This window comes from Oryx dammah, unplaced genomic scaffold (assembly GCF_014754425.2).
Source record: "Oryx dammah isolate SB20612 unplaced genomic scaffold, SCBI_Odam_1.1 HiC_scaffold_9, whole genome shotgun sequence".
NCBI lineage: Eukaryota > Metazoa > Chordata > Mammalia > Artiodactyla > Bovidae > Oryx > Oryx dammah.
The window spans coordinates 21,450,441-22,027,156 of NW_024070193.1; the positions used below are offsets into that span (position 1 = coordinate 21,450,441).

The following is a 576,716-nucleotide window of genomic DNA, read 5'->3' on the forward strand; positions in this document are numbered from 1 at the left end:
GCAAGTCCTTAGAGCTCAACTCACTGGTTCCTGGCCCAGAGGAGTCCAGGGGGAAAAAAGTCTTGGCTGCCTGGCAAAGTGACCCAGTTAGCAGAAGGAGCAGCTCTGCTTTAGGAGAGGGTGGGGAAGTTTATTTCAGCAGGAAAAAGCTTTGGGGCACAGAAATCAAGTACTTGACAATTCCTTTGTGCAAAGCCAAGGTAAATTCTACCAGGGGCAATGGTTGCAAATCTGTTCTCAGCACTTTAAGAAAGAAATCTTAAAGAACCTACAATTAAAGCAATTAAAGATAAGGTAAGGAGGTAAGCTATAATTTAGACAGACTAAAAAAATAAAAATTATCTGGCAAGTAGATAAGACCCAACATAAAGTAATTCATTCATTAGTTAGCCTCATCTATCTGAGACTTTCTGTATTGGGTACGTACAAGCTACATGCCAGAGATATAGTGCTTACCAAGATAGACACAATCCATACCCTCATGCCTCTTCAATTCAGTTTAGTTGCTCAGTCGTATCTGACTCTTTGTGACCCCATGGACTGCAGCATGCCTCACCAACTCCTGGAGCTGTTCAAACTCATGTCCATCGAGTCAGTGATGCCATCCAACCATTGTCCCCTTCTCCTCCTGCCTTCAATCTTTCCCAGCATCAGGGTCTTCTTTTCCAGTGAGTCAGTTCTTCGCATCAGGTGGCAAAAGTATTGGAGTTTCAGCATCAGTACTTCTAATGAATATTCAGGACTGATTTTCTTTAGGATGGACTGGTTTGATCTCCTTGCAGTCCAAGGGACTCTCAAGAGTCTTCTCCAACACTACAGTTCAAAAGCATCAATTCTTCAGTGCTCAGCTTTCTTTACAGTCCAACTCTCACATCCCATACATGACTACTGGAAAAACCATAGCCTCGACTAGATGGACCTTTGTTGGCAAAGTAATATCTCTGCTTTTTAATATCCTGTCCAGTTTGGTCATAATTTTTCTTCCAAGGAGCAAGCATCTTTTAATTTCATGGATGAAGTCACCATCTGCAGTGATTTTGGAGCCCCCCTCCCAGAAAAAGTCTCTCACTATTTCCATTGTTTCCCCATCTATTTGCCATGAAGTGATGGGACCGGATGCCATTATCTTAGTTTTCTGAATGCTAAGTTTTAAGCCAACTTTTTCACTTTCACTTTCATCTATATGCTCTTTCACTCCTCACTTTCACTCCTCTTTCACTTTCATCTATATGCTCTTTAATTCTTCTTCGCTTTCTGCCATAAGGGTGGCGTCATCTGCATATCTGAGGTTATTAATATTTCTCCTAGCAATCCTGATCCCAGCTTGTGCTTAATACACCCCGGCATTTTGCATGATGTACTCTGCATATACGTTAAATAAACAGGGTGACAATATACAGTTTTGATGTACTCCTTTCCCAATTTGGAACCAGTCTGTTGTTCTATTTCCCGTTCTAACTGTTGCTTCTTGACCTGTATACAGATTTCTCAGGAGGCAGGTCAGGTGGTCTGGTTTTCCCATCTCTTTAAGAGTTTTCCAGTTTGTTGTGATCCACGCAGCCAAAGGCTTTGGCATAGTCAGTAAAGCAGAAGTAGATGTTTTTCTGGAACTCTCTCACTTTTCCAGTGATTCAGCGGATGTTGGTAATTTGATCTCTGGTTCCTCTGCCTTTTCTAAATCCAGCTTGAACATCTGGAAGTTCATGGTTCACGTATTGTTGAAGCCTGGCTTGGAGAATTTTGAACATTACTTTGCTAGTGTGTGAGATGAATGCAATTGTGTGGTAGTTTGAACATTCTTTGGCATTGCCTTTCTTTGGGATTGGAATGAAAACTGACCTTATCCAGTCCTGTGGCCACTGCTGAGTTTTCCAAATGTGCTGGCATACTGAATGCAGCACTTTCACAGCATCATCTTTCAGGATTTGAAATAGCTCAACTGGAATGCCATCACCTCCACTAGCTTTGTTCGTAATGATGCTTCCTAAGGCCCACTTGACTTCGCATTCTAGGATGTCTGGCTCTTGGTGAGTGATCACACCATCATCCCTGCTACATTTGTTCACTCAACCAATACACTTACATCAGTACCTTCTATAAACCAGGTTATGGGCTCAGAAATGGAGAAAAGACAATGGGCATGGCTAAGGTGGTGCAAGATTCTCAAAAAGAGCAGAATTTGAGGGAAAAAGTAAAAAATATACCCAATGAACCAAAATATAACCAAAGAACTCCCTGATGGGGAAGTTAAAAAATTTTAAAGCTTCTCACTCCAACAGAGGCCACAGGCTGAAGTCATAAATACCAGTTCTCTAGAGGCATTTCCATGATGGGTAGGTAGACCCCTCTCTGACAATTTATCATCTGGTGCTTTTTCCTAGAGACAGAATTTTCTGGTTTGGATGGAGCATGGCATTTCTTAGGATATTAGGACATAGCATGAAACTCCTTTCTGGGCTTGGAAGGGCTGAGTGTCTTTGAACCAGAGAATGGTTCTAGAATCAGATCAGGTCAGAAGCCTGGCTTGTCTGAGGGCCGTCGGTCTACAGGCAGGTTACTAAACATCTCTTCAAGTCTGAGTTGCCCACCTTGGGCAGGAGATGAACACCTATTTGGTCGCAGGGTGGTGAGGACTAAATGAGAAAATGCAGAGAGAGAGCTCAGCACCCATAACTGGCCAACGGAAAGCCTTCAGGGAGCATTTGCTATAATTATTATTCTAAGTGTTGTTATTTGTATTTATGGTCCTTCAGTCTGATGGGTAGTGAGATGGGAGAAGACAGCCACAAACATTTACTTTGCTCTGTACCTGTTTTACTTCTTTTGGTAAATAAAGTGAGGTGGTTTTTCCTCCCCTGATTTAAAAAGTAAGCAGTGGAAAAAATATTGGAAAAAGCAGAGAATTACAAAGAAGCATATTAAAATTATATTAAAATTGTACCTAATCCTGTAATTCAGAAATCACAGACAGTGCTTTGGTATATGTTGTTTCTTTGCCTTTGAATGGTTGCCATCATAGGATATATACTGTTTGATAATCTGCTTTTCTATTTAATATAGTATGAATGTTTCCCTGGTCTTGAATATGCAACCAAGACATGATTTTAATGTCTCCACGGTACTCCACTGCCTGGCTTTAACAGGAGTTAGACAGTCCTTTGTCGCTGGATATGTAGGTTGTTCACAAAATTTTTTTTTTCCTAATAGTTCCATCAGGAACATTCTCACACATTAATTTTGTGCATAGCTAATTCCTGTAGGATAAATTCCCAGAAGGAGAAATACTGTGGCAAAAGATATGCACATTTTTAAAGCTTTAGATACCAAGTGGCAGATTGCCCTTCCAAGAGGGGGTACAATGCCTCCTTCCCAGCACCTTCACTAACATTGGGCATTATCATCTAAAACAGCCTGATCAATCCGATAGTCCCCACATGGTATTGCATTGCTATTTCTGCCTATCTGTTCCTGTCCAGGGCAGACTCAGGTGCCAAATTATGGAGAACCTGGAATGTAGGAATGCTGATACAGACTAGGGTGACAGAAGAGAGGAAGAAATATGGGAAAGGATGTCCCCAGAGAGAGAGAACCATCCAGAGAAAGCAGGGAGGGACAGCGTCACATATTTTGGGGCATCCGAATGGTTCTAGTTTGCTTTAGGATTTGAGCATTTCCTGAGAAGCCTCCTCACGCTCAGCAGAAAGTGAGCTGCTCCCTTCCTACTGCTTCTAGACCATCTGGCCCTTCCCCAGGCTGGCTTGCCCCTAGGTCCTGCAGGTGGATGTCAATCTGTAGCTGAAGGTCCAGCCCCGAGAGTGGAGTCCTGGGCTAGACCAGTTCAAAATCTCTCACCATGCCCAGAAAAAGAACCAGAATCTCCAGGCCAAGGAAATGACATGGAATGAGAAGCATGGTCCTGCACATGTGACCCAAGTAAGAGAGGATCTATGGAGAGTCTCGGGCTGAACTTGAGCCTCTCTGCAGGCAGAGAACTGCACGATTTTCATCACCTCTCTACCTTTCCTGGTGATTAAAAAATAAGCAAATCTTAACAGAAGCGTTCAACACACACAAAACAAATACATAAAAATATAATGAATCCATAACAGAGTCCCAGTAAGACCAGTCCGTGGCCAATCATGACTCATCTACGTCCCCATCCACTTACCCCCTCACGTTGTTCTAAAACAAGTCCAAGACGTACTATTTCATCATCCACAAATAATTTCAGTACCCTCACCTAAGATATTCACGATAATTTCTCAACGTCATCAAATACCCAGCATTTCAATTTCTGATTTTTAAATGTTAGAATTTTCAGTAATCATTGGCTTAACTTATGATTCAAATAAGGTCCATACATTACAATTGGTTGTTATGCCTTGTAAGTCTCTTTTAATTTCTAGATTTCTCTCCACCTCTTCTTTCCCCTTGCAATTTCTTTAATGAAAACTCAGGTTTTGTTGTTGTTGTTTTTGTTCTATAGAGTTTTCTTTCATAGTCTACATTTTGCTGACAATAGCTACAGTTTTGGCAATTTAAAAAACTCACGTCTTTAGATGTTGTCTTCAGTGCCACTCCGTGAACATTCCTTTGAGAGCAAATCTTTGCTAAGTCCTGTGGTCTGTGTCCTCCTAGAGGGCAGGGGCATCTCTTGTTCAGTTTTCTCACTGCAGCCACTTGCACTCACTGCTTGGACAGCAAGCAGATCTGGTTGGTTGGATGAATCGAATGCCTGAAAGAATTACGTTCTTTCATTACATTTCTGCTGGGTAAATCCCTGAACTCAGCTTGCAGCCCTGCATTTTATCACATGTATTTTTCCCCCATGTGTGGTTAGTGTCTAAGGACAGGATAGACCTCATGCTGCTTTTGAAAACACAGACCTTTTCTCTACTGCCACCTATAAGGATGCTCCACACAGATCAAGATTCTGAGTTATGACTAGTTCAAAGGCCAACTGACTTTTCATCTTTTTTGGTTCTGGAGTGTACACTGGTGCTTTCATTCTCCTCATATTTTAAAGTGTTAGTTGCTTAGTCATGTCCGACTCTTTGTAACCCCAGAGACTGTAGCCCTCCAGGCTCCTCTGTCCATGGGATTCCCCAGGCAGGAATACTGAAGTGGGTTGCCATGCCCTTCTCCAGGGGATCTTCCTGACCCAGGGATCAAACCCGCATCTCCTGCACTGCAGGCAGATTCTTTTACCATCTGAGCCACCAGGGAATCTGGCTGTTAACTGAAAAGAAGGAAGCCCTCTCAAAGACTTTTCCTTGGATATTGAGAAGATATTTAATTCCAGAAGAAAGATTTCCTTTAGAGCTGCAGTTCTCTCCCACCCACACCTCCATAGGTCCCCTGGGGGTGGAAGTGGAGGTGGTACAAAGTTCTGTACAGGGGAAACTTAACATTCTATAAATAAGGGCTTGTTTAAGGAATGAAAGAAGAGCCGTAGCAAGGATGTCTCTATCCCTCTTGTTAAATTAAATTGGAGCACATGCTTATTTAACATAATCAAGTGTAGGAAGAATTCTCCTTCGACTTCTTCTCAGATTAAATTTTCACTTAGGACACATAAAGGAGTAAGTAAATTAATATTGATCACCTAGGATCTTATTGGTGGATCAAGCTTTTGTGTTTCTAGACTGACTTTAATTGCTAACACTTACTGCATTCAAGTAATGTAATAAGTATGCAATGAAAATCAAATCTCCCACCTAAATCTCTGGCCTCTTTCCCCAGAGGCAACTACTTATTTTGGTTTCCTACTATGTGCCAGGTCCTGTGACCTTAATAATTATTACCAGTTACTGTTATTATTGCATAAATAATGTGAACTTGTAGAGCAAGTAGACCGGGTATCTTCCTCTTCAGATGAAGTAAATGACTCAGGGGGTATCGGTAATTAGCCTAAGGCTATATGTTTTTGGTTTTGTGTTCATTATTTTTGGCTGCACTGTGAAGATGTGTTCACACTGTGAGGATCTATGATCAGGAATTGAACCCACGCCCCTGCAGTGGAAGCACTAATCTTTTTTACCACTGGACCTCCAGGGAAGCTCCACAGGGCCACATGTTTAGGTGAGAGGCAGAGGCAACACTCAGAGCTAGCCAGCATGGGATCCTACACCCATGGTTCTTAGCCATTAACCATCCTGTCTAGAAACACAAAATTATGACCTACTGATAACCTTGCACAGTAAATTGTAGACTATCATTTGTCAAACTGTTTTTGCCAGTTTGATGGTTTGAATTTCTTTCAAAAAATTACAACTCTACAGCTTACATGGTTTGTATAAAAAAGGAAAAGACACAGTCCCCATTTTATAGGCCAGGAAATTAGGAAGAAAAACAATGGATAAAGCAAAGAGTGGGGTGGGGAGGCAAAAGATGAAGAGCTTTGGCAAAAATTTTCAACTTTTCTCTGTGTGTGGGTGTGTATGTGCATGTGTGTTTCATGAGTGTGTGTATATGTGTACAGTATGTAAACAGTAGACCCCTTTGACAGTCTGGTAAGACTATGGACCTCTTCTCAGCATAATGCTTTAAAAAGGCATAAAGTAGATATAATTGCAAAGCAGGCCAACCACATTCATACACAGTTATCAGAATCTTTAAAAAATCAATGTGTGGCATAGTGATATACGTGCTTCCTTTTTAATGCATTAAATAAGATCTGGTGGCAGGTGTAATAACTAAGGAAATTCAGAAGTACTGATGAGTGTAAATGATATTTTGAGATACTGCAACAACTGTAATGTGATATGAAAATATCTGTGATTTCTCTTGGTGACAAAGTCACAGATGCTACTATGGTTTGCTGTCTCTCTCTTTTTATTCTTTCTTCTTCAAGTTCACAGACCTCTCGAATTCTGGCCCCAACACTCCAGGTTCAGACTCTCGCCTGCAAGAGGATATGAGCCAAGGTTAGAGAGTGAAACTGAACCTTCCATCTTGCACCTGCTGCTGCTACTGTACTGCAAGTCCAGAGTTTTCTTGTCCAGATGATGCTCTGCTGGGACGCTGTGAACAGCAGATTCATTTAAACGACACTCCTTTAATCTATGTTTAATTTGAAAGAGTAGTGAACGCACATGGTTAAAAGAACCAAACATAAAGCAGTATGCACTGAAAAATACATCCCCTCTCCCAGAGGTGAACACTGCTACCAGATTCTTCTGAAGCCCTCCTGTACGACTCAGTGCTCTTGGTCACCAGCAACAGAAACTGACAACAGACAAGCAGCCGATGCGGTAGCTCCGAGAATCCACTGAAGGCTGGGGAAACAGGCTCAGTCAGGAGCCAAGGGTCAAGTGAGGTGCAGACACGAGAGCCCTGGGAACAGTTTTGCTTGGGCTGCTGTTGGGCAAATGCCTAGTTGCTGGAAACACCCCTGGTCTAACCAGCAGCCACACTGAAGGGTGTCTGATGCTGCTGTGCCTTGGGGTCCTTCTTTTAATGAACACAGTGTAACAACAAGTCACGCTTAGGGTATTGTTCTGGTTATTTCTCTTTTATAGATGAAAAAACTGACGCCTAGGAAATATTAGGTAATTTGTCTGAGGTCACAGGGTAGGTGTTCCCACCAGTTGGCTGAAAACTGAACCAAGGTGAGCCTGACTCCAGAACCTGAGCTTGTGCTCTTGATCTCCACCTGTTACTCCTTCGTGCTGTAACTGTCACCCAGGGGTCCGCAGATCCTGCAGCCCCTGCTTTCACTTGTACTTAATGTTACATAGAGTGGCTTGAACCCCCATCCTTTGTAATAACAGGATCGGGGCCCCTCGCCATTTCAAGGATCATCTTCTCCTCACATCCTGGGAGCAAAGGGGTGCTTGTTTTTCATCCATTCCTGAGCCAGTTCCTAGTTCTGCCTATGCCCTCAGTTCACTGTGTGGGAGGCCTTCCCCTGGGATAGATACCTCTTTTTCCTTGCATTTTCCCAAAGCAATATTAACACTATGTGTAAGAGCAGTTCTGTTACGGAGCTGGTGTGGTGGCAGAGGTAGATACGATGCGAGCTTATGTTTGTTTTTGCAGGGGAGGGATGAGCTCCAATCTCAGACATGCTAAAAAAGAAAAGAAAAAGGTTTGTCTTTGACTCAATGAAACATAAGAACTGATTTCACTTAGAGTCAGAGAAGAAGTGGATCAGAGATGGTTTTACTTCATTTCAATGTTAAGAAGAAACCGTTTCCTTGATTTGGAGATCATTAGTCTAGGTTAATCTCTCCAAAATTATTTTATCAGAGATATCCTGAGTTCCAGAGAGAAAGACATCTCCCCTGCCTGCCAAAAATCACTTCATAGGGGTTCAACTTATAGTATCACGAGATCAGACTGTCGTTTAATTAAAGCGTCCTCTGAACAGTTCAAACTTTCCAAATACATTACGATGTCAGTATTCTCCATATGCTCTGGAATTTTTAGTCTATAATCTTGATGTTTGGGTTTTTTTTTTTTTTGAAGGGTGGTTTTTATTTAAAATGAAAGTAATTGCACAGAAGAACACGGTAGAGGAATTTATTGTGCTCCAAGTTCCATTCTGGGCAGTGACTGTGGAATCTCAGTGAGGTGCCTAGTTCAGGACCATTCATATAGTGACATCAGAGTTTGAGACCTGGTCATACCGTCCACCTAATCTGTACTTTTGTTTGCATGACATACTGGCAGTATTTGTCTTTTTATATTCCCTTTGGTTTTAAGTGCATTCCAAAATTTCCAACACTTTCTCTGAAATCCGTACTATCTTCAATCATGTTTCCTGCTTGGAGATTTAAGCAAAGCCTTGTTTGTTCTTTGCAATTGTGTTCTCTACCCAGGAAACAAGCCAACTTGTTTCTGATGGACAGAGGGAAATATGCCAGCTTAACCATGTTTACAATTCCTTTTTGCCATCACATCATCAATTCTTAGGAAATGAGGAAAAATTTTATTTGGGTACTCTTGGGTTTCTGTTGCCTTTGCAGTCCTCTTATTTGTAGTCAGTGTATTAACTGTGATCAGTGTGCCCCTCTGTTTGCTGGGGACTGTGATTAAACTGTTGTGGAGGGCTCTTCTTTGACCTTTTCAGTGTACTGTCATCAGAAGAGAGGACTCTGCTGGCTGGCGGCACTGTCGCCAGTCCTTTTCTCCATTTCTGCTTAGTTACCACAAAGGCAGATCTACAACTTTACATGAAAGGCATAGTTTCATAAGAAGGGAAACAGATGATAATTTTAGTATTTAGATGAAGAAAAAAAAACAACCTTGGATAAAAGATGAATATTGATTTTTTAGAATTTGTTTACCCAGAATTGCAGAATTGTGCATAATGTGCTTTCAGTTCAGATTTGTTAATCATGTGCTGATGGAAACTGGCCACAAAGAACACTTATTTTGGATTTTAAAATTTAAATAAAATGAACTTCTTAAAATTTATGCTGAAACAATAATGATACAACCCTGGCTGGTTGATTTCCTGAAATTTTTACAGAACCCCAAATTTATGACAGCATTATTCTTGCGTGCACCAGAAGTTTGGGTCATGTTAGTGACGAGGTGGATGGTTTTCCTAAGGCTGTTGAGATTCATCTTTTTTTATTTTGTAATTCTTTCTTTATAGACAGAGGATACTGTAATAAATTCAGTCTGTACTTTCTTAGTCATGATCATACTCCAGTATGCCTCTCTGATGTTCTCACATTCAATTCAACCAACATTTACTGAATGCCTACTATATTCCAGGCACCTGAATGGCACACACAAATAGACATAGAGTCCCCGACCTCAAGCAGTTGGCAGTCTGTCGCAGAGACAAGACACACACACACACAAATCAGTATAGTATAGTGCAGTTAGACTGGGACTGAATTTGGGGTTTCAGAAATTCTTCAGTCACATTTCAGACAGTCTCTTGGGTCACTTCCACAGATGGCTCATTTCCACCATTATGTTTTGATTCATCCTAGATTTCCTCCTGGAATTTTGGTTTATCTTATTTTACTCGTTTCTTCTTTGATTAGACAATCTCCTTAAACACAGCACAACCATTAAAAGTAATACAGAAAATCTGTATGTGCAGACATGGAAATAATCCTTCACTGATAAATGAAAAATATGATTTGCCTCAGTAGGCTCAGGCTGAATCCCATTTGTGAAAATATATTTCTAAATATATATATAAATATATAAAAATATAAATATATCCAACTGGATATTGGATATATGTATTATATATATAAATATATATCCAATATACTTATATATAATTTGAACATATTTGGAAGAATATAGGCCCATCTGTTAGCAATGGCTACTTTGGGGAAATGGGTTGGGGAAGGAAGAGGCTTCAACTTCGTGTTTCATAGAATTCTGCTCTATTTGATTTTTTTTAACTTAAATTTTTTTTTCTTTAAATATTTTGAAAAAGTAAAAATCCTAGTTATGCAGACCATTAAACCCAAGCTAAATGAAACTTGAAACCTTAATGCACCCTTCCCATCTTAATCTCTTCTAACCCCCTGCATAAATCTTTCCATGAAGCCAGGTTCCCATAACACACCAAGCATATTCATTAATGTCTCAAGTTAACATGTATTTGTTGAGCGCTTACTATGTTCACCGGGAATCCATCAGAGGAAGGAAAAAAAAGAACAGCTTCAGCCAAGTGGCACTTTCCCCTCACCTCCCTCTGCTTTGGACCATGTCTCTTCCTGTCCTTTCTTTGGGCTCTTCAAGGCCCCCTCCTCCAGGGAGCCTTCCTTTCCTTTTCCCTCGTTTGAATCTTAGAGTATTCAGTGTAAGTCTTTTAAAGAATCATACTGTCTAGACTAAAGGTTCTAAGAGAACAGTAATCATATATGGAATGACTACAGTAAGGATAGAGCAGGGAAGTTGGCAGGGATCACATCCTCTGGAAGTGGGGAAGAGCTACATGAAACATGTAATGATGCAAATAGCCCCTCCAAGAATAGTGTGGTCAACAGTATGAAAGATGAGCAGAGAGCGTCATGAGGATATATACCAGGAACGTGGATGCTGGACTGAGGGTTGGGTGTGGAAGGGCTTCCCTGGGGAAGTCAAATTTATTTAGCTGGGATGTGAAGGAAGAGATGAAGTGCTTAGGGGAGGGGCCCCGGTGGGAAGCACCATGGTGCACAGGAAGTAAAAGATGGCAGGTATAGCTATTACCTAGAGAGGCGGGTAGAGTTAACAGAGGAGGCTCGTGGGAGAGGTGAGGATCCAACCGGATATGACCTTATATGTCCCTCAACGAATTTGGGCTTCATTCTATGGGCAAAGGGAGCCCTGAATTCTTTTAATTGGAGGATGGGCAAGATCACACTTACCTTTTAGAAAGGACCCACTGGCTAATGAGAGGGAATGGATTAGAGAGAGAGCCTGGGTGTTTCTAGCACTGGCTGGATAGCACTCGACTCTCTGCAGACTTGATTGCTAATAGAGTGAATGCTTTTCCATCAGGTTAACACTTCCCTCTATATCTCTGTCTCACCATCCATCTGGCACTTTTTCCTATGGCCTCTTCCCTACCAGTGTTTGTACAACTCTAGGATTTTCCTCTTTTAAGAAAAGGGGATAAAATTTAAACATGCAATTCATGAGAGGCTACCCAAACTGCTATTATATGTGTTAAAAGGCAATCAATTCCATTTGTGTAATCACTGAACTACAATTATAAACCACTGCACCACTTACCAGAATGATGAAAATTAAAAGTAGTGACAATACTTAGTACTGTCAAGGGCAATACCTATGGTTGTCAGGGACTTTGATTCTCTGCTGGTAAGACTGTAACTCTGTTCTTGCTCTGTGGAAAACTGGCAGTATTTCCTAAAAATGAACAATATATCTTTACCTTCTAACCCAGCAATTGTACCACAAGTTATGCACAAAGAAATTCATGGCAGTATGATTTATAAGAGCCCCAAACCAAAAAAAAAAAAAAGAGGTTAGCATAGATAAATACACTGTAGTTTAGTCATACATTGGAGTTTATAGAGCACTGAAAAGAAAGCACAGCTACACCAACAGTATAACACAGAGCAAAAAGATTATGTACTGTGAGTCTAACTGCATCAGAGTTTCAATTTAACTGATGCAATTAGAAACCAGGATAGTGGTAACCTTTGGACAGTGGTTACCCCTAAGGAGGGGGAGAGACTGGGAAGGGGCATGGGCCTGGGTCTATCTGGGGGTGTTCCTTATGTGCCAGTTCTTGAGCTGGTGGTGATTCAAAAAATGTGCTCCCTTTCACAAATCACTGAGCTGTATGCTTAGGATGTGCATACTCCTTTGCAGGTATATCATATTTTAATTTAGAAAAAGGAGAAGCAAACTTCATATTACATCCCAAAGGAATAAAAAAGAAAGCTCAAGGTTCCCAAATGGTCTCCTTCCCAGTTTTGAGCTCAGGATAATCTGAATGTGAACTTGGTCAGTTTTTGGTTTCTGAGTCCTTCGGATGTCATTTTCTTTCCCCCAGCCCTCCCTCTGGGGTCTCCCCATGGAGGGATGGTGTCCAAAAGGAGCCTCAGTGCTATGCTGTGCTGAATTCTTCTTCTGGAGGAAACTTAATAAAAACCCACCAGCCTTGCTTTAAGGTCTTTTCTAACTTGCTTCTCTTTCTGCCTTTTGGGTTGGTTACCTCACTGCTCCAGGCTCCTGAGCATTTTCTTCCTCGTCCAACTCCTATACAGGTGATGTGCTCTCTTCTGCATTGTTTAGTTGTTTCTAATCACAGCAAGAAACAGACTTTAGTTTTGCAATTCAAAATGTCACCGATACAAATATATCTTACAGCATTCTAACTCTTCCACCCTGACTTTGTGCTGTTGGGCAATCAGAGATGCATCCTCAGTTCAGTTCAGTTGCTCAGTCATGTCTGACTCTTTGTGACTCTATGGACTGCCACATGCCAGGCTTCCCTGTCCATCACCAATTCCTGGAGCTTGCTCAAACTCATGTCCATTGAGTCAGTGGCAATCAGAGATGTTTTACACCTGTATCCTCATCATCTGTCTGAATAATTGTGTGCTAGTATCTCTAGGTGAGTGTTTCTAAATGGAATTGTGTCACCATGGGGTAAGTTACCTTTTCTTATCTCAGTATTCTCATCTAGAATGAGCATAATTACAGTCCTCTCTCCCCAAGGTGGTTATGAAATCTGAATGTGGTTAAGACATGTAGAATGTATGAGTACATTTGATAATAAAATAGTTGCCCAATAACAGCAACTATGGGTATAAAATAGTTGCTCAATAAATGGGAGTTATTCTCAGCGCCAAGGGCAGGAAGTACTGGTGATCTGTTCCAGCAGACCTTAAGGATTAAATAGAGTGAGATGTGCTATATTTAGAGGGGTTGATCTGTCGAGACCAACTGGTGAGCATTTTGCCTGGTCCTAATGAAAAAGCAGTTGCTTCTCTAAGACCTTTGTCAGCCCCAAGGAAAAGGTCAGACTGATTTAGTGGCATACACAAATAAAACAGGCAAGGCTACCAAAATGTTTGGTTGTCTTTTAATCTTAGGTGATTATACGGCTGACAAAGACTGGGGAGCAAGACGAGTACTCCGTATCTTAGAGAATCTTGTAAAATGCTTTAACAAATATATAAGAATCATATATAATTGGCACACGCTTTGTTTGAATGCAAACACTGCTGTTAAAGTGGTGCTTAAAAACAGTTTGTTGGCCTTCTCTTCATACAGGAGAACATTTCTCTCGTTTACACTACTCTCTTGCTTAGCAAACCCTTATTTATCCTGTAATGCAAGTGTAATCAGCCCAACATGTCCAAATGCCCACAGATTCTGAATTAGTGGAGTCTGCATTAATGGAATTTTCACTGTTTCTTGTGGAGACAAGTGTTTGTAAACTACCCACTCCAGCAGTTTCGAGAACACTCTGTGAAAACGACCCTTTGCCTCCTCTTGTCCACATCTTCCTGATTCATGTGTTTTAGTTCCGGCTTTCAAAGGAGATGCAAGGAAAAAAGACTCAAAAGTACTCTTGGGACATCTGAATAGTTATTTATTGAGAAGCCACAGTTTTCCGCACTTTCATAACTGTAGGCTTTATATAAGGCAAAAGCAAGATGGATCTACTACTTTACACGGAAAGAAAGAGCTCTGCAGAGGACCCCAGGGTCATGCAGTTACAGAACAAAATGCAATGTACATGACAGATATAAAAACCAGCGTGAAACAAAATAATTTTAAACTATGGTTACAATCTACTGAAGGAAATATCCATATCTTAATATAAACACATTTATAGTCTAGGGTCATAATTTAAATATTCAGGTCTTTTTTTTTTACATACATGGGTTATCGAAACATAAAAGCGTAACATTTAATAGGATAAACTTTGATAGAAGACAGTTGCTCTGAACTGTGCTGGATGTCATGAGAGGATTGCTCGTGCCATGGCAATTAGGAGGATCAATCCACTGGTATGTAGCCATCCTTTTTTTTGGGTAATTATTTGGATAAATGACAGTATGGGTTAACAAGGATGCCAAGGGTTCATTTTTTTCAGTTTCAGGGGAAGAGAAGGAACCAAAAGTTGGTTGTTGGAGACTTGCCTTTTGTTTTTCAAAAAACAAAGCAGATCTATTTGTCTTAAATTCATTTATTGTACTCATTTAAATAACTGGCATCCACATACGGGAAATGAAGGTACTTGGCGTACTCGCCCTCATATCCATTCACTGTCAACGTGCACACACAGCACATTAATGAAGCATCACTGGACTCTGCTGTACACAGGGGTACACCTAGCAATTGAGCTATGTATTCTCCAAAATGGTATTTGAAAGGTCATTTGCTAATCTTGGTACCACATACCTAAAATGGCAATTGTCTCGGTACACATCTCATGGGCATGGTAGTCGACAGAAAATTCCCTAATGGGGTTAACTAACAGACTAAGGACATGCATTGATTACAAGACTCTGTCCTCACGGACCCGGAGCCTGAGCATTCTAATCGTCCTCTTCGTCTTCCTCGTCGCTGTCCTTCATGCTGATCCCCTGCAGGCCCCCACCCTCGCTCACAGATGCTGTGGCCTCCTCCACAGTGAGACGGTTCCGGATGGTTTCGTAGGTCTTGCTGTTTAAGGTTGAGTCCAGGACTCCTTGCAATCGGAAATCTCTATAGGTTTTCTAAAGAGGGAAAAGATGCGGTGGTGAGGGAGAGCTCATCTCCATGGAGGGTGGGAGGGGGCTCAAGGCGAGTGTGGGGGTGAGAACAGTGGCCTCAGCTAAGTGTCACACTGTGTGCACTGCCACATGAGAAGCCACCATGCTCAGATTTCACTTGTACTGGAAACTGAGATTTGTTGAATGACAGAAAATGAGAAATGGTGACAGGATAAACTGTATTAGATGAGACAAAGCAAAGAACATAAGCTTGTTTATTCAGTTTCATAAAGGGAAATGTTCCATCATTGTTTTGGTTCTCCTTTTTTTGGGGGGGGTCTGGTTCTTTCTCTTAGGTTAGTATAGTATCATATGATAGACAGTGTGAATAGCTGTAACACATAAACAATGGATTGCATAATATAGTACTTTGTGATTGCTGCTGCAGTCTGGTCTTCAGTATTTGTTGAGGTTTGTGACTGCGTATCCCTTTGTCTCATTCACAAGACAGACATATGCATATTGGTAATTGAAACCGATCACGGGCAGCCACAATAAGGGGGAAGATGGAGCGTTAATGCCTCATCAGTATGTTGCAGGCATGTGACTCATGGCTTGTCTCCTTGGGAAAGAAGTGTATCTATTCTGTTCACAACTTTGTGGTCTCAGGGAAGAAATTTGGCTCTTTTTCAAGAACAATGGTTTGGTGTTGCTGTACCACCAGTTTTTTCTTTGTTCCTTCAGGCAATTTCTCTTGGATTTCCTGAGGTATCCCAGGGACTGTTTTTCTAGGAATCCCTTTGCGTTAATTGAACATGACCAGAAGCATCTGGCTGTTGTCTACTTCGCAAAACATGTTTTTTTGCAGAAGGTCCCTCTCTAACTACAACTCTCCTCATCACACTGCATATCATTTCAGCTACTGATTCTGCTGTTTGTTTCTCCTCTTGATATGGGAAGCATGCTAAGGGGTCAAAGGAAGGTACAGTAACATACTTCAACACCACTTGCATTAGGATTTCTGGTTTCTAGAGTCCATCTGATGCAGTCCTAGTGTCATTCACCACGTCAACCACTCCTGAAAATCACATGTGGTAATGACTGCAGAGTTAACTCGTGAATGCTGCTCAGCTCAATGAAGTCCAATAACAAAAGATTATAAATAGGAGGACCATGCGTTCCCTTTGCCAGGGGATATCTGTGGTCCCAGTATGATTATCTGTAGCATTTTTCTTTCTTTCTTAAAAGGAATCTGTTCATCATAACTACTTAAAAAGTACATCCTAATTACTTAAAAGAAATTCAAAGGTCACCCTAACTGTGGCTCAAGCTGCAAGGCTAGGTAGCTAGTAGAATTGTGTCTTCACCTGGAGGGGGTATGGGTAAGAGGTTGATTAGATGCCAGTCTGGTGGAGACCAGATATCCAGACGATTTACTTGGTTGTTCTGTACTTTTCAATCACTTAGAATTGGTTACCAGAATATGATGGGGAAAAGAAAGGTAGAGACCATTCAAATATTCTCCTCTCTATACAAATTCCAGAGCAGTGTGTTTCTCAACCAGACTCCGCATGTCTAACGACAGAGTTGTTTTTCTTTTTTTTTAAATACTCCATTATGTAACACATAAGTAGGGGCTCAACTAATATTTGTCTGAGGTTGGATGGATGAACAAATGCTTGCTGGATAAGAATGAATGGATGAATAAACGGAGTGGATGGAGAGGCAGGAAAAAAAGCCAATTATCACTGGAAGTTTGCCTGAAGGAGGAGGAGGCCCCTGGTTAACGTACTTAGCGAAGAGGTGGTGGGTTCTGCTTCATCCCTCTGTGTTGTGGCTGTAGTTAAGCTGGACCCACTTTTGGCAAAAGTGAAGGAGTTCCTTTGGCAGGGATGTTTCTGTGTCCCTTTCCCTGTGGCTCATGTCTGTCTGTGTTGTTTTTGGCAGAGGCTAAGAAGCAACCTCCTCTCTGACTTATATTTTTTTTCTTAATAAAATATTGCTAATTCCAACAGTCTCAACAAAAATCTGGAAATATCAGTAATGGGAAGATACTGTAACAGACTAAAATGCATGTCTGCCCAGGAAAGGTCAAATAGAAAAAAATTCCTCTTAGCGTATTTATAGCCAGAAAATGGAATTCAAGGTATCAGGCAATGGTTAGTGAGGTTGCCTTAAGGAACTTACATTTAAAAATATGAAAATAAGGCTGGGTACATAGTCCAACCGCATACGTTTCTTTTTTAGGAGCTGCAATACACTGTCTGTAACCTTCCCTGGGAGGACTCTTTGTGAGATCAAATGCATATGATAATAATTGTCCTTAATTACACTCAACGGAACAGTAATTGGTTTTAAGTCAGCACTGAGGTAGAGGAGTACCTTGAATGAAATGGTGCTAATCCGAAAGAGACTAAGAAATGGGGCACAGGGGAGGGGGTGACTTTGAACAAACTGTTAAGAAATAGAATTCAGCCCTGTTTTATTGTTAAAATATTTTTAAAGAGACTTTGTGCTTTGAATGAGATTTTTGCATACGAATGTTTTTAAAACCCTCTATGGTGCAGCATCAAATGGAAACTGAAATGATCAAAAACGTATTTACCCCCTTCTGTGATCTTATTATTTCATGTAAACCACTGAGATTTCACGCTGAAATAATTATCATTAGTCCAAGGCACACACACAAGAACAGGGGGAAAAAAAGCTACGTTCAGGGTATGTTACCTCACCTTCGTGATCCTTTACATTTGATTGTATACACGCATTGCAAGAGAAACTACTTCAATTAACTATGAGAACAATATTGATTTGCATCCTGATAATGGTCACAGGACATATTTAGAAGGAGCCGGAGGTAAATATTTCTATTAAATTAATTGTGGCAAAATTTAATTTAATTAAACCATAAATGAAATTCATAATGGAAGTGATTAGCATGGCGGTACCCCAAAGCCAGCTTCTGAAAGTCTAATGCAAAAGGGTACAGTATATTTGCATGGCAAATACATAAAGTATTTTTCCAGTCTGGATAACGTATCAAATGCCTTTTTATTAAATTTTCCTTTGATGTCTGAATAATAAATTAACCAGGCAGCCCACAATGATTTCATCGGTTTTTCTTGCCTGAGATACTGTTTTAAGAATCGTCTTGTTTTATACATAAACTAATATTCTTTGTGTTAGAGAAGTCCTACAGCTTGCCAATGCAATGTATTTCAGCCAGCTATTTGCAAAGGAGAATCACCGTGTTTTCTTTTACCTTGACCATCCTAATTAGAGTTTTCAACTGATAAATGTGAAGCTGTAAGTCCATCCGGTCCGTCAGCCAGGTACAGATCACGTTCATGGAGCTGTTGTACCATTGCTGAAAAAAGAGACAAAAGTTCTCCAGCCAACACATCGTGGAGCATTTAAACAGCAGAGAGGGAACAGGCCACGTGTGAGCACCCTGCTCTGCTCCAAAAGGAAGACAAAATGGTTAGAGAGAATTTGAGAGCACAGAGATCACAAACAGCGATTTGACACAAAGTCACAGTGTCCTAGGTCAGCCAAAAAGAGAGCGGTTTGGACTCTGGGTTGAAAACAGAACTCTTCCACTCTACACACCTCATATGCAATCAATTTCATAAGGACCATCTTTTGCTCTGTTGGTTCATTTTACTCAACCGAGATATAAGTCACTGTGTATGTCCTAGGCCATTGTCTCAGGGGTCCGGGAAGATGGCTCCACTGAGCCAGTTGATGCCACTGGCTACTTACCTGTAGAGAAATCCAGACCCTGTCTACTTAGGATGGTTCTGGGAATCAGGCTGAGAGCCTTAGGAATTTAGGGCAAAGTTTACCTTCATTTACCCTAATGGGGCATCTGAATAAAAACAATGAAGGAGGGTTTCTCTTTAAGGGCCAAATTATACTCTGGGCAGCTTATGTGGCCTTACATTGGCTGTGCAATCTGTTTTAATCTTAACACCCAAAAATTATGGAAGATGAGAGGGGGGAAAAAAACATCTACAAATGAGCTCATTTCAAGCTGTTGAAATCATACTTCCCCTTAAGGGGGTTAAATTTTGCTTCTTGTCTGTGAAAAATGCTTGAAGCTGTGTCACTTTAGACTGCCACCCCTGTGGTGAAGAGAGTCTCTGGTGCGGTATAATTTTGCAGCACTGCTCATATATTCATAAATCTCACTCGGAGACATATGAACAGTGTTATGAAGTGTCAGTACAAAAAAAAAATCTAATCTTTTAAACTTCACCAGGTTTCATTACGCGTTGCTGCTTATACCAAACAATTTACAAATAAAATGAAAAGGTGTGGATGGACCTATATATTTATTTATAGGGAAGTATATGAACTGTGCACAGAAAAGATGTTTTAAAAAAAAGTGGTTAAAGAATTGAAACATTGCATACTCTCCTGCTAACTGACACGCACATTCACACACACGCACACGCACACCAGTGGAGATTTGAAAAGCATAAATAAAAACATGTTTCTGATGGTAACTCCACCCTTTCTCACCTAAAGATCATCCAAAATCAGTTTATGCCTAACACTCACAGTTTTTCTGAAGCCTTGTTTCTGACTTAATTTCTTAAAAAAAAAATTAATTTGGGTTTTTACTTGCAAGGTAGAACTGCCAAGTTTCACCTTGCAAGAAACGACACAGTCGCAGCCATGGCCCCTCTCTGCAATCTCCCATTTCGAGGCTCTTTCCTCATCAGAGCCAATTGTGGCTCTCCTTGGAGCCCAGCCGCAAACAGAGACCACACTACCCCAATCGAAGCAGCACTGCAGCCTCACAGCCAACTTCTGCTCTTTTAAAGATCAGGGAGGCGAAACTGTCAGTTTCGGGGAACCTTCTGTCCCCCCCCAAAAGAGTGGGTGGGGTGGGGGTGTTCTTTTCCTTCAGATGTGCAGTTCACTCCATATCGGGAGGGGGTTTGCCCTGGTCAAGCTACTTTAGGCGTGGACAGGTTTTCCCCTCTGGGAGTAAGAACATTTACTGAAACATTGTTTTTTGGTGGGGGTGGTGGATGTGATTATTTGGGGTTTTTGGCACCTCGTGCCTTGGGATCCTGGAGCTCTTGCTGTCACCACTTCTGGGTTTGTTAAGGGGCTGGGGCAGGAACATGACTAGGTTATGGGTGCAGCCCTGCTTTACTCTCAGCAACTGGGGGCCCTCTTGTGTTTACCCCAGGTTTCAAATTCCCACATTTACTGGCTTTATCTGATGTGCAGTCTGGGGGCTCAAATAGTCTATTTTGAGAGTCATGAGCAACGTCCCCCTGTCCCCCGACTCCCACCTCCTGGGGTTGGAGAATGACCCTCAAAGGAACCTGGGTGACCTCCCGGCCAATTCGACCAGACCAGGGCCCCATGATGGGTGCACCTCAAGGGCACAAAAGAGGAATGTGGCACTCGGGCTTCTAGGCAGAGGTGGCATTTCGCTTTGGCTGTGACAACAGGGAAACCGGCGCTGGCTTCTATCGCTGCCAGCGAGCCTTGTGCAACATGCCTTCTTCTCTTTGCTGAGAGACATGCCACCTTTCAGGCGAAGAAAAAACTAACGAGCGCCCCCCGCCCGCTATTTCATGTAAGTAATTCCCCTTCTTGTGAAAAATGGCTTTTGGATAGTCAAACAAGAACAAGAAAAAGGTAGACGGCTCTCAATACTCTTTCTGTGCTGCTGAAAGGGAGATGGATGCGTCAGCTTATCACACTCACAGATTTCCACTCCAGGAGAACAAGAAAGCCCTGGAACATCCATGCTTTTCCTCCTGGATCTCACATCGCGTGAAAGAAGTGTAAAAAATGTATGATGCCCCATTGGCTACACATTTCAAGAGGCAAAAGGGAGTAAGTCACTCCTTTCCAAACCTTATGCTCAGGAGATGAAATTGGAGACACTTTTGGATGAAGTGCGGTGCTAACTTGGTTTTCCAGAAAGGCGCTTACAGGCACTTGGATGTTGGAGGAAGCAGGAGTCACTGCCTTCGAGAACTTGAAAACGTTAAGGGGTGAAAGGGATCTTCCTCCTTTGATCTCCACCTTGGAGAGGAGGCACCCAAGGCCCAGAGAGGTGAAGTGACTTGCCCGCAGTCACACTGCTAGTGAGTCCATAAGTGGCGGTTTTGCAGGGTTAGGCACTGGCATGAAAAAGCTGATCATCTAAAGACTGCTACCTAGGAGGGTGTAACAGTGCACTGGGCATGAGAGCTAATCTGGTGTATCTCTTCCCAACTCTACATTCGGGGGGTATCACACTGATAGCTAGAAATAGGCTTTAGTGGGAGTTCTTACCCTATGGAAATTGGCAAATGCCACCAACTAGGGCCTTCTCCTTTCCAGAAAGCCAGTTGTTAAAGCATTTCATCGGCATATTACTGGGTGTCTGGGGTGTTCTTGCTTTTCCTCATGCAGTTTACAGTGCTTATTAATCAGGTTTGCTTTATTTGAGATCGATGCTAATATAGCAGATTTGTTATGATTCTTTGAAAGATGAAATTAATACAACATTTTAAGTTCTCCCTGCTTTGTTTTGTCTTTGGCTCAGATATGCCTTTTCCAGAGATAGCCACAAAAATTTTGGTAAAATGCACTCTAAACCATTAGAAATAAAACTTGTGAGTGCATGACATATACTATGCCTTGCCTTAGTTCAGGTATATTAACTGGAAACTACCTACATAAGGTTAGTTTAATCCTAAAAAAGCCCTCGAGAAATAAAATCACCAGTTACCTGGGCACCATGAAAGTACATTCCCTAGGGAATAATTCTGTGAAGGTTTTACAGTTGGAAGCCAAAAGAAGAAAGGCTAGTAAAGCCTTGGAGAGTTGGGAACTTCTTGGGTAGCTAAGCTGCTGAAACTAACATGATACTGTAAATCAACCACACTTAAATTAAAAAATATTTTTTTAAATTGAATGCAAAAAATGAAAAAAGAGAACTTGGAAGGCTGATCTAAAACCTTACCATTAATTTTCTTTTTTCTTTTCACCTTCCTTCCTTTCTTCCACACAACTGTTAACATCATAGGCCTGACCTCCTTTTCACCTAGGTTTGTGATCCTGGGCAAATTACCTATGTTCTAAGAGACTCAGTTTCCTGTTCAGTCAATGGGAATTAGTCACTCTTTCACAGGCCCTTCTGATGGCTAAATGAATTAATGCTAATAAAGTTCACATCACAGTACTTGGCACATAATAAGGCCTCAATAAATGTTAGCTGCTTCCACAATGAACACTACCACCAGCCTCACAACAACGGTCACCATTATAGGTAACATCGTCGTCATCATCACCATCACCTCTCTCCTCTTTTTTCTGTCTCTTTCTCAAGCCAAGAAATGCCATAAAACCAGGAAGAACACAGAACAAATGACCAGAGAAAGCCATGTGGTGGTGGAAGAGATTATTCCTATTGGAATATCTCTGGGATCATATGCTCAAGTCTTACAGGACACATAACTAGCTCTCAGCAAAGCAATCCCACTGTAGAGAGGCTTTGTGTTAGAGGATCACCCAAACCTATAAAACCATCCTGAGTGCCGTTATACACATTTGAAACTATATTGACCTAGATTTAAATATTGGATTCAAAGGATTCAGACAAGTAATGAGTGATTTTGCAAACCCTACATGGATAAATTACACCTTCAGCTTGGGTTGGATACTTATTAGCTGGATAAACTCAACTCTTAAGCTACTTAACTCTCTGACCCCTAGTCTCCTCTTGGGGTTAATATTAGTACCTACTTTATAGGATTACTGTGAGAGTGAAAAGAGGTAATTGTGTAAAGTGCCTAGCAGAGTGACTGTCACATAGTAAGCACTCAATAAAATTTAGCCAGTATTGTTATTATTACTCCCCCAAATAGACCAGATATCCTTTTATGAATAATATACAATACAGAAGACTTTTCATGATCCATTTCTAGTAAAAATCAACATGCAGATATACTCAGGTCACACTTTCTGCCCTGCAACTAACTACACTGACTTCATGCAGAGGAATCCTTACACATAACATGTCTCTTCCGTAAGTGGGGGTTCACTGCAGCTAGAATTAGGGTGAGGCAGGATCTTGCAAAAGTGCAGGATTGGGTGCTCCCTTTAATTACTACAAACTCAAATATGAGTTTGTTCATTATGGATGTCTTGCATTCAATTTTAAAAAACATTAAGACATTTACCTTGATCACTCGTTAACATTTTGAAACTGAGAAGTGATTCATTCATCTCTCCCCAGTCCCTATACTTGGGTTCACTGTTTATCTGGGAATTTTATCCTCTGGAAGTGCCGCAGGATTGTGAGATGGGATAGATAATTCACACCTCACTGGACAATATGTTTGGGTTGTTATACTGGGTTTGGATAGTCCCTCATCAGCGGGATTCAGTGTTACCACACTATAAAAAGGTTGCTTGCCTTCATTCCTCTACCATCACAGCCACCTAGATGAGTCTAAATTCTTCACCCTCCCCCACCTTGATGTTAATTCAACATCCCAAAGGGACCTTACTGTTAATGACTCATTTGTTTTCAGAGCCAGCCACATCGCATTCGTGAGTGGCAATGAAAATAAGGAATAGAGGCTGAAAAGAGATAAAACTAGTCCGTAGTGTTTCCATATTCACTAAATTGCAAGGGCTAACGTATCTGCTTAACTTACATGGCTGCCTATCACACCATACCACTCTCTAAGACTTTAGAGTCTATAGTTTTGCCAAAGAGATATTTTGTACAGGATTCCTAACACACACAAACACACAGTATCCCAAATTAATATAGCTACCTACTCACTGAACATCGAGTCCTTAGAATGTACAAGTAATGTGCATAGCATTCTATAAGCATTATGTAATTTCACCACAGAGCTGAACTCTTAAGAGTATCAATAAGGGGAGAGATGGGCTGAGAGTCTGCGGTTAACAGATGCAAACTATCAGATACTGGATGGCTGGGCAACCAGGTCCTACTGTATAGCACAGGGAACTACATTCAATGTCCTGGGATAGACCATAATGGCAAAGAAGAATATAAAAAAGAATGTATGCATATGTGTGTGTGTGTGTGTGTGTGTATAACTGAGTCACTTTGCTGTACAGCAGAAATTAACACCATATTGTAAATATATAATACATAAATATGTATTGTAAATACATCAATAATAAAAATAAAAACTATAGAACAAAATGACACACTTAAACAAGTATCAATGGTATTAACAACCCTGTTTTATAGATGAGAAAAAGGGGCATAGGTAAGTTAAACAAGTAGCCTGTATTCAGATGACTGGTAAGCAGTGAAGCAGGCTTCAAATTGGTTATTTACCACTACACCTAGGTAAGTTGTCACACTTAGCTCAATAATTTTAAAAACCAATGGCTTGTTTATATAGAAACAGATCTACTTGCCAGGTACCCTTTCAGCAAAGTCATTCAGCTCTAAATTTCTCAAAGGAGAAGTGTGTGGGTGGGTTCCAGTGTTTTTGGAACTGTCTCCCTCAGAGTCTAAGCTTGGCCTGTTGTTGAAAATATTCTACTTTCTATGAGCCTAGAAAGTTGCTAGGTACAGTGTGTGGAGTCAGGGGTTTTCCCACAAAAAAAAAAAAAAAAAACCAAAACAACCACTCAACAGCCTTACAGAACTAATAATGGATGAGAGACAATCATTGTTGACTCTTAAGAGAAATGATTCAGAAAAGCTGGATGGGGGTAAGGGATGCTATATCTTAGCTAGCATCAATGTATTTTTAATTTCTCTCTGTAGTCCTACCTCATTTCTTCTTCTTTTCTCTTAGGTTGGTAACTCAGCAATTGCTACTAAGAGAAAACTCTCACTGTGGGCAGTTTGAGTTTTCAATGACAAATACAACTAGAAAAACTGCCTCTGTCACAATGGATTTAATTTTCCTAACAGAGTGTTGGAGATACAAAAGTTATGACACTGACCAAAATTTCAGTTCCGAAAAAGTATCCATCGTAAGCTTTAACACTGTCTGTGAACAGGGAGAGGAAGAGAGCCTTGGGGAAATTCAGTTTCATGTTCAGTTAAATAGGGTGTCATCAGAAAGGGCTGAAAGGGAAATGATTTGGGGTAGCATATCAAATCCAATGAAAATAGTCTAGTGCAAAAAGTTCTTCCTGTGTTGCTTTTTTCTTCAAAGAAAAATTTTATAGAAGTATATAACATGCACACTATAGTGTACCACTTTTAGCAAAACATAAGCATTTACATACAAATTCCAAGCATACACCTACAACAGAAAGTAATATTTAGCCCGATACATGAAAATGTACCCTTTCAGAAATTATGGTATTTGGTCTAAGGATCAATAACCACACCATGCACAAACACATCTCTTCACACACCTTCTTTGATTAAAAACTGTGACTCTGTCCTATATAACCTATTCAAGAATGACAGTCAAAATTTACAATGATCTGAGTTCTACTGTTGGCTCATTTCCAAATACATGTTTCGTTTGAAACTGGCATGTTCACCCTATTCCCAGGGAGGCAAAGTGCTAAGTGCCTGGGCAATTCGTGGCTAAAGTCTGAACAGTTGAGTCTTTATCATCATCTACAGCCTCACTTTGCAGATTAGGAAACTGAAACTCAGAGAAGCGGAGTGGTCTACCAGCTAGCAAGAGATGAAGCCTGGCCTCAAGAGGCTGAGATGCAGTACAGCTTAAGAGACTGGACTTGAATCAGGCCTGTCCTGTGTTAGAATCCTGATAAATTCCTTATCATCCCTGTGCCTCAGTTTTCTTATCTGCTAAATGGGGATGATCAGAAAAACCACTTAGGGTTGTTGTGGGAATTAAATGAGTTAATACATGTGGCATGCTTACAAACAGCAGCAGGCATAACTGTTAGCTGTTACTATCTAGCCCTGCTGTCCTACCTTATTCCATGAATAAGAAATATTAATAGTACGTTCCTAAGTGCCAGCTAGTCAGGGTTGTGCAAAGCTTTCTGAGCAGTTCCCACTCTTTGCATAAGACCTGAGCAAACAGGTAATTTATAACTTCTTGATAAGCAATCTGTATTTCTGAAGTGAGGAAACACAGTGAAACCTGGAAGATTTTTTCTTTTCTTTGGAAAGTACCCTTTCTCCAATGCAACACAGCCAGACATCAGAGAAACTGCCTCAGCACCTTACCTGGACTGTCTAATGAAGAAAGGACACTTTATATGTTGGCAGAGAGTCAAAGAGGAAGATAATACTTGGACCACACCCATGTGACTATGTTCCTCATGCTGTTTTGGGACAAAAGTAGATTATTATTAGCATAAAGGAAACCTGCAACCTATTTAAATGGCTGTATTGAAATACTGTAATGAAATATTTTACATTTGAAGCTCTCAATGCATATTTCTTTCTTACAATTTGGGTAATTTAAGAGCATGTGAAAAGCTTCATTAAGGTTTCCCCCACACTCCTACCAAAGTCTCCAAAGCTTTGTTGACCTGGGCCGAAATTCCACAGCCTCACGGGTTTCTTACGGCTAAGGATCTGGTTGTATTCGGTGTTCTACTCCAGATTCAGAGAAGGTTTGACAAAGGCTTGGCATGTTCAAGACATCTGTGCCAAGTCGATGAACACTAAAAGACTGCACATAAGTTTCAGAATTTGTCAGAGCCTCCAAAGGGAGCTGATATGCTTCGCTAAGAGGGTGTATCATCTGAACACTTAAAAAAATGATATGTAGTTGAAAGATGTACTCTTTTGCCTTACATGAGTGACACTGTAATTCAGGATTTGATTCACCAAAACAACTGCTTCTCGAAGTGGGTATTTCCAGTCACAGCTTCAGGACGCCCAGATAAAAGCACAAAGATACCACAATCAGAGGGTATAGATAATCAGGGTGACATTCTAGGGTGTCCCAAGTGTTCTTTTTTAAGTTGAAGGTTTTTTTTTTTTTCTTTTTTTAATCTTTAATACTTTGGCCACCTGATGCAAAGAACTGACTCACTGGAAAAGACCCTGATGCTGGGAAAGATTGAAGGCAGGAAGAGAAGGGAACAACAGAGGATGAGATGGTTGGATGGCATCACCGACTCAATGGACATGAGTTTGAGCAAGCTCCGGGAGGTGGTGATGGACAGGGAAGCCTGGCATGTGGCAGTCCATGGGGTCGCAAAGAGTTGGACACGACTGAGTGACTGAACTGATAATTCTCTGGATGGCTAAAAACCATTTCATTGAAATCTTTACAAAGCTGTCTTGATGCTGTGGCTTTTCAGGGTTCTAAACTCTGGACGGCAACCTCTGAAAGTCTGATGCAATCTAGACAGGGGGACGTCAGAGGCAACTTGCTGAAACCATGGTTCCAGAGACCTTTGCTATCTACAATGTGGTATGAAGAGAACCCCAACGTGGTATGAAGAGAACCCAGCGACTCTTTTGCCTTTAGTTTCTTCTCATAAGGAAGAGATACTGCAAATAAAATATTTTTTTTGAACTTTGACTTAAATTGATACTTTTTAAAATTTTTGCTTCTTCTATAGGAACATATATAGAATTTAACATATGGGAGCAATTTTATTTTTAATTTCCTTCAAAAGGACCTAAGTGATACCTTAATATTCTTTTATTAAAACAAGCAGTTATCTATTCAAGACCAAATTTTACCTGTCTAAACCTGAAATATAGAGAAATGTGCAATGAGCAATGTCTTCAGGAATGACATTTCAAATGGATGTTCAAAATAATGACTCTACTTGGACTCTTGACTAAATGCACGTAGCCTTTTCACCAAGTCAATACCATCACTACTAGTTGCCTGGGAGAAAATACAAGGAAAGTAAGAGTCCCAAAGGGTTCTTTCTAGGATCAAATCAAGCAGGAGAGTTTAATTCAAAGGTTATATTTATACAGGTTGTACAGGGATCTCTCTTTGGAAGATATGTTCTTTTTTTTTTTAATGGTTTGATAAACTGACAATTTCAGTAAGCTGGTCAAAACACCCAAAGCCATATGGGAAATGAGTTTGCCATTTCTGAATCAATCAAACTATGTGAAATCCAGCAGGTCACAAGTCTCCTTGTACCCCGCCCAACCCCACATCTCAGTATGGTGAATGGCCACCTGCAAGGAGCTGAGATAGCATCCAAAAGGTCTGCTTCCCTAATACTTCCAAGATATTTCTGGAAAGTTTTCCAACTCTGAATGAAAAAAACTCAAAGATCAGCTCACAGATATTTACCTAAAGACAGAAAGGCACAGAAAGGAGGCACGAAAGTGAATTTTCTGCTGTGAATGCAGCTTCAACTTCCATTGGGATACCAATCTTCCACCATTTCCACAACCTGACTACCTGCTGTTACAAAAAGATGGGAGACCCAGCAATTCCACAGATGCAAGGAAATGGAAAGCAGGATCCTGAAGAGATATTTGCACACCTGTGTTCAAAGCAGCATTATTTGCAAGAGCCAAAAGGCAGAAGCAACCCAAGTGGCTATGGATAGAATAATCAGTAAACAAAAGGTGGTATCTATACATGATGGAACAGCATTTAATCTTAAAAAGGAAGGAAATCCTGTCAAATGCTGTAACATGGAGAAACCTTGAGGATACTGTGCTGTCAGTCAGTGAAAAAAAAAAGACAAATACTATGATTCCACTGGCTCAGATGGTAAAGTGTCTGTCTACAGTGTGAGAGACCTAAGTTCAATCCCTGGGTTGGGAAGATCCCCCTGGAGAAGGAAATGGCAATCCACTCCAGTATATTGCTTGGAAAATCCCATGGACAGAGGAGCCTGGAAGGCTACAGTCCATGGCGTCTCAAAGAGTCGGACACGACTGAGCGACTTCACTTCACTTCACTTCCATAAGGTATCTAGAGTCGTCAAATTCATAGAACAGTGTATGAATGTGGTTGCCAGGGGCTGGGGAGGGGGAAAATGGTGCGTTACTGTTGAATGGCTATAGACTTTCAGTTTTGCAAGACTTTTAAAAGAGTTCCAGAAATTGGCTGCATAACAGTGTGAATTCACTTACCACCACTGAACTGTACCATTTGAAATGGTTAACCTGATCAATTTTACATTATGCTTGTTTTTACCACAATCAAAACAAAAAGAAGGGAAATGAAGTATCACTCCCCTGATTGAAAAGGAAACTTTGCTAAAGAAAGCACGGCCAGGTAGCAATATACAAGTTCTAATCTGGAACACTCAATCGTGTTTCACAAAAAGCCAAAAAACGATGTGCATGAGGAACGGGGGCCGGGAGGAGATGATTTCTCAAGGCCGAGTTCTGCGACTGTGCAGAACAAAGAACATATCTGGTAGCATTTGCTCAGTCACTTATTGGGTTTATTTAAAACATGCCACGGGGCCAACATTTCTAAATCTGTGAAAGAGAATTAAATGAAGCCCAGAGATGAGAACTGAGAATCCTCATAGAGGATTGGGTCCAAACAGCCAGAAAGGATGCATTTTTCACACCGCGTGACACATCACCTCATATGTTTTCACGGAGACTCCCCCGTCCCCTTCCTGCTCCCCGCCCCCTGATGTTCCCCGTACAGATTTGATCAAGCAGCGCTCAGCCCCGAGACCCCGGTTCCCTCTGCCCAAAAGGGCAGCGGCTCCACCATTCAGAATCACCACCCCCCCACAACAGACTTATTAAGGTTTGGAATGTGTGTTTAGGAAGCCCTTATTTTAGGAAACAATTAAGTAGAATTAGGCTAATAATGCGAGGCAGGCAAAGCTTTTGCCCTTTGCTGAAAAATAACTCCTACGTGGAACAGTTATACTAATAAAAATCATGTATTTCTTAAATGCCTCAAAATGATCTTTGCACCCAGCTCGGCAATTAACACTGCCCCACTGAGGAACATTTATTCCCAGGCTAAGGAAGATTAATCTCCATGTTTGCTCGACCAATGTCTTCCTTTGCTGAAAATACAGTATGAGGCTTTGGGCTGGAAACAGAAATTTCTGTAAGCGGAGATCTCACAGGAGGCTTAATTCCCTTCTCATCTTAGAGGGTGGCAAGGTGGACAGGAAGGGTTGGGTGCCCCCTACCAGACCCACTGGAGGCCCATGCCAAATACCTCCTTGGGCCAGTCCTTGACCCTGAAGGAGGATGGGAAGGCCTTTCTTTGGGTGGCCTGGGCCTCATCTATAGGGGGGACTTTTGCTCCCAAATCCCCAAGCTGACTCCTCCTCACTGTAGCCTTTCCAGGACCTTCTTCTGGGCCAGAATCTGCAGATTTCCCACCTCCAAGCCTGGGCAGGAAGTGACCGCTGGGCAAAAGGGGGACACAGACCCTCCCGTTGGACGCTTTGTCTCCTTGACAACACCCCAGCTGGTGGCCCGAGGAACAGACTTAATTTCTTTTCTTTCTCTGCCCACCCTCCCCGCCCCATACTTCGTTCCCTCTTTCTGTAGATGCAAACGTATGACATCCAACATAAAGTTGCCGAAATAGCAATCTTGTCTCTGAATATATAAATTGCAAAAATTGATATGAATAAATCTGCAAGTAGCACACTGATTGTGGCACATTTTATCAAAAAACGGCGCTCGGGTGCTCGCTGGCTGGGGCGGGGGGTGGTGTCATTACACATACAGAAAAACATCTGCAAACTCCCAGCTTCTTTACTTAGAACTGAATGGAGGCATGACCTCCTGTTCCTTGCCATGAACCCTGAGTTCACACTCATATTTTACATGTTACAGGAAGCCACAGCTCGCCCCAGGGGTGCTGCAAACAGACACGCAGAAGCCAGATGTAGCCCCCCCACCCCCCCTGCTCCTTAATGCACCTGAAGAAGCCGGCAACTCAACATTCAAAAGCTGACATGCTCGTAGCTTAAGGTCACTTCAGATTTTGTAAAGCGGAGGACAAAACCAGGAATGCTTCTAGGGCTGGGCTGTCAGCGGGGAGGCGGAGGGATTACAAGAAACCTGTGACTCTGCCTCTTTCTGCCTTTGCTGGTAGTTTTTTTGTGTGTGAACAAGTGCCATACAACAGATTGAGCCTCGTATAAAGGCCTGAGACTGTGCAAGGGCCCCCCGCTGGGCCTCAGCTGTGCTTGCAATTAGCAATAGGCACGGAGTGATTATTGTTGGGGTAGCGGATGGCAATGCGAAGTGACAAGTTTTATGGGGGAAGTTGGGAGTGGGGATGCTCGGCAAGTTTCTCTTTCTTTTTTCTTTCTTTTATTTTTTCCTGGTTCTGCAAAAACCCCATCCTTGGGCGGCTGCAACCTCCGATTGCAGTGAAAAGCTAATTTTTTCCCCCCTCGTCATTCAAAAGAGACTGAACAAAATTGGTGAAAGAATATATTTTTTTCTCAGTGCTTCAGAATGCAGGTTTTCTAGGTCAGAGCTTCCTGGCTGCCCTATTTAATGTCAGAAATACCCATTTGCCTCAAATTAGCAGAGATCTGGGAGTTGAGGGCAGGAGATTAAGCATACAAAATTACTCAGCAGGTGACGGTGGGGTGGATTTGAGGGTTGAGAAGTCTTTAAAACTGACTACAAGACATTATATACTTCTGACAAAAGAACATAGTAATCCTACCTGCTTGCTTTAACCACTGTTGTTTGCCTATTATTATGTGCTTTAATGCTCATGAGAGCAAAACTAGTGCTGATACTACTCAATTACCATAGTAACTCACACCAGTGACCTCTTATCTCAAGGCTCCCAGCCCAGCTGAACTAATCCAAAGAGTTTGTGTCTTTTTATTTATTTAAACAGTGACATATACTTGGACTGGAAAGCTCCAGAGGGAGGCTACTCCTCTCTTTGTCCAAGATCAGAACATGTTTTGAGATTTTGAGTAAGGCCTTTTCACCTTTTGAATCCAACGTGGTTCTGAAGTTTATGGATTGGAGGCTGTGGGATGTCTTTAAAAACCACTATGAAGACACAGAACAATGCCCAGTAAAGACCAGCAGCCTTCCAGCTGCACGATAGTCCTGTTGCCCCTTGGGCCTCCTTGGGAGGAGGAAAAATGGGAGACTCTTAAGAGGGAACATTGGCTGTCTTATCCCATCCATGGGGCCAAATGCAGACAGGACAAAACGACTACCCAGAGGAATTTCATCACAAGCTTTTAAAAAGAAATACAAGTGATACTAGCGTAACGTTTTCAACCTTTTCAATTTTACCTGGCCTGTGAGTGTGTACGCACATATGCATACTGTACACTAGGTCTGAATACTACTGGTGATTCAGAGCCACAGGGTTGCACTAACACATTAGATGCGCTGAAAGGTCCTGCAGTAAAGAAACCCACTGAACTTTGCTTCCTATTTTCCAAATGTATTTGACTGAAGAATCACTTTTCGTGAGCCACCTAGTAATAGCTTTCAGGGTACTAATGTTCCACTGAATCCGCTATGGAAAAAAAATCCTATAATGACATAACTAATAATAATGAACAATAATAGTAGTAAAAATAACGAGAGTAAACATTTAGTGAGCACTTTTTATGTGTCAGGCACTGTTCTAAGCGGTTTATATGGGTTAAACTCATTTAATTCTCCTAACAACCTCAAGAAATAGTTACTTTTTAAATTCTATTTTACACTTCTATAGCACCATACTGATATGGATTCATACTCCATGAAAAAGAGAGAAAAGGAAATATAATCCATATGTAATAAGCTGGCTTTTAACATTCATTCTATTTTTCCTGTTTCCAGAGATCCTGAAGCATGTAAGCTCCCCCTATATATATTTTTTCCCCCCCATAACTCAAGGCCCTATTTAATATCAAGTTAAATGAATGAGGCATGACTCCCTGCAAAATCCTTCCACCTTTGAACTTAAGGTACTCAAATAGCAAAATCTCTCTCTCTCCTCTGTCTCTTTTGATTAGCCTTCAGTGCCCTGCTGTCCTGAAAAAAAGAATCCAATCTAGGTATCAAAATTAGATCTGTGCTTTCCTGTACACAATGTGATTTCTAAAACTGCTGGACACCTAAGTAATTGAATAAAAATGTAACTAGAGGTCAAGCCCTGAATGGAAGATGGAACATGGGCCCAAAACCAGCTGTTCTAACACCCTCTGGCTGACCAATGGGACCTATCACTGTAAATCTGAACATACATGTGTTTCAGACTTTTGTTAACTAGACAAGTTCTTTAGCAAATGTCAGAAGCTGATACCTAACTTTCAGCAATCCCTGATACTTAAGGGAAAAGAAAAAAGCTCTCTCGGGTACCTGGATTTTCTCAGGCTCTTTCTTTCTCCAAGAGACGTAAATAATGAGCCAAACGCGATTAATCCCCAATCAGCTTCTAGCCAGGCCTGGTCTGCCGCCTGGGCTGCCCAGGGCAGGTGTGCAGTTTGGACATTAACAAACTCACCCTGGTTAACAATACCTTTTTCTGGGGCCTATTTTTCTCTGGATATGTTGGGGATTTAGTCCTGGGCCTCCCTGTGCATTGAGAAAATGGACCCCCATGCCTTGAGCCTCTGTCCTCTCAAAGAAACCTACTGTTTTGAGAAAAATGTATAGTTACAATCCAAATTCACACTTTCAAGCCATATCAATCACTTCAAGCTCAATTATGTTGAAAAAGAAACTCTAGTTTTGGTGGCACATCCTACTAACCTATTATCCACGTGAGGAGGGTTAATACTTGATCTGAAAACTGCTCTCTGGGACGCATACAAGGACCTTAGAGGGAGGAGAGAGACTCATCCCAGGAGCGGAAATCAGATTGTTCACGAACAGCATCTGCCCGCCCCCGACTGCTCCATAGGTACGGGAAGTGCATCGAGAGTTAACTGCATTAATTCACAAGCATATTGACGTAAGCAACTGAATAAGAAATCTGCATACCATATAGAAATGATTATAGAAATCATACTCTAAAATAAGGATTGTAACTCATGTACCGAACGGAAAGATAAAGTGGAATGCCAACTATGTCTTTTTAAAACAGGGTTGGTAAATCACATTAAGAGGCTAATTTCATAATTTGCACATATTCAACTTTGTCTATAAAGTCATGACTCGTGAGAGTTTTGTGAGTCAAAGTTGAAGTTCTTATCTAGGAAAATTCATATTGACTTCAGGGAGTTCTTTTTCTGGGCTGAGACTGCTTTAGTCACTACTCTCAATATTAAAAACAACAACAACCAAAACCCATGATCTGCACCTTCACATAATCTGTTATTCCATGGAAAACATTCAGGTAAACAGACAAATGGGATGCTGTTGGTCCAGCCACACAGCGAGTTTCCAAGCGGAAGATGATTGGGTGCTTCTCATATACCACCCAGGAAGCAGAGTCCAGAGCCTCAAGGATTCTAAGACAATAAAGCCAACAACTATATCTATGGGTCCAGGACCCTTTTCCAAAGTTCTCTAAGCAGTTTTAAAATTACATCAATGCCAGCCCTCGGGAACCTGGGCTCTCTGGGGAATGGTTTCCCATAAGGAAAGGGTACCATCTTTTTAGGACCAGAGATGGCATTGATTTCCAAGAAGCTGTCCATGGAACAATACTCGGATGCTGGTTCAGGAAGGCCAGGTTTCAAAGACAAGTCAGTGGCATGAGAATGGAGGAGAAAACATGGCGGGGGCGCTGGTGAAGACTTCTCAAACTCTGAGGGGGAAACATTTAGGGGTACATGGTGATCGCCCCTATATACAGGAGATGAGAAGGTAAGTTCTGATGCCTGGGGCTCAGAGATGAAGAAAAGAAAATCAAAGTGCTGCTCTTTAAAAAGTTAACATGTGTTTTCACCATGTACAGCTGGGTTCTGCTTCCCAAAGGCGCCCTTTCCTCTTGCTTTATTTTTAATCTCTGTAAACCATATTCCCCACTTACTACTTCTCACTCAGTGTGACTTTTTTTTTTTTACCTTTCTGGGAGGGAAGAAAAAAGAAAAAAAAACCTTTACATTCGCCAGATCATTAACCCAAACCTCCTTTTGGGGAGCTTGCTACCTCATCTCCGCAAAGGGCATGGACCTCAGACCACTGTCCCCACACAGGACACACACCAGCCCCTGCTGGGTGCCCTCAGCGTCTACAGACGGTTTTGGTCCCACCAGCCAGGAGACAGGAAGGCCGTGTCAGGCGCCTTGCTGCAGCCTTCAGCCGAGTCTAGGACCTGAGCGCAGAGAGTTAAACCGTAAATTAGCCATGAGTTAATATGTGCAGGCGGAATCCCTCTGCCTTGCCATTAATGCTTTCCGTCCACAAGGCTCCCTCCCCCTTCTCCACCCCCCCTTCCTTTTTTTGAGGCGACAGAATAAGAAATTAAACACTTGTGGGTTCATTCGAAAGAGTGAATGAAATTGAATAAGCTCTCAGTACTTGAGGCGCACAGCGAGTGCCTGAATGGGGCAAACCTCCTAAGTTGAATGGAGTGTCTTTTGGGACCAATTTGTCTCTTTTCACTCTTTATTCTTCCCTTTCTGCTGACAGATGTACAAAGGCGGAACTGCGCCGTGCAGCTTATCCGCAGGCACCCACAGCAGCTGTCACTTTTGTCGAGCAAGTTAATCAAGCAAATGCCACCATATCCCACTTTCTATAAGGAACAACATGTTATAGACAGTAGTCTTGCTAGAAAGAGACTTTATTTTAACTTTGATTGGCTTGGTTCCTTGGCCCCTCCCAATGCTTCCCCCCTTTTCCCCCCAAAAGGAGGGAGAATGGAGGGATTGTGCCCAAGCCAAAGATTTGGCTGTGATCACATTATAGATTTAATAATAATACTGTGTGACAGGCTGAAGACTGGATTCCAAGTTCTATCCTAAGGACTGAAGGATGCCCTGGGTCTGGGTTTTTTTTTTTTTTTTTTTTGAGCATGATATTGTTTGCACTGGACTGTTAGGCTGTGTGTCTCAAGTTATAAAAAGAAAAGCTGAGGGCAGAAAATAGTATCATGCCACGGATGTCTTGGATTAATTTCATTCTGTTTTCCTTTGTAAAGCAGGTTGCATTATTTACATACTCTTGTAATAAACCCCCTTGCCTGGCCAGGCTTACAAAAGCTGAGCTAAACGCAGAATCACTCATCTTTGTACATCTTGCCATTCGTGAGTTCTTTAAGCTGAGTGCCCAAATTTATTTCTAATGTGCACCAGCACGGGCCATCAGGCCTTCATGTCTCTAGTTCTCTGTAAGCCAAGGGGGGCACGTTTAAGAGAATCCTAGCACGTCTGCATCCACGTCCTCCCGTGCGGTGGTCACCACTAGCTGGTGACTTCCAGAAACCATAGGCAGAAGTGAGCTTTAGTGAACAGTGTACCACTGCTGACCTTGCTGCCACCATGAGCTTGCACTCACTTAGGAAGCTGAATGCCCAAAGCAGACATATTTTCAATAAACAAACTCTTTAGAAACAATGTGGAGAGATGACTTTCTAGTGGCCAAGGGATTTGCTACTTTCAAGGGTTGGCTGACAGCTGACGATCTATCTGGTAAGCTCTTTAAGGCTTCCACACACACACACACACACACACACACAAACACACACACACACACAAACACACACACACACACAAACACACACACACTTCCTTGTTCCCTCCCTCTCTCCCTCCTTCCTTCCTTCCCTTCTTCCTTCCTCTTTTATCACCCTGTCAGACTGTTTATTATAATCTTTGGCTGGAAATAAGTCAAGGAAGGACTTTGGTAAAACCCGATCGCAAACTTTCACATTGCTGACATCTTAGGCATTGTTGGATAATGACCACATAATGATTTAGTTGCAACTACATTTGTGTTACGAATGGATTGTATAACCGTGTTATTCTGTAATTCTGGATTAGTTTCTCCCTCCTGTAAAGCCCCGCTGATCTGTGAAACTTAGTGCCATTGACAACGCAGCTATGTGGGCAGGTCAAAGGAGTCCATGGGGCCTCGTAGGAGACTCTGGGGCATTGTTGCTGAATTATGCCACTTGTGTCAAGGTTTGCTTAAGGAACCTAAGCTGCTACCCTAAACCATTTATCAACTGTCTGGGATGTAATGGTATTGTGTTACCATCATCCCCCTTGCCTCAAATAAACCACAAAACTTTATTCTTATGGGATAAAGGATCTTAGACAGCACCCAGAGGGAAATATAGACTAAAAGCTGAAAGCCTAGGTAGAAGAGGCTTTTGCAGCACATATGGCATGCAAGCTTCCCCACTGTGTTGCGGTCCCTCTCTGCTGAGGATGGGGTTTCACCCTAAAGTGGGGACAGTAGAGCTTCCTGGGGTCTCCCACCTTTAGGTCTAGATTTGCTGGTACAGGTGGAACTCCAGCTTGATGACAAAATCCTCACATTCAGGAAGAGGCTGGGTTTTCATTAAAAAGTCTGCCTGATTAGCTATGCAACTCCCATCATTGTTAGTGGACAAGCCGTGACTAACAAGCTCCTTTCTACCAGGGGGTCACAACTGCAGTTTCTGTCTTGAGAGCTGCTGTGGTAGCAAGCAGGAAAGAATGACTGTGTTACTGTTACATGTGTGGTGGATGGATGTGGGAGGCAGAGCCCTCACTGGATGGGAATTTGGGGCTGCGTATTTGAAGACTATAGTTTTTTTTCTGAAAGATATCATGGTTAGGTGTCTACTTTGCATTAGAAAGAAAGGACTTTGATCTAGGACTGATCACTTCCCTGGCTTCTGAATTTACTGAAGTCAATGTACCTCTCAGTGACTCAACTTCTTTGTCTGTAAAAACCCACCTCAAAAGAAAGTTATGACAGTTACAGAAATGATTACATTAAGTTCCTAGAACCGTACCCTGGTACATAGATGAGTGAGCGAGGGAAGTCGCTCAGTCATGTCCGACTCTTTGCGACCCCATGGACTGTAGCCCACTAGGCTCCTCCATCCATGGGATTCTCCAGGCAAGAATACTGGAGTGGGTTGCCATTTCCTTCTCCATGGTACCCCATAAATATTGGCTTTCATCAGCCTCAGCAGCTGTAAAGCGGGGATCATTAGGTATCTACTTTCTAGGGCTGCGAAGAGGACTTACAAGAAATAACACTTTAAATGGGATGATGTGGTTACCATCAGTGAACAGTCAAGAGATATACCTAAAAGAAAGACTACATAAACTGTATCATTCTTATTAAGCCTGTCGATTATTGGGACTCTTCCTCTCTGTTTGTACCTAGAAAGCAATCCTCTTCCCTCCCTTCACAAGTCCTCTTTGGGACTGACTCACAAAAGCAGCTTTCAGAATGCGTTTTGGGCTGATAAACATTTCAGCCCCATCTTCTTAAGGCATGGGGTGTGACAGGAGGAGCACTGTATTTGGAGTTGGGGAAGTTATTAGCAATACTGGATAACTCACTCACTCTACACCTTCATGATTGGACAGCGTCAGTTGGGGTTAAGCAGGGCAAAGCCAGAGCCCTGAAAGATGTTGGCCCAGATAATGCGATTTGGTTTAGAAAGCTCAGTAAGGCAGAAAATAGACCTAAGGCATTTTAGAAAGTCTATCCAAAGTAGGGGTTGAAAGAGAAACGGTTTTCTAATAAATCTGCAGAATAACTGAAAAGCCAAATGGACCCAAACAATCCATTCCTCATTAAATTAACCAGAATACTATATATTCAAGGCTCCTGAACAAAAAAAGTAAGGTGACAGTTGCAAAAATCCATAGTGAGACATTTAAAGGATTTAATAACTATTTTTGAGTTAGAATTGGAAATTACAAAATCCTTTTAAAAAATCTTTGACAAGGTCCATGAGACAGGCTAGGGATTCATAAATACCTATGTAACACACAGTGACTGAGAGTCCATGGGTGCAATGGTGAGTAAGAGAGAGAATATTGCTGCTCTCAGTGTGGTGGTGGGGGAGGGTGGCAGTGGTGGCAAGGCCAGTTTCAAGAGATGGGGTCCCTGGGACTTGGGGGACTTGGGCAAGCTCTTTTTTGGACCTTAGGTTCCTATCTTAAAAATGGAAATAATAGTACCTTCTTCTATCTCTTTGTATGCTTGCTATATATATATATATATAGAAAGGTTATAAAGTAGTTTTGTTGGCCACAAGATGGAAAGGTTATTACTAGAAATAATAGAACTAAACATGTCTTTTTGACTAAATCAGGCAGGACTTATCAACCTTACTAGTGCTTAAATTTGGGGCCAGATAATTCTCTGTTGTGGGGACTGTCCTGTGTAGTGTCATGCTGACCATCTACCATCAGATCTTAGTAGCACCCCTCCTCCGACCCCAGAGGTGTGACTGTCAAAACGTCTCCAAATCGTTTCCAAATGCAACATGATCCACGGTGCAGAAAATACTGCTCTAAGTCAGTGATTCATGATTGGGCTGAACCTTTGGACTTGTTTAAAAAAACAGATGCTTGAGCTTTATCTTACACCTACTGACTCAGAATCTGTGGCATACAGCTGGAATGAATACATTTTTAAAATAAAAAAACCATATATATATATATATATACACACACACATACACACATATATATATATATATATATATATATAAAACTTCCAAATTCTAAAGCCTCGTCTAAATATGATTCAAAAAACCAGATAATTAACAGAGGGGTATCCTATGTATCTGACCAACATTCCTTAAAATTTCATGTGATTCAAAGAGGAGCCTAACATGACACACAACTGAATACAATGAGATATGATCAATAGGATCCTGGAACAGAAAAAGGACATTAGGTAAAGCTAAAAATGTATGAGAGAACTGTGGCTCAGAAAATATGTAAGTAATTCTTATGTACACTCCTGGTTAACAAGCACATATTAACGACAAAACAATACCTATTAATGTAAAAAGAATTTAGCCCTTAAGATGATGGAGCAGCTGATGCCTACGTGGCAAATATCCAGATGCCTAGACTGGAGTCATCATAACCTGGGTGAAGCTATCACTTAAGTTCTGAAAGGACATCTCCAAACAGAAGTCCTGCCGAGGCTGATGAAGCTAGGATAGTGGTGAGTCAGGGATGCTCCCAGAAGAGCACTGTATAGTGCCTGAGCACAGAATCCTATCTCTTTCTCTTCCCCAAACCCAACCTGCCCAAGCTGGCTCCTCTGGGGTACTATCTCTGCGGCTCCAACCTACAGGACTTTGCTCTAGTTTAAAGCAGATTTTCTCAAGGGAACCCTCCTACACTGTTGGTGGGAATGTAAACTGGTACAGCCACTATGGAAAACAGTTGGAGGTTCCTTAAAAAACTAAAAGTAGAGCTATCATATGATCCAGAAATGCCACTTCTGGGCATATATCTGAAGAAAACTCTGATTTGAAAAGATACATGCACGCCAATGTTTGTAGCAGTATTCTTCACAATAGCCAGGACATGGAAGCAACCTAAGAGTCTATCGACAGATAAACAGATATGGTGTGTGTATGTGTGTATATGAATGTTACTCATCCATAAAAAAGAATGAAATCATACAATAACATGGATTGGATGGACCTAGAGATTCTCATACTAAGTGAAGTAAGTCCTAGAAAGATATATATTATATGGTATCACTTATGTGTGGAATCTAAAATATGGTACAAATGGACTTAGATAATATAAACATACTCAGAGACACAGAAAACAAACTTTTGGTTACCAAAGGGGAAATGGAGTGGGGGAGGGATAAATTATGATTTGGGGGTTAGCAGATACAAACTACTATATATAAAATAGATGAACAAAATCCTACTTATAGCACTGGGAATTATATTCAATATTTTACAATACACCAGAATAGAAAAGAATCTGAAAATTCTCTTTATATAACTCCATCACTTTGCTGACACAGAAAACTGACATAATATTGTAAATCAACTATACTTCAATTAGAAAAAAATTTTTTTTCTTTAGAGATCCTGTAGCACAACTGGGTTCTTTATTCTCTGACTATTTCATCTCTGGTTTTTCAAATTCCTGTTGACAAGGAATGTATCATTACTTTTCTTTGCTGCAAAGCTTGTTTTAGTGTTAGGCAAGAACTTCTATTGGGTTTCATGGTACTACCACTACTGTTGGAGACAGCAACAAGAAGGTGCATTTGTGGAGCAATTTTAATGTGCCAAGCATCATATGGTTTATTCATTGCCTCATTTAGTTGTTCTAATCCAAAGAGGTAGGTACTGTTTTTATCCCTATTTTTAGAGGGGGAAATCGAGGTTACTCAAAGTCACACAACAGGTAAGCAGGCGTAGACCCAAAAACTGACCTTGGGGCTGTCTTACTACAAAGCCTATGCTCTTCATGTCTGCTTGACATAAAGAAGTTAGTTCCTTAAAAACTTGAAAGGACACTTTTTAGTAAAAGGAAGGTGTGGTGATTCATTTAACTGACAAGATTGGAGGTTTATTGAAGTACTGAAGTTTCATGGGAACCACTCATGGATAAGTGTTAAGTTCAAGATGAGAAAGGCTGGTGTTAAAGATTCTTTGGTTTTTATTTTTGAGACCCTAAAAAGATGTCTTTGGATGAAGCTTGTCAAAAGGATTTTGGAGACTAGTTTCTGATAAATCTCCGAAGTCGAGTATTCTTTAGAGACAGAAATCGGAATCCCTTGGTGAGAAAATGATCTGAAGATAATTGCATGATTTTTACCAACATTTAAAGTTAAACAGCCCATATCACTGTAGACAAAGGATTTTTAAATTATCGACATTTTGAGCTAGATAATTCCTTGTTGTGGGGCTGTCCAGTGCAGCCTTCCCGGTCTCTACTCACTAGACGGTAACAGCAACTTTCTATCTGCGACAACTGAAAATGTCTCCAGACATTGTTGAATGGTCTCTGGGAGGTGAAACCACCTCTGGGTTAAAAAAAAAAACACTGGTCTAGTACTCCTCAAATCGGTGAGGTTCCTGATAGCTGGGTCTCTTCTCTTTAACAGGATGCATCCCTAGGCCAAATAATGAACTTTTTGAACAGAAGGAGGTGATGGTTCTCTTCCTTAAAAAAGGTGTAAAACAGGCTCAAGGATTATATAACATGGAGAAAACAACCAATGTTTTGTAATAAATGTAAATGGAAAGTAACCTTTAAAAATTGTAGAAAAAAATTTTAAAAAGCCAAATGAGGGGAAAAGAACCCTACTGATTTAGAGAATTGTACTGGAAAACTCATGAATTTAACTTGGTTTACATATTATTTGTTCTTTGCAAAAAAAAAATTTTTTTATACAAAATATGATAGGATCTTTTATATTCTGGATGGCATGAAGATCTGGTAATTAATAATAATTCCATCCTAGACAAGACCTGGAGATTTGTTGGTATAATGGGCATTAATTAGTCCAGGGATGGTTAGGGTGAAAGATTCTGCCAAAGACAGTCAAGGTGACCCAATGTGGCAAGCCGTGCAACCAATATAAACCTTCTGATACAGGAATATTCATACTGGTGGCAAATTGCTAGACTCCATTAACTGGATTTTTAGTGAACTCAGGAGGAGTTTAACAGAACAGGAAGCTGTTAACTGTTCTCTTCAGAACTGGGAATTTAGGATGAATGAAGTATTCAAGTTGAGCCTTCTTTTCAGGTTTTTGGACACACACAAATAACGTGTAGCCACCTAGTAGAAACAAAAAAAAATTTTTTTTTTAACCAAGGTCCTGATGAAATTATAAAAAGCAAAGCAATTGAGGGAGGTCAAAGTGGGACTCTGTACTGCTGACCTAACTTGCTGCTCTGGATCCCTCCCCTGGGAGCCATGGTGAGGGAGGTGGGGAGTCCTGGATGTCTCACACGCTTGTCCCATCGCTGCACAAAGCCCTCCAAATATAATCTACTTCCAAGACAGACAGAGCCTCTATGTCACCTCTGGGGTTGACAAGTGGACTCTTCGTTGCTGATGCTACACACACTTCTCAAATGTGTGCGATGGCGGTGGCAGAGGGACACATAACACGTAGAAATGTAAGGCTCCCTTGTTCATGTGGCGCATTCACCTCCGGGTCATCCAGATCAGTGGTTCTCAAACAGGAGTCATTCTGGTACCCCGCCCCCTGCTCCCAGGGTACTTCTGGAAACGTCTAGAGGTTGGGTCATTACAGTTGAAAAGGGGTTGCCCCTGGCAACTGGTGGGTAGAAGGCTGCTCAGCATCCTTCAGTACACAGGCCAGCACACCCACAACCAAGAACTATCTGGCTTGAAATGTCAGTAGTGCCGAGAGTGAGAACCTCTGCTCTCTCAGGACCTCTTACAACCTACAAATCGTACAATGAAATCATTTCATTGGTTACCATCAAGCTTTCTGAAAGACGGAAAATAAGATATCACACTGCACCTCACAGAGGGTGAAAACTGTTTCATAAACTTTTGTTGTTGTTGTGTGTATGCATAAATACATACTGGGTTGTTAATATAAAATGTGCTTCCTATTGTGAGTCATAGGCATATAAGAGACTCAGTGATCTTACCCGGTACTTCTCAAACGTTAAGTCAACAGAGGATCTTGTTAAAATGTAGAATCAGATCCGTTTCAGCTGGGGTTGGGCTGCAATTCTGTACTCCCAGAGGAGACAGATGCTGATGGTCCATAGAACCACACTTTGAATAATAAGAACCTAGATGATATTTAAAATCTATTCATTAAAAAATTTTAGGGCAAGCGATTATGACTTAGACATCAAGAGATAGTGAAATCTTATGATAGTAACCTCTACAGAGCACTGCAAGAAGAGAAGTATTTGGGGATTTAGTACATCTCGTATCTTGAAACTCAATGTGATAATATTTGTTCCACAAAATGTGCCTTGGCTACTGTGTGTGTGCCTGTATGTATGGGGTGTGTGTGTGTGTGTGTGTATGCACGTACACATGTGAGTCTGTCACTTACTGCCTTCGTGCCATAAGTCTGTCATAAGAAAAAAACAAACCTTTTCTAAGACACAAAAGTATTGTGTGGGTCATGTTAGCAAGGATACTGTGACCTTAATGTAACAGAGCAATCAGCTTGGCTTCTTAGAATGACTATTGGAACATTCTCCATTGGAAAAGAAAACAAATTAACTGTATTCACCAAATGTCTCTTGGAACACAGAAAGCTGTTCTGATAAAGATACTTAGCAAAACTCTTTGGTAGGCGCAAGCTCCAGAAAAAATTCAAGACTGGTTTTATGTCAAGTTTGCCTGAAAGTAAACGAGATCTATTTCTGTGAATGGCTTCAGAGACAACATCTAGATCAGAAAGAACTACTTGAAGACATGGCCCTGAGATATAAATCTGTAAAAATGATGCTAACAAAAAACAAATACTTCCTTTTGGATAGTAACAGCTCATTTGATACAATTAATCCAACTAATCCAAATCTATTAATGCCTCCTTATCTTTTCTGCACGCAGGACTATTGAAACCTCAGGCATGGAAAGAAGCCTGTGCAACAGAAATGTGTTTCTATACCTAAGACTTGAAATGCAAAATAACTGCTATCATTTACTAGTTATTGTGAAGGATATGTATTTGAAAATAAGATTCACTGCCATAGGGCAACAGAGGCATGAAAACATTCTTCTTTCTATCCCCTCCCATTCCAGTAGAGCTTGCTTTCCATCATGTCAAAGATCACCATTATTCATGCCTTACTCTTTGGGCTTAATATCTGAATAAAACTGCCAATATTCCAACAAGGGGAGAACGAAGTCTTCTTCACCTTAATAGTGGAGCAAATAGCACATCTGCTAAAAGCAGATCTACATGGTGGGAAACAGGGAAGTCATGAAGACACTGGGTCTTTAAGGAGCACTGGATAAAAGTCATGAAAGTGAACTGTTTTCTAATTTCAGCTTGGAACAGTCCCGAGTCTGAGGTTCACTGCAAGAACTCAAACCCTAATCATATGTGTGTGTGTGTTTGTATTTTATATTCCTTATAATGTTACAAATCAAGGTGAGATGGACAGGTTTTCCACTTCTCAACTCCCTCTGACTCTGTGCTCCGTTTCCACATTCTACTTGGGAAACGATACTTGGCCCAGGACATGCCTGAACTGCCAGAGTTTACTTTGGGATTCACGATCAGGTAGAAAAAAAAAAAATCAGTGATCTTTCCTTTCCTGTATTTCCTGATTCATTTTGGATCTGTTTTCCTTTTCAAGTATATATAATCACACAGATTCTCAAGGATATCCTAGGAGCCTGGAGAAAACACTCTTTAGCCTCATCACTGAGGATGATGGGGTTGAGGTCATAGTTCAATTAAAGCTGGATCTGAGGAGTATTGAAAAGCTCAGCTTCAGACTGATTTGAAGAGCTTAATTTCAGATTGATAACCTCAGAGAAAATCCTAGCAGAATTAACCAAGAACCCTTCCAAACGATGTGAGGTGGGGAGTGGGGGAGGCCAGTCTAAGTTCCCAGTCCAAGATTTCACCAAAGCAGTTACAGTGAGATGAGAAACACTGAACTGGGACCTCAGATTTCCTTCTTCAGCTCAGATACCTGTGCCTTAGTGCAGGAAATAAAATCACCATAGCTCTTCATATGGGCAACTTGTTCTTGACCTCTGTGAAGTCCTTGCGGTTTAGCTTTATATTTTAAAACTAGCTTCAGAAATTTTCCTTACATACAGAGAACAGCTTAAAAAAAAAAAACAACCCTGGTTGAATTATGCTGAGTTACTAATTATGTCCAAAAGAGCTACTTGGTTGAATTCAGCTAGATATATATTTTTTTCTCCTCAAATTAGTTCTATGTTTAGATAGTAATAAACTCCTCCAGTCTGCAGAACAATTGGCACGACGGTCCCTTTAAGTCAGGATCATGAAAAAAGGGCCAGTACTGGTAAAAAAGAAATTGAATGTACATCTCCACCAGAAACAACTTGTGGCCCTGAATCACAGCCTGGGTTGCACAAACCAACTATGAAGAATATTTTGGGGACAAGTGGGAAATTCTGAATATGGACAGTGAATTAAATGAACACTGACTGACACTGAAAATCAAGACCATCAACTTAAAAATAGCAATTTTTCCTCACTTACTTTGGTTAAAAGTATATCATATACATAAACAGAAAAAGAATCAAAGAATAAACACTCTGCCTGCTGGACATGTAACATTTTCTTATTTCTGCTTAGCGGTATTTTCTAAATGTCTAAAATGTACATTTGTTTCCTCTGTAATAATAAAAGGTATAGTCACTCCTTCCTATCCTTCCCTTACCCAATCAAAAGGTCAATTATAAGTTATTTGCCAACAACTGCTGCTTTGTTTAGGAGGTACGGCTACGTCATTTCAGAGTCAATGGAATGAACAGATAGTTCTATGAGATGATGATGATAAAAGACCTGTTAGATTTTTAACCATGCCAGTTATATTCATTATGTTCTTCAGTCCTCAAAACAACTGTTAAGAAGTCAGTTTCTTCATAGGTGAGAAAACTGAGGCTTAGAGAGATAAACTAATCAACCTGAAGTTAGACAGCTAAGAAGTGGCAAAAACAGAACCCCTTCTCCTGTCTGGCTTACTTCAAAGCCCCAGCCCTGATCACCATTCTTCTACCTGCTTCAGAACTATGTTTTACCAAAGGTACCAGGCGACTGTACATACTGTAATTCTAAGCACGTTTGGAATTAATGCCTACAAGTGACGGCACGATTCTTACAGCACCTTCACACGGATATGGGGTTTTGTTTAACAAGAGAAAAAGATGCCTGGGAAAACCCTTTCCACTTCAGGGATGCCGATGATGTGATAATAGTGGTGGTGGTGGCGGCGGCTGACACTTACCAAACGCTTCCTGGGCCTGATGCTGGCAGGAGTGCCCAGTGCTCCACCCTCGGAACCATTCCACAGGAAGGTTCTGCTTATTATCATTTCTTACACAGATGAATCAGCTGAAACTCTGAGAGATTAAGTACCTTGTTCATGGTCACCCAGCTTGTGAGGATCAAGGGTGAATTCTGAAGGCTCCAGAAGACAGGCCTGGGCTCACTACCCAAGAACTCCCATGAAGGGGCAGCCAAGCCGGCTTCTTGCTTCTAGAGGAGATAACTCACTGTCTCCGTGTCTTGAACGCCATATGCCTTGATTTTCTTTAATCAGCCCTTAGAACTACAACCTATTCTATTGGTGAATCTTGTATGCTTCTCTCCACTTTTGTTCTTTTGGAGGTAACTGCCCTCTGAGGCATAGCTGGCCACACACGTGACAGATATCACCTAAGAACATAATGTTTCTCTTGCTGCCTGGTCTTCTGTACACTTCCTTCCTCGAGCAGAATGGCTCCTACTTTGATTGATACATGTTCACTTAGGTTGTGCTTTTGTAATTTAATCAGGTTATCTGTGGCATCTTATATAAATAATACAGCAAATATATTTTAATAGGCAGGGGTTTCAGTTTTCAAATTACCCATTTAAAAGGACATATTCACACTCAATTACTGGGCTGACACATAAAGTGGACAAATACATGATTTGATAATGGAACGGCAAATTAAAATCCGTGAAAGGCAGAGAATACAGGGCGGCGGCCCCAACCGAACCTGACTGTGCTGCCTGATTAAGTGCTTACGAGGCGGTGTGGTGAGGGGGCCCTTTCCTGATCTGATAACTGCCACGGAGAAGCCAAATGCAGAGTCAATCTGCAAATACTTAATCCTCCAGAAGGCAGATTAAGTGTATAATTGACCTATATAATCCACGTATCATCTCCAGTCCAATGTTTGCTAGGCCTGGTTCACGGTGACACGGGGGCCCGGGGAAGGCAGTGTGCATGTAGCATTACCCCCAGTGTGGATGCCATCCAAGTTTGAGATGGCTTTTTAATCACTCATCTCCGAGCCTGTGAGGTTTAAGCAGATGAATTCACCCTAAGCACATCTCTTTTAATCCCGATTTTCTTCTCAGTCTGTGTCTTCAAGAAGTACAAGGAGGAAAGAAAATAAATTAATTTTTGTTTAGACCTTGAAATCTTAGGTGCTTCTCTTGATGATCTGATCTCTAATTTCCAAAAGCATGTTTTTGTTTCAGGGGAAATGGTGAATTAATCACCAGAGGTGGGGGGAAGCTATCTGCATGATTTATGGACACTCAAGCTTTAAATCGCTGTCTTCCAGTTATTTCTTGGGCTGTGCTTTCCTTTGCAAGCTGCTGCTTCAGGAATATGGAGATTATTCATCTTCATGTTTTATATTTTCTTTAAAAGTCAGCAATAATTTTCAAAGAGGCCAAGCTCTCACTTGAGTCTGACAGCAATCAGATTCTCTTTTCAGAATTCAGCATCTTTAATATAATTTAGATTCCCTATGATTGTACATAGCATACTTGCTTGCTCTAAACCTCTGCATCTTCCCCCCCAAATATTATAAACTGTTATTTCGAGCAATTAGAACTGGTTTACAAGGGCTCACCATTTTTTTAGCAAAAAAAAAAAATTACAAACATGCAGATGAAAAAATGTACAGCTAAATATCTGAAACACCAAGAAAAACAGTTTAAGGATTCTTTTCCTGTCAGCACTTAATTTTGAACCGATCAGTGTTTTTTTTTTTTTAGGTCCATGACTGAAAAGGTTGCTAGCATTTTATAGGAGGACATGTGAATCAGTGATTAATAAACAGGGAAACTTTCACTGCATTGAAAAGACTTGGTGAGACAACATTATGCTTGACTGTATTTCTTCAATCAACCTAGAAAATGCCTGTTTAAAAAAAAATTTTGGCGAAGATGAATTTGGAAAGCTGTTCTTAAGTTACATAATAAAATAGATAAAAATGCAGAACATTAAATATAGAGCCCCAAATGCTATGCCGATAATCTCCCACAAACACCCAATTCCAGCCAGAAGTACAATGACGAGGAAAAGAAAAACCCCAGCTCAGACAGAGACAGAGAGAAAGAACACGGAGATCGGTGCTTGGATAAAACGGAAGATGCACTCATTAAATGACTGGGTATTAGTCTAAACATTCTCAGGAACAGATACACACTAAAGCCATCCAGACTCTTCCACAAGGTACACTCAGAGGCAAAAAAAAAAGAAAAGAATCCTGAATAATAAGAACTTAAAGGACTTCCCAGGTAAATCAAACTGAGACTTTGAAACACTGTTAAAAATACAACAGGAACTCTGAGAACCCTCCTCTGAATGACAGATGCCAGCAGGAACTATAAAACAGAGAATGACACAATAATCAAAATCAACAACCTCCAAACAGCAAACAATCTCGGAGATACATATTTTCCTCATTCAAAATGCTAATGTTCTATTATTCATTTTTGCCATTTATCAAAATGCAACAATTTGAAAGAGAGACCTCTCAGATCAACAAGTTTTTCTCAATAGCTTTCTGCCAATTGTTTAGAAACCCGCCCCAGGACCACTATCATTAAGAATGAAGTTGAAAGGGTAAATCCACTGTAGCAAGAAATGCAGGGTGAAAGGTTTTACAGACACCCTTTTTGCCTCAATATTCCGATTCCCTTGTGTAGCTTAGTAGACAACGAGGGCCTTCCAGAGCATATATGTAAAGAAACAAACATCCTACTTGAGGAAACAGAAGCCGAAGATAATCAAACATGTTGGTAATCTGATGTTTTGCTGCTAGATTATAGAAAAACAGTAAGTACTGAATTAAATTACTGGGGCTGCATTGTAATGAAGCTTCTTGAGAAGCTCTGGGTTTTATCGAATGACAAATGTTTTAAAATCATGACAGATTCAAGAACTTTTCCTGCACGACATCGGTTAGGTTGCCTAGCACCGATATTCTGTAAATTAGGGGAGCAGGTTATTTGAGAAGTAAGGAAGTAAATGGCACAGAAATTCGCTATCTTGAAATAAAACTGCTGAAAAATTTTTTTCGACAGAGGTGTTCAGTGAATGATTGTAATGGTTAAGTTTTAAACTCAGATATTCAGGGAAGTACAATTAAGATTCCTTTGGAAAAACAGAATTAGGACAACGGGAGATTAAATTGTGGGGATTTTGATAATATTACTGATGCCATTTTATGCTAGTCAGTTTGTAATTCCACAAGGGATTTGACATACTTGTGAATTTCTGAATAACTCTAAACATAATTTGCATTCCGAGAAACATACTCTGTGTATTGTTTCTTTTCATTATTAATTCACACCAATGACCAGAGGGCTTGAATTTGCCTCTGTTCTTCAACAGTTGGGCAAGTCCAGTTTACCATCTGTGCTGGCCAAAGCTACAACCGTACTTTTAAAATCAAGATCCAGTTGTACTTTCCCTTTAAAAAAGCCCCAGAAAAGGACAATCTGCCTTGCTGCCTTTGACAAAGCCACCTTAAAAACATTTTTTCCCCCACCATGTACAACTTCTAATTTAAAAAAAATCAGGAGGAAAAAGTGGCTTGTTTGTCAATGAAATAATAGGCTAAACTGTGGATTCAACATGAAATTCAGTACTAGGTGTCTGAAAGTTTTGGAGAGCACTGGGTTATTCACACACACACTCACACAGAAACACACACACACATGCACACGGGGGCCACACAAAACTGAGAATTAGAAGATACTGATCAAAGAAAAGAAAAAAGGCAACCTAGGCATTGAAAAGAACAACCCCAGGGGCTTCCTGAACATTTGTGGCTTGGAATTTCATTCAGCAGAGATAGGCAGAGAGTTCACACTCCAAAACGCAGACCCAAGCGTGCTGCCTGACTGTTTTCAATGCCTATTGGCTGGGTGATTGGGCCCCAGACACTCCAGGCTTGGTACTTTCATAAAGGCACGCATGCAGAGAAGGGAGAGGACCCGCCGGTGAGCTTTATGCATGTATGAGGCATTCTCAGTGGATGTGGGCCATGCTAGAAGATGTACACAGGAAGATTATTTGATTCTAATTCATGCCACTTGATATAATGTGATAAAACATTTGACATGAGAGATAAGTTCCATTTTAATCTGAGAGAGGACGGGTGGGAATTAAAAAGTAGGAAGGGTTTTCTCGAAGAAAGGTGATGCAGAGGAAAGAGCGATATTGAACACAGAAAGGGGATGATTAGAAAAGAGAAAAAAAAAAGACAGGAGCCTTTTCAACACACGAGGAAAGCAAATGAGCTGGAAGACAAAGCGCAGAAAAGTCAGGAGCTGCAGATTCTTAAGCGGTGCCAACAATGAGCTCACTTAGCCACGGAACAAAAACACACACACACACACACACACACACACAAATTCGATGTAAATTGCTGAACACAATCATGGAAAAAATATAGAAACACGGATTCCATAGTAGACCAAAACATTAATGTTCGAGCTGGCACTCAAAGTACGGAAACCTGGACAGGAGGAGCTCACGCTTCACAAGACAGAAGTAGGCCGTACAATTAGAGCCACACGGAGACAAGGACACCGGCTTCCATGCACTCTGGCCGGGTCTACACTGGCAAATTCGGTGGGAACTTGAAACAAAATATCTGGCTAAATCAGGCAGCCCCATCTGCTTTGGGCTGAAAGAGGCAGAAAATTTGAGACCGAAGCAGATTCCTTTTATTTTTTGCTTTTGACCTCAGTGCTTTGCTTTGGGAGTGCAGATGTAGTCACAGTGGAAGTAAGTTTACTTAGTAACTAGTACCCCTCAGAAATGTGTTCTCTGAACTTCAAGCCAGGTCTGGCAGCCTGATGTAACTGCTCTTTATACCCCTGCTTCTTTTTCCAAATTTTCAAGTGGGTGGGGTGGGAGAGGTGGGGAAGGGACACCCCGGTTTAAAACAGCAAAAGAACAAGGAACTAACATTAAGTGTTTGCCAAAACCCAGGGCTAGCTAAAGATTTCTAATCTTCCGGAAACGCAATCGTCTTTGAAGTGATAACAATGCTACGCTTCCTGCAACAGCTGCATGCCACAGCTGTGAACCACCCTCAGGAGAGGAGCCAGTCGCAGTCTCCCAGACGGCAGGGAGCATCTCCCTAAAGCAGGGCTGGGATGCAAGAAGGGGAACCATGACCCAGGAAGGTCTTTGCCAGTTAGAGGAAGCTGCCACCTCACAAGCTTCGTGCAGGGAGGAGCCGGCACGCTATGTATCACACAGGTGGGAACTGAGACACGGCCACGCCAGGGAGGGTTGGGGACAGACACAGGACAGATAAGAGCCTAAGGTGGAGGGGAAGGAAAAGATTTAGTTTGCATCAGGACCAATCCATTTTCTCAAAATGTGACTTATCCTCCTGTCTCTTTATTTTGTCACATTTTGGAGGGTCTCCTCCTTGGCCTTCAAGGAGGAGAAGGCATTTACTTACATCAAATAACCTTTCTATATACATCTCCTCATTGACCTTATCACGAAGGACATCCTGAGAGTGGCGGACGAAAGTCACGTACGCATCGGCCACGTCCATCCCAGGTTTCTGCAAAGAAACAGGAGAACGTGAACATGGAATTCTCAGACAGTGGCTCTTTCTCGACTACCCCTGCATGCTCTGCCCACTTCACCCTGCCTGGATCCCCAGCACTTCCCCTGGAGTTTGAAACTCTCCCCTAGAGCTGGGAGCGGTCCAGAGCACACCAAATCCAGAGGGTCCACCATATATGGCATCACTATCCACAGCCTGGACTGAGATTCCAGGAACTGAAACTGATATTAAAATCTCCAGCTCTTTCTAGAAATTCAACCTGGCAAGAGGGAGGTTGAGATTGCAGGGTTGTACAGGTGTTTTTTTTTTTTTTTCTTTCCCCCCATTATTATTATTTTTTTCTGGCAAAGATACTCTAATGGATAAATCTTCACCAGATAACAGAGAGATATTCTCTGGTTTTTCTTTTGGTTGAAACCTCCATCAAAAAATACTCAAAAATACTCTATCTTCCACTGTCTGTCCTTAAATAATATTAGAAAAATGACAGCTTTCCCTGATTCCCTCAATTAAAAAAACTGAGGATATGACAAGTAAAAAAATTCCATTTCAATCTATACCACCTCCTACGCAAGTCATATTGTGGGGTAGTTTAACCTGAGTATATAGTGAGTATTTCCTTATTAGTTTACTCATTCAACCAATTGTCTTTCTTCCTGATATAGCTTTAGAGTCCAAGGATTCAAAAAGATGGGGAGGGGGAATTAAATAAATTAGATGTTCTGGAAAGGTAAGCAGGTGGTCTCATTCAGTAGTTTCAAAATCATTTATGGGAATAAAAAGAAAACTAAACTAACAATGCATACTGCCTGAGATGTCGCAATCAAAGTTTTCTCCAAAGAAACCTATTAAAACACTGTAATGTGGGTCATTAGGAGAGCTGCCACAAACCCCTTAAATTTCCACAGTCGATATGTATGTTTGCTAATAACTAAAAAGATTAGTTTTCATTACTGTGACTTTACCTTAGATCACAAAGTATCATTTTTCTACAAGACGTGACTGTCAGGCACTGCAAATTGAAGTTAGTTAACACTTCTGTGTAATTTCCAGGGTGAAAATGAGGAAGGTTTGGAAACAGTAGGACTGTATTTTTTTTTTTTTTTCCTGATACAAAGCAAACAATTATCAAGCAAAGGGCCAATGCCTGGCCCCTGGGATGCTACTAACATTTCTTAACACCTGCTGAAACAATGACAAGGTATTAATTTGAAAAACAATGAGGACAACTCAAAGCCGCAGTAGTCAACTGCTACACTTTCAAGCAATTTTCAGTGAATGGATTGAGCAGGTTGTGTGATGGTCCTATAATTGTTGCAGTTTTATGATACGAAACCATAGAGGTTCTCCAATGAGATGTAAGTGATAGCTATCAGTTCTAAGCTGGCAACTCTCTCCTCCGCTCCCTTTGGCAGCCACACATCACAGGACATCCTCAGTGGGGATGGGGCCCCTACCTGGGGCACTTGAGAAACTTATTATTGTTTCCATTTCTTCCCTGGTGATACTTGTGGCAGACGTTGACTTTTCCTGGATGCGGGCAGCCATCTTAGAGCTAAGATTCAAAGCCAAATTCAGCAGACCTGTTTGTAACCACAATAGCGATCTACAATAACGGTTATTTTCACCCCTCCTCCTCTTTTCACTAAATTGCTGTCCTCAAAGGGGCTTTTCATTTATGCTTTAAAACTCTGAAAATAAATATTAGTGCAGTTCAGCTCACCCAGGTAGTTACAAAACTGAGTTTTTGACTGAGCTTTTATTTTTCTTCATAGCACTCACCAATATCTGACACTGTATAATATATTTAATTGCTTTTTGTCTTCTCCCACTTAGCACATAAGCTCCATGAATACAGGGACCTTATCTGATCTATTGTTTAAATTGTATCCTCAGCACAGGAATGATGGCACATAGTATGTGCTCACTAAATATTTCCCAAATGAACAAAATCATGAATGAATAAGTCTCTGTCCCACTTCCTTATTTAAGCTACTCAGTCACACTACATGGATTTTTTATTTGATCTCCCACACAATGGAGCTTTTGAAAGTCATTTCAACTTCTCTGGGCTTTGGTTATAACCATCTGTAAAATGGGATTAATAATAGCTCTCCTACTTACCTTCAAGGATTGTTATGATCATCAGCTAAAATAATGAAAGTTAAACTGCCTCAAAGGCCATAAATTGCTATTTAAACATAAGCCACTATGATTCTTGACCCCGCATCCCCCGCAAGATTATATCACTTCATGACCTTACCTACCTTTGGAATCTACTTTGGAACCAAGAAGAAAAAAGTTGCTTCAGAGAAACTAATGTCAAAAAAAAAAAAAGACCAAGTCTGCATGAAAATGTGTTTTCTCAAAGTCCTCTGGTCCCCACATTTTTGACCAGCTTTTTGTCCAATTCTGACAAGCCTGTTTTCCATCCTTTGGTGGACCAGGAAGGGCGATGAGGGGACTTATTTGAAACAGAGGTGCTGACAAAAGTTACCACCTTTCCTGATACCCTTAGCTTGTGGGAGAAGGTTGCCAAACTGGAGCATCAGACATGTAGACTCAGCATACACTGAGGTTTGGGGCTGTGAAGGGCTATGTCTTGGGAAGTCCTTGGGGGAGCAGGTCTCTAAATGGCCACTGGGGATCCCTGGTCACAGGGAAAAGGTGCAAGTACTGTCAGTTCCCATTTAAAAGAGGTAGAGAAGGTTGTGCAATGCATTCTAAGCAGGTTTTCAACCAAAATGGTTACACTTGTAACTGTTCACTGACCAACAAGCTAACTTGTAGTTGTAGATGAAAAACATTGTTGGTTGAACAACTGATGTTATTAGATAAATGAAGCTTCCCTTGTGGCTCAGCTGGTAAAGAATCAGCCTGCGATGCGGGAGACCTGGGTTTGATCCCTGGGTTGGGAAGATCCCCTGGAGGAGGGAAAGGCCATCCACTCCAGTGTTCTGGCCTGGACAATTCCACGGTGTCGCAGAGTCGGACACAACTGAGCGACTTTCATTTCACTTTAAACCACATGGCTATCTAGTAGCAATGGGAAAAACTTTATAGGATGGTTTTTAATATTTCACAATTACATTGCTTATTTTAAATGTGCCTTGGACAGACTGACAGCATGAGATGTAGATTTTAAAAAATAATTAAACAAATAATGACCATATAAATCCCCATATAGTTAACTATAATCCATGTGTAGAAGACAATTTGAAGAAGCCACTTGGTGGCTTGGAAGAAATAGGACATTTTAATCATGGTGTGTTCCTCCCAGGATATTTCTGAGCTTGAGGGAAATGAATTAAAATTTCCAGCATCCTAAAGCAATTCTCCAGGCAAGAACACTGGAGTGGGTTGCCATTTCCTTCTCCAATGCGTGAAAGTGAAGTCGCTCAGTCGTGTTTGACTCTTAGCGACCCCATGGACTGCAGCCTACCAGGCTCCTCCGCCCATGGGATTTTCCAGGCAAGAGTACTGGAGTGGGGTGCCATTGCCTTCTCCAAGCCCTAATTAGGAATGCAAATCTGCTCCGTTCTGAAGGGTTGAATACTCCCCCTAAGACAAAGAGATGTGCTTTGGGGATCATGCAATGTTTTGAATGACTGATAATAGCGCTTCTCTCTCTTAGTGTAGATAATTAAGAGACAAATGTCTACAGTAACTAAATACGAGTCCCCACAAGAAACTAAACCAACAAACTGTGTGCCAAAAACTTCACAGGGCAACAGAAGTCAACTCACCAGAACTAGAAACAACTTAAGAGATGATTTTATCCCAGAGTTCTTAAACCTGGCTGCAAATGAGAAGGATATGGGAAGCTATGCCTAGACCCCACACCCAGAGATTCCCCTTTAAGCTGCCGAGCAACCTCATAGTGTTACTTGTAAAAAAAAAAAAACTCCCTATGTTTCCAGTATAGAACAAAGGTCAAGAATCACTGATTTAGCCACTGGATCCCAGAGTTGTGCAGAATACCAGAATCTAGTGGACAGCTTCTTAGAGATCTCCAGGCTTCACCCCAGAATGGCTGAGTCAGAATCTCCGGAGGCAAGGGGCTGGGAATCTCTATTAAAACAGCAAAAACAACTGAAACAAACTGAAAAAGCCTTGCCAACTATCACCTCTGCACATTCTGGTTTGGGGACTACTGATTTAATAGGTGATATTTGCTGGTGAGCTGGTAGACTGGCTCTTCAAGACAAAAACAACCAAACAAAACAACCAACCTTGAAGTGTAATGCTTGACAGTTTTGTGTTGTAAATACTCCCCCCAAGGCTGAGTTTGAGCTACCAACGTGCCCTCACTGAAGGCAGAGTTGGAAGCAAACACACACCACTGACTCTTGGGAGCCAGCGGCTCTGTATCAAGCCGCTAGCGCTTGAAGGTTCATGCACCCGTCAACTCGTCAGGTGACCGTGGCAGCCATGGAACCTCCCTGTGCCTCAGTTTCCTCACGGTGAAACACGATGGTCCTATTACTCCCCTCCTAGGGCTGTTTCGAGAAGTAAATAATTATTGAGAAGTAAACTATTATTTACTCTGGGTGAACAATGTATATATAGTACATGTGTATCCTGTACTAATGTTTTCTGGAAAATTATTTATTAAAACATTTGCTATAATATTATTGTCTGAGCCACCAGGGATTTGCTGCAAAAATACTCTAAGGAACTTAAGTTTAAAGTTGAGCTTTGTCCCCAAGGCGTACTAATAGGTGAAATCATGGTGAAAGAGCACATTTGACATGCCAATTGTCTTTTTCTAATATTCATTAAAATAATTTCTCGGTTTTCCAAAAAAAGATGTTTGTCTATGCACTAAAGGAAATCATATCCGGCAGATGACGTAGTGTTTAAGAACATTAAGGCTCAGCTGTGCCTCTCATGAACCGTGGGATCCTCAGCAAGCCAACCTCTCAGGGCCACGGTTTCCTCATCTCAAAGGGGGAGTGTTGTGAAGGTTAAATGTAAAGTGCTTCGAACAATGCCTCACACACAGAGGTTGTTTATAAGGCTTGGTTGCAGTTTTTGTTCCTATAAGATTGTATATTGTGGGTGGGAAGTGTACCACATTTGGGGACATACTGTATCACTTTCTCTGTCTCCTTAGGCGGGGGAAACTTGGCTAATTGATTTTTGTGCCTTTTGTGTCGACATAGAATCCATTTTGTCCACATCTTGACAATAAATCCGAGCCTGGCTCACAGGAAGTGGGTTGAGCCAAGTGACATTACCAATACTTGACTTTTTTTGACCTCTGCCCCCAATAATTTCAGTTGATAGAACCAACTGCCAAATCAGTTTTTTCCAACATTTAGGTCTTGCCCACCTATTTAAGGATGCCCACCTGTTTAAATCTGTTTAAATCTCATTGGTGAGATCTTCCCTTTGCTTTGAGGTGTAACAGAAAACAGCCTTCAGTTACCAGATCTTTGGGTTGGGGACTATAAACTCCCTTTCTATGACTGCTGAAGCCCAGGCTAGGCCAGGGTGGATGTCAACAATTCATCCCACTTCCTCCCTTGTGCAACAGAAAAGAAGTATCTCCCCCCACCCCACCCTGCTCCTGCTGCAGAAGAGAGTGTCCCATGTATGTGCTATGTAATCTGCAGAGTGAATCTGTGATGTGCGTTTTTATCCCTATTTTAAGGATGGAGAACCAGGCTCAAAAACTTGAGTAGTCTGCTCCCCGTGGACTGGAAGTTTCTACTCTGGGGCTTTTGCGAAAATAAATTACTTCTCTCCTAGCTCCAGGTATGTGAGCTTTTTCTCTTCTCCATTTTAAGGACTATCTCCATGAAGGAGTTGGGGGTCCCCTGATGAGAAGTATTATATAAATTCAAAGCATAATTATTGATTGTACATTCTTTCATTAAACAAACAAAATATATGCTAATGCTAAACTCCCTCCAATTTTCCATTTTGCCATCCTTTGAGAAATAAGCCAATAAACCATTACACACTGAGCTTCCTGGAGAAATGAATTTAAATGTTAATATAAATCCTTTTAGAAAAAAACAAATTTTAACAAATAAGTATTTGAACAAGGAGGGTACTTAACCACGTTCAGAATGAGAAACGCTGAGTACAAGGCCCTTGGTGGCTGTTGAGATAAGCTCTTTAAATTTAATATTTTATAATAGACTCACACCTCTTTTGTTAGAAATGGAGAAACAGAATCATTTTCTTTTCCCCTTTATTGGAATATATTTAAATCTCTCCAATTTTATTTTGCTAATAGGCAGGCCCAAGTCGGTCTATAAATGTATCCTGATTTATCACAGGTAATCCCACACTCTAGCATTCATGTGTAGTACTTAACCTCAATTTAAATGTAAATTTTGGGCAACTTTGAGTGCTTTATCTGTGAACTTGGAGAGCTCTCTTCATTAATGAGGTCTGGACTAATTATAAGCAGTTTTGTAAGGTTTCTTTAAAACAATTGCAGAATTGACCCCAAAATGAACAAATTCCGAATTTATTTGTTTTTAAAAAATGCTGGCATGCTTGTGCAAATTTCTAGCTCAACGCCCTACTCCCAAGGTGTGCACATAGGAGGGGAGGGGAGCCGGATGATAACAGAATGAAATATGCCAGAAAAACCAATGGAGATGGAAACGAAAGTGAATCAGAGTCACCCTCAAATACGATCTCTTTTTCCTGCTGAAAGAAACCATACCCTCTTCTCATCTCAGAACGATTTTACCAGGAAATATTCTTGCCTTCTGGTGATCCAAGTCAGGACTATACAATTTAGTGGCAACTAATGAAAAGAGCACCATCAAAATTCTCATGAAAGCCAACCCCTTCCCCCAAGAAAAACAGTTTTCAAGTACTCACAGGCACATCCACGTATTTGGAAGCTGCCTTCACCTAAGGAGGAAAGGAGAGAATGGAAGTGAGGCTGGTGTTTATGTTTAGCTGTTCACAGCTCGATGCTGTATCACCATCAGAGTTAAAACAATCTGCTGGCAGACAGAGCTGACCAGGAAACACAAGAAAGGTACTAAAACAATAAAATCTGTTTGCTATTTTTTTCTGCAAGCAAGACCCACTGCTTTGGAGAGAAAAAGAGAAAGACAGCAAAGTTTTACTGACACACTGGATCTAGTGTGGGGGTTCTGCATTTTCCTCCCTCCCCTTAAAATAAATTATTATCATTATTATTTTGATGTGGACCATTTTTAAAGTACTCATCAAATTTTTTGCAATATTGCTTTTGTTTATATTTGAATTTTTTGGCTGCAAGCCAAGTAGGATTTTAGCACCCTCCCCTCCCACTGCACCCCAGTATTGGAATCACCACATTCACCCACACGTCTCCCAGGAAAATATCCAAGGGAGTATTTGTCCCTGTTGCTCTTTTCTCAAAGCCACTTCTTAAAATGTCAACTCATAGGGTATATATAAAGTTAACCTTAAAAATGCATTCTAATCTACATTAGGTGGAGACAAATGTGGTCTTATTCCACTTACATGAAATACCTAGAATAGTCAAATTCAAAGTCAGAAAGTACACTCAAAGATGCCAAGGGCTGGGGGTGGGGTGGGGTGGGAGACTGAGGACTTGGTGTTTAACGAGGAGAGTTTCAATTTAGGAAGGTGACAATTTTAGGAGATGGATAATGGTGAGAGTTGTACAACAATGTGAATGTACTTAGTGTTACTGAAGTGTACCATTAAATATGGTTAAAATAATAGGTTTTATATTATGTGACTTTTACCACAATTAAAAACTTAACAACAAAAAAGGAGAAATCAGTGAGCCAATGGGCAGAGTAGAAAGAGTACAGGATTTGGAGTCAAAAGTTCTGTAAGTGACAGAACTGTTAATATTAGTAGTTGACCTTCAGATCATCACTCTGGAGTCCCTTCGCCTAGGTTACTCAATTTCTAGAATAGGGTGACAGTACTGCGTAGTTTGTAGGGTTGATAACCTACCTGATTAAGTGAAAAAAATGTATGAGAAAGTGTTTTGTAAACTTTAAAGTGTAGAATACACACTGATTAGTAAAGTTTTGAGAGGACAATGCATTCTATCTCCTGAAATCACCACCAACACCCTAGATGATTCCCAGAGTATCCTGTTACAGATTCTCTGAGAACCCTACATTTTTTTTTCTTTGCAGCTCTGATTGCAACTGCAATTCAGTCATTTCTCTGCAATGTCTGTCTCCCACACAATGTCATGTCTTGCCCATGGCTATTTCCTGTGACTCATTTAGTATCTGGCTTAGAAAGGGCACTCAGGGAAAATCTGTAGAAGGAAGAAGCAGCTAGTGACCAGCGCTGGCTTCAGGATGCTTAAGGGATAAGCAGACAAGATGGAGAAGTCACTGCAGGAGTCAGTCTGAAAGCCCAAAGGGTTGCATATAAAGCTGGGTGCTTGCAAAGCATGGTGGGTGAAGGAGTGAACCCACTCTGGGCTGTTAAAGAGAGTATGAGGAAAGCTTTCTAGATTTCACATAATTAACATTTTGCTAAATGATTCTCAACCTGAACTATTACCTCTTTATTCCTGTTCTAGAATTTAGTTTGAGCAAGAGGGTGACTCTCCTTTCACGTCTCCTCTATGTACATTAACATTTAACATTTCTATGATGTTTTTCACTTTGCAAAACATTTTCATGTATTGTTTCTTTTTAAGCCAACCTGCAAAAGGGGGGGAGGGCTATTAATCCTATCTATTGACTATTGAGAACATTAAAACCCACTGAATTTAAAAATTTATTTGATCCTGACCTAGGCCAGAAGGCAGAGAAGCCCAACTAAGATGCAGGTCTCCTGAGCCCTAACTTTTCCTTTTGAACTCCCGATCTTCTCACCACCAGTAGAAAGTGTGAGGAAGGTGAGCTTCAGTGGTCAGGCAGGCAGTTGCTGACAAAATTCTTCATCTCAGCTACAAATTGCCTCCTTCGCTCTGTTGAGTGAGTGCTTGGCAGTTGGTAAGAGTTTTGCCACAGCTGAAATGATCAACCTTTCAACACGCCCACTCTTCCCACCAACATGCAGTTTGAACCCAGAAAAGGATACCAGTCAGAGCCTATTCCTTTCAAATCAGATTGGGAAGATAAGGTAAACTCTGTATCCAGATGAAAATCATCCCCTCTGCTACATGCACCAGCACTCAGTTCACGGGTCTTTTTAAAAAAGTTGATAACTGCTGACTTGCACTTAACCTATTAACCTTTCTCCCATCCCATAATAAAAAACAGCACAGAATAAGTTGTGGTCCTATTATTATTTAGAAAGATGTGCTGTATCATTTTTGCTTCTGGCCACTGAACTTGAAGGAGGATGTTGAGGACCCAGGGCGGTCTGGAAGTGTCTTCTACAAGAAAAGTGAAGGAGAAGTGTCTGGAAAAGGAAGGGCTAATGGCAAAGGAAATGAAAACCTTCATGTAGTTCAGTAAGGACCTTCAATGTAGAAGGGTTGAACTAGGTCATGGTAATTCTTGAGCATACAATCAGGAAGGATGAGGAACACAATGGGACTCTAAAGGAAGGTGAAAACAGCTATCTTGGTCCAGCCAGGCGCTGGCTGTCTCTGTGACCGAGGACATTTTGCTGGAGGAGCTCAAGCATGAGGTATGCAGGATGCTCCGACGTGAGCTTTTCCTCGCGCAAGAGATTGCCTCTAAGACTGCTTCCCGTTGTCTGCTGCTCATCTTCTTAAGAGACAGAATGCTGGGACTCCCCTGGTGGTCTAGTGGTTAGGAATCCACATTGCAATGCAGGGACATGGGTTCGATCCCTGGTCCAGGAGGATCTCACCTGTCATGGGGCAACTGAGCCCGTGCACAACTACTGAGCCTGTGCTCTAGAGACCAAGAGGCATAACTGCTGAGCCCATGTGCTGCAACTACTGAGGCCTGGGTGCTCTAGAGCCCATGCTCTGCACCAAGGGAGGCCACCGCAAGAAGAAACCTGGGCACCGCAACTGGAGAGCAGCCCCCGCTTGCTACAGCTAGAGGAAGCCCGTGTGCAGCAAAGAAGACCCAGCACGGCCAAAAATGAATAACTAAGTAAGTTTTTAAAAAAGATAGAAAGCTACTATTAGCTCTGTTTTCTCATTTGTTTGTTTTTCAGTACACATGTCAAGATGTAGCAGAGTAAGTAAGCTGACAGAACCAGGATCGAACCGTGGCCCCTACAGAGCCCTTTCCTGCTTAATGTCAACCTTTATGTGCTGCCTTTTTTTTTTTTTAAGTATCCACAGGACTGTCTTTGGCCAGCTATATGCTAAGTAGAGAGGAAGCACCAGATCCTCCCAACTCAATAGGGATTTCGAATCATTGTCAAGGGTCAGAAAATCTGAGTGCACACCAGGTGACTTTGACCAAGTTAATTAACTTCTGAGCCTACTCTGCAAATGGGACAATTATAATGTTCCTCAAAGGAATATGGAGGGGATTGGACGAGGTAATCCAGCTAAGGGTGAAGAACAGAGCTGCAGATGTGGTAAAAGCTACTACATGTACCTCTTCTTACTCCAACGTTGGATTACTGGTGTAGATCAAGTACCAGCTCCACATCCCAGTGGCCATGGAGACAGTTTCACTGCTCATGTCTAGTCCATGAGCAATTTCTCACCATAAAAAGGATGCTGGAATCTCCCCAGGTTTCCAGCAGGTATCTTAGCTGGTTCTCAGTCTGGTGAACACCATATGCAGTAGACTCCTCTCTAGAACACCGAGGCAGTGTTCTCTTCTACTCCCTTCCTCAGGCTGCCCGAGCCAGGGCACGAGTGGGAGGGCAATTCCCCAAGTCAGGGTGCTCTGTACACTCAATCACATATCCCTAGCACTCTCTAGTACAAAGCTAAGTGCCCTATGGCATAGGAGAAAAGGCTGAGGGAGAGGGGTTTGCCCAGATACCATCCTTTCTCTATAGGGACCCAACTGCCCTCCAAGGGAGAGGCAAGAACTGTGACTTCAGCCGGACTTCATTTCCTAAGACTCCCTACTTTCCCACCATCCCCTTTGGTGGGACAAAGAATGCCTGCCTCCTCTCTAGGAGTATCCATAAACACCCCACCCTCACCTCTTGACCAGACAGAGCCAATTCTGGGTTCAAAAGAGACACACAAACTAGGAGAAGTTGACGGAGACCAAGGGTAAAGGTGGTAAGACCAGCTGATCATATTTGCACAGGTCTTCAGGAAAGAACAATTCTCAGGTCCTGGGCCCTGCATTAGGGGACAGGGATGGAAGCCACTGATGCTTGACTCACGGCCCCTTCCTTGGATGGTGTCTAAATGCACAATCTCTCCAAACACCCAGAATGAGTCATGTCCTCTGCCACGACTCATAATTATAAGTAATATTTCTTGAGTGCTTCCTACTTGCCAGGTGCTGAGTTAGGAAGACTGCACTTGTTATATTTAATCCTCACAACAACCTTTGAAAAAGAATCCTATTAACAGTCCCATTTTACAGCTGACGAAACTGAGGCTGCGAGTAAGGAAGCAATTTGGCTTAAAGTCACACAGGCAGTAAGTTACAGCTTTGAACCTCACATCCCCCAAGCTGTCTATAATCCAGTTTTTAAAAAAAATCTATCAAACCACTTTATTTAACCAGTCATATTTAAGTCCTGTTTCTCACTGTATGTAGACACAACCTAAAATGGCTTTTCCTTGAAAAATATTTGAGGGATTTGAATAATAATCTGTGCCGACTCAGGGCAGAAGGTCCAAAATGGTTTCTCTGGCTTTGAATGTCCCAGCTAATTACCTAGACCCTCCACCTGACTTAGCGTGTGTAGACAGGCTTAATGGTTACTCTATTGAGCTCCCCCATTATTTTTCAGGTGCCCAAAGGTAATCTTTTCATTGAACACTCACCATTCTGGGATTTTCACAATGCTGATGACTAAGGGATTTTCTTCTGCCCGGTCCTAATAAGGGGACCTGAGTTAATCATTGTGTGGCTCTGACAGGGAGCACGGCGGGGGCTTAAACCACTTCTCTTGCTTCATTAGGGGAAAAAGCAACCCAGGTGCAGACCACGAGGACCTCAGGGTTTGATACTATTAAATCAATGCACAGACAAAAAAAAAAAGTGGATTAGGCCCTTTTTGCAAACAGAAATCTGGTGGGTAGGACGCAAAGATGGAAGAAAAAAGAAGTCAGAACAGATACCACTGCATTAGCGACTGCCTGAGTTCTCTTTCTCCTTGCGGTCACTTAAAAACAAAAAAAGACAAAAACCAACCAAGCCAACGATTTATTCTCTGCATGAGCTGACTCCACCCGTTTCTGTTTGACTTCACAAGAGCTCTGAGCTGATTTCTCTGCCTTTGCCTAAAAAATGCTGACCACACTGCTCTTTCAAGGGCCCAGCAATATCTACTTCAATGCTTGGCTTGTGAAATATCTGCTGCAAGGATCATGGTGCTATTTTGCCTCTTTTTCCATTTCCCTAACCAAGAAGACCTTAGAAATCGTTTTTTTTTTTGAGAGTTGAGGCAGTTCAGTATCTCAGTATCATACTTTGTGCCACTATCATCTATAAAATGATTTTATCTTTATTAGTTGAATTTTATCATTTATCACTATCCTCATGTCTAGACTGTAGGCTCCATGAGGAATAAGAATTTCCTTTTTTTCTCCTCACTATCTACAGTGCCTGGTATACGGTAGAGGCTAAATAAAAAATAATCAACAAAGACAGGGGACTCCACTCAACACTCTGTAATCACCTATATGGAAAAGAACCTGAAAAAGAGCAGATATGTGTGTATGTATAACTAAATCACTTTGTTGTATACCTGAAATGAACACAAAATTGTCAATCAACTATATTCCAATATAAAATAAAAAATTTAAAAAGTGTTGAAAGAATGACTTGCTGAGCATGGTACTCTTTATTCTGTATCCAGAATAGAAGCTTCCAGTGCTCTCTGGAATAATGTAATAACTGGTACCCAGTAAGAGCTTAAGAAATATTAGCTAATATTGTTACTAGGGGGTCTAACTCACATGTAGTTAGCTGGGAGCAACTGTACCAAGTGAGTTCTTAGTTGTAGTTTATAGACTAGCAAAAAGGTTGGTAAACTCTTGCCTGTGGGTCAGATCTAGTCTGCTGCCTGTTTTTGTGTGGTTCACAAGTTAAAAATGGTTTTCACATTTTTAAATGAAAGAAAATCAAAAGAAGAATCTTATTCCCTGACATAAGACAGTGACAAGAAACTGACATTTCAGTGTTCATCGATAAAGTTTTACTGGAACACAGCCATACCCATTCATTTACATCTTGCTGATAGCTGCTTTCATGCTACAAGGCAGAGCATGCATTACTGTGACAGAAACTATGCAACTTATAAAGTAAAAAATTTTCACTATCTGGCTCTTTCCAGAAGAAGTTTTCTGACTTCTGGACTAGAACTTGCTTAAGTGGAAGCCATTGGGATGAGGGTGGGGAAAAATCATGAAATGCACATTTCTCATCTCAGTATGACCATTAATGATTTGACTATCTATTTGTCCAGCCTGTTGGCCTCCTGTCCTTATCTATGATAATAGGGAACAGAGCTCAGGGTCTTCTCTGGATTTCTTACAGAAATGCAACTCTTAGGAGGCAGCTGCTAGGAAGGCTGTGAAGCAGGGAACACTTCCCACACCTTGAAAAGTTCATAAATACTCCAGCAGGAAAACACAAGGGTAATAATATTTTAATATTAACAAAAGCTCTGGAAATGAGGCTCCAGGAAAAACTACGGTAACAGGGAAAGGGAAAAAACAACAGAGATAAATGAAGACTCTTTGCACAGGTACTAGATAATGCAGCAGTGGCCAGCAGGCAGAACTGGCAGGGAGATAGCAAGATTACAACAGGCAGTGTGCGCTGCCTAGTCACTCTGTGCCAGGCTCTGTTCTCAGTGCTTTTTATGAACCAGCTCATTAATATTCCCAGTACCTTTGAGATACGTCATCTGTAGCTCTCTGGGCTGTCATGAGATTTAACTAAGATGATACACACATGGGGCATAATAAAGGACACACAAGTGCTCAGTACTTGCTACTGTTACTACTGTTGGAACTGCAGGCTAAATGAGCAGCCTTTCTATTCCATTAGTAAGATCAGCTAATTTGCCTTGCATCCCTACACGTGCCCCTCTGTGTCTTCAGTCTCTAGTTCTTGTGCTCTCTTTTGTTGTGTGGCAGAGATGGAATGGGCTATACAAGCACATAAGCCCCCATGATAAGCATCGCTTAGGCCAGTAACATGGGAGAAACATGAGTCCATCATTAATCGGCAGATTGGAACTATGTGAAAAAGGACGTGGGCATTTCTAACAGGGCTTAGAGGCAGTGTGGAGAAGCAGCTGAGAGCACAGACTCGGGTTAGATGACATGGGGCCAAATTCTAGATCTACCACTTAGTAGACAATTTACTTCACTTTTCTATGCCTCACTTTCCTCATCTATAAAATGAGGATAATAGAACTTTTCATGGAGTAGATGGGTTATTAACTGACTTTTCAGAATAGCTCCTGGTTCACAGTAAGAACTATGCGCCAGCTCTTAATATCATTTCTGTTGGAAAATCAGGTTGTTCTAGGTTGTCAAACCTTTATATTGACCTTGGTCTGGCCCTGCACTATCAGATAGGTACAAGTGGCTATTTAAATTTAGATAACTGAAAAAGAAATGCAACTAAAAATCCAACTTTTTAGTTGAAAGCCACATTTCCAGTACAGGTGGCTATTGTATCAGACAGTTGAGATATAGACTAGCTCTGTCATTGAATAAAGTTCTATTGGACACTTCTGGTCTAGATTCAACAGACATTCATACATATAGGTTATTACATTTTTTAGTGATAAGAATGAAGAAGTGTATCATTCAATTCTCATATCAGAACAAGAGATCAGTTGGAAGAAGAAGCAAGGTGAAGGAAGAAGCGATGGGTGTCAAGAGCCTCATCCTGTGGATGAAACAAGAACTTAAGGTGGATGGGAATTATGATAAAGATTCCAAGGGAGTGCTGGTAATATAGATGCACCTGTAATAGAAGGGAGCTGGGAGGAGAAACAGAGAGGGTAAAGTGAGTAATGCTCTACCTACTATAGCAGGGGAAAAAATCATCTCTATGATCGATAAACCAGAAAGAGCAATTTAAGAACAGCACTTAGAGCTAGGAAGAGAAAAGCCAACTTGTTTAAAAGGGTCCCTTGAGGAATAAGGGATTGAGAGTGGAAAGAGATGGGACTGAGAACTGTTGCTTTTAAAAAATTATTACGGTGTTTCTGTTCTATTTCACATTTCAAATATGTATATTTCTTTCATAAGAAATTATTGCAAAAAGAACAAAACCAGCGATAGAATTTTCAGCATTCTAGCATTTGCAGGAAGACTGTATCTTCTCCAGGGTAACTTCTTCAAGGTTTTTGCTTGACTGAAATCATGTTTCTGAGCAGCAAAACCTAGCAAAACCCCCCCTCAATACATAATCTGGATGCTCTAAGTGCATCTTGGGAAGAGGAATGAATTGCAAGTGCCAACCGAGGGACTGACGGCTTGGGGGAGACAGAATGTGCCAGTGGGTGGATGTACTGGGACTGTGTGTGCGGGTGAGCAGTTGAGCAAACCTCGGTGGCTCTTGCTTGGGGCCAAGTGACAATTACAGTGAAAGCCCCTTCCAGCACTTTCTGAGCACTGGAGCAAAACACAGCCCTGAAGTGGATCTGGAATTGCAGACAGCATGACGGGTTCCCAGAGCTCTGCCACCAGAGGGGCTGAAGTGTTTTCAATGCTTGCTGCAGATCAAGGTTGTTTCTGGCCAACTGGGAAGTGCTGTGCCTGTGTCAGCACCGTACTCATGCCACACAGACACACATTCAGTGTGAGGCCATTTTCCTCTGCTTTCCTTTTTAGGAGGGCAGGATTTTTACCAGATGTGGGAACTGTGACCTCAAAAACTGTTTATGGGTAGGTCATCAGAAGGCCGCTGCTCAGCAAGATAATCACTGGCTTTCAAAATGTGATTCACATTTGAAAGATAAGAGTCAAGCATCAAAATGTTTTCAAATAAAATTTCTCTAAATTGCCTGTAAGTGGAACTTAAAACAATTTTTTTTTCAGATAAGAGAGAGAGAGTATTGGATTCTAAATTCAGACTCTCACTATTGTTTTTTCAATGACTGGCTCTATGAATTTTGGGAAAGCAATTGTCTTTTCACAGACAACACAGAAAGAACACTTGATATAGAGTGAAAGGGAAAGTGTTACTCAATCAGTTGTGCCCGACTCTTTGCCACCCTATGGACTGCAGCCCACCAGGCTCCTTTGTCTATGGGATTTTCCAGGCAAGGATTCTGGAGTGGTTTGCCATTTCTTTCTCCAGGGGATCTTCCCCACTCAGAGATCAAACCCAGGTCTGCACTGCAGGCGGGTTCTTTACCGACTGAGCTACCGGGGAAGTCACTTGACATAAAGTTGTACATAAAAATACGGATGCCTAATTTACAGTATCTAGCCAATTCTTTTCATAACATGTCTTCTCATTTTACAAGTGAAGGAACTATCACTCAGAGAGGTTAAGCTGCTTTCCCCAGGGAACACAGCTAACATAAGGCAAACCTGGGATCTGAACAAAAATGGATCTGACTTCAAAGGATTCATTACTGCATTATGCTGCCCCCTACCCTGCCACACCTTTGTTCACAAAACAATTTACCTAAGTTTGAGGATAAAATCCAGATCATGGCTTATGGATCTACTTTAAAAAGCAAAGAGGGTCTGCGCTCAGTTGCTTCGTTTGTGTCCAACTCTTTGAGACCCTACGGACTGTAACCCTCCAGGCTCTTTTGTCCATGGGATTCTCCAGGCAAGAATACTGGAGTCGGTTGCCATGCCCTCCTCCAGGGATCTTCTTGACTCAGGGATCAAACCTGCGTCTCTTATGTCTCCTGCATTGACAGGCGGGTTCTTTACTACTAGCACCACCTGAGAAGTCCAAGAAGGTAATATTATGATGCTATTCACCTATCATCACAACAAGACTTCATATGTAACAACTGATGGAACTATCATGGATATTCTGAAATAACCTCTGAGGACCACTGGAGAGCTTCAGAGGGACTGGGGGAAGGTAGGAGAGAGCCCAGGCTTCCCTGGAAAGCCTCCTTAGGCAAGAACACGAGTTGCAGGGCTGCTGGTTGATTGCACGGCTTCTGTGCATGTTCATAAATATTGATCGTGATTAAACTATTATCATAGTAATGAGGGTAATAATACCTCCTCCAGCCCATCCCACCACACTACTCTACGTCCCCACCTTTCATCAAACAAAGAGCTGCTGGCACTGCTGGGGAGTTGGGCAAGAGGCAGGGAAATGATCTCTATTAAGCAAAAGCATTCTGTTCCATGCGCTGATTAGGCGCCGCAGCCTCATTAACGAGGAGAATTGTTCGCATCTCCTGTTGCCCAGGGTACTGTGCTCCGAGACTGGGTCCAGGAAGTGTATGTTCTCATCTCTCTTCCCCCCTGGGGCTTCCGAACAGATGCCCGATGGAAGGAGACCTGTTTTTCTTTCCACTCTCCCTCATTTCTGTCCCAACCATTACTTCCCAGGGAGGATTTCTGCAAGGCTCAAGGGCTCCTCCAAAACCACTCTTTCTTCTCATGCTGCTGAGACTCAACAATGGTCACAAGCTTATTATTTCCCTGGCACGAGACTAAGCGATTTATTGGTAATTAACCCTCACACTGGGAGGGGTGATGGTTATTACCCTTTAGAGATGAGGAAATTGAGGCTCAGAGAGGTTTAGTGACTTTTAAAGGACCCCAAGTTGGCAGTGTCATGGAGCAGGTGTGTGAACGCGGGTCCGCTGGACTCCAGGGTCTGTGCCCTCTCAAGGCTACTGAGCTGCTCTTCCATGTGCTTACTGACATGACATCGTCTCACTTTAGGGGAAACGTGGAAATGCAGAATGGAGAGCTTTAATTCTGGAAACTCTCCATGAAGGAATAAAGGCTTGTTTTGATTTGATTATATTGGGACTTCCCTGGTGGTCCAGGGAGTCTGCCTTTCAATGCAGGAGACGCAGGTTTGACCCCTGGTTGGGGAACTAAGACTCCACCTGTCCCAGGACAACTAAGCCCATGCGCCGCCCCCACTGAGCACACCTGCCCTAGTGTCTGTGCTCTGCAACAACAGAACCCACTGCAGGGAGCTCGCACACAGCAACTGCAGAGACTGCTTGCCACAGCGAAGACCCAGCACGGCCAGAAAATAAAGAAGCAACACTAGTAAGGGGGCCCTTGCCCACTTCTGCCATTTTCGGGTTTTATCTTGTAAACACCTCTCAACACCAAGAAGCCCAACTGAATGTAAGCTGTAAGAGGCCAGGGGCCATGTCTTACTCGTGTCCTCGCTTCCACATGGCCCTGGTGCTGAGCCAAGGTAGCCTGTACTGAATGGTAATGTTTCTACACGAGGGCACCACTTGTCACCCCTGCTGCCTTCCCCTATCCCTGCAGCTGCCTCACCTTGAACTCAAGGGTATACAGTGCTTACACTGCTGCTGCCAGAGATAACCTCTTATAGCCAGACTAGGTCTGCTACAGAGTGAAGCATTTTTTCTCCCCCGCATTTTTTTTTCTTTACCGCATCTCAGGTAAAGATCAGGGAAAACAAACACATTGATAAGACGGGAGGTCTGGGTTCTATGTCAAAATGACTTGCTCAAGTCATTTTCCTTCTCTGGTCTCACTGTAAACAACTGCAAAATGGGGTGGCTAGAATGTATTACAACTTCCCAAACTTTTGGCATCGATACCATCTTCCTGATTTGGGCTATTGCCCATGGGCCATCTGTATGTATTGTATTTACTTATTTACTTAATATTCTCCTTTATATTGGCTCACTTTTTAAATACTTAATTCTAAAAAGAAACCTGGTATCACCGCCATAAATGGAAACTCAGTATCACTCTCAAGAAGAGAAGGTAAGTGTAAAAATAAATACAACATACATATGAGGAAGTGATTACTTTCTAGGTAGACGGGGTTGCCTGATAAGGGTGCTGTGTCTGAGGCTGCTCATTCTGTCTCTCCTTTTGTTAGGCATGAAGATCTGAAAATTTGGAGAAGTCTGAGAGGCAAACACTCAAAGGAAACTTTCTCCCTGATAGAAGGATATGGAGGAAAATACAATTAAAAAAGAAATAACTTTCTCACGACTTGACTGGTGTTATTTAATACTGAGTTTTTGCCACATCTGACACCTTCTCACATAACATGTAGACTGTCCGCTACATTTGGTAAATACTCAGTGATACACTAGGAAAGGCTGTCAAAAAGAAGAAGGAGGAGGAGGAAGAAGAGGAAGAAAGGGAAGAAGCAGCAGAAACAGCAGCCTTGGTTGGTAGAATCTGCTAATTTCTGTGGATAAGCACTTTTACTAGGTCAATGTCAAGCTTCCAAGACATCACTAAAGGTGAACATGAAAAGAACTGCAAAGAATTTGCTCTTAACAGCAGGTAGAAACTGAGCACATCACTGGAAACAATGGACCAGAAAATCTCAGGTCCTTGTGTTGTATGGACTCTAGATTGTACCTTTCAGTTAACAGAAATCAAGTCTTTTTAAAAAAAGTCTTCCCTGTTCTACAACTCTAGCTCAATAATTCGCATAGAGCCATCATTTAAAACATGGTGGCTGATTAAGTAACTGACTGTAATACCCAGGACTCAGTGATATTAACCACAGTAACAACCACAAACATACCAGTATTAAAATAAGTACTGAATGCTTGAGTGAAGTCGCTCAGTCCTGTCCAACTCTCTGTGACTCTGAATGCTTATCCCATTGCAGATATATAGCATTTTCTCATTTATTTCTAAAAATACCACATAATCTAGGTATTATTATTCCTATTGTATGGGTCAGTAAATTAAGACAAGAAGTTAATTAAGGTGTTCAAGATTATAATATGGTAAGGGGCAGAACTTGACAAGTAAGTATGGCTTGCTGTATGTTGAAATAAACTTGGCTCAATTTAACATTTGCTTGGAGAATGGAAGATTCAACTCTGGTAACGGAACTATTTTGATTCATAGAGAGGTATTCTAGAGATCATGTATGAATGAAAAGTTCCTAAAGAATTAAAGTGAGAAATGCTAAAAGTATACTAAAGTTAATGGAAAATATCTTTGAGGAATCCAATTTCTGAATATGGAAATGTGCTGAAATGGAAGTTATAAGAACTTATAAGAGAGTTTTGGTTGATTCTGTTACAGGTAGTAGTTTGGGTTGATTAGGAGAAAAGATGCTATGCTAAGGACTGAACCAGTGAGAAAACTGTGGTTAAAAGCATTAGGGTCATTTCAACCTTCCCACAGGTTTAAGTTGAAGGAAGGTTGTTGTTGCTTACTTGCTCAGTCAGTCAGTTCAGTTTTCAGTTGCGTCCAACTCCTTGCAACTCCATGGACAGCAGCACGCCAGGCTTCCCTGTCCATCACCAGCTCCCAGAGCCTACTCAAACTCATGTCCATCGAGTCAGTGATGCCATCCAACCATCTCATCTTCTGTCATCCCCTTCTCCTCCTGCCTTCAATCTTTCCCAGCATCAGGGTCTTTACGTTGAGTCAGTTCTTCGCATCATGTGGCCAAAGTATTGGAGTTCCAGCTTCAGCATCAGTCCTTCCAATGAGTATTCGGGACTGATTTCCTTTAGGATGGCCTGGTTGGATCTCCTTGCAGTCCACAGCACTCTCAAGAGTCTTTTCCAACACCACAGTTCAAAAGCATCAATTCTTTGGCGCTCAGCTTTCTTTACAGTCCAACTCTCACATCCATATATGATCACTGGAAAAACCATAGCTTTGACTAGATGGACCTTTGTTGGCAAAGTAATGTCTCTGCTTTTTAATATCCTGTCCAGGTTGGTCATAACTTTTCTTCCAAGGAGCAAGCATCTTTTAATTTCATGGCTGCAGTCACCATCTGCAGTGATTTTGGGGCCCCCCAAAATAAAGTCTCTGTTTCCATTATTTCCCCATCTATTTGCCATGAAGTGATGGGACTGGATGCCGTGATCTTAGTTTTCTGAATGTTGAGTTTTAAGCCAACTTTTTCACTCTCCTCTTTCACTTTCATCAAGAGGCTCTTTAGTTCTTTACTTGCTAAGTTGTGCCTAATTCTTTGCGACCTCATGGACTGCAGCACATGAGGCTTCCCTGTCCATCACTGTCTCCCAGAGTTTGCTCAAACTCATGTTCATTGCATTGGTGATGCCATCCAACCATCTCATCCTGTCACCCTCTTTTCCTCCTGCCCTCAGTCTTTCCCAGCATCAGGGTCTTTTCCAATGAGTGGGCTCTTTACATCAGGTGATCAAAGTACTAGAGCTTCAGCAGCAGTCCTTCCAATGAATAGTCAAGGTTGAAGGAAGGTTAAGAATGGCTATTTATGGTACCCTCCATAACATGCCAGGTATCATACCAGGCCAATGCTCACTTTGTACCTAACTGTTCCCTCGCGTCTTTGAGGTAGGCATTAGCATCACCACTTTACAGATGAAGAAAGTGAGACTCCAAAATGTTCAATGACTTTCTCACATTTCTGTAAGTCTGGGCTTCACAATCACGTCTCTTCTTCTACCTTTCTGGGGATAAGCTTCCCACTGCATGTGACTCAGGTCTGGTCAGAATCTCTATCTTTTAATTTCAGGACAATTATTTTCTGTTTGAAGCCATGCACAAGTTTGTCAGGCATTTCTCTCATAGCTGACCTTTCTATGACCCTGTAGTTCAGCACCTCATGGTCTAAAGAAAATACTGGGTCCATGTCATGTTCACCCCGAATACTTGGTCTGTTCACTGAAGAATACTAAGGGAGATGGTTAACTTTGGACGCTGACTTTATTTCTTCTGAAGGGCTGCCTTGGACAGCAGGTATGTGAATTGTCACGTGTGTTTTCAACGCATGAACTGGAATGAGGATGATGTCCTACTAGGTGATAAAATTATCTGTCACAGACCCCAAAGTGGATGTCAAGCTCTGAAACACTGGGGAGCAGCTGATGAAAGAAGTCCATAGAAGACACGGCAGATCGGTATTTTACAGTTCTTGAGCATTTCAGGGCAAGCTGTTTTTGTTTGGTCCATGTGAACAAAGCACTTTAGACAACGTAAGTCTTGCCTTTCCACTAGTGGCTCAAAGCTTCAAAACAAGAAGACCGCAAACCCAACACTAGCTTGTAGAAGGCAGCTGGGCTCTCTATGGCCTCTCTTAACTTCTCTGACTGAATCAACTTCCATAATGTCTCTATGCAAACCCTTAAATCCCATAACCACAGGCTCAGGACTAGATCCTTAACTCCATCCAACTCCATCCCTGTCATTTTCCCGCTTTGGCTCTGGCCCTACCCTGAGTCACAATGAACTTCCAGTTTCCAGAATGAAACAGACCTTCGGGGCTTCTCTGGTGGCTCAGACGGTCAAGTGTCTTCCAGAAATGTGGGAAACCCGGGTTCGATCCAGGGTTGGGAAGACACCCTGGAGAAGGAAATGGCAACCCACTCCAGTCCTCTTGCTTGGAAGATTTCATGAATGGAAGAGCCTGGTAGGCTAGAGTCCATGGGGTCACAAAGAGTCGGACACAACTGAGCAACTTCACTTTCACTTTTTACTTTTTTCTTCTCCAAGTCTTTGTACTTTGGACATTCTTTGTTTTCTTCTTTACCAGGTGAGATTTTACTTATCTATTAGACCTCTGCTCAAATGTCTTTCCTCTATGGCCTCCCAGATGAGGCTGGGTCCCTTTGGGCTATGGTCCAATTGCATCAGCTACTCTGCATAATCACTACGCTTGTAAATTACTTGTTGAGAATGTGTCCCTCATAGGAATATACAATAAGAGACAATGTTCCTCTCATTCATTGCTAAGCTCCCAGTGCCTAGCACATAGTAGGTGCTTCATAAACGTGTTGAATGGAGCAGCATAAAACTAAAGATTGTTCAGAAAGCATAAAGGAAGTGGGGAGATGCTGTGTGTCTATCTATTCCTTTGGTTTTACTGCAAAACTAATTGGCTGGTGGGTAAATTATAACATACTTTTGCTGATGAGATGTGAGAAATAGATGACTCTTTCCTTTAAGAATGATCACATACAGTCGATGGTTCTGGGAACAGTCACTAATTACCTTCATCCACGGGTTTCTTAGCTTCTATGTGGAATAACATTCTGGTGATAATTAAGCAGATCTAAGGTGGAGTTTTACCAGCTGGGTAAGACTCAGCTGGGCACATTACTCAACTTATCTCATCTGTTAAATGGGATAATCATCATATCTATTACATAGGGTGACTGTGAGGATTGGATGAGAAAATGCATGTCATTCACTTAGCACTGTGCCTGGCACACGTCATGTTCAAAGCATGGAAGCATTTACTACCATGGCTGGTGCTTCTGTCCAAGGCAGGCACCTCTACTCTGAAGTGCAGAAGCCAAATGACTTGAATCACATGAATCTAGCATCTGATAATTTGATGAGGTTACCCTCTAAGGAAGAACCAAGACCTCTCTGTCTATACCGCCATCACCAGCCCACACTGTAAAAAGCCATTTCTCCCTTGCTGGTGTTCCCTGAAGCCAAAGGAAAAATGGAACGCCAGCAGAGGTAACACTGATAAGTCAGGACCAACCTCAGCCCACGCTACACTTTGAACTGCTTCCTGATCAAACCGTTCTGTGGACATAAGTGAATACCCTTGATCCAGTTCTGGTCCTTGACCGAGCTGGCAGTCATGCTCTCTGGCCTGCCCTCAGGGGCTCTGCACTGAAGCAGTCCAAGCTGCTGCTTCATCTGCAGGAACATCAGCCCTGGCCTCAGATTCTAGCAGGAAGAGAAGCATGTCCACTGCATTTCATATCTAAGTGGCAAAACAATTAAAATGCTGAAAAAAGGGGAAAACGGTGAATGAGGGTAATTTGAGACCTAGGAGACTGGTCAGACAGTGGAGCTGGAGGCCCTCAACAGCCCTAAGGTGGGCTTTATCCTCCCTAACCTGAGCAGTTTCCATGCTATGCTGTGACCATCTCAAATGGATGTGGGTGATGGGGGGGAATCTTAGGTAAATTTTAGGGGGCTTCAGGGAATCTGATGTAATCATTCTGTCTGCTGGCAGTGGGTGCCTCTTACATCCTCCCTTTTCCTTGGAGGCTCCAGAGCGTACAGGGAGAGAGAAGGCTGGCCAAGCTGCAGGGCTTAACCTCCTGAAGCCTCACTTTCATCATCTGCAGGAGAGCCTTGTTGCAGCAGGACTGTTCAGAGGATTCGACAAGAAAAAATATATTTAAAGCACTTAGCCCTGTGCCAGGCACTTAGCAAGTGCTTAAAGGATAGGAGCTGAAGCTCTTGTAGCTATTTTGGACTTTCAAATTCATCTACCATAGCCATCATCAGATTACACTGAGAGGAATTCAAAGCCAAGGGGTGGTCCTGTGTCCCAGGTCACACAGTTTGCTGGTGAGGGACAGAGCTGGGGTCCCACCCCCAGTCTCCCCACCCTATGATGTCTTTCTTCACTAGATCCCTTACTCTCAGGACTCATCTGGCTTAGCTGAGTTCTCCATAAATCATACTTCTCAAGCTTCCCACCTTTGTCCCCTGCAACTGAATCTACCCTCTACTCAATCCCTAAACCCTCCTGATGCTCCTTTCAAAGTACCCTGTGAAAATGTCTTCTCTGCTTTCCTGCCATGTGGCCATGGCAGCTGTTGTTCTGTCCAGAAGCATCTCCTCTCCTTTCTACCCATGTCTGGTCCCTTTAAGTTTGGTTCCTCCATCTCCTCCTTGGAGAGACTATCCAGGACCATCACAGCTGAAGGAACACTGCCCCCCCAGCTTCTCTCTGTCTCCAGTTTGTGGTCTGTACAGCAGTGGCCCCAGCCCCAGTAACTTTATCTTCTTTTTCTTTGTCTCCTATCCTCAGTGTAAGCTCCCAAAGGACAGAGAACATGCCACCCGCACTCACTGCTGGGTCTCTGGCACTGACATGATCCGCAACACACAGGTTTGGGGTAAACACACACCAGGTGAATGAATGCATGAGCCAACAGATGGATTCTAGAAACAACAATTTGGTAACACCTGGAGAGGACCAAGGCAAAGATTTTAACTTGCTGGGAGGACAACCTGGACACCTGTTTGGCCCCCTTCTTGGCCTCCTAAAAGAACAGCGCCAAGCTACCCACAAAGACAGGGAGTCTTCCAGGCAGGCAACCCACACAAAAGCACATCTTGCAGTCGGGGGAAATGGGCGGATGGTTGCTAATTGCGACTTCCAACTGGGCTGATCTTTCAAAAGTTCGAAAGGCGCCTGCCTCCCTAAATCCCGGGCTGCTACCGCTGCTGGGGCTGGAGGAGAGGAGGGGTGTGCCTGGGCGCCTCTCGGGCTGGCACGGAGAAGACACATCTCCTCCTCCCTCCTCCCCCCAGCTCCTCTCCAAGAGAGGAAGCAATGCAGATGGAGACGAGAAATAAATATTCCTGCCTGCTCTGTGCCACTGCAGACGTTTTCCAAAATGTCTGGCTTGGACCATGAAATCAAGCCCACCCAGGAAAGGAGGCGCTCAGCGGGAGAAAGAGGGGGAAAAGGGTGGCATATTTGTCGGTACTTGTCAGCTTTCTGGGGGGCAGAGCACACGGCTCAGACTTGGCAGCCCCCCCCCACCCCCCCGAGGCGGGGACGCGGTGAGTGCACAGTAATGCTTAAGGAACAGAATCGGAAATGGGAGCGAGTGAAGGAAGCCCTGCCAGGCTGTCGGCAGCATCCCTAAGCCTTTGTCCGCGGTCGCAGGACTCCTGGCTGGTCCCCCTGTCCTTGGTGTCAAGGCGTGGTCCACAGTACCTGCTGCCTCCACGCAGCCCTCCGACCTCCACCCCGCTCTGGGATGGTTAACACCACGGCGCCGCAGGCAGTCTTCAAAGGCTCTATGAGATTCGGGCAGGAGCCCAGGATCCACGTGTGGAGACATTCCTGCCACCTCTCTGCATAGCTCGCCTCCTCCAGCGCTGGAGCACCGGCAGGGATGAGAACACAGGCTGCAAATGATAAGTGGGTGCTTCTGGCCTTGGGGGAGCCGAGAGTGTGGGAGGAGTGTCATTAGGAAGGGAAGTCACAGGCCCACCAACAGCCCTGCAGTGTCCCGCGGTGACAGGAGCTTCACAAGGCGGGCTGCGCGGCTGCAAATGTCTCCCAAAGGGGGGATCGCGAGGCTGAGAATTTCAGCACGAACACTCTGGCATGTGCTGGGTCTTCTTTGCTTCTACCCCTGCTGTGAGAATCCCCCTGGCCCCGTGTTCCTGTCACCTCCGGACCACCTTTCACCAGGTCCCCTGGTAAGCAAGGAATGTTCCCCTGGCATTAGGGTGGGGTCCTCAGAGGACTGAATTCTGCTCCAGGAAGAGCAGAGGGGCTTTTAGGTTTGCACTGGTTCAAATCCAGTACAGCGAAAACAGTTGCTCAAAATGAAGACTCAAAGAAAAGTGGTTCTCTTTTGTGGGTGTCAGGATAGCGTTTTCCAAAAATGCTGCCTGTAGTTCTGCCTCTTTTCACCATTTCCATGACTTCACTGAGGAATGAGAGATTATCTAATATTTCCCACTCGTGTGCCCTGAATCCTTCTTTATGAATCTTTCCTGCTCACATGCCCATCTGCCTTCTAGTGTCAGGCAATTGCCAGATGAATCCCACTCTCTCCAGGAAGCTGTTTGGTGGTGGGGAGAAGCTGGCAGAAGACCTGAGTTCCTGTCCTTATTCTTCCAGCTGCTGTGTGACCTTAGACAGATTACTCCCTGTCTCTGGGCCTTGGTTTTTCGGTTCATCAAAGAAATGGGTTGGATAGGGTTCCTTTCGGCTTTGACACATCATGGGTGGTCCTACTGAGTGAATCAAACTGCTGTTCTCTGTCATCATCCTTTTCCCTTCCCAACTTTGCGAACAGATTCCAGAGACCAAGGCCATCACACTTTAAGGACTAAGTTCAATCCTTACACTTGGGAAGGTCAGAACTGCATATCAAAATAAGCTGGGCACATAGATAAAGTATATACATACAATCTAAAAATTGCTTTAAATGTTTTCTGTCTACATTTCCCTTAATTCCCAGGAAATCTAATGTATGTATTAGGGAAAGACCAAAGCAGGATATATTCGCAAAGAACTTGTAAACATGTATTAAATTTGTAATGTATAATCACCTTCTTAGTTATCTTTTATTAATCAAGGCTGCCATTTACTGAAACCTACTATGTGTTATGACTATGCCAAGTCTTTCACTCACATTATTATCATGATGACAGCTCATTACAGAAGAAATTACCTACTCTCCACTTGCCTACGACATTGGTAGTTGATGTGAATTAACACAGAGAAACATAAAGCGAAAACCAAAGGATGCAATTGCATGCCTCCTACAAACCAGAAGCAAACTCAGGCTCAGAGAGGATGAGACAGCTGCTCTAGATCACACAGCTGGTTAATACAGGTAATGGGATTTGAACCCAGGTCTGCTGGATTCCACAGATGACGATGTGCCTCTTCTCTGGCCCATGCTGGGCTCTGCCTTGGCATTCGATGCCTGTCTAGGAGATTCTTCATCTCCTAGAAGAGAGGTTTTGAAGGACCCATAAATAGCAGGTCCTAAACTGACTGCCTCTCTTACAGTGTTGTGAGAGGAAAACAGCTGGTCTACCAGCCAGCAAAAACCTTGCTGTGAGAAATGGCGAGAAAGCACGTAGCAGCGGTGCCCACCTCACGCAGAAGGAAGGGTGAACTGGTAGCCCATTTAAGCCACCATCTCCATGGATCACTTACCTACAGAGAATGAGTCTGGCTTCTGCCCATGACCTATCACACTTCTGTGTCCATGTGGCATGTTGGCACAGAATTAGAGCTTTTCCGAATGTGTACAGATTGGATCATGCGCAGCAGAAGTTGTAAGCTCCAGTGTCCCCCAAGCCCAGGCCAGTACAGGAATGAGCAAAATGGCAAGGAAAGGGGCTACAGGGAACTGGTAAACACCTCTCTGATCTGTGGGGCCTACCGACTGAGCTCCAGCAGACTGCTGCAATGCACACATGCAGACCGAAGGCTGCCGACTGCCTGCCTTATGAAGAAACCCCCGAATACTGACATCTCTGAGTTCTCTTGATTCTTAAATGTGGGCAGCTAATTCAGTAAAGAAAAGTGTACCGGATATGGTGAGGACCAAACAAAACCTACTTACGAGCTCTATCTGACTCTTAGATCTCTGCTTGGTGAGCACAGACTGGCATACATACATACATATATTAATAATATAATAACATTTAATAGAGACATATATGTCTCTGTGTACGTGCATATACATACATACATATAATTCAAAATTAAATAGAAGTGATTTGGATTACTTGTTGTTATGAACTGTTCTGCTTATTTTCCTGTGTTATATTATACATTAGCAGTTGACCACAATGAACGTATGTATACAAACTTAAACCAAAATGACATAAAAAGCACCTTGCCCCTAAACCCAAACCCAAACTAGAACATAAATCAGGAAAGAAAGAAGCTCTTTACTTACGGTAAATGACAAAAAAGAAGAAAACAAAGTCCCCTCATCATATCTGGACAATTTTGCAAGCACTCCTTCCAGGATTGTAACGAACTAGCAAAATAGCAAAAAGGGAAAAGAATCATTATTTCAAACTATAATTGCTCATAATAAAGAGCAACATTTCCCAACCTCCCAGGGACCAGCAATGAGCTCTTGCTCATTTTTAAGTTCTATTATTTGGTTCCTGTCTTTGGGGAAAGGAAGAGACTGCCTTTACATAGAAATATTTGACTTATTCGGCTTTCTCTTCATTATTATGTGATTGCAAATATAGAGTGTTACAGAAGTGCAAAGTGACAAAATATTATTGAGTTGCATATAGCATGCGATAATATTAAATGCACTTTTCAAAATCCAAAACTGCGCAAAGCAGTTTTTACGTTACATATTAGCACTACATTTAATCCAATCTATTTTTATTTGTATTTTATCAGTAATTTTGGGGAAACAGAAGTTTAGCACTGGCAAATATAAATGTCTTCCCATTCAGCATTACTTAGTTAAAATTCTATAATTCATGAGGGTGACTGAAATAGCTTTATCTGACTTTTATGTTTTATTATGACTCTCACTGCATGTGAAACGAGGGGAAAGGGGGTTTTCATGATGGCAGAATTCCTTATTACCATTTAACTTTCTGTTTTTAAAAAGCTAACTTTGTCAGGGCTGAAAAACAAAACAAATATTTCCTGCATAACCTACTGCAACATTGGGGGACAAATTTTTATTAGGGTAACATATGCCACTTCATCAATTCATCTTCACCGGGCTCACAATCATCAGAAAATCCTTCAGAGCTGCAGCTGGGGGACATACTATCTTGTTTCCTGAGAAATACAAGCACCCAGTGCAACTTTTTAACGTGTTACATTTTAATGGAAACACAGACATAACAAAGCAATATTCACAATGAAACATTTCACCTGAAGCTGAAGGTTACCTTTGCAACCAAGAGTGTTATCATTTCTTTAACAGTTTCTTCAATTAGTTCGTCTATTTTTGAATGGTATTGATGCTAAAGAACACAGAAAGACAAACATTAGCATGTTTGGGAGGTGCTGGCCCTGCATCCATCGGTGATTTTTAGACAACGCAATTTATAAATAAAACGTGGCCAGCAGACCTATTTTATTTCCATAGTCCCAGAAGCAGCTGTAAGATTCTGACTCCATGTCTTTGATGAAGAAAGATCAGAAGCTCTTAAAAAAAAAAAAAAATGACCAGACACGTCGTTCCTTACCCAAAGCTTCTGCCCGCTTTGATATGTGTAGACACACACATTTACAAATAGGATGCAAGGGTGGCTTAACAAATGGTCTGGCAGTGTGTTGATCTGGGTCTCATAAAGCAAGACACCGCACTGATTTAACACAGAGGATGAAAATGATCTTTAGGAAACTGCTGGGTGATGTGACTTTGGGAATCACAAACTCCAAAGGGAATGTGACCAAGACTGACTGATTTTGCACAAACTGTTCTCAAGTTATCAGATCCTTTGGGTTACCGCCTGAAAGCCGCCCAGTTATATCTCCAGGGGTTGACTCAGTCTAAAGGCAAAGCATCTCTCTAGGAACTCCTGTGGCAGTTACTCAGTTTCTTCATTTGTGGAGAAGCAGACCCAGGTTTATAGGTTCTCCTGAGATTGCTAAGCTTTTCAATTTCTCGTACTGCCACTGTCAATTAAAACTTAAATAGTAATGCAAAAACAAATCCCCACACAAACAAAAATCTGCTGTAAATGCCAGGGAAAAAGGAAAAGCGATTTCAACAGAAGATACTGCATGCCAGCTCCTTGACATTTATTAGATCATTTTAGTATCCATTTGAATTATTCCATATTTCCTTAATAAAAAATAACAATGCAAAATATTGCTATTTGGAAAGGAAAATGCACTTACCCACTCTTTAGCAAACTTTCAGAAGGATGATTAATTAGGAACAGAAAAGAAAAGAAACAGTGCAAATAAAAATCAGGACAAAAGGACACATGAGAAAAATAAAAATTAAACAAAGCATCCAAAAAGTTATGAAAACATACATAAATAATAAGCCAGAGAAATGTGGTTTGATATTCTGATAACTGGCAATTAGGAGCAAAGGGATGTGAATTAGGTAAATTCACTTAAAAGTCATAGGTGAATTCTGATTGCAATTGGAAGACTGAGATAAAGTCCCAGTGCAAAGTTGGTAAGTCATGATGTCTAATATGGCTCAGTTTCCTCATCTGCAAAACAAACAGGTACTACTACTATGACCCAGGACCAATGATAAGGGAGGGAAACTAGTAGGGAATGAGGCAAACTCTGTATGAAGACATTCAGCATTATGAATATGATGATAAAGCCGGGGCTAAGTCCTTTCCTGCCAGTCCTGCTCTCAAGCCCCAAAATCTACTTTGAAGATCATACTGAGGGTCTAGATGTGAAAGCATTTTGTCAACTATAATTGCAATTCAAATATTTGTTCAAGGTCATAAAGGAGAAGACAAAGTGAGGGAGCGATCACCATCAGTCATCTCATTTTAGTTTTTTTATATTTATTGAAGGATAACTGCTTTATCATTTTAGTTTTTCATTTTAGTTGATTAGAGGAAAATAAGAACATGAATGGTCCATGTTGGCTCTACTGGTAGCTTGGTGAAACTGGTAAGTGGCATAAACCTTCAGGTAAATGGAAAAACTATTTGCAGGATTCTGTGTTAGATGCACAAAGAAAGATGTCAGAGCAAAAGAATTTCAGGAGTATTGACGAAGCTCCAAATTCATTTTTAGGTCTTGAGATAAGATCCAGAATCACATGCTTACTTTCCCTCCCCATGTGACTGCCTCACTCTGCTAGATTTTCTTTAGAATTACTATAAATGATTCACCTTTATTCAATTAATTATGAGGTTTAACTCAGGAAAGCTAGCTGCAGGCAAAATAATATAATGTGAAATATTAAATGAGGGGCTTCTAACCAAGCAAAGAACATCACTCGGAACAGGAACTCTCTCTCCAAACACTTGGCTGAAATGGCAAACAAAGCCAACAGCAATTACTCTCCACACTCTAAGAAAGAATCAGGCTTGGGCTTTCCTGGTGCTCCAGTGGTTAAGAATCTCCCTGCCAATGCAGGGGACCAGGGTTTGATCCCTGGTCCAGAAGGATCCCAAATGTCTGTGGAGCCTGCGAGCTGCAACTACTCAGCCTGCACACCTAGAGCCTGTGCTGTGTAACAAGAGAAGCAACTGCAAAGAGAAGTCTGCTCATTGCAACTAGAGAGTAGCCCCCGCCTGCTGCAACTAGAGAAAAGTCCCTGCATGGCAACGAAGACACAGGGCAGTCAAATATAAATAAATAAATCTTTTTTTAAAGGAAGATTCAGGCTGTTGATTGGAAGATTAGCAATGTTATTTTGGCTTCAGAAGTGAGAGAACCTCAAACCTTTTCATTCTCTAAGGTATCCAAGCTAAAGTTTATGGAGACATGGGAGCCTCTTCCTACCTTCAATATTTCCATGCGAAACACAGTCCTGAGCATCCTCCAGGGAGAATCACTGTCTCTCCCTTTCTCTCTTGGTGAATATTGGGATCTCCACGCTTCTACATCTTTCTTTTTTTCCTACTTATAAAAAAAGGCTTCTGCCATGATTATTTTGCTTCTGACTTCCACAGGGAAAACTTGAGCATGTTCATCTCTGCCAGTCTATTTCCTCCTATCCTCAGTGGGGCTAGAATTAAACCTCTTGTGAAAGTAGAAATCATATTCACCAAACAAAGTCATGAAACGATGCTCGGAAACATGATTTAGAAACCCAGAACTGCTATCTGGCAGAATTACTACTACAGTTACTAATTGATTACTACAATGTTTACATGTGTGTATACATTCTCTCTGCTGTGCTGTGCTCAGTTGCTCATGTCTGGCTCTTTCTGTCCTTATGGACTGTAGCCCGTCAGGCTCCTGTGTCCATGGGATTGTCCAGGCAAGAATACTGGAGTGGGTTGCCATTTCCTCCTCCAGGGGATCTTCCTGACCCAGGGATCAAACCTGCGTCTCCTGTACTGACAGGTGGATTCTTTACTGCTGAACCACCAGGGAAGCTCTTATATGTAAACTATAATCTGAATTAAATAAAACCTACTTTGGGAAAGGTTGTAGGGCAGGGTAGTTATCTACTCTGTTAATCATGTAGCAAAGGGTTACGTATTAAAGCAGCCCCCATTGCTAGTCAAGTAATTACAAAAACACATGAATTCCTTTCACCGGATTCTTCTGAGACTTATTTGACTTGCTTTTCTGGAGAAAGAGTGACCAAGGAATGTGCCTTCACTCTGTTCTCTCAGGAGATACATTGCTCCCTGCAGATGAGAAGCTCCATGAAGGCATATAGATACTATTGGGGAATCTTTTAATTACCATCCTATCTAGATAGTATTTCCTTGGTGGCTCAGATGGTAAAGAATCTGCCTGCAATGCAGGAGACCCAGCTTCAATCCCTGGGTGGGGAAAGTCCCCTGGAGAAGGGAATGGCTACTGACTCCAGCATTCTTGCCTGGAGAATCCCATGGACAGAGGAGCCTGGAGGACTACAGTCCATGGCATTGCAAAGAGCTAGATATGACTGAATGACCAACACTAGATAATACTAGATTATCTTGTCACAAAATTTCTTGCAGTCAAAGGAACTACCCAATTCTGCCTGTAACCTCAGTCAGTTCAGTTCAGTCGCTCAGTTGTGTCCAACTCTTTGTGACCCCATGGACTGCAGCACGCCAGGCTTCCCTGTCCATCACCAACTCCCAGAGCCTACTCAAACTCACGTCCATCAAGTCGGTGATGCCATCCAACCATCTCATCCTCTGTCGTCCCCTTCTCCTCCCGCCTTCAATCTTTCCCAGCATCAGGGTCTTTTCAAATGAGTCAGTTCTTCGCATCAGGTGGCCAAAGTACTGGGAGTTTCAGCTTCAGCATCAGTCCTTCCAATGAGTATTCGGGACTGATTTCCTTTAGGATGGACTGTTTGGATCTCCTTACAGTTCAAGGGACTCTCAAGAGTCTTTTCCAACATCACAGTTCAAAAACATCAATTCTTCAGTGCTCAGCTTTCTTTACAGTCCAACTCTCACATCCATACATGACCACTGGAAAAACCATAGCTTTGACTAGATGGACCTTTGCTGGCAAAGTAATGTCTCTGCTTTTTAATATGCTGTCTAGGTTGGTCCCAGCTTTTCTTCCAAGCAGCAAGCATCTTTTAATTTCATGGCTGCAGTCACTATCTGCAGTGATTCTGGAGCCCCCCAAAATCAAGTCTCTCAATATTTCCATTGTTTCCCCATCTACTTGCCATGAAGTGGTGGGACCAGATGCCGTGATCTTAGTTTTCTGAATATTGAGTTTTAAGCCAACTTTTTCACTCTCCTCTTTCACTTTCATCAAGAGGCTCTTTAGTTCGTCTTTGCTTTCTGCCATAAGGGTGGTGTCATCTGCATATCTGAGGTTATTGATATTTTTCCCGGCAATCTTTATTCCAGTCTGTAACCTAATATGGTACAAAAGGGGATCCTGCCTACTTTGGCATTTTTCAATCCTCTCTGTTGGTTTTCTTAGGGATTTCTAAGGGCTTCCCTGGTGGCTCAGCTGGTAAAGAACCTGCCTGCAATGTGAGAGACCTGAGTTAGATCCCTGGGTTGGGAAGATCCCCTGGAGAAGGGAACAGCTACCCACTCCAGTATTCTGGCCTGAAGAATTGGACTGTATCGACCATGGGGTCGCAAAGAGTCAGAAATGACTGAGCCACTTTCACAATAATCATAACAATATTTCTAAGTTATATTCTAGGGCACTAGGTTGTGATGACAGCAAGGGAACCACTGATCTTCATTGGCATGAAAAGTTTGGATAGTTTACTTTTGCTTCTGATGAGCTAAGTTGCAACGAATTCACAATCACTTTGTGAAAATTATTCCACTTGACTTCCTGTGCTGCACATTTTGCCTTGTCATGGAACAGATTGTGTGTATGTTGTCTTTCTGTTAAGACCATCTGACCTTGGAAATGAGACGAAAACACACTAGACCAAGTGAGAAACTATTTAATACACAATTTCCTCTCTATTGGGGCTTCACAAATTTTAATGAAAAAATAAATATTTAAGATGGAAAAGTATGGTTAACAAATGTTTCAACAGCTGCCTTTAAATGAGACTTTATCCCAGTGATGAAATTCAGGAAGTGATCTTAAAATTGGAAAACACTGTATCACCTGGTTGGTATCTAGTCCAAAATACCTTAAGGGAGTTGGAATCTAGGTAGAAACAGGTATAAGTAACTAGATATATGAGTTTACTATCAAAATATTCACAAAATGAAAAGAGAGTGAAGTCTCTCAGTTGTGTCTAACTCTTTGTGAGCCCACTGACTGTAGCCTGCCAGGTTACTCCATCCATGGGATTTTCCAGGCCAGAATATTAGAGTGGGTTGCCATTCCCTTCTCCAGGGGATCTTCCTGACCCAGGGATCAAACCCAGGTCTCCTGCATTGCAGGCAGATTCTTCAGTGTCTGAGCCACCAGGGAAACCCCACAAAATGAAAGCTACATAAAAACATTGGACTTCTTTCCACCCAGTATTGTGATGTCTCCAGCCACCCTTGGCCAATCTCACTTTAACAATTGTTTTACTTTGGAGATGAATATCACCATTCTACAAAGTGAGAAAAATTGAGAGATCACTTGCATGAGACTTCCCAATAAAATTCTGGCCAAGGTCATGGCTACAGAGCAAGATGTGTGAAGGAAGTACATATTTACAATGACGTCTGGCTTCATTCTCACTGTTCTCAGTCATTTGGCATTCTAAGGTCAGAAGAGGCCTCATTTCTCACAAGCTGGTCACTTAGGTGTCTCTGATAGTTATATCAGGGAGAAATGGCATAGAAGGTCACTCCAGCATGGCTTGGGAGAGTGACAGGCCTAGGGTAAGAATCACAGACTAGAATACAGTATTGGATGTGCTCTTAATAAAGATCATTTAGTTCAGTTGTCTGTGCAGTAGTTCCAGGAAACTGTGAAACATTTATAAGTGTCAGTTATTGTTTTCATTAAAAAAAAAAAGAAAAGAAAGCATGTGGACTCATTTAGGGGTAAATACATGAAGTTTTTTCTACCACATAAAATAGAATAATGTCCAGAAAGAAGCAGTCACTGCTGTTTAGCCTTGAAAATGTTACTATTTGGGAATATCCAAGACAACTTTCTAATCTTACATACAGAAATTAGGAAGCTTTATCCCCAATTTTGACAAGCTACATACCTCTCAAATGTGTGTTGCGTACTCTCTCATCTGACAAATGACAGCAAGATTGTCAGCGTAAGTGACTTGCTCAACGTCATGTAGTTTGGTAGCTAATGTGTAGAATTCGTATGATTTAGTTACTAAAGCCATTGGACAATTTATTCAAGAAAACCAAGGCTTTGAGATTAAGCCAATGTCATACTACTCTAGCACAGAACAGATTAGTGGTAAAAATAAGAGACGGTCAACTGTGACAAAACAAACTGGTTATTTCTCATCCTATATCTCCAACCAGGGTCTACAGGTTGGCCTGACAAGGCCCTGAAATTGTACAGTGAAATTTATCAAAGTACGTTTTTTTTTTCTCCTGGAAAATGGCTTCATTCACTTCATTAGATTCTTGGTAGGCTGCCTGACAACCCTTCCCTCCACTCCTTCACCCTACTCCCACTACCCTCTCAACTCCAGTTCAAAAAGAAAAGATCAGCGTGACTAGTTCTGTTTGAAAAGATGGTTCAGCCTTGTGACCAGGTAGGCAGGAGTTCTATGATCAAGGCCATAGCTTAGTCAAACTGAAGAGGGACTGTAAAATTGCCAAGGGTAAAGGAAGGCCAATCCTAGGGATACCACCCTTTCCTACCCTGAATGGTGCCATCCTTGTGAAACTCAGTTAAAATGGACATGCCAAGCAACTATGAGGAGAAACAGATAAAATGGATTTAAACATTTTTCTATTTTAAACAATGTTACCAAGAAAGTAAAAAAATAAAAACCAATCCATAGAAGGTAAGAAAATACCTGTAAATCATATATATGATAATGGTCTCATATCCAAAAGATATAAAGAACTCTCATAATCAAACAACAGATAACAACCCAACTGTGAAAAGGAGCAAGAGATTTGAGCAAATAGACATTTCTTTAAAGAAGACATACAAGTGGTCAATATGCTCATGAAAAGATGGCCAACATCACCACAAATCAAAACTATAATGAGATTCTGTGTCATCCACAGTAGGATGGTGATACCAAAAAAGATGGTTAAGAAGTAGTATTGGCTAAGTTATGGAGAAATAGGATTTCTGGTACATTGCTGACAGGAATGTAAAATGGTGCAGCCACTTTGCACAACAGTTTGATTGTTCCTTACAAGGTAAACACAGAGTTACCGTAAGACCCAGCAATTTCACTCTTAGGTATATATCCAAGAGAAGTGAAACAGAGGTCCACATGAAAATGTGGACAGGAATGTTTGCAGAAGCATTACTCGTAGTAGCTAAAAAACAGAAGCAACTCAAATGTCTATCAACTGACGAAGTGATAAACGAAGTGTGGTATATTCATGTAACAGAATATTATTCAGCTATAAAAAGGAAATATGAATACATGCAATAACAATGTGTGATCTTGAAGACACTTTGCTATGTGAAAGAAACCAGATTTTCAAGGGTTACACATGAGATGCCAGTGATATGAAAAGCTCAGAATAGGCAAATCCTTGGAGACTGTAAGTAGAGGGGTGGTTATCTAGTGTTGGGAAGGGAGAGTTGAGGAATTCCTACTAATGGGTCTGAGTTTCTTTTCAGGGGGATGAAAATGTCCTACAACTGACTGTGGTGATGGCTGCACAATTTTGTGAATATACTAAAAATGACTGAATCGTACTCTTTAAAAGGCTGAATTTTATGGTATGTGAATTATATCTCATAATATAAAAAAGCTCAAAGGGAGAAACATTTAGAAGGGATGGTACTTCGGAGTTTGAATTCAAAGGTATTTTAATGAACTTTAGATATCACTAAGAACAGGTTTTTAAAGTAGACTCTGTGAAGCCTATAAGATTGTTCAGAGTCCCCCAGAGAAGTGTGGGTGGGTAGGTGGCTGGTGGGCAGTGAAGAAGTGCAGAGGTGGAGTGGAATATGGTAGCTTGGACTCTGGGCCCCCTATTTCTTGAATTCCTGCCCCCTCCATTTCATCCAGAACAATTTTATTCATTCCATATGCTGGCCTTCTTGGTGAGGTCTGAAGAATCGACAGCTAAAAACAGCCTTAATGAAACTATCCTTTTACAGATGAGGAGACTGAGGTTTGAAGAAGCCGAGTGACTTGATCAGCTCCAGTTTGCAGCACCGCCCAGGGAAAAGAACCAGGGTATGGATGCCCATCTAACCTAAGCCTTTCTCAGGAGGCTGGCTTGTCACACCTCAGCTCTTCTCCATATCTCTTTTTGGATAGTAAGCCTCCAGACCAGTGGTTTTCACAATGGGGTCTCCAGACCAGCCAGCAGCAGCAGCATCACTAGGAAATTTGTCAAAAATACAAATTCTTGGACCACACCCGAGACCTATCGGAAACTCGAGTGGGGTGAGACCCAACAATCTGGGTTTTAAAAAGACTCTGGATGAGTCTGATAGGCACTGAAACTGGATACCTACTGCTCCAGATAGTTCTCATGCAGTGAATAGAGCCAGCAAAGAGAACGACTGGCACCTTGCATTTGAGCGTAGTGCTCAGAACACAGGCCCCCGGGGCAAGGTACCCTACAAGAAAATCCATCAGGAGCAGCAGCTAACAAGGATGGCTGAGGAAGCTGACTTGGAGGGGAAAGAAGGTTAGAGACAGTCTTGCCAGGAAGAGAATACCACCAACCCACATTTAAAAATGGAAGGTGCTGAAAGAGAAAATAAATAACGAATAAGGAGCAAATATAATTTAGTAAAAATTCTGAGCATATAAGGCTGGTATCGAAAGATCTGATTTAGGAGCAATTTATGCCAATTGGCAACAACATGAGAGTTGCCAGAAATGTTTCTGAATTAATTCTAAATTGGTATATGAATATCTAGCTGGCTTAAGGCCATCAGAGAAAAATGATCGTGATAGTCTTTAATCAAGCCCAAGTTGCTGTTTCTTTCTCCTTTACATTTTAAATACCACTTTGGGATTGGAAACTTAGCAAAGGACTAAACTTTTGGTCAGGGAAGATTCACAATCCACTCAGTCTAAGGAAAATGAAAAGCCTGGGATTTCTTGGAAGTTCAAAGCCTGCTGGCTGGGGACTGGGTGGCAGGGTAAGCTACTGCTATACATCCTGGAGGCTGTGTGATGCTAAGAAGAGCTCTCTCCTGCTGCCCAGATGCTCAGGTAATGAAATGCATTTCCCATGTGAAAATTACTTGCATTCTGTCAAACACACCTGCTGGAGATGCCAGCCCAACAGATAAGGTCATCAAGCTTGATCTGACTTAAAGGAACTTTATGGCCACCCCAAGCCCAGCCGAGAATCACTTCCAAGTAACTGGCATAGTCATCAGCACATGCCTTAGAAATTTACTTAACGAACAGACAGCAAACATTCATTTGTGGCTTGATCCATGTTAGAGTGTATTTCTGAAACTAGCAGGCTAGAGTAGATGGAAGGAATTTGTGAAGTTTTCTTCTACATGATCAATGGTGGAGGGGATGAAATCTGTATTTTTTTTTTTTTTTACCTCTTGGCCCATTTCCATGCTGCAAAGTTTTGTTGATTGAGCTTTGGCATCAACCATAACATTAAACATGGTGCATATTGACTGTGGGACTCGGAAATCTGTTGATCGACTGGTTTTTTGCAGCTTAACTTCAAATGCAATCCTGGTTCTATTAAAACAAAGTAGGAAAAGACCGATTCAGCATTCAGATGGCAGCAGGTGGAGGAGACATTTTCTGAGAGGTCAGTGAAAAAGAAAATTGAAGGCTGTAATCAGTTTCAATCGACAATGACTTCACATGTGTTCTTTTAAAAATGACTTTCCCAGCTAAGGAAGCCTATTCACAGAGACAGCCACGTAAACCCTTCCTTTCTCTGCACCACATGGAACACCTGTAGCTCGGCGTATTTCTGTCTATAGTTTACATGCTATGGAGAACCCTAATTGCAGAAGAATGAATGAATGAACAAAAACTCAATTACAGCATTATAGCATATATAAGTTCGCTCACATTTGCAGCTGACTACGTTGAAATACTTCATTACAAAACAACCACCCCCACCCCCTAAAGCAGTTTCTAATGTTAAAAAATCTCATGGTGGGAAATATCTTAAATGACATTATTTTTTCCCTCTATCTGGTTGTGAAAGAGAGAGATATAAAAAAAAAATTCAACAAGTTTATTATATTGCTCTAAAGACTAAAAATATAGGATGGTTACCTTTGGGGAGGAGACTGAAATTAGGAGGAGTGGTCCTGGAGAGTGCTTCTACTATGGTTTTTTTTTTGGCTGTTTCTGGGTTTTTGCAATGTTAAAGTATTGCTTTGCAATAAGATTATATTATTTTTACAAGTAAAAGCATCATAATGTACTTACCATTTTAAGAAGTATACAACGGTGGAAACTTAAAGTGACTTGATTTTGAAATTATGATCCCATCAATGTGCTAACTGCTCACAGGAAAAACCTAGTCTGACATGAGCAGGTGGTAATACAGGGCGGAGATGTAATCCTTGATATCAGCATTGTAAAGGGGGCCAGTTAAGATTTTAAGAGGTTTCAGAGAAGTGGGTCAATGTCATGACATGTCTCTAAAAAAAAAGCACCTGGTTAGTAAGTGGCTTTAATAATGCTCCTTCTGTCTGGTGCATCTTTTGAGCATTGTTCACGGTCAGGTTCTGGAGATCACGCAGCCACCAGGACAGCACTACTTTAAGAGGTATTTGTAGCAGTTTTCTAACAGTGCATAGGGAGGACCACACAGCTAGTTAGCTCAGGAAAGGATGCCAGCTTGCTAACACACCCTGGGTGCATGCAGGGAAGCCAAGTATAATTTCTAAGGTTGGAAGCCCAGTTCTTAAGAAAAAAAAAAAAAAAGAACTAAAAGGAAAAAAAAACCCTTAAAACACTCCTATATATTATATGATCATGTTAAAGATAAATGTATCTTGGCTCCCAAAGACTCGGTGCACTGAAGCTTTCTAATCATGATGATCATTTTAAGCTACGTTGAAAATACATTGCTTTCTGGTTTTGTGAAAAGGGGGCCTGATGCGGACTGACTTGGATAGGTCCCTGCGCTGATCTTCTGAGGTTTGTGTGCCAGTTCCGGCCCCAATTTGAGAAATGGAAATGCTAAATCACTCCCTTACAATGAAGTAATCGTCTTCTGTTTTCACAGGAGAGCTGTTCATAGCCCTTGGTGTGTGTGGCTATGAAAAAAGGAAGCTGAATGCAAAATTAATATGACTGAGAGGGCTCCATGGGATGGAAAAACCAAGGTCAGTTACTACACTGCCTCTCAGAGGGTGGTTAGGGTGCCTTATTTTGTGTGGATCTCACATAAAGGAGACCAGAAGCTCCATCAAATGTATGATTTCGACTGCTGAGAAACTTTGAAATGAATGCCTGATTGACTTTCAGGCACTGAGCATTTACACCTATGTAGTAACGTTCTTGTCCTTCTAGAACAAGACCCTTTTATTCTTTCCCAAAGAGGAAAGCTAACGGTCTAGGCTCTACTCATGTACGTTCTATGTCTTACAACATCCAAGGACTTCTTCAATTTTTAACTGCTGAATCTGGGGGTCTGGGGATGGTATTTGCCGCTATGCTTGCTCTGATCTGCTTTTGTTGGGGCCTCAATTGAAAGGGACATCGGGAAATTTATGTGTCCAGTTTAGGTGTACATGTGAAGCTGACCAACTTCTGTTCACAAAAGGTTACCTAACAGCTGCTATGTGTCAGGCATGAGGAGGGGACCTGAGGAAGGTTAGGAGCTCAGAATGAACAAGATACACTTCCTGCTTTTCAGCAGCCCACAGTCTTGGTGGTGGATGAACCGTAAAGATGTGTGATAAGGGGAATTCCCTGGCAGCCCAGTGGTTAGGACTCCGAACTTTCACAGCAGAGGGCGTGGCAGGTTCAATCCCTGGTTGGGGAACTAAGATCCCGCTAGCCAAGCCATGTGGTGAGGGAGGAAATAGAGTCACTATCTACCTTTTACATCCCTGTGTCTTCCCTTTTCCCTACAGCATCTCGGTATTTCTTACTCCATACTCAGAAGTCTGGCTTCTCAGAAAAGGGCAAACAACTCTTTGTGTACAATTGTGTGAAGAGACCAGAAGCTAGTAAGGCTTCATTCTAGTGCACTGTAGCCAATGTGTAGCTAGAATTGTGCATCTAGTTGTAGATCAAAGGAGAACTTTTCAGCACAGGGAGACTGCCCTGCAAGGATTTTTTGGTGGGTGGTATGGCTTTAGGGAAAGATTTGCTTTTCCTAAAAATGACCATGTAGGAAGTGGGGGGAATCAAAACCTTAAGGAAAGATTTTGACCACTGGTTTGAGAAATAGGCTTGTCTTTGGTTCTACGATTGGGAAGAAAAGAGTAAAACACAAAACCTGAGTCCCTAGGACTTTAAGCTCTTAGAAGTGCCATCAGACAGACACCTGCCCAGAGTCCTCGGTGCACACAGCCCCTTTCCCAATTCCTGCTGTGATGCTCCCCAACCTGGGATTGTGCTGTTCTTTTGCCTTTTTGGCTTCCAGTTCTGATGCTATTCCTTCTCGTCTATTCTTGCAAGATATAAGATACCAGATTCAGATCACTCACAGCCAAACCCAGCCCCCATCACACACAACTGATCCATCAACTCAACTACACAACATCTGGAGATCCAGAGGAGTCTGTGGTGTCTGGGAGACGGGGGGTTTTTGTGAGCGAGGAAAGATAATGAAACAGTTATGGACTGGAAAAGGAACTTGGATGTGTGTCTGGAGATAGACAGGGTGATGATAATGATGTCAAACCAGACAAATCTCCTCTTTCTCTCTGATATTCAGATATAGACACTCCATGAGGGAAGGGATACGATCTCCCACCCTTCTTGGAGTGCCAAGAACTCAGCACTGGGCCTGGCAGACAGGAGGAGCCCAAACAGTTTTTGTTTCCAGTCCTCATTTTCTTATTTCTCTGGAAAGTCTACCTAGAAAGGACAAATGCAGCATCCCCACCTCAATCCCACATGCCATGGTGACAAAATGGGCAATGTGTAGGAAACCAGAGCGCACAAGTAATGTCTCATGCCTCTTTGTTGCTATCTAGTCAGATTGTGGGCAAGATAACTCATGGTCAGCATGTGGTATGTGCTCACAAAACGAACGGTGCTGTGGAGGGCTTGTCCACATCACTGGAGAGTCAAGAGATGCCTGCTCCCTGTGCTTAAAAGAGTGGATTAGTAGGTTCTCCTCTTTGTTTTCAGCCAGCTGTCCACTCACACATACACTCATACATTTAACAACTACATATTAACATTTTGCGCCAGACACTTATGGGTATTAAGGATACAGAGACAAGAAGGACCCTTTCCTCACAGAGCTGAATGAAAACATGGGCAGCCTTAGTTTGTGCCCCCTTTTGTTGGGTTTGGCAAGATGTGGTAAGGTGAACAGAAGCTGCAGTGTGGTCACCACTCCAGGTGACTATGACAAGCAGTCACCTTCTCCCAGACACTCCAAATGACGGCTGACTCAGAGCAGCCACCCAGCCCTTTCTGAGTCAGTGCACAGCGGGGAAGGTGTGCAGAACCTGTCCAGCCACCTGTGCTCACCTTTTGACACAAGATTCGATCATGTCACTTGCCATCAGCTTCAGCCGTTGTTCCAGGTGCTTTCCAAACTCTTCTTCGGGCCAGTGCAAGTCCCGAATGAAGGTCTGCAGGGCATCGAGTTTCCAGAATAGATCTTCTGAAGTGCCTGATCCATTACTGGCAGGATAAAAATGAGAAAACAAGTGTCACCCACTGGCCGAGGGTTCTGCAAAAGCTGACACAGAACAAGGGGGGCGACCAGAAGGCTTAAGGCAAACAGTGGCTTCCACATACAAAACGACGAGTGTTGGCGGTGGAGGTGGGGGCAATCTCCACTAGCAGATTAGAGTTTTACCATACATGACTTAGCAGGCTTTGTTCGGCCAATTATTCCAGACCAGTGAGAAGTCTGAGGACGTGTTGCCCCATCACTCGAACAATGTATGGTAAAAATCAGCCTTCTTTTAATAACCACATTAACATATGTGATGATTCAGATGAAGGCCACGAACCAGGGGGAGAAGTAGGTCTCAACGGATAATAACTACATGGCAACATGCAGTTATTAGAATTCAGGGTTTCATGCATTTCCCCAGCTCCCCTCCAGAGCGGAGGCCTCTTGGAGACTGCACAAGACTTTCAGTTGTAAAAGGACAGTGCTAACAAAGTGGTGAGCGAGGACCCACTTTCTCCCTTGAAGAGCTGGAAAGAAATTAGGGTGACTCAAACCAAGCCGAGTACACCTGGATGCCTTGAATCCGAGATTCTTGCTCAGTTTGGTTATTATTCCAATTTTCATAGACCAGCCCATTGCATGACAGCCCCAGGACAGGGTGGGTTGTGGGGGGAGGTGAGTGGACAAGGAATATTTGCAAAGCTTTAGGGCACAAAACCCGAGCTCCTGTACTGTTGCACCATCTTACCCAGTCCTCTGTACAGATGGAGAAACTGGTCTCGATTCCTTTCTGTACAATGACGTTTAAGAAACATCTACCTGGGGCAGCGACGGAAAGCCTGTGTATGGAAACTGCTCCACCTCCCACCCTCTCAACCTTCTCTGGCTGGCTTCCTCTTTTAAAACAATTCCATTGGGAGCTCTAAAGGGTGGCCACCCCCCACCCCCTTCCTCGCATACCACTAATGCTAACACGGCAATTTATAAAATGTCCAACATACCATGCATTACCACTTGTTCTGACATCGTCTATAGAAACAGATGAGAGTGGGTGTTTCTATTGTGACAGATGCCAGCTGCATTGAATTAATGCTTCAGAGAGAGAAATATAGCTAGTGCATAAGTGCATACACAGCTACTGCGGGGGGGTGGGGGTGGGGTCGGGGGGCAGACTCCCAACATGCCGGGAGGGAGCCCACGGCCTGCACCAACAGGATCACGTTTTCAAGGACAGACCAGTCTGAGGTCAGTACGTAGATGTATCTGACACGGAGGAGCAGGTAACATGGAAACACGTCCTTAAAATGAAAGGTGGCAAAGGAGGAAACTGAAATCATGAAAAGATATAGAATCAGGCATTTCCTGGTGGGTGACTGAGAATCTACACCTTCTTTCAAGATACTGTGGTAGGCACTGTTCAAAAGTGGGGGAATGCATCGTCAAAGTTTGGCCTTCCCCCTATCCTGTCCTAGGCTTGGGAAAAAGAAACCCCAACTTTGTCTAATCTAAACCCCGTTTTGGAACTGCATGGTTGTATGTTTTAAATCATTAAGTACATATGAATGCAATAATTGGTATTTATTACAACAACATTTTGACACCCATCTGGTTTCAGAGTTTCAAAAAATTCTTCTAGGGTTTTTTTTTCTTTTTTCTTTGAAGAGCTTATTATTAAGTTTTGACATGAGGAAAAGAATATTTTCTTTTTATTTTTAAGATAAACTGTTAATGTTAAGGCAATAGCACCAAGATTATTTTGATTGCTGAGCAGTTACCAAAATGTGTTCCCACTCATGCCTTAATTAATTGAACGGAGACCATTATCTGCTTTATTACAATGTCTTGATTCATATCTTTTCAAAAACATGTCACAGAGCATGCACAGAAAGAGGTAAGGGAAGCTTTCAGATATTTATTTTTAAATTTTTAACAGATACTACCTAATCTAACTTTTCATATAGTCATCTTAGCATGAATATGATTTATGGTTTTTTTTTTAAGTTTTTTTTTTTTTCCCTCCCGTATACAAATTTTGGAGGTTTTAATTTGTCTTCAAAAGAAAATCAGACACATTGACCAGATGATTTCTTTGTGAACTTGTGAGCAAATATACGAGTTTTAAAAAAATGTTAGGTGGCTTTGGAGAAGCCAAGTAGAGCAATCATTCTAAAGTTCTGTTCTCTACCTGGATTACTGCAGAAATAAAAACATGGAAGGCCATCTTGATGAATGCGATTCTGAGATTTCAAAACATCACTGCCAGTTTCAGATCATTTTTTATTCCTTTGATAATAACACTTCCCTTTGAAAATATGCCAATTTATTCTTTCAAGAAAAAGCTGATCTGGGCTATAATTAGCTGTGGTCTAAGACAAGGATCAAAGGAGGGTGTAGGATCACTAAACCTTCTTTCACTTATTAAATCATGCATGTGGTTCTAATTTAATTTTCCTGAGGGAGGATTTTGGGGTGCTGGATCTTCTTCTTGCTTAGGAAAGAGGGAGAGAAGATTCATTTCCTAGGCTAGAAGAAATGACTTCTCAACCTCCACCCTTCAAACTACTGGCTTTAAAGGGGTGACCTGACCTCCATGGAAAAAGCCCGTAAATTGCTGGCATTTGAATGAATACAGAGAAAGGCCCTAGCTACACTGAAACCACAGATGATATGCCCATCCCCAATTTAATGGCACTGCATTCTCAGATTCAGAGATCTTCTTGCTACCTAGATCTCAATGCTCCAAATTGTATTATGACCTTGGAACGTCCTTTACATAACATTTACATTACTAAGGCTTGATCCATTCAGAGATTTTTGTTTAGCCCAGAACATACTGTTACTATATTCTGCCATTTGCTGACACCAGAAATATGCTTTATGGTTTAAACATCATCTAGGAATTTTTTATTAACAAAAAAAAACCGAAACCAGCTTCTAGATAGGTGTGCTTTTCTCTCTGATTTGGATCAAGCCAGATGACTGGCCAGCCCAGCAAAGATGTTTCCTGGACTATTTTTGGGTGATTAATTTCTAAAGTCATGTCACCTGGATTAGGAAAAAAACAACAACAAAAAAAGCAAAACATGGGAAGAAGCCTTTTGCAAAGGAATTCAGGAAGTGAAACACAGTTCTCAAACATTCAGTGGGCGTAAGACAAATTGTTAGTGCGGTATATATAGCCAACGTCTTACAAACACACTGCATGCCAGAAATAAACAATATTGTCTCTGTATGATCAGCAAAATATGTCTAATTATCCATCTCCATCTCTGTTATATAGGATGTATAGAAATAAACAATACATATCCATGCCAAGATCACTTAAATTAAATGAGATCTAATGTGAACTGAATACACACTCAGCATCATATATAGCAGCCATCCATGACGGTGCCGAAAAAGTAGGCATTTGTGGGATGCCTAGAGGGATGTTAACTGGTAGATTTGGTACTTTGGGAAGGTTCACATTGGGTAGGTTCACATTGGGTAGATTACTGGTTAAACTCCTGTGGAAGAAACAGACAGAAAGAAAAAATACCATCACAGTGACAATGCAGATGTGGCAGAAGCACGCGACAGTTGTAAATAAACTGGCTAAGTCCACAGAAAGACAACGGCGGAAACGTAAGCGACACATTTCAGAAAGCAGCTTACGGATGGGAGCTGTGGTGTGGCTCAGTTGTTCAGAGAGAAATGATAAAAATTAATGGGAAAAAAATTAACCACAGAGAGACTGAAAAGTGTGGACACTCATGGACACCTTTATACAGTGATGTTACACATGTTATTTCAATGCCTGTGTGAGGGGCCTTTCCGTTCCCAGAGCCACTGCTGGGAGGGTCTGGACCTGTCTCAGACAAAAAACTTTAAGTTGATGGGATTCTTGGCATTGCTGTGGCGAGGGCTGTAGTGAAGTAGCTGGGACTGATAGAAAGGGTAGAACACTCGGATTTTTTCACTCTTGTTTATGAGTTATTTTTGATGGAGGCACATTTCTTAAGTCAGAGAGTAGATACAAGTTGGAGCAGGAAATTCACCCACTTGAACCCAGACATAATGATAGTGGACAAAACCTGAATTCTTTCCAACCCCCTACTTCTGAAGACGGTGTTTGTGCAATGGGGCATCAGGGCTGATGGCAAAGATAAAGGAATTGTGTCAACAAGAATGATTAGATTTGTATAATTTTATAGAACACTTAAAGAAAATGGAGACCTCCCCTCCCAAACTAAGTCTAATTAATGTGGAGAAATGCTTACACTCAAAAAAGGGAAAAAAAATTCCAAATTCAGCTCTTACAGTAAATTCTTTGACCACAAGAGGATTTAAAATGTGGTCTCCTGTTATAAGTAATTACTTCTGAAAGTGAGACAGAGACTGGAGGAAAGGATGACAGGGCCTTGTAGGGGGCTGGGGATATTCTGTTTCTTGATTTGTGTGACTGTCATTTGAATATTAATCAAGTTTTATATTTTCTGTAAAAGGTCAAAATTCAAGTTAAAAAGTAATAAACAATTAAAAATTGTGACCTTGTATCAGGTTTTCTTTTTAAGCAAAGATTGATCAACTGAGGTAATGAAAGAGAGATGGATGGCTTTATGAGTAAAGAAAGGAAGTAAAACAACGAAAACTCCAAAGCGAATCAACCACATCTCTTTGGAGGGACTGTGTCATATACTGCTCAACCAGCTGGCATCGTGCGATTCTGTAGTGGCATTTCAAGGGTGTTCCATCCAGCCAAAGTCACTGGCACAGTGGAGCCCAGCCTAACTTTGCATCTGAGAGGAGCCTTCCTGTTTAAGTGGAGTTGACAGCATTTTGGCAAAGAAGTTGAGGTTTTCTTTTTGGATCTTGCAGAAGAAGAGCAAGTTTTGCCAAAGCAGCTCTGCCCCGGGCAAGCTGTATTTGACTAACACAGCTCTTGCAAAGGCTGGAGCTGCCTCTGGGCTTGCTGAGCGGGGTAAGTCTCCTGATAGGTTTGAAATTTTGGACCCCTGAGATAATCTGGACATCTGTCTCCCTCTAGAAATGAGCTGGCGTTTCATAATGGGAATAGAGCCCTGGATGGTAGATGGAGGAACCTAGGATGCAGAATTGCCAGCCCGGCATCCTCTTCCTTAAGGGAAACAGGTGTCTCAAAGGTTTGTCCTTAACACTTGACATTTGGGGAAAGACAATTACACTTCTCTGCTTGGGACGAAGGGGTGCTCTCGTGGGAATGATCAAGAGCTTAGCTAAAGCTATTAAGTAGAAGGAAAATGGAACTCTGACCTCCATGTTTCTCTGTCTAACTGGGGAATCTGCCTTTGAATTCAGTCCCTGGTGGTTCTCATTCTTAAACACTGCTATGCAATAAACCCGTTGGCGATTTCCACTGAGACATGTGTAAGCCTATATAAGCAAATGTGATCATTAAATGATACACACACTGAATATTGATCAAGGAATTAGAAGATCTTTCGAGATGGCAGCCTGGAAAGTTAAAATGTCAATTCTGAGCAAATTAAAAGTAGCTAGGAATGAATAACATACAAATATATGCAACAGCAACTCAATTTAAACATATTAGTGGAGGGTGGGCACACAAATTAGAAATGAGCTTTGTTTTAAACATGAAAAAATTTAAAATACTTAGATTAATCAAAACATATTGTATTGGCAAAATATGACATTTGGCCAGACTGCTGTACTGGACTCATAGAAACATTCTCGTTCTGTGACATATCCTTGGGATATAGTTTTAAAAGGCTGAAGAAACATGCTTGACATTTCTGATTTTAGCAAAATAACATAGTGTATTACTAATGTTATTGATAATTCATTTGGATATTAATCATCTAAGAGTCAATTTCAAGCATTATATGTGACTCATATATATGTGAAAGGGGGAATTTTCCTATAGCACTCAGGTCTACAGGCTCCTGCAGTGGCTGACGGATATGACAAATTATTACTTTAGAGGCTTGTTCAGCAACTACATAGAAACAAGTCCAGCATACTTCTCTGTAAAAATCATAATTGGGTATCTCTGGATAGTGTAAGAAGTGTAGATTGCAATCATAACAACAGATACATGTTAAAATTTGCTATTGTAACAACATATACATGTTAAAAATTAAGACTCATTCATTTTGGGGACTGCTGAATGAGTTTGGGGACCTTTTTCAGGGTAGCTCCCATTCATGTCAAAGGACTCATCCCTGGAGCACTAGATTAAAATACTCTTAGTTGCTCTCTCACAAAAGGATGAAAATTACAAATGTGTGCACATCTCATCATTTCTATGGATGATAGAGTCATTCCTTACTTCTAGGATTAATTTGGGGGCTTTCCTGGTGGCTCAGATGGTAAAGAATCTGTCTGCAATGCAGGAGGCCTGGGTTCGATTCCTGGGTCGAGAAGATCCCCTGGAAAAGGGCATGGCAACACACTCCAGTATTCTTGCCTGGGGAATTCCATGGACAGAGGAGCCTGGTGGGTTAGAGCCCATGGGATCACAAAGAGTTGGACACAACTGAGTGACTAGCATGCTTATGTCCTGGGCAGAGAGGGTATCGTTGGGTCTTCTCTCAAAGTCTTCTGCTTTAGATTTCTGGATGGGGTTAGATTTAAGACACAGAAAGCCTTCCATTGTATGAACCCTTTGCTGCATGGATACATACAGCAAGATATACTATATACATAGTATGTCTTGTCTTGTCTGTGTGCTCTGAACACTAAAACTTCTCTCCCGGTGTACCCTTAGGTCTAATCCCTACTTTGGTCCATAGGGCACTCTTTGGTATCTTTCTAGAGTTTAGAGGGGGTGTTTCTCAACTTTTTGTTTACTATCACTACCAGCCTTCCCCACAAAAGTCATTTTTTGTGTGTGCATGTTGCTCAGACCCAACCAGATTGAAACGTCCATTCAGGAGAATGTATCTCTTTTTTTCAGTTTATTTTCCCCATAGTTCTCCTGTGGTACTCTTAACAGTTTTCAGCCTGTAAGGGTTTCTTAATAAATATCAGCTAATCAATACCTGGTTACTGAACACCTGCCCTAGGTCCTGTCTGAGGGGTTAGGGAGGCACTGCTGATTAAATGTGCATATGGAATGAATACGGAAAATCAGATTTTCTAGAATGTCACTGTTAGAAAGTCTTGGATATTCCAAGTTTCTGTTTTACAAAGGAGGACACTGAGGATCGAGAAGGTCATTGGATTTGCCCAAGGTCACTTAGCAAGTTATTAGCAGAGTTAAAGAGTTCTGCCTCTTAGTCTAAGATTTGTCTCTTTCATACTAGGACACCTGCATATTGCTATGGTATCTTTGGTCTGACATTTTATTATTATTAAGATATTGACATCGTTAGTAATCTGGGAAAAGACATTATTTTAATACTTCTCACATGTCTATCTCAGGCAGAGAGAGAGAGAGTGCATTTTGAGAAATGAGAAACCCAGTTTTTCTAGTGTGCATGTATCAAGAAGCAGTGTTTAGTTCTACAATTCAGAATCACCGTGACCTGAAAGGGGCAACTGTGAAGTGTGGATTCCTTGTGCTAGGAAGTGAGACTGGAAATGATCTGTCAGCGAAAGAGCCGCAGAGGGCTTTCTGCAAGCTTTAGATTAGACGCTTTCTAAGTTTTCTTCCACATAGGTCAGGATGTCACGACTAGCAACAAACCAACTCTTAAAAGCTGGTAGAAAGAGGTCCATCTGCGAGGACCAGAAGCTCATACTCCAGGGCCACTGGAAGAGTTCTGAACAACCTGCCCAGCTGTGGGTGGCAGCCCTAAGATGTGTCCTGATGGAAACCTCTGAGAGGGCCATGGGCTCCAGCCAGGCTTGCCCTCGAGAGGTTGACTGACTTCAGCTGTGGTGAGAAGCTACGGGATGACATTCTCCACCAAAGCCTGGAGATTCAAATCACGACCACTATCTGGTCAATGGACATGGAGATGCAGCTCCTTTTCTCTTCTTCCAGAGATGGAAGCTCACCTTTTTAGAGAAAGGCAGCAACAAGGACCCAGTCATTTCACCCTTTCTATCAAATGACTTTAGTTGTATGAAAGCCAAATAATGATGCTTTCTTTTCTTTTACAGGACCATATTTTGAAGGAAGAAAAATCTGAAGGATAAAGAATATTTATACTCCTTTCTTAGGAACTTTGTTATATTGGTAGCATTTCCTTGTCAGAGTTCTGTTTTGCTTTAACATTTTAAATATTTTGTTAATTATTGAACAACGTGGGGCTTTAGAGGCACTGACTCCTGTGCAGTTAAAAATTCACATATACGTTTATACTTAGCCCTTGTACCCATAGTTCTTCCCTACCCTCAGTTCCATATCTGTGGATTCAACCAACCTCTGAGTAGAACTGTCATATTTACTACCAGAAAAAAATCCCTGTATTAGTGGACCTGTGCCATTCAAACCCATGCTGTTCAAGAGTCAATTGTACCAGTTTTTCCTGAAGTAAGTTTTACAATGCATTTCTCAGTCATTTTATGTATAACCAGGCGCTATAGCAATGACCTTTGAAAAGTAGAAGAACAGAACTATTTGAGTATAAGAATTGTTTGAGAGAAAGGATGTGGTGTTTGTTTCTGTGCGTGTGCGTGCGTGCGTGCTGCAGGATCACGTGACACAATTAGAGAAGACTGAGCAAACTACCTAAGCCAGCTTATTTTTGAGTACCCTGATGAAAACCATTCCAAAAAGATCATTTTTCACTTGGGGGATAAAAAGGATCTAGAGGTCAGATAGAAGCTCATACTTTCTTTTTACATGGTAAGAAGTAGAGCGATTTATCATATAGGTGTGCTCTCAATTTTGTATTCCCTTTTATACCCTTTATATGTGCCAGGCATTCTGCAGATCTGTTCTGTGGTATCCACATTCTGTTTACAAATCAGCTAATAAAATGTAGGTGATTTCACACAATTTAAATTTAGCTTATGTATTAGCTGGCATTTTCCAATACCTCTACCTACTCTGAAAACCATGTACTATTTAGTATGAATTAAATAAACCACAGTCATATTCATGAGCCCACCCACAGCACAGTTTAGGAGAGAAAAAAGCTACTTAAGGGAAAAACACATCCCTATAAACTATTTTTAGGTTATTAGTCATAAATGATCAACTGTTTGCTAATTTTCAGATCTTTAAATTACTGATCTGAGAGTTCATATTTTATTTATTTCTACCCCTTAAAAACACCCTGTGAGAACATTCCCAGACCAAGACTTCCAATTGTGAAAATGATTCTGAGTCTACTTTTACTTCTGACTGATCACGTATATGTTATGGTGCAGAACGTTTCTGAAGAATTTAACAGGTTAAAAATGACTTCAGGGACATGATCACAGAGCTTCAGCACAGATCTCACATAATGAGTAGAGACGTTTTTAAAACTTAGTTTTACAGATGAGAAGACACTTATGGAGGTTCAAGCCCTTGCCTTCTGGCTAGTAACTGGAGAACGAGCCCCTGCCTCTAGGGCCCTTTAAGAAACAGGAACATCCGGATGCCCATCATTTCCTCCCGTGTGTGCTGATGGTAGCAGCCTTCACCATTTAAACCCAAGTAAGTAAATGCTATTTCAAGACCACTGCTATTTTCAAAATGTGAGTATTACTCATTTTACCCTTTTCTTTTTTCACAACCATTCTGCATGGGACAACTGTCTTGATTCGAGTGAGCACTTAAAAAAATACACTCGTTCATGCTTTATCATCAAAGGTCCCATTTCTATTCTCATGAGTTGAAAGTCAGCAGGGCTGTATTAAGAAACTGTTGTAAACCTGAGAATTATAAGCGAAAATTTATATATATATATATATATGTGTATGTATGTATTTTGGTACTTGCAAATGAAGAGCTATTGCCTATTAACCTGCTCAGTAGGGCAAGTCAAGAGACTTCTTATGTGGCTCAGATGTGGAAAGAGGGGGGGTATGGGTTGAAAAACCTATTTTGCATTGATTCTTTTATGAGTCAGAATCTGATTCAGTGTAATATTAGAAGGGGAGTCTTGATTCAGAAAACTACTGAAAGACAGGGTGCAAGTAAAGGCTTCCAAGTTGAGAGAAGGCTCCTGAACATCTGTTCTGGCGTGCCTGACGGTGCGGCACACACCCCACTTCACTCCATGCTGGTTGCCACACCCCACAGACGTAAAGGACCAAAAGAACAAAATGGTTTTCTTACAGAAAAAAAAAAAAAAAAAAAGAGAATCTAACAGAGCAAAGCTCTTATCAGGCTTTACCGGAGCTTTTCTAAGCCTATCAGAAAATTCCCTCAAGAAGCTCTTCACTTCTCCAGAAAAGGGGTTGGGGGAGGGTCTGAGACTGACCCTCTGGCAGCCTTGAATGACAGCCCTTCTTCCTTGCTGGGGAATGGAGGTGGCACTGATTCTGCAACCCATTTCTAATAGGGTCTATCTGCCAACCAGCTATGGCAACTGTCAAAATCACAACCTATGGGATTTCCTGTGCTTGGTCCTATAGGATAGATATCCTGTTAGGAAAATAAGCAGTAATTCAGAAAGGTCTAGATGAAGCATGGGCAAAAAAGTTTCTGTATTACTGTACTCTCCGAGTTTTGAACTACTTCTCGGAGGCTACCAAGGGTGTTGGGTAGAGGAGGGGGTATGCAGAGTTTCCTAAACATATCTGGCCACAAAGTCCTTTTTTTGAGGAGCATTTCAAAAGCCTAGGCCAAGAAATGACAAACTGGCTCACAGGCCAGCTTCCTGCTTTTGTAAATAAAGTTTTAGGGGAATACAGCTATACTTGTTCATTTACTTATTGTCTGTTGCTGCTTTAGCACTACTGTAGAGTGGAGAGCTTATACAGATCATGTGGCTTAAAAAGCCAAAATATTTACTATCTTGTCTTTCATGAAAAAGTTTGCTGACTCCTTAGACTCCTGTGGAACCCACTTTGGGAAACGTCAATTCCTAGGGGTAAAACCACTAGAGTAAGACACACAGTACAAATATCACAGGCAGGTTTATATCCCATATTGCTTATCTATCCTGTGCAATAAAACAAAGATTTCATTTTATGAAACATTTCTCAACCTCTTCTCCGCTCCCCTCCTTGGACAAGGAGGGTATGAGCATCATAGTTGGGAGTAAGGTGTTTGTTCTCTGTCCATGTAAACAATGAACACCATAAGACACCATTAATCCATTTGTGTATGACTCTCCAGCCATTTGCACCCAAACTCCGATAGTATCAAAAGAGGTTTCCTTACTTGACTGGTTCCCATGACTCCCGCTCAAAGCCCCTGTGAATGGATTGTGCAATTGAGGACTCCATCAAATCCACATATCTAACCACAAGTGGGGCAAACAGGTCTTGCAGGTGTCTGTGAAATTTTCCATTGCACAAATTATCTAGAACAGATAAGCAAAAGCTCAGTAAGAATCCACAGTAGCTTTATCAGCATACAGTGTTGACATAGAGAGGACCGTTTTCTCTTTTAAAAATACTGCTTCTTAAAAAGCCAAAGAGAAGAGGACAAGGACGAGGAGAAGGAGGATGGGAAGGAGGAGGAGAAGAAGCAAAGCAAACGGTACATGAACGGCATCATGCTTCAATCTGGGCGGGGGGATAATGGAATTCAAAAACCTTTTACTCATTTGTGTCACTCTCCAGAAAAGGGAAAAAAAAGAATGCCCCCCTAAAGAACAACAAAAGCAAAAAGTGATACTTTTTTTCCCTTTAGGTTTTCTTTGTACCTGCTCCCTTTCCCCACTTATGTTACCAGGAAGAAAGAATTCTGTATCCCTTCTTTCCTTCATCATTCTGAGGACGACGGTCTACTTTGTGGCTATGTGGTGCTCTAAGACACTCTGAAACACCTAGGTGTTACTTAGCTTGAAATTGTTTTTCATCTAGGAAGCATCTTTTGATTAAAATTTCAAAATGTGTAGAGCTGAAGTTAATTAGCTTATTCAAGAGCAAATAAAACACATGGGCATGGGCACCCCTTTCTCACTGAGCTTGGGTTTTTCTGCCTAGTGAAGAGAGGGCTTCCTTGCAACAGGATACTTGCTGGAAGAAAGGGAATTTTATCAGCTGTAACCTTTTTTTTTTTCCTTTAAAGTAATCATAAAACTCGGAAGAGCTGTTTCCAACATGTAGCCTGCCTGGGATAAACACATTTTAGTCATCAGTTATCTGTACACTACTTAAGAAAGACAAACAATCAAAGATGATACATACAATCAGTCCGGAGAAAATCATTCAGCAGCTGAAACAGTGGGAAACTGTCCCACGTGTCTGGGGGCTGCACTTCCAACGCTGCATCCATGTCCACTGCAAAGAGTGACAGGAACGTCTCGGCATGTTCCACCATCAAGTCTGACCACCACGCGAAGGCCTTTGAGATGTGGCAGAAAAACAACAGGTAAAGAGGTGATGAGCTTTTTGTCTCCGACCTAAGATGTGACGTCAAGCCCTGGCTGTTAAAGACTGTGCATCCAGCAGGGTTTGGTAATTTTATTGTAAAGAGAACAGCACTTTTGGATATAGCTGCGCCTCTATGTGGTCCAGGGCAATGTTTTTCATGAGTCCAGGCCTGCTTTAGAAATCTGCAGCTGTAGAAATGACAGGCACAGAACTTCTGTTCAATTTACAATAACTCAGTACCTTTTGAGTCATGCTCTTTATCACTCTTGTTGACTAGTTCTTGCTCTAAAGTATTAGAATTTGGGAGTTTCTTCACTGTGTTTATGGGTTTTCTGCTGGTCTAACTTGAAAATTGGTAATTATTGTTTATTATCTCTACACATCTGGGGCTTGTCTGTGGTTTCATACAAGCTTAGCAACTCACGTTTTCCCTACATGTTAGAAATGTTACTCCTATTTCATACCAAGGCAAAGGAAACCATTGTTGTATCGTCACGAAACTTTTGAGTTGAAATCTCTTTAAGCAGGGAGCCTCTGGTTTTGCATCCTGTCTATAGGAAAGATCAGGCTTTAAGCTAGGAGACCTCAGTAAGATTAGGACTTCCTTTTCTGAGGGTTGGACACATATGTACATTGAAAACCAAAAATATCAGTGAAGTAACTCATTTTCATGCACATGGGTCCTTGGAAATCATTGTGCAGGGTCTCAGAGGTGACATTCACATCAGATGGGCCAGATGTGAATGCAATTCAAAGGCATGCATGCATGTTGACTAATCATTTCTGGCAGGGAGCATGCAGAATGAGTGGCAGTGTCAACAGGCCCCCTTTTTATCCCCTTTTGCTGATTTCAAAGAGAGCAGAAAAACAAAAACAATTTGCCAGTCCTTTTTATTCCCCTACCTCCCCACCCGGTGCCATAAAGTATTTACATGGGAAACACTTTCCAGAGCATTCATCGAAAAAAAGATGGGAAGGCATTTCAAAACATGAAAGATGATTATGGAAATAATTCCATAAATTAAAGAGTTTGTTCAATGGCCAAGCTCTTCTGTGATCTCTTAGTTATCTGGGGATATTCTAACAGCCACCAGGAGGCAGAATAGGGGTCCACCTCTCTTCTTTCATGAGATTTCATTTACTTACTTCTCCTTTATCAACATGTGGCTGGTTTGGAAATTAAATGGAAAAAATCAAGTCATGGACCATTCTGCAAGGGCAGCTTGGCTGGAAATAAGACACCTGCTGTTTCCATTTTAACTTACAGTAAAACCTTAGTGATTCAGAGTAAGGGAAGAGAAGAGATGCTAGTCTGTCAGCAAAAAACCTCAATTACTGGGCTTTCTAAAAAAAAATGATCATTTAGCCGCTTTTCAAAGCAGGTTATACATGGGAGCCCAAGTACAATGTATTCATTGATTGGCTATCACTAAGCGTATGGTAAACTTAAAAGTATTTTTAAAATTTCAAGTAATTATAGATAAATTGACCTATAAATTGAAGTAAAAGAGATGGGAGCTTTAATTTCATAGATCCTGGGATAAAACTTGGAAGAAAAGCCTTTAGAATTTCTAGAGAAAGTTGAGATCATGTCAAACATTTTACTGAAGAGAAATTAAAAGAGCCACATCTGAAGTTGAATTGTCACAAATTAGGAGGAAATGGGTCTGAATCGATGAGATTTTACTGCAGTTTTACCACCTGAGGGTGAGAGCCCTGGGGTTTGGGGCTTGTTCCATTGACCACCTGGCTAAATCCAGCCAAGGGAGAAACCCTCCACTCCTCCCCCAGAGCTCTCCTAGCCATCTGCCTTCTAGGCAGAGACCTAAACACTCAAACTTGCTAAAGTCCCACTGCTGCCACCCAACCCTATGTGGAGGGCTGATTCTCATCAGTCCTGATGGAGGATATTTGCACTAATCACAAAGGCATAGTAAACACTGGCTGGTACTTATGCTTTAGTTATTTGTTTCGCTTTACATCTTCAGGGTGAGTTCAAAAAATAGTAACTGGGGAGACTGAAATGCCTTCCCAGACACAATTTTGCTCTAGGATGACAAGAAAAAAAAAAAAAAAAAAAAACACAAAATGAAACAAAACAAAAACTAATCCTAAATGCCTAAAATAAAAATTTTCTCAGACCAACCTCATACCTGGTTCTTACCAGCTTAATTGAAAAGTTGCAAACCAGAGGCCTTAAGAAGCACCCATTTTTACTCTCTACAGAAAATTTAGTCCCTTGTTAGAATCTGATAAATTATTGAGAAATTATCTACAGTTGTTATATTAATAATCATATAGATTGGCAGCCCTATGAAGAACAATGACTACTGCGATATGAATTATTACCATTAATATCTGGCAGAGAAACCTGGTATTCTAACGAAGGAAGAGAGATTAAATAGGGGGGTTGTTGGAGAAGTGAAGTCCAAATTTAGTTTTCTATACCCACAGTAATTCTTTCAGAACCTCATAATCAAACCTGACTCACTAAGAAGGAGAAAAAGATTCAGGCGAGAGCAGCAATCACCAAAAAAGCCATTTCTTAATTTTAATCAAATGAACAGAGTTTGTGAACCTGGACTGGGCAAGGCAAAGGTTTAAAATAAAACAACAACATCTATATTTACTTTAAACTTGCTCATACAGGTGAATTCTATTTTTGTACATGTCTATGGTGTCTAAAATCTTCAGAAATCTTTTCCAAAGACAAGAAGGAGTTGTACTTTGGTTTCTAGATACTTACCCGGCGTTTTTCATTATTTAAAGGCAAAGATGTATACTTTAGGGGTATGGTCAACCACACTGAACACACTCTATATTTTCTACACAAACTACATGTATATATGTACCCCTATGTGTACCACAATACATATATACATATACATACGTATACATAGAGAGAGAGATTGGGAAAGTGAAGTTAACAGCACATGAAGGTATAATTCCTGTGTGTATGCAGGTGTGTATATGTGCATGACTTAGGCTCTGAGAGCAGAATTATGTTGTAATTTAGAGATTCGGGTGATAACTGCTACCATATATACTACAGGTGTGTGTGCACATGACAATATTCTTAGCTGGTGGGCATTGTGTTTTCTTCTGAAATATTTAATTACTTTATATTGGAATTCAAAGTAGTTCTAAGGATTACTAACTTCTGTGGGGGAGGCGATCCCATTTGTCACTTTTATTAGTGTGGTGCCAGCAAACAGCATGACCACTAAGGTCCAGCTAAGATTCATGTTTAGGACTTACTGATTTTCTAGAGTTCACTGGGTATCTAGAGAAGATGGCAGTGAGTACTGGTCAGGAGGAGAAAAATTTCATCCTTCATCCTTTTGGCAGCAAAACCTCATCCTCTCATCCTCAGTGTGCTAGGGCAAATTTTACTTCTTTGGTTGCAGCCAAGGGTCTCTTGACCAGGCGTTACCCTGAAATCAGCTGGACAGTTTTAAAAAATCACCAGGGCTGAGGGAAATGTCTCTGTGCTCATAGATGGGTAATTTTTGATCAACTGACTAATGACGTTGTGTGATTGGGTGAAAGGACTGATTTCGGAAATCTCTACATTTATCAAAAAGCAAACTGGGCCTCTGAATTCCGAAGTATGCCAAAGATTTTGTTTCTCACTTCTGAAGTCAGTAAATGAGAACAGAACTGAGTTCATTTCTGCCCTATTTATGAATGGCTTTTGAACACATAAGATTAAAATATTTTGTGATGATGGTTATGAGGGTGGTTTAAGATGGTGATTAGTACTGAGTGAAGAAGGGCTTTTTGGAAAACTGGGGAAAAAAGGCTTCTTTGGAATATCAACTTCTCTTTGGTACCACTTGTGAGTCATTTGGGAAAATGTTCTCCTTCCTCAGACTGCAGTAGCCTCAGAAAATAACTTGATTAAATCAAGCATATGTGTCCATTTCCTTCTTCAATCATTCACTGAAAGAAAACCATCTGCTTTGTATCCATGTCTTCAAAAATCTGGTCCGAAATATTGGGAAAAGTCTCAACACCCAAATCAGGAAAGGACTGGCCAGACCTCTCCATGCCTCTGGAGATGATTCTGTAGATACCCAGAAAGAACATACTTACCATCACAATGAACCCCAGATGTCCCCATCTGAAAAGAACATCACATAGGATAGAGTAGAATAAAAAACTCTAGCCCAACTTAATTTTCTGTCTGAAGGTGTCTACATTTGGAGGGTGTTGACGTGGCCCCTCTTCTCACTCCTGGCTGTGCATTTGCTGGGTGTTGCCGGAGTTAGTTGTACCTACCTCGAGGGGTCTTCACCCCATTTTCAGTGAGGGTTTGGGGGACATCATGATTCGTTGGCACTCTCTCTATATATAAATACTGTATATATGGTTCACATACAGACAGCTGTAGAGGAAGATTAGTATCACTCTGGCTAGCTACTAGTGACTAGGCTCGGTACTCATCTGCTGGGATGAAGGTAAGTACAGACGGACAGAGGAGCTACAACACGCTAAGGGGACAGAGTCAAGGCAGCTAGGAGGCGTGTGTTGGGATGTAACCGCAGTTATTGTTAAGTATTATCAATTGCTTCATGCACGCACAAGAGAATCACCCACATTGACCCTGCCGTGGAAGGCCACCCATTTCACAAGCAGTCCACTGGAAATTGCTGTTACATTCCTTGGGTCAGTGTTAGGAAGCAGGGCCACTGGGAAAAGTCCCATCAGAAGACATGGTACTGGAAGGGCATGCACAGACTATGACAGCAGGTGGCTGACTCATTCATTTGGGTCACATACCTCTTTCCCCTGCCACGATCAGCCAAGATTGAGTGGAACAGTAGAAAAACAGGGAGGAAATTTAAATATGCAATCAGGCATTAGTTGGGATGATTGTCTTTATGGTGTATTATTTAACTATACTGTTGATTTTCATTTACTCATGGGAATTAGCATTTTAGGTGCCGTTGACATTACTTTTATTGATGCCCTCTTTTCCCCCTTGTAGATCTGATTGGAGGGGAAGAGTGAGCATGAGTGAAGTTTTTTAGATAGGTGATTTTAAGAGAAATGCTTTTAAATCTCAGTTTTGAAACAAGCAGTGGTGTAACAGTTTGATCATTATGAAATCTTGGAATCTTTTCTTGGAAGGGTTGGGTTGTTTAAGTCCTTACAGGTTTGGGATTGAATTAGCCTCTAAATCCCTCAGTGTATAATTATCAAAATAATAATTTTGACAGTGGCTTGTTAAAAAAAAAAGTAAGCTATATTTATTTAGATGTAGGTTGGAGAATCAACAAGTTGAACAACACAGAATAATTTGTTTCTGTCACTGAGTTTAGCAACCCAGGTCATCTGAGATTAACAAATGAAGATTCTAGGGCGAGCAGACTAAGTTACGGAGATAAATTCAAAAAGACGGCTCTCAATCCACACACCAAATAAAATAAATCAAAACAACAGTGGTAGCAACAGAAACAGCCACAAAAGACCAAAAAGTATTTCATATGTTCCTGACAATAACCATATGCTGCTTGAATAATTATCTCAAAGATATACTCACCTCTTTGGCTTGTTGCTAGAAACATCTGAAAACTCAAGCTGAAATGTACATCACACAACCCACTTTTTGGCTGTTTTAAACAACCCTGTAAAGGATCCTCCTTGCAAAATTGCCACTTTCATTCGCATTACAAGGTCAGTTAAAAGAAAATGGGAGTTAAGACATTGTATTCACAGTGTTGCCAGTAGAATCAGCCCTGCTGTATCTTCTGAGGAACGAGAGGCCCTGGCCAGCTGGCGCCTGCTTACCTCTGCGTGGTGCTCTTCGTTCTGCTGAAGAACTTCAATGACTAGTTCAGCAAGACGTATTGTATCTTCCAGCTTTTTGGCAGGAGTGATTAACCGGCCTACATTTTCTGTAGTACAAGAATTTGTGTTAAAATTCAGTGAAAGTGGTGGGCTAATTTTGTGGCCATTAGAACTAGTGGATAAGAAATTCCAAAGATTATCCTTTTAAAAATTTTTTTTTAGGTTTCATGCAAATGTTAAATGCCACATAATTAGTAGTGAGCAAACCAGAAAGCCATTTTATTATCATTATAACCATCATTATAATACATACTAAGAAAAAGCAGTGCTCCAGCTTCCAATTTGCTTATTAAAGCTGTATGAAGACTATGACAGCCCGTTACAAATTTAGCGACATTTTGTACACATGTTCTTTAAAGACAGCATAAATGGACTATTGTATATCCCTCTCTAGGCAGTGTTTGTGCTACTTGAGGTGGGACGATGTAACAGAAGCTTAGTTTTGATTGCCGCTCCATCTACTTCCTGGCTTTGTCCCTAAACAATACGACAGCACTGTTTTGCATTCAAGGTCGGCATGTTTAACAGGTACTGGAATGTTCATTTTAAAAAAGCAGACTTAAAGGTCTGGCTGTTTTAAATTGTCCAGGGTGGAGACTGAGAATTAATGGGCATTCCTGGGCCATTAGATAGAAGGCAGGATAGAATTTTTAAAAGAACATAGGATGTAGAGTATTGGATGAAGTGGTTTGTTTCACTGGTTGGTAGAAGTGAAATTTTATCAGTGAGATGGCAATAATGCGCTTTAGGTTCTACTCTATTGAAAGGGCTTTTATTGGACTTAAGAACAAACTGATCCCTGGTTTCCAAACTCTGGTTTTCATTTTAACCTTTATAGAGCTAAAGTCATGAATGTTTGGCAATGTAGAATTTTATTTTTTTTTCTGTTGGGGTGGGGCAAAGAGTAATATTTGAAACAAAGATTTCCTAAGCCAATGAAATGGCCTGAATTCAACCAGTCTAAACTCACAGGTGAACTTGTAGTTTGTGCTTAGACCCCTTCAAATCTTGAAGCCTAAGTCATCTATAGCCCATGGTGTGTAACAGCAGTGTGTAACAGCAATTAGGATCCTTTAGCACAATTCCACAAGGAGGGTATACATGTGCACAAAAGGACTGCTGAAAGTTATTTCAATCTCCTCATCTGAAGCAAATACATTTTGACTTCAGGGTTTTACTTGCCAGAGAAGGTAACTGAATACTTCACAGGAAGGGCTGGTGTCCTGTTGGTAGTTGGTTGTGTGTGTTTGTCAGGGGAGTGGTAAACAAAATGGTAGGGAGGTGGCTAATTTAAAAAAGAGAAACAAGCAGTTTCTCATAATATTTTCCTATTTTTTGTGCATTTGTTATATAGGTGATGAACATGGAAGATGATTAATAATGTAGGATTTAACAACAAGAAAGAAAAATTCTGTGAAACACTATGCAAAAGGAGTGGTCCAGCCAATGGGAACGATGAATGATGGATGTGGTCAGATAATTGAGGTAGTGCAAGTTTCACTCTAACAAGGCCTGATGACTGGTATGAAAATGAGCTTTCTGGAATCAGGCCAACAGAATGCTCCGTTGTCTCTGCCAGGTTCAGGTGGAAGTGTGGCTGCATAGAAGGTGGGGGTTTGAAGGTGGGAGCTGGGGGGAAATAAATCTGCAGATTAGGCAGAGAGTCTCCACCACCCAGATAAGGTGATGTACACAGTTCAGGGGCTGACAGCTCACTGCCTGGTCCACAGCAATAATACCTGGAGAAAGACTGAGTGACAGGTTTGATACCTGTGCTTCTGGGGTGCCTGGTCTGTTTGTAACTTCACAAATGGACTATCATAATTTCATTAGTAGACTTTCAGGCGTTTCTAACAAACATACTGTGTATATATGTTGAGGTAATATGTGTAGAGTGAGGTATTTGCATTTCGATAGTAAATATGCACAGGCTACTTTTTTGTTAGTTGATATTCACATTTACATATCAATTTGCAAATTCCTCATCCTATGCTTATTACCTATTCGACACATACACCCACATACACACATCACACACTTACATACATTTTCTAGTAACCAGACAAGCCTGCACGTTAATACAAATCTGCAGGAAATCCCACTTGGGGCACATCTTTGAAATCTCTTACTTACAAAATAGAGAATACTATCCTTTTGGGCGGAACACTTACCCAATCTAGGGAAATTCTAGATGTCCATGGCACATGATTCAGTGATGGAAATCATTCCATCAATATTCTTATGTACTTTTATTTCAAAGATGTAAAGGATTTTTATGTTGGGAGAAATCCAGGATGCATAAGCTAGGATCACCTGAAGATTTGTTTTAATATGCAGTGCTCTGAGATTGACTACCATATATATCAATAGATACACATAGAGTGTACATGTGCACACAATCTTTCTGTGAGTGTGTACACTTGTACGCAAATATGTATATGCCTGATGTATATATACAGACAGTATGTTTAATAAAATCTTTTGCAATTTTGCTTTAACCTGCAACCATTTCATGTAAGTAGGTTACGTATGCTTGAATCTAGAATATTTGATCTTTCAATGGACCCATATAGCCAGACTTTCATTTATTATTAATTAGCTACAATTCCATTATCTGTAGATCAAGCTTCTATATTGAGACACGACTTTATTTTCCTCTTACTTGCATTGTTGACTCACTAGTTAGTAAAAATGGTACTAAAATCAACTTGTTTAAGATGTTGTCTTTAAAGAAAATATTGTGCAAAATCCTGTAGCCCCTCTTCCATCCCCTCAACAGAGATCAAGGAGAAATTTGTGCTTAGAAATGATTTTTTTGGGGGGGTCATGTCTGCTGTCTGCAATATCTGGAAACATACTGCAATACTCCTATCACCCAATCTTGTACTAGCTGGAGCACTGACAAAGGGGAACTAAAAATACAATATACTTAGTAAACATTTCATACAACAGAATTGAAGCTCATAACATAGAAAAAAATCATCATGCAAAATGTTATGCAACAATGTTATTTTGTGCTGACACTGAGATTTGAAAATGTTGCATATGTCAGACAGAGCTAGACAAAAAAAAATGTGGACATTTGGAAATAATGCTCTCTTTTCAAGTCTCTCAAAACCTATGGTGTCAAACTTGAGAGTCTGAGCCTCAGGTTAGTATGCTAAAGAAAATTTCCAGAGAAATGAACAGAAAAGCAAACTAAACTAGAAAGCTGTCGCATAAAGGAAACGTAAAAGTTTACGGTACTTGGTTTTGGCCTAGGCATGCCTTTGAGCCTCTGATATAACATGCTGGTCTGCGTTTGGGTGGGTGGAGGAGGCCCAGGAGGTGACGGGGGAGCTGCTCGGGTAGGTGAGGAGAGACGGTTAAAAAAAAAAAGTAAAGAGACAGAGTGACTATCACAAAGGTGACAAGTAAGATGACAAACTCTGAAAAGAACAACCAAACAAGCAAAAATGATCACACACGAATGGAGGGCTGCTGCTTTCCTGGAGTGACTGCAGCGTTACAGAGGTGTGACACTGCCTGACGAGGACGAGACTCTTACCACCGTACTGAGACACTCAGAGGCGGAATGCCTTCATCCGGATGGGAACACATGGATGATGGTGGTGGTACCACTGACCGAAAGAAGATAGACTTTTTGTACAGTAAAGGCACGCCTAAATGTTAACAGCTGCTTCCTCCTTCCAGATGACCAGAAATAGCACTTGATGTCAACAGAGCTGGGGGACATGACTTCTCATCCTCACGAGGCTACTTAATTTCCTATGGAACCTTCTCCCCTCTATGTAAGCCTCTCCAGGCTTCAGCTTCCTCCTCTGTAAACTGAGAATATTAACATCTTCTTTTTGTATACCTTGAGAGGTTGCCAAGAACAGCAAAGAAAACAATGCATGGGAGGGATCTCTGTAAAGCTTCAGGTGCCTACAAATCTTCACTGTTGTCTCCCACATGGTGAGAAGGCAGGGATTAATTGCTTTCCAAAAGCAGATGAAGGGCCATTATTAGTTCAATTGAGCTGGGGAATATTCTTGCTCCCTTTGTGGAATTTCAACATGTCAAAATCTGTCATTTTGCGGGGGAAAAAAAATGTGTGGTATCTGATTGTTTCCAGCTCATTTAATTATTTTCAATTTGGAATGTTCATGGCTTTTATATTGTGGGTTGAATCATATATAAAAACTTGCCAGCTTATCAAATATGTTACTTGCTATTCCAAATGTTAGAATACGGTAATCAGCACTTGACCCATCTGTCATGTGGTTTACAATATCAGCACAGCAAACATCCTATAACAATAGCCTCTCCTTCAACACAGGCGCAGAGCACTATCAGCTTCTGCCATTCTCTCTCTTTAATGAGTGTCTCATTAACCTCGGACCTGGTCCTTTTGAATGGTTTTCATGTATAAAGCAAGCTGTATGGTGAGGGGGACATACTACATTGCCAAGTCTGCTTCTTGGTTTGCTTGAGATTTTTCAACTGGGAAAACGAAGTTTACTGCAGGCTTATAGGAAACGGAATTCTAGCGGCAATAACAAAAAATACAAGAAATAAGGATAAATATAACATCCTGGCAAAACCATCTCTTAAAAGCAAAAGTTGATATTATCCTTTTCTTGTGGGATCACCTCAATGTTTGAAATGAAGGACTAAAAAAATATTCTATTCACCAGTCTCTTCTTATTTAAGTCTTTTGTTTGGGAAAGATTGTATGTAAATAGACTTTTTTTAAAAATCAGTATTAAATGACAGCTATATAAAGGAAGGCAATTACTAATCTCTTCTTTATAAAAAGGAATTCTATATTTTATGTCTTGTTAAAATCTGCTTTTCCACCTACAGCAGGGCACAAAGTTGGGAGCATTTCTGGTAACGCCTCTTCTGGTTCTCTGAATGAATGTGTATTACCTGAGTGTGCAATTCTTAGGGAAACCCCTAATTTATTCTTTCTCAGATAACAGAACCTGTGTAAACCACTTCGTAAGTCACTTTATAAAACAATGACATACCCCAGGGTGGATCCATAACCAGCAAGGCAGCAGATACATATTTCAGCTCAATGGGTCTCAATGAAAATTCGTAAAGGGATTCCCTCCTGCCAACTGTCTGTCCAGAATTCTGACAGTGAGGTTTGCCACCATAGAAAAACAAGCTCCCTATTTTTTTCCCCCTCACAGAGCAAAACAAAAACATCATACCTTGGTTTCCAACTTCATTTACCCAATTACCATTGCTCATGTTTACACAATTAAATCTGCTTGGCTTCCAGAGAGGGAGTTAAATGTGACTGCAGAAAAATAAAAAAGAGAATTCCTCTGCAGGCTCAGCTAAGCAAAGGAAGAGAGGCATCCAGGAGCGAGAGATTCTCCAATAGCCCTTAAATAACCTGACCAGCTCTGACTCCAGCAAGCCAGTTAATTGCCAGTTCCAGAAACATCGTATGAGAAATGGATAGATATGGTTGACTGAAAGAACACTTAAAACCAAGTTCCAACCTATTTATGTTTTGCTGAAGATGCCAGTGTTTGTATTACGTAATTACTGAAAATAACTATCCTGGAGCAATTCACTAGGATTTGGGGGTAGGGGTGGATAAAAGCTAGAGTGGGAAGAGAAAGCCAAACAGATAGCCACAACATGCTTCCCAGAATACGCTGCCTACCTAAAACAATGGCTCCAAGGACCACACATTTCAAACAGGGTCATAATTCAATGTAACTTCTTTAGTGGGGCAGGCCATCATGCATACTTGATTCCCTGTATCTTCATCACTCCCTTTCAGAAGATTCCATTTGTAGGGCAGTATGAAGTATATGTTACTAAAGACCAGTACATGAATCACGAATTGTTTAGTCTTTTTATTAAAGCCATCTTTGACTCCTCCCCATAAGGACATGGGTGGCGTGGCCTGCCCAATTCACCTTTACTGTGTCTCTTGATCTCATACCACTGTATGAGATCATGTGGCTATACTCTTGCTGACAGAGTTGATGTTCAACTCTCGTCTCATCATCTCCACCTCAACGGTTGCTAAAGACTCCAAACTAGCCTTTAGTTCTTTCCCTCCCTTGTAGTTCATTGCTCACACAGCATTCATGGTGATCTTCATACAGCACACATCTGAACCTATCATACTCTTGCTCAAAAGCCTTTAAGAGATTCCCTACCACGCCTCCCCCTAGTCCCAAGAGTTATACCTTCATAACAAAGACTCAACTCTTCTGTAGATACCTCTGCTTGAGCTCTTATGGTCCTTGACTAATAGCCAATGATATGCATGTTTGTCTTTCCCTGTACCCAGTGAATTCTATATTTCTGGGGACTAGTACAGTACCTGGTCCAGAGCAGGAAATCCTCAGTGGATCCAGCCCAATGGTGTGCTTTCTTGGAAAACCAAATATTCTGTGGTTGCAATATGCATAAATACTATACAGGCAACTTTCATCTCTTAGCCAAAGCCCCTAGTTATGGAGCAAAGGCATGTAGCTGAATTGCTGAATAGCAAACATTTTTAACTTCTACTTGCAAACCAAAACACAACTTCAGGTATTTTAATGCAATGAAAAGTGATTTAAGATGATGAAAAATCTTTGTATTCAAATTAAAATATATTATATCCATAAGAAAGAAACAATGCTATTAAGATACACACACACACACACACATATATATATACATATATACACATACAAAGATATATATATACACACACACACATACATATATATTTTTTTTTTCCCTCCAATTTGGTATCTTTGTATCCAAGGTCAGACTTGTCCTTGAGACTGAGCTGTTGTACCGAAGAACAGTAAACTTAATTCTGGAGAGACACAGTAGTGGACATTTGCTATTCTTGTATGTGCAGTTGCCTTGCTTAGAATTGCCTCTCTTCCACTCTATGCAGCTTTAGTGGCAATGTCAAGCAATGAATCCTAAATAGGAGCAGCCATGTGAACCAAGCTGGGGCAACCATAACACCCCATGTCATCATGGGTATTATGACTGGCTCAGGGACTAACACGTGACCCAAGCCTGGCCAATAAGAGTGTTCTCTGAAACTGTATACAGTTTCACAGAGAGGAAACCTCTTTTTGCCTCATGCCTCAGCATCTGGGATAAAAACCTGGTGCTATCTGTGGCTATTTTGGCCCCAACCCCTGCTATCATGACAATCACATTAAAGAAGACTATCAGCAGCTGGAGAGATCAAGACACACTAAAAGCCTTTATTTCTGAGTCCAATCCCTCCATGCATTTCCTAGCTACACAGGCTAAAAATGATCTTTTCTTGCTTAAGCTATTTACGGTGGAGGTGGTTGTTTTCGAACACTTGCTCTAATAAGGCTACTTATTTAATAGTACTATTAAATATTCACCCAGTCCTCAAATAAACTTTCACTTCTATGGTCGTGGGTGCTCTAGGACAGACTCTGGGACATCTGGATGGATGACGAGTAGGTCTTCACCAAGGCCAAGGAACATCCCAGGCAGTTCTTGGGAGATCAACCCTGGGTGCCATGCATCAAGGACCCCAGCCCAGGTGACACCCCTGTGTGTGGCATTCCGGCAGCATCCTGCATCTCCCTCCACAACTCAGTCTCTCGATGGAATCACTTGTTTTATCGCCTGTCCTCTCCCTGAGAAGTTTATTGGGAGCTCCCTGAGGGCAAGGGACCTGGGCTGCTTTTTCTCACGGCTCCCTTCTCTGGTGCCTGACCCAGCTCCTGGAACTCAATGGGTATTTAACAGATGTGGAACTATATTGTAACATTTTCTTTTGAAATTTATGATAAAGAGATAAACCGGCTGCTTCCTATAGTCCACTGACATTCAAACCACAGCCCCTGCCTCAGCGGCTTCATCATCAGTATGTTAGAAATGCAGATTTCCATGCCCCGTTTTAGACCTACCAAATCAGAATGTACGTTTTAACGAGATCCCCAGAGATCTGTATAAAGATTAAATTTTGAGAAGCACTGCTTTCTATTCCATTTCTGAAATCAAATAATATGTCTATATTGTACATTTGGATTTGGGGGTTTCCTTTTAAATAATAATACACCAATAATGACATAATTTTATGTTTATAATAACATATATAAAACTTTGTCTTTATAGATAGATAGTAATGAGGGCTTATTATGTACCAGGCACTATGTTAAGAGCTCTGTTGGAAATGTATGTTTTAATCTTTGCAACAACCCTTTGAGAGGAGGAAACATTATTAGCCCCTTTTACAGAAAACAAAGGGGCTTCCCAGGTGGCGCTAGTGGTAAAGAATCTGCCTGCCAATGCAGGAGGCATAAGTGAGATGCAGGTTTGATTCCTGGGTTGGGAAGATACCTGATGAAGGAAATGGCAACCCACTCCAGTATTCTTGACTGGAGAATCCCACAGATGGAGAAGCCTGGTGGGCTATGGTCCATAGGGGTGAAAGAGTTGGACATGACTAAAGCAACTTAGTACGGATGCACAGAAAACAAAAGTGAGACTTACATAGGTTAAAAACCAATTGGAGCCAAGACTGTGTGATGTAAATTTTTGACATTACAGATCCTGACTGTTCAGGCTGGTCCTGGGAGACTGTTTTCTTAGAGCTGTGCATTTAGGATTCTGGTGTGTGGACTATGGAATCCCTCAACTGTCACACTAGAAACCAGTTACTAGATCGTGACTGGGGACAGTACGCCTTGGCTGAAAGACATGGCAGCCTGGTGGTGGTGGCGGGGGTCAGTGTGGAGGTGGGTGAAAGCCCTAAAGAGTGTGCAGGACCCCAGACAAGAGCTGCTCACTTGCCCATCTTATTTTGAAACTGGCTTCTTTTCTCTATGCCTTGGTCTCCCCATCTGTCAAATGGTGGTTTGGGATTAAGTGACTGAGAAACCTCTTCTAATTTCATCACTAACAATCACAAGTCTTTCATAGTATAGAAGCTGTAAGTGTGGGCTTGGAATTAGGTTCATGTTCAAATTCTGTCTCTACAACTAACCAGCTGTGTGCCCCTGGGCAAGTTACTTAACATCTCTCTGTTTCATTTGTCTGCATTTCTACAGACAACAGTGATTTTTTTATTTCATGGAGTGTAAGAAGCCCATTTTAACATTTCTGAAATTGGATGCATCTTACATTTGATGGTGTGTCATAATTTAGTTGGCAGCATTATTTCATTCTTAGGATTACATAAATTAATGGTGCATCTTATAATTGATGCCTTTTAGATTCAATGAAATATGGTAACAAAATACTTATAGAATTGTTGTGAAAATTAAATGAGATATGCATGTATCTACTTAGCACATACTAAATTCTCAATAAATGACAGTTGTTATCGTGATCGGCAGCATGTCTTTTTGTTCTGGGAGAAGAGATGTCAGTTTCATATTTATTGATTCATGGCGTATTTTTAACACATCCTCTCTTCCTCCAGGATCTTCCTTGGTGAGAGTGTTTGAAACATGTTTCTCCTTGCCCTCCTCACTTTTCATAAAGTATAGATGAGATACTAGTCTACAGGATAATTCTGGCTTGGAAACCCTGGTTTATGTATCACTGAAACAAGAAAGATGAAAAGATAAACCTTTACTCCCCAGTGTTTAAGACAGGAAGTGTTAGATGGGCCTTGTTTTAGGAATTTAGGATGGCCTGGATCTTGCTGGAATGGGATTTACCCTCACTGGTCTCTTGGGTGTGTGCTGTTGAGTGTCACAAGCTTGCTTGTTTCCTTTTTTCGTCTTCAACTGGACTCAGACCTATAAGATTTGATGGAAACAGGGAAAGATACAGAACCTCACTTCTACAGAATCTGCCTGAAAATCCTAGAAGGTTTCTGTCATTTGGGAAGAAAAGAAAAATCCTCAGTTCTCTGACAATCTCAGGGGATCTCACTGCCCTCAGGAAGACTTGACAGGGGAAAGATTTTGGCAATGATCTGGGCCCAGAAGACTGTTCTGGTTTTCCTGAAATAAAAGTTGTAAGTAATTTTGAATTTATCTACTGAGTGAAAGGGTAATATCCAATTGCTATCATGCTGGCTGGAAAGGCTGAATGGAGGAAAGAGACCCCTCCCCCACAATAAAAGGAAAAAAAAAAAAAGCATGGTGTTTGAAATCAGAATGATGTGGGTTCAAATCCTGCTGAAGAATGTCATTTATCCTTTCCAAATCTCGGCCTCCTCAACTGTAAGAAGGGCAGTAATGAAACCTTCTCGATAGGACTAAAGTAACAAATGAATCAGATCCTTCTTATTAAGTCCTTAGCACAGGGCTTGGGCCCATGGGTATGCTGTCTGTCTGTCTGGCTATAGATCTATCTATTTTGCAAATCCTTGCTGTATTTGAAGGAAAAATTATACAAGTATTGAGACGAGAACTGAGACAAACCAGCAACAGGGGTGTAGACTTTCTCAGAGATTTGCTGGGTTCAGAAAGTGTGATGGTTTAAATGGAAATGTATTTAAAATAATAGAATTCATTTGCGGGAGTCACAGCTTTTCTTTCATAGAGTAACAGCCTTTTACATCTCTCTCTCTCTCTTTTTTTTTTTTTTTTTGATACTGTAATTAAACTGAACATGCAATTTCTAATAATGCTCCCCGACAGAAAGCATAAGTCCACCAAAATGCCATCTGTAGAGTCTCGGAGCCTCGCAAAGCACAGTCTGACTGCAGGCTTCAGCAGCTGTTTGCACCTCGATTTTTGTATGGATAACTCCAGTTGTGCCTGGCCACCTCCACACAGTTAGTTTTGCATACCCATCCATGTATTCACACTTTGTTCACTCTAAGGAAACTGAAAAGGTAGGGGGAGGGTAAAAATAAAAGATGTAAAGATCGGGAAAGAAGTGATTATGGTTGTGATTACAGCTGAGATCTACTTTGCTTAGAAGGGGCCTGGGATGTAGCAAGCTTCAAACCCCACTCTGCTGTGATCTTAACTTTCAGGTCCACTTTTACCTCTCCCTCCTCCTCAATCTTTTTTCTCTATCTCTGCTGGTATGGTTTTTCTGGAGTGCAAATCACCAAGCTGCCCTCTTGCTTAAAGAGCCTTATTGGCTCTCTGTCACCTTTGGATGGGAGACATGTGGAATTTTTCTTGTGAAAACTGTCTGCAAAAATTGGTACAGATTCCAGGTGAAGAACCCATGGACCATGAGAGACCATCTGAGCTCTGTATTATGAAGGTACAGAGAGATCTCATCTGCTGCCTCGGTTGCCATCATTGGTGCCCACTCCTGCTCTTATTTCAGCCTGTTGTACAACCACACTGAGTTACAGAGTAGTTCAGAGTATGGCCTCTGCCTGGCCTCAGACTCTGGCTCTGCACTCAGGCTTCTAGGAACATGTTATTTAACCTCTGCATATCTTAGTTTGCTCATTTCTAATATGGGAATAATAGTAGTAGCTATCTCATAAGAGATTTTGAAGTTTAAATGAGTGAATACATATAAATTACTTAAGAGTCATCGCTGGCGTGTAATACACACTGAATAAGCTTTAGCTATTTTTATTAATGGTATGGTTTTATGTATTTGCATATATTACTCTCTTTAGCTAGGATGCCTCTCCACTTTCCCATCCCGTCTCCTTTTCACTGATTCTATTTCACCTTTCAAGATGTAGTTCAAACTTGCCATCCCTGCAAAGATTTCTATGGCTTTCCAACAATGCCCTCTCACACACAACTCTACCCATTAGTACTGCTGAGCACAGAATTTGTAACTTACATTTAATTACCCATTGACACATATGCTCTATGAGGGTGTCAGCTGTTTCTTCTTGTTTACACAGTCCCTGGTTTTACCATTGTACCTGGCACATGACAGGCTCCCACTAAGCACCCGTCGAATGAATGAATGAGTGAATGGATAAATGAACATCTTCCCTTCCAGGGAGAGAAGAGCTTATATGTCTTGAACATAGGTTTGTGAGTCTTCAAATACTTATTACTAGCCTAGTGCTTGGCATGTGTTCAAAAATGCTTTCTGAATTGATCTGAAACACATTCAACTTTACTCAGATGATAATTATCTTTGGAGAAGTCTTTAGACCTTAAAACCATGATCTATACTATATATTTTTTCAAGCTTTCCTCAAAATAGACTCAGAAGTTTGGGAACCAAACAAGAAGAAAACTGCCATAGCCAGAAAACTTTTAAGGGCTTTCCTCTCATGAAACTTCTAGCAATGGCCCCTTTAGCCACCTGTGTGTACATCCTGCCCCATTACATGGTACATACAAGAACAACACGGAGACGATTCCTCTCTGCCTTGGCTGATAAACATTCATCAAAGAACACAAACTTCTCAATAGAGCAGAAAACAGGAAAAAGAAATGGAAAAACAAAAACGAAGATTAGTTTGCTTCAGTCACTTTAAAAAGAAAAAAAGTACATGAGGCCAAATCACTGGAGTCCTTGAAGCCAAAGGTGAAATGAAGCTCCACAGCAAACCATAGTTCTGTCCCTTCGAAGCTTATGCCCTTACAGAAAGTCTGCTCTACAGAGGTCAACATCTCGTGGGCAAGAGATATAGTGAGACAGCACAAATTAACTCCTTAATATCATTGCAACTCCACATCAGTCTTTGGGAGTACATACGTTAAGGAGCTATTAAGGAACAAAAACAGAAACAAAAACTAAATATAACTCAACAGTCCTGACAGTTTATAATGCATATACAATGGGTTCACCTGCGTCCTTTTGATTCTCTATTTGAAAGAGAAAGCACAACAAGGAGAGAAGAGAGAGAAACAAGAACACATATGCAGGATTAATGAGCAAGTGAACCTAAATGCCCCCCACTTATGTGTGATACATGATATTGGAAAGAAAAAGTTGCCCTTGAGTTCCCACCGCCCGGAAGAGTGGGGGCCAGCAAAAAAAGGCTCCTTCACAGAGGTGAAAAATGCTGCACAAATAGAAAATTAGTGAAATTAAGTTTTAATGTGAAATCAAGCTATGAAACATACATGAACTCTCCAAGTGACAATTAAGTCATATGTTCTAGCCAGAGCTTAGAGGACGAGGACAAGTTCAAATCTTCAGAAAGAACAAGGAAAAGCTTCCCAGCTTGCGCGAGAACAGACAGGAGGCATATAAGAGCTCATTTTACATAGAAGGGACCACTTGTGCAATCTTCTGCCCACAACAGTTCGACATCTTAAACATGGAAAAGAAAGCACGGTTTTGCCCCAACTGTCCTTTTCCTGACACCTAACACATGGCTCCCCGCCTAACTGCTATCTTTTGATTGTGTACCAGTGACAAGCACTTTACAAATTGGGGTTACACACAAGCAAAGTAAAAATGCATTCAGGTCACAGACAGAGAATAACTGAAAAACTTACAGACAAATCTGAGTTTATCACAAACAAATGGCTTAATTGTCTAACCTGTGTTAGGCTGATAAAAAGTGACTGGACTTCTCACATTGGGTTTCACAGACAGAATCAACAGACAAGCCAATGCTAAAAAACTTGAAGCAAGGAGAGTGAGTTGATTTGGATCTGGATTTTCTTGAAATAATGAAAACAGAAAGAGTGAAGACAGCATGGCGAGGAGGTGGTAGGTACTCACGAATGGTTAAATCCATCACTTGGGAGGCCAAGCAGAAGACAGGATGCTCATACATTTCTCTCTTTTTCCCTATAAAAGAGGATTTGGGCATGCAAGAGGCTTAGGTCAGAGGTCAAGAGGTTAAAGGTCATAGGTTAGAGGAAAACGTTACATTAGCTCAAAGGAAAATAGCCACAGAATATTTTGGGATAAACACAGGATAAAAGAAAAAAGGAGTATCAAAATTGGAGATCTACTGGATTAACCATTCAGCATGCCGTGAGTCACGAGAGAGATTGTGACCATGATTTTACACGTCTCTTTAGAATCATTTGCAAGAATACAATGACCGAAAACATCATGAATAAAGGGAAACAGAATTTCATTGATTGAAGGCTCCAAGATACTAAGGAGTTCAGACTTTAGTATCTAAGGCTCTTGAGGTATTTCTTCATAAACATAGTCTCCGGCAATATTACTATAACTTCTTTCCAACATTCTCAGGGAACTAAGCTGTTAATGGTCACAGAGAAGCTCAAATGTCAAGATTTCTTTTCTGGGGGTAGGATCAGTACCTTGTAAAAGAAAGTTGACTGGTAGTAATATCTTTAAAGCTGCCATGTCTCAGCCTATGGTGGACTATGTTCATGAAAGAAAACCTGATACATGCAGCCAGAGGATGTTGGGTTGTCTGAATTAACAATCCCAGCATGCTTTGAAATTGGCATCACAGCCACTTTTGCAGAGGTAAAGTCAAAAAGTGGCTGAGCCAATCACGGACAAGGAAGGAGAGAAGCGGAAGAGAGCAGGTAGTGTGGAATGAGGTACTTCTCTGACAAGAGAGTTGGAAAAAAAAGACTGATTTCTTCAAAGAATCCCCAGACCTAAAAGTCACAGTGCAAAAGATAATTAACACAACCAAGAAGAATTGAGGCACAAAAGGAAATTACAGACCAGCTGATCTACTTTGGAAACGAATGCATTTTTACTTACAGATCTTAAAGTTTGTTTTTGGATATATTTATCTGAAAGAAGAGAGCAGATCTTACCAAAAGACTAGTCATAGCTAGACCAAGACCTACGTACGAGTCAGCGGACATGGCAACCGAACGTTTCTTGATCCCATCCCATCTCTGGCCTGGCCTAGAATTATTAGGTCCCCAGTTGACTTTAACAAATACAACCAATCATTATGTCCTGGCAAGGTAAATGCTGGAATCATTATTTGCTAATATAGCCCTTTAACAATCTACTTGTTCCTCTATTTTTGTCACTCATTACCAAGTCAAGAGTTGATCATCCTTTTAGTGCCCAATTCTTAAGTGTTTCTCCCTGGATGCATAACAACGAATTCATTACCACTGGTACACAATTTGCATTGTCAGACAGACAAAATTGAGAGAGGGAGGACATGGAATGTACAGAACACTGCGAATTTGACGTGATCTTAACCTAATTCTCTAAGGAAACAAGAACTTTAGCAGGGTAAGTGATGGGGCTTTAGTAGTTAATTAGGTCTCTCTCTTTATTTTTTTTTTTTCCAGTCATGTCCTGAAGGCAGACAATGAGTATTTGCTGGATTGATTGGGTATTTCACAAGGGATAGAACATTGGATTCCAGAATGCGGACACACTGAGTTTTGCACACAGAACTTCCACATTTATACACTTACACCACGGGTCAAGTTGGGTGTGGTTTTCAAATCACCCTATAGCAGCCAACAGGGTAACAATGAAAAGCAATTAATACCTTTTCAAATAAACAGGTCCCAAAGAACCATATCTTCTCAAGTAGGGTGGACTCAAAGTGCCTTTGGACGATTACTTGGTCATTAGTGACCACATCCCTAAAACCTGAAAGGGGAATGGTAACAACCATCCTAGGTTTGGAGTAACAAGATTGAACAAGATCTATAACAAACCAGGAGCCATCAGAAACAGTGGAACACTAACCTGCCATCAAGTTTGAAAAGCTACCAAGAGACAAGATATGTTCAAGGGGCAAGAAAGAGTTAAGCAAAATCTTGATGTTGCTTTATTCAATTCTTGTTTTACTTCCAATGCAATCAACAGTGGACAACAAACTGTTTAGTTTTCCTCTATTTAAAGAAGGTAGCCATCCTACAGAGCTCTTTCATAGAAAATCATTAGCCACAGAGCAAAGTTAGGGCCAACACCAACTCTTAGAAGGATCTTAGTTGTCCTATAACATCCTATATTCAACATCTTTTTCTACAAAGACTGTTTCCTGAGCCCCTGTTCTTGAATTCATTTATGTGGCCACAGCTGAGGAAGCTATCACATTTCAAGTGTTTTCAAATTTCAGCTTAAATATAGAGATGGGCCACTATTTTCTGGTGCCTGTCAGGAAAGAGAAAGATGTCCCCAGGGAGGCATACCAAAATTTAAATTAAAACCTAGGGGTAGAAGGGAGTCTTACCTTCGATTTTGGCATACTCTGACAGTCGAGAATAGTTGACTAAAGCAGCTTGCTCTAGACATTTACGGATGACTGCTTTTACCTCCTCTTGTGGCACTGGGGTTACAATGTCTTTCATCAAGACCTACAGGTGGAAAAACAAGGTTCTTAAAATGGTTCAATGATATGTGTTACCCATTTATACTTAAATAATTCAGTTTAAAATTAATTGTGAATGCCTCTTTGCAACTTAATATTGATCATGCACCATGGTTAGAGACAAAATAAAAAATTCCAGTGCACAGTTGGGCTGTCAAAGCCTGTCCATGATTCATGGAAAGGTTAGGAGCATATCATCAGTATATCTTAACTATTTGAGAAGCTGGTAGTTTTCTCATATTTACTCTGATATTTGATGAACGGTAAAAAAATCTGAAAATGAGAAACTAGGTCATTCAACCACAATATTTCATCACAGTGATGTTCATGTCTCTGTGTACATGTCATCTGTCTTTCACGTTCATTCTTACCCTTTCCAAGAGTGAGAGGGTAGCTTTCAAAGCACCTTCAGGTCGACCAAATGGAAAGCAATACCTAAAACAGACAGAAAAATGTTCAGGTTGCCGAATTGATTGCATTTTAGCATGAAATATGTTATAACTTGATTCCTATGGCAACTCTCTCTGAGGAACAGAGAATGCTTTTTATTTTGTCACGTTGTGTTATGTTAATCTGAATTCACACCATATATGTGTGTATATAATGTATATATATGTGTATGTGTGAATAATGACTAAAGAGAGACTCTGCAAATGTCTGCAACAGAAAAGAATATTTCCAGTGATGACATAAGGTTCTATTTAGATTTCTATTGTGAAGGAGAACCCTTTGTTAGCTCACTTGTGACCTTATATATAATTACTGAGACTGGAGTTAAGAAATAGTTTTAGTTGAAAGAAGCTAAACTTCAAACACACCTAAATCCCTAGAGGATTAAGATAGGAAATACAAGAGTGTATTTTGAGCAAATTCATGATTCTGCTAATTGTCTTGCCTTGACTGTAGTTTTTAATTGCTATTTGATCTTTTGTTACTGGCAATGTATCTTGCATAGAGTGTACAACCAGTAAGGGTTTATCCAGGGTTGTTTTTTTAAAATGTGTATCACACACAGATTTTATTTATTTTTGCTGCACCACATGGTCTGTGGGATTTTAGTTCCCCAATCAGGGATTGAACCTGGGTCCACAGCAGTGAAAGCCTGCATCTTAACCACTGTACCATCAGGGGAGTCCCTATCCAGGAGGTTTTTTGATGATACAGATAGTTCTAGTGACTATTTCGGGCAGTCATAAGCCTTGCAAGACACTTCCTCATGGTACATAGGGAGCAGGACAGCTTACACAAAGAGGGCTTTGTTCTTTTAGTGGAAATAAAATGACCTTAAGATTTCTAAGTCTCCTGAGTATTAGCAAACTCTGTCTTGGTTGGCTCTTTCATTTGTTATTTCAAGTTTTTTTTTTTTTTAAGTATAGCTGGTTTTCAACATTGCACTAGTATCACGTACACAGCAAAGTGGTTCAGTTTCATATATATATATATATATATTTTATTCTCAGATTCATTTCACTTACAGGTTATTATAAAATATTGAGCTTAGTTCTCTATGCCATACAATAAGTCCTCATTCAGATGTTTTTAAATATCCAGTGTGTCTCTGATAGATTTATAGTTTTAGAAAATCAGGCCCTTAATTTGCCCCTCCCCGGGCTCATCCTCCTAAAAAGCCCTTTAACCCCAGATCCTTACCTAAAATGTGTAATCTGATTTTCCAACAGAACTCGGAGCCTCTCCTTGATTTCTTCAAAACGTTCCTTTTCTTCAACAGTTACAGTTCCAATTCCATCAGGCCTGAAAGGAGACATGTCATGAGGTGATGGGAACCTCATATGCTGACACCATCAAATCAAATCTCTAGCAGGAGGAAACTGTCCATTTTAGAAGAACAACTACAGTGATCGATGTGACCTTAGGAGAAGTCCCGCTTCTCGGTGCTGGTGACTAGAGGGGATGGGGTACGCTGAGGTTATCATTTGGAGACATTTGCAGAACTGTCGCTCATTTATTGTGAAGTGGTAAAATGCACAAAGTGGTGGCTTGCAGGTTAAAGCAGCTTCTAGATCTTTTCTGTTTGGATCACAGCTTCTGAAAATTTTGAACTGCTTGCCAACATTTTTTTTTTTTTAATTAGGAAAGTTTTATAATACAATTCTCTTAAAATTTGGAACAATTGGCATTAACTGGCAAGGGGCAGAAACAGCTTCTTCCTTGGCTGTGGCAGGTCGGTCTTCTAGTCCACATTTCTACTTTGTTACCTGAATCTCTTGCAGGCAGTTAGGTTTGAGACTCCTGAATTACGCACACAAACTCCTATGAAAACCAGGTGCCCTGTAAGTGTCTATCTTTCCCAGAGCTCAATGCTGATAAGTGACTCAATTTCCATAATTACAGATGTTCATATTAATTTAACCACTTATATAGTAACTAAAGAATAAATTACAAGACAGTATAGAAATTATGAGACCTTTATGAAAGAAACTGAAGAAAACAGATGGAAATATCTTATGTATTTGGACTGGGAGATTTAATATTGTTAACATATCTATACTATTTAAGTCATCTATATATTTTATGCAATCCCTATCAAAATTCCAACGGAATTTTTTTTCACACAAATCCTAAAATCTGTAAGGAACCACAGAAGCCCCAAATAACCAAAGCAATTCTGAGAAGGCAGAACAAAGTCAGAGGCATCTCAGTTCCTGAATTCAAACTATAAAACTGCAGTAATCAAAACAGTATGGCACTGGTATAAAAACATACATATAGACCAATGGATCAGAAATAAGCCCTCGCACATATGGTCAAATAATACTTCACAAGGGAGCCAAGTGTAGTCAATGTGGAAAGGACAATTTCTTCAATAAATGGTGCTGGGAAACTGGATATTCACATACAAAAGAATGAAGTTGGGCCCTTATCTTAGAACACTCACAACAAAGAACTTGAAAGGGACTAAAGACCCAAAACTGTAAAAATCCTAGAAGGAAATATAGAGGAAAAGTTCCTTGATATTGGTCTTGGCAATGATTTCTTTGAATATGACACCAAAAGCATAAACAACAAAAGCAAAACAGACAAGAAAAAAAGTGACACTTTACCAAACTAAAAAGCTTCTCCATAGCAAAATGTACAGACAATCTATACAGTGAAAGAAAATATTTGCAAACCATCTATGTAATAAGGGGTTACTATTCAAAATACAGAAGGGATGCATAAAAAAATACCAAAGACCCCAAATAATTTGATTGAAAATAGGCAGAGGACATAGACATTTTTCCAAAGAAGACATATAAATAGCCAGCAGGTACATGAAAAGATGCTCAACATCATTAATCTACAAGGAAATACAAATCAAAACTATAATGAACTATCACCCCACACCTGTCAGAATAGCTGTTCTCGAAACAAAAAGACAACAAATAAATGCTGGTGAGTCTGTGGAGAAAAATGAACCCCTGTGCACTGCTGGTAGGAATGTAAACTGACATAGCCACTACGAAAAACATTATGGAGGTTTTTCAAAAATTGAACATAAAACTGCCATGTGATCTAGTAATCCCACTTCTGGGTATATATCTGAAAAAAGGAGATCACAGTCTTCAAGATACAACTGCACCTTGTATTAACTGCAGCATTCTTTACAACAGCCAAGATAAGGAGACAACCTAAGTTGGATATTATCGACTCAGATGAATGGATAAAGGAAATGTGACCTATACAAAGCAGAATATCATTCAGCCACAAAAAAGAAGGAAATACTGCTTTTGTGACCACACGGATGGACCTTGAGGGCATTATGCTATGTGAAATAAATGAGACAGAGTAAGATGTACAGTGATATGTGTATGATAAACACATATCACTTATATGCAGTATCAAAAGAAGCTGAACTCATAGCAAGAGAGAGTAGAATGGTGGTTGCCAGGGTGGGGGAGTGAGTGAAATGGGGAAATGTTGGTCAAAGGGTAAAGCTATAAGAGGAGTAAGTTTTGGGGATCTAATATATCCTATGGTGATTATAACGAACAGTACTGTATTACTTACTTGAAAGTGTTAAAGTAGATTTTAAATGTTTCCAACACACACACACAGACCCACAGACACACACAGTAAGTATACGAGGGGATGTAGGTGTTGATGAACCTTATTTCAATAATCATTTTAAAATGTATACATGTATCAAGTCATCACATTGTACATCTTAAACTTACATCGTATGTCAATATCTCAATAAAAGCAGAAAAAAGAACCAATCACATAGGCTATTTTTTGATCTTAGTGAACTGCTGCTCATTTAATAAAAAAGAATGACCCAGCATAAATAAGTGAATTTCAGTTTAGTCCCAGTATTCTCATGTTTCTGAATCACCAATAGGTTCACACACATTTTCCTTATTTCCTCTGGCCCATTCAAGTTGAGAATACAAAGGAAGGCTGTATATTTATAGCCCAAACTTATCTGTGCCAAATTAGACGTAGGATAATCTGACCCATTCAAAGTCTTCAGCTACCCAGATCTTGTAGTGACTTGTTTTGACTACTGGCTGAGCCAGTTTGCAGATTGGTGCGTCACCATGAAACTTCTATTGGAACATTCTTCAGTTTGCAAATGCAAGTCATCTTGAGACCAAACAAATGGTCTTATTTATAGGCCTTCTCAAGGATCCAGCAGAAGTTGGGAAAATCCTGTATACTAGACCAGTCTGACTGCACAAAAGACTTGGCAAATGATAGCAGTGTACCTCCTGTTAGGGGTTTATTGGTCAGCTTCCCTTCTTTTTAAGTACTAAAAATGCCCTATTTGAAAAAAGAAAAAACTTCCTTTCCCCCATTTTGTGGAAAATACCCGTAACAGTAAAATCCTACACTGTGTATTTACTCACACCCTCCTGAACTTAAGTAAATGCAAAACGGTAAATACCAGGTAGGCAGTTTGAATCTATACATGTGCCCTTATTTTTAAATTTTCAGAAAAATCTCAAATGTTAATTTATGAAATTTACTAAAAAAATATTTTTTTAAACATGAAATGCCCAAAGATCTGTAGTTAAACCTCAGGATGAATTCATTGGCCCCACAAAATACATGTGACACTTTCTGTAGTAACATCTCATGGGTCTGTTATAATCTAAAACTTCCTTTGGCTATGGCTTTTGGATTTTGTTTACACAAAGTTCAGCTTGCTAATGCACTGAATACACATTTATACAGTTGTTTTGTGTGCATACCTTCAATTAGTTTGGGAAAAGTTGAGCCATTTTAAGCATTTTGTTTCTTAGTGGGGAATTAAGCCAGAGAAAAATGCTATTAAATATAAGGCACAATTCAGAGAGGAATTTATAGATCACCTAGAAAAGCCTGAAAACCATTTCACAAAGGCAGCCAGAGATGTCTACGGCCATTACTAGGAAATAAACCTCTGTGTGAAGAATATCATTCCTTCCTTACCCAACAAGCCTTCTAAGGCAATCAGGCAATTAGGAAGCAGCTCTCAGATTTGTGTTTGAGATGATAAAAACTGAACATTTAGTATGTGCCTGGCTTTCTTGTAATTCTCACTATAAATGGCATTATAAACATAACATTTATGATGCTTTCCCCCTTTTGTTTTAATGATTCACATTTATAATTATTAAACGTATCAGATGGCAGCTTCCATGTCTCCTTGGACTACTTTGTGAGCACTGTTAATCTCCCTATTCAAAAAAGGTAAACAATGAAAAATTATTGTTATCTTTTCTTAAATTTGCTTCTTAATCACCTATGCCAGTGTGAACACTTTCATTTTAAAATAAATGAAACAAACTAATCTGAGTCTGTAAGACACACAGTGCAGAGTTCACCAACAAAAACAGGTGATAAAACATATCACGATTTAGACATCCAATGCACATTTATTTGTAATTGCCAGAATTGCCCTGAAATGATGCTAGTAATGAGGGATGTTATTTTACAAATCAAGGGAGAGAAATGAAGGAATAATAGAATTTGTCTAAGATCACAGATTGTCACTCTATCAGTTAAAAAGCAAAAATAACCTTGGCTGCATTGATTTCTCACAGTTTTTGAAAATTCTGTCAAACATCAATTTCTTTTCCATTGACCCTTATAATTCATCAATGTTAACTGTACAGGTTTACATGGATCTACTAACTGAAAAATCCTGTTCAATATTCTGGGGAACATGGTTCTCCCAGAAGCAATAAAATACTTTCCCTAGAACAGGGGCCACACAAGCCTTTCTTATAATCACACAGAAAGCCTGTGAGACCTCAGACTGAGGGGCTACCTCAGACTGTGGGTGTGTAGGGTACGATCTGGTGCGGGACCTAAGAACTGGCCTTTCTAACAAGTTCCCTGGTCCTGCTGGTTTGGAGAACCTTACTTTAAGAACCTCTGCCTTAGAGAGCAAGAAAATATTTGGTGGGTGGCCGAATACATGAAAGGGTATTTTGGTTCAGGGTTCCTAATTTCTCTTGGAGTAGAGTGAATCTGGAACCAGAGATTTTCTCTAAGAAGTACACAGTCCACTTAACGAAGCTAGCAACCCCTTCCAAAAATGGCATTTGCACTCTTTCCAAGGTGCCATTCCAAGCAGCTCTGGTTGCAAAATAAACAGAAGAACTGTACTGGTATCGCTCAGAAGCCATGCTTTGTTTCTGTGTTCTGGAAACATTTGGGGGTGATTCTATAATTGTCATAAAACTGGCTCTGCATCCTGTTCTGCTCTCAATACTTCTAACACTTAAGGAATCAAAAAGAATGAGAGAAGAGGAGGACTGATGCTGGATCTTTACACTCCTACCCAGCAAATCCCAGGCTGAGATGTTTCTTCACTCAGGACACATGTCTAGGAGCCTGAATCCTCTGCTCTCTTGGATCCTATTACATCTTCTGCTGCTGTTTCTGTACTTCTTAGGGTCCACTGCCATTTCCTTAGGGCACCTAGATCTCCTTCATTAGGAATGCCCTTGGCTGCACTGTGCATAAACTGAGGTGCCTACTCTCCTGCTGTCAATGCTGAAGCCTTCGTACAGGCCAGCCCCTCCCTTGGGTGGCCACTGGACATCTCAGTTGGACTATGAACTACACTCAGCCAACTGGACACTCTTTCCTGGAACTTTTACATCAAAGAAACAATGCAAAGATAAAAGAAACAGGTGGGGTTTGCTCATGCTAGCAGCTGTGCCCTGCCCAGCCCATCTCCCCATGTTCGTAGTTCTTAATCTGTGACTGTACCTTAGAACCAGGAGAGAGCTTTGAGAGGTCCCACCCTCAATATCTGACTCAGTGTGGGCATCGAGGCCGACACATGGTCAGTTTCATTCCCTAAGTTATTCTCATGTGCAGGTAGGATGGCACCATGGCTTTGATCCTGTTTCCTACTTTTCAGTCACTGCCTTGATTCCAGTTTCCCCCTCCCTTTCTTTGAGGTTCCTGGCATCATCCCAATAAACTTTCTTTTGTTTAGATTATCCAGAGTTAGTTTTTGTCCCTTACATGGAACTGACGTACATGCATAAAAGCACACATTCCTTCCTTTCCCATGCGCTCAATTTTAGTAGAAACGTGGATGCCTTTGAATCTAGCTTTACAGACACACATACAAGAAGGAAATGTGATCCCTCATCACTGGTTCCACCTAACTGCACACTGGCTAACCACTCGCTTCTTGTATATCATGATCCCACAAACCTGAGACAATATGCAGTCAACCGCAGTCATCTTTGGAGCCCTGTTGAAGACTGGAAGCTCTCCCACCTGCAGGCCACTGCTGGAGCCAGAAGTGGCTCTCTCGGGCCACGGCAGACTATATTGCATCTGACAGAGCAGGCATCTCCGGAATCCACCTTTCAACTTTTCGGCAAACCGTTTTCTCACTGTCCTTCACAAAGTTGACATTTTCGGCAGCACGATAGGAAAGATGTCACGTCGGCTGCTCTTCAAGTTCTTGTCACAGTGGTTAGCACCAGTTCTGTCATCTTCATTCTCCTCACAGCCTCCCATCTTAAGCCATGTCACAAATAATAATACATCTAGAGTTGTGTTTTTCTGTTTCTTTTTTTTAAAAATCAGATTATGATGACCCTAACCCAGCTGTCCGCACTTCAGAACTAGTACTGCAAATTCTTCTTCCTTTACCCAAATGTTTCTGAGCTAGAACTTGTTACTTAATGTCTACTGTAGGATTAATCCAATATGATTAAACATGAGGCTTTTAATGTGAAAACACTTTATCTTGATATTTGAAATTAAGTGTGAACACCTGAGGCAAAGAATTCAAACTACCTTGTGTTTTGTGAAAGTGAATTGACCTCTTTGGGATTGTTAAATTGTTGTTAGACACCCAGGTGGGCACATGGAGTCCTAGAATTTAATTATTCTGCCAACAGGTTTCTCTATATTGAAAGCTGGGCCACAAAACCTCCATTTGGAATGTAAGATATTTCAAGAAGGTCAGGTTACTAAATTAATTTGAAACATATTGGATTAACTGATGGGTGTGTTCTGACACTGCATCTATCTGGTAATCAAGTGCAGAATCCAGTGTGAAAAGAAATGTGTGAATTCAACAAAAGGGGAAAGCGTGTCTGGTCCACCTCTCTGCATTCAGCCAGCTTTAAGCTCCAATCACTATCAACAAGGGGTAAAACTCCAGCTGAAGTGGGAATATACTTTCTCTCCAAATGCAAATGTCCACATATGCCGGTGCAGGCACCGTAAACACGATATATTCTCTCTCTCCAAATGGATGCATGCCTGCAGACCGCAGTATGGATCCACGAAAATGTCCTTAAACAAGCAAGATAACCAAATCCTGCTTGCTACAAAATTGTTCCAGCCCAGAAACATGAAAGCTGAAAGGGTCAGAGTGGAACAGAATATTTTAGTAGCCGTTCCTTGCAATGGTCCCTCAATAGAACATTCAGACTAAACACACACTCTTAACCTCTCTCTCTCTTTAAAAATTGACTTCTAGCAATTCTTAATCCTTACAACTTTCAAAATGACACTTTTGAATTTAATCCTATTGTGGAATATTTTCCTTTGTCTCTTTCAAGTGGTTAATAACTCCACGTTTAAGAACACCAAAGCAGCACATCTCAAAAGGAGGCATCCCCACTTGCTCATCTGGATGGTTTGTATAATCTCTAGGTTAATTATAAATTGTAATTAGGACTCTCACATCCTGTAGTCACTGCTTCATTATGAAAGCCCAGCCTTACCCTTTCCTTCTCCTCTCCCTCCAGCCCATGCCCTTTTCTAATTATGCCCGGATGCCCTGGGGCTCAGACACGCTGCTAAAACAAATATATCAAAGTGTTTGTATCACAAAGAGTAAGCTAGGAAGCAACAGCAACCAGTTTCTACAACATTACAAATGCTTAGTGAAGATTCTTGAGACTGGCTTTAGTCAATTTGAGAAAGAGGTTAGACCAGGGCAAAAATACACAAGTCAGGTTTTTTTGTGACTTGTTCACTGCTTTTCTGTATATGGAGCTAAAACCCAACAATATCAGAAGGTATCTTTACTCTCTCATAAGGATGGGAGTGACAGAAGTCTCTCCCTACTGAACAATCTCAGAATGTGTAAGTTATTGGCACAAGGACATTAATTAAAGTGGCTTAGGCTCTGCCCAGGTGCTGAGTGAAGCAAGAGCCCCAGAGATGATTAGAAAAATGATATAAAATGTATGCATTATAGGAGAGTACATATTTCTTTCTCCAGAGAAGGACCAATTTCTAAAATTTTTACTGCATAGATTTTTCTTTTTGAGGACTAAGCAAAGAGATGAGTTTATTTCTAGGCAAGCAAAGACCCATCTAGGTTTTAAATTCTACCTTGAATACCCTATGACCCTATGTAGAGATTTCTGAGTGGTTCAGAGCAGTAATATCAGTGGTCAGAGTTTTTGGGTATCACACCTACCCTAAAAAGGGTATGATATCTGAAAATATATTTTGTACCAATGAGCACAGCATGAGGACACACTAGTGGAATTTTAGAAGGAAAATGTACATTATTTGGATTTTTTGTTAGTCACCAATGGGATAGATATCCAACACATTTTATATAAGATTTTATGTTTGAAACGGAAAATCTGCTATTATCATGGGGCAAATTTCCTTCAGGAAGAGTCACATGGGTTAAAAGATAGCATACAAGCTCTAGAGAGAATTTCTTCTTGGGATGCAGACTTTTACATGAAATATCTTTGGTTTTTCCCTCCTCTCCTTTGTCCGATTAGGTGAGGCTGGTTCATTAGGATTTAGAGAGTATGACGCAGCCGCGTATAAGGCTGCCACCACGCACTCGGAGCTGAGAGGCCAAGCAGCCAGGTGCTCCTGTCCACAAGTGAGATAAGGCCTGTGTCAGCACGTAACATGGGGCCAGGAGTGTGAACGTCACTGTCACCCCCCACCCACGCCTGCCCACTACCAAACTGCTGCATTCACAGGCTGGTAAAAACAAAACTACCCTGCTATCGTCTTTTCTCTCTTTTTCGGGGAGGGAGAGTTAGAAAGCACCAGACATAATGTCCTGATGGCTGTATGTCCATGTAACACAGAGAGAAAGGGAGGAAGGAAAGGAGGGAAGGAGATACTGGAGAAAAAAGGAAAAAATAAATACAGATGCAAAATGACTCATTTACTCCTAGGCAGGCATTCCCCCCACAATAAATAAAGGCAACCATGATATGACATGGATTGGGAGTGAGGGACCCACACTAGAGGCAAGGACATGGACAGTAAAGCAAGTGCTGCGGTCCAGGGGAGGGAAGCTAGAGACCTGAGCCCTGGCGGTGGTACCGAAGGTGAGGAGAAGTAGGCAGACTCGAGAGAGATGTAAAAGCATGGGCAGGGCACAGTAACTAAAGCCCTGTGATGCGCTGAGGAAGGAGACATCAAGGATGGCTCCCAAGGTTTTGTCTTGGGCAAATGGGTGGGTGGAGTCACTCACTGACTTAAACACAGGAGTAACAGGAGAAAAGTGAGTTCCATCTGAGTGCTCAGTTACTAAGCCACAGGGATCACACGGTTTCTGCACACAAGCAGCACCTTGGCTTCAAATGCATCTCCCAAAAGAATCCTTGGACACATTTTCAGAGATTTTTAGGACTCATGCCCTCTTACATCTGCTTACAGACGCATTAATCTATGCAGCCTACTTTGGATTGGGGCGGTTGGCATTATGGATTTGTTAATTGCTGATACAATGTACTTTCTCCGCAGCCCATATGTGAAGAGCAGCACTGGCATTCAAGAAATGTTAAATAATAATGTAAATGAGAAAAATTTCCAATCCCAATAATAAAGGGATCCAAGGAACATTGACGCAACTTGCAATCATCGGAGCTGTTTGATTGCCTTGTCACTGTGGGACAGTGACCAAAGTGATGTTAATCTAAATGTCATCTAGAAAGAAGACTAAAAATATTATGGTGAAAATTAAGTACTGCAACCTTAGGAGCTGATTTAAAAATTAGAAGATATAGCGATTTACATCTGTGGATTTGATGATCGCCAAGAGCAACCAGCTGAACATACTCACATTTTCCTTTTCTTTCCCCTCTTTGCAAAAATGGGTTCAGTTTTAAAGAGCTAGTTCAAACTAATGTTCCCTCAATCAATGGTTCTTAAATGCTGCTACATATAAGGGTTTAAAACCAAGATGCTTAGGTCATATCCTAGACTAAATCAGAACCTCTGCTGGTGGGGCTAAGGCATCAACATTTTTTTAGGCTCTTAAAGTGATTCCAATGTGCAGCTAAGTTTGACCACCAAGGTGTTGAATAAGTAGGATCTGAAGACCAAATGCCTGAGAAATACCTGGGGAGGAAATGATTAAAAAGGGAAGATGCCTGGCACCATCAAACACTTGTTGAACCAAATTATTTGAAGATGGGACCTCATTCTTTCCATTTTTACAAACTCCCCATGTGATTTCTATAACAGCCCCTGCACAAGCTGAAGATCAGTGTCAAGCCTTTAGACACAGAATATGTCTGTATAAAAGAAACCAAAATCCAAATAAAAAGAAGAAATTTCATCCCAACACCTGGAAGTTTGATGTTTTGGGTTTTGTGTGCAGGGGGCTGCCCTGTGCACTGTAGGATCTTTAGAAACATCCCAGGCCTCTACCCACTAGATGACAACAGCATCACAAAGTAACAATCAAAATGTCTCCAGACATCGCCAAGTGTCCCTTGGGGAAGAGATCACCCCAAGTCAAGGATCTAAAAGATTCCAGGCATGTCGATGGTTCCATTATCTTCCACTGCTTGGAATCATGAACAGTGAAATTGACCAGGTATGTCTACTCTGGATTAGGTATTCTGGATTCAAGTAGGCATAGTGTTAGGCTTCCCAGGTGGCACAGTGGTAACAAATCTGCCTGCTGACGCAGGAGATGTGGGTTTGATCCCTGGGTCGGGAAGATCTCCTGGAGAAGGAAATGGCAACCCAGTCCAGTAGTCTTCCCTAGGAAATTCCATAGACAGAGGAGTCTTGAGGGTTTCAGTCCATGGGGTTGCAAAAGTGAGAAACATAACTTAGCAACTAACAACAATAACAGGCATACTCTCTCACAAAGATGTAGCACAGGCTTTCAGAGAAGATGGGATAAACTCAAGTCACCAGCACCTGAGTGATCACTAATGATGTCTAGCTGCAGCAGGGCTGGGCTCTGCCTCCATGTTTGGGGCTGCTGAGTTATTAACAGGTAAAAAAATTAATCAATGGACAAAAAGCTACTGTTTAACCTAACGTTGGTTGTGAGGTGACAATAGGAATGAGATCTACTGTTGAGTTAAATTCAGTTAAACGGCAATTTGTTTCCATGGGTCATCAGATCCTTCTTACTGTGAGTCAAAGAATAGATAACCTGTCCACATGCAAACAGTGTTCATCCTGGTGAGAGAGGTAGGAAAATATTTTCCAGTGTTAATTGGTGCTCAAAGGAACGTCTCCTCTAGGTGGCCCTAAGCTCCAGATCCACTCTTTTTCTACAAGGTCAAAATCACCAGGTGGGCCAAGACTGACTGTGGACATCTTCAGGGGAAAAATGGAAATTTTTAAGTAATTTTTAAAATTAATTATTTAATTAATTTCTTTAATTAATTCAGATGGCTGCTATAGTAGGTCACCTGGAAATGTTGAAACTCATATTCAGTGGGACGAATTTGCATCTCATACCATACAGAGTGCTAATGCTGGGCAGGTAATAAGGCAGAGAAGTTACGAATCCAAGCTCCAAAGATAGAACCACCATGTTGGCTATGTGAACCATGTTCACTGAAGACAGTGAATGAACTTATCTGAGCCTCAAACTCTTCATCTGTTAGGTGACAGTAATAATAATACAGATCTCACAGCGATGCATTAAGGTTAAAATGAGATAATATATGTAAATAGCACTTCACACAGTACTTTGCATATAGCAAACACATTAAATGGTGACAAGTAGCCTTATTTTAATTACACTTTATTTATGAACTCTAACAATGGTTTCAAGAGGCAGGTCCGGTGGTCTGGTATTCCATCTCTCTCAGAATTTTCCACAGTTTATTGTGATACACACAGTCAAAGGCTTTGGCATAGTCAATAAAGCAGATGTTTTTCTGGAACTCTCTTGCTTTTTTCATGATCCAGTGGATGTTGGCAATCTGATCTCTGGTTCCTCTGCCTTTTCTAACACCAGTTTGAACATCCGGAAGTTCATGGTTCATGTATTGCTAAAGCCTGGCTTGGAGAATTTTGAGCATTACTTTACTAGTGTGTGAGATGAGTGCAATTGTGTGGTAGTGTGAGCATTCTTTGGCATTGCCTTTCTTTGGGATTGGAATGAAAACTGACCTTTTCCAGTCCTGTGGCCACTGCTGAGTTTTCCAAATTTGCTGGCATATTAAGCGCAGCACTTTCACAGCATAAGCTTTCAGGATTTGAAATAGCTCAACTGGAAAACCATCACCTCCACCAGCTTTGTTCATAGTGATGCTTTCTAAGGCCCACTTGACTTCACCTTCCAGGATGTCTGGCTCTAGGTGAGTGATCACATTATCATGATTATCTGGGTCATGAAGATTTTTTTTGTACAGTTCTTCTGTGTATTATTGCCACCTCTTCTTAATATCTTCTGCTTCTGTTAGGTCCATACCATTTCTGTCCTTTATTGAGCCCATCTTTGCATGAAATGTTCCCTTGGTATCTCTAATTTTCTTGAAGAGATCTCTAGCTCTAAAATCACTGCAGATGGTGATTGCAGCCATGAAATTAAAAATGCTTACTCCATGGAAGGAAAGTTATGACCAACCTAGATAACATATTTAAAAGCAGAGACATTACTTTGCCAACAATGGTCCATCTAGTCAAGGCTATGGTTTTTCTAGTGATCATGTATGGATGTAAGAGTTGGACTGTGAAGAAAGGTGAGTGCCAAAGAATTGATGCTTTTGAACTGTGGTGTTGGAGAAGACTCTTGAGAGTCCTTTGGACTGCAAGGAGATCCAACGAGTCCATCCTAAAGGAGATCAGTCCTGGGATTTCTTTGGAAGGAATGATGCTGAAGCTGAAACTCCAATACTTTGGCCACCTCATGCGAAGAGTTGACTCATTGGAAAAGACCCTGTTGCTGGGAGAGATTGGGGGCAAGAGGAGAAGGGGACGACAGAGGGTGAGATGGCTGGATGGCATCACCGACTCGATGGACATGAGTTTGGGTAAACTCTGGGCGTTGGTGATGGACAGGGAGGCCTGGCGTGCTGTGATTCATGGGGTTGCAAAGAGCTGGACACGACTGAGTGACTGAACTGAACAATGGTCTATTTAACTTATAGCCCATGGAAGATAATTTTAGAGATTGATGGAGTATAAGAGATGCTATGATTCTATGTGCTCATTTTGCAGATGAGAAAACTGAGGCACTGAAATGAGATATGATCATTTTAGATTTATGCAGATCAGGCTTTAATACTCAGATCGGTAGAATCTACGTACAGTGCTGATGTGGTACAAAGAAGAACTTCAGACTCAGAGTATCTGGGTTTTCCACCTCAATTTTCAGACATTCAGTTTCATCATCTGCAAAATGGGTATAAAAGCACCTGACCTGAAATGTTATAGCAAGTGACATATACGGAGACAGGAATATATTAAAAGCATTTTGTAGACTGCAGAATACCACACTTAAGTACAGATATTTAAGATTATGATTTTTTCTTCCTTACAAAAATAGCAAATATAGACCCTTATTTGTATAAGCCTCAAAGTACCACTCGTAATCTTTCCTGGTAGTTTTTCATGGCACAGGAAGCAGGTCAGGCTCCAGCAAGTGCAGCCATTTGCTCTCTGCTCCGCTTCAGTGCCGATCATGCCAAAACCAGCACCTTGGACAGCAGCCAGGGAAGCTGCCTTTTCAGGCACCTATAATACTCTGCATTTTCTTACCAACTGCAAGCTACTTCTGCCCTGCACTCTGACCCACACAGGGAAACGCACAAACTCCACTCCACTTCTCTCTGTGTATACTGCAAGTTCAGAAGATGGGTGTTCCCATGAAATCAGGGCTTTCCTTGACCTTCACTAATAGACTGGCACACAATGACCCACTGCCTGCTTCCTTTGCTAGGAAGTGAAACTGGCCTTTTCATTTGGTCTGCCTACAGTGAACTGTATGAATTGTAGGACTTAGATATTTTCAACTGAGCAAATTCACAGTGAAACATAGAGCATAGCTCCCTGAGAACTTTGTGTCCTTTGGCAATGTCAGAGTCAGAACATCCATTTCAAACCTCACCATGAAACTTTAAAATGTCAGTGTTAATTTGAGGCAAGATAGGGAAGGTCAAGAAGGACACAGGGATAATGCTGGATATAACTGTACATCTGCCTCATTTACTTTAAAAGGGAATAAAGCCACCAATTTGCCATTTTACCAATTCACAAAGAGAACATCTAAAAGACACAGGAAACAAGAGAGGATAAACATAATTTTAGAACTTAAAAGTATTTTCAAGGTGACTTCATCATATAAATGATTCTATGAGGAGTCATTAATTTGGTGACAGACATTACTTCATGCCTTTATTATAAACAATTATTTGAAAATGGATTACTTTCATGCGATAAATGCAGAACTGAGAGGGTCTGCTGAAAACGATGGACCTACTATAAAGGTATAAACTCATTTTAAGCCAACTCATTTTATTTGCTCCTTAACCATAATTTCAAAATTATAAATCATGGGTTGCTTATTATGAGTGACTTGTTAAGGTACCTGGCCCCTAACTAGACGCCACCAAAAAAAGCAATCTGACTCATGCTTCTGTTTACATATTGCACACTTAGTCTTTTTCAATATGAACATGCTTTAACAGTCACTAAATACCCGATTCAAATTCAGTCCTAATACATGATATTTTTGCCGATTGCTAGGGTTTTTTTTAAGTGCACCTTCAAACAGAGACTTCAGGAATACACAAAGCTTGCTGTTTGCTAAGGTTGAGATTCAGCACAGATGGGGGAGAGGGAAAGGTCACAGACATCCCAAAACACAAGCCAATAGACACAAAACATCTTACCTTTTAGGCTCTGGATTTGCCTGAGTTTTGGGATTTTTTCTTTTTTTGGATTCCTTTTTGGTATCTTTTTTAGCCTCTGGTTCAGATGGGGAGGGAGTTTTGCTCCCTTCAGGGTCTGTGTTTGGTGGCAGCCCACCAAGGTACGCATGCATTTGTTGACTTTGGAGAGGGGTGGTCGCATGGAGCATGCACAAAGTATGGCCAGCCATGGGAGAATCAAGAGCACACATACATGCACAAACAAAAGAAAGAAAAAAAGGATGCATCAAACAGCAAAAGCAAATGCATTCGAACTAAAATAATAAGCAAAAAAAAAAAAAAAAAAGATGCAAACTTGCATAAGGAAAATCAGAACTGAAAAGAAAATAAGAAATCCAAAACTGTTTCCATGACAAGATGTATAAACCTAACTGTGAATCAAGTGGCAGTCTTACAATATGAAATCCAGACAATGTGTATCATAATTCATGATGATGTTTACCAGGGAGTTTACAAAAACACTTCATTATTTTATAACACTTCCTTATTCAGTAACATATGTAGAATACAGTGTGACAACCCAGAGAATATAATGCAACTTCTCTCTCTCTCTTTAAAGAATTCAGTCCAAGAGGCTGTAACAGATAGTCATCAAAGTGTACATATTTATAAAAAGCAGAATTATGCAGAGATAGTCCCCAGGTATCAGAGTTTTCATGAATATCTTTTATGCAAATGAAAGGTCATGTGCTGGGCTAGCAAACCTGGTAACAATGAGAGGTGATGAAAATCTTGTTGCCTGTTAAATATTCAAACCTACAGTGCTATTGTTACCCGGCTCTAAATGTTGAAGTTGCATCTCATAAAATCTACCAGCACTAGAGAGACGGAAAGCATAGAACCAACCCCACAGATATTCCAGAGTTGTATAGCTTGCAAAGATGACTGACACGGTTCTGATTTAAAAGAAAAAGCTGTCAATTCTGGACTCTCCCATGTAAGAATTTCCCCAGAGCAGCAAGTTTTTCACTGCAGGCTGGGTTTCTGAAGCCACCCAGTTTTCCCTGGCTGTGCCTTCCCTGGCGATTGGTAAGGGTTCATGGGGGTAATGGAGGCTTCTCTTTCTAGTAATGTGAGGCTACACACACTGGGATAGTAAACTGGCTGTGGCAGTGCAGAAATGTATTCCGGGTCTTCAGAGCCAAATGGTACCATTCTGAAGTTATTTGCTGCTTTTTGCCTTATTCAGAACATAGATCTTTTCCTCCAGGAGCTGGGCAATGTCTAAAGAGAGAAAGTACTTAGTGTGAAGTTAGAAGAACTGATGTTCTGGTCTTGCCTGTAAAACCTATAAACCAAAGGGGTTGACTACACCATGGTCTCTGAAGTTCCTCCCAGCTCTCTGGTTAAGCTCAGGGCCATGGTTATCTATGTCTCCCAGCATCACCTTGCTTGCTTCAGCCCTTGAGCTTCCTCTGCTGAGCATTAGTACATGCTCTTCCTTTCGCCCAGAACCACTCAACTCCTAGTTCAGTACCTGGCCCAAGCATCAATTCCTCAGGGAGACTCTCCCAGCATCCTGCCACCCCATCTGAATCATGGTCTGTCATTAAATGCTACCACGGGATTTCATCCCTGTTTCTCAAAGAATCAATTTCTCTGTAACTCTGCCTTTGCTTGATGTCTAGTTTTTGCTTACCATGTATGCTGAAGGTGTATCAGAGACCACCCTAGAAGTCCTGTTTGCTGTTTCTGTTGAGACTCATGAAAGGAGAAGAAATTCAGACCTGTGTGTATGTTCTTTGTGTTTGTGTGGCTGGTGTGTGTGTGCGCCCACGTCTGTACTACTGAGCAAATAGGAATGGGTAGACTTAGAGATGACCCTAAAGCAGGACCAGCTGTAAACCACTGCCAGCACCTTAAACATCTTTTTAAAAGGAATACCCCTGGACGCGCGCCTACCTGTTCCCATGGACGTGGGATGCACAGAAGGCGAAGCTGTAGTGAAGGAGGGTTGGGTCGATCATGGCGCCGTTTTCTGCGCGCTCAAGCAAGTCTCTGAGGTAGCAGAGATGGCGGTGACACCCTCGGACCCCGTTCCGGGCGCAGTACTCGTCTAGTACAAACACCTGGCCAGGACTGAACCAGCCCTGATTGGGGAATAAAGGAGAGACCTTCTTTCAAACATAGGCTGGGTTTATTTGGGGGAGAGCTTCACAGTTGGGGTGACTGCAGAAGGGGGTTAAAAATAGCCAGAGCCAATGCTTCCTGATTGCTTATTAAGCCCCAGTCACTCTGTCAAACACCATGTGTGCTAGCCGGTTCAGTCCTCACCAGAGCTCTGTGAGGGAGGTGCTGCTCTCCCTGTTGGATGGGTGGGAAATCTGAGCTCAGGGAGCACATGGGATTTCCCTAGTGTCCCACAGCTAGTAAGTGATGGAGTATGGATTAGCAGAGGGCAAGATTCCAGAAACAGGAGTCTCACCCACTGCTTTAACACCAAACCGTAAACCCTAAGAGCACTGGAGTGGGGCTAGGGCAAAGTCTTGGTTACTGATAAGAGAAAATAAAAATATTAATGCCTTAAATTGGTACAGTGCTTTACCCTTGACAAGAGCTTTTAGTTGAGCCCATGGCAACCTTGAGAAGTAGACAGGGCAGGTTTATCTTTATTTCACAGATGAGGAAATGAAAATAAGAGCTCACAAAGAATACAAAATAGCCAGGACTCAAACCCAGCTCTGTCTTTCTCCATATCTTCTGTATTTTTAATACTCTGGAGCATTAACAAATACTAGGATTGATCTACATTCATGCCAGGACTTCATAAATCCTTTCACTTTGGAAGTAAAAAATATATATATATATATTTTTTAGATTTAAAAATGAAGATAATAACAGAACTTTCCAAAAAGAACAACATGACTTTAAGTTCTCAAGTTGTGAATCATATATGATTCAACTAAACCGAGAGGAGCTTCCTGTGCCCAGGCTGAGTGCTTTATATTCTCCCTGGCAGTTATTTGTTTTCTTATTATGTATTTGCGTGCTGCAGGACCACACAAAACTCTGCTCTAAAAAAGAATCGGGCTGGAATCTCTCATGCAGAGCACATTAGGAGGTGCCATGGTGTAGAAACTGCTGCCTCCACCAAGCACTTAAGAAAAAAGATGCTCAGTAAGCCCCAGCGACTTGCCACTCAAAGTCACTCTTGGGACAACCCTGTAATGAAATCACTTCTTTCAGTCTGAGTACGTTTCTGAAGCCAGAAATAAAAATTGAGGTGGTACTTTGTAAGCTGGGAATTTAGGATGATCTTAAATATAAACCTAATTTTACTTTGAGGGTCTTCTCTGAGTCATCTTTTGAACATACCTCTCCATCCTGGGAGAGAAAAGGCAAAAGGAGAAAGTGACTGGGTGGCAGGTAGAGGCCACAGAAGTGCAGCAAGGGAGGCCCCCGCAACACTCGAATCTTGTGCTAGGGATCCGGGGAATCTTCGATTGACAACATGCAGCTCAGCAATGCATCCGACGAAAGACGGCATCTTTCCTATTTCAAATGATAAGTTACTGCAGAGGGCGGGAGAGTAGTCGAGGCAGTGGGCTGCCCCTATAGGCAACTTCTTTGCCACTCCATCTGCTACCCCAAATGCTAAATCTTAGAAACAACACTGCTGTGAAAGATTAAAATATATTTTCTACGACTCAGATGACACCAAGTCTTTTGTAGATGCCAAAATAGCTGCTTTGAAAAGAGTTGAAGAAATATCAATTAGGAGCTCAGTCGAAGACACAGAAAAATTTATGTATCCCTGCTGGTCGGTCTCCAAAACTGACTGGGAAAAAAGACTGTAATAATGAGAAAATGGAATGTATGGAGGCAGGAGATGGGGTCCTCTTAATGGCTCTTATTTTCTGAAATTGGGGGATGATGATTAATACATACAGGTATACAAATGGGGAAGGAAACTATTTTACACTATTCACAATTAATTTGGAGTTTTTAGGCCTGAATATGACTAACAGGAAGCAAGCTTCAAAATTTCATTTCTGGTTTAATTCTTTAGACGACATTCACTCCTCAGTGATGAATGTCTTAGTGAAAAAGAAAACTGAAGGAAGTACAATTTGAAAAAAGTCTTGAAAATAATATGTTTCCAGAAAATTCCTCAAGAGACTAGGAATTATATATAAAAGGAAACGATTTAAGTTCAGAGGCAAATTCTTACAAGTTTCATGAACACAATTTATAATTACGTGAATAATTACATAATCACAGAAAACACATTTGAGAAAAACTGCCTTGCAATGCAAGGTAAGCCTTTTTTTTTTTTTTTTTTTAAGTCAAAATGATGTATTCCTTTTCAGTTTGGCAAAGTTCAGACTTCTGATAATGTGATTCTAAACCTGAGATAATCAATGAATCTTTTATGAGACAAAGATTAATAAATTATTCCACATGATCCTGCTTCTGTTTTTTGGACTATTTTATCTGTCATTTTTATATTTTGGCTTCTGACAAAGAACAAAAAAAGGAATTTAAAAGAAAAACTGGAACAGATTTAGGAGAAAGCCATATCATTTAAAGAAAAAAACCCAGATTTTCATTATATTTATGTTGATATCAATAAAATGTCAACCTGAGTTAATTAATATTAACAATATACAGATATATTCATCTTAGTATGTGGAGTGAGAGATGAGGCTTCTCCTCTGCGTAAAGCCATTGCATCCTTTGCCCTCACCTTTCCCATCTATAAAGTGGGATCAATGGTCTATCTTTAAAAAATAACAACTTCTGGTTTGCAGAAGAAAATAAATTGAGTCTCTTTTAAATTGCATAACATAAAGCCCAAAATGTATCTTCAGAAATCCAATAAAGACATAATAGCAGTCCTTTGCATTTAAATGATTTAAATCTGGGCTTAAAACAGGATTTTAAGAAATACCCATGCTCTTGTGGGAGAGTTGGACTTCTAACCATCTTAAGCACCATAAAAAAATTCCCTCAAAGGGTATAAAAAATGCTTGGAATACTATGTAGGGAAAAAAGCCACCCAAACAAACCCAAACCCATTTAGCTTATGAAAGGGGAAGTGAACTTTATTGACAAATCATTTTAATCTTTAAAAATATAAACAAAAAGGACCCATTCATTTCCGAGACAGGAGCACAGGGTCTTATTATCTGGGGTGAGGTGGGAGGGGGATCTTGAAGACTAAGAAACCAAGGCAATTTTTACAAGTTCTCTACAAGTAGGTGCCAAACTCGATTATCCTCTTGAGAATATTTCTCATGCAGCAGCTGAAAAGGGGGAAGCTCAGATAGGGAGGCTGAGGAATTGGATCTGTCTCTACTGATAACTTCCTCCCGCTCTGTCTTCTTTCTTTGGTAAGGAAAACTATCTCAACCCAGGAAATCAAGAACACATTTATAATTGTTAAAGAGGTTCCGTAATGGGGAGAAGAGCTTCTGACACAAAGGTAGAGAAATATTTTATCTTTCAAAACGTTATTGCATTTAAATTGCTGTAGACCAAAGAATATACTTGCCAGGCAAGAATAGGAATCATTAAGTCTGTGATCCAAAGTTAGGCGTTGCACCATCTCAAAGAGGGAAGCGTGGTCAAAGTTACAGGGGTTGGAAGAGATAAATTCATCCATGCCATGTTTTTGAGCTCTATCTGCGTCTGTTCATTTATACATGTAGAGAGAGACACAATTTAGAGAAACATCGCATTTTCTTTGACATTTCAAATACACAGGAATTCACTAAGCATTACGAACGCTAGCTGTTTTCCCGTTGCCGCCCACCAACGTCCCCAAGATACTCTTTTTACCTCCCATTGTCAACTTGCATCACTTACTGGTGAGTTTATTGCATTTCGGCAAAAATATATTGGCATCAACATGTTTATCAAATGATCACAACTCTAGTGCATTTATGTTGTTCTTGAAAAACTAAGCACACGACCGTAACTTCGCCTGTGTTTCACCAAACACTGAAAGCAGATCGGATCTTTGCTTACAAAAGCCTATTTAGCTTTTCAATTTTTAATAGATTCTGCCATTCCAGTGGTTATGTCTAGAGCAATTTCTCTACAATTACTGGGATCATCTGGAAAAAAAGGGTTATGCTGATTCTCAGCCAAGTGACAATATTAGTATCCTCCCCTTTCAAATCCCCGTGGCCAATTTGGTTGCACAAAAGATTTGGGTCCCCATCCTCCAAAATTAAAACAAAATAATAACAAAAGATGTCCATTGAAACCTGGAGAATAAGTTCACTGGGAATTTAGTTAGTGATAGCAAAGGACACTGCCTGAGATAGTGTGCTTACTCAGTTAGCAAAGCTTATGAAAGACAAACAAATTTACTCAGCAAGGGCTATGATCTGCCATTTATTGTGAATTAATAGTCTCAATGTATTCACACTTTTCCTTACAGGGTGAAGGCTATAGGCAAAACCTCCTAAGGGCTAACTAATTAATCTCAATATGTGTAACTAAAATAGTCTATATTCAATCGGCAAAATAACTCAGAGAATTCAACTCGAGTGAGACCAAGCAAATCTCGGAAGAGGAGGGAATGAAGGTCCTAGAAATTAAAAGAATCGGCTCGCTCCATCTCATATTTACTCACTCTCCTGAAATGCTGCAAGGAAAAAGAATCTTAAATCAAGCAAGAGTGTATTCATCTCCTTGCGTGCAACATTCTACTCGAATACAGGCACCTGCCAGGGACCAGCGATGCTGTCAGGACATGCAGAGAATGGATTTCTGACTTGAGAAGGTGTTTGGATAATATTTTCAAACGTGGCCTTCATCCCAGGCAGCTTTTTCTTCTTCCCTGCTTGGGGGCTGACTGAAAATGGGGGTTACAGTTACAGGGTAATATTAAGATGGTGATTTTCCCTCATATGATTACTTTTGTGTGTCATTCCAATCTAAATGCATGGTGTGTCAGATGTATGCCTTCTTCCTATTAGGTTTTTAAATCTTCAGCAAGTGGTCAGTGTTTGAACAGGATGTGTTGTTTATGCCCAAGACACATGAAAGCAACAGTTTCCAGAAGGCAAGTTGAAGAATGTGTGTTTTAATAGCCAATTCGCTCCTTTTGGAGGATAAAACACGAGATTTTGGAAGGGCTATCACACAGGCAGAAATTTTATTAGAGAATCTGCCTCTTTGCTGGGTCAAATGCCTGAGATTTGTCTTCAGGAAAGTGCTTTCAATTTGGAGGTTAGGTGCTTAATCTTTGAGCATTCTTTTGCCTGGTAATGTGGTCTACAAGCTGTATTTCTCCATCGACTCAGGATGGCTGGAAAAAGAGGTGGCCAGGAAGCTGGTTCTGGGGAAAAGGCTAGCTGTTTCTGCAGGGTGGGGTATGGTGTGTGTGTGTGTGTTTCCCGTGGCCCAAGGCAAGTGGTTTGAACCTGCTCCAACTTTAGGTGTCTTCCTGCAAGATGACACTCCTGTAACCTGGGTGGTACCGCTCCATCGCCCAAGACAAATCTGTTCTTTTAGCCCCATCGTGTCAGTCCCTGGAGAAACTAACAGTGGGTACATACCCATTGCTTGTCCTGTTTCATCCTCATAAAAAGCCTCACTCATGCTGTGCCTCCCAATTTCTAGCAGATAGATGAGGCGAGTTTTGGCCAGCACCAGCTTCCTGCTCTCAGATTTCCCAGAGGAGGCTGCAGGCTGACTAACTGGTCGGGCCGTTCACCTTACCAGCTTAGCTCTGCCATTTTACTGCTCTTCAATTATGATGACGCAAACGGTCACTCAGCTAGAGAGAAGAGGACTCTCTTTTGCAGCTGTTAAAAATATAGCCCGTGTTTCAAGCCTCTTACTCTTTATCTGTTGAGCCTTTAGAAAACTTGGTGATGAACTATTTTGCTTGGCTGCCAGTTCAGGAAATGGATCTGCAAAGAGAGCTTGGCTCCTCTGTGGAGACCCGGGTACAGACCCACCCTCCCGCCTCCCCCATCCATCATCATAAGACAGCTTCACCACGCTAATTCTTGGCTTAGACTTCATAGAAAGAACAATTTCATTTTTACTGACAATTTAAAGCAGGCTTTAAAATAGGCTTAAAATCCGCCTGTTTTCCTTTTCTGAAAGTAACCCTATCAACATAAAAATTCCTGTTTCCCTCCTTCCTCCTTTTGTCTCTTGTCAGTTCACATGGTGAATGAGCCTGGGACTGAGAGAGGGGGTCTGGACGCTCCTGTGAGCTCTGGTTTTAAAGAGGTGCGGGAGACTGGTGGAGGTGTTGATCCGTCTGAGCCTCAGTTTCCTCATGTTTAAAATGACCCAAACTTTCAGTTCCCTTTCTGGTGTCACTGTCACTTAATCATTCTTAAGGGCCCTTTCACACCTTCCATGTGCGTGGGATGGAGCTTAATGCAGTGGGAATTTCCAGCAACTAAACCGAGCAGCCCCTGGATTTTGCTTACATAAAATCATCATTTACTCAGAATTAGGCTCATTATTTCAATGGTTCCAACAACTCAGAGTGCTTAACAGGGTGGCTGGCTCCCATGAAATGTCTGAGAGTTTCACTGAGTTTATTATATTCGGGGTGGGGGGCGGGAAGAGAATTGGTAGGTGGTGAATGCTATTTTAAGATGTCCATGGAAGGGATGTGATTTTGAAACTCCATCCAAACATGGATTTTGAAATTTTTGTTCTCTGCTGTGCTCCCAGCACCTACAACAGAACCTGGCACACAGCAGGCACTCAAGACGTATGTGTTAAAATAATTTATTAATATCTCAGCAAAATAAATAAATACACTTGGTCAACAAATATTTTCTATTTCTTGACTTTCAGAAATGTTGACACATTAAATTCAACAGGAACAATTTATCTGAGGTAGGATAGCAGGTGCTTAGATGGCTGGGCTTAGAGGGTCTGAATGTGAGGCCAGCTCAGCTGTTAGAAGATATGAGACGTGAGGAAGTTGACTAATGTTTCTGAGTCTCATTTTCCTCACGTGTTAAGTTGAAAAAGGTGTCTGAGTCCACCTCAGAGGTGGCTGTTGACAGGATCTGGTAAGAAGACTCTTAGGTACCTGGCATATACAAAGTGCCCACCTTAGCAGTGACTGGACAAGCAGGCTTCTCACCGCTCTCAAAGTCAGCTGGTCTAATGTTCTCAGAGAGCCAAGGCTGTCTCTACATTGATCACTAATGTTAGTTAGAGGTTGCCTCTTAAACCATATTGTTTCTAGGAAGCTGAGAGTCCTTCCCAGGCTCTCTGCTTTATGCTTCTCCTCTGGCCCTGTATAATTAATTCCTAATCTCTGTCTGTGTTTTTGCCGGGTGATGTTCCAATTTCTCTGTGGTCAGAACACACACTTAAATTCTCTGATAGATAATATGTTTCTTGAGGGTACATTCCTGATCTGTTATTTTCCCTGCCAGCTCCCAGAGGAGCCAGGTCCTTAGGAGGTATTTATTAACTGACTTACTCTGACACCTCCATCCCAGGAAACTTCCCATCGACTTTATTAAGGAGTCACACACATGGGGATTCAGATGGCATCTTGCAAATCCCAAAGTGGGAACATGTGCTCTTAGGGGGGAAAAAAATCTTATAAAAGGAAACAGAATTCTAGGTGCAGGTGTCTTTGGATACCATTCAGATTGTCTGCCTGTGTCTCCATACATGTCTAGGACCATATGCATTACATATGTTGTCTATTTTAAAATAAAACACTGCAGCGGTCCAGCTGTTCTAAATTCTGTTTCAAAGAACTTGTGGGTGCTTCTCAAGCAACACCATCCAGTCATCCTTGCAATGGCCCAGTCTGTTCTTCCACAGTGCTGAACATTAAAAACTAAATGCTCCGTGCAATCCCATTTTGCCCTGTACAAACGATTGGAACAGGCTGATGAGAGAAAAAGAAAACTCCAATGTTGACATTAGCAAGGGGAAAACAGCCCAGAGCAAAAGGGTGAGAAAGTCAATTCCTGGATTCAGGACACCTTGGGATCCATTCCTTTGCCAATGTTTGGCATGTGTCAAGGGAATGCAAATGAATTTAAATACTAGGCTGAGCAAAACAGAATTAGGAGGGGAAAGTAGAAGCTTAAAGCTCTAATGAGGTTTGGATTAGCTCTTGCTTTCAGAGACACATACCAATGTTCTTTTTCATTAGTATGTGTGCATTTTTTGTTTTTGTTTTTTAACTTATTTAAGAAATCAAGGATTGACTGAATTTTAAGAATTTACTTCAGTCTTAACCTTTTTCAGACTTGGCTGAATAGTTGCTAACTCTTGCTTGGTTTGCAAGGGCTTTACATGTACTTAAAATGGGCTATGTAATTTCATAGGCTTTGGAGCGAGGGCATAATTCAACACATCTTCCAAACAACGCTATTTGTTTCACTTCTGGGCTTTAACTGTACAAAAGATTTTGAAGTCTTCTATAGCATGGGCATAGAAGAATGACTTCACACTGAACTTAAATGAATAATGGTACCTAAACCACATTTATAAATGTAAGGAACTATCAGTGGGCATCCATGATAAAGGAAAAGGCTGACAGACGCACAGACTTCAGGAAGGCAGGTATCCTTTCAAGTGGAAACTAACTAAAATCTTTACCCCAAGTTTGCTCAAAAACAATTTTGGTGTCGCATTTAAGGACTATTGAGAAAATCACGGTTCCTGGAATGATATGATTATGTGGACTTTACACTCTCATTTAATCTGCTTAAATTTCCAGTGATGTTCCTCATTGACCATCCTATCATTTATCTGTTCTTAACCCATCACGATGTTTGGGTTTACTTCATGTTTGATATTTTCTCCCTCACAATGGGAAAGCACGTATCGTATTATTTCATGATCTCTTAATAGCAAGCATATTTGTGTGATCTTATTTCTGATCCAAAAAAAATTTAGGTAAGTTTGCAGTAAGGTCTACCAAATGGAATTTTCTTGAGGGGAGTAGATATTACAGTTTTTCAATTTTCATTTTATGGAGAGTTTATTATCCCAGCAGCTCAGGGAATGAACAGAAAAGGTCAAATCTATCTTTTTATTTTGTAATATTACATTTTAGAACTTTTTATAGGCTAGAGAAAAAATTCTGCTGTTGAAAATAAACAGAAAAAATTCTGCTGTTGAAAATAAACTATGACTACGTTGCTAATAAATTGTCTGAGAGAGGCTCCTTTCTCTACTGAATCCCTTTTATAATAAACTAGAGGTAGCTGTTTTATCACTGAAATTTAGAGCACAGTTATGGCTGCTGTTACTCCTGATGGATGCTTGAGGCAAGAGAATAGCTAATGTAACTATAAAGTCATTGTGAACTCAAACTTCAAATTAAAAGGTGACTTTGTATCTTTCTTATATGGAAAATGTGTGCTTGTCATATCTGCTTGACAGTGTAAGAGTGAATGTATGGTTTGGACAGTAACGAACAATGACAGTAGTCAACCTCATCAGAAGACATGAAATAAAGAAATGACAATGATTGATGGCAGCTGGCTGTTTACAGACTTTTCTAGAAGAGTTTATCTTGGCCATGACCAAGTAATAACCAGGGTATGTTGCTTCCTGCCTGAGCTCTGCACGGCAAGCAGAAGACTGGTCCTCCCCTGCCTGCTGCCCTTGAGAAACAACTTAATTCTTTCATGGTCCCTTTGACTCAGTCAAGCTAACTTGCATGGCCAACACCGAAAGGCTTCCTCAGAAGCTATCAAGGGCCACACTGCATTTTGCAGAAATCACTGACAGGACAACCACGGGGATAAACATGTGATGTTTATTTCAATGTCCATTTTTGTGATTCTTCATAAGGCAAATGCTTTGAATAAAAATCATCAGAGATTTTTGTCAGTGATCAGGATACAAATAAGTGATCTGTAATTTTCCCTGCTTTACTTACAATTTACAGAGTACTTGATAATATTTTTATGGCACTGCAGCATGAACTAACACAAATTTTCGAGAGTTGACTAATTAATAATGTCTCCTATAAGTCACTATAGGTCATGAAAATACTCAGTTGGTTAGTGAACAATATGTAGATGTGCCTGAAGTAGGTAACAAAGAAGTGACCCTTCATTTAATATGATCTATTGAGAGCCTACCACAGTATTTGGAAAATTTTGGACCTTACTGTGAGAGTCTATTCTTTTAAAAAGTCATGTACTTTATGGAGAGAAGAAATGTGATTGATAGTGTGGTTTGGGGTCATGCAAGTTAATACTGAATTCATTCTCTGATGTTGCATTCCTGCAATGTAGTAACTGCAAGTTGACAATACAAGAAGATAGAGCAAAAAATCTCCTCAGACAAAACTCTAGAAAGGAATTAGGCAAATGACTATTTGGAAGTCTATTAGGATATCAAGCTGTTGTTGGGCAAATACACGTAATTTTACTAGAAAAAAATTCAGTCAGTCATATATTCATCCATCTTGTAGATTTTTTTTTTAAGTATAGCAAAATCCTAAATTTTTACCAAGTTCACATTCTCCAGTAAGCTTTTAAAAATGCCTCATCAGACATGTAAAGGAAGGAAAGTTAAATTAAGAATTAAGTATCTGCTTGGAGTGGTAAAAAAAAAAAAAATCTGTCTGCTAGCCAGGGGTACATTTATGCAAAAGAAAAGAAAAAAAAAAGAAAGGAGGGGGAAAGCAAAATTAAGAAACGAAAAGAGTCAAGGACTATTATTAAATGGTCAGGAGAAATGATGCGACCTACAACTTCTAAGTGAGCGTTCAGAATACTTGCGTACATATTTGCCTGCTCTCTTGACCAATTTTTCTAGCTCCCTCTAATGTCAAGTTTTCCACATTTTTGGTGACTGACTTTTTCCTCTATGAATAAAGGAACTGTATACTCTGTTTTAGTAATAAATAGTGAAGAGAATGATTTTCTAAGTTTTAAAGTTTCTTTTTTTCTCTTACAGGTGTATTTTTAGAAAAATGAATACGAATACAAATGATGTAAAAAAACGTGATTGTTGTCATTGTTCTTGGGAGAGCAGTGGAGAGAGATTTGAGACCAGAGGTCTAAACCCTCCATGACATTGTGAGATTGTGAATCTGAAGCTTCTGTGAATAAATTACATGATTTCAATTGTGTCCTCTATTTCTTGCTTTTGTGTGTGGTAGCTGCATGTATTATATTTCTCTTTTCAAAATTAACCTCTATTGGGTTTTAGAGTACACCCTCAATTTAGGCAGAATGAATTCTTTCATGTTCAAATAATGCATTTACTTTATTGTGTTCTGCAGTTTCTTGGAGTCTTGCTCAGTTACCATCTTTGGGTTTCCTAGCCCACCTTTCTGTTTGTTAAGGTATCCATGGTTACCACACCATTGGTTCTCTGACCATTCTAACCTTTGGAATGGGAAAGGGAAAACAACAACAACACCAACACATCATCAGAGTGCAAAATGATCTGTTTTCAGGCATTAAGCAGTCAGGTAGCTGTGAATTCCATGAAACGAAGGCATTATTTGCCATTTCGTTGTGATGTTCATTAATATTCTTGGAATTAAAAAAAAATAGGAGATGTTAATGGTTGGCTTTACTCAGAGGATCATTTGATGCCAATATGAAAGCCAAGGAGAGGAGGCAATTATGCACACATCACATGCATCCTAGTTCCAGTATGGAAGCTTACATTTCCAACCTAAGGTCAGGAAAATTACATAAAAAGTTTTACTACAAAGTCTAGACATGAGGAAGATTTCAGAGGAGAGGGAGGAAGCACATTGCAGGTGTCAGATAATCTAGTCTGATTATCTGAGCTGTGCTAGCTATAGGGGAACACTTACCCTTCAGTCCAGCTAGAAGTTAGCAGGGTAAGAAGGAACAAACCAGAATAACATAAAGACTAGCAACAAGGCTCAGGAAAGCAGACAGGAGTTCTAACCTAGCAGCTAAAGTTCTTGGGTTCGAGCAAAGATTGAACAAGAAAACTTAAATGAAACAAAACAAAAAACAAGAAAACCAAAGCCAACCCCCCCAAAAACCAACAGTAACCAATGTCCCCCTAACTGCTGAAGGCTGTTCAGGTGGTAGCAAAACTAGAACAATTCTCAAAAACATCCAACTTTAGGGATTTATGATGTGATTAACAGTTATTAGTTGAGAAATAGACATTAATATGAAACTCATTGCAAGTGATATACCAAATAATCATTGACCAATTAGCAAAGCTTAAAATTCCCACTCCCCCCCCAGTCTTAAGAACAGAGGTACTGATCTTCACTGTTCCGCTAACACACACTGGACAGGGATCAGGTGTTTCAGTGTGAAGCCACTTGGTATAACAAATTGTGGCAACACTCAATTATAGATTTGGATGTCATTTCCAAAGTAAACAACATTTGCCTTAAGAAATTGGAAAATTATAAGTATTTGTTGTAAAAAGTTGTATAGGTAAGCACTGACATATTTTTAAGTTTTAACCAAAAAAAAAAAAAAAGAGAGAGAGAGAGAAAATTAAATCAACAATAACACACACCAAAAAAACCACAAAAGAACAAAAAAGTTGTAAAGTTTGGTGGAACCCTCCCAAAATTATTGTAGAGTCACATAGAAACTAACGAATAGCAGGATCTATTTTTTTTTTCCAGTTTTCCCAATTCCGTACAAATACTCCACTCCACTCTTAGACGTGTCTTTTCATTTTGAAATCGAACTTCTGAAATTGCAAAAAAAGTAAAATCTGCACCCAGAAGTCTGTCAAACTGAATTTAGAAAGACCCAAATAAACTCATGATTACAGTCAAGTATCCCAAACTGTAAAATGTTCCATTTTCAAATTTCCCTTGAGCAGACAGCGACATGACAAGACTGGAGTGTTTATTTTTCTCTATCCAAAAAGCCTCTTGCATTTTTCTGTTAGCTTCCCTTTGCCATATAAATACTAACATAGTGATTACAAAGTTAACTCATTAAAAAGGTCTTCTTCATTCACTTGCAAGGACGGCAGCTACTTTGAGTAAATACTCAAAACCAGGGATTTAATGAGATGTGCACAGAATCAAGTATTTAACAATGATCCTTACCTTTTGGAAGTGAAGGAAATCTTTTTAAAATGCAATACTTGATTGTATTTACTCCTTTTGTTAGAGAGTCTGTGACTGACAATGTTTGTGATGTGACAAAATAAACTGAGGTATAGACTGAGAAGCAAATGTCAGTGAAGGGTCAACACTTGCTATTTCTTACTATGTTGTGATTGTTTTTCATTTTTCTGTAATCTTGCTTTGCAGTACTAGGTAACCAATTTGTCACAGTTTGCCCAGGACTAAACAGCTTCTGCGGAGAAGGCAGTGGCACCCCACTCCAGTACTCTTGCCTGGAAACTTCCATGGATGGAGAAGTCTGGTAGGCTGCAGTCCATGGGGTCGCTAAGAGTTGGACACGACTGAGCGACTTCACTTTCACTTTTCACTTGCAGGCACTGGAGAAGGAAATGGCAACCCACTCCAGTGTTCTTGCCTAGAGAATCCCAGGGACAGGGAGCCTGGTGGGCTGCCATCTATGGGGTCACACAGAGTCGGACACGACTGAAGTGACTTAGCAGCAAACAGTTTCTGGGACACAGGACTTTAATTGCTAGGATAAGGCATTTTGGCAAATTTGGATGAACTAGTTAGGATTGTAAGTATGAATAAACACTAAATCTGACTTAGTATAAATCTAAATCTAATCTGTTTAATAGTGAGGGTTTGAATTTAAAGGTTTAAATGCAGCTTTGCAGTAACTGTTCCGTAACCTTCACTCTATGGCAGACTCCGCTCAACATGATATAGCCCCTACTCTAAGCGATGTTTGGCTTGTTTCACACAATTACTCAGTGACATCACAGAATACAAAATTCTTGGATCCTGTTTGGATCTTTCTTGTGGGTTTTATATACTCTCGACTGTAAATGACTGGGGATCAGATACAGAAGTTTGGGTGATTAAATCCTGACTAGATTACGATGCTGGTTTCTAAAGTATGGGAACAGAGCCTCACTTTCTGGTACTCTGGCCACAGTTTTCATCAAGTGCCTACACTAGCAATAGGTAAAAGTCTGGAGTAGTTGAGGCTCTGTTTCAGGGGTAGTAAAGTAACTACAGGATTACTGGGTTTAATCCTAGTGGGTTGAAGCTCCATGTAAGGAGAGTCACTGACTGCAGGGTCAGAAGCATACAGTTGTGCAAAGCGGGCACTGCACAACTCAAGAGGCACTGTTCACATTTTTGTCTATGGGAAAAGAGCCTCCTGAAGGGCACAATCTGCATGGCTGAAAGCAGTGGCCTTCTTACAGAGCCTGGTAGGTGGGGTACGCCTCATACTCTCTAGAGACCTTCTGTTCCCAGGCAGAGACGAGGAGGTAATAGAGAAGGGGGTGGCTCTCGCAGCAGGTACTGATAAATCCCAGGGGCATGACACCCCTGACCTTCTCACTCACCTCCCAGCCTGCCTCACATGCTCTTGAGGGATGATACTACTTATCCTCATCCCCAAATTTTAACTCTTAGAATTCTGCTTTGGATGCTCTATTTAACAAAAGCTTCCTCTGTCAACTAGGATAGTAACATATATCAACCTTGCGTGCATGCAAAAAAATCTTCTAGCTGATGCCTACTGACTGGATTCTAATTTCATAGCTAAATGAATCCTACCCACAGAGGAAACTCTGAATCAAGAGCCCTAGTGTATTCTCATAAAGAGGCATGCATCCCTTTCAACAGCCTCTTTCAGCCATCACCTTTATAGAATCTATGTCTGGTCTCCATTTCACTTTACCCCTGAATTTCCATTCTCTTTCCTATACTAGAGAGAAAAAAGTGGGCTGATCACGAACCAGGTACTAACTTCTTAATCTGGGGAGACGATAGAACAGAGACACTGAATGTAAGGTGAAATGACTTCAGAAGAAATGGAAATTATTTGGAAAGAAAACCGAGATTTTCCAAATATCACCTGTGATACATGTTTTATGAGGCTGATTTAGATGGTGATCACAATTAGGCATTTTTGTTTCCTCATGCACAGATAATTCCATCTCAGAGGGATATGATAGGATGTGTTGTTTCAAAATTCATTTATAAGGAGCCTGTTAGGCCAGGTGAAAGAAGGAATTCTATTACAGAGGAACTTTTATAATTAAGTTAATATTGGGGATGTTTTATTTCAACTAATGACTAAACCATTTACAAAGAGATGCCTCTTTTCTTTCTAAGTGTCACAAATGTTACAGGAAAAAAGAGTAGGAAACTTGGTGGTGGTCATGGCCAGAAGGGCTTCCTCCCCTGAGCCTTCCCTTGACTTCTTATTTGTTTGGGGTTTTCTATGTGGAAACCCACATGATTGTGTGATTATTTACACTGTCCCACAGGGAAAGCATCTTCCTTTAAAAAAAAAACAAAACATCAGTACAGGACAAGAATCCCGGGGAGCACCTGTTGGGTAGTATTTGTCATCCAACAAGAATGTTTCCCCACCAGCAAAGGTGTAACAAGATTTAAGAACACAGTCTGGTTAAATAGAAACAGACATGGCAGTGGAATTCATCGAAAGGGAATTACCTCTACTTAGTTGCTATAGCGACAGAATCATGTGGTCCCTGTTTTAACAGCAAGTGAGGAGAGACTGTGTGAAAGCACTGGGTTCAAGGTCAGGTTTCCAATGAGGGACTTTCACACTTCCTTTCCCTTTTGCTGCGATTCTTTTCCCACAGATGTCTGTGGGGGTAATTTCCTATCATCTGGGCTTAAGCTCAGATCATCTGTGTTATAGTTCCTCTCCCCACTCACTCACCAATGCATGACATTCTTTATGGTGTTTCTCAGTGTGTGAAACTATCTATTTTTTTTTTTTCCACTTGGTTTACTGTCTAGACTTCCCCACTGGGCTGGAGATATCCTGAGAACAGGGATCTCCTTGTCTTCCTCATCAACATGTCTCATCACCTAGACAGTTGCTCAGTGAACTACACTGAATGAGGAGGTGCCATGCTAAAGACAAGACTCACCATGATTACTGCTGAAAACTGACTTGTACCTGAGCTATTCCTAATTGACCTGTATTCAGGGTATGGCAGACATTGCTACTCAGGGTGAATGCTTGTAACTAAAATGAATTTGGTGCTTTATGTTTCCAATGTTTCCATTTTCTTTGTTTCAATAAATATCTACAAGGGCATGCTGTCTTTCATCTTACCCTGTGCATCTAAATTGTCCCAAGATCAAAATTATCTTGGTAGCAAGACGGCATGGTGAAAGGGCAAAAAATTAAAACTGATGCTAAGCTATAGAGGGGAAGAGACAGGAATATGAACTGGGACTGTTGAAGGAGATGGTTTCATTTCTGGGTTCTGGTATTTTAGCTCAGAATAGGATTTTAGATACTGCGTCGTTTTCTTGTGTGTCTTCCTGTGTCCCCCCACCCTCCCCTACTGCATGTGATAATGTCATCATTTATTTTTAAATGGTTCTAAGTTGCATATTAAAATTTATTTCAAATTAAGCTCTATTTTAAAGTTACTTTTAATAGGAAGAAATGAGGCAAGGACATACATAACCTAGTATATTTGAAGGACTCAAACAAATACCTGTTTGGCTGTGAATTCTAAACTCTCATCAAAACAAAGAGAGAAAAATCTACCTGAAACATATTTTTCTTAGTTTAGTCCTGGAGGAGGGGATTGTCAAGTATTGCACTTTAAAATTACTTTTATCAAACATTTTTGTCCCAGCTCTCCCCCTCTGAATTCACTATCTTTTTGGTTTTTTTTAAGGCAAACATGATTTTGAGCATCCTTAATATGTAAGCAACTAGATTTTCTAATTCAACTTCAGAAGACTGACTTGACTCTACAGAACTAGCTTTAACAAATGGCATATTTACTTACAAAATTGGGAGATGGGGGCGTCCAGCTGCGGCACATTCCCTCCCTTGGCGTTTAGTTTCTGGACTTGGGTTGGGGGCACAGGCTTGTGTGACTGCCCAGTGGCCCGATACATGGCTTGGACCCAGAGAATGCGATCTTGCTCATCATCACTTGCAAATATTACGGTGTCTCCTTCTTTGACTGCATTGAAGAAGGCTCGGCCACCCTCCAAACCTGGATTAAAAGGGAAGAAAGACTACTAAGTTGAGCTGCAATGTTCTCAGCAGGACTAAGCTCTGAGCGGCAGTCTCTATGCTTTTTCTGGGGCTGGAGAAAAGAGGTGCATCGTTTATCTAACTATAGGATAGCGATACCATGATGTCCAAGAGGCATTTTGAGCCTGGCTGTTGTCTCCTGCCACCTTTGTTTTACTGGGGACAGAGTTGTCAACTCTGCCTAATGGCAGGGTAAGCATCCATCTATAAACATTCTATTACTTTCCTCATTTTTAAAAACAAGCCAAGTGACAACAACAGAAACGCCTCTTGACCCCGCCTCTCAAGTCTACAACCTCAGGGAGCTTTTGGACTCCTGATTTTTGTCTCACTGCCCATTCCAATGAAATTCTGAAGACTCTACTTTCAGGACATTACAACAGAATTTGAGCTCTTCTTCCTTCTCCAGCGCTGCTACTCTGAATTCACCCACATTCATCTCTCACCTGGATTATTCTAGTAGCCTCCTATCTGATCCATCTGCCTCCACCATCATTCTCTATACTTGACCCTCCAGATGGGAGCCAGGGTAAATTGGTTTAGTACAAGAGTCAGGTTGTGCCATCCCTTTGCTCAAAACCTACCAGTAGCTCCGCATTTCCCTTAGAAGAAAAGTCTAGGTTCTGCCAAGGCCTTCCAGGCCCCACGTGAACTGACCCCCCACTGCTTCCGCCCACCTCTCTTACTATGGGCACATGTATGCAGCCACTTCACACAGCCACGCAGCCTCCTGCTGCTCCGTGAACACTCCAGGTGCATTCTCGCCTCAGGATCTTTGCACAGTGCTACTGCCTGTGCCTAGGACTCTTCCTCCAGTTATTTTCATGAGTCACAGCCTTGCCTCTTTCATGTCTTTGCTCAGACATCACATGCTTGTTCAGGCCTTCCCTGACCTTCACCTCTCCTTACTCACCTCTCTTCTCTTGCATTCTTTTGCTCCAAAGCTCTTACCACCTCTAAAAAATGAAATAATTTACTTCCTAAAGGCAGGCAGTTTTTGTCTCTTTTGTTCCCTGCTGCATCCTGGTACCCAGCACTGTGCATGGCAGAGAGCGAGTGCTCAACAAATACAAGTTGGATGAATGAATGCTCTACAGACCCATTTTGTCCCATAAGCAGTTCTCCAGGTTAAAATTTAGAGAGAAGTGTGCAAAAGAGGCCTCTCTCTGGGCTCAGGCCAGAGCTACATTGTGTCTGTCAACATATTCCAAAAGCCCATAATTTTGGAGTGACTGAGACTCTCTGTCCATAAACAAAGCTTTATATCTTCACCAGTTTCCTCATCATTCCTCTACCCTCAACCTATCTCTTTAAAGGTAAAAGGGGAGTAAGTGGAATAGTTAGAATCCCTAAACCAACAGGGCCCAATTGCCAACCTATTTGACATTTGCCTTGGGAAAGATTTCTGGTGATGTTAAGACTTATCTAGTGTGCCGACAATATTAATTCAAACGTCTACTTCATAAGAATGGGCGTGTGTTAATAATTTTGCACTTAGAATTGCCAGGGATTATAGAACAATAAAGAGCATCTTTTTTATATGAAGAGTTGAGGGGTACAGCAATTTTAATAAAATATTTTTGTGTGTGATTATGAAGCAATATTTTGGTTCTTTTCTTACAGAGAGCTTTAAAATGTGTGATTTGGATAGGATGGTATACAGTGAGCAAGCTGGGAAAACCTGATGAAATGGATGGACAGCATGGTAAGAAGGAAAATTCTGCAGAGAGAGAGAGAAGACGACCTTTGAGGAATGCTTTAAGCTCTGAAAAGTGGGTACCAAGGAGCTAAAAGAAAAGAATGGGTTCAGTAGAGCTTCTGCAGTCTAGTCTCATGGCAACTCCTGGGATAAGGTACTGGGATAGGGCAGGTGAACCCCAGGCCAGCCATCACTGGGCGAGACCTTTCCCCTGCCCTACCACCTCCCATTTGCCAGGGCCTGAAGCTCAGAATAGGGACATTGCGTTCTTGGAGCTACTGTCAGGAAGTCTGCTCATGGGGCTGACTCAGGAAGGAGAGAGGTAGAGGTGCACAGATGCTAAGAAGTGTTGAGATTTTTATGGACTCCTCCCGACAGCCTCACAAAGTATGTACATGTGGTCACGTACTCAGTCGCGCAGTTGTATCTGACTCATTGCGACCCCATGGAGTATAGCCCGCCAGGCTCCTCTGCCCATGGAATTTCCCAGGCATACTGGGAATACTGGAGTGGGCTGCCATTTCCCGCTCCAGGGGATCCTCCCAATCCAGAGATTGAACCCACATCTCCATCTCCCACAGTGGCAGGCAGATTCTTACCACTGCACCACCTGGGAAGCCTGTAAAGAATATACATTATTGTCTTTATTGTATAAATGTGGAAATTAACTAACTATCCCATGAACACAAAGTGGAGCTGTGAGGATCAGAGCTGGGCTTCTGACCCCGGCTGTCTGACTCCAGAGCTGACGATTATAAGCACAGTGCTGGACCCTCCGGAACCTGGCCAGCACACCTGGCATGCAGCAACTGCTCTTAGAGGATGAGTTACTGACAACAGAGTGGAGCCTAACCGTGGGGTGAGTGAGGCAAAGAGAAACATGTAAAGCAGGAGAAGCAATGATAGTGACAGCAGTGAAGAGCAACAGAGCTTTTCCAGAAAGCCCGGGGGACCAAGGACACACTGATGAGAATGAGGAGAGAGCAGAGCAACTAGCTCAAAGAAAACCGAGGAAGAGGAGACAACATGAACGCCAACATGTGCTCCCGGGCAGCATTCTTAAGCAAGGCAGCAGATCCTGGGGACAGAATCTGCAAAATGCAATGTATGATAATGCCCGGGCTCTCCATGGAACATCCCACAGGGACCGACCTTCAGGAACAAGAGGAGATGTCTGGGAATAGATGGAGGCAGACCAGCAAGGAGTGTTAGCCAGTTCCCTGGCCGGGGATCGCTGTTTCAACCGCACACATGGTCATAGTCTATCTAGGGTGGTAAAGTTGTTGAAGATTTAATTTAGTCATTGAAATTGTGCCACTGAATTATTCCAAATGAATATCCTCTTATTTGAAGACTTCCTTATTTAATCCAATAGGAACTGAGAGACTGTTGCATTCTCTTTGAACCATACCCAGGGAAAGATAAAGGGAAGCAGTTTCATCTTTAGATTAAAATGAAGAGCCTAAATGTAAAAACTACTTACAGTTATTTACCAACTCCCCAAAACAACTTTTAAAGGACCCTATACCGGAAGAGGTGATTTAGAGCCAACGTTTGTATTTGTGTCCCAGGCTGGTACAAAGGCAAGGATGTCTATGCTATGAGGCTACCTGCCCCATCTCCACCAGTTGGTTCCACTGACAACCAGAATAAAGCCAAGAGGAGGAGATGGACAGATGGACCCAGAGGTCTGGCTTCAAGTGCACACTCACCTTTTGGGCAGCAGTAAGGGAAGACTTCTCAAATCTCTGAGGACACTGGCCCAATTGGTATTAATTACCCTGATCTTCAGCTGCAAACTTTAACGTCCAAAAGAATCTCCTAGAGTGCTTATTTATTATTTAGTAAGTGACCGATGTGGGCCATTTTTATTTAAAGTCTTTATTGAATTTGTTACAACATCACTTCTGATTTTATGTTCTTTTTTTTTTTTTAGTTACAAGGCATGTGGCATCTTAGCTCCCTGACCAGGGATCAAATGTGCACTGAAAGGCTAAGTTTTGACTACTGGACACCAGGGAAGTCCCCGGAGTGCTTATCTGAACCGGAGGATTATGGTTCTTGGTTAGGTTTAGAGTTCAGGAACTATTATTTTTCACAATCGCTCTTTAAAAAATTCTAGGTTAGATTTTTCCCATGACAATTGGGAGAATCTGAATCTCCATTTTCAATCAAACGTTGCTTTGAAAATAACTAGGACTTGGCACACAGAAAGGCAGAGAAGACTCTGCTTTATTCTCAAGAACATAATCACTTTGCTTTCCATTTACATCCTTGGTAAAGGAATTTATAAATTATATCCCAGGGGATCAATGTGAAGAAAAAGAAGAGAAGCTTTTACAATGTGTGTGCATAGCTACTCCTTTTGCATGTAGATGGAACAGCCTTCTCCCCACTGCAGAGAGGTCTGCTTGCTTCTGTGTGAGAAGATAACAACTCAAGCTTCACTAGAGCTGTACACATAGCCATGTTTTACGGCAGGTGCCAAAGGGTGAGATGGGTTAGACCTCAAGTCCCAGCGCCGCTTCTTCCTTTATGAAATGAGATGACAATTCTGGTCCTATGTACTTGGTGGACTGCAGTGAATTCCAAATGCTATCACGTAGAGGAAAGGAAAAGGGAACTGGCTTAAAAGGAGGTAGTGTCACAAAATAGTGCTGTTTTTCCTTCTCATATTGGGCCCTGAGTTTCCCACTTTAAAATGGAGGTCTTGGGAAAGAGGGACTATTTCTCTGAAGGTAATGCCCTGAGTTGAGAAGAAACCACTGCAGAATGCCACGGGGGTTCGTTTCTTAATACAGGGGCCACATCCTTTGCTCTAGCTGTTGTGTGAAACTGGCTCAGACTCCAGGGTCCTGTTCATGAGGAGGGATTTCCAGGATGAGCCTTTAAAGTCCTGACACATTTCACGTGGTCAGCTCTGTATCATGCTCTGGCAGGACGGGAATTATCCATGCAGGTCTGAGGTGGCAGGTCTGGTCCAAAGCACTTGGGAGTGGCAATTCTGACGCCCACTGAGATGATAATTTTTCCAAGTGGAGTGGGCCAGAGGTCTTCCCAGTTACACCTTTTCAGGTTAACGCCCCATCTCCTCTCAGGCTCTGTTTTTCCTTTATGTGTATTCTGTTGCATGTGGAAGAGCAATATGGGAGTAGAAAAAAAGGTTTTGGGCCAAATAATGCAGTATGGTTGGAAATGCTTTCCTTGTGCAGATTTGGCATAAAAATAAACTTCTCTGGGAGAGGGCTGTTGGTGCCTGTTGCTCATTAATATGCTGAAATGATTTCGCACCCCCCCCCCATTTTGAAGGTTCCTTGAGGCAGATTTCTATTCATTTTTTTTTTTTTTAATTTCTGGGAAAAAGATAACATGGGTTTGGAGAGAGGTGTGAGAGGGCAGGATGTAGAACTTATGCAATGTAGAACTTCTGAGAAATACTACCATTTGTGTGGTTCTCTTAGTTACATAAGGCTGAGTTTGGATGTCTACGCTGTGGACTGGTGTCTTTTAGGAGGAAAAGAAAAAGGTTTAGAGAAGACTTTCTTTTCAAGTACTATTAGATAACTGTGACTTGGACTTAGCAAATGTGGACCTACAGGGCAGGTTTATCTGGACAGGAGACACAATACCTGCCAAGCCCACGACATCACTGGTGAATAAGACACACACACACACACACACACACACACACACACACACACACACACGTGTCATGGGAGTACATGTTGGACTTTTTTAGGAATTTCTATTGAACATTCTAGGGTGGAATTAAAATTTGAGATGGGCACAGCTACATAAAAGAAAAACGTACTACATTTTCATTTTGGTTTTAGGAGGATCCTTTGAGTCAAAACAAATCCCCGGACTGGAATTGGCACTTCTTCATTCAGGACAGAACCTCCAGGGGATGGTGAGCTGTGGCTGTGGCGCCCTAGTAACTTGGCTCAGTGTCCAACTTGGAAGGAAGGGAGAGAGCTTTGTGGGTTCATGGCCTAGCAGGTGGGCAGGTACCTGGTTGAGGGTCCGTGTAATCCACGGTGTAGCCGTCCAGTTGGAGGAGTTCCTGAGGCTCGGCTTTTTTCTCCCGGTAACTACACATGGCAAATGTGTACTGACTCACCTGAAAAGGAGAAGCAGAGATGAGTGAGGGCGATTCCCTAGAGCCCGTCTCCCTTGAATAATCCCTCCCCATTCAAGCCTGTCCTTTCCCCTGAGGCCCTGCCCTCTGGAGCTGGGTTCAGACTGCAGTTTTTCCATCTCCTGGCTGTGTGACTTGGAGTAAGTGAAGAGACTTCTCTGGGCCTGATACCTCACCTGTAGATGGATATAATCTGAGAACCTACCTTGTCACTGCCTTATTGTGTGGATTGAATGAGTTCATATCTGAAATGCATTTCAAATCTTTTCTTGATGCTTAGGAAGTGCTTGAGAAAAGTTAGCTATTATCATTACTGCTATATTTTAACTGGGCTAAGCTACAGGAAATTCACATTTGGGTAGGTCAAAACTGGTTGCATGGCAGCAATTTATAGCTCCTACCTATGACTTTGGCCCTGGCTCTGGCTGAGGCTGTCATGCTCTCAGACTCAACACAGGTCCTTCAGTCATAAGTTAGGGACTAGATTTTTATTTACACCCGCCTCCATTTCTTTTAGTATTTTATGTTTTGCAGGTCAATTCTCTGCACTGAGCCACACATCTCATTTCTTCCTCGCCCTTCCCACGGAAGGGGTGCCTTTGGTTGCTTTGAAAAGTCTTCCCTTCATCTCAGACAAGTGCAGGAGTGACACGCTGTCACAAGCAATGAGTGCTTGATCTCTAGGCGCCAGTCAGGGGAGACCCACCCTCGGCCCCTGTCCCTCCCCAGCCTCCGCCCTCGTCAGTGCTGGCTGCATGCTCCACAGCTGCAGGCCGGCCTTCAGGATGCTGTCAGCACAGTGCATCCAGACCCAGCACGGACACCGAGCATTTCTGCATCCAGCCTGTCTGCAAGGAGCCCAGGGAAGAGCAAGCAGCCTTCAGGCTTTGGGCTAAAAGCTCAGGGCCATATATGCCATCCACGGATGTCAAATGTCTTGGAGGAGTGCCACATCCCTCATCTCTTAGTTCCCTTTATTAAAACAGACATTTACTAAGTGAACTTTGATCCCGGCAGGGGATATTTTTTTATCTCCTCCGTGGGTCAGATTTGTCCTTTTTTTAAACGGTAAGAAATTAGAGCTCTCAAATCCTGCATATATCTCCCACAGTCCCTGGCCTGAAGGTCCCAGTGCTAAGATAACAGGAGTCCTGGGGAGAATGTTTCATTGGTTGTTTTATCTCTTGCTGCCCTCTGTTGGTTCCTGATGAAAACTTTCTGCCTAACTTGGATTTCTTTACTGTGCATATAGTTTACAAAATCTGTTCCTTATACTGCAGGGTCTCAGTGGGCTTCAAGGGAAACATAAAGCCGCTAAGAGTATGTTTGTAAGTGGAGATGTATTATGCTTTGCAATAAGCATCTTCTTCTAAAAAGGAGGATTAAGAATGGAAGCTTTGTGCAGGGCTCACATAGGCCTGGGACCTCATCCCAGCTCTCCTAAGTTCTCATACATGTAACTCAGAGTCCTTCTCTGTATTTTACCTGTCTTATTGTGGCTGAAGAATAAATTGAGTGGTGAAGAGCTTTTTACATTGTGTGTGATATTCACCTGGCAAATACTCAATATATGCATTTATGTAAGCAGTTTCCTTGCATTTGGCACTACTTTCTCCTACAAAGTAGCTGAGCAAGTGTATTTGCCTACCAGATTATAAGTCCTTTGAAGGCATACCTAGAGAATCATATATCTTCGTTATATTTCCCTTGCCATGAGCAAAATCTACCATGTAATGGGCACTCACTAATTGAGTCTGATTGATTCTAGAAAAATGAGTATTATCATCCAATAAAGAGGTTTCCTCCCTTCCAGATTTACATGTTACTCCAGTCCATTACTGATCCCAGAGACAACTGATTCTCCATACCTGAGGGTAAACAGACATTGCTGAAATTGCTCTGCAATGATATTCTTTACCTCTCTGGTAACCTGGACATTATATAGCACATTAATGTGATGATCCGCCAGACAGAGGGTTGGGGAAGTTTATTTAAGATCAGTGAAACATCACAACAGAAAGGTGCTACTTCAAGGTTCAGGCATTTACTATTACTACATGCTCGGGGCTTTTTGACTTTTCCTTCTTCTACTTAGAGTCTTGCTTCTTGGAGAGCTGTACGCTGCTGCCCCCTTCTGGTAATACGGTTGAAGTTGTTCCAGACAAACTTTGGGCTCAAAGAAATTGGTTTATCAGGACCATTTTAACAAGGAATTTGGCAACTTACTTTAGGAAAAAAAGGAGGACAGAAGGAATGATTTATTTTTTAATATTTCTAATTATTGCAAGGAACCTCAGATTTTCTAGAGATCTTCAAGTGTGAGGGAACAGCAAGGGTTTGGGACTTGCCAAACTGTTGTAAAAGGAGGCAAAAGAAGGGGACAGTAGAGGATGAGATGGTTAGATGGCATCAATGACACAATGGACGTGAATTTGAGCAAACTCTGGGAGATAGTGGAGGACAGGGAAGCCTGGTATGCTACACTTCATGGAGTCAAAAAGCGTCGGACATAACTTAGCGACTGAACAACAGTGAAGCCTTGTAATCCCTGACCTGCCAGAGTTTGCTACATGGAGAGGGCGCCTCAAGAATGAAGCCAGTTTAGAGGAAAGCACGGTCAAGAGATTCTATAAGCAATGAAGCTGCTCAAAAATCAGTGGGTGGATGGATGAATAGATGATACATAAATAGGTAAGAGATTTGTAATTTTAAAAAGATTTGTAATGGAACAAGTATAGTAAAATGCTAATAGAAGAATTTTATCGGTGCTTTTAGAGGTTTTCACTGTAAAATTCTTTCAATTTCTCTGTATGTTTGAAAATGTTCTTGATAAAATAGTATGGATAGATAAAAAGATAACAGGAAAAAAAGCAAAGAAATGGTTCAGATAGAGACTGAGTCTTGGTGACTTTGTTTAAGCTCTCGATCCAGCCATGTCAAAAAACTCTTTAGCTAATTAGTGATTTAATAACTAACCAATATAATTCTTCTAAAACTTAAGCTAATTCAGGTTGATGATTGTTGTTTACAGAATATAAATATAAACGTCTTTTAGGGCACTTGTGAAGTTGAGTGGCAAGAATGAACATTCATTCAGCGATAAATCATTCACATACTCCATGTCTTACAATTCACTTTCATGGTTAACTTAATATTGATTTCTGGGTGGTAACTAATGTATTATCAGGTGCTTTACATTATCAGGCAATAAACTAGCTTATTCAGATTTAGATTTTTAGAAAGTTGGAGTGGTCAGAATTTAGGGACATTATATTATTTCTATATTTTCTCAGGGCTTCCCTGGTGGCTCAGATGGCAAAGAATCTGCCTGCAATGCAGGAGACCTGGATTCAATCCCGGGGTCGGGAAGATCCCCTGGATAAGGAAATGGCAACCCACTTCACTATTCTTGCCTGGGAAATCCCATGGACAGAGGACCCTGGCGGGCTAAGTCCATGGGGTTGTAAAGAGTCAGACATGACTGAGCGACGACAACTTCCACTTCACTTTCATATTATCTCTAGGGAATTAGAGACAAGATATTATTTCGGGACTACTTAGGCTCTAACTGATGCAAGTGAGAGAGCTATAGGCTGCTGTGACTGCACCCAGTTTCATCTGAGAGTTTGGCGTCACGGAAGACACCTGCAATCAGAAGACCTGTGTGAGGCTGCACACCGGTGGTCTATGAGCTGTTGCTCCTGGGCAAGCCATTTAAGCAGCCTCGGCTTCTGTTTCCTCCTATGTGGAACCTGGGTGGTGGAGGGGGTAAGATGGGTCCTCACAACAGTACAGAAACATTGAGAAGACCAGGTTGATAAACACCCTGTAAACTCCGAGAGGCCGTAAAATAGAATTATCAGCATTATTAGAGAAATCATAGAAAGGTGCTAAAAGGGGACAAGTATCTCAGAAATAATTTGGCTGAAGACCAGTTAAAAACTGATTTTAATAAGAAATCACTGGGGTGTGGAAGAAAAATATTTTAAAATAAGAAGATGATAGAGGTGAGGCTTTCTAATCTGATATGGATGAGGAGTTGGCTGCGTCCACTCCTTCCCTTCCAGCCCAAGATGGGAAGCTCAGAGTGGGGCTAATCTTCATCATTAGCAGCGGTCTGGTCACAGTTCCTGACAACGGTAATCAATGCACTTGGTCCTGACCACGGCCCCGGCAGTTTAGTCACCCTGATGCTCATTTTCTTGGAGAACATACACTCTGAGAGAGTATAGTCTACAAGGAATGAGAGACTTGGTTTAACAGGGACAATGACTTCTGAGCAGTGTTTCTTCACAGGTGGTCTCTGGACACCCTGCACCAGCACCTCCTGGGCTGCGTGTCAAGGACACAGGTTCTGAGCTCCATCTCAGAGTCTTCTCTGTGTCAGAGGCCTCTGCATGGCTCCCGAATCTGCGTTTGAAACAACACGCAGTTCAGGCAGTCCAGGTCCATAACCGGAAAACACGGTGGAGCAACACTGAAGTCTCTGTCACAGAAACCCCCTGAAACGGCTTCATTCCCACCAGGGCCGGTGGTGCAGGCTCTAGTCACTCACCATCATTTTAGCCTTGATCCTTATACACGGGAATTGCTGCTTTGGCTCAACACTCCTCAAAGGGTGGCCTTTGTCCCTGGTTAGTAGGAAGTCCATTTACAGGCTATTTTTTTGTTCCCAAGGTAGCAGCTTAGCTCTAAAAGGAAATCTCATTAAGACAGAATGCAAAAGTTCTGCATTATGGACAAAAAAGGAGACCATGTGCATGTGTGTGTGTGAGAGAGAGACAGACAGCTGGGGTGGGAGAAGAGATGGACTCTGAGGAGACTGGCGTTGGATATGTTCTTTCTTTAGGCTTTCCAAACAATTTTCCTTGTATTAAATCTAATGGAACGCACGATCCTGTTGGAAATTATACATCACTGAGTCTCTATAAAGAAACACTCCGTCCGGACGGAGAGGAAACAAACATTCACTGAGTCCCGTGGGTAGCTGTGCTTCCTGAGTGGTGGCTTCACTTGTCCACAGAGACCCCTCTGAGGCCGCTGGGGAGTCAGGACAGGACAGGGCGGGGGGTCTGCTCCTGTCCCCAGCTCCCTTGCCCATCCTCAAACTTGATCAGACCGGTTCTCCTGTTGGTTTTGTTGTTTTTGGCCGCACCACATAGTTAGCTCCCCAAGTAGGGATGGAACCAGAGACTGCGGAGGAAGCATGGAGTCTTAACCACTGGACCACCAGGAAGTCCAGGTTCTCCTGTTTTTACTTTTGCATGCTGGGTGTCCGTGGAATGGGGCAGTGGCTGAAAAGAAACTCAAAATCATCTGTCTGTTAGACTGGATTCCATACCACATGCAGCTGCCCGGCGCCAATGGGCACCATTTGGACCATCATTTTCTCTTGAAGCAACTTGGGGTATTTTTGGTTTCCCTGAATTGGGCCAGGATTTGGGGCCCAAATTCTCTCTTGAAGTTCTGTTGAACTTCTCTCTTGCAGTTCTGTTGGCACTGGGGTTGTTTCAAAGTGCTTAAGTTTTTGTTTATCATTTTCATAGAGTGCCTGTAAGTGTGATCATCTCAACAGCAGAGATGAAAAAATGAGCAGAATCCAAAAGTGATGCAGTATTTTCCAGGCAGGCCACTAAAACTGCTTTGAGACACTGTTGTAGTGGACAGGACAAAAAGGTCAACGAAACCTGAGCTCTCCTCCTGGCTCCCCCAATACCTTGGTGATGGTAAGGCTGTCGTATCATCTCTGTAAGCCATAGAAGGTGTTCAGGGAAGCATTGGGTTTAGATTGAAACAGGTTTAGTCTGAGGGATCCCTGTACCCAGTGTACTGCAAGGGCTCTTTAAGTGAATGAGAATCACACGTACATGAAACATCTCACAAAATCCCTGCAGGAAAGATGTTGAGCTTTAGGTGGGCCTCCAATGTCCTTTCATGATTTTCAGAAGTGAGCTCAGAGCTTGCTTTGTAGCTACTGGGTGATTCTTATCTTCTTTTGGTAGAAGGCTTGGTGTGAATGCCCTAAAATGTCTGTGTTCCAGTTGCATGGCTTACAACAATCATTCTCTTCTTTCAGGTTCAGTACATATTGTATAGACATAGCTTCATGAACATTTTCAGCACAATTAATTTTTTTTTCCTGAAGGGTGAACTCTCTCCCGAAGTAAGAAATCAGCCACATCTCCTAAGCATTCTGTCATTTCAAAGATTCTCAGAGGAAAGTCTGGTGTCCAGGAACCGGCTGCCACAGTGGGAAACGAGACTTTGTATCATATGACAAGGCCGCTTGTCCCACTTCCTCTGAGAAGGTGTCGCCAGCCACTCTCCAGGCCGTATGACCTTTCCTTTCTCAGAACCACCTGAAGCACTGCCTGGGCTCTCTCTCTCCTCCTTTGCCTTCTTTCTTCCACCAAACACTTCCTGAGTAAGCATGCCAGACACTGAGCAGGACAGGGTATGTGTTGGAGCTGAGGGGAGGGAAGGACAGCTGGAGGAATCAGAAAGAGAACTGACCCTGAAGCAGCACACTGTCCTTGCAGGAGGCCAGACTCACAAGTGAGTCTAGCGGGGCTGCTCTGCCCAGTAGGAGGCACAGAAGGGGAGAATCACCCATAATCCAGTATTACTTCTTTTGATGTCTGTTTCTCTCAACCTACATGCTCTCCTTAGAGTCGGTATCACCTGTTTGTGCCCGCTCAGCATTCACTTCTGCGTCTGGTAACGGCACCCTGATTTTGCACTGGAGACAGCTTAGTGGCACTGTGAGTCAAAGTGCCATGGCCTGCCCTGTGAAAAGTTGGGTGTGTGACACAAGCTGGACTGAGCCAGCTCCCTGTCTCAAATGCGACCCTCGAGTGGAGATGCAAGGATAGAAAATGGCCAGAGCTGGTTCTGTCCTACAGCCACAGCAATGACACTGGCCATGGTTCCTGCTGCCTAGACTTCTGGAACTCCTCTGGGAAGCAGCTTTTGCAACAGCTGTATCAACTACCACAAAAGCCTTCCAAAATACATTTTTTACAATCATAATTGCCTGGCATCTGTTTCTGCTGTCTGCTTATGAGGAACTCTAAAAGATACTCTTTTGGAAGTAGGGACTAGGTCTTCAGGTTCTTCTCTATGATCTATCAATGTGCCCTAATCAAAATAGGTACTGGATAAATGTTGGTTAGCTGATATTCCGAGGAAACGTACTGAAGGATTAAATGTCTTCTATGACTTAGACGTGGCTCATTTGAAAGGGTGGGAAACATTCCGAAGTTTTCCTTTGGCTAATTTATTTTGAGGTTTTGTTGTACCCTAGAGCAATCATGAAAGCAAAGATCATGTCTTGCTTACAGCTAGAGAGATGAAGTCTGCCTGAGAGGCTCAGCAGAGGCTTGAGTAGATCCACAGAAGGTCTAGCCTTAGAAGCTCAGGGTTGCTAGAACTTTCAGGGCCATTTAGACTAAGGGGCAGCTGCTTTACTGTGAGGTTTCAGAATTCGTAGAGCTCAAAATACTAGTCAAGGCTCTTTGCAACCGCAAGGACTGTAGTCCACCAGGATTCCCTGTCCATGGAATTCTCCAGGGCAGAATACTAGAGTGGGTAGCCGTTCCCCTCTCCAGGGGATCTTTCCAAATCAGGAATTGAACCAGGGTCTCCTGCACTACAGGCGATTCTTTACCAGGTGAGCTACCAGGGAGGCCCCATAGCCAACACAGTAACCCAGAAACACCTTTAGTCACTTAAATTTAAATTACAAGTTGACTTACTTTATGACATGTTTCAAAGTACAGCATAAATTAATTCTGGCAAAATGAATTATAGCTTACATGCTCTGGTGGAACTTACAAATTAAAAAGAGGTAATGGCAAATTTCTTTATAAACTGAAAAATCCTGATGCAAAAAGCAAACAAACCAAAAAAGAAGAGCGAGATTTTTCAAGGATACATATTACTATTCTGGAATTATATTTTTCTTAAGGAAGCACAGAAGAGAGCAGTGATATTATTTATATATTTCTAGTGTATTATTAGTACCAATATCTGTACCTACACCTTCATCTATATATACAGAGATGTTCCTGGCTGCACGGTTATTAACAGTCTCAACTGGAGAAGCCCAAAGGACATCAAAAAGGAACACTCCACAGGTATTAAAATTTGAGCAATACACACATTCATGAAACAGTGTCTACAATACTTTGTGTTCAAAAACAAACAAAAAAAACATGTTAATAAACAACATGAAGAGTTTGGTTATTTTTTTTTAAAATCTACGTGGAAAGATATGTTTACAAAGGTAATCTTAATTATTGGGGATCTGGAAGCCTCAGAAATCAGTGAGTCTGGAATGTTTTTCCACAGGTAATTCACAACCAAACATATGAAACAAAGAAATAGATGTAAAAAGTCCAACTAAATTCTGGCTTTTCTCATAATGACAATCTTAGTGCTTTTAGAAACAGCAGAGTCTTGTAAAACAGTGTTAAAGTCCCTTTTGCCTTAATCAGGCACACGCTTGCTCTCTCCCTGGGCCCTGCATCACTTGCAGGGGTGAGGGTCTACTGTTGCCACCTTTCATATATATTTCTGTATTGTTAGAATTTAAAAAATAATTAGCATGTATTAATGTTTAGAATTTTAAAGTGATGTAAAAGTAGGAAAAAGAGGCATCTAGGTACTGGAAAAATTCTGTATCTCTCTGAATGGTGACTGCATGGATATATAATAAATAGAAGTTCATCGAGTTAAACACTTGAGCTTTGTACCCTTAAGGTAAATTATATAAAAAACATTAAAGTGCTTAGCCGCTCAGTCCTGTCCGACTCTTCGCCGCCCCATGAACTATAGCCCGCACCAGGCTTCTCTGTCCACAGGGGTTCTCCAGGCAAGAATACTGGAGTGGAGTGGAGTTGCAATGCCTTCCTCCAGGGCATTTTCCCAACCCGGGGATTGAACCCAGCTTTCCCACATTACGGGTTAAAGCTTTACTGTCTGAGCCACCAGGGAACCCTTAAAACATTAATGAATCTTATCAAGTGTTTAAAAATAATGGCTCTTAAGTTTGATATTAGCGTTGAAGAGTTACCTGAACTAAGACAAAGAATCTTTTCTTCCATCTCTTCCAGACATTCTTACCGATGGCCCATAAATACCTAAAGAAAAGAAAAAGACCAGAGGTGCATTAAGCTTGAGCAAGTGCACTGTTTAAATTGCTGGGTGCTCATGGACAAGGAAATCCACAGGGCTCAGAAACAGAAAGCAGATTCGGGAGTGTGGTTGAGGATAAGGAACAGGAGGCAGGATTTACTTCCACTTATAGGAAGCACCGTGGCCCATCATCAGACTCGACTTAAATTCCTTGTCAGGTTAAGCACCTTGGAAAATGTTACACTGCACCTTAATCTGTTTATGTGCTAAAAGTCTTGTAGGTAGGGAAATTCCTGCTGCTGCACAAGAGAGAAAAGAATAGTGCTAAATATTACAACTCTAACTCTTTCACCTCTCCTCAAGTCTTACTCGGGAAAAACTTCTCTTGTTTGCTTCTGCTGTGATTCTGGCAAATGAAGGTATGATACAGAAAGGAAGTTTCAAGCTGATGCAGCAAGTCCTCCCTACACCTCTCCTTCCTGCCCCAAATGCTCGTCTGTTGATGGAAATCATTCTTCATACAGAAAAAAAAAAAAAATTAAGGGAGATTAAGAATTACAAAGGCACACTTCAAAGATTCTATTATCAGTGTAACTGACTGTTACTGATTCATGATTATCCCCACGCCCGGCCTTGTGGACTGATACATGTTGAATTGGCACTGATTAAGGAAGTGAGGCTGGTGCTTTTCAGGCTTTATTGGATCAGGTGAAGATAGACCTGGTCATACTCAAATGCATTCAAATCCTCGAGTTCCCAAACTGGCTTTCAGTTCAGTCACTCAGTTGTGTCCGACTCTTTGCGACCCCATGAATCGCAGCACGCCAGGCCTCCCTGTCCATCACCAACTCCCGGAGTTCACTCAGATTCACGTCCATCAAGTCAGCGATGCCATCCAGTCATCTCATCCTCTGTCGTCCCCTTCTCCTCCTGCCCCCAATCCCTCCCAGCATCAAAGTCTTTTCCAATGAGTCAACTCTTCGCATGAGGTGGCCAAAGTACTGGAGTTTACCTGCTATCAAAAACCAACTGGCCTACTTCCAAGTTCCCACTTCACCTGCAACCAGACAGAATTTCCACTTTGGAATGTAATGAAGAATGGACCTAATGAAAACGTACACTGTTTGACAAATTTCAGGGGCTTCTTGGAGTGGCTGGTGGCCAAAGCAGTCAGACCTTCAAGCCACAGACCAGAGTCATCTGGGTCCTCATGCATATTCCTTAGTCACAAGTATAGCTGGTTTTTACCTCCTGCAAAGTTCCTCACTCTGCTCTCACCTCCCCTCTTTCAGTCCCAGCCCACATTTGAGGGCCATGGTTAACCACAGACCAGAATGATTTGCATCCTTCTTCTGGCCTCAGGACGGATCCTACCATCTGCACATTCTAGCATGGATTTCCCTGGGGAAACACTTTCACTGAGTCTCCCCCGTAGACATGTGGGGGGTCCCCAACTTCAGCCACTCATACTGCACTTCCATGATTTATTCCAAATCAGTCCATCTATCATATAATTTACTTGCCTTTTTTTTCTTTAACTTGACTTATTTAACATGAATAAGTTTATTTTGAAAGGAATTGTCATATCATGTTTATATTGATATACTAATTTTATATTATACTGCATAATACACATTAAAATATGCAACTCTTTAACTATACACTTATCTGTGCATCATAAACGGTGTTGTGTAGCATCAGTGGTAATGGGTCAACCAGATCAGGAATACACTCAATCTAAATAAGAATGCACAACTATGAGAGGGTTTCAAGCAGGGGGAGGTGACACATTTTCTTTCCTAATTAAGATGATCCCAGCAGTTGCTGAGTGCTTAATGCACTGTAGATTGAAAGGGCACGAGGGAAGGCAGGGAAATCATTGAGGAGATGGTTACAGGGGTGCAGACCAGAGGATGGTGGCTGAGGCTGTGGAAAAGGCTGGTTGGCGGGTAAATTTATCAGCTCTGAGGCCAACACGGTCAGCTCTGGTTATGTGGATCACCTAGCTGCCTTGGACAGTGCTCTTAACCTTCTGGAAATATATTAATGTATCCAAGGAAGAAATGGACCTTAAAAGGAAGCCTCAGCCAGGTCTAAGGAGAGAGTGGCTTATTGGTTTGTACTGCTTAAGAGTATATTCTTCCAGTTCTAGTTTTTCTGCTTAATCCAAGGTGTTGGACAAGATACTTAACTACTTTGTACTCTGGAAAAGCATGGCCAGAAACAGCTCTCTCTTGCAGGGTTGTTGTGGAGATTAAATGAGATGATGCTTGTGAAGCATAAGCACAAAGTTGGCAAGAAGTAGATGCACAACGAATGTCAGTCTAATTATAAAACATACATAAGCATATCATTACTAACAGCTACATATGTGGTAAGATCTGTCCTTGCACATATGTACACAGGGAAACAGATGAAATGGAAGATCAAATAAAGACAATGGGCAAAGGTTTTTGCGTTTTTAGTAATGACTGGTAAGACTGTAACAGTCTCATACTTTTCTAGCAGCTACTACCCATTTTTTCTTTCTTCTTGACCTAAATCTGTATAAAGAGATTCAAAAAAACAAACACAGCTACTACATCTAAAGAGTTATAGTTCTTTTAAGATTTTTTTTTTTTTTTTTTTTTTGGTGTGGACCATTTTTAAAGTCTTTATTGAATCTGTTACAATACTGCTTCTGTTTCATGTTTTGGCTTTTTTGGCCACAAGGCATGTGGGATCTTAGTTCCTGACCAGGAATCAAACCACACCCCCTGCATCGGAAGGCAAAGTCTTAACTACTGGACTGCCAGGGAAGTCCCGTAAAGTGTAGTTTTAACTAAGGAGAATGCAAGTAGGAAAACGAGTTCACTTGAAGTCGCAGAATATAATTCATATGGAATCAGTTTTTCTCCTTCATAACAGAAATACTAGCTACTGCTTAGTGAAGTCTTACTATTCTTTTGTGTTGTGCCCAGTACTTTACATGAATTGATTATACCCACTTGGAGGAGTTAAGAGCTTGAATTTGGAGCTATATTGCCTAGGTTCCTGAGTGACCTTTGGCAAGTTACTAAACATCTCTGCCTCAGTTTTCTCCTCTGTACCATGGAGATAAGAATAATAGTACCTACTTCACCACTGTTGTAAGTATTAAAGTGGCTAATGAAGTAGAAAGTGCTTAGAACAATATCTGGCACAAAGTAAGAACTTACTACTCAGTATGTCACTATGTTATTACTCCTTTGTTACAGCTAAGGGAAATGAAGTTCAGAGAGCTCAAGTAACTTCTCTAGGGCTTCAAGCTGGTGAATGACATCACCAGAATTTACACCTGCAACAGTGGCTCTAGACTGCCCTTTCAGCTTGCTATTCTTCCTCTTGCAAATCACAAACGCCGGCTTTTTTTATTGAACTAAGACCATGAACGGCTATTCCAATCAGAGAAGACTTGTGGTTAAAAGCTACTGAATAGGAAAGCTGAGTGGGATCAGAGAAAAATTAATCCTCCTTTAGAAAGTATCATTTGGTTTGCCTGAAAGAAGGGTTTTCCATCTGAGGTTTTCCTCAGAATTTATTGCTAATCTGGCACATAATAGAAGATGTCAAAACTGAGAAAAATGGAGGGCTACAATGTACTGTTTCTGTCTAGCCAGCTCCAGCTCTGTATTTTCTGAGGTTGGAACATGCTCCTCAAGCAGAATGGAATGCACCTGGAGCAGATGGAATTCTTTCACTGTAGATGTACAGGTGGTTTTCCCCCCTGCTTCCCACCTCACACTCCAGCTCTTCATTCCACAGACAGACCTGTGTGGGCAGTGGCCTTCAGCTGTCTCTTCAAGCCATCCAGATATGTAGAAATCTGGATTTGGGAATAGACATATGAATATTATAGCACTGTGAGCCTAAGCTAAGCTGAACGGTTGTATCTTAAACTCAAGGTGGAAGTACTGAGGTGGGAATTAGCCTGCCATTAGCTATCTTTTGGCTTTGCTACTCCATGCCTCAGTTTACTCAGCTGTCAAATGGGGATGGCACAGCATCTACCTCATTTGGTTGTTATGAGGAGTGATGAAGATGACTTACCTAGTAACTGGCGCATAGTAAGTGCTCAGTAATGTTAGGCATTATGGATGTTTGTTGTTATTAGTAGTAGTAGTAAAAACTAGTAGTCCTAGTAGAAAGAATTATTGAGTTGGCCAGAAAGTTTCTTTGGGTTTTTCATATGCTGTCACAGAAAATCCCGAACAAACTTTTATATGCAATTACCAACTCTGTAAAGGATTCATCATTGGAATCTCTATTTCAATTTGTGTTCAGCTTCTGGCACACATCTATGGGAAATTAAGCAACGTTCACATATTTGGGTTTGAGGCTCCAGGCAAAACTCTGCATCATGCTTCTAACATACCCTTGCTTGTAACATTTTCTTAAAATCCATGCCTGTGAGACACTGACATCCTTGCCATTCACTGGTGGCATTTTAGCTATATGAGTCCAGAGTGAACTATAAAGGACTACAAAGGGAGGAGAAAGATTCACTTGGGTTCAGTTCAATTTTGGGTCCAGGAAATCTTGAACAAACGCGTAGAGGAGTCCCTGGTGCCAGCATCCCTCTGCTCTGGGACCACCTAGCAGAGAAGCACCCAGGGTAAGGCTTGCATAGTTGTCATTTGTGTAAAAAAAAAAAAAAAAAAAAACATGGGGCAGTCTTCCAAGCAGAGTCTGCGAATGTCCTCAGCTCTGTTTATTAAGTATTGCCTGTGTTTAGTACTAGGGGAGCACCCGGAGGGTGTTCCATGGCTATTCGCGGGGAAATGCTGATTGTGTATCTTCAGGTGTCTCCTCGGATGCCTAGGGACGAGCCTCCAGGGCAGGGAGAAGAGTACATGGGCCCCTCTGGACATCCACCAGAATCACTTTCCCTTACAAAGGGGTAGAGGTGGCTAAGAGAGACCTGGGAACCAGGGAGGCAGAGGTTTCATTCTGGGGGGACTGTGGAACCAGAAGTCACGGAGGAGCCCAGAAATGAAGAACTGGTGCCGCCTGGGTTGAAGTGCAGCGTGAGCCTCAGTCCTCAGCACGTAGGAGGCTATAATAGCCCTCCTCTGTGTCCCTCTACTCCTGTGTCACCATGGTGCCTGGACCATCACAATATAATAAGGCAGAGATCCCTTTTTGTTGCTGTTGCTAGAAATTTTTCATGAGACTTTTTCCTAAGAAGACCAATCACAAGAGGACAAAAGCCATTATTACTCCTAGGAAGATTCCCTTCTTTCACTGAGGAACGAAAGAGATTACCAAGTGCTAAGGCTCCAGGCACTTCCATCTTCCTGCCGTACCTCGGCAGGGAGAGGCACGCACTGAGAAAAGGTGCAAAGGATAGACGAAAGCAAACGACATGGACGATGACAACCACCCCTACTACCAGTTCTTCTGTAGCTGTGGCCGCGGCTCTTCCCATGTTCAGATCCTGTCCTACATACTTTACGTTTATCAACTCATTTAATCCTCTAGGACAAATATTATCATTACCTCCATCTTATGCTGAGCAAAATGAGGTTCAGAGAGGAGTACGTTCTAGTCACTTGGGATTTATACAAATTGGCATTTATATAAAGCAATACAATGAAGAAGATAAAATGGAATCAAAGTATTCAACTAATTCAAAAGAAGGTAGGGAAAAAAGGGAATAAATATCAGTTAGGATATACAGAAAACAAACATCAAGATGACAAATACCAATTTAATTTAAACTTAACCTTATCAATAACCACATTAAATAGAAATAGGCTGAATAAAAAGGATATTTAATGCCCAATGGCAGAGATCTTCAGGTTGGATTTTAAAAGGCAGACCTAACTATATGATCCCTGCAAGAAATACACTTTAAATCTAAAGACACAAATAGGCAAGAAAATAAAAGGATGCAAAAGGATTTATGATGCCAACATTAGTTTTTAAAAAATCTGGAGTGTTTATATTTATTACTGTCATGCCAAATAAATTTCAGGGCCAAATATTACCAGGGATAAAGATCAATTTATAGTGATAAAAGGGTCAATTCATCAAGAAGACATGGTCATTTTAAATGTTGATGCATCTAATAACAGAGCTTCAAAATGTATTATGCAAAGATGGACAGCTTCAAAATATATGCTGTAAAAATGGACAGAACTCTCAAGCAGAAAGAAATAAAGCCACAATTATAGTCAGACTTCAATGATTTATAGAAAATCAGTAAGAATTTAGATGATTTAAACAACATTGTCAGCTAACTTGATTTAATTGATCTAATTATAAAAAATAAGCCCATGGGAAATAAAGTGGAATCCCAAATATATTCAAGTAGGTCATTCTAGGTAGTACTGATTGAGAGACTATGTCAAAATGAGTGGTGCCTTGAAGACTTATGGGACAGGAAGAGGAATGTGATCGTTTTGAAGACCAAGAAGTCTAGAGCAATGGCACAGCTAAAAAGATGGAATAGGATAGAGGATTTTAAGAAACATGGCTGACAATTCTGTCAGTCATTTTGAAAGATGTTTTCAGTGGGTGTACAGATCTGAGAACAGTAAAGGTGTTGCTCCTCTGTCTTCCCACTTGTAATGCTGCCTTTTTTAAGCATTTCGAAAAATATATTTATTTATTTATTTTGGCTGCACTAGGTCTTAGTTGCAAAAATGTGGGATCTAGGGTTCCCCGACCAGGAATCAAACCTGGGCCCCTTGCATAGGGAGCATGGAGTCTTAGCCACTGGACCACCAGGGAAGGCCCTCACTTGTAATGTTTCTAACAAGCACTGTTTTGTTCTTTTTTAAATTTATTTATTTTTTATTTGAAGGATAATTGCTTTACAGAATTTTGTTGTTTTCTGTCAAACATCAACATGAATCAGCAGAAGGTATACATATATCCCCTCCTTCCTCCCATCTCCCTCCCTCCCACCTCCCTCCCCATCCCACCCCTCTAGGTTGATACAGAGCCCCTGTTTGGGTTTCCTGAGACATATGGCAAATTCCCATTGGCTATCTATTTTACATAGGGTAATGTAGTTTCCACGTTACTCTCTCCATACATCTCACCCTCTCCTTCCCTCTACTGTTTTGTTCTTGTGTGCAACATTTTGTTGTCCTCTGGCTGCTTTTATGATTTGCTCTTTATTACTGGTTATTAACATTATACTTACACTGTGTTTTTCTATAGGGTTTTTTTTCCGTGTTTCTAAACGTGTTTGTTGAACTTTTTGGATTTAAGTTTTATAGTTTTTATTAAATTAGAAAAATCAGCCAAAAAAACCCAGAAGAATTACTGTAAATTACCTCTGCTTGAGTAGACTGTGGTTCACTGAATGAATTCCCAGTGGAGCCATGGGAAGCTTTGTATTTTATTCATGTTTCAGGTCTTCCATCAAGTTGATTTCTTTCATTTCAAATGGAAAGAAATAACACAATTCTAGACCTGGCTCTGATGTTTACTTTGCCCTGGGCAAGTGTGCTCACCACTATAAACCTCAGTTTTCCTATCTGTAAAGCAGACATTCATTCATCCATATTCATTTATATGGCAACAAATTTATTGAACTTTTAGTACAGTCAGGCACTGTACTAGCTTCTTTGAACAAAGAAGACAAATGCCTCTGCTGATAAGGAACTCAAAGTCCAGTGGGGAAGACAGACAACAAAATAATAAATGAATAAATTGCTGGTATGTGAGATGACTGTAAGTGCTCTGGTGAAACAAAGAAGGGTGAGAGAGAGAAAAAGGTAGAGAGAGGACAGGTGGGTCAGGAAAGGCATCTCATAAGGTACAGAGAGGTGCAGAAATCAAGATATCCATCTGGGTGGGGGAGAAGGGACTTCCAAGGCAGAGGAAACTGGGGACAAAGGCCCTGAGATGGGGGTACACATGAAGTCCTTGGTGAAGAGCAAGGGGGCCGGTAAGGCTGGAGCCATGATCAAGGTCAGATAGGCAGTGGAGTCTTTATCAGACAGGGCCTTGGAGCCATGGAAACAACACTGACCTTTATTCTAAATGAGCTTGGGGAATCACTGGAGATTTTCCAGCATTCAAGTGGTAGGATCTGACTTGTGTTTTTTAAAAACATTACACTGGCTTCAGAGTGGGAAATAGCTGACAGGAAGCAAGGGCAGCAGCCAGGGAACTGCTTTTGAGGCAAGTGCAAGTGAGGGGGTGCAGTAGTGGTGATGAGAGGCTAACTCTAGATTTACCTTGAAGGTGGAAGGAAGAGGACTTGATGATGGGTGAGATGAAGGGTGGGGGACAGAAACATGTCAGAGATGACTCCAAGGATCTTGGTCTGAGCAGCGGAGTGAAGGGAAAGACTATTTAAGATGGAGGGATAATGATACCTAACCCTTGGGAGGCTGTTTCAGGGATAAAATGAGGTAATGCAAATGCATGCAATTCCAGAACCTGAAAGCATCATATGGATACAAAAGATGAAAAATTAGAAAGTCATTGAAGAGCTGCTCATTCTCAAACGTCCCCAATACTCATATCTTAAAGCCAAAGGCCAGTGTTGATTTTCTCACTGACAATTTCCCACTCAATAAAGAAAGCTATTCAAATGGCCCAGTGGCTCATTCCAGGAACCACACAGTCCACACACAAAAAAGAGTAAATCATAGTAATTCTAATGTTTCCTTTAGAATTTTAACAAATATTGAAGTAGATACAATTTATTGGGTTGGCCAAAAAGTTCATTCAGTTTTAAGTAAAAATTAAAAACCTATTTTTCATTTTCACCAAGAACTTCATTGAATAATGTATTCACTAATCAGACTTTTTCACCAACCCAATATAATCTCAGCTGTAATTCTTAAAAATTCCTTTCTCTCATTCTCTAAGTGAAGTGAAGGGAAGTGAAGTCGCTCAGTCGTGTCCAACTCTTTGCGACCCCATGGACTGTAGCCCACCAGGCTCCTCCGTCCATGGGATTCTCCAGGCAAGAATACTGGAGTGGGTTGCCACTTCCTTCTCCAGGGGATCTTCTCGACCCAGGGATCGAACCCAGGTCTCCTGCATTGCAGGCAGATGCTTTAACCTCTGAGCCACCAGGGAAGCCTCCTCATTCTCTAAGCTGTGACACTATTCTGATATTTTTATCCTCCTTCCCCATATAGTAGGGCTTCATAAACTATTTTAAGTTCAAATGCAAAAAGATATATAGTTGAGAACATTTTTATTTTCCTCACATCATCCCTTGAGTAGCTAAGGTCGCTCTGATTTTAGGGCACAATGGGTCAGACCAGGTTTTAAGGCAACCACCATTCACTTTTCAGAGCATCTCTATGCCCTCCTGGCATATTTCCTGGCAGGGGTAGTTTTTAAATGGCAGCTTAGTAAACTGAAATAGCTGTGGAGCCCATCAGAAGTGAGTTACAGACTTCTGTCATCCATAAACTCAAGATGGCCTGAAACATGTTAATAATTCTACAAATGAATCAAGAGAAAAAAATTACTTAACCCAGATTGGTTAGAGAAATGAAGAGAGCGTGAGAAACAGGAATCTGTCTGATGAGGAAAGGGATATGTGTGTCAAGTGTCTGCAGTGGGGATTAAAGAACAGAGTGTTTATAAAATTCCTGGTTCAGAGCTTCAAAGGGGCCTAGAAAGTAGGGTGAGCTACTGATCTTTTTAAGGAAGTTTTTTTGAAGCATGTTTAAGGACAAATATATTCATTCATATTCTCTTTTTTGTCTGCTTTATCCTCTGCACTTTGCCCTTATCCCCTCCATATTGCTCACTCACGTTCTTGTTCCTTTAGCAAATATTTACCAAGTATTTATGAGACAATGTCTGCTTCAGACCCATAATCTGTTTCTGGGTGCCATAGGAACCCAACAGAATTCTCAAATCCTTTGTCTTAAAAGTAGGATGTTTATATTGAACAAGAAGAGATTTTAGGGAGAAATCCCATTTACCATTTTGGGAATAAGTGCCAGGAGTATGATAAGGAGGAAAGCTGACCTCAGAAACATGTCACAAACATTTTCATGAGTTGCTAATGTAATTGAAGCAAAGCTGGATGCCCTTCATGATGGACGGCTGAAAAAGGGCAGAGCATATAGCAGAGCCCCGGCTCACTCCCCTACAGCCCTTACACGGCCACGGGCAGAAGAGCTTTGCCAAAATTCCACCTCACACTCTAGGAATAGTCTGGCCACCAGACGATGCCATGAAAATTTGTCAAATCTAAGCCAGAGCCCAGGTTCAGTACCTGGTCCTTAGTTTGTGAGGGCCCTTTGCTTCCTCTGGAGTTCCTCAGATCTGACCCCCTCCAATGCCCTGGCTGGTAAGTATCTATCTTTCCCTCAAATCCTGAGCCTTCTCTGTTCCCTAGAATCTGGGAGCACCAAGACCAGAATGCCGCTCTTTACTCGATCACAGGCTGCTGTGGTCTGCTCAGTTGCTGGGATGTGAACTGCCTATCCTGACCACGTGCCTCTGGACCTCTCATGGGCTTCTGTTTAAACCTGTCCTAACCAGTAGCCAGTCCCTGCTATATGGTTTATGAATTCGCCAAATATTTAGCACAAAACCAAGCTTCAATTTTCATGTCGTTTTACCACTTGAAGCAGAATGATAGCTGGTTGGCTGTGTGCTATGGGCAGAATCCTTGGAAAGCAACCCACTCCTTTTCATTGGTTAAGCATTCCCCTCATCAGAGTTAAATGGTCCAACTCCTTTCTAAGTGATCACATTTTCTGAGCTTGTGGGGTCCCAACAATTTAGCTTTGGGTGATGGCGCTCCATATAAACCCACGTGTCAATAAACATTTCCTGTACAAACCACTGGTTTGATCTATAAAATAAAACTACATTTTATCTATTTTTTTAATCCTACTTGAAATTACTTTATTGGTCATTCCTCTCAAATCTTAAGAAACTTAAAGACAAATTTTCCACTTTGTGGTTAATTTAAATGCCACGCTAAACACTAAAACTGATTCAATGTGAATCGATTGTTTGAAGGTTGCCTAAGGCAACTGCTCACACATCCTGGATGTGACTGTTAATGAAGGTGTAAGCGCATGTGTCGGAGAGTCAAAAAGATCTAGATGCCTTTAAAAAGGTATGTGAAGCCAGTAAAACCTCATAAACCAGAATCACCCAGCCTGGGCCTGGGAAGGTTCTGAATTGTACTGGAAATTTTTTTTTTAAAAGGAGAAAGAAACAACTATCCTGACAGTTTAGTAAAAATGCAAATACAATAATCATAAGGATTAAGGAAGTCTATAGTAAATATCATAGTCATGAATTTTAATAATCTCTCATATATTTCTTTATATTTTCTTCCATGTCATTCTCCAAAGATCAACTTTTTTTTTTTTAATAAAGAAATGAATGAAGAAATTACCCCTCAGAGAAGGAGCACTTACCCAGAATGCTTCATATTCTGAGGTTTGTCCATTCGGACAGCGAGTTTGATTTTGAGGTCTTGATCGGGACAGTTTTTGGAGACTGTCATTTTGTGCCACTCTGACTGTTTAGGGCTGTTCGGGGTGGGATGGAGAATAACCTGCAGGGAAAAGACAACCACCTTAGCCAGAAAATAGGAACACGATATGGATATGTTTTCACAGATGAGAAACTTTACTGCTGAGAATCGAGGGTCTTTATCCATGCCCTACGGCCAGCAGGAAGGCAGTTAAGGCCTAAACATCAGACTCAAATCCAAGGATCCACCTACCAACCACGGCTGACTGGTGCCCTGCAGCCGGGCCTGAGAAGAGAAGTGGCATTATTGGTTTTCTTCTCTCTCTCCCTGGCTAATTCTGAAAGGGCAGGGATCACAATTTCTGTGATCATGCTTTTGAGTAAAGCAACACAGAACTCAAAGAATGTACTCCACACATTACTCTCCTCAAAGAAGATGGCTGCATAAAAGGAAGAAATACTCTTCTATAGTAGAGAGAACATCTATTTCTTTTCCCATTCTTCAGGATTTCTTCTGCTATCTCGAGAGGAGAAACCCCATTAGGGCTGCAGGGGAAGAAGGAAGGGACATGCTTTGATGGGACAGGCTTAGAGTCCCACATTTCAACCTGGATGTGACACCACACAGCACCCAACTCTGTCCTGGCCCAGAGGGAAGCACACACAGCTTGAAGAAGGATAGGCTCTGAGGAAAGACCTGTCACCAGGGTGCTTCAGAGATGACAAAGTGACTTGGGTCTTCCATCCCAGCTCTGACTGTCACAGATGCCATAAGTGAAGCCAGAAGGGGACCCACTTTCCTGTAAATCCACTTTTTCATGATGCACCAAAAGAGTTCTCACTAAGGAGCTAGCTGGGATCTTGGGAATACGCATTCAAGAGGAGTGAAGTATTTGGAAAAACCCCTAAACAAAGGGAATGTGAACCAAATATAGGCATGACAAAAGCTGGGCCCCTGCTTCTGGGATGGTAGAGTGCCCTGGTTTGGTGCATGCTGTTTGGTCTGTTTTCAAAGCCTCTCTTTTCTCCAGGCGCAGCAAAGGCAGCCCCTTGCAGTCTGCAGGAGGACGAGGGAGGAGGTGGTCAGGTCTCAGGGCTGGACACTCCGGCCTTCCAGAGGCTGTGTCAGCCTCAGTGCAGTCATGCAGGCTTGGCCTGCACTTGGAGGGTTGCAGCACACAGCTTCCTGTGGGACTGAGGAGCAAGAGCTTGGAGCGGAATAGGAGATGGCAGGAAAATAAAATCAGCCCACTTTGACGTGTCTTGCCTGCTGATTTTTGACCCCTTCTGATTCTAGGCCTGACCCTTTTTTTAATCCACTCAGTTCTGTCTTTCTGATGAAACAGAATTTGTACATTCTTGATAACTCCAACATCTGAGTCCTTTTAAGGTCTAATGACCTGATTAAAATACAAGAAGGCCTGATTTTTCAAAACTGAGGCTGCCAACATTTTTGGATCATTACAGACTTCAGTAAAAAATTTTTAAGCAAGTAGCCAAAAACCTGTAAATAGATTATTAGCAATATAAAAATTAATATAAATGTATATAAAATATATATCCATGTATATTTTACATGCTGTATCTTTATATTAATACTGCATTACATATATTTTAAAAAATGCACAAACAATTTTTTAAAAGATGAGTTAAAGATTAAAAAAAACAACTTCTATTTTTATTTTTTACTTTATTAATTTTTTTGACATTGCCATCCTTGCAGGATCTCAATTCCCTGACTGGGTATTGAACCTGTGCCCCTGCAATGGAAGCACACACTACTAGGGAAGTACCCTCAAACTCTAGTTTTAAACATCTTGCTAATGCTGGTGGCTCTGTACTATTATTAGCTATATGTTAAGGTACCAGGTACAGGTAATGCAAGGCTCACTATTAGTGATACCAGGTGTGAATCTGTGGTTCAAGAGGACTTAATGGATAATTTCATACTGTTCTGATGGACATCCACACTGGCATCGTTTTTATCTCATGACATGAATGGCAGAACTCTTCATTAGCAGGACTGATGTCACCTCCACCTTTTTCACTTTTTTTTTGCCAGACCTGCAATACCAGTATCGTCTTTAAATCATAGCTCTTCTGTAGTAATCTTTTTGGTCATTTGCTCATTTTGTGAGGGCTGATTTAGCTGAAATTTCTATCACAAAATGTTATCAGTTCACTTACCTCGCACTAGTGAACTGTGGCATGCCTTGGGCCACTGGAAGGAAACAAGTCAGTCACAGTGCCACTGGGTTGTAGAGATCTCTCATTATCTCTCAAGATAAAGCCTGTCCCTCTAGGACACCTCCATCAGGTTCCACATCCTGAGACCCCAGACTGTGGAGGCAGAGAGCAGGCCCTGCTGATCTTGGTGAAGCTGACCTTATCAGCTGTGCTCATTTGGCCCAAGAGGTGATGAGCTGGGAGAGGGGGTGATGTGTTGGGAAACAGGAAGGGGAGGAGCTGATAAGGAAAACATCACCAGGGCCAGAACAGCAGCAGGTAAGGCCCAGAGCCTCCTTCTGCTTCTGCTCACTTGGCAAAATTGAAACGGGCACTGGGTACCCAGAGCTCATTAACAGGCCATCCACCATATGGATCCTGGGCACATTTCCCATTGGCAATATGCTGTCCATTCGCTGACACAAATGGCCACAGATCATCACTGTCCACTCCACAAAGGCTTCTTCCCCCATTTGATCACTCCCTGGGGAGACCTCGTCTCTAGGGTGGATGGAAAGATGAGGTCACTGCAGTCCTCCTCCATCTTCATCCCACCCTGCCATGTGCCTGACAGGCTGCCAAATCCTTTGTAAGTGTCAGCCCCGCTGAATTATTAGGGTCTTTCTGGGGGCACATGAGCACACAAGAGTCCTGAGTAGTCCAGACACCTCATCTAGACATTCCAGGCTGCTAATCAAGCACTTTGTCATCTCAGCCGCGGTCCATGTGTGCTGTGCTTTGATGTGGTAATGCTGATGTGGGAACACGTGCCATCCTGAGCAGTAAGCTGCATGCCGGCCGGCCCCAGCTTCCCTACATTACCTGGGCATCCAGACAGATCCTTCTGGTGGATGGCTTCACCCTGAGTCTTTACCTGGCTTTATTTACCTGGCTGATCCCCTCCAACACTTAGCCTGTAAGTCTCTCCTGATCTCTGCATCTCCTGGTCAGTGTTTCTGAAGCTCCTCAGACTAGAATATATACCCCTGCTATGTGTTCCCTAGGTATCTTTCTCTAGCACAGCACTCACCACACTACACTGTAATTTCTGGTTTTGTCTCCATCCCTTACATTTTTGAGGTTATGGATTGTTTCCTGTCATTCCTGTTTGCTCTGTGTGTGGCACAAATGACCAGACATGGCAGGCCTGCAACCCTATTTGATGAATGTGTTTGACAGTACTGCAGTGTTGGCAAGAGTGTGGGGAAACAGACATTCCCTCATGCCTTTTGAGAATTATAAATTGGGGTACACTCTTTGGGGCCTCCCAGTTGGTATTAATGGTAAAGAATCTGCCTGCCAATGCAGCAGACCAAGGGACACGGGTTGGATACCTGGGTTGGGAAAATCCCCTGGAGTAGGAAGTCACAATCCACTACAGTGTTCCTGCTTGGAAAATTCCATGGACAGAGAAGTCTGGTGGGCTATAGTTAGTGGGGCAACAAAGAGTCGGGCACAACTGAGCGACTGAGCACATACACTCTTTAAGGGACAATTTGGTAGTATCTGTCAAATTTCAATTTTCATTCAGCAAGGTAGTTTTTTGAAATTTATCCTATTTATGTACACAAACATGCAAAGAAATAAACTTAAGGTAATTCACAGAGGCATTGCTTATACTGCCAGAGAATGGAGAAAATCTAAATAAATACATGTATATAGTGTATGTGGCTATGAAAACAAGAGGGAAGTCAGTATGTGGTGATACACACTAATCTCCAAATATCCTGGTATTTCAAGCAAACTGCGGAGCAATATATATCCAACTATGCTCTTTTTCTCTTTTTTAAGAGAAATATATTCAAATATGTTTGTACATACTATGTTTGTACCTCCTAAGAATATCCGGGCAAGAATACACAAACATCAAAAACAAGGTTTTTCTCTGGTAAAAGAAACTAAAGTCAGGTGGGTGGGCTCATTCATTTTCATTATATATCCATTTAGATTATTTTTTTTTTTAGTATATGAATGAGCTACTTTTTAGTTAGCAAGACTAATAAAAACGAATCATAAAAACATAAAATGAACCAACAAAATACTATTACATGAAGGAACATAGCACCAGAATCTGTGAATGTGGCTGTGTCCTGCTAAACTTGGGAAGAATCAACGCATAGAAACACTTATTCAAGGGGTCCAAGGAATCTCCCCCATCCAGGTGGAGGGGAGTCTGGGGGAGAACAGCTTCATGTGTATGTATGGCTGGGTCACTCTGCTGTGCGCCTGAACCCATCACAACCCTGTTAACTGGCTGGCTGCCTGCTCTGTCACTAAGTCGTGACTGACTCTGCGACCCCATGGACTGTATGTGTAGCCCACCACACTCCTCTGTCCATGGGATTTCCCAGGCAAGAATACTAGCTGCTGCTGCTAAGTCGCTTCAGTCGTGTCCAACTCTGTGCGACCCCACAGACTGCAGCCCACCAGGCTCCCCCGTCCCTGGGATTCTCCAGGCAAGAACACTGGAGTGGGTTGCCATTTCCTTCTCCAATGCATGAAAGTGAAAAGTGAAAGTGAAGTCGCTCAACTGTTTCTGACTCTTCGAAACCCCATGGACTGTAGCCTACCAGGCTCCTCCATCCATGGGATTTCCTAGGCAAGAGTACTGGAGTGGGGTGCCATTGCCTTCTCCAAGAATACTAGAGTGGGTTGCTATTTCCTTCTCCAGAGGATCTTCCTGACTCAAGGCCTGAACATGTATCTCCTGCATTGGTGGGTGGATACTTTACCACTGAGTCACCTGGGAAGCACCGTTAATTGGCTATTTGTTGTTGTTCAGTTGCTAAGTTGCGTTTGACTCTGCAACCTCATGGACTGCACAGCTTCACTCTGCAGCATACCAGGTTCCTCTGTCCTCCATTGTCTCCCAGAGTTTGCTCAAATTCATGTCCACTGAGTGGGTGATGCTATCTAACCATCTCATCCTCTGCTGCCCCTTGTTAAAAAGGCCACTCTGTCAGCCAGCTGCTGCCTGTGGAGGTGCTGCCGGCAGAGGGCGCCTGCCCCGCCAGCACTAGGGCCAGGCAGGCCAGCTCCACCGCAAGGTGGAAAGTTTCTTTGGCAGAAAGGAAGGGTAAACTGCTATCTGGCGGAATCTGTAATGAGACTGGAGGAGAGTACAATTTGTTAAGAGATTAATGGTTGTGAGGGGCTGTGGCAAACTCACAGTCTTCACCCCAACAGCAGAGGAGTTTTATTTTTGCCTAAGAACAAAATGGTGTAGTAAAAATAGCCCTCGAGATGAGGTGACATCATTCCTGGCAAGTCACTTACCTCCTCTGGGCGCAAGAACAGAGGAGGGTAGTAACCGTGCCTTTTCCCTAGGGTTCGGGGCTGTGGCCTGGCCAGTGGTGAACATGCAGCAGGGTTTGGTCCCGAATGAGTGGTCGGCTGTGCGTGCGCACGGCCGCGCACTAGAGGATGCTGCCTTCCACAGCAGTCAGTTTTCTCATCTAGAAAGTAAAAGGCTTTGACTAGACCAGCGGGTTTTAACTCTTCTGAGTGGAAACAGTTTTAGGAAGCTGGCGAACACTTGGATTAGCAAGCATTACTACATCCCCTGCCCCAATGTCTGTAAACAACTTCAAGGGGCTCCTGAGGCCCATGGAATGGGCTTGGGTTGATGCCTCCTGAACTTGAGTCTGCTAACACTAATATCCTAGGTCTCTGAGACACTCATGATTCCTGATTCGAGTCTTCATGGAAAAAGAAAGGTCTGAAGAAAAAGAAAAGACAGGCTCCTTCCCCCACTCTGTGTGTCTCTTTCCCTGGGGATGGAAATGAGTATTTGTCATTTCACAAAGAAAACAGGTAAACCTCTTCTTACTTTAATCCCCCTTCTTTTTTGTGTGTGTGGCGGGGAGAGGTCTTTTTGCTATCAGTCTTGTTTACTTTTTGCCTTATTTCCATCTGTGGTTTAGGTTCTAGTAATATGATTCTATATAGTTCTATAGATGAAAACCAGTTAAAGGAAATGAAAAAACAAAGGTACGAAAAAGAATGTCTGGTTAATGTGCTCTTCCTGGCGTTCTTAGGCTCGTGTACCATATGCACGCCTTGAGGTATTCTGTCCCTACCGTACCGAGATGATGTGTCAGAGGCTCGGAGAGGTGAAACGTCTTGGTTTGTGTCACACAGCTTTCAGAAGGGATTATGCATTCAACTAGTGCAAATGAAATTTACTAAGAGTCTATGTGCTGAGCTCTGGGGATAGGTATAGGGTGGTGAACAAAACAAGGTCCAGTTTCATGCTCATGGTCTCTTTCTCGCAATGGGAACAGGGATGGGGGAAGGGGCAAAAAGGGGGTAGGGGATTGAGAGGTACAAACTACTATATATAAAATAAATAAGATACAAGGCTATAGTGTACAACATAAGGAATATATCCAGTATTTTATAATAATTGTAACTTTGAGTATAATCTACGAAAACACTGAATCACCATGCTGTACACCTGAAACACAATACTGTAAAGTGACTACACTCTAATTTTTTTAAAAAGGACAAAACTGCTTTCTGTCTCCTTGGAATTTTCACAGTCCAGTGGGGGAGACAGAAGCCCAAATTTCGGTAAATTCTCTCAGTGATAAATTCTGGAGGCTATGAACAGGGAAGGAACTGAGGGGGTAAAGAAAGGAGGAGGGGGAGTCCACAAAGGGCTCTCTGAGGAGGCAGTGGCATTTATTAGAGAAGAAAGCAACTTCTGGGAGGGTTGGGTGGTGGGAAGAGGGTCCCAGGCAGAGAGAAAGCCTCCTGAAATGAGAAAGAATTTGGTGTACTTGAGGGACTAAAATCTGACGAGTGATGCCGGTGCATCTGGATGAGGGGTGAGGTGGCAGAAAATGAGGCGGCTGGGGAGGTGGGGAGAGGCCAGATCACACGCGTCTCTGTGTGTTGTGCTACAGCTCTGATTTCACTATGGAGTCATGGAAGCACTGTAGGCCAGCAAGGAACAAAGTCAACTGGAGTTCTGAAAATACTAGCTGTTTGGTGCAGAGTCAGTCAGTAGCGGAGATGAAAGAAGAAATTATTCATAAAAGAAATGATTCAAATAAGAATTATTATCTCAGTGGTACTCACAGGGATTGGTAGCACCCCCTGAGATGTTTCAGACACGTGGGGGACATTTTTTGGTTGACAAAACAGTTGGTGCTGGCCTCTGCTGGTATTGAATGGGCGGGGCCTGGGGCACTAATCATCCAGCCACAAGTGGGCTATTCCTCTATAATGATGAATCATACTGCATTCCTCCTGACTGTTGAATACGCCCATCAGATAGGAATGAAGGTAGAAAATGCTGCGGATAATCAACTGGGTCTAGATCCTAAATCTTTTCCTACATGTATTCTCTAAGCATGTTTAGCACTTTTGCAGGGAGCACTTACCCGTCCCAGCTCCTTGTCCTCCAAGGCCAGGACACCCGTGCTCTCCGTGAACAGCTTCACCTTCACAGCGGGCAGTGCATGGGTTGTAGAGAAGTCACCCTGGGTGCCCCAGCTGTGGACAGAATCAGAGAGGTCATCATGGAGCCCTCCACTGTGACAATGCTCAACTTAGCCCTGCCTTCTTCTTGGGTTGGGTGAACACAGGGTTAACCCGAGGCATCATAACTGGCTGTCACATCCCTCTTCCCTCCCTTCCCAAGCTGCCAGAATGACAAAAAGTGTTAATTAACTTGTTAGACAAATGCAAGACAGATGCTCAGAAAGTTGCCAGGGGTCTTCACAGAGCACTAGAAGGAATCACTTGGAATTAGCATGAAATCAAGTTGGTGAGAACTTTGTCCCATGCACTTGCTTTCCCCACAAACTACTCCAGGGTAACTGCTAACATTTCCTTGTAGCCTATGAATCAATCCCTAGTTCTTGGAAACTGCTGCTCTAGATTTTGAGATGGCACTTCCTCTGGCCGGAGCTAACATATGACTTTACAATGAGACCTCACTAGTAGTGGGGAGGGAGTGAGTCCTATTTCCACTGACATTCACAGATATGTTGACTAGAGCAATGGCTGGAACTCAGGCCTGCTAAAGAGGAATGAAGGTGGAAGGATGTGATGAGGGAAACCTCCTTCCCCACTCACCAATCTCTGGGAACCATAGTGGATCTCCCGAGAGGGGAGTCCCTGGCTTGCCTGGCATCTACCAGTCTGGGTTGACATGAGCCCCTGATGTGCCCTTGACATGTGACCTTTTCATTCATTCGCATGATTCTCACAGATCTACTTCCATCCACTCTGCACCTGAAATAGTGTGGTCTTAAAGGGCTGAGTGGATTACAGAGAGCTGCTGCCCTAAACCCTTCCATGGAACCTGCTCCACTGCACTGGGGCCATCCGGCCCCTGGTATGCTCTCCCAGTCATCCACCAGAGGGTCATGGGCTCTTCACCGTGCTTCCTCCGGCTGTTGCCTGCACGGCTCCCTCTGCCGGCAGCGCTTCTCTCCACCCTACTCCTCACCTGGCTAACTCTTCAGGGCTCAGCTTAAATAACTTTCCCAGAGAATATGTCTCTTGAACTCCCAGTCTCGATTTGGTTCCAGTGTTAAACTCTCTTGAGCGTACTGTTTAATTTTCTATCCTAAGAATCACAGATTTGTAATGACTGATTTACTACGGTGATTATTTAGTAACTGGATCCTCTCGTATTCTGTAAGCTCCGTAAATGCATGACTGTGTATTTTGTTTATCTTGCATTACCACAGTACTTAGCACACAAGAGAAACTTAACAAATATTTGTTGAATAAATAAATTATGCAAATATATATTCTTTTACAGAATTAAGAAATAGGAATAGATATACTTTTGTACAGAAACGTTTCTCAGTTTGCCTATGTAATGGTTGATTTCCATATTATAGATTAACTCACCGAACATTATTTTTAATGACTGTAATATTATGGATGCATCATAACTGATTTAACCATTGCTCTATTACTGAGATCGGGTTGGACATTACTTTTTAACTTCATTTCTGTGTATCTCTTTGGGAATCAGGGAGTTAGATGGGAGATCATTTCTTCACTCACTCATCAACAAACACGGTAGTGCTCCTACAACGTTGTGGGAACTGTGCTCATCAGTGATGACTTTCATGGCTTGGAAGCGATCATCCATTTCCAAAATGCTTTCCACACAGGTGGTGACTGTCCCCCTACCATACGGGAAGGAAAGCGCAAATCACAAGGCTTTTTGCCTCCTCTGGGTGTCCCTATTCTTTTTTTCTTCTGGCCAATTTTGTCATTCTTGTTTTCATGGGCATTTCTGTGGTAAATAGCAGGCTTGACTATGTTACTCTATGTTTGCTGGCTGTTTGTATTTCTTCATTTGTAAATGATGGAACCCTGGCTTCTAATCTTATGGTTTACACAATAGGCTAAATCTCACTAACTTCACTCAAAAACATGAGGTACCTAGAGAGCTGGCAAGAGAGCACGAAATGGAGAGAAAGGGACGTCCAGCTCCGTGGGGATCCAAGTGTTTGAGGAGCACTGAGGAAATACCGCAGTCACAGAGAGAAAGGCAGAGGACATGAAGAGGACATGAGACAGGACGAGCAGCAACAGGTTTCAAATGCAACAGCAAAATGTGAGATGTACAGATGGAAGCACCTCATTTTGGTCATTAGCTCCTGCAGCTAGTCCCAAGCTCCTAAGATGGGGAGCCTCTGTCCTAGCAAAGGCAACATGACAAGGCCTAAGGTTTTGAACCCAACATTCTTCATTCAAATCCTGTTAAGTCACTAACAACTGTAGGACTTGGGCGAGTCAATGTCCCTGAGCTTCAGTTTTCTTAGTGATAAAATAACACAATTTCAGAGACTAGTTACAAACAGTAAATGGCAGCAGGCTTGGGACAGGGAAAGAGCCCCTCAAACTTTAACTACCTTCCTTCCCCAAATAAGGATACATAGATGTATTCTAGAAACCATGACACTCACTGATCTTTTGCGTTATTCATCCAACACATATATATTAAGCTCTTATTAAGTATCTGACCCTTTGCTGAACAAACAAGAGGGACTTTACCCTTCTTACTACACAAGGTAAAAAGTTCACACTGTGCCTGTTTTGAAGATGAGAAAACTAAGAACTTCAAGATCTTGTCCATTTTATTCCAGTGAACTGTGATCAGTTTGGGCTGGAACCCAAATCTCTTAATTCCCATTTATAGCTCTTGCTGCTATTAATGTTATATTCAACAACAAGAACTACTAACAATTTTGCAGTGATCGTTACTATTTATGATTAACTGTGCTATGAATTTCTTTGGGCATTTATCATGCTTAGTCAAGGAAATAAGGAAGATTCCTGCTGGAAACCAAGAGTGCTTTAAAATGAGGTACTCTATCACGGTCACAGAGAGGCCTTGATCCCAGGTCCCTGGGCATTCCTCACATTGGACCCTGGGACACTGACCTGGACACTGGTGTGTAAGGATTTTTCTGGCCTGTTTGGTAGGCACGACCCAGTCTGTCTGGACCCCTGGTGCCACCCAAGGCTGCTCAGCTCATGAGGCATTCAACATGACTCAGACCGTGGGGCATGGCAAGGTCTCTGAGACCTCATCAGCTGGATGGAGTTCAAGCTACTGGAGTCTGTCCTGACAACTCTGTCCCTTTGACCAGTGATTTCCTTTCCCTTCTACCAGGCTTGCAGCTGTGCCCCTGTCTTTCTACCATGACCCCTGGCTCACCTCAAGTTGCTTGGTTGCTACCGACTCCCAGCTTATCCCCCAGATTTCAAAATGGCAACTCGGCCCAGTGGAGCAGGATAAAAGAGAAAGCCCTCAGTGTAATCAGGACTAGCTACGTTATTGCCAGGGTCTGACGCAAAATGAAAATGTGGGCTTTTTGTTCAAAAGGCAGGAAAAAGTGCTAAAGACACTAAAATACAGTGTTTTCCTTTCTCTGAGTATTTCCTCTGTTCAAACGCACGCGTGTTATTCCATAAGACCCCACTTAACTGACTCAAGGTCAAAGATAAAAGATTTAAGAATTTCAAGATAGAAATGAAGAGCACGGACGATACCAAATGTCTGCGTGTGGGGCCTGTGCAGCCACAGGGATCACAAGCTCATGAATCAGGCTCTGAGCCCAAGGCCACCCAGTCTGTTCAGTGTGGTCAGAGAACGGGTGATGGTGGTGGTCGGGGGCGGGAAGGTCGTCACAGTCACAAGACTCTGTGAAAACTACTCCCAGCCCCTTTTGGCAGTGCTTCCTACTAGGAGGTGCCCGGAGGAGATTTACTTATCAGCACTTTCCCTGCTCCTCTCCCCTCTGGAAAAAAAGTCATGGAAATGTTCATTGTCTTTTTCCAACTATGGTAAAGACCTGACTATAACAAAAACAGCTAATATTTCTTGAGAGCTTACTATGAGCTGGTCACACATTCCTATGGTCATATGTGTATTTTTCTTTTTAAGCGCCCTTGGCCATCCTGTGAAATGCTTATAATGATCTCCCCGCTAGTGACAGATGAGGAAACTGAGGCTCAGAGGGGACAGTAATGTGTCCAAGGTCACAGCGAGCAAATGCATTCTGGCTCCACCACCCAAACTTTTAGCCATGCCGCCAAGCTGCCTTCCTCCCAAATGCCACCAACTTACTTCCTGGTGTCGGGATCCTGTTAACATCAACTACCTCTGTAACTCAAAGGCAGAGTTTTGTTTCAGAAAGGATGAGGCCACTCTGAATTTATTTCACATGCTCAATACGCTTCACAGAGTGCTACATGACCTGCAGACCAATCAGTCCGTGGTGGAACCGGGTCTTTCTGGTGGAGCCAAACATTGATAAATGAATCTGTTTCTCATGGTTGCCTTCTTCTCTGCTCATTTCTTTTCCTTTGTTGAGAACTGACTCTGGCTATTAAGATGAATACCTTTTCTCAGAGTTTCACAGGACGGAAATAAAATTCCACTTTGATTGGAAAAGACCAGAAGTTGATAGGATTTATGGCAAGCAGCAGTTGGAAAGGTTAACTAAGCTCTCCTTGAACCCAGGATACATAAAGTCAGGTGGGTGAGGTGGCCCTCTTCTGAGATCTTATCGCACCTGCTACTGTACTCACATTGCACAACCAGCTCACAAAAGCACTAAAAACAGTCCCCAATTGAGTGCTTATTTTGCCAGGTTCCGGGCTGAGCATTTTTCATGGATTATCCCACTGAATCCTTCTGACAGTTCTGTAAGGCATATCCTGTGATTATCGCCACTTGACCAGTGGAGAAACTATGACTTGGGGAAGCTAAGTAACTCAGCCAGGGTTTCAGGCTATCCCAGAACTGGGCTTCAAACTTAGAGTTTCTGATCCTAAAACCCATGCATCAAACCATAGAGCCTGACAGCTTCTCCATGACTCACTAAGCTGTATTAGAACTGACAATCATCTGTGTGTCTAGCTCCCTCTCTAGATGAATATCTTGGGGCAAGGAGCATGACTTTTTTTAAAAACAAGTCTACTGTACCAAACACAAGGCCCAACACACAACAAACATTTGTTTAATGACTAGGAAAATATGACAAATTCAGAAGAGTCATGTCACCAGACTCAGGGGATTTTTGAAAAGATCAGACACAAGAGATACCCAAGGGTGTGACTGCCTCCTTTAAGCCAAAGAGAGGGCTTTATCTCCTTGAGGATTAGCTGTGTCATTAGAGCACCAACACTCTGAAGAACACAGTGTCTGGGAACGTGAAGAGGGGACCCAAAAGACATAGCAGCAAGGACAGCACTCTGATGAGTAAGGAGCAGGTCTTTGAAGGTCAAGAGTGGTTAGCTCACGACGCCAAGGCCTGGAAGCAATGTGGGTGCCGACAGTATAATGTTGGAAAGTGTCACCGAGTTCCAAATGAACTACTGTCATTACTTTTGGTCTTTCCAACTAGAAGCAACATAAGCACAGACTGTGCAAATGCAATCACCCACAGTGGTGCCTCCAAATATGAAGGAACGTGCACTGAGACATGTATGTTCACTCCAAATCAAATACCTCTTGCAAGAGGGTGGAGAACGAAGAGAAGAACAGCTGAATAAACTATACGTGCCTTGGTGCTGGGTGAAGCTCTGACTCCCATTGCTTAGCACGCAGACCTATACTTTGCCCTCCTGTATTCAGAGAACACTTGCTGAACGTCTACCACGTGCAAATCACTTTGCTAGGTGCTGCTGTGGATCCAAAGAGGTGTCAGTGCTGACCGTATAGATGTTATATTCTACTTAGGGCGATGTCATGTCCAGAAATAACAACAGTTGTTGTATGTGAGTTGGAGCCTTGACTTTCACATCTGTAACTGGGGATAAGAACAGTACTGATCCTAGAGGGTGGATGGAAGGATAAGTAGGAGATAAGCTATTTGCATATACCGTGTTCAACTCAATACTCAGCACATGGAAAGCACCAAAAAAAAAAAAAAAGTGAGCCTTCCATGTTAGGATTACAGACTACGGGTTGGTAAACTCAAGTCTATGGGCCAAGTCTGGCTAACTACCTGCTTATGTATGGCTGATGGACTAAAAGTGGTTTTTACATTTTCAAGTGGCTAAAAATAATCTAAAGAAGAGTTATATTTTGGGACACATGAAAATTAGATGAAATTCAAATTTCAATGCCTTACAATAAAGTTTTATTAGGACACAGCTACACTCATCCACTTACAAATAGCCTTTTGCACTTCAAAAGCAGAGGTGAGTAGTCACGACAGAGACCTTATGGTCAACAAACTTCAATTATTTACTTTCTGGTTCTGAACTGAAAATGTTTGCTGACCCCTCCTACACACACAGTTCAATCACCAGCTCAGCCTAATGGAAATGTTTTTACCTTCATTAGCAGATGAGGAGTATGCTCACCAGAGCACATCCACAAAGATAAACTGTCAACACGCCCTTACAAGGAGCGCTCGCCGCATAGTGCTTTAACATGCTGCTCAAAATCCTTCCCAGAGCTCTTGCTAGGGCTCTTGGTGTACAGGAAACCTGGGGATTGGGTATCACTGTGTTTCAGACACGTGGTGCCCAAATGCTGTTTTCAGATGCACGTGAGCTGGCTGAGTCATTCAGCCACACTACATCATTATTAATATCAAATAATAAACAAGAGTAGCAGATAATTCATATTTGAGGAGGGATGGAGATGACTTTTAAAGTCACAGCACGTTATTTTTCCGAACCTGTTCCACAGCATTACTGCTTTGAAAATGAACGCTTTGATCTGGGATGGGGTAGAATAGGGGAGAGGGATGTGCTTGGATGGAGGAAGGGAGGAATCTACGGGCAAAGCCACCTTCTACTATGTGCTCAGAGAGCATCTGCTCCGTCGCAGTCCCATCTCTGTTTACTATTTAAAGCCTCTTATTTGCGGAAGCCTCCCCAGACCATATGTTATCAACAAATGTTGCTAATCAAATACACACAGTAATTTTCATTAGAATTTCCCCCACCCCCCTCATGAACAAAAAACAACATTTGCCACAAAGGGAATATACCTCCCAAAATGACAGTAAACATCCACTGCAAACCTCTGACAACAGAATGATGTTTATGAATGCGTATGTGAGTAAGCCAAGAACACATCCATGTTAGGCAAATAAGGACCCTTGGAGAATAGGATTTTGTGCAGTTTGGTGTTGGGGGGGAATGATGTCATTAGTTGCCATGGCAACGCTCAGCATAAGGCCATCATTCATGCCACGGAGACTAGATTTGCATTTATTCAAGGTATAGGGCTCATGCAAGCTGGGTGTTAGATTCGTGTGGTTCGTAAAATTAACTGTGGGCTTTAACAAGAGAGAAGTGTCATTTCAGGGAATGAAAGTCCCTTGGTCTTGTTGCTAAGAGGGATAAAGTTATTAATTGCCTGGAGACAACTACATTAAAATCTTTTGGCCTGCCTTTCAAGGCAGACAGCATGCTATTCTACATCGAGCGAATCAATTGTATCACCATGATGTGTTTCATGCAAACTAATTGATAGGATGTGACTCGGGGCCTTTAATGGACTAAAGCTAAACTCCCTCTTGCCTACACAAATGAGGTGTCTGCTTTGTAGAAATTGGGTTGTCCAGGAGGCAGAGGGGTGGAGGCTCCAATCTGCCTACCTGACATTTCCACCGGAACAGTTCCTCTCCAGGAATCAGAAATCCAATGTGTCCAAACTTCAGCTTTAACTTTCTCCCCTCAAATCTGTCCCACTAAGGCATCCCCAACATAGTCAAAGAACTGCCAGTCACTCAGAAAAGAAAGGTTAGAAGTGTCAGAAAGAGGGTGGATGAGTGGACAGTTAGAACTTTACCAAGAAGCAATTCATTACTCGTACTTCCTTATTTGGTTTCTTGTCTGTCTCCTCCTGCAAGAATGTAAACTCCCCTAAGGGCAGGGTTCATGCCTGTGTACCCACGATATCTAAGGATGGCTGCATCCCTAACACCAAGCACAAGTACCTGGCACGTGGTACATGTCCAATAAGCATTTCCTTAAGGAATGGATTCAATGAATCGTGACTTTATTCATACTCATATGCACATTTGGAGATGAGATTCAAGTTGAAAGAGAAATTTAACAATGTTGGGTTCACCTGGACTTACATTCTTTGGCAAAGTGAAAGAGGAAGTACAGGAAAATTCTTTACGAAAAACTGTAAGAGTGGGGACCAAGCCCATCCCTGGGCAGTCCAGTGTTTAGCTCTGCCCACTGAAGAAGGAACACTGGATAAACGCCTGGTGAATGAAGGCCAGAGGAGATAGAGTGAGATAGAGTACAAAGATCTGCCTATCAATCCTAGTTTTCTCATTAGCTATGCGACCTTGGACAAACCATTGGACAAACAATTTACTTATCTCTATAATAAGGGCAGGGAGACTAATATTTTTTCATCCTAAAGATAAGAGCCTGGCTATATGATTTTGAGCATTTCCTTCTGATTCCTTAGAGTTTTCATCTCTCTGCTTATATTACCCTTTTGTTCTTGTATGTTATCTACTTTTTTTTTTGCACTATTAGAGACTTTAGTATATTAATTGTAGTTGATTTAAATCTCCACTCTAATAATTTCAACATCTTTACCATATCTGAGCTTCATTCTGATACTTGCTCTGTCTCTTCGAACTGTGTTTTGCATCTTATCATTTTTGTTGAAAGTGATGTACTGGGTAAATGGAACCCCGTGTGGCTCCAGGAGCAATTTCTTTTCCCAGTCTTTGCTTCAGTAGGCTATGATTCTCTCTGTCCGTCTCTCTAAATTTGGGTGCAGTGGTTTTCCCTGTGACTTAAATTCCTTGATGAATCTAAGGAGAGTTGCTGATTTTCTGTTTGTTCAGCCTTTTTATTATTTTGACAACAAAACCCATGCCTTCCAAGCTCTTTACATTCCAGATCAGAAACCAGAAATCCATTAGAGCCTGGCTCTGTCAAGATCCTATCCAGCTGTGAGAATCGAGGCTGCATTCCTTATTGGAGGCTGACTCATAAGAAAATATATAGGTGGTCAAAAAGAGAATCTAAATGGGAAACCCAAGGCTGGAGTTAAGTATGAGAACGGTGTGGGATTAGGGTGGATGGGGTCGTATGCAGCGCTGGTGCTGTAGGGTGGCGTGAGCCTGGGGTTGGGAGTCATGGGGTTTGCAGGGCTGGGAGGACATGTCAAGGACTAAATCACGAAGATGACAATACCTCATATGACTTGAGTGTCAGGGTTGGAGTTTGTGGCGTGGAATAAAGATATCCTCTATCATGATGAAAGGGGGTGAGTTTCTGTCATTTGAAATGATGGCTATCTACCCATTCCGAAGTTCTCCTGCATCTCTATCACCTAACTGTCTTTCACTATCTGTTTATTCTAAGGTCCTGTGGACCATTAGAAAGCATGAACTGTTCACTGCATGGTAGACACCAAAAAGATGCTTGCAGGAGACTGCTGAGAATATGTTCATCCACTTTCTCCTCTCTGTGACTCAGCCAACCAACACTTATTTAATTCCCCACACTACGCTTTTTCCTATAATTGCTCTGGTAACCTGAGCTGGTTATTTGTGTTGCAACCTGTGATTCTCATAATAACTAGGAGGGCCTGTGTCTTTAGAACCTGAACCTGCCTTAGGACACCTTGCAGCTTCCAGAAGATTTACAGGTATACAGTCAGGGAGACTAATGCTGTCAGAAAACCTGGCCAGGGGAATCACAAAATGCACTACAAACCCCTTTGCACTCCAAGTTGGTTCCACTAAGAACCTGAACCAAATGATGGAAAACAACTAGGAGAGACAGCAACAGACTGAGCTGACTGGGGCCCTGATGATCACTGTGGCCAAGCTCCTTATTTACAAATGAGGAAGCTGGAGCAGTAGGGATGAATTCTGAAGTCAGACTGCTTAATTTCTATCATTTCACAGTTAATTATATCAGGCAAATGAGTTTCTCTCTCAGAGCTCAGTTTTCGTGTCTATAAAACAGGCACATGATGACTATCTACCTATAGCACTTCCTATCTGCCTGTCCCCCAATTAAATGAGAGAAGCACTGACAGCTAGCATTATCTATGGGTTCAGGATTAAGAGAGCAGGCCTGAGAGTCTAGCAACCTGGGTTCTACACCCAGCTGAGCCACTGAGTGGCCACCTGAGTGACTTTAACGAGCTGACTGAATGTCTGTGGCCTCCATTTTCTTACCTGTAAAATGAGGACATTAATAATGCTTCCCACTTAGCATCCCCTTGTTAGAATTAGGTGAGGAAAATGCTTCCCAGTCTAGTCATCAATAAGACCTCCACAATTACTTAGGCCATCTGAGAAATACACAACAGAACTCCAACTGCCAGCAGCAGAATCAAACATAAGGTTATGAGCTGACCTTGCAAGTGTTCTCAAAACCATCTGGGCAGTGACTTTTGTGTTCTCTCAGCCTGGGGACGATAAAATTGGGCCTTGAATTTCGGTTGATTATTTTGGCAGCAATGGCACAGGACTGAGAGCTGAAAATGCATTGTCATTTTCTCAAGACTTCATTTTCTCAGGAAGGGCCTGAAATATTTCCTCTTACCCCCATCCTGTATATCATCCTTCTCTGGCTTTCTCTTGACCCTGGGGTGGGGACTAGTGTATCAGACTATTATTCAAAGGGATTTACTCTATCCTGCCTTCTCCAGGAGAACTCATATTTGACTTTGAAATTGCTCAGGTGACTTTCCTGGGCCAATGGGGTATTAGCAGATGTGATGGAATCAGGGGCTGGAAATGTGCTTGAATGGTTGGGCTTATTCCCCTGAGCCTCTGTCATCATGTAAGTATTGTTTCCTCCAGGTAGCTCTGGACCTTCAATCTGGATCCCATAGTGATCTACCTGGAGCAGGACCGAGCCCAACCCAGAGAGAGGAGCCAAGGCCAACCAGATCCACAGCTGAAGCAGAGCCACCCAGCTGAGCCTGGTATGAACTGGCTAACCCCCGAGTAATATGCACATGAGTGAACAAAATAAATGACTGTGTTTTTAGCTATTGAGTTTTGAGATAGTCTTTTACATGGCAACAGATCACTGATACAGTGCCTTCATCTGGTGCTTAATCACATCGTCCTCGTTCTACTCTATGTCATATAGAATGGCCTGGAGCCCTCAGCTAGGACAGCACATACGGGAGACCTCACACATCTCAGTCCTTTCATATTATTAAAAAGTCTATTGCAGTCACTCAATAAATACCCATCTAAAAACCTTGTTGCTCTGAACAAGATAGTTTCCAGCTCGTATGTCCTCATAAAACCATCTCCCTGTCTGCCAGTGTCAAATGAGGCTGTCTCTCCAGTGTAAGAACTGGACTCAGGCCTGAGTGTGCTGGTGAAGGCTGCCATAGGCACTGACCAGGTCCCCTAGGGAGCAGGAGGGTCAGACACTCCCTAAGGCCAAGGCAGGCAGCCTGTGTCTCTCACAGCACCTGTGGTCAAGCGCTCCCAGGGGAAGACTTAACCACATCAAAGGCATTCCAGATTAAGCCTCCCACATGGAAGGCGATGAGCGTCAAGCCAACCTCGGCAACACTTGAGTGCCCTGAACATTTGCCGCTCTGTCTGAGTGGGCACCCGAGCTGTGGCAGGCACACAGAGGCAGCACCGGGGGATCAGGGACGGCCACTGGGAGCTTCGGCTGCCCTCCAAGCGCCAGGCTCTTCCTGCGAGACCTCCCAGCAGCCTTTGATAGATAGAGAGGACTGTGGGAGCTACTGTTGGCTTTGCTTCCCTGGGCTGGGTTCCCATCATCCCACAGAGGGGGACCTCCGAGGACACCATTGTGAGCCGTGCTTGTCTCGTTCCCCCAGGGACTGTATGGTGGATCTGTTCCTTATTCTGTTTCACATTTGTGAGGAACCACCGGGAGTGGTCCTGAATGCCAGGAGTCTTAGAGGGAAACATTGAATAGGCCAGCTGGCCAAATGCCCTTCAGTAAGGACTGAGGTGTTGTCTTAGAGCACTGGGAAGATTGCTCTCGAGACCAAGTGCGATGGCACAGGTCCAGAGTGAAGCCAGTGACTTGTTCCTGAAAAGTGACAAATCTCATTTGTAGACAAATATCACTGCCACTCAACCATCCAAGGTGTACTGACTTAGTGTGCTGTCTTAGCAGGGTGACAGCATTGCCGATGTTTCCACTCAAGTCTGGCTCTCCTTGTGCTGACCACAGGGGTCCTCCCAGGGCCCAGCTACAGTAATTTCGAACTCCCACTCACACAAATATTAAACATACTGAAAGGACTCCTCCAGACCATCCTGCCAAAAACATACACAAAGCCGAATGAAAGCTGGATTGACTTGCTATCGACTAGTAATGGAGGGCAAATTTAAGAGACATGTAATTCAATACTACTTTTGATTTTGTAATTATCTTCAATTTGGAGTTAAAATATTTCCTTTTGAGATTTAGCTAATTTCTCATCCTCTTAAGGAACTTCTGGGTCCCAGGCACTGTACCTCCTGGAGTCTAGCACATAAGATGACTCTGCTGGCTAGACTGTCTCAGGCCCAGATATAACTAGTATTTCATGACTGGCACTTGCTTTTCACTCTGAAATAATACATTTGGGGACTTCCCTGGTGAGTCCACTGGCTAAGACTCCACGCTCCCAATGCGGGAGGTCTAGGTTCAATATCCATTCAGGGAACTAGATTCCACATGCCTCAACCAAGAGTTTGAATGCCACAACTAAAGATCTCACGTGATCTTTAGATGGACCTGGTGCAGTCAAATAAATAAATATTAAAAATGATCCAAAAATAATAGTAATAATCAATTTGAAGTCCCTGCAATTGATAGGAGCCAGGATGAGCTTTAACCCCCACCCAATGCTGACTTGCACACATTCTCCCAGTACAAATCAGCTTCACATTATTTGCCCAGAAAAAGTAAGCAGGCAGATACTGTCATTATTTCTTCCTGCCTGCAAGGCCCACATGCTCTCTTGTTCTAGTGCCATGAGAGACATAAACAAAAAGCAGGAAACTCGGCCAGGTGTACCTGAGATGCTCAAAGCAAGAGCCGACCACTTGCCTCTGGGACTAAGTTTTCTCACCGGCTCTGGAATTTGACAGTAACAAAACCTCCTTCTTTAGCCCCCTGGATTAATGAAGGTCATAACAAATTTCAGGGCTTCAGAAGACTTCACAAATGTTACTTTTTATAATGGAATCTATTTTTGTCACACTAGCATAAATGAGTGCTTCCTTCCTGCGTCTTCTGTCTTGTGTACAGACGGACACCAGCCTTGCAGTGACACCCACCTGGAGCCCGTCAGCTCAGGAGCCTTCTCCATGCCCTCCACTGGCTACTTGGTAGGGGCTCTGTTTTGCTTTGTCAGGTTTCCATCACACTGAGGCTCAATGTATCGGAAAACAGAGTGCAGAAAATGTAGGTGCAGCCAGTGAGGACATCTAAAGGTGCTGTGGCTAGAAATGTATGTTGATGGTCAGATGCTCCGGTTTTGAACTCAGCTCCTTCTTCTAGAGGCTGTGTCATCATGGGCAAGATACACTACCTCTTGGAGCCTCTGATTCCTCATCTGGTAGGATAAACAAAATACCTACCTCATAGAGTTGTTATAAAGAATAAATCATATCATTCAGGTAAAGCACCAGCATAGTGAACACATGCTTGGCTGAACAGAGTTAGCCATTGTTATTAATTGTGGGCTCCTGGAGGTGGCAGGGGTTTAAAGGACCCTTTAGAAATTCATGTGTTGAACTTGGAGGTTTTCTTGGAGAAGGCTGTGATTAAACCTTCCTTTGGCACACCTGGGTTGTCAGGAACAGCCAGCATCTACATACCATAAACTCTGCTATACCAACACCATGATGGACTTGTTTGCAAGTTTTTTTTAACCAACATAACCACCGAGATTCGCTCAAGCAGCAAGTGGAGCATGAGTGTCCTCTCCTGGCTCCCCTCCTGCCTCATGGGCCATGCCTCCTCAGTCCCCTTCGCTGCTGTTTTCATCTTCTCTCCAGACCTCAGCATAGCCAGGCTTCGGGCTATGGACCTCTTCTCTGTCTGTAGCAGTGGTTCTCGTGGGGATGGTTTTGAGCCCCCAGGACACATTTGGCAATGACTAGAGACATTCTGGGTTGTCCTGAAGTGGTGGGTGCATGTTCAGCTACTGGCATCTAGGGGGTAGAGGCCAGGGCTGCTGCTAAACATTCTGCAGTCCATGAAAGAAACGTTAACAACAGAGAACTATCCAGCTCAAAATGTCAGCAGTGCCGAGGCTGGGAAATCCTGGTCTACACCGACCACACTAATGAAGTCTCATAGGCACCCCCAACTTAATACGTTCAACACTCAACTCCTAATCCCACCCATTCCAACTCAAATCAGCTCTCCTGAAGTCTTCCTCGGGTCAGCAGTGGGTAAACCCATCCTTCTAGTTGCTCTGGCCAAAAGCTTGGAGTCATCTGTGACTCCAGCAGATCTACTGGTCCCATCTTCAAAGGGTAGGCAGAATCTCACCATTCCACTCATCCAACCCTGGCCCGAGGAACCGTCATCTCCTCCCTGACTTAGTACACTGTCTTCTAATTTGTTTTTCTTCAACCCCTGTATTCTCCAACGCCCCCTAAAGCCATAGTGATCTACTTTCTTTTAATTAATTTTTATGGGACTACAGTTGCTTTATGGTGTTGTGTTAGTTTCTACTGTACAGCAAGTGAATCAGCTCTATGTATACACATAACCCCTCTTTTAAAGATTTCCTTCCCATTTAAGTCACCACTGAGTACTGAGTAGAGTTCCCTAGCTATACAGTAGGCTCTCATTAGTGCTTTACTTTATGCACAGTGGTGTATATATGTCAATCCCAATCTCCCAATTCATTCCACCTCTCCCCCTTGGTATCCATAAGTTGGTTCTCTATATCTCTATCTCGCCATAGTGACCCTTTAAAATGCAAGACAGCTCTCAACATTCCTCTGCTCAAAACATTCCAGTGCTTCTCCAGCTCAGTCAAAATAATTGACAAAGTCTTCACTACGGCCTCCAAGGCCCTACCGGAGTTCGACTTGCATTGCCTCTGATCTTGCCACTTTCACTTTCACTCACTCAGCTCCAGCCAGCACAGTCTCTTTGCTGTTCTTTGAAAACCCCAGCACACTTCCACCTAGCATCTTTGCATGTGCTGTTTCCTATGTCTGAAACACTTCTCCCCCTATACACTGGATGAATTACTCTCTTGGTTTCTTCTAGGCTCTGCCCAAAGTCACTTATCAGCGAAGACTTCCTTGACCACCATGTCTGAAAAAGAACACCCCCAGGCTCCTTATTCTCCTTCCCTGCTTCATTTTTATCTTCAGCGCTTATTGCCATCTGACATATATTTCCCTTTTGTCTGTTTACTGCTCATCTGCCCCCACTGGAGGCCACACCCTGTGAAGGAGAGTAGCTTTTGTCAGCTTTGTTCTCTGCCATATCTGTATCAAGACTAGTAACCTACACATTTTATACTTCACAAATGTCTGCTGAATAAAGAATTGATTCTGAAATAGTGCTATTGATGAGTTCTGATTTCAGAATAACTTTCATTATTAATAGACTATTCCAATTAATCTAGGCCAGCTAGAAATCTGTTCTATGCTGGGTGACCAGGGAAAGCTACTTAAAATCTTTGGGCCTCAGCTTCCTTATCTGAAAACTCATCAGACTTTCCATTCATAGATTGCTATGAGATTCCATGAAATAAAACACAGAAAGTATTTGACACAGTGTCTATAACACATAAAACACTGAATAAATCATAATAGGCATAGTGATAACACTGGAGCTGTACTTGGGGAGTTTCTCTAGTCTGTAGAGGAGCTCACTAGGAATTCCCCCTTTAGCTGCCCAACTCCAAAGACTTTCCTAGAGTGTTCCACCTGCCTCTTCCCTACCCATCCTCTGACAGACTTTCTGGGTCAGGTCCAGGGTTCCCCTAGGTTTTTGAGCCCTCTGACTCCATGTACTTTAATCCAAATCAATTCAATAATAGATACGGGACCTAAGTGCTGTTGTCTACAATGGAGATGAATTACTGGGTGCCAGGCAGATGACTTCTGCCCTGGACTCGCAAGATGAGGGGGAGGAGCCGTAACAGAACTTGGGGATAGAGGGAACTGACTGGACAGCCGCCCTTGCTACTCCCTCTGAGTTTTCCAGTGAATGACAGCAGGCTTATTGATTTGCTTCCATATTTCTCATTTGTTGTTGCATTTTTGTTGTTGCTGTTCATTTGTTCATCCATTCACAAATTCACCAACCACTCTATGTTCATCACCATATGTGCTGGGCATTGTTATAGGTTTGGGGCAAGAGTCAGTGAATAAGACAGAGAAGGTCCCCACACTCACGAAGAAGGTTTTATCATTTGGGCCAGACAGATAATAACCAGATAAATAAGTGTGATGATTTCTGGGAAGGAAAGACACTGTGAAGATAGTAGAATAGGGTCAGAACACGGAGAATGCTGGGCACAGGGCTACATTAGGTTGGATAATCAGGGGACAGACTGAAGACATGGTGTTTGAGCTGAGACCAGAGGGGAGGGGTCTGCCATCAAGCGGCCCACATCCTTCTTCGTCCCCCTCCTCTAGTGAAGTAAAGGGAGAATGAGGTGGGGCATCACGGCAGAAGGGAGGGATCTAAGCTCTTGGTCTCCAGTTAATCCCTAGTACCCAGTATCCTGAAAATCCTCACTGAGTAAATGAGTGAGTCCGGTTTGATATCCCCCCTCTCTTTACTCCCTTCCTTTTCCCTAACTTCCTTTTTTTCTCCCTCCCTTTTTTTTCTCTCTCTCTTTCTGAGGACACTGTCTGAGTAAAATGTGGTAAGTAAATTTGTTTAAAATCAGAATTCCCAGTATCTAAGTGTTTAAACCCTCCCCGCAGTTTCCAGATTTATATAAATGATAAGATAATTCATGACCTCTTGAGTGCATACTGTCACACAGCTTCACCCCCTGCCCATGAAGGAGGGGAGCACAATCAATACCACACAGCTCTGCAATTAAGTTCGAGCGTCATCCCCCTACAGAAGTCTGCATGCCTTTTTCTGCTGCCTGCAAACACCCCCTCTCCCTCTAATCGGTAGCTTAGGCTCTGGCAGTTCATCACAAGCACAATAAAATCAGGTTTATTCCCTTCATCAATCGTCCAAAAAAATTTATAGAATTGTGGTCATTAATTTCATCACATTAAGTGGAAGGGGAATAATAATTTCATTATCCACTATTATTGCTTATGAATTTTTATGAATTATTTGCATTATTAAAAATTCAACATGTGCCTAATGTGAAAATGCAGAGCTGTCTGAATCAGCTAGGCTTTGTTCTTCTTCTGTCAGGCACAAACATTGGTGATGTTTAGGGCACTGACTCGTTCTCTTCCCTTCATACAGGGTGGCAGAAGTGGAGTTAGGCTCTGAGAGAGAGTGAGAAAAAAAATGCCAGAAAATCATTAAGAGGCACAATGGCTGACTGATATATGACGTAGCCCTTCCAACAGCAGTGATATTACAGGATGGTTTAAAAGACTGGCAGATTCATACTTTACCATGAAGAGTCAGACGGCAATTTCACGGTCACGTGCAGGCATCTTGGCTTGGCGAGTGCCTTACCTTTAATAATGGATCATGTTACAGCATACCTTGTGTATAATTCTACATTTCCTTATACTCTGTCACTGTCTTAGTCAGCTTGGGCTGCTCTAACAAATGCCCCTAGACTGGTAACTTAGACAACATTTATTTTGTTTGGCTACTCTGCTGCTGCTGCTAAGTCGCTTCAGTCATGTCCAGTTCCGTGCGACCCCATAGACGGCAGCCCACCAGACTCCCCCATCCCTGGGATCTTCCAGGCAAGAACACTGGAGTGGGTTGCCATTTCCTTCTCCAATGCATGAAAGTGAAAAGTGAAAGCGAAGTCGCTCAGTCGTGTCCAACTCCCAGAGACCCCATGGACTGACTGCAGCCCACCAGGCTCCTCCGTCCATGGGATTCTCCTACTCTAGAGTCTGGCAAGTCCTAGCACTAACATTCAGTGTCTGGTGAGAGACTGCTTCCTGGTTATGTCTTCACATGACAGCAGAGATCATTTCTTTTTTGTCTCTGTTACAACCTAATTCCATTTATGAGACACCAGTCTCATAACCTAATTGTCTCACAGAGGCCCTACTTACAATTACTATCATGTGGGGGAATCAGGGCTTCAAATCATATCAATTTGGAGGGTGACATGAACATTCAGTCCATAACCTTATGTCCCTGGACCTCTAAAATTCCTGGCCTTCTCACAGGCAAAATGCCATCCCAAAAGGTCCCCCCTGAAACTCCAAAGTCTCATGTAAAATTATCATCAGGACACTGATTTAGCCAAGGGTGATTCTGTAATAATGGATCACATTACAGTGCATCTTGGGCTTCCCTTGTGGCTCAGCTGGTAAAGAATCTGCCAGAAAGGCAGAAGACCTGGGTTCGATCCCTGGGTTGGGACAATTCCCTGGAGAAGGGAAAGGCCACCCACTCCAGTGTTCTGGCCTGGAGAATTCCATGGACTGTACAGTCCATGGGGTCATAAAGAGTCGGACACAACTGAGCGACTTTCACTTTCACAGTCCACCTTGTCTGCAATTTCACATTTTTTGTATACCGTTAGCAATATTTATTAACTATGAATCTTTGACATGATGCTCAACACTGTATGGATATCATGTGCATGAATCCTTGCAACAACCCTATGATGTAGGTGTGACTACTTCTGTTTTACAGGTAAGGTGTTCTAGGGATTCACCAAGGCTGAGGGCTGTTTTTGAGTGTCTGATTCCACTGGTATTTACCATGAGGTAATTCATCCGTATTCTGTTAGGTCTACATTTTACTAAAGTTGTTTGAGTAAAGTTAGGGACTTTTTAAAATTAAAAATAATTTTTATTCAAATGTTCTAATCCTATAAAAAAAATCTTGCAGAATAAGATACCTTACATTTTCTAATTTTATGATACCCTGTCACCCTGGGAAAAAATGTACGACCAATCTCTTGGGAAACATGAGTTGGTCATCTACTCTTTGCACATCACAAGCTTAAGTTCTGAGGTCCTACAAAGATGTCTGGCTCCCAGTTTTTGTCCTTGTTTGTTTGAAGAACAAAGTAATTTTCTGAACAATTAAAAAACTGCCCAGAGGAGCTAAATGGTTTAATATAGTTCAAGAAATGTCCCAAGGCAGAATACAGTCAGCTAATAAATGGATAATAGAGGTAATGAATACTGTGGTTCAGAAAACAGTGAGACTGATGTACTTTCAATGATTTAAAAGTCCATCATGGTGGGGGCAGATGCAACTAGCAGAGGTCCTAAGAATCAGTAAAACACAGATACAGAGAACAAATATATGGATGTCAAGGGTGAATGGGGGGGGGTGGGCAGAATTGGGAGATTGTAACTGACATATATACACTACTGATACTATTTATAAAATAGCTAGGGGCTTCTCTGGTGGCTTAGTGGTAAAGAGTTCACCTGCTAATGCAGGAGACATGGGTTTGATTCCTGGGTTGGGAAGATTCCCTGGAGAAGGAAATGGCAACCACTCCAGTATTCCTGCCTAGGAAATCCCATGGATGGAGGAGCCTGGCAGACTCCGGTCCATGGGGATCACAAAAATGTTGAACATGACTTAGTGACAACAACAAATAAAGTAGATAACTAATGAGAATATACTGTATAGCAAAGGGAACTCTACTTAATATATTGTGGTGAGCTAAACAGGAAGGAAGTTCAACAGGGAGGGGGAATGTGGTTGATTCATTTTGCTGTATAGCAGAAACTAACCCAACATTGTAAAGCAGCCATACTCTAACAAAAATTAATTTTTAAAAAATGGATAAAATATGGATGGGCAGAGGCCATATACTGGGGAGGGGAAGTTGAAAGCATTGGTACTAAAAATCCTTCAGAGGAGGAGGAGGCTACTCAGCAGTAGCTCTATAACAGAAGCTAACACATGTCCAGAGAAGTGATGGCAGTCATAGAGGATGGCTGCCTTAGGCTTCTGGGTAAACGGTAGAAATGTGTAGGTCTGGTATGATAAATGAACTATCACAAGGCAGGTAGAGATGGCCCAGAGAAAACGAGTGAACTGGGTGAAGTTTATGGACATCTGTTATTTTTCCTGCCTAACACTCTTGTCCCCACCTCTAGTTACAGTACTGTAATTCTGCCTTGGCAACCAGCTCTCCCTGGCCTTGGTTCATGTGGTTCGAGTGAAGCTGACCCCACTCCTGAACTGAGAGGTGGCCATTCTTGACACTGCATTTCCTAGGCTAGGATGCTGAATCAAGTGTGGATTTTTGACTCAGTCGATTAAGAGTCAGCTAAACTTTGGCTAAAAAAACAAAGGATAGATGCTTTTCCTTTAGGGTTACTACATGCAGAATCTGCCTGCAATGCAGGAGACCTGGTTCAATTCCTGGGTCAGGAAGATCTGCTGAAGAAGGGATAGGCTACCCACTCCAGTATTCTTGGGCTTCCCTTGTGGCTCAGCTGGTAAAGAATCTGTCTGCAACGTGGGAGACCTGAGTTTGATCTCTGGGTTGGGAAGATCCCCCTGGAAAAGGGAAAGGCTACCCACTCCAGTATTCTGGCCCAGAGAATTCAATGGACTGTATAGTCTACGGGGTTGCAAACAAGACTGAGTGACTTTCACTTTCACTACATGCATAGAATGTAACCCATGAACTACTGGCAACAACCAATTTGCTTCCATAAGGGAAGAGGCTACCTGAGAATGAAAGCAATCCAGTGGGATAGAGCTGAAGGAAGGAAAAACACCTGATGACGCCATTTGAGCTTTAGGATCAAGCCATGCCTGCAGGCCTAGACACTTCTGTTAAATGAAACAATGGACTCCTGTCTCGGTCTAAGCCAGTTAGAACCAGAGTTCTGTTCATTGCAACAGAAGTAAAGCAAAGTCCCAACTGACCTGCTTGTTGCTTCTTCATTTACTTCTTCCCACAGTTCAATCATCTCTTCCTTTCAGGTGCCTGCAGCCTCATGATCAGAGTCTGACCTTTTGCTTTTCAGACTGCACTGGCGCTACTCTATTTTTTGAGCATTTCTTTAGAACTCTTCCTAATCAAATCTACTTGCCCTGTGTTCTGTTCCTCCAGGTCCTTAACAGAATACAGATTAGTCAGAAAATATAAAACTTCCTTTATCTATTTCTTCATCTCATTTATTGGCCATCCCTAGGTTGGGAAGATAGCCTGGAGGAAGAAGTTGCAACGCACTCCAATATTCTTGCCTGGAGAATCCCCATGGACTAAAGAGCCTGCTGGGCTACAGTCCATAGTGTTGCAAGAGTCGGACATGACTGAAGCGACTTAGCATAGCATAGCATATAGTAGGCCTAGGCACTGTACTTCATACTTGGAAAATTAGGTAAGAAAAAGTCCCTGCTCTCATGGAGCTCCACTGCTAGATTAGTTGTACAATAACTTAATCTTTCTTAGGTAATGATGACTAGGAATGCTCTAACCCAGAGATCACCAAACTATATGTTATAGGCTAAATTGGGCCTGTAGCTTGGTTTTGTAAATAGTTTTACTGGACACATCTATGCCCATTCATTTATACACCACATGTGGCTCCTTTCACATGAAAAAGGCAGAGCTGAGTGGCTGTGACAAAGACTGCAGAGCTTGCATTTGCCATATGGCTTTTCACAAAAAAGTGTGCTGACCTGTGGCCTAACCCTCCCAAGGTACTGCATACGTGCAGTGTAAGTGAAATCCCAAGAGATCTGGTGTTTCAGTTCAGTTCTTTTTAATGGTGGAGGTAAATAAACTGTATTGAACTCAGGAGAATGGTGGGCATGTCTGAAACACCACTCTGCAACCACTTTTTCAAAGTCACTGATTTAAAAAAAACCCTATGTCAATCTATGCCAAAACCAATACAGAATCGTAAAGTAAAAATTAAAAATAAATAAATAAATTAAAAAAAAAAAAAAACAACCCTATGCATTGTGCGTTCTATCCCATTACGTGGGTTTCTTGTTTCAATATAAAAATCTTTCCAATTTTATCAGTAAGCTGGTTTAACAGGAAGATGCTCCTTGTTGAACTCTGGGACTTTGGGATCCATGCATGTTCCAGCTGGAAAAGCATCGCCTGCAATCAAAATAGCATGTCTCTAAAGCGGGGCTGTTCAAGTCAAGGCTTTGGGGAGGGGAGGCTTTCTTTAGCTTCTGTAGCACTTCTGCCACCATCAAAGGGATGGCAGCAATCAGAAATGCCTGTGCTTTGGAGTGAGTTCTGGCCCCAGCATCTGCTCCTTCTGCCTCTTTGGAGTGCTGAGAATTTACAAGGCTCTGAAAAAAATGCTTGGTGTCCTATTCTTGTAGCTTTTGGGGAAGCATTATCATTTCCTTAATGAGAGGAGACGTTCACATATTATTTTTTAAGCTGTATTTTATGCCCTTCCCCCAGTAACCTGTTACCACTCATCAATATATTATCTGTGGACAGAGACTGCTTATGGACGCATCTCTTGGTTTGAGGTTCTGATTATGGATTTTTTGTTGCCTTTATTTATTTGTTGGGCATGTTTGGTGGTAGAAAAATCGTTTTGTATGGATGGAGCATTACACTCTTACTGATGTACAAAAAGGTACTCATTATTTATTGGGTGCTATCGATTGCTCTTTTACTCTTGGGCAACTGCAATTCTGTTTATATTGTTAGGTTTTGTTTACCTCTATTGAAAAAAGATTCGCTTAGCAAGACAGACTCAGTCCCTTCCTCCTGGAAGGGTAAGGATGCCAGGGAAGCCTGAGGGACTGTTATCATTCAGGGCTATCGAATGGCTCATTCATGAAAGACTCTGACTGAGGGCCTACTATGTATCTGGTCCGTGCTAAGCACTGTGTCTGAAGAAGCTCACTGAATTGCTACCCCTGTCATCGGAAGGTACAGTCTTCACCCCCTAGTTTACAGACCATTGATATGTTCAGTCTTTAAGCAACTAGATCAAGGTCACTCCACTAAACAATGACAATAATCATAAATCAGCACAGCTCATTATGCTGTGTACTGTGCTGAACACTTTAAACCCGGTGTCTTAGTCCATCATGGCAGCAGCTTTACAGAGCAGGTACCATTACCGCTGCAGTGTCCACAGTAGGAAATGGGGCTCAAAACCTTAGCCCCATTAGAGAACCTGCCTGCAGATCACCAGACTAGTGGGCAGGGAGGCCGAGACTCCAGCCCCAACAGCTCGACCTCAGAGTCATCTTTTCAAAAAGCCACGCTAATACTCATGTCTTATTATCAGAAAGTAAAACTGGGATCCAACAAGTGCAGCGCCTGCTAAAGTGAATACCCCTCTACCCCAGCAGTGCAGGCCTTGAGCAGCCTCTGGACTGGCACCTCTGGCCTGGCCTTCCTGATGCTGAGCAGGAATTCCTGCATGGAAGAGGAATCCCAATGCCCCTTGCCTCTCTCAGGATGCTGGGTGCTAGGTCAGAAGGAGCACAGGATGCAGAGTTTGGAGGCCTGGGTTCCAGCCCCACTAGAGTCCCATACAACTCTGCGTACGTTCCAGGCTCTCTCTTTGATCAGCCACTCCATCCGTACAGCAAGGGGTTGGATGGGAGGAACTTAACCCTCCCTTCTGGGTTCAGCATCTTTGTTTCTGTCATTTAATCTCTGCCAAAGATATTGGAGATTTTCCTGTGACTCCCATGTGAATACAAAATATAGACACATCTCTGGATGTAGGGTAGTCACAGAGTTTTCTAGGAAGTGGATGTTGCATGCTCCATTATGGAACTGGGTTGGGGCCACTCCTGGGTCCTTCACCTGGAGAACAGGATGGAAGGCAGGCAGCAGAGGTGCGAAGAGCGGCCCTCGGCAAAGCAAGAGATTGAATGCCATCCAGGCAGGGCAGGACAGCAGGCTTCTAGGCTTGAAAGGCTTGCTGGGTCGGCAGCATCTCAATGACCTGAATCTCATTCTCCTCTCTCCTAACAGTGACCTCGTTACCCCCAGGCTTCCTAGGTCCCCTCGCTAGGGAGTCTTGCCTGGGAATGTGGGAGGGACTGGGAGTCTGGGATTAGCAGATGCAAACTATTATACATAGAATGATATAGATAAACAGGGGCTTCCCTGGTGGCTTAGTGGTAAGGAATCTGCCAGCAATGCAGGAGATGTGGGTTCGATCCCTGAGTCGGAAAATCCCCTAGAGAAGTAAATGGCTACCTACTCCAGTATTCTTGCCTGGGAAATGCCATGGACAGATGAGTCTGGTGGGCTAGTCCATGGGATCACCAGGGGTTGGACACTAATTAGCGACTAAACAACAATAACAGCATAGATAAACAAGGCCCTATTGTATAGCACAGGCAATTATAGGCAATAACCTGTGATAAACCATAATGGAAAAGGATATGAAAGAAAATAAATATGTGTGCGTGCGTGCGTGTGTGTTAGCTGCTCAGTGACTCTCTGCAACCCCATGGACCACAGCTCGCCAGGCTCCTCTGTCCATGGAATTCTCCAGGCAAGAATACTGAAATGGGCTGCCGATTCCTCCTCCAGAGGATCTTCCTGACCAGGGACTGAACCTGCGTCTCTTGTGTCTCTTGCATTGGCACGCAGATTCTTTACCACTGTGCCACCTGGGAAGTCCTGTAGTTCAAGAAAGATAGAATGGAAATTTTCCTGAGTCTGTTTTCTCCACCAGTAATGGGTCCTCATTCTTCCTTTAGGCAATTCCCACTTGGCCCCAAGGCACCTTTCCTGATCATTCTGGCCCTTGATCACCCCCTCCCTCCTGCTGCAGTTACTCCTACCCTGTAGAGTTTCTTGAACTCTTTCCCTGAGTTGGTTTTGGTTTGGAGCTGGTGTGTATCGCCAGGCAACCTGGCCCAGGGCTGAGTGGGCCCTCCAATGTCTTAGAGAGTCTGAGTGTGGAAGGGGGACAAGCTGGAGTTAAACGTCCCCAACTTCTGCATGCCTCTCTACTCTCAACAACAAAGACTATTCTGCACTTGGACTCTGTGCCAGGTTGAGTTCTAGGCGCTGTGGATATACCACTGTGTGCAAGACCGACCCGCACTTTTACTTGTGTTCCAGACCTTTAAGGTTTCTTTTTCTGGGTCATGAAACTTCTTCTAACAGTTAAACAATCAGGCCTAGATGCATATGCATGTCTGACTTGTTTTCCAGAACATGGTGATAGTAGGCTTTCCTGTTTTATATAAAGTCCTTTATAGTCAGGACTTTAAAGGCAGACAGCCAGCCTTACTGAAGGAAGTAATACAAACATATTTTATAAATGGACAGGGCCAAGCATTAGGTATACCAATATTTTTAGTCATCTTAGTTCCTTCTTATTACAGAATTCTTTGCTTATCCCTGAGCTAAGTTGGGCTTCGAGGATACACTGGCCTATCATTTGTTCACTGGTAAGATACAAATAGGGCTTCCCAGGTAGCTCAGCGGTAAAGAATCCACCTGCCAATGCAGGAAGCATAGGTTCAATCCCTGGGTTGGGAAGCTCCCCTGGAGAAGGGAATGGCTACCCACTCCAGTATTCCAGCCTGGGAAACCCCATGGACAGAGGAGCCTGGCGGGCTACAGTCCATGGGGTCACAAAAGAGTCAGACATGACTCAGCAACTAAACAACATCAAGTAAAAGTGAAAGTCGCTCAGTCGTGTCTGACTCTTTCGGACCCCATGGACAGTAGCCTGCCAGGCTCCTCCGTCCATGAGATTTTCTAGACAAGAATACTGGAGTGGGTTGCCATTTCCTTCTTGAGGGGATCTTCCTAACTCAGGGATCGAACCTGGGTCTCTTGCATTGCAGGCAGACTCTACCTCAGCTACCAGGGAAGTCCCAAACAGCAACAAAGATACAAACAAAGGATTCCTGAAGCCTAGGGGAAAAGGAAGCTATAGCAGAATTTAGCCACTAGATGGCGATCCCAGACCATGAATGCCTCCCCGCTCAGCCAGGGTGGATTTTCTATCCTGTTCCCAAGCACATTTCCATTGGCTGCAGAAATACTTCAGCAGACCTAAAAAGGTTCAACAACGGCACCAAGCCCTCTATATTCTTAACTACCTTATTACTTCAACAATTGGCGTTAACTGATATGTAAGAGGAAAATATAACTAGTGTTTACATTCACAGGTAATTTTAAAATGCACCTTTTTTTTTTTAGAATATGAACGTTGATTCTGCTTTATACAAAAGCGTAACAGTGATAGAAGAGGTCAGAATATCTCAAGAAACATCCATTTCCCTTCTCTGTGTGGGGTGGTTACATCTATGGCACTTGTCCAGCGCTGACCATGCCGGACAGAGACACAAGGTCAAAGCTCAGCCATGCGGATTTCATGCTTTAGAGACTCTGAAACTTGGATCAGGGAGACCGAAGGGCGGGGTGGGGCAGGGTGGGGCAGGGGGAGTTTTAAATGCAAAGTGTCATTGGATTAGTCTTTATTAGTGGCTGATAACTACTGGGTATTTAATTAATATTGAAATACAATCCTTCCATGTCCTCTGATGCAATCAATTTAATCAGGCTCCATCCCCTGGATGCCATCAGGAAATGGACTAGACTGGAATGTATTTCTACTTATTTTTGGCATGTAAGAAGATAATAAATATGACTCAAGAATAAAGTCCTAAACTGATTTACAATCAATTCCCAGCTTCCTTGCTTGCTAGCAGTACATTGGTCCCTATTTCGCAGTAATATGAAGAGGGTTAGAGCTCGGAATGGCCATTTTTTTTTGAGTTAGCCATCAGACAACCAGATTCTTTGATATAGTTGTTCACTGATGATACTTCCCACAAGGCCAATGAACACAAACTGTAACTTCCCAGAGCTGAACAATTCTTTTCTTAAACTACCATTTCAGTCAGTGCAAAGTAAATTACAGATAAAAAGGACTATTAGTTAAATCAGTGGTTCTTGGCTGGTGGGGACTTCACCTTCCATTTTCTAGAAGATGTTTGGCAAGTGTCTGCTGACATTTTTTGGTTGTCACAGCCAGGTGTGTGGAGAAGGAAATGGCAACCCACTCCAATACTCTTGCCTAGAGAATCCTGTGGACAGAGGAGCCTGGCAGGCTGCTGTCCATAGGGTCGCAGAGTCGGACACAGCTGAAGCGACTTAGCATGCATGCATGCACTGGAGAAAGAAATGGCAACCCACTCCAGTGTTCTTGCCTGGAGAATCCCAGGGACGGGGGAGCCTGGTGGGCTGCCGTCTATGGGGTCGCACAGAGTCGGACACGACTGAAGCGACTTAGCAGCAGCAGCAGCAGCCAGGTGTGACTATGCTGCTGGCATCTATTTAGCTTATATCTATAGACTTTATTCTCTTCTTCCTCTTACAACTTTCAAGAGCCTTTTAGAACTTTTCAGAGTTCAGGAATACTGATATGTATCCTACAATGCACAGGGCAACCTCCTGTAACCAAAAATTAATTGTCTCCAAATATCATTTTGCCAACAAAGGTCCATACAGTCAAAACTAGGGTTTTCCAGTAGTCACGTATGGATGTGAGAGTTGGACCCTAGAGAAGGGTGAGTGCTGAAGATTTGATGCTTTTGAACTGTGGTGCTGGAGAAGACTTTTGAGAGTCCCTTGGTCAGTGGAGAGTTCAAACCAGTCAATCCTAAAGGAAATCAACCCTGAATATTCATTGGAAGGACTGATGCTGAAGCTGAAGCTCCAATACTTTGGCCACCTGAATTGAAGAGCCAAGTCACTAGAACAGATCCTGATGGTGGGAAAGATTGAGAGCAAGAGGAGAAGGGGATGACAGAGGATAAGATGATGGATGGCATCACCAACTTAATGGACATGAGTTTGAGCAAACTCTGGGAGACAGTGAAGGACAGAGAAGCCTGGAGTGCTGCAGTTCTTGGGGTGCAAAGAGCCGGACATGATTTAGCAAATGAACAACAAAATATCAACATAGTGCTGAGGTGGAGAAGCCCTAGTCCATATCTTTCAACTCCGTCCAGTGGTGTGGAAATTTTAGGCATTTCTAGGACTTACATAAGCCAGTGAGAGGACTGACGGGGCTGTCTGTACTTGGGGAGGACAAAATGTTTGGTTCCTTAATCGCTGTCTTTCTCATTGTCTCCCCATCCCCATCCTAGTGTATTTGCATACTCTTCCCAACTCCAGCTGTTTGAGAACTGCATCAGATCATCCCTCTGTCTCTAGGAAAGAGGAATCCAAAAATGCAAATAACTTGTTCTCTGCTAAGTACACAGCTGTGCAAAGAACCGTTTAAAACAGGGCTGGTAATACTTTTTTTTTTTTTCCAAGAAACCTTCTATTCTCAAATTTCTCCTGCCTCTTAAAGAATCTCTTAAACAATCTCTTGTTGAAAGATTAAGCTGTCCATTTCAGATGAACCTGCTTCCTGCTCTACTGAGAATTTGGAAATTTTCAGAGACTATTTTTTAAGGAAAAGTCTGAAAAACTTTCAGGAAATTTCTGTCTAACTTCTTTCCTTTATATTTTCAAGATTCTCCCCATTTCACAGGGCAAGTTATCTAATGGTACTGAGTCTCAGCTTCTCTTAGCTGTAAAGTGGGGATGATAATACTTTACAGAATTGTGCTGAGGTGGGTGCACATGGATATTCAGCTGAGGATAATCCTCTCTCTCTGGCCCCTGCTCCAGGATTGGTCTGGCCTCCAGTAGCCATGTCTGTCGTGTATGAATTAGCCTTCCTGGCCACAGCTGACTGATTCAAGGATGAGGACTTGACCTAGTCTAAGCCAATCAGAATCCTTCATTCCAGAGTCAGAAACTTACAATGGGGAAGCCCAGAAAGGGGCAACAGCTAGAGCTGGGTCACACCAATGGCAGTTCACCAGCATTCTTGGCTCAGTTTTCATGTTATCCTTCGCAAATGTCCTTGTGTCTTTAAGTTCCTTTCTCTGAGTTTAATTTTCAAGAATCTTTTTTTTGCCTTTGACTCAACTTATATTTATAGATTTCAGTCTCCTTTTTTATACCTTTTTACATTCCCACCACATTCCTGAATCTGCAGGTACTTCACAGCCAAACTCAAAGGCCATTTCAAAAGCCATCTGCGCTAGGAGCACTCTTTCGGTTTTCTCAAAAAGAAGGAATCTGCAGTTCACCTCAGAATGGAATCTTTTCTACTTCATATTCATTCTGAATACACATTTCTTATTTCCCTGTGAGTGTGTATGCATCCTAAGGGCAAGGTCTTTGCTTTTCATTTATTCACCTTTGGCCTCTAGTAGTGTTTTACAAGTTGGATACTCAATGGAAATTTATCAGATGAATGAATTATTCATTTTATTTATTTGTAGCCTGGGAACTTCTGCAGTAATTGTTATCTCATCTTTTTCAAGGCTATAATAAAAAATGCTCATGCATATAAAAACAAAATTCAGAGAAAAGCAAGAGCCTATTTCAAATGTTTCCTTCCCTATGGACCTTTCCTTGGTTTTCCCATCAAGAATTAACACTTTCATTTGATGTTTTATTCAGATAAGTCAAGAGACAAAGTTAGCTGTGGAGAAAAACATTTTCTTTCTGTTGTCTTGACTGTCCACCTTCAGTAACATCAATTAATTTCAAATATTTGAAACTAATTGTTTCTCAGTTACTTTACTTCACAAGCTGGCATGGAAGATTTACTAAGCACAGAGAAAACCACAGGATGTTTTTGGAAAATCATTCCAGAAATTCAGAGTATATTTAAGCTCTTTAACAAATAGTTATTGAGTACTGTGAGTCTCAAAACGCAGACCTAGTATCCTGGAAATGATATTAGGTGGCACAAAGAGGGGCAACGAATGCCCATGCTAGACAGCCATCCTCTTCCCCTCCTTCTGACTCCTCAAGAAGACTGGCTCAGCATGGCAGAACAATGTCTTGAATTTGCTCATTCTCTTTTATTTAAAAGAGACGGCAGTTTGTTGACATTGGCGCCTCCTTCTGCAGGGAATAGATTCAATCTAGAATTTACTAAAGTTGTTTTGTTTTCACTGAAGTTATTTTTATGGCTACTCTCTATTCACAATCAGACAGAAAAAGATCTCCTTTAAATCTAAGTTCTAGAATAGGAGTAGACTTTTAAAAATATGAATAAAACAAATAATTAGTGCTGGTTGTATGCAGGTATGGTGTGAGGGTGGTCAGGAATGACTGTAGTTTTAGAAAAGACAGAGCCAAGCTAAACACTGTATATTTCAGTGCTGATTGAAGTGCAGTGGATGGTAAAAGTATCATGGATTTGAAAAAGGGAGGGTGACTTACAAGTAGATATATGTCCTAATTCTTCTTAAAGTCAAATACAGAATTTTTTTCTGTGAAAAAATGAGATTTTTCTGTGAAATCTCATTAATATGTGTGCATGAGGATTGGTTTTTACATAATGTTAAGTCCTTAATTCCTCTGAATCATTTCCACATTACAGTCTACTTTCTTTCCGGTTTGTGTGTGTGTGTGTGTGTGTGTGTGTGTGCGCGCGCGCGCACATCTTGCTTTCAACAGAACACAACGGCAAACATGAACTGTCATATTCTGATTCTGACAAACTATGCAAACCTCTGCCTAATCCAATTATTCTATATAATTAAAGCAGTTAGTTTTAAATTACAACTGAGCTCAATTTTAAGGGGAAAAATAAATCTCTCTTTTTAATTTTCTAGTGCCTTGGTTTTATCCAGCTTTGCAAATCGTACTTATGGCCTGTCTATAAAAATAAACCTAAATGTAAATTATGATTTAAATCTCTGTGGGCAAGCTGTTCTGCCTTATTTGTTAGAAAGCAAATAAGACCTACTTTATGGCCTGTTTACAGAACTGAAAATTTCAAACTGAGGGATTTTAAAAAGACAGCAACCGTCTTGATGCCCTAACTACAGAAATGACTAAACACAGTAATGCTCTCAGAATAATCTGACAGTCTTGAAAACAAACCATTACTTGATGTCTTTCTTTTAAATTATATGATGATATGGAATTAAAAAATTATACATAAATATATGACTTCTATTCACCATTTAAGCTGTTATTTATACAATCTATAGAGACAGAGGGCTCTAATCTGTTGAGTTTCTTTGTGATATAGTTTTGATTACAGGCGATCACTTAAGTCTGCATTCAGTCCCCTCCCTCCCTCCTTCAAACTATTTCACTCTTAGTTTACGCTTTTAAAACCACTGGGAAGAAACAGAATTCTCCCTCTTGGTGAAAAGCCATTATTATTTGAGATCTCAAATATATTCAGCCTCACACTGTCATATGAAATTCTAATTGTGAAGCTCCAGGGTAGGCAACATGTTTGTAAATCAGTTGATCTGTCCCTGAGGAAGTTTTTGCAGGTAACATTGCTTGTGCTCATAATGTCTAAATATGTAGATCTGCTCTACTGTAGGTGGAGTGGAGTATTCCTCTTCCTCTGTTCAGATCCACAAATTAGGAGGAAACCAATTAGGAAGGTGTCTGCTGTGTGACTTACCTCCCATGGGCATAACCAGAGTGGAAAGGACCCCGTTCCCTGCCCCTGGCATCTGTGGAGAAGTAAAAAACTGCGCGAGCCTGCACTGCTACAAGAGAGAACGTCTCTCGAGCCACATCACTCACTCAAGGCCATGACACTGATGCGGCGGGATGAAGATGAGACGCAGTTCCCCACGCACACTGGCCAGGGAGCACTCATTCTCTTCCAGACTCAAAAAGAAAAAAAAAAAAAAACACATAAAACCACAAGAGAATTAGAGAGCTGTTAACACAGGGACAACTCTGAATCCTCTATAGTTGACTAAGTGTGTTTGTGTGTGTGTGTTTAAGTGTGTAAGTGTGTGTGTGTGTGTGTGTGTGTGTGTGCGCGCAAAACTTACTAATTACCAGCACCAGGCTGCCTACAGATACTGACGTAGCAGGTATGCTGACAGAACGAGCTGCTCCTGTCATTCGGGAAGTGGTACCACTACTATGCAGTCGCTCAGACCCCAAACTGAGACCTTATTCTGGATTCTCCCCCCGTTATTTCCACGCATGCACACATTTAATTTTACCATGAGCCTTTTTGCATCCTTCTCCAAAACATGTCTGTTTTTCCTCACTGTCACTCCAGTCTAATTCACCATCATCTCCTGCTTGGACAGCCTGCCGCTAGTGGCTTCCCACTAGTTTCCTAGTGTCTCTTTTATTTTCAAAAAGGACAGATATGGAATTCCTTTTCTTCTGATAATTTTAAATAACAGCCTTATCCACGTCTAATTTACATACCATAAAATTAATGTTTTAAGTGTAAAATTCAATGATTTTCAGTAAATTTACATGATAGCAACCAATCATCCCCAAAAGATCTGCCTGCAATTCTGCCTGCAGTTCTAGGGAAGCACTAGTCTACTCTCTCTCTCTACTGATTTGGTTTTTTTGGATGTGTCATATAAATGGGATCACGTAACATGGGTTCTTTGCATCTGGCTTCTTTTACTTATGATGTTTTTGAGGCTTATCAGTGTTGTAGCATGCATTAGCACTTCATTGCTTTATGTTGGCAAATAATAGAGCCATATACATAATTTCTGAAGCATAGTAATTACACAACACCCAGGAAGTTATCACTCAACTTTGAACCAGAAGGTTACAAAGGTATTTAGTGTTCTGTTTATCTCCTGACCCATCACACACATAGGACTCACAAGGTACCTGGCAGGGTGGTCATCCTTTGCTCACAGCTTCCAATGGCTTCCTCTGGCTGTTAAATTAAAACCTAAAGTCGTTTAATGGCCCACAAAGCTCTATCTACCTGGTCTGGCTGTTGCCTATCTGTTTCATGACAGTCCCCCTTGCTTATGTATTCCAGATATAACACTTTTCTTTCTTTTCCTTGACCATCATAAGCTATTCCCACCTCAGGGCTTTAAACTGGTTCTATGCTCTTCGTGGAACATTCTTCTGCTTGCTCTCCAGATGGCTGACTCCTTGACAATGAATTCTCAACTCCCAGAGCAGCATCTCAGGAAGAAATTTCCTGACCAATTTATCAATAAAGGGAACTTCCCATGATCCAGCATTTCCTCTCATATTACCCCTTTCCATTTGTTCACAGTACTCACTGCTGTCTTAAAGGGCTTCCCTGCTTCCCTTCCTGCATTCAGGAGATCCAGGTTCAATCCCTGGGTCAGGAAGATTCCCTGGAGAAGGGAATGGCTACCCACTCCAGTATCCTTGCCTGGAGAATCCCATGGACAGAGGAGCCTGGTGGTTTTCATTATTCCAATTCAGGTCAGTTGCTCAGTCGTGTCCGACTCTTTGTGACCCCATGGTTTGCAGCATGGTAAGCCTCCCTGTCCATTACCAACTCCTGGAGCTTGTTCCAAGTCATGTCCATTGAGTCAGGGATGCCCATCAACCATCTTGTCCTCTGTCGTCCCCTTCTCCTCCTGCCTTCAATCTTTCCCAGCATCAAGGTTTTTCAAATGAGCCAGTTCTTCACATCAGGTGGCTAAAGTATTGGAGCTTCAGCATCAGTCCTTCCAATGAGTATTCAGGACTGATTTCCTTTAGGATGGACTGGTTGGATCTCCTTGCAGTCCAAGGGACTCTCAAGAGTCTTCTCCAACACCACAGTTCAAAAGCATCAATTCTTCAGCGCTCAGCTTTCTTTTTAGTCCAACTCTCACATCCACACATGACTACTGGAAAAACCATAGCTTTGACTAGACGGATCTTTGTCAGCAAAGTAACTTCTCTGCTTTTTAATATGCTGTCTAGGTTGATCATAACTTTTCTTCCAAGGAGTAAGCGTCTTTTAATTTCATGGCTGCAGTCACCATCTGCAGTGATTTGGGAGCCCAAGGAAATAAAGTCTGTCACTGTTTCCACTGTTTCCCCATCTATTTGCCATTAAGTGATGGGACCGGATGCCATAATCTCCGTTTTTTGAATGTTGAGCTCCATGGACAGAGGAGCCTGGTGATCTTATTTGTTTACATACTTAATGTCTCCTCCCGCTAGAATACAGGTTTTCTGGAGGCAGAGACTGTCTTGTTTATTGTTGTACTCCTGTGGCTAAAGCAGTGTCTGGTTCCTATTTTATATAAATGACTGCTGAATAAATAAGGAAACAGAATATGAATCAGTGCAGAACAACCAGAATATACCAGGATGCAAAGTGGATCAAGAGATCTGGAACAGCCAGGCAGCAGAGCTGCATCAAACCATAGTTTTTGTTTTGGCTGAACTGACAATATTTTTATATGTGCACTATCTCATTTTCTTTTTAAATTAAGTAATCCTAGGAAGAAATTTTAATCACTTGTCCCTTGATTAAATTTAACCTCATGCAGAGAAAGTATGTACTTCTAATCAGCACCTTGGGTCTAAAAATCATTGCAAATACTGCTGGTCTGGAGTTTTCTGTGATTTATCCTCTTTTTAACAAGGTGCTTGATGTCAATTTCAAAAAACATGGTTTTAGTTACCCTGGCAACCTAGGTTTAGAATTAAGCCCTATTAACTGCCTCTCTATTTAGAGTGTCCTCAAGGTTATGTGCATTTCTCATCTTATTTCTTAAGTGCTCCATTTTGAATATGGGTCAAATCTTTTTCTTAGTTTATTTTTAAAAAGAGTTATGAAATTTCAAAAGGAAGAGAAAATTCTTTCCTCAAATTATATCTATCTCTACATCTCAATTATGTTTATATTATTTTGTTTTTTCTCTATATATTTATATAGAGGAAAATATATCTTTTTTTTTACTATGTATTTTTCTGTGTATAATACTTTTTCCTAGATCCTAGAAAAAATTAGGTATTAGGTAATGAAGTTGGTAGCTGATCTTAGGTTACTTTAATTAAAGCCAGTGGTATTAACCTTGGTTCCATGACTTGCCTGGCAGACACATTTTCACTTGAACTTAACACACAATGTGGATATCAGTAAGTTAAAAAAAATGGAGAAGGAACTAACTCCCAAACTCTATTCCAAAGAGGACTCATATTATTACTAGTTACTGAAGAAGATCTGGAAAATTTCTGCAATGAGATGTGTTTCATGTGCCTTGTCTCTCCCTGTATCATTTAATCTGCAACTCTGTTTTCTCTCCATACTTTACTCACCCAAGATCCTATACAAATATAACTAAGAAATTAATTCTTCTCACCTCAATGTATAAACATCACAATGTAACCTGCTTGCTTAGTTACATCAACTATTACTCTGCTGTTTATATAATAATTCTAACTGTGAGCTTTTTTTATGTATCCAGATAAATGAAGCAAATTAAGATTGCTCAGTGAGGCCAAAGAATGACCTTCATTTGAGCACAATGACTTGTCTGCTGTTTGTATACAAAGAACTGAATCGCATCTTAATTTGGGGCTTCCCAAATAGCTCAGCTGGTAAAGAATCCACCTGCAATGTAGGAGTCTCCAGTTCTATTCCTGGGTAAGGAAGATCCCCTGGAGAAGAGAAAGGCTACCCACTCCAGTATTCTGGCCTGGAGAATACCATGGGTGGTATAGTCCATGAGGTCTCAAAGAGTCAGACAAGACTGAGCAACTTTCAAGTTTAAAAGCTGCCAGGAATTCTCTGAGGCCCCAGAGACAAAGACAGCATCCTGATGGCTGAAGCTCCCAATAAATAAACTCATCAAGTGACTATCAATCATATCCGCTCCCCAGCACCTTTCTTGCAGGGTGACGGAGGCTGAAAATCTGTGTTCTCTTGAATAGGGTGACCAACCATCCCAACATGCTCCAGGACACAGGATATTTAGTGCTAAGACTGGCAAGTCCTGGGCAAACTGGGAGAGTTGGTCACTCTACTCACCAATAGGAAATAACTATGAACCATTATCCCAGGAATTTCTCCAAAAGAAACAACCATAAATGAATATAAAGATTTCCATACAAGGGTCTGTATCATGTGCCTACATTTATGGAGTGTTAAGTATACACACTCATAGATACAGAACTGCAAACTGGAAAAACACCACCAAGACATTTATATTCACTATTGATGGATATCGGGATCATGAGTAAAAATTCTCCTTACAATTTGTCTCAATTTTCGTCAACATATGAATTTTTTGATCTGAAACATCAAATCTGATTTTTAAAACTAAGCCTATAATAAGAACAAGCATGGTGCTTTATACAAAACAGAAAATATTACCTGATGTTTATGTATAAGATATGTATTTTCCACCCACACTCTTTTAGCAGCTGCACCTGTTAGGAGAATCCTAGGCCTAAGACTCCACTGTGAAGTTGGAGTCAAACATCATTTACTTAAATATAACTAAACATGGCTCTTAAGAAAGACTTTAAGTACTCAACACTCCCATTATTTACAGAGAGCTGCTGCCTCGTTCGGTGATGTTGAGCCTGTTTAGGTTACTTCCTGAAATCCTTTCACATTCATACTCCCCAAGCACAGTGCAATCTGACTTTTACACCAAGCAGGGTAGGTAAGCTTAAGGGGGAAGCAAATGCCTTTAATTTTCGTTTTTGGTTGGTGTCAATGTCACCCTAATGTCAGCATGTAGCGTTCTGTAAAAGGTGTATCTTTGCTAAGGTGGAGAGGGAACGGATGTGGCACAGCTGTGGAGTAATCCTCACAGAGAACAAAAGACCCAGCCAGGGAACCGACTGTCCCAGCTGTACATCTAGGACCCACAGGGTTGTAAGAGATGCCTGCTGACTGCAGTGCACTCAAGGTCATTCACCAAAACATTGGAACCACAATGTACACACTGGCAAATAACATGAGCAAAAGCGAGGTTTGGGGGGTAATAAATACCTACAAACAAGGGGAGAACCAAGAGATGACAAGGGCTAGAATGCCACACAGTACTATGTGTGAGGGCATAGTGCTCCCCTTGGAAAAGAGTAGAAAATGGTATGAGCAGAGTCTTCGTTTGAGGTCCCAAAGTATCATTTTTTTTTTTTTCAATTGAAGTATACTTGGTTCACAATATTGTATTAGTTTCAGGTGTACAGCATAGTGATTCAGGTGTTTTTGCAGATTATATTCCACTATAGGTTTTTACAAGATATTGGATATAATTTCCTGAACTATACAGTAAATCCCATAGAGCAATCCTTGTTGCTTAACTGTTTCACGAGTAGTAGTTTATTCTTGTTAATCTCATACTTCTAATGTGTCCCAACTCTGTTCCTTTCCCCAAACCATAAGTGTGTTTTCTATAAGTCTGTCTCTGTTTTATTAACATATAGAGTCACCTGCATTCTTTTTTTAGATTCCACTTGTGATATCACATGGTATTTGTTTTCCTCTGTCTGACTTCTGTCACTTAGCATGAAAATCACTAGGTCCATCCATGTTGTGTTGCTACAAATGACATCCTTTCGTTCTTTCTTATGGCTGAGTCTCCACTGTCTATATGTACCACATCTTCTTGAACTTGTCCCTTTCACTCCTGTTCCTGGGTAACAGCGGCCTCCATCATCTCCCACACGACTGCAACAGCCTACCAAATGGTGTCCCTGCTTCCACGATGGCCCATGAAGTAATTCTCCACACAGCAGCTAGAAAGATCTTTTAAACACATAAATACCATCAGATAACTTTCACACTTAAAATCCAAACTTCTGACCTTGGCCTCCAGACCCTGTGGGATCTACCTTCAGCCATCTTTGTTAACCTGCTTAGGTCTCCCTTTGTGCTTGCTCTGCTCCAGCCCCTCTGGCTGTTTATCTGACCCTCAAACATGTCAGTTTCTATTTAAGGTCCCTGAACCCGCCAGTCTCTCTGTTCAACTCTTTGTCTGACCAACTCCTTCTTGTTTAACTGTCAACTCTTGGAGACACTTTCTGACCAACCTCATTCTAACTGCTGCTTTTTCCCAACTTAGTTGTCACTTCCCTGGTGGCTCAGACAGTAAAGCGTCTGTCTACAATGCGGGAGACCTGGGTTCGATCCCTGGGTTGAGAAGATCCTCTGGAGAAGGAAATGGCAATCCACCCCAGGACTACTGCCTGGAAAGTCCCATGGACAGAGGAGCCTGGTAGGCTACAGTCCATGGGGTCGCAAAGAGTTGGACATGACTGAGTGACTTCACTTTCTGTCAACTTAGTTAGTCTCCACCAAATCTCCTTGCATCATTTCTTTACAGCAGACCTCAAGGGGCCCTAAACCTGCATTTTGCATGAAAAACAAATGGGTAGAGGGTGACAAATAAATATTTGACCAAAGTTGAGTATTAACATCACAGAATAAGCTGTTGAGAATACAAGAATCAAGTGAAATTATTTTTTAAAAAAATAGAGCTACCATATGATCCAGCAGTCTCACTCTTGGGCATGTATCTGGAGAGAAACAAAAGATACTTGCATCCCAATGTTTGTGGCAGCACTATTTACAATAGCCAGGACATGGAAGGGACCTAAATGTCCATCTATGGTTGAATGGATAAAAAGAGATGTGGTAATACATACAATGGAATATCACTCAGCTATAAAAGAGAATGAAATAATGCTATCTGCAGCAATATGGATGGGCCTAGAGATTATCTTATTGAGTGAAGTCAGAAAGAGAAAAAAAAATAGTGTATATTAATGTATATATGTGGAATCTTTTAAAAGGGTACAAATGAACTTATTTACAAACCAGAAATAGAGTCACAGATGTAGAAAACAAACTTAAGGTTATCAAGAGGGAAGAGGGTGGGAAGGCTAATTGTAAGATTGGGATTGACATATACACACTACTATATATAACAATAAGAACCCACTGCATATCACAGGGAACTCTATTCTGTAATGATCTATATGGGAAAAGAATCTAAAAAACTGGATATATGTATATGTATAACTGATTCACTTTGCTGTACAAGAGAAACTAGTAACATTTTTAATCAACTACACTCCCATAAAAATTAATTAAAAATAATATAAAGAGATGTTAACAGGCTTAATCATTTATCTAAAAATATTATCCTGTACTTCTGAGAGGAATACAATTCAGGAGAGTATTATTTTAAATTTGTAAAGCTAGTAATTTAGTTATAATTTTATTATTACAGTTTTAATAGAAACAATTCAAGCTTCTGTTATTGCGGTGTAGGAACAATAATTTCCTAGCACTATCAGCTAAACATGTCCCCTTGGCGCTGTTACATGGCACATTTAAAGATGGATGCCAAAGAGATGTTTACTTTGCCTTGAGCTTGGTGAAGAGGTAGAATATTTTGGGGTCAATTCTGACAGTGTGGGGAAATGCTAACAGTGAAAGCAAATGATTTTAAGCTTTCTTTCCTTTCAGATAGCAACTGACTAACGTAAATTTAATCTTTTTTTTTTGTATAATGTGATGAATACCAGAACAGCAAATGGGTCTACCGAAAGATTAGAATTATGTTATAGCCTAACCTTAATTTTTCTGCCTTGACAATTATTTAAATTTTACAAAGATTTCTTAGCTCAAATGGAATATGATAGTCATCCTAAAGATATCCAGTTATATTATTTTAATAGTCACCTACTTATTTAACTCTTTGAAAATCTTAATTTTTTCATATAAAATAAAGTTTTAAAGGTACATTATGTTGACATTTGATAATAAATGTATGTTTATATATATATCACTGACAGAGAATTTCAATATAAAAGCATATATAAAGATTTTTTATTCTAATACACATTTGGAATGCTCACTTTATATTTTAGAATATGCAGATATTAACAAAAAGCAGAATGATACATATCTTGCTTTTATTTCAGATAGTATCACACCAATTGCCTATGATGATTATCTCCATCACTGACCATACTCAAGTGCAAAGATGCCAGAGATGACTTTGAGATATGATCTGACTGTCAGGCATTCCAAAGGCAAGGCTAAAGCAAAGATACACAGATTCTGACTAAACAGTAAGGCCAAAGCCAAACTTTGATGCATCTCTACTCACTGACCTACAATGGCCTTTTCTATTGTTTGCCTGTCCCCTTAGATTGTGGGTGCCATTATGGTGGGATTTTTGCTTCTTTTGTTCACTGCTGTATCCTCAGCACCTTGCACATGGTTTAGCATATAGCAGCCACTCAGATAAACAAGATAAAAGGAAGAAAGGGCTAGATGAATGAGCAAAAGAGTATGGAGAATGCCATCTTGTGCTCCTCTCCCTGTGATCTGATTTCTCCCCCTGACCGACAAATACTTGAGGGATCACCAAGTAGCAGGCCCACGGGGTGAATTCTGATCACAAATGACCAAAAGAGCACAATGAGCTCTTCCAGAGGCTGCCATGTCCAAAGACCAGGCTCGTTTCGAGGTGTGTCTTGTTTGGGGTCTCTCTAGGGTAGGAGAGTGAGAAAGAGAGAGAAGCATTTTTCAAGTTTCAAATATTTGGCTCAGCAGAAAATCACCTAGTTCTGTTGCTGGAGTGGGCAGCAGACACAACAGGGAGAAAAGCAAGGTGACAAGGCATGGCAGAGCAGAACTAGGGCTTCAGACACCGACGTTCCTGCCTCGCACCCCTCTTTCCTAACAACTCTCAAACACTGGTATTGCAACTCTACTGCACTGTTTGAAATATGAAGTAACAGTAGACAAAAGATCTCTGTATTCCTTCTCTCTAGCAAATTTACAAAAGAAAAATCCATAACAGCAGAACCATGCCTTAATTAGCTAAATGTCAAGACACTCCCGAATTTTCCAAAATTATTTTACCCTCTGATGTACCCAGTGATTCTCTGGACGGGATGTGCGTAGTGTGTATGTACTTTGTTCATACTTGAAAAGTAATAGTGGTTTGGTGTCAAGAAGAACTCACAAAATGGGTTCACTTTATTTTTTCAGGGTTTTTTTCCTGTTCTTCTGGATGATTTGCAGCCATTTCTGTTCTTTCAGATATTGAGAACTCGTCTGAGTGGAGATATCTCTGCCACAGTGAGTTATGGCCATGAGTATTCTAAAGAGGTTTCCAAGTCCATTCTATGGACCCACTTTTTATCTTTGCCCAGAGTCCTTCACCATTTGACATTAAGGCTTTGACCTGAGTCAACCAAGATTTATTAACCATTATACATGTAAGGCATTACAGGAAAACTAATGTGATACATGGATTTTAACAAGTATGAGTAAAGAATCTATATATTGTTGGGGCTCAGAGGTGTGGTTGCCCTAATATGCCACAATAGTGCACTGATTATTGTCAAGAGTTACTTGAACAGTCAGTAGGGGGAAACGATATAAAAACACTCTCTGATCTCTTTCTTGCCCCAACAGCAGGATATAAATCTCCCACGTAGCAGTATCTTCCATACACCAGGAGGACAGAAAGCATCCTGTCACTGAGCTGGTGGTTTAAGGCTAAGAAGACTATAAAAATACACTTTCTTGCTTCTTCATTAGTCTCCTACCCTAAGCAAAAACCCCCTTGTTAAATCTTCATAAATTAATAATTTGTCTATAAATGATATATAAATAGCCTAGTTTGGTCACTTTGGGGGACCTGTTTTTATGAGACATATTGATTGTATTGATTTAATTGATTTAATTATTGATTTAATAATTCAACCAGCCAAAAGAGCTGAAGAGGGATGGTGGGGTGGCAGGAATTCTCCCTCCCTCAAAATGTAAATGAATACATTTCAAGGCAGACTACAAAAGGATATCTAATTGAAAGAGAAAGTATCTGAAACTTTGTTAGTTCACACCACCTGACTTTGATGGCCTGTGCTGTTTTCCTCTCCATCCTGCCTCCAGTGATGGCAACAATAATTATAAAGATAAGAATAACAGCCTTCCATTTGTGCCAATGCTCAGCATATATTATTAAATAGATACCTCATCAACAACTTTATAAGTATTATTAGCCTCATTTTACAGATGAAGAAACTCAAGTTCTGAAGGATTTAGTAAACCTACTCACTGTAACAATGTCAGTGGCACAACTGGGGTCCAAACTAGGACTGTCTCAGCTTTGGGTGAGACAAATACCCAGGTGATATTTTGGGTGATACCAGGTCCTGTATGATTAGATACACGCTCAAGCATCTGTTCTCATGCACTGGAAAGCATTTTAGCAATAGAGCCCTTTCTCCTTTGGCAGACCTGGCTCTTTGCTTTTCACGTACTTGGAATCCTATAACCTAGGTTTTGGGAGTTGTAGGATTTAAGCAAAGCCTGCCTAACTTTTCTAAGCTTTTTTTTTAATATGTAAGGAGGGGAAAATGAGCATCTATTTCCTAACACTACCATGTAGGACTCACTGATACTATACTGAGTTTTTGCTACTAGCAATGTTCCTCAAGAGATTACAATATGCCAACCACTGGACTCAGCCCTTAGCTTGAATCATAGCACTTTTCAACATTAGTTCCACGGGAACAGGATGTATTACTGTCTCCATTTCAAATCAGAAGAAACTGAAACCCAGTGAGGAGCATCCACTTGCCCAAGGTCACCCAGTGGGTGAGCAGTGAGGCTGGGATTCACACCCAGTTCTGTGTGACTCTACCATTTGGTAACAGGTGGCTCGGTGCCTGCCACCTGCTGTATTTTAATAAATGGTAGGAACAATTGTTACTGATAACAATTTCTCTGAGGAAGGATGAGGCTCAGCAGCAGCTCTCCTGGGATTCTGTAAGCACCTCCAGGGCAGGGGCCGCCTCTTTGCAGACTTGCACACACAACACCGTACAATGTGGCTCCCTACGGGCTGGAATCTGCTGTGGAGCCATGTCTGCACTGACGTGGAATGCCAGTGAGACAGCACATTCATCACCATTTACACAGGGGCAGTGATTTAACCCATAAGAAAACTGAGTTTATGGAAAGGAAATGAGCCTGTTAGACCATTCTGCTGAGTAGTTAATGCTAATTAAAAGACTTTCTCTTAGGGCAGTGACTTCTTTCAGAAAGGCAGGGTAGCAGAAAGAGTTAAAAATACAGACTTTACATCTGGCTCTTGGCTTAGCTCTGTATTATCTGTGCAACTTTGACCAAATCACTTAATCTTCCTGAATCTCAGCAGTTTCATCAGTAAGATGGGAAAGACAATAGTACCTATACTGTAATTTCAGTAGAGCATTAAAGAAGACATTGACTATGAAATACTTGGTATAGTACCTGGTCACAGAAAGTGCTGGATCAATGTTAGTGATTACTATTTCAGACCCAGCTCACTTTTTCTCCTCATCTCTCCCTTCTCCCTCCAAAACAAAAATGAGGCCATGATAACCACAGCTAACATGACTACTGTGCAACAGGCACTGTTTTTAAGTGTTTTATATATGTTAATTTAATTTTCTCAAAAATTGGGGAAATAAGGCATGAAGAGGTGACCTGCCCAAGGTCACAGAGTTGAGATTCAAACCCAGCACTCTTCCTTCTCATTCTGAGCTCCTGTGTGTAACACAAGACTGCATCTATGCACCGATGAATCTAAACCAAGCCGCTCTTGTTTTCTTATTAGTGAGAATTTAGAGTTTCGGGGTTGTATCTCATTACTACAGGTAAGTGACTATATGACGTTCCACGCTATATTCTCCCTGATCACTAAATACCAAATATAGTGGTTTCTCACAGTGGGCAATTGGCGAAGCCTCCTCCTGAGAGACTTAAGTACAGAATTGCATTCTTTATACCCAACTTGTGCTCAGTCATGTCCGACTCTTTGTGACCACATAGGCTGTAGTCTGCCAGGCTCCTCTGTCCATGGGATTTCCCAAGCAATAATACGAAGTGGGTTGCCACTTCCTTCTCCTGGGGATCTTCCTGACCCTTGGGATCAAACCCACATCTCTTGCATCTCCTGCATTGGCAGGAGAGTTCTTTGCCACTAGCGCTACTTGGGAAGCCCTGGGGAGACATATATTGAATTAGATTTCCACTGGACAGTGACGGGCAATAAAGCCAGTTCTCAGATCACATCATCATCAGATGTAATTGCCAAGTAAGCTCTGGCAAGGTACTCAAGGAGCTGAGCTAGAAACGAAATGGACCTACTGTCACTTAGTTCTTAAAGAGCTATCAAAAAAGCTTGATAGCTTTTGATACATTGGCTGTTTCATACCCAGCCAATGTAGGACTCTTCATGAAATCAAAACTTTCATGAATTTCTCACATCTGGATGGAGTATCATGGTCTAATTGCCAAATGCCAGTCACCACATAATAATCTGATTCTGGAACTCCTATCAACTCTAGACATCTTAAACAACTTCATGTTATTGCCCGAAAATCTACATTAAGTTCTGCTACTATGGCTCTTCTCAGGATCAGCTAGATGAAGAAAAAAACAAATCAAAACAAAACTATAGCACTCTGGAGGGAGAAGGAGTCTTGGACACCACTTCTCAGGATATGGTGAAGCTGGAAAGCTTGCTGGCCTACATGAGAGAGCGTGGCTAACTGAGGATGGGGCCAGATGCAGCACTCAGAGCACCTTCTCCAAAGCTTATTCTCTAGCATCTGTTCATTTCTACTGTGCTGTTGACTGTTGCTTTAGCAGCCAGCTTCCTTTCACCCTCTAGCTCATAAGCAAACACAAACTGGCTGTCAACACAAGTTATGGCTTCTGGACCAGGCTTTCTGGTCTCTGAGCACTGCAAACTGTGATTAGAAATGTGCCTCCTCCCAACTCAGACATCTTCAGGGAGCCTAGCAAAACTGAATTTCTGGGTCAGTGTTGGCCTTTACCATTTATGATTTAATTAACTCTGAATGAAGCTAAGCCTTTTCCTCAGAAAGGAAAATCCATAGAAATGGCATCAAGTTCTCACTCAGTATTATATAACTGTCTTCTGGACTATGACCTTGAGCTGAAGGTTCAAGAAAGGTAGACAATAAAGAAGCTGATTCTCAGGAGGCCTCACTCCCTTTCCCACGTGGTGGCTTTGCAGTTCTCAAAACTTAAAGTGGCTCCTGAAGAATTGATCACTCTGTGGTCCAGGCACGAGGATGTTTCCACCCAGCTTTTTCAAGGCTCTACAAAATTGAGGGCCATGTCTGTATTATCTCCCAGTTTATACTGTAGGTGCTCTTATTTGCTGTCTTATTTGTTGACCAAGACATCCATGGTTTCGAGTTTATTCTGGTCTGTAAAGAGGCTTCAGGTTTCAAGATGGAAATCCAATTGTACCCTCCCTCCCTGGCTTAAAATCGTCTAATGGCTGGATCCTTCTCACCCTTCACGTGGTATATCACACACTACCCACTCTGAGTGGGCTGCCTTGCTCACTTGAGTACCCTACATCCCTGTTACTTTTTACTGGAGCAGCCTGTTCATTTCTTACGGAACTGAATTACATTCTGTTTTTATCATGTTTATTCATTTATTCACTTGTTTACTGCTTGTGCCTTTTACTAGATTGTGGACTCCATGAGGGCAGGGCTTCATGTGCTAATCACAGCTGTAGCCCCAGCACTTGCTGCCCACAAGTAGAGCATCCCCCATACATCTGTTGAGGGAATATAAGTGCTACCCTTTGCACCATTCCCTTATACCTAAATTTCAAAGGGGTCGTTCAGGAAATGCACTGTTTCCAATTAAACCATTCCAAGTACACAGGAAAAGATTTTTAGCTAAATTGAAGAAGGAAGTACCATTACGAAGATGATGCATTAGACAACAAATGAGGGCATGACTTCCTTTTTGACTTTGTAACTGACTTAATGTGGGGCAATTTAATGGAACTGTGCTTCTAAGAATAATTTAGGCATAAGAAGCCCGGCCCACTCTGAATTATACCATTAGGACAAATAATATATTTCAAAGAAGAAAAATGTTATAGCAAGACTCTGTATTTTGTTCTTTTTTTTTTTTAATATAAAAAATATGTTCTTATCAGATAAGATTCCATTAGAAAATGCTATGGCTAAAGCCCAGTATATCACTGGGATATTTTAGTTTCTTATTCTCTTGGAAAATGTCAGGAAAAGGTTTGATCGTATTTTCAAATTCCTGACAGTAATACAACCCAGATATCATGAAGCCCATGGTTTGTCAGGGAATAACAAAGTTGCTAAATAAAAAAATACCAAGTGGCATTCTTGGCTTCAGTTCAGAAGAATATAATTTCCGAGAAGCTAGCACAATGCTGGGCTGCTAACTCCAGCTGCCTTTCTTTTCGGCAGAATTCCTTACATTTCCTTGTACTTAGTCCTCAGCATACGCTATGGTTGGATGGCAGCATGCGCCATGTGAATTCACTGAGAAGGACAGGCATCTGGGGGTGAATCTTGCACTCCGGGAATACAGATCAGGTTTCCTTACACCATTTCCGCAAATTAATTTGTGTATCATCTTTGCAATCTTCGCCATTTCCACATACCAATACAAGATAGCTACATGATTTTTTAAAAATTCACACTTAGGTACCACCTGTGTTATTATTTGCTTAATATATTTTATTTAAATTAATTCACTATCTAAATGTTAATATAGTTCTTTAAAAAGAAAAACCTATGTCACCAGCCATGACTGGAAGGTAACAGAAAGTACAATCTTTATCACCTCATGTATTTTTCATTCATCAGTTTGTTTTTCGTGTCCTTCACCAGAATGAATGACCCATGAGGCCAAGGCCTGATTTCTGTTATTTATGTCCATAGCCCCAGCACTAGCTGGACATAAGGAGAGCATCCCAAGTACGCTTGTTAAGAGAATGTAAATGTCTGCCTTCTACATCATTCCCTTATACATAAACTTCAAAGGAGACATCCAGGAAAGATAATCGATTCTCATTTAAATCATTCCAAGACCCAGTACACAGAAAACATTTTTAGTTAAATGAGATCTAAATCATGCTATTAGATTCTAATGGAAGGCTCTTGTCGGCCAAAGGCTCTGAGTATGAGGCTGGTAGGGGTATTAAAGATTTCAGTTCAGTTCAGTCACTCAGTCTGACTCTTGAGACCTCACGAACTGTAGCATGCCAGGCCACCCTGTCCATCACCAACTTCTGGAGTTTACCGAAACTCCTGTCCACTGACTCAGTGATGCTATCCAACCATCTCATCCTCTGTCAGTCCCTTCTCCTCTCGCCCTCAATCTTTCCCAGCATCAGGGTCTTTTCAAATGAGTCAGCTCTTTGCATCAGGTGGCCAAAGTATTGGAGCTTCAGCATCACTCCTTCCAATGAACACTCAGGACTGATCTCCTTTAGAATGGACTGGTTGGATCTCCTTGCAGTCCAAGGGACTCCCAAGGGTCTTCTCTAACACCACAGTTCAAAAGCATCAATTCTTCGGTGCTCAGCTTTCTTTATAGTCCAACTCTCAACATCCATACATGACTACTGGAAAAACCATAGCCTTGATTAGATGGACCTTAGTCGGCAAATTAATGTCTCTGCATTTTAATATGCTATCTAGGTTGGTCATAACTTTCCTTCCAAGGAGTAAGCGTCTTTTAATTTCATGGCTGCAATCACCATCTGCAGTGATTTTGGAGTCCCCCCAAAATAAAGACTGTCACTGTTTTTACTGTTTTCCCATCTATTTCCCATGAAGTGATGAGACCGGATGCCATGATCTCAGTTTTCTGAATGCTGAGCTTTAAGCCAACTTTGTCACTCTCCTCTTTCACTTTCATCAAGAGGCTCTTTAGTTCTTCTTCACTTTCTGCCATGAGGGTGGTGTCATCTGCATATCTGAGGTGATTGATATTTCTCCCAGCAATCTTGATTTCAGGTTGTGCTTCTTCTAGCCCAGCGTTTCTCATGATGTTACTGTGCACAGAAGTTAAATAAGCAGGGTGACAATATACAGCCTTGACATACTCCTTTCCTGTTTTGGAACCAGTCTGTTGTTCCATGTCCAGTTCTAACTGTTGCTTCCTGACCTGCATATATAGGTTTCTCAAGAGGCAGGTTAGGTGGTCTGGTATTCCCATCTCTTTCAGAATTTTTCCACAGTTTATTGTGATCCACACAGTCAAAGGCTTTGGCATAGTCAATGAAACAGAAGTAGATGTTTTTCTGATGGTCTCTTGCTTTTTTGATGATCCAACAGATGTTGGCAATTTGATCTCTGGTTCCTCTGCCTTTTCTAAAACCAGCTTGAACATCAGGAAGTTCATGGTTCACGTATTGCTGAAGCCTGGCTTAAGAGAATTTTGAGCATTACTTTGCTAGCCTGTGAGATGAGTGCAATTGTACAGTAGTTTGAGCATTCTTTGGCATTGCCTTTCTTTGAGATTGAAATGAAAACTGACCTTTTCCAGTCCTGTGGCCATTACTGAGTTTTCCAAATTTACTGACATACTGAGTGAAACACTTTCACAGCATCATCTTTCAGGATTTGAAACAGCTCAACTGGAATTCCATCACCTCCACTAGTTTTGTTTGTTGTGATGCTTCCTAAGGCCCACTCGACTTCACATTCCAGGATATCTGACTCTAGGCGAGTGATCACACCATCGTGACTGTCTGGGTCATGAGATGTTTTTTGTACAGGTGTGTGTATTCTTGCCACCTCTTAATATCTTCTGCTTCTGTCAGGTCCATACCATTCTGTCCTTTATTGAGCCCATCTTTGCATGAAATGTTCCCTTGGTATCTCTAATTTTCTTGAAGAGATCTTTAGTCTTTCCCATTCTATTATTTTCCTCTATTCCTTTGCATTGATTGCTGAGGAAGGCTTTCTTATCTCTCCTTGCTATTCTTTGGAACTCTGCATTCAAATGGGTACATCTTTCCTTTTCTGCTTTGCTGTTGGCTTCTCTTCTTTTCACAGCTATTTGTAAGGCCTCCTCAGATTAAAGATTTACCAGAACCAATACAAGCATTCTCCTTGACTTGATCAGAAAAACTGAAAAATACGTGGAGGGGTAACTTCTTTCTCATATGACTTGATGTTACTCAATTCTAGGTCTTCCTAACACCTAAAATGATCTCTGTTATCAGCAGAGTAAGACTGTCACCCTTTAAGAAACACTGCCTTTGAAGATCTAAACAGACATTTCTATGTCTAAATAGACATTTTAGTAAAACATACAGATAGCTAAAAAAACACATGAACAGATGCTTAACACCACTAATTAATAGAGAACAGCAAATCAAAACTAAAGTATGGATCACCTCATACCGGTCAGAATGGCCATCATAAAAAAATCTACAAATAACAAATGCTAGAGAGGGTGTGGAGAAAAGGGAACCCTCCTTCACTATTGGTGGGAATGTTAATTGGTAAGAGCCACTATTGAGAACAGTAGAGAGGTTCCTTAAAAAACTAAAAACAGAACTATCATATAATTCAGCAATCCTGCTCTGGGGGATAGAGCTGGAGAAATCACTAATTTGAAAAGATATATGCACCCCAATGTTCACAACTGCACTATTTATAAAAGCCAAGACATGGAAGCAGTTCAGTTCAGTTCAGTCGCTCAGTTGTGTCCGACATTTTGTGACCCCATGAATCGCAGCACGCCAGGCCTCCCTGTCCATCACCATCTCCCGGAGTTCACTCAGACTCAAGTCCATGAGTCCGTCATGCCATCCAGCCATCTCATCCTCTGTCGTCCCCTTCTCCTCCTGCCCCCAATCCCTCCCAGCATCAGAGTCTTTTCCAATGAGTTAACTCTTCTCATGAGGTGGCCAAAGTACTGGAGTTTCAGCTTTAGCATCACTCCTTCCAAAGAAATCCCAGGGCTGATCTCCTTCAGAATGGACTGGTTGGATCTCCTTGCAGTCCAAGGGACTCTCAAGAGTCTTTTCCAACACCACAGTTCAAAAGCATTCATTCTTCGGCGCTCAGCCTTCTTCACAGTCCAACTCTTACATCCATACATGACCACAGGAAAAACCATAGCCTTGACTAGACGGACCTTAGTCGGCAAAGTAATGTCTCTGCTTTTGAATATACTATCTAGGTTGGTCATAACTTTTCTTCCAAGGAGTAAGCATCTTTTAATTTCATGGCTGCAATCACCATCTGCAGTGATTTTGGAGCCCCCAAAATAAAGTCTGACACTGTTTCCACTGTTTCCCCATCTACTTCCCATGAAGTGATGGGTCCGGATGCCATGATCTTCGTTTTCTGAACATTGAGCTTTAAGCCAACTTTTTTGCTCTCCTCTTTCACTTTCATCAAGAGGCTTTTTAGTTCCTCTTCACTTTCTGCCATAAGGGTGGTGTTATCTGCATATCTGAGGTGATTGATATTTCTCTCGGCAATCTTGATTCCAGCTTGTGTTTCTTCCAGTACAGCGTTTCTCATGATGTACTCTGCATAGAAGTTAAATAAGCAGGGTGACAATATACAGCCTTGACGTATCCCTTTTCCTATTTGGAACCAGTCTGTTGGTCCATGTCCAGTTCTAACTGTTGCTTCCTGACCTGCATACAGATTTCTCAAGAGGCAGGTCAGGTGGTCTGGTATTCCCATCTCTTTCAGAATTTTCCACAGTTTATTGTGATCCACATAGTCAAAGGCTTTGGCATAGTCAATAAAGCAGAAATAGATGTTTTTTTCTGGAACTCTCTTGCTTTTTCCATGATCCAGCGGATGTTGGCAATTTGATCTCTGGTTCCTCTGCCTTTTCTAAAACCAGCTTGAACATTTGGAAGTTCACGGTTCACGTATTGCTGAAGCCTGGTGTGGGGAATTTTGAGCATTACTTTACTAGTGTGTGAGATGAGTGCAATTGTGTGGTAGTTTGAGCATTCTTCGGCATTGCCTTTCTTTGAGATTGGAATGAAAACTGACCTTTTCAGTCCTGTGGCCACTGCTGAGTTTTCCAAATTTGCTGGCATATTGAGTGCAGCACTTTCACAGCATCATCTTTCAGGATTTGAAACAGCTCAACTGGAATTCCATCACCTCCACTTGCTTTGTTCATAGTGATGCTTTCAAGGCCCACTTGACTTCACATTCCAGGATGTCTGGCTCTAGATGAGTGATCACACCATCATGATTATCTGGGTCATGAAGATCTTTTTTGTACAGTTCTTCCGTGTATTCTTGCCACCTCTTCTTAATATCTTCTGCTTCTGTCAGGTCCATACCATTTCTGTCCTTTATCGAGCCCATCTTTGCATGAAATGTTCCCTTGGTATCTCGAATTTTCTTGAAGAGATCTCTAGTCTTTCCCATTCAGTTCTTTTCCTCTATTTCTTTGCATTGATCGCTGAAGAAGGTTTTCTTATCTATTCTTGCTATTCTTTGGAACCCTGCATTCAGATGCTTATATCTTTCCTTTTCTCCTTTGCTTTTTGCCTCGCTTCTTTTCACAGCTATTTGTAAGGCCTCTCCAGACAGCCATTTTGCTTTTTTGCATTTCTTTTCCATGGGGATGGTCTTGATCCCTGTCTCCTGTACAATGTCACGAACCTCAGTCCATAGTTTATCAAGCCCTCTATCTATCAGATCTAGGCCCTTAAATCTATTTCTCACTTCCACTGTATAATCATAAGGGATTTGATTTAGGTCATACCTGAATGGTCTAGCGGTTTTCCCTACTTTCTTCAATTTAAGTCTGAATTTGGCAATAAGGAGTTCATGATCTGAGCCACAGTCAGCTCCTGGTCTTGTTTTTGTTGACTGTATAGAGCTTCTCCATCTTTGGCTGAATAGAATATAGTCAGTCTGATTTCAGTGTTGACCATCTGGTGATGTCCTTGTGTAGAGACTTCTCTTGTGTTGTTGGAAGAGGGTGTTTGCCATGACCAGTGCATTTTCTTGGCAAAACTCTATTCATCTTTGCCCTGCTTCATTCTGCATTCCAAGGCCAAATTTGCCTGTTACTTCAGGTGTTTCTTGACTTCCTACTTTTGCATTCCAATCCCCTATAATGAAAAGGACATCTTTTTTGGGTGTTAGTTCTAAAAGGTCTTCATAAAACCGTCCAACTTCAGCTTCTTCAGCGTTACTGGTTGGGGCATAGACTTGGATAACTGTGATATTGAATGGTTTGTCTTGGAGACGAACAGAGATCATTCTGGAATCAACCTGTCCATTAACAACTGAATGGACAAAGATGTGGTATATAACTCAGCCATAAAAAAGAATGAAATAATGCTATTTGCAGCAACATGAATGGACCTAGAGATGTTCATACTAGGTGAAGTAAAATCAGAGACAGGAAAATAGATTGCATATGATATCACTATATGTGGAATCTAAAATACGACATAGATGAACTTATCCACAAAACAGAAACAGACTCACAGACTGAGAAAATAAACTTGGAATTACCAAAAGGGAAGGCTGGGGAGGGAAAAATCAGGAGTTTTGTTTTAGTAGAGACAAATTATTATATGTAAAATAGATGACCAACAAGGACCTACTGTATAGCATGGGAAGCTATACTCAGTACTTTGAAATGAGCTAGAAATGAAGGGAATATTAAAAAGAATATATAACTGAGTTACTTTGTTGTACACCAGAAACTAATACAACACTGTAAATCCACTATATTTCAATAAAAAGTAAAAAAAGAAGAAAAACACTGCCTTATGGTAAGAAAATCCCTCTGCTCTATTTCACAGGAGGTGGGCAAATATATCTCAGTTCTTGAAACCACAGTCTTTCCCTCTCCATTTCCATGCCTTCCTGAGAAGCTCATTGAAAAGTGGGATTTCAGTGACTCCTGCCTCAGCCCCCTCGTCAGTTTCCTACCAAAGTAGAAACAGTATGTTGCAAATGAAGGCAATGTTTTTTAAAGTAAGTATATCTCTTGAAAAAATCTGATTGTATATTTTGGCTTCCTACTTCAAAAACCCAGGAGAGGAGGACAACAGAATTGAGAGGATATATGGTCTGCTTCAGAATAACCCACATGTAGACAAGAGACTGATACAGTGAAAGATGAGAAGGGGTACACATACACACTCACACACATTTTTTCCAACCACACAATATATTTCACTCATGAATACAGCATTCTTATAATATGCACCTAATTCAAAATGACCACCTGGGGGCAGAGCTCTGGTTGTAACAGAAGATGCAACCTTGATGAAGAAGGTGAGAGAGCTTGAACCCTCCACTGCTAGGTTTGAACAATACAGAGCAGCATTTTCAATGGATGCTGCTACTGCTGCTAAGTCACTTCAGTCGTGTCCGACTCTGTGCAACCCCATAGACGGTAGCCTGCCAGGCTCCCCCATCCCTGGGATTCTCCAGGCAAGAACACTGGAGTGGGTTGCCACTTCCTTCTCCAATGCATGAAAGTGAAAAGTGAAAGTGAAGTCGCTCAGTCATGTCCGACCCTCAGCGACCCCAAGGACTGCAGCCTTCCAGGCTCCTCCATCCATGGGATTTTCCAGGCAAGAGTAGTGGAGTGGGGTGCCATTGCCTTCTCCCAATGGATGCTAACAGGGGTTAATTGAATATCATTTAGGAAACTCATGGATCAACAAAAAACAAGGTTTATTTTTCTTTGGTAAATCTTCAAAGCCTTTAAAGTGCCAATGTGCACTGAATAATTCAAAAAGAAATGTAATGCCTTGCATTTCCCAAAGTCAACTTGACCATGATGCCACTCTCCCATCTTTGTGTTTTTTTTTTTTTTTGGATTATTCTATACATTAGAGTTTTAAAAAATATATTCTTGGATAAACTGGGTTATGTACTATACTCCTGAATTTCTGACTGTACTTGGGAAAAAAGAAAAAGCCAAATTCCTTATAGGCTAAGACGTGATAAGATATTAGAGTTCCAGCAAATGGGTAAAATACTTGGTAGCAGCAACAATAGAATTTATAAGTACTAAATAAAACAGGCTTTAACGGAATCCTGGTTTTAGAATGTGTCAATAAAGAATGGGCATCAGTTGGTTGTAGGAACAGTCAGAGACAAGAATCAGAAGATGAATAGGGCAGGAAAAGAGCTAAATTTGTCAGATGATGAAGTGGAGTTATTAGGGCAGATGAAAGATGATCCTCCAAAGGGTACTTTTTGGGGTAATCAAAATCAAGTAGCAGAGATGACAAGTAGAGATTAGTAATGGTAGAAACTATGAGCAGAAGCAAGGAGCAAAGGAGAAGAAATACAAGCTTCAGAGAAAAGAAATGATGAAGAGGATTCTGAGTGAGTCCAAACGAGAGCAAAGAAGAAAATGCGCCTGTGTGAATGTGCACAGGCTCCTTCATCTTGCCAGGTGAAACTGGAGGCAGAGCAGCAGTTAGTAGTGAGCTATGATGAAGAAAAAGGGAGAGCGAAGTGGGGCAACAACTGTGGCTTTAGAAAGCAGCTGAGCAGAGCTTATAAGGAGAATTGATATAGGAAGGAGAAAGGAAGAGACAGGAAGAAACATAAACTTTGGTAGACCTCTTTGAGATACTCTAGAAATGGCCAACACAAGGCACTCGTACCTCTTTTTTCATATTGATCATGCTTTATTTTCCTCTGACTATAGATCTGGCTTCAGAACCCTCTCAAAACAGCACTCTAGTTAGCCACTACTGACTGATTTGACCTGATGCTAGTTATGAAAGCTGCGTTCTTGTGGTATTAAAAAACAAAAAATACAAACAAGCCCTCTATGGGGTTCTGCTAATACCTACTCGTTGACTGAAGAATAATAAAGAGAAAACTTAACTTCTAGCTAAAAAAGCAAAATGCTTCAGTGTGAGATGTTTATTAATATGGACATAACAATGCACATGTATGGAAGTGGGTAAATGTATATGTGAAACATGAGCATTTCAAATAGGTAGACCAAAGCATTCAATATTTATAATCTGAAACTCTGTTTTAAGCATTCATATGTACATGAAAATCAGCTCAGCCTTCACCTTGGCAACTGAAACCTTTAAACCCCATAAACTGATATGAATTACATTTTGAGTTAAGTAGCTGATATCAAACAACAGCATGTTCAAATAATCAGAGTCTTCTCCTTCCTTCTCTACATATGACACCATATCGGGCTCAACTTCTTAAAAGGTTAGCATGAACACCAAAGAAGTTTTTCTTCCCACCACATGACACATTTTTCAAAAGCACATATAAGTTATGCAACAACCTAATAGCATTGATTATGATCAGGCTATGGTGACAGCTGGGGGAAAATTGGGATTTTTATCAATGGTGATAAAAAAGAAACCGCATTCATTTTCAGTCTGAAACTAAATTTTTAAAAAGGGAGGAAGGATGGAGTGTGACAAGCTACTTTGGTTCCAATTTCCTCCTCCACGCGATCATTAATTTCACCCAGATCTGAGCATCTGAGGCCTTTGCGTATTCATAGAAAGAACCACTTGAAGGCACACAATGCCCTCCGATTTCCCCTAGTCAGGGAAACATTCAGTGCTTTCTTTGAACTATTTTTTTTGAACATCTCAGTATGTTATTCATGTTCTGCCAAACAGCTCATAATGCTTTGAGGGAGGAGAGCTGCTGTTAGGGGTTATCCTTTTTATGACTTTATTCTGAATTAACAACAATAAAAAAGATGTTCATTATCCTAGGCTAGTTTAACTGAGATAGAAAAGAAAAGAGGCAGTGGGGAGGGAGGGAAGAGAACAGTGATCTCTCAAGAATTTTTTGCAGCCTGAGTGTCTATTGACCCAAATACATTCATCATCATAGCTCCTGGGAACCAATGCAATAGAATCCTAAGTGGCCTCCTACACTGACTCCAGCCCTTTTTACTGCAGCCAGGGTAATCCTCTCAAAACACATGTCTAATCATACATGCCTATCCGTTCTCTCTGTGGTCTAGTAAGGTTCTTTATGGTATGGCCCCTTCCTGCCTCGTGGCAGATTATGGCATACCTTGTTCTCTGGACTCCACCCCCACTGGCCTTCTTTCAATGCTGCCCTGCCACAGGGCCTCTGCTGACCACAGGGCCTTTGCACAAGCTGACTCTGCGTGGAATGCTCTTTCTACTCCCAACTCCTTTGCTCAGCTTTTATAATACTAGCCTAAATGTCTTATAACTTCTCAAGAAGGCCTGCTCTGAATCTGTCTCTACACACTGGTTCAGGTTCCCCTGATGTCTCCTCACAAAGCACTCCTTCTTTCTCAGTATTTGTATCTATTTGTAGCTATAAATTTGTGAGAGCTATAAATTCTTCTGCTCCCCTATTCAACTGTAAGCTCTGCTGGGCTATAACAAAGACTACTTTCCTCTCCACTATGCAACCGTGCACTGTACACACACATAGGGAGACCTTAATAAATATGTGTTTACCTAACAAATTAATGGAATGTGCCTCATGTAATGTACTGCTTAGCTGATATATTCATAACTGTGGCACACAGAGAAAGATTTTGTAAAAAATGCTTATACTGCAAACCAAATATTATTTAGTAAATATAATAAAAAATATTCTATCAAGCTCCCCTGCATATCCTGTTGAAACCAGCAGGTGATGACTAAACTCTGTCAGGTAAATGCATAAAGTCTCCAGAAAGGAGACTGTATCTCACATTTCCTTCTGTTCTCTGCTCTGTAGGAATGGAATCCTTATTAAGGTTGCTAAGTGAAAATGTAGTCAAGTCATTCTGTCTGGAGAATAAACAAGGTGGATGTCACTGTAATCTTCTGGGGGAACCAACCTTCAACTTGGGAGTTGGCCAAAATGATGCCAATGAGAAGAACCACCTGGAAGGTGAACCATGGAGAAACACAACTTACGTTGGTTTTGAAGCCTCGGCCTGGTCGGTCTGCAGTTTCTCTCCTCCTTCCACTTCCATCGTGCAATACACAATGCGATTTGGAGCCAAGGATTTGAGGCCTTGGACTTCCATGATCACCACCTGCAAACAGAGAGGCACACAGCACAGTTTACTGTCAAAGTCTATGGACAGCATCAGCCAGAGGAAAATAGATACATTAAGACCATATACACAAAACCCCAACAGGTATCTGAGAAATTCAATCAGGTGTCTACCAGCCATGTTGGGACATATCCAGCACAAAGATGCAATTCTTCATAGTGTAGCTTATTGCCTCCCAGATAGAAAGACAAGGTTCACTAACTTAGATGTACACAGGAGCCAGATTAAGTGGAATGGGCTACATTTCTAAGTGTTAAAAACACTTAAGATCTTGATTTTTCATTTCCACAAGAAATAGACTCTCCTTTTGAAAAAAAATATAGAGTCTAGCTTTTAACTCAGAACCTGCTGGAGACATAGACCAAGAAATTCACTTTCCTCTTTACAAAAAGTAAGTGATAACAAAAGTGCTAAGATAAAGGGCAAGTACCATTTGGCATGAGAGTCAGAGATGCAAAACGGAGTGATGGGGACTGTGGCAAACTGGAGAGCTCCATTTAAAGGTGGCAACTACTTTGCTTCAGCCCCTGTTGCCTTGCTTTACTTCAGTCTAGAGGTAAATGGATCGCCAAATACTCTAGCTTCTGCTACCAGAAAATGGAAACCTGAATCAAAGTCAAAGTTAGAAATCTGAACTTGAAATTGCAACAATAATTTTAAGACAGAGAAATAAAATAAATAAATTCTGTGCAGGCTAACATTGTAGAGTGGGGAAAAAAAGCCTACAATTGTATACTCTCTGTCTAGACTGAGAAAAAGGCTGGGTTTGGATTGACCAAGTTATATTATTTACAGCTCCTGGCATTTCCCACCACTACCCTCCAACTCCGTTCAATCACCTGCTATTTTCATATTTAGTGGTACACACTGCCACTCATCAGAGGGAAGGGAGCAGAGAAGAGAGGAGAAGACACGGATTTAAAAATCAGGAACAAATGACATCAGAGATCGATAAAGACCAAGGGATATTAACAAATCACTGACTTGTACTCCCAAAGAGCTAATGGCATTATACAAGGAGCAGGATTATGGATGTGCAAAAAATGTACACTTCTTTAACAGGCTCAATTCAAAGAAGCCTAAGACAATAGGGCCTGCACTGCCTCAGGATTCACAAGTCAATTTTCTGCATAATAGCCCAGGGATTCTCAAATTCAGTGTGAATCGGAATTGCCTGCTGGGCCTCACCCACTTAGCTGCTGACAAGCAGGTCTTGGGCAGAGCCTACGGCTTCTCATTTGTAACAGTTCCCTGGTGATGCAGATACTGATGCTGCAGATCCAGAAGCCAGTGCACCACTCATCAGATACTGGGCAAATCTTGACCATCAAGTCACTCTACTTTTAAATCTCCTGAGCCTCAGTTTCCTCATCTGTAGAGTGGGGATAATGGTACAGGTTCTCTCTCTCTCTAAGGCTACTGTGTGAGGATCTAATGAGATGATGCATGTAACTGAACATCTTTTCACGAGGTGGAAAGAACCATCAAATGAAAAAAATGAGAGGCTCTAGGGAAAGAACACAATTTTTGGACTTTTAAAGATCTGAGTTCAAAACCTGAACCTGCATCTTTACTAGCTGTGTAATGATTTACAAGGTTCTTAACTACTCCAAGGCTTTGTTTCCATATCTGCAAATGCCTTGAAGGGTTGTTGTGAGGATTCACTGAGTGAATGATGGTGAAGGATTCTAGATACCTACTGGTTTTCATCAGAACACTTCTCCCCAACCACCACCTGCCCAAGGACACTCCCCTTGTGTTCCTGGACATCAGTTCTCCTGCTTCGGGGGACTGTTCTCTACTGTCCCTTCCAGCCATGCAATTCTATAATTATACAAAATATATCTAGTACAAGCCTGCGAATTTAATCCTAGTCTGCCCTGATGAGATGACAGTCCTCTCTCTCTCTCTCTCTGCCTCTTTTTAGCTCCCCTCCCTGTGTTTGCCAAAACACATTCACAAACAGATCAACAAGGCCTTCTCTTGCTGACTTAGAATGATGAGCAATCTAGCATTCTAATTACAAAGTATTTGGGAAACCTAGGGCATTTCACTTTGTACTTGCACTTACAAGTTACAACCTGTTTGAATCATGTACACATAAGGGTACGGCTGGGTACTCATCCACATCGGTATTTTTGACAATCAGCTGTTTAATATTGAGCACTGATAAAGAATCAGAAAATTACAGACTTAAAAGCTTCATGAAAATCAATAAACCACTTTACCCTCACCTTTTAGTAGAAAGACAAGAGACAGTAGGGAATAAATTGCCACCTTTAATTGGCAATAATCAAATTCAAAGACACCTAAGAAAAAGCATTCAGAATCTCAGGTGGCAGTATTTAAAAAAAGAAGGACGTTTGTGTGAAATTAGACTGGTGATTTTTTCATGCACCAAGTGCTCTATATTTAACTGAATACTGCCTCTTCCACTTGCAAAATACATGTTGAAAATACTGCAATGTGACTATCCCAATCTGAACTGAGCACAGTAAAACAAATTTCTGGCAGTTCATTCACAGCAAGCCTTAATGATGTTCTAGAATGTTAATTTAATCTTTACAAATTTTAATTAAATCTATAGAAATTTGATCTATTCTCTTAGTTTCCTATCTTGGATTATCATAAAATCCTTACAGAGTTTGAGCTTTCATATTTTATGAATGGGTCTCCAACTTTGGAGTATGTAAGGAGTACCTGGATAGCTCCTTAAAACACACGTTCCAGGACTATGCTCCGTGTGGAGATTTTATTCCTGACAATTTTACTGAGTTTTATTATGTTTTACATATATAATTCACCATTTCAAGTGTACAATATGGTAATTTCAATAAATTTATTAGGCTGTACAACTATCATAACAAATCACTGCTTGGAACATTTTTCTCTCTCCCAATAAGTTTCCTTATGATCATTTCTACCTCCTGTCCTGGGCAACACTAACCTACTTTAAGTTTCTGGATATGTGCCTTTTCTGGACACTTCATATCAATGGCATCAAATAATATGTGGATTTTTGCATCTGGCTTCTTTCACTAAGCATAATGTTTTGGAGGTTTGTCTGTATTTTAAAAAATGTATCAGTAGCTTATTATTCTTTAATTGGTAAAGAGCATTCATTTTTGTCTATTCATTCACCTGTTGATAGACATTTAGATCGTTTCCATTTTTTACTATACTGAATAATGCTGCTATAAACATTTGTGAGCAAGTCTTTGTGGAGACATGTATTTTCATCTCTCTAGGGCAGATATCTAAGAGTGGAAATGTTGGATCGCCTGGTAATTTTATGCTTACCATTTTAAGAAACCACAAAGCTATTTTCAAAAGTGGCCACACAATTTTATATTCTCCTCCTCTAGAGATTTGGGTCAATAATTCTAGGGGTGCTGGAATGTGCACACTGAACCAGTTTTTAATAATTCTGATGCAATTAGATCAGATCCACTCCTTACATTCCCTGTATGATAAACAAACATGTGAGCCAAAGTGACAGAACTACTGACATGTTGCGACTTCTGCCATAATTCTGGCCCAAAGGGGTTCTTTCCTGGGGTGATGAGACAAACTAAACAAGTCTCCACTGCAACAAGGGCCTTTCTATGGAGAAGCCAATGGGAGAGAGAATTGGAGAGAAAACTGTCAACCTACCATGAAATGAAGCTGGATTGTCTGGTTTTTTTTTTGAACATAGGCTACCAAAATGTTATTGTACAAGATATTTACAAAATCTTTCAGAATTGCTTTAAGATGGGCAAAGTAATTCAACATTAAATTTAGTAAGTGGTTCTTAAGATTGCATTTCCCATGGAAAAGGATGGTTTCCTGGAGATGGGAAATTACTTGCTGATTAGCTGACCCATGCCTAGCAAGCTGTTATTTTAATAACTGCTCCTGGGGAGCAAAAAGGAGAATAAGCTGATTGTGATGCATCTAATCACCCCAGTCTGGCCTGCTCTGCCAGGAAGCTCTCAAGGATTTAGGGCTTTTTACCTCCAAGGAGAAAGACAGCACGACGTCTGATTTGGACAGCTGGTTCTCACTCTCCTCACCCATGTCAATGATGGAAGCATTGTGGCTGCGTTTGAGTTTCTGAAGCTTGAACTCGCCGCCTTTGGACACTGGCATGCTCTCCAAATTAGCCATGAGCAGGTTGACGGATGACTTCAGCTCCTCAATGTACATGTTTTCCATTTCTTTGGATACAAACTTGGGAAATTTGCGTTCCTTGTAAAGAAAAAGAAAGGAATGAGCTATGGAGTAAATAAAGACTTGATTTACATAAAAGATTTTCATCTTTCAGCCCTGAGTTCAGATGACATCTACCACTAGTGAAATTTTCCCAGATACTGTGGCACATGCTAGAAAAATGTTCAGTCGTGTTGAGTAGACAGCTGCCTGCCTTCTAGTTATTTATCATCTCTAATAGGTAAGAAACATAATATACAGTAAGAAAGAGAGAAATGTTTTATTATAGTTCTATCTCCCCCCCTCCCAGTTATCTCCAGAATATTTGACTTATGGAATGAAAAATGGGTGATGTTTTTTCAAATCTGGTTTCAATTTAAACAGTTTTTCTTTTTTTAGGAAAATGCAGTCAGTTGTTTTTAAGTTGAGGAGACAGAAAGACACCTTATTTCTGGATATCTATAGAGATTTTCTCACATGAATAATTCAAAAGGAGCTCATTTGAGATGTTTCAAATGTGGCCTGTGGCTATTTTTAAGAGGAATAGTTAACTGTTTTCAAGAAAAACTGAAAGAAAAATTAATGAAGTGATGAAAACATGATTAAAATTACTTAGAAAAGAAGATAAAGTAACTCAGTATCAGAACTGAACTCTCTATTTTTGCTTTTTTTTTGACCACCCCAAGCAGTATGTGGGATCATTGAACCCACGCTGCCTACAGAAGTGTGGAGTCTAAACCACTGGACCACTGGGAAATACCCCTATTTTTCCCTTTTTTAAGAGTTCAGTTGTAATGGCAACTTGCTTTAGCCAGGCTATGTGTTTTTTCACAGCTCTAAGTTGTCTAGATGTCTTGAATGAGTACACTCTGGATCAATCACTTTCTCAAAGAATCGGCCCTCTGCAGTCCAGCTCCATAACTGAGCAGGTGAGGAGCAAGTCAAATCAGTTTGATGTCTTTTTTTTTTGCAAGTGACAGAAAAATCCAATTTGAACTGACTTAAACAATAAAAGGAATGTACTGGTTTGAAAATGTCCTAGGGTAGCACCAGCTTCCAACAAGGCTGGAATGAGGAGTCAGATAATATCATTATAACTGAGTTTTTCCTTCAAAACTGGGTTTGAGTTTCTCTGAGTTGGGTTCATGCTCAGTCTGGCTCCTCTTTATATCATAAAAAGGTTGCTAAAGCCCTGTACTTCACAATACCATAGTACCCTATCTAAAGAAAGAGTGAACATCTTCTCTCGTGATGCTCACAGAAGATGGATCATCTTTATCTCAGAATTCTCAGAACTCTGACTGATGTGCATACCCTGAACCAGTTTCCATGGCCAGTGGTGGGTCATGTTGAATTGCCTAGACCTGAGTTATGTCTTCCGTCTCTGTGGCTCAGGGTAGAACTCCACCTGGATCACAGGGAACACGGATTGGAAGCATCAAGGTAGATGCTATGACGGAAGTAGATAAGAAGTGAAGTCTTCCTGAAAGATTCAGAGGTGGCTTTCCAGAGAAGGTAACCCTTGGGCTGACTGTGATGGATGAGGATGAGTTTGACATTGGGTTGACGTGGCTAAGACAGGGCCACTTGTATTTGCTGATTTTCCATGAAAAATATAACAAGCAACCATAAATCCAAGAAGGTCTATATAAGCTGAACACGGTTGCAAATATTTCCCCATCTCTTTTTCAACATGGCGCTTCTTACAAGTGAAGAGAAGGATGAGGTAAGTTAATTTATGTTAAGGCTGCCAAGTAGCAAAGGTTACATAATAATAGCCTGAAGGTTGTTACAGTCATATATCTCCTTTCTCCTTATATTTGGGCCCAAACCTCAAATCTGTACGGGATATTGGAGGAGCTGGATAAGTGGTATCTTTAATTTGTACTAGAAGCAGCTGGCCCTGCAGTTGCCATGGAGATGGAGAGAAAAGCCACCCTGACTAGGAAGTGGGTTCTTTCCTACCAATCAGCTTTACTATCAAGTGTGATCCCTCATCACACACATCTTTGGGACTCACTGAAGGCCTTTTCATTTGAAAGGCCTTGAAACTCTGCCACAGTCTTGAAACTCTGGAATAAGATTCAGTTGTTACAGACACCACCACTCTGGCCCAGAGGTGGCTTCCACCAAACTTCTACAGCAGAATATTGGAAAAATCCAGAGTGATCACTCCTCCCTGAACTTGGACAGTTCCTAACAACAGCATAAAAACAGGCTCATAAAACTGAGGTCTGCAAGGGAAAACAAGGCCATTTCTCTGTTCTGAGTACTTAAGCCTTGAGACGCAATAGCATTCTGTCAATCTCAGCTGAGGTTCTAAAGTGGTGTCTTCAGCAGCACACCCATTATAAACACATTTCAAAGCTGAAGTTGTGCCAAAATAAGGAAAATGTAGTCGTCCATCTCAATTGCTACATTCCCAAGCATAAAAGTAAATCAGCCTTGACAAAAGGATTGCTTATTCATATTGCTTTATGAAAGACACAGTACGCGGGCGGATAAAGTCTCCCACAGAAATTCTCTGCCGGTCATTCATTTGGGTTTGGGGATGATAACATTCCACAGCGGGGATGGCCTCCCAAGGACAATTCCTTCAGGAGTTACTGATGCTCAGCCACACTGAGGGATTTGGGGAACATCTTGAAAAACAGCATTTGAAAGTGCTAACAGCTCTCTCAGTCATTTGCTTTGCTTTTATGTCTCTTCAGAATGAAGCAGCTACATGTAAAAGCTGGCAAGGGTACTTGGATAAAGAATCCTTAGACCCCAAGGCACAAATGACATTGTAGATGGTCAGAAGGAAGGCTGTTGGTACAAGGACACTCTCCAGAGGCGGAGCTTGCCTACAGACATGCCAAGTCAGCACAATTTCTCAGACCCTTCCTGGGCTCCTAGCACCCGTTAGACAGTACGGCTATCACTAGGAATGAAAGAGTCAGTTGAGAGGTAGGTGTCCAAGGTTGGGGGGATCGCCAGAAAGTGCCCAGGCACCACGTGATACCGTGGTGTGAGAAACGTGTGCAGGTACAAAGGGGCACCGAGGAGCCTTATCTAGTTCACACCAGTGAAACAGACTCGCCTTGAATCCTGGGCCTGCCAGTCACTAGTTATGTGACTTTGAACAGGTTTCTTCACTTGTCTGAATAACAGTGTTTATATCTGAAATGTGAATGACAAACCTTAAAAAGTTATTGTGAAGAGTAAGAGATAATAAACATTAATACTTTTTGATCACTGAGCATTCATAGACATATATATATATGTATACACATATACTCAGCCCATATATATGTATATTTACACACACACATATATGTATATGCATATATACATATATTCCTACACAGATATACATATCAAATTATATCAGGCACCATGCTACCTCTAGCACTCTAATAACAACAATAGCAATTGTAATAGTGGTGAACACAGAAAAGATCATGCTGCTAGGTGGCATTTACAGGTTACTGGGTATTAAGTTAAGCACTGTATATGCTCTACCTGCTTTCATCTTTCCACAACCCAGTGAGGCTGGTGCTGCTATTTATTCCCATTTTCTGGACAAAAATGAGATACAGAAGTTTTATCCATAATCAGCAGAACTGAGTTTGAAACCCAGGGCCCACACAACAGGGCTGGATTATCTGGCCCCAAGTGGCATCGGGGCCGAGGTGAATCCTTCAGGCCTCTCAGCAGTGAGCACCCTCCACACACCTCGCTGTACAGCTCACAGTGCTCAGCAGAGCATGGGCCAGAGCCAAGTCCTCCACAGCAGTGGCCACCCCACCATCACCAGCCAATGTGGCCTGTATGATGCTGGGAGATGGGTGAAGTGTAGGGAGTGATGGGGGAAGGATGAGTGTGTTAAATGAGAGAAAGGAGGTCTTGGTAGTAATGGTCAAAATCAGCATCATAGATACTAGAAGCATTTGGGGCACAGCTGGTACAGCTTCCTGGATTGGTTCTTTTACTCAAAGCGGTGCTTAAGTGGCTTCATTGCACTTCCTAGCTTTTATGAATTACATAGACTTACTTTCCCTTGAATGAACCTCCCTGGCATTTAGATTTTTCTTTGAAGTCAGAATCCCCTGGGTTCTTAGCTACCTGTCAAAGGTCAGAGTCAGGGAGATGCTCCCTACACACATTTTTTAGGAAAAAAATTGAACTAAATTACTATATGCTTGGACACTGTGCTACTTTATGACCCAGGATAGATGCCAGGTCCAAGAACATTCATTAAGGTGGAGGTAGTATCATTCTCTGGAAGGAGAGGATCCACTCTGATTTGATTTTTGGCAATGCATGGAGCAGAACTTTTCCATCACAGAAATATCTGGATGCTGTTTCTCACATAGGCACATCATCATGTTTGCAATGGGACCACGGAATGAGATAGTCATTTTGCTCTGCAGAGAATAGGGTTTAAATGGCAACTCAACATTTAAATGATAGCTTGAAAAACCAATGGTATTTCACTCCCAGACCTCTGCCTCTAATACTGCAGAAGCTGTAGTATTTGTCTTATATAATTAGCTCAAAAATTTTGGAATTTTACCCCAAAATGTGGCCAAAAGAACTGGCAAATATCACAGCAGCATTAATGCCACAAGCTGCCAGTGTAAGCTTCAATGTCAACTTCTAATCACATAATTTAAATAACTTAGACTTAATTCCTGGGTGAAATCTGGGGAAACTTTAATGTCAACACGAGAGGATTTGGGAAAATGTTTGAGCAGGGATTAAGAAGTCTTTCCTACCAGATTTTTAGAAATGCATTCAGGTCCCTTCATGGAACTTTTAAGGCAGCGTGTCTGAGGTTCACAGTGAGGGCTCACACAGCCATCTGTCTGATGATTTGTTGGATGCTGGTGTAACTGAATTGACAGATTACATGGAAGGGCTGCGGGTGGAGGAAAGCCATCTCACACTTGGCTCCTTCCTCTCTGAGGAAGAAAGGACAAACATCTGCCTTTTGTTTAATTGCATGAGGATGAGAATGCTGCTGGCAGAACCACCAAGGTCACTACCACCTCTTTCCCAGATTCCAAGGTAATCAAAGTAGAAGGGATTCAGAATTCCAGGAGCCCATTCTGCCTGCTATGCGATACTGCTTCATTTGGGCCTCCGGATGACCTGCAGGGAATGCACAGTAAATTGCTGTAGGAGAGAGAAAGCAGGCTCCAGGAGAGGCAACCGTCAGGGAGGCAGGGGCTGGGACAGTCTTGTCCTGGTGGAACTTCCTGCCTGTCATCTGACTATTGAAAAGAAAGAACATGAAGCTTGGAATTAAAGCACTCAGCTTCCTCCTTATTAGCTAGGTGCACTCTGGTGCACCACTTACAGTTTCTGATGAGCCTGAACTGGGGAGAATTATTGCAACGCCCAGAATTGTCTGTCACAGGGCTGAATAAGACTTCATGTGAAATCACACAGCCAGTGTGATTTAATAAAGGACTGATTAGCAGAGAGAGGTCAGGATGCAGAAAGGTGAAGGCCTGGGTGAAAGGCATGTCAAACCCTTGGATTGGGATGATGGGGAAATGAAGCTTTGTGTTTGGGATGGCATTTTGGGATGGTACTGTGCATGATGGTTAAGAGAGAAGGTTCTGGTCACCGAATGACATTGGCCAAGACCTCTAACGTCTATGCCCCCAACCTCCTCTATTATCCTCAAAAGGGATAAAAATAGAACCTTTCTCATAAACATTAAGTTGTTGGAGGGTCAGAGAGGTTCTCAGATGTAAAATGATTAGGAGAGAGTTGGGCACATAGTAGACACCACATAAGCAATAGTTATTTTGTGTATATCTTCAAGCAGCTCCAAATTTATAATGACCACTCTATCCACAGCCCTGCTTTTAAAGTTAGAATCCTCACCCTCAGTGATGCATCACCAGCATCCACGTGTTTCATTAAGACCCTTACTCCTTTTCATGGTGAACTGATCAACTGCTCCAGGGGCTGGCCCTTGAACTAAACTGGGTCATTCAGAGGCCTGACTCCTGAGATTGTGAACATGAAAGGGGTAGTGAAAAAGGGGGAAAGAGGAGAGATGGAGAGAGATCTGAGAGACAGGTTGACTGGCTGAATCACTTCCTATCTGGCCATACTGAAAACCTGTGAAATAGCTGTTTCTCATTTGAGAAGCAAAGAAAGATGATTTGCAGAGAAAGAAGGAATAATGAATGGGACACACAGACTCAAGAGAAGAGGGGAAACCCTGACCCCTGGGTGGCCCCTGGTTCCACATCCTTCCTAGATCTTGGCTACAACTTGCCCATGGGCTCTGTGAGACATTCCCTAACTCTTAGAATCGATACCCTCTTGTAAAAAGCTTCCCTGTGTTGGAGCTTCTAATTTGCAATCAAGACACTCATCTTATAATTTAGAGAACAGAGTGAATTACGTATGGCAGATGACATCTATCTCCAGGAATTTCTGGTTATGATATTTACAGGAGCTGAAGTTCAGCCATATGGGTTGAATTGCACACCCTCAATAAAATTCACTATGATGCTAGAAACAGAAAAATCAGGACATGCTGAAAGAAGACAAGCAAGGGTGCTTTGTTTCAATATCTCTTCATGAACTAGCTTTTATCTAAGAACTTGATACTTTAATTTCTAGTAGACAAGATAGCTCTCACTCTTCCTTAGTATTAGCCAGGTTAGTTTAAGCAGAAGGAGAATTTATTTTCCTTGGTATTCCACTAAATGGGACAAAAAGTAGTTCTATAGCTGCAGGTCAAGACGAAGATCTAGGGGACTGGAACATCCTGAGGATCTCTGTATATTCTGTCTCTGTTTATTTCTGTATATTGGCTTCACTCTTTTCTCTTCTCTTCCCTACATGGAAGAATTGAACATGACTGCAAACATCTTTTTTACCACTACACAACACAGCTCTGTTAGTTCATGGTCCATAGGTCTCAGGGGTTTCACTGGTTAGGTGCACCCATTTCTGGACCAATCACTGGTGGCCAGGATAGGCTGGAAGCTACGATTGATTTCACTTGCATGAGGAGCTCACTTCCAGGACCAAGTAACTATGGCAAGGAGGCCAAGGGCGTGAATGAATATTGCAAAAGAAGACAGTAAACGTCCAGGACAGCAGAAGATAGTAGTGGGCAGACTCACAGAAATCCTCCTGAATGTTTAAATATACCCTCAATATACTCTGAAATTATTCTCCATTCTCTGTAAATTTTGACCCAGATTCACTTTAGTTGCATATTTCCCTGTTCAAGAAAGTTGAGTTCTAAGTTGTCAGTAATACTCTATTTGGTGTCAGAGTATCCAGTGATGTAGGCCAGGGGAGAGAATTTCTTCATCTACTGATCAGAAATGAGCAACTTGGCTCACTATGTTAACAGCTGTTCATCCATGATATTTTAAAAATTAAAATTAGCTTACGTGAGTTTCTAAAATTATCTTGTTAAGCCTCAAAGTAAACAAGACAACTAAAATAAAGGTGCCATGAGCTCATTTTAGAAATGTGTATAAAATTTTAAGTGGCATGAATACTTACTAGCTGTGGATATAATAGCTGCCTAAGAGCAGGGCCTGGATAAAATGACCTCTATTTTCTGGATAATCTGCCAAGGAGACACTGACTTTAGAGAAGTACATTTTAAAGCCTTATTGATGTTTACTCCCACATTAAGCAGGATTTTCAAACTGAGAGTCTTTTACACTACCTTTAGCCAAACAATTGGATACTATTTTTAGCCACCAGACTGACTGGAATATAAACTTTGAAGGTGTCCAAAAACTAGATGCAAAATATTTCAACAAAAGTGCTTGAGCATGAAAGGGAATTTTCCTGCTTCTTGGAATCTCTCTTGGGTTTCTCCTCCAGTAGAATTCCTTTCCATGTGTGCAAATCCTGATACACTTCTTCCCATAAAGAGGAAGGCTGAATGCCAAGCTCTACTCTGTGTCCATCCTCCCCATCCTCAATTCCCACAGCCCCCACCCTCACATGCACACAAGGCCTGTGGCTACCATAGGAACCAGTAGGATGCTGTTATTTAAAATGTTGATATTTTGTTCTTCATAGATATTTTTGCATTGGTTATGATTTTTAAAGTATTGCATTAAAAATATTATTTTGATGCCCACATCCTCCCTCCCGGAATTTTAAAATTCTGAATCTGAGGTGAGTACCTCACCCTGTTCCAGTCCTGATACTTAGTCAGATTTGAGTTAAAGGTCTAGTGCAGTCTCTTAATTATTACAGAACTGTTTAGTTTAGATTTTTCCCATCTCTAAAACAAGAATAACTGAAATGCCGTTACAGGACTGTTTGGAGGACTGAATGAGATGGTACATGTAAAGCATTTAACATGCCTGACACAAAGGCAATACTCAATAAACACCACTAACGTGACTACTATGAACAACAACACAAACGAATAGCAGGTAACACTTAGGCTCATAGTCACCATTAGGAAGACATAATCCCAACTCTAAAGCAATCCTACCTACTGGGAGACTCAGTCATGCCAATGAAGAATCACCATTCAATGAACTGTCATTATAAGGGATTACATATGGAAAAAAAGAAAGTGTTGGGAGCCAGCGTGAGGAACTCCGCCCATGGCAAAGGTCATGAGGAAGGAAGCTGGGCATACGCAAAGGCGTGATCAAGCCTCAGGAAACTCCCTGTTCCCAAGCATCTACCCCCAAAACCAGAGTACTTTACGGGGAGCGCTCCCCCATAACCATTTCTCTCAGAGAAGGAGTTAACTTGCAGCTCCAGTTAATAAAAATTCCTGGACGTGACAAGAGTGTTTCAACTTACGAACTCTGAAGATTCTCTGGCCTGCTTGATCAGGCTCGTCTGGCCGCATGTGACTGTTTACAGCCTCCCAACTGTGAGAGGCACGGGATGTTTTAAAACTTTCTAAATACAGACTCTTTTGAGAAGTTAGAAGATCATTAGTGGGTTGATTAGAAATTATATTGGTGAAGGGTTTTTTCATTTGTCGTGCCAATAATTACTGCTAATTCCCTGCCCTGGGTGTGACAAGGATGTCTCAGGTCAAACCTCTCTGCTGACAGACTAGCTTGTGTGACAACCCCTCAACCATAAACAGCACAGAGAGTTTGGAGTATTAGCATAGGGCTTTTTTCATTGATGAGTCAATGATTGCCATCAGGCCTCCATATCCTTAGGCACCTGGGAATATATTAATCAATGTATTTGGAATATAGAAAAGGAAATATAGTGGTTTTTGATGTTAGCAATACTAGACTTTTGAGTTAATGAATCTTCTCTTTTGTTATAGATCACTGTACTTTGTTATAAATCACTATGCTATGTAAAAATGTAACTTTATCACTATCTTAGGACAAAATAGATCTTAAGGGGAACATTGGTGAACGGTTTACATTTGTTGAGCCAATATTTGCTGCTAAATCTCCATATTCCTGCCCTTATAATGAATATAACTAGAATATAGGAGAAATAAGTATTAACCTTTAAGATTAATCATGTTAAACTTTAGGTTAAGTAAATTCCTTTCTTGATTGTAACTCACTACACCCTCACCCTATAGGAATGCAACTTGGAGGGTGGTGCCTGATTTAAGAAAAAATCACCCCTGGAAAAATAAGTTTTCTGGTTAACTGACCGGTATCAGAAAGGGCCATAAAATTTCAGTAGACCTCATGGTCAGAAGATGATGAAACTCATAAGACCTTTGTATAATTTTATATGAAGCACCTGATTGTGACAAGGGTCAGGTCTGCTGACCCCCACGTGACTCTGTATTCATCCCTATGTATAACAAAAAGGTATATAAACAAACCTGAAAAATAAAGAAATCGGATCAGTTTCTGGAAAGACTGATTCCCCCATGTTGCTTCTTTCTTGCTCCCGTTTCTCTGGCTGAATTCCCATCTGGATTCAGCCTTCTTTTCTCCACTAATTCTCCTACTACACTATCCGTTTCTAATCTCTCTCTATATCTGTAATCAAATAAGTTTTTTCCAGGACGCCGACTCCGTCCCCACCTTTGAAATACCCTGGATCCACCAGGGCAGGACCCCGGCAAGAAAGCACAAAAGTGGAAAGGACAAGCTCTTAGAGAAGGGGTCTTAAGTTGAGGAGCAAAGGCTGAGTAGGACGGCGTGCTAAGTAGAAGAGAGGAGAAAGGTCATTCCAGGTTGAAACACTAATGAGTACAAAGGCACTGGGGCTGGAAAGGGCCTGGACGTGTTAGAGGGAGACATTCTGTGCAGCTGGAATGGGGAATCCTGGTGGGAAAGTAATGGGAGGGTGAGGCCAGTAAGGAAGGACACGGTTTGTGGATTAAGAGTCTTGAATGTCCTTCTAAAGGAGCAAGCTTCTGTTCTGGGGACAGTGGAGTAGTCTACTGAAGGATTCTGAGGCTCTGTTTTGAGATGTCCATATACAAGGTTTAGAATGACAATTATGTGCAGGATGGACAGAAAATGGTGAGGGAGAGGATCTCCATTTGGAGGCTACTGTTAAGATCCAGGCCTGGAAGATGAGGACCTGAACTGAAGCACTAGCAGTGGTGCTGGAATGCAGTAAAAGGGATCTGACCCACATTTGGGAGGCAGAATCAATGAGCTGAGTGGCAGACTGAGTGTGGAGTGCTGTGGGGAGGAAGGAGAAATCAACAATAACCAGGAGGTGTCATCCACAGTAATTAGAGGCCACATGAAGAGGAGTAAAAGTAGGTATGTGCACTCAGTCAGAGGAAGAAGGTAAGGAGTGAGATTTTGAACACATCCAACTTAAAATGAAGGGGATTATCAAAGTGGAAATGCTCAACAGACAGGTGGCAACATAAGGTAGGGACTCAGAAGGAAGGTAAGGCTGGATCTGAGTACGGATTGGAGTACAGGAAATACATGCATTGTCTCAAGGACAGTGGCCCCGAGGAGGAGGGCTCTCTGATTCTCAGTTTTGTCTTTCCACAGCCCTTAATAGCCAGTGTGCTCCCTGTGTGGGACTCAGGTCTGGTCCCCCAGCACATGTCCCCAGAGTTTCCTTACCCTGGCTATTTGGTCTGCCATTTGGAGACGGCCGTCCAGCTCTCGTCTGATCTGGGCTGCTTGCTCATCCGGATTGTCCAGCTGCACAAAAGCACAAACATGGATACTTTGAATGTGGGTGACGACAAAAGCCCAGGAACTCATGACTTTACAATTAACACTCTTACTCTGTGCTCCCATGGACCTATTTCACTTAAGTATTGTGTGACAGATAAATCCTTTCAGACAGAGTGTGATGGGGTAGGCAGGCTATTCCTAAGAAAGACATCTGAATGAACTTGGATAGAAGCACTTACGAACTTCTAGGCAGTAGTGTTTCTAATGAGGGCCTGATGCAGCACTTCTGTTTGGGGTCCAATGAAGAAAGTGTTCACAGGGCAGACAGACATACAGGGAAGGAGATGGTAATATAACCATTCGAGATTTATGGAGCAGACACAGTTCACATCCAAAACACCTACATAGCATATATCCTGCTGCTCTCCCACCCCTGGACCATTAGTCAGTTATTGCATCCTTTCTCTCTGAGCCCTGAGACCTCCTCAACCAGTACTCCAGATGGCGGCAGCCTCTCAGGTGGTATTGATACCTTATATATACTACTATGTATAAAATATTGATAGATAACTAATAGAACTGACTGTATAGCATAGGGAACTCTACTCAATGCTGTGTGGTGACCTGCACAGTGAGGAAATCCAAATCAGAGGGGATATATGCATATGTGCAGCTGATTCACTCTGTTATACAGCAGAGACTGGCACAACACCGTAAAGCAACTATATTCCAATAAAAATCAATGAAAAATTAAACAGTATAGGAGAAGCAGCTGCATGTCTCCTTCTAACTAATTGAATGCATGCCTTAGAAACTATACTGAGTATGCTTCAAAGGAAGGTCACCAATGAACTGTTTGTGAAATTTGAGGTTAGTTACCCACTCAGCTGACTTTTGGCACATCTATATTAAATTTACACGTGGTTCAAAAAAAGAAATCTATCTTTGTCTTTTCTGATGGGGAGACAATCCCCTAACTTCTCTGGTGTCAGTTTTTACCATCTATAGAATAAAGGTGTTGGTTACATAATCTCCAGCATTCCTTTCCCATATTTCTACAAATCTGTGAAATATATTCCAAGTATTTCTACAAAGGGCCATACAATGAATACTCTAGGCTTTGAGGGCCGTAAGCTCTCTGCTGCCGTGACTCAATTCTTCCAATGATCCATGAAAACAGACACAGATAACATCTAAATAAATGAGCGGTGGTGTGTTCTAATACAATTTTATGAACAACAGGTGGTGGGCCATAGTCACTGACCCCTGCTCTAGAAATTAAAAGTTCTCTCTTCATTTCTAAGCAAGCTTAGCATTACCCTTCAAACTGTAATGAGTCTGCTTTGTTCAGTAATTGATACATTATTTTATTCACAGAGGAGTTTAATAAGTACGAAACAGTGACAATCAAAAGGGACGTGCTCTATTCTTCATGTCAGAGCATATTAACTCACAACAACAAGTCAATGAACAACTTGTGAGTTTTCTAAGTCTTTTTCTTTCAAGAGCCATTTTGATTCAGAAATTTGAAGATGAAAACCCAACTCCACACTTAAAAAAAAAGAAACTCATCTACACTATGAAATGGTACAGAAAATAAGTTATGTCTCAGTTCAGTTCAGTCACTCAGTCGTGTCTGACTCTTTGTGACCCCATGGACTGCAGCACGTCAGGCTTCCCTGTCCATCACCAACTCCTGGAGTTCACTCAAACTCATGTCCGTTGAGTTGGTGATAACCCCCAACCGTCTCATCTTCTGTCATCCCCTTCTCCTCCCGCCCTCAATCTTTCCCAGCATCAGGGTCTTTTCAAATGAGTCAGCTCTTTGCATCAGGTGGCTAAAGTATTGGAGTTTCAGCTTCAGCATCAGTCCTTCCAATGAATATTCAGGATTGATTTCCTTTAGGATTGACTGGATTGATCTCCTTGCAGTCCAAGGGCCTCTCAGGAGTCTTCTCCAACACCACAATTCAAAAGCATCAGTTCTTTGGTGTTCAGCTTTCTTTATAGTCCAACTCTCACATCCACACATAACTGGAAAAAACATAGCTTTGATAAGATGGACCTTTGTTGGCAAAGTAATGTCTCTGCTATTTAATATGCTGTCTAGGTTGGTCATAACTTTTCTTCCAAGGAGCAGCGTCTTTTAATTTCATGGCTGCAGTCACCACCTGCAGTGATTATGAAGCCCCCAAAAATAAAGTCTCTCACTGTTTCCACTGTTTTCCCATCTATTTGCCATGAAGTGATGGGACCAGATGCCATGATCTTAGTTTTCTGAACGTTGAGTTTTAAGCCAAGTTTTGCACTCCCCTCTTTCACTTTCATCAAAAGGCTCTTTAGTTCTTCACTTTCTGCCATAAGGGTCATGCCATCTGCATATTGAGGTTATTGATATTTCTCCCGGCAATCTTGATTTCAGTTGTGCTTCATCCAGCCCGGCATTTCGCATGATGTACTCTGCATATAAGTTAAATAAGCAGGGTGACAATATACAGCCTTGACGTACTCCTTTCCCTATCTGGAATCAGTCTGCTGTTTCATGTCCAGTTTTAACTGTTGCTTCCTGACCTGCATACAGATTTCTCAAGAGGCAGGTCAGGTGGTCTGGTATTCCCACCTCTTTAAGAATCTTCCACAGTTTGTTGTGATCCACATAGTCAAAGACTTTGGTGTAGTCAATAAAGCAGAAGTAGATGTTTTTCTGGAACTCTTTTGGTTTTTTGATGATCCAGCATAAGAAGTCAAGAAATACCTGGAGTAACAGGCAAATTTGGCCTTGGAATACAGAATAAAGCAGGGCAAAGGCTAATAGAGTTTTGCCAAGAGAATGCAATGGTCATAGAAAACACCCTCTTCCAACAACACAAGAGAAGACTCTACACATGGACATCACCAGATGGTCAACATCAAAATCAGACTGATTATATTCTTTGCAGCCAAAGATGGAGAAGCTCTACATGGTCAGGAAAAACAAGACCGCAAGCTGACTGTGGCTCAGATCATGAACTCCTTATTGCCAAATTCAGACTTAACCTGAAGAAAGTAGGGAAAACCACGAGACCATTCAGATATGACCTTAATCAAATCCCTTATGATTATACAGTGGAAGTGAGAAATAGAGTCAAGGGATTAGATCTAATAGACAGAGTGCCTGATGAACTATGGACAGAGGTTTGTGACTATACAGGAAGCAGGGATCATGACCATTCCCAAGAAAAAGAAATGCAAATGGTTGTGTGAGGAGGCCTTAAAAACAGCTGTGAAAAGAAGAGAAGCCAAAGGCAAAGGAGAAAAGGAAAGATATACCCATTTGAATGAAGAGCAGCAAGGACAGATAAGAAAGCTTTCCTAAGTGAACAATGCAAAGAAATAGAGGAAAACAAAAGAATGGAAAAGACTAGAGATCTCTTAAGAAAATCAGAAATACCAAGGGAACATTTCATGCAAAGACGGGCACAATAAAGGACAGAAATGGTATGGACCTAACAGAAGCAAAAGATATTAAGAAGAGGTGGCAAGAATACACAGAATTATACAAAAAAAAAAAATATGTCTACTATGATATAAATAAGAAAGCTGGATAATTTACAATCATTTTTTTTTGAAGTACCATAAATAGCCTTCTTTGGTTTGTTTTACAAAACAATAATCTACCTGGCTTTATGCTCTTTTTATCACCCTATTCAATTAATTAGTTGGTTTATCTTCTCTCTTCCACAGGTTTTTTAAAAAATTAATTTATTTCTTTATTGAAGGATAATTGCTTTACACAATTTTGCTGTTCCAGAGTTTGATGAGCAGAACTATTTCCTAGATCATGAAGACTGGACTGTAACTTTTGGCCATATAGCTAGCATTTCTCAAAGGGTGTTCTGCAGAACAACCACCTTAGTAGATACTCCAGAAGAAAGGACTTGGAAAGGGTCCAAAAGAATGTTAGATAAGCCTGGAAAATGCTGTGTTGAAATACAGTTTCTGAGTTCTTCAGTAAGGAAAACTGTCAGATTTTGAAACAATTCAACTATTATATAACTTAAAATTTTATTTTTTTGCATAATGCCCAAAGAACAAGAGTTGGAAATCCTGTTCTAAATTAATCAGCAGTCACAGCACTGACCAGTGGGCCATCCGTCACTGCTTGACAACTGGCACACATAGGAAACCTGGTATCCTCAGGGCTGGTTTACGCTCCAATGAAGTGCTTTTCAGTCTGTTTCTTGGAAGCTTCAGACCTCTTCAGATCCAGGTGCAAATCCACTGGGAACACTTAGAAATGAATGTCTTGTTCAAAATATGTATGCAATATATATATATATATATATATACACTGACTACTTCACTGAGAAGAAGCAAAATTATTTGGTTAGAGGCTACAGTTACGGGTTCTGTCAGAAGATATGGTGCTCACAGAGGTTAAAACTGGGGAAAAAAAAGTAACAGAACTATTTCCATTATGAAAATTCTCAGAGGTGTCTGAGGGCTCCCACTGGCCTCACCAAATACAAGTACAAATGGCAAAGAAAGCCAGCAGTGAAGATGATGAGCAGGCTAGGTCTATATGCAAAGTCACTCATTCATTCATTGGTTTCCCTATTCATTCATCAGACTTTTATGGAATGTCCTGCTATGCGTGATACTGGAATACAGAAAGCACAAGACGGACCCAGCCCCTGACTCTATGGAGCTCAAAATCTAGACAGACTAGGTATGATTATTTGAATAATTTGGACACATAAGAGAAGGAATTAACATTTACTGATGCCTATTTCTTTTTTTTTTTTTTTAAACTGATGCCTATTTCAAGAGCAGGTATTGTATGACATATATTAAACCCTTTTCTCAGGGGTTCCAAGAAATAAATCTTAACGTGCATTCTCCCAGGAAAAGGATTCTGGGCCAGGAAACATCGCTTCCTCCTGAAAATTCATAACACATATTTACATAATTAATATTTAGGGAAATTCTGTAGTAAATAAGCCTACTTAACTGCATTTAATATTGTCTTTGACATAGTTATTTCAGGGAAAACAAGTGTTCCACAGGGTAGTGTGGAAAATTCCCCACACAAAACATCTTTATGAGGAAGGTACCTTCATCATCACCATCTTACAGACGAGGAAACAGTCTCTGTAATGTACAGGAATGTGGTAAAATGGCACGAGCCATGTGAAATGGAGTTGGCCCTGCCTCAACCTGGAACTCTTTTTGTTCTGCTTAACATTGACTTTCTTTTTTTTATTGAGTTGTTCTGGTTTTCTTTTTGGCCCTGACAATTAACTCCTCACTCTTACTTTGTTTAATTCAATACAAAGAATGCCCACCCCTCCCCGCCCCATGACTGGGGGGAAGAAAAATATCTACCCTCTGTTTCCTATCATGACTGATTTCTTCTGGGCAGGCTGCAGCAGTGCCAGAGGCCTCCCTAAGAAATGACAGCAGCAGGCATGGCCTTATCCTGGCTCTGCCACTTAGTAGCTGTGTGACCTTGGGCAAGTTACTTAACCTCTCTGACCGCGGGCCTCCTCATCTGAATAATCAGGATAATAAGTCTACCCAAGGACTAATGGGGATTCACTGAGACCACAGATATAAAGCATTTAGCCCACTCCTTGGCACGCAGCAAACGCTTAGGAAACAGTGGCTGCCGGCTGTGTTATAAGAACAGCTCATGCTGGCTATAATTCTGACATGGCCCACAATGGGGCATCAAAGATTCAGATGAAAGGTGCCGGATGGGCTTGTGTCCCTGCCAGGTGTGGGTGTGGGTGTCTTGGTCTAATCTTCTGCGCCCCAAAAGGAAACTGATAGGGGCTTCCATTTCTAGACAAATTTCCTCGGCTTTTCAGTGTATCCTACTTTCTCCAGGGTCAAGTCCTTTGCTCTGTTGGACTTTAATTAGGAGGAGTGACCAGAAGGTGGACACTGCTGCCTGAGAGTTAATGATCTGAAGGAAAGATGGAAACAGAAATGCAACCAAAGCTCCCGAAAACAGTCTGGTGTGAGAGAGGGGGCCAACCTCCACCAAAAGGATCCACAGACCCACTGGATGAGGCCCCTCCACAATAAAGAGAAATCAAGAAATTATTTTCAAGAGCTGAAAAGAAAAAGCTAGCAAGGGAGCTTCCATGGAAACAAGGTTCTGTTTACCTTGCTGATCTTTTCCACCAAGGAAAGGAGAGATCTGCTGGCGAACCAGGCCAAGGGCAAACCTTTCCTGCCGACAGCTCATTAGGGTTAAAATATGTACATGTGCATGAAGGCTTTTTACCTAATTAGCCAAATAATCTTCCTACTAGCAGGGGTCAGACAGAGGCAGCATGGTTGTTTTGATTTGCCAGCCAAGCAAAAGGAACCATTTCCCTGGGCTTTTCTTTTAAAGTGATAGAGAACTAAGCTCGGCACAGGGTTAACGCAGACAAGTATCACCTCAGCCAGGGGTTCAAGCCCATCCAGAGGTTTAGGATTGTCTCCACTCACCGCTGTGCCCTTTCAGTCAATGTAGACACGAGAACTCAGCCCATCATGGCTGTCGGGCTAGCTAGCACTGGCAGGAACGCCACACAGTGGAGGACCCCCAGGGGGAGTCTGTGCCCAGCTATCCCAATCCTTGGCTGCAGGACCCTGTCATCTCTCTTAACCTCTCTGAGTCTCAGTTTTTTGACTGCAGCTGCTGCTGCTGCTGCTGCTGCTGCTGCTGCTAAGGCGCTTCAGTCATGTCCGACTCTGTGCGACCCCATAGACGGCAGCCCACCAGGTTCCCCCGTTCCTGGGATTCCCCAGGCAAGGACACTGGAGCGGGTTTTGATTGCAGAGGGAGGACTATTTTCCACCTTGCACAGCTACTGAAAGGACTGAATGCGACCTTGTGCTTCAAGGGAAGTCAGGCTGACTTGGGTTCAAACCTTGACTCCGCAATTTCCTTACTCAAAGGGATCAAACAGGTGACTGAACCCTTCAAAGCCTCGGTTTCCTAGTCTGTGAAAAGGGGAGAAGATAAGATACCCACCTCAGTGTGCTTAGAGCATGATGGAGTGGAATGATTATGGTGTGCACATGAGATCCTATAGCTTAGCAACTCGTTTCTAGAATGAACTCTTCTGAGGACGGGTGCTCATCGGATGTTACCTCGCCTCCGTGCCCTTTGCGATATATGAAAGAAACCAGGCTGGGGGACAGGGGAGCCCTGGTGTGGACCAGAGGTACTTGTGTTCTGTTCTTGATTTGAACTTAGCCTGAAGATGTCAGGCCAGAGCCATGATCTGCCTGTCCACAACCCCGTCATCTGATAAATAACAAACCCTCAGAGATTATGTTCCAGGAGTCTCTGAAAAGCCTAGAGGAGCATTTTTCAAAGCTACACTCGGGGGAACACGAGTCCTAGGGACCCTCCATGAGATAGGGTTCTGTGTGTTCCTCTCTCCCCTTTCTGAGAAGCAAGAAGACATCTAAGTGGGGAATCCTACAGGAAGGCAAGGTTGGGTGGGTCCATATTTCCCAAACTTATCTGACCACATGGGTAGTACATGTGAACACCCCACACATTTGGGGCCATGCTCGCTAGGCAGTTCTCCCATGTGCCTCACTTTTCTCATGTCCATGGATAGAATTTGGTGTCGGGGGAGAAGAGAAGGAGGCAGGGAGGAAGCACCCACACTATGCAAATAAGTCTATGTCTCAGGGAAAAGGGACCCATCTGGGAGACCCCATCTGACATCTGGGGTGATGGAGATGTCGTGCCAGGGCCTGGGCACGCAGCCCCCACACTGGCCTCACAGCCCTGGACAACGGGCCTTGCCAGTGCGCTTGGAGACATCCTTGGGTACCAGCTTTCCCTAGGGATGCCTCAGTGCTCTGGGGCTCACACATTAACATTTTGTGGAGGCAAGTCCAACTCTGGACTCATCTAGTCATCACTGTTACTGCCATAAAGCAACCCACCATCAAGCGAAGAAAGGACTGTGATTCAAATATGCAGAAAATTGAAATAAACAGGCAGAGTACTCGATGCATTGTTTGAGTAATTGTTCTGCTCTCTGGACAAGTCTCTAGTCCTCAGCCTCAGAGCAAATGGGCCGAGTTCAGCCTCAGGACTACACTGACATGAGCCAGATCAGAGATGACACAGGGACTTCAGGGTAGAGACGAGGGTAGAGGCCCTGCTGAGCACCACATTCCCGCTCTGTCCGCTCCACTGTGTCCTCCGCCCAGGCCTGTGGAAGCGCTGGCTTGCTCCTGCTGCTGCACACACCATCTGCTACACCTGCAGCACTCACCCTTGTCTCCTTGACTTAACACTAACCTCCTCCATCCTTCAGTTTGGCAGCAAACCTTCTCTGATCACACCAGACTCGGGGAGTTCCCGCTGCCGTACACTCTCCCGGTGCGGGCACATTCCCTTTATCAGCATTTACTGCAATTATAGTTTTACATCCACTCATGAGATTATGTGTTGTCCACCTACTAGACTGTAAACTCTGTGAGGGCAGGGGATGTGATTTTGCTGACCTCTGCATCCCTGGCACCCAGCCTGGTGCCAACTACAGAGTGTGCTCTGATGACTGCCTGGCCAACTAAAGGACTGAGTTAATGAACTGTGACCCGAAGGAAAGTAACCCACCCATAGTCACAGCATCATCATCAGTGATAAGGCTGGGACTATGTTCCTAACCTGCTCACTTCTAGGCTCTGTCTTGCTGCTTAGCGCTGTGTCCTGCAATGGGCCACTTTCCCTGAAATATGTGAAGTCTGAACTTGGCTGGCTTATACCCAGTCACATCACTGATAAAGTATCCTTAATTCTGGGCTACCGGGGATCAAGGCAGGTGTGCCTATCAGCAGCTTCAGGGCAAGCCACCTGCTGACCTGAGCTTAGCTCCATCTGTTCCCCTTGTTTCCTTTCTACTTCCCAGGCTGCTCCCTCGGTGCCCAGGGACTCGTGTCTGAGAGGGAGGCTGCCAGAAGCGACTGCGGAGGAGAGCAGAGGCCCCTCCTAGCATTCCACTCCCCACCTAACCCCGTCCTCCACAGGCCTGTTTTTTTGATCCTCCTTCAGAGACAAACTGCTCCAGCCAATGCTGCCTTCCTGGTGCACTGCAGTCTGGAAAGTTACAGCCAGGACAGAGTCAGTTTCCACCCAGGGGGTGTGGGTGCCGGAGCTCAAGCCTCAAGAACACACTGAGGTCTGGACAGGCCTTCGTTACTACACTCAGTGCCTGGCTGCCGCCTCCAGGCTCCTGTCCTCCTGTCTCTTACAGCCCGTCTCCCCTCTGTCCACCTCCGAGGTGGAGGCTGTGGAAGAGGGTCACACCTCTCTTGTCCAAGATCAATTGCTGCCTTTCCGCTTTGAAGCCGCGCAACACTAAACAAGTTATTCGATTTCTCCAAGTCTTCACTTTTAATTTCTCAACTCTGTTAACTCTATGATGGGAATAATAATGCGAATACCTCCTTCGTAGGGTTGATGAGAGGTTAAATGAGGTGGTATGTGTATGATGCTTAGCAGAGTGCCTGGCACACACTTTCTGTAAATCTTAGCAGCTATTAGTATACGGGCATTCTGCAGCCCATATACTTCATCCTTATACAAGTTCTGATTCTATTAACACTTCAAATGGCAGAACAGGTTTCCCCTACTTTCATGAAGGAAAACAAGCTTCAAAAGATGAAGTCACTTGCTGGTAGTTTCAGAGACAGCTGACCCTGCACAGAGGGTATAACCCTGAGAAAAATAGAGCACCAGAAAACCTGTTTTTTTAGAACCAGAAAACCTTAAGATCAAACCCCACCTTCATCACATACTCACTGTGTGACCAAGGCCAGGGCACTCAACCTCTCTGAGCATCTGTACCTGGAACTCTAAAATAATTTCCTCAGGGGACTTCTATGATGACAATCATAATAGACATTTCCACACTCGAGGGGTTTGATACATTGTAGGTTTATTATTATTTCTATTATTATTACTGGGGGTGAACCTGATGAAATCTGCAGCCTTGTCTCTGATGTGAGTCTTTATGAGGGCTCCATTTCAGGGTAATTTGTGGACTCTGGTATCCTGTGCACACTCAATTATATTCTGTTTTCATTAAAAACATTCAACATTAGTGGTAAAGGTAAAATAAGTTAGTGTCTTTCTTTCCCATGCCTTATTCCCTCTCCAAGAGAAGACCTTGCATAGGTCAAAGTCTCTATTCTGAAGGATGCACCTCTCCTTGATTGCAAAAGGCAAGGCTTAGCTTCCAGAGTCTGCCAGCCAATGAGAACATCCTCCGCATCTGAGTCACCCATTTTATGTCTTTGCTGGCTTCTGGCAATGCAGTAAATATAACCCAAGAGCTCCAAATGGAGCAATTCTCTGAGTGAGCAGCAAATAAATATATAAAAATACCCTGGAAAGGAAACCAATCCATTCCTTTATGATCCTGCAGTGCTCAACCAGCCTCCCCCTACCCCCACCCAAGTCCTGCAATGACCTCCCCTCTGCCTTCCACCATGTCAAATCTGATGTATCATTCAGGGGGCTGGTTCCAGACCCATATTCTTCAGGGAAGCCCTCCTGGATTGCTTTGGTCACAAATAAACTTGCTCTTGTAGGCAGTGCTGGCCTGTCTAGCATTTCAACCTTCTCTGTGTCATGCGTTTTGGATTTCTTCTCCTGTCACAATAATTGTTCAGTTCAGTTGTTCAGTCATGTCCGACTCTTTGTGACCCCTTGGACTGCAGCATGCCAGGCTTCCTTCTCCGTCACCAACTCCCTGAGCTTGCTCAAACTCAGGTCCATCGAGTTGGTGATGTCATCCAACCGTTTCATCCTCTGTCATCTCCTTCTCCTCCTGCTTTCAATCCTGCCCAGCCTCAGGGTCTTTTCCAATGAGTCCATTCATCGCTTCAGGTGGCCAAAGAACTGGAGTTTCAGCTTCAGCATCAGTCCTTCCAATGAATATTCAGGACTGATTTTCTTTAGGATGGACAGTAGGGTACAATAGTCAGGGACCCAGGGAACTAGAAACAGTCATACCTGGTCTCAAAACTTTGCTCTGCCATTTACTAGCAGACAATATACTCTCTGTGTCTTCTGCTTCATCTGCAAAGTGGGAGTCCTAATACTAACAATGCCAACAGCAGAGGTTTGTAGTGAGAATAAAAGAAGATGGTACTCATAAGGCACTTAGCACGGTGCCTCAAATATGATGCGAGGACACAGAGTCAGGCTATCATTTAGTACTTTTGGGGCCAGAGCCTATGAATTTTGTCCAGCATGAAGGACGCAGCTGTGCTTTTTATGGATCATCTTAATGATCTTTACTGTTGGGGCTGGGAGATGCTCCAGTTCACTTAGACCATCCTGAGGACACAGAGATCAAAGCCACTGAGAAAGCAGGCACTGTCTTTCAGGGTGGGAGTGTGGCCACTGCAGCTCGGCGTACAGAGGCAGCAGCTGGTTTCTGTGCTTGGGACTAGGTTGGTTTATTTCTTCTTAACTATGACGTCGTATCTACTGTATCTCCTGAATCCATCTAATCTGTCCATCCACTTTCCTAGGGCAGGTTACCACTGTCTCCACCCTGGAGCACGGGCCTGTTTACCTGCATTCTCTCTGACAAAGCAGTTCTCAACCTGGCCCATACATGAAAAACATCTAGGGGACAGGAAAGACAATCCTGATACCCAGACTACACCCAGATCAACTAAATCAGACATTTGGCTTGGGGCTCAGACAGGCATCATTTTTTTTTAAAACCTGTTCAGATGATTCCAACATGCAGTGAAGGTTAACAGTCTTTACTAAAAGCCAGTGGTTCTCAAACTATGGTGAGAATCCACCAGAGAAATTGTTACAAGAGACTTTTGGGCCTCATTTCTAGAGAGCTTTGATTCAGTAAGTCTGGGGTGAGAATCAAGAATTTACTCATTCTGAGTGATGCTGATGCTGAGAACTGCACTCTGAGGGGATGCCTGTAGTGTATTCTGCTCATCTTGCTGGAATGTGCATTTGCTCATATTTCTCTCATGCTTAAGCCCCTACAGTAATACTCTATTATCCTTGGCAACAGGAATCTGAGATCCTTATCAAAGCAGACTATACTACAAAGCTATAATCATACAAACAGTATGGTACTGGGACAAAAACAAAAATATAGATCAATGCAAAAGGACAGAAATCCCAGTAATAAACCCACACACCTATGGTCAATTAATCTTTGACAAAGGAGGCAAAACTATACAATGGAGAAATATAGCATCTTCAATAAATATGGTTGGGAAAATTGAATGTTTACATGTAAAATAATGAGATTAGAACATGCTTTAACACCACACACACACACACTCAAAATGGATTAAAGACCTAGATGTAAGACCTGATACTATCAACTCTCAGAGGAAAACATAGGAAGAACACTCTTGACATAAATTGCAGCAATATTTTTTTTTCAATCAGCCTCCTACAGTATTGGAAATAACAAAAACAAACAAACGGAACCTAATCAAACTCAAAATCTTCAACACAGCTAAGGAAACCATAAACAAAATGAAAATACAATTCATAGAATGGGAGAAAAGATTTTCAATGATGTAACTGACAAGGGATTAATCTTCAAAATCTACAAACAGCTCATGAGGCTCAATTAAAGAAAAATTCTATTTAAAAAAAAGGGCTTAAATAGACATTTCTCCAAAGAAGAAACACAGACAGCCAAGAGGCACATGAAAAGATGTTTAACATTGCTAAATTATTAGAGAAATGCAAATCAAAACTGCAATGAGGTATCACCTCATACCAATCAGAATGATCAGCATCAAAAAGTCTATAACCAATAAAAGGTGGAGAGAGTGTGAAGAAAAGAGAACCCTCCTACACTGTTGATGGGAATGTATGTTGGTACAGGTATTATGGAGAACAGTATCGAGGTTCCTTAAGAAACTGAAAATAGAACTACCATATGACCCAGCAATCCCATTCCTGGATATAAATCCAGAGGGAACCATGGTTTGATAGGATACATGCACCCTAAAGTTCCTGCAGTGCTGTTTACAACAGCCAAGGAATGGAAGCAACCTAAATGTCCACTGACAGATGAATGGATACAGAAAATGTGGTACATTTATACAATGGACTATTACTCAGCCATGAAAAACACAATAATGCCATTTGCAGCAACATGGATGAACCTAGAGATTATCATGTTAAGTGAAATAAGTCAGACAAAGATGAATATCATGCAATATTGCTTATACCCAGAATCTAAAAAATAATACAACTGAACTTATTTACAGAACAGAAACAGACCCACAGACTCAGAAAACAAACTTATGGTTACCAAAGGGGAAACACTGTCAGGGAGGGATAAATTGGGGGTTTGGGATTGTCATATACACACGACTACATTTAAAATAGATAAACAACAAGGACCTACTGAATAGCACAGACAATGCTGGTCAATATTCTGTAATAACAGAATATTGGGGAAAGATGGGAAAAGAATCTGAAAAATAGATACACATGTATGTATAACTGAATCAGTCTGCTTTACACCTGACACTAATACAACATTGCTAAAAACTATATTCCCAATACTTCCCAATACAAAATGGAAAATGAAAAGCAACAACGAAGCTGAGGCAGCATTACCATCTGGCTCCTGCACGGCTTTCTAGCCTTTTTTTCCCACTGCTTTATCTTGCCCTCTGGGCCCAGGCCACTCTCGGCTGCTTCCAAGTTCTCAGACATGACATACCTATTCATGGCCCCAAGCCAATGTGCGTGTGCTGCCTTCCTCTGCCATCTTCATCTGGCTGACACTCAACCCACCTCCCAGTCGCCATGATGTTGCTTCCTTAGGATACTTCTTCACCCCAGCCAAGGTCACTTCCTCAAGGTCCCCACAACATGTTGAACCTCCTCTTCTACCAATCTAATCACATGTGCCATTATTTGCTCCAGGTCGTGCTCTTTGCAAGACTATAAGCGCCTTGATGACAGGGACTGTGTCTGTCAGGTCCACTACAAAATATCCTGACTGAGGCATGGTAGGTATGCAAGAAGTAGTTGCAGAATTAACTTGGAGATGGAGATAATAATGTCTGCTTGGCAGGGTGGTTTTGATGAATTAATGAGACAAGGTTGTTGAAAACACTCAGTGTAGTGTTTGATATTTAATAGATGGTTAAATTATGACCTCCTGGAATGAGAAGTTAAGTGGGCCTTAGGAAGCATTGTTACGAACAAAGCTAGTGGAGGTGATGGAATTCCAGTTGAGCTATTTCAAATCCTAAAAGATGATGCTATGAAAGTTTTGCACTCAATATGCCAGCAAATATGGAAAACTCAGCAGTGGCCACAGGACTGGAAAAGGTCAGTTTTCATTCCAATCCCAAAGAAAGACCACGCCAAAGAATGCTCAAACTACCGTGCAATTGCGCTCATCTCACACGCTAGCAAAGTAATGCTCAAAATTCTCCAAGCCAGGCTTCAACAGTACATGAAATGTGAACTTCCAGATGTTCAAGCTGGTTTTAGAAAAGGGAGAAGAACCAGAGATCAAATTGCCAACATCTGCTGGATCATCGAAAAAGCAAAATTTTCAGAAAAAACATTTATTTCTGCTTTATTGACTATGCCAAAGCCTTTGACTATGTGGGTCACAACAAACTGTGGAAAATTCTGAAAGAGATTGGAATACCAGACCACCTGACCTGCCACCTGAGAAATCTGTACACAGGTCAAGAAGTAACAGTTAGAACTGGACATGAAACAACAGATTGGTTCCAAATCATGAAAAGAGTACATCAAGGCTGTATATTGTCACTCTGCTTATTTAACTTATATGCAGAGTACATCATGCAAAATGCCAGGCTGGATGAAGCACAAGCTGGAATCAAGATTACCAGGAGAAATATCAATAACCTCAGATATTCAGATGACATGACCCTTATGGCAGAAAGCAAAGAAGAACTTAAGAGCCTCTTGAAAACGAAAGAGGAGAGTTTTAGAAAAAGTTAGCTTAAAACTCAACATTCAGAAAATTAAGATGATGGCATCCAGTCTCATCACTTTATGGCAAATAGATGGGAAACAATGGAAACTGTGAGAGACTTTATTTTCTTTACGCTGCAAAATCACTGTAGATGGTGACTGATGCCATGAAATTGAAAGATACCTGTTCCTTGGAATAAAAACTATGACCAACCTAGACAGCATATTAAAAAGCAAACATTACTTTGCCAACAAAGGTCCGTTTAATCAAAGCTAAGGTTTTTCCAGTAGTCATGTATGGATGTAAGAGTTGGACTCTAAAGAAAGCTGAGCACTGAAGAGTTGATGCTTTTGAACTGTGGTGTTGGAGAAGACTCTTGAGAGTCTCTTGGACACCAAGGAGATCCAACCAGTCCATCCTAAAGGAAACCAGTCTTGAATATTCATTGGAAAGACTGTTGCTGAAGCTGTAACTCCACTACTTTGGCTACCTGATGTAAAGAACGGACTCCTTGGAAAAGATCCTGATGCTGGGAAAGATTGAAGGCAGGAGGAGAAGGGGAGGACAGAGGATGAGATGGTTGGATGGCATCACCGACTTAATGGACATGAGTTTGAGTAAGCTATAGGAGTTGGTGACAGAAAGGGAAGCCTGGTGTGCTGCAGTCCGAGGGGTCGCAAAGAGTCGGCCATGAGTGAGCAACTGAACTGAACAAAATTATGACCTAAATAGAGATCTCAGTTCACATGGTTTAACTTATTAAGTCCTCCTTGAATGTGTAACTGAAATTGAGAAGGGTCAGAACAACTAACTAAAGTGGTGCAAGTCATAGATGTGTGAACCAGTCGAACTCTGGGAGTTTCCTCAGTTGGAACCTGGTAGCATTAATACTCAACTCACCTTTTAAAAAATATTGGCTTAAACACTTGCTACAGAATGTGAAAGCAGCACAAACAGAAATAGCTTTTGTGAGTTTATGGTCCACATGAAAGCCAACATATTGAATACCGAGTATATACTATGGCCTGGTATATTCTCTAATTTTTATTCATTGTTGTGTTTAATCTTTGCAAATATTACTATCACTATTATAATCAAATCCACTTTCCAGATGAGGAAACTGAGGCCCAGAGAGATCAAAGTAACACCTCAAAGAAGTGGGAAGGCTGGGATACGAATTCAGTTCTGTCTTAATCCAGAGTGTAATCCAGACAGCTTGCTGTCCCAGCACTCAGTGGGGATAACTTCCAGGATTCTTTCAGAACTAAAAAAAAAGGGTTACCATCCAATTAATAAACTATTTCACAAATGTAAATTATTATGTTTGTTGTCATTAACTTTGAATTTATTTTTTATTAACTTCTCAAATTCTGCTCAGGCAGCTCATCTGATTTTAAAAAAGTGCTGATCTGATAAAAAATGATCACTTCAAAATGAGCCACAAGAGATTTCTGACATGAATATGATAGAAAAGAATATGCCTTTTTGTGCTGTTGAATCATTTTGATATCTCAGCAGCTCTGAAGTATGGTGAAAGGCAATTTATAACTGACAAAAATAATGCACTCAATAGGAAATCCAGAAAACATCCATTAACATCTAAAATACACTAATAAAATCAAATGCTTTTGCTAAAAATGTCCACTATGTTAAGAGGAACTGAATTTCATTTTCAAATATTGATCATGCAGTATGAAAGTTACTCACAAGGTCAAAATGAAATCAGGTTTTCCAGCTTCTGTAATTATGAATTTAGTAAATATGTATATGTACATGTGGGCGAGTGTGTGTGTGTGTGCATGTGCACGTTTAACAGAGATCTCAACCAGTAGAAAACATTCAGCGCTCTCGATCATAAAGCTATCCACCAACTAAAATGGAGGTCAAGTAGGAGAACTTCCAGGGCACGTGAGAACTGTCACACGTGCCTCTCTCTCCTTTGCAGTATGTCACAAACAGAAGGCATGTTTAATTTCTAGTACCAGTCTGATCATTATACAAGTTCCTAGTAGAAATTGGGTCTATTCATGAGTCTACCCACATATATCATCATCTCACTTTGCCTGCCCTGAAGAGTGTGCCTACCTTGGTGATACCATTGTTCAAAACCAAAAATATTTATGAGGGGTGTATTTCACCTTGATTAAGACCTGTCAAAGGAACAGGTGGTTTCTGCTATCAAATCCATAACCAAGTAGACACATTTTATTAGTTATTTTAGAAGCATCTGTGGACAAGAGGAAAGAGACAGTATTAAAAAGAGTGAGATTCTAAATTTTCCAACAGATGGGAGAAAACAAACAACAAAAATACGACCCAAATTATACTGTCAGTATTGACTGACAGCTTTCTGCTTGCAATAGTCTGTATCATGTGCTAAACATGAGCAAAGGCATCAAGGTATCATCTTCTCTAACACATGTGATACACTGCTATACTGAAAATGTAAGTAAATACTAAAAAGTAAACTCAAAAGGGGAACAAATTCATCAGGAAAGCCTAATGTATTCAACAGTTACAAATCAACAGTAAAATCTCACAGCTATCTCAAGTCAACAAAGGTTGATTTCTTGCTCACTCTACATGCCCAGTGTTGATTATGGGGGCCACTACTCCACAAAGCCACTCAGGGATCCAGGCAGATGGAAGCACCATTTTGTGACTCTGCCATCTCAACATGTGGCTTCCAAGCTCACGTGACAGGGAACACAGAGCATGCACAACCCATAGCCTGTTTGCTGGAGCCAGTCCCATGATCCTAACCTAATTGCAAGGGCAGCCAGAAAATGTTAAAGAACACACAAAATCTTTGGTAAGCATTTCTGCCTCTGCCACAAAAAGCCACTACAGATTCTGGTTAAAGTGCTTAAAGTCTATCTTGAATATCTGGAAACTGCTTAATTCTCTATTTTACCTGATCTGTGCTGACAGTTCTACATCATTTCAAAGTAATGCAACTGAACTTTGTGTAACATAATTAAATTTGCATTGTGAAAGGTAAATATGGCTGAGGCTTAGAGGAGGGAAATTAAAGAAGTGCTCTTCTTGGAAAGAGAAGCCTGCAAATAAACAATATTTTAACCAGTATAAATTAAAACAGTATTGACTGAAATACACAATTCTGGCACTGAAGTGGTTTGAATCAAGACAGCCATAGGGTCTCATAATCTAATTTATTTCTAATGTACTCAAAGTTGTCCAGGCTAAGAAGCATTTTGAGGGGCAGACCACTATCAAGACAGATGATTTCATCATCTGCCATCAAATCATAGCAAAAATCTCTTAAAATTTTATTTGCACTTGACATGCAAGATAAAATCCTCTGTGAAACAGTTTTTAAGATTAGATAGTCCACTTGCTGAAGTTACCCTTTCACATTAGCAAAAACATCTAAGTTGAATTTTCTGAGCAAAGGGAATGCTTTTTAGGGAAAAAGAAAATTTAAGCAATTGTAGCAAATTTCTCCCCAGCTCACAAATTACTGTAAAAAAGTCTAAAAGGCAAAAAAATTTAGTCAGGGATCTCATTTAAACACCTTTAAAAAACTAACAAGTAAAGTAAATTCACAAATGGGGGTTTTGTTTTTAAAAAGCAATACCAAATGTATGTATCAGGTCAATGCCCTGCTCTTTTTATGTCAGCATTCCTGGACACAGAATTGATTTGTAGAATGACGCCTTTCAGCAAGATGTTTACTGTATTCTAAAGCAGCAGAGTGGAAAAATACATTTTTGAGAAATGGTTTTAACATGAAGTGAAACTCAAAATGATTTTCAAGTGAATAAGCTCTGTTAGGGCCTGACACAAATAGGTTTTCAATAGGTACTTATTGGGTGATTGCCTATATTTTATCCTCCATGTAACAGGGAACCTTCAGTATTCTAAGCTGATCTATGTGTTTTTAAATTTAAAAATCATTCCCTATGACATGACTGGATTAGCTGCTTAGTCATTTTATTTGGGTAAAAAAAAAAAAACAGAGACGTACAGCACAGGGAATATGGCCAATATTTCATAGTAACTATAAATGAAGTATAACCTCTAAAAACTGGATCACTATGTTATACACCTGAAACTTGCATAATACTAAAAATCAACCATACCTCAGTAACCTTAATTAAAAAAAGGCCTAGGGGCTTCCCTGGTGGCTCATTGGTAAACAGTCTGCCCAGCAATGCAGGAGATACTAGTTTGATCACTGATCTGGGAGGATCCCACATGTCACAGAGTAACTAAGCCTGGGCACCACAACTATTGGGGCTGTGCTCTAGAGCCCAGGAACTGCAAACTACTGAGCCCACGCCACAGCTCGGGTGCACCCTAGAGCCTGTGCTCTGCAACACAAGAAACCACTGCAATGGAAGCCTGCACACAGCAACTAGAGAGTAGCCCCCACACCCCGTCACTAGACAAAAGCCCGCGCAGCAACAAAGACCCAGCAAAGCCAGAAATAAATAAATGAATAAAAATCTTAAAAGGCTTAGACATTTGAACTTCATGACTTGGAGTAAATGACATGTTTTTACAAGTTTATTATTTTGCTTTCACTAAAATAAGCACCATTTAAAAAATAACAGAAAGAGAAAAGAAAGGGAGAGATCAAAAAGTACAGGGTTTAGAAAAAATAAGAATACTTAAATATATGAAAGATAAATGAAAATCCTTCAGAAAGTTGAAAGGACTGTACAGAGATTATTATTATTGTTGTTGTTGATACGGTTTTACTTCCATTTAAGTTCTACAGGCATTTTGCTGACATTTTAGCAAAATGTGTGCTTCTAATTTCTTATTGTGAAATTCTGTCTTAGAGACATCAAATCACAGTGCCACAGGACCCTGGTGGTTTCAGATGGTGCTTAATGGATTCTGTCTTTACAGTTTGACATGTGCAGTTGAGTTGGAAAATGGTTGATTAAAAAATTTAGAGTCAACATATGCAGCCAGCCTGCACGGAACAAGATAATGCCCTGGGTGACAGCCTGTGGCTTTGATGTAGGACAGTTGGAAGGGATCCTGTGCTGCTGACAGGAAGTCAGACAGCAGTGCCCAATGAGGAAAAAATTCTGAAAAATTCATAAGCTTCTCTATCATTAATAATTAATCCCCAAGTCAATAAGCTCTGGCAATTTACAGTGGCCAGCACTGGGGAACAGCTAAGGACTAGAACTACACCTCCCTCTGTAAACCTTTCTGAAGTGATTAATTTCACAGCACCCTTCAGCTTCTTATTGGAAAAGCAAGCTTACAGAAATTCAGGAGACAGTCCTCAGCATAAACCATAATATTAGCTTAATATCATGTATTAAGATGAAAGTATCAGGTCTCTCCTTAACAAACTCCTGGAAAATGGCTTAGATTTGCTTCTTAACCAGGTGGAGGTGGTTGGGGGAGGGGGTATTCTGTTCCCCAGCGGACGCTGGTAAAGCTTGGAGTCATTTCTGGTTGTCACAATTGAAGGAGAGAGCACTACTGGCATCCAGGGTGTAAGAGGCTAGGGAAGCTGCTAAACATCCTATTACACAATGCACAGGAAATTCTGACAACTAACAATGACCAAGACCAAAATGTCAGTAATGCTGAGGTTGAGAAACCCTCCTGTAGATGCTGACTTCGGGCATGCAATCTGTTTGCTCTGACAACATATGATTATGAGGGCAAAAAGAACACGGCTGAACTGACACACAGGCTTAACTTCAGCATGTTAGTCCTCGAGCCGTTAAACTCTTTCCAATGCTACCAGCCCGGCTGAGATAAGAAATAACTTGAGGAAAGCAAGAGAGAAGAATGGGGAATTTCAGCAGTTCAGACTGTGGTTAAAAACTTTGTTTGACAGGTGTCAGGCTTCCAGAACTAATCCAGGCAGGTGTATGTGGAACCCAGTGTGAGAGGTTGCTGCATTGTGGGGTGTGTAAGACATGGCCGAGGCGGTGGCAGGGGGGTGGTATGTGTGTCAACCACTGGAACCTTGAACGAGAGTGTTCAAGAGCATCAGCCCACCTATGTTCTGAGCGTGTTCTTGACTCAGGCTTCCTTGTCCCAGGGGAAACCTGCAGCAGGGTCTCCAGAAGCACAGTATCTTCTCTAACATTTCTGTCAAGTGGACAACGATGGTAGCACTCACAAACCAAGACCCTAACCTGTAGGTCAGAGTGACCCAAACACACAGCCACTTCTCGTTGAGTTAAAAGCCTGAGATGCCTCTTGGAACTGAATCATAACCCAAGAAGTAGAAAACCTAGGGTTGGATGGAAATGTGGGTAAGGGGGGTGACATTCAGGTGGTAGTTTAGATGCTAAGTCATGTCTGACTTTGTGACCCCATGGACTGTAGCCTGCCAGGCTCCTGTGTTCATGGGATTCTGTCCATGACATTCAGGTAGGTGATCCTTTAGTCCCTTTAATCTAACTCACTTTAAGATAAAAGTGGAAGAACCCACTGTTTTTTTCAATAATACAAAAAGTTTTGCTGTCTCTCTTTACTAAGTTCCATTTTCAGCTATCTTCTTAGGTTTCCCAACGTCACCAATTCATAAGGAAGAAAAAAACGATGCTTGATTCTAGCCTCTGTGTTTCTGGAGATTCTTCCACTGTAATGAGAAACCACACTAATCTTGTACAGAAGAGCTTCTGATGAATTCATTTTACCAAAGAACATCTTAAGCCAGTTTTTCTTCTCTGATAAGCCTCACAGTAAGTGGGAAGTTGAGATTCTGGGCCCAGGCTTATATTACCCACCCCTTGTTAAAGCTCTCTGGAAGCATAAATGGATGCATATTTTTACATATAATTTCTACATAAACAAAGCTGCAAATAAGACACATGATGACCCAAGGAAATGTCTGCCGTGGGGTGTTGAAGGGGACTGTTTCTTTTATTCAGGATTTGGAGACAAACTTTAGGGAAACATGCACATCCTCCAGGGCTTATCAAGAGTCATCCAGCCTGACATGCTACCTCTACTCATCCTCCCAACACCCTCCCCACTGACCTCGTCCCCATGCCTATGGAAGCAGAGGCCTGGGAAAGGACAGGAGAGGGAATGATCAGAAAGAAATAGAATTATTGAGGTTCCTGGGATGCTGGTCAAGGGGCATCATGATGGCTGGTTTTTGTGCTCCCTGGGGGACTATCTGCTACTTCTCCTTTAATAATTCGGAGATACTGGAGACCTGTAAAAACAGGGTTGGATGTTTGGCTTGCAGCCAGCTGGCTTCTCTGTGTCTAGGCTGTTGCTATTGTTTAGTTGTCAGTCGTGTCTGACTCTTTGCGACCCCATGGACTATAGCCCACCAGGGTCCTGTCCATGGGATTTCTCAGGCAAGAATACTGGAGTGGGTTGCCATTTCTTTCTCCAGGGATCTTCCTAACCCAGGGATCACACACGTGTCTCTTGCATTGAAGGGTGCATTCTTTACCACTGAGCCATTACTAAGGTTATTTTTGGCAACTTGGTTATTTGGATATGATATTAAAGATACTTTGAAAGGAAATAAAACCAAATATAAATGTGGGTGTGATTAGTATAAATCTACCCTATAAAGTGGTGCTAATCATAGATATCATTCACTGTGACTAAGAAAATTCTGCACATTAATTAAACAGCTAAGATGAATGATGGGCATGGTATGTGGCCCTCAGCTAACTAGATACTTTAGGTAGGTAGATCTAAGACACAAAGAGAATGGAGGAAGAAGGCAGGAAGGTAGTGGAATACACCTGTGGACTATTTTTACTAAACTATTTGGTACGACAAAGATGCATGAGTTTCTAAAGGGCCAAATGCACACAGAGAAAGATGGCCAAGCTAGAGCCATCTTGCCATAATCCTGTCCTAGAGGAGTGGATACTGGTCCAGGAAGTCCAGCAACGGGAGACTCTGGCATGGAGTCCCAGAGGTAGGAAGGGAGGAGTGGTCGGGGGACAGGGAGCTTCTGAAGAAGGTCTAGCTCATGAAAACACATCTTTGCATGACAAGGATCTCCTGGGCTGCACAGCCCACCTCAGATGCACTACTGCCCCATCCAGAAGGCGCCTACTGTGCTCCACCCGAAGGTGATTCCTGCCATCTTTCCTCTGTAGGGCAGGCTTTCCATAACATCCTGTCTTCGAGACTTCTTTCCCACAGGATCTCAGAAAACCACACACTTATTGTCAGGGATCCCAGGGCAGTGTGCAACTGCACATTTGGTTGTGTAACTGTAATCAGTATCTGCTTCTCCATTCCTCACAAGATAACCTTAGAGACAGCACAGAGCCTGGACTGTTAGGAGTCCAATAAATTCTTAAGGACAGAAAGAAGGAAATGAACTGTTTGTAGGGAGTCCTCCCAAAGCCCTCCTCACAGCATTTACCACTGTAGAACTTGGTATTATTATTATGTGCAACACATAGCTAATGTTCCTATGAGACTAGAAATTTTGGAGGGCAGGAACTACATCTGGTTTCTCTCTTGACCTCTGACCAGTGAAGATGGAAAGAAATGGTGGACACGATTTTTGTTGTCTGACAAACCCACATAGATTCATCTCATTTAAAGTCTCCTACAAAATCTTGTTTTGAGGAACTCTGGTTCATCAATCACCGACTCAGCTTCAATACATCTAAGGTTCCCAGAATTGACTCTAAATTCTGTTACAGACTAACTTATGCAATAGATCCAGAGGAAAAAGGAATGGTGGACATGGATAAAACAGAGAGAAGAATGGCATTTAGTCGTTTTCTCCTTTCCAGAGAACCTTACTTGCGGGGGGGCAGGTATCATATTGAAAAAGACACACCACGTTTGCATCTGTAGAGGAATTAAAAGTACATATTGCTGGGCTGCATTATTAACTAATGAATTCAAAGGCAATAAGAAAATGATCAGAAGTTACAAGAGTGAGCTATTTTTGGCAACATGGAATGAAGTCAATTTGGAAAGGGGGAGGCTTCCTTCTCTAATAACTGAAACCCTATTTCACAGTCCACAGATTTTGTGGCTGCGCCGTGATATCACAATAAAAGTATTTCTGGAATCAAGGAAAGAACTCAGCCTTTTTTCCTCTGACATTAAAGATAAGTACAGGAGCTATTTTTCTCCCTGTTTATTCTAGTTTAGGGAATAAACATAGGGAACCTATATCTCTAGAAAGTCAGTGAATCACTAAATGACCAGAAAATGCCAGGATGGACACACTTCGTCTAAATACTAAAGAAGCTTAATTGAGAATCATTACGAGGAAGCCCTGAGAGCTAGAGATGCTGTGTATACCTCCTCTGAAAGCACTGTTTTTTTCACTGGATATATTAGTGCTTCAAAAATCATCTCTGAAATCTGCTACTGTCTAACAAGTCATAGGATTTCCAAATTAGTCTATTTTCATACCCTCCCTCACTTTGCTGAAAGTTCAGAGTTGGAAGCTGAGAGTTCAGGAAACTAGTTCTGCATTTCAAAATTCTTATTTTAAGAGATCTGGTTCTCAGGGCAAAAAAAAGTTTCTGAAACAGTTTATAACAAAGGCAGCTCATTCTTTCCTTCCTCATCTGCTTCTTTCCACAAATACCAAACACAGACTGTGCCAGGTAATGTGCCAGGTGTTAATAGACTGATGAGCATAAATGAACTAACTGACCCTTCCCTCGTGGCATTTACAATTTACAGAGGGATGATAACACTAATCACACGAGCACGCACATCAACGTAAACTTACAAACAACTGCTCCGAATGGTGAGAACAAGATTCAGTGAAAGAAGTTCTGTTTAGTAACTCTTGGATTGAGACCTAAAGATACACAGAGATTAACTGGGCAAAGAATGAAGAGACACATTACAAACAGGGTATAGTACAGTCAACCCTTGGTATCCACAGGCTTCCTCACTGTGAATCCAGCCAACCACAAATCCAATTACTGCCGGCTGAATCCGGAGATTTGAAATGTGTGGCTATAGCAGGCTACCTGTAATCTTTGTACTATGCCATTTTACAGAAACGACTTAACAAGTGCGGATTCTGGTATCTGCAGGCTCTGAGAACCAATCCCCTGTGGATAGTGAGAGGTGACTGTCTATGTAAGGGGCCTGTGGCAGGAGAGAATGTGGACGCAAGTCAGTATGGGGAGTACAGGGCGAGGGGGAGAGTTGTTCAAAATAAGGTTGGAGAGAGAGATGGGGTCAAGCCCACCAAAATTTGTATTTCCAAAACTACTTTTTTTTGTTCTCCAAATGTTCCCTTTTTTGTTGGTAATACACTGTTCTTGTTCCACAGTTGCAATATTTTCTGTGATCCCACTAAAGATGTTAGCGTCTGCTGACATTTTCTTCCTCCTCATGGTCTATGTTTTCTCTGATTTTCTAGTCTTCTGTGATTTTCCTTTTGGTTTCCATCTTCCTTATTAGAGGCCTTTCTCAGGTGTCTGATAATCTTTGGGCTTGGGTCATTTTTTTAAAGGGTGTAGGAAACTAAAAACCTAGTTGGAAGCACTGAGACCTTGAGGGAGCTATTGACTCATAGTACTTAAGATGATGTGGAAACTTGATTTGAGGGGAATCTCCAATGTCACTATATCCTGATGTGCCCTGTTGAATAGATTGCCCAGAGAAGATGCTTCCTGTCTCCTGCTTGAAGAATGAAGGCCGAATTATCAATATTTGGTTGCTATGCAGCAGGGGAAAGCCGAGGATCTCCATATCTAATCTGCATCTGCCCACTTCATCCCCTTTCACCATATCATCGAGACGTTCTCGGCTGTGCCTGATTTATCCTGTCTGGAGACCCTGTGCTTTACCCACTCCAGTCCTGTTCCGGGAGGAGGTGGCTGGAGTTCTGAGGATACCAATGCTTCTTAGGCTTTCAACCAATTCTTCTCTTTAGTTCCTTTTCTTAAGCCCTCACTTTCAGAGATATACACTGACAGCAGTTTCTGAGCTATTTAAGGAGATAAATCCTAGAGTGCTCAGATTTCTGTATTGTTGGTTTAGGATTAGGTTTCTTTGGGATTGTGGAGTCATTTACCTCTTCCCTGTTATCCAAATTGCAGTGTTCTGTCATCATCTTCTCTCCTCACCCCCCCTTAACTATTAGTTTGGAGAGATTAGACTGGAGGGAAGGATGGCAGTCATGAGTGTTTTATCCACGGTCCTTTAGTCACTGATTTTCAATTTGTGATCTACAGAGTCCCAAAGCTCCCTGCAGGTCCCTCAGGGACCACACAGAGGCCATGAGTGGGGCTCCAGACTTTCCACATCACTTTTAGGCACAGCAGCTCTAGATTTTAACCCATGAGACATCTCATTTGAAAAAGGATTCTGCTGCTAAAAACAACTGCATGTCACTTACTTCTTTCTGAGTTTGCCTCTTTGAATGTCCTATTTATGGAATATATTTCATGATGGCACCTCATCAACCTTGTTTAAGTGAAATACAACTCATTCGTATTGTAGTGTGTTTCCTTGTCACCATTTAATGTTATGCATCTTGGTAACATCTTTCACTTAAGGAGTATCCCAGAATGCACTGGATGACTAGCCAGGAGTGTATTTTAAGCCAGTGGGTGTCAGAGAATTTGTCATCACTACATATGCCCTTTGTACAGTGCTTCTCTCCATACAGTAACACCCGGAAGATGCTGGCCTCATGCTAGTTCTTGGTAACATAACTGTGATCATGGTTATGTCTGAGGGCTGCCACCAAGCAGTGCAGCTGCAACAGCTGTCACTATAGCCTGGGAACTGCCATCAGGAGGGGGTTACTTCCTTTATGGCCAAAGGCTTTCAGCTTAAAACAGCATGAGGAGCTTTGTTTATGGCAGAGAAGAGGGATCAACAGTCTTGTTTGTCTAGATTAGGGTTGAGGGGGGATCTGCAGGGGGCGGCAAATCTCTCCCATCTGTTCTTGTTTTTCTAAAGGGTTGATGTCAGTCAACAATTTAAAATGGCTAAAATTCCCTGCTCGCTGTCCTCAATATCAGTTTATAGGTTTGTAAATTCATACTGACCTCCTCAGGGAACTTGTGAAAAAGTCCCAAATGGGGAAGGAAATACTGCAAAGTGACATCTGATTAAAAGAGAAATGATTTCAATCAACATGCCAGGGGCATTTGGGGGGCACACTGTTAAGAAATTCTAAGACAAAGCACTTCAGTGCTGCCAACAAAAGGAATGTCTTCTTGTTTTTAATTAAATGACAAGAAAGAAGGTATATAATCAGACAAGGAGGCCCTTAAGACCCCAGGGTACTAGGCATTGTGGGCCAAGATGGATTCTGTGTTGAACATTTTCAAATTTCAGGGGTGAGTATCATGACTACTCCACCTTTATGCTAATATTGTCTTTTGTATATTTTGAAATCTTGCCCTTAAATTTCAATGTTGTGCATTACTGCTACTTCCTACCCTCCACATTTTTTTTTTTTTTTTTTGGCTTCCACCTTAACAAACGACGATGATAAAAAACCTCTTATTAACTGCCGCCCCCCCCCCCACTTTTTGTAGGATTTGTAAAGAACTTTTAAAGACCTTATTGCCCCCGTGTAACAACTGTGTAGCAGGTGGCAAGAACAGTGCTGTGAAGTAGTTGGAACTGAAATAAGTCACACTCATTATACAGTTGAGAAAACAGAGGCCCGATGTAAACCACTCATTTAATCCCATCATGCATTCATTCAACAGCTATTCAGACAGCAGGCACTATGCCAGGTGTGCAACCACATTACAGGGCTGAGGTGGGAAAGTACTGTGGCCAGCAGAATACGTTTGGGAACGGAGATGAGGATTTAATCAAAAATTTCCATCACTTCATTAAGATTTCTCACTCTCAGCATGACTAACATTTTCAAATGAATAATTCTTTGTTGTGGGGGCTGTCCTGTGAACTGCAGGATGTTTAGCAGCATCCCTGGCCACTGCCCAATGGCAACCAAGGGCAAACGTCTCCCACCTGTGATAACCAGAAGTGTCTCCAGATGTTGGATAGTGTCCTAGGGTGGGTGGGGGTGGGGTGACGGTACACAGTTAGTTATCTCCATTGAGAACCACTGAGATAACTGAATTTGTGGCCTCAGTTCCTCATCTGTAAAGTGGGTATAACTGTTTCTACCTGTCAACCTTGCTGTGACTAATGAACGTCAGAGGTGAGTAACGGGAGATATCAATTGCAATTGTCTTGTACTTTCAGTGGATGTCTTACAATTCTTGCTCCCACCATCCTTAAACATCTCCCCACCCTAGTCTGTTGTCATCTCTCATCGCCTAACCTGTAAAGAAGCTTTCAGGTTTGAAAAGGCTTTTCCTGGGCTGACATTTTAGAACTTGCCAAGCTCAGAGGCTCCATGCCATCTTACTGTCCCGTCCGTGAACAACCCAAACAAAAGATCACAAACCCTTCCAATATCTAGTGTCAGAGAAAGTGGGGATCCTATAACCCACTGCCTCCAAGTGGTTCATGGCAGCAGTGAGAGGTGATGTGAGAAGAGACGAAGAGGAGAAATGAGTTGACAATGTCAGCAATTTTCCCTAAATGAGTCCCAGATTGGGGGTGGGGTGGGGGGGAACCTTTCCAGTGTATGAATAAGTGTAACAAATGATTTAGCTTTTGTTGACTTCCTTTGTTACTAGGCTGTGATTTGACAGCTTTCAAGAGTTTTACTGATATCTATTTGTAGAAAAACTTCCTAGTCCTAAAAATAAACACATCTTGAATAAGGAAGGGCTAACGTTAGATTTCATCCAAGTAGTAAAGTGTTTTCTCTAGGCAGAACAGTACAATTAATTTTTCTCTGCTGCACCTGAGCTGAAAAAAAATGCAGTCCTTTAGTCCCATTCTTTTGGTGTTATTACCTCAGATGGCTTATAAACACCTTCCCTATAACATGAAATTTGAATCTAAAGAGACAGTACACAATGAACTTTAAAATCATAATGTAAACATAATTAAGAGATAATGCCACGAGGATAGAATGTCATCTTGAGATAATGACCTCCAAGTGCTGTAAAAGTATGGAAGGAGAAGAAAACTGATGCCCAGAAATACAGGTTGGGCATGAGCCAAGACCTTCACTTGAATGTCACCACCCTAGGGCTCTCTGAGTAATAACCGAATCACTGCTTTATAAAATATAGTTAATTCTCCGTCATTCTCAGGAGGGGGGTTTCAGGGCATAAAACAAAAGACAACATATTAATTTCTATCTGTATTACTGTATTTGTATAACCATGAATGTACTTGACATTACAGAATTTCCTCCTGCCAAGGTCCCAAAATTTATAAGACCCCTGGTCTGAATCTTTCAAAGCCTTAATTTCTGCTTCTGGTTGATAAATCGTTTCACACAAATATGCTAATAGCTTCTTAGGTCATCTTTCCCAGCACATACACTCCTCTTTAAATAACTGGAAAAGCTTCTAGGAAGAAGCAGCTCCTAAGATGGGTAAGATGGGGGAGATTTTCAGGAGGCAAGGAGATATGTGCTGAGAGGCCATTCCAAGCTCATGGTGGTAGAAAAGTCAAAGCAAGCTGAGAGAGATGACAAGCAGTCTAGTTTGACCACAGGGCAAAACTGGTCAAAAAGAGTATCAAGTACTTTAGCTGGGAAGAGTCCTGATTCTTCTTTAGAAGAGAGTCCCAAACAGGTATCCTGTTTGCTGTGTTTGCAGTAAAGATGTGCTTTGCTTGCCATGTGCAATAGGTATTTTTAATCTAGACTTTCAGTCTCTCTTAAAAGAAGATCTGTCCATACTGGGCCCATGATCCTGCTACAGCTGAAGATGTGATTAGCTGCCTCCACTCAGTGAGCCATTTATTCTCCAGGTGGCCACAGTCCCCACCATACCATATTGTTTCACAACATACCAAAAGGAAAAAAGAAGCTGGGCTTTACTGTCAGTTTTTTCTTAGGATAGAGAATCAGAATCTCCAAGAAGATATATGGTTGTATTATGTTTTGTTCATCCACTGATGGTCATGAAAAAGTTGAATTTTTTTGTACCAGATTCAGTTCACTCATTTCTATCACTCTCTCAGCATCTGAGATCATGACCACTGCTTTAAACAGAGGAAGATGTTTAAAAGGTTTTCAGGACAGGCGGTGACGTAACCAAATCATACCTCAGTTTGGGCATAAGAAGCTACATCGGACAGAAAAGAAGGAAGAGTGCTCCAAGACAGAACAGAATTGGCATGTGACTATAGTGATACAGACTTGAGCTCACAGGGTCTAAACCAGGCTAGCAGAAGCAGCAATCGACTGGGCAGTAACAGATACAGGGGCGAAGGAGATGACATTTTGGGGTTTTCATTTTAGCTTCCTGAGGTTTTTATTTTGGTAGGATCAGAAATTGGAAAATCAGAAGAAGGAATTGGAGTGCTAAGGTGAGTGATGAGCTAGTTTTGGATACATGCTATTAAGGATAATGGGCAGATGAGTTGGAAATAGGAGACTAGGGCATAAGGGAGGAAGACCAGGGAGGAATTGGGAATCATTTGAATGCAAAAGGCAGCTGATATCATCAAAAGGCAGCTGATATCATGAAAAGGAAGGTCTTTAAGCCTGAGGGATAGCATGCAGAAAGAGAAGTCCATGTAAGAACCATGGGAAGAGCTACATTTAAGAATGTCTTAATTTGTTCACACTGCTACAAAAATTATCAAGAATTGGGAGGCTTATAAACAACAGAACTTTACTTCTCACAGTCAAGTTCAAGGCTCTGGCAGATTCCCTGTCTGGTGAGGACCTACTTCCTGGCTCACAGACGGCCATCACTCCTTGAATCCTCACGTGGCAAAAGGGGCAAAAGAGCTCTCAGGGGTCTGTTTCATAAGGGCACGAATTCTACTCATGAGGATTCCACTCTCACGACCTACTCACCTCCTAAGGGCCCTGCCTCCAAATACCCTTACACTGAGAATTGAGTTTCAACTTGTGAACTTTGGAGGGACACATTCAGTCTACCGCAGGGAACCACAAGGGAGCAAGCAGAGAAAAGGAGGAAAACCAACAAAACAAAGCAGGATGAGAGGCGGGGACCACGGAACTTTGAGCTACAAGGACTTGCATTGTCAGGACCACTGAATTTAGAGGCACCATGAGGATGATGCCAGATTCAGAGGAGAAAAGGAGAAAGCTGAGGAATGATACATATTAATCAATCTATTAAGTAGATTAAAGGCTTACTCAGCAGGGTTTCTGAGATCAGAAGTCAGGAAGTGAAAAGTAAGCACAGGAACTAAGGGGTCAGAAAGAGTTGTTTTATAAATCACCTCAGTCATTTACTAGAAAGTTCTCATAGAGAGCAGACAGCCCTTCCTTTGATATCAATGACATTCTGAAATCTGGCAAACACCATCAGGTATTTTTTAAATGAGAAGACTTGTTTGGGGCTGGTCATGAATGTGTGACTTTTGTTCTATAAACTCATCAGCCATTTTGACATCAACCACTTGACTTTCCCAAAATACCATCACACCTCTGTATGACACAGTGTAGAGCATCTAGGGTGGAAATCTTCTGGGGTGTGCTCATCCTACAGAGGGATCCTCTTCTCCTGTCAATGGTGCACTTTTCTCCCAGTGAACTGCCCTTCCATCTTGTTCTGGAGGAATGGCAGTTTCAAGCAAGGTACAATCTTCCTACCCACTGTCCCCATTCTTCTACCCAGGCCAAAACATGAGCAGAAGGCCCAAGACAGTTAATCAGACCTGCTCCCTAGAGTCTTAATCTCAAGCAGAGGAGTGCGAGAATGTATTTCAGTTGGAATTAAGTCATTCACATGACGGCACCTTGAGGACAGTGTTCGGTACCACCTGCTGTTGTTACCCTCAGAGCAGTGCTGTTCCTGTCAGACCCCAGGTCTGACTGTTGTCCCTTAACCATCACTGAAAAAAAAAAAAAAATCACTGTTGTTTAAGTTAGCTGGCATCAGTTTCAGTTGCTTGCTCCCAAATACTCTCACTACTTTGTATCTGTTTAAGAAGATATTACTGGTGAGTTTTACTGATGATATGAAGCTGGAAATCAAGATTAATGACCTGGAGATTTGCATGATAAACTATGAACAGTATTTGAATATCATGAATATCCCATGAATATCATTAACCGCCAGCACAAATTCTCCTCAAAATACACTCCTATCACCCTGTGGGAGCAGGACCAGTATCTGTCCTTCATTGTAACAGTGCTCATCCTTGGAGCAGACCTAGCACATAGTAGATGCCCATTAAATAAGTGACATATCTCACATATTCTATGGGAGAGAACATAGGAATACATGTTCTCTGCCATCATGACAGCCATACAAAGCTTTACATTTTGTTTCTCATAAAACTCCTCCAAAGTGAATAGTGGGCTACTTTCTTTATAGACTGGGAGATTGAAACTGAGCCCCAGAGAACTTTAATGTTTGACTTGGTAACAAAAATATAGCAGCTCTGGGGGCCATTCTCATCTTTGGAGAAATTAAAAAGAATCACCTTAGGCTTCCCTGTTGGCTCACATGTTAAAGAATCTGCCTGCAATGCGGGAGACCTGGGCTCAACCCCTGGGTCAGGATGATCCCCTGGAGAAGGGAATGGTTACCCACTCCAGTATTCTTGTCTGCAGAATCCCATGGGCAGAGGAGCCTGCGTTACAGACTCTTTGGGGTCACAAAGAGTCAGACACAGCTGAGTGACTAGCACTTTCACTTTTCACTTTCAGGCTTTCTCTCTGTTTGCTGCAGCATCATGGACAGCCAACATCCATCCATGAAATTCTGCCCACACTTACCAACCTTGCTGGCCCTGGACCTTAGGGCTAAAGCTTGGAAACCTCAATTCATGGCTGGGCTGGATTACTGCATGAGTCTGAGAGACAGACACAGAGAGACACGTGCACACACACACAGAATATCTCATCTGCCTTGTCACAGTGTCTTAAAAGTACATGCGCCTGGCACAGAGAGTAAAACACACCTCAAAAATGATTCTTCCAACAGCAGCCAGGAATGATACTTCCTCTCCTGGAAGCCCCTGAGTGAAGACAGTGAATGAACAGATGATATGCCTCTTTTGACAATGGGGTCTTCTCTTATGAAATGGATATAAAAGTCCAGATACACATGGACTTTCTTTTATAAATACTGTCTGTCACTTAGCATCCATCATTTAAAATTCTCAATCCCAGTGTCTTTAAGAAATCTGTCAGTGATGGTTTTTTTTCCACTCGGCCTTCAAACTCTGCTGTGCAGCAGAACTGCATGAGAGTTTGAAAAAAATATGTGGATGCTCAGAACTCACCACAACTTGGGGTCAGGATTCCTAGAGGAGAGAGTTCCACTCCCTACATTTTTGCCCCACTTCCAAGGAAATTCTAGGTTGAACCAAGTACAAGTGCCGCTCAGTAAAAAGGAACCATCTGAGTCCGAGAAGGCAAATACCTGGCACACACAGTATGGCATGTTCTCCTGCACATAGCAGACATCACTAACTCATCTCTGAACTCTTCCCCTCTGAGCTGCGATGTTGCTCATCACACAACTACTATTTGATCAGAGTTGGCTCAGGAGAAACTCCTCTTTGTTGGCCCAGGAGGTAACATTTATATATTGTTCTAGCTATCTGGAGATGGGTTGGAACCAATAAGCCCACATCCTGCTGTCTTACTACAAACATAAGCCCGATCCTGTAACTATATTCTTGACAGATACCATGAGATCTTTTTTTAAAAAATTAAGTATTATTGACAAATAAAATTGTTCAAAAAAATATTTCAGGTGTACAATAGGATGATCTGACACATGTACACATTGTGAAGAAATCCCTGCCATCAAGTTAGTGAACACAACCATCATCTCAGTTACACCTATTTTTTCCCCCACTGAGAATACTTGAGTTCTGCCATCTTAGCAAATTTCATTTATATGTTACAGTATTATCAACTATAGTAGATCCTTGCTGGGGACAGAGGGGTGGGGAAATAGGAGATGTTGGTAAAAGGGTAAAAACTTTCAATTACAAGACGAACATGGGTGCATGTCACCATCTTATTCCAAGCCACCATCACTGCTCACCAAGATAGTTCACTAGCATTCTACCTGACCTCCCAGTTTTGATTATGACCCCCTGTACTATAGTCTCCATACACAGCTGAGGTGAGGGTTTTAAATAACCAACTCTGTTGGTATTTTTACTAGGATGATATTGAATTTATAAACTCATCTACAGAGAACTGACATCTTAATAATCTAAAGGAAATCATGTCACTCATACACACACAGGGAATGCTACTCAGTAGGAAAGATCTATACAGGAAAAGAATCTTAAAAAGAGTGGCATAGGTATAACTAATTCATTTTGATGTATGTTGGAAACTAACATTTTAAACCAACTATACACCAATAAAAATTAATAAATTGTTTTTTTAAAAAGGAAGGCATGTCATGGTCATACTTTGAACCATCAGTGTCTCTTGTTTCCAGAACAATCGTGGCTTCTCAGCAGATGATGTGATCTCTAGTCACCTCTCTAATATCATCTTGAGTCACTCTTCCCCCTCACTGATCTTTTGGTTTAAAAAAAATATATATATATATATTCTTCATTTTCACTGAATTATATAGCTAATTTACAACATTATATTACTTTCCAGGTGTACAATCTAGTCATTTGCTATTTTTAGATTATACTCCATACAAAATTATTATAAAATACTGATTGTTATTTCCTGTGTCACACATTGCATCCTTGTAACCTCATTAACAACTGGCTGGTTTGTACTTCTTAATCCCCTTCATCTATTTCACCCCTCCACCCACTGCTCTTCTCTCTGGTAACCAGTAGCTTGTTCTCCATATTTGTGAGTTTATTTCTGTTCCATTTGTTCATTTGCTTCATTTTTTTTGGATTCCACATGTAAGTGAAAACATATAGTGTTTCTCTTTCTCTGTCTGGCTCATTTCACCAAGAGTTACTGTAACACCCTGCAGGTTCATCTACTATGCCCCTGTATATATGTTCATATGTCACATATTCTTGAACCCTTTTTCTGTTGGTGAACACTTAGCTTGTTTCCATGTCAACTACTGTAAATAACGCAGCTATGAACAATGGGATGCGTGCATCTTTTTGAATTAGTGTTTTCATTTTGTTCAGATAAAAGCCCAGGAGTAAAATTGCTGGCTCATGCGGTAGTTCTAGTTTTAATGTTCTGAGGATCCTCCATACCGTTTTCCATAGCAGCTGAATCAATTTACATTCCCACCAACAGTGTAGGAGGGTTCCCTTTTCATATCCTCACCAACTCTTGTTATTTGTCTTTTTGTATGAGGTGATACTTCACTGTGGTTTTGATTTGCATTTCTTTCATGATTAGTGATGTTGAGCATTGATCTTTTGCGTTTTCTCCCATTTCCTGAACAGCAAGTTTTTCCTCATCCCCAAACCCCTACATCCTCTCTTCCCTCTGTCAGGGATACTTAGTCCCTTTTAAGACCCCAATGCTGGGGAAGATTGAAGGCGGGAGGAGAAGGGGACGACAGAGGATGAGATGGGTGGATGGCATCACTCACTCAACGGACATGAGTTTGAGTAAGCTCTGGGAGTTGGTGATGGACAGGGAGGCCTGGCGTGCTGCAGTCCATGGGGTCGCAAAGAGCTGGACATGACTGAGTGACTGAACTGAACTGAATTGAATTTCCATGTTGGTTTCTCTCCATCCTTCCTTGTATGGAGAATTTACTTCCTCAGAGAGGTGCTCTTGTCCACTCTAACTAGAGCTCATTACCTCTCACCCATTCCTCTCTGTCCCATCTGTCTGTTCACTTCCTTCCCAGTCATTCCAATAAAGCATGATTATTCTGTGCACTCGTTTGTTCACTTATTTTTTTTTAAGCTGCTTCTCTCCCTGAGTTCTAAGCTACACACTACGAAGACAGGGAGCATTTGTCCTTCTCATCAGGTGCATCCCCAGCACCCAGCATTGGGCTGGGCGTGGAACAGATTCTCCATACGTATTTGTACCATGTTGGGGCTAGGAGTCTGCAACCCTTTCTTTCCTGCTTTGTTGGCTGCTCCCTGTGAGGCTCTGACAACAGCGGTCCCCAAGGAAAAGCTGCAGGGTGGAAGAGGAGCATGGATTTGCCCCTTCCTGTTTGTGTCTTTTGGTGGGAGTTGCACTTCAGCAAAACATCTTCCTCCTGGCTGCAGCAGTGCCTTCTCTCAGCAGCAGCTGAATCTCATGTGCGAGATTTTCATTACTTACAGAACCAACCTCAGAGAAACCAGCATCTCCTCCCAGAGGTCTGGGTACCAGACTGGCAGGGCCCTGTCTCTGAGCTCAGGGACATCATTGTCAGCGCCCAGCAATCTCCTCAGAGGTGTGCCCCTCTTCCTTAAGCTTCTAATTGTGAATAATTCTGATGCATTTTTTTCAAACTCTCATGTGGAACTGCATGGGGAGAATGAGCGGGTCCTGGCACTGCCACCCAATGTGCCTATGAGTCAGGCCTCCTTTTGTCACCCTGCTGGGCCTGTATTTCCTCAAGCAGGGTGATCACCTCCTGCGTCACTGGTTCTTTTCAACTCTGCCTGTACTTTGGCATCACTTGACAAGCTTTTAGAAAAAATACTGTTATCTGGATTCTCACTCCCAGAGATTCAGATGTAACCAAACCAAGCTGTGGTCTAGACTCTGGCCCTTAAGAAAAAAATTCTCTTGCATTTACTGTAAACCCAGGGTTGATCAATACTGTGTAGGTCAGGGGTTGAAAAACTACAGCTCATGGGCCAAATGTGGCTTATGGACTATTTTTTTAAAATAGTTTTATTGGAACCCAGACCAAACTTGTTTATTTACATTTTTTCTACGGCTGCTTTGGTGCTATGAAAGCAGAGTTGAGTAGTTGCAGCAGAGACCATACAGCCTGCAAAGACTAAGCTATTTACTAACTGATCCTTTACAGAAAAAGTTTGCCAACCTCTTAATCTAAAGGTCTGTGTGATCTCTACGAGTCTTCCATCTCTACCATGCTATGCATCCAGGATTCCTATCTGATAATTTAAATAATATGGTCAACTTAGACAAATGACTTTCAAACTTTTTAGACCACTCCCTAAAAGCAGAGACATTACTTTGCCGACTAAGGTCCGTCTAGTCAAGGCTACGGTTTTTCCAGTAGTCATGTATGGATATGAGAGTTGGACTGTGAAGAAGGCTGAGCGCTAAAGAATTGATGCTTTTGAACTGTGGTGGTGGAGAAGACTCTTGAGAGTCCCTTGGACTGTAAGGAGATCCAACCAGTCCATTCTGAAGGAGATCAGCCCTGGGATTTCTTTGGAAGGAATGATTAAAGCTGAAACTCCAGTACTTTGGCCACCTCATGAGAACAGTTGACTCATTGGAAAAGACTCTGATGCTGGGAAGGATTGGGGGCAGGAGGAGAAGGGGACGACAGAGGATGAGATGGCTGGATGGCATCACTGACTCGATGGACGTGTCTGAGTGAACTCCGGGAGTTGGTGATGGACAGGGAGGCCTGGCGTGCTGTGATTCATGGGGTCGCAAAGAGTCGGACACGACTGAGCGACTGAACTGAGCTGAAGAGTAGGAAACACAACTTATAATTGTGGTAGTTTGAATAAATGTGTCTACAAAGTCTTTGGTAGTCTTCCCTTCATGAGATGCAGCCTCATTCTTCATCTTTTGATTGAGTGTGGGCTGGACTCAGTGACCCAATTCTAAGGAAGAGAACTCAGCAGAAGTAATGATTTGTGACTTTGGAGATTAGGTTATAACAAGAAAGGCACTGTGGTTTCCATCTTGTGCTTGCTCTCTCGCGCGCTCGCTCGCACGTGCGCTCGCTCGCTCGCTCTCTCTCTCTCTCTCTCTCTCTCTCTCTCTCTCTCTCTCTCTGTTGGATTCCTCCAGGGATTAAATTAGATAAAGCAGACCAAGCATTTGGCATAGTGTCTAATACACAGTAAATACTCCTTCATAAACTTTATCTTTCATTATAGTTCTCAAACAATTCACCTGCCAATGCAGGACACACAGAAGAAATGGGTTTGACCCCTGGGTCGGGCAGATCCCTTGGAGCAGGAAATGACGATGCACTCCAGTAGTTTCGCTAGTGAATTCGACGGACAAAGGAACCTGGAGGGCTACAGTCCATGGGGTCACAAAGAATCGGACACGACTGAGAGACCAAGCCCAGAACAGCACACAATTATCAGAACTCAGTCCTTGATAGTGACTCACTCTTATTAGGGATGATTTTTACATTTTAAAGAAAGGAATTGGGTAGCTAATCCTGTGACTCATTCCTATCATTAAAGTGGGAATTCTAGGACTAATGCTATAATCTCTATTTAGTTTTTACCATGCCCCTGGGAATGTACTTGCATTTCACATGCTCTGTCTCCCTTAAACCTCACTGGAACACTATAAGGACTGTACCCATAATATCCCCAGTTTATGATTAGGAAAATGAAGCACAGAATTTTTAAGTAATATCCCCAAGGCTACAGAGCTAGAATTGTGGGAACTCTTAGTTGATCCCAGAAACTACAGTCTTGTTCACATTATTCCTCTAGGACAAGAGAAAGCAGCTACTCTGGGGAAAGTTAAAATTACTAGTGTTGGTAGTTGGAGGGAGCAGGGTCCAGGAGTGAAAAAGCCCAGTATAGGGGCCCAGAGCTGTCCCACTTAAAGGTATAGGGATGAACAGAACACAGATGGCAGCCTATCTCCTGGCCTCTGCCAGAGGACCATGAGACCACTGGGGAGTCTCTTTGAAAAGCCTGAGGGCAAAGTGATGCTTAGAAGAGATACCCTGCTTGTCACCTGATTTTACTGGAAGATATATACAGGTTCATACCTGCAGGCAATGCCTTGGGGCACAGAAGCAGTTCCAGAGAAGGGTGCCTTACAGAATGATGAGTAGAACGGGACACAGCCTCCTGTTCACCAGCAGAGGGAGGTTTGTTCATTTATTCACCGAATCATTCATTCATGCAAATATTCAAACGCCTATGACATGCCAAAGACTGGGAGACACAAAATCAATAAAACATGGTCCCTGCCTTTAAGGATCCATGGAGATCAAGGTCCAAGTGACCAGTTAGAGTGTATGGGCTGAGCCAGACAGAAGGAAGTGCAGCTGGGGCTCAGCTTGGGGACGCTCCCAAGGATGACACAGAGGAGGAAAGGACATGCAGAGACCAGCTGAGCTATATCATCTAGAAATAAATGGCTGCTTGCAGCAATATAGATGTAACTAGAGACTATCATACTAAGTGAAACAAGTCAAAAGAGAGACAAATACCATATGATACCACTGATAAGTAGAATTAAGATATGGCACAAGTGAACCTAGCCCTGAAACAGAATCACACAGAGAACAGACTGCTGGCTGCCAAGGCAGAGGGGGGTGCAGGAAAGAGGGAGTAGCAGGCGGGGGTTAGCGGGTCCAAATCAGTATATATATTATGGAGGAACAACAAGGTTCTACTGTATAGCACAGGGAACTATACTCCATGTCATAACTATATTCAATATTCTACACACACAGCCTTTTTAAATATTCTTTTCCATTATGTATATATCACTGAACCACTCTACTGTACAGCAATAATTAATGAAACGTTGCAAATCAACTACAATTTAAAAAATGAAATAAACGGATTGGTAGTGATAAGGCCAGAGAGAAGTGAACACACATGAAAAATATAGACTTGGGAGTATCTGGTGACTGACTGGATGGAAATGAAAGAAATGCAGGAGTTACTGGGATGATTTTTAGTCTGTATCTGGCAATCTCTGTCCAAAGGAAATTTCTATGATGATGGAAATGTTTTATCTGCATTGGTCAAGATGGTAGCTGGTAGTTACACTTAACTATGGAACACTTAAAATATGATTAGTGCAACTGAGGAGTTAAATGTTTAGATGCTTTTAGTTAATGTGTATTTGGAGCACTTTAAATGAATTTTCTCATTTAATTCTCAAAATGAATCCATGCAGTAGGTACCACCCTTAGGTCCATTTCACAGGTGAAGAAACGGAGGCACAGGGAAGGGAATCACTGGACTAGAGTGACTTAGCCAGTTAAGTAGAACGTGAGCTGAGACATCCTGGCCCCAGAGCACATGCTCTCAGTCACTCTATGTCAGCATTTTGCTCACACAAACCTTTCTGTAGAGGTAAGCCCCATTTATGTAACAAACATGTGAAAAGCTTGTGAGATTTCTGACAGAAGAATTACTTACAAGGTATGAAGATTGCTTGTTCTTTAAATGAATACATATGTGAACATCCTGGTTCAACTTTTTGGTAAATCTATAGAACTTTGCTGAGAAAGTTCACACCCCCAACTGCGTGACTCCACTTTATGAATTCTGAAAATGTATTAAACGACTCAAGGGACTCCAAACACTTTTCTACCACGAGTCACTTAATGCAGGAAGGGACCTCTCAGTGGACGTGGAGGAGAGTTCTGTAGTTCATTTAAGGGAAATGACTGACATTTTTGACTTCCAGCGTGGGGAATGGGCATTAGAGCCCAACCGCTGGAGACGGTTGTGCGGATGTGAGAAAGCCCTTGGGAACATCCTTCTACAGTCCTCAAAGACTGCTGACATTTGACCCGTTCCACCAGGAAACTGAAATTGTATTCTGACACCAGTTTTTTTTTTTCTTCAGAAGGATTAATGACAAGTTGAAGAGAGAAATCTTTGAAGTGACAGACCCCAGGGAGGGAGTCAGAATGAATTGCGGAGCTCTAAGACAGATTTGAACTAGCGGCTCCTGGGGTGGTGCGGCACAGCTACAGGAGACTGGCAAGGTCACAAAATGTGAGATTCCCAAGACGAAAAGCAGGCAAATCACACTGAGATGAAGCGCTGGGTCGCATTTTCCCTGAGTTGCCAAAGGCGAAAATTTGAAAGATGAGGAAAGACGCCCCCCGAGCCAGTGCTGTGTATAACACAATGTTCAATCCAGTCGACCTGTTCTTACAGCAAAGCACTTCCCTTTGCAAGTCCTCTCATTTAGAATTGGGTGTCCACAACTGAATTTCTGGCAACAGGAGAAGTTTTAGCTAAGTGACACCTGGTCATAATGCTGTAAGTCATAACTCTGACTTCATTCATTCATTTTGTCCATTATCGGATACTTATGCCATGTTAGGCAACATTTTAGGTACTGGTGACACTGAGGATCAAATAAGTCTCTACTTACTTGGAGCTAATGTTCTAGTGGGGAAAAAAAGGCAATAAACGGGAAAATGAAAGAAAACAATTTCAGATCATTATATGCATGTTGCAGAAAATAAAGTAAGATGTTAGGACACCATGGCCTCCTTGTATAGGGATGTTTCTCTCAGCCTGAGTGACAGAGGGTAACTCTGTTCTTTACTCTCAGAGAACATTTCTTTCATGCTGACTCTGCTCTGCCAATCACTCCAAGTAAATCATAGATGTAGAGATGTCTGTCTGTGATACACTCATCTGAGTGTACATTTCACTCTGATTTGACTCATTCTTCTTTCCATTTGACTCACACATGCTTTAATGATACCTAGAGAAATGAGCTAATATTCACTGGGGTTCTATTTATTTCAACTACTGCTGTCTTTCTTCACTTTTTTACCTCTACCTAAGATTCCTCATTTGGTCTTCCTTTCATAAGGCAGGCTTTCTTTCATCAGTCTGCTCTGAATTTGGACTTAGTGCTAATAATGATGGATTTATTACATGGAAATTCAAGTTATCATCAATGATGAAAGCTGGGGGTTACTAAGGATGGTTTCCTCCTGTAGTACAAAGCTGGTATCAGCCAGACATAGCACTCTTGAAATTCTAAAATGATGCCACCAAATTTCAGAAGGCACAGGAGGATCCAGTATCAAACAGTACATGATTTTTTAAAAAAAACAGAGTTTATAGGAACTCTGTAGATTGGCATCATTTTAATCAATATACAAACTGCAGCTTGGAAATATTCCTTTCCTTTTTTTCACTGTACCACTTCTGGAAAGCCCAATAGAGGGAAATAACTACTAAAGGCTTCAGCAAAGTAGAAGCTTCAAGAGAACAGAAAAATCCCATATAAATTAACCAAGTCTAGCATATCTACACTTTGATGATGTCTGTGATTTCAGATTGCTATTAAAAATAACTTATAGTAATATTTCTGTAAGACAGAAGAGTGCTCTGGGGTGGGGGGCGGGGATGAATAAAATCTGCCTCCTGGGCTGTGTTCCTCTCATTAACCTGATGATAGATTTTGCAGGATTCTTTCATTATTTGTGTCACACGTTCTAAATCTGGAAAAGTAACAGTGGCTGGATGAGGTTGCCTAGGGTTCAGTTCCTCTCTCCCCTGTAAGACAGCTTCCTTATCGTTACAGGCAGCTAGGCACTAAGGAATTCTCCTTTGCCCACAGATACCCACCTCCTCTAGTTCACTCTTCTTCCCTCAGTTGCTTCTGATTTCCCATCAGTAAGGCTTAAGACGGAGCCTGGCTGGCTCCCCTCCAATCTATTCTGCTTTCAACAGAATGTCTTCACAAGCCATTCTCCCTATATGTCTGTCCAAATTTTCCCTTATTATAAGGACATCAGTCATATTGCATTAGGGACCAGCCTAGTGATTTCATTTTAACTGGATTGCCTCTGAAGAGCTTCTGTCTTCAAATAAGGTCACATTCATGGAGGGTTAATACTTTCAACGTGAGTTTTTGGGGGATCAGCTTATTCCATAACAGGAAATTATGTCACTTTGCATCCATGAGAATCAACACAGTGTCTAACAGGTAGAAGGCACTTAATAAACACTTCCTGGATGACAGGAGAAATTAAAAGCTGACAATGGGCCTTGAAGGAGAACCAATGGATTGGTAATTTTCCATAAAGGAGAGTGATGGGCTAACTATGCTGTCAAATGCATTAACATCTAACCCCATGTGGCTACTGAGCATTGAAATAAGACTAGTCCAACTGGAGTTGTGCTGTAATTGCAAAGTACATCCCAGATTTCAAAGACTTAATTTAAAACCATATACAAATACCTTCTTAACAATTTTTATATTTATTACACTGATGAAAAAATAATGTTGGGCTGTATTAAATAAAATTTAAAATACTATGAAAATAAATTTTACTTTTTACTTTTAACATAACTATTACATTTTTTAAATGTATATAGCCTGTATTATATCTGTATTGGACAGGATTGGAGCAGAGAGAAAGCACTGAAGTAGGGAGAGAAAGGAAAACATAGTCAGGAAATAATAAACAGAAGTAGCAATAACAATAAGAAAAATATCTGTGTGTATTGTTGTGCATGCATATATATTGCCAGTGTATATATATTATGTAGTGTGTATGTGTGTGGGGGTGTGCATATATATATATATATATATGCTGAGCACTGTGTATATAAAATCTTAATCTTCATGATCTAATGTGATAGATGTTATTATTATCTCCATTTCACAGATGAGGAAAGTGAAGGACTTGGCGATCAGGTTAACTTGCACAAGAACGCTATGAGTGGTGATTTAAACCCAGCCACCCTGGCCTCAGAGCCCTCTCCCTTATGGACTGCTTCCTTTTCATGAGAAAGTTCTCTATGGAGAAGACAAAAGCATTGAAAAGAGCCAAAATCTGAGTTAGGATATGCAGAATCCCCTACTGTAATAAAATTCAACTACCTTCCCTGCCTAATTGGATGCCATGGAGGAGAAACCCAGTTGAGTCCCTGGTGCCCCTGCTATCATTGCCTCCAGGGTTGGATCAATGATGAAATAGAAATCAGAGTGCCTGTGGCATCCATAGCAACCGCACAGGATAAAGGTAGGGGCCAGGGTGTAGTAAGTGCTTTTCAACTTTAAGGGCCTGGGAACGGAGCAGAAAGCCAGTGCAGACAGAACAATGAGCTAACAACCTCCCTCTGCCAGGGCTCAGCCGATGAAGAAAGCCCCGTGGGCTGTGCAGAAAGAAGCTCCAGTGCCAGCACACCTCCCCTTTCACTGTGAGGCGTCTGAAGGTACTTGCAAGACCCAGCTCAGAGCTTCCTGCTTCTGTGATCCAGCATCTTACAGCTGATACTGGCTTTAATGAGAATCTCTAGCTCCTGCTCAAACAGAGGGGTGTGTCCAAGCAGTGGTCTGACAAATCAGGCCACTCCCTCCTCCTCTATCCCAGTAATAATGGTCCCTCCAGGAAGGGGAAAACAAAACTACATTTTTTTTCAGACTTGAAGTCATTATGAGAGATGTGTTGGAATCCCCACTCATTAACTTCTTTACCCTCAGACCCTGGACAGATTGTTTGCTCCAAACTACATACAGTTTCCTTATTTGTAGAACTGGGTTTTATTTAATACCATCAGAGGGTTGTTGCTTATGATTAAAGGAGATATTGTATATGAGGCACTTGGCCCAGTAACTCAAGTGTTCAGTAACTATTTGTTTTCCTCCTCCTATATGCCAAACTTCATGTTATTCATTGTTCCTTAAACACATTCCTCAGGTCCCAGATCAGACCTACTGCATTCGAATCTCTAGGGGGCAGCCTGGGAACTTTATTTTCAACATGCTCCCCAATAATTCTGAGAAAAGACCACTAAAACTGGGAAACTCAAAGGTTCCATGCTGATTGTCAATAGTGCTAGCTAACCTTACTTCACTTCATAAAAACCCTCAAGAAGAGAGACTCTCTTTCTCCATCGCGTCACTCCTTATTAGCTCTCCAATATGCCTAGACTTAAAGACTGAATGAACGATTACCTTCTGTGAAGCTTCTAGGTGGTTCTCAATCTTAGTTGCACATTAGAATCAACTGAGTGGGGACAGGGAAAGTTTTTTAAGAAATACCTATATCCAGAGAAAATCATAATTCAAAAAGATACATGCACCTTTGTATTCACTGCAGCGCTATTTACAACAGCCAAGACATGGAAGCAACCAGAATGTCCATCAGCAAATGAATGGAGAAAGGAAATGTGCTGCATAGATTCAATGGACTGTCTCTCAGCCAGAAAACAGAATGAAATCATGCCATTTGCAGCAACAGAGAGAGACCAGGAGAGGATCACATTAAGTCCGGTAAGTCAGAGAGAGAAAACAGATACCACTGGGATCACCTATAGGTGTGATCTAGAACCTGATAAAAATGAACTAATGTATAAAACAAAAACAGACTCACAGACATAGAAAAGAGAGTCTCCAAAGGGGGAAGTTAGGGAGGGGGGAAGGGTAACTTAGGAGTCTGGGATTAACATATACACACTACTATATGTAAAACAGATAATAGACTGAGTGTGTATACTCAGTCACGTTCACTCTTTGAGACCCCATGGACTGTAGCCCATGAGGGTCCTCTGTCCATGAGATATCCCAGGCAGGAATACTAGCGTGGGTTGTGATTTCCTCCGCCAGGGGATCTTCCCAACCAAAGAACTGAACCTGTGTCTCTTGCACTGGCAGGAAGATTCTTTACTACTGAGCCACCTGGAAAGTCCCTACTGTATAGCACAAGGAACTATACTCACTATTTTAAAATAACCTATAAGGGAAAAGAATCTGAAAAAAAAATAGATATATATGTATTTATAAATGAATCACTCTGCTATATATCCAAAACTAACATAACACTGTAAGTCAACTATCCTTCAGTAAGCAAAATAATAATAAAAGAAATAATTAAAAAACAAAAACTCACTGATTCACCTTGCTGTACAGCGGAAACTAATACAATATTGTAAAGCAATTATACTCCAATTTAAATACCAATTCCTGTATTCTTCTACTCTTGAGATCAACTGAATTATTAAGACTTTCAGTGGTGGGGCCTGTGAACTGCTATTTGTAAGACATATGGAACATAAATGCACAAATATTAAATGTATAGCTCAATGGTATTTTATGTATAGATAAAAACCATTTAACCACCACCAGATCAAGACATGGAATACTGTCATCCACCCAGAAAGCTTCTTCATGCCTCTTCTAGCCAGTAACACATCTTACTCTTACTCACTCTCTTTGACAGATTCCAAAAATCTACATACAGCATGGTTTGAGAATCACTCATCTAAATTCTAGACCACTGGACTTTCCATCTATCCTTTACCATCCCTTTTGCAAGCTTGTCTTTGGGCAATTTCTTTATGAGATGATAGAGAAGAGGAAATAATAGGATGAGTCTTAATTATCAGAGCAAATAAAAAATGAAATACTTTCTGTCTAGCCCAAGCATATCACTGCCGCCTACTCATGCTTATCGCTTCTTTCAGCTCCTGACTTATTTCCTCTGTGCCTATTCCTTCATGCTATCAGGACCCCCCACAAATTGCTCCTTTACTGAGGTTTGTACTCCTACCAGGAAGCCAGGCTCTGGTTTTAGCTGTAGCAGAAAAGCAAACAAGAAACAAGGGGGAGGTTTTTATTTTCTTCTGTGGCACAAACACCTTGGCACAGACTGGTAAGTTCTAGAGACCCCTTCTCACCTTATGTTTTAAAGTTCATACAATAAGATATGCAGGATTACCAAGAGAACTAATTATGTTGACATACAGATATCAAAACAATTTGAAATATCATTTTTAATAAATGTGCTTATTTAATAACTCATTAAATAACAAGGTCTAGCAACAAATCTAATATCCACGGTAATTTTGATGGAGTGATGAGTATAAACAGTATTTCAAGGCATCTGCAGCAACTATGAAGATAATATGCAAGCAGATGTTAACATCATTATAGTTGGTTGCCTACATTTATAATTGAATTACCTGCTAAGTTTCTGGTAAAGGCTAGTAAAAATAAACATGTAACTTTTTTTCCCCCCTATTGAGTTCATGGATCTCTTGAATGGAATTTACGGTCTCCCTTATTGAGTCTCGCTAAATCCCCTGAGTGAGACAGTTTCCACTTCTTGTTGTCTTGTGATTTTCTAGATGGGAAGCCATACTTCAGGTGATCAGCTGGGCCAGCTTGGTCACACTACCTACAAGGGAGCTGAGACAAGAGGGATGAAGTGACTGTCCAGGGTCATACAGCTGGTCAGAGAGACTGAATTCCAGGTCTTTTTCCATGTCAGTCCTCCTTGTTGTTCAGTCACTAACTTGTGTCCAATACTCACAACCCCATGGCCTGCAGCACGCCAGGCTTCCCTGTCCTCCATGTCACCCTAGCAGCTTGGAATAACCTGATTGTTCTCTTGGTTTACACCAGCTCTGCAAAGTATTTGTTGTTCAGTTACTCAGTCATGTCTGATTCTTTGTGACCCCATGGACTGAGGCACGCCAGGCTTCCCTGTCCTTCACTATCTCCCGGAGTTTGCTCACTCATGTCCTTTGAGTCGATGATGCCATCCAGTCATTTGCTATTTATTGATTGACTGTATTATTTATTCATAGTATTGCTTTAGAGTCTAAGAGCTATATTCTATTCACCTATTATTTCCTTATTATAACGTAAAGTCTAAAACCAAGGGATTCAGTCTTGTGACCTTACTAACCCCATAGTGGATGCGTATTTCCAAGTGGAAAAAAAATTCCCCACATATTCCTGAGCTGCAGCTTTTCAATCCTCCTAAAATATCTAAAAATATATAGTGACAAAATGGGATGACATTATCATTTTATGAAACTCTAAAATGTATTTCAAACATCTTTCTATTTCAGAAGATACACTTTATTCTTTAACAAATGTAAACACTTTTGATTGTATGATTAAGTCAAAACTTTAAATGATTATTCAGTTGATGGCATTTTGGTTGTTTCTAATTTTAGCTATTAAAAACAATGTATATTCATGTATATAATTATTTCTCCCATATGTGAATGCTCTGTACGGTTTATTACTAGAAGTGGAATTACTGGATCAAATAGTACGTAATGACAGATACATCTTTTTTGTCCTTAGAAAGGCTGTGCCAATTTATATTCCTAAAAGCAAGATGCGAGAGTGGCAGCTCCACCATGTCCTCGGTAACATTAGGCATTGCTAGTTTTCCTATTTCACTGCTGCCAATATTTTAGATGAAAATTCAGACACTGCTATTAAATATGCATTTCTTTGCTTATGAGCAATACTGAAACCTTTTTTATATGCTTATTGTATATTGTATGTATTCAATGATTGTGCCCTTTGCTCATTTTACCATTTGGGTTATTACAGACATTTCTTAGATGATAAATTAAAATGGAAGACTTGCTGCTCACCTCTGAATTTCATTTTACCAATCTGCATCCTTAACTTAATTAGTTAAGAGCTGAATCATTGCTATTTATACAAAATATGAACAGTCAAAAATCCTTCTGGAATTAAAGGTAGGTTATAAATAAAAGATACTTTACAAAATACATAAACTATGGTTTTACAAATTTGCCTCAATTCTTTTCTTTGACTTTACTGTAGATGTTTGGCCCTCTCTATCTCCCTGAGTCTATCTCCCTGACAAATGAGCAGAAATTGTGCTCTATAGCAGTTTTCTGACATGATTCCCGATTATTCACCAGCGTTTCATACCGGGAGGAGGAACTGGCCAGAAAGGTTAAGACTCAAGGTCGTAAAGTTAATGGATGTAAATGAGCCAACATTAAGCCTGGCCAGTTCTGAGAGTTCTAGAGTTACAACGTCAGGACCTCTCCTAGTGAAAGAATTCCTAATAATCCTGTAGTCTTGCATCATGGCTGAATTGTTGCACATTTTCTCTTTTAAAGTGTAGAAATAACACTGGTCACCACTGACTGAGCTTCTATCAATGCCAGACACTGTGAATTTTATATCTTTTATCTTCTTTAATCCTCATTAAAACTTTACAAGGCAATGTGATGGGCATTTGTCTCCTTGTTTTTTCACTATACACACTGACCCTCTTTCTCCTGGTAAAGGACAATCTCCTTGGAGGCGGAGGTGGGGGGAATTATCTCTTCCTCACTGTTTGGTCATGGTGGAACCTGAGAATTAAAGAGTGTTGTCAAGGAAGGATACTGTGACCCAACCCTGACCAGTACTATCCTCCAGGGTCTTACGGTCTAATCTCTCTGTTGGAGCAGATCCTCCTCAAGGGTTGTGACCTGTGGGGACTTTTTAGTAGGTCCTACTACTTAGATCCTTTAAGTCGCCTGGCTTTCTGCCTCTTCTGAACCTAGTTTATGGCAATTTCTTTGATTCTCTGTATTCTACATTTACTTCCAATAACTTCACCTTTGGTTAAATCAAGCAGAGTGTTTGTGTATCTTCACTGTATAGATGGCGTATCTGAGGCTCATTCGACTAGTAAATGAAGAAGCTGGGGACTATCAAATCCTGTTCTATACCAAAAAGCTCTTCGACACGGATATGTACTCAAGGTCACAGTTAGTTGCTACAGAAGAAAAGCAAGCAAGCAAAGAAACTCTGTAAGTTTCTGTTAACTTGTACAAAGTATAGTAGTTGAATTTAAAAATCCTACTCATAAGGAAGGAATTGCATCTGTGATTGGTTCAGTCGTGTCTGACTCTTTGCGACCCCCTGGACTTAGCCTGCCAGGCTCCTCTGCCCATGGGATTCTCCAGGCAAGAATTCTGGAGTGGGTAGCCATTCCCTTCTCCAGGAGATCTTCCCGACCCGGGGACTCCTGCATTACAGATTCTTTATCATCTGAGCCACCAGGGAAGCCCAGATAGAGTACTAAGTAGCTTAACATCAGGTTTAACTAACTGCCCATTTTGCTCAGTTTTGCTACCCTATACTACCCGTGAGACAGGAGGAAAGGAGGCAGGCACAACCTTTAAAAGAATGACACAGACTTTGAGAACATGACATATTTAGAACCAACCAGGCCCACGATGGCAAGTCTGACTTTCAGTAGACCTGACACCTCATTATATCTGAGGGTATAAATGGCAACCCACTCCAGTGTTCTTGCCTGGAAAATCCCATGGACAGAGGAGACTAGCGGGCTACAATCCATGAGGTCGCAAAGTGTTGGAACCAACTTAGTGACTGAGCACATAATAAGAATAATCTCAATAATCTAACAGCGTTCTTGCCTGGAGAATCCCAGGGACGGGGAGCCTGGTGGGCTGCTGTCTATGGGGTCGCACAGAGTCGGACACGACTGAAGCGACTTACGGCAGCAGCAGCAGCAGCAGAGGACAAGGTGGAACAGAGATGAAACAAAGATGACCATAACTCATATGTGACAGGTGATAAAAGTTGCACGATAGCTTCATGGTAGCTCCTTAAAGTATTCTTACTTCAGCACATGTGAGAGATTTGCCACAGTAAAAAATTAAATGAAAGGCGTAAAATGCATTTCTTAAGTTAGGTGTAGGTATTTATTATTCTTTATATATTACATATAATGCTTTGCATGTATGATAGATTTGTGTCATGAATTTTTTTTTCTTTTTGGTTTATCCAATGCCTACAATATTTATTAGGCTCTGAATGTCATTTCTATTCAGCTGTTGGGCCTTTGACAAGTTACCTTTAACTTTCTTTATATCTCAATTTTCTCACCTAAAATCAAGATAATGGTAAAATACACCTTATAGCATTTTGTGTAAATATTAAATTGACAATCTCTAAAGAGATTGGAGACAATCTCTAAAGAGATAGCCTGGAGCCTGAGATATTATAAAAACTGAGTGTTAACTTGAACTATTATAATTATTAGTAATATACAGAATTTTTAAGGTTTTTATTCATTCAACATTCACTGAATGCATATTGTGTTTCTGATATTTTGGTGAGCTTTTTTTTCCCTCCTTAGAATAGTGTAAAGAAAAGGAATTTGATAAATATGGGAATTAAATATTAAATTACATCCATTTAAGTCACAAAAGACATCATACCTATGCTGCTGCTAAGTCACTTCAGTTGTGTCCGACCCCATAGATGGCAGCCCACCAGGCTCCCCCATCCCTGGGATTCTCCAGGCAAGAACACTGGAGTGGGTTGCCATTTCCTTCTCCAACACATGAAAGTGAAAAGTGAAAGTGAAGTCGCTCAGTCGTGTCCGACCCTCAGTGACCCCATGGACTGCAGCCTTCCAGGCTCCTCCATTTATGGGATTTTCCAGGCAAGAGTACTGGAGTGGGGTGCCACTGCCTTCTCTGCATACCTATGCTGCTGCTGCTACTAAGTCACTTCAGTCGTGTCCGACTCTGAGTGATCCCATAGACTGCAGCCCACCAAAAAACAGTTTTCCTATTATGAAATGTTAAGAATCCATGCCTCATACTAACACATGCACATTAAATACAAATGTTACCTGAAGATAGATATGATCTTTTAAAATGAAATATTGAGACATTTGCTAAGTAACTTAAAATTCAGTGTAGCATTTAGAATACTATCAGACTATGCAAATTCATATGTATTTCTTGTTTATAAATGAGAAAACAACCTAGCACAAAGCACAGAACAATACAACATTACAATTTATTCTATGTAAATCAAATCTAAATCTGTAGGATAATTTTTGGAAAAATCCAGAGAGCTTAGGATCCAGGTCTCTGAATGATAGCTTTTAAAAGGTAAGCCAGATCTTTATGCAAACTTGGAACATTCTGTATCATTTGCCTGCTACATAGTCTGACAGATCACAGCACTTTGCCATTTTCTGAAGGTGGCATTACATTAGATGTCATTATATTAGATACTGTCACCCAAACAAGAAGACTGTACTGCTATTTTCTACCATGTGTCTATCTCAAAACCAAACCTTTACCAATGACAGAACTGGGGCAGGAAGATGACAGGATCTTAATCTTTCACATCAGACTCAACGGGTTATCAGTATAATTAGCTGAAGAGTATACTGGTCATCACCTGCTTGCTTGACTAACTTCTATCATGTAGCTTGACTGGTTGTTTGAATTACTGGGTATTTTGGACAGAGTCAAAGCCTCACAGAGCCTGAAAATCTAGTGTTCATGGACCAAATGATCCTATTTTTCTCATCTCTTGGTGGCACAAATTTAGATTCTAGAAATATTAATGGCTCATCAGGCCAGCTCCAAGCAGGCAAAGATAATTAAAAGACCGGTGAAGTACACAGGGTAGGCATCCAAGCCGGCCCTTTAATCTCAGGTTGTTTCAGAATTTCTCAATGGCAGGGCAAATTCATTCTTCCATAAATGGCCACAGAAAGTCTGCACTTTGGTATCTGCCATTCATTCCCGTTTTTTGATATACCCATTACAATTAAGACTAGATGGATAAAACAATCAATGAAGGGCTGTATTACTTGTCCATCACAAACCAAAATGAGACGGGATCTGCTAGAGCTCAATATAAAATCTCACATGTTGTCAAGGTAAACATACTATTTGTTGAATGAAAGAAAAGAGAAATGTCAGATGTTCTGGTAATGATGCACATTAGTTTCGTGGTGTTTGGTATTGATTACACAACTGAATACCTCAACTGTATCTCCATACATATGTGCATGCCTCCTGAACATGCCCACTTAGATACCTAAAGGAAGTATCAAAGTTAACTTGCACAGAAGAGGGACTCTGGTTTCACCTACCCCCAAACTTACTCTTTTCTCACCTCTAACAGTAACACCTACATCCATCCCATTGCTCATATTTGAAAACTCAGAGATCATCCTCTTTTCCTTCACATGCCATACTCGGTCTAGGCGTAATTCTTTCTGGCCCGGGATCTGTACTTCCTGCCGAATCTAACGGCTTCTCGGTATCTCCCCCCCACCCTCACTGCTCACTTGACTGTGGCTCAGGGTCCCTCCTGGTCTCCCTATGTCCATGTTTGCTCATCCTCTGACTTAGCTTCCACAAAATAGCCAGAGTGTTCTCAAGGTATAAATGAAATCTTATCACAGCTCTGCTTAAAATTCACCAATGGTATCCTGTTGCAGATAAAATACAATCCAAACTCATGACCACAGACTACTAGACCCCACAAGGCCTGGGTCTTGCCCGTCTCTGAGGTCATTTCCTGCCAGCTGCCTCTCTGTTTTCTGTGCTCCTACAACACCCTATACTCATTTTCTCATTGCCACTTCCTTCATCTGGAGACTTGTTTCTACACAGCTCACAGCTGAATCACTCTCATGATTGAGTTCTTGGGCCAAATGTCACCTCTCAGAATGACTTCTTCTCCTGGCCACTCCAGCTAACAAAACCGCTCCTCCCCTCCCTGACACTCCATCCCATAGTCTTCTTTCATCTTATTCGTAACACTCACCACCATCTGCAATTATTTCACTTAATTCTTTACGTGTTTATTGTCCATCTTCTTTCACCAGAATGAAAGCGCCACAGAACTAAAAATACATCTGACCTGTTCACATCTGTCAGTCCCAGCTCTAGCCCAGCATCTGGCCCATTGCAGCTTCTCAACAAATGATGGCTATGCTCATGAAAACACACATTAATGCATTTTTAAAAACCCATCCATTTAAATGTCTGATGGCCCTCTATAAACTAAGAACTTTTCTCTGAGGATGCAAGGGTTACACAATCTCTACCCTTATAGCGTTTCTAAACTGTATCTTTCAACTCAAAAGGAAATGACCACAGAGCCTGCTGTTCTTCTGTGCAAGTTTGAAGGGCAACAGCCAGGCACTCTCTCTCTCCTCTAACCATGAGCTTGGCCAGGTGAAATTCCTAGAATGCTAGCTTGAGAATCCTGGATGCTTCCAAGCTGAGTAACTGTTGCTCTATTCTTCACATCTATGTAAAGATAGATGTGAGACTGGGTGGGCTCAGCGAGTAATAATAGTTTTGGCAGGAGATCTGGCAATGCTAATCCTCTACGGCTAAGGAGCTGACACAACAACCCTCCCCCTCTGGCAGACTGAGTGCAACCCACATCTCCAGAAGGGAACAGCCTATTGTCAGATGCATTAGGAATTCTTTGCTCTCTGCAGGCAGTTGCACTGCTCTGACGCTATGTCATTTCCTTCCCAGAGTCTGTGGGAGGCATCCCCAAGTGTGAGAAGTACAAAGAAAGGGACACTTCAGCTATATAGAAGGTGGCTTCAGTTTACAGAGAGAGGCTCCAGGATTCTGGTTTGCAGAGAGAGGCTTGGAGTATTTGCCTTAAAATGCTGCACGTATAGGTGATCTGTGATTTCAGACTATTGCTGGTGAGGGAAAGGAATCAGGGCCCTTCCAAAAATAAGGATTTTTGGTAAGTTCAGAGGTCATGGGAGTGTTGTCTCTGGGTTCTTATGCCAACTCCTTGAATGAAGTGCTTCAAAGGTTCATGGTGGAGATAAAAGAATCAGATCCTAACCAGACTTTGCCTGGGGTCTGCACGGCCTGGCCCCTGCCTGCCCCTCCAGCCCCACCAGCCACCACGCCTCTGCCCTCCTCTCTCTCACACACCTGCTTTCAATCCCTTGCAGTTTTAGTTCCTCTCCTGGCACAAGGCCTTTGCATACACTGTTCCCCCTGTCCTACACTTTTCTCACTCACCCTCTATTCACTTAGTGAATGTTACTTATCCTTTACATATCAAACTCAAAGATCAGTTAAGACTAGCTACTACGACCTCCTAATCTACATCAGATACCCCCACAGAGACCCGTTTCTTTTCTTTATTTTTGTTGTTGTTGTTGCTCTCATTCAGTCATGTTTAACTCTGCAACCCCATGCATAGTAGCACACCAGGCTTCTCTCTCCTCCATCATCTCCCAGAGTTTGCGCAAATCCATGTCCATTGAGTCGGTGGTGCTATCTAACCATCTCATCTTCTACTGTTCCCTTCTCCTTTTGCCTTCAATCTTTCCCAGCATTGAGTTTTTATCTCAATTTAATACTACAAACTCATTGGTGAGATCTTGAATCTTGGTTTCCCCCAAAGGTCTGTACAGTACACGGGTACAAGGATTTTGTGTGTTTATCATCATATACCAGGTGCCTAGCACAGTGCCCACCTTCAGCAAGTATTCTGTTAAGTATAATCGGGTAAACTGTAAATAAGGGCGATAATTTCATGGAAAATACACATCCTGAAAAATACAGCCATTGCCAAAAGAAAAAAAGTTCATCCCACCATTATGCTAAAGGTCTAAGTTGGTTATTTGTCCTTTGAGCAAAATCTCTCTGCCCCCTACCTAAGCTAACATGGCAGGAGCAAACTTGCTATCACTTGAGGGTCTGGGTGGGGTTATGTGACTAGTTTTGGCCAGTGAGTTGAGAGCCCATGTGCTATGTGTCCTTTCTAGGTTAGAGCAAGAGCCATCAGAGTTTTCTGGATCAAAGAGTAGTCATCATGATCAGAGCTCCCTTGCCTACCTATAAGTGTATATGTAAAAAAAAAAAAAAAAAAAGCCCTCATCTTTGAAGCCACCGAGATTTGGGGGCTATTTGTTCCTGCAGCCCAATGTAGCTTATCCTGACTGATGTATGAGTTGAATCCAAACTTCCTTGCCTAAAAAGGTAACATGAAGAATAATGACAGTAAAAATGATAAGCATTTCCTGAAAAGTTACCATGTGTCAGGCTTGGTTTTATAAAGAATCTCATATCAGTCACACAAAAAATGGTATAAAGGCAGTAATGTTTTTTTATTCTCAGTTTAAGATGCAGAAATTAAACTCAGAGAGGTCAAGGACATTGTGCAGGCTCAGTGTCCTTGTGAGAGGTGGAGCCTGACTCGAAAACCCATGAGTGAGAGGCCTGCCCAGCTTAGGCAGAACCAATCGTGAATAGATTATCCAGCACATGTTTTCACCTCAGCACAAACGACATCTGGGGCTGGTAATGCTCTGTGGTAGGGGCTGTCATGGGGATGTTTAGCACCATCTCGACCTTTAACTTCTACCCGAGTCCTGTATCACCCCTCCCCTAGCTGAACCCCAAATGCCTCCAAATACTGAAAAATATATGGCAGGGGGAAGAGATGTTCAAATTGTCCCCAGCTGAGAACCACTGGGTGAGCAGCTAATTTCATTCAGTGCTGAGAACCTTAACATGATTAAGCTCAGGGATGATGCTGGCGAGACAGAGAAGGCTGGGGCCTTCAGGGAGCTTCCAGTTTTGAGAAAAGAGCCAGGTGTTAACCACACAGTCTGTGAACAATTCCTTGGAGAAAGGGCTACCAAACAACGTTCAAAGCCTTCAACTGGGATGAAAAGTGTTCTTCAATCTGACTGCAAAGAGGCCATTCAGAGTGACAGATTTTTATCATGAAGAGATATTAGAGGTCTCCAATGAATGCCTGTAGATTCTGCTGAACCCAACTGTGACCAGGCTCTTAATCACCTTAAACTCCAAGGTTTCTCTGGCTCAAGGACCCTGATACCAACCTTAAGACTGGCAGACAGATGGAGAAAAAGGGACCCTGACACCAACCTTAAGACTGACAGACAGGTGGAGAAAAAGGGACCCTGACACCAACCTTAAGACTGACAGACAGGTGGAGAAAAAGGGACCCAGCATATACAGACCCTCTTCAGCAGCACAGGGTGAGGGGCTCACCTCCGCCATCTGAATATACATGAGCTCGTCTCTGCTAGGACTTTTATCTGTCAAGTGGCTGTCAGAAGGGTTTAGTGGGTCTGGGGATAATGTACTTGTATGTTTATCAGGCCAAACAGAAAAAGCATTCACTGAGACTGAGGGATAGGGAAAATATATTCCTCTAAAAATAAACTTGATTTTAATTTCAAACTGGGTCAGTTTGGCTTGGGAATTATTGGGGAGTGCAGCTGAGCTGCTCCGGAGATTAAGTGGAACCCTTGCTAATTTAATTTGCATATGCTGCTTAAAATGCAAGAAGCCTGCTGCTGGACTGGCAGCACCCTTTTTGGACAAGCTCTGTCTGAGAGGCACAGCAGGCACTGCTGTCTCAGAGAAGGGTGGGGGTCACTGAGGTGCCACAGGCAGCCTTCTTCCCAGGGCCATGCATCCAGGGCAGGGAAGAGGAGGGCGACCAGGTAGAGAGGATCACAGGTCAGGCAGCCTCACTTGGGTCCTGCTGTGTCCAGGGGAACCCTGCCTGTGATTTTCTGGTGCCAGGGGAGCAAAGTCCACTGCTTTCCTGCCTGCACTTCGCCTTGATGTGTGTGTGCTCAGGGTATGGCCAGGAGCTCCAGTGGAACAGGGGTGCCAGAGAAGTAAGGGTCTCTCCATAGGACTTTACATCAGTTCTTCCTCCCCCATCTCCACTCACAGGCAAGGAGAAACCACAGACTCTTTGGAGACTCTTTTACTCTTTGCCTCCTTGATTTCTTCCCCATCCACTTGTCTATGGCTTATATCATTTGCTCTGAAATGTGCCTCTTCCTTTCCCTAAGAACTTATCAACTCTCACCTGGGCACCACTGTCAAACTGTCTAACTTTGTAGTTCCTAGATTTGGGAACTTCATGGACTAGGAATCATAATTTAAAAATAGACTAAGGCACAGATATTCATTTTGTCTTGTCAAGTAAGGACATTAAAAAAAATCCCTACCATCTACTATAGTACTATGAATGTTATTTCACAAACAAAAGGCATTTGACATCAAAAAGGTAGAAAAATTAGTAGTCTCTGAATAGTAAGGGATTCTCAAGAAAGTACAGGGCTTCCCAGGTGTCTCAGTGATAAAGAATCCATCTGCCAAGGCAGCAGATGTGGGCTCAGTCCCTGGGTTTGGAAGATCCCCTGGAGAAGGAAAGAGCAGCCCACTCCAATATTCTTGTCTGGGAAACAACATGCGCAGAGAAGCCTGGCAGGCTACAGTCCACAGCGTTGCAAAATTGGACATGACTGAGCACGTACACAAGAAAGTACAAATAGAACAGTGGAATTCTCACCTACATGGTCACATACGCAACACAACACAGTCTTTCCTTTCCTTATTTCTCGATGGATCAGTGAAAATTCTGGCAATAACTGTCACCAATTAAAGGCCCACCTGTGGGCAATAGCATCCTAATTTATTTCCCTGACTGATTTCTGTCATGAATCCTCTCCAGGAGACCTCCAAAAACACACCTTCCTAAAAGGCAAATGTCATCATACATTCCCATAGCTGAACACCTGCAACAACCCCTCAACTATCTTCAGGGGCACACAGGGTAAGGGGAATATAGAGAAGTTCAATCACTCTTCTGACACACAGCAAACTCCTGACTGGGCCCCAGGATGCATGACCATCGCCACTGCAATAAGACAGTAACCCGCATGTGTGCACACACCCTACATGGCTGCCTGCCTGTCCTCTAGGCCAGCTGGAAGGCTTCATCTGTCTGCCTTTCCTCCCTTCTCATGCACTGCCAACATCTGAATTCCTCATCCTGTCCTCAACACCCCAACTGTACTTCTCCATCTTGCTTCCTTTATTCCAAATTCAAATTCTAACAGAACTGTCCTCGATGATGGAAACATCCCATATTTGCACTTAAATGAAGAGCTAACTCATTTGCAAAGACCCTGATGCTGGGAAAGATTGAGGGCAGGAGAAGAAGGGGATGACAGAGGATAAGATGGTTGCATGGCATCACCGACTCGATGGACATGGGTTTGGGTGGACTCCGGGAGTTGGAGATGGATGGGAGGCGGCATCACCGACTCAATGGACACGGGTTTGGGTGGACTCCAGGAGTTGGTGATGGATGGGAAGCCTGGTGTGCTGTGGTTCATAGGGTCACAGAGTTGGACACGACTGAGTGACTAACCTGAACTGATAGCTAAGAGCCCCACGTGACTAGTGAGTACTTGAAATAGGGCTTCTATGACCAAGGAACTAAATTTTTATTTTTAGTAAATTCTGATTAACTTAATCCAAAATCACTGCAGATGGTGATTGCAGCCATGAAATTAAAAGACGCTTACTCCTTGGAAAAAAAGTTATGACCAACCTAGATAGCATATTCAAAAGCAGAGACATTACTTTGCCAACAAAGGTCCATCTAGTCAAGGCTATGGTTTTTCCAGTGGCCATGTATGGATGTGAGAGTTGGACTGTGAAGAAAGCTGAGTACCGAAGAATTGATGCTTTTGAACCATGGTGTTGGAGAAGACTCTTCAGAGTCCCTTGGACTGCAAGGAGATCCAACCAGTCCATCCTCAAGGAGATCAGTCCTGGGTGTTCATTGGAAGGACTGATGCTGAAGCTGAGACTTCAGTACTCTGGCCACCTCATGCGAAGAGTTGACTCATTGGAAAAGACTCTGATGCTGGAGGGATTGGGGGCAGGAGGAGAAGGGGACGGCCGAGGATGAGATGGCTGGATGGCATCACCGACTCGATGGACATGAGTCTGAGTGAACTCCAGGAGTTGGTGATGCACAGGGAGACCTGGCGTGCTGCGATTCATGGGGTCGCAAAGAGTCGGACATGACTGAACAACTGGACTGAACTGAACTAACTTAAAATTAAATTAGCAACCTGTGACTAGTGGCTATTGCTTTGGACAATGCAGGCCTAGATCTTGTTCAGAGACAACAATAACCTGGAACTCAGGTAAATTCTTCCATAAATGTTCAAAGTATAGTGTAGCAGAGCCAGATCCACTGGGTTTGAACCCAAACTCTAGCTATGGGGCCTTGGACAAGTTTCAACAATTCTGTGTCTCCCTTTCCTCAACTGTGAAACAGGGATGAAAACAGTACCTACCTCCTAGGGCTGGGCAATGATTAAATGAGTTAGTATATGCAAAATGCTTTGACACCACCTGACATATAGAAAGCAGTGGTATGTTCGTCAATATTGTTAGTCAGTTTACACTGCATGTAAGGCCTTGGGATCAAGTCTGGACTAGTTGCTAAAGATGAGACACTAGTCCCTGCTCCTAAACTCATGCTCAGGAGGTGTCATGCTCCATACACAGACTGCTGGAATCTCAGCTGCAGCAGCAGAGCTGCTCTACAGGACCTCACATGATACAGGAGCACACATGCCTAGCAGGAGAATTTATCACCACTCTCCATATGAAAGAGAAGTTAGCATCTCTCAGGAAGGATGATACTCCAACAAAGGGCTCAGAAGGACTGGAGTGGGAGAAAAAGAGGCTGAGGGAGGACCCGTGTGGGTATTTTAAAGCTCCATCCTTAGATAGTTGAAGGATGCAGCTGGACTGTAGCTGTCTGCAGCTACTGCTGGTGACTCTGGCCTGGCATAGATCCACCCTGGTAGGGGGACAGTGAAGGAAATGGCCACTTCAGGTGCACAGAGGAGCTTTTGAAATCATTCGGCTGGAAGAATAATTACACCAATTTCCTTCATAGTGCTTCACAGGATAAGTAATGCATTTATACCTCTTTCTGCAAACTGAAGCTCTTGATTTTCCTGTATTCAAATTTGAAATAAAACTCTGGTTCTAGAGGAAATGAAAGAGTCATGGCCCTCAGCCTCAACAAAAACAATCCTTAGGTTCCCAGTAGATTGGTCCTTAGCTACAAATACCAAAGGGATAGAGTATCTGCCTACTGCTAGCAGGATTACTGACCTGGCCTGCACAAGAAGAGACACAGAATTATCTTATGGCATGAGATACACTCTATTAGGAAGGGTAATTTTCTCTATCCTTAATTACAGGGACCCAAGATTGTTCAGTTTCTAGTCATACTGGGGATGTACAATATCTTCAAGTGACCCATTAACTGTATTGATCAATGGCTAGGGAGAAATAAAATAATTCTGGTAAAAGAAAGTAAAAACAATATTCAGCTCAAAGTAATTAACCCTTCTGCTCCCTTTATATTTTTGCCACCAACCAAATCACCCTCAAAAATTCTTTTTTTAATAATATCACAGTAAGATCAGAAGATCCATCCACCAGAGAGTTAAGTTCTTGCTCTATTTTTGGTATGGTATGGGCAGGGATGTGGGAGAGTTACACAAAATGTATCCACATTTTAACAGGCAACTCTTTTTTAAAAAGCCATTGCTTTAAGATGACATAGATAAGGCCTATTTGTGGGTGAAAATGTGAAGCACCCAGATTCTCTCACATTCCTGGTAGCAGTTTCCTGGTAAACTACCCTGGAAAACAGTCTGACAATACCTACTGAGGAAGAACATCTGAATATCTATCCAGTAGGCCCTCTGTATCCATGGTTCTGCTTCTGTGGTTTCAATCATCCAGAAACAGAACCTGCAGGACCTTGGGCCAACCATGAAACTGGCGCATCCGGGGATTTTGGGATCTGCAGGGGATCCTGGAACTAGTACCCCACGGATATTGAAGGATGAGTATGTCTATATGCCTCATGATTCAGAATTCTATTATTCTAGTATGTATCAAAAAATGGATTCTAACATCCACCAAATACCATGATGAAGAGTATTCAGTTTGGGAACGCATGTACACCTGTGGTGGATTCATGTCAATCTATGCCAAAACCAATACAGAATTGTAAAGTAAAAATTAAAAATAAATAAATAAATTTAAAAAATAAAATAAAATAAAAAGAATTACAAAAAAAAAAAAAAAAAAGAAGAAGTTTTCTCCACAGTAGCACCAAACTGAAACAAAGTCAAATATTCATCAACAGTTCATCAAACCTTGGTGTATTCACAAGCAGAATGAATAAGAATGAACTACTCTTAGTTACCTGCAACAATAAAAAATATATCTCATAGATATAAAGTCGAGGAAAAGAAGGCAGACACAAGAAGAGACATACAGATAGATAGATTCAGACTTAAAATTTTCATTTACAGAAAGTTTAGAATAGGCAAAACTCATCACCAAGAACAGTTTCAGAGAGTGGGCAATCTGGAGAGAAATGCTGATTTGAAGAGCTCAATATCTAGTTTTTCTCTGATTTCACAGCTGTCTTCGTAGCCATAGTCACAGACTTTAAATGGGTAACCTCTTCAACAAAACAGCCCTGGATGCTCCAGTCCTTTTCAACAGCTGCCTGGGAGAGTGGCCAGTGAATGCCATTTACATGGCATCTGCAGAGATGCAGGCTTCCTACACGCTTTCCCATTAGGGAAAGGTTCTATAAGTGATCATACTAACACAACTTTGAGTGAGCACACCATGGAGACCTTTATACCCATTGCCTTGAGAGACAAAGCCAATGTTTATTTAGAAGCAGACGTTGTTATCTCAGTCCAGGAAGCCTGTGATTCATCTGGTGGACACTGGATAAAGAAAATGGACATCGCAATAAAGCTTCTCCCCAAATACTTAGTTTACTTGTACCTGGAGCAAAACTAAAATGAGAACATTCTGATCGCTGGTCTTCCTTTTCTGTAGTTCAGGAGCAGGGGCTGCTTTTCAGAAATGGCATAAGCTCAATTTTGGTTCAATTTGTGCTTGTGTGGCTCTCATCAATTTATAAACAGCCACTGAAACAAAATGTTTTTTGATTACGTATATAATCCTACAAGGAAGGGAGGGCACATCTGGTAATGGTAATACCGGAAATTTCTTCCTCCCCAAAACTCATATACTCTATAAGCTCTTGGTGATAAATGATATACATTATATACCAAAGATTCAGAAATATCTATGTAGTACCATAATCGATTAATCTATTATAGTTTATTTAAAGCAAAAACATGGTAATATTAAGAGTACCTATCTGCATGAGACAATGCATATTTATAACCACCCCAAGCATACATGTTAATCATTGTTATCTGTACTAGCTTTTGTAATTAATCCTCTGGCCTTAGCACCTAGGATCTAGAAACACTAGGTGGATTCCAGTTGGGTTGGTTACAGCGTCCTCAGGTATCCACATTGCTGAGACCACTGCCTGACTTGGTGTAGTTTTCAGCACTGAAGCTTATGTGGGGCTCAGTACCATTTCTGAGTAACTGGAATCATTCTATTTGTTTCTCTGAGCATGATCACCTCATGATGGGGCGAGTGGATGGCTCTCTTCCTAATGTTCAAGATCGGCGGGATTCCTTAAGAAAAATGGTCAGGGAATGTAGGGATGGAACATACTCGCCATCACATGTCCATTATGCTTCCAGTTTAAACCACAAAGGTGCTGAGCAGGTTACTGGAGAGACAACTTGCTCATTCAACCCAAAAAGGAGAGAAAGCCATTTGCACAACAGTCAAACTGACCTGTAAAGTGGGGCTTAAGTGCTCAGTCTTTAACATCAGAGAGATCTGGGATTAAATCTCGTTCCTGCCACTTACTAGCTGTGTGACTCGAGGCAAGTTACTTAAGCATTCTGTGTCTCAGAAATGAGAAGGACTCCACTGATTGGGTTTTTATGTGAGAATTAGACTGTCTGACACATAAGAAGCACAATTCAAACTGTTATTATTGCATCACAGTTATTCTTGCTGCTGTTGTCTCTAGAAATACCAGGTAACCTTGTATACTTGGCCTTTAACACTTTCTCATTCTATATTAACAGGGGCGAAAGACCTCTTTTGCATCTCAAATTGTTGTTAATGCTACTTGCTAAATATTTCTATTATTAGTTCTCCTCTTTACTAGGCTCATGGTAAGGCTACACTTCCTGGTCTTCTTGTGGTTTGTGAATCTGGGCATAATACAAGGGTTGTGAGAGCAAATGGTGTGAAACTTCCGGTTTGAGACTCACCAGAGTATTCTGTCCTGGCACCCATGACATGGGAAATGTTGGCCATTCCATTAGTCTGAACCTCTGAGTAACCACGAAGTCCAGATTCCCTCTGTCACCCCACAATGGTCATACAGCACGAACAAAAAATAGGTTGTTTTAGCCACTGAGATGCTGGGGTGATTTGTTACTACAACCTATTAAGCCAAGCCTGACCATATCACATCACTATTGATAGTCCAGTGATTTTCAGCTGTTGGTAATTTTGCCCTCCCCTGTGGGACATCTGGAAATGTCTGGGGACATGCTGTTTGTCACAAATGGAAGGGTGTGTCAACTACTGGCATCTCGAAAGCAGAGGCCAGGGATGCTGGTAAATGTACTGCAATGCACAGGGCAAACTCCACAGGGATGAATTATCCAACTGAAAATGCCAATAATACTCTAGCCCAACACTGAACTGCCCTCACCCTCTTTAATCTGCTCCCCACATTAAGCCCCTACCATCAGCAAACAGACCCATAAAGCCTGTGCCTGCCACAGGGACGGTGTTCATTTCTCACCACACATGGTTACCTGGGACAGTGAATCACATTACGACCAACAGTCTGCCTCTAAAATTCTGCCAACCATCCTTGCAAAGGGTACCCTGGAGACTGAGCCGGGTCTGTAGCCCAGACATTACAGGAGAAAAATAGTCACCTTTCTCAAGAGAAGTTCTGCTGTTCCATCACAAGCTGCTAAGGTTGCCTCTGAGTTAGACGCTGGCCTCGTCATTTTCTACATGACAGAAAAATCTATATTCTGGCTCATTAAACATTTCAGCGTAAAGGTCTGAAAGGAAAGGGAATTTGGCACAGGTCTGAGATGTCCATTTGGGTCCAGGCTTCCCACAGTCTGATATCTGGGCTGGGATACTAATAGGCTTCTTTCAAAGACATGATCATATGTGAGAAGTTTAAAAAGACATAGGCAAGCAGACAGTATCACCAGGACAAGAACCTAGACCTCCCAATGACTCCCAAATCTTCAGTCTCTTCTAATATGTGCTGGGAAGGAGAGTGGGTAGTGATGATGGAATTAGCTTGGGCTTGAAAGTCCAGTTGCCTTGAATTTTTAAACTTATTTCCACTTGTCTCCTGTGTAAAAGTGGTGGTGAGAATTGAGAAGAGCATATGTAAAATTTTTCGTACAATGTCTGGCATGTCGTTATTACTCAATAAATAATAGAGGTTTTTACAGCATGGACAGTGCAGACCTTATTGCTGGGGAAGGGGGCAGAGCTGAGAGGGGTAGCATGGGTGTGCAAGGCTGTCAGCTACTTTAAAAGCATGAGCTTGGTGAAGAAGGCAGGGAAGGGAGCTGACAAAAACACAACACAAACGTCACTATCATTTGTGTGCGTCCCCCAATATTTTCTTACCTCTCAAATGATGTAAGCCAAATTTGCAATGGCAATTTATTAATAACTTACACCCCAGAGAGGGTTGGCTTTGTTGGAACACATACTCTCAAATCTCAGCAGAGTCCCTATCCCCGGGACAGCTCGAAGTACCTGAAAACTAGCTGAAGGATGACGACTCCAACTGGTGTTAATTTTACAAAGCAAATAAACTGTAAAAAAGGATTTAAAAATACATTTTTTTCCCAACACATAGTTACTGAGGCCTAATATGTGTGAGGTGCTGGTTAGTGAGGAGAGATCAAACAGGCTGGGCTCCTGCCCTCATGAAGCTCACTTTCTTGTGGAGGAGGTTGGCAATAAGTAAAATATATGAATGTCAATTTGTGCCAAAAAGGAAAAAAAAAATGGGTGCTGGATTAAAAGAATGGCTCAAGGGTCACATTTTCATATTCAGTGAAGGCCCCTTGGAGGTTGCAGCACTTAAGCTAAAATATGAAATATCAGTAGGATGGGAGGAAGGTTCATTCTAGGCAAAAGAATAATTAGGAAAAGCAAACAGCAAGGATATGTTTCACAGACACTGTCTCTTTCTGAACTTCCTTGCCGTCTTGTGAAGGAGGCACTTGCGGTAGGCCACTTCTGACATGGCCCCAGTGATCCTCACCTCAATATTCATATCCTCATGTCATCTCTTCCCCTTGAGTGAAGACTGCACCAAGTAGCTTGGTTCTAACAAATAAACACAGCAAAAACTACAGTATGTCAATGTGGTGTTTAGCTTATAAAAATTGTAGCAAACTCGGTCTTCCTAGCAAACTCTCTCTTGCTGGAGCAAGCTGCCATGCTGCCAAGTTCCACTCTCATGTTGCAAAGGCACGATCCAACAGTCCGCAAGGACCTAAATCCTCCCGACAAAGAAGACTGCGTTTGGAAGCAGAGTCAGCTCTAGTTGGGAGGATTGTAGCTGCAGACAATACCTTGACTGTAGCCTGTGAGGAACCCTGGGAAAGAAGACCTAGCTAAGCGGTGCTTAATTCCTGACTCTTCAGAGTTATGAGATGATAAATGTGTGTTGTTTCAAGCCCAAGTCACTTGTGGGGTAATGGGTTACAAACAATATATAACAGAGCACTCTTTCATTCTTTCATTCACTTACTGACTCAATTATTCAAAAGACCTTTTTCCAGACATCCTGCAGGCCAGGCAGTGGCCTACATGTTAAGGAAACAATGATACACTTCCCGGACCCCAGATGCTCACAGTCCAGAGGGAGAGGAGGTGCACGGTACTAAATTATAGAGTCACCGTGCTCTCTGCTGCTCCGTGGTTGCCATGTCTTGTGCTGGGAACAAACAGAAGCAAAACAACAACTCTTCCTTGCAGAGCCAGGGAAGACAGGAAGCGAGGAGAACTGAAACTCAGAGAAAGTAAGAAGTTATCCAAGGTCACACAGCTCTTCTGATTCATTCCACTCTGCTCAAACACATGTGTTTATATCCAGTGTGAGAGGCCTACATGTGACCTACAATTCTCAGACTGCTTCTTTTATGCTTCTTGATAATGTAAAAGCTACTATATGTTGAAAGGGATTCTTTCTTGCACATGTAAGATAAAGTAGTGGGTTAATCAGGTTTCTGTAACAAAGACTGAAGTTACACTTTCAATTAAATTTCATAAAACAGAAATCAGACCACTCTAATCTAACTCATTACTCTGAATGCATTTGTGCACGATGGGGGCTCACACATCTCTACACAAACAAAGATGCTGGTGCTGGACAGAAAATGATTGAAACCATGCTTCATGATGGAATCTAATTAGCAAAACAGATTAGTTACACAGGGATGTAACAAAGGCAATGATACCAGAAGAGCATTCATGAATGCTTCAGAATTTGAAGAAACTTGCCTGAGAGCAGAGCCTAAGGTTTTTATTTTTGGTTTGATAATTTGCTAAGCCTGTAAACCTAAAAGGAGCCTAATTAAAGTTAATGAGAAATAATATCTAGCTTGAAAGTTTTATTTGATATTTCTGCACAGAGCTCTTATGCTTTTTCTTCCTGTGGTTATGTCCCATATTAGTTTCAAAATTAAAATTTTAAAAGCCGTTATTTATACTTTTTGTTTTCCTTTTCTCTTTCTTGCTCACTTCCCTCTTATTTTATAAGGTGAAACATACTTATTTTGAAGCATATTTTATGAGGTACATATACAGTAAAGTGTAAATTCCAAGGGCATAACTTGGTTAATTTTCATAGATGTATACCATGAAAACACAATCCTACTCAAGATACAGTAAATACTGCTGTCCAAAAGGACTTGGGGAGGTGTCTGCACTGTCCACTTTGACAATCACAAGACATATGTGGCTACTGAACACTTGAGATGTGACTGGTGTGAACTGAATTTAAAATTTAACTCAACGAGGTAAGTGGCTGCCATTTTGGATGTTACTGGAATAGAACATTCCTGGCATCTGAGTACCTTCAAATCAATACCTAGCCAGTTTCCCCTCCCCCTCTGCTGATACAATCATTATTCTGATTTGTGTCATCATAGATGAGTTTTTCCTGACCTTGAATTTCAAGATAAATGTAACTGAATTTCAAGACAAATGAAATTCAAGATAAATGTCTGTGAAATTCATTTTTGTTGTTGAATGTACCAGTGTTATTCTTCATTTTTAAACTGCTTGAATATTACACTGTATAACTATACTATGATTTGTGTATCACTTTGATATTGTTGATAGATATTTGGATTGCGCCCAATCTTTGGCTACTGGCAATGGCACTTCCATAAATATTCTTGGCAATTCCTTTGGTGGACAAATATACTCAGTTCTCTTCGGTAGGTACCAAAGAATGGAAATGCTGAGTCTCACCACCATGGTACCACAAAAAATGCAGTAAAGCACGTGCTGTATTATTCCCATTCTACAGAGAAGCACAGTGATGCTTAAGGAAGGTAAGTGACTTGGCCAAGATGTACAGTGGTAAGGATAAATTCACTGTTGATTTCTTTCTTTACTAAAATGTACTTTTCTCCTATAAAATCAACCAATCAAAAAGAAAAAAAAAAAAAGACTGAAATGGCAAGTGTATTAAGAAGTCAACAGCACAGACTTCACTTCTGGGTTATGTAATGATGGTCTTCACTGCCGACACTGTTAACCACCATTATGTCCCACTGTTCACAGAATGGACATAGACAGTGCAGGTTTTGTGTTAAAAACCTTTGGGGCTGTAAAAGTAACGTCTGATATTCAACGGGCAACTTTGTGGAAAGTAAAGAATTATTTCTGTTATGATGTGATACAGTATTTAACTCAGGGGTTGGCAAACTACAGCCCTGGAGTCAAATCTGCCATTTGCTTGATTTATAAGTAAAGTTTTGCTGCTGCTGCTGCTGCTGCTGCTAAGTCGCTTCAGTCGTGTCCAACTCTGTGCGACCCCATAGATGGCAACCCATCAGGCTCCACCATTCCTGGGATTCTCCAGGCAAGAACACTGGAGTGGGTTGCCATAAGTAAAGTTTTACTGGAACATAAACAGCCATGACCATTCCTTTGCATAATGCCTATGGTAGCTTTTGCTACAATGACAGAATTAAGTAGTTGCTATACAGGCTGCAAAGTCCACAAAGCCTAAAACATTTAGCAACCCCTGGTTTAATTCTTCATTGAAAACCTTTGTAAGGTGAAAGTTCACACATGCTTTTGTGGGTGTGTTTTTTTCTCCCAAGAGCAACTTTGTTCTAATTCTGGGGTCACTGAACCCAGGAAGGTACTCATTATGCAAGACATGTTTTCAAGTCCTCTTACTGGCTTGATTACACACTAAAAATGCACAGGCAAGAAAGAGCAACATTTCCTGTTCTTAACCATCCTCTGAACACTGTGAGGTTTGAAGTATGTTTCTAAAAGTGAAATCAGGACACACTAGTACTGATACAGTAGAACCTAAATGAGTGAAGCAATAATAAACCTTACTGGTTACCAGTGAATTAAAAATAACTAGCTTACAAGCTTATTATGAATAAAGACACATTCACTAAAATTCTAACTAGAAAATACACAGTGTACCAGATGTAGAAAACAAACATGGTTACCAAGGGGAAAACAGTGGGGGCAGGGAGAAATTGGGATTGACACATACACACATCTATATATAAAACAGATAACTAATAAGGACCTATTATAGAGCACAGGTAACTCTACTCAATATTCTGTAATGACCTATATGGGAAAATAATCTTAAAAGGAGTGAATCTATGTATATGTATAACTGATTCACTTTGCTGCACAGCAGAAACTAACACAACAGTGTAAATCAATCATACTCCAATAAAAATTTTTTTAAAAAAAGAAAATGCAAAGAACTGAGTGTCAGCTGACCTTTCTTTTCCTCCAATAAATTTTAGGAATAAAGGAACAGGCTATATTAAAAGAGATTCAAAAAGACTGAGTACAATACACACGTAGCTGTCTTCCTAGAATAAAGGCAGGATTGATAAACTTTCTACTTACTCTTCAGAGCCTTCTATATTGATATAAAATCACCATTATTTTCATCAATTACATGAAAGAGCTAATTTTTAAAATTTTATTTATTTTACTTGGAGGCTAAGTCATACAATTTGGAGTTCAAATCCAGGTTGCTTCTGACTGACTGACTCACCTTGGAAAAATTGTTGAACTTCTTTCTCTCTCTTTTAGGTTGTTTGTTAAAATGTGTAAAAATAACTAGCTTACAAGCTTATTATGAGGATTAAATATGATAATATATGTAAAGTATTAAGCTTAGTGTCTGGCATGTGGTCAAGGCTTCATATCTGATAGGTATTATTACTGTTCAAACTGGAGGTCGGACATGGATGGGAGGTGTTCCCTGAATAAAAGTCTATTATGAAAGACAGAACCACTCACAAGCTGGGCAGGAAAGAACTACAATGCTTTATGTATACCTGCATAAAGGGTGAAGACAAAAAAGCTAACCACAACATTTAATCAGTAAACAACACTCTATTATCCAAGTTTCTGCAAACTATAGGTTTGAATCATTGAAGAAGAATAAAGTAAATTCAAATAATGATCATGGGGAGTCTGGGTTGGTGAAGCATGTCAGAAGACCTGTAAAATATCTCCCTTTGCATAGCTGGGTTAGATTGGTTTATAATAGCCTCCCTCATTTGGTGAAAGGTAGCTAAGTAGAAAATACTATTTCTGTATGTCCTTTTCTGAAAGAACACCTCTTTAACACCTCTGATTACAATTTTGTGGTTCAATGCTTATGAAAAGACTTCAAATAAACCCAGTATATTTGTAATTCCATTTTGGCAACAAAGGGAAGAGCTTTGTAAAATGTCTCCAGCAGTTTCAAAGCCTGCATAGAAAATGACCAATTTCCTGTTCCTCAGATCCAGGATACCCACTGCCTCTCAATTTCAAGGTTCCATTGCAGTCCATCTCACCATAATAGCAGGCACAGTTAGACAGAAATGTCTAACCATGTGTTCTAGGAAGAACTGCTAGAGAAGCAAGAATTTTCTGATGACTCCATCATGAAAAGTCCTGATGGGGTCATCAGAGAATTGTTGCTCTGGGAAATTAAATATTGCTATCTGGCCCTGTGCCCTCCACATCTTCAATGCCCACTAATTTTGCCCCTGCTAACAGAGAACATGTTCATGGGGATGGATACATCTTGATCTCCTTCCATATCCCAAGAATGCTGAATTAAAGTACATCTGGCAGGCAAAGCCACTGAAAACCAGCAGTCCAGCAAATATCTAATGACTGTTAGAGGCAGCGAGTGAATTTAATTTCTGTACATCGTCCTCCCACCCTGTGATGGGAGAGATAGGCAGGGAGTGACCAGAGGGAAGGTTTATGACTACCGGCATTCTGCGACTCTCATGTGAAATCCACACAATAAAACAGGAGAATCAGCAGTTTGATTCTGGTCTCAGACTAACATGTCTGTTCCACTGCTGCACTTTGCCTCAAGGGAAACAAAGGAGGAAACACTCACCTTTGTAGAATATGGGCATTTAAGCATCTGAAGACCATAAATGCCTTGGCCTCTCCGTTTAGTGATTTAGTCAATATTTAGTTGAACATCTATTGTGTGCCTAGCATTGTGCTTAAGTATTTGCCCTAGAGTGGTGAATGCAAGACATGGTCCTTGCTCTTAAATAACAGTATCAGGAGAGGGAGGCAGAAAATAAGGGAACAAATAGCAACTGGTATGAAGAATTCATGCTTTTGAACTGTGGTGTTGGAGAAGACTTTTGAAAGTCCCTTGGACTGTAAGAATTTCCAACCAGTCCTTCCTAAAGGAGATCAGTCCTGGCTGTTCATTGGACTGATGCTGAAGCTGAAACTCCAATACTCTGGCCAACTAATGCGAAGACCTGACTCATTTGAAAAGACCCTGATGCTGGGAGGGATTGAGGGCGGGAGGAGAAGGGGATGACAGAGGATGAGGTGGTTGGATGGCATCACCGACTCAATGGACATGAGTCTCGGTAAACTCCGGGAGGTAGTGGAGGACAGGGAGGCCCGGCGTGCTGCAGTCCATGGAGTTGCAAAGTTGTACATGACTGAGTGACTGAACTGAACTGATGCAAGGTAATTTCAGATTGTGTGGTTTTCTATGATGGTAAAAAGCAAGGTACTGTTACAGAAAAAAACCAAACCCCAAACACAGAGAAGCCTGTTTTAGGTGGAATGATAAGGGAGAATTTCTCTTAAAAGGTTACTTGAAGGAGTTCTATGAAGAACACTGGAATGGGGGCAGAACAACTGTGGCAGAAACTGAGATGATCCCCAGTGACTAACATTCTACTCACTTGCCCTTGAGGGTGGGGGACTCTATGTCCTTGTTGCTGTTTAGCTACTAAGTCGTGTCCAACTCTTTTGCAACCCTATGGACTACAGCCTGCCAGACTCCTCTGTCCATGGGATTTCCCAGGTAAGAATACTGCAGTGGGTTGCCACTTCCTCCTCCAGGGAATATTTTCGACCCAGGGATCAAATCTGCGTCTCCTGCATTAGGAGGATATTGGCATAGGCCAATTCTTTACCACTGAGCCAGTAGGAAAATCCAGGGGGACTCTACGACTTGCTTCTAATTGATAATATATGACAAGAATGAAGAGATTCTGCAGATGTAATTAAAATCCTTAATCAGTTGACTTTAATAGAAAAGGATGGTTATCCTGGATGGGACTGACTACGGTGATTAAGATCCTCTCTTTTGAAAAGGTTTTTTTGATGTGGACCATTCATAAAGTCTTTATTGACTCTGTTACAGTATTGCTTCTGTTGTTTATGTTTTGATTTTTCAGCAGAAAGGCAGACCTGAATCAGGGATGGAACCCACACCCCCAGCACTGGAAAGCTAACTCTTAACCAGTGGACTGCCAGTGAAGTCCTGATTAATCAGAGACTTGAAACACCAGACAAGTTCTCTCTCTCTATGGCTGGCTTTGAAGACTTCTACAGCTGCACTGACATAAGAACATAGCCCAATCATAGTTAATTCCAGCCCTATGATTCCTTGAGCACTCAGAGAACCCAGCTAAGTAATGCCAGATTTCTGATCTACAGAAACTTTGAGATAATACATGAGTAGTATCTTAAAACACTGTATTTGTGGCAATTTTTACACAGCAACACAATGAAAACAAATACAATACTCTGAGGAGGAAAAAACTATAGAAGTCACTGGGAGTTGTTTTGGGGGTGAACAAAGAGAAAGATTGCCAGGAAGTAAAATATGGGCTTATCTGTGAGAAAACAGAAAAGTTTAGGCTTTATCCCAGTATCTGAAACATGGTGGTTAGTGCGCAGCAAGCAGGTAAAACATTTGTTAAATTGATGAATGAACTTAGGAATAATGAAAGTACACTGCTAAATAAAAGTGTTTAATACTAGTCTGCCGTGTCCATCCCCTCAGATGTTAAAACATTTCTTCAGTAGGTATTTACTGAAAGACCATTATGTACAAAGAAATGTAATATTGACAGAGAGCCAAAAAAAAGTGATTAAGAAATACAGCCAGGACAAGAAGCAAATTCTGAGACTACAGATCTTCTGGAGACTTATGGATTAGGAAAAAAAATCTACTTAAATAGAGATGAAAGATTCTATGGGAAAAAAAAATATCTACTTAAATAGAGATGAAAGACTCTATAATGAGGTATAGATACAATCCAGTAATCCGGGTCACAGCTGAAAGCTGACAATGTGAGGTTTCTGCTTAGAGTCTAATAAACTATTTGAAAAGCTGCCAAGTGTTAATCAAGTCCAAGGAAGAGAGCCCTGTAACAAGATCACATCATCAAAAGCCACATCAATGATGGACTGGAGGAAAGGTAATGAAACGTTAATACTGAAAATGCAAAGATGTTTATAGACTGGGAAATTATATTCTATGTGTTTCTTCTCAAGTCTTCTGGATTATATGAAAAAATCTCTAGAAATTCAGAGAAGATAAATGAACAGAATACTGTCATCTTCATCTAACTGCACTATGTATGTTGCCTTGCTGCCCACGAGGCACAACTGATGGCTGAGGAGAAGATTAGACTCATATCCCCACGTTTCCAGGAGCTACGGGTGAGATCATAAGGACACAACCAGAAAGAAAGGCTGTTCTCAGAGAGCAGAACAGAAACATGAAGAAACAACTAACTTTCTTAGCTTCTACTCATCCATATCCCCTTGGATATTAGTTGGGTTGCTTCCCTAAGAAGGATTTATCTTCATTTAAAAATACATAAAAGTGAAACACCTCTGAAGTGTTTTTCAAGAAGAAATGCCCGCCCATTTCAGAATAGAACAATTAAGGAAAACTCATGAAGTTAAGCATACGGGTAGGAAGTTGCAGACATCTGGGACGTCTAACTGGGCATTAAGTCAATTCCAGATGTGGAGGTTACTAGAAAGAATGAGGAAAAAGGGCGCTTTGCATTCTTTAAACTTTTAAAATACATCATCATCACCTTTGCATTTTATGAAAACAGAAAGCAGGTCCGTGTTAGTCCCATTTCTCAGATGATAACACCCATTCTCAGAGGTTATCCTATGGTTTTTGAGTAACAGATTTCAACTCAAATGGCTATGTAATTGCTTCTTCTCAAGAGTTTGGGAAAATAAAAACAACGCTGATTTTATAATAAGGGTTTTCAATGATTTTACAACGATGATTATGCTGTAAGAGCAAACTCTTCTCTGGGCCAGAGCCATGAGTCTTCAAACACGATCGTCTGTAAAAAATTTCGTGTGTAAATATGGAGACATTTATTAAGCCTCCTTGCTTTAAAAAAAAAATGGTGTGATGGACATTCGTTTTGCAACAGACAGTTGATGTGTAACTGATACAATCACTCTTTGTTAAATATCCTTTCTCATTTGAGATAAAAACAACTTCCTGGCAGTACCTCACAGAGAGATCACAGAAACCATCAGAAAACTGCACCAGAAATCAGATTATACTTTCCCCTAAAATACAATATGCATACAAGGAAATAAGCATTTTCTAGATTGAAAGCACTTATGAACTGCTCTCTCTCACAGGGAGAAGGATCAGAAAATATAAAACAAAACAAGCATACTTTTACAAATGAAAAGTATATGATTTTCAGTTCTATGTCTTTGCTCCTATGAGTGGATGGAGTACTGCAGAGTTGAGTATAATCTATGAGAAAGCTAGTGAGTGTCTCTATAATTTCTGAAACCTGACCGCAGGGTGTTAGAAGTACAGACTTCAGGTGAAATCTGTTCTGGTTAGTCTGGGGCTATTTTCAGGGATGGTGTCAGAGGGAATCTATCCCATCAATGTCAGTATTTAAAGGAACTGGTCACCAGAGTCATGCTGCCCACATCAATGGTGGTGTAAGATTATGTCAGAGGCAGACTGATAAAGAGCATCTATTTTAATGATTATGGTTCACATTACTGCATAGTATTTTTAAAATCTAGTACATCAAAGCTGTGATTTCACATGTATTACTTCTAAGGTAAAGACAGGCTTACAAAGTGAGTTAAGTGTTGGCTTAATTATGGATATTAAATAAATAATCACACGGGTAGTACTTGGAAATGGTATAAAATCATGAAGGTGATATATTAATGACTGAGGTCTCAAATACAACATTGAAGATAATTTTCTTCTTTTAATACCTTCTTTGTTGAGATTTTTGCTATTTGTTTCTATTTACAAAATACCTATAAACTTAAGGTAGAAAATGTGAAAACACCAAAAAGCACAAGTGAAAAACACAAAAACCAATCATAATGCTTAACCTTAAAGATATCATAACCCTTAAAAATAATCATAGTTTAGATTTTATTGTTTGCCTATCCAGTCCTTATTCCATAAAAATGGAATTATATCTTCACACTGGTCCATAGCCTGACTTTCCACTTATTCCACAAATATCTACTGAACATTTCCCCACATGGTAAGTGTTCTTTTTCAGCAACTATTTTGCTAGCTGAAGAGTATTGTCTCATACTGTTAAAATCTAGTTAATCAATCCCCTACTACTGGGAATGAAGGTTGTGTCTATTTTTTTCACTGTCATATAAAATGCCGCAATGAACATCTTTGGACTTAAAACTCTTGATAAAATCTCTGAAACAAAGTAGATAAAATCTACTTAAAACATATTTCTAGAAGCAGAGCTGCCAGGTTAAAAGGTTTGCCAAATATAAAGGTGTTTGGCTGCAAATTAACAGATTATGCTACAGAAAGTTTACCACAATAAATCATTCTACCAGTAAGTAATGAGAATACCTATTTCTGTAACATTTGCAATGTATTACTGTTACCAATGGTATATTTCTTTTAAAATACTTCTGATTGTCAATACAATTATATAACTCATATGACTAAACACATGGAACTCAGAAATCATACAATCATATATTCAGAATTATTTTGTTTTTTTCTTTGTGAATTACCTGTATATGCTCTTTGCCCTGATTTCTACTGAGGTGAACCAATGAAGCAGTAATCAGACTAGGTGTCAGTATAAAATAAAATACTAAATGCCTTAAGTATTCCAGTCCCAAGACATTACTTCCTTTTACATTTCTTATAACTCTCTTTCAGCTAAGGGGACAACCATTATTTCGGGGAAAGAAGACATTACTCTTTTATATCATTGTATTTTTTAATACCACATAGAAAAATCTTGAAAATGAGTAGAATAAATTATTTTTTTAGGAGAAACAAGTAAAACAAGGTCCTGCCACTGTACCATAGTCAACAAGTTCAAAGCAACCAAGGTAAGAAATGGCACAGCAATAGATTCATTTCAGTGATGCTAATGTTTAAGCAAGAGCAGAAAATCTTCATGATAAGCTAGCCACTGAAATTAGAAAAACTAATCCCTAGAAACATTTTATGCCTAGCAAGTTTAGGAACACTTGACTAACTCTAATTCTGCATATTACTTACCACTTAGGTGGGTGATTGTCAATCTTTTTGAAGCTATCACAACTCATCTTCTTGTCGTAGACAAGAGGGTGGTGATGGATGGCTTTGCTACCTACTTACCCCAATCTACTGCTACATGGGATGCAGTACTAATATGTTAATTTAAAATAACAAATAAATTTAATCACAAATTGAGGCTTGAGAATTTCAAATACTTTTTAACCCATCACAGAAACTCTCTATCTTTGGATAGGAAACCAGGGTTCTGAACTGAAGTGGGCTGAGAGGAGAGCAGGGTGTCAGGAATACCTTTGAATATTATATATATATATACATATATATATATACACATACACATACACACACTATATTATGAGATTTCAAACAGATTCCTATTTACTAAAACATCCAGAAATTTTAGGGTGAGCTGTAATTGTTGATAAGATGCTACCAACTAGTTAGAACAATCTGCCATCATCCATTTATTAATGCAATAGGCATTTATGGAACACTTGTTCTGTGTCAAAGTACTGGAAATACTTTGACAAAGCATTTGACGAAGTGTTTTCAATACTTTTTGGAGATATTTGCAAATAAGGCAGAGATGAACTATCATCCTCATAAGGCCAACATTTTGCTGAAGGATGGGCAGAGAGGGTGAGACAGATAGTAAACATAAAAACAGGTGAATAGGAGATGGAAGACAGGGGTAAATGCTTTGATAAAAATCAAACAGGGGAACGGGAAAGACAGTGACTTGGCAGGGTGTGAAGCAAGGGAGAACTTTAGATGAAGTGGTCCAGGAAAACCTCATGGAGAAGCTGACATTTAAGCTGTGCCAGTCATGCAAAGGTCTTGGCAAAGAGTATTCTAAATTGAGGGAAGAGCAAATGCAAAGGCCCACAGCCAATGTGATATGTTTGGGAAACAGCAAGAAGGCCAGTGAGAAAGCACACAGGGAAAGTGGTGTGATCCAGGCTGATTCCTGTTCTGCCTTAAGCCTTAGTTACGAGTAGGGATGCCATTCTAGGGGTGAGGAGATGGCCATGGAAGATCTTAAGTGCAGAATTGGCATGATCCAGTTTACAATTTTAAAAGATCACTTCGATTGGTGTGTGGTGGGTACATTTTCTTGGGCAAGAAGGGAGGCAGCGCTACCAGTTGGGTAAACACTGATCATCGAAGTAAATGATGTGTGCCTTGAATTAGCAGATAGCCATGGAGGCAGGAAGAAGAAAATCTCAATATCCTGTAGTTCTTACATTAAACATTTAATTATATACAATGGAATATTATTCAGCCACAAAAAAAACAATGAAATAATGCCATTTGTAGTAGCAACACAGATGGACTTAAAGATGATCATACTAAATCTACCATACATAAATTAGATAATTAATAAAGACATACTGTATAGCATTGGGAACTCTACTCAATACTCTGTAATAACCTATATGTGCAAGGAATCTAAAAAAGAGTGAATATACATATATGTATAACTGACTCACTTTCCTATATAGTATAAATTAACACAACACTGTAAATCAACTGTACTCCAATAAATTTTTTTTTAAATTAAAAAAATATATATTTATGGCACTGTTCTGATGGTGTCTGTTGACTTTTTGCTTATTCCAATAGACTGTAATAAACTTTAATTGCTACCATTTAGAAAGTGCCCCATGTTACTCCAGGCTTTGCATACATGCATTCTTATGACTGCATCCCAAGCTCATGTGTGGGGAAGTTAACTCCCAAGACCTCAGAGTTATATTAAGATTTACCAAGGTTTACTGGATTCTGAGCAAGGAACAATTGTTAGTCAATGAACTACAGTGTCCTCATTTAACCAACTTTAGGGGTACAGTTGTAGAGAGAAACCAGGGCACAGCTGAAATTCGATAATGGTTCTTAAAGGCAACGGGGAGCAAGATTACTAGGAAGGGAAATTCTTGTTTAAAAAAGCATTTTTCTGGGCCCCACCTTGAGAATGCAGAACCAGAATCTAGGGCTGGGGCTGGAAATGCGCCTTTTAAAAATGCTCCCAAGGGGGAAAAAAAAAAAATGCTCCCAAGAGACACTCAATAAACTCTGCGAAGTCTGCTGAGTAGGCACACAATAAGTATTTGTTGAATAAAGGAATATAATGGGGAAAGATAAACTTCCTTCCAGAGAAAATATAAGTGCACTTTTTGGGTGGGCCCAAGATGAGCCTGGAGGAGGGCACAGCAACCCACTCCACTATTCTTGTCTGGAGAATCCCATGGACAGAGGAGCCTGGCAGGCTACAGTCCACAGGGTCACACAGAGTTGGACATGACTGAAGCGAATTAGCACGCACGCAAGCAGAGCCTCAGCTAGCCACCTCAGATCCACTTGGAAATTTATGGTGTGACTAATATAAGGGTACAAGACAGGTTTTATGGAAGTTTTGTTGTAAATAATTTCTCTTGACCAGGTGCTAGGTCCAAATGTGTCACCAAATGAGGAAGTACAAGCCCCTCAGTTGGTAAATACCATCTATTTTAAAGGCACAAAATCTTAAAAAAAAAAAATCATCTTGATCTTACGACACTTTCCACAAAGGGGCCAAATGACCCCCTGAACACAATACACACAGCATCTAGGGGCCAGGAGATTTTCAGGAGCTCACAAAATGTCTTCATTTCTTTTAAAAATCAAAAGAAAAACCTGAAAATATTCTAGACTGGACCATATTCAACTTTTACCAATGCAGTTACAAAATGTAATTTTAAAATATATTAAAATTACAAAACGTAATTAAAAATACATTTAAAAAAATCAAGATATGCACACGAAGGCAACAATGACTAGGAAACATAGAAGTTGTCATAGGGCCCTGCTTTTTTTTTTTTTTTTCCTGTGCTGCATAGCTCGGGGAATATTAGTTCCCCACCAGGGATGCAACCCGAGACCCCTGCAATGGAAGTGCGGAGCCTTCACCCCGGATCACCAGGGAAGTCCCTGGCCCTGCTTTACTCACAGCCCTGGGCCTGGGTGACAGCTTCTTACCTGGCAAGCATTGTACAGGAGCTGATGCTCGAACTTCTTGATCCCAAGAATGTTCTGGAACATCTCGTAGAGTTGCTCTTTGCTCAGAATCAGCTCGGAAGCGGCGCTGGCCGTCATCCGGGCCTGCTGCTTCCTGGGATCCTCCTCCCCGCGGTAAATGGCATCAAACTTGGCCATCCAGGAGCTCAGCACGGTCTCCTTGCTGAGGCCGTCGATCTCCGGCAGGCTGCGCACGCGCTTCTCGATGTGCTTCTTGAAGACTTCTCGCGAGTCGTTGGCGGAGCAGCCGCCGCTCTGCACCATGCGTGCCACGCGGTCGCTCTTCAGGAACACCTGTGCGGGAGGGGGCGGGGCAGACGTCAGAAAGCTGCCCTGGAAGAAGTGTTTCCTGGGGCGGGGGCGGGGTTGACCCCTTCGAGGGCATCCCAGGAGGCACCGGGGTGGGTCACAGCCTGACTGCCACCTCCTAGCTGTGGGAACTCAGGCGAGTGTCTTAGGTGTTCTGCTTTTGTGTCCAAATCTGGAAAATTGGAATGACGGTGGTATTTCCTAGATTGTCGCAAGGATAAAATGAGACAATCATATCCTGAGAGGCAGCATAATAGAGAGACTTGGTTGCTCAGACTGCTTGGGTCCTTTCTCTGCCACTTAGTGGCCGTGTTTGTTTCAACAGATTAGCCTCTTTGTACCTCAGTTTTCTCATCTATATAATTGGGACAATAGTAGTTTCTACAGCACAGGTGCTTCTATATGAGGGATAAATGAGTCAATATATGATAAACACTTGAAAGGGTGGTTCACATTAATACCATATGGATTCCTGTGGTGGTGGTGATTATTTTTATATGTAAAATAGCCGGTATGATGTCTGGTCATAGCACTTCACACAGTACATAGTCCACTATTTACATCTCATTTGATCCTCTCAGTGATACTCATCACAATTCATATTGAACAAGGATTACATAAATATATATTTCATGCCTGTCTCCCCTCCCTAAATGTAAACTCCACGTGGGCCAGAAATGCGCCCTTCTTCTTCCCCCAAATATCACCCACCCATCTTGAGAGTAGAGCCTCCTGCTTTGAGAGTGAATAATGAGGAAGGCAGGCCTTACACTCAATCCATTTTGTAAATGGAAAAGCCAAGACTTCAGAGAGGAGTCTTTTTTTAACTCATTAACTCAAAATGGACAGCTCTATAAATGCATGGTCTCTTGACTTCACCCTGGTTCCTCCCTTTCCTATGAGTCTCAACTGCCTGGTGGGACAGCCCTTGGTTATTTTGCTAGTGCTGCCTTGATCCTGGGATAGAGCAGCCATTGCTTTCACTCCATTTGGAAGCTTATATAAGCTACACAGTTCTGAGGTGTCATACAAGGCAGTGAAGCTGCTGCTTCCTATTCACCAAGCAGAAACACCTCATGTTTTTGAGCTGTGTCCTGTCCTGGTCACAGTTCAGAAGGTACATAAACAGCCTTCCAGAAGCAGAACACATATTCACTTCCCTGTCATATTTCAGAGAATGCCTGTGGTAGGCGATGGCTTGAGGGGCATCTCATTACCTTCCACTTCATCACAAAGCCTTCTTTGGGGAGGAGAGATGTTAGAAAGTTGGACTCCATTTATTGTCAATTGAATGAACTAATTCAGGGAGAAAAAGGACCAAGGATTTGTTTCACAAGCTAGAGGCCACGGCCTGCTCCTCTGTGCTTGGGAATGGTACTCAGTTGAGACTGTAGAGTTCATCTAAAAATCAGTTAAAAAAAAAAAAAAAAGGTTACAAATGAATCTTGAGGCTTTAAGAGCTATAATGAGCTAGCAATTCACCCGAAACTCTATAATGCTTAATGCAGGTAGTTTCTCCATGTAACGAACACACTGTGTTTCAGTTATAGGTCTAGATCTCAAAGAACATCAAAATTTTGAAGCAAAAGAGGAAGTTTCTGAAAAGACAGTATAACACTGTGACATGACCTGTAAATCATACTCCCAGGCCAGCTCTGCCATTAACTTTCTGTGTAATCTTGGGTAAGTTACCTCATCTCTCTGATCCTCTAGTATCTTATCTATACACCGAGGGGGTTGAACTATAAAACTCTGAGCTTGTCTTTTATGCTGTAAAGTTTATACTCTTACTCATGAGTCCATTCATCCTTTCTTTAGATACTCACTGGAGGAAGGCAAGTGCCAGGTGCCAGGGTTAGAATGAGGAGGAAAAAGATGTTGACTCAGCCCTCATGCCTCTGTGACATTGTCCTAATCATCCCATACAAATATCATTACAACCTGGGACAAGTGCTAACCAAGGGAAATTACATAAGTTCATGCATGCTTGTAACCGGGAATACATTCCAGTATGTGGTCAGGAAAGCCTTCCTGGAGGAGAACTCCTTTAGGGTGAAATGTGAAAGATGGATGGGAGAAGAATGAAAGAAGGAATAACATATGTAAACACACTGAGGATCTGAGGAAATAAGGAGAAGTCAGTGTGGCTGCGGTGAGAGAAGTGTGAAAATGATCAGTGTAAGACAGGTAGAAGGGGTCGGATGGCCAGCGGCATGGGAGGTTCTATTAAGAACGTTAATTCTCATTTGAAGGGCACTGGGACTGAAGGCTTTAAACCTAGACATGACACAATCAGGTTCACATGCTCTGGCTTTAATGTGGAAAATGGACCTGAAGAAGGCCAGGAGAGTAGACAGGAGGCCAGTTGAGAGACAGCTTATGAGCACAGGTGAATGATGGTGGTAGCGATGCAAAGGGGTTAGTTAATTCCTTTCTGTCAGCACTAGTGAATATTAGAGGTGACTTAAAAACATTCACTCAACAATGAAGCCATACTCTCCTTCCATTTGTCCATAGCAGCGTCCCACAAACCTGGAATGGGACCACATTTCAGGTTCTCAGCACCGTATTCCTTTCCCTCATAGCCCCTCCACAGCTGCTATCTGTCCTTTGTCTCTCTAACTTTAGTTAATGTCTGAGGCTCCAGCTAGACTATATAAGTCCTCAGAAGGCAGGAGTTGTATCTGCTTTGTTCCTATTATTTTTTCCGAGTGCCTAAGACAGTGCCTGGCACATAGCTGGTGCTATGTCGAATGAGGAAAATCAGTGAATGAACAGGAACAAAGCAGATATCTCAAAGCAGAGACCCTATGGAGATTATATCTGGATGGAGGGAAGAAGGTAAAGAAGATACCAGCAAGCACAAATACACTGGTCTCTTAAAAACAATTGACTGACACTACCTTTTCCATGAGACCTGACAATAGGGGATAAGAAATGAGGAAGTGTTAGTCTCTCAGTTGTGTCTAACTCTTTGAGACCCCATAGACTATAGCTCACCAGGTTCCTCTGTCTATGGGATTCTCCAGGCAAGAATACTGGAGTGGGCTGCCATGCCCTTCTCTGGGAAAGAAATGAGGATATTGGCACATGGGTCCCAGTCAGCATCCATAACTGGTGATCCCTGGGTCCTGCACACATTATTTCCTTTCTACAGGTCCTTCCTTTATACACAATAGCCACTAAATATATATTCGTTGTACTACTAGCGGATGGCTGTAGACAGTCACTTAACTTGTATCAACCTCACTCTCCTTCACCATTACCTGGGGTTCAACCAGCCAGCCTTCTCTAAGAAAGATCAAATTGAAAAGACTCTGCAAAGTGGAGGGTTCCATCTGTCCACAGGTAAGATACAATCGCTAGGCCCCAGAACAAAAGGAGATGAGTGGAATGTTAAGAGAATAGAGGAAGGAGGCAGAAGATGGAGGAGACGGACAAGGGCCATAAAAGCAGCAAGTCAGCCACAGGGAGAAACGGTGGCAGCAGAAGGCTAATTCCAGGCACATCACCTGTCTTGGCTTCTCAGTCTTGTCCAAAAGGAAGCCAGGCAGGCAACGTACTTGTGTGTCTCTAAAACGACCCCTGAAATTCATTTGTACCAGGAGCTCTATCTGGTATTTTGTGTTTTGTTTTCTGTTTCATTTTTCAGTGGCTCTTGCAAGAGACTTCAACTCCAGGCACAGCTCTATGCGGCACATCCATAAATCCTGCCCGCTTCTGTGCCAACTCCCAGACAGGTCATAATGGGAGAGGGCAGATAAACAAATAAATACGAAACAGTGAAGGGCAGTCAATTCAGCAACTCAGCTTCATCCATCAGTCCTTGCCTCCATTGCCAGAGCCAAGCAGCCTCAAGGTTGTTTTAGAAACACAGAAGTGCATCGGTACTTAATGACAGTACATTCTATGGGGTAAAGCTGGCCCAGCTTCTGCTTCTCTACAAACAGGCTGAGAACACAAGGCGGATCCTCTACTGCTCTACAACAGCACATCATTTCAACATAAATAAGAAAAATACCTAGATGCTATAGTAAATAAGATTTTAAAAACCTACAAAAACCAGGTTACTAACAACGTTTCTGATAACTGGCACATACATAATGGTAACCATGGGCTCTAGTGTCAGACAACCTGAGATCAAATTCTGGCTCTACCAGCTGCTGGCTTTGTCAGCTGAGCAACTTACTTCATCTTTCTGGGCTTCAGTTTTATCATCTTTCAAATGGGAATCATAACCACCCTCCTGTGTAGGATTGGCAAGGAAATTCAATGAGATAATGAAAGTCAACTGATGAACATGCTGCCTGCTCCAAGAACGTAATAAAAGTTAACTGATATTTAAATTGACTATTATACAACCATGAAAAAGATAATTTTTCTTCTTTTATCAGCATCAAAGGATGTCCATGATATGCTGCTAAATCAGAGACTTCCAATGGTAGGGGTAAAGTGGGGTTGGGACACAGGACTGTAACTTTTGATTGAGAACATCACAGGTATTGTAATAAAACTTTTTACTGATGATTGAGCTAGCACAGGTTTGACTTTTGCATAAGTAGAAAGATTGAAAACAACTGTGAAATGAAACAAATGGGTTATTAACATTTTTTAGTTATTTTCCATTTTAACATGGAAATCAAGGAGCTATCTCTACAAGTATAGATATATCAAAAAATACCTGGAAAGACACATACCAAAATTTAATAGTGGTTGTCTAGCATGATGTAATTAGAGGTATTTTCCTAACCATTTCATTTCCATTTTTTCCCTATTGTCTAGTTTTATAATTGACATGTTTGACTTTCACAGTTATATAAAACACCCCTTTCTACGTGAGAAAATGACAAATTTTACTTTCACTGAGACAAGATGCATGTAAATTTCTTAAATAAAAAGCATCTTTGGATCTTAAAGATACTTTTTTGTCAGAAAGTAAGGGGAACCTAGGCAAATTTAAGAAACATATCTGAGGCCATGACCTATGGTAAGTGGTGGTAGGTTAGGAACAAAAGTAGTTCCCTTGCCCTTTTCTATGTCCTTTTCCCCTGCCTTGACTTTATACCTTCCATCCCCATGTCTAGGCCCCAAACTAGGGAATGGATTGATTCTATAACTTTCAGTCCTCTTTTATCATTTATTTCTATACAGCAGGTGGGCACTATATCACCACTCTTCCACTCTTATATTCATAACAGCACTTTTCTGTTGCAGATTTATGATGAGGTTGTATGTCTAAGTCTGTGTGTTTGGAATTTAATCTTGACAGCAAGGAAGCTACTACTACAGATGAAGAAACTGAAGCTCAGAGGTGGCTGAGGTCCCACAGCCAGTTTGCAGCCAATCCAGAATCCACCCCCACTTTGAGACACTCAATTCATCCTCTTGCTTCCGGTCCCCAACCTTTTTGACACCAAGGACCAGTTTCATGGAAGACAATTTTTCCACAGACCGAGGAGAGGGGAATTGTTCTGGGATGATTCAAGTACATTACATTTATTGTGCACTTTATTTCTGTTATTATTACATCAGCTCCACCTGAGATCATCAAGCATTAGCTCCCAGTAGCTGGGGACCTCTGCTAGTCTTAACCACTCGGCCCTTGGCTCCCTCCTTCCTTGCCTGGTTTTTCCCACGGGAATAAGTGCCTTTAGAATGGTTGGTTACTCTTTTCCTAGGCCACTGAGGAATCACAGTGGTTTTGCCTATGATTGCCTATGAAAATGTATAGCTTTATTTTAGAAAAATAGCCAGGTCACACACACATCTACTTTTCTTAGATTACAAAAAGTTCAGCGATAAAGATGAAATGACATATGTCACCCTGTGCAGAGGACACCTGCAGGTTTTGCCTGCCAACCATCCATCCCCTTCTGTAACAGCACCTCAGTCCAAGAACACCTTTATTGCTACACACTATTTCACTGGGGCTGTCACTCACGGGACCGTGTGCTTCCTTTGCCAAGTGGTGAACTGGGGCCTGAACTTGGCATTCCGACTTCCCCTTCTGGGGTTCAGATTCAGAGAGGGGAAGCCTAAGAAAGGGATGGGGTTGGAGTAGATTCATGCCAGTGATGGGGTATGCATTATATCCTGCTACCCAGCTTCCTGAGACTAAGCCATCCTGCATCCCATCCTTTCTCTAGATGGTTTTTCTCTTTTGATAACAAAACAACAGTTGTTGTTGTTATTAGGGCTTAATTAAGCCACAGTCAGTTTCTGTTACTCGCAATCAAAGAACTGTGTTGGATACACCATTCAAATTTAGTGTGACAAAAACTAACTGAGGCTTTGTTAGAGAAGATCAGCTGAAAATAAACTGAAACAAAACCAAACTCAGTCATGGCAGTGGTGCTGGCTGCAGCCCAGACAGCAGCTGTCGTGCTCTAGCACAAGTGCTGGTCTGCATGCCTTCTACCGTGCTCTACGCTCCCTGGCCCCACCAGATGCCCCCGCGTGTCCTTCCAAGCAGGGTCTCAGTCAGGAAGGTTCTGTAAGACCTTTCCCTCTGCCTCTTTTCGCTGCTGTCGGGGCCAGCCTGTGAAGGAACGAAAATTAAGCAGGTAAATGGGGAGAGAGGTGAGGATAACGATGGAGGGTGACAGGGCTTATGTTTCACAATTTGTCTTAAAAGAGCTGAGAGTTAGAAAAATGTGGGGGCCCTGGAGAAACGGGGTGGGGGGCTCTCTGATGCCTTAGCACTGTGGCATGGTAACAGGATGAAGTTGCTGAGCTAGATCTCAGAGCATCCACCTTGGTGCCCAGCCCTCAAAGCCATCATGAAAGAGATTAAGGGATTAATCTCCTGCCCTGCTTGATCTGCTTTGCCACAGAGAACATTGGTTTCCCTCTATCCTGGCCTGGCTCTGCTTCCAGGCCTGACTAGCTTGCAATGAATGCTGGGCAGCTGGGCTCAGACTGGGCTGGATATGGGTGGGCACAGATGGAAAAAGGACAGTGGCTCCCCACTCCCTTTATTTAAAAAAAAAATGCTCATCACTACTTTAGCATGTTGACAAAGCATCTCAGGACTTTTAGAGAAACAGTTTTTGTTTGTTTGTTTAAATTGTCATCACTTGTAAACTGGGACATGTCAGGGTTGGTATGGTATGCAGAGAGAGAGAATATGTGTAGGGGAGTGGAGGTTGAGAATTTAGGAGAATGTTTTGCCTCCTAAGCATACATTCTCCCTTCTATTAGAAAGCATCCCAGTTTCATAATGGGAAACCAGGCCATTTCAACACAAATGGTTCCAGTGGAACTGAACCTGCACTCCAGCTCCAGACGTGGTGTCTATCCTGGGTCTGATCCTTGGTCAACCTGATGTGGCAAACACTGACATAAAAGCGACTAGGTCCCAGAGGAAGGGATGGGACTCTGCAACTGGGCAGAGGAAGAGATGCTAGCTCTCCACTGCCCAAGAATGAGAGAGAGAAAGGGATGAGTAATCAACTTGGAGCATTCCCAAGGGATGTATCAATCCTGATGCCTTGACTAGGGACCTTTGCTTCAGAGGATTAGGCTTCCCAAGAAACATGAATCCCAAGACACTCTAAAGCTTTACTAATGAATACAGTAAATAATTAATACCCAACATTAGTTCCTGTTACTCAGATCTCAATATTAAATATTCAGTAATTTCTTTATGTCTATATTCTCATCAGACTAAACAGAAGCCCTTTCAAATAAACTAGCCACTATAGAGGAAAATATCAGGACCACTATAGATATCATGGTAATTTCCAGAGACTCATTAGCAAGTTGATGACTATTAATTTTCAATTTTAATTAATAGATAGAAATGGTGCTTTCTTGTAATTTATATCATTAGTCAAATGAGCTTTCTAATTAAGATCTGCAATCTGCAAATTTACAAACTCATGAATTACTCTAAACATGGAGAATTATTGATAAGTGTCTGCCTGGTCTCAACTGGTTTCCAGATTTTGACAAAAGGGGGATAATTGGTTTCAAGCCCTGGCAGTTTCTAAACAGAACCTTCTTTAATATATTTAGGTTATTCACTGCCACACAACCACTATAATCACAGATCTCATTTCCACTCTCCCTTAAATCTAACCAAAAAATATGTCACATCAGATGAAGCACCAAGTTCGACCCTTATTGGCAATCATTAACAGTTTGTAAAATGAAAAAAAAAATTTTAATCTGACATATATAAAAACAGATCAGACTTCTAAAACAGATCCAAATAGAAATTTCATTGAGGAAAAAACAGCATGCAAAATGAGTCTGTGGATGGAACTAGCAAACATCAAGGAGATAAAGGCTGTTTACTATTAAAGGCTAATTAGCAAACCAATCAATAATATTTTCACAAGATCTCATTGCAATCTTGCTCCACTCTTTCCATGAAAGGAGTCAAGTGCTTAGCAACAAGAAGGAGCATTTCACTGAATCAATCAGCGAACATTTTTAAAGCATCTACTGAGAAACACAGCACTTAAGGGCAGAATAAGCATGTGCTTATTAACTGAGGCAGGGACACCTGTGTTTTTGTTTTAAAACAATTTTCTACTTAAAAACTGAGTAAAGAAAGGAAAAAAGGAGGAAGGCATTTTAATAGCTGTGTGACTTTGAAAAATTGACCTAACTTCTCTGAGCCTCAGTCTCTTCATCAGTAAAATGGGAATAATATCACTGTTGTCAAGATTAAACAAGAAATGGTATGTACAACACTCACCACCCTTCCTGGTATAACAATTTACAGTTTCCCTCACCCCTTGAACAAAATGCTTCTTTATACTCCTTAACATTATAATCAGTCACAGACCCCTTGACCTCGGGAAGGACGGTCCTGTAGAAGGCCAAGGCTACTGTTCTCACTGGCCAGTATTTCAGAAACCCCAGACTTCAGGTTTGAGCAGTGTTGGCATTCTTCTGTCCGGTGAACCTTACCTCATAGTAACTCTGGACAGCATTCATAAAGGCTTCGTCAGCCACGATTTGGGTTTCCCCATTGAGAAAAGCCTGAAACCGGTCCTTGACTGTCTGCAGCTGTTGTTTGCTGATCTGTAAGAAACAGAGGAGGAGGAGATGGTGAGGACCTTCTCTAAACAAGGGTCACAGTTACTTTATATTGAAGATGCCAGGCCCATTGGCATGCTGGAGCTGGCGTGTACTGGCATGTGGAAGCTGATTGCTATATTTGCAGAAATTCTATGAGGCAGCTGTTAAACATATCATTACTAAAAATTAATATAAATTAGAGCTAAATTAAAAACAAAATTCAAAAACTCAGAATTCAATGCTTCCTGATTCTTTGATTATCTGTGTTTTTGAGATTACTTACATCTATTGTATTTCCATGGTGGAAATGATAGATAATGGGATGCTACCATACATTTCTTCTCAGTTTTGCATTCAATTATTTTTTTTTTATTTTGAGAGGTAGATATCAGCCAAGGTGGGAGTGTGTATTCTACAGAAATTGGCAAATGCTACAAATCAGAGTTGGATTTTGTTGTTGTTTTTGGGTTTTTGAGATCTGTTTTCTTGTTTTTAACACACCATTGCACAAGCCCCTCAAAAAGGCTGAAATATCCTGCTTTAAAAAGATATAATAATCAAAACAGCATGACACTAGCATAAAAATGGACACACAGATTAATAGAACAAAATTGAGAACCCAGAAATTAACCCACACATATACGACTCACTAATATATGGCAAGGGAGCTAAGAATACTTAATAGGGAAAGGACAGTCTCTTCAATAAATGATGTTGGAAAACCAGATATTCACATGCATCAGAATGAAACTGCACTCCTATCTTCTACCACTCACACACACAGACAGACACACACACACACACACACTTCCCCGAGAACTCAGTTGGTAAAGAGTCCACCTGCAGTGCAGGAGATCCTAGTTCAACTCCTGGGGTCAGGAAGATCCACTGGAGAAGGGATAAGCTACCCACTCCAGTATTCTTGGGCTTCCCTGTGGCTCAGCTGGTAAAGAATCTGCCCGCAATTTGGAAGACCTGGGTTCGATCCCTGGGTTGGGAAGATCCCCTGGAGAAGGGAAAGGCTACCCTCTCCAGTATTGTGACCTAGAGAATTCCATGGACTACAGCCCATGGTGTTGCAAAGAGTGAAACGTGACTGAGCGACTTTCGCTTTCACAAAAATTAATTCAAATATGTTAAAGACTTAAATGTAAGACCTGAAACTGTCATACTACTAGAGGAAAACATAGGGTAAAGCTTCTTGACATTGGTCTTGGCAATGATATTTTTGGATATCACACCAAAATCACAAAGAATAACATCAAAAATAAACAGATGAGACTACATCAAACTAAAAAGCTGCCACATAGCCAAAGAAACAATCAGCAAAATGAAATACAACCTATAAGGAGAAAGTATTTTCAAATCATCTACCTGGTAAGAGGTTAATACCCAAAAGACATAAAGAACTCATATACCTCAATAGAAAACAAAAAAGATTTAAAAAATGGGCAGAGGACTTGAATAGACATTTTTCCACAGCAGACATACAAATGGCCACTAACTACATGAAAAGATGCTTTATTTTACTAATCATGAGGGAAATGCCGTAGGTTATATGTGATTCTCTTACCTCATCAAGCTTGCCTTTCTTCCCCACTTAGGAAAGCATCCCTGAAAGATTCCTATTTATTTTCTCTTCTCCATCCCTTATCTAGCTGTGTTCCACTGTCCGTCAGTCTCAGGAAGCCCTTCCCAAACCCTAGCCTCTATCTGCCTGCTAAGTAATTCCAGGCCACATCATGTATTCTAACTACTTGTTAGTTATGATCAAATTTGTTAGATGATCTGTCTCTTCTTGCTATTTTGTTCACTGATGTTTCCCCAGGGCCAACTTAGTGCCTTAATACATGTCAGGTATTCATGTTAAATGGATGAATGAATGAAGCGTATGGAAGATAAATTATTTTTGAACATCCTTTCATTATTTCTAATTTATCTAAAAAGAAAGTCAGCTAAAAACTTTACTCTTTTAAATGTTATTTATACAAAGTCATGGGTTTCTCTGGTGGCTCAGTAAAGAATCCACCTGCAATGCAGGAGACACAGGAGATCAGATTTGATCCCTTGAGTTGGGATGATCCACTGGAGAAGGGCATGGCAACTCACTCCAATATTCTTTTTGTTTTTTTTCTTTTTTTTTTCCTCTTTTCTCACTCCAATGTTCTTGCCTGGAGAATTCCATGAACAGAGGAGCCTGGTGGGCTACAATCCATGGGGTCACAAAGAATCGGACATGACTCAGTAACTTTGACTTTTTGTACAAAGTCACACCTCCTACTTGAGCATAGGATGCTGTGTCTGAGAACTGCTGCTCTAGTAGAAAGACAAAGAAGATAATTTCAGGCCCAGTTCTATCAACCACTGTGTCATCTTGGAAAAGTGACTTATGTTTTCCGAGTTGGCCAAACTTACAATTCATTGCTGGAAGAAGGCCATGATTAAATAAATAAATGTTATCTCATCCTCGGTTTTCTCACTTGCAAAATAGTAATAATCCTAATTACTCACTACCTTGGGATAGTTATAGCTATTCAGTGACATGATATGAGTTCTTTTATTTTTTTTTTAATTATGAGTTTCTACATACATTCAGAGTGTTTTCATCACTTGAGTCAAAGAAAGTCTTGCTAGTAGAAAATAAGGCTAAAAGCTATAGGAGACTGAAGCCTGGTGTGAGTTTTGACTCCATCAGGAAATGAATTGAAGCAGAACAGATTTTTGAGAACAGATATACACGAAAGTTGGGGTGCTTTAGCTAATTTTTTGTACTTTGGGAGAACTGGGGAATGGTGAATTTGGAGGCAGACGTAGAGGGCTTCCCTGGTGGCTCAGTGGTAAAGAGCATACCTGCCAAGGCAGGAGATGCAGGTTCGACCCCTGGTTGGGAAGATCCCTGTAGAAGGAAATGGCAACCCACTCCAGTATCTTTGCCTGGGGAAATCCCATGGACAGAAGAGCCTGGAAGGTTAAAGTCCATGGGGTCACAAGAGAGTCAGACACGACTTAGCCACTGAGCAACACAAAGGAGTTAGATTTGTATCAGATTCAGAGTTGTTTTGTTCTAGAATACCAGTGGCCAATGTCAATGTAATTTTACATTTTCTAATAAATTTTCATTTTCTGGTCACATTTCAAAAAGTAAAAAGCAGGTAAAATGAATTTTCATATACTTCATTAGTCCCAACATGTCAAGATACTATCACATTGATTCTAACTATTAGAGAAATTATTAATAAAATCGTTTACATTCTTTTTTTTATACTATGTCTTTGAATTCAGTGTGTGTGTGTGTGTTTTAGTTGCTCAGTCGTATCCGACTCTATGTGACCGCATGGACTCTAGCCCCCCACCCCCCCGGCTCCTCTGTCAATGGAATTCTCCAGGCCAAGAATACTGGGAGTGGGTTGCCATTTCCTTCTCCAGGGGATCTTCCCAACCCAGAGATCAAACCCAGATCTCCTGCATTGCAGGTGGACTCTACCAGTCTGAACCACCAGGGAAACCCATGTACACCTAAAGTACATCCCAATTCAGAATAACCCCACTGCAAGTGTTGACTAGCCACATGTAGCAAGTGTACAGCATGGGCCTAGAGCATGGAATAACTCACTTCTATGCTGCTTAAGCTTTACTGTTCTAACCTGAGTATATTGATTATCAGTGGAGTTGTACAGAGAATCATAGTTATAGTTATATACACTGAAATATCAGCCAGCAGTTGATTTGCTCATAAAAAATGACACCATCACATGAATTTCTTTTAAGCAGGATGATTTAAGTCACAAATCTTTATAGTACAGAACCAACTGAAGCATCTCACAGAATTTCTTGCTCAGAATTCCTTCCAAGTCTGGATCCATACCAACTCTGCAAGATTTGGTAGTTGGAGGCAGTGAGGTGATGGGGCAGGAATGGAAAGGAAAACAATAAACTGTGCTTTTGCCTTAAGTGCTTCAATAATTAACATAAATGAGGTGCACACAATCTAGAAGACAAGGATTGTTGGCCCAAGCCAAATCCATTATCACTCTTACCTTTTGTTAAACAAGCCTAGTGCTCATTTATTTAAGAAATATTTACAGATAACTAATTGCCTGCCTGGCCCTGGCTCTGCCCCAGGCCCTGAGACCAACAAAACATACCATTTCTCATCTCACCCACCAGGGCTAGGCCCTGGGGAATCAAAAGCAGTAAAGGATTGCCCTCAAGGACCCTGCAGTCTAGATGGAGAGGAAAAGCATACCAAAAACACATAAAAGTATGGTTTAGGGTTTCAGAGAAGAGAGATTACAGATTATAAAAATCTCAAAACCAAATCTGAAATAGATATACGTATATAAGTGACTGAATCACTTTGCTGTACACCTGAAACTAACCGAACATTGTGAATCAGCTACATATTCTCCAATGTAAAAAATTTTTAAATTCCCACAAATGGAATAGTTTATTTAAAAAAAAAAATCCCTGCCAAAAAGAGAAGGCCTCCAGGAATATTCATTTCAATTGAGTTCGTAGAACTCAAGTCATGAAGCCTCACAAAACATCCCCCACTTCCCTGGATACCCCAAGCTCCAAGCAGGAGAGTTAAGGACATGAATTCTAGTATGTGCTTATGTCTGCGCTTGACACCTGCCCATCCATGTTCACTTCTTTTCTCACCATGAATCAAACAAACATTGCATCCATTAGTCAACTCATTAGTTGTGTCTCACTAGGCAAACAACTAACATCTACATACCTCGGATTTTTATCTGTAAAATGGGGCCAATAGTGGCCTCATAGGATTGTTCTCAGGGTGAACTGGTAAGTAAAATATTCATTTCAGAACCTGGAACAACATGAATGCTCAATGAACATCAGCTGCTGTGATGATTCTCATCTTTGAGTCTTTGCCTACCATTCCCTCAAGAAAGCATGCCTACGGGAAAATTCATTATGTATTCACAAAACCCATGCCATGAACTCCTTCCCCAGGTGGAATTTTCTACTGGTTCATATCTTTGGTCACAACCCCAAGTGTACATGCACTGTACTATGAAGTTGTTCTGAGCACCAGTCCTTAGAGGGTGGGGTTAGGAGCCAGGAGTTGAAAATGTGGGCTTGGAGTCAGAGAGATGTGAGTACAAATACTAGTGATTCCCCTCATTTCCAAAGTGGGTGACCTTGGGAAAGTTATTATTCCTAAGCCTTTGTTCTTCCTGCGTTGGACTAGCCAAAAAGTTCATTTGGGCTTTTCTGTGAGCTGTTATAAAACTCGAATGGATTTTTTGGCTAATCCAACATAACATGGGGATTACAAAACCTACTTCTTAAGGCTTCTCTGGAGAGATGAATAGGACATGGGATGATGTAGCCAAGGATCTTAGCACACTCTCCAGATCAAAAGAAGAGCCCAGTGACAAGGGGCGGACCAGAGAGCAAATGTCCATGGCCCCAAACAATGCGGCCTCTGTACACTCCCAGCTTCTGGTCCCACTGTGTTCTCCACTTACTCTGCTCCGGCCACACTGACCTCTTTTCTCCTTCTCAATGCACCCTGACCTTTCTTGCCCAGAAGCCTTTGCACCTGCCATTCCCCCTGCTCTTACCCTTCCTCTCCCCAAGGCTGTCAGCTTCTCACCCTGAGGACTCAGCCTACCTGGTATCTGCCAGGAAGGTCTTCTCAGCTCACCCCACCTACCATGATGCTCCCCCAAACTGCTCTCTATCAAGTTGCCCTAGACCCTGTGCATTTCCTCCACAACCATTACCACAGTCAGCATACATCTTTTCTAAGATCAATTTAACTGAATTATAACCTGCATGTAGAAAAATATACACCCTAAGCACAGAGCATGAGACATCTTCACACAGTGAAATTTCCTGTGGAAATAATTCTCTTTTCAAGATGACCTGGACCCCAGAAGCTCCTGTACTTTCCCAAATGCACTGACCCTCTCCAAAGGTGACCCGACTTCTATCATCAGAGACAGATTTTGGCTATTTTTGAACCTGATGTCAGTGCAGTCAAGCATTATGAGATTCTGGCACATGGTTGGGGGTAGCAATAGCTTGTCCATCCTCATTGCTGAGTAGTAAAACATGGTATAACTTTGTTCTTTACCCATTCTCCTATTGATGGACATCTGGACTTTGTCTCTCTATTTTATGATTCTACTAACTTTTCATTGTTTATCTCCCCATAAGAGCATCTGTTTCACAGGTAATGAGAATCACATCTGTCTTGCTTACTGCTGTGCTTCTAGTGCCTGGCACAAAATGAGCTCTGATCAAATATGTGTTGAATCAATATGTAAGGTTACTAAGTGGTTAATAAATCCCAGGCACAGTGTTAAAATTGGAAGAAGAAAAAAATTGACCAAGGCACAATCTTAGTTCTCATTTTTCTCATAGTATAGTCAGAGATCATATTCATCTTTGATTTCTTAGTATCCTTTCACTGAGTGTATGAGTGAATGAAAATCTCTCTTAGGAACTCCCATAAATAACCAGACTAAGAACCAATCCGTAGGATAGAATTTCTCTCTGGATAAAAGTAACTGACCTACATAGGATTGAATCCTGAAGGTGACCTTGTATGAACACACCAAGATAATTGGTCAAGAGTAGCTGACTGTACAACTCTAAATAGACAAACAGGCCTCTATGAGCTGCTTATGAACAGAATCCTCCTAAAATAGAAGCCCATCTCAAAGCACTCAATATGTATGGAATCCTCTTGTGCATCAGGTCAGAATTCAGAATTGAAGTAATGAGTTCCAAGAGCAGAAAACCTGAATGATGAAAGGTAATTATTGCAGAGGAAAGTGCTGCAGTGGCGTTTGCTAGAATTATTCAAGCATTCTTGGTTCAATCCACCTCATTAAGCAAGGCCTGAAAATTTCCCCTGCATTTCAGACAGTATGTAATCTACTGCAGCATTCTGGAGAAATATCTAATGGGACCCACAATGTAGAGAAAACCACACGTTCTGAGGGCTGGTCTCCGGAGAGGCAATATTGAAGTCAGAGTAAGCTCAGGTCAAATCTCGACTTGAATACAAGTCCTTGGGCATGCAGTTAACTTGGGTTTTCCCGTCTGTAAGTAGCAAATGATCTTATCTACTTTGTAGGGTTTTTGTGAGAATGAGATGAAATATATATAAGAGAGCGTAGCACATGGTACAGAGTAAGGGCTCAGTGAATAAACAAAAATAAGAAGTATTATTGTTACCATTTAGGTTTTCCTTTTTCCCTTTCAATCTTTTAATCTTATTTCAATGCTTTTTTTTTTCCTTATTTATTCAATCACTTGAAATTACATTTACCCCTTCTTGTTCCTCCCAATTTAGAGGCTGAAAAGCCAACTACTCTTTCCCCAGCATCCTTGCAGCATAGGTAGCCGTGTGACAGAGGCAGAAAAGTACTGAGGGTCTTCTGGAAAAGCTTTTGAATGAAATTCTCATAAGAAGGAGTACATCTGGTAGTGTAACACTTTCCTTCCTTGCTGCCTCCCTCTTTTGCTGAGAATAAAGATATTTTGTCTAGACTTGTACAGTTTATTGGGTGACCATGAAAGAAGGTTGATGTTGGTACTTTTGAGGAGCTTCATGAATGTCTGTAAACACGCATCTGTGGCTTTCTCATTATGTGAGAAGAAAAGGAATCACTATTTGTTTAATTCATTGTGTGTTTTCTGTTACTTGCAGGCAAATGCTTTCCTAATGGATACATGTGGCTTCTCTAGGCATGAAAGAAAGCATGCTTCCTAAAGTGCTTATTGGTTAATATGCTTCCTATGACAGGAGCAATGTATTATGAAGGAGAGAAGAAGCAATGCTTACTAAAAGAATGAGTCTAATATGGTAGCATTCTGACAACTGGGAAAAGGTAAGAAAAATTGTTTTTGAGTGTAAAGAGAAGTTTCAATTACACACATACATGAAATCCTTCTCTAATGTACAAGGTCAGCACTGTAGATTACAACATGAGCTATGATTTTTCTTTATCAAAAAAGAAACTTGGGGGGACTTCCCTGGTGGTCCACTGATCCAAAATCCCAGCACAGGGGGCCAGAATTCAACCCCTGGTTGAGGAACTGGACCCCACATACCATAACAGAAGATGCCACATGCCGCAGCTGAGACCCAATGTAGTCAAATAAAAAGTAAATTTTTTTTTAAAGAAATTTTTACTTCATTATAGAAAATAGGCAAAAATATCAACAAGTGCTTTAAAAACTAAAAGTTTAATCCAGAGCAATGAGGGCAATGTTGATTTAATTTCTTTTCCTTGAAGGTTATCAAAGTTTATGTTGTTGGCTCATTAATTTTATTCATAAATAAAATCTCCTCTTTCTACAACTAGACTAAAATATTTTGTACAATAAATGAACTCTTGCTTTCAGGAAAATTAAAAGTCATTCTTATCAATTTCTACATCATGAACATGTACACAACATATCCTGAAAAACAGATGTTAATGTGAGTTTCAAGCATTTTGCTTGAGAAGAAAAATCTGAAAGGCTTCATCACATAAAAATATAATAATTCTGAAATGGAAGTTGAAGGCGCAAAATTGTGGAAGATGGGAGAAGTTACAATGCAGCTGTAACTCTGATTTTCTCTTTGCGACATGGTTTCCCAAATTCAACCATTCAGGTAATGCTTTCATGAGTATGCACTCTCTATATACCAACTATACTATTATTTACTTTACATTTTGTCCCAAATGTATTTCCAATAGCTTCATTTTTAACTGAAACTTTAAACAACAATACCTGTGCAGGCACTGGCTTTATATACTAGCTATAGCTAACAAAAGTATCTACTCTGGTCTTGTATACATCCACCACATTTTTAAAAGTGCTTCTTTAGAAAAAATTTTTAATCTGCTATATATAAATGTTCTTGCTCAATTTTTTAAATTTAGGGCAGCTGCTGAATGTCTTTACATTAATCACTACCTGTAAAAAAAATAACTCTGAACTTTTAATTCATTAAATAATAGAAAGATACACCAACCATGTTACTCCTAAAAAACTGATGGGGCAGAAGAGAAAGAACAAAGTATTCTATGACCCAAGAAAAGTGACCTTCGTAGGAGAATTTAAACACTGATTAAGCTGGAATTCTCTGAGAAAATATTTAGTAAAAGAGAAAAAAATTAGGAAAAGATGAATCTAGAGAATGAATCAGATTAATAGTTGGATTAAAGATGGGATGAGAGGAGGTAAAGGGCACAGAACAGGAGGAGAAGGAGGAGATAACTTGTATACACACTGCAAAGCTCTTAAAAGTTGGATTAAATGTCCTGCCCTTTAATGCAATACTCACAGTTTAAAGGAAAAAAAAATTACATTCTTTCCAATTTGGAAGCACTGAGGCAGCATTCAACTGGAACTTTCTGACAGGTGGTTAAAGATGGAAGCTTAGACCCAAGGCCTCATGGAGAGTTGTTCTAGTTGCCACAGGTCTCAAACATTTTGGTTTCAAGTCTCTTTATACTTTGATAATTTATTGAAGACTCCAGAGAACATTTCATTATGCAATTCACATCTGTTGATGTGTACTGTAATAGAAATTAAAACTGGATAGTTTTAAATATTTATGAATTCATGGAAAATAACAATATAGTTTCCATGTGTTAAATCTAAATAACACTTTAAGAAAATAACTGTATTTTCCCCTGGTGGCTCAGGTGGTAAAGAATCTGCCTACAATGCGGGAGACTCAGGTTGGGAAGATCCCCTGGAAAAGAGAATGGCTACCCACTCCACTATTCTTGCCTGGAGAATTCCATGGACAGCAGAGCCTGTAAGGCTACAGTCCATGGAGTCACAGAGTCAGACACGACTGAGCCACTTACACTTTCACTTTTCAAAAACAAAAACCAATGAAATCAATGGCAACAGGATATAGTACTGAAAATCTCCTTTAAAAATTAGCAGGAGACAGCCAGATTCTCTGATCTGTTTCTGCAGTCAGTCTGTTGTGATATGCTGTTTTGGTTGAAGCATGTGAAGAAAATCTGGCCTCCTACAGATACGTGGTTGAAAAGGGAGCAATGTTTTAATAGCTTTTTGAGAGAGATGTGGATTATCTTTGGTAATATACCAAAGTTCAGCCAGAATATTTTCTTAAAAGTTAGTTGCGATGTAAAACTGGAAACCTCATCAATGGGGAACAGCAAGCTTTTATGCTGTGTTTAGAACATTGCCCCTATGGGCATATGTTAAAACACAACAGGATACAGTATTTTAAAAAGCCATAGAAAGGTGGTGGTTTCTGTTGTTTAGTCGCTAAGTTGTGTCCGACTCTTTTGCAATCAGACCTTCACCACTGAGACACTTGGTAAGTCCCTGGGGGAGGGATAGATTAGGAGTTGAGGATTAATATATACACACTACTATATATAAAATAGATAAACAATAAGGACCTACTGTATAGCAGAGGGAACTCGACTTAATATTCTGTTATAACCTATATGGGAAAAGAATCTAGAAAGGAATAGATACACTGTATATACATAACTGAACCACTCTGCTGTACTCCTGAAACTAACACATTGTAAATCAACTGTGTGTGTGTGTGTTTGTGTGTGTGCGCACACACACACTTGGTTGTGTCCTACTCTTTGTGACTCCACAAACGGCAGCCCACCAGGCTCCTCTGTCCACAGAATTTTCCAGGCAAAAATACTGAAGTGGGTTGCCATTTCCAACTCCAGGGGACCTTTCTGACCCAGGGTCATCTCCTGCATTGCATGCATATTCTTAATCTCTGCACCACCTGAGAAGCCCAAAGTCTATACCCTAATAAAAAATTTAATTTAAAAAATAAAATAAAAATAAAACAGCACAAAGTAGGAAATGAAGATGACTGTGATGTTTCCTCCTCTATCACCATTGAGCTATAGGACTGTGGGTATCTTACCTAACTTGTCCTGACATGGGGATACTTATGTACACTCTAGGTTTTGGAGATTATATAATTCATTAAAACAAACTAAAGTTTGAAAATAAAGCTACAATATGACTTTTTCACCTTTTTTTTTTAATCATGCAGAGCAATGTCTAACAAGCCTACCCAGATATCACCACATTCTCATAGGTTTGTTTGACCTATTTATTTCTATTGAATAGAGCTCGGATTCTATGAGGCTAGAGTATAACTTACAGAATATGGATAAGTTGCAAATGATTTCTGTCTGGTAAAAAGATATCATCTCCAAAGTTGCAGAATTATTGACACTGACCAATTTTGAACAGAACTTAGAAAACTCATTTTAGCATCCCTTTGCTGGCTGAATATATAATCGTTTCTCCTCTAGTAAATACACTTTGAATTAGTTTTCCTTCCTTCTGGTCCTTTTAATAAATAGTTAAATAAATCTTTGGTAAATGCTCAATATGTATTTATATGTGGTCATGTTTTCAATTTTTTGAAAAATATACTCTGACATTAAAGACTTATCACAGTACTTGGCAGTTAAGTGCTACCAAGTAAGTGTTAGTCCTGTTCTCTCTTTCTCCAGGACTCCATTTCTAATTTATAAGGAGGAAAGGTTGGACTAATGTTTATTAAGGTTCCATTTGCTTTGCTGGATGAGTCTGGCTGCTAGTGTGCATGGGACCTATTGGAGACAGGTAACCTCAGGTGAGGGAACACACGCTTACTTACTCACATAACCTGTAAGAAGGGGCTTGTGATAGGGTAGACACCACAGTCTCCCTGAGTATTGTTCACTGCCCCGAAGGCTCACAGCAGACAAAACTACGAGGCCCACAGCAACTGAGTTGGGTGCTGCCAAGCACAAGAGCAGTGAATCTGTAGGCAAGAAACACTTTGAGGGTATGTCAGGACATGCGTGCGTTGACATACTTCCATTCAGAAATAGAGAAGTCATTCCTACGCAATCCTCTTCCTTTCCAAGAACAAGCAGCTTTGAAGTTGGGTATAGAAACCCAGAAAAGAGCAGATAATGTTGGGTCAGTCTCATGGGCCTCGGATAAATGGGAAATGACACGCTGGACACCCAGCATGGGAAGCCGAGAATCCTGAAGCAGAAACAGAAGGAGGGGCAGTGTGGGACAAGGCTGCTGGAAACAGCACAGCAAATTCTGCTAGGAGGGCACAAAAGACAGGAGTGGGGAGAAAGCTACTCCGGGGGGCCAGGACATGCTGTGTGGGTGTCGGGGGCAGATGGCAAGTTCGACCCCTGGGTCAGAAAGGTCCCTGGAGTAGGAAATGGCAACCCACTTCAGTATTTTTACCTGGAAAATTCTATGGACAGAGGAGCCTGGTGGGCTGCAGTTTGTAGTCACAAAAGAGTAGGACACAACCAACTGTGCATGCGTGCACACACATATGCACACACAGTTGATTTACAATGTGTTAGTTTCAGGAGTGGTTCAGTTATGCATATATAGCGTATCTATTCCTTTCTAGATTCTTTTCCCATATAGGTTATAACAGAATATTAAGTCAAGTTCCCTCCACTATACAGTAGATCCTTGTTTTTTATCTATTTTATATATACTAGTGTGTATATATTAATCCTCAACTCCTAATTTATCCACACCCCCCCCCCCCGCCCCGAGACTTACCAAGTAGCTCAGTGGTGAAGAATCTGCCTACAGTGCAGGAGATGCAGGTCTGATTGCAAAAGAGTTGGACACAACTTAGCAACTAAACAACAGAAACCACCACCTTTCTATGGCTTTCTAAAACACAGAGGAAACCAGAATTGAAAGAGACACATGTACCCCAATGTTCATCGCAGCACTGTTTATAATAGCCAGGACATGGAAACAACCTAGATGTCCAGCGGCAGATGAATGGATAAGAAAGCTGTGGTACATATACACAATGGAGTATTACTCAGCCATTAAAAAGAATACATTTGAATCAGTTCTAATGAGATGGATGAAACTGGAGCCAATTATACACAGAGAAGTAAGCCAGAAAGAAAAACACCAATACAGTATACTAACACATATATATGGAATTTAGAAAGATGGTAATGATGACCCTGTATGCGAGACAGCAAAAGAGACACAGATGTGTAGAGCGGACTTGTGGACTCTGAGGGAGAGGGAGAGGGAGAGGGTGGGATGATTTGGGAGAATGGCATTGAAACATGTATAAATATCATGTAAGAAATGAATCGCCAGTCTACATTCGATGCAGGATACAGGATGCTTGGGGCTGGTGCACGGGGATGATCCAGAGAGATGATATGGGGTGGGAGGTGGGAGGGGGGTTCATGTTTGGGAACTCATGTACACCTGTGGTGGATTCATGTCAATGTATGGCAAAACCAATACAGTATTGTAAAGTAAAATAAAGTAAAAATTAAAATTTAAAAAAAAAAACACTGTATCCTGTTGTGTTTTAACATATGCGCATAGGGGCAATGTTCTAAACACAGCATAAAAGCTTGCTGTTCCCCAGTTGCATTGATGAGGTTTCCAATTTTACATCGCAACTAACTTTTAAGAAAATATTCTGGCTGAACTTTGGTATATTACCAAAGATAATCCACATCTCTCTCAAAAAGCTATTAAAACCTTCCTCCCTTTTCAACCATGTATCTGTAGGAGGCCAGATTTTCTTCACATGCTTCAACCAAAACAGCATATCACAACAGACTGACTGCAGAAACAGATAAGAGAATCTGGCTGTCTCCTGCTAATTTTTAAAGGAGATTTTCAGTACTATATCCTGTTGCCATTGATTTCATTGGTTTTTGTTTTTGAAAAGTGAAAGTGTAAGTGGCTCAGTCGTGTCTGACTCTGTGACTCCATGGACTGTAGCCTTACAGGCTCTGCTGTCCATGGAATTCTCCAGGCAAGAATAGTGGAGTGGGTAGCCATTCTCTTTTCCGGGGGATCTTCCCAACCTGAGTCTCCCGCATTGTAGGCAGATTCTTTACCACCTGAGCCACCAGGGGAAAATACAGTTATTTTCTTAAAGTGTTATTTAGATTTAACATATGGAAACTATATTGTTATTTTCCATGAATTCATAAATATTTAAAACTATCCAGTTTTAATTTCTATTACAGTACACATCAACAGATGTGAATTGCATAATGAAAAGTAAGCAGACCACAGGAGGACAGAGATGTTACAGAGGCCAGGCGTTCCAAGCCTTTGCATCTCAGAGATCATCTTCTGGAAGGAGACTATTTTAGAAATGAATAAGAGACCAGAGTAGGTTTTTACCTCCTCTACTACACTGAAATTTCTTCTTTCTTTTTGGTCCCCAGATTGATTGAGTTTTGTTCATTTTGTTTTTGTTCTAAAGAAAACCTTCAATACAAATTCTACTCATTCATACCCTAATATTGCTCATCTCCTTTGTCTCCCCCAACCCTCCATCAATAGTATGCTGACATCTGCTTTGCTAAAAAGTCTAGATATTTGGTGTGGGTCGAAAAGACGAGAAGCATCATTCTGGAACTTGTTAAAAAACCGAAAAAGGACAGGATGTCCAAAGGCAGGAGACAGACAAAGGTGAGAGGGGAAAAAGCATCTCCCCCTCTTGGCAATTTTTGCACAGTGCAGACTAGTGGGGCATCCTTACAGTTTAACATCAACACCGACCAAATTTCTGGAGCTCAAATTCATACATCTCTCTATCCATTCACTTATTCATTCATTCACATTCAACCAATTATTTATAGTGCATCACTACATGTCAAGCACTGTTCTAGGCACCGAGGATCCAATGATAATTTTAAAAAGCGAAAAAAAAAAAAAAGAGAGAGAGAGAGAAAAAAAAACCCTGTCCTTTTGGAAGGACGAAAGGACAAGGAGGGTGTGGTTGACCCTCATGATACCTAATGGACTGGACGGTATGAGTTCATGAACAACGTTTTACTTAGTGTACAATAAAAGAAGAGGTAAATTCTGACTTACAGTTTACCATATAGTCTCAAAAGGGGGAAATAAAATGTCCTCAAGGGTGAAATTTGGCTATGAAGGACAACCAACTTTCTTTCTCTGGAAGGACATACGGAGTTATGCTATGTAACCCTGGACAGGAGGAAAAATAGCCAAAGAAATTGGCCTTGGTGCTTAATCACTGCCTTCCAGGAGTTTTGAGTACATTCTAGACTGCTACTTTCCCAACAGCACCATCTTCCATCCTTCCAGAACATTCCTGTGGTTCCAAAAAGAAAACAAACAATGAAGAGTATGGCTCTCCTTGAACAAAGGTGACCCAGCCTGAGATCTAGGGGAGCATCAGTAAAAGGCTGACTTTGTTTCAAGCACAACTGGGAATGGTGCACACTATGATTTTCCATCATCAAAACTTATGTTTTTCCCTCCATGGACCCAAGTCTTGAAAGTTGTCTCCTTTCTAAAACTTTCTATTTATCACCTAATAATGTTTTCTCCCTTATTTTTTACTAATTAAAGGCCAAGTAAACTTTGAGCTAGGGCTTCCCAGGTAGCTCGGCCGTGAAGAATCCACCTGTGAGGCAGGAGGCGTGGGTTCGATCCCTAGGCGGAGGTTGTCTGGAGAAGGAAATGGCAACCCACTCCAATATCCTTGCCTGGGAAATCCCATGGACAGAGGTGCCTGGAGGGCTACAATCCATGGCCTTGCAAAAGAGTCGGACATGACTTAGTGATTAAACAACAACAAACTTTGAGCTTCTAGCAGCAGTACCTTCACAAGGAATTGGTAGAATTCCAAGCCCAGTATTTTAGTTATCCTGGGATAATAAAGAAACATCAAATGAAAATCCAGGTTTGGGAGCTAGACAACAGGTGTGGTTTGAATCCCGGCTCATCACTTATTAGTTGTATGATCTCAGGCAATGCACTAACCCATTAGTTATCATTATAAACTTAGGTGAAAGTCACTCAGTCATGTCTGACTCTGTGACCCCATGGGCTGCAGCCTGCCAGGCTCCTGTCCATGGAATTCTCCAGGCAAGAATACTGGAGTGGGTAGCCATTCCCTTCTTCACTGGATCATCCTGAGCCAGGGAACAAACCTGCATTGCAGGCAGATTCTTAACCATCTGAGCCACTAGAGAAGACCACAAGTTTTTAAAAAGCAATGCCATTCATTAAAGTATTACTTACAAGAGCAAATGCCCACTACTGAGGACTGATTGAAAATACTACTGTATCACATGCAATGGAGAAGTGTATAATTGTAAGAAAGGAATGGAGAATAGTTTAAGATCCTGATATGGAATATCCTCCAGTATGTATTGTTAACAGGAAAAAAAATAGGCAGAGAAATGTGTGCATATTATGATATTATTGATCTAAGAGAAAAGGAGAGAAACACACACACATTTATAATTAAAAAATGGAAGATAAACCAAAGTTTAAAAGAAAATGGTTTCCAGATTGCAATCTCTGAATACCATTTCCCATGAAAACTGACCAGCGTTCGTTCCTCTGCTAATTCCCTGTCTGAGGCATGTAATGTACATGATGACCCTTATCTTACTAGAAATTAAGGGAGCTATCAAAGACTGCTGGAATCTTGTTAAAAGGAATCAGGAACCAATTAGAGGAGGCTCTCAGTAGCCAGAGATGGATGATTTGAGAATCAATAAAAATAATAACTACCCAGAATGTCAAATATGTTCAAATCATAACAGTACTCAAACAAAACAGAACAAGACCCATTAACTGATTCTCTTCCACAGATGGTAAGGAATCAATCTTTTATTTTGATAAGATAAACTACCAAGCTTTTTTGGGGGCGGGGGCCTTTCTTGTGTGATCTGTACCTCAGAGTAAACAACAATTGATAAAAGAAACGGTCTTTATAGACTTCTTCCAACTAATATGTGAAAAAAGAAAGAGTACCACCTGTCATAACCCCCCAAAATAATGAACCTAGGTAATTGTCACCCAGGGCTATTAAGATTCAAGAGAACTAGTCATTATGTGACTACTGATAGGAATTCAAATACTGCCTTTGAGGTATTCCTGTAACAGAATCAAATCTTAACATGGCAATCCACCACTGCATCCTACTGCCAATTTATGGGAATTGCAGACTATCAAGTTAAAAAATTAAAAGGAGGTGCAATCAGCAAGTTCCAGACCATGGGATACTGTCCAAAACAAATAACTTGATCAAATCATCAACAACAAAAAAATCTGCAAGCAAAAATAACAATGAAATATTATTTTAACTTTAAAAGAGCGAGAGAGGAAAATCTATAGATTAAAAAACAAACAAACAGAAGTGTCATACCAATCAATTACAATATATGGACCTCATCTGGAATCTGATTTGAGTGAACAAACGAAAAACATCTGTGACATCTCAGGGAAGTTTGAAAACTGGTTGGATTTTGATGTTATTAGGAATATTGTTAACTTATCAAGTGTAATAATGGTACCATGGGTTATACTTAAAAAAACAGTTCCTTATATTTTGGAGATTCATACTAAAGTATTTACAGGTGTAACGATCCTATGTCTGGGAGTCACATCATCATAATTCAGGAAGGAGGCATGGGGAATGTAGAGGAAACAACTGACCGAGAAGTGACAGGTAATGGGGTTGAAGGGCAGATACAGGAGGGCTCGTGACACTGACCTCTCTACTTACTAAAAACATTTGATATTTCCATAATTGACAAATATATTTTCTCAAAGTAAATGAGTGATTGAACTCTGATGGTAGCTGTGTAAGGGGCAGGAGCAGGCAATGTTAGTGACCAGGGCTCTTTAGAGCACTGTAACTTCCCCACCATAACAATGCTGAGTCTCAATCTCCTAATAACATAAGTTTCACATGCTTGTACTGTATTTTGAATAACTTAAAAAACTGGAATAGCCTTTTTATAGAAATGCAGTGTTCACCCAATTCATGTATGGTAAGATTTCTAGCCATTCCCCAAACTGAAAGAATCCAGAAAAAGAACTCAGTGTATCACCATTAAAGACCCATCAGCTTTCCACCTCCCTTCCCTATCTAAGGTGGTTATGTTAATGAACACAGAATCAGCACAAATAAGTAAGGAAATGGCCGAATCAAAATTTCCTTTCTTACTCTGCCTCAGCCTATTAAGAATTACACAGATGAGCTCTTCAAATCTATCAAGAGGTCAGCCCTCCCCAGTGCAAAGTTACGAGAAAAATATTTGATAGATGGATAATCATTAACAGTGAATTAACAGTGAACTATGTCCCATGCAGACTATCTTGAGATGTTTGCTAATGATGGCTTGAAGCTATCACATTAGCAAGACACAAATACACCAAGCATCTTAGACATAGAGAAAAACTCTTTAAAAAAACAAAACGCAATGGAGTATTACTCAGCCATTAAAAAGAATACATTTGAATCAGTTCTAATGAGGTGGATGAAACTGGAGCCGATTATACAGAGTGAAGTAAGCCAGAAAGAAAAACACCAATACTGTATACTAACACATATATATGGAATTTAGAAAGATGGTAATGATAACCCTTTATGCAAGACAGCAAAAGAGACACAGATATATAGAACAGACTTTTGGATTCTGTGGGAGAGGGAGAGGGTGGGATGATTTGGGAGAATGCCATTGAAAGATAATATCATGTAAGAAACGAATCGCCAGTCTAGGTTCAATGCAGGATACAAGATGCTTGGGGCTGGTGCACTGGGATGACCCAGGGAGATGGTATGGGGAGGGAGGTGGGATGAGGGTTCAGGATTGGGAACTCATGTACACCTGTGGCGGATTCAAGTTGATGTATGGCAAAACCAATACAGTAAAGTAAAATTAAAAAAATTAAAAAACATAAATAAAAATTAAAAAACAAACAACAAACAAACAAATCTGGTGTTATGGAAAGAGCAATTTGAAGCAAATAATTTTTTCAGAAATGATTCATTTATTGTGTGATGTTAAAACATATCCATATATTGATGTATCTTAAAAATCTCTTTAAAATAATGGAAAAATTTTATAAGCCTGATTAATCAGCATTCAGAAGCTTTGAATTTAGTTTTAGTGAGTTTTAAACAAATTAACAAATATATAAAAATGCACTTGCAGAACAACAACAGATTGACCTAAGAAAAGACAGCTACGCACTAGGTGGATTTCAACAAAAATCTTTGCATAATTGGTGGGAAGAACTGAAATATGGTTAACTTGATCTCCCCATAGTTCATTCACTGTTGATGATGATTATTCATCTATCAAATATTTTTCTCATAATTTTGCAATGCCCCCCCCCGAAAAAAATGTGCAGCCAAAAAACAAAACAAAAACAAAAACAAGTGAGGCCAAATTTCCATTTGGATCTAAGGATCTTCCTAATGCATCATTGCCAGTTTTGACCAACTAGTGACAAAACCCTCAGAACTGAGCCTTTGAGCTACTTATTCAGAAAGTGTTAAATAAAAATTTCAAAAATACTGAAGAATATAAGCAGGTAACTCTCACCAAAACATCAATTATAATTACCTTTTTATGATATCAAAAATATTTCTGTACTGTTGAAAAATATAACAAAATATTATATTTCATCTTTTGTCCATCTTTCTCCATTTACACTTTATTATGTATATAGTATATTAGTATGGTATTACTTAATAATAAATAAATATAAAGGGGGCATTAGCAAAATGTTTTACTGATGGAGTGTGTGTTCAAAGGAGTTTACAGATCATAGATATAGTGATTAAAGATCTTCATTCTGGAATCAGACTGTTTGAATTCTAGACCCACTGCCCAGTAGCTATGTGGTCTTGAGAAAACAGATAGGCTTTTCTAAGCCTGAGTTTATTTGTAAAGTAGGCATACTCTTAGTATCTTCATTGTGATTGTTGTAAAGATTAAATGGAGCTACTATATGACATTGCACCTTTGTCCCTGGAATGTGCAAGGTATACAAAACAATAGCTACTAGACTCCTCCTCCTCCTCTTTATTGCCATCCCTGTGGTCATCATGCCAAGATCACCATTATCATGCAACACAGCAGGCTGGTCACTACCATCTATGTTATGCTCTAAATATTAAAATTTAAGTAACCTTCAGTTTGTCTTTGAGGGAATCTCACAGTTGTATAAGAGATTCCATAACTTATTTTGGCAGTTTTATCTTAAAGGCATGACTGCTCAACTAGGTCAGGTGCCCCTCAAGGCTCCTTTGAATAACATGGTATGTAACACACACAGAGTCAACTCTGAAATAACTGAAGGGCAGAGATCAGAATACCTTTCCTATGAGTTATCTCCCTTAATTTGTTTACAAACCACAATATGTGAATGAAAACTAAGAGGCTCTTGGAAAAAATCAGCAAGGGCACAATGACAGCACTTTTCACCATATGCATCCTTTCTCTAGCTTCCTCTCAGGTTCTGCTTGTGTGACAGCATTATATGGTTTCTATAGCCCTGGGTTTCCTTAGATGAGAATAAACTGAGTTAAGATGGAATTGAGACAAGCATGCACTTTATTAGGGAGATACCCAGAAAGCTGGTGACTCCTAGAAAGTTACTCATTTCTCAATGTTCACTTAAATGTTTCATGCCAGAAACAAAAACTCAAACAACCCAATCTTATATCTAAAGGTCCAAAGTCAGGGGCGGCAGCTGAGAGGAGCTACCCCATGTCCAAGGTAAGGAACAGCTGCACTTTGCTGGAGCAGCCGTGAAGAGATACCCCATGTCCAAGGTAAGAGAAATCCAAGTAAGATGGGAGGCACTGAGAGAGGGCATCAGAGAGCAGACAGACTGAAAGTACAATCACAGACAACTAGCCAGTCTGATCACACAGACCACAGCCTTGTCTAACTCAATAAAACTAAGCCATGCTGTGGGGGGCCACCCAAGATGTATGGGTCATGGTGGAGAGGTCAGACAGAATGTGGTCCACTGGAGAAGGGAATGGCAAACCACTTCAGTATTCTTGCCTTGAGAAACCCATGAACAGCATGAAAAGGTAAAAAGATAGGATACTGAAAGATGAACTCCCCAGGTCGGTAGGTGCCCAATATGCTACTGGAGATTAGTGGAGAAATAACTCCAGAAAAAAATGAAGAGATGGAGCCAAAGAAAAAACAACACCCAGTTGTGGATGGGACTGGTGATAGAAGCAAGGTCTGATGCTGTAAAGAGCAATATTGCATAGGAACCTGGAATGTTAGGTCCACGGATCAAGGCAAATTGGAAGTGGTCAAACAGGAGATGGCAAGATTGAACATGGACTTTCTAGGAATCAACAAATTAAGATGGACTGGAATGGGTGAATGTAACTCAGATGACAAATATATCTACTACTGCGGGCAGGAATCCCTTAGAAGAAATGGAGTAGCCATCACAGTCAACAAAAGAGTCTGAAATGCAGTACTTGGATGCAATGTCTAAAATGACAGAATGATCTCTGTTCGTTTCCAAAGCAAACCATTTAATATCACAGTAATCCAAGTCTATGCCCCAACCAGTTACACTGAAGAAGCTGAAGTTGAATGGTTCTATGAAGACTGACAGACTGTCTAGAACTAACAAACACCCCTCAAAATGTCCTTTTCATTATAGGGGACTGGAATGCAAAAGTAGGAAATCAAGAAACACCTGGAGTAACAGGCAAATTTGGCCTTAGAGTACAGAATGAAGCAGGGCAAAGGCTAACAGAGTTCTGCCAAGAGAACGCACTGGTCATAGCAAACACCCTCTTCCAACAACACAAGAGAAGACTCCACACATGGACATCACCAGATGGTCAACACCAATTGATTATATTCTTTGAAGACAAAGATGGAGAAGCTCTATACAGTCAGCAAAAACAAGACCAGGAGCTGACTGTGGCTCACATCATGAGCTCCTTATTGCCAAATTCAGACTTCAACTGAAGAAAGTAGGGAAAACCACTAGACCATTCAGGTATGACCTAAATCAAATCCCTTATGATTATACACTGGAAGTGAGAAATAGATTTAAGGGCCTAGATCTGATAGATAGAGTGCCTGATGAACTATGGACGGAGGTTTGTGACATTGTACAGGAGATAGGATTCAAAACAATCCTCAAGAAAAAGAAATGCAAAAACCCAAAATGGCTGTCTGAGAAGGCCTTACAAATAGCTGTGAAAAGAAGAGAAGCAAAAAGCCAAGGAGAAAAGGAAAGATATAAATATCTGAATGCAGAGTTCCAAAGAATAGCAAGGAGAGATAAGAAAGCCTTCCTCAGCCATCAGTGTAAAGAAATAGAGGAAAACAATAAAACGGGAAAGACTAGAGATCTCTTCAAGAAAATCAGAGATACCAAGGAAAATTTTCATACAAAGATGGGCTCAATAGAGGACAGAAATGGTATGGACCTAACAGAAGCAGAAGATATTAAGAAGAGGTGGCAAGAATACACAGAAGCACTGTACAGAAAAGATCTTCACAACCCAGATAATCATGATGGTATGATCACTCACAGTCACCTAGAGCCAGACATCCTGGAATGTGAAGTCAAGTGGGCCTTAGGAAGCATCACTATGAACAAAGCTAGTGGAGGTGATGGAATTCCTGTTGAGCTATTTCCAGTCCTAAAAGATGATGCTGTGAAAGTGCTGCACACAACATGCCAGCAAATTTGGAAAACTCAGCAGTGGCCACAGGCCTGGAAAAGGTCAGTTTTCATTCCAATCTCAAAGAAAGGCAATGCCAAAGAAGGCTCAAACTACTGCACAATTGCACTCATCTCACATGCTAGTAAAGTAATGCTCAAAATTCTCCAAGCCAGGCTTGAGCAATACGTGAACCGTTAACTTCCAAATGTTCAAGCTGGTTTTAGAAAAGGCAGAGGAACCAAACATCAAATTTCCAACATCCGCTGGATCATCAAAACAGCAAGAGAGTTCCAGAAAAACATCTATTTCTGCTTTATTGACTATGCCAAAGCCGCTTTGACTGTGTGGATCACAATAAACTGTGGAAAATTCTGAAGGAGATGGGAATACCAAATCACCTGACCTGCAGCTTGAGAAACCTTTATGCAGGTCAGGAAGCAACCGTTACAAACGGACATGGAACAACAGACTGGTTCCAAATAGGAAAAGAAGTACGTCAAGGTTGCATATTATCACCCTGCTTATTTAACTTCTATGCCGAGTACATCATGAGAAATGCTGGGCTGGAGGAAGCACAAGCTGGAATCAAGATTGCCGGGAGAAATATCAATAACCTCAGATATGCAGATGACACCACCCTTATGGCAGAAAGTGAAGAAGAACTAAAGAGCCTTTTAATGAAAGAGGGAAAGAGGAGAGTGAAAAAGTTGACTTAAAGCTCAACATTCAGAAAACAAAGATCATGGCATCTGGTCCCATTGCTTCATGGCAAATAGTTGGGGAAACAGTGGAAACAGTGGCTGACTTTATTTTTCTGGGGTCTAAAATCACTGCAGATGGTGATTGCAGCCATAAAATTAAAAGATGCTTATTCCTTGGAAGGAAAGTTATTACCAACCTAGACAGCATATTAAAAAGCAGAGACATTAGTTGTCAACAAAAGTTCATCTAGTCAAGGCTATGGTTTTTTTAGTAGTCATGTATGGATACGAGAGTTGGACTATAAAGAAAGCTGAGCGCTGAAGAATTGATGCTTTTGAACTGTGGTGTTGGAGAAGACCCTTGAGAGTCCCTTAGACTGCAAAGAGATCCAACCAGTCCATCCTAAAGGAGATCAGTCCTGGGTGTTCATTGGTAGGGCTGATGTTGAAGTCGAAACTCCAATACTTTGGCCACCTGATGCAAAGAGTTGACTCATTTGAAAAGAGCCTGATGCTGGGAAAGACTGAGGGCAGGAGGAGAAGGGGACGACAGAGGATGAAATGGTTGCATGACATCACCAACTCAATGGACATGGATTTGGGTAGACTCTGGCAGTTGGTGATGGATAGGTAGGCCTGGTGTGCTGTGGTTCCTGGGGTTGCAAAGAGTCAGACAGGACTGAGTGACTGACCTGAACTGATATCTAAAGGAACCAGGAAAAGAACAAACAAAAACCAAAGTTAGTAGAAGGAAATAAAACATAAAGACCAGTACAGAAATAAATGTTTGCTTCTTTGAAAAGACAAATGAAATTGATAAAACTTTAGACAGGCTCTTCAAAATAAATAAGTAAATAACAGAGGGCCCAAGGAAAGAAAATCAGAAATGAAAGAGAAACTACAACCAACACCATAGAAATATAAAGGATCATCAGAGATTACTATTAACAACTATACACCAATAAAATGAATGACCTAGAAGAAATGGAAAAGTCTTAGAAACATATAATCTCCCAAGACTGGATCAGTAAGAAATAAAAAAAAATATGAACAGACCAATTACCAGTAATAAAACTGAGTTAATAATAATAAAAAAAATTCCAACACACAAAGGTGCAGGACCAGAACTTCACAGTTGAATTCTACAAAACATTTAAATAAGAGTTAACACCCAGCCTTCTCAAACTATTTCAAAACTCTGATGGGGAAGGAATCCTTCCAAACTTAATTTATAAGGCCAGCATCAAGCTGATAACAAAACTAGACTAAGACACCACACAAAAAAAGAAAGTTAGAGACCAACATCACTGATGAACACAGATGTAAAAGTCTTCAACAAAATATTAGCACAGCAAGTTCAACAATACGCTAAAAAGGGCCATACACCATATTTACTCCAGGGATGCAAAGGTGATTCAATATCCTCAAATCAAGCAATGTGATACATCACATTAACAAACTGAAATATAAAAATCATGTGATCATCTTGATAGATGCAAAAATCTTTTGACAAAATTGAAAGGGACTCCTTGTGCACCGTTAGTGGGAATGCAAATTGGTACAAGTGCTATAGAAAATAGTATGAAGGTTCCTCAAAAATTAAAAACAGACCTACCATGTAATCTAGCTATTCTACTTCTGGGTATTTTTCCAACAAAAACAGAAACATTAGTTTGAAAAGATATATGCATCCCTGTGTTCATTATAGCATTATTTATGAAAGCCAAATATAGTAGCAACATAAGTGTCCACTAATGGATAACTGGATAAAGAATATATGGTATCTATCTATCTAGTAGAGTATTACTCAGCCATAAAAAAGAGTGAAATCTTGCTATTTGCAACAACATGGAATGACCTACAGGGTATTATGCTAAGTGAAGTAAATCAGACAAAGACAAATACCATATGATTTCACTTATGTGTGAAATTGAGAAACAAAGCTAATGAACATATTGAAACAAATGGACAAATTTGAAACAGGCTTAGAAACAAGTAGATGGTTGTCAGAAGGGAGGAGGATGCGAGGGATGAGTGAAATAGGTGAGGGAGATTAAAAAGTACAAACTTCCACTTACAAAATGAGTATGTCACAGGAACGAAAAGTATAACATGGGGAATACAGCCAACAAGATTGTAATAAATTTGTATGATGACAGACAGTAACCAGAATTACTGTGTAATGTACAGAAATATCAAATTCCTATGTTGTGCATCTGGAATTAATATGGTGTTACAGGTCAATTATATTTAAAAAGAAAAAAAATGAATGCCTTCAATCCATGCATTTTAAAGATCTATCAGGATGACCTGGGAGACCCACACAGCTGCACTTTTTAATTCTGCAAAGCCATTACACGTGTCCTTTAGTCCCTGTTCTAGCTCCTGATTCAATGACATGACTTGTTGCCAAACAGACTTTCCAGCAGAGAGGGCTTCCCCACAGTAACAAGGTTATTAGTGTGTTTTCAATCAGATGACTGGCTTATTTGAATAATCTGCTGTCTTGTTGCTCTCTGTGTGCTCAACCGGAGAGCTAATGAATACAGGCAAAATAAATCTCTTTTTACAAAGGAAAGTGGGATTTCACTCAGGTATTTTTCCAAGAAGACTTAAAACATTCCTGTGAATTTCCAGTATGAAAGGCTAGTGGCTTAGGGTGTTTTTCACTGATTTTAAATAGGATTGAAAACAGGAAACAGAAGTTAGTTTCTAAGATGAGTCTGGCTACACATTCAATCCTGGTGATTTGGCAGTATTTTCAATGATCAGAAAAAAAAAAAAAAGACCTCACTGACTTCTGCTGAGAGCAGGAACTACCTTCTGAACAGCTGGTTTTACAGAGCAGTCTGTGGTAGGAAAGAGCAGATTTTCAATCTAGGTTAAACTGGTTTCTGGTCACAGCTCCATAGTTCCCAGCTATGTGATCCTGGACAAATTAATAGATGCTCTCAGCTTCTGAGAATAAATAGCACTTACATCTGTGCTTGTTATAAGAATTAAATGAGATAGTATGTATAAATGCACCCTTCCCAGCCAAAAATAAGCACTCATTGATCAGCAATGTGACGACCTTTGTTACCACCAGCAGCCTGACACTTTGAATTAAGAATGGAGACGGTCTGGTTAGAGTTCCAGTTCCAACATTTTCCTGGATCTCTGGAGTGCCAGAAGCATTTGCCTGGCAACTTTGGGTCTTACTTCCATTTAGTCGAAAATGGCTCAATAAAAATCTGCTGCAAGACTTCCCAAACGGCAAGCTCAGCAAAATCTAATGCACTAATCTCAGAATCTGAAAGCCGGTGCCAAGTTCATAAAATAGAACCCAGGGAACATAACACTGGACATATATTCAGAGTTCAATCACTCACGGCAATGAGGTTCTCGTATCAGTGCTCACTGAATACTGGAGTATTCCTTCTGATCTAGACTTGATGTCTTGGGGGCTCTTCTTGACAACTCAGAGACAGGCACTGCTATTGCAAGTGAGGAAAACAAGACTTACGGAGGCTGGGTAATTATTCTGTTATATCTTTTTTACATTTTAATAAAATTTCAATTTTATTGGAGTATAGTTGATTTACAATGTTGTCTTTGTACAATCACTGAGCCCGGATGGCAGACCCAAGTTCTAAACTAAAGCCAGTATTTTGAATTGTGCCACATTCCCTGGAAAAAGGAAAGATGACACAGGTCCAACCAGTAGACATACAAAAAAGCACTAATGTTGGACATGGCACACTTCTATCATTTTTCTGTTGCTGGTTTTCATAAATTCAATATGGCAAATTTGCCCCCACTGAGTTGTATTCTTTGAGTCTGAGTAGCTGAGTCGACATCAAGTGACAGCATGAAGTTTAACAAATAAACTGGCAAAAAACCAAGCAAACAAAAAAGGCAGAAACCAATGCTACCTGAACATGTTCCCAAGACAGTCAGCAAAGGGAATGACACACAGGAGAATACAAAAGGGATTAGGTTGCAGTTTTCAAAGGTGTTATGTTTATTTTTGACATTATTCCAAATAAATCTATAAAGATGCTGTCATGCAGTGAGAATGTGTGAGCCATGAGAATAATAATAACCTCAAAGACAGTATACTGTAATTAACATTTATAAAACATCATTATGTGCCAGACTCTAGGCTAATCAACTTTTATTGAGGGCCTACTATCTGTTAAGTACTATTCTAGGTTCTACAGATAGTCTGAAATAAAATGAGTCCATATTTTCAGGGAGCTTACTTTTGTATATTTTCTCTTAGATCCAGGAATACAAGCATTTTGGAGCAGACTTTGAAACTCTGCAACAGAGGGCTTAAATTTTAAAAAAATATTTCACCAAGTAGTACCATTTTGGGGGAACTTATCATAAAGAAACTTATGTCAATTACTCCTACAACCACAGGGTGGTTTAACACAATAAAAGGAAGAAGTGATATAAATGCTTCTGTGAGTCAAAAGGATATGTTTTGATGTTAGCCTACAATAAAGTTATTACTTTGGCCACTAGAAATTATTTAGAATCTTATGAAATTATTTGAGAAAATGTTAATGATATTACAAAGAAGTATGATATATATTTTTATAAATTTCTTGCACAGAAAAATAAGGCTATATAATCACCAAATTCACAGTAATACCTCTGAATAACTGCTATGGGTGATTTAAATTTTATTTTCTTTTCTTATTTGTAGTTTCTAAATTCCTGTAATGAGTAGGTACCACTGATACAAAAATAAATTACTTTGTAAATGTTGTAGCCTTATTTGTTTCCATTCTGGACAATTTGTTTCCAAATTCAATGTCTCCATGTATATCTTCTGCATAGTGCAACGAAATAAAAAGGGCAAGAGGAAATAAAACAAAATAATAGTGCAAGGGGAAATAAAAAGTGTTCTTCTGTGATCCCTGCATCATTTAAAAGTTGATTATCCAGTGGGAGAGGGGGAGAGGTGATTAGATTCACATCAGTTCTGCAAATATCGCCTTGCACCTAAAACCAGCTCTAACTAGCACTTAATTGAAAATGCTTCTCCTTTTGAACCTTTGTTTGCTGCTGCGGCTGCTACTAAGTCGTTTCGGTCGTGTCCGACTCTGTGAGACCCCAGAGACGGAGCCGCGGCAGCCCACCAGGCTCCCCCGTCCCTGGGATTCTCCAGGCAAGAACACTGGAGTGGGTTGCCATTTCCTTCTCCAATGCATGAAAGTGAAAAGTGAAAGTGAAGTTGCTCAGTCGTGTCCAACTCCTAGCGACCCCATGGACTGCAGCCTACCAGGCTCCTCCGTCCATGGGATTCTCCAGGCAAGAGTACTCGAGTACCTATTTGCAAAATGAGAGGACTGGACAAAACGACTTTTCAGTATATTGTCAATGAGCAAAAATGATTTTCCTTGCTCTGCTGACAATGACCATGACCTCTAGATACCAAGGCATAAAAGTTGAGTCTTATAGATAGATACCTGTATAAGACTCAACTTTTATGCCTTGGTATCTAGAGGTCATGGTCATTGTCAGCAGAGCAAGGAAAATCATTTTTGCTCATTGACGATACAGTGAAAAGTTACAGCCGTGACTAAAGAGGACCAGACAGCACTGGTTTTGCAGGTACGTCTTCATGTTTTCTGAGTCTAGTTCTGGTGCTTTTGGAGTCATGACAACCCTGTTACTGTTTTGTGCTTTTTTAAAGCATCTTTTTTGCCTCAAGCACATGTGTTGGATCCTAAACATAAAAATGAAAATTTATTTACCAGTATTCTTGGCACAGTACTGACATTTCCCATCAAAGATTTGGGTATCTGATATATAGGTAAGATAACGTAAGTGTTAATGAGAAAATAAACACTATTTCAAACCAATAAGATGAGATATGAATGTATTTGCAATTCTTAAAGAAGATTATATTTTTCTATTCTACCTGGACATTCTCTAACAATGCAGAACGATAGGACTTTTTGTGATGACTGAAGTGTTTTTGATCTGCTTATATAATACGGTAGATAACAGCCACGCAAGGCTATTGAGCATCTGAAAGATGTAACAAGCGCACGTGGGAAACTGAATTTTAATTTTATTTAATTTGAACTATTCTAAATCTAAATAACCACACAGTAGCTACAGGCTTGCAATGCAAAATGTGGTCTATGGACCAGCAGTCCCCAGGTTACCTGGGAGTTTGTTAGAAATGCAGACCCTCATTCCCTACCTGAAACCTCTGGTACCTGATGCTGCATTTTAATAAGATCCTCCGGTGATTCATATGCAAAGTAACAGTCCAGAAGCATCCCTCTAGAAACAACTGTTCAACTTTCCATTTCATCAGTCAATCAAATAACCAACGGATCTTTCCATCATCAGCAGGTACCAGGATCTCTGTCGGGGGCACCGGACACTGGGCTAGGCAGAGCAGGGCAAGTAGAGTGTCATGGGCATGAACTTGGAATGGGAGTCTTCCTAACATCGCTTTCTAAATGTGTTATCCTGAGCAAGCTGTTTGACTTCTCCGAGACTGCTTTCCATCCTTTAAATGGAAACCATCTGTAAATATTAAATGACAATGTACATTAAGTGCTGAGCTCATGTCTAGCACAGAGCAAGCCCTCAATAAATGGTTCCTGTTGCTTTCATTATCAAGGCTCTTGCCATGAAGCTGCAGGAGATTCACACGCTTAACACCAGTGGTTTAGACAAACCTTAGAGGCCGATGAGAAGGTAAACTATAGTCCATGCTGAAAAGATGCTGACTCACAGCATTCTCAGGGAATGTCACTAATTCCAAGTTCAGGAGGTAGGAAGAGACAGATCCTCTGTAGAAACACATTTTTTCATAAAGTAAAACACTATGAGATAATCAGTGCATTTGGATAAAATGTGCACTGCATTAATTTTTAAAGGCTGCATCCTCTGTCATAGGCCCTGAGTAAGTCCTCACAACTACAGTGCATATTATTATGGAACAAATAATCATTGATAATCTCCTTTGGGGAGGCAGTAGAGCATAAAGATTTAGAGCATGGATTCTGGAGTCCAATTACCTGGACTAGAAGCCCAGCTCTGCCACTTATTAAAAAATGTTTCCTGTGCCTTAGTCTCTTCATCTACAAAATGAGGACAGCAGTAACATTAACCACACAGGGAGGTACAAAGATTAAATGAGATGATACATTCCAAGTGCTCAGTGGAGTGTTGGGTACTCACCAGCTCAGTTAGTAAACTAGAAAGACATGACAGATGAATAAAATAAAAACATACATATACCTTTAAAAAACTTATAGTTTTTTAATGACTACAAAACAAAACAAAGCAACAACAACAAAAACTGCCTAAAGGTTATCTGTTTGAGAAGTGTTTGGAAGTACTCTTCTTCACTAGTTCTGTCCCTGCTTTGCTCCGTTTTCAAACCAGTGTTGCAGGAGGTTGGGAATGCCAAGTTCACAACATGCATACAACTGGGAAATATAATGCACAACATTTAATATGGTGTAGAATATGGCATCATTCTTTATTTGACCTATTAGAACAGGTCTATTAATTGGAAGCTTTCTTCCATCTTTGGGGTCAATGCTGTTGTTAAAGGCAAAACAGAAACTTATTTATACAAAGCATGGCCCTTTTGGTTTTCTCTGTGAGTCTTCTTGGAGAGAAGCCAGCTCAGACCTGAATTATACAGAATCAGTTTCAGTGTTGCTGCTGATCAAATTTATCCATGAACTGAATTAAGAATTATGGAAGCAGCTGGAGCTAATATATGCAGCAGACCATCCCCATTAAGCATCTTTTCTCATTTGCCAGCATGACTGTTAAACCAGAACACAGACCTTTTGACACAAAACACTGCTCAAAAATGACTGCACCAGATAACCAGGGTCCTGTCCCCTGACATATTGTGATCCTCCCTAAAGAAAACTTGGTTGCTTCACATGGATTAGGGACAGGGTTATTTTCTGAGGGCAGTTAATATAGTTCTTAGAGAATTTTACTACATATGTTTATAGATTTCCAATTTTCGGAGAAAATGAAAGAAAAAAACTATAACTGTAAAAGGATGAGGTGGGTATGTATACACGCATGTATGTTTGATGACTTTGTTTCTCAGAATCACTATTATAAACTGTAAATAACACCATGGATAAGCTCTTGAAGAGCAGGAATTCCAATTCTATCTAATTACACCCCCTTTCTCTTAATGCCCCACAAAACCAAATAAAACCTACACTCAAAGTTTGTCAAAATAACAGCATAAATAAATGGGCAAATTTCCAACCCAGATGACAACTCTGAATAAAAAAGGTATGATAAGAGTGATGATTTAGAGCTTGGGCTCTGAAATCAGTCTGGGTTCAAATCCCAGCTATGCCAGTAAAGAGCTCTGTATTATTGTTCAGTCACTCAGTCACACCTGACTCTTTGCAACCCCATGGACCGCAGCACACCAGGCTTCCCTGTCCTTCACCATCTCCCAGAGCTTGCTCAAGCTCATGTCCATTGAGTTGGTGGTGCCATCCAACCACCTTGTCCTCTGTTGATCTCTTCTCCTGTCTTCAATTTTTCCCAGCATATCAGGGTCTTTTCCGATGAGTCAGCTCTTTGCATCAGGTGGCTCAAGTATTGGAGCTTTAGCTCCAGCATCAGTCCTCCAGCACCACAGTTCAAAGGCATCAGTTCTTTGGTGCTCAGCCTTTTTTTTATTGTCCAGCGTTTCACATCCATACATGACTTCTGGAAAAACCATAGCTCTGACTATATGGACCTTCGTAGGCAAAGTAATGTCTCTGCTTTTTAATATGCCACCTAGGTTTGTCATTGCTTTTCTTCCAAGGAGCAAGTATCTTTTAATTTTATGGTTGCAGTCACCATCCACAGTGATTTTGGAGCTCAAGAAAATAAAGTCTGTCACTGTTTCCACACCTTGGCAAAAGACATAAAGCCTTTAAAGTTTTCCCATATGTAGAGTAGGGATAGCAACCTTACCCACCTGATAAAAGCAGTTAATAATACTTAAATCAGTGATGGAAGCTTGCTTTTACATCAGTTTGTATGAAGAGCTATCCTAAGCACTTTCCCTCTATTCCCTAAATATGCTTCATAAAACCCACAGGACATACCTTATTATCTCCTCTTACACCCACTTTGCACGCTAAACCACTTCAGTCATGTCTGACTCTTTGCGAATCTATGGACCATAGCCTATCAGGCTTCTCTGTCCATGGGATCCTCCAAGAAAGAATACTAGAGTGGGCTGCTGAGTCTTCCTTCAGGGGATCTTCCCAACCCAGGGATTGAACCTGCATCTCCTACGTCTCTTGCATTGGCAGGCAGGTTCTTTACCACACCTGGGAAGCCCATTTGACAGATGAGGAAATTAAGCCACACACTTGGTAATCTGCTGGAAGCCACAGCGCTGGTAAGTACAAAATGCAGTATTTGAACTCAAGGAGTCTAACTTCAGAGTCCATGTGTTAACCTTTGTGCTGTGAGTTGTCTGACATAAATCAGCATTTCTATGAGCGATTTTTATTCCACTGATGCTGGATAGTAATAAAAAATAGAGCAGAAACCATTGCTAACCCTCCTATGTCACTGTCAGTCCCTCCCTAGGGATGGGAGGACCCTGCTGATACATTTGTGGGGGCTAGAAAATCTGTGGCTTGTGTTTACAAAGGAGGGACAAATGGTAAAGAATCCAAGAGTTCTTTCCAGTGAATGCTGGGGTCTCAGTAGTTTAGGTAAAGAATTTCCTCAAATCTAATTTCTCCCTTGTCCTCCCACATGTCAGTTTCCAGAATGTGGGGACCAGTCTTTAGCCTGTGAGAGACTCTCCTTCAGACCCATGTCTCATTGCCAGAGCCTCATGGACCCCACAGAGTCCATTGTCTGCAGGCTTCTGAGTCTTTGGTCTCTGAGTCACCCACAAAGCAACCTAAGTTTGACTAATCATCTTCCTTTTGAACTCAGGCCCTCTAGATTCCCAACCTGACCTCTATATCATGATAGATTTTCTCTCCCTCAAAAATCTTGAATCTGTCCCACCTCAAGGCCTTTATGTGCACTAGAATACTCTTCCAGCAGCTCTTGACAAGACTGGCTTCCAGGGCAGAATCAAAGATTGCAAATGAATAGGGGGAGGAGACCACCTTCTCCCCTACAAATACATCAAAAGACCATCGCTGCATGGAACAATTCCTAAAGAACAGCTTCTGAATGCTGGCAGAGGATCCCAGACGTTCAGAAAGGCAACTGATCTCCTGGAATGAGGAGCTTTGACTTGTGTGCTGTGTGGCCTGAGAAGTCTTGATGTTACTGTAAGAGGTCAAGCCTGAATCCCAGAGACAGGAGACTCAACTTCAGGACTATGGAGCATTAGAGAACTCCCGACCCCATGGAACGTTAATAGATGAGAGCCCACCCGGAGGCCTCCATATCTACACTGAGACCAAGCTCCACCCAAGAGCCAGCAAGCTCCAGTGCAGGTTGCCTCATGCCAATTCTCCAACAAAACAGGAACACAACTCTGTACATTAGCAGGCAGGCTGCCCAGACCTATACCAAAAGCAAAGGCACCCCAAAACTCACTCCTGGACACTGCACTGCCTCCAGAGAGACAAGATCCAGTCCCATCCACCAGAACACAGGCACAAGTTACCCCAATCAAGAAACCTCCACAAGGCATTGGTCCAGCCCCACGCACGGGGAGCAGACTCCACAGTTAAGAGAAACTATGACTCTCCAGCCTGCAGAAAGACTGGTTTCCCACCTTACCAAGTTTGGGTATCATCTCCAAAATCTTTTTCTCAAAGACACTTGGTCTATCCATCCAGTCAAAAATCCCTTCCTTCTACCACCTGTATCTTATTTATTTCTTTAAAGCTTTTTTTTTTTTTTTTGCAGTACTCTAAGCTTATGCCCTAGAAGTAAGCTCCAAAAAGGTCCTTATTTATCTTGCCCATCATTCCACCTCTTATGTTAGCACATAGATGCTAACAGTAAACACTGGTTCAACAAATACATACATGTCATCTTTTCTGCATTAGCTCCATGCCTCACACTGGTCTTCTCACCTTCCTGCAATTGTATTTTCAAAGTCTTCTCTGACTCACTGACTTCCCACCTCAAGTTCTTCCTCATGGGCTCATGTTCATGCATGTCTTCATTCAACAAATGTATATTGAATAGCCAGAAAATGCCAGACATTGATGGACAAAGATGAATAAAACACATTCTGGCCCTTGTGGAACTTTCAGTCTATTGCACAGGGCAGATGTGCCCAGATGATTGCAACAGAAGCTTCTGTCTGCCACTGCTATTAAGGAGTTCAGATTGGATCTTAGCTAAAACCAGTGCAGGGGTGGGGAGACTTCCCACAGGGTGTGAAAGAGGAGCTGGTTTTTGAAAGACAAGTGGGAAATAGTCAAATAAAGAAAACTGGAATGGGCATTCCAGATGGAGGGAAGAGTATGAACAAATGTACAGAAATCATGATGGTGGAAAAACTCTAAGTAGTTAAATATTAGATGGTGAGGTGTAAGGAAGGCCCAGATCATGGATGGTTGTGAATCATGTGTTAAGAAGCTTGAACTTGGGACTTCCCTGGCAGACCATTGGTTAAGAATCTGTGCAGTGAAGGGGGCATGGGTTCATTTCAGGATCGAGGAACTAAGATCCCACAAGCCACATGGTGCAGCCAAATGTTAAAAAAAATCTAGAAGCTTGAACTTTATCCTATAAGCAATGGGGAGCTATTGTGAGTTTTTTTCAGGAGAGTAAAATCTCCAAGGGAAGCTTGGGTTTTAAAAAAAAAAACACCTCAAAATTTCCTTTCCCTGAGCTCCTGAAGGACAGCAATTCACAGTTGGTCAACTAAAGATAAAGAGGAAGGAATGAGTTATATAAGAATAAAAATGCTGTGTGAAAAGGACATTAAATTCTTTTTTTTCCCCTGCAAAAGGCCTATAGCAGAGAGAGTGTCTAAGCTGGGCATAATTGCAAATTATTTTTTTTACTGGCATCATTTGCTTAAGCTAAGAGATGATTTCACTCTGATTGGAAACCATTTCTGATGCAACTTAAATGACCTACATAAATATTTTATAACCACTCAGGATCAGCATACTTGAGAATAAGCTAGACTACTTCATAAACTTGTTTGCTTTAGTGCTGCAGAGGAAAAAACTAAAACTTAATAAATGCAGAGCATGTTGGAATCAAAAAGAAGTGCGACAGAAGTTCTTTGGATAAATATCCCACTGCTCTGAAACCACCGGTTTTCAATAATTTACTATCTAGTAATCATGATTTTATATAGCAACTTGTTTCCTCTATGGCAAATATTTAGATGTAGGTATATTTTGTAAAACAGCAAGATAACACCAGAATTCCATAATTCCACAGATTCTGGAGTTAAAGAGACCTGCATTCAAGAGTTGATGTTGCCACCGTCTGTGTATGTGACTCTGAGACAAAGTCACTCAATCTTTCTGAGTCTCTACTATGTATGAACTTATGTGCTCAGTCATCCAATCGTATCCAACTCTTTGAGACGCTATGCACTACAGCCTGCCAGGCTCCTCTGTCCATGAGATTTTCCAGGCAAGAATACAGAGATCTTCCTGACCTAGGGGTCGAACTTGAGTGTCTTGCATCTCCTGCATTGAGAGGTGGATTCTTTACCACTGTGCCACCTGAGAAGTCCAGTTTATATACAAATGAGGATAATAAGCGGTTTACCTCTAGAGTTGTAATGAGTATTGGATGAGATTATGGGCTTGGCCCAATGTCTGGGACATGGGAGCCAACAAAAGTAAGCTACGGCCACTGCTCCCACCATATCATGGTAGGGAATTAATCCACCATGACACTGCTAAAAATTCTTGTGACAGCTTTTCTTCTTGACTATCCTTTCAAGTTTGTTTATATGCTAAACATTTTGGGAAGACAGAGAGAGGGAGTCTCTACAGGACAGAGGGAAGATTTGTGTACAACCAGGATTATAAGTGGGCAAAAACTGAGCAGGTTCACTAGCGGCACTCACATAAACCAGAGTTCCCTAAGCTCACTGATCCTCAGCTAGGACACAGATCCACTGACTACCCAGTATCTACCTTGGCTCCTCCCTGTGGCCCCATGCTAAGTGGGAACCCAGGAAGCCACCATGAACAAGAGGGGGGCAGAGGCCCCAAGTCATGCCATAAGTTGGAAAACCCTTGGTCTTGCTATACTTCTGTGTCATCTGCCAGCATCCACGATACTCTGGCAAGTTAACTTGTTAGCTTGAAAGTAGAGTAAAATCTCAGACCCTTCACAGTTCTTGAGAATCACCTTCCTCTTCATCATTCTTCTGAGAGAAGAAAATGTTGCAAACTGACATTGAGGTCTTTATCCAAAGTGAAACTCCTTATGTGATGCAGGCTTACCACTTCCTCTGAAGCTGCTCATCATTTGAGTTTAATATACCCTGGTGGCTCAGACAGTGAAGAATTTGCCTGCAATGCAGGAGACCTGGGTTTGATTCCTGTGTCAGGAAGAGCCCCTGGAAGAGGGCAGGGCAACCTACTTCAGTATTCTTGCCTGGAGAATCCCATGGACAGAGGACCCTGGTGGGCTACAGTCTATGGGGTCGCAGAGTTAGATACGACTGAGCGAGTAACACTATTCAACTAATTTATTCTGTTTTCACTCAGAATCATGTAGATAAATGGAAATATAATTAACTGGATAAATATTTTAAATGCCAGTTAACTCTGAGTGTGTTTACTGGACATGAATTAATCTGATTAAATACAGAATTACATTTCAGTTACAAATTGTAGATTTGCATTTTCCTGGTTGATATAAACAGATACATTTACTTCTTGTTTTGAAAACACAGAGTTCAAAACAAAGCCATCCAGGCAATTGCGTACATATATTGTGCTGCCATGATCTTTCTGAATGTGTCTGTTAATATCCTTTTTAATCTGTGTCATTTTAGTTAAATGATTTGGAATAAACCAGAACAACAGCAATAAAAAGATTAAAACATCACTCCCAGAAAATTCATTTATGAAACATTCTACTTTGATGTCTTAGTAATAAAACAATTTTACACCTAGAGCTCCCAATTTAATTTTCTTTCTTTCTATTTTTATAAAAAGCCCTTTGTTAGTATGCTTCCTCCCCCTACCCACCCCTTTCACGGTAAACACGTAGCCTAGCTATTTTTGTTAAGGTGCAGACTAGGGGACAGGATTATAATAGGATTGAATGAGTTATTAAATGGACCTTGGTTCAAGTCCTAGATCCCTCTCTATGAATACCCTTGGACTGTAAGCCCTAAATTCCTTAATCTGTGCTATGGCATTATAACACATACCTCTAAGACTTACATAGAGTTTTAACTTAGGGCTAGTGCTTCATGAGGTGACGGAACTCCAGTTGAGCTATTTCAAATCCTGAAAGATGATGCTGTGAAAGTGCTGCACTCAATATGCCAGCAAATTTGGAAAACTCAGCAGTGGCCACAGGACTGGAAAAAGTCAGTTTTCATTCCAATCCCAAAGAAAGGCAATGCCAAAGAAGGCTCAAACTACCACACAATTGCACTCATCTCACATGTTACTAAAGTAATGCTCAAAATTCTCAAAGCCAGGCTTCAGCAATACGTGAACTGTGGACTTCCAGATGTTCAACCTGGTTTTAGAAAAGGCAGAAGAACCAGAGATCAAATTGCCAACATCTGCTGGATCATCAAAACAGCAAGAGAGTTCCAGAAAAACATCTATTTCTGCTTTATTGACTATGCCAAAGCCTTTGACTCTGTGGATCACAATAAACTGTGGAAAATTCTGAAAGAGATGAGAATAGCAGACCACCTGACCTGCCTCTTGAGAAACCTATTTGCAGGTCAGGAAGCAACAGTTAGAACTGGAAATGGAACAACAGACTGGTTCCAAATAGGAAAAGGAGTACATCAAGGCTATATATTGTCACCCTGCTTATTTAACTTCTATGCAGAGTACATCATGAGAAACGCTGGGCTGGAAGAAGCACAAGCTGGAATCAAGATTGCCAGGAGAAATATCAATAACCTCAGATATGCAGATGACACCACCCTTATGGAAGAAAGTGAAGAGGAACTACAAACCCTCTTGATGAAAGTGAAAGAGGAGAGTGAAAAAGTTTGCTTAAAGCTCAACATTCAGAAAACGAAGATCATGGCATCTGGTCCCATTACTTCATGGGAAATAGATGGGGAAACAGTGGAAACAGTGTCAGACTTTATTTTGGGGGGCTCCAAAATCACTGCAGATGGTGACTGCAGCCATGGAATTAAAAGATGCTTACTCCTTGCAAGGAAAGTTATGACCAACCTAGATAGCATATTCAAAAGCAGAGACATTACTTTGACAACAAAGGTCCGTCTAGTCAAGGCTATGGTTTTTCCAGTAGTCATGTATGGATGTGAGAGTTGGACTGTGAAGAAAGCTGAGCGCCGAAGAATTGATGCCTTTGAACTGTGGTGTTGGAGAAGACTCTTGAGAGTCCCTTGGACTGCAAGGAGATTCAACCAGGAGTTGGTGATGGACAGGGAGGATTGGCGTGCTGCAATTCATGGGGTCGCAAAGAGTCGGACACGACTGAGCCACTGAACTGAACTGACTCTTTCATGAGTACTACTTCAGTATTGGCCTATGAAACAATAACAGATGATCTGTCCAGTAAATGCCATCAACGCAAGAGTCTTTTGGCAGAGATAGGGCTGAATTAAAAATAATTCCTGCCAACTAATGCTTAATTCACTTCTACTCCTTCATCATGTCTCTGAAGAGCCTTTGCATCCACTGGGCAGTTTTCTATCGCACTCCAAGACTAGGTCAAATTCTGCTGAAAAAGTGAAAGTGTTAGCCACTTAGTTGAGTTCAACTCTTTATGACCCTATGGATTGTAGCCCACCAGGCTCCTCTGTCCATGGGACTCTCCAGGCGAGAATACTGGAATGGGCAGCCATTACCTTCTCCAGGGGAATTTTCCCAACCCAGGGGTCAAACCTGGGTCTCCTGCATTACAGGCAGATTCTTTACTATCTGGGCCACCAGGGCAGCCATCAAACCCTGCTCGTCCTCCTAACAGGTGTCAAGCACTTTCCTCTTCAAAGTGGTGGTCAGAGCTATTTGACATTTATTCATGTGACTCTTTGACGAGGTTCTTTCAACTCTACTACACCTTCAGCTCCATGAGGACAGACTTGTTTCCCAGTCCGTGAAAGACACACAACATATTTTGATTGAATGAATCAAGTCTTTGACTTACTTTGATGGGGGTAGAGTTGGATACCTTGGGTGAGGAGAATGGTTTTAAAATGTAAAAGGGGTCAAGACACCCCTTTGAGAACTCTATTCTATACTCTGTAATGGCCTATAAGGATAAAGAATCTAAGAAGAATGGATATATGTATATTTTCAACTGATATATGTATAACAGATTCACTGTATATGTGACGATTACACAACACTGTAAATCAACCACACTCCAAAAATTTTTTAAAAAAAAAGACATCCCTTTGACATCCCAGATGTTGAATAAATTGAACAAACAAGCAAATATTTATGGACACTTATTAAGGGACACATCAGAGAAGGCAATGGCACCCACTCCAGTACTCTTGCCTGGAAAATCCCATGGACAGAGGAGCCTGGAAGGCTGTAGTGCATGGGGTCGCTAACAGTCGGACATGACTGAGCGACTTCACTTTCACTTTTCACTTTCATGCATTGGAGAAGGAAATGGCAACCCACTCCAGTGTTCTTGCCTGGAGAATCCCAGGGACGGGGGAGCCTGGTGGGCTGCCGTCTATGGGGTCACACAGAGTTGTACACAACTGAAGTGACTTAGCAGCAGCAGCAGCAGCAGCAGCATTAAGGGACACATGTTAGACTTTCAGAGAAGGAAACGGCATCCCACTCCAGTATTCTTGCCTGGAGAATCCTCAAGGACAGAGAGGAGCCTGGCAGGTTACAGTCCATGGGATCAGAGTTGGACATGACTGAGGGACAAACACTGAATGTTAGATTTTAACACAATTCAAGTCAAGAATCTGAAGCTAGCTCATCATGACTTATCATTTTTTCAAATTTTTTTTCATTTTCCATCCTTCTGTATCTTACCATTCTCTGACCCAGAGAAAGGATGCACTTTTCTGTGCCACCAAACCAGGTCTTCACCAGGTGTACCCAGCATTGCTGGGAGGCACTAGCTCTGAGTCAGTGGTGGCAGTGCTCCAGCGTCACCCAGGAGTGCTGAGTGGACTTCTGAGATAGGCAAGAACAACTTTCATCAGTGGAGAGGTCTTTGAGGCAGGCAATGGTGGCTTCCTCCAGCACATCTCATTATTTCACCTTCCAAGTCTATTTCAATGTCCAGGAGAGCTAAACCACACAATTCCACACCACTACTCTTGCTGCATAGTTTATGAGCAGGTGGGCCCATGGGGATCGAGTACCCACTAGCTAGGGAAGGAGGGAACCATTGCTTGGAGGTGGCTGACCTGAAAGAAAGATGTCTTGAAGCAAATGAAGGGGAAGCTTAGAGAGGCGCCCAGAAGGAGATGTCCTGGAGGTGTTTCAGGTTTGTTTTTTTTTTTTTTCTTTCTCATGTAAGAGTTATACCATAAAGAAGGCTGAGCACTAAAGAACTGATGCTTTTGAACTGTGGTATGGAGAAGACTCTTGAGAGTCCCTTGGATTGCAAGGAGATCAAACCAGTCAACCCTAAAGGAAATCAACCCTGAATATTCATTGGAAGGACTGATGCTGAAACTCCAATACTTTGGGCACCTGATGTGAAAAGTCAACTCTAGAAAAGACGCTGAGTCTGGGAATGACTGAAGACAAAAGGAGAAGTGGGGAGGGGGGCAGAGGATGAGATGGTTAGATAGCATCATCAACTCAGTGGACATCAATCTGAGCAAACTCCAGTAGACAGGGGAGCCTGGTGTGCTGCATGCAATCCATGGAGTCGCCAGGAGTCGGACACGACTTAGTAAATGAACAACTACAAGGGACAACTGACAAAGTCTGGACGTGCTTTTTGTTGTCACAGCCAGGAGAAGAAGGGAGGTGACTACGAGCAGCTGATGGGGAGAAGGCAGGGTTACTGTTAGACATACTACATCAATACTCTAGCCCTGGCCCAAGGTGTCCACAGTGGTGAAGCTGAGAAACCGAGTATAGCTATATGATCTTCAGTTTCTCAAGCTCCCGGGCTTCTGTTTTCTCTTCTACAAAATGAGTATAATCATAGGTCTTATCTCACAAATTGGATGTATTAAATGGGTTATCATCTACATATAAAATGTTCTCAGCCCGTAGAAAATGCACACTACATGTTAACAAACATTAAGTTGCTGCCCAGTTTAAAATACTTTCATTTCCCCACTGCTTTTAGAATAATTTCAAGCTTCCCACACATCCTGTACCCTTCTCCACCTGCTCTTGTCCCATAGCCTCTCATCAGAGAAGGCTTACTCACCAATGTTTATTCCCTGAACATACCCAGGTCCTTCCTGCTTGGGGGGGGCGGGGGGAGAGGGGGGGGGCTTGGCACATGCCAGGCCTTCCCTATAGGGCCTTCCCTTGTCTGACAGTTGGAAAGCCCTTTCTCTTCCTTCCTCACTCAGCTTACACATCATCTCCTCAAAGAGGGTTTCCTTGATCAGACCGCTGAAGGAGGGCTCTGGTTTTGGTTCTGGTCACAGCCCCTGCTTCTTTTATAGCCCTGGTCACAATGGGTACTTATTATTTGCTTGCTGACTTGAGTAATGCTTCCATCCCACCACAAGTTGTAAGCTTGTTCCGTCTCAGCCAAGGACTTGAGTGAAAACTCAAGTTGATGAAAGAACTGGAGGGCTGGGAAGATGTGTCTTCCTTTGAGACTGGAGGAAATGAAACAAAGAGTGAAGCCCCAGAGCCATCTTAAGGTGGAGGGGTATCCTGGTTTAATAACCTCGACTTTCTGGAGACAAGTCTACTGTTGCCAGGGGCAACAACTCTGGATAGAATGGCACTGAGCTCAAGGAAAAAAAAGGGGGAAAGAGAAAATACAATCAAACTAGGTTTAAGGGCAATCCTTCTCTAAATGAATGCTTAATTCCCCTTATCTATTTCAAATTCATTATTTTTTACAAGTTTGCAGCATTTGTTTCCTATAACAAAGAGCCTCACCAGAGATTACAGCTCAGAAATAACACTGTGTTCCAACAGACTGCTCCCTGGTGATTTGAAATGCCCCTGGAAATAGCTCTGTATTGTTACCACCTTACAAGTCAACAACGTAAATCTGACATGAGTGATTTAATACTGGATAGTTGTAGCTTGGGTTATAACAGATCACAGTGATTTCTATTTTTTCCTTATTTTCTTTATGTATCTATCTTTCCTTTGTTTTTGTTTTTTTATTCATTCATTCATAGTGAAGGACAAAGTCAATGAGTTTTGAAGTTGAAGTATATATTGGGTTGGCAAAAATGTTTTGGGGGCTTTTCCATTAGATATCACGGAAAAACTCAAACCAAGCTTTTTGGCCAACCCAATATATACTATCACCTCATCTTTTTATGGAAGGAGGAGGACAGAAATCTCAAATTTACTGAGAGGGAACAATAAAGTAGTAAGCATGGGTCTTAAGAACCAGTATCAAGTAACTCAGAGGCCCAAAGACAGACGTATAGGGATGAAAAGCTTCTCAAGACAGGATTTGTGAACCCTGGGACTACTGATATTTGGAATGGATGGCTGTCCTGGGCAAAGAAGAAGGTTTAGTAGGATCTTTGGCTTCTACCACTAGATGCCAATAGCACCTTTTCAGCAGTTAAAACTAAAACCATCTCTTGGCATTGCAGAGGGATGTCTGAGGGGCCAAAACTGCCCATGGAACTGAGAATTCACTTGCTAACCTGCTTTCAGCACATTTTTGTGCCAGGAATACAATATATATCATCTCATTTACTCCTCAAAAGCAGCTTATAGAGTAGATATTAAATTCATCCTTCTTTCTCAAAGGAAGAAAGTGAGGCTAAGTCATTTATTTATAGTGACTTCCCTCAATCCTACAGTTAGGAGGGGGGAAGGCATAATTCAAGCTGAGATTGATGGGATTCCAAACCTTAGCTCTCAACTACTGTATTAGGAGGAAAAGTCTTTCTCAAGCTACATTAAAGATGAATTTTCAACATTTTACCAACCACATTCCTTCAGGTTTCCTTTTCTTTCTTTCCACATTTATTTTTATTAATTTATTTTAATTGGAGGCTAATTACAATATTGTAGTGGTTTTTGCCATACATTGACATGAGTCAGCCATGGGTATACATGTGTCCCCCATCCTGAATCTCCCTCCCCCTTCCCTCCCTATCCCATCCCTCAGGATCGCCCCAGTGCACCAGCCCTGAGCACCCTGTCTCATGCATCAAACCTGAACTGGCAATCTATTTCACATAAGATAATATACATGTTTCAATGTTATTCTCTCAAATCATCCCACCCTCACCTTCTCCCAGAGTCCAAAAGTCTGTTCTTTATATCTGTGTCTCTTTTGTTGCCTCGAATATAGGGTCACCATTACCATCTTTCTAGATTTCATATATATGCGTTAATATACTATATTGGTATGTTTCTTTCTGACTTACTTCACTCTGTATAATAGGCTCCACTTTCATCTACCTCATTAGAACTGATTCAAATGCATTCTTTTTAATAGCTGAATAATATTCCATTGTATATATGTACCACAGTTTCTTATCCATTCATCTGCTGATGGACATCTAGGTTGTTTCCAGGTCCTAGCTATTGCAAACAGTGCTGCAATGAACATTGGGGTACACATGTCTCTTTCAATTCTGGTTTCCTCAGTGTGTATGCCCAGCAGTGGGATTGCTGGGTCATATGGCAGTTCTATTTCCAGTTTTTTAAGAACTCTCCACACTGTTCTCCATAGTGGCGGTATTAGTTTGTATTCCCACCAACAGTGTAAGAGGGTTCCCTTTTCTCCACACCCTCTCCAGCATTTATTGCTTGTAGACTTTTTGATAGCAGCCATTCTGATTGGCATGAAATGGTACCTCACTGTGGTTTTGATTTGCATTTCTCTGACAATGAGTGATGTTGAGCATCTTTTCATGTGTTTGTTAGCCATCTGTTTGTCTTCTTTGGAGAAATGTCTGTTTAGTTATTTGGCCCATTTTTTGATTGGGTCATTTATTTCTCTAGTATTGAGCTGCATGAGCTGCTTGTATATTTTTGAGATTAATTCATTGTCTGTTGCTTCGTTTGCTATTATTTTCTCCCATTCTGAAGGCTGTCTTTTCACCTTGCTTATAGTTTTCTTTGTTGTGCAAAAGCTTTTAAGTAGGTCCCATTAGTTTGTTTTTGCTTTTATTTCCATTACACTGGGAGGTGGGTCATAGAGGACTCTGCTGTGATTTATGTCAGAGAGTGTTTTGCCTATGTTTTCCTCTAGGAGTTTTACAGTTTCTGGTCTTACATTTAGATCTTTAATCCATTTTGAGTTTATTTTTGTGTATGGTGTTAGAAAGTGTTCTAGTTTCATTCTTTTACAAGTGGTTGACCAGTTTTCCCAGCACCACTTGTTAAAAAGATGGTCTTTTCTCCATTGTATATTCTTGCCTCCTTTGTCAAAGATAAGGTGTCCATAGGTGTGTGGATTTATCTCTGGGCTTTCTGTTTTATTCCATTGATCTATATTTCTGCCTTTGTGCGAGTACCACACTGTCTTGATGACTGTAGCTTTGTAGTATAGTCTGAAGTCAGGCAGGTTGATTCTTCCAGTTTCATTCTTCTTTCTCAAGATTGCTTTGCCTATTCCAGGTTTTTTGTATTTCCATACAAATTGTGAAATTATTTATTCTAGTTCTCTGAAAAATAATGTCGGTAGCTTGTTAGGGATTGCACTGAATATGTAGATTCCTCTGGGTAGTACAATCATTTTCACTATACTGATTCTTCCAATCCATGAGCACAGTATATTCCTCCATCTATTTGTGTCATTTTTTATTTCTTTCATCAGTGCTTCATAGTTTTCTATATGTATGTCTTTTTTTTCTTTAGATAGATTTATTCCTAAGTATTTTATTCTTTTCATTGCAATGGTGAATGGAATTGCTTCCTTAATTTCTGTTTCCTCATTGTTAGTGTATAGAAATGCAAGGGATTTCTGTGTGTTAATTTTATATCTGCAATGTTACCATATTTATTAATTAGCGCTAGTAATTTTCTGGTGGTGTCTTTAGGGTTTTCTATGTAGAGGATCATGTCATCTGCAAACAGTGAGAGTTTCTCTTCTTTTCCAATCTGGATTCCTTTTACTTCTTTTTCTTCTCTGATTACTGTGGCTAAAACTTCCAAAACTGTTGAATAGTAGTGGTGAGAGTGGGCACACTTGTCTTGTTCCTGACTTTAGGGGAAATGCCTTCAATTTTCCACCACTGAGGATAATGTTTGCTGTGGGTTTATCATATATGTTTATTATTATGTTGAGGTATGTTCCTTCTATGCCTGCTTTCTGGAGGGATTTTTATCATAAATGGATGTTGAATTTTGTCAAAGGCTTTCTCTGCATCTATTGAGATAATCATATGGTTTTTATCTTTCAATTTGTTAATGTGGTGTATCATATTGATTGATTTGTGAATACTGAAGAATCCTTGCATCCCTAGGATAAAGCCTACTTGGTCATGACGTATGATCTTTTTAATATGTTGTTGGATTCTGTTTGTTAGAATTTTGTTGAGGATTTTTGCATCTATGTTCATCAGTGATATTGGCCTGTAGTTTTCTTTTTTTGTGGCATCTTTGTCTGGTTTTGGTATTAGGGTGGTGGTGGCTTCATAGAATGAGTTTGGCAGTTTACCTTCCTCTGCAATTTTCTGGAAGAGTTTGAGTAGGATAGGTGTTAGCTTTTCTCTAAATTTTTGGTAGAATTCACCTGTGAAGCCATCTGGTCCTAGACTGTTATTAGTTGGAAGATTTTTGATTACAGTTTCAATTTCTGTGCTTGTGATGGATCTGTTAAGATTTTCTATTTCTTCCTGGTTCAGTTTTGAAAGGTTATACTTTTCTAAGAATTCGTCCATTTCTTCTAAGTTGTCCATTTTATTGTCATACAGTTGCTGATAGTAGTCTCTCATGATCCTTTGTATTTCTGTATTGTCTGCTGTGATTTCTCCACTTTCATTTCTAATTTTGTTGATTTGATTCTCCTTTTTTTTCTTGACGAGTCTGGCTAATGATTTGTCTATTTTATTTATCTTCTTAAAGTACCATCTTTTAGTTTTGCTGATTTTTGCTATAATCTCCTTTGTTTCTTTTTCATTTATTTCTACTAACCCTGAGGTTCTTCATTTCTTCTTTTTCTAGTTGCTTTAGGTGTAAAAGTAGGTTATTTGATTTTTCTCGTTTCTTGAGGTAAGCTTGTATTGCTGTGACCCTTCCCCTTAGCACTGCTTTTACTGAATCCCATAGGTTTTGGGTTGTTGTGTTTTCATTTTCACTTGTTTCTATGCATATTTTGATTTCTTTCTTCTATGATTTGTGGGTTATTCAGAAGCATGTTGTTTAGTCTCCATATATTTGTATTTTTAATAGTTTTTTTCTTGTAGTTGACATCTACTCTTTCTGCACTGTGATCAGAAAAGATGCTTCAAAATGATTTCAAAATACCCTACTCACACCTATGGATTGATCAACTAAACAGAAAATTAGCAAGGAAACACAAACTTTAAATGATACAATGGACCAATTAGACCTAATTGATATCTACAGGACATTTCACCCCCAAAACAATGAATTTCACCTTTTTCTCAAGTGCACATGGAACATTCTCCAGGATAGATCACATCCTGGGCCATAAATCTAGCCTTGGTAAATTCTTTCCACATTTATTGACACCTTTTGTATGTAAAGCAGCTATATTAAATGATGGAGCCTGGAGAAGCAGTTTACTGCTTATATCTACTCATCTCCTTTCTCTTCCCTGCTTTGTGTTACGGATGTCAGTTTCTACATGGTCCTAAACAGCTTTCTTATCTTCTGGCTTTCTGTAGGGCTCAGCCAATGAGAAGCACCAGCAAGAGATCAGAGGGTGGGATGAGAGAGAAGAATGTATTCCACTGATTCCCTTGGGGTCAGAAAGCAGTTTGGTACTTCTCTACCCGAAGCTGCTGCAGGCTGGCTCTCATCCTCTGCCTCTCATCCCCTGCTATGTGCACTCTGGTCTCCTTGCTCCTTCTTCCCTTACATGCTTAGTTGCTCAGTTGTTTCCGACTCTTTGCAACTGCATGGACTTCAGCCCACCAGGCTCCTCTATCCATGGGGATTCTCCAGGCAAGAATACTACAGTGGGTTGCCATGCCCTCCTCCAGGGATCTTCCCAACCCAGGCACTGAACCCAGGTCTCCCACATTGAAGGTGGATTCTTTACTGTCTGAGCCACCAGGAAAGCCCTTATGGGTTTCCTTGATTCTGCCCACTCTTCTTTAAATAATCCCTTCACTCAGCCCCCCTCAATTATCCAGTCTGAGTAACCCACCTGCTTTTTGCTAGGATGCTAATGGCTGTTAAGGAAGAACAAAAATAATAAAGGAAGAGAGCCTAACTCTTATCTTGGAAAACGTTCTTCCTAACTGGGGAAGAAATCATGCAAACCAAAGAGCTTGAGTAATTACGTTGTGAGCGTAGAAAATGTGATATACTAATCATAGTGGACATAGCAAAGACTACAATTTAAGCATCTTCTTTAAACCAAAGCATTAGAGTCTTCTTCTCAATCTTCACTATAATCCTATGGCATGAGTATTACTGGTCTCATTTATGGTTGAGGAAACGAAGATTAAATAACTTGTTTAAGGCCACATAACCAGTAACTGGCAGAGCCTATTACTGAATTTAGTGATCAAAGTAGAGTCAAATTGGACTAATATTAACCCCAACTACAACCAAATACACTTAAAAGAAAAAGCATGAGAACACACATATTTTAGAGAGAACTGTTTCCAGTTGAAAAGACACTAATTCACATAACACTAATTCAGAAATTGTCCTTGCTCAGGCAAGCAATCAGCAATTCTTCCTGAATAAGATGCTGGAAGAATTATTTCCTCCTTAACATTTACAGTCTTAATTGAGATAGCAAAGGCTACAGTCCAAAAGTGATCAGTTTTTCAAATCAAGGCCTATGAAAGTTAAGAATTATTTCAATGGGTGTTTAGTTTCTGAAACAGCAATTAATTCTTACACTTTTGAGACAATAGCATTCATTGTGTATTATTGGATAAAATGGGCCTATACAGTTAGTTCAGTCACTCAGTTGTGTCTAACTCTTTGCGACCCCATGGATTACAGCACACCAGGCTTCCCTGTCCATCACCAACTCCTGGAGCTTGCTCAAACTCATGTCCATTGAGTCAGTGATGCCATCCAACCATCTCATCCTCTGTCGGCCCCTTCTCCTCCTGCCTTCAACCTTTCCCAGCATCAGGGTCTTTTCCAGTGAGTCAGTTCTTCACATCAGGTGACCAAAGCTATTGGAGATCAAACCAGTCAGTTTGATCTGGTTTGATCTCCTAGCATCCAAGGGACTCTCAAGAGTCTTCTCCAACACCACAGTTCAAAAGCATCAATTCTTCGGTGCTCAGCTTTCAACTGAACTATTAGGGAAGCCCATAGCTTTGACTAGATGGACTTTTGTCAGCAAAGTAATATCTTTGCTTTTTAATATGCTGTCTAGGTTGGTCATGGGCTTCCCTCCTGGCTCAGTTGGTAAATAATCTGTCTGCAATGCAGGAGACCTGGGTTTGATCCCTGGGTCAGGAAGATCCCCTGGAGAAGGAAATGGCAACCCACTCCAGTATTCTTGCCTGGAGAACCCTGTGGACAGAGGAGCTGCAGGTTACAGCTGCAGTCCATGGGGTTGCAAGTCGGACACGACTTAGCAACTAAACCACCACCAAGTTGGTCATAGCTTTTCTTCCAAGGAGGAAGTATCTTTTAATTTCATAGCTATAGTCATCATCTGCAGTCATTTTGGAGCCCAGGAAAATAAAGTATCTCACTGTTTCCATTGTTTCCCCATCTATTTGCCATGAAGTGATGGGACCGGATGCCATGATCTTTATTTTTTGAATGTTGTTTTAAGCCAACTTTTTCACTCTCCTCTTTCACTTTCATCAAGAGGCTCTTTAGTTCCTTTTCACTTTCTGCCATAAGGGTGGTGTCATCTGCATATCTGAGGTTATTGATCTTTCTCCTGGTAATCTTAATTCCAGTTTGTGCTTCATTCAGCCTAGCATTTCACACTGATATACTCTGCATACAATTTAAATAAGCAGGGTGACAATATACAGCCTTGACGTACTTCTTTCCCAATTTGGAACCAGTCTATTGTTCCATGTCTGGTTCTAACCATTTCTTCTTGACCTACATGCAGATTTCTCAGAAGGCAGGTCAGGTGATCTGGTATTCCCATCTCTTGAATTTTCTACAGTTTGCTGTGACCCACACAGCCCAAAGCTTTGGCATAGTCAATATAGCAGAAGTAGATGTTTTTCTGGAACTCTCTTGCTTTTTTTTATCAGGGCCTATCAGGGACCAAGACATTTTGACCCCAAACTTTGACCTTGTCATTTCAACCACAAATGTTTTGATTATAAACATTAATCAGATCTAAACCAATACTGGAGAACTGCCATGAAGGCAATAGTTTCTCCAGTAAATGATATTAAGCCAATTTAATTCCCTAATCAAATTTCTATCCAGCACATGTGAATCATCTCATTTTTCTATTTTCATGTTTTTTAATCAAAGTGATCTTCACAGAGGTGAGCACATTTCTTTTGAAACTTCATCAATGTTTTCTTATTTTATCAGATTTTTTTTTCACAGTGACTTCAAAGTTTTTTGTTTTTATTGCCACAGTGAATTTTCTCATTGTTACCAAGGCTAATTTTCCTGGGTCAACTTCTACAAAATCTACATTTCATCAAGATGTTATTTTCCATCCATTTTTAGGCAATATAAAATTTTATCATGTGCAGTTTTAGGAATCCTTAATGTTACTCCATCTGAATTTCTAAATAGAATAAAAAACCATTCTCTATAACCAGGTATTAATTGGAGATGTCACCCATACAGGTCTTCTGTGAGGATTCAGGAGCACAATGTGTGTTTCATGCCAACCACAGAGCTGGGATAGGGGAGGAGAGACTGCACAGTCAAGCCCAGCTCTCTCTTCTCCACTACTAATGAGCCTGATTCCAAAACCAAAGGAATTAGAAAGGGGAAGCCAAATTCACACTAGGGGAATAGCTTTTCATGTTGGGGTGACGGGCTTGGTTCTTAGCTTTCATCAAACTTCCAAGGAGGTGGAAGACCCAACAAAAGTTGAGTGTCAGAGGTGTCAATTCTGTAAGGAGTTGGATATAAAGCACAATGAAATTAATCAAGTCAAACACTTCACAATATCTTTAATTTTTAACTGAGAGAGTTGCTTAAGATTTTGACCTAATAACTCTCTCCTCTAGTTTTGGCTTATCCCACCCACTCCTCCTACTGGTGAATCTTAGGAAAATCTTTGAAACCAGCCTTTCCTGCACCCCTTCCTTCAGTGTCTTGTGTATTGCATAATCATCACCAGACTTAGCTACTTGGCATTTAATTCTCTCACAGAAGTACACACTGTCCACACTGCAAGCTCTGAGAAAATGCATTTCATTTGGCACTATGGATTTACAATTATTTGCATCAAAAGAATCATAAGAAACAGTGTTTGTAGATGAAGGGCTATGTCATGTGACTGTCAAAAGCCCTGCAGGATGAAGACTTATTTCAATCCTATTTCATCCTTCAAATCCCATCTATGACTCACCCAACTCTTCCTGAAGTCTTCTCTCACAGGTAAGCCACCTCATGTTTTTGTCCAGGCACTGTAATTCACAATTTTTTTCCTACAGAGCAAGGACTAGCAACTATTAATTAGTCAGAACTGAGTCAATTTTTGTTAGAAAGTATCTTTCACACCCAAATGAGGACATTCATTATCTCTGTGTCACAGTTTAAGCAAATTTATCACCTCATCAAAAGATACACTCTGTTGGAGTTTGAATTAAACTTTTAAAATACTATATTTATTTTGCCCTAAGGTTTTAAAATTGCCTTTTATTTACTTAAATATCCCCCATGGGCTTAAATGTTTCTGAATTACCTAAAAGTCCTCCAACATATTACATATGTTCACCCTATGAAAAATTATATATGAAATCAAAATTGTTAAATGTTTTCATTCTGAAAAACATTTTTACACAATAATGCTGACAACTTCATTCTAAAAATATTTACACATATTGACATATTTATATGTTAAATGAAAATGAAAAGGGCAGGATATGCACTTATATAAATATAGTATGACCTCAAAGATGAAAAAAAATAGTATCTAAAAACAGTTGGAAGAAAGGCACAAAAAAATTAACCTATTTTTATTTGGTGGTGGGAAGGGTGATTTTAAACTTACTTTTTATATACTTTTCTGCATGAGTATATTTTATACAATAAGCATATTTTTACTGGTATAATAAATAATGTCCCTTTTTTTAAAGCCCTTTCCCCTTCATCTATAAGTTGGCTTTTCACTGTGAGGTGGCAATGCCCACCCAGAAAGGCTAGCTAATATGCCCAAGGTTAATAAGTTAATTAGCATCCACAATCAAGTTTGAACCCAGAAACTGTCGTCCTTAAGAAATGATTCCTTCCCTCCTAGCAAATGAGTAACAAATACTCATCTTCTATATTCAGAATCAGAGTTAAGATGCAGCCACAGGAATCTCAGTTTCAGATATGCATGTGACCTCATTTTAAAGGCAGCAAAGAAAACAACTGCATTTGCTGCCTCAGGCCACACATGCTTTCTAGATAGTTCTTGGGCATTATGAAAATCACCCACAGGAGCAATTCAGTGGTTCAGATTATATACTCTCCATCATCGGAAATAAGACACACATGCTCTTTTATGAAATTGATGCTGGACTCTTTTCTGAATTATAAGAGATTGAGTGGGTTCTACAGCACTCCATTTGAGACAACTCCCCAAAGCATTAGCCAAAGGGTCTGCCAGCAACTGATTTATGTGTGCATAAGAATCCCCTTCCAGAATACTCTTGATTGGTGACCTTCTGATCCTTTGACTTCCTAATGGAAATTGAAAAGCATGTGACTGGGGGTGTAGGGGGTGGGTGGGAGGGGGCACAGGAACAGAAAAACACTAGTCAAAAGTGTCTAAAGCAGGTATTTTGATTCTAATAACCAATTCTGACATATGTGGGTTTTAAGTGGTGTTATCCCACACCAAGGGTTTCCCTGGTGGCTCAGACAGTAAAGAATCTGCCTGTAATACAGGATATTGGAGTTTGATCCCTGGGTTGGGAAGATTCCCTGGAGAAGGAAATGGCAACCCACTCCAGTATTCTTGCCTGGAGGATTCCATGGATGAAGAGCCTGGCAGGCTACAGTTGGATATGACTGAGTGACTAACACCCCACACCAAGCAATTCTCCACTATTTGATTCAGTTCTGACACTATCTGGAGATAGCAACAAATGCCACAGGTTAAGTTCTCAGTCTCACTGGACAGTCCATTACCCTAACACAGATTCCAATCACAAGTCCATTTTGTCACTTATGCTTCCGACTGATCAGCTATAAACCAGAGGTTTCCATGACCTCTACCTTGGGCTCTGTTAATTTGCTAGAACAGCTCATAGAACCCAGGAAATCACTCATGTTCTGTCAGTTTCTCTTAAAAGGATATGATAAAACATATGGATGAGCATCCAGATGGAAGGGTCATGTAGGGTGTGATGTGTAGCCTCCATCCTTCTCTGGGTACCTGCACAACCACATGTTCACCTTCCTGAAAACTCTCCTAACCCCATATTTTGGGGATTTCTATGGAGGCTTCATCACACAGGCATAATCAACCCTAAATTCCATTTTCAGCCCTTTTCCCTTCTCAAGAGAACGGTAGGTAGGGCTGAAAATTCCAAGTTTCTAATCCTGGTTAAGTCTTACTGGTGACCAGCCCACCGCCAAGAGCCATGTAGGAGCCCACTCAAGGTCGATCCATTGGAAGAAATGACACTCTAATCACTTAGGAAATTGCAAGAGTTTTAGGAACTCTGTGCTGGGAACTGGAGGAGAGAGAAACCAGTATATATATTCTCTGTTATCTCACAGCACCTCATATTCCATAATGCCTCCCTATGCCCCCAGATCTCTACTTTCCATATACCCACTTTGCTTTCTTATCTCTCTCTTCTATTTGACTCTAAGCTCTTTTGCAACAGAAGTGTGCTTGGTTTATCACTAAATTCCTCATTCTTTGCCTAGCTGCCAGCACACAATAGAAGCTCAATAAATCCTTATTGAATGAATGAATGAATAAAACACATGGGGTTTTTCTCTTCAACAAGAAGCATGGCTGTATAAAACATTTCTCTTAACTGCACACAGTTGGCACTTACTAAACGCTCTAATCATTTTATGATAAAAACTATGAAACAAGATAAAAGGCAGTTGCAATCAAGCTAAGCCCATGTAAGACATGGAATCTGTGGGTAGATGCAGAAAGTAAGTAATTAGAAAGTAAGCACATCTAATAAACACAAGGTCATATTGTACAGCACAGGGAACTATATTCAATATCCCAGGATAAGCCATAATAGAAAAGAATATAAAAAAGAATGGATATATGTGTATAACTGAGTCACTTTGTTGTAAAGCAGAAATTAACACATTATAACTCAACTATAATTCAATAAAAAATAAATTTAAGGAAAAGTACGAATATCTGAAAAACTTATTTCTCCAATCCTGCGAAGCTCTTTTTTTTTCTTTTTCTGGGCCAAAGCACCAGTCTTTGGAAGGTAATGGGAAGGTTTAAACATACCATAGCGAATGTAATGTGAGCCACATACATAATTTTAAATTTTCTAGTAGCTGTCAATAAAATACATAGAAATAGATTAATTTTAACCTTATACCTAATCCAATATATAATATTATCACTTAAAATATAGTCAATATAGAAAGTTTTATTTTTACTGTTTCTCTAAACCCATGTGTATTTCACATACAGCACAGATTTCTGAGTTTCCAAAATCTCGAATTAAATCTCAGGAAGAAATTACATCATGGGAAAACATTACTGAGGTTATTCACAAATTTCAATTCCTTCCAAACCGACAAGCCATATTTTGAAAATGCGGTCATACATTTGTTTTCTCAAGAATAGGTTTCAGATAAAGCTGGAGTGTATTTTGTGGGCTGTGCAATCATTAGGGTCTAACTCCATGAAACTTAATTGTTGAGCACGGGGACTACCGACTCTCTTACTCTTTCAACTGTTTTCATTACTTTAAAGATCAAAGCAATTAGTTGATGATATGAATCACTAAATAAACTTTCCCATTTTAAAAGCAAACTCAATTCTGAAGGCTCTGCAGAGATATAAATCTCACGCAACAGGTTTGCTTCACTTCTATCTTCTTTTTGGTCCTTCCCGTATCAGTTCAATTCAGTCGCTCAGTTGTGTCCGACTCTCTGTGACCCCATGAATCGCAGCACGCCAGGCCTCCCTGTCCATCACCAATTCCCAGAGTTCACCCAGGCTCACGTCCATCAAGTCAGTGATGCCATTCAGCCATCTCATCCTCTGTCGTCCCTTTTCCTCCTGCCCCCAATCTCTCCCAGCATCAGAGTCTTTTCCAATGAGTCAACTCTTCACATGAGGTGGCCAAAGTACTGGATCTTCAGCTTTAATCATTCCTTCCAAAGAAATCCCAGGGCTGATCTCCTTCAGAATGGACTGGTTGGATCTCCTTGCAGTCCAAGGGACTCTCAAGAGTCTTCTCCAACACCACAGTTCAAAAGCATCAATTCTTCGGCACTCAGCTTTCTTCACAGTCCAGCTCTCACATCCATACATGACCACAGGAAAAACCATAGCCTTGACTAGATGGACCGTTGTTGGCAAAGTAATGTCTCTGCTTTTCAACATGCTATATAGGGTGGTCATAACTTTTCTTCCAAGGAGTAAGCGTCTTTTAATTTCATGGCGGCAGTCACCATCTGCAGTGATTTTGGAGCCCCCCAAAATAAAGTCTGACAATGTTTCCACTGTTTCCCCATCTATTTCCCATGAAATGATGGGAACAGATGCCATGATCTTCATTTTCTGAATGCTGAGCTTTAAGCCAACTTTTTCACTCTCCACTTTCACTTTCATCAAAAGGCTTTTTAGTTCCTCTTCACTTTCTGCCATAAGGGTGGTGTCATCTGCATATCTGAGGTTATTGATATTTCTCCCAGCAATCTTGATTCCAGCTTGTGTTTCTTCCAGCCCAGCGTTTTTCATGCCAAAGAATGCTCAAACTACTGCACAGTTGCACTCATCTCACATGCTAGTAAAGTAATGCTCAAAATTCTCCAAGCCAGGCTTCAGCAATACGTGAACTGTGAACTGCCACATGTTTAAGCTGGTTTTAGAAAAGGCAGAGGAACCAGAGATCAAATTGCCAACATCCGCCGGATCATGGAAAAAGCGAGAGAGTTCCAGAAAAACATCTATTTTTGCTTTATTGACTATGCCAAAACCTTTGACTGTGTGGATAACAACAAACTGTGGAAAATTCTGAAAGAGATGGGAATACCAGACCACCTGACCTGCCTCTTGAGAAACCTATATGCAGGTCAGGAAACAACAGTTAGAACTGGACATGGAACAACAGACTGGTTCCAAATAGGAAAAGGAGTACGTCAAGGCTGTATATTGTCACCCTTCCCTTATCAGAGCTCATCAAACCCCTTTGAGAAGGTTCTGCCCTTCTCTTGAAGATGCGCACAGGTGTTTTTGTTTTTTTGTTTTGTTTTTTTTTTAATTAAATTTCTGATGTTTAGATGTTTAGGAGACTACAGTTCTGAAGACAAATGGTGACAAAATATGTAAGCATATAGTCACCAGAAGACGTGTACCAGCTTGATCATGGCAACACAGGTTGAAATAGTCTCAAACCGCAAAGAGCTAAAAGGCCTGTTACCAGTAAAATGAGTGAAAAACGGCCTAGTTACTGAACTCCACACAAAATGAAAATGAACCCACTGCTGTACATGCAACAGCATGGATTAACCATACCCACAAATTAGTGAGAAGGAGACCAGAAATTTCACACTATCATTCCATTCACATAAAGTTCAAACCAGGCAAAAATGATCCATGGTGTTAGCAATCAGAACAGCAGTGAATGTCCATGGGAGCAGTGATTGGTGAGGGGAGAGCTGGGGGACAGATAACATCTTTTTTCATGACCTGGGTACAAATTATACCTGTCAGATCTGTGTCCTTGAAGTATCAAGGACATATATACTTCAATACTATTCACATAAAAATAACGGGGCACATAGAAAGTTGGGAAGCTTGGTTGTCACACACTCCAATCTAATGTGTTCCTATTAAAGATTGGTCACTTTATGCAGCCTCTTGCTTCCACCTTTTTGAGTTTCTAAGTAAGCCAGGATAAAACAAACTGATATGGCTTTTATGTAAAATCCCTCCTTCTGTGCCCCTGCCTTTGTTTTCTCTCTTTTTGTCTGTCTCTATCTCTCCATCTCTCTCTCTCTCTCTGTCTCTAAGGCTTTATGTCTTCTTCAGGCTTGCAAATTTACTGAAAAAAGGAGAGATTAGCAATACATAAACCTTTCTACTTGCATTAGAACAGCTGTGGACCCTCTCTGAGCCTTGAAGTTCATCTTTCCATGATGATGTGGGGATCATGAAGAGTTAAAGTATTTTCTGTCAATTTCGCATTTCATTTTTTAATTTGAGCTAGAAGAGAGATCAATTTTTCTCCACCCATCCAGGCTCATGGAGATGATCACAGACGATGGATACATTTTTATAAAGCTTTAAATTAACAACTGTGTGATAGACACTCTGACCTGGCCTTGCTATGAACACTTCAGTTCAGTTCAGTTAGTGTAAGACAACTGGATAAGGCCAAAAGAATGAAAACAATATTTCATACACCAAAATATATATATATAATATATGTATATAAATATATAAAATACATATATATTTGGGCTTCCCTGGTGGCTCTGATGGTAAAGAATTTGCAATGCAGAGACCCAGGTTCGATCCCTGGGTTGGGAAGATCCCCTGGAGAAGGGAATGGCTACCCGCTCTAATATTCTTGGCTGGGAAATCCCACGGATGGAGGAGCCTGGCGGGCTGCAGTCCATGGGTCACTAAGAGTCAGATACGACTAACAAACATTTTCACTTTCATACACACACACACACACGCACACGCACATGTACATAAACATATATATATAATGGTTAAAACAAAAAATCTTTCCCATTTCAACTCTTCCTGCCTCTTTGGGAAAACTGTAGATGCAGGCTTTGGACACCATCACCAAGCAACTGAATACATTCTGGATTTAGTTTGTCTCCTGCTCTTACCCATCATCAAATAATTTGTTTACAAAGGTGGGTTATTTTATTAGTTCCTACTACAAAAGGAACTTGAATTAAAAGGATCTCATTTCAAAGCATCATATGGAAATTTGAGCTGAGAACTTAAAAAAAAAAATCTATAGACAGCCTACGACAGTCATTTAGAGTAAATAAAATACTCTGCTGCTGCGTTGCTTCAGTCATAAGAAAAAAGGAAGAAATTTCTACTTGATGTAAAGTTAAAAAAATAAAATAAAAATCAGGCATGGCTAAATGAAAACATCCTGGCACTGCTGGGTAAGATGACCCTACCATCTTTGCAGAAACTTGTCTTAGTGCAGAACACTATGAAACTGTGCACTCAGAAAGACTCATATTAACTAAAAACAGCGCTACCATATGATCCTGCAATATCACTCCTGGGCATAAATCCAGAGAAAACCATAATTCAAAAAAATATATGGACCCCACTGTTCACTGCAGCACTATTTACAAAAGTCAGGACATAGAAGCAACCTAACTATACATCTACAGAGGAATAGATAAAGAAGATGTGGTACATATATACAATGGAGTAATACTCAGCCATAAAAAATAATGAAATAATGCCATTTGGAGCAACATGGAAGCACCTAGAAATTATGATACTAAGGGAAGTAACTCAGAGAAAGACAAATACATTATATCACTTATATGTGGAATCTTAAAAAAATGATACAAATGAACTTATTTACAAAACAGAAACAAACAAAAAAAAACCAGAAACAGACTTGCAGACATAGAAACCAAGCTTATAATTACCAAAGGGGAAGGTGAGGAGAGAGGGATAAATCAGGAATTTGTGAATAGCAAGGAAATCAGTCCTGAATATTCATTGGAAGGACTGATGCTGAAGCTGAAACTCCAATACTTTGGCCACCTGATGCGAAGAACTGACTCATTTGAAAAGACCCTGATGTTGGGAAAGACTGAAGGCAGGAGAAGGGGATGACAGGATGAGATGGTTGGATGGCATCACCGACTCAATGGACATGAGTTTGATTAAACTCTGGGAGTTGGTGATGCACAGGGAGGCCAGGTGTACCGCAAAGAGTTGGACATGACTGAGTGATTGAACTGAAGTAAACAGTACTATATATAAAATAGATAACAAGACTTGACTATATAATATAGGGAACTCTACTCAATATTTTATAATAACCTATATGGGAAAAGAATCTGGAAACACAGATAGATAAAACCGAATCCCTTTGTTGAATGCCTAAAACTAACACAACACTGTAAATCAACCATACTTCAAAAAATTAATTAAAAAAAGAAAGCCTGAAGTTTTTTCACAGGTGAGTCTTAAAAATACCATTTCTCCTGGACTAATTCAGCAGAGCTGATATATAGTCATCACTCCTCTCTCATTTCAGTCTTAGATACTAACACCCAGCTGTCAAATCTCCACAGTCTGCAATGACAAGAAAATTTCTAAATGATCCAGAAGCTTTGTCAAAGCCCAGGTTTCCTCCACTTTCTCCGTATCAAAATGCTCCAACCACAGCTGCAGATGAAGTGAAGGATTTGGGTTAAACTTTTCCTGGCCTTTCTCAACCTTGACCTTTTAAGAATAATAATCAAATGTTCCAAGGTCAGGAAATAGACAGATGTGGCCCTGGAGCAAAGATCATGAAGATTCTCTGACGGTTTGAACATCTTTCCTCCCTAGGATTTAAAATATCTCTTCTCCCTTACATGTAGAATCAAAAGTTGACTGAGGAGCCTTTCTAAACACTGGGGTAACAGACTATTTGATAGACGCTGCATAATTTGTTTGCTTTTGCTCTCTGGCTAACTTCACAACCTCATATCTTGAAAGGTCAAGTACACAGTATTGAAAAAGGTACTTTCTTGCTCAGGGATGGTGGGTTTATCACAAGTCAATTGCATCTCACTTGGCTGAAGGAAATGGCAACCCACTCCAGTATTCTTGCCTGGAGAATCCCATGGACGGAGGAGCTTGGTAGGCTACAGTCCACCGGGTTGCAAAGAGTCGGACACGACTGAGTGACTTCACTTTTACTTGCCTGAAGAATAGGGAAGAACTCTGTGTGATCTTCAAGGGAAGCACATTAATCAGCATTTTCATATGAGATGCAATCTATTTGCCATCTTTGTATTGAATATTAGCTGACTAAGGCTGTATGTGTGCCTAGTCACTCAGTCGTGTCCGACTCTTTTGAGACCCCATGAACTGTGTAGCCTGCCAGGCTCCTCTATCCATGAGGATTCTCCAGGCAAGAATACTGGAGCGGGTTGCCATATCCTCCTCCAGGGGATCTTCCCAAGCCAGGGATTGAACCCAGGTTTCCCACACTGCAGGCAGATTCTTTACTGCCTGAACCACCAGGGCTGTAGAGTTCCCTGAAAAAGAGAAAGCATCTACTGGCACATTTTCACATGACTGAGCTTGTAGAAACCTTTTGATTCCTTGAATATTATGGTTCTTTAGCACTTTAGCTCTCTAGATCCATGAAGCAGGCTCAAAACAACTTCCAAATATGGAGTTTTCTTTAAAGAAAAATTGTCTAGAGTTTATTAAATAATTAGGTGGAATTCATTGTTCAACATTTTCTTCCTGCGTATAAATAGAGGTCCTTGGGTAAGCAGCTTGTTTAATGATACTGTGTGAATCATTGTGAAAGTTCAAGGAATTATTGAGCAGAAGCCTAATATTCTGGGGCAAGAAGCTTGTATGCTAGACAGATTGGTATAATAGGAACATGAACACAAGGTTCAAATGGTTTCTAAACCAGTTTTACTTAGAAAAGGATGAAAATTGCATATAGACTTCCACGTTCAAATGTCTACATTACCACATTTTCCAGTGAGGGAGGAGAAACAGGATGTGTTTTAGAATGCTACTACCAATGGACTCAAAGGCCCTTTGATAATGATAGTAATACCTTCTGTACAACCCACACTTGGTTAAAGTGACTGTGTCCAAGCTAGGACTTTTCTAGCTGAAGTTTGACATTAAAATTCAATGCCAAGTCCACAGTGAGAAGAAAACAACATGCTGAGAATCATTTTTCAAATGTTTTTCTTGACAATTTAAAATAATCACCAAGCAAGCCTCTGGATGGGAAAAATCTCAACTTATGGTCATTGCAAATAGCCAAAGGCTTAGCAAACTCATATCTTCCTCAAACTTGACTAGATTTCAGAGTTATATGGGGACGCAGACTCCATACACTGCATCAAAATCTTAGGAAAGGCTAAGACAAGAAAGCATTCCTATGCTCAGAAATAAAAAGCCAAACAACCCAACTTTTAAAAAGGCAAAAGATTTCCTACTGTTGGTGTGAATAGAAATCGGTTCAGCCACATTGGAAAAAAGTATGGAGCTTCCTCAAAAAACTTAAAAAAAAAAAACAAAAACAAATAGAATTGCCATATAATGCAGCAATCCCACTCCTGGGCATATCCAGAGAAAACTGTAATTTGAAAAGATATATGCACCACCTTACTCATAGCAGCACTGTTCACAAGGGCCAACACATGGAAACAACCTAAATGTCCATCAACAGATGAACGGATAAAGGAGATGTGGTGCAGATACACGATGGACTACTACTCAGCCATAAAAAAGAATGAAACAATGCCATTTTCAGCAACGTGGATGAATCTAGAGATTATCATACTAAATGCAGTGTGTCAGACAGAGAAAGACAAATACCACGCGATATCATTTAGATGTGGAATATAAAATATGACACAAATGCACTTATCTACAAAACAGAAAAAGACTCACAGACATAGAGATCAGGCTTGTGGTTGCCAATGGGGATTTGGTGGTGAGGGAGGGATGAACTGGATATCCTGTCGTTAAGTCATAATGTAAAAGAATATGAAAAAGAATGGTATATATGTGTGTGTGGGTGTGTGTCTCTATAAAACTGGACCACTTTACAGCAGAAATTAACACAACATTGTGAATCAACTATATTTTAATAAAATAAATACTAAAAAAAGGAAAAAAAATAGACAAAAGGCTTGAAGACACACTTCACAAATGAATATACAAGAGTGGCTAATAAGTTCATGAAGAAATGCTCGACATCCTCAGGTAAGTACCTCAAGTAGAGGAGTCAAACACACCTATTTGAGTAGCTCAAATTAAAAAGACAGGCAACCAGTGTTGGAGACTGTTGCTACATTTTACACATCAACTAGCAAGGGACTCGGAGAAGGCAATGGCACCCCACTCCAGTCCTCTTGCCTGGAAAATCCCAAGGACGGAGGATCCTGGTAGGCTGCAGTGCATGGGGTCGCAGTCAGACACGACTGAGAGACTTCACTTTCACTTTTCACTTTCATGCACTGAGGAAGGAAACGGCAACCCACTCCAGTGTTCCTGCCTGGAGAATCCCAGGGACAGGGGAGCCTGGTGGGCTGCCATCTATAGGGTTGCACAGAGTCGGACATGACTGAAGCGACTTAGCAGCAGCAGCAGCAGCAGCAGCAGCAAGGGACCAGGGGTTAGGATCTTAATATATTTTTATGGTAGAAAGGAGTCAACCCCTAGCAGCCTCCTAAGGCTGAATTTAAGCTGTCTGCAGAGCTGGAGTTTTATCTGGAAGCTATAGGGAAAAATTCATTTCTAAGCTCATTCAAGTCTTGGCAGAATCCAGGTCCTTGCGGCTGTAGGAACGATGTCTCTGTTTCCTTGCTGGCTGTCAGCCAGAGCTGCTCTCAGCTCTAGAGGCCACCGATACTCCTCATCATGTGTTCACCCCCATCTTCAAGCCAGTAATGATGTATCTAATCCTTCTCAAGCGTGCCATCTCTCTGACTCCACCTTCTGTCCATGAGCCAGAGAAATTGCTTTGCTTTTAAAGGATTCATATAATTAGATTAGACCCACTGGAATAACTTCGCTTTTGTCATATGAATTTGACATAATCAAAATACTGATATTATATTCACAGTTTCCACGTTCACGCAAAGCAAAAGCAATTACACAAGGGTGAGGGTCACTGGGGTCACTCTTGTAATTCTGCCCACCAGATCTTCCTTGCCAGTCTATTTTGCAGCTATATTCAAATGTCTAATTACTCAAAAATTTGTCTTCCAACTTGGATTGTAAGCTCCAAGGAAATGAGTGCTTATTATTCATAGCTGATGCCTTGAACACCAAGCCTAAGACTGAGAAGGCTCTGGTTGAATACATGAATCAACAAATGGATGGATGGATGGGATTAAAGTTCAAAATATAGTAGTTGATGCATTAGCTTGTTCATTAGACTAAGGAACAACAGGGAACACAGACTTGGCAGATGGGACTTTTGTTCTCAGGCAGAAAAATGGTGGGGAGAAACTGGGTTTACAGCATAAAACCCAGATGTCAAGGTTGAGATAAGGAACCCAGAACCTTGAATGAAGATAGTCAGAAACCTGCTAATGCTTAATTTCCATTAGCACATAGAAATGACCTGTCATTTATTGTGCCATTTCTGTTGGGTTTCTCTAGGGATATCCATTACCTTTCCAAAAAATTAATAGGTGCAGACAGCTAGATGACAGCTAATGAGAAAATAGAAGCTGCATTTTGAGTGTGTACTAACTCAGCTGAAGGGCTTGCCTGATAGCTCAGTTGGTAAAGAACCCACCTGCAAAGCAGGAAACCCTGGTTCCATTCCTGGGTCAGAAAGATCCGCTGGAGAAGGGATAGGCGGCTACCCACTCCAGTATTCATGGGCTTCCTTTGTGGCTCAGCTGGTAAAGAATCCATCTGCAATGTGGGAGAGCTGGGTTCGATTCCTGGGTTGGGAAGATCCCCTGGAGAAGGGAAAGGCTACCCTCTCCAGTATTCTGACTTAGAGAATTCCATGGACTGTATAGTCCAAGGGGTTGCAAAAGAGTCGGACACGACTTTCACTTTCACTTTTCAACTTAGCTGATGCAATTTAAACCAGCAGGTGTATCTGTATTGCTAAAATGAAAAACCTACACTCAGTCCTTAACTGAATTGCCACATGGAAAAACAACGTCCTTCAAAGGACAAAATCCAGAATGGGCTGTGGAAAAAAAAATTCAAATACACAATACCGTATTTCTGATGAAATAATCAGACTCGTACATTCTAAGTTGATAAAACTTTCGAGGTTTGTCCTCACTGAGGGTAATGCAAATGGTTAGCTTTAATTATAGCTCCTCTTTGGGTGATTCAGTGAAATACTATTTTTAAGTGAGCTTTTAAAATATCCTTTTGTTTTTTCTTTAATGTAAGAAAGTGATGGGGTCGGGGGAGAAAGCCTGTAGGTAACAAAAGAGTAGACTTCAAAGAGGAGCAAGATCAATACGTATTCCCAGGACTAAACCACACAGCTGTAGTTTGCAAATGTGAACACATTATAAGGCCCTCCTCTCTCCACCCCTTAAAGGCTTAATCCTTTGACTGACAGTTATATTCCTATCAGAAAGCAGGACTGCACTTATGCTGGTTCTCTGTAGGAGGTAAGTAAACCTTAATCTGTTTAAATCGCTTCATCCCTGATTTGACTGAAGAAAAGCAATTAGGATTTCAATTCCTGCGGGTTTCCTTTACTAGGAATGAACTGACTGGGATGGGGGGGGGGGGTGCTGTCAAAATCCCATCCTTGCTGAACCTTAGGGGGTTGCAGGTTTACAAGTCATGTGACAGCCTAAGGGCCAGTGTCTGTGTTTTTCTGCCAGGGCTCTCACTTTTTTCTCCATCTGACTTCTCTTTGCAGACATTACATAATGCAGAAGGGGGAAATGACCTCAAATAATCTCAGATTAGGAGGACTTGGACAAAGAACCAAACCCAAGCTGACATCCAAGGCTGACATCACCATTATCATTCAAACCCCCGATTCTGAAACATTTTGCAGCTGGTGTTTTGGTACCTGTTGGTACCATCCTCAAAAAATAGGATGCATCATTCAAAGCTACATAGATGTCAAAACCTAGCCAGATATTTGACAGAGAGTTACTGATATCTGTTTAATGCATGAATATTCAACAGTTACAATCTACTAAACATGGAGTCAGTTATACCACATGTGGCAGTAGTGGGCCAACAGCACCTTGAATCTGGAAGTCAAGTCTGAGACTACAGCGATAAATCTGAGTCCTCTCAGAGACTAGGACAGTGTTCTCTCCAGTGCTGGAAGTCAGAGGCTGTACAGAGTCTGGAGGGTAAGCTAATAAAAAGAAATTAAGGGTTGAATGCAATGGCAGGAAATCCAGGCACAAACAATTATTAAAATAATTCCTCAGGTTCACACCTGGGGTTCCCTTTCTTACAAATAAAAATCTGTGGTGGGAAGGAAAATAACATTAATAGTGATTTTCCTTATATTGCTCATAGCACAGTGAAAGATATTAGTACTTTATTCTTTTTTTAAAAAAGGTAATCCTATAGACTACAGTGTATTCTATCAAAAACTGATATAATTTGGTGTACTTAAAAAGAATAGCCCAGGGGCTGAATTATTTTAATTTTCTTCTCTAATGAGAGGTTCTTTGTGTTTCTTCTAAGAACACTTGTTTTCTCTGTCTTCTGTCTCCCACATCCTCTCCCACATACACATGCCAAAAGAAGGGAAAAAAAAAAAAGCACATAAGCTGGGCCTGCCTGGTGAAAATCTTATGTAGTGGGAGTGAAGCTCGTATGTAAACAGCCAAGAAGTATGTGCACATATGTGCTTGCAAATACATATGTGTGCACATACATCCCACATGAAACCTCTAATTTTCAATTTGCTATTCAGGGGGAAAATCACTTTTACTTTTTGTATTTGTATATTTTAAAATTAATTTTTATTGGACTATAGTTGCTTTACACTACCATGTCAGTTTTTTTCTGAACATAGCAAAGTGAATCAGCTATACATATATGTATATACTCTCTTTTTTAGATTTTCTTCCCATTTGGGTCACCACAAAGCACTGAGTGGGGTTCCCTGAGCTATAAAATAGGTTCTCATTAGAAAATCACTTTTCAATTGGGAAACAGCAAAATTGTCTGGGTATCCTTTTCCAACTCGCTTATTAATTTCACAGCCTTTTGTTTTATATTGCTGTTAAGGTGCTGACCAGGGAGTCAGTCTCAAGAAAGTTAGAAAATTCAGATTTGCGGTTTCTTTTTCTCAGTCCTTATTAGCTAAGGGGAAATTGCTACTACTGGGTAAATGCCAAGGGTCAGGAATGCTATTAGGCACTTTATATGCCTTATGTAAGGGGTTTGCACAGTGTGATCACACAGCAATCCAATGTGTGACCCCCAAACTGGCAGCAGCAATACCTGGGAACTTGTTGGAAATGCCCATAATCAGGCCTCATCCAAGGCCTAGGGAATCTGAAACTCTGTGGTGGGTCCAGCCATCTGTTGGGACAAGCCTTCCAGGTGATCCCAGTGTATGTTCAAACGTGGGAACCACTCCTTTGTATCCCCTTAACTGCTTTATGAAGAATGAATTGCTATGTGCTTCTCTAGTTTCCCCTAAACGAGGATAGTGAGGCTTAGGAGGTAAGGTGATCTGCCCCACAACTGGTCAACAGTGGGGCAAAGATTTAAACTCTAATAATTCATGCTTCTAACCTTAAACCTTTTCCACGCAGTCTTCAATATAGTCCTTGTTGGCTATAGAAAACAGCTTCAGACTTCACAAACAGCTCTGCCTGGCCTTGCCTAGAGAGGATACAACTTTCCAGGCATGGAGGTACAGTGGTCCTTCCCTTATTACACCTGCAGTCACAACTCTTCTTCTACCCTCAGCCCTCAGTCCGACAGACATGGCATCGTACAGGAGAACTAGGAGGCATGAATAGCATTTAAAGCATCAGGAGAGTAGCCCAGGGTGATGACCAGATCTTTGTATTTCTGATCTCAAGAATTCAGACTTTAGCCTCCCAAACTCTACACAGGCGGAGGCTTATAAGTAACAGAGACATGGGCCACTGTGCCTGTTCCTGAATCTTACCATATCCTTGAGACACAGCTCTTTACTTCTTCACAAGAACTCTGATTCAGCTGATACAAGAGAGACAGCAAGTAGAGGAGAGTCAGACAGATTCTACGGGGAGCTCCTGAGACATTCCCAAGACCAGTTTTGTTTCACTGATTGGAGTTAAAGAAAGATTTTTTAAAAGAGGGGTTTGCTGGACTTCCCCAGTGGTCCAATAGTTAAGACTCCTCATTTCACTGCAGGGGGCATGGGTTCCATCCCTAACTGGGAAACTAAGATCCACATGTGCTGTACGTAGCACAGCCAATAAACAAGTAAGTAAGAGGACTTGTGCTAGGTTTATATTTTCCTTAAAATTGGTGCCATCGCACATGTAAAATTGGTGAGATTTGAATAAGGCTGACGGGGTGGACTAATTTCGTGGTTTTGACATTGTACCATGGCTCTGTGAAATGTTTACCCCTAGGAGGAACTGAGTGAAAGGTATATAAGACCTCTCTGAATCATTTCTTATAACTATATGTGAATCTTCAACTGTCTCAAAAAGAAAACTTTTTTAAAAATGGTGTCATGTGGGCATCGGGGAAACAAAAAGATGTTGGTCAAATAGTCAAAACTTGTTAGAAGATGAATAAAATCTGGAGATCAGATGCTGGCTATAACTAATAATACTGCATTTTATCCTTGAAATTTTCTGAGAGTAGATCTTAAGTGTTTTCAACATACACAAACATAACTATGAGGCAACAGGTGTGTTAATTAACTTGACTATGGTAATCATGTCATAACATATAAATATATCAAATCATCAAATTGCACACTGTAAAAAAAAAACATGTAATGCAACCAAATTTATTTGCTAATCAGACTTCAATAAAACTGAGGGAAAAACTGGTGTCATGCAAGAAGGACAGGAAGTGGTCTAAGGAAATTAACCTAGGGCTATGCTACTTCAATCTTTAAATGTCATCCCTTCCTGAGCCTTAGCATCCCAACAGCTTCCTGGCAGTGGAAAGGAAGGCTCTCATATCATCTTATTCTCTCATGGGAGTCACTGAAACCCAGATGCTTTTGCTCACTACTGAAGCCACACTCTGAGGGAGGGTCTCCTTGATCTGGTAATCAGTGGGCACGTTTAGCACCCATCCTTAGGCATGGTTGCTAGGTAACAAGGCCACTCTCTGCTATTTTGGTACATCATCTCTCAACTTACTCCTTCCTCAAAAGGGGTGGACAGGTTGTGAAGAGGGAGTCTTTGTTGGAAAGAAATCCGTTGGTTGCTGCCTATTCAGTTCTTTTTTTTTTTCCCCTGAGCTGCCAGACGAAGTATTTAAAAATACACCTAAGCTGGTTTGGGTGGCAGGAATGTCACATCAACTGACTGCCTGTTAATGGTTCTGATGGAAAGCTTCATGTGACATCTGGCCTTCCAGTTGATTGCCCCCCACCAGGAAGTCTGAAAATAAGATGAATGCTTCCATTGGTGGTGAAGTGTGAAAACAGACAGGATACTCACTCTCCAAGCAAATGTTGGGGGCAGGACAAGACAAATATGCTTTTACTAGAAACACTCATTATGCCAAAGACATATCATTTAACCCTCACAATACCTGCAAGGTAAGTATTTTAATATCTTTTTTATGGATAATTGAAGAATAGAAAAGTGAATTAATTTTCCAGGACCCAATAGCCAGGGAAGATGTGGTGCGGGGGTGGGGGTGTCACAACTCAAACTGGACACTTTTGAACTCTAAACTCGTAGTTAGAGCAGTTATGTATGCTACGCTGTTGTTTAGTTGCTAAATCATGTCCGACTCTTTGCAACCCCATGGGCTGTAGCCCGCCAGGCTCCTCTGTCCGTGAGATTTCCCAGGCAAGAATACTGGAGTGGGTTGCCATTTCCTCCTCCAGGGGATCTTCCCGACCCAGGAATCAAACCAGTGTCTCTTGTATCTCCTGCACTGGCAGGCGGATTCTTGACCACTGAGCCACCACGGAAGCCTGTGTATTCTATGGAGACTTCTCTAGTTGCAGATTTTTCATAATCAGGAAGCTAGACTTTCTGCCATCACAGTTGATACTTTCAAGAATATATCTTATAAATGAGAGGGGCTTTCTTGTTTTAAGAGGAGAGAGAGCCAGAAGACTTTAAATGATCAAAACAACCATTTTTTGTGGTATAGATGAACCTACTTTGCAAAGCAGAAATACAGACACAGAAGTAGAGAACAAACATATTGACAGCAAGGGAAGAAGGGAGGGTGGGATGAATTGGGAGCTTGGGATTGACATATGCACACTACTGTATATAAAATAGAAAACTAATGAGAATCTACTTGTAGCACAGGGAACTCTATTCAGTGCTCTGTGGTGACCTAAATGAGAAGGAAATTAAAACAAGAGGGGATATATAAATGGCTGATTTGCTTTGCCATACAGCAGAAAGTAACTCAGCATTGTAAAGCAACTATACGCTAACAAAAAAATATTTTAAAGGGGGAGTTAAATAATTTTCTAATTCACATTGAAAAAAAAATAACCTCCATTTTGGCCCAGATTAAGCCATTTTTAAAAAAAGGCGGGGTGGGGGGGAGGGGCGGGGGGAAGGGAGATTATAGATCTGTATGGTTCACAATTTATTGTAAAACACTTTGCCTCTCTTGGGTACTTAGCATAATCATTATAATACCTCTCATGCATACAATGCTTTAGGGCTTACAAAGCACTTTCACATATATTATCTCATTTGATCTTCATAATAATCCTATAAGCTCAGTAGGACATTTCACAAATGAGGAAAATGAGGTTCAGAAGGTAAACAAATTGCCAGATCACTGTTTCTCAAAGGGGAACACCTGAGTTTTAGCCAGGACACAGCTTCATCACGTGGGATGGTCTTGTGCACTGCAGGATATATAACCATCCTGGGCTCCCATGCATTAAATGGCAACGGCTCTGACTAGTCATGATCACAACTAACTCCCCATCCAACCACATTTTCAAATGGGTACTATGGGAGATGAACATATCATGCCCTAAGGAGAGCCACTGATACAGGGCAAGGGTCAGGGTGGGGGATCACACTTTAGCTAGCCATGGAGCAGGGGCTCAAATCTGGTCTCCAGATGGCAATTACAGTGCTCTTCCTCTGCTCTCACAGTGTCAGGCCATCCAGTGTGTAGTGACATAAGCAGGGCTGGGTGGTCTTCATTACACAGGTCCCATCATGTCAAGGAGAGTATGGTAAAGCAACTGGGCAGAAGGATAGGATGATCACCAAGTAACTGACCAAATGGCCAGTTGGTCACTGAGATAATCCTACCTTTGCAAAGTTGTTTTTTTTTTTAACATAAATTACCAGGATCTACACCAAAAGGCAAATGGATGCAGAAGAGCCTTATATAACACAACGATTAGATCTAGATTCATCTCTCCTATCAGTAACCTTCTAATATTCCATTTAATTTAATGATATGTTTATAGTCAGGGAACCAAATTAGATCTTTAAGTATACTTCAACATGTAAATACATATCAACAGAGTTTTAAAATTAGTTCTTCTACTTATTACACTGCTTAGAACAGAATATGCCTTATATTTCAATTTTTCTGTTGAGGTTACAAATTGGCCATTTATGAACTCAATCCTGTAATTAAATGGGCATGTTTACTTTGGCCTCCTTGATTTTTTTATTATTGAGAATTTGATTTTGGTTTCCTTTAGTTGATATGCACATACTGCCTTTCATCACAGTCCCAACCACTCCCAACTGTATTCCATTTAGTTTATTTAATCTTTTACCTCATATGTATGGTTCCTGTAGGCAACTGAATTTCATGGTCATGTAAAACTGCATAGCCTAGGGATTATTACATGAGAAAGAAAGGTTGAGGATTCATGAAAAAGATGGCATATCAAGACTTAGGGGCCTGATGCTAATGACTTAAAAGTGTACAGGCTTTGATTTATAATAGCCAAGACATGGAAACAAATCTAAATGCCCACCAACAGATGAACTGGCAAAGAAGATGTGGTATATAAATAAAGTAGAATATTATTCAGCCACAAAAAGAATGAAATAACACCATTTGCAGATACATGGATAGACCTAGAGATTATCATACTAAGCAAAGTCAGAAAGGGAAAGACAAATCCCAGATGATATCACTTATATGTGGAATCTGAAATATGATACAAATGACCTTATTTACAAAGCAGAAACACACTCACAGACATAGAGATAAGACTTGTGGCTGCCAAGGAGAAGGGGGAGTGGGTGAGGGTTGAACTGGGAGTTTAAGATTAGCAGACGCAAGCTATCATATATAGAATGGATAAAAAACAAGGTCCTACTGTATAGCACAGGAAACTATATTCAATATCTTATAATAAACAATGGAAAACAATAACTGCATCATTTTGCAGTACACTAGAAATTAACACAGTATTTTATATCAACTATACTTCAATAAAATAATAAGTGAGTGCAGGCTTTTCACTTTCAGAAACCTTGGCTTTGCTGCAAAAAAAAGAGACAGCATTATAAGTTCTCCCATGTCATATGTTACTGTGAATACCAAATGAATGGATGTTATGTGCCGGGGCGTGCGGAATCCCGCCCATGGCGAAGGTCATGAGGAAGAGGCCTGACAGGCAAAGGCGAGATCAGGCCTCAAGGGGCCCCCTTTCTCGAGCATCTATCCCAAAACCAGAATCTGTCTGTTTTATTATTTCATGACTTTCACCAACTCCTCTGACATTAACAGGGGGCTATTCCTGACCACCTTTCTCTGGAGAAAACAACTTAGGGCTCTAGCTAATAAGTCTCCTGGACATGAGAGGAATATTTCAATTCAAACCCCCTGTTAGCATTCTAGCTTGCTTGGCAGGTATATCCAGACTCTTGCAGCTACACGTATGATTGTCCACAGGCTCGCAACTGTGAGAAGCACAGGAAGCCTAAAACATAGAGCCTTTCAAAGAGTTAAAAGTTATTAGAGTAGTGCTGGTGTAAGATTTCGTTATTGGGCCAATGCTTGTTGCTAAGTTCCCATATCTCTTATCCACTGTGCACCTGGGAGTGCATTAGTTAACATAGTTGGAATGTAAGAAAAACAAGTGTAGCCTTGAAATTAACCACATCAGACTTTTGAGCTAATTGGTTCTTTCTTGTGACTCACTGCACCTCTGCTCCCTGAGAAATGTAACTTGTTTAATACTTTCTGAGGCTGACATAGATTAGAAATGTAAAGAAAAAACATTTCAAGGGAAAATAAGTTTTCTGGTTGAGCAGCCTTTTATCAAAAGACATTTTATAAAATGTCCACAGGCCTCCAAGGCCAGAAAATAAGGTACACAACATTGTCTATGGGAAAGGTTTGCAGAAAAAATCCTGGTTTCAATAAAGAAAACAGATGTAATGTTTGGGCTAACTGTATGACTTTGCATCTTTCATTTCCCTCTATCTACAAGTAAAGATATAAAAGACCCTTTTGAAAATAAAAATAATGGGCCTCGCTCAAAGCTTGGTCACCCCATGTCTTTTGTTTGTTTCTTTCTTTCTTTTCTTTCTCTCTCTTACTCTCTTTTTCAGGCTGATCCCTTGGTGCATAGAGGCTCCCTGCATTCACTTATCTGCCCGGGTTTCTAAGACCTGAACGGGAAGACATTCTGCGTCTTCACTCCCTCAGGGGACCGGGAGGGCACCTGTGGCCTCCGTGAACAGGGCAAACTCCTCGTCTCGGGGTTTTACCGGCTTTCTATGTAAACAAAGGAATATCAGCCTCTTTCTTTCCTCTATTCCTCTCTCATTCATTCATTCATTCATCTGCCGACGCCGTTTTCTCCTTCGGGTTCCCCTGGATCCTGCGGGGGCTGGACCCCGGCAGATATGAAAACACTTTGATAAAGTTCAAAGTGCAGCATCCACCCAACCACTGACTATTTACCAAGGGTCTACAATTTACTTAACATTCTTGGTTCTTGGGTTCTGGGCCAAGAATAAAGAGCAAGTCAAGGCTTCATGGAGCTAGTATTGGCTCTCTAGGCTTTATGTTCAATATTAATGAGTACTCTATTAATTTTTGACAGCCACCTCTTTAAGAGAAAACTAAAAAATAGTTCACCTTGAGAACAATGCAAGATAAAGACTAGAGAAGCTGGAGGAGATGCTTCCATTTGATTCAGGGGTTATCCCTGCCCAAAGGCCAACCTCTTGTCAATAAACAGCAGTGTCTGGTCTGCTGAAATCTTACTCCTTTTTTCTTCCACCACCATCAGCTAGGTAAGTCATCCTTTCTTTGCTTTAATAACATCCTATGCTTAGCTCTGTGAAGGCACCTATCACATTGCATTGAAATCATTCCATTTCAGAAGACCATAAGCGTCTTCACACAATCCTGACCCAGGTAAAGGTCTGTCACCTAGTAGGTTCTGTTGAATGACCCAACTCATGTTCATCATTGAAAATTATTCTCTCTCTCCTCTACACCACAGCAAGTCACTAAAGTTACTTCTCTAGGTTATGATACAAATCAGGATCACCTTCAACATGAAAGAGAAAATTTTCCACCATCAGAATGAGAAGTGTTCTCCCAGTCCACTGTAATCATAATCATCCACCAGCCATTCTTTTCCTCACTGGATATGCTTGTCGGTCAAACTGGTATACCAGGGAGGGAAATGCTGAAAATGTCTCCCTCCCATTTTCCCTGGAAAAGTAAATGCAGGGAAAACAAGGTAGAAGGAGAATGGCTATGTTGAGTGCTAGAAGCTAAATTAATCAGATACCCTACAATTCCAGTTGATCATAAACAATCTCCCTACAGGAAATTGGTTCTGTAACTGCACAGTCATGATTTAAGAAATCCTTCAATACACGGCCTTTTCAACGATATAAAAGCTATTATACTGACTGATGGGATGTGCTGGACTTGGACATTTCTCTCCCAAGATAAGAGTCCACATGTTCTGTGGAAACCTTATTACATTATTTTTACATTAGGAAAATAAACACACACAAGAGATCATCTGGTCCAAGTCCAGGCAAGAGATGCCATAGGATATTTCTATTATCCAGTCAGTCTTTTTATAAATGGATTTATAAATCTTCACATAGCCTCATATAAATTGTGGACTTTACCAACTGCTGCCCATGGAAGAATTCCAATTTGCTGGGGAGGATTTATTCCTTCATATGCACAAATCACTGCATTTCCTAGATGTTGTACACAAGTATGTACCTTTCAAAGATAATAACCAGGATAACTGCTTGATAACAAAATCCAGCCATTTTAAGAGTGGCAAGGCAGGGAGCCTCCCTAAAGTCCTGGGCAGCTTTTTCATAGAGCATACTCATTTTTAACAAGCATCAAAATAGCTAACACCTATTGTGTGTTATATGCCATGTAGTAGGCAGCACTTGATACATACTGAATCCTTGCAAAAACTCACTAAGTAAATATTTTTATCTTCATTTTCCAGATGAGGAAACTGAAAATCAGAGAGGCAAAGTAACTTTTCTAAGGTCACACAGCTCACAAGTCACAGAGACACTATTACACCTGGGTAATCTACCATCGCAATCTCCCCCTGCATGTGCCTGTCTCTATGACAATGGTCCACGGTCACAGTCACTGAGGAGAGCATCAGGTTCTCTGGAATGAGCACTGGGTACAAGTTTTACAACTGGATTGCAGGCATGGCTCCATCACCAGATTACTGTGGGGGCGTCAATAAATCACTTAATTTCTCTTAACCTCCAGGATCCATATAATTCAGGCATAAGAAACCACAGGTGTTCATAAAAAATTTTAAAGGTCACAGATATGATTTTCTAGAATATAAATTCTGTGAACACATTCTTCTAAATAGCTAGAACTATAGTAGGAAATACTCAAAAATTGTGGTTGAGTGAATGAGTGATAAAACAAAGGAAAAATCACTACACAAAAGGCATTGAATTCAGCAAACATTTACAACACAGCTGATCTGAGCTGACTACTTACTATGTGCTACTATCCTAATATGAATAGAATCAACACGCCTCAAGACCATGGTGCAGCATAGCTATATATCCTCATCCACAGGAAACAAGTAAGGAGACAGATACATGAGAGCTAAGCATCTTGCCTGAAACTGCACAACTAAGTCTTAGAGCTAGTTTTTAAAACCAGATTCCCTCTGGTCAAGATACAATGGGATTGCAAAGATAAATTACTGAGACTGATAAATCATCAGTCTCTTAAACAGTTCATTGCCAACAGGTAAGCCATGGGCAGAAAAATAAGAAAGACCGTTGGATTTAGTTCATTTCAGTTCAGTGGCTCAGTCATGTCCGATTCTTTGTGACCCCATGGACTGCAGCACGCCAGGCTTCCCTGTCCATCACCAACTCCTGGAGCTTGCTCAAACTCATGTCCATCAAGGTTGTGATGCCATCCAACAATCTCATCCTCTGTCATCCCCTTCTCCTCCTAGGCGTCAATCTTTCCCAGCATCAAGGTCTTTTCTAATGAGTCTGCTCCTCGGATCAGGTGGCCAAAATATTGGAGCTTCGGCTTCAGCATCAGTTCTTCCAATGAATATTCAGGACTGATTTCCTTTAGGATGGACTGTTTTCATCTTCTTGCTGTCCAAGGGACTCTTAAGAGTCTCCTCCAACACCACAGTTCAAAAGCATCAATTCTTCGATGCTCAGCTTTCTTTATGGTCCAGCTCTCACATCCATACACTACATAGCTTTGCCTAGATGGAACTTTGTCAAATGATTAGCTTTAAGCCAGCTTTTTCACTCTCCTCTTTCACTTTCATTAAGATGCTCTTCAAGTTAAGTTTTAAAAAGCAAAACTGAGAACAAACACAGGAAATTGAGAATAATTCTGAATGGATTTGTCAGGGCTACTGTTTCTAAATTTGGGCTACACTTTACAATCATTGGAGCTTGGCACTAGCAGTTTTTAAAATACCCCAAGTGGTCCATATTTGCAAGTAGGGTTAAGAGCCACCAGTTCATGGAAATCTCTTAATGAAGTGCTTTATGATAAGCTTTAGGGAAGGGAATCCGTGAGGTGACATTATGATCCTAGGAGAAAAGAGAGCATAAACGACTTCCCCAAGGCCACACCATAAAATATGCCAAAGTTAAAACAGAATCCAGAAACTCATATTAGGGAGCATTTTGAGACAAAGATGCTTCCATACTTGTTTCTGCTGCTGGAGCTATTCAGTTGCTAAAGTCGTGTCAGACTCTTGCTACCTCATGGACCACAGCATACCAAGTTCCTCTTTCACTAACTCCCAGAGTTTGCTCAAATTCACGCCTTTGAGTTGGTGATGCTATCTAACCACTTCATCCTCTGTTACCCCTTTCTCCTTTGGCCTTCAATCTTTCCCATCATCAGGTTTTTTTCCAATGAGTTGGCACTTCACATTGGTGACCAAATATTGTAGCTTCAGCATCAGCATCAGTCCTTCCAATGAATATTCAAGGGTTAATCTCCTTTAGGATGGACTGGTTTGATCTCTCTCTATCCAAAAGATTCTCAAGAGTCTTCAACACCACAGTTCAAAAGCATCAATTCTTTGGCGCTCAGCTTTCTTTATAGTCCAACTCTCACATCCACACACGACTACTGGAAAAAACAGCTCTGACTATACGGACCTCTGTTGGCTAAATGATGTCTCTGCTTTTTAATATGCTGTCTAGGTTGGTCATAACTTTCCTTCCAAGGAGCAAGTATCTTTTAATTTCATGGCTGCAGTGATTTTGGAGCCCAAGGAAATAAAATCTGTCATTGCTTCCACTTCTTCCCCTTCTATTTGCCATGAAGTGATAGGACTGGATGCCATGATGCCAGTTTGTTCAACACTGAGTTTCAAGTCAGCTTTTCACTCTTCTTTTTCACCCTCATCAAGAGGCTCTTTAGTTTCGTTTCACTTTCTACCATTAGAGTGGTACCAACTGCATACCTGCGGTTGTTGATATTTCTCCCGGCAATCTTAATTCCAGCTCGTGATTCATCCAGCCCAGCATTTCGCATGATCTACTCTGCATAGAAGTTAAATAAGGAGGGTGACAATAGACAGCCTTGACGTACTCCTGTCTGACTTTTGAACCAGTCCGTTGTTCCATGTCTGGTACTGTTGCTTCTTGACCCGCATACAGGTTTTTTAGGAGACAGGTAAAGTGATCTGGTATTCCCATCTCTTTAAGAATTTCCTTAGTTTGTTGTGATCTACACAGTCAAAGACTTTAGTGTAATCAATGAACCAGAAATAGATGTTCTTCTGAAACTCTGCTGCTATTTCAGATAGCATCAGATGTCACTCTGATGGTGGTGACATCTGATGAAAACCACCTGATGAAAGTGGTTTTGAAAACCATCTGATGAAACCACCACTCTGAAGGTGCTTACATTTCACTGAAGGATATTGTAGAGGATAAACTTCAGAGCAGAATTTTCACCTAGCACCATCAGTTTCAGCTTGACGTGCACTTGTTACCAGCAGGATTAAGGAATAGAGACAGGGGATCAGTTCAGTTCAGTCGCTCAGTCGTGTCCGATTCTTTGAGACCCCATGAATCGCAGCACACCAGGCCTCCCTGTCCATCACCAACTCCCAGAGTTCACTCAGACTCACGTCCATTGATTCAGTGATACCATCCAGCCATCTCATCCTCTGTTGTCCCCTTCTCCTCCTGCCCTCAATCCCTCCCAGCATCAGAGTCTTTTCCAATGAGTCAACTCTTCGCATTCTGTCTCTCCTCACAGAGCTTATCAAGAGCTTCTGATGTGAAAACACAAAGCTTATGTTAGTCTGTATCTATAGAACCTAAATGTAGAAAGACAAGCCGAGGCGTTGGCTGGTGTGATGGATGGAGCCAGCTACTGCAACTGCTGAAAAATCTCCCAGTCTTATAGTCATAAAACTAAAGGGCAGAGCAGAAGGGGCCATCTGCTTTCGCTGGCTATGGATCCATGCCTGCTTGGAAGGAAGGAAGAGACCCTCCGCTTCTTTCAAACAACAGCAACCAACAACTTCTCCTTGTTCATTTTTGGAGGAACTGCTTATTCTAGGTAGGAAGAGTCTTAAATATGTTCCCATATCTAAAGTTAGGAAAGAGTAGGAAAGCAACAAGGCACTGTCTTTTTGTTTCCAGGTCTTTTTCAGTGTTCTGGTCCCAGGGAGAGTCCAGGCTACTTTTCTAGCCTTGGGAGAAGACAGCACAGATTTTTCAATGATTCTTACTGTTTTAACAGGTGATGGTTGCAACAACTAAGGTTACTAGTACCTTTTTTGATAGGTACCTTTTTTTAATACTATTTTTATTCTGGAAAAGATATTCATTATCTAAGTTCTGGGCTCTGCCCTGGATTGCTTCAGGATCCCTCATGGGAACAGAAAGGAGACAGAAGCTGGAGGTGAGCTAGATTCACTCCCCTTCCCCTAAAGAAAGCATCTCTATTTTTATCTGTTTGTTAGAGTTCTACATAAGATTGCTTTTGATAAAAATTTTCACTTACTAAAATAAATTGATCTGGGAAAAATCAGATCATTAACCATGTATATGATATTATCTCAATTTACAGAAATATACATACATGCATTTATTTTATTTTACTTTTTAGCCATGCCCCACAGCATGTGGGATCTTAGTTCCCTGACCAGGGGTTGAATGCATGCCCCCTGCCTTGGAAGGGTGGAGTCTTCACTGCTGAACTACAAGGGGAAGTCCCATATGTGCATTTATACTGCACAGAAAAAAGAAACTTTTGATGAGTGATAACTCACATTTTTCAGAGAAGGCAATGGCACCCCACTCCAGTACTCTTGCCTGGAAAATCCCATGGACAGAGGAGCCTGGTAGGCTGCAGTCCATGGGGTCACGAAGAGTAGGACACGACTGAGCGACTTCACTTTCACTTTTCACTTTCATGCATTGGAGAAGGAAATGGCAACCCACTCCAGTGTTCTTGCCTGGAGAATCCCAGGGACGAGGGATCCTGGTGGGCTGCCGTCTATGGGGTCGCACAGAGTCGGACATGACTGAAGTGACTTAGCAGCAGCAGCACTCACATTTTTACTGTTTTAATTGTATTTTCTAAGTTTCTAAGTTCTCTGTCACAGAGAACTTTTTGTAAGAAGAAAAAAGAATCACAAATGTAAGTAAAAGAAGCCTTCATGTTTTCAACACTTTTGGGCCTTTGAGGACTCCTTGGCAATGTGAAATTTGGTACAACAAGAAGAGATGCTCTTCTAGACATGACTGAGGAGGACATTCTGTTTCACACGTGGAAGCATTCACTTTGGGCATCTCTGAAGCTCAGGGCAAGTTGTTGGCTTTCAACTGGCACAGCCCAGCATCCCTAAGACAATTGCTACTTCCAACTGGATGGAGATGGGATATCCAATAACAAGCAATTCACACTTAAAGAACAGTCTACTCCAATTGAGCAGATGCCCTCACTTTATAGACAACAAAGGAAGAGGAGAAGTGATTGCTGAGGCCACTACATAGTGGTGATGGAAAAATCAGGTCTTCTGAGTTCTTCTAAATCAACTGGACATAGTTAATCCTTCTTCAGTGACAAACTGAGCCAGAGCACATTAGTTAAGGGTCCCACCTCTGAGGTCAGACCACTCGCCAGCTACAACCACACAAGTCACCTATCTTCTCCATGCTTCTGCTCCTTCATCTGAAACATCAAGACCAGGACCTTACTCTACAGGGTTATTGTGAGGCTTGGATCCAAAAATCTCATGTCTATCAGCCAGCACATGGCTGGACCTAGTCTGGTCTCATCAAATATTTGCAAGAACAATAAGTATTACTATCATATTTTCTTTTCTCCTCCCACCTATCCACTTTCCCAGGAAGCATCAAATTGAATTTAACTGTATGTCCAGTCAAGTTACAGAGGATAGATAAGCTAATGTGATAGGTAAGAAGCTTATCTGCTATGGAAAAAGAGGGAAAATTAAGACTGCAATATTCTCCCTAGGACAATTCTCTTATACAAATATACCCAGGTAGCGGTGAGCAGTATCATAATCCAGCTTGGCATCACTAACCAACAGATGATGGAATGAGGAGTCTTGGAGATGCCTCTGAAACCTGAGGGTCTCCTGATTCCATAGAGGTGAGCAACACCAGTTAAACTGTTATAAAGAGAAAGCATTTGGTTTTTAGAAGGTGAATTAAAAAGTCAAAGTCAGGAAGCAGGAGGGAGTAAGTACAAGCTATGTCATACTTTAAAGACTTAAAACTTTGAGATGCTGTAAAGGAAAAATCCAGTGTTGGGGTCATTTAGCTGGCATTCTTAAACAAGGGATTCTTATATGGTCTGTAGGGAATCTATGAAACTCCTAAACCTACGTGCAAAACTGTGTGGCTGAGTGTTTAGGAGGCAGAAAGTCTGCAACCTGCAGATTTTCAAAAGAGTTAAGACCCTCTTCAAATCCTGATTCTGCCGATTTATAACTCTGCAATTGTAATCAGTCACTTAACCTCTCTGGGAATCATAATAAAAGTTTACCCCATACTGTTACTATGATAATTAACTGAGTTAATATTTAAAACACACTTTAAAAAGTACTCAGGGCACAGTCAGTGTTCATTCACCATCATCATCATCGTCATCCTGGGTGCAGAAGGAACTGCTTGCCTGTGGGTCCTGGACAAACCCTGCCCTATAATTAATGAGCAAGTCATTTGAGAGATATGGGCATCAGATGCCCAATAAATAAAATGGGATGCCTCCCAGCTCTAAAACTGTGGAACACCTGTTTTGCTCCAGGCATTGGGCAGGCCTTCTAAATATCAAGGTAATATAATGTCCCTTCCCAGGAGGAACTAACTCATGGTCTGGGATGGGCAAATGATTACAACATAAACACAGATAATTGTAATTAACTGCCAAATTCAATAGCAGAGATACATTCAGAGGATGACAGGGACACAGATGGGAGATGCTAATTCAGTTGTGGGCAAAGAGGACCTTCAACACAAGTCCAGAAAAGCTTTGCTTACAAAGATGTTATTTCAGGGGGACGGAGGAAATGGTCAGGGTCCTTTAAGTAGAAATATTAGCAAAGACCAAGAGATGAGAAATAACACTGCAAGTGAGAGGCCACAGTGCATTCATGGTTCTGGAGTCCAAAATATGGGATAAGAAGTGGTAAGAAGGCTAGACTATGGAGGGCCTGGATGCCTTGGAGAGGAGCTAAGACTCACCTTGAAGGAAACCTTGTAAGATGTATGCAGAGCTGTGAAGATGTGTTGGGGAGGCCAGGACTGGAGGGCACAGACTAATCAGACTAATTATAAGAGGTTCTGAAGTACATACACACAGAGAGAAACAAGGGCAGCCAAGAACTAAGGCCACACCATGAACTGTGATTGTGGCTGAGGGGACACTGAGAGGAAGAAAAATACACAAACCACTGAGGAGATAAACAGAAAATGGCGTGGTGATTGATTATACCCTGGATGCAAAGGAGACATATTCAAGAAAACCACTGAGGTTTCTGCTTGGATGACTGGGTACGTGGTGATTCCAGCATCTGAAATTAGAAGAATGAGCTGGGACTGATGTTTAGGGAGACACTATGGGATACAGCGAGTTGGAGCAAACTGAGGAGGACAGACTCCAGGAGTGAAGGAGTCTGGAGGAGTGAATCCAGACTAGGTCTCTAATAAGGATTAAATTAGATAATGCACATTGATTACTTCATGAACTACAAAAAACTAACTATCATCATAACTCCTGCCTTCAGCTTACAGCATAAGCCTCACAAGTTCTTATTTAACCTCTTTCAGCCTTAAATGTTCCATACCCTTCAATAGGAATAATAACCACCCATCATCTCTAACTCATAAGACATTTGGGTATAAAGTGAAATTGTCTATGAATCATCAAGCTCTTTCTCAGAAAGACCCATAAATCTAACAATATTATTAAATGGCATTACATTCAAAGAGATGAGACCGTGTAGAACATGATTTCCACAGGATTTAGTAATGAGAAGACAATTACAGCTCCGAAATGCATGGTTTAACATGACAGCCAGTTTGCCATGATAATTTTAATCATGGAAGTGAGAACTTAGCTTTCCTATCAGTCATATGTCTATTTACGAGAATTCTTTCCTAGAAAATAAAATACTGTATATGTTTTGGTATATGTTGTGTGTGTGTGAGAGACTGAATGTGTATACCCCCCACATGTACACATGGGAAATAATTAATAATAAACAGCTTTGGGTCCCTGGGGGCTGGTTAATTAAAGCTGAGGACATACTTTTCATAAAAAGTTTTTATACTGTAATATAAACTTTTAACCAGCAGAACTGGCTCATAAGAAATAATCAATAGTCACAATTAAGGATTGATAATTATCTAAGATATCTGGTGAATGTTGCATCCCAAATGAGGCACACTCCTGTTTGCATATTTAATTTTCTGGGTTACTGCCAGTCTTTTCTATGGACCAAATCAAGAAATCACAATAGAATGTCAGCTGAAATCCTGTTCTGTAGTACACATCTTGGAGTCTCCAAGTACCAGAAAGGCTTTATATTCATTCATCTAACAGTCCATTGACTTTTGATGGAAAATAACTTGATTTACTCCATTTCCATCTCCAAAGAGTAAACGAGATGCTAAATTCCTTCCTGTAACACATTCTATTCTTTAACAGCCCTTACTGCCAGTAAATATCTCCTCTTAGTTTCATTTAAATCCATTATTAGGCACCAATCAGCATGCACAAAGTAGAGAGGAAACCTTACCACTTAAATCTATAAGTAAGAGAAGAAAGAAAACCTTTTAATCCAAAACAAACAAAAGGAAAGCTACTAGCTACGAGTCTCCTTGGGCATTCCTTAGAGTGACATATGGCTGATCCATTGCATTAGCAAAATACTGACCTCATTGCATGTATAGTTTGAGTACAGATTCCAAACCTATGGCTGGGTTTCTTCCAGTATAATCAAGAATGTTTTCCTTTTCTTTAATATGCTCTGAATAAAACTGAACTGTGGTTCTCCATAGAAAGTGCATTTGGGGCTTTCCCTCTTATAAAGTGATTTCTGCTTATAGTCCAATTAGCTGTAGCTTAGTAATCTTTTTGGAGAAGGAAATGGCAACCCGCTCCAGTACTCTTGCCTGGAAAATCCCATGGACAGAGAAGCCTGGTAGGCTACAGTCCATGGGGCCGCAAAGAGTCAGACATGACTGAACGACTTCACTTCACTTAGTAATCTTTTGACAATGTAAATAAAGCAACTTGCAAAAGGCTTTCTGCAACAGAAAAACAAAACAAAAACATGATTTACTCAATGGGTTTGTCTCACAAGTATCTTCTTGGAGACGGAGAACTCCTTATTTCCTGTACTCACTTTGGCATTTGGGCTTGAAAGCCATAAAATAATTTAGCAATCGCACTCCTGGGCATGTATCCAGAGAGAAACCTTGAGTTAAAAAGATACATACACCCCAATGTTCACTGCAGCACTATTTACAATAGCCAAGACATGGAAACAACCAAAATGTCCATCAGCAGATGAATGGATAAAGATGTGGTACATATATATAATTTATGACACAGCCATAAAAAGGAAAGAAATAATGCCATTTGCATGAACCTAGAGATGATCCTACTAAGTGAAGGAAGTCAGGGAGTGAAGGACACATACCCTATGATATTACTTATGGGTATGATCTAGAAATCGATACCAATGGACTCATTTTACAAAACAGAAACAGACTCCCAGACTTAGAAAACAAATTTCTGGCTACCAAAGGAGAAAGATGGGTCAGAGGGAGGGATAAATAAGGATGTTGGGGTTAACATATACATAGTAGTATATATATATACTGAAAGTGAGAGTGAAGTCGCTCAGTGGAGTCTGACTCTGCGACCCCGTGGACTGTAGCCCACCAGGCTCCTCCGTCCATGGGATTCTCCAGGCAAGAATACTGGAGTGGGTTGCCATTGCTTTCTCCAGGGGATCTTCCCAACCCAGGGATCGAACCAGGGTCTCCCGTATTGCAGGCAGACACTTTAACCTCTGAGCCACTAGATAATCAAAATTTCCTTGCTGTATAGCATAGGGAAATCTACTCAACACTCTGTAATCACAGAGTGATTAGGGGAAAAGAATCCCAAGGGGAATAGATACATGCATAACTGAACCAGGCGACTGTACACCGAAACAAACAAAACACTGTAAATCAACTGTATTCCGGTATACAATAAACATTAATTTTACAAAGAAAAGAAATGGCAACGGCATTCCCCTCAGGCCTCGGTGACCTGGGCTACTGTTACATCCCTGGAGCCTAAGCAGCCTTGGGCCCCAAGGCTGGACTGGGGTGCCCCTGAGGAAGATGGGGACTATGGATCAGCAAAGGAGTCCCCCTTGGACCTGAAATGCCTTGTTTGCGGCGGATGGGATCCCAATCTCCAGATCCAGGCAGGCCCTCCTATAGCTCAACCAAGCTTAGTGCACCCAAAGGAAGTTGGATCCTCTGGGCGGAAACAGCTTTGAAATGGCACCTGCTCTCCAAACCTTCTGGAGGTGCGGTTCCAACCAGCAGCCTCCTTCCACAGGGTCGCCCCACCTAAGTACCACAGCACCCTCAGCAGCGTAGTTCCGGGAGGACTTGGGATTTCTCTGAGGAGTGCAGGGTAAGGCGGCAGAAGTCATGAGACATGGACACCGGCACATTCCACTCTAATCTACAACCCAGGTTGCCAAGGAACCCCAGTGGGGCATGAAGTAGTGCTGCCGCCTTGTGGACGTTTCACATAGAAACAACTTGAATACCAGCGCCTTGCAGGCAATTCAAATCCACAAAGCCTGCTGGGCTGGAAAAGACACATGCCCTCAAGCGATGTCCTGGGGTGGTAACAGAAAAGTAATTCAAAACAGGGAGGACCTTCAAGAAGCCAATCTCAAGAGGTCCTTTAATGCACACTGTTTTTTCTTTTTTTTTTTTTTTGAAAGCACATGAAAAGATGCTGCACATAGAAACTTATTCAGTTCAGTTGCTCAGTCATGTCCAGCTCTTTGAGACCCCATGGACTGCAGCACGCCAGGCCTCCCTGTCCATCATCAACTCCTGGAGCCCACTCAAACTCACGTCTATTGAGTCATTGATGCCATCCAACAATCTCATCCTCTGTCGTCCTGTCGGGGTCTAGCACCCCGCAGGATCTAGGGGAACCTGAAGGAAAAACGGCGTCGGCGGATGATTTAGAGAGAGATAAGGAAAGAATATTGTAGATAAGAAAATAGAGGAGAGAAAGAGGCTGATTTTTTTTTGGTTTATATAGAAAGCCAATAAAACTTTGAGACAAGAAGTTTGCCCTGTTTACGGAGGCCACAGGTGCCTTCCCGGTCTCCCGAGGGAGTGAAGACACAGAACGTCTTCCCGTTCAGGTCTTAGCAACCCGGGCAGACAAGTGAACGCAGGGAGCCTCTATGCTCTAAGGGATCAGCCTGAAAAAGAAAGTAAGAGAGAAAAAAAGAGAGAAAAGAAAAACACGGGCTGATCAAGCTTCTTCAAGCGAGGCCCCAATAGCTTTATTATTAAAAGGTACTTTTATACCTTGTTTTATACATAGAGGGAAATGAAAGATGCAAAGTCATACAGAGTCAGCCCAAACATTACATCTGTTTTGTCTTTATCGAAACCAGGATTTTTTCTGTAAACTTTTTTCATAGATAATATTGTGTACATTATCTTCTGGCCTTGGAGGCCTGTGAACATTTTATGACCCTCTTTTGATAAAGGCTGTTTAACCAGAAAACTTATTTTCCCTTGAAATGTTTTTGTTTTTGTTTTTTATTTTTAATCTATGTCAGCCTCAAAAAGTATTAAACAAAGTTACATTCTCAGGAAGCAAAGGTGCAGTGAGTCACAAGAAAGAACCAATTAGCTCAAAAGTCTGATGTGGTTAATTTCAAGGCTACACTTGTTTTTTTTACTTTCTAACTATGTTAACTAATGCACTCCCAGGTGCACAGTGGATAAGAGATATGGGAACTTAGCAACAAGCATTGGCCCAATAATGAAATCCTATGCCTAGCACTACTCTAATAACTTTTAACTCTTTAAAAGGCTCTATTGTTTTAGGCTTTCCATGCTTCTCACAGTTGGGAGAATGTAAATAATCATGTGTAGCTGCAAGAGTCTGGATATACCTGCCAAGCAAGCTATAATGCTAATAGAGGGGTTTTGATTGAAAATATTTCTCTCATGTCTAGGAGACTTATTAGCTATAGCCCTAAGTTGATTTTTTCCAGAGAAAGGTGGTCAGGAATAGCCCCCTGTTAATGTCAGAGGAGTTGGTGAAAGGCATGAAATAGTAAAACAGACAGATTCTGGCTTTTGTGTAGATGCCTGAGAAAGCCTAGGGAGCCCCTTGAGTTCTGAAGCCTTGCTTAACAGTTTTCTTCCACATGACTTTGTCATGGGTGGGATCTCCCATGGTGGCTCCCGGCATCGTCCCCTTCTCCTCCCGCCTTCAACCTTTCCCAGCATCTGGGTCTTTTCAAATGAGTCAGTTCTTCACATCAGGTAGCTAAAGTATTAGAGAACTGCAAATGAAAACTACAAGGAGGTATCACCTCACACCAGCCAGAATAGTCATCCTTAAAAAGACTACAGACAGTAAGTGTGGGAGAGGGTGTAGAGAAAAGGGAACCCTCCTACACCATTTTTGGGAATATAAATTGGTAACAATGGAGAACAGTATGGAGGTTCCTTAAAAAACTAAAAACAGAGCTACCACATGATCCAGGCATCACAGTCCTGAGGCTCTATGGAGAGAGAAACCATAATTTGAAAAGATGCGTGCGCCAACATTCACTGTAGCACTTCTTACACTAGCTAAGACACAGAAACAAGCGAAATGTCCATCGACAGATGGATGGATAAAGAAGATGTGGTACATATATACACAATGGAATATGACTCGATCATAGAAAAGAAAGAAATAATCCCTTTTCCAGCAACATGGGTGGATCTGAACATAACCACACTAAGTCAAGGAAGTCAGAGAAAAACAAGTATCTTATGATATCACTTATATGTGAAACCTAAGGGAAAAAAGATATAAATGAACTTATTTACAGAACAGAAACAGACTCACAGACTTCTAAAACAAACTTGTGACTACAAGTCACAAGTGGATAAAGGGGAGGGGGGATAAATTAGGAATTGGGGAATAACATATACACACTACTATGTATAAAATAATTAACAGGGACCTACTGTACAGCACAGGTAACTACTCAATATTCCTTAATAACCTATATGGGAAAATAATCTGAAAAAGAATGGATATATATAGGCATATATGATAACTGTCATTTAGCTGTACATCTGAAACACAAACAACACTGTAAATTAACTATACTATAAAATTAAATTTTTAAAAAAGATAGAAAATTCTATAGTTCTCTGGCATTCTCTTGTAACACCAGGATTTCCCTCAAAAACCACTTTGAAACTATGTCTGCCAACTATAATGTTGTCTCCCAAATAAGTCAATATATTATTTCCCTCTGGCTTATGGTTCTTTCCCCTTACAAGTGAGGATTGGGAAACTGATTTATTTCCTGTAAGTAAAGACCATCATTCATTTACTTAAAAGGTATCCATTTAGATAACCTATATCCTCAGACAAAAACCAAACATAAAGAAATCATTTACTCCCACATCCAAGACAGATAATCCTCACTGAAACAATTGAAGACATCTGGGATAGTTTATAGAGAAGATAGAACCTACATGGACCTCATTCATCACAGGTCAAGAGGGCACAGTGTTCATTTATCTACATGGCAATAAGAAGAGCTGACGCTAATACAGCACTAACCCATGCCATGCCATTGTTCTAAGAGCTTTACAAATATTATCTCAACTAATTTTCACAAAAACCCAGTGAGATAAGTACCATCATTCCTCTTTCTCAGATGAGGAAACTAAGGCACAGGAAGGTCAAGTAGTTTGTCCAAAGATATGGTAAGTAGTAAAGATGAGATTGGCACCCAGGTAGTCTGGTTCCAGAGTCTATATTCTTACCCACTATAGTGTGAGGATTTTTTCAGTAAATATGTCCAGTATACATATCAAACTAATACTATTTTTAATTTTACAGCAAAACTACACATTTAATTTTCTGCTTGATTGCCTCAATTATCTATCTAATCATCTTCATCATATTAACAATAACAATAATCATAAGTGTTATTTATTTCAGGTTGATGATGAGCCTACCACTAGAATAAGTACACTGCTTAGATTACCTCATTTAACTGATTTCTTATAAAAATTCTACCAAGGCAGAAATTAGCCTTATCTTATAGGTAAGGAAAGCGATGCTCAGGGAAGTGCCTTTCACAAGGTAAAAAACAAAGACGTGGAGAGTCAGGAATCTAGACTTTGTGCCTTCCAATAGTGATACATGGCCTCTATCTCACTCTACCCTACAGACATGGCCTGTGTTTAGAATTATGATAATTTAAAACTTTAACACTCACCTCCATGATGCACAAGATGGTGTATAGTGCAAACCATCCACACTGCTTGACCAAGGTTCTTAGAATGATACTCAATGAACCTGACTGCAATGGTTTTCCTAGCTACTGGAAGGTATGGTATTTTATAAAGCACATGATAAACATGTTTAAAATAAAAATGATTGTTAATCATAAAGTTTAGCAACATTATCAGGCTCTGGTATGATGATTTTCTTCTATATTCCAATAGATAATTATTTTCATATTTTTCCCTGAATTACAAAAACATTAACAGGTGATTCTATCAAGGAAGATCTTTTCCATGAGAGAAGTGATGCAGTTTAAAGTGAATTACTCTTCCAAGTATTAAAATCAAATAATCATTTCAGTGATTAGTAATAATCACTATTGAGGAGAAAACAATTAATTTCACATTATTTACTCACTCTGAGTTCAGTTCAGTCACTCAGTAGTGTCTGACTCTTTGTGACCCCATGAATCACATCACGCCAGGCCTCCCTGTCCATCACCATCTTCCGGAGTTCACCCAAACTCATGTGCATCGAGTCAGTGTTGCCATCCAGCCATCTCATCCTCTGTCATCCCCTTCTCCTCCTGCACCCAATCCCTCCCAGCATTAGAGTCTTTTCCAATGAGTCAACTCTTTGCATCAGGTGGCCAAAGTATTGGAGTTTCAGCCTCAGCATCAGTCCTTCCAATGAACACCCAGGACTGGTCTCCTTTAGGATAGACTGGTTGGATCTCCTTGCAGTCCAAGGGACTCACAAGAGTCTTCTCCAGCACCACAGTTCAAAGCATCAATTCTTTGACACTCAGCTTTCTTCACAGTCCAACTCTCACATCCATACATGACCACTGGAAAAACCATAGCCTTGACTAGACAGACCTTTGTTGGCAAAGTAATATCTCTGCTTTTGAATATGCTATCTAGGTTGGTCATAACTTTCCTTCCAAGGAGTAAGAGTCTTTTAATTTCATGACTGCAATCACCATCTGCAATGATTTTGGAGCTCCCAAAAATGAAGTCTGACACTGTTTCCACTGTTTCCCCATCTATTTCCCATGAATCACTTGTATCTTACATTATTCCTTACATGCATAAATAATGAAGACTCACAGACAAGAAAGAGAAATATCTGAGCTTTCTATGTTAAATACAGATGATATTTCACATTTGTATTTCAAAGAGAAATGCAACTGACTTATAAAACATCCCCAAATAATAGTGAGGTAAGCTAGATAGCAGTTGGTCTGTATGTGTGTACTGGCCCACAGACATACCCAAGCAATAGACGGAGGAAAGCAGTAGAGACTTGGATTCAACCTTATCTGGGCCCCCGTAACTTCCACTTTGCTTCTCCATCATTTTCAAGACAAAATTTCTGCCTCATGGTGCGACATGGCTGCTCAAGCTCCAGTCATCAAGTTTGTTTTCTAACCAGTAGGAAGAATAAAAAGGAGGAAGGAGAGGCTCCCTTTTTAAATGAAACTTCTTGGAAGTCACTCAGATACCACTGACCAGAACTTATTCCCAATGCCATATCTAACTATAATAAGAGGGGTAGCAAATGTCTTTATTTTGTCTTCCAGCTAAAAAATAAGCCCCCATTATTAGGAAGAAGAGGAGAATGGATGTTAGAAGAAAATTAGAAGTTTCTACCAGAGCTTAAAACTATACAAAGATCAATACTTTTTTCCTGTAAAGTAAGACATTCTCCTTGGCTTCATAGGTATTCTCTTCCCAAAACTTTAATTCAATAAAATCTAAAACCTTAACTCAAATTGCATAATCCAGAGCTGAACATAGACATTTTATGTATTTGAGAGCTAATGGTATTGTTTTGCTCTTATAAATTGTCTTTCTTGAGCCTCTACCACCACTGTCTAGGAAAAAAAAGGGGGAAATAGTGCCAGACCCATCGTGTTAAAATAAGACCTCTCCTGATGAAGTTAGCAATCATGCGTGTTACCCATTCGCATAGTCTTTCGTTCATCAAGTGTAAAACACAGGGCTGATCAATAAGAGAAGTCTTAGACATGGTAAAACCTAAAAGAAGGGAAAACTAAGACTAAAACTACCTGGTTTAGAACAAGAATGCAGGCTGGAATGTGCAATGAAAACAAAATTTGATTTGGGTTCAGGTGGATAATACCTTCGTTTTTGACATTAATTACCTGTTGCTATGGCTTCCCTAGTGGTTTAGATGGTAAAGAATCTGTCTGCAATGTGGGACACTTGGGTTTGATCCCTGGGTCTGGGCGATCCCCTGGAGATGGCTACCCACTCCAGCATTCTTGCCTGGAGAATCCCATGGACTGAGAAGCCTAGTGGGCACAGTCCATTTGGTTGCAAAGAGTAAAAGGTATGACTGAGCAATTAACACTTTCACTGTTCATGGGTTATTTTAGCTTTTTTAAAAAAAAATATTCAATTCATGAAAAAATTTCCCCATTCTTTCTGCCTTTTCCTTTTACACTAACCTAAACTGAGGCGCACCTTGGGGAAGCCTGTCAAAGCCAAGGACACACAGCATCCAAGCTTGGAAGGGAACAGGAAACAATCTAAGTGTGAATACAAATTTAAGGAAGACACAAGGATCCAAGACTAAAGACTTAAAGATAATCATGATGATGTGATCACTAATCTAGAGCCAGACATCTTGGAATGTGAAGTCAAGTGGGCCTTAGAAAGCTTCACTACGAACAACACTAGTGGAGGTGATGGAATTCCAGTTGAGCTGTTTCAAATCCTGAAAGATGATGCTGTGAAAGTGTTGCACTCAATATGCCAGCAAATTTGGAAAACTCAGCAGTGGCCACAGGACTGGAAAAGGGCAGTTTTCATTCCAATCCCAAAGAAAGGCAATGCCAAAGAAGGCTCAAACTACCGCACAGTTGCACTCATCTCACATGCTAGTAAAGTAATGCTCAAAATTCTCAAAGCCAGGCTTCAGCAATACGTGAACTGTGAATTCCCTGATGTTCAAGCTGGTTTTAGAAAAGGCAGAAGAACCAGAGATCAAATTGCCAACATCCGCTGGATCATCAAAAAAGCAAGAGAGTTCCAGAAAAACATCTATTTCTGCTTTATTGATATGCCAAAGCCTTTGACTGGGTGGATCACAATAAACTGTGGAAAATTCTGAGAGAGATGGGAATACCAGACCACCTGACCTGCCTCTTGAGAAACCTGTATGCAGGTCAGCAAGCAACAGTTAGAACTGGAAATGGAACAACAGTCTGGTTCCAAATAGGAAAAGGAGTACATCAAGGCTGTATATTGTCACCCTGCTTATTTAACTTCTATGCAGAGTACATCATGAGAAACGCTGGGCTGGAAGAAGCACAAGCTGGAATCAAGATTGCCGGGAGAAATATCAATAACCTCAGATATGCAGATGACACCACCCTTATGGCAGAAAGTGAAGAGGAGCTAAAAAGCCTCTTGATGAAAGTGAAAGAGGAGAGTGAAAAAGTTGGCTTAAAGCTCAACATTCAGAAAACGAAGATGATGCCATCCGGTCCCATCACTTCATGGGAAATAGATGGGGAAACAGTGTCAGACTTTATTTTGGGGGGCTCCAAAATCACTGCAGATGGTGACTGCAGCCATGAAATTAAAAGACGCTTACTCCTTGGAAGAAAAGTTATGACCAACCTAGATAGTATATTGAAAAGCAGAGACATTACTTTGCCGACTAAGGTCCATCTAGTCAAGGCTATGGTTTTTCCTGTGGTCATGTACGGATGTGAGAGTCAGACTGTGAAGAAAGCTGAGTGCCGAAGAATGGATGCTTCTGAACTGTGGTGTTGGAGAAGACTCTTGAGAGTCCCTTGGATGCAAGGAGATCCAACCAGTCCATTCTGAAGGAGATCAACCCTGGGATTTCTTTGGAAAGAATGATGCTAAAGCTGAAGCTCCAGTACTTTGGCCGCCTCATGAGAAGAGTTGACTCATTGGAAACAACTCTGATGCTGGGAGGGATTGGGGGCAGGAGGAGAAGGGGACGACCGAGGATGAGATGGCTGGATGGCATCACGGACTCAATGGACATGAGTCTGAGTGAACTCCGGGAGATGGTGATGGACAGGGAGGCCTGGCGTGCTGCAATTCACGGGGTCGCAAAGAGTCGGACATGACTGAGCGACTGAACTGAACTGAACTAAAAGACTTAAAGATCTCCAAGGGCTGATTACTTAACATACGAATGCAAATAAGAAATGGATTCTTAATATAATACATAAACTAGACAAACTGCTGACCATTCTCTGACTGTTAGTCTCACGGAATTATGTGGCAAAGTGACAGGCTTAGTTTCAGACAAACTTGTAGTCAAACTCTCGGTCAAGCTAATCAAGATTCTTGAATAGAAATCAAAGTCACTCAGTCGTGTCTGACTCTTTGTGACCCTATGGATTGTAACCTGCCGGGCTCCTCTGTCCATGGAATTCTCCAGGCAGGAATACTGGAGTGGGTTGCCATTTCCTTCTTCAGGGGATATTCCCAACCCAGGGATTGAACCCAGGTCTCTCACATTGCAGGCAGATTCTTTTCCATCTGAGCCATCAGGGAAGCCCTGAATGCAAATAAGAGAAGCTATGTCTGGTTAACTGAACAGCAAAAGGAAATTATTGGAAAACACTGGGTAGGCCTCAGGGTTTTCCAAAAGGCAGAATGGGTTTGGAAAAATTGGCAGGAACCAAAGCTAAGCTACTGAGATAAGAGGCAGATCAGCTTGGAAATAGCCATAGACACCTTACCATCATACAGTGGGGCCTTTAATTCTGCTGCCTATATTACCATTGGAGAAAGAATGCTATCACTATGAGTGGAATACAGTTTCAAGGGTTCCCATTTCTTTGCTTCAGCTATTCCACACTCAGATAGAATGCTCACTCAGAAGGAATGGTCAGTCTGATGTCATATATCCAGGTCTTGCCAAATAGCATCTTGAGTTTCTATCAGAGGAAACTGGGCCCTATAGTTCAAGACTTACTGTTAACAATTTCTCCCATATAGAAGTGATCAGAGGTTGGCAGTCAAAAATGCAGCACCTCACTAGGAATCAGCAACTTACCAGAAATCTGATTTGAAACAAGTTACTTTAGCTCCTAGTCTCAGATCTACTACCCCTAAAAAGGAAATACTGCACATCTCATAGGGTTGTTTTAAAGATCAAATGAGATTATAAAAATTATAAGACCCAGAATAAGCATTCAATCTCTTGGCCCAATGTCCAGTTTTGTGGCAAAACATAGGGAGAATGCATGATTCCATCAACATTAATAGGATAATTCTCTTCATGGCTGTTATCATTATCATTGTAATTATCAAGAGTAGGTTTTGAGAATTTAAATTTCCAGACTCCATTTAAGCCCTGCTTCCCTGAAGTATCTGATGTAATTGGTTGATATGTCTCTGAAATTTCTTATCACCTACCACTCTTTCCTCCTCTTCTTCCTCTCCCTTTCTATCATCTGTCTCTTTCTGTGACTTTTATTGTTGTTGAAGAGATGCTGTGTTTTATTCTGAGGAGTTGCTGCTAGCCCACATTTTCCGGATTTCATCTGCATTTTTCTTGGGGCATGTTCCTCTCTCAGTTGTATTTCCTATACTGTGATAGTTGGATCTAGATGACTCATCAGATTCAAGTTCAGTTTTCTGGCAAGATTACTCCATAGGCAGTGTGCTTTCCCTTTAACTGATTTCCAAATATAATGGTTTTCTAGCACCCTCCAGAAATGGCCCTGAGATGAGTGTCTCTCCTTAGTATTATTATAAACTTAGAGATTTAAATAAATATGATATGTTTCAAACCATTTCAGTTATTATCCTTACTAATGATCAACTGGCCCCTCTTTTGTCCATCAGAACCTATTTGACTATCCTGAGTCCTTTTCATATGACCCTAGAAATCTTTGGTAATTTTGTCAATAACTACTTTGCTTTCTGATATGACAAAACATTCTTGCCCTACCACTTTCAGTTACAAAATGCCACCAGCACTACCTTTAAAATGACTTTTGCATCTATGCTTTTTCTTCTGCCAAGAGTCAGGTTGAATTCATAATGGCCAGTCAAGAGATTGTTAACACATTATTTAACTTGACTCCCTTTCTCTAATCTTTCCTTACCCACACACCAGTGACTTATCAAAAAACAAAAACTCATGAAAACATCATTTCCCTTATTTAAAAATCTTTAATAATTCATCTCTCCTTATATATAAAATAAGTCCAAATTTACTGACTTGATTTTTGAAGTTCACCATGATCTGGCCCCAGTTAGCCCTCGTTTCACTATGAATTTCCTAAAGCACATTCTATTCTCCAGCCAAATGATTGCAGTTCAATTCTTTAAAAATGTCCTGAACTTCTCCCTTCTCATGACTTTGCTTAAACTGAGCCATAATTTCCACTTTTGAAATGACAGTAATAGTTCAAGACTTGGGTTAGAAACCACCTCCTTCTGGCAGCTTTCACAGGCCATGAACCATCTTTGTCTCTTCCTTCTGGCATTTTTCACTCAACATTTCACAGGCTAGTTACTCATCCACTTGTCTGTGTGCATAGAATGAATGCATAAGTAACTATGACCCTAAAATAACTCGGGTCAGAGCTATGTTACTAAAATGTCAATATTCAATAATTCTTTTACTTTAAAAACTGTTTAAAAGACACTGGACAGACAATATTTTCTGGCATCTTTTCCTCCCAACTCTCCAGTGATATGTAAATAAACTGCAAGCCCTAGGAAACCTACCTAAGCAGTGAGTCAAAGGCTTATCTCAAACTTGACATATTAATTTTGCACAAAGAGAATGAGCTGAATTCATAAATGAATAGCAGAACAAACAGGGGGAAACATCACTGTAATCACAGCCACTTTCACCACCTCTTTCTGTTGGCAGACTTAAAGAAAAGAAAGAACCTTCAGAAAATAAAATACAATTCTACCAAGCCAGGTCAGAATGGATTCTATTATACTCAGTCACAGTTTTTCAGTATTTAGAGCCTAAGGTCAAGAACATAGTGATATTTTGTGATAAGACATCTAAAATATATGTGGCCAAAGATGTAAAAGGAAAGACTGAATTCTCTTAGTTTCATTTTATGCTCAAACTACTGTTGCTTTACTGAATGCATTTCAGCATTTACATGGTTTATTTGGAATGACTAAAATACAGAAATCTCAGCTCAGAAAGCTATCAAAGTGACTCGCTTGTCAACAACTCCAACCCACAAGTTCAACACTTCTTAAATCATGTGAATTGAGAGATAGAATCTATGGGTTGGAACTGATAGAATAAAATTACTAATCTCGCTGTCAAAACAGTAAGTTTCTCTGCATGTTCCTTTCATAGTTTTGCCCTGTGAAGGTCACAGCAAGCAATCAATATATCTAGTGGCAGGAACATTCATCTGTTTTGGTGCAGGGAATCTTATTTCCAGAGTCTCTAAATTTGAAGAGTGTAATTTCAAGCCTGAAATCACACCTTTCTGAGGCAGGAGAGTCATTAATGACAAATGGAATTCTGGGAAATGCCTTTCACATTGGGTGTTTTCCACTGTCTAAGAATATAGGGACCAGTAAGACTATTAATAGCTTTGCTTAGGAATTTTATATGTTGCTTACTTTCATGGATGTGTGTGAAAAATATGACCAGGTTGAGAAACGTCTAGTTTACAAAAGATTGCACATATCTTTTTTTGTTGGATGGCGATTGCACAGTCAGAAGACAATGGTGTTTTTTTCCTTAACTTCTTCCCAATATGAAGCTCCTACCCTGAGCCTGAAAATACTTGCCCTCTGTACATGATAAATCCCTCAGTAAAAAGACAAATAGTAGTGAAATTTAAATGGAATGCGAGGTTTTTTTTTAACTCTTTCCAAGTTGACTGTCCCTTATATTTTATACATTTTTATTTCAAAGAATCAAACGTAGAAATTCATTCAATACATCTTAAAAATTTTAGTCTAGAATAAGGAATTTAGAATGAATCTTTTTAAAACAAACAAATAGCAGCATGGTTATTGAGCTCTCTTCTCTTGGTACAGATTTAATTTTCACTAGACATTAAGTGCCAGTTATTTTCAAAGAAAACTATAACTAAAATAAAATTGTTCTGATTTTAAAGTTTTCAAATTTTGTATACCTGGAGTAGTCTCTTGCCATGTATAGTAGAAACAGAGAAATTAATGTTAGCCAATGAAATTAGAAGAAAAAGTAAACATATTGGAAAAGAAGTAAATTATTTTAAATAATTCATTATCAAGAAAACCAAAATATAGCTTAAAACTATTTAGAATGACAAGCAATAAGTATTTTTAAAATTTGTATGCTTTATTTATTCACATCAACAAAAACACAAAAATACTATGGAATTCTTCTTGTCCAATGGAATCAAGATAGCATTTCATCGGTTAATGTTTTTTTAAAATTAGGTGAAGTAGAGGATCCTAACACAGAAGGTAACCCAATTTTACTTAAAATTTATAACTATTTATTTGCTAACTTTTTGATGTAGGGTTACAATTTTGCCTTTATGTATAGGTTTCACATCCTCATTAATTTGCACAGTATATGGGTTATGATTTCCACTTTTTATTTCTTTAAAGAGAAATAAAAATTAAGGAAATTGCAAAGCAATCTGACCAAAAAATCCTTTAGATACTATTTTTCCACCAAAATTGTACTGCAATTTTGCCCAACAACAATTCAATTACATTTTTCAGATGTAATTCAAACTTCCCAGAGGAATCAACTTAGATAAAATAAACAGACTATCTTTTTTTTTTAATTTATTTATTTTTTATTTTACAATTCTGTATTGGTTTTGCCATACATTGACATGAATCCACCACTTTTGTTTTTAAAATCATAGCTCATTAAGTTAAATAACACCTAATTGAGTACGGGACTATAATAACTACTGAAACTAGCCCAAACAGGTTTGGGAAACACAATTACTCTTGATGAAAAAATATCTCAGTTGATAGGGGCACAAGTGTATTGGAGAGCAGCCTAATAGACTTGAGCACCTTTGCTTTGCAGAGTGAACAGAGAGGTTAGGTTAATGCAAGGAGTCATCTAATAGTGTCAACTAATAAATGTTAGGGCTGAATCATCAATAAATTTTACAATAAATGTTTCGGGCATATATGTTGAAAAATATATTAAGAAGCTGAGGTACATCAAAATATTTGAATTAATGCAGAGAGTTTTTTAGTTCTTAGACAGGATTACTCCATGTCATAAAGATGTCAGCGTTCCCTACATTAATCTAAAGATGCAATGGAATTTCAGTTAAAATCCAAATGATCCTTTATTTTAAAACTGACAGAATCAGTAAATAATATTTTCCCAAAGGGGAAAAAATATCCAGAAGACACAGGGATATTCTGAAAAGTGTAATAAAAGGAACTGCATGTTAATATATCCTAAAATTTGTCATAATGCTATGATAGTGGTGATGGTACAGGATGTGAAAGATTAATGACTTTCTACCCAGAAAACAAAAATAAAGCCAAATATTCTTATGAATTTAGTGTTTTTTTTAAGAGACATTTAACTGGTGAGCAAATAGATTATTTAATATATGATACTGAGACAATTGGCTAGTTCTTTGTAAACAAAACAAAGTGGGTTTCATATTTCATTTATTAAAGCATTATACATTTCAGATGAGTTAAATTGTAAAGGCAAAAAGTGAAACCATGACAGTAGCAGAATAACACAGTATCAACAGTTTTACAATCTTTAGGTTAAAAAGGTACTTCTTTTCATGAAACCCAAAAACCATAAAGGGGAAAACTGGACAGATTCCACTACATTAAAAAACTTCTGTTTAGCTAAACATAAAGAGGCCAAAAACTAATAAACAGATAAAAAAACAGAAAAAAAATGTCTAACAACAAATGACAAAACATAAACTGCACATATATGACAAAGTGTTAAGACTATTGAAATAGAGCTTTTTAAAACAAATAATAAATAGAAAAATGAATGGAATGTAAGAGAGAATTGTAAAAGACAAAATACAAACAGGCAATAAACATGTAAAGAGGAAATGCAAATACGAAATTTTGAAAATCATCTAGTTGATAAAATTGAATGAAAAATAATATCTGGTTTTAATATGGGGAATCAGACATGCTCATATCCCCCTCATGGGGGTATAAATATTTATAGATGGTTTGGAAGCTAGTAACAAACTGGAAATAAACACACTCTTTGTATTAAGGGCATACACATTTGGAGAAGTGTAGAAAGATATATATAAAAACATACTGAAAAATGATTATAGAAGCAAGAAACAGAAATCAATAGAAAATCTGTTGAATAAATTATGGCTCATCTATAAACTGGATTGCTACAAGCCATTTAGAAGAACACTTATTTTATATTTACTGACATGGAAAGGTTTTCTTTACATATTGTCCTTCAAAAAAGAAAGTTGCAAAACATTATAGAATTACTGCTTGTATACAAGTGTGTATATATATATATATATATATATATATATATAATATTGATCTCTTTCTCTATTTCTCCATGTAGATAATATAAATATATTTTGTGTATAGAGTGGATGTCTTTGAGTGGTGGAATAAGGAGATTACTTTTAGTTCTAATTTATGTATTTTCTTATTTGATTTTTCTATAATAAACACTTTAATTTTATTTACAGAAAAATATGTAAACTAGTCAACTTAAGTCAGACTGAAAGTGAAAGTGAATGTGTTAGTAGCTCAATCGTCTCTGACTCTTTGCAACCCATGGACTGTACCAGGCTACTCTGTCCATGGAATTTCCAGGGAAGAACAATGGAGTGGGTTGCCATTCCCTTCTCCAGGGGATCTCCCCAACTCAGGGATTGAACCCAGGTCTCCCACAATGCAGACAAATTCTTTACCATTTGAGCTACCTGGGAAGCCCACTGAATTCACTTTATAATTTTAGTTAGAATACAAGTTAACCCTGTTGTAAGACATGATTTATATCTGATCAACAAACCTTATTTGGGGCCCAAATATACATGGAGTTAGAAGGAAATAATTCTTATTTTACTTCTCACATGGCAAATAGGATTCCATTTCTACTTATGGCTGAAGCAAAATAAATTTGAGAGTTAAGGGCTGAAAATTTGAGTTCTGCAATTTCTGTTTTGAAGAGAAATGGAGCATGGATACACTAGTTTTGGCCATAACTCAAAATTACTTACAGAATAAGAGAATTTATTACATTATTGGAAGTTCAGATGAAAGACAGGCTCCAGGTCTGACCTAATGTTGTTGCCTATTACTATTAATCATTAGAAACTCAACTTATTTCCATATCTCAATTACTTTACTCTTTTTAACTTTGGCTTTAGACTAAAATGGGTCTTTTCTCATGTTTCTTTTTTGCAACTTTTTTTAAACTGATGTATAGTTGATTTACGATGTGTTAGTTTCAGGTGTACAGCAAAGTGATTCCTGTATGTATATCTATGTATACATGTAACATCTTCCAATCGTCTGTTGATAGATGCTTAGGTTGACAGATGCTTTGGTTCTTTCCATGTCTTGGTTATTGTAAATGTATTGCAATGAACACTGGGGTGCATGTATTTCCAGACTTATGTCCAGGAGTGGGATTTCAGGATCATATAGTAACTATTTTTAGCTTTTTAAGGAACCTCCATACTGTTTTCCATAGTGGCTGTACCAATTTACATTCCCACCAATCTTTCACCAGACTCATCAAGAAAGGAAAAAAAGTGGCGGAGTGGGGGGAGGTGGAGAAGGGAGAGGGCACAAATCAATAAAATTGGAAATGAAAAAGAAATTACAACCAACACCACAGAAATACAAAGGATCATAACAGACCACCACAAGTAACTATACACGAGTAAAATGGGCAATCTAGAAGAAATGCACACATTCTTAGAAAGTTATAGTCTACCAAAACAGGAGTAAAATATTAATAGTTCAATTACAAGTACTGAAACTGAATCTGTAATTTAAAAACTACCAGCAAGCAGAAGTCCAGAACTAGATGGCTTCACAGGAGGATTCTATCAAATACTAAGAGAAAAGTTAACACCTATCTTTCTGAAACTATTCCAAGAAATTGCAGGGGAAGGAATACTTCCAAACTTCTTTTATGAGGCCATGATCCCCCTGATACCAAAATCAAAGATATCACAAAAAGAGAAAATTATAGGCCAATATCACTAATGATCACAGACACAAAAATCCTCAACAAAATACAAGCAAACCGATTCCAACAATACATTAAAAGGACCATACACCATGATCAAGTAGGATTTACCCCAAGGATGCAAGCATTTTTCAATACCCACAAATCAATCAGTGTGACACAGCATATTAACAAACTGAAGAATAAAAACCATATGATCAAAAAAAAATGACCATCTCAGTAGATGCAGAATGATTTTTTTTTATAAAATACAACATCCATTTATGATTAAAAACTCCAGAAAGTGGGCACAGAGGCAACATAACCTCAACATAATGAAGTCCACGAAGCATTTCCTCTAAGGTCAGGAAAAAGACAAGGATACGTACTCTCACCATTTCTAGTCAACATAATTTTTGAAGTCTTAGCCACAGCAATCAAAGAAATGAAATGAATCCAAATTGAAAAAGACAGTATAAAAGTGCCACTGTTTGCAGATGATATGATAACTATACATAGAAATTCCTAAAGATGCTACCAGAGAACTACTAGAGCTCATCAATGAGTTCAGTAAAGTTTCAGGACGTATAACTAATGCACAGAAATCTGTTGCATTTTTACACACTGGCAACAAAAGAGCAGAGAGAAAAATTAAGAAAATAATTCCATTTCTCATGGTTCTAATTTGGCTCCCAGCAGCAAGATGGCCCATGCTTCCTTGGAATGTCAATCAAAAGAAGAGTAAAACTTTTCTCCCAAGCATAGTGGAATGTAAGTCCTTACTTTAGTCTGATTGGATCAACTTAAGTCACATGGTCATTCTCACTCATGAGCCAACCACATTTCCAGTACAGTACCATGTGCCAATTGGCTTGCATCTACAAATCTGCATCTATTCCTGATACTAGGAATGGGGAAAAATAATTACCTAAAAACCCTATAATTCTGCTTGGCTTTGGGTCATAAATAACAAGTGTGTAACCAATATTGCCCACTAAAAATGACAATTTGGCGTATTGACAAGGTACAACTGAAAGTTTCATTTGAATTATCTCTATGGGTTGATCACATTGATTAAATTTACTATATAATTTGAGGGATTATCCACATCACTTTAATGATATGTTTTGCTTAAATGAGTTTGGGGTCATGAAACAAGCGTAAATTTTCACTCAAATTAACATAAATGTCTCATTTTGCTACTGTCCTCAAGAAATCTGGTATTTTAGGTAGGCAGGTAAATTTGTGTAATTAAAATCAAAATAAATTACTGCATTCTCTAAATATCTCTGTTGCTATCACATGTAAATCCTAGGAATGAACTGCTTTTGTTCCAAAATCATAGCTCAATGACAAAAGATAATATTGAGTAATAGATTTTGCTAGAAACAAAGAATATGCCAGAGGATAGTGATTAAAGAAATCATTATACTAAAGCATTTGGATGAGTACACAAAACAGAAATACAGAGCTCTTATTGTGAGTGGAAAAGATGACAATATTATAGATCATAAATCACCCTGAATTTTTGGTGTATACAGTATGTAGCATGTTAAATTGGTTTTCTTTTCCATCAATTCATTTTGAACACGGTCATTTATTGCCAGGTCATAAGCAGTAAACTATGTAAACTAAGATCATGGCATCCAGTCCCATCACTTCACGGCAAACAGATGGGGAAACAGTAACAGACTTTATTTCCTTGGGCTCCAAAATCACTGCAGATGGTGACTGCAGCCATGAAATTAAAAGACACTTGCTCCTTGGAAGAAAAGTTGTGACCAACCTAGACAGCATATTAAAAAGCAAAGACATTACTTTGCTGACAAAGGTCTGTCTAGTCAAAGCTAAGGTTTTTCAGCAGTATTGCATGGATGTGAGAGTTGGACTATAAAGAAAGCTGAGCGCCGAAGAATTGATGCTTTTGGACTGTGGTGTTGGAGAAGACTCTTGAGAGTCCTTTGGACTGCAAGGAGATCCAACCAGTTCATCTTAAAGGAAATCAGTCCTGAATATTCACTGAAGGACTGGTGCTGAAGCCGAAGCTCCAGTACTTTGGCCACCTGATATGAAGAACTGACTCATTTGAAAAGACCCTGATGCTGGAAAAGATTGAAGGCAGGAGGAGAAGGGGATGACAGAGGATGAAATGGGTGGATGGCATCACCAACCCGATGGACGTGAGTTTGAGCAAGCTCCGGGAGTTGGTGATGGACAGGGAGGCCTGACATGCTGCAGTCCATGGGGTCGCAAAGAGTCGGACATGACCGAGCAACTGAACTGAACTGAAGCAGTAAACAGACAATTCACTTAGAATAATATTTACCTTATGCTGCAGCATATCTACATTTATTTCTTTAATGAAAATGGATGGTCTTCTGTACACAGATAAACAGAGGTCAGATTAGGTGACTATGTTTTGCCCCCCTGTAAAGAGTTCCACATAGCCTTCTGACTCAAATCCTAATTGAATACTGACTGAAAGACAGCTTTGAGAAATGGAAGGAAAAATAGGAAAAGCTCTTTGGATCCAACAACAGATTGACAGTTGTTTAGAACTACTGCTTCAGTGGGGTGGGGGTGGGGTGGGGGAAGTGGGCCTCTTAATAAAATAAAACAAATCACAACCAGTGTCTGCTTCCTCTGAAGGTCTATAACGCTGAATCATAATATACAGCAGTACTGTGTATACATAATATACAACAGCACTAGGCTGCCTGTGGCAAGTAGATAGTAGAAAGAAATCCTCCTCTTTTCTCCATTGCCAGGCAAACAGGAAAGCTGGCAAATGATGTGGGTCCACTGTCAAAGCTCACGGGACGCTATTTTTAACCTGGTCATGGAAAAATGCTTGAGCAATCATGTCTTTTGCAAATAAGACATTCTGCTTGTGCTGACATTATTCCTTGGAAAATCTGAATTTTCAACTGCCTTATGGGAAAATTTATCATGTTAAGACAAGCCTAAGGCCAATCACCCTCCATTTGGCAACTGCTCAGATGTCTGCATTATCTGTAATGGGCTCTAAGCTGCCTATCAAATAAATAACACACAAAGACTACTGGTGTTCAGAGTTTACCACCACGTGGTCCCAATCTACCTTCCCAACCTTACATCTTGAACGTACTATCTGCTCTCGCTTTCTGAGGCTTATGTGCCTTAGCTCATGCTCCCCGCTAGCATATCTATTCTCATGTCTCCCCATATTCAAATGCTACCTGTTCCTCAGGTGCAGCACAACCTCCTCCAGGAAGCCCACTCTGATTCTCTGGTAATTAATTGTCTGGTACTATTCTGAAGCCTAGATGATGTAAGAACCTGGTGACCCAGCAATACCTGAATTATAAGTTGGACCAAAGTCACCTATCTTGGAGGAGAGTTATACACACAGAAAATGACAAATGGAAAATACAATCCTTCTTTATTACCAGAACCTCTCAGTTGCTCAGCCATGTCCACTTCTTTGCAGCTCCATGGACTGAGGCCCACCAGGTTCCTCTGTCAGTGGAATTTTCCAGGCAAGAACACTAGAGCAGGTCGCCATTTTCTACTCCAAAGGATCTTCCTGAACTAGGGACTGAACTGTTATCTTCTGAATCTCCTGCATTGCCAGGGGAGTTCTTTACCACTAGTGCCACCTGGAAAGCCACTTTACACCTAGTATTTGAATATAGGGAGACATAAGAATAGATTTCAAAGGAAATGTACTGCCTCCAATGTAAAACCAAAATGGAAATTAATAAATGTTTAGTTAAATTTCCACTTCCAAATGTCTGTCAACCTCATTCACGGTTAAATTTCAGTTCAGTTCAGCTCAGCTGTGTCCAACTCTTTGAGACCCCCTGGACTGCAGCACCCCAGGCCTCCCTGTCCATCACTAACTCCTGGAGTCCACTCAAACTCATGCCCATGGAGTTGATGATGCCATCCAACCATCTCATCCTCTGTCGTCCCCTTCTCCTCCTGCCCTCAATCTTTCCCAGCATCAGGGTCTTTTCAAATGGGTCAGTTCTTCACACCAGGTGGCCAAAGTAGTGAAGTTTCAGCTTTAGCATCAGTCCTTCAATGAATATTCAGGACTGATTTCCTATAGGATGGACTGGTTGGATCTCCTCCTTGCAGTCCAAGGGAGTCTCAAGAGTCTTCCCCAACACCACAGTTCAAAAGCATCAATTCTTCGGCGCTCAGCTTTCTTTATAATCCAACTCTCACATCCAAACATGACTACTGGAAAAACCATAGTCTTGACTAGATGGACCTTTGTTGGCAAAATAATGTCTCTGCTTTTTAATATGCTGCCTACGTTGGTCATAACTTTCCTTCCAAGGAGTAAGCATCTTTTAATTTCATGGCTGCAATCACCATCTGCAGTGATTTTGGAGCCCAAATAAATAAAGTCTGACACTGTTTCCACTGTTTCCCATCTATTTGTCATGAAGTGATGGGACTGGATGCCACGATGTTAGTTTTCTGAAAGTTGAGTTTTAAGCCAACTTTTTCACTCTCTTCTTTTACTTTCATCAAGAGGCTCTTTAATTCTTCACTTTCTGCCATAAGGGTGGTGTCATTTGCATATCTGAGGTTATTGATATTTCTTCCAGAAATCTTGATTCCAGCTTATGCTTCATCCAGTCCAGCATTTCTCATGATGTACTCTGCATATAAGGTAAATAAGCAGGGTGACAATATACAGCCTTGATGTACTCCTTTTCCTATTTGAAACCAGTCTGTTGTTCCATGTCCAGTTCTAACTGTTACTTCCTGACCTGCATACAGGTTTCTCAAGAGGCAGGTCAGGTGGTCTGGTATTCCCATCTCTTTAAGAATTTTCCAGTGTGTGGTAATCCACACAGTCAAAGGCTTTGGCATAGTCAATAAAGCAGAAATAGATGTTTTTCTGGTAATCCAGTGGATGCTGGCCATTTGATCTCTGATTCCTCTGCCTTTTCTAAAACCAGCTTGAACATCTGGAAGTTTATGGTTCACATACTGTTGAAGCCTCGCTTGGAGAATTTTGAGCATTACTTTGCTAGCATGTGAGATGAATGCAATTGCACAGTAGTTTGAGCATTCTTTGGCACTGCCTTTCTTCAGGATTGGAATGAAAACTGACCTTTTCCAGTCCTGTGGCCACTGCTGAGTTGGCCAGCAGTGGCCACAAGACTGGTTAAATTTATAGCTCATAAAATACTGCTGCAATGAAAAACAATTGGTGATGTTGCTTTTTTTTTTTTTCAGTTTTCCAGAGCTCCTATGAAGATACTATGATTCCTGAGAAATCATAGGCATGTGTTAACCTCATACAAAGAGTTTCAAAAACTGAAAATAAAATTTTATTATTTCATAATCAAAAAAGATGCGTGGATGTTGGATGTGAGGTACATTTAATATATTTGCCATGAAACTTTCTAACAGTGTGAGTCAAAAATCACACTGATGCTCCAAAGTCTGTATTGGCCCAGCTTGTACTGAGGGTGACTCTAAGACCGACTCTGTGGTGAGAGGGCCCTAGACGCATTCAGGAGGCCCAGGTTGGTGCTCCACGGTTCTGTCCAACCAGTAGGACATCTTTGGACCCCATTCCCACTCCCAAACAGGGTTATAGGATATATACTCCTCCTATGCAAAAAGGTTGTTTTAAAGAATAAACAGGATTACCTCAGGGAACTTGCTATAAATGGTAGAGAAAGTGTACTACTCTAAACACCCATGAATTCAACAATTATAAATTCATGCTTTAAGTATTTACTGAGCATCTATTTTGGGTATGCACGTCTACCAGGCACTGGGGGATACTAAATGAAACTCTGTAGCATCAGGTGAGAGAAACAGGTACACACTGAAGTAAGATGTGCCCAGTGCCATAATATGATTAAACTAGCCCAAGGTTAAGAGTTTTGACCAGAGTCAGACCGTCTGGGCCCAACCCAGCTCTACCTCTTACTAAATGTGTGACCCAAGACAAGTTTCTCAACTACTCTGTCTCTCGGTTTCCTCACTGTAAGGTTAAGAGGAATAGTATCTATCTTATCAGGAATAAATGAGATACAACCTTATAAATTTATAGAACAGTGAGTATACAGGGTAAACCTCCAATAGTCACTATCTGTTCCTGTTTTTAATGCCTCGATGCCATCATCTACCTAGGAGTGTGATGGGCAAAGTGGGAAGGGCCTTTTAAGCTAGAAGAAGAGCGTGTACAAAAGACACAGTACCACAAAAGAGCATGCAACAATGCAGGGATGTTAAGGGCTTAACACATTATTGACTGGAGACATTTTACAGCCATGGCATTAGTTTCTGCAAATATCCCCTGCCAATAATTGTTAATATAGGCTGAAGCCAAGGATGTACACAGAATTGCAGGAGTTGAGGCTGAATGGGAAGGGAGGACCCAGTTATGCCATGCAAGTGAGTTCGGATCCTGTATAGGCAAAGGAAAGCTGCAGAAGCATTCTAAGCAGGAAGAGGACATGATTAGATGTGCTTCAGAATGACCACTCTGAATGGAATGAGGACAAGAAAGCAAGCAGAAGGAATAGTTAAAATGTTATTGTAAAAGTCCACGCAAATCATCATGAGGGTCCAAAGCACAGCACCAGTGATAAAGGTGAAGGAGAAGAGATGAAAAGTTTATTAACTGGAACATCAATAGGATGAAGTTATATGCTTCAGCCTTGAATAGTTTGGTTATACAGCAGCAATAGCACTGTACTCCAGAACTCTAAGAAAATTAATTTATCCTGAGTGAGAAAATAGAGCTGCAAAGAGTCTTGGTGAGACGTCCTACTGTTGACTAGTCTAAGGAAATCCTAGGGGAGATGTGATGGAGGTCAGTGCTCTTCCAAGTGTAATGTGTAGATCTGTGCCATTTGTGAACTACTCATTATTGGTCTGCACCAAGATAAAGTGCTAGTACTGGAAACAATACATCAACTTCATCATGCATCAGTTCAGTTCAGCTGACAATTTTTTGCAGCAAGACTTTCTTGAAGAAAGCAGTGAGCTGATTTACATTCTAGTTCAAGTTCCTTACCTCCTCGTGGACCTGTGACAAAGCATTAACTAACTGCGCCAGTGTGAGGCCACCCCTTCAGCAACACTGATGTATGGATTAGACATTTGGTGAGAGGTGTGTCCTGGAGCTCCAGATTTGAGAACGGAAGTGTAGAAATCATCAGTGGCAAGGTGGCTTAAACAACAGAAATTTACCGTTTTATAGCTATTGGCAGAGTCAGCGTCTTCTGAGGACTCAATGAAGAACATACTTCATGTCTGTACCCTAGCTTCTGGCCATCCTTGGTGTTCCTTGCCTGTAGAAGAGTCACTCCAATCTCTGTCTTCCTCTTCACATGGTGTTCTCCCTGTGTACTTCCTCTATGTCCAGATTTTCCCATTCAATAAGGATACCAGTCATTATGGATTATGGTCCACTCTAAGTTTTAAGTTTTAAGCTGGCTTAAAGCTCAACATTCAAAAAATGAAGATCACGGCATCTGGTCTCATTACTTCATGGCAAATTGATGGGTAAAAAGAAACAGTGTCAGATTTCATTTTCTTGGGCTCCAAAATCACTGTGGATGGTGACTGCTGTCACAAAATTAAAAGATGCTTGCTCCTTGGCAGAAAAGCTATTACAAACCTGAGACAGTGTATTAAAAAGCAGAGACATCACTTTGCCGACAAAGGTCTGTACAGTCAAAGCTATCGTTTTTCCAGTAGTCATGTATGGATGTGAGAACTGGACCATAAAGAAGGCTGGGTGCTGAAGAATTGATGCTTTCAAACTGTGGTGCTGGAAAAGACTCTTGAGAGTCCCTTGGACAGCAAGGAGATCCAACCAGTCCATCCTAAAGGAAATTAGTTCTGAATATTCATTGGAAGGACTGATGCTGAAGCTGAAACTCCAATACTTTGGCCACCTGATGTGAAGAGCTGACTGACTGGAAAGACCCTGATGCTGGGAAAGATTGAAGGCAGGAGGAGAAGGGGGCAACAGAGGACAAAATGGTTGGATGGTATCACTGACTCAATGGACATGAGTTTGAGCAAACTGAGGGAGATGGAAACTCAGGGAAATCTGGCCTGCTGCAGTTCATGGCATCACAGAAAGTCAGACATGACTCAGTGACTGAACAACAAGGGCTTCATCTTAACTAATTATATCTACAAAGACCTTATTTCCAAATAAGGTCCCACTATGAGGTACTGCAGGTTAGGATTTCAACATATGGATTTTGGGGGAGACATAATCAAGACATAAAGAGAGTCAAGGATGGAGATGTGAAAAACACTAATATTTAAGATTCAGAGGATCACCATATACTGCCTTACATTATGAGCTCTGTTCATTGCTGATGTACTTCAACATTTCAAACAGACTGATAGGTTCTTAGAAACCAGGAAGGTTGTCTGAAATGTCTTTCCATGTTTTGCCTGCAGGATTTAGTGAATTTCTTGTATGTAAAAGTGGTACAAAACAATGCCGTCTGATGATGTATAACAAACAAAAATTGAATATGGAAGAGCCCCCAAGAGCTGTTTTGAACACAGTATGTTGTGACATTCGCTGCCTTATAGACAACAGTTGCTGTACTTGTCAGAAAAATAACCAAAGGAGATGTTCAAGATATATTTTAACTCATTTGCTTAAACAACTCCATGCCTACCATCCACACCAAAAGGCTGTTCTGCATGGGCAACAGAAGGCATAATTATTTGCAAGATTTTTCAATGTTTTCCCTTTGCTTTCTTCAGTCACACAGTAGCTTCTTTGTAGCACTGTGCACATTTGCCAGAATCCCATTGTCTTTCTAAAAGCAGTATAGCCTCTAAAGGGTTTGAAACTTAGCCTATGCTCTCCCCAAACTTAGTGATTAAAAAAAGAAGTTAACTGCAAAGTTATCTGAGAACTTTCCTACTGCATGAAATGGTCCTGAAAAACACAGGCTGATATTTTCCTCCCATAGGCTACAGAGGACATCAATATATTATCAGTTTATTCAGTATCTCTCAATTTTAGAAGGATAACCAGAATCTTGAAACACTTGGAGGCCGGATCATTCAATTTATTTTTCAAGACTCTCAGATGTTTACTCTGCTTATTTAAATGAAAGGAATGGCTTAGCAAAAATAATTTTCCCTTTGATTACTTTTCCCTTCCCTTTGCTTTTGTGAAAAGCATTAGGAAAATCCACACCTAGGCAGTTTTACTTTATAGATATTTCACACCCATCTTATATTCTTATTACCTCATCCAATATGCAAAAGCAGAGTCATTATTTATTTACATGCTAACTATACTCAAAAAGGACTTTAGACAGCATACAATGACAGAGAAAGTAGAGCCAAAATCCTATAAAGTATGGAAAAGAAGCATATTTACTTCCATCTAAATATGTAGAACTTGGATTCTATTATGTAATTCTGACAATATTGAGATTGAATATTTTCAACAGCCTAACTTGCTCTAGTACTGCTGACTACTCCTTATTTTTTTCCCCCCTCAGAAAGAATTAAGTCAAATAAGACATATGCCCAATATGTTAGTTCTCAACTTGGCTTAAGATTGGCCACTTAAACACACCCTATGGTGATTCAGAGTCTGTCTGCAATGCAGGAGACCTGGGTTCGATTCCTGGGTTGGGAAGATGCCCTGGAGAAGGAAATGGCAACCCACTCCAGTACCCTTGCCTGGAAAATCCCATGGACGGAGAAGCCTGGTAGGCTACAGTCCATGGGGTTGCGAAGAGTCAGACAACTGAGCAATTTTCACTACACACATGGTGATTCAAGTTCAATTGAGATTCAGTCACTACGAGAAATTCCTAATTGATTATGGTCTTTGAAAGAAAACTTTCCTCTATAACAGATCTAGAAATTTGTCAGTTGTTGGTATAAAGAAACCAGACTAGGGAGACAATTGATGGTATGTTTCTACAACATAAATTATTTTGAAAACATGGAATAATTGGCTTACCCTCCATGCTTTCCAATAAGATTTTGTAAAAGTATGTAACCTGTTTGTCCGTGATCAAGACAAACTACATGACTCCTTCATGTCCATTCATTAGAAACTTTTTTTTTTTTTAAGAAACTTTCTAGGAAATAAAGCATCACTGCAGAATTTCAACAGTCAATGTTTACAAGCATCTACTATGTTCCAGGCACTGTTTTAGGAGATGGGGAATCAAAAAGGAATAAAAATGTGGTCCCCATCTTTGACATTCCTAGTGGGTGAGAGGCACTCATAAAACAGGTGATTTAAATATATAGGAAGAAAAGTAGAAACAGACTAAGGGATTATAGGAGCACTTAACTCATTATAAAGCTTTGGGTAAGATTACTTGAAGGAGGTAATACCTGAGTTAATTAAGGGACAAACAAGAGCAAATCAAGTGAAGACAGGTAGAAACTGTTTGAACGACAGAAAGAGCATGAGCAAAGGCACTGAAGTATGAAATAGTGTGGGGGCATTTGGTGGACAAAAATGCAAGAAAGCTATTATCGGATTGGCCAAAACATTTGTTTGGGATTTTCTGTCACATGGAAAAACCAGAACTTTTTTGCCAACCCAGTACTATCACTGGTAATATTTGTTCAACGTTTACCACGTATTAAGGCCTTATTGCCAAATTCAGACTTAAATTGAAGAAAGTAGGGAAAACCAGTAGACCATTCAGGTATGACCTAAATCAAATCCCTTATGATTATACAGTGGAAGTGAGAAATAGATTTAAGGGACTAGACCTGATAGATAGAGTTCCTGATGAACTATGGACAAAGGTTTGTGACATTGTACAGGAGACAGGGATCAAGACCATCCCCATGGAAAAGAAATGCAAAAAAAAGCAAAATGGCTGTCTGGGGAGGCCTTACAAATAGCTGTGAAAAGAAGAGAAGCGAAAAGCAAAGGAGAAAAGGAAAGATATAAGCATCTAAATGCAGAGTTCCAAAGAATAGCAAGGAGAGATAAGAAAGCCTTCTTCAGTGATCAATGCAAAGAAATAGAGGAAAAGAACAGAATGGGAAAGACTAGAGATCTCTTCAAGAAAATTCGAGATACCAAGGGAACATTTCATGCAAAGATGGGCTCGATAAAGGACAGAAATAGTATGGACTTAACAGAAGCAGAAGATATTAAGAAGAGGTGGCAAGAATACACAGAAGAACTGTACAAAAAAGATCTTCATGACCCAGATAATCACGATGGTGTGATCACTCACCTAGAGCCAGCCATCCTGGAATGTGAAGTCAAGTGGGCCTTAGAAAGCTTCATTACGAACAAAGCTAGTGGAGGTGATGGAATTCCAGTTGAGCTATTTCAAATCCTGAAAGATGATGCTGTGAAAGTGCTGCACTCAATATGCCAGCAAATTTGGAAAACTCAGCAGTGGCCACAGGACTGGAAAAGGGCAGTTTTCATTCCAATTCCAAAGAAAGGCAATGCCAAAGAAGGCTCAAACTACCACACAATTGCACTCATCTCACATGCTAGTAAAGTAATGCTCAAAATTCTCAAAGCCAGGCTTCAGCAATACATGAACCGTGAACTTCCAGATGTTCAAGCTGGTTTTAGAAAAGGCAGAGGAACCAGAGATCAAATTGCCAACATCCACTGGATCATCGAAAAAGCAAGAGAGTTTCCAGAAAAACATCTATTTCTGCTTTATTGACTATGCAAAAGCCTTGACCGTGTGGATCACAATAAACTGTGGAAAATTCTGAGAGAGATCGGAATACCAGACCACCTAACCTGCCTCATGAGAAACCTGTATGCAGGTCAGGAAGCAACCATTAGAACTGGACATGGAATAACAGACTGGTTCCAAATAGGAAAAGGAGTACATCAAAGCTGTATATTGTCACCCTGCTTATTTAACTTCTATGCAGAGTACATCCTGAGAAACGCTGGGCTGGAAGAAGCACAAGCTGGAATCAAGACTGCCGGGAGAAATATCAATAACCTCAGATATGCAGATGACACCACCCTTATGGCAGAAAGTGAAGAGGAACTAAAAAGACTCTTAATGAAAGTGAAAGTGGAGAGTGTGAAAAAGTTGGCTTAAAGCTCAACATTCAGAAAATGAAGGTCATGGCATCCAGTCCCATCACTTCATGGGAAATAGATTGGGAAACAGTGGAAACAGTGTCAGACTTTATTTTTGGGGGCTCCAAAATCACTGCAGATGGTGATTGCAGCCATGAAATTAAAAGACACTTACTCCTTGGAAGGAAAGTTATGATTAACCTAGATAGCATATTGAAAAGCAGAGACATTACTTTGCCAACAAAGTCTGTCTAGTTAAGGCTATGGTTTTTCCAGTGATCATGTATGGATGTGAGAGTTGGACTGTGAAGAAAGCTGAATGCCAAAGAATTGATGCTTTGAACTGTGGTGTTGGAGAAGACTCTTAAGAGTCCCTTGGACTGCAAGGAGATCCAACCAGTCCATCCGCAAGGAGATCAGTCCTGGGTATTCATTGGAGGGACTGATGCTGAAGCTGAAACTCCAGTACTTCGGCCACCTCATGTGAACAGTTTGACTCATTGGAAAAGACTCTGATGCTGGGAGGGATTGGGGGCAGGAGGAGAAGGGGATGACAGAGGATGAGATGGCTGGATGGCATCACTGACTCGCTGGACATGAGTTTGAAGGAACTCCGGGAGTTGGTGATGGACAGGGAGGCTTGGTGTGCTGCTATTCATGGGGCGGCAAAGGGTCAGACATGACTGAGCGACTGAACTGAACTGAATTGAAGGGCTAATTAAGCAGTTAACAAAATTTTTTTCTTGCAATCCTCACTATTATTTCCCCCCTTTTTATACAGGAAGGAACTAAGACTTAGAGAGATTGGATAATACACCAAAGGTCACACAGCTACTAGGTCAAAAAACTGACTAGGCATTTGAAATAGAGACTAATGGCCTGCAGAGTTAATGAAGTGGCACAACAAGAAGGAATAGTGATGTATTGTACTCTCAACCTCATCTACTCTGTAGACAATGTTGTTATGGTAACCATTTATTCCTGGGTCTACTTATCATATCAATAAGGATAATGATCATGAGGATTATAGCAATACTGAATATAAGGCATACTATGGTCAGCACTTCACATACAGTCCTTTCACAGATTAAAAAAACCCACAAAATTGTACATATCAAATTAGCAATAAGAGGAACACTTACGTACTACTCACCACATGCCAGGCATTGTTCTAAGAGCTTTACTATATTAGCTCACTTACTTTTCACAAGAACTTAATGATGGAGACACCATTACTATTCCTACTTTATTGATGAGTAAACTGAGCCAGAGTGTTTAAGTACGTTGCCCCAAATCAGACCCTGCTTGGGGTATATCCAGAAGAGCAAACGTAGGCATTCAACTTTCAGAATCTATGCTGTTTCCTGCACTATACATCATATGTCAAAAGCAACGGCCAGGCTTTAAATCACTGACTGACTTCATCACCTTTTCTTTGCCTGCTAACAACAGAGAAGTAATTCTTTCACATGCTTGGATGGACAAATGAAAAAATAATAAGGTAATTCTGACTGTCAGCCCTCCAGTTGTGCAGAAACTATAAATCTGATCCCAACGGAGAAACACCTGCCAGAGACAGGTAACACAGAGTTCCAAATTCTAGATCTTTTTCTTGGATGCATTACAGAGGAAAGGGTCAGCCCATCAATATTAGAGCAGCAATGGCAAAAAGAGACACTGTTGGAAAGAACCAGATTGCTGCTGTCCTACCAATCAAAGTTCTATGATGTTCCTCTTAGAACAAGCATACTTTATTTAAAGTGATTAACATTCCATTAGTTAAGTGAAGACTGATAGTCTTATTTCTGTTGCTTTTTGCAGATTCATTAAAACTCAGCTCAGCTTTGCTATATTTTCCAGTTATAAGAGGAGCCAGAAACACAAATAACACAAATTTTTACATGTAATATCTTGACAGTTTTAAATGCTGAGAACGAATTCAAAATTTTGAAAAATATACTGTAGACAAAAGTATACATTCAGTCAATTTCATCCCATAAACTAAATCTCTTGCATGGTCTGTAGCCTTGTAATCTTTTAAGATTTAATCTCCTCAATGAAAAACACAAATTGAACTCTAACTTCATCTCAAATTCTTTGAAAACAATGCCTTATTTTATAATGTCAAAACATACCAAATACAAATTTGAACAAAATTATGTCTTGATAATGAGTGACCTCATTGCCCAGAAAGAAATATCAACTATTATATATCAAATATTATATACAAAAGAAGACACCTATATACAAAGGTGACAGTAGATATTATTTGAGGGTTCCCTATCCCCTCTTCATAAGGCAGAGTGGAAATTATCCCAAAGACAGACAGTGACTTTCTTGAAATTGGTGGTTTATTAGTGGTAGAGTTTAAGTTCAAACACAGGTTTCAGTACATAACCTTTCTTCTCATCAACCAGCTTTCTTCACTGTTAAGAAAGTCATTTAAACTTCTAGACCCAGCCATGACAGCACCTTGCACTGGATTTTTAAATTATATGCACCAATAAACCTTTCCTGTCCCCTTATTTTTCTATTGATGTGGCCACTTCAGTTGGGTTTCTCTCATTTAAAACCAAAAGAATGGGATCATTAATCCAAGAAACAGTAACTCTCTTCCACAATCCTCCTACATCATGCTTTTCTCCTAACTGGAATACCTGCCTTTCCTTATGGCTACACAAATCATGCAAAACTTTTAAGACCTATTACCAAATTCAGACTTAAACTGAAGAAAATAGGGAAAACCGCTAGACCATGCAGGTATGACCTAAATCAAATCCCTTATGATTATATAGTGGAAGTGAGAAATAGATTTAAGGGCCTAGATCTGATAGATAGAGTGCTTGATGAACTATGGAATGAGGTTCCTGACATTGTACAGGAGTCAGGGATCAAAACCATCCCCACGGAAAAGAAATGCAAAAAAGCAAAATGGCTGTCTGGGGAGGCCTTACAAATAGCTGTGAAAAGAAGAGAAGCGAAAAGCAAAGGAGAAAAGGAAAGATATAAGCATCTAAATGCAGAGTTCCAAAGAATAGCAAGGAGAGATAAGAAAGCCTTCTTCAGCGATCAATGCAAAGAAATAGAGGAAAAGAACAGAATGGGAAAGACTAGAGATCCCTTCAAGAAAATTAAGGCTACCAAGGGAACATTTCATGCAAAGATGGGCTCGATAAAGGACAGAAATGGTATGGACCTGACAGAAGCAGAAGATATTAAGAAGAGGTGGCAAGAATACACGGAAGAACTGTACAAAAAAGATCTTCACGACCCAGATAATCACGATGGTGTGTTCACCCATCTAGAGCCAGACATCCTGGAATGTGAAGTCAAGTGGGCCTTAGAAAGCTTCACTATGAACAAAGCTAGTGGAGGTGATGGAATTCCAGTTGAGCTGTTTCAAATGCTGAAAGATGATGCTGTGAAAGTGCTGCACTCAATATGCCAGCAAATTTGGAAAACTCAGCAGTGGCCACAGGACTGGAAAAGGGCAGTTTTCATTTCAATCCCAAAGAAAAGCAATGCCAAAGAATGCTCAAACTACCACACAATTGCACTCATTTCACACGCTAGTAAAGTAATGCTCAAAATTCTCAAAGCCAGGCTTCAGCAACATGTGAACCGTGAACTTCCAAATGTTCAAGCTGGTTTTAGAAAAGGCAGAGGAACCAGAGATCAAATTGCCAACATCCACTGGATCATCGAAAAAGCAAGAGAGTTTCCAGAAAAACATCTATTTCTGCTTTATTGATATGCCAAAGCCTTTGACTCTGTGGATCACAATAAACTGTGGAAAATTCTGAGAGAGATGGGAATACCAGACCACCTGACCTGCCTCTTGAGAAACCTATATGCAGGTCAGGAAGCAACCATTGGAACTGGACATGGAACAACAGACTGGTTCCAAATAGGAAAAGGAGTACGTCAAGGCTGTATATTGTCACCCTGCTTATTTAACTTCTATGCAGAGTATATCATGAGAAACCCTGGGCTGGAAGAAACACAAGCTGGAATCAAGACTGCCGGGAGAAATATCACCTCAGATATGCAGATGACACCATCCTTATGGCAGAAAGTGAAGAGGAGCTAAAAAGCCTCTTGATGAAAGTGAAAGAGGAGAGTGAAAAAGTTGGCTTAAAGCTCAACATTCAGAAAATGAAGATCATGGCATCTGGCCCCATCACTTCATGGGAAATAGATGGGGAAACAGTGGAAACAGTGTCAGACTTTATTTTTGGGGGCTCCAAAATCACCTCAGATGATGACTGCAGCCGTGAAATTAAAAGACGCTTACTCCTTGGAAGAAAAGTTATGACCTACCTAGATAGCATATTCAAAAGCAGAGACATTTCTTTGCCGACTAAGGTCTGTCTAGTCAAGGCTATGGTTTTTCCTGTGGTCATGCATAGATGTGAGAGTTGGACCGTGAAGAAGGCTGAGCGTCGAAGAATTGATGCTTTTGAACTGTGGTGTTGGAGAAGACTCTTGAGAGTCCCTTGGACTGCAAGGAGATCCAACCAGTCCATTCTGAAGGAGATCAACCCTGGGATTTCTTTGGAAGGAATGATGCTAAAGCTGAAGCTCCAGTACTTTGGCCACCTCATGTGAAGAGTTGACTCATTGGAAAAGACTCTGATGCTGGGAGGTATTGGGGGCAGGAGGAGAAGGGGACGACAGAAGATGAGATGGCTGGATGGCATCACCGACTCAATGGACATGAGTCTGAGTGAACTCCGGGAGGTGGTGATGGAGTGCTGCAATTCATGGGGTCGCAAAGAGTCAGACATGACTGAGCGACTGAACTGAACTGAAACTGAGCAGGATTTCATGGGGCTCCTGGACACAGAAGGCTTTCTGTGCCCAGCTCCCTGTCCCATGCAAAGTGCACCCCATTTCTTGTATGTAGGAAACAGGTTTCAGCCTCCAGGATCCTCCCTGAGTTCCAAGGGGTAAAGTTCAAACAGATCTAATCAAGGAAGGGAAGGGATGCAGATACAAAGGAGGACCAGTCAAGAAACAATAGTGTAGCCTTGGGACAGAAGCCTGCCTCAAGGGATATACAGAACAATACCTTTCAGCTCTTCTACGGAAACCAAGCCTCACAATAAACAGAAGATGTTAACTACTTGATGAAACAATCTTCATTCCAGATCTTCATTCAGATCACCTGAGGCCAGATTAACACCCTGCACATATCCTGTTCTTTATCAGCAACCACATCCTTGAACCACTGCTATAAAACTCTTCATATTCCTCCAGGTTGGGATATGCAGTTTTGAAGGGGACAAGTCCACTGTGTCCCCCTTGCTTGGCAAAGCAATAAATCTATTCCTTTCTACTTCACCCCGAACTCTGTCTCCGAGATTCGATTTGGCACCAGTGCACAGAGGCTGAGTTTTTGCTATCACTCACCCTAATCTACTTCCCCCATGAAGATTTTTACTACTACTATATCCAATCCTGTATGTGTGCACGCATGTGCACACACAGGTGCGTACTCTCCTACTTTAGTATTTGTAATCCAGTCCAGTTCCAACTCAGTCGCTAAGTCATGTCCGACTCTGCAACCCCATGAACCGCAGTACACCAGGCATCCCTGTCCATCACCAACTCCCAGAGTCCACCCAAACCCATGTCCACTGAGCCGGTGATGCCATCCAACCATCTCATCCTCCATCATCCCCTTCTCCTGCCCTCCATCTTTCCCAGCATCAGAGTTTTTTCCAATGAGTCAGCTCTTTGCATCAGGTGGCCAAAGTATTGGAGTTTCAGCTTCAGCATCAGTCCTTCCAATGAACACCCAGGACTGACCTCCTTTAGGATGGACAGGTTGGATCTCCTTGCAGTCCAAGGGACTCTCAAGAGTCTTCTCCAACACCACAGTTCAAAAGCATCAATTCTTCAGCAGCATCTTACAATTAAACACTACCTTATTCTCAATTTATCTGACAGCTTCCAGACTGGAACAGAAACTCTCCAATCAAGAATCATACCTCACAACTATTTTCCAGTTCTTCACTAAGCCTGGGAGAATATTTGGTGCAATGAATAACTGGTCTTTCTTAGAACTTGGTCTAAGTAAGTAAAACACCCCTAATGATTTCAACTTAAGTTGTATAAACACTTGGCCCCAAATACTGGCTATATTTTAATGTAACAGCCTATGGTTATGTATTAAGTTTGCTTTTGAAGGAAAAAGACCTTGGAATTATTTGACTTTTACCAGTCTACACAGGACAGTTTTTCAGGAATGAAAGATTTAATTTCCTTTGTTGTTCAGTCCAGTTTTAGGGAAGCAAAAGGCTATTCCAAGTGTGTAATGAGGCAAGAACTTCTCTTATTAGTTTTTCTGTTTTCTGTATCTTCAAAATGTCTCTTCTAGTACCAGTGCCTAACAGTTCCTGCCCATCGCACCAAGATGATTGGGGGTTGGGGGGAAAATGCCAAAAAGCAGATTTAAAGAATTCAATTATTTTCCTGAAGAAGAGAAAAACATAATTCTTTTTGAAGGAATCCTGTTTGAACAGTCATTTAGTTTTCTCAAAAGGTGAAAATATTTTAATTTTTTAAAATGCAAATTGTATGTTGCATTAACAATGCAACCCTTCAGATATTTGAAGAGTAACCTAAGCGCCTCAAAGCATATCTGAATGAATGAATCACCCACTATTGATTTAAAATACACACACACTCAGACATATTTAGTAACCTAGCACTTGGTCTTAAATTTTATGAAAGTTATGGGCTTTTGAGTCATAACTGAACAACAAAGTCAAAGAAGTTATTGAATAAAGATGGAATTTCTCTGGCTAACAGTGACTCAACTTGAGCCATAATTTTAGAGCAAAATATAAGCTGAGTCACATGAAAACGAGTAAGTTGATGACTAGACCAAATGTGTTGTAAGTTCAAGTCCTCTTGAATGAGGAATTCAGATAGAAAAGATACAACTTTGGCACTGCCCCTTTCTCTCATCATATACTGGGTTGGCCAAAAGTTCCTTTCAAGTTTTCTATAAGATGGTACAGAAAAACTTGAAAGAACTTTTGGCCAACCCAGTACATACAGGTGGTGTTGTTTAGTTGCCCAGTTGTGTTCAAGCCTTTTGACACCATGGATGGCTGCATGCCAGGCCTCCCTATCCCTCACCATCTCCTGAAGTTCGCCCAAGTTCATGTCCATTGCACTGGTGATGCCATGATGTGTGTGTGATGTGCCTGTGTGTGTATGTGAACACAGGTGATGCAGTGGTAAAGAATCCACCTATCAACGCAAGAGACGCAAGAGAGATGGGTTTGATCCCTGGATCAGTAAGATCTCCTGTAGTAGTAAAGGGCAACCCACTCCAGTATTCTTGCCGGGCAACTTTCGAGGACAGAAGAGCCTGGCAGGCTACAGTTCATCGGGCTGCAAAGAGTTGGACATGACTGAACCCACACAAATACACACAGACACCCATGTATGCACACCTACATATGCACTCGTAATTCATTCTGGACATCTGGAATCCAGGCATTACAAACAGTTCCTAGCCAAGTTAAAACAAAAACAAAAACAGGTCATGTCAACTTACACATTACACAGAATTGTTTACAGCGCCTGCTTTTACATTCCCTCAGGAACATCTATAAGTAGGTAGTTCACATGAGGCAGCCACTCATCACCATTACTACGTGATTTAGAAACATATGGTGTAGCTCTGTCATGCCAGCTTCTAGGTATTCACTCTAGCATTCTGACAGAAAGGAGAAAAAAAAAGCTCAGAACTGTTTTTCAAATTATCATTTATCAGCTGCTAAAACATACATTGTGACAGCCTGATGACTAGGTTTTTGTTGTGGTCATAAATTATCATTACCAACATGCTATATTTAGATTTACAGTAGTACAAGGAAAATATACCTACAAATGATAACATATTGAAATTTAGCAAGACCCTGTGCAGTTTCTGGGTATAAATCCTTTCTGTGTTCACCCATTTCTTTTTTTGTAGGAAATAGACTTTATGTAACCTCCAGGACCTCCTCTGTGTTCCAAAGAGCAGGTTCAAACCCGTGCTAATCAGAAAAGGGAGGGGATGCAGAGACAAGGGAGCTGCAGTCAAGAAAGAATGGAGCCTTGGGTCACAGGTACTGGTTCCTCCTCAAGGAATATATATCGATAGGATGGCTCAGTGGTAAAGAATCCCCGCTTGCCAGTGAAGGAGCTGTGGGTTCGGCTCCTCATCCAGGAAAATCCCCTGGAGAAGGAAACAGCAACCCACTCCAGTATTCTTGCCTGGGAAATCCCGTGAACAGAGGAGCCTGGTGGGCTACACTCCACAGGGTCTCAAAGAGTCAGACACGACTGACCACACACGCAGGCAACACTATCTTTGAGCTTTTTGCTTCCCTGGTGGTGCAGAGGCTAAAGCGTCTGCCTGCAATGTGGGAGACCTGGGTTCGATCCCTGGGTCGGGAAGATCCCCTGGAGAAGGAAATGGCAACCCACTCCAGTATTCTTGCCTGGAGAATCCCATGGACGGAGGAGCTTGGTGGGCTACAGTCCACTGGTCGCAAAGAGTCGGACACGACTGAGCGGCTTCATTTTCACTTTCTTTAATTTTCAAAGCCCCCACTCGGGGAGAATGGCAACTTCAGGCTGAGGCAAGGTTCCCAGAGCACCACCCTGTTAACTTGTCACCAACCAATCAGAGGAAAGTCACACAGTCTGCAGCCTTCACCCTAAATTCTGCCTATAAAAATCTTTTCCAAAGCCATTGGGGAGTTCAGGGGATTTGAGCTCGAGCCACTGGTTCTCTTTAGCTGGCCCTGCAATAAACCTTTCTCTGCTCCAAACTCTGATGTTTGGTTTATTTGACTTCACTGTACATCAGGCACATGACCTTATTCACTAACAATATTTTCACATAGTTTGTTTCAAATCCCTTCTTTTAACTGGAAAGATTGTTAGAAAACCCAGGCATTCTCTTTCCCAGTAAAAGTGAAGCCTAAGTAATTAACTATCAGAATGATCCAGCAATGGCATCTTTTCCCCCTGTTCCTTCCCAATTGTTCTTTTGAGCTAAAGAAAAACAATTTTTTTTCCCAGTTCAAAGTATATAGAAAGACTGACAACAGTCTGCTGTTCAGATTTACCAGCTAACAGCCGTCTCTCTCCTTCATGAGTGAGTGAGTTAAAGTCACTCAGTCATGCCCGACTCTTTGCGATCCCATGGACTGTAGCCTCCTCTGTCCATGGGATTCTCCAGGCAAGAATACTGGAGTGGGTAGCCGTTCCCTTCTCCAGGGGATCTTCCCAACCCAGGGATCGAACCAGGGTCTCCTATATTGCAGATGACTTTTTTACCAGCTGAGCTACCAGGAAAGCCCTTTCTCTCCTTCATACTCTTTATGAAATTAGTACTTAAAGGATTATTTTCCCCATGTTGATTTTTTTGGATAGGTGTTCAAGGTAGAAAGGGCTGGTCTCTCTCAATTCAAACAGAAATAATCCTGAGTCAAGAAGTACACTAGACCTGTTGTCAGGATGCTAGCCTTCTATTTTTCATTTAGAATACTTTTGGCCAGTGTTGCATATTAAAAGGATAGGATTTGAAATCAGAACCCCATGCCTAAATTCCCACCCTCATCTGTCTACATAGTGCTTTAGGCAAATTAGAAAACCTCACTGAGTTTTCTTTGGGGATGGTAATCCTTACATTGCTGCTAACTAAAATCTATAGTGTATTTAAATGTCCTTAGTTTCTACCTAACTTCCTATTTCTGTTCTTAGATCATTTTAAGTTCTCTTCATAATTCCTATATTGTTAATTATGAGAAGAACATAAAATGATCTAGGAATGGAAATAGGTAGTTAGGTAAAACGAAGGACATTTAAATCAATGACAGATTTTAGTAAACAAGGCATAGCTATTGGTTCTTCATTTGTACAACAAGTACCCGTACTACTATAAGATAATTACAGAGGAAAACTGTCTGGGTTGTATGGGACTCTCTGTATTATTTTCTCAACTTTTCATTAAATCTAAGACTCTCCTTAAAAGAAGTCCACTTTTAAAAAATGACTTAAAGTAAGTGCCCTGCACTTGGCAAGTACTTAAAAAACAGTAGCCAATGTTACTATTATCAAGTAAACTAGTTGGTTTCCTAAAGCTTAAACTCTGTATAATATGGTCTTCCTCCACCTGAACTTTATTGGGATATAATTGACATACAACACTGTAACTTTAAGGTATACAGCACAATGATTTGACAATATGATCTTTCCTTTTCTCCAATTTAGCAATTGCTTTTCATAAGCAGTTCTCTCTGCCCCAGCCCTTATCACTCTATTCACTTTCTCTACATCACTTTTCCTCTTTTTTTAGTTCATCCATTTCTTTTCTACAAATTCATGTTTACTTTACACCTAGTTTTTATTTCTCCAAGACTAATTCAATCTTATTTCTTGGCTTTAAGTTTGGCCTCCATGATTATGCAAACTTTTACTTTCAATGATGGCTCCTTGAAAAAAAAAAAAATCAAAGTTCAAGCTTTCTACTTAGAGAAAAATAGCAGAACACTTTTTCTTTTCCCCAAAAAAGGCACCAAACACAAAGATACAGTATTGGGGAAAGCTTGTTTTTTTGTTTTTGTTTTTGTAATAAAGAGAGAGATATTCAGCGTACCAATATAGACAACAGCCTGGAGGCAGCTTTGCCGGGATATGTATTTAGTCTGCTACAACAATTAAAAATAGTTTGACCAAATGCCAGTGTTATCAATCTGTCCTGGAGTCCCTCTGATATTAAGGTCATATGTAAAAACACACCTTACTTGTCCCTCAACCACAGCTTTGAATGGATCTGGGTAAAACATATCATATCAGATCAGAAAAACCAGCCTCCTGACGCTCTTTCTCAGGTGGCTGAAGCTTCTGTTTAGAAGACCTGGGTCTTTATGAGAATGGATTTCTTTTCCCATTCTGGTGCTGGATTTCAGCCTGTATTTGAGGACAGAGCTAGAGAACCTTTTGACTGATAAAGGGAAGTTTGTTTCTTAACTTTTCTTTAAGTGACAACAGCTTTCCATTGACAAAGGAACAGGACTTCTTTAGTGGGTGCCATTATTAATGGGAGAGATTTTGGAAATGGAATTTCCCCTGCTATAAAGACAATTATCGAAATAATTTCAACCTGAAGCTTGAAATACCAGGCCCTGTGAACCCAAGCCTCAAACTTAAAAGACTATCCCGTCTGAAAATACTTTACCGTTCTGAAAATACTTTTGCTCTAGGATAGTTCAAAATACACATGGAAAAAGCAAGGAACCACTGATGAGAGGGTGGGGCGGGGGAGGGTGGGGATTAAGCAAGGAGTGTGCAGCCCACCTGTTCTTTCTCAACCAGGAAATCAATTTTATCTTTAATAAAACTGATAACCAAGCTTGTGATAGCCAAAATAAATCATCACTTCTGGGTGGTTTGTGTACATATACATGCAAAACAAACAGAGAAATCTGTGCTAACTCAAGATAAGGCTGGATAAATATAGGAAAACCTAACACTCTACTCCAGGCAACATACAATCAGTCTTAAATGGCAACAACCCAGAAATTTTCTATTTTAAGAAACTGGTCTCAGTAACCTCTGAGGGGGTCAGAGCTGGCGTTAATCGCCCCTCACACCGCCCCTCTCGGGGTTTCACGGACTTCTCTGTTAGTTCAGCTGTGGCAGACTCATCTAAAAGACAGAATGAGATGCTAACTTGCTTCACAACTCACTCCAGCTGAGCACCCTCTTCTAGTCCACCGCCCTCGACCTGCATTAACTAATCCCCTTCTCTGGCTGGAGAATAGCTGATAGAAATAGGTACTTTTTTTTCACATCAAAGGCAGCCCGGAACCGTCTTAGCCTTACCCCAACCTCAGACACAAAAAGCTTTTTGATGCTTATAATTGTAAGGCTTTTTTCCAGCTGCACTTTATCAAACTAGTAGTGGCAGGGCTCGGAGGGCCTAGGAGAGCCAGAAGGTGGCGGCGAAGTCACCTTGGGAAAAGAAGGGGGTCAAAGGGAGGAAGACAGAGGGGCTGACCCCGGGAGAAGGAGCAAGTGTACCTGCCCCTGCTCTGGGGTGAGTGAGCAAGGGCAAGGGACACTGGAAGGAAGCCCAGCCAAAGTGAAGCGGTGTCCCGAGGACCCCCAAGTCGACCCTAATCTGTGATCATCTGACCCGGGTGGAGGGAGGAGGGTGCCCTTCGTAGTGTCACGGGAAGCTTCGCCTTCCGGGCTCGCTTTCTCCCGCCTGCCCCTGCGGTGGCTCTCTGCCAGGGTTAGCCTGAGCGCGCCTCGGAGGCGCTCCACTTGCTCCGTACCGGAGCCCCCACCTACTGGGCGCCCCTGCCCGCCCTGCGCACGCCCAGGAGGGCGGACCGGGAGTTGAGCGCAGCCGCCGGCCGCTCGAGAGTGCTGGGAGCCCGGCTAGCGAGCCAGGCCTCTCTGGGCGCCGCCGGCTGCAAGTCACTCTCTGAACCTCCCGGGCCACAAAGCAAAACTTGCCCGCCTCGCTCCCCAGCAGGGAGGCCCAGGCACAGGGTGCTGCGCTCCAGGACCCTTGCTGGTTCTGGGCAGCTCCTGGTGCGCTCCGGGCTGGGCTAGGCGAGGCCTGGCCGCGGAGAGGGGCGCCTTGTAACCCCTTCCCCGGGGCGCGGTCTCCTCCTCCTCCGCCAGCGCCTCCTCGCCAGCTGCGCCGCCAGCTCCCATTGTTCGCCCCGCCCGCCTGGCAAGGTCTCGGCGCTACTCTCTGGGCCTCCCAGGCGCACCTACCTTCTGCTGCCGGCGAGCCATGTCGGTGGGTTGCTTGGCGTTGAAGGGGTAGGCGATGCAGCGCATCACGAACACATAGAGCTGCAGCCTCTTCTTCCTCTCCTCCTCTTCCTTCTGCAGCCGCTCCAACTCTTCCTTCTCCTTCTCGCTCACCACCGACGGGCTAGGGCTGGAGGGTCGGCCGCCACCGGCGCGGCTGCTAGGCTGCAGCCCCCCGGCCCCGCCGCCGCTGCTCGCGCCGCTGCCCCCGCCGCCGCCGGCGCCCATCCCGGCCCCGGCGCCGGCCCCGCCACCGCCCCCTAGCCCGGCGCCGCCGCCCGAGCCCTCACTGGTGCGGCTGGGAGACAGGCGCGCGCCGGACGCGGCCGAGCCGAGCACCTCCTTGCCGCTCTCCTCTTCCACGATCTCATCCGATTCCTCTTCGCTGGATGAAGGGTCCAGCATGGTGGCGCCTGGGGAGGGGGGGTCCTTGGAGCCCCTGGCTTGGGGTGCAAAAGGTGAGGGGCGCTGGAGGCAGCTGGGGGTCGGCTCTCCCGGATGGCCGCTTCTCCCCAAATCAGGGAGCAAGCGCGCTGCTGCTCAGCCTCAGCCTCGGCCGCGGAGACTGCTTCCTCCGCCCGGCGTTCGAGAGCTGGGCTCTGACCCAGGAGCACGAGGGGAGGAGGGGAGGGGAGAGGTGCGTCCGTGGACCCAAAGTGGGCAAAGGAAGGAGTCAATTGCGAGCCCCGAGCCCACAGCAGGATGCCATCTGCAGCCGCTGAAGGAGGCGCCTCCAGAAAAGATGCCGAGTGTTGCAAGCTGTCGATGCAGCCTAGAGCCGAAGAGGCATCTTGCCGATTGGGGAGGGAGCGGCGCTTACGTGTTTATTGGCTTAACTCTCCCGTGTCCGCAGCATAAAGCGCGGCTGCAGCGGGCTGGAGCCGGAAAAGCGCGGAGCGTCCCCAAAGTCTCAGAGCTTCCGTAGTGATCCCAATGCTTTCCCGTCCTCCTCACTCCCACCCCGTTGTGGCTAATTTCCTCCTTGACGCCCAGCCCTCTTGGTTTCAACCTCTCTCCCCGTCCCGCGAACAAAAAGTTCTTGGGAGAGGAGGAAATAGATCAATCAGTGATGACATTTTATCAGCGGATAGTTGACAAAAGCAGACTTTTTGTCAGCTGTTGGACACACTAAGTTCAGAGATCTCACCGAGACGAAGTCGGCGAGATGTTATACACAAAAGAAAGTCTATTCTCTATAACCAGCTTTCCTCACATTTTCCTCACCAAACAGCCTGTTTGTCCCTCCTGTGTAGGCTCCAATGCCAGCAGTTTACTTTACATACACCCAACCGTAAAGAAAAGATTTTGAGCGGATTGATGTATCCACCATGCAGCTCAACTCTTTAAGTAGAACCCCCGCCCCTGCCTACTCTGCATTCTTCAGTTCCAAGAACTGGTAATACTTTATGCTGAGGTGAGCCTACCATGAAAAAGAAGGGTTTCTTGTTGCTCAGCCCTTCCTTCATTCTGTCTCGCTGGAGTATCTGCGTGGAGGGTTGGGGACCCCCAAATCAGACAAGGATACTAATAACTGAGTGCAGCAACATCGAATGCGTTGACTCTGTCGCACTGTCTTCCTTCCTGCCTTCTCCGTTATCTATTAATTCAAAGCAGCAGATGGTGCCTTCCTTCCCCCGGCTCCTTTCACTTAAGCCAATAAAGCCAGCGCACGGGGGAGCTGGCCAGCGTGCTGAATCTAATCAGCGACCCACAGATGGATTGAAAACAAACCAACACTCTTCACCTTTTGATCTTAGACTATCTAGAGACCTCTCATGGCCTTCCCTCACCCCATTTATGTATTTTCAATGCCCTAACTACTCGTAGATACTCGTGGGAGTTATTGTTGAAGTGTACTGTGAATTTAAAGTTTATATCACATGTCTTTATGTATTTTAAAATTTACCATGACTATCAATACTATAGGCTTTGATAGTGAAAGGAAGTTTTAGCACCTTTTCACAAAGTGAACACTGTTCTAGGTGCTTGGAGTAGGTGGAATTTTTAGAAGACATTTTCTTAAGGAGTCTATAATCCCCTTTTGGAGATACAACACAAACACATGAAAAAGATTGACAGTGCTTATTTCAAGGCAACATATAAACAAATCCAAATTAGTAAACTGCTAAAAGCTTGCTTGAATGAAGCAACTAGGAATGGAGGAGAATCATATGTTTCTGTAAAAAAGAGTTAAATTTTAAAGAAAGGAACCATATGACTTAATGGTGAAAAGGGAAGATATTATATGTGGAAAGAGCGATTTGCAAAGCCATGGTGATAGGACAGAGAACCGAGTAAGGTACAGAGTGTAATGGAGGCAGTGTGTGGGTAGGAAATGGGAAGGGAGAAGGAAAAAAAGTTGAAATAATCATCTATCTGGCAAAATTGAGGGGGGGGAAGGGGTGGCAGTGGTCATCTTTAGGACACAAAGAAATAAATGGCTAGCTAAGGAGCATGTGACTTCTGCACAGAAGGCAAGACAAAGTCATTTACTAATTAAATATTTTTAAGCAAGATAAGGCATTTGAGTATTATCACATTATGTACCAGTAGGAGGGTGACCATGAACTCTGTCTTTAGAACCATCTGGAATTTCTCAATCACTGTAATAAACTTTTGTAGTTTTGTATTTTTAACAACATTTTTCATAAAAACATAAACTCAGTATCTACCTTTTGTTACTCATATAAGCCTATGATTTGGCTATTAAATATGACATTGCTCAGGTAAATTTAACACTTTTCTCAGCACTCCCATGAGTGTTCAATCAAAGGAGGCAAACAGATTTTACAGGAAATAACTTTATAATTTTTTTTTCAAAATGTATGTATTGCTGACTTTTAAAACATACATCTTGGGATTTTCCTGGTGGTTCAGTGGTTAAGACTGCACTTCCACTGCAGGGGCATGTGTTCAACCACTGGCTGGGGAACTAAGATCCCACATGTGGTGTGACAAGGCCACACACACACACACACACAAGTTCATCCTTTCAAAGATATGTTTTACCTTAGCTGAAAGTTAAATGTCCTTGGAGATATTATAACTTTTTTTTCTGTTGAAGCTAAGATATCTCAATCTGAACTCCTTAAGCATCGAAACTAGGAATCGTGGCTTTCCTAGATGCAAATTTTGATGAAAAAGGAAGAAAATTATCCCAGAACACATCCAAAGGATCTTAATTATTGTCTACCTTTTGTTAACATCCATATTCTTCTTTTTAAAAGTACAATCCTACCATAGATTCTGATACACATCAGTATTCATATCCTCAAACAAGCTATTTTAGGTGCTTGCATGCTTGCCCCCACCTCCAGTTCTGCTTTGTAGGAAACTTGAATAACCTTAAGGTGATGGAATAAATTTTAGTCAGCCATCTGGAGACCATATCATGAAAGTAGAAGTTACAACAGTGAATTTTTTTAATCCCAGCAAAATCTAGAGGAAATAGAAATGACTGAGACATTAAACTAGGGTTTTATCATCTGGACCTCGATTATTTCTAGACCTCATTTTCCACTGAAGTGTTCGTTATAATTACATAAAAAGCTACAAATATGAAGGAATAGCTGATTCACTGTCAATCAACAGATACCTTCGTGAAAAACCATCACTTCTTTATGTCACTCATATAACATGTTTCAATCAAATAAACCTGAGTTCAATGCCCATCTTAATGATTTTCTGTGTCTGTTACTAGAGGATAGTATGGCCAAATTGAATACGTATTTTTTAAATCTCACAATAAATTTCAGATGTAATCATCTCATCCAATCAATATATATATTTAAATTTAAGAATAGACATAAACACCAAAAAGGATAAATTTGAACCTTATGGTATGCCTAAATTCAAGTTAAATGCTTGGGGACCCAGGCAGTTCTGCCTTTGCCACTTAACAGCAGAGTTATTCTGAGAAAATTGTTCAATGACTCAGACTCAGTTTCCTCATCTGTAAGATGAGGGACAGTAGTAATAACTCCCCTTAAAATGACAAGAAAAATCAAATTGAATAGTATAAAAAAAGTGTTTTTCAACAGACTTTAGGTTTAAGCCTTTTTTTTCCTCTAAAAGGAGATGAACTTTTTTCCACTAAAAGGAAAAGGACTTCATTTTACTTATAAATGAAATAAAATTGAACCTGCATAACTGGAAGGAAAAACAACACTAAAAAATCAAATAACCCAACTTCCTCACACTATGTTAAAAAATAAACTAAAAATGAATTAAAGACTTAATATAAATTAAACCATAACACTCCTAGAAGAAAACACTGAGAGTATTCACTTTGACACTGAACCTAGAATACTTTGGGGGTTATGTCTTCTCAGGTAAGGGAAACAAAAGCAAAAACAAATAAATGAGAAAAATTGCATCAGACCAAAAGCTTTTGCACAGATAAGGAAACTATGGAGAAAATGAAAAGGCCACCTACTGTATGGGAAAAGATATTTGCAAATGATATGTCTGATAATGGGTTAATATCCAAAATATATAGAGAACTCATACAAATCAAATTTTTTAAAAAAAATTTAAAAATGGGGAGAGGGGCTTCCTTGATGGCTCAGTGGTAAAGAATCTGCCTGCCAATGCAGGAGACATGAGTTTGATGCCTGGGTCAGGAAGATCCCACAAATCAGGGAGCAATTAAGCCTGTGCATCACAACATTTGAGCCTGTGCTCTAGAGCCAGAAAGCACAACTACTGAAGTCAGAGCGCCCTAGACCTGAGCTCGGTAACAAGAAACCACCACAGTGCAAAGCCTGGACACAGCAATGAAGAGCAGCCCCTGCTCTCTGCAACTAGAGAAGAGCCTGTGCTGCAATGAAGACCCAGTACAGCCAAATAAATAAATATCATTAAAAAAAATAGGCAGAGAACCTGAAAATACATTTTTCCAAAGAGGACATACAGGTGGCCAACAAGCACATGAAAAGATGCTCAACATCACTAATTTTCAGAGAAATGCAAATCAAAACCACAGTGTCACACCTATCAGAATGGCTAGTATCAAAAAGGCAACAAATAACAAGGGTTGGCAAAGATGAGGAGAAAAGGGAACACCTGTGCACTGTTAGTGGCAATGTAAATTAATGCAGTCACTATGGAAAAATAGGGTGGAAATTCCTCAAAAAATTAAAGATAAAACTACCATATCATCTAGTAATTTAACTCCTAGGCATTTTTCTGAAGAAAACAAAAACTCTAATTCAAAAAGATATGTGTACCCCTATGTTCATTGCAGCATTATTGACAGTAACCAAGATAAGGAAGCAACCTAAGTGCTCATTGATAGATGAATGGATAAAGGAGACTTGGTGTATATATACAGTGGAATATTACTCAGCTATAAAGAAGAATGAAATATTGATATTTGCTACAATATGGCATGGGTGAAATTAACTCAGATGACCATTATATCTACTACTGTGGGGAAGAATCCTTTGGAAGAAATGGAGTAGCCATCATAGTCAACAAAAGAGTCCAAAATGCAGTACTTAGATGCAAATTCAAAAATGACAGAATGATCTCTGTTTGTTTCCAAGGCAAACCATTCAATATCACAGTAATCCAAGTCTATGTCCTGACCAATAATGCTAAAAAAGCTAAAGTGGAATGGTTTTATGAAGACCTACAAGACCTTCTAGAACTAACACCCAAAAAAGATGTTCTTTTCATTATAGGGGACTGAAATGCAAAAGTAGGAAATCAAGAAACACCTGGAGTAATAGGCAAATTTGGCCTTGGAGTACAGAATGAAGCAGGGCAAAGACTAATAGAATTTTGCCAAGAGAATGCACTGGTCATAGCAAACACCCTCTTCCAACAACACAAGAGAAGACTCTACATATGGACATCACCAGCAATTATTGAGTCAGTGATGCCATCTAACCATCTCATCCTCTGTCATCCCCTTCTCCTCCTGCCTTCAATCTTTCCCAGCATCAGGGTCTTTTCAAATAAGTCAGTTCTTCGCATCAGGTGGCCAAAGTATTGGAGTTTCAGCCTCAGCATCAGTTCTTCCAATGAATATTCAGGACTGATTTCCTTTAGGATGGACTGGTTGGATCTCCTTGCAGTCCAAGGGACTCTCAAGAGTCTTCTCCAACACCACAGTTCAAAAGCATCAATTCTTCAGCACTCAGCTTTCTTTATAATCCAACTCTCACATCCATACATGACCACTGGAAAAACCATAGCTTTGACTAGATGAACCTTTGTTGGCAAAGTAATGTCTCTACTTTTTAATATGCTGTCTAGGTTGGTCACAACTTTTCTTCCAAGGAGTAAACATCTTTTAATTTCATGGCTGCAATCACCATCTGCAGTGATTTTTGGGCCCCCCCCCCCCCCCCAAAAGAGTCTGTCACTGTTTCCAGTGTTTCCCCATCTATTTGCCATGAAGTGATGGGACCAGATGCCATGATCTTAGTTGTCTGGATATTGAGCTTTAAGCCAACTTTTTCACTCTCCTCTTTCACTTTCATCAAGAGACTCTTTAGTTCTTCTTCACTTTCTGCCGTAAGGATGGTATCATCTGCATATCTGAGGTTATTGATGTTTCTCCTGGTAATCTTGATTCCAGCTTGTGATTCATCCAGCCCAGCATTTCTCATGATGTACTCTGCATAGAAGTTAAATAAGCAGGGTGATGATATACAGCCTCGACATACTCCTTTTCCTATTTGGAACCAATCTGTTGTTCCATGTCCAGTTCTAACTGTTGCTTCCTGACCTGCATACAGATTTCTCAAGAGGCAGTATTGTAGGTCAATTATACTTCAAAAACAAATAAACTCATTTTAAAATGAACAGATTAGTAGTTAGCAGAGGCAGGGGATGGGAGGAGGGGAAATCAGATGAAGGTAGTCAAAATGTCTGACAAACATTCAGTTCTAAGATAAGTAATTATCTTAGGGATATAATGTACAAATGATAAATATAATTAACATTGTTGTATATTATATTTGGAAGTTGTTAGGAAGTAAATCCTAAGAGTTCTTATCGTAAGGAAAAATATTTTTTTAATTTTGTATCTATATGAGATAGATTTTCAGTAAAATTTTTGTGGTAATCATTTCATGATGAGTGTAAGATGAATTATCTTACTGTTCACATTAAACTTATGCAGTGCTATATGTCAATTATACCTCAATAAAACTCAAAGAAAGAAAGAATCACATAACCCAGAAATAGATCCTTGAATAATAGGATATTTGCTTTTTATTTAATTGATCCCTGTCTTGCTTTAGATAATATTTTCAGAGACTTAGAAAACGGTTTATTTTGTTTGAAAAAGCTGCTCTTCATCATTACTCTTTATCATATAATAAATCTTGCTAAAGTGGGTTAGGATGGAATTAAAGGATAATCATAAGACAAAAATAATAGAATCAAGACACACAAAAACATCTTTTACTCTAGGCAACAAAACAAAATGTTTTAGAGTAATAGATAATACTACTTATATGAATTGGTCTTGGAAAACCACCTATTAAGAAGATGATAAAAAATGAAACAATGTATTTTACAGCAAATAATTAACTTGAATTCTGAAAACCAACTATTCACAAGAGTAATCACATTTCTTCTTTATAAAATTTCTCTTAATAAAATGAAAATTTCTCTTAAAAAAAAGTAGGAGCTAGATATGGCATAGAGTAAAATGCAGTTTATGCTGCTGTTTACATGGATGAAGTGAAGGATTAAGACTTTTGCCTTGACTTTGGGATGCAGTGACGTGACAGGAAATAAAGGAGGAAAAATACCCACATACCAGTTTCTATATGAGATATTAGGTTGATAATTCCTCTAATTAGCCCAGTTTTTCAATTTGGCTTATATTGGTATATGCTGCTACTTTAATCTTCTCAAAATAATTTTTGGTTGATTGTCTGGTTATATTCAATAGGTTTCACAGACTGCACTGACTTTAGACTGGGAGGCTTTTAACAAATTTTAAACAGCAATGGCTGTCTAAAACATCATGATATTTTCATATTAATAAGTTTGTTTTTCATTTTAAACAACTGAAAATGGTAAATTGCTTCAGTGTAGGCTACCCTAAAACATATGGGTCTATTGAATAACTAATCTTCTGGAGGAAAATAATGAGGAAGGAAAAGAGGTTAAGAGAGGCTTGATAAATGAAGGGAAAGTAAGCAAAAATGTAATGATGGGTGGCCACAGGACTGGAAAAGGTCAGTTTTCATTCCAATCCCAAAGAAAGGCAATGCCAAAGAAGACTCAAACTACCGCACAATTGCACTCATCTAACACGTTAGTAAAGTAATGTTCAAAATTCTCCAAGCCAGGCTTCAGTAATATGTGAACCGTGAACTCCCAGATGTTCAAGCTGGATTTAGAAAAGGCAGAGGAACCAGAGATCAAATTGCCAAAATCTGCTGGATCATCGAAAAAGCAAGAGAGTTTCCAGAAAAACATCTATTTCTGCTTTATTGACTATGCCAAAGCCTTTGACTGTGTGGATCACAAGAAACTGTGGAAAATTCTGAAAGAGATGGGAATACCAGACCACATGACCTGCCTCTTGAGAAACCTGTATGCAGGTCAGGAAGCAACAGTTAGAACTGGACATGGAACAACAGACTGCTTCCAAATAGGAAAAGGAGTACGTCAAGGCTGTATATTGTCACCCTGCTTATTTAACTTCTATGCAGAGTACATCATGAGAAACGCTGGGCTGGAAGAGCACAAGCTGGAATCAAGATTGCCGGGAGAAATATCAATAACCTCAGATATGCAGATGACACCACCCTTATGGCAGAAAGTGAAGAGGAATTAAAAAGCCTCTTGATGAAAGTGAAAGAAGTGAGTTAAAAAGTTTGCTTAAAGCTCAATATTCAGAAAATGAAGATCATGGTATCTGGTCCCATCACTTCATGGGAAATAGATGGGGAAACACTGGAAACAGTGTCAGACTTTATTTTGGGGGGCTCCAAAATCACTGCAGATGGTGACTGCAGCCATGAAATTAAAAGACACTTACTCCTTGGAAGAAAAGTTATGATTAACCTAGATAGCATATTCAAAAGCAGAGACATTACTTTGCCAACAAAGGTTCGTCTAGTCAAAGCTATAGTTTTTCCAGTGGTCATGTATGGATGTGAGAGTTGGACTGTGAAGACGGCTGAGTGCCAAAGAATTGACGCTTTTCAACGGTGGTGTTGGAGAAGACCCTTGAGAGTCCCTTGGACTGCAAGGAGACCAATCAGTCCATTCTGAAGGAGATCAGCCCTGGGTGTTCTTTGGAAGGAATGATGCTGAAGCTGAAACTCCAGTACTTTGGCCACCTCATGCGAAGAGTTGACTCATTGGAAAAGTCTCTGATGCTGGGAGGGATTGGGGGCTGGAGGAGAAGGGGATGACAGAGGATGAGATGGCTGGATGGCATCACGGACTCGATGGACGTGAGTCTAAGTGAACTCCGGGAGATGGTGATGGACAGGGAGGCCTGGCATGCTGCAATTCATGGGGTCGCAAAGAGTCGGACATGACTGAGCAACTGAACTGAACTGAACTGATCAAGGGATAGATACTAACATTGGGATCACTGGTCAGTAGAGGTTAACCTACTGAGGAAAAGGCTTTAAACCAGGTCTAGTCACCTACATGCCATTAGCAAAAGGGAAATTCATAGATCACAACCTGGACTCTGCTCATAAGAGTGTCCGCCTTCTTCTTCCTCTTCTTCTCAGGGTGACACTGACTCTTCCTACAGTTGAGTCTACTGTTCCAGCCCATTGTTCTTAAGAATGCCATCACTCTTCTCCACTTTCTTTCATCAGTGAGAAGTTTCTGCCCAGTGATTCCAAAAGGACCTTTCAGTTCAGTTCAGTCGCTCAGTAGTGTCCGACTCTTTGTGACCCCATGAATCGCAGCACACCAGACCTCCCGCTCCATCACCAACACCCAGAGTTCACTCAAACTCACATCCATTGAGTTGGTGATGCCATCCAGCCATCTCATCCTCTGTCGTCCCCTGTTCTTCCTGCCCCCAATCCCTCCCAGCATCAGAGTCTTTTCCAATGAGTCAACTCTTCGCATGAGGTGGCCAAAGTATTGGAGTTTCAGCTTCAGCATCATTCCTTCCAATGAACACCCAGGGTTCATCCCCTTTAGAATGGACTGGTTGGATCTCCTTTAGGAAGATGCTAATCTGCATTTTGTACCTAAGAGTTTACCATGAAGAGCAATGGACTTATATAAGGGTCTAGGGTTGCATTATGAAAAGGTTTTGTATACTCCAATTAGGGCCAACCAGTATATTCCAACAGTAAAACTTCTGTTCTTTTATCATCCTACATTCATCCTGTGTGGTTCTTGGGAGAAATACATAAGGAACGATGGTGGGTAAAAAAACTGCCATTATGATGATAACTAGGATATGGCTCAGTAATCCACCCCATCCCTAGAACGTTGATAATACTTGAATAAAGACACATTTTAGGCTTTGTTTCTAAGCAGAATCTCTACCCTGATCATCCAGAATTCCTATTTTTATGTTTTATCACTTTCTGACTGATTTTGAGGCATAGGAAATGAAAATAACAATTAAGTGCAATTGGGCATGCCTGCAAAGAGAGGTAGAGAGAAGGTACTGCCCCAAGACTGCAGGTCTTGAATCTACTCAGCCCAGTCACACGGAAGAAAAATATCAGAAGATTCTGAGAGACGTGACTATCACAGCTCTTTGATGCACAGTGACCTGCCTACTCATGAACATGCTTCAGCTGTCATACATTATCTGATAAATCTGGTTAATATGCCCTCTTCTTGAGGAGAAGGAGAAGAGAGCCAGAACTTGCCTTTCTCCCTGCAAGATCATGACCCAAGCTACCACTTTTCACCAAGTGACTCAAGCTCTCAGATCCCTGACTCTCCTGCAACCAAGAATCTAACTGAATCACTGTACCTGTTTCTTAAGAGTGGGTCTCTCTCTAACAGTTTTACTTATTTGGCATTCTGACACTTTTCTTGGCAATGTCTTTGAAGGAGATAAGTGAACTAATGCACATATGGGCTTAGAATGAAGTATAGTAAGCTTCTGTTAAATGCCAATGGAGATGCTGATGCTGTTGGTAGCTATCATGAAATTTTATTCCAAATGACAAAGCTAGGCTCTATTTTTTGGAAATGGGAAGAGGGCCACAGTTTACTGAGATCAATGATAAACCTCTTGCCCCTTAAGAGACAGGCAAGTTAGCATTAGAAACCTGAGGCAGACTATGAGAGTCTGCATCAGGAGGTGAGTGTTGTGTTGTTTGAGCAAAGATTTAATACATCCCCATCTTCACTCTTCTGATATCTTGATCTACTTTTATATTTTTAGAAGGTATATGAACATAAGAAGGAGAATTAAGTGAGGGACAAGGGCAAAGTTGTGAAGCTAGAAGAGTTGGCTAGAACTCTAAGGGGAACCCTTGGAGTGTATTTAAACAGGCACATCAACTGTCACAGAGATGCCTTCATTAACTTTTCCTCGCAAGGCATGACTTTATGCTATAAAAAACCAGTATACAGACTTCCCTTGAACAGGTAAAGAGCTATCTCCATCTCATCCTCATCATAGGAAATGCAATAAATGTTTAAAGAACATTCTGCACTCAAAGTTAACTCACAGTGAAGAGAGAGCAAAAAGTTAGACCTAAATCATAAGGCCTTATCTCTCCTCCCATTATTATTTATACTGCACAACAAAATCAGATTCCTGTGAATCACCAAGCCATTTGTACTGTCAGCCATTAAAACAACACATTTACCATGCAGGGGCCATAACCTATTTGATTACTTCAGAAAATGTGTAGAAAAGGAAAACCTTACGTGTGTGATGATGATGCCTTCAGGCACAGGTTGAATAATCACAGAAAACTGAGTCCTCATTTTTTCCCACACCCATACATATGCAGGACCTCTGACAACTTCACAGCCAAGGGGAATGGCTTCATCATGGAGTAAGTCCATCATGGGACTCAATTATGTGTTCAAGGTTACTGAGGGCAACTGAGTCTTCAGTTCCCTGATGACAGTTTACTAGCTGCGTGATGAAAGTGATGAATGATCATACTGTGCCCAAACTCCTGATACAAAATATAGGACTTTAAAATTCATTTCTCACAGGAATAACTAGTTTAAAAAATAAGAGAAATTGTAGCCTGCAAAGAGTTTGTTTTCACCCCCAAATTTGCCCAGGTTAACTGGCATTTAGGTGATAAAAGAAAACTTTTAAGATCTCCACACCAACCTCATATTCCATAATTATCAATGTAGTTTCATGGTCAAATATTTGATCTTTTTGACCTCCTTATTACCTTTGTTGTTGCCATGGTCTGTATACTCTTTTTCTAATGTGTATAGACATGATTCACTGGGTAAAATATGTCTCTATAGCACCCGTTTTACTGAGTTGCTTCTAGAAAGAAAAAAGAAACTCAAACCGAGAATTATTAAAACACCAAATTTTGCATAAAGGGTATGAGTTGTGCCTTTGGAGTTAGACAGATCTCACATCCTGGCTGTGACCTGAAAAAGATAGTTCTTTGATTCTCAATTTTTCGACTTTAAAAGTGGCAATAAAATACCAATAATGCATAAGATTTTGTGAACGTGAATCAAGTTCACATATCTGAGGTGCTTAGCACAAAAGCTGCCCCCCGTTCAGGAAGTGAAAGTTACTGTCAACATTACACATCAATTTGTATCCAACTCCATATGGAAGAACTCAAAGAAGAGAGGTGTCCAGCACTTGCCCACTGCAGAGAGGACAGGTCCTGTTGGAGAAACTTCTATAAAAATTCTTTGTTATCAAGATCTTATCCTTCCATCTCTGAATAAAGAACTTCATTTGAGATAGCTTATAAAAACACATCAAGTTATCATTACATGCTTTATCAAAATTCATCTGAAGAAGAACTTACTTGCCAATAGACCAAAGAATAAGGATGTTATAACCAGACTTGTAATGAGGTTGACATTCTTGGAAGAAAAAAGAAAAGAAAAGTCCATTCAAACATTGCTTTTTGAGGGCTCAGCTAAATAGCTTTCTGAGAGAGCTCCACTAGCTTGTATTTGCATAACAAAAAGATTCCTCCACCTTCCTATAGTCTTATTTGCAGATTCTCAAATAGAATATTTATTAAAGTCTAGATGCAATTAAACCTTTTGTGAAATTTGTGTTTGATCATGAATAGGGGTGAGTCAGAAAGTCTGTGAACAAGACTGAAACATAAAGAGAAGTACACAAGAAAGCATTCTTATCCTATATTTAGCCATAACATTCAAAAAGAGAGAAGACTTTAGAGTAAGATGAAGTTTTCCATTGAGTGTGTTCATAGCTAATCTTGGTTTCTTTGTTTACTGCTCTCATTAATTCAACCAACATATGTTGGATGTTGAAAGATTTGTTTATAAAATGGTGATGGGAAAGGTAGTCTTGCCCTAACCTAATCTGTCTGGATTCTGAAAGTGCTTTTGTATGAAAGGAAAATTTAGTGAATCCTCAAATAGTAATGTATTCCATTAACATAACAAAACCATGTTTCAGATTACTACAAAAAGATGCCACAAAAAATCTAAGCTTTTATATTTCACTCTAGAAAATTAAACACTCTATTATTGTTCTGAACTAGGAATTCTTTTAAAATAGTCTGCTATACTAATTTCAAAGAGGTGGTTCCTAAAGAGTTTACACAATCTGGAGAGGTATTGGGGGAAGGGTCAAATAGGATGATTTTTTCCTAACACAAAAGAGGGTTTAATCTAATCAAATAATTGGTCCATAATTCAAGGAAACCAGAGCAGACTTGTGCATTCGGATGATGTGATTGAGTAAGCGAGAACAAATTTCCTCTCACTATGATTTTGTAGATTTAAATTTCCCAAACTAATTTTCCTGCCACCTGACCTTATTTTCTCTTGCAAAAGCAAAACAAATCAGCTTGAGAGGAAAAGGAAAGAAAAACAATAATCTATGTTTTCATGTTCCTGGATTATTTGATTCCCTGGATAGGCTTGTCTCACTTACTTATAATCATACCAAAATATTCATAATTTAGAAATTGGCAAGAAATGAAACTGCAATCCTTCTGTCCCTGTTGGAACATATCAGGGAATCAGGATTTTCTCTTACCCCAGAGATTCCTTTCAGCATGTGCCAATTTTCAAGCCTGGGGATGCTAAGTGAGAAGAATTACATGTGAAACCTTGCAGTGAGCCAATAGTTCTGGTGTATGTGCCCTGCAAGTGCATTCCAGGACCTCAAAGGCACTTCAGTTCTGCTAATTGAAATGTGGTTATGTTTTTAAGCATGGGGCCCAGCACCACTTGTCATTTAAATTAGATTTTGTGAGCAGAGACTCTGATAATTCTTATCATTTATTTGTGTCAGGACTTATACATGGACTTATAATAATGCTCATCAAATAATTTTTGACTTTAGAGTTCAACTAATTTTCCACTGGTTTAATGAACATACCTATTTGTACCCTTTATTGAATTTCTGTTATGTACTAGATTGTGGGCAAGATCCTGAGAAGGCAAGGTCAAATGAGCCCAGTTTTTCACTTGCAAGGAGCTCACATTCTAGTTGAAAATATAGGCAATAAAAAAATTGATAATGTCCTCTGGAAGGTTTGAGGTTAGAACTAGAAGCCTATAGTTACAGAGTTAGGATATGGAATAGTACAAGTGATGAGAAAAACAGAGTGACAATGGGCTATAGCCTAATGTGTCTGAAAGATGAAAAGATGTACTATAGAATAAATGGGGAGAGTCTTTATATGAACCCATGTCTCTATGATAGTGCCAAAAAGGTTTTAAGGTGATGTCTTTCTAAAAGAAGGAGGAGGACAGAATGTGTTTTCTGGGCAGGGTGAATTATCTGACCAGACACCAGGCAGATTACAGAATGGCAATGGAAGGATCTATTTGGACACTGGAATCAGATGGGCCTGGGCTCAAATCCTGTCTCTCTAACTCGCATTCAACAATGTAGAAATTGTTTAGAGCAGCTGACTCTACTCACAACCTGCTCTGTTATTGTATTTTCAATTAAGAGTTTTATTGTTAGATTTAAATAAGTCTAAGATTAAGTAACCTTTACAATTTGTCCTATTTGGGGAATAATAGTGATGATTATAATGGCAGACATTATTGATAATAAAGATAATAAATGTTCATTTATAGGGCACCTGCTTCATCTATGCAGACACTAAGGACTTCATATATTTTCTTTCATTCTTTTTTCCAAACAAGTGCCTAATGATCTTGATTTGAACTTGTGCTGTTAAACACCTTGATATACTACTGTATAGCACATAAGGTTCTAAGACTGCCTCTTGCTTGTAGTTTGGATTCCACTCATTAGCAAGGCCATCATTAAAAGAGTTGAGTCAAATCCTTTACCAAGTAACCTGACAAAGACACGTGTCTTGGGCAACTTACTTAATGTTTCAGGTCCCCAATTTCCTTTGCTATGGTATCATTATTTATTGGGTTGGTCAAAAAGTTCATTTGGGTTTTTTCATAAGATGTCAGGGAAAAACTGAAAATGAACTTTTTGGTTAGTCTAATATGTCACAGGATCATTCCAAGGATTAAGAAGGCTCAAGAAACGTATGGCTAACTATTAGATTTTAATAATCATCACCTATTTTTTCCCCTCCCTATTCCTATGGGTATAGCTACTACCAACAAAAGCAGAGCTCAAGATTCCCCTTTCATTTTTTTTTCTTTTTTAATTTCACTTTAATGGAGAGCTTCTCAGTAAAGATATTGGACCTTGTGGGGTCAGTCATCATTTTAGCCCTTTCATTTTGCTTCCATGAGACACCATTCAAATACCATTAAGGACAACTCTCACTCCATCTTGTCTGCTCCCTAGAAAGCCCCTTGGGTTCAACTTGCAACTGATAATAATTTTGTACTCCATTTCCATTGATAACATCTGGTCCCTACTTCCCATCCTTTCCAAATTCCAGTTAAGAAACCTGGAAACAACTTTTTTCATTTTCTTTTTGTCTCTCCCATGGGCTTTATTCAGTCTCAGAGCTCAGAAGGCATAGCTTGTAAAATAACTACTGTCTGCATTACCAAAAATGCAGGTTATGGTCCGTAATAAAATACTTTTTACAGCACACTGCCATCTCTGGTGGCATGAGGGACAGTCAAACCTCCAAAGCACATAAAACAACATTAACTACAGATGTCACTGAAAGTGACTTTGAGTTGAATTTAGGAATGAACCTGAAGCTTCTGGAATTTTCAAGGAAAGTCTCTTGCCAGGAGCTAGAGAAACAGGACCTATTGCTTAACAATCAAGCAGGAAGTGTTACAGTACTTCTGGTCTTCTTTTTTTCTCCTGTTAATCAAGTTTGAACACCACTCCTTGAAGCGGGAACTTTCCCTGAAAATCAGAGGGCACAGGTAAAAGAAGGCCTTACTTTGCATTTGCCGGTAGCAATTTGAGACATCTGCTCTTACCACCAGGCTGTGGGTTTCAAATTTTAGTGTGCATAAGGGATGCCTGGACACAATCTTAAAACTGGAAATTTCTGGTCTCCACCTACCAAGTTTTTGTATTAAGTCTATAGTGGGTTTCTAGAATATGTGTTTTTGTCAGGTGCCCCATGGTGCAAACGGTCCATATCCTTCCTTTGATAAATACTACTTAGGGAATTCTCTTTCCTAAGATAAATGGATGGAGAGGATAGGACAGATCCTGGATTATTACTTGTACAGAAAGTAAGTGCTGGACAGAAATGGGAAAAAAGAAAGGCATTTTCTTTCTTGGGGGAAAAAACAACCAGAATGGGGTCTTAATGATAGTGTCATTCTGAGGGTCAGAATGAGGAAATACCCAGGGCTAAGAAAACCGTACTGCCCACAGATCCCCTCCTGTCCTGAAGGGTTTGTTTTGTTGTGAAGATGGGTTTCTTCCCTCTCTTCTTTCCAATCTGCTCTAGGATAACTGAAGCAGCCACTCCGCCCAAGGACTTCCCTGCCCTCTTCCAAGCTGTCATTCTCAGCACTCCAGACTCTGCTTCTTACTCCCTGGTTCCAGGTTTTAGTCTGATGGAAACAGGATGAGAACACCAGATGCATCCCTCTTGGCGAAGTGAAGTCTGGGCGCCTCCAAGGCCTGGCCCCCTTCCCCACCTGAGGGAGGAGGAGCGGCTCACCAAGGAGAGCTGGGAAAGCCGGACTGGAATTTGCACTCGGGAACGGAACCCCTGTGCACAGTATCCAGGTGGATACTATAACCATCTTATACGCCAAGGCTTCCATCTCACTGGGTTTCAATCCATAGAAAAATGAGTCAGGGCCTACATAAAAATTTCCTTCTGGATCCTGCTCAATGGAAAATATATTTTAAGAAGGGAAAGCTATTTTTAAGGATTGCTTTTATTAGTCTATTGATTCCAGACCCCAAAATGGGTCAGCTCTCCTCCTGTGCTGCTAAAGGTATTTTTGAGAAGTCGTTAAATAAATGCAAAGTCATGCCTTTGCCACTTGGAGTCCTGACCCACTCTTCGGCTCTGCCGAGGGTACGAGATGATTTTGTTCTTAGCCTCTTTTGCTGTCAGCCTATTTTTCATTCACCGAGAATCTCTGACCCCTCCATCCCAGGTTAGGCAGTCTGGAGGCCCAGCGGGATTCTCAGACTCCATCTGCAGTTATTTTAAGAATTTCAATTACATAAGCAAGGCCCTCTTTAGAATCCCTTCTTAGGGTCAGTCTCACACAGGACATCCTGAAAATTGCTGCCATGAGCATGTGAGTGGTTTTTGCTATTTGGTCTTTGATGATAAGAGCTCTGGGGCTGCTATCAAGGGAAGGAGAGGGCAGGTCGTCTGACCTCTACCCCTACAGAGCTGCTGGGAGCAACCCTCTTACACTGAGGAAACAGCAGAGGGAATATCCTGCTTCGGTTATAATAAACAGAAACTCAGCTCACACTGGTTGAAACACAGAGAGGGATGTATTGGCTCACACTCCTCAAGTCTAGCAATAGTGCTGCCAGCTTGGTTGGGCCAGAGCTAAAGAGACATCATCAAGATTCAGTCCCTTTGTTTTTAGTTCTGCTTTGCTTTTTGTTGCTTTTACTCCACAGAGAAGGAGGTGGCAACCCACTCCAGTATTCTTGCCTGGAGAATCCTGTGGACGCAGGAGTCTGGTGGGCTGCGTCTATGGGATTGCATAGAGTCGGACACGACTGAAGCGACTTAGCATGCATGCATACATTGGAGAAGGAAATGGCAACCCACTCCATTATTCTTGGCTGGAGAATCCTGTGGACGGAGGAGTCTGGTGGGCTGCTGTCTATGGGTTCACAGAGAGTCGGACACGACTGAAGCGACTCAGCAGCAGCAGCAGCAGCAGCAGATTTTACTCCAGGTCAGGCCTTCTCTGTGTAATGTCCTCTCCAAGTCTAGATAATATCCTTTCAATTGAAGTCCTTTGAAAACAAATGTTCTTTCTTCCTAAGAGTCCTGCAAAATTTTCGACTTCAACCTCCTTGGATTGATTTGGGCCAAATGCCACTTATGCTCCATCACCATGGCTTAGGGCATGATTGCTCTGATTGGCTAATCCATAATCACACGCCTTCTCTTAGAGTCAGAATCACCCACTAAAGGATGTGAACTGTGATGGGAAGACATGGCTCCCCCAGGAAAATAAGGGTTTGGTCCTTGGAAGAAAAATCAATGCATCTCAGTGAGGAGGAGGAAGTAAAACAACCCTAGTACATATTACTCAATTAGGCAAAACAAAGGATGACTGTGAGGTCCCTAACGGACTTCTGGATTTGAGAGCCAGCCACAACCCCCAGGACCCTGACAATCCTGTATCTCATGAAGCCTCTGAAATATGGCCAAAAGAAGACAAGTAAAAAGCAAACCCTGTCATGGTATACCACCTGCTTGTACTGCTGGAGAGTTGAGTCCAGCAGTTTGGTCCATTTTAGCTCTTACATATCACAAGATCTTATGTAACAAGAGAAAAATTGCCACTATTGAGTGAGTGTCTACCACATGCCAGGTGATACACACACACACACACACACACACGCACAGCAAATATGCTGATCTGTATAATATGCTATCTATTCATATATGCTATCATATATGCTATTCATATAGCATTCAAATATGCTATCTATTCATACTGCTGGTCTATGCATATGATTTTGACTGACTGGATTATGGGCAGTGGAATAAACTAAAGTCCTAAAGGCACAGAGGTGGTATAAAAGCTTCTTGAGGGTAGGGAATAGATATTGTTCATTTCTGTACCTTTATCATTTTACTCTATTCTGGGTACTATGTAAAAAGTACTTTTAAAACCTTAAATCATTTAATTCTCACAATAACCCTATGAAGCAGTTTTGATTTGTAATCTCTATTTTACAGATGAGGAAACTGAGGCATAGAGATGCAAGGGCAGGAATTCAACATCAGGCAGTCTGACCTCACAGCCCTTTCTAGAAATGATGAGCTGGAATTCAAGCTCAGGCAGTCTCACTTCATAGCCCCTTCTAGGGTTCTATCTCCCTGACTCACAGTTTTGACAGAACCATGTTGGGCAGCAGAGAGATGGTCTACACCTGCACTGTCCATTGTGTTACTGGTCACATATGCCTATTTAAATTAAAGTTTATAAAAAGGAATGAGAATTGAATTAGTCAGCTCACTAGTTATAGTTCAGGTGTTCAAAAGCCACATGAGGCTAGTACAGATGTATTACCGAACAATTCCATTCTTGACAGAAAATTCTATTAGGTAGCAGTAGTAGATGAATTCTAAATACCATTCTTGGAGTGGAACTGACTGTTTTCCATGGAGCATTCCCACCCACTAAGGTGGCCGTCCTTCTCTGCCTGCTCCTTTTACACCCTCTCTTTTCTGGGCATTGCTACAGTCATATCAGGCAGGAGTCAACAGCCAGTAAATGCACCCTTTCCCCAAAGTTCTGCTTTGAGCGTTTTTTTTAAAATAAACTTTTATATTGGAGTATAGTCATTTAACAATACTGTGATAGTTTCAGGTGACAGCAGAATGACTCAGCCATACTGCTAAGAGTTTTAAAGCAGGGAGTCTGGTTGCATTGTTGGCAGGAGATCCTGGCAAAAGTGAGGATGCATATATAAAACTCTGGCTTGATATCCTATAAGATATTGCTTGTGTGTTAAAAAGCCCGCTGTTTGGAGATGTAAAGATCCTGATCTGAACCCCAGATCACCACATACCTACGGTAGGACCTCAGGTAAGTGGCTTGAGCCTCAGATCCTCACCTGTAAAGTGGAGGCAATACCACCTGCCTTCTATCAGCACTGATGTCCTTGACATAGCATCTGCTGATGGCCAAGAATTGGCAGCTGCTGTGGTCACTCTTATGATGATTACATAACTTGGACGACCCTAGTTCTCCAGCCTTCAGGAGTCGCCCTTCTGTTAAAAAACAACAAGACTGTATCCTGAGCCAACTCTCAATAGACCACACAGTTCCCTTCCTAGATGATTCTAGGGAGGCTTCAAACATTCCTCTACTCACATTGGGCCCTGCCTGTTGCCCTTTAATCTCTGGGTTTGTTCTGGGATCCAGAGTAGTCAGGAGCTAATGTGGTTCGCACTGGGGCCTGCAGAATGGCCCAAGGGCTCCTGACCACTTGTTTCCAATCAAACCACACGCCGAATCTCATGTTCTCAACCCTTTTCTGCAGCCTTGATTCTAGCACTGAGGCCCCTATTTCTCTCTCAGAGACAGAGTCACTGTGTCCTGGTAAGAAGAGAGTGTCCTCACAAGAGGAAGAAAAGCAACTACTGAATGAAAGAAATGCTTAAGGAACCTCAGAAAAAAAAATTTAGAGCTTCTTTGAAGGATTATCACATTTGAGTTCAGTTCAGTCTCAGTCATGTCCAACTCTTTGTGAGCCCATGAACCACAGCACGCCAGGCCTCCCTATCCATCACCAACTCCTGGAGTCCACCCAAACCCATGTCCATTGAGTCGATGATGCCATCCAACCATCTCATCTTCTGTCGTCCCCTTCTCCTCCTGCCCTCAATCTTTCCCAGCATCAGGGCCTTTTGCAATGAGTCAGCTCCTTCAGCTTCAACATCACTCCTTCCAATGAACACCCAGGACTGATCTCCTTTAGGATGGACTGGTTGGATCTCCTTGCAGTCCAACGGACTCTTGAGAGTCTTCTCCAACACCACAGTTCAAAAGTATCAGTTCTTTGGTGTTCAGCTTTCTTTATAGTCCAAGTCTCACATCCACTGGAGAAGGGAATGGCAAACCACTTCAGCATTCTTGCCTTGAGAACCCCATGAACAGTACGAAAAGGCAAAAAGATAGGACACTGAAAGATGAACTTCCCAGGTCAGTAGGCGCCCAATATGCTACTGGAGATCACATTTGACTAGCACCTTACAAATAATAGCTTGTATTACTGAGATCTCATTATGTGCCAGGCACTGTGCTTGCACTGTTGAAGGCATGATCCCACCTCATTCTTAAATCAGTGGCTATATTACATTCTTAAATCGAGGTAGGTATATTATCCCCTTTTTGGAAGCTGAAGCTCAGAGGGCGAGTAATGGGATCAAGATTACCCAGGAGGAACCAGGAAAGCCACAGAGGTTGGATAACTGCAGAGTCTGTATTCTTAACATCTATCTTTGCCTTCAATGTTTTTTCAGGTGTGTTATTTCTTTGACTGCAGTGAGCTATTAGCTCAGGGGTCAGGGGGCAGTATTAGCCCCATTTTGCAGAAAAGAAATGGAAACTCAGAGAATTTCAATGAATTTCTCAATGTTACTGAGACCTTCTGAGTTCTACTCCAGAGAGTTTTCATTACACTGAGCAAAAGGGAAGACTTTCACAGTTCAAATTCTTCTCTGCTGGATGTTTAAAACCCTCAAGATACATTTTCATAGCTATCTCTGTGCTATGACTTCAGTTGAAGTATAACATTAATGACCATAAAGGAATTGTTATTCATTATAAGATATCTAATATGTCAACTGGGTTCCAGTTTAAGAGAACGACCTTCTCCCCTTTACCTAACAAGCTTTCTTGAGATCCGAGACTGCAGATGAAACTGGTTTTCCCTTTGCTATCTGTATTGCCCCTGACTGTTAAACTGCTTCCCAAGGCTGCATGACCTCTGCTCCCCTCCCCCCAAAAGGGTCCAGTCTCACTTTTTAAAAACATTTAGTTACCTTTGATTCTTCAAAATAGGAATTAACTAGTGATGCGTAAGCTTAGCATTTTAAGGAGGAGACAGCGCACACTGGCTGATGTACTATTAGAAGTCACTTTACCGTACTTCTCTGGTGGTTGAGTGGTTAAGAATCCTGCCAACTACTGAAGCCCATGCACCTAGAGCCTGTGTTCCACAACAAGAGAAGCCACTGCAATGAGAAGCCCAAACATTGCAACTAGAGAGTAGCCTCCACTTGCCATAGCTAGAGAAAAGCCTGCAGAGCAACAAAGAATTAGCAAAGTACAAAATAAATAAAAATAAATAAAATTTAAAAAATCACTTTGCCTATTCTCTTTACTAAGAAGTTGTCATGATGCTGAGAATGGGCCATGATGAAGGGCCTAGTGAAGTTACCATCACACTTTCATATCTGAATTCCCTATGAAAATCTCTTTCCACAGTCAGCTGGGGACCGTGCTCGGCCCTGTGATATGAAGCGTGTGTGTGTGCGTGAGTACTCAGTTGCTAAGTCGTGTCCGACTCTTTGCGACCCCATGGACTGTAGCCGCCAGGCTCCTCTGTCCATGGGATTTCCCAGGCAAGAGTACTGGAGTGGGTTGCCATTTCTTTCTCCAGGGGATCTTCCCAACCCAGGGATCAAACCTGTGTCTTCTGTGTCTCCTGAATTGGCAGGTGGTTTCTTTACCACTGAGCCACCTGGGAAGCCCTGATGTGAAGTGTATTTGTGTCAATAAATTCACTCGGAATTCTGCTGATCATTCTATTTTGTGTTACTATATGACCCTCAAGGGGTCCTAAATATTAAGAGGAACAATTGTTATTTGTAGTTATAATAGCCTATACATCTGGTTTGCAAAGTGGGTTGCTTCCTTGAAAAATTAATCTCTTTGGGGGTATGTTTCTTATAGAAATAAAGCATCTAGTAGTATATAATTTATTAATACATAAAATATAGATACCTAATATGTAAATATATATAGATAGATATTTACTGTAACATCACAGTGGAAAAGAAAGCAGGAAACCAAGTCCACTGATAGAGGATTAAATTATGACACATTTATTCTATCAAGTACAACATAGCTGTATTTTTTTAAAAAGTGCATTAATCTCTGTGTATTAGCCTAAAGGAATCTTCATGATGTAACTGTCAAATGAATGAAAAAAAAAGAGCTTTAGAGTAGAGTGAAGGATATGATCCCATTTTTGTAAAATACTATGTCCAAAACCTATTTGTGAGCATTTGTTTTCACACGTTTGAATGAGCACATGTTAGCACATGTTGAATGTTAGTTAACAGGTTAGTAGATAGTTACTACCTGGTAATATATTAACATTGGCTTGGTTACCCAGAGGGTATGGGGAGGGAGCCTTGGAAGGAAGAGCGTATTATTAACTTTTGTGTGTCTTGTCCTGATACATACATATTGTACTTATTCTTTTTTTTAATCCAATAAAATAAAGTCAATAACAAAGAGGGAAGAAGGTGATTTAAGGAAACAACTGTCTGTGCATGTCACTTCTGGCCAGCGTTACCTGAGAGTCTAGCCCAGGTCCAGCTGATAATCTTCCAATCTTCAGAACCAGCATCTTATGACTAAAAATAGAAACAACCTCCCCATAAAGGGTGAGGTTGGACTGTCACCTGCTAAAGTTCTCCTATCAGGAGGGCAATGCCAAAGACTAGTGGAAGGGTTCCTGTGACAAGAACCAAAGAGATACGTCTATTATTTTTCTTCCTTCTTATAAAGCATCTTAAAACTGTGGGAATGTTTCTTAAATTCAGTATTCCTGGAAAAGGAAGACTGAAGAATTTTGAGTGGGCGAAGAAATGCTGGTGTACTAAATGAAGTCCCTGGCAGTCTTTGTTGTTAACAAATCTGTTCTTCCCTTCCCTTCTCCCTCCCTTCTTTCCTTGCCGCCTCCCTCCTCTTCTCCCTCTTCTTTTACTTGTTTCCTGTCCTTCTTTCTCTTTTGAAAAAATATTTCATTTATTTAATATTTCAAATGGAGATAATATCAGATTCACTGACTTAATTCCTTGGCTAGCAGTAGAGAAGCAGGCTAAGCCTCCCATGCCACACACAGAGATGGTCCCTGACCTGCGATGGTTCAACTTACAGTGTTTCAACTTTACCACAATACCAATGGGATAAGCATTCAATAGAAACAGTACTTGGAATCTGGATCTTTTCCTAGGCTGGCCATGTGTGGTGCATGTCCCCTTATGATGCTGAGCAGCAGCAGCCACTGCAGTTCCCAGTCAGCCACGCAATCACCAGGTAAACAACTCATACATGTACAACCATTCTATACCGAACCACTGTGCTTTCCATTTTCAGCACAGTTACATGAGACAGTCACCACTGTATTATAGACTAGGCTTTACGTTAAATGATTTTGCTCAATTGTAGGTTACTGTAAGTGCTCTAAAGCATGTTTACAGTAGGCTGGGGTAAACTATAATGGTTGGTAGGTTAAGTATATTAAATGCATTTTCAACTTGTGATATTTTCAATTTAAGATGATGCGTATACCAGGATATACCCTCACTGTAAGTTGAGGAAGATCTATATAAGTGTATATGTATATATATATATGTGTGTGTGTGTGTATATATGTGTGTGTGTGTGGTATATGTGTATATATACACATAAGGGCTTCCCAGGTGGTGCAAGTGGTAAAGAATCTGCCTGCCCATGCAGGAGATGTAAGAGATGTGGGTTTGATCCCTGGGTCAGAAAGATCCCCTGGAGGAGGGCATGGCAACCTGCTCCAGTATTCTTGCTTGGAGAATCCCATGGACAGAGGGGCCTGGCAGACTACAGCCCAAAGGGTTGCAAAGAGCTGGACACAACTGAAGCAACTCACCACATGCATATACACATAGACATAAACAATATATGCAAACTGCTCTCCACATCCTGAGGTTTCACTTCAGGCATACAGAAGACTGACTGTACCATGCCATTTTATATAAGCAATTTCAGCATTTTGGTATCGAAGAGGGCTCCTGGAACTCATCCATATGGACACGTGGATGACTGCTGCTGCTGCTAAGTCGCTTCAGTCGTGTCCGACTCTGTGTGACCCCATAGATGGCAGCCCACCATGCTCCCCCATCCCTGGGATTCTCCAGGCAAGAACACTGGAGTGGGTTACCATTTCCTTCTCCAATGCATGAAAGTGAAAAGTGAAAGTGAAGTCGCTCAGTTGTGTCCGACTCTTCGCAACCCCATGGACTGCAGCCTACCAGGCTCCTCCATCCATGGGATTTTCCAGGCAAGAGTACTGGAGTGGGGTGCCATTGCCTTCTCTGCTATAAGTATTAAAATGGAGTGCACCCTTTCTACTCCAAACATATTACAAAAGTGGTCACAATATTCTCTATTATGTTACATTTAAAATAAAAAATAACTTGTCTATCAAATGTTAAAGTTCATATACTTCCTTCAGTTTATGCTGAATCTAGCTTGCACCATAGTTTTTGGTTTTATCCCCTATTTGGGGGAATCACATACATTTTAGCAAATAAGATACCTCTGTTGGGCAATTTATTAAGTTCCTAAAAACTTTAAGTGAAAAGAATCATGTATATGTTGTTGTTCAGTCGCCCAGTCATGTCCAACTCTTTGCGACTCCATCCATTCCCCATCAGTTCATGGCAAATTGCCAGGAGCCAGCGTGAGGAACTCCGCCCATGGCAAAGGTCATGATTAAGGAGGCTTGGCATTACACAAAGGCGAGATTGAGCCTCAGGAGACCCCCTGTTCCTGAGCATCTACCCCCAAAACCAGAGTCTGTTTTATGCTCTCACCTATACCTCTGACTTTATGGGGGGCTGTTCCCCCACCACCTCACTCAGAGAAGGAGTTAAGTTGCAGTTCCAGTTAATAAAAATTCCTGGGTGTGACAAGTGTTTCAACTTACAAACTCCTCTGAAGGTTCTCTAGCCTGCCTGAGCAGGTTCGTCCAGCCACATGTTATTGTTTACAGCCTCCCAACTGTGAGAGGCACGAGATGCTTTAAAACTTTCTAAATACAGACTCTTTTGAGAAGTTAGAACATTATTAGTATAATATAGTGGGTTGATTAGAAATTATATTGGTGAAGGGTTTTTCATTTGTTGAGCCAATATTTGCTGCTAAAGCTCCATATTCCCTGCCCTTATAATGAATATAACTAGCATATAGGAGAAATAAGTATTAACCTTTAAGATTAATCATGTTAAACCTTAGGCTAAGTAAATTCCCTTTCTTGATTGTAACCCACTACACCCTCACCCTATAGGAATGCAACTTTATTTGGAGGGTGGCTCCTGGTTTAAGAAAAAATCACCCCTGGAAAAAATAAGTTTTCTGGTTGACTGACCGTTATCAGAAAGGGCCATAAAATGTCAGCAGGCCTCATGGCCAGAAGATGATGTAAAACCCCTAAGACTTTTGTATAATTTTATATGAAGAACCTGATTTTGACAAGGGTCAGGTCTGCTGACCCCATGTGACTCTGTATTCATCCCTATGTAGAACAAAAAGTATATAAGCAAACCTGAAAATAAAGAAATCGGATCAGTTTCTGGAAAGACTGATTCCCCCGTGTCATTCTTTCTTTCCCCTTCTGGCTGAATTCCCATCTGGAATGTGGGTACTCACCAAGAGTGCTAATTTTGCCTGGGCTTCTAAGATCGGACGGGGAGGCCTCAGTGCCTCCTCTCCTTCGGGAGAACAGAAAGACACCTGTGGCCTACATAGGTGGTGCAGATTCCTTGTCTTGGAGTTTTATTGGTATTCCATGTAAACCAAGTTATTCAGCATCTTTTTCTCCATTAATTTTCCTACTACACTATTCTTTTCTAATTTCTCTTTGTATCTGTAATTAAATAAGTTTTTCCTAGGACGCTGATTCCATCTCCCCTTAGAATTACCCTGGATCCACCAGGGCTAGACCCTGGCAGCAAAGAGATGGGGAAACAGTTGAAACAATGACACACGTTAATTTTGGGGGGCTCCAAAATCACTGCAGATGGGGATTGCAGCCATGAAACTAAAAGACGCTCACTCCTTAGAAGAATAACAATGACCAACCTAGATAGCATATTAAAAAGCAAGGACACTACTTTGCCAACAAAGGTCCATCTAGTCAAAGATATGGGTTTTCCTGTGGTCATGTATGGATGTGAGAGCTGGACTGTGAAGAAAGCTGAGTGCCGAAGAATTAATGCTTTTGAACTGTGGTGTTTGAGAGGACTCTTGAGAGTCCCTTGGACTGCAAGAAGATCAAACCAGTCAGTCCTAAAGGAAATTAGTCCTGAATATTCATTGGAAGGACTGATGCTGAAGCTGAAACTCCAATACTTTGGCCACCTCATGTGAAGAGTTGACTCATTGGAAAAGACTGATGCTGGGAGGGATTGGGGGCAGCAGGAGAAGGGGACGACAGAGGATGAGATGGCTGGATGGCATCACGGACTCGATGGACGTGAGTCTGAGTGAACTCCGGGAGTTGGTGATGGACAGGGAGATGTGGGGTGCTGCGATTCATAGGGTTGCAAAGAGTCAGACATGACTGAGTGACTGAACTGAACTGAACATTTATATAACTGTTGGTTCTTGAAATGAAGCACAGCACATATTACTAAGCAATGTCCTTAAATGCCAAGACAATCAGGAGAGTAAACTGGAATATTTCCCATGTTTGTGGGCAGATGTTAAATATCCCAAGATACCAAGTATCAACAATAAAAAACAAACTTGCTGGAGGAATCCTCTGTAGGCAAAGTTCTTTGATTGGGAACCAAGGTCAACTTGCCTGCTTGCTTCTTCCTCCTCTCACGCAACCCCATCATTTGTCATAGGATGCAGGTTGCTATGGTGACAGGGGAAGAGAAATTGAATTGGGATATCATTGCAAAACATTGCAGTGGGCTCTAAAGGGTATTTTCAGTTAAATTTTTATTTTGCCAATAATTTTAGATTTACAGAAAAGTTGCAAGATAGTTACAGGTGGTTTCCATGTATCTGTAATCTATTTTCCCCCACTGTATATTACCATGGTATAGCTGCCAAAACTGAGAAACTTTGTGACATTGATTCATTATTAACCATCTCCAGACTTTATTTGGATTTCACCAGTTTTCCAATTAATGTCTTCTTTCTGTTCCAGGATCCAATATAGGACTTTCCATTGTATTTAGTTTTATTTTACTCCCCACGTCTCTAGTTTTGCATCTCAGTCCCCTGCATCCTGTGACAATTTCTCAAGTCTTCCTTTATTTTAGAAAGGATTTCAACATACTCAGAATTGTATCAACGTTGACTGCTTTGAACTGGGCTTGAATTGTGGCATTATTGCCTTTGTCTATGGTTTTTTTGCGGCTCCTATGAGGACAAAATATTTCTTAGGACTCATGCCTGCGTGTGTGCTAAGTCACTTTGTGTGTCCAACTCTGCAACCCCATAGACTGTAGCCTGCCAGCCTCTTCTGTCCATGGGATTCTCCAGAAAAGAATATTGGAGTGGGTTGTCATGCCCTCCTCCAGGGGATCTTTCCAACCCAGGGATCAAACCCTCCTTTCTTAAGTCTCCTGCATTGGCAGGTGAATTCTTTACCACTGATACAACCAGGGAAGCCCTCTTAAGTCTTGTATGACTTGGCAAATAACATTCCTAGTTTTGTTCTTTTCATATTAATCCTTTGATTGTAGGAAGTCATGACTACTAAGAAGATGTTTCTGGCTGGTGACATTTTTCTTCTAATAGGTAAATAATCTTAGCTCTGGTTCTCTTTCTCCACCCATCACTCTCAAATACCTGGAGAACTAAAAGAAAAGGGTAGGAATGAGAGGGATGTATGACTATGAGCCAAGTGTTCACAAAAGATGGCTTCCTGTGGGCATCAGGAAAGGGGGCAGGACTGTTGTGCTGGCAGGCAGGGAGGAGGAACATTTTGACATTAATGTGAGGGATGGACTGGTCAGCAGATCTGCTCTATCTTGTAGAAGCTTGCTTCATATTTGTATAGGTTGACATGGGCTAGACAAGGTGTGAGAAATCCAGTCCTAGTGTTTAAATTCTCTCCCTAGAGTGCAGCTCCCTTACCTCACTCCAGTCATTTTCTTTTGCACTCTGGACCACCTGTTTTGAAAAATAATCTGTAAAATTTGACTCTGCACCCTCTTGCAGATCCCACACATTCTTTTAACTAACATACATCAGGCCTCTCTCTGCAGGAGACACAAAAGAAATGGGTTCCATCCCTAGGTTGGGAAGATCCCATGGAGGAGGAATGGCAACCTACTCCAGCATTTTTGCCTGGAGAACCCCATGGACAGAGGGGCCAGGTCGGCTACAGTCCATGGGGTCACAAAGAGTCAGACACAACTGAGCAACTAAGTACACATACAGAGGTTAACCTAACCTATATCTACAGTCTGAAAAAAAAAATTCACATTTGACATTATTGTTTATCCAGCTAAACAGTAGATGTTCATGAAGAATACTTTAATAGCTCCCCTGATTCAGAAGTTCAGTCACTATAAATTTTGTGGAAAGGAACAGAGAATGACTATTGTGGTACCCCCTAATCTGTTATGTGATGCTCTCCACTTTGAAGTATTAGCTTGGCTGTCTGATTCCACATATATTTAGTGGACACTTGCTCCATGGCAGGTACTGTGTTAAGGGTAATGCTTGTATGGTGGTTAAAAAAATAATTGGAAAGCACTTAGCACAGGCCCTGACACAAGTTTAATGCTAACATGTTAGCATTCATTCCCCAGCTCCTTTGTCCACACTCACTGATCTATTGATCAGAGTGGTTAACAGGGCCCAGAGCAGAGGCTCTCCATATTTATAGAAAGAATCAAAGAAGAAATGTTGAAATATTCATGCCATTTCTCCTTCCAACCTCCTGCAATTTAGAGGAAATATATGAGGTCAATATGACCAGAGATTAAGAGAACAGGTGGTCGTGTCAGACAGATTTTTTTTGAATATTCCTCCTCCTTGCCATGTGGGTGACCTTGGGGCCAATTACTCAATGTTTCTGAGCTTCAGCTTCTCCATCTATGAAACTGGTATTCCAACAATAACTACAATAAACAGATAGATGTAGAACCTTTAGCATAGTGGCTGATATATCAAATATGTATTTGATGATGGTAGATGCTATTATTATCATTGTTATAAAATTATATTCTGAAAAATGGATACTAATTATTTCACAAGGTCTTAACAATAGAACAAGCTAATCTAAAAGGGTTGCGGAAAAGTTTAGCTTTCTCAGAGAGTCAGATATCAGTCTCAATTTCTATTTTCACAATAGTTGCACGTGTCTGTTTTTTTTGGACACCTGCTATAGGGAGATCTCAAATACTGGACAGTGCTATTTGCTCCTGAGATCCTCCTAACTGTTTAAACAGCTTGCAGTAAAAAGAGGGTGAAAGGGTAAATATATTGTTTGCGAGGGATATTTGTCATTCTGGTCAAACAGTACTTTTCTAAAACATTTCTACCTTGGACATTACCTGCTCCTATTGAAGTGGAAATATCAGCCTTAAATAGAATGTTATTTCTGTCTAATTGAAATCTTTGATGAATGAGTTGAAGGAGTAGGAGAAAGAAATGATAGGTGGTCTTAGGAATAAATTAATAAAAGATTAAATTCCAAGAAGATTAATTCAGAGACGATTTGTAGTATAGATTAGAAGGGGAAAAAAATCCCCAGAGGAAGACTGTTAAGGTAATTACAGTATTTGTAATATAATCTGATTTCCTTTTCTTGAGAGAGCCACTAGCCTGGCAAACTGGGGATTTTAGTAAATTAATTAATATCTTGCCTTGATCCTTAAAGGATTCAGAGTGGCTTAAGACCTGCACTATCATTCTCATTAGAAACTTTGGGCTTTCCTGTAATATACTTCATCCAAGCATCCACCCATCAGTACAACCATCCATCCCACACATGTGAATTAGTGATCAGCTATTTGCCAAGCATTGTGCTGTTGTTGCATATGAATTTCTTGGTAATATGATTATGCCCCTTGGCCCTGTTGTGCATACAGTTCAATTCTAGCTGATCAGAAAGCCTGTGTATCATTTTGTTCTCTCCTAAATTTAAGCTAAACATGTTGCATGTTATAAAGTTTTAAAAAACTTCTTTGGTTCAGAATACTGATGTAATTATCTGAAAGTGGCAACCTTTTGGAGAAAAACATATTATCCCAGGAAGAGGTTGCTCATCTTAGGAGCTAAAGGAAAGACTCAAGTCTCAGGAGGCAATCAATCATCATGACTAACCTTGCCAAATAGCTAAGGTTAGATTGGCGTTCAGAGCCCAATTCAATGTGATTACACCAGCCGTGATGACTAAACATATCACGAAAACTCATTTGATTTCTGCCATTCTTGACTAGTAAATCTTGACATTTCTGAATAGCAGTGTAATCAAATAAGTGAAGGTTCTCTCTATTGTAACTCACGAGGGTAGTCAAAATAAAAAGATAAGGAGTTGCTTCGTGACTTTGACTTACTTCATTCAGACAAAGGTATCAGGGGAAGGTGGAAGCTGAATAAATTACTAAGATAAAAGAATACTATTAGTAGTGGCCATTACAGCTGTAGCTAACATTTACTGAGTGCTTTATGTACATTATTTTGTTTAATCCCCAAGAAAACTCTATGATATAGTATTTTATTGAACAGATGATACATTTTAGGTTCAGAGAGCTTGAGTAACTTGTCCAAAGTCAAACAGCTTGGAAATGAGTGAGTAGGGATTTGACCTAACTTAGTCTGATTGCTTGGAGAAGGCAATGGCACCCCACTCCAGAACTCTTGCCTGGAAAATCCCATGGACGGAGGAGCCTGGTAGGCTGCAGTCCATGAGGTCACTAAGAGTCGGACACGACTGAGCGACTTCACTTTCACTTTTCACTTTCATGCATTGGAGAAGGTAATGGCAATCCACTCCAGTGTTCTTGCCAGGGACAGGGGAGCCTGGTGGGCTGCCGTCTATGGGGTTGCACAGAGTTGGGCACAACTGAAGCGACTTAGCAGCAGCAGTCTGATTGCTGAGACTTTGCCAAAGTATGATATATAGCTTCCCTATGGGAGCTTCCTTCTCTGATACCTTTTAGGGTTGGCCAATGGATTTTTAAAAATTTCCTGGTTAGCATCTAACTTTTATTAACTCCAACAGTGACCTGCATGTATTAACCAGTGTTCAGGGTAGGGAAGGCTCCAGAGAAGTCTGGGATGGTTATAGGAAGGAAGGAAGACTTGAGCCCTATTTCTTCACTGGTTTATCCTAAGAGCACTGAAGAAATCACTTGCAAATGAATCCTGGTCTTGGAGCCTCCTTTTGGTGTATCTGACTTAAGACAGTCTTGTCAGTGCTCTTCAAGAGGTCAAAGGTTGTGACACTTTCATCATCTCATCTCTGGAAAGGTCATGAATACCAGGCACATGGTAGGAAGCTTATAAAATCTTGAAAAGAAGGAAGGAAGGAAATCCTGAAAGATTGTGAAGGAAAATGCTACATGTAAATATCAATAGAATGTACTCAAGTTCCAAACACTTGGAGATACTAGCAAGGATTTTGTGGAACATAATTTAGGCATGTGGAAACTTCTAGGGATAAGAAGAGAGAAAGGTTGAAGAAAGGCAAATGTACATGTAAGAAAAGGTCATTCATTCCATTTGACAATAATTTATTGAACACCTACTATCTGCTAGGTCCTGCTACAGGTGCTTGGGACCACCAATGAATCAAATAAGGGTCCCTACATTCACTGCACTTACATCTTAGTTGAAGAAACAGACAAACAATACATCTTAAAATAAGTAAATTATAAAGTCCGTAAGGAAGTTATGTGTTTGGAAAAGAAAAAAAAAAAAAATGAGCTAGCTAAGGAGGTCAGGGTTAGTGGAGGATGATGAGGCAGTTTGTAGGAATGAACAGTTCAAAATAATTCCCAGGGAAAGATGAGATGTAAATTAAGATCAAGATGAAGTGTGAAGGAAGCAGACATCTAGGGGACAAAGGTTCCAGCTAGAGAACAGCTGGAGACATAGCCTTAGGCAGGGCTGGGCTTGGCATCTTCAGGGAATAATGAGGTGGCCAGTGGAGCTGGAATGGCATGAGGGAAAGAGGGAGGAGGTCAGAGAGGAAAGTGGGGCTAGAGCATCCAGGGTACAATAAGAATTCTGATTTACGGTCACGGTTTCACCCAGATCTTGGGTTTTGGAGCTGGGCAGACCTCGCTCTGAATCTTGCCTTGATTCTTCTTGTGTTACTTCAGGCAAGTTACTTAATTTCCTTAAGCCATTGTTTTCTTATCTTTGAAATGGGTACAGCCCTAGGACCTACTTCAGAAGGTTGCTAAGAGAATTCAGTAGAGTGCTTAGCAGGTAACAAAGCTCAATGATTTTTTTTTTTTTTTAATGTTGAACTTAAAAAAAAAACTGAAGTATATCTGATTTACAATATTGTGTTAGTTTCAGGTGTACCAGCATAGTAAGTCAGTATTTTGGCAGATTAAATTCCATTATAGGTCATTAGAAGATTCTGGGTATATAAATCCCTGTGCTGTACAGTAAATCCTTGCTGCTTATTTATTTTATATACTGTGCTGTGCTTAGTCACTCAGTCGTGTCTGACTCTTTGTGACCCCCATGGACAGTAGCCGGTCAGGCTCCTCTGTCCATGGAATTCTCCAGGGAAGAATACTGGAGTAGGTTGCCATGGCCTCCTTCAGGGGATCTTCCTGACCCAGGGATCGAACCCAGGTCTCCCATATTGCAGGCAGATTCTTTACCATCTGGGCCACCAGGGAAGCCCATTTTATATACAGTAGCTTGTGTCTGTTAATTCTTAATTTGTCCCTCCCCCATTTCCTCTTCCCTTTGGTAACCACAAGTTTGTTTTCTTTTTATTTATTTATTTTCTTTATTTTGCTTTACAGTACTGTATTGGTTTTGCCATACATCAACATGAATCTGCCACGGGTGTACATGAGTTCCCAATCCTGAACCCCCCTCCCACCTCCCTCCCCATACCATCTCTCTGGGTCATCCCACAAGTTTGTTTTCTATATCTATGAGTCTGTTTTGCAAATACATTCATTTGTATTACTTCAGATTCTATATATAAGTGCAGTATTTGTGTTTTCTGACTTCTTTCACTAAGCATAGTGAACTCTAGGTTTACTCACATTGCTGCAAATGGCATTATTTCATTTTTCATAGCTGAGTAATATTCCACTATATTATATTCCAGTATTGGAATATTCCAAAATATTCCAATATATATTTTTACATAAAGTGACATGGATCTGACAACACAGATTTCTGCTCAGTGTCAAGGCTTGATGTCTCCCTCTTTCTACTCTGCAAGTGATTCTGTAGGGAGAGGCAAGAAGTAATGCTTGAACTCTCAACAGCTTTCCTATGTAAAGGAGGATTTAGGAAAGAAATCAGGGCAGGCGAACCCTCTGTCTATGTACTGATACATGGAGGTTATTGGGCAAACACAGAGAAGAGCATTAAGCCAGCTAGCACAGGGAAGTGAAGCAGCAGTCTTCTTTTATTAAGGAGATGCAGATGGCTCATATGTCCCCCAATCTTTAATTCTTTCCAGTTTGGGGCTACTTTGGGTTGCTTCCTCTCATTCTGTCCCCCACAGCCTAATTTTAGGGGAATTTCTCAGCTCAGTAAACCTCAGACACTGGTTCTTAGAAGCTGAACTTCTGCTTCTCCCCATCTGTTAGTGTCTGATCTATTCCACCCGATGATGGATAGCTTTTTCAACGAATGATAACTGTGAATGCAGTTCCCAGGAAAGGAAGAAAAGAGTCTTCTTAGTGGAAGATGTCAAGGCATAGAGGTTGGGTGCAAAATGTCAGAGTTTTTGTCTCAGCTTTACCAACAGTCTTTGTTGGGAGGTGGTCAAATGTTTGGGTGGATGAATTCTTCACATAATAATAATCACAGCTAACATTCACATGGCTATTGGTAAATTCCAAGAACTGCCCTAGACACTTTATATTTGTTAATGTTCATAATCTTCAAACAACATTACAGGTATATGCTATGATTATGTCTCTTACAGGAACTGTGAGACAAGAATCTTAAGCAACCCACACAGTTGAAACAGCTGTAGGTAATGGAGTAGCAATTTGAGTCCAGAGAACTTGGTGGAAAAGTCAATGTGTTTAGCCACTATTCCATGGTTGCTCACAAGTTTTTATCTTGTTTATGTCTCATCTTATTTGTACTCTAACTGGGAAATGTTGTGGGTATTGCTCTGACTTCTGATTTATTATCCTTGAACTCTAGATGATATTTAACAGTATCATCTAATACTAATCTGCTAATAAACTGGTTTCATTGGATGCCATAAACACTGTGCAGACTTCTGAAACCAGAACACTAAAACATCTCAATGAGCCTAGCAATTACTTTCTAAACATATATTGAACAGGAACTGCAAAAATATTCCACCAGGATCCAATGCAGGATTGCTTTTTGGCTCAAATTGCTTCAAATTTTATTCAGAGGGCAATCAATGGTACTTCTAAAATATCTCCTCATTTGGTCCACTGGCACCTCACAATATAGGGCCATCCAAATCTCACTGGGTTGAGCCATGGGCAATCAATTCTGTAATATTTGTTCTCTCGGTTTTCAGCTATTTCTATGAATATGGTGCACGTCCACAAACTTCTTAACACATAGCAATTTATAGTGCTGATATTTTGTTGGGAGAAGGGTTGCTACTTCCAGAAGCTCTCCAGGAGCTCCAAAATTGGTCATTATTGCCAGACATTAAATCACAATGAGGTTTTTTAACTCTCAGACTTTCCCAGTAACTTCACCCAAAAGAGGCAGAATTTGGGGCATGGAAAGAACATGAAAATGGAAACAGGAATGCCAGATTTACTGAACTTTGCACCAATCTCTTCTTCTCATTGGGTCTCAGTTTCATCTTCCATAAAACAAGGTTTACGGCAAGTCACAGTCCTTATAAACTACCATTCTTTCATTCACACCACAAAAATGCATTCTGAGTTTCTAGGAATCAGTTTTCTTCTAGACAAGGGTACCACTTAGGGAACAAAACATCCATCATTTCTTGCCTTCATGGCACTTACATTCTATAAAGATTATATTTCCCTGAAATGGTCTAGTGATATTTCTAGTCTCATACATTCTTCCACAAAGAGAACTTTGTTACTCTTCTATCCATGATGGAGCCTATTTCTCCCTTTTTGTATTTGGGCAGGCACAGTTGACTTGTGCCAATCAACTGTGGCATAAGTGACGCTCTGTGACTTCCTTTCCAGGCCAGGTCACATTGTCTGGCACTATCTCTCTCTCAAGATGCTCACCCTGGGGACCCAGACACTTCCATAGTGAGGATACCCAAACTAACACATGGACAGTGACCACGTGAAGCAGAGACCCATATGACCTGGAATGTATTAAGTACTTCCTAATTATTGGCTCTTACTACCTCAGCATACAGTAGGCAAAAACAGAATATTTTTAGCAAGAGAATTAAAATGTCAAACACAATATAGTCCCTCTTATCTCATACCAATCTTGCACCTCTGAGAGAGATGAGGAACAAGAATCAGAGAGATCAATCAGAAAGGAACAAGTTCATACAGTTGACAAGAAGACAATTTTAGTTCAAACCTCAATCTTCTTTATGCTAAGGGCCCTTCCTATAACATCATAGAATTAAACGACCATGATTAGGCCTGCACTTTATCTTACGGATGTATGATTTCTACGCCTTCCTTTCTAAGTTGACATTTTCTTTTCATACCTAAGAATCTGCTAAAAGTGATATTTCAAATATCCCAGTACAAATTCAGCCATGGAATAAATAAATGAGTTGTGTTAGTAAATAGGAAAGTTGAGCAGCGTGTTACTCAGTAACTGAAGAAGAATAAATATTTAATATTCCTCAACTCAAATATGGCATTGAAACGATATACATGTATAGTGTTCCATGAACTTAAATGAAAATAAAGATTTTAGAGGCACTGCCAACCTTTCCTCAGATTCTGGCTCTAATTAAAGACATTTTCCGTAGGTGTATCCCCATGCAGCTTGCAAGCAGGCACCCAGTCTGTCGGGACTGAGTAATTGGCATTTTACTTTTCTCCCTCTCTGCATACTTGGACTTCATTGATCATCATTTATCGTGATGGGCAATAGATCACAGGGGTAGACTAAGGATGGGGAGTGGGGCAGGGTTGGAAGAAGAGTCTGGATTGGAAGGGAGGATGCCTGGCTTCTAGATCTAGGGCTGTCTCACCTTACTGGGTGACCCTCGGCGCTTCAAGCTGCCACTTCCTCATTTGTAACATGAAACAAGGTAGATTAGCATTGAGAGACAAAATATGTCTATGTTCCAACTCTAATTAATGACAAGTTGACCTGAAGGCTGTGTTGATAAGTATTCTGAGGAATATACAGGCTAGGCAGAAAAGCGCTTCCTGTTTGATTAGCAATGTCTGCCACAGGTGAGGAAAGATATATTCTGCCTTAAAATAGCAGAGTGATTAGACAAATGGAAAGAAGTTGGGTGGGGACTCTGGGCAGCTGAAAATCAGTCAGTAAACACATTTGAGTCAGTTCTAATGAGCTGGATGAACCTAGAGCCTATTACACAGTGAAGTAAGTCAGAAAGAGAAAAACAAATATCATATATTAATGCATATATATATATATATACACATATAGTCTAGAAAGATGGTACTGATGAACCTATTTGCAGGGAAGCAATGGAGACTCAGACATAGAGAACAGACGTGTGGGTACAGTGGGGGAAGGAGAGGGAGGGATGAACAGAAACAGCAACACTGAAACATTTACATTACCGTATGTAAAACAGATAGCCAGTGGAAATTTGCTGTATGATGCAGGGAGCTCAAACCTGGTGCTCTGTGACAACCTAGAGGGGTGGGATGGGGTGGGAAGTCAGAGGGAGGTTAAAGAGGGAGGGGACATCTGTATTACTATGACTGATTCATGTTGATGTATGGCAGAAACTAACACAATACTGCAAAGCAATTATTCTCCAATTGAAAATATAATAACATTAAAAAAAAAAAACAAATTTGCTGCTGGTCCCTGAAGGGGACCAGTCAACCCATTTGATGAGATTGATCCATTTTTTTCGTACTTCCATCCTGATATTTCTATTTACATTTAATTACATTTACACGGCTACTTTTTTTTCCTTCTAGAGTACTTGTTTGTGGACAGGACTAAATAGATTTCATTCTGTATATACACCGGGAAACAACTGCTCAATATTCAGATTCTGGAGTTAGATAGATCTGAGTTTGAATCTTGATTCTGCCATTTCTTAACTGTGTGGCCCTTAGGAGGGTTGGCAGTCTCTTTCACTTCTGGGTTCCTTGATTGCAGCATGGATGATAATAGTACCCACCTCTTAAAATTGGTTACTGAAAATAAATGGCTTTGTCTAGTACCTGGCCGGTGTTACCAACTCACAAATATTAATTATCATACTCCTCAGTATTATTATTATTACTCTCCGAATGCCCACTGGCTACAATAGGAATGGCACAGAGTAGGAACACAATAAATGTTCTCTGCACAAACACACCGGAGAAGGCAACAGCAACCCACTCCAGTACTCTTGCCTGGAAAATCCCATGGATGGAGGAGCCTGATAGGCTGCAGTCCACGGGGTTGCAAAGTCAGACACGCCTGAGTGACTGACTTCCCTTTCACTTTTCACTTTCATGCACTGGAGAAGGAAATGGCAACCCACTCCAGTGTTCTTGCCTGGAGAATCCCAGGGACAGGGGAGCCTGGTGGGCTGCCATCTATGGGGTCGCACAGAGTCGGAGACGACTGAAGCGACTTAGCAGCAGCAGCAGCAGTAGCAGCACAAACACACACATTAATACATAGACGCATGGGTGCATGAATGGACTACTGAATGTAAGCTGGGAGGTCTCACATTTCAGGTCAGTTTTAGGTTCTGGAGGAACCTGAATATTATATTAAAGAAATGGATTCTATGCTGAAGGAGAAAGGGCCTTTAAAGGTTCGGGGCAGGAAGACAATACATGGCAGCCCTGTATCCTCCTGTAATTGCCACCAGAAGGAGTGGGTGTAGACACAGTACCGATCAGACCCAGAGGATATGTGAGGGCTGAAGGGTTACCACCACTCTGCACCTGCTGCTGTCGTGCCCGGGCCTTGCTACTCTTCCATGTGGAGCTAGCATAGCACTGAAACCAGTAATCAGAGAAGAGAAATCACCTCTAAAGGAGAACTTTTATTTTTTTTTCCAGTGAATCTTCCCTGTGTGACTGCTGATCAAATTAACTATATAATAGTTGTTTCCACTTCATTTGGGATTATATGGAAACCATCTCCTGCTGCATGATTGATTGACTACTGTTGAAATGTAATTTGAAAATGATATGAAAAGGGAAAGAGCAATACAGATAGAGTCTGGGCTACTTTCATGGTCCCTGGGGCTGGTGGGGTGGGGAGGCGGTGTTTCTTACCATCCTCGCTCTCTCTTTGCCCTTCACTGGCCACATCAAGTGAGGTCAAGCACTAAGAATGGAGGGTGATAAGCCTGGACAAGTCCCTTCTGTCACTTACAAGTGAGGTGACCAGGACTACTTCCGTCATCTCTTGGAGACTCAGTACCTACATCTGCAAAAGTACAGAACTTACAGAGGGGTGGCAGGGATTCATGTTGATGATGGCCACAACCAGTGGAGTATCTGACCTGCTGTTTTCTGAGCACAGAGAGGTAGCAAATAAAGTATAATAATTTATTATTATTATTATTATTATTCAGCTGTTAGGTCCTCTTAGTACATCTCCTTCCCTCTACTTCCACGATAAATATTTACCTATCAACATTATTGTTGCCCAAATACTCTGCCTTAGTGACTGACCAGTTAGTAACAAAGAACTGGACCTGCTCAAGCTTGTCTAAGGAAAAGGGAAACTTATTGCAAATAAAACACACAGACAAAATATACAATCTCAGGACTTTCTTGGAAGTCCAGTGGTTAAGACTCTGTGCCCCCAATGCAGGGGGCCCAGGTTCGATCCCTTGTCAGGGAACTAGATCCTGCATGCACAACTAAAGATCCCCATGCTGCAATGAAGACTGAAGATCCTCCATGCCACAACTAAGACCTGGAGGAGTCAAATAAATAAATTAGTATTATTATTTTTAAAAAAGGTAATCTCACAGATATGTAAGGGTCAGAAACAACAGTTTGGGTGCTTGGGGATCACAGGTGGACATTCAGAACACAAAATTAGTCTCTGTTCATCAGCGACCTTGCTGGGTTTCAACTCTCTCTGCCTCTTAAGGACTGGGTTGTTCCTCTCACATTTGCTCATCTCTCTCTTGACCTGTGGTTTCAGTTTGCCAGTGGCCTAATGTGGCCACGATCTACCAGACTACAAGTATTTATGAACGCAGCCCACAGTTCAGTCTGCAGGGAAATCAAAGCAGTCCATCCTAAAGGAAATCAATCCTGAATACGCATTGGCAAGACTGATGCTGAAGCTGAAGCTCTAATACTTTGGCCACCTGATGCAAAGAGCTGACTCATTAGAAAAGACCCTGATGCTGGGAAAGATTGAAAGAAAGAGGAGAAGCAGATGACAGAGGATGAGATGGTTGGATGGCATCACTGACTCAATGGACATGAGTTTCAGCAAGCTCTGGGAGATGGTGAAGGACAAGGAAGCCTGATGTGCCACAATCCATGGGGTTGCAAAGAGTCCAACACAACTGAGTAACTGAACAGCATAGTTCAGACTATGTGTCCTCCTAGGAATGGGATGATTGGTTTAGCTCCAGTTAACTCAATAGTTTCTCTTGGGTCAGATGTTTACCCTGATTTGAGCTAAGGATCACACAGAACACTGATCGGTCACTGCCAAAGTCAGTGGGAAAGAATGAGTTCTTCAGAAGATGGTGAGCACAAGGCAAAGAAACCAACTGTCAAACCTCTGCGTAGAACACTGACCTTCAAACATTTTGGACAGTGACTCTGTAAGAAGCGTACTTTCCATCATGATCCATCAGATACACACACATACACACCAAACAAATATTTATTAACGTGACACAAATATGATGATGGCTGATATATACTGAAATTTCTTAATTTTGTTTTTCTGGTTTATTCTTTAAAAGTGCTAGTCATGAGCAATTAAATTAATTTCACAACCCACTAAAAAGCTGTGACTCACAGAAAAAGCTGACACAGATCATTGGAAGAGACTTCTAATTGATCTTCTCTTTCTAGTCTATTCCTTAGACCCTTATCAGATTAACCTTCTTTGATGCCCAGATCCTATGAAACCATCCGATTTCCCCTCGCACCTATGAAGCTGAAAATCCTAAGTGCCTCTGCCTCTTCAGTCTGTCTGCATCAATCCATTTTCAGCTTTATGTGCTTGATGCCAAATCTATACCCTGGTGAAATAAATTTCCTCTATATTTCCTGTCTCCTACTTTTTCCTCCCGCTTGGAGCATGCCCTATTCTTGCTTCTTCCAGACTGTGCTCATTTTTTAAGGCTCAGCTCCTATTCTACTCCTGCATCCTTTTCCCTTAGTTTCTCAATCAGATGTGGCCTCTGTTTCCTCTGAAACCACTTCCTTGTAGTTCTAATGAAGTAACTTTCACTGTCTAGTCAATATTGGAATTGTATTATATTTGCATGGATACTCATTTTCTTGTTATATGTGGGTGGGGAGCAGCAAGATATCTAGTTAAATTTGCATTTTGGTTAAATAATAAATAATCTTTTGGTGTCAGTGTTAGTTGCTCAGTCATGTCTGACTCTTTGTGACCCCATGGACAATAGCCGGTCAGGCTCCTCTGTCCCTGGGATTCTCCAGGCAAGAATGCTGGAGTGGGTTGTTATTTTCTTCTCCAGGGGATTTTCCCAACCCAGGGATAGAACCCCAGTCTCCTGCATTGCAGGGAGATTCTTTACCATTTGAGCTACCAAGGGAAAATAAATAAACTTTTAGTATAAGTCTAAGGATTGCCTGAGTATATTTTTATTGTTGTTTTGTCACTAAGCCGTGTCTGACTCTTTTGGGACCCTATGGACTATAGCCCACCAGGCTCCTCTGTCCATGAGATTTCCCAGGCAAGAATACTGGAGTGGGTTGTCATTTGCTTCTCCAGGGGATCTCCCTAACCCAGGGATCAAATCCTGCATTGGCAGGAGGATTCTTTATCACTGAGTCACCTGGGAAGCCCAGGATATATTATACTTATCTGACATTAAAATTTAACTGGCCTTCTTGTATTTTATCTAGCAACCCAAGTCCCACTGGACAGTAACTTCTTGAAATTAAGTACTATGTCTGGGGACTTCCCTGATGGCCCAGTGGCTAAGACTCCATGCTCCCAATGCAGGGGGCCTAGGTTCAATCCCTGGTCAGAGAACTAGATCCCACATGCTGCAACTAATAGTTTCCATGCTACAACTAAAAGATTCCATGTGCTGCAACAAAGACCTGGAGCATCCAAATAAATAAATACATTTTTTAAAAGTACTATGTCTTATTTGCATTCTATCTGCTTTTCAGGAATGAAAGTGAAAGTTGCTCAGTTGTGTCTGACTCTTTGCAACCTCATGGACTATACAGTCCATGGAATTCTCTCGGCCAGAATTATGGAGCAGGTAGCCTTTCCCTTCTCCAGGGGATCTTCTCAACCCAGGGATCGAACCCAGGTTCTCCCGCATTGGAGGATTATTTACCAGCTGAGTTACAGAATGAAGGTGGCTTACAAGGCCCTGATTAGGAGTAAATTATCCTTGCATGTCCTTGATGTTTTCCTAGATGCTATTAAAATCGTCTCATGTATTGAGACAGAAAGCATTCAAACTTGTCACCAAATTATCCCAACAGCAGAAGAGAAATCACTCTGACAGCAGAAAAGAAGGGTTGTATGACGGGGAGTGAGTCCACTGCAGGCGTGCTCGCGCGCGCGCACATGCACACACACACACACATACACACATACACACACTCTCTCTCTCATGGTCTATAACAGCTCTGTTTTTAACGTCTTAAATTGCTCACCAAGGAATAAAACTTGATGCTTACACAAATTAAAATGGCCCCCTTTACCCTGTAGCTTTGCATAACTCCCACACACTCTTGCTTATCTCTGGAGAGATCCCAGCTGAAAAAGTACCAAGTAGGTTGCTTGGTGTCACGGCTGAGTGATGGAACAGGCTGGGGGCGGCTCTGAAGGAAGATGGTTCTGGAGGAAGTCCCGGCCCCAAAGCATGTCTCTGAGTGGGAGGAGGGAAGTAAAGCCAGCGCAGTGTTTCCCAAACCTGATTCATCAGGAGATTCACCAAGTAGGTGAGGGAAGGTCCTTCCACACAGAGGCATCAGCTTGCACTGTACCCCATGCAGAGGGAAATGTGGCCTGAGTAAAGGGAGTGTGTGCTTTAAGATCTGAATTCGCAGGTAATCTGTGGCCAGAGCAAGTTAGCCCAAAAGGCCAAGTTCAGATGCTCTGCCTTCTCCTCAGGAGCACAGGGAAATGCTTTTGTTCGCCCGTAATAAAGTTCCTATACTGAGGGCCTCTTGTGCAAAAGCTCTGTACCTTTATATTAAGTCAATGGTCCTCAGTCAGGGGTTATTTTGTCCCCTTGGGAACATTTGTTCATGTCTGGAGATATTTTTTCCATTGTCACAAGTTGTTAGGGGGTTGGGGAAGAGTTGAACTGACATCTAGCAGGTAGAGTCCTCAGTTCAGTTCAGTTCAGTCGCTCAGTCGTGTCCAACTCTTTGCGACCCCATGAATCGCAGCACGCCAGGCCTCCCTATCCATTACCAACTCCTGGAGTTCACTCAGTCTCCTGGATGCTGTTAAATATTATACAACACATAGGACCGTCCCTCAAAGAGTTATCCGGTCCAAAGCAGTAATGTGCTGAGGCTGAGAAACCCTGGATGAAGCAAAGGAGAGATGTGTAAGTGTCTATTTTTAAAAAACCTAAAAAATGTTTTCCTCCAAAGAGAATACCACTGTGTTGTTAAAGCAAAACACAAACAAAAACACTGGCTCTCAGCAGATCCTCTCTAAAATACAGAAATGTTCTGGCTCAGAAAGAGAATTCGGTCATAATAAAATACACACACACATACTCACATATACACACAGTGGCTCCACACTGTAGCCTTCACATTTTTCAATTCTCTGATAGTCAAGTGTTCAACAGACATGATAAGGTATGTGACTTTGCTTCTATGGGGAATTTGTTCCTTGAAAACACAGACACACAAATACATTAAGAAAAAAAAAAACAAAAAAAACTGTGAAGCTTGAGAGAGAGAAAAAAAAAGCCCCCCAGGCATCTCCCTGATAAAAGAATTGCAGTTGGTCGAAATAGAGTAGTAACTATTTGCTGGCAGGGAAAGAGGATGGATTTTGAACATAATTGCACATTTCGTTTTATCAAGGCTTTGGTGCAGCCTGAAAGCCAGCAGCAGACTGTATTTGAGAGGATGGGAGACAGCCCATTCGCCACAGGAGGCATCTGCTGAGGCGTGAGAGGCAGGCTATCTCCTTTAACCCTTCCCTCTGTGGTAGGTACATTGCCAAATGCACAGTGGCCATGACTGCAGTGGTCTTATGATGCCCTTCTGTTTGGTTTCAGTTCATTCGGCAGCTTGTTTCCTGGCTGTGTTTGTCTTCCCTTCCCTCTGATCACTCAGTGGGCTCACCCAGACATAATGGTGTTTGACCAGGTCATGCAGATCTGCTGGTATCCTCAGAGGCCAGGACTGGGCCCTCCAAAGAGAAAAGAGAGAGAGATGAGAGCACCGGGAGGAAGAGAACACAGCAGCTACTGCAGCAAGGACTAAAAAAAGCCCCAGACACATGTCTGATTTTGGCTTAGGGCATCTGCCCAAACTGCTAATGCTAAGATGTCAGCAGCAGCTGCTGGGCTCCCCTGCTGCTGCCACAGCTGAAGCTGCTACCAGGTAGCTCAGATGTTGGGCCCACAATTATTTCTTCCTTTTTTATTTGTGGAGAATATTACTGTGCAAGCCACAGAATAATTGCAATGAGTGTTTCAAGGCAGGAGACATCCTGCAATAATCTGGGAAGGCTTCTTGAAGGAGGTGGAATTTGGCACATCTTAAGGGCAAGGGAAATCTGAATTGGCTTTTCCTGTTGTTCCTCTTTTATTATCAAGGATCCAGATTAGAAGAGGAGGATCTGAGTGTTCTTGTCAATTACACTTCCGATGCTTTCCTGAGTCCATTTTCCCAACATCCTTTTGGAGATTGACCCTCCTTTTGGAGATGATCCTTCTCCATACGATCCCAAGGATCATAGTTTATTTGGATCTTGAATAGCATGCTGAGGGCACCACTACGCCATGGGGAACTCCCTCCATTCTTTGCTTTTTGATCATTTGTTTAGGGACTTAAAAATTCTTCAAGTCTTGTCAGGGATTAGAAATACCCCAAACAAGTGATCACGTTGCCCTGTTTCACTTTCTGAATGTCACCTCCCATAATAACTCCTAATCTGTGTACAAGCTAAGAGTGTAAGCTATCTGTGTCTCAGTTTCTCTATCTTCTAAATGGGATGGTACTTCAAAACAGGGGCTGACTTCACAAAGTTTTGATTAGCTGTTCACAGGATTGTGTGCAGAAGGCATTTAGAAAAGTGCCAAGAATATAGAAGGGCTGATACATATTACCTGTTGCTTTATTAATACACAAACTTCAGGCAAAGCCCAGATTAAGCACATCTGCCACAGTAGCTGCCACAGCCTTTCCCATCATTGTCACTGACGCGGCAGTAGCCTTAAACCAGGATGAATTTTGTACTATGTCCTGTCTTCACCATTTCCCCCTCCCTGCTGCCCCCAACACATGCACATGTGCACATACTACCCAGAGTTCTTCGCATGAGGGATAAGCATAGCAGCCAATCCATGGCCTATGCAGCTCTGTATGAGAGGACCTGAAAAGAGCCCATAAGCAGACAAACAAAACTTCTGTCCAAATAAAGATGAGCTCAGGCAGTCAGATTGTATCTCCAGGACTTTGGAGAGGGAGGCATGGAGCCCACGAGGGTGTAACTGTCCTGGGCAAAGTTGAAAGGTACCAGCAGAGGAGCCCAGGTCATAATGAAACTAAGTATACAGGAAAAGTTATAGGTAGGTAGAAATCACAAGAGAGCAAAAGCTATGAATAAGAGGTGAGAAAGGCAGAGAGAAACACAGAATATTGAGCAAGGAAGCTAGTCAGCAGTGAGAAAAGCAAAAATACACAAAGGTGGGACCAAGAGTAGTCAAGTCCATCCACCTTCTGGATGGAGTATTGATGGGAGGATCTACCCAAGTCTACTGCCAAGGTCTTTTGAGTTTCTATGGCTTCCCTTCTGGTCTTTCTGTTTCAGATCCCTGCTACCTGACTGGCTGTCAAATTTCTTTCCATAATTTGGTGTGAGTCTTTCTTATGGGCAACCAGTTAATGTAAAGTAAGCACCAATATAACTATGCAACTTCATATATATTGTAGTTTTGCCTGCAGTTATGGCTTCTTTTCTTTATTCTTTGTTCATTTCTTGTTCATTGCCTACATTTTTCAAAAGGATGCTCTTTGTTCCTGCTTTGTGCAAGTTATGACAGTAACTGTGTAGGCTTTTATAATCCATGGGTACAGAGACTCATAAAGAAATAGGTACTTACTATTCAATGCTTTAGAGGGGGCAGTGGTATATTTTACAAGCAAACAACTGCCATCATGTTTTACTTGTACCCTCATCGTTTACAAATGTTGAAGTTCAGCTTTTGAATAACATTTCTGAATTTCAAAAGAGGTTTTTTTTTTTTTTTTCCTCTCTTAATTCTGAGGTAGGTTACAACATCATATAGGAGAAAGTGCCTGGGCTCTGGAGTTCAGGAACTCACAGACAAAATCTTGACTACTTTATATCACTTAAATGCTTTGAATTGACTACTCCCAAGTTTGTCATGAGAATTAAATTAGTAAAACTATGTTAACATCCTAGCGGGTAGGAAAGATTTGGTAAATACTGAACTCCTCTCATAATTCTTACTAGACCAGGACACTTGGGGTTGCAAACAACAGAAAGCAATTAGCCATCTTAAAAAAACTGGGAAATGCATTGTATAGTTGCTTTTTAGTCACTCAGTCATGTCCAACTCTTTGCAACCCCATGGACTGCAGCATGCCACACTTCCCTGTCTTTCGTCTTCTTCTGGAGTTTGCTCAAACTCATGTCCATTGAATCAGTGATGATTGGGGCACATTCTAGAACTCGAAGAAAGAGATGCAACTGGGCTCAAGAGGGATTTGAACTCCCGAAAAGCCAAAAAGAAAGTGGGTAGTATTTGGTTGACATAACGCTTACAATATTTAAACATAATTTATAATGATTAAAAAGACATTCAGACAATCTAAAAGAAAGAAAAAGGCACACTAAGAAGGGGCTTCAATCTCTGGGTTGGGAAGATCCCCTGGAGAAGGAAATGGCAACCCATTCCAGTATTCTTGCTTGGGAAATCCCATGGACAGAGGAGCCTGGCAGGCTACAGTTCACGGGGCTGCAAATAGTCAGACATGACTTAGCAACTAAACCATAAAAACCACGAACTAAGAGAAAACAATGAGTTAAGGACCAGTGTTTTATTCAGAATAATAAACTACACATAGGATGACTTTGAGACTGCTAGCATGCATTAAGTGAAGTACTAAAAATGTCAATTACAAGCATAATAGTGAAGCAAATAACAGATATAGGTTTCAGCAGTATTGTCTTATTTGTCAGATTCTACAGATTTTAAGTGCTGAAATAACTGTATTTATTTAAAAAATCTGGCAAGGGATGTCTCTAATATTGCTGTTACGATCAAGTCTGCCATTAAATTCTTATTTTACCAAATGTTATTTCACCAAATTAAGAAATGGTTTAAGAAATATCAACATTTCTCTTGCCATATCTTCTCAATTCTTCTGTCCTCTGCCATCCAAGCTTTCCTGCTACTAAGCCCCATATCATGTGGAGAATACGTCCACCCAATCCTTCCCAGATTGTATCTCTTTCATTTTTTGAAGTTAACACAGACTAAACATCGGTTCCTTGATCTCAGTTTCAAATTTCCACAATTACCCAAGTTGGTCCTTCTTGGATGAAGCCTCCAACAGTAGTAATCAAGATGGTGGGGTCACATCTATCACACATTGCTGGCATTTAGCCAGTCTGAATGAAAGATATGTGAGAAAATCAATCTGCAAGGCTATGGGGTGGTTGAACCTGGGTTCTACAATCAGAAAACTGGGTTTGACTTTCAGTTTCATTATTTACATTTGGGAAAGCCACTTGATGTTGCAAGCCTTAATTTTCCCACATATAAAATAGAAACTATAAAGCCTACATCATAGGTTGTTGAGAGGGCTCAATGAACTGGTCTATGTAAATATCTTAGGGTCTCCCTGGTGGCTTGGCAGTGAAGACTCTGCCTGTCAATGCAGCAGATGTGGGTTTGATCCCTGGGTTAGAAAAATCGCGTGGAGAAGGAAATAGCAACTCACTCCAGTATTCTTGCCTGGGAAATCCCATGGACAGAGGAGTCTGGAGGGCTACAGTCCATGGGGTCACAGAAAGTTGGACACCAGTTAGTGACTCAACAACAACAAATGTACATATCCTAGCATGGTGCCCTGAACCCAAGCACTAATATGTAGGAGACAGCTGCAAGAAGGTGTCTATTACATTGCATTACAGCACATTTTGGTTCATGATGCCTGGCCCTTCTAGAAGGTGTTTGCTTTGGGCTTGTTTCCTGTCTGTTTCTGCAGCCTGCCTGGTCCTCTCAGAAAGTCTTTTTTACTTAAGTCACCAAGATTTTTGTCCCATTAAAAACTGGAAATCTGATTAAGAACAGATACCGAGATGTAACTAAGTGACAGGCACATCCTAAGTTCCTTACAGGCATTAATAAATTTTAATTCCTCAAAAACATGGCATTAAAATGCCAAGACTATTAACTCCCTTAAAATACAGAATCTTTTGTGGTGGTTGTCATAGTTGGAGATCCCAAGGTCCTAATTTAGAATTTCACTGAAGAAAATAATGTAATTTTTCCTTTTGAGTACGTCAATTCTAACATAGAAATTGCAAATTAAATGAGGTTATTAGTTCCAGAAGAAAGCCTTAAACTCTGCTCAAAACATTAAATACATCTCAGGTAGAATAGAAGCTTGGTATTGACGCAAGTCTAATCCAGTTCTGTAAAGAGAATTTTAAATAGAATTGATAAGCACTCTTTGACTTTAATGTGAATTTTGGCTCTGAATTTGAAAGTGACATTCTTGTTTTAGATGCATCCTGGACTTAACATTTGACTGAGGCCATTTTGTCCTGCCATCACAGCAAATATCTTGCCTTATGAAACATAAGATTCCATTCACCCTGGGACTAGAGTCACTCTTTTATACTATGTTAGGCATTTAGACAGGGGCCCTAATTCTTTCAAGTCAATTATTTTCAGTCTGCAATATTTTTCATCTACTGCTCAGAGAGACATAAGCCTTGGGGAGAATTAGGTCCATAAAAGTTTCTGCTGAAAGACTCATTTTTTACGGGCACTTGGATATAAAGAATGGGACTGAAATCTGAAGATGTGTGTTTGTCAAATATATACGTATCTATGTGTGGATAGATGGATCGATGTCTGGCTAGGTTGAAGAATGGATGACTAGACGGGTAGTTGGGTGGATGAACAAATGTCTGGATAGGTGGATGGCTGGGTGGGTAGGTTAGTGGATGGATGAATAGATGGATGGATAGATGGAGAGATAAGTCATATAATACATATTTTATTTATTTGATTGGGCAGCATTCATCTTGGGAAGGTACTATAACTATTAAAATTTTTTCTCCTCTTAGAAATGTGTCATTGTGTGCATTCCCAAGAACTGGAATGCAAGTAGGGCCAAATTCCCTTTACTTCCATTTTGGTGAGTTCACAAGCAGGTATTTGACTTCAGCTTAGCCAAACAGACAATCCTTGATAGCACCTGGAATTTGATTCAGGTGTTGATAAGGTGTGGCGCTTTTAGACAAAATGATCATCTTAGCAGCAGGGGTGGCCTGGAGATCTCTGAATGGACCTGTTCCTGCTGAGAGAACCACTCTGGTTCCAGATGCCTGGCCCTTCCAGAAGGTGTTTGCTTTGGGCTTGTTTCCTAAGTCCGTTTCTGCAGCCTGCCTAGTCCTCTCATAAAGTCTTTTTTACTTAAGTCTCCAAGATTTTTGTTCCATTACAAACTGGAAGTCTGATTAAGAACAGATACCGAGAAGTAACTAAGTGTCAGGCACATTCTAAGTTCTTTACAGGCATTAATTTATTTGATATTCACAAGGATGCTATGAGTAAGTACTCTCATTTATTCCTGTTTTCCAGAAGAGTAAACACAGAAAGCCTACATAATTTCTCAAGATCACATAGCTACTGAAAGCAGAACTTGCTTTTGAATTTTGGTAGTCTGACTGGAGGGCATATTTAACTCTGCATTTCTAACTGTTTTGCAATATTACTTCTGTGAAGATGATAGAGGGAGGGAGAGGGCAAGGAAGAAAAGGAGAGAAGGAGTGTGGCAGAGACTATGCCGTGTTCACCAAAACCTTTCCCCTTTCCTCCTGGCTCACAGTGAGATTACACCTCCCTGCCTCCTTCTTACTTCAATGTAGACATATGAGTGAGTTCTGGCCAAGAGAATATGTACAGAAGTGATGTGTGTCATTTCTAGGTCAAAGTAATTAAGATGTGGTGTGTTTTTCTTCGGTCCTCCTTTCCCCACTGATAGCTGAGTGAAGAGGACCCTGAAGTCTTAGAGGAGGGTCATGATGAAACGACCAAGTAGAATGTTTCCTGAACAGGAACAACCAGATGGGACTGTGATGTGAATGAGAAACAACCTTGATTTTGTTACACTGATATAATTTTAGGGTTGTCTTGTAAAGCCTGTAACCCTCCCTAATACGGGTATAACAAATAGATAGATGGTAGATTGACAATGACAGAGCAAGGTAAACTTGAATTCTAATGTAGAGAATCCAATGCCACTTTCATGTGTATAGATTTTTCTACCTGGAGGTGAAATTCTAATCCCCTGGAGAATTGTTCCTTGCATCTCCACAGCTTCATTATCATTTCCATCAGTGCTTTAAAAAGTCCTGGTTTTCAGAGTTTCCCTCCCGCAATGACTTCCTATCTTTTTCTTCTGCATCCCAAAGCAGACAGGATATGGAGATTGAGTCATATTTTAAAATCTGTTTTTTGGAAGTCATCCAAAAACCTTTGATTAGCCTGAATCTGTACTCTCACCTCTGGAGCATTCTTTTGTTGTAAGTCATATCTTGCATTTTACAAGTGCACAGCTTCCCTCCATGCCCGCAAATTTTGGTGCCAGGCAAGAATAAAATACGGTAATTTCATGACATTGAGTTTGTTAAATTATGCACTGTTTAGGCTTCATATTTCTCCGTCTAATTAGAGGGTAAGATTTGAGTAATAGCAAGTAAATTGATGCAACATGTCTAAACGTATTACTTTATTTTGAATGACACTTTAGTAATAAAAAGGACTAGTTTCACAACAAATCTCTTATCTCAAAAGGTCAAAATGTTATATATTTTCAAAAGCTTTCTTACCTGTAAAACATCTTATTCAAGGTAATACCCTGCCTTATGGGGAAAATAATCATCGGGGTACATGCATGCTATCTATCAAAGTATTATTAAACTATGTGGATTATACGAGGGCTGTTTCACTGCATTTACTAAATTGTATAAGGAGAATTTCATCAAGTTCATGTGAAACTAAAATGGATAACTGTCAGATTTAGTCATCAAAATGAGGGTGGGGAGACTTTCATGGTGGTCCAGTCCTTTAGAGTCCACCTTCCAGTGCAGGAGACGTGGGTTTGATTCCTAGCCAGGGAACTACGATCCCACCGGCTTCAAGGCAATTAAGCCCAAGTGCCACAACTAGAGATCCTGTGTACCACAACTACTGAGCCCTCGTGCTCTGGAGCCCGTGCACTGCAGTGAGAGCTCCCCTGTGCCATGACTAAGACCTGACACAGCCAAATATATATTTACATATATATATATATATTTTTTTTTTTTTTAATGGGGGCAGGAATACTTAGGATCAGGACACAGATTGTGAATGACATCTGTGATTAGGTTAACTCAGACATTTTTTTGCCCTTGAGCCCCATCAAAATGAAGATACCATGTATAAAACAATTTTTGTATATTTTCAATTTCTATCACAGACTCAGAAGGACTTGCTGACCTCTCAAGGCTCCTACAATTATCACTACTGTATGAGTTACCCTTTTGTTAAACAATATATGCAGAAGGCAGAGATGGTCTGCACCGTTTATTCTGTCAGTTGAAATTGGGTCTATTTAAGAATTATATTGAGATTTCCCCGATGGTACAGTGGTTAAGAATTCGCCTGCTAATGTAGGGGATATGGGTTCAATCCCTCATCAAGGAAGATTCCACATGCTGCCGGGCAACTAAGCCTGTGTGCCTCAACTACTGATCGCATGCTCTTGAGCCCACGAGCCACAACCACTGAGCCCACATGCCCTAGAGCCCATGCTCCATAACAAGAGGAGCTAGTGCAATGAGAAGTCCACACACTGCAACTAGAGCATCCCCCGCTCATTCAAACTAGAGAAAGCCCGTGGGCAGCAACGCAGACCCAGGGCAGCCAAAAATAAATAAATGAAATTTAAGAAACGAATTGTATCTAAAAAGTCACCAATACATAGTCAGCCACAGTATAAAAGAAGTAAGATTCGAAAGAGATCTTAGGCAGTCATCTAGTCTAATGCTTTTATTTTATTGACAAGGACAGTGACGTCCAGAGAAATAAAGTGATTTGCTCACTTTCATCTATCAAGTTATTGTTTAATAAAACTGAGAAGTCTAGGAGTGAGAGTCCAGCTGTTAACTACTCAGGCTCTCATTCCTAGACTTCTTAGTTTTATTAAACAATAACTTGACAGATGAATGTCAGGGGCTCAAATGTCATCAGGAATCTATCTTCATCCATCACTTGGCTCTGCTTTTCTCTGTGTTGCTTTCTTCTCATGCAATGATAAGATAATTCTGGTCTTAGGTTCTTCCATCTCAGTGGCTCCAGCCTAAAGCAAACTTCTTTATTCTCCTGGTTCACATAAAAGTCATTAGCACAGTTTGGGTCATAGCCTAGTTCTGAACCAATCACTTGCCAGGGCCATTGTACATTGTGATTTTCTTGGTCTGGGTCACGATGCCCATCAACAAAGCAGAAAGTCAGATCAGTGTCACCTAACGCATATGGGGCTGTGACTGGGAGGTAGTAGTTCTCAAAGGAGATTCTGGGCAACACTATGAGATGAGGGGATGATACTGAATGGGAAGAAAGCAACATATGTCTACCACTCACAGCAATTTGCTTTTTAAATCTCCTTGTCAGGTTAATAAATAACTTCATTATTCATTTCATGGAATATCACAAAGAAGTGATTTTATTTTTAAATTTATATCTATATTGTATATTGTTTACAGTAAATTTTAAATGATCATCATTAACAGTCACTTTATATGTGAAAAGAAATGCAGCTTTTCTCCTTTAAGAAAAGGACAGACACTAATCTACTTTGAATTAATTCTGGAATGAAAATACATTTTAAAAGAACATCATATCTTATTTAGTTTGAGGATTGAAAGGTTATTAAAATAGAGATGGGGATTTAGCAGGTGTTACAGCATCAAAAATAGATTTGTAAAAAAATGACTTCATTTTGATTGTTTGGAAGGCTTGAATTTTTCACGTTAAAGTTAACTGGTTTATTTTTAATGCTTTTCTGTTTTGTTTCCAAGTGGCAAGTTAATAAATTTCAAGGCTTCTATTTCCAATGTTTCTCTGCAAATAAATCATCATATGGGTAACTATTATTGTTCTCAATAAATCAAAAGCCAGATTAACTCTAATCATCACAGAAGTTCTTTTAATGAGCAAGGCATGTTAAGGCAACAGAGTTATCCTGACATGTATGGTTTAAAAATTCTGATCAGATAAATCAAGGTATCTAGAGGGTATTAATACCAATTTGAGTGGAAATTGTAGATTTGTTATCATTTGTATGATCATTAATTTCTTGCTTTTTTCTTGCTTCTCTCTTTATTCTAAGAGTATAAATTCAGCAATGTGTGAATAAGTAATAATAATAAAAAACAAAGAAAGTTGTGTAACTGTAAAGCCCCTAAGTGGGTCAACAGCATTTAACTGAGTGAAAAATGACCACATACCTTAAAACTGCCCATGATAAGAGTTGGAAGTCCTCAGAGTATTTTGCTTTGTTTCTTTAATGGAAAAAAACTTTACCTAATTCTTTGATTTCACGGCCTTAAAAAAATCTAAATGAATGCAGATACTCCAATACCTCTAACAATGTAAACCCTCAGAATATCCTCAGTGACTCTTGGGAGTCTGCAGAATGTAGGTTGGCAAATGCTGGCCCACTCTTTGCTCTTTCCCGGGTCACTCTTCATTCCATGAAGACAGTTGCTTTCTAAGTATGGCTGCCCCCTAGCCTCAGGAGACAACTGGTTGAGAACTTCAACTGGTACTATTGGTGTCTTTCATTTCTCCACTTTGCTATCATGAGGAAAAGTCCCACGTGTCACCTCTCCTGGGTTGCTGTGTCATGGGTGTTCTTAGGTGCCATGGGTGGAATGTAGCATTTGGAACCAGGCAGGATGGAGAACTGCTAGCCCTTTCTTTTGACATTGGTTCAGCTTTTCATCTGATCTCAGACAATCTCTTCTCCTCTGAGGAAGCCATCAGCTTCACTCTAGTGCTGATTCTACATGGCTCAGGACAGGAACTGTCTAGACCCAGAACCCCATCTCCATCACATGCCAGCTGCCAATCTCTCTAGGCTCCAGTTGCCCCATGTGAAGCAGGATGGTAGTAGTCCACATCCCTTGGAATGGTTGCAAAGATTTATGTAAACAATAATTCCTCTCAAAGCTTCCTTTCATCCTTTTCTACCCTGTTCTGTGCCTGGATGTCTGACCAGTATAGACTACATCAATGGACTCCCTCACGCTATGGATTCTGCTCAACCAGTGTGAGCACCAGCAGGAGAGCTGAGGGTAAAAGGAGCATGAGGTCAGGACACTGATTTCTCCAGTCCCCACCCTTCTAGGTCGCCTCTCAGAAACAGCACAGCTCCTCTCAGTTGACTCTCTTCATAGTTTTCTCCACATTCTGGTGAACTTCCTTCCCTTGGCTGCTTGAGGCTTACTTCCCTGTTTGTAAATAGCATTTGTATTAACGTCTCTTCAATTTTGAATGTGCCCTCTCATTCCTGTAGGCATACCATGTGTTTCCCGGCACGCATACCATGAAAAATGCTTGGACTGGTACATAGCAAGCACTTGCATGGTTGTTGGGAGGATTAAAAGAACTACGTACACAGCATGATTGGTGCAACATGGGAGTCAACTTATGGTGATGATGTATTATTTATAATAGCCATTATTTTTACAATTGACATTCATGAGTTCATGATGCTCTCTCAACCCCCAAATCTATAACTAGTCACTATATCCCCCTATTTGAGACTCTGAGAGAAGCAACTGGTCCCTGAACATAGCAGGTTTGTTCTGACTCCAAAGTTTATTCTCCTAATTGCTTCACTGCCATCACAGGAGTTTCTAGTCATATTTCCTGATACAGACATTTGCTTTCAAATATCAAATGATTTTAATAAAGACTTCAGACTGAAATAGTATTTAGCTTACAGATAATTTTTGGAGAGAATCAACTAACTTCCAATGTAGAATAGTCCTATCTGTTAACATGGAGGCAATATTTTTAGCTTTATTCCCCAGGATCATAAAATGTTATAAATGAAGACTTTTAAAGTCAATTTTCTAAATCTCTGATGCAGGTGTATAGAGTTATTATGTACTGATTTAATATTCAATTAACTTTCTTAAACTCTCTTCTTCATTCTAATAATGTGAAGATGATTTTGAACTTTTTGAGTTTTATCATTTGAGACTGACAGTTTCATTTCCTCCTTTCTAAGTCTTAAAACTTGTGATTTATTTTTTCTTATCTTACTCCAAACTCCTGCAATCTCCAGGATAATAGAAGAATTTAAAGTGAATATGCAGGGGTTGTCTTTGATTTTAAGAGGAATGCATCACCATTACGTGTGGGGCTTGCTTTAGGCTTTAGAGGTAAACTTTTTCAGGTTAAAGATGTTCCTACTATTTCCAAAATATTTTTTTCTTTGTTTTAAAGTATTTAAAACAGTAGAACCATATTTGTTTCCTTAAACACATAGATAATCTGTGTGTTTAACTTTTGAAAGGTGAAAACATCACAGGCATTATTTATATGTCAAGAAATTCCTCCCCAACACTCCCCACTCACCCAAAGGCAGCATGATTCAATGGAAAAAAGCTCTAGACTTAGAGTGAGGAGGTCAGTATTCTCAACCTGCTGCTGCTGCTGCTGCTAAGTAGCTTCAGTCATGTCTGACTGTGCGACCCCATAGACGGCAGCCCACCAGGCTCCCTCGTCCCTGGGACTCTCCAGGCAAGAACCCTGGAGTGGGTTGCCATTTCCTTCTCCAGTCCATGAAAGTGAAAAGTGAAAGTGAAGTCTCTGTCGTGTCCGACTGTTCGCGACCCCATGGACTGTAGCCTACCAGGCTCCTCCATCCATGGGATTTTCCAGGCAAGAGCACTGGAGTGGGGTGCCATTGCCTTCTCCATTCTCAACCTAACTGATGCCAATTTCTGTCAAAGGCCTTTTTGCAGAACTCCTATTTTCTATGCTTTTGCCCCACCACTTGCGCATCTGTTTGAATGACTTAGAAAAGTTGAGTTTGATGATAACAGGGCTTCCACTTTTGGTTTTTCTGAGACGTTATTGCATGGACATTCCAGGAACCATAGTTGTTAGGTCTCTCTTTTCTCCTGTCTCTTGGCACGTGAAGGTAAACTAAAGCTTTAACTGGAGCAAGGAGAAAGAGGTTATTCTGAAGGAAATGGGCTTTACTCAGTCTGAGAGGAAACACAGTTCTTAGTATGTCAGACTTTCCATCTAAGTGAGAGACAATTGCATGAGGTGCTGGGATCAATTCACTATGAGCAGGAGAGAAACACCTTAGATAGTCTTGGGAGAGGAGGCAGTAGCTGGAGGGAAGACAATGCCACTTGATGTTAGCTGAGGTGCGATGCTGAAAGAGACAGACTCAGCCCTTTTCTGGGGAGAAGAGGCCCTGGACATGCAGAAATGAGGTCTGAAGGATGGGATTTAACACCTGTGCTCCCAGGGGAGGATAGGAGTGTATAACGGGCACTCCTTTTCCTGCTTTTCCCGTGGCTGCTGACACTACTAATAGCAGTCATGTTGTGTCTCTTACTGTATAATAGTAGGCCTGTAGCTTCACAGAAAGCAGAGCAGCTGATTAAATCCACCCAGCATTTCAGAGTGGAGGATTTCATTTACTCCTCAGAGACATTTTGTGGGTGAACGCAGCTCACTTGTATTATATATACTTTTGCACTCAAAAAGACTTTTCCACTTCCACTTGAAAAGAATCTGTCCATTCACAGATTCTGTAGCGTCCATCCATTCACCACTGAGTCAGCATTTATTATAATAATACTAATTATTATTACTAAAAGCTAACATTAGTTTAACTTACAAAATTTCAATAATTTTACACATACTTTCTCACCTATTCTTCATACCACCTATGAAATACTGCTATTATTCTGTTATATAGATAATAAACGTGAGGCACAAGGAGGTGAAGTCGATTTGCTCACAGTCTCAGAGCTAGTAGTTGAAGGAGTCAAGACTCAAACCCTAATGTGTTGGATCCAGAGCCTTTTCCAGTGGCTGCTGCTGCTGCTGCTGCTGCTAAGTCACTTCAGTTGTGTCTGACTCTGTGGCAACTGAAGTCAAATAGTTCACAAGAGTCAACCATTAAATGTTCAGGAATTTTGAGCACAGGTTGTTAAATGCAGCTGTTATGAAACATTCAATTACACAAATTTTTGACTAAATAAACGGCAATAAAACAAAGTTAACAAATACTGAAACTCATCACTTTCTAATTATTTTACTACAGTCTACTTTATCCTTGCTCTTGAAGTCATTTTTGTCTTTTGAATCTCTATGGTGGAATTATTATATAATGGTTTGTTACAGCATATCTTTTTGTGACTCTGCATTCAAAGACATCACATTGGTAGCTTGAATTTGGCCATGGTTGGCTATCTACACCATGGAAATAAACTAAAGCTCCTTATTAGGGGAGACTTTTTTTCTCCTAAGGAACTAGTTATTAAACACCAGTACACCAGTAGCCCTTTCTGTTAAGTTCAGTTCAGTTCAGTTCAGTCACTCAGTCGTGTCCGACTCTTTGTGACCCCATGAATCGCAGCACGCCAGGCCTCCCTGTCCATCACCAACTCCCGGAGTTCACTCAAACTCACGTCCATCGAGTCCGTGATGCCATCCAGCCATCTCATCTTCTGTTGTCCCCTTCTCCTCCTGCCCCTAATCCCTCCCAGCATCAGAGTCTTTTCCAATGAGTCAGCTCTTTGTATGAGGTGGCCAAAGTACTGGAGTTTCAGCTTTAGCATCATTCCTTCCAAAGAACACTCAGGACTGATCTCCTTCAGAATGGACTGGGTGGATCACCTTGCAGTCCAAGGGACTCTCAAGAGTCTTCTCCAACACCACAGTTCAAAAGCATCAATTCTTCAGCGCTCAGCTTTCTTCACAGTCCAACTCTCACATCCATACATGACCACAGGAAAAACCATAGCCTTGACTAGACAGACCTTTGTTGGCAAAGTAATGTCTCTGCTTTTCAATATGCTATCTAGGTTGGTCATAACTTTCCTCCCAAGGAGTAAGCGTGTTTTAATTTTATGGCTGCAGTCACCATCTGCAGTGATTTTGGAGCCCCCCAAAATAAAGTCTGATACTGTTTCCCCATTTATTTGCCATGAAGTGATGGGACCAGATGCCATGATCTTCGTTTTCTGAATGTTGAGCTTTAAGCAAACTTTTTCACTCTCTTCTTTCACTTTCATCAAGAGGCTTTTTAGTTCCTCTTCACTTTCTGCCATAAGGGTGGTGTCATCTGCATATCTACTAGGGTATATAACCTCTGTTTAATACCATGATATAATGTACTAGGCATTATGCTGCATGTGGAGAGTACAAAATTGGATGAGTCATAGTAGAAAGAAGGAAGAGAAAAATCTCATTCACTGGAAATTAAAAGACTGTGGAGGCTGCTTCATTCCAGTTTGAAACATCATCAAATAGACTATCCAGGTATAATTTTATGTATGGGAAATAAGACTTAAGATACCCAGGAAAAATATAATCTAGGCTTTGATATAGTAATTTCCTCAGGCTCTCTTCATTTTTATTGTAGAGAACAGAAAAGGAATCAACTGTACGGCAAGGTGGACCCATTTCAGGTACAGTGTTTCTTGACCCTGAATGAGTCCCACCTTTTATCTTTAGAATATATAGCTTTTTGACCAAGGGAAACATCATTCCTTATCTGGGCCACTTTTCTTTCAGAACCAGTTAACAAAGAATTAATCCACACAGATGCTTTTTACAGTCAAGAAGATGAATCCTGTAAGGAACAATTAAAACCCACTGATATGGTAATTTCCCCACCAGATATCTTTCTAATAGAATGTCACACCAGCTTGATCAGTCTGGTCAGCCAGATTCATTCTCAATGTCCAGTGGAAATATATGTACAGAAAGGTAGAAAGCAAGAGAAGAAGTTAAGAGTAAGGCAGTCAAGACACATGGGTTTAGACCCAATTCTGCCATTTACTGATAAGTCATTTCCCCTTTCTGCACTTCAGTGGCCCTGTTTATAAAATGAAGGAGTTAGACTATCAACATTTTTTTTTTCAAGTATAGACTTCATAAGCATCACCAATTGAGTTAATTAATATTCAGGTTCTCAGATCCCACCTGCAGATATGCCGCTCATAGCTCTTGGTCATGCCCAATAATTTGCATTTTAAGCCAGCATCTGGGTTAATTCTCTTCCCAATGATCTGCTCTGTTTCATCCATATCACTCAACTTAAGTGATCTCGATTCCTAAATCTGCTGCAGTCTTGAGGTTAAAGGCAATGTTTTCAATGTTAGTGAATAGTTTTTTGATTGTAAATAGCAGTCTTAAATGTCACCTGAAAGGTACATTTAAGAAAGACATATTTTGCCTTGTAGTACCTGCTGGTTCACATCTTCTATTTGAGTCTTGCCTGTTATTTCCCCTATTTGATAAAAGTCATTGGTAGCCTTTTATCTTTTTTATTTCTGATAGGCTTAGTGTGTATGCTTATGCTATCTGGGTGATGGAAAAATTTACCTACTAGTTTAAGTCGCTAAGAAGCATTCCAATAATGCATTTCCCCAAAGCAGGGGCGGGGTGGGGCAGGGATAAAGATATCACCATGTGTTTGCTGGGAATGATTCTGAAAGCAATTGGAAAGTGACCAAAATCTGAATTATTGTACTATTGAATTCAAGTCAGTATTGCAGAAAACAGCAATACTGGACTGGCTTTTAGGCAGATAACTTATACTCCTTGTCCAACTGATGTTTATCTTGTAATAAGAAATGCAGTTTGAAAATACACAACTATGGGGTCTTAGAAGGATACAGTCTCTCAATCTTTGGTACAACTACTTTCTACAGCAAAGCAAAAGATATTTTACTCCAGTCTCTCTCCTAACTGGTTAAGTGTGGTACACCTCTGTGATTGCCATCTGCCTGCCACCAGTTCACTCCTCCTCTGGGAATGGCAGCCTCGTTTTCCTTCCGGCAGTGCAGCTTCCTTCATTCTCTGAGCACATGGGGCGGGGGTGGACTAGAGGGATGTGTGTGCTTCCAGGGTGAAAGGATATTCCTCTTGGCACAGTGATTGGTTCAGGGATGGGTATGAAGCAGTTTTGATGAGTAAGAATTAAGCTTCATATTTGCCTTGAATAGCTGGAGAAGAGACCTCTTTTTCATTTTGCTAGATTTGAAGTTAGGCTGAATATGAAGCTGGAGATGCTGACCACTATTTTCTCACTCCACAGAATCTAAAATTGGAAGCAACCAGTGGAGAACAGAACCCCAAAATGAGTGAGAGAATGAAGAGCCAAGAACCTCAAGCTGTGTTTGAAGCTGTTAGGTCTATCCCCTGGATATATTCCCATGAGCTGATAATTTTCTATTTTTATTATGTGGTATTGGTGTTTATATATATATATATATATAAATTTTTATTTTATATTGGAGTATAGTTGATTAACAATGTTGTGTTAGTTTCAGGTGTACAGCAAAGTGATTCAGTTATACATATACACATACCTACTTTTTTTCAAATTTCTTTTCCCATTTAGGTTGTTATTCAGTCACCAAGTCATGCCTGACTCTTTGCAACCCCATGGCAACATCCTAGGCTTCCCTCACCATCTCCCAGAGTTTGCCCAAGTTTGTGTCCACTGAATCAGTGATGCTATCCAACCATCTCATCCTCTGTCGCCCTCTTCTCCTTCTGCTTTCAATCTTCTCCAGTATCAGAGTCTTTGCCAGTGAGTTGAGTCTTCACATCATGTGGCCGAAGTATTGTAACTTGAGCTTCAGCATCAGTCCTTCCAATGAGTGTTCAGAGTTGATGACTTTTAAAATTGACTGGTTTGATCTTCCTGCTGTCCAAAGGACTCTCAAGAGTCTTCTCCAACACCACAGTTTGAGAGTATCAATTCTTCGGTGCTCTGCCTTCTTTATGGTCCAGCTCTCACAACCATATGTGACTACTGGAAAGACCATAGCCTGGATTATATGGATGTTTCACACCAAAGTGATGTTTTTGCTTTTTAACGCACTGTCTAGGCTTGTCAGAGCTTTCATCTGCCAAGAAGCAATCATCTAATTTCACGGCTACAGTCACTATCCACAGTGATTTTAGAGCCCAAGAAGAGGAAATCTGTCACTGCTTCCACCTTTTCCTCTTCTATTTGCTGTGAAGTGATGTGGCCAGAGGCTATGATCTTAGTTTAATACTTAGTTTTAAGCCAGCTTTTCACACTCCCCATTTAGGTTATTACAGAATATTGAGCAGAGTTCCCTGTGCTATACACTAGGTCCTTGTTGGTTATCTATTTTAAATATAGTAGTGTGTATATATCAATCTCAAACTCCCAGTTTATCCCTCCCCCCAGCCTTTCCCCTTTGGTAACTATAAGCTTGTTTTTAAGTATGTGAGTCTAAACCAGCTTTCTTTTGGTCATTTGAAACCAAACTAAACCGAATTGATTCACTAAACAATTGGCCAAAGTGTAATTTGCGCATATAAGTTCTTTAAGCTACATAGCTTTTAGTTGTTTTTTTGTGTGTGTGTGCCAAATGAAGGTATACATTAAAAGAAAAAAACAAAACCTTAATTCTCTCAAACTGTAGTTTGAGCAGCAGCAGCAGCAGCATTAGAACATATAAGCATATATAAGAAAAGAAAGGCTATGTAAGAAACTAGTAACAGTGTTTCCCCTGAAGAAAGAAAAATTAGAATTAGGAGGGAGACTCCCTTTTCACTGTAGATCCTTTTGTATTATTTGTCTTTTTTACTTTTATTTTGTATACATTGTACCTACTGAAAATCCCAATTACATGCTTCTGCAAAGTCAGTTTTTTTGATGGGAAGTAGCATGTTCACTCGGAGAAGGCAATGGCACCCCACTCCAGTACTCTTGCCTGGAAAATCCCATGGACAGAGGAGCCTGGTAGGTTGCAGTCCATGGGGTCGCGAAGAGTCGGACACGACTGAGCGACTTCCCTTTCACTTTTCACTTTCATGCACTGGAGAAGGCAATGGCAACCCATTCCAGTGTTCTTGCCTGGAGAATCCCAGGGACGGGGGAGCCTGGTGGGCTGCCGTCTATGGGGTTGCACAGAGTCGGACACGACTGAGCAACTTAGCAGCAGCAGCAGCAGCAGCAGCATGTTCATTATTTATGTACCAAGTACATCTTTTCAGATTACTACATGTAGCACTAAGATTGTAGGGCTTCCCAGATGGCACTAGTGGCAAAAAAGAAAAAAAAAAAAAAAGAACCACTGCCGCTGCAGGAGACTTAAGAGATGTGGGTTCAATCCCTGGGTGAGAAGATCCTCTGGAGGAGGGTATGGCAACCCACTCCAGTAATTTTGCCTTGAGAATCCCATAGACAGAGGAGCCTGGCAGGTTACAGTCCATGCGGTTGCAAAGAGTCGAACACAACTGAACATATAGTGAAAACATGCTAAAATGTATTTTTCCATTTGTTAAGATTCATTTCAGTTCAGTTCAGTCTCTCAGTTGTGTCTGTCTTTGTTAAGATTCATTTCCCCCCTAAATATGCTACAACAATGACGGTGACACAAACATTTAAAAATCTTCAGATGCACCAAAGTATAGTACATGCTTTCTTCATCTAGAAGTACTCTCTGAATTTGGTAGACAATGTGTCACCTCTCTCATTTCCATTAATTTAATTTATCAAGATGCCATCTGTTCACTTTCTTTAATCCTCAGCTTGCCCATTTTGAAGATGAGACATCTCAAAGTAAATGCATCATTAAAACTGTGTACTTAGGGGTGGCTTATATGATTCTATTTCATTACTTTGTTTAGCCTCAGGGACGGGTTATGCCATTTGATTTTCCATTGTCCTTACATCATCTTATTATTTGGTTTTTGGTGAACAGAGCTTATTGAAATGACTGAAGTGAACCTTCTGCTCAGAGGAACAGAAAAACAATACTCAGAAATGAGACTGTGAAGATGAATATTAACTGGGTACATTTTGATCCTCCTGTATTTTATTTTCTTTATCTTCATGGAATTATGTATCATGGTCGGAACCAAGTGGTCTTGAGAGGCTGCTTCTGTGGCCCAGCTATTAATTTTCTGTCCCCTTCTCCTTCAGGTGCTGACTACAATATTATTTGCACTTTTGATCTGGACAATAGAGTTGTAAAGACCCTTTTCGGATTCAAGGATCTAGGGGGTACTTTGGCAATTAAGACCCAGTGTTATAAATTTATTCCAAAGTAGTATAAAGTAAATGAAATAACATTTAGGATAAGACTATAATTAATCATAGCTACTATTATTTAGTAGCCTATGTCAGATATTTTACCACAAGTTTAATACTCATTTCTCTCAATGTTCCTTTTAAGTAAGTATTGATATAATTATTATTCCCATTGTTCAGATGAGGAAAAACAAAATGAGGCACATTAGCCCAACTTGTATAAGTTGTCCAAACTACCCAAGGTTCCCCATGTAAAAAATGAGAATCCTGGGATTTGAACTGTAGTGGCCTTATCCCAGGCTTCTGAGGTGGTACTGGTGGTAAAGGGCCTGTCCACCAAAGCAAGAGAGATAAGAGACACAGGTTCTATCCCTGGATCGGGAAGATCCCCTGGAGGAGGGCTTGGCAACCCTCTCCAGTACTTTTGCCTGGAGAATCCCGTGGACAGAGGAGCCTGGCGGGCTATAGTCATAGGGTTGCAAAGAGTCATGACTGAAGAGACTTAGCATGCACACCCGGTCTGATCCTAGAACCATGTCCCTCAAAGGCTCAGCTTCTTTAAGAGGCAGATCATAGGTCAAACCAATAAATAAAGATGAAAGTAGGCTCCAGATAAAGGTAGATCAGAGGAGGGCATAATTAATTTTATCTGGAGAGACCAGAGAGGCTTCCTAGAAGAGGTGATATAATAGGTGGGTTTTGAAAGGTGAATAGGTGTTTTATCAGGCAACCACTACACACTGCTTGTGCCAAAAGCAAAGAAGCAGTTTCGCTCACTGATTTCTAGCATCTAATTTCAAACTATCATAGCATATATGTTCAAATCAGGGGATAAAATGCCAGAAGTAAAAAATTTCAGCACTGAAACAACTTACAGCTGCCTTCCTAAAAGAATGAACCCTCTTCAGTCCTTAGGGATATGTTTAGACACAAGAAAGTACTTAAAATGGTTTGTAAAACTCAATATCACAGAGAAATGCTAGTTCTTATCATGTAACTTTATACGGCATGTTGATTTTTCTACTGGACTCAATTCTTTACCCTCTCTTGTAGCCTCAGCTTTTGCCACGTGAATTTGCAAATCCCTTTCACTAAAGAGGCAGAATCTACTTCCTCACCCTTGAACCTGGGCTGTCTTAGTTACTGCTTTAGCCATAAGGTTGTTAGCAGACATGACACAACAGGTGCTTTAAAAAGCACTTGGAAAAAAAAGTGGTAAATATAAGACATGTTTTGAACAAAATGATGAGGGAAAAAAGAACTTGGGCATTTTTGCTTGAGTTAGGTCTTCTCACATCAGAAGACTATGTCTAGGATTGTCTGGAGGACAAAAAACATTTCAAGTGGAGCCCCTGGACCCTTTATTTCAAAGAAGGCTACCCTGAAGCAGACCACAGTCAGAAACCCTAGACATGTGAGTGAGAGCAAGACCAACTCAGAGTAGCCAAGCCTAGCCTAACCAAGCATACCTGCAGACTGAGGAGCTAAATCAACGCTTATTACTGTAGGCTGCACAGTTTTCCATTTGAATTTTCTGTATCTATAGATAGTTTGAGACTTCCCTGGTGGCTCAGATGGTAAAGCGTCTGTCTACAATGAGGGAGACCTGGGTTCGATCCCTGGGTTGGGAAGATCCCCTGGAGAAGGAAATGGCAATCCACTCCAGGACTACTGCCTGGAAAATCCCATGGACAGAGGAGCCTGGTAGGCTACAGTCCATGGGGTTGCAAAGAGTCGGACATGACTGAGTGACTTCACTATACATCACTATATATAGATAGTTTGAAGGTTATAGTAGCTGACCTCAAAGTTACCCTAGGGGAAAAACACGATATATTCTACTACTCTCAAGGAGGTGATGTTGCTGTGTCAATTTCACCTGGCTATGAGCATCATTGTGACAGCTGATACTTGATAGAGTGTATAAGAACAAATCATGGCAGCTTCAACATGGAAAACTGGAAGTCAGAGCCTTCTATTTATTTTATGCTCCAAATAAAAGCAGAAGAAACAGGCACATGATACGTACTTTTTAGGTAAAAAACTGAACAGCAATCTAGCTTCTTTGACAAAAGTAGAAAATTTCATATTTATCCCTGGAGAACTGCAGGGTGAGCTACTGTAACCTATCACTTGTCAAGTAAAATTACAAACGAATCTTACACAGAAATGGCTAGCAGCTAATTTAAATGCTTTTGGGAACCAATAGGTAGCCAAGACATGGGTATGTTATAACTCAGGGATTTTTCCATTAATCTTTAAGGAACTTTAAACCCAAAGTTATTGTTCAAAGAGCCTTTAAAGGGAGGAATTGAAACTATAATATTAGGAAAGTTTTTGAATGTCTTATAGTCCAGATTTTTCAGACACCTTTGTATATGGGCAGAGATGAGCCACCATTAATTTTAAGTAAATATTATTTCACTTGTTCCTAACTGTACTGCTGCATATATGCTCAACATGGAAATTGGGAAAAATAAAAGCAAGCAAGTAAAAAATGTTTCCATCATTGAAACACAATCATTGTCAATAGTTGGTATTTTAAATGTATTTTAATCTTATTTTATCTTTTAGTAATAGTAGCACACTTTCAGGCTCAGTGCTGGGAATTATAAGTTCATTTCTCCCTTTGATTGTCATGACCTGGTGAGTTGACATTACCTCCATTTTTTTTTAGGTAAGAAAATTGAGAATATAATGACAGGAATGTTGCTGATATATTAGCCCCCCTCTCCGCCCGCTGATATAGAAATTCAGCACTCCTCTTCAAGAGTCCTCCAGTTAATTTTCCTTAATTAACCTTTAATTATGGAAAAGTCAAACACACACAAAAGTAGTGTGAGAAGTATCCATACATTCACCATCCAGCTTCAACAATTATCAATACTTATTAGTCTTGTTTCATTAACTGCAACCACTTTTTGCTCACGCCTTTGGGCTCCAGTTTTCCCTCCAGACTTCCCTATCTATAGATCACTTGAGGTTAACTCAAATTAATCTCAAGGTTAACTTCAAGGTTAATCTTAACCTCAAGGTTAATCTTCAAGGGCAATTCTGAAATAGTCCCATACTTTAAAAAAGAGAGGTAAGTTGACTCTGTGCATTTTGCCTAAAGAAAGAAAATGTGCTTGGTGCCTATTATCGTGGGCTCAGCGCTAGTTGCAGTGAATCATGAGGTCCCAGGGAGCTAAGGATGCTCCAGAGTCTGCCACACATTGTCGTAAGTTTCATTACAAATGAGAAAACCGCTCTGCATAGGGCCATTGTTTCTCTAGCTTCCAGAGACAGCCTTCCAATTGTTAAAGTGGACTGTCCTCCCTTCAAGCCTACCCTCCCAAAGTTGGCCTGGAATGCTTGGCTGTGCCACCATTTTTCACCCTGCAATATATGAGTGGTTAATATTCATGAGGGCATCTACCAGTGGAGTCTGTAGAGGCATATGGAAACCACAGCCTCTATTCTCAGCAAGTTTGCACCAAAGCGTCTGAGTCTATTTACTCACAATTTCCTGATGTTTTGACATTTCCTTGCTGATTTGCCTCATGAATGAACGCCTCATGACACATTTGCGATCGGAAGCGATATCCCAGCAAGCCAAAGATTGGCTTCTCCTATTGCCAGGGGCCATCTCATCTCATTTTTGCACAGAATACATGTTGCAAAGTCAAAAAAAAAGGTGACAGTACTGAATGTCTCTTTCTGTCTCTTACGTCTTAGTCTCTGTAGATGAGAAAGTAAGGCAGAATGGTCACACAGCTGTCTAGTTGTTACTTTTGCATTATAACATGTGTTACTCCAGTCTCATGAAATAAGAAAGAAAACATTATCACCATCATAATTTTTTTGTGTGATTTGAAAAGTAAAATATATTCTCTGTCAAAACAATACAAAAAGAATAAAAAGTATAAAATCTGAAAAGCAAAACTACCTCTCTCATCTCACTTCTAGTCCTATTTGCTTAATACTCCCCCTTAAAAGTGATTGCTGCTCATTTGGTATGCAAATTTCTAGGCATTTTTCAATATTTTGATATATTCCTCTTAAAATATACATATATATATATCCACACACATACATAAATTGAAATATATATATATACACATAGTGTAAAAGAAACATATATGAACACATCTACTCACATATGTGTGTGGTTCTTTTTGCATACTGCATTAAATCTAAGATGCCACTGATTATGCAGTCTGTCGTATAGTATATACCACCATCAAGACTGTTCCCTGGCCAATAACTATAAGACATTATCAATTATAAGACATCTTATAATAATGTCAAAATATAAAGAATGTACATTTTAAAATCAATGAAATATGTCAATTTTTTGCAATTGATTCTTTCAATTAATAGTACTACATGCTGGGCAGCAAAGAAGACATGGATGTAAAGAACAGATGTTTGGACTCAGTGGGAGAAGGCGAGGGTGGGATGATTTGAGAGAATAGCATTGAAACATGTACATTGTTGCTGCTGCTGCTAAGTCACTTCAGTCGTGTCTGACTCTGTGTGACCCCATAGATGGCAGCCCACCAGGCTCCCCTGTCCCTGGGATTCTCCAGGCAAGAACACTGGAGTGGGTTGCCATTGCCTTCTCCAATGCATGAAAGTTAAAAGTGAAAGTGAAGTCGCTCACTCCTGTCTGACTCTTAGCGACCCCATGGACTGCAGCTCACCAGGCTCCTCTGTCCATGGGATTTTCCAGGCAAGAGTACTGGAGTGGGGTGTCATCGCCTTCTCCAACATGTACATTACCATATGTTAAACAGATGACCAGTACAAGTTCGATGCATGAAGCAAAGCAGACAAAGGTGGTACTCTCGGACAAGCCAGATAGATAGGGTGGGGAGGGAGGGGGGAGGAGAGTTCAGGGTGGGGGACACATGTATACCTGTGGCCAATTCATGTTGATGTATGGCAAAAACCATCACAATATTGTAAAATAATTATCCTCCAATTAAAATAAATATATATGGTTAAAAAATAGTACAGCACAGCTATAGTCTCACATCTGGACAAATGGATCCACTTCTTTTTAAACTGCTGCATATCTCTTCCACAGTTTATAGAACATTTAATGAATAGTTCTCACATAGTTTTAAATATTTAGACTGCTTCTAAGTTTACTATCAAAATAACACTGGATGGCTATATGTCAGCATAAACCTTTGTATACTTTTATGAAAATTTTATAGCATGTATTCCTAGTATCAATTGTATAACTGTTGGGTCAGAAGTTCTAAGCCAGTAAACTGTTACTAAATAGTACCTGGTGATCTGAATGCCCACTTTCCAGTGGAAAACACTGGTTCTGACAAGCCAAGTGCCTCATTCAGACTCACATGTTACTAAGACATGGACCATTTTGCCAATTGCTTTTGGATTAGGACAGGACTCTTTTCTACTGTAGTTTCATCTTTGACAGAATATAAAATGATTAGTAAGTTTAACGAGAAGGCACTTCAGTCCTTGGAGAGAGGCATTCATTTTTTTCAAGGCTCTGAGCATGACATTTATGGAAATTGCTGTGTACTTGGGGGGCATTTAATAACATGTGATGGCAAAGACACCTAAATTATTTGTACACAGGTCTGAGCAATCAGATTTAGCATTGATTGATCTGGTTTAGTAGAAACTGTTTCTATTTTGTGGAAACAAAGGAAATGAAGGAGTTGGGGGTTTCTTGCTTCTGTGGGGTGGCATGATGATTTTTGAGTTGCACAGAAAAGGACTGTCCAGATTTTGTGATCTATTCCAATTTTGTAGACCTTAAAAGAGATCCTCCTCAGCTTTTCATACTCCTTTCTTCACCCATCAGGAAAAATAACCACTGCAAACCTGGCCACATCAAACTAAGCAAATTTCTGCTGTAATTACACTCATACACTGTTGAATGGAAATAAAAGTTTATTTGAAATCCTGTATAATTATTCTGGTTGATAGGCTACATTATGCAAATCTCCTAAACTGGTGCTTCTCAAATCTTACTGAACATATGAATCCTTAGGGCTCTTATTAATTTTAGAATTTAGATCCTAATTTAGCAGATCTTGGGAAGGACTTACACTGCGTTTCTGGCCCAGCCTATGCTGCTGGTCATACACCTCACCTCTGAGGAACAAGTTCCTACATGAGCAGTCAGCAAACTACAGCCAGTGGGCCAAATCTGGCCTCCTATCAATCTTGTAAATAAAGTTTTATTGGTGCACAGCCATGCACATTTCCTTTTGTGTTGTCTACGGCTCATTCCCACTGCAGTGGTAGAGCCAAGTAGATAATGGAGACCTTACAACTTGCAAAGCCTGGATTATTTGTGGTCTGGTCCTTTACAGAAAACATTTGCTGCCCCTACTGTCTATGAGTTCTTGGATATTGAATACTTGGTCTTTAGGAGAGAGTTTCAACATTCATCCAACATCCAATAAACATTTATCTAACAAAAGTTATGCACCAAACAATGTGCTAAAAGCATTCAATCATGAACAAGATACCATCCCTATTCCCCATGGAGCTTATATTTATTTTCTCCCTCAATAGTTAAGTGACTACATTCTCTAAGGCTCAGTTTTCTCATCTGTAAAATGGGGCTAAAAATTCCTAATGCTTAGGGTTGACATAAGGAGAGTGGTAGGTACAGTAAATAGTCAAAAATAGTAAAAAAAATATAGGTAAATAGTCAAAAAAGGGTTCTTATTGTATTGTTTTGATTATTTTTCTTACTCTCCAGGTTTTTGGACAATGAACACCTTCCTTACACTGTGTGTGTGTGACTATGTGTTTCCTTCCTGGCTATTCAGAAAGACAGGAGCTGAAAGTGACTTTTCCTTAAACTTTAAAAGAAAGGTTTATCAATTCCATCATAGCTTCTGACACTGAAACTTCTCTTTGATTCTGAAACCAAAGCAAGAGCAGTGTTCTTGGCTCTCAGAATGAGCCTTCTGTGTTTCTTTAGCTGCTGAATCTGCCATCCATGAGGTGCTAATGGTGACATGGCTCCTGGTGGGAAAGGGTAGAAAGGATGGGAGGAGAGCTGTGCTTTCTCAGCAAGAGTGACAGCCTTTGATGGGATTAGCTAACAACCCCTATGGGAGAAACAGACAGCCTTTACACTCAACAGCTAAGTTGGATTTTTAATTCATTATTAATTTGATTTCAAAGAAAGACTGAACAACCCCCACATTCTCTCTGGGTCAGTGGAGACCTGCACACATGTTTATGCTATTTTGTGTCTATGTTGAATCTTTAATGGATTATAAATTCAACATAGATGGGAACAATGTATGCCTTAATTTTGTTTCCTAGGAAGCAGATCTCTAAACAAACATTCCAGTGTTCATAGTTAATTTGGGAGGTGAGGAAACCAGTAGAGCAGCAAGGAAAGAAGACACGGGAGAGAAGGAAGGGACATCTTATGTTACCATGAGATAGGTAGCATCTAGCTGCCACTAGAGAGCTCCTGGAGTTGAATCCTGCCGTGGGACTCTGGAAAATGCTGTAGGAAGCGCGCCTCAGAATTATCCCACTGACAGCGATGGGTGCCTGTGATTCCACCCACAATGCACCAACTACTGTCACTTAATCATTGGTTAAGGGCTCGTGTAGGCATTAATTTTCTGGTATTTCAGACTAAATAGAAGCCACAGCTGTTTGCTGGAACCAAGCAGGGAGATGGTAAGATCCGAGGGTAGTCACAGGGACTGAGAACCTCTGGATGGCTTAGCAGTTTCTACTTCCCATGCCTGCAGTGTGCACACACAGCAGGTGCCTATGAACTGCTGACTGTTGTATTCTGGATGAATCTAGATGTATAAACCACACTGGGGGGCAGAAGGGGAGGAACAGGGCTGAAAGTGTTTGAGTGGATTGTGGGAAAGCGAATGACAAAGAATGCTTCATGCTATAAAAATTCTGAAGAGAAAGCATAAAGTTACCTTGATGTTACCTGACTTACTGCCCCGTCAACATCAAGGTAGCCCAAAGATGGTGCTTTGGCATATGGAACGTTATAAGATGAAGTAGTTTGAGAAAATGGCAGCATTAGGAAGGCCACTCTGACCTTTCCCCTCCTGAAGTAGGTCATAAAACACTTCAATGAGCTTCCTTATCTCCATAGACAAAGGGATGCTAAGAAGATTCATAACAGGCCTTGCTAAGTTTCTCCCAGCTTACTCCACTTAGTTCATACTCTCTGACCTGTTACATTTATCCACCACTGTTGTCTCTTAACCACACGTAGCATAAAAATTCTCAGGTTGACCGTTTCTTCAGGCTTCATTTCATTTGAAAGCTCCCATGTCCATGTAGTTCAGTTAGTTCAGTTGTTCATTTGTGTCCAACTCTTTTCAACCCCATGGACTGCAGCACGCCAGGCTTCCCTGTCTATCAACTCCCAGAGCTTGCTCAAATTCAAGTCCACTGAGTCAGTGATGCCATCCAACCATCTCATCCTTTCTCATCTCCTTCTCCTCCTGTCTTCAATCTTTTTCCAGCACCAGGGTCTTTTCTAGAGTCAGTTCTTCGCATCAGGTGGCCAAAATATTGGAGCTTTAGCTTCAGCATCAGTCCTTCCAATGAATATTCAGGATTGATTTCCTGTAGGACTGACTGGTTTGATCTCCTTGTAGTCCAAGGGACACTCAAGAGTCTTATCCAGCACTACAGTTCAAAAGCATCAATTCTTTGGTGCTCAGCTTTCTTTATGATCCAACTCTCACATCCATACATGACTATTAGAAAAACCATAGCTCTGACTAGATGCACCTTTGTCAGAAAAGTGATGTCACTTCTTTTTAATATGCTGTCTAGGTTTATCATAGATTTTCTTCAAAGGAGTAAGCATCTTTTAATTTCATGGCTGCAGCCACCATCTGCAGTGATTTTAGAGCCCAAGAAATTAAAATCTTTCCCTGTTTCCACTTCTTCCCCATCTATATGAGATGAAGTGATGGGACCAGATGCCATGATCTTAGTTTTCTGACAGTTCAGTTTTAAGCCAGCTTTTTCACTCTCCTCTTTCACCTTCATCAAGAGACTCCTTAGTTCCTCTTCACTTTCTGCCATAAGGGTGGTGTCACCTGCATATCTGAGGTTATTATTATCTCTCCTGTCAATATGGATTCCAGCTTGTGATTCATCCAGCCTGGCATTTCACATGAAGTACTCTGCATATAAGTTAAATAATCAGGGTGACAATATACAGCCTTGATGCACTGTTTTCCCAATTTGGAAACAGTCTGTTGTTCCATGTCCAGTTCTAACTGTTGCTTATTGACCTGCATATAGGTTTCTCAGGAGGCAGGTCAGGTGGTCTGCTATTCCCATCTCTTGAAGAATTTTTCACAGCTTATTGTGATCCACAGTCAAAGGCTCTAGTGTAGTCAATGAAGCAGATGTTTTTCTATAATTCTCTTGGTTTTTCGATGATCCAACAGATGTTGGCAATTTGATCTCTGGTTCCTCTGCCTTTTCTAAATCCAGCTTGAACATCTGGGAGTTCTTGGTTTATGTATTGTTGAAGCCTAGCTTGGAGGCTTTTGAGCATGATTTTGTAGTGTGTGAGATGACTGCAATTGTGCAGTAGATTCTTTGGCATTGCCCTTCTTTGGGATTGGAATGAAAACTGACCTTTCCTAGTCCTGTGGCCACTGCTGAATTTTACAAATTTGTTGGAAAACAAATTTGTTTTCCCTCTTATCCTGTTATGAAGTGTCTGAGTGAATGCTCTAGGTTGAAACACCGTGTCTGTTCCAGATCATAAAAACCCACTTCAGTTTTCCTTTGCCTGAAATTTGGAGTAGCTAGGAGACTGTATTAATAAATATTTTGGATTCTTGGGTTCTGTGGAGTTGTGTATATAGTCTCATATCATAGGTTGTCCTGTTTCTAATGTGTTTCCTCATCTCCTATTTTTTGGAAGAGTTTGTGATGAATTATTTCCAATTCTTTAAATGTTTAGAAGACTCCACCAGTAAAGCCATCTTGGCCTGAGCTTCTTTTTTGAGGAATTTTTTAAATTACTAGTTCAATCTCTTTACCTGTTATATGTCTGTTTAAATTTTCCATTTCTTTTTGAACGAGTCTTTCTCAGTAGTTTTTAATCTTTCTAGGAATTTGTCCACTTCACCTACATTATCTGATTTGTTGGCAGATTGCTTTTTTTATATACTATTTTGTTACAATTCTTTTTATTTCTGTAAAGATATCTTCTCTTCCATTTTGGATTTTCATAATTTGAATTATTTTCCTTGGTCAATTCTCAGGGTTAGATTATAAAGAATAGGATAATTGGTGCTAAACTAATCGAGGTCCAGATTCTATTTCTATTACTATGTGATCACCATCTCCCAACAAATCTCAGGTTTTAATCTATAAAATGGAGATAATTCAAAACATTCCTTCTTTTCATAAATACACATGGAACATGTACAATGTGCCAGGCACTGTTTACAGCTGTGGAGCACAGCAGTGTAAGAAACAAAAATCCTTTCCAACATGGAACTCACACTTCTTTTGTGAAGTTTAAATATGACAATATTATAGAGCTACTGGCATATAGTACATGCCCAGTGAATGATGGCTATCATAACTGTATCTCTTCTCTTTGGTGTTGTCCAATACCCCATCAGACTCTGTAGGGAAAGGCTGTGGATACTTTCTAGTATTCAAGAAATGATGGCTTGTGATACTTCTTGCATCCTTTCTCTCTCACACCTCATCATAATCAATGCTGCTCAAACACAAACATTGCAGCAGCAATTTCCTTTTATGTCTAACTTCTAATTATCTATAAACACACACTATTATGAAAGAGTTCTCTTCTTTTGATATATGATATCAAACATTTAGCTAGTCAAAACCCTACTTGACTACCTTGTCTGTTGCATTGAAACTCTATTAGCTTAGAGCTGTGGTAGAATCTTCTACAGACATGTTAATTTGCATAGTTTTCCCATATATTTTTCTTTTCCCTTCCCTCACTCAAGCAGGTAGCAAGGCTTGCTCTCTTGCCTCTGGGAAGGTTAGTGGCAAATAAGAAAGTGGACAGGGCAGTTCTATTTATGAGCTTCTAATCTCAAAAGTTTTATCCACTAAAGAGATGATGCTAGACTTCTTTCTGGCGGGGAAAGAGGGAGTGGAGCCACTATTGGAAACAAGAATAGAAAGGAAGAAAACTTTTACTTTGGATTAAAAAAGTGATTTTTGAATACAGAGCTCTGTGTGTGTGTGTGTGTGTGTGTGTGTGTGTGTGTGTGTGTGTGTGTCTGCCCTAAACAGTAGAGATTTGAACTATCCCTGGAAGCAGCCTTGAAAGATGTCCAGACTGCCAAGAGGACTGAGTGCTTGGGGTCAATGGAGACACCAGAATCCCCAGTTTTCTCAAAGACCCCAGGCCCCAGGCATGACTCTGAAGAAGACATGCCATCAGAACTGGAGGGATGGTGTGGGCTGGAGGCACTGTGGACTCTCAGTAGTAACTAGTACAGGTTCAAGTTCATGACTGAGCACCCTCCTTTAAGTTGTAATGCTTCATAGCCTCTGGGACATCCATCATCTTTAGGAAGAAAACTCTCTAATAGCTCATCCTCCATTGGTTAGCCAGGAGCTGTGGCCCCTGAATTAGAACCAAATGAATTTAAGGAAGATAAAGAAACAGAAGGACTTTTTTTGTTTGTTTTGCTTTTGTTGTTTGTTTTGCTTTGTGGTTTCTCTCTCTCCCTCTCTTTTTTTGGGCACAGCTATGCTTATGGACTGGAAATCATACTTGCTGTCTACATTCGCCACAGGACAGGAACTAGTGAAAACTAAGGGCCTCTGTAGGCTTCCCTGGTGGTCCAGTGGCTAAGACTCGGTGCCTCCAATGCAGAGGCCCAGGTTCGACCCCTGTTCAGGGAATTAGATCCCATGTGCTGCAACAAAGATGGATGATCTTACATGCCTGGCTTCTTCCTCTTCTGAGGGTCCAGAGCTGGGAAGTATGGGAAATTCTCCAGCTGTTTGATTCTCTGCTCCTGTCCTTTTCTGAGTCAGTTGGCTTTGATAAATACACACTGACTCAAACTGAGAAAGGGACAGATAAACCTAGCACAAACCATGATTCACACACAACCCTGAACAAAACAGTAGCTGAACTCATCAGAGAGTGACAAGGCAACGAGGGGCACATTTACTGTAACGCACAGCTGGGACATTCAGAACTCAAGAGCATTTCAAGTCTACCTTCTGATTCAGTCCACCACAGACTAGGGCTCATGGAGCCCAGGGACTGTCTTTTACTGGCTTCCGCTGTGGCTCACACAGGGACTAGCATAGGGCAGGCACTTGATACATGTTAACTAATTAAATGATCTCATTGTTGAGAGTCTACTATGTTCCAGAAATTGCCCCCGCATTGGGGAAAATATTATTGCATTTAATTCTCAATGCAACCCTGTGTGGTGAATTGCTCAAAATCTCGATTTTAATAAGTGGCAAGATTCCAGTTCTGGTTGGAATCTTTTTAATTTTTACTGTATATTGGAGTATAGATATTTAACAATGATGTGTTAGTTATAAGCATATAACAAAGTGATTCAGTTGTACCCATATAAGTATCCAAAATACGTAAAGAAAAATGGATACATGATATTTGAGTCCCTTGATAAATGGTAGTTGTTGTCATAAATTAATCATTTGGGTTTTACTTTTCAGTATTAGGGAATCAACAAGGAAGGGCTTTCATTTTACCCTTAATTATCCTTTCAATCATCCATCCAGTGAAAAAATGCATTCTGAGTTTTACATGCCATATACTTGTCTCTTATAACTACTTTGCAATCAGGAGGAAATTTATAGAAATCAGTAGAGTAAGAAAAACAATATTCAAGTTCTAAAAATCTCTTGACTGTTTCATGAGTTGCTTGCTATGACTTCCTGGGTTGGTGAAAAGTTTTTAAGATTTAGAATTATAAAACTAGGATAAATGTTGCATTAATCAAATCCAACATTACTAGCAAGTTTTGCTTTGGGCAAATTAGTTATTCTGAGTCTCAATATTCTCATCTGTACAATGGGAATAATATCCATGTGTTGAATTTATCAAGTAGTACATAGTATAGCAATTTGGAAATAAAACCTAAACATGTATAACTATATAATCATTGTTGTTATCTACTAGAAGAGATTTAAATCTACCTATTCACACATAGTAGACTTAATATGGGAAAAAATGCATTTGGTCAGGGAGAAAAATGTTGTTACTTTGGAATTTGATAAAATTTGATAAAGGTTGATAAACCTTAGAAATGCTATATCTGAGGATATAGCATTAATAGACTTAATATGGGAAAAAATGGATTTGGTCAGGGGGAAGAATGTTGTTACTTTGGAATTTGATAAACCTTAGATAAACCTTAGAAATGCTATATCTGAGGATATCTGGGAGAAAGAGTGGGTGGGCTAAAATACAAGTTATATTTATGGTGTGCAGGGTCTACATTAGCCTAAAGGAAAAGGTGTCTTTTTCCTTTTTGTAACATTTCCACCAGAGAGGGCTCCCATTTGCATTCACACACCTCTAGGAGAACTTTTTTTTTTTTTTGTAATTTGCTTATTGTCTTCCCTGAAATCAAATCCTGTGATAAGGATTTAGAAACAAATAGTTTATTTGGGAAGAGATACCAGAAAGCACAGTGAAAAAGAAACTGACACAGGGAGGTAAAAAGCCAATAAAGTTCACCTCATTAAGTTGCTTTGCGGTGTTGGCACCTAGAGTTCAGTTTCAGTGAGGACTCTAAGAAAGATCTGGACAAATTGTCAACCAGATAAAAGGAGACTGGAGGAGTCCGGACTTCTACCCTATTCTGGTTGAGGAATGCAGCTCAGACACTAACTTCTCCACATACTGGGGCCATTTCTCCTTCTGAGGCAGGAAAGTGGATTGACTTCTCCGGAAGTGCCCTTAAGGTGAGATGTTGGCAATATACATGGAACAGTCCACACAGAGGTTCTGAAGTTAGGTGTACTTAGGGGATATGTGGCAGGGCACAGCTGTAGGCTGGAAGTTTTTCCCCAAAGTTCTCTAGCAGAAGTGGGTTTGAGGAAGAAGTATGCTCAAGAGAGGTCCTCAGACTTTACACAGACTGGCCAAGAGTTGATCTTGTTCAGCTCTAATTTTCATTCCATTTTCCTTCCCTCAGTCTCCTTGTGCCCATGAACCACACAGAGCCTAGAGTCAAATCCTGCCCGTCTTCCCTTAAATAGCTGTTTGGGCAGTCAGGCATATGACTGGATACAGAGGACATTTAAAATGATAACTTGCCTATTCACAGATGAATGTAATGTAGACTGGCTGACTCATCAAGTCACTTAAGTGCCACAGCAAAACAAATCTACCAGCGATTATAGTCTCCAAGGGCTCTAAAGCATTTCTCTGTTTCTCTCCTTCCCTATTTTATTTCATTAACATATATTAATGGGAGTGATTATTATCTAAACAAGCATAATCATTTCTAATTAATTGAGATGTTTGTTCATTCAAAAATATAGGCACTTATTGAGTGCCTACCCATGCCAAGCTCTAGGTAAGGCACTGAAAATATAGGAGTGAAAATATTTTGTGATTTCTGCCTTCATGGACTTTACATTCTAGTGGGATAAACACAGCATGAGAAGACTATATTGAAGGAAACAAACAGGATGATGGGATACAGAGTTCCTGGGAGGGTCCTACTTTAGATCAGTCGGTCAGGGCAGGCCACTTCAGAGTGGTGAACTGACCTGAGACATGAAGGACAAGAACGATCTTCTTAATTAAGCATGCAGAAATACAAATTAAAAGGCCTTAAGTAGGAAGGAGGGTCTGAAAGGCGTCACCGTGGTTTTAGAGAGTTTAGAACAGTGGTTAACTGGGTGGGTTCTGGAGCCAGAATTAACCACTTAACAGCTCTGTGACCTTGGGCACATCACTTAACTTTCTTGGTGCCTTAGTTTCTTCATCTATAAAATGGGATAATGTAACTACTACCTCATAATCATGTTATAAAGATTAAATAAAACATTGTATGTTAAGTGCTTATCATCATATCTGAACATAAGAGCTCTACAGATATCATTGAGTTGATCATACCTCCCTTTCCCTCCAAAATTCAACTCTGACAATGGCTGAGCATTCTAAGACAAGTCAAACTTTTAGCTGTGGTTTGATCTATAAACTTAAAATGGATCTTAAAACTGTTTCTTTTTCCTCAATTCTCTTAGTTATACCCTCCAGGTGAATCTGTTTTTTCATCTGACTGGCTTCCAACAGGGTGACAAAGCTGATAGCATCAGACATAAGCCTTCTTCTGCACATCCCTGCAGGAGTTCTAGGACTCACAGAGACACTGTTTCATCCAGAGAAAAAAAAGCACATTCAAGAACATTTCTTACTGATATTCTGAGAGTCAATCTAACTGGGTTGGCATAGGTCACATGCCTATTCTGAACCAATCCACTGCAACTAAAAAGTGGGGCGCACTTGGCTTTACTTAGGTCATGTGCTACTAGAGTTGGGAATGCAGTTAGATAGTGAAAGATCTTGTGGCGCTCCAGTGAAATTGAGAGCTAATGGAAAAGTGGAAAAGGAAATGATGCTGGGTAGATACAGCAGTATGTCCAGGCAGGTGATCCTTTGTTAAACTCGTTCTAATTAGATAAAAGAACATTGGGTTGGGGTAAATTAAGAGATCTATGTCATAACTGTGATCTTCTCATCACATCATCTCATCTAAGACTTGCATAATCAACTGACCCATATAGATAATTTTTCTTCTCTTAAATTTATTTGTTCAACAAATTTCCTAAACTTCTATTACAGGCAAGACATTGACACAGTGGAAATAAGCAGAACCATCCCTATCCTCATCAGGCTAATGCTCTAGTCTAGTGGGATTTAAATATGAATGTTATCGCTTTATTGAACAGATGTTCTTAACATTAAGGTGTAATAAAATATGGTGGAATCTGTTTATTTTACCCTTGTATCTGATTCCTGTATTTTATCATGAGGGCAGAAACTATTGGGACTGTAAAAAGTTAATAAAACAGCTTTGTTATAAAAGTTTTATTGTTTTCTTTTAAACTTCTCAATCCATGAGAATTTGGATCCTCTAGAAACCGTTCTGTCAAGATTTAATTTGAATCTGTTTTTATTAACTACCAGTGTTTATAAGTATCTGCATCTGTTACAAAAAAGGTTAGGGCATAAAAGTAGAGATCAGAACACAAAGAAATACAATTTATTTCTTGAGAAAGATTAAAAAGTACAGTAAAGATTTACCAAATCCCTTGGGGAAATGTTTGATTTAATAAGGAATCATTCTAATTAACCAGCAAAATTCAGTCCTAGAAAATAAAATATGTAATTCACAGTCTGAAACTCCAACTTTAATTTCTCTAGTTTTGTTTCAAAGCTAACTTTCATAGTTAGATATATTTGCTGGTTTTGTTTTATAAAAATATTCTTTTTCTCCTGTTGAAATTTATTGCTCCTTATAAGAGCTGAGAATAGTATCTCATTTTGAAATGAGTTCTCAATACAGAGGTTGCTCCTGTCAGTAGAAAAGGACCAACCAATTACAATGATGAAAAGGATGGCATGGTTACAATTTTGAGGGGAGACTGATGAATTTCTTCTCCTGATTAGTACAAGTGACAAACCATATCCAGCTGATTTTCCCTATGGTTTGTACCTCTTCTTCATTCCCTCTGCCATTTATTGGGCCATTGAATAACCAACCACAGTGTCACAGGCTACTTCTGAAACTGATGAGCATAAAGCCATGTGTAAGGTGGGAAGGAACCCAGCTGGTAAAATGAGAAGAGATAAAGAAGAGTAAGTGTTTAAAAGCAAAAGTTCTCATTAAAATTCTCATGTGTAGAGTGGATAAACAAGAAGGCCCTACTGTACAGCACAGGGAACTATATTCAATATCCTGTGATAAAACATAATGGGAAAGAATATGAAAAACAATGTGTGTGTACACATACACATACACACACAAAAAAAACTGAATCAATTCACTGTATGCTAGAAACATAAATCAGTTCAGCTTAGTTCAGTCACTCAGTCATGTCTGACTCTTTGCAACCCCATGGACTGTAGTACACCAGGCTGCCCTGTCTCTCATCAACTCCTGGAGCTTACTCAAACTTATGTCCATCAAGTCAGTGATGCTGTCCAACCATCTCATCCTCTGTTGTCCCCTTCTTCTCCTGCCTTCAATCTTTCCCAGCATCAGAGTGTTTTCTAATGGTTCAGCTCTTCTCATCAGGCAACCAAAGTACTGGAGCTTCAGCTTCAGCATCAGTCCTTCCAATGAATATTCAGGACTGATTTCCTTTAGGATGGACTGGTTGGACCTCCTTGCTGTCCAAGGGACTCTCAAGAGTCTTTTCTAACACCACAGTTCAAAAGCATCAATTCTTCAGTGCTCAGCTTTCTTTAGAGTCCAACTCTCACATCCACACGTGACTACGGGAAAAAACATAGCTTTGACTAGATGGACCTTTGTTGGCAAAGTAGTATCTCTGCTTTTGAATATGCTATCTAGGTTGGTCATAGAGTTTCTTCCAAGGAGCAAGCATCTTTTAATTTCATGGATGCAGTCACCATCTGCAATGATCTGGGAGCCCAAAAAATAGTCTGCCACTGTTTCCACTGTTTCCCCATCTATTTGCCATGAAGTGATGGGACTGGATGCCATGATCTTAGTTTTCTGAATGCTAAGTTTTAAGCCAACTTTCTCACTCTCCTCTTTCACTTTCATCAAGAGGCTCTTTAATTCTTCACTTTCTGCCATAAGGGTGGTGTCATCTGCATATCGGAGGTTATTGATGTTTCTCCCAGCAATCTTGATTCCAGCTTCTGTTTCTTCCAGCCCAGCATTTCTCATGATGTACTCTGCATCTAAGTTAAATAAGCAGGGTGACAACATACAGCCTTGACATATTCCTTTTCCTATTTGGAAACCATCTTTTGTTCCATGTCCAGTTCTAACTGTTGCTTCTTGACTTGCATATAGGTTTCTCAGGAGGCAGGTCAGGTGGTCTGCTATTCCCATCTCTTGAAGAATTTTCCACAGTTTATTGTGATCCACACAACCAAAGGCTTTGGCATAGTCAATAAAGCAGAAGTAGATGTTTTCCTGAAACTCTCTTGCTTTTTCGATGATCCAGCAGATGTTGGCAATTTGATCTCTGGTTCCTCTGCCTTTTCTAGTATGAACATCTGGAAGTTCATGCTTCCATACTGTTGAAGCTCGGCTTGGAGAATTTTCAGCATTACTTTGCTGGTGTATGAGATGAGTGCAATTGTGCGGTAGTTTGAACACTCTTTGGCATTGCTTTTCATTGGGATTGGAAGAAAACTGACCTTTCCCAGTTCTGTGGCCACTGCTGAGTTTTCCAAATTTGCTGGCATATTGAGTGCAGCACTTTATCAGCATCATCTTTTAGGATTTGAAATAACTCAACTGGAATTCCATCACTTCCACTAGCTCTGTTCGTAGTGATACTTCCTAAAGCCTGCTTGACTTCACATTCCAGGATGTCTGGCTCTAGGTGAGTGGTCACACCATCGTGATTATCTGGGTCATGAAGATCTTTTTTGTACAGTTCTTCTGTGTATTCTTGCCACCTTTTCTTAATATCTTCTGCTTCTGTTAGGTCCATACTATTTCTGTCCTTTATTGTGCCCATCATTTCATGAAATGTTCCCTTGGTATCTCTAATTTTCTTGAATGGATCTCTACTCTTTTCCATTCTATTATTTTCCTCTATTTCTTTGCATTGATCACTGAGGAAAGCTTTCTTATCTCTCCTTGCTATTCTTTGGAATTCCGCATTCAAATGGGTATATCTTTCCTTTTCTCCTTTGCCTTTCACTTCTCTTCTTTTCACAGCTATTTTAAGCCCTCCTCAGACAACCATTTTGCCTTTTGCATTTCTTTTTCTTGGGGATGGTCTTGATCACTGCCAATGTGACATCCTATACAATGTCATGAACCTCTGTCCATAGTTCTTCAGGCACTCTGTGTATCAGATCTAATCCCTTGAATTTATTTGTTACTTTCACTGTATAATTGTTTGATTTATGTCATACCTGAATGGTCTAGGGGTTTTCCCTACTTTCTGCAATTTCAGTCTGAATTTGGCAATAAGGAGTTCATGAACTGAGTCACAGTCAGTTCCCAGTCTTGTTTTTGCTGATTGTATAGAGTTTTTCCATCTTTGAATGCAAAGAATATAATCAATCTTATTTTGGTGTTGACCATCTTGTGATGTCCATGTGTAGGGTCTTCTCTTGTGTTGTTGCAAGAGGGTGTTTGCTATGACCAGTGCATTCTCTTGGCAAAGCTCTGTTAGCCTTTGACCTGCTTCATTTTGTACTCCAAGGCCAAACTTGCCTGTTACTCCAGGTATCTCTTGACTTCCTACTTTTGCATTCCTGTCCGCTATAATGAAAAGGGCATCTTTTTTGGGGTGTTAGTTCTAGAAGGTCTTGTAGGTCTTCATAGAACTGTTCATCTTCAGCTTCTTCAGCATTACTGTCAGGACACAGACTTGGATTAGTGTGATATAGAATGGTTTGCCTGGGAAACGGACAGAGATCCTTCTGTCTTTCTTGAAATTGCATCCAAGTACTGCATTTCAGACTCTTTTGTTTACTATGAGGGCTACTCCATTTCTTCTAAGGGATTCTTGCCTACAGTAGTAGATATAATGGTCATCTGAGTTAAATTCACCCATTCTAGTCCATTTTAGTTCACTCATTTCTAAAATTTCGATGTTCACTCTTGCCATCTCCTGTTTGACCACTTCCAATTTGCCTTGATTCACGGACCTAACATTTCAGGTTCCTACACAATATTGCTCTTTACAGCATCTGACTTTACTTCTATTACCAGTCACATCCACAACTGGGTGTTGTTTTTGCTTTGGCTCCGTCTCTTCATTCTTTCTGGAGTTATATCTTCAGTGATCTCCCATACCATATTATTTACCTACCTACCTGGGGAGTTCATCTTTCAGTGTCATATCTTTTTGTCTTTTCATGCTGTTCATGGTGTTCTCAAGGCAAGAATACTTAAGTGGTCTGCCATTCCCTTCTCCAGTGGACCACGTTTTGTCAGAACTCTCCACCATGACCCGTCCATCTTGGGTGGACCTACACGGCATGGCTCATAGTTTCTTTGAGTTAGACAAGGCTGTGGTCCATGTGATCAGTTTGGTTAATTTTCTGTGATTGTGGTTTTCATTCTGTCTGCCCTCTGATGGATAAGGATAAGAGGCTTATGGCAGCTTCCTGATGGGAGAGACTGACTGAAGGGGAAAGCTAGGTCTTGTTCTGATGGGCGGAGCCATGCTCAGTAAATCTTTAATCCAATTTTCTGTTGATGGGCAGGGCTCAAGTATACTTTAAAATATAATTTAAAAAAAATATATAAGTTTTTCCCGTGAGGCTCTCAATTGAAGTGTTTTTCCAGATGAATCCTGCCAAGGTTCACGGGCCAATCCCAAGGCCTCGTTGACTCAGCTGAGGAGACCCCAGGAGGTATGAAGCAGCCTTGCATGAACTGGTGTAGGATTCAATCCCCATTTTCTTGGATTCTGACAGTATATTAATATAGCATTAAAGGAGGTAGAGTGGAATGGTAATAGTTACTGAATCCATATGGATAATAATAGTGAATGTATAAATTCCTTACTATGAGCCAGGCACTGTTCCTTCCAACTTACAAGCATGAGTATTTGACACAAGCTTATGAGATAAGTTTTATTACGGAGTCTACTTTCTAGTGAGACATGCAGGCCTAAACAAACTAGCACTTGAACAAGATCATGCTGCTAGTACTGAATTCAAACCCAGACAGTCTGACTCTAGATCTAACTTAACACTGCTCTGTGATAAGTGCTAGTGTTCCTAGAGAAAACATGACATGTGTTTTCTGCCCTCATAGAGCTTAGAGTATTTTTGTAGAGATTATACACATTAAACACACTAAGAGCTACTGTTTGCTATATATTCATGTTGTGCAAGACATTCTGGGAAGCACAGGTAATCTCATGTTATTCCTTACAAACAAAGGGGGGAGGAGAATCTATCACAAATGGTACAGATAAGATGTGAAGAATAATAGCATAAAACTAAGGACTTTGACCTACTTCAGGTACATGAAGAACATCAAGGAACTTCTTGTCTAAGAGAGAAAAATTGTAGCTGACACCTGAGGCTGCCTGAGAGTTAGATAGCAAAGAGTTTGTCTGCGTGTGTTTTTGGTGAATACTAGTGAGAATAATGGAGAATATTGTAGACAAACAGAACCTAGAGATGTTGCACTCAATTTCTGTATGTGTGGTAAATTTTCTGTATTTTGGTAAATTTTCAAGGCTATTTTAAGTTCCAGCATTCTGTTTTGGGGACTTCCCAAGTACTACAGTGGTAAAGAATCTGCCTGCCAATGCACGAGATACAAAAGATGTGGGTTCAATCCCTGGGTTGGGAAGATCTCCTGGAGAAGAAAATGGCCACCTATTCTAGTATTCTTGCCTAGGAAATCCCATGGACAGAGGAGCCTGGTGGGCTACAGTCCAGGGGATTGCAACAGCTTCAAAAACAATGGAGCACAGCACAGCACACACACATTCTGTCTTCAAATCATCAACTCCACCATCACTTCCTTAGGAAAACCATCTGTGACTCTCCCAATCAAGTCAGTCCACCCTTTTGATATACTCTCACAGGCTGCCTGCCTATACTCAGCCATTAACATTACATTTAAATTTATTTTCATGATTCTTTGATTAATATCTGTCTCTCATCAGACTATATGATCCAATAGGGGAAGGGTCAAGTTTGTATTTGGTCAGCATTACATTACTTGCATTCAAAATGCATTGAATAAATGAATCAAGATATTTCAGACATATTTTTGTTAGCTTAAATTGATCAATATGTTAGCTTAAAATGATCACATTTATTCCTGAAAGCATATACCCCCTCAGATGAAATAAATATTAGACTATGAATTAATTATAATTTAATAACAGGGCATACAAAGTTGGCCTCACCTGCCTTTTTAGTAATGCCTTTACACACAATCTATATTCATGCTATTTTCTAAGTAACATGCATTATGCAAAGCCACACTGACAGGTGGATGAATGAGTTAGTAAAATATGCAATCCAAAAGTTTCTCTATACTTTAAAGAAAAATGGGTAACTGTATTTTAAGAAATAAATTGTTTCTCCAGTTTTTCTAGGTAGTGAATCAGATACATTATTTATAATTAGTGTCTTTTGCTTTCTTTCCTGCATGGTTTTCCTTTTTCTGAAGTTTTTTTTTTAATCTAGAGGACATCACGAAGCAATATATTTTGTATTATATCAAATGAAAGAACCAGGAAAAGAGCATGTATTTATCAAAAACAGGGGAAGTTAGTCCATTATTTGATGGCAAGTGAGTTATTATTGCCCTCTTGGGAGGGTAGAGCCTAGAAGGGACCTGAGAAGGCACCCTGGGGGCTGGGAATGGTGTTTCTTGATCTAAGTACATGTTGTGCATGTGTTCTAATTGTGAAAATTCATCAGGATATACAGTGCTGATTTATATGTTGTACTACCATGTCTCAGGTTCTTTTCTAGACTTGGGGAATATAGCAGGGAAAATACAGACAAAAACCCTGACCTCCTGGAACTAACATTTTAGTCAGGACAACAAGACAATATGTAAGTATACAACTAAATATATACTGTATGTGATCAGTGCTCTGGGATAAAACAAAGCAGGGTGAGGGGATATGAGATGCTGAGCCTGGGTTGGGGGAGTGCGAGCTGTTTCATTCAGGGTTGTCAGGACAGGCCTTTCTGATAAGGAGACATTTCAGAGAGATCCAAAGAAATGGGGGGGGGAAGAAGTTAAAGAGATATTTAAGAGGGAAGTCTTGAAGGCAAAGGGAACAGAGTATGCTAGTGTTCTGGGCCCTAATCCAGGCAGGCAGGGGTGGCTGAACAGAGAGAGGAGCACCATTAATTGTGGGAGAGGGAGCCACCATCGCACGGAAGGCCACATCAGCAATTTGGGTTTGTTCTCTGCGAGACAGGAAATCTTTGGAGTATGTTTTATATAAAAGCTCTATACTTTGGGCCTTTTGTATATTCTTTCAGTATCTCAAAAAAAATTTTTAAGGTGGTTTTCTGATATAGATATTGCAATGTGAATTATTTTATTCGATTCATCATCTCTATGTTAAGAGGGGCTCAGGGCAACTTGAGGGCCCCATAAAGGTAAATTTGTTGAATGTGGGGTAAAAGGACCCAAGAAGGGAATATGTGTGCACCCATGAGTGTGTGTGTATTTGTGTATAGGGAGTGGTCGCTGAAAACAAATTGTACTTTCTCTATTTTGATAGTCAGATAGCAGTCTACAAAACATGTGCAGGAGATTTCATCTCCAGGCAGCAGGTTGTACAACACTTAGGAAACCAGAGAGCATTCTCAGTGAAGGCAGAAAAGGGTAACAGCTCAGGTCAGCACATGACCAGGAGGACAAACCTCTGGGCCCACTTTTATAAAGCTTCCATTTTATTTCGGTTCAGCTACAGTTGTGGAAGAACTGTAAAGAAATGCTGCCTTAGAATAAAATGAGTTGACTGTTCTTAGAAGAGACTCTAGTAGATTAACTTCTTCCACCCTGATACCACCTTCAGTCCATTTGCTTGGGGGCCAACTTCCTGCTCTGAAAAATTTCAGTGGTTTGTTCATAAGAAACGCATTGCCTTTCCTGTTCTCCCAACACCTACTCAGGGGAGATGGAGGATTCTTAAAAGACAAATGGTGAACTACTTATTTCTTTTAGAGATTTTCAGACAGCACACACAAGAGTATCGATGCAGAGGGGGAAAAAACCATGAAGAACGCCCTGTTGTCTCTTATCCAAAACCACTGTCTCTAATCTTTCTGAAAATAGGCTCAATGAAACTAGAAATGATCACCTCTTAAAATTTTTCCATTTGTTCCCTTATGTTTCATCTTATTCAGTCAATTATAGATATGGGAAGCGAGAACCAAGCTACCAGAGTGTGAAGAATCCATTTAAAACCAATATATCTGTCTGTGCCTATGAGGAAGTAGAAAGGTCAATTAGTAATTTCATGTTAACATCAGCCCGCCAGTTCTGATAAAGCTGTATGTTTGTAGTCCACAAAGACATCTAGCTTTAGATGATCAATGTGAACTATTCAATCCTGGTTTTACAAATGATCAACCAAATTAAATGAGTCAGTGTTTACACTGAATGCTGTACATTAAAATGCTGTATATTGATCTTTGCAAAGGTGAAACAGTTCTAAGAAGATGAAAGACATGTACAGTATGGTAAAGAAATGGACCTGACTGTCTTTGGGGAGAGGACAAAACTATCTTTTATTTGTATTTTTTAAATTTTCTATACAATAATAACAGCAAGTATTTATGAAGCATTTGCTGTGTGCCTGGCATGTGTAAATGCCTAAGATCTGCTTTTCTCGTACTTTAATGTACATGAGAGTCAGCTGGGGATCTTACTAAGACAGAGTTTCTGATTCAGTAGGTCGGCAGCTGGACTTACAAGTCCGCATTCTAATAAGCTCTTAGGTGATATGGATGTGCTAACCTTCCCTTGATGTTGTGTCTTATACGACCTGCTATATAATTCAATCAGAGCACAGCCAGTGAGGCTGTTAATACTATTGCCTTTTTGTAGGTCAGAGAACTAAGAGTCAGAAAGGTGAGGCGGATTGAACCTTGGTCTCAGGTAGGACATGGCAGACCTCATTCTGACTTTAGAGCTCAAACACTCAACAAATATCTTCCAACTGCCTCCTATTATAATAGAATCAATCTTGATGATTCTATACATTTTAATGTAGCAATAATGAATGGATGCATTTTAATAAGCAATTAATTAATGAATGCATTTTAATAAGCAATAATATGTCTAAGCCTTTTAGTTTAGTCAAGTCTGTCTGTCTTCAATTTCAATAAAATTCTGCAGTCTGTGTAAAGCTCAGTTTATTCATTTAGACCAGCTCGTGATTGCAAACCACACTGACATTTCCCAGACTGCTTCTGGCATACTAACTGTTTTAAATGTTAGTCTGGTTTCAGGGGAGTCATTATGGAGAACATCAGTCTCATCTCAGAAATGTGCCCTGCATTAAAATGTAGGCTCAGTAAGGCTTTCTTTGAACGTTCCCAGAGTAATTATTATGGATAAGCACACTGTAAACATTCATATTTTGTATTAGAGCAAGTGGTCTACATTCAGTTCAATTCCAGAAATCTTTATTGAGCACCTACTAGATTTTAGATGCTATGACTGCTCTAGTGGAGGCAGAGAGGAATAAAGGTTAGTCCTGTTTCCTAGGAGCTTACAGTCTTATCCTCACCTCTCAACTGCATCTAAATTTTGTGTAACTAATTAACATCACAGCTAAAGTATCAGAACCAACCCTTGACACATTTATGAATGAGGCAATGTCTGCCTGCATTAGACATCAGTTAAGTTCAGTCGCTCAGTCATGTCCAACTCTCTGCGACTCCATGAATTGCAGCATGCCAGGCCTCCCTGTCCATCACCAATTCCCGGAGTTCCCTCAGACTCGCGTCCATCAAGTCGGTGATGCCATCCAGTCATCTCATCCTCTGTCGTCCCCTTCTCCTCCTGCCCCCAATCCCTCCCAGCATCAGAGTCTTTTCCAATGAGTCAACTCTTCACATGAGGTGGCCAAAGTACTGGAGTTTCAGCTTCAGCATCATTCCCTCCAAAGAAATCCCAGGGCTGATCTCCTTCAGAATGGACTGGTTGGATCTCCTTGCAGTCCAAGGGACTCTCAAGAGTC

The 576,716-nt window shown here is 41.0% G+C and overlaps 1 protein-coding gene across 24 annotated transcripts; it reads right to left on the reverse strand.

Moving 5' to 3' along the window:
- Positions 1-14,011: 14,011 nt before the first annotated feature.
- CADPS (calcium dependent secretion activator) lies at positions 14,012-487,135 on the reverse strand. 24 transcript variants are annotated; one of them, XM_040246541.1, is made up of 33 exons: positions 486,262-487,135; positions 360,801-360,914; positions 351,534-351,866; positions 272,205-272,285; positions 260,980-261,213; positions 256,841-256,962; positions 200,146-200,257; positions 192,475-192,614; positions 181,026-181,092; positions 171,826-171,934; positions 165,862-166,074; positions 152,525-152,661; positions 148,933-149,120; positions 146,992-147,150; positions 132,098-132,199; positions 130,819-130,882; positions 130,310-130,433; positions 127,891-127,959; positions 127,005-127,022; positions 114,253-114,359; positions 113,242-113,250; positions 109,606-109,626; positions 108,274-108,430; positions 107,300-107,441; positions 99,414-99,560; positions 95,901-96,056; positions 91,811-91,958; positions 81,982-82,056; positions 81,009-81,092; positions 59,265-59,297; positions 52,305-52,412; positions 18,403-18,507; positions 14,016-15,164 (listed from the first exon to the last, which is right to left on the reverse strand). In XM_040246541.1, the coding sequence occupies exons 1-33, from the start codon at positions 486,703-486,705 to the stop codon at positions 14,985-14,987; spliced, it is 4,302 nt and encodes a 1,433-aa protein (XP_040102475.1). In that variant the 5' UTR covers positions 486,706-487,135; the 3' UTR covers positions 14,016-14,984. The 24 variants fall into 24 exon arrangements, with proteins under 24 accessions (XP_040102474.1, XP_040102497.1, XP_040102475.1 ...); XM_040246540.1 differs by lacking the exons at positions 127,005-127,022; positions 127,891-127,959 and adding an exon at positions 117,559-117,651 and having other exon boundaries at positions 14,012-15,164; XM_040246550.1 differs by lacking the exon at positions 146,992-147,150.
- Positions 487,136-576,716: the final 89,581 nt, after the last annotated feature.

Excerpts from the sequence above, each read along its gene's own strand:
- CADPS (XM_040246540.1), bottom strand. The coding sequence starts at position 486,705 with ATGCTGGACCCTTCATCCAGCGAAGAGGAATCGGATGAGATCGTGGAA. Across the intron at positions 91,959-95,900 it reads ATCGAATCTTGTGTCAAAAG|AACCAGGATTGCATTTGAAG; the intron begins GTGAGCACAGGT and ends TTGTTTTAATAG. Across the intron at positions 18,508-52,304 it reads ATATAGAAAGGTTATTTGAT|CAATGGTACAACAGCTCCAT; the intron begins GTAAGTAAATGC and ends CTCTTTTTTCAG.